The sequence below is a fragment of the Bos grunniens genome, chromosome 26 (genome assembly GCF_055505025.1).
Source record: "Bos grunniens cultivar Pamir isolate PY7600 chromosome 26, Bosgru_T2T1.0, whole genome shotgun sequence".
NCBI classification, from domain to species: Eukaryota; Metazoa; Chordata; class Mammalia; order Artiodactyla; family Bovidae; genus Bos; species Bos grunniens.
In genome coordinates, this window is record NC_141190.1 from 39,579,171 (window position 1) to 40,155,886 (window position 576,716).

At 42.0% G+C, this 576,716-nt stretch overlaps 3 protein-coding genes, 3 long non-coding RNA genes and 2 other non-coding genes across 32 annotated transcripts; 5 read left to right on the forward strand and 3 right to left on the reverse strand.

Annotated features, from left to right (window-relative positions):
- Nucleotides 1-3,307: 3,307 nt before the first annotated feature.
- TRNAY-GUA (transfer RNA tyrosine (anticodon GUA)) lies at nt 3,308-3,379 on the reverse strand. The gene has a single exon. It is a non-coding gene; the product is annotated as a tRNA-Tyr (tRNA).
- A 9,060-nt stretch (nt 3,380-12,439) lies between these two features.
- Nucleotides 12,440-107,059, forward strand: INPP5F (inositol polyphosphate-5-phosphatase F). Of its 5 annotated transcripts, none has more exons than XM_086378643.1 (20): nt 12,440-13,043; nt 37,682-37,762; nt 60,673-60,809; nt 74,999-75,127; nt 75,352-75,516; nt 75,634-75,690; nt 77,290-77,488; nt 78,615-78,794; nt 79,682-79,749; nt 85,408-85,532; nt 86,553-86,630; nt 87,536-87,656; nt 88,647-88,775; nt 92,824-92,941; nt 94,747-94,945; nt 100,795-100,866; nt 101,849-101,922; nt 102,376-102,504; nt 103,070-103,157; nt 104,812-107,059. In XM_086378643.1, the coding sequence occupies exons 3-20, from the start codon at nt 60,783-60,785 to the stop codon at nt 105,965-105,967; spliced, it is 3,114 nt and encodes a 1,037-aa protein (XP_086234769.1). In that variant the 5' UTR covers nt 12,440-13,043; nt 37,682-37,762; nt 60,673-60,782; the 3' UTR covers nt 105,968-107,059. The 5 variants fall into 5 exon arrangements, 4 of the variants coding, with proteins under 4 accessions (XP_086234769.1, XP_086234773.1, XP_086234774.1 ...); XM_086378647.1 differs by lacking the exon at nt 12,440-13,043 and adding an exon at nt 13,164-13,484; XM_086378648.1 differs by lacking the exons at nt 12,440-13,043; nt 103,070-103,157 and adding an exon at nt 13,165-13,484.
- LOC147344433 (U2 spliceosomal RNA) lies at nt 67,367-67,562 on the forward strand. Its single transcript, XR_015155909.1, has one exon. It is a non-coding gene; the product is annotated as a U2 spliceosomal RNA (small nuclear RNA).
- A 582-nt stretch (nt 107,060-107,641) lies between the features above and the next one.
- On the reverse strand, nt 107,642-147,334 carry MCMBP (minichromosome maintenance complex binding protein). Of its 8 annotated transcripts, none has more exons than XM_086378662.1 (17): nt 146,977-147,286; nt 144,909-145,027; nt 131,043-131,128; nt 130,300-130,440; nt 130,139-130,180; nt 127,203-127,304; nt 126,612-126,756; nt 123,894-124,045; nt 122,389-122,489; nt 121,139-121,317; nt 120,675-120,798; nt 119,364-119,481; nt 115,143-115,308; nt 114,072-114,205; nt 113,033-113,197; nt 110,151-110,239; nt 107,642-109,504 (listed from the first exon to the last, which is right to left on the reverse strand). In XM_086378662.1, the coding sequence occupies exons 2-17, from the start codon at nt 144,994-144,996 to the stop codon at nt 109,393-109,395; spliced, it is 1,944 nt and encodes a 647-aa protein (XP_086234788.1). In that variant the 5' UTR covers nt 144,997-145,027; nt 146,977-147,286; the 3' UTR covers nt 107,642-109,392. The 8 variants fall into 8 exon arrangements, with proteins under 8 accessions (XP_086234788.1, XP_086234794.1, XP_086234789.1 ...); XM_086378668.1 differs by having other exon boundaries at nt 107,642-109,519; nt 146,977-147,284; XM_086378663.1 differs by having other exon boundaries at nt 121,145-121,317; nt 146,977-147,283.
- Nucleotides 129,669-129,962, forward strand: LOC147344435 (uncharacterized). The gene is made up of 2 exons (XR_015155671.1): nt 129,669-129,747; nt 129,810-129,962. It is a non-coding gene; the product is annotated as an uncharacterized LOC147344435 (long non-coding RNA).
- A 15,372-nt stretch (nt 147,335-162,706) lies between the features above and the next one.
- SEC23IP (SEC23 interacting protein) lies at nt 162,707-441,327 on the forward strand. Of its 14 annotated transcripts, none has more exons than XR_015155667.1 (22): nt 162,707-162,950; nt 167,765-168,297; nt 170,440-170,662; nt 171,673-171,866; nt 174,741-174,830; nt 178,003-178,123; nt 178,724-178,813; nt 179,660-179,801; nt 181,214-181,422; nt 181,802-181,920; nt 182,318-182,470; nt 184,192-184,287; nt 188,977-189,174; nt 193,075-193,230; nt 193,612-193,714; nt 194,872-195,057; nt 195,930-196,092; nt 196,578-196,679; nt 267,397-267,696; nt 267,832-267,905; nt 347,341-347,545; nt 441,296-441,327. XR_015155667.1 is itself a non-coding variant. In XM_086378653.1 (19 exons), exons 1-18 carry the CDS (start codon nt 162,788-162,790, stop codon nt 196,657-196,659), a joined length of 3,021 nt encoding a protein of 1,006 aa, XP_086234779.1. In that variant the 5' UTR covers nt 162,707-162,787; the 3' UTR covers nt 196,660-196,679; nt 267,397-269,233. The 14 variants fall into 14 exon arrangements, 11 of the variants coding, with proteins under 11 accessions (XP_086234779.1, XP_086234776.1, XP_086234783.1 ...); XR_015155669.1 differs by having other exon boundaries at nt 195,933-196,092; XR_015155668.1 differs by lacking the exons at nt 347,341-347,545; nt 441,296-441,327 and adding an exon at nt 322,705-326,852.
- LOC147344437 (uncharacterized) lies at nt 257,037-259,516 on the reverse strand. Its single transcript, XR_015155670.1, has 3 exons — nt 259,458-259,516; nt 258,646-258,780; nt 257,037-257,954 (listed from the first exon to the last, which is right to left on the reverse strand). It is a non-coding gene; the product is annotated as an uncharacterized LOC147344437 (long non-coding RNA).
- An 80,568-nt stretch (nt 441,328-521,895) lies between the features above and the next one.
- On the forward strand, nt 521,896-539,220 carry LOC147344438 (uncharacterized). The gene is made up of 2 exons (XR_015155672.1): nt 521,896-522,603; nt 537,398-539,220. It is a non-coding gene; the product is annotated as an uncharacterized LOC147344438 (long non-coding RNA).
- Nucleotides 539,221-576,716: the final 37,496 nt, after the last annotated feature.

Genomic DNA, 576,716 nt, shown 5'->3' on the forward strand with positions numbered 1-576,716 from the left:
CCCGAACTACTCCCGCAGCTGGACACTGACTGCAAGGCCTTCCCTCCAGTGGAGCTCAGCTTGAAGGGCAGTGGGAGGGGCTTGGAGGAGATGGGCAGTGGGAGGGGCTGAGTTGTCAATTTGGAGATCCGCTTAGAACAACCCTGAAAGCTCAACAAAGAGTGTCATCATGCATAGGCCAGCTTGCAGAAATGGGGCCCTCCTTGAGGGTAGAGAAAGGGAAACAGCGCAGGTAAGAAGAACATATCCTAGTATACAAATACACACTCCTGGGTCTAGGGGAGAGGGGTGGCTGAGGGGTGGCAGCAAATAGCAACCCACTCCAGTATTCTTGCCTGGAAAATCCCACGGACTGAGGAGCCTGGTAGGCTAAAGTCCCTGGGGTCCGCAAAGAGTCGGACAACACTGAGCCACTTCACTTTCACTTTCACTTTCCCTGGTGGTTCAGTGGTAAAGAATCTGTCTGACAATGCAGGAGACTCAGGTTCAATCTCCAGGTCGGGAAGATCCCCTGGAGAAGGAAATGGCAGCCCACAATCTCTCTGTCCATAGACAGAGGAGCCTGGCGGGCTGCAGTCCATGGGTTGGCAAAGAGTCGGACACGACTGAGTGACTAAACAACAATAAATTGGTTGCTGTCATACTCGAGTCCCTGATGACCGATGACTTTCCTAAGTAGTAAATAAATCTCGACTTTCTAAAAATAGAAGGAAACAATACAATTAATTTGTACAGGCTTCTGTTACTCTCTGTATAGCTCTTTCTTAGTGATATGAGGAATCAGTATATTAAAAGGGACAGTAAAAGAAAATCAAGCCGTCCCAAAGAGACCTGTAAACCTTCCTTGGGTAAGTGCACTTGGTTCAACAGCGTCCCTCTCTCCTCCAAATTCACATCCAGGAGGAAACTGTGAACGTGACCTTATTTGGAAACAGAGCTTTTGGCAGATATAACTAGTTGTTAAGATGATGTCATAGTGAGTTACAATGGGCCCTAAATCCCATATGACTGGAGTCCTTATAAGAAGAGAAGAACCCGAGAGAGACACAAAGAAGTGGAGCGGGAAAGGCCATGTGACAGCAGGGGCAGAGACTTGGAGTCCTGTAGCTGCAAGCCAAGAAATGTCAAGGATTGCCGGAAGTCACCAGAAGCTTCGAAGGCCCCAGGAAGGATGCACTTCCAAGCCTCTGGACAGCATGTAGACCTGCCAACATCTGGATTTTGGACTCCTAACATCAGGAGAGATGGATTTCTATTGTTTAAAACCTCCTAATTTGTGGGACCTGATTACAGGAGCATCAGGAAACGGATACAGAAGGTGAGTAGGGCAGAGACAAGCATAGCAATTGACAAGTGCTTGATGGCTTGAAAGTATCCTACAGGTCCCAGTGAGAAACTTCACACCTGTAGTGCGTATTGTATATGTGGGAAAGTGTCTAGCACAGACCCTCAGAAATAGCTCTCCCCTTTCTTTCATCACGTAAATATGGTAAATGAAAACTGCAGATTGATGTTCCGTGAGGACACCTTGAGGGTATCCATTGTCTCAAATAAGATAACACATGTAAAGAATTTTAGGGGCTTCCCCTGGTGACTCAGTGGTAAAGGATCCACCTGCCAATGCAGGGGACATATGTTTGATTCCTGATCCGGGAAGATCCTCCACAGGACAGGACTAAGCCCATGTCCTGACTATTGAGCCTGTGCTCTAGAGCCTGGGAACCACAACAGCTGGGTCCACGTGCCGCAAATACTGAAGCCCGCATGTCCTTGAGCCTGTACTCTGGAACAATAGAAGCCACTGTGGCGAAAAGCCTAAGCAATGAAGAGTAGCCCTCGCTCCCCGCAACTAGAGAGAGCCTGTGCAGCAACAAAGACCCAGCACAGCCAAAACACAAGTAAATTTTTTTTAAAGAATTTTAGAATCAGAATGCTTCACAAACTGGGAGGTGATTATTGCACTTCTAGCATAAAGAATCTTCTATATTCTCATACAGAATAGCTGCTTTGGGATGTAAAATCTGCTAACTTTTGAGAGAAATCTTTCCCTTTATGAGAAGAATTATCATTTAGCAAAAGGTACAGAAATGGAAGTATTTGGGACTGTACTGTTTTCTTACATCTTTCAGATGTAAATTTGAAACATGAAGCCCTGGTTTTAAAGTTTAGTGTACGATATGCTTGTCTTTTCTGCCAAAAGCAATTGTGTAAATATGAGTGAGGTGTATATTTGAAGTTGGTTGTGAATGAAATAGCATCGTCCCTAGGTAGGGAATTAGAGAGAGGCTAGGCGGTGTGGTGGGAATCATGCTGGATTAGAAAATCCAAGGTTGGTTTCTGTGAAGCCTGATGTTGAAATGTGCTGCCTGATCGTATGGCAAACTACTGCAGCTCGCTGAGGCTTCATTCAGTTCAGTTCAGTTCAGTCGCTCAGTTATGTCCAACTCTTTGTGACCCCATGGACTGCAGCACACCAGGCTTCCCTGTCCATCACCAACTCCCAGAGCTTGCTCAGACTCATGTCCATCAAGTTGGTGATGCCATCCAACCATTTCATCCTCTGTCATCCCCTTCTCTTCCTGCCTTCAATCTTTCCCAGCATCAGGGTCTTTTCCAGTGAGTCAGTTCTTTGCATCAGGTGGCCAAAATACTGGAGTTTCAGTTTCAGCATCAGTCCTTCCAATGAATATTGAGGATTGATTTCCTTTAGGATGGACTGGTTGGGTTTCCTTGCAGTCCAAGGGACTCTCAAGAATCTTCTCTAACACCACAGTTCAAAAACACCAACTCTTCGGCGCTCAGCTTTCTTTATTAGGCTAGGTGATTGCTAGAGCTCTATGTCATTCCACCACTGAGTGGGGAGGGGTCTGGCCATTGTAATGGATTGAATGTATGTGTGTGCTCAGTCACTAAGTTGTGTTCGACTCTTTTGCGACCCGTGGACTGTAGCCTGCCAGGCTCCTCTGTCTATGGGATTTCCCAGGCAAGAATACTGGAGTGGGTTGCCATTTCCTTCTCCAGGGGATCTTCCTGACCCAGGGATGGAATCCATGTCCTCTGCATTGTGAAAGTAAAAGCGAAAGTCGCTTAGTTGTCCAGACTCTTTGTGACCCTGTGGACTATACAGACCATGGAATTCTCCAGACCAGAATATTGGAGTGGGTAGCCTTTTCCTTCTCCAGGGGATCTTCCCAACCCAGGGATCAAACCCAAGTCTCCCGCATTGCAGGCGGATTCTTGGCCAGCTGAGCCACCAGGGAAGCCCAAGAATACTGGAGTGGGTAGCCTATCCCTCCTCCAGGGGATCTTCCTGACCCAGGAATTGAACCAGGGTCTCCTGCATTACAGGCAGATTCTTTACCAACTGAGCTAGCCGGGAAGCCCATCCTCTGCGTTGGCAGGTGGAAGGCAGGCGACAGACCCTCAAAAACGGGAGCGATGGAAAGGAGGGAACAGGGGGAACAGGTAGTGTCCATTCAGAGTATTCCCTGAAGGCCTAAACTGAGAGGCCTTGCCCTACCCACCCCAACCTTGAGTGGCAGGAGGACTAAACTAAGTTAGATGAAGGCAAGGCTTCCTGCCTTACTGCTGGACTGCTTTAGGTTGCTTATCCGACATTTCTGTAAAAGCTCAGTCTAAACCCCTGTAGCCGGCTATACCACAACAAATGCAATCACATGCATGCTATCAAGAAGGAGGTTGAGGTAGATCTTAAAAGTTCTCATCATGGGACTTCCCTGTTGGGAAGGATACATGTGATTGCATTTGTTGTTATTCAGTCACTAAGTCATGCCCAACTCTTTGCAATCCCATGGACTGCAGTCTGAGAGGCTCCTCTGTCCTCCACTATCTCCCAGAGTTTGCTCAGATTCAGGTGAGTTGAGTCAGTGATGCTACCTAACCACCTAAATGTGACCAGTGTAGGAGCCTTAATTACATCTCAAGATATCCTATCATACTTTCAAAGACACTTTTCTGTATACAGTAACATTTGCAAGTTCCAGGGATTGGGCTCTGACATCTGATATCGGTATAGCTGGCTACAGGGGTTTAGACTGAGCTTTTACAGAAATGTCAGATGAGCAACCTAAAGCGGTCCAGCAGTAAGGCTGGAAGCCTTGCCTTCATCTAACTTAGTCTAGTCCTCCTGCCACTCAAGGTTGGGGTGGGTAGGGCAAGGCCTCTCAGTTTAGGCCTTCAGAGAATACTCTGAATGGACACTACCTGTTCCCTCCTTTCCATCTCTCCCATTTTGGAGAGTCTGTTGCCTGCCTTTCTTTCTTTACTTTTTATATTTATTTGTTTCTTCTGGCTGCACTGAGTCATTGTGGTGGCATGCAGGATCGTTAGTTGCAGGATTTGAACTCTTAGCTACAGCACGTGGGATCTACTTCCCTGAACAGGGATTGAACCAAGGCCCCTTGCGTTGGGAAAATGGAGTCTTAGCCACTGGACCACCAGGGAAGTCCCCTGCTTCCTTTACTTCCCCTCCTGTCTGATGTCTCCCAGCTCCAGCTTTGAAAATTTCAACCCTTTCAACAGATTAGGACCTACACTACCTCCCCAAATACCCATCACTTCAGGTTTCATCCTGTTGTGACTTAGAATGTTCTTCTCTTGGCTCTGGGTTGTGTTTGGGGGGCTGGTGGGGAGTGAGCCTGGGTGCCTGTGAACCAGGGGAGGACCTGGTGCCTTGCTTGCTTCCAGAGATTTCCTTGACCAGGTGTTGTGTGACCAGGTTCCTTCTGAATTCCACAAAGTGAAGTACACCTGGCACATGGAGTGTTATGTTTCTTCCAAAGACAGTCTAGTCTATTATCACAAGATGAAAACAATTTCTTCCTATTAATAGTACTTCGGGATCCACTCCTGGAACATCTGCAACCCTAGCATTATTGAATGAAAGACTTCTTCCTAGCTCTATTTTCATGATAAGGGCTCCATATTTAACTGGGAATAGCTCTCTCTGAGTCATTTGGGATGAATGGTGCTATCCTTGAACATACTGTTTCTGATCTCTAAATTTATCTCTTGATAGAAGTGTGTGTGTTAACAGCTACACAACTGTTAGTGGATTAGAGAATTAAGGGTGGGACTTTGCTGGACTTGGGGAACTAAGATCCTGCATGCCACATGGCATAGCCAAAAAACAAGAAAAAAAAGACAGAGAGAGAGATTTAGGGGTAAGAGAAAGTATATCCAAATTTAGAAAGAGGGGAGGGGCTACAGTGACGCAAGAGAATGACCAAAGGGGGAAAGGCAAATCAAGAGACAAAGAGCAGGCCCCAAATTCTCCTGGCATGTAGAGCATAGAACATTCTTTTGTGCTAGTGTTGGGATCATGGTTTGTGGCACCGGAAGCTTTCCAACATATGGAGGTTCCTCTTTATAGAGAAGAATACAAAGTAATGAATACAGAATTATGCAGAGGGCTTTGGATGAAATCCAAAAGTCCTGAAAAGTGAAAGTGAAGTCGCTCAGTCATGTCCGACTCTTTGAAACCCCACGGACTGTAGCCTACCAGGCTCCTCTGTCCATGGGATGTTCCAGCAAGGGTACTGGAGTGGGTTGCCATTTCCTTCTCCAGGGGATCTTTTCAACCCAGGGATTGAATCCCGGTTTCCTGAATTGCAGGCAGATGCTTTACCATCTGAGCCACCAGGAAAGCCCCCAAAGTCCTGAAGCTTAATGTAAAATAAGTAAGCATCCAAGATATATATTATACGGTACAAGAAAACAGAGCCATTATTTTGGAATAACTTAAATGGAATACTAAAACAAACAAAAGTCCTGAAGCTTAAGTTTTATTAGCCCTAGGGCAGATCCTCTGTCTCTGGTGAGGAATTGTACAGTTAGGTCATGACAGATGGCTGTTCTCTTGCTTTCTGTACATGTCCCGCTTGACTAGGTCCTGCTTCTCTCATGTGATTATCCAATCCTCTTAATTTTAGGACTTAATTGGAACTGTCTACACGCTTGCCCCTGCTGCAGCCACTGGTTTGCCTGGTAACTGATAAACCAACCTGACATCAATCCTATATCTATATACTGAATCATACATACTAACATATTTCATCTTTAGTATATATTAATATACGGGCTTCACAGGTGGTGCAGTGGTAAAGAATCTGCCTGCCAAAGCAGGAGACACAGGAGACTCGGGTTCCATCTCTGGGTTGGGAAGATCCCCTGGGGAAGGAAATGGGAACCCACTCCAGTATTCTTGCCTGTATATTCTCATGGACAGAGGAGCGTGGTAGTAGGGCTACGGTCTGTGGGGTAGCAGTCAGCCATGACTGAGCACAGACACATGTATGTTAATATATACATAGTAGGTATATCATATATGTGTTAAAATATATGTAATATGTTAGAAATCTCTCAGTTGAGGTCTAGAGGGAAAAACTTTACACATAAAGTACATTTTTTGAAAGTTATACAGTAAGAATTCTTTAACACTTTATAGCTTAGGACACTGTTTCAAAGACGAATTCCCTTAATCCTCACAATAAACTTGTGAAGAAAGTTATATATATATATTTTTTTATTAATTTATTTTTAATTTGAGGATAATTGCTTACAATATTCTGTTGGTTTCTGCCATACAGCAATAGGAATCAGCCATAGGTATATATATGTTCCCTCCCTCCTACCTCCCACCCCACCCCACCCCTCTATGTTGTCATAGAGCATCAGATTTGAGCTCCCTGCTTCATACAGCAAATTCCCACTGGCTATCTGTTTACATATGGTAATGTATATGCTTCCATGTTACTCTCAATTTGTCTTATGACAGTTTTATATTTTATCTCTAGTCTACATAAGGGAAATTGACTTGGAGAGCTGGGAGATTTGCCCAAGTACATTAGGCTTCCATTAATAGGGGTAGTGGGCAGGGACCTAGGGCTCTGCTAGCTATCTGTTGGGGCTAGGATGGGGGTGAGGGTAGAGAGAACGAGGCAAAAGAGTTCATCTAAACTGCCTGACTCCTGACACGGATCCTTCCTGTCTGTCTCTCTCCATCCCTTTGGACTTCTCAGTTCCAAGCTGGACAGACAGAACAGTAAGTAATTTGCTCCAAATAGGCCAGGTCGGCAGAAAACAAGGGGCTGGTGTTGCTTTAGGGAATGCCTTCAGATCCAGAGCTTGTCCATCTCTGCAGGCAGAGTTCCCCAAAGCTTGCTCTCCTCCTCTGAGACAGACTTCCGAACATGAAATCACAACAGAAAGAAAATCCAGATATTAGTCAGTGGCCTTTAAATGTAAAAGCCCCAGATAAAATTGCTTATGGGCCATGATTTTTTCCCATCCAAAATAAAAATAGTTTTACAGAATCCCAAGGGAGAAATAGGCCCATGCAGAAGTGATGGCATAGACTTTTTAGTGTCTGAGTGTCCCCAGCCTGTCCCCTTTTTCCCACAGCTGGAGAGCTAGCCAGTTTAGCCTTCTATTTTTCCCCCCTCTCCCACCCTCCAAGGAGGGCCAGACCTCTCTTTGGGAAATAAGCCTGAGTCACCGTGTGAGCATGCTCAGTTGCTCAGTGGTGTCCTACTCTTTGCAAGCCCACGGACTGTGTAGTCCGTCAGGCTCCTCTGCCCATGGAATTCTCCAGGCAAGAAGAGTGGGTTGCCATTCCCTTCTCCAGGGGATTGTCCTGACCCAGGGATCGAACCCAAGTTGCCTGCATTGCAGGAGGATTCTTTACCATCTGAGCATGCGCCTCATTAAAAACATTACCTTGGAGACTCTGCAAATCACATTGTATTATTCGCTGCCCCACTCTCCAACCCTATATACCCCTCACTCCCTACGCTCATCCAGTTGGGAGCAGCCCAAACACCCTTTCCCCCAACACACACCCTTCACTGTGTTTCTGCAGGCTCTTTGAAGAATTGATGTAAAATTCAGGGTAAAGAATGGAGCAGTATTAGGAAAATCCAAACCCTCAATTTCCTTGTCACTAGTGCTACTCTCATGAAAAGGTGCAACACTGTGAGCGGTTATTATTTAACCAGCAGAAGAAACAATGGGTTGGAAATGCACTGGGCAGCTTTTCCAAAGGTGTACCAAATTTCTACAGTCTACAGTCCATGGGGTCGCAAAGAGTCGGACACGACTAAGCACACACACACAATTCCACCTCTACCCCACCCCCAGCCCTGTCGCCATTGTTTTCCCGTGCAGCACAAAGCCTTCTCTGAAAAACCTTTAAAATGACTATCTAACAGAAGGCATTATTGACAGTCGTTACTGATTTACAATGGTAAAGGCCCCAACAGGCCATCAGCTTGAGAATTACAATTGGCAGAGGCTGGACAAGCCACAGCTATTGCTGTGGTTTAAGTAAAGGTGCTAAAGGAAAAACTCTTCCTTATATTCTATTTAAAAGTGGATACAGGGCAGAAAAATGGCTTATATACTTAACCACAGCTCACTTTGACAGCATTTAAGGTGTTAGGAAAACTCAAAAATATTAAGTAGCGTGTGTAGAATAAAAAGAGCTATGCCCTGGATTCCTGACTTGTCAAGGCAAAAGGTTCTAAATCCTTAGGTAATAAGTTACCTAAAAATACGTTTTTGTGTGCGGTGGAAGAATATGTTTTAGACACACACATATTTAACTCTGTATTTTAGTTTGAGGCATTAAAAACACATTAAAAAATCAAAAGAATATACAGAAATATAAAGTGAAAATTAAGTTTCTATTCTCTTTCATGCCATTTCTGAGTGTCCCCCCCAAGCCCTATTCCCATTCCTCAAAGGTAATCACACTTCCTGTGTTTTGTTTCAGAAATGTTTTGGGCTTATAAAAACATAATATCTCTCCCACTCTCCCCATTAAAAGCCCAAGTGGGATACATTCAAGTCTCTCTGCAACTTGGACCTTTTCTATTTAACAGTATCCTTTTTTTTTTTTAAATTAGCTTATTTAGAACTCTCTAATTTTTAAGCTATTTTTAAAATTGAAAAATAAATGCATAACAGAGAGGAAGTGAGAGACAGCTGTTTTTGGACAAATATGAAATTATCACTGTAAAAGGCTAATTTTCTTTCCTCTGGAAGGAGAAAGACGAGATACAGAAAACACATTCCATTCCCTCCCCCCCTCACCCCCCCCCCCCGCCAACTCCCCCTCCCCTCACACACACACACACACACACACACACACACACAAAAGCATCATCACTGGTTTAAACAATAATGTGGGTCCTTGACAAGTTTGTCAGACTGTGCAACTAAAAAGCAGAACTTATTAACCCCCAAAGTATAACAATGGAGGAGAGATGATCTTCTCTTTTAAACAAAAGTATCATTTAGACGAATGTTAACTGTTTCCAGAGGGACTTCAGGGACTTTCTTCTGGTGCTTCTCAAATGAACAATATTCAGTTCAGTTCACTTCATTTTAGTCACTCAGTCGTGTCCAACTCTTTGCAACCCCATGAATTGCAGCATGCCAGGCCTCCCTGTCCATCACCAACTCCTGGAGTTCACCCAAACTCATGTCCATAGAGTTAGTGATGCCATCCAGCCATCTCATCCTCTGTTGTCCCCTTTTCCTCCTGCCCCCAATCCCTCCCAGCATTAGTCTTTTCCAATGAGTCAACTCTTCACATGAGGTGGCCAGCGTATTGGAGTTTCAGCTTTAGCATCAGTCCTTCCAAAGTACACCCAGGACTGATCTCCTTTAGAATGGACTGGTTGGATCTCCTTGCAGTCTAAGGGACTCTCAAGAGTCTTCTCCAACACCACAGTTCAAAAGCATCAATTCTTTGGCACTCAGCTTTCTTGACAGTCCAATTCTCACATCCATACATGACCACTGGAAAAACCATAGCCTCGACTAGACAGACCTTTGTCGGCAAAGTAATGTCGCTGCTTTTGAATATGCTATCTAGGTTAGTTGTAACTTTCCTTCCAAGGAGTAAGCGTCTTTTATTATATATGTTAAAGTTCTAAAATGGTTGTTACAATTTCCAGTTGTCCTTCATAAAGTTATGGGAGGAGATATGGCAGTCAAATCTAGGAAACATTGGTGATGATTGGTTAAATGTGAAAACTTGGCTTGTGAGTATCTTAGGCTCTTTATGGTCCCAACTGCTGACTGAAGAAATCAGCAGTCTCCTGACAGGCAGAATATACATTTAACAAATATATATCTTCTCTGGAATATTTCTCATGTACAAATAAGACTGAAGAATGTTCTTGTAGACAAATAGCATACAAGACTGTAGACAAGTAGACAGAAGATGATGTTAAAAGCCCAATTTCACCATAGGACACTAGAATCTAATAAGAACCCTCAAATCTCAGAAACAGTAAATGTGAGAATGAAAGACAAATCAATAATCACAGTTGAGTCATTTACCATTAATATTTGTGTACGTTTAACTATGTGGACACATGTCCTCACATTCACTGATTTTAAGGCTAGAAGAACACTCAGTGATCATCTCTTTTAAAAAAGTAAGGAAACCAACGCTATAATACAGAACAGGCTAGAACCTAACTTCCTAGTGGACATACTTAAATTAGTATAAATGTATGATACATGTAAAGATACATAATACACATGATGGTTATTCATTTTTAAAAAACAGCATCACATGAACCTTCTACCATAAACTGGGTGGCATCCTTCAAGTGCAGGAAGGTCTTGAATTAGGAAGTTGGGGGAGAGTGATGAAGGATGGGGAGACCAGCCAGGTCTGGTAGAGTTGGGAGCACCTGGCAGGTAAGCAGTATCCAAAGTTCAGGAAGTCTCTAGTGGACAAGGCAAGGCATCTGTGACCGGAAACTGAGGGACAACATGAGAGACACAGTGTTTACTCTTTCCACTCACTCTGCTTGGCCAGGCCCTGCTACCAGGTCCAGGCTCCAGCTACCCCAAAGTCAAGCATGCTTTCAGAGTGAGAAGAAGAGAGCCATGTGCATCTGCGTCAGATAGATTCCAGGAGCATCTTCAGCTTCTCTCTCCCTCTTAAGAGCTCTGCTTGTTAAACCTGGATTTACATACAGGTCATAAACCCCATTCCTGGGTATTAGTTGATAACTGACAGGTGTGTTCTACTAAGCTGCTGTCAGGCAGATTTTTTCCAATTAATTTCATTTAAAACAGTGGTGCTTAATCCTGGCTACACATCAGAATACTCTGGGGAGCTTAGAGAACGAAAATACTGCTGCCAGAGCCCATCTCAACTAAATTCTGCTTTAATTGTTCTGAGATCCATTGGTAAATTTGAAAAACTCCTTAGGTGATTCTAAAAAGTAGCCAGCGCTGGAATCACTGATTTAAAACATCAGAGAAAGTTTCAATCAACTAATCAGTTGACTCAAAATGGTTACAGTAGCATTATTTTCTTCACATCTGGCAATATGATTAAAAAAATAATGAAGTAATTTGCAGAACATCCTGTCTTCTTAAGACTTTCTCACTATCTATTCCTTGTTGCTAAGCAAAGTCCACACATGACTGAATTCAATAATAAATCTGACACTGATGGTTCCACCGAATCTTCACCATCTTACTGCCATTATCTTCTTTGTCCAACTCATCTCGTTTGCCATAGTAATCACTCCTTTTGACCTGCAGGCTGAACTGTTTGGGCAGTCCAAAAGCCATAGTACTTATCAGAGATTCCAGGAGAGTTTGTCATCCTGGGACTTTCTGTGCTATGAAAATTCAACAGAGAAATCAGTGTGGACTGGAATAATTAGTAATCTGGAACTCCTTCCTACTTTTGGGGCCTCTCACTTTTATCTGCTGCTGCTACTGCTAAGTCGCCTCAGTCGTGTCCAACTCTGTGCGACCCAATGGACAGCAGCTCACCAGGCTTCCCAGTCCCTGGGATTCTCCAGGCAAGAGCACTGGAGTGGGGTGCCATTGCCCTCTCACTTTTATCTAGCAGAAGGTTAAAAGAATTGCCTTTCTCTTCTACCTTTTGTTTGTTTTAATTGTTTTTTCCTTCTTCCTTTCTAAGGCATTAGAAAAGGCAGGAGATAGGCCTAGAAAGACTCACTGACTCATAAAACTGTCTTTTAGTTCAGCACCATCTGAGACCAAGACATCTTCCCAAGATCACACAGCTAGATCACCCCTAGAGTGGGACATGGAACTGGGGATCTGACTCCCAAGCCCCATTCTGTTCAATAGACCACCTGGCCTTTCAAGAGAGATCAGATATTTGGGAGGGTCTCCATCTTCCACAAGATGTTCTCCAGACATCTCATCCCTGTCAAAATAGACCCCTTTTATTTCCTTGACATTAAGTCTTCTCACATGCATCCTTCTTAATTCGGGACATGATAGCTTATGAACTTTGCTCTCTTCTGCCTCGTTATTAGAGCCCTGTTTAGTATTCTTGCCTGGAGAATCCCAGGGACAGAGGAGCCTGGTAGGCTGCTGTCTATGGGGTCGCACAGAGTCGGATACAACTGAAGCGACTTAGCAGCAGCAGCAGCTGCTAATACTTAATTTCTATTGTTACATGCTTCTTGTTGATTTGCATTTATTGAATGTTTGCTGTTGTCAAATGTCACAAGGTTCTAAGAGGAAATTCCAAAAGAGAAGACGTTCCCGCTCGGAGGAGGAGAGTCTGGTTCTGGATAGACCCCTGCAGCCAGCCCTATGGGTCGCATTTCCCAGCTCTCCTAAGTCTGGGTCTCTGCAGCTCAGGCCGGGGAACGAGGGGATTTCAGGCTGTATTTGGGGATTCGGCCTGGCTTTTCTCAGAGCTGGTGAAAGTAACAAATAACCTGACGCATAGGAAGGAGAGGAGGTCCCAGGAGGGGGCTTCTGCCCCAAAGGCCGCAGAGCAGCTGCGCTGCCAGACTCAACCAGGCCCGAGGTTCTGACCTTATCAGCCAGGGGAGGGAAAGAGGGCCCGCCAGGGGCGGGGCTTGAGAGGAGCTGTAGGAGAAGGGGGCTGCCCGGAGGGGAGAGAAGAGGCAGGAGGAAGAGCCTCGAGGGAGGAACCAGGAGGAGAAAGCCAGAAGAAACCAGTGAAAAAGGCCGCGGGAAAGGGCAGCAAGAGGAACCGAAAGGTGAACTAGGCGAAAGGGGCGGGGAGGAAACGGGGAGGGGGCGGAGCCTGGGGGAAGTCGGGGGAGTGGCCGGGAAGGGGTGGGGCGAGGAGGAGCCAGGGGAGGTGCCGGGGGCGGGGCCGGGGAAGGGGCGGAGCCGGGGAGAGGCCTCCAAGGCCGCCGCCGCCGCCCGGGCGCGTTCTCCACCCGCGGGTCGGGCAGCCGGGGCGCTTCCTCAGCCGCCGCTCCCTGAAGCGCGCGGGCTCAGGCGGCCCCGGCCAACGAAGACTGCCCGTGCGAGCCGCCGCCGCCGAGCCGCGGGCGCACCGGAGCCGCCGCCGCCTCCCTCGGCGTCCGGGGCCGGCATGGAGCTCTTCCAAGCTAAGGACCACTACATCCTGCAGCAGGGCGAGCGCGCGCTGTGGTGCAGCCGCCGCGACGGCGGCCTCCAGCTTCGACCGGGTGAGGCTGGCGGCGGGGGGCGGGGGTCGCCCTGGGCGGGTTGGCGGGGGCCGGTGAGGGGGCGCGGCCGGGCCCCTCAGCCGGAGGCTGCGGATCGGGCGCCACCGGCGGCCGTGGCGGGCGGGGCGGGCGCGAGCGAGGGCGCGAGATCTGTCATTATTTCCTGAGGGGAGGGAGCGCTCGCCGGGCCCCTGCCCCTCCGCGGGGGACAAAGGGCCGGCGACCCTCGCCCCTCCGAGCGCGCTTCCTCGTCGAGATCCGCTCCGCTGTCCGGAGAGAGGGGAACCTGGGATGAGGCGCCCGCAGTCAGGGTCGGGCCGGCGCCCACCAGAAAGTTCGGGTGAGGTGCGCCTGGCTTTAAAGGCCGCCTCCTCTCTGGAGTGCCCTCTGACCCTCCTTCCGGGCAAGTTCTGGGTTCGAATCCCGGTCGCGCCAGTTTCCGTAGAAAGTCCTGCCGGAGCTTCAGTCCCTGTTGACATCTCTGTGTTTCTGGTCCCTTATCATTATGGGCATGGCTTCATTCTGATTACCTCATAAGCACTCGATTTACAGCACCTTGAAAAAAATTTTTAGTATTACAATTAACCTGTAATGTTCAACTTTTAATGTTTATATGTGACTCAGTATTGTGCGACACAGTCTCGTGGGTCCGTGTTTCGGTGTCGTGTAAGCTGTCATGATATGCCTCACTCTACAACATTAGTTTGCGTTAGGAAAACTAGGTCACAGTGGTGAGTTAAGCAGGACAGTCCCTGCCCTCAGAGAGCTGACAGTCCAGGGGGCGGTCCTCTGGAGGGGCTCAGTAGCCCCTCCCCGTCGAGGGTGCCTGTCCTTTTTCCTAATCACCGCAGAGATCTTTCCTTTTAGGAGATGTGAGAGAATAGAGTTCTTTAAGGAAATCGCGAGAGCATTTCTAGTTTACCTGTAGTTCTTGTGTGTAATCTAGACAAAGAATTACGTGGTATGAATTGGAAAGTATGAAAGGTACAAATCAACCTTTTGTATATATCATAGCAGTTACCGTATATAGGAGGGTTTCCAAGGATTTGATCCCTTATTATTCCCAATCCTCACAACAACCTTACCAGGCAGGTGGTGGTATCCTCATTTTCAAGTGAGGAGACAGGTGTGAAAGGTTGAGTAACTTGCTGGAGGTCACAGAGAGGAGAATTGGCCCCCAAGACACTTGCTGACCGGTTCTACTACTTGTCTTGGAAGCTCTGGTGGTTGATTTGCTAGAGCAGTGAAGGAGAACTTAGCTGTTTTCCGCCCCCCCGCCCCTAGTTTTGGGGTGTATTTTCTTGCTATTACATTTTATTTCCTCAATTCGGAATGGAAGAGAAACTACTGCACCCAGATAAGGCTCTTGATAATCTTGAGACAGACGGTGTTGTAGATAGGCTAATTTTGGCCAGTCTCCAGTCATTCTTTTCTGTTTTTCCTGATTTGATCATTTGCCTGGTCTTTCCCCCCATCCCTGCCCCCAATGTTTGGGGAAGGCTTCAAGTGCAAACTGAGGGAAGGTAGATTGCAAAATTCTCTAGGCTGCCAAAGATCCAGCTCTTTGGATTCTAAGAGCTTAAAATTAACTATTTCAGCTGGATAGAACTTGACATCATCTTTAACTCACTTCTGCACTTCATTTCCTCAGCTATAAAATGAGGGTTTGACTTTTTTGGTCTTTGTACATAATGAAACGTTTTTCAAACAATGCCAGTTTAAGTGTTTGGAATACCTCTTTGAGGACGAGAATTGACGTGTTTCATGGAAAACACTCAGGAAATCTCTAGGTCACTTGTGTATCAGTATAGTGAATTGAGGCAGATATTAGTAGAGGTGGGCGTGGTTGTCTCCATTTCTAGGGCTACTCTCTCCTTTTCTCTCAGCCCCTAAGATTTATAGAGATGAACCAGACTGGTGGAATTACATGAAAGGAGATAAGTCCTCTAAATAGACGACTTTAAGTGAATTATTTGTCATTCTGTTTGGTTTGTGTTCATTTCTTGTACACAGAAACCTGTCCAGTCCTAATAGCTTTAGGGATAAGTTGCTTCCCTCAAGTGAAGTAAGTCAGCCCTCTTCCAGGGTTTCCTTGGTGGTTCAGATGGTAAAGAATCTGCCCCCAGTGTGGGAGACCTGGGTTTGATCCCTGGGTCGGAAAGATCCCACAGAGAAGGAAATGGCTACCCACCCCATTATTCTTGCCTGGAGAATCCTATGGACAGAGGAGCCTGGCGGGCTACAGTCCATGGGATTGCAAAGAGTCGGACACGATTGAGCAATAAATGCTGATACTGATTAGAGATAAGTTGCTCCCCTCAAGTGAAGTAAGTCTACTCTTATAGGGTGCTGGCTAGTAGCTTACCTTTCTAGTGGAAGAATACTTAAACCCATATTTCTGAGCTGAGGAAGCTCAAACGGGCTATAGGCTTAAGACTTTAAGGAAAGTTAAGGGAAACCTGGGCCTAGATTTTGAATTAAGCTATGTAATTTGAGTTACCATTTATGTATCCAAAATCCCTATCAGAAGGCAAATTAACTTTTTTTCTGAGTAAATTGGTTGTAGTCTTGGCAATTAGGTTTATCTCACTTCTTAGGATATAGCCAACCACAGACTAAAGTAGACCAAAAATACAGAGGAAGGAAGAGGCCATTATCTTACAGAAAAGCCTGTTTTGATCTTCAGGTGTTCAAGTACATATAGCAAGCAAATAAAGAACCTCATGCTCTTGACTTTAAATAGTTTATCCTATCTAGTACTCAAGAGCCTTTCTAAAGAGTGACCGAAGAATAATGAGCCAGCTCATTGGAAAAGACCCTGATGCTGGGAAAGAGTGAAGGCAAAAGGAGATGGGGTCAGCAGAGGGTGAGATAGTTGGATGGAATCACTGACTCAGTGGAGACGAGTTTGAGCAAACTCTGGGAGATAGTGGAGGACAGAGGAGCCTAGTGTGTTGCAGTCCATGGGGTTGCAAAGAGTTGGACATGACTTAGCAACTGTACAACAACTACAAAATGGAATAATGGCTTTTTAATTGTTATCAGATCTCTGTACACTAACTTAAAATTCTCCATTTTATTGGATCATTTCCCTCTGCTTTTACAGCCAGTTTTGCTGTTGTTTATAATTAAAGCATTTATGATCTTTCATAGTTTCTTATTGATTATTCAACTGAATATATTACTAGCCAGCTCCCTTTTGTTTCTAAAGGGCAGTATCATAAAACCAAAAGAGCCTGTGAACATTGTGATTTTTATGTTTGTGGCTATTGAACAACCTGAAACAGTACTCTTTTCTAGTGGTATCAGACGGATCATTATTGATACTTAAGGTTAAAATGATCATTTTCTTAGCTTTGAATGTTTGTTACTGTTGGTCTCTTTTCCTTATTTTGTAAGATCCAGTTTGGGTGCCACCCCTTCTCTGTGCTCACCACACTCTGCATTCCTGGGGCAGAATTATTGGTCACCTTTTTGTGTTTCCAGGTGTTTTATACACTTGGTACACATTTTGTTTGTAGCTCTTAACTGCTTCATATGAAAATAGTTTTCTTCTTCCCCAGTGGACAGAGCATTCCTCAAGCAAGGACTTTATTCTGCTTATCTTGGTATCTCTGAGCTTGAGTGTTAGGACACAGAAGGCATTTTTGGTTGAGTTGAACTGAGTTAAATTAAGTCCAGGTTTTCTCTCAGTAAATATCATTGTCATAAATATAGGATATTGTGTTATACTCAGTCATTTCAGGGACTATTTTGAATATCTTCTAACTGGGGTGGAAAATCTCTGTCCAGCTGAATAAGGACATAAATGTGAGGAAAGATGCATTTCCGCTTGTGATGTTTTTCTGATTTAATGTCACTTAGAAAAATTCTTTGTGATGGTATTCCTTATTTTCTTTTTTAATGTTGTTTACATTTTTTCTTCTAAAGAGTTGAATATTTTTTCTGGTGTTTCCATTCTTTTAAGTATAATGTGTAGTCTGGGATCATACTTAGAACTGCTTTTTGGGTTAGGGGCTTCCCTGGTGGCTCATGCGGAAACCTGAATTCTATTCCTGGGTCAGGAAGATCCCCTAAAGAAGGGAATGGCTACCCACTCCAGTATTCTTGCCTTGAGGATTTCTCGGACAGAGGAGCCTGGCGGCCGACAATCCATGGGGTCATAGAGAGTCGGACACGACTGAACGACTTACCCTTTCACTTTTTCACTATGTCTCTCTCAGGGTAATGGCCACCAGAGGAAAGTATTTAGTTTTATTTTTAACCAGGGAAAATGGTAAAGTACTGTGTAAACATTCAGTAATCTTCTGAGAGTGGAGTTTCACTATCTGAGAATAAGGGCTGTAATTTAAAGACTTAAAAAGCAATGTAATACAGTCCACCGTTGGGGAAGGGTGATATGGTCTTATCTCTTTAATCTTAAAATTGCTTCCACTTGTCCTTGTAGGTTGTTCTGATAGAGAGTGTTATATAATTTACTGCTGTGTATTGCTTCATTCTGAGATGAAGTGACCACAAAAAGATGGTAGAGCATGTCATACACGTAACATTCATAAGCATGTAAACTATTTAGAGATGAAACTCGGATAAATACTGGTGAATGGTTATTGGGGGGGATGCTAGTTATCTGTTAGAATGCACAGAAGCATAAAAATGTGTTCATGTTTTTCCTAGTTATTTTTTGATAATGACATTATATTTAATATGTCATGAAAACTTTTTTGAATGAGAGGTTAGCTACAGAACTGACATCTAAATAGAACTTTTATCTCCTTTGCAAAATTATATTTTATGAAACTGTTCAGTTAAGCATTTTGTGTTATTTAGTATTTACTTTGAAAAAAACTTTAACTTTACCTTTTAAAAAAATCATGTTTACTAAAAATTCACAAAGCACCATGACAAAATATAATAGGGCATTTTAATTTAACAATTAGTTGTTAAATATATTGTAAAAATCTTTTAAACCAATTTTGTTGCTGTTGAATAATCAGTTTTTTCTGGTGTCTGTAGTTTTCAGTTTCTTTTAAAGCTCACCAGGTTTATACCTTGAAAACTTCTTACCCCATATTTTATATTTCTAACAGGTCAGCAGTTGGATTGAGATCTGTAAACTTATTTTATGAATATTTATTGTTACACATGCAAAGTAGAAAACACATCTTTCCAAAAACTTTCACCCTTTCTTTGGCTTTCAAAAAAAATAGCCTTTGTAAGGTGAATGATGACAGTTTTCAGAATCAAGTTTTACAGATAGAGGGAAGTTTTTGTCAGCTAAGATTAATAGTAGGTAATAACACTCTGTGACAACCTAGAAAGTTGGGAGGTGGGAGGGAGGTTCAAGAGTGAGGGGACGTATATATACCTATGGCTGATTTGTGTTGATGTATGGCAGAAACCATACATGACTTCCCTGGTGGCTTAGAGGTTAAAGCGTCTGCCTGCAATGTGGGAGACCTGGGTTCGATCCCTGGGTCGGGAAGATCCCCTGGAGAGGGAAATGGCAACCCACTCCAGTATTCCTGCCTGGAGAATCCCATGGACGGAGGAGCCTGGTGGACTACAGTCCATGGGGTCGCAAAGAGTCGAACACAACTGAGCGACTTCACTCACTCACTCAACTCATGGCAGAAACCAACATAATATTGTAAAGCAATTATCCTCCAAGTAAAAATAAATGCATTAAAAATAGTAGCTAATAACAGCAGCTTTTATTTATTATTTTTCTGAACCAGACACTGTTCTAAGCCCTGTATGTGTACTGTTTCATGTCATCCTCACAATAAAATTTAGTTTTTTCTAATTCTTATTTTACAGGGACAGAGAAGTAATTTGCCCAAGTTTAAAGAATAAGAGGGAGAGCCAGACTTCCAACTCCATACTGACTCCAAAGCCAAGTTTTTCTCAATATTGACAAAAATGTTTTATAAACCTTTCTACCTTCTTGACTGCAAAGTTATAGGATTTATATATATATTTAATAATATTTATTTATGGCTGTGCTGGGTTTTCATTACTGCGTGGGCTTTTCTCTAGGTGCACAAGCCTCAGTGGTTGTGGCTCCTGGCCGCAGTCATTGTGTTACCAGGGGCTTAGTTGCTCCGTGGCATGTGGAATCTTCATAGATCAGGGATGGAACCTGTGTCTCCTTCGTTGGCAGGCGAATTCTTTACCACTGAGCCACCAGGGAAGCCCTGGGATTTATATTTTTATGGGGAATATCTGAAACATATTTGTAACAACCATACTCATTATCATGTAGTCTATGTAGAGAATAAAATAGCCTCTCAAATGTCAAAGTATGCTCATTGAGGAAGGATCTATGGATCGATAGAATAAAAGACTGATAATGGGACTACTGGCTCTTGGACATTTCACCTGTCCTGACTCTTTTCTTGTAAAACTAGTTTATATAGTTACAGGGAATATTGTTTTTGTAATAGATTGACTAGTTTTTCCAGTTATGGTCAGTTTATCAGGTTTCTCAAGTTTTTAGAACATTTGGGGGTTGGGGAGGGAATAGATAGAGGGAAGATCTTGAAGCAGAAACACTGATAAGTACTGGATGGGAACTATTTCAGCTGGTGATGAGCAACCTGAAGCCTTCCCAGTCTAGCTTTGCAAGAGTTCCAGATCCAGTTTCACAGACATCCTTTCAGAGCACATAAAGCAGAGAGGGAACGGAGGAGGAAAAGTCTTTAGGGCACCCGCCCCCGAAAAGGGGAGGGACTTTCCTAGCATCACTGACTCCGAGATATTATGTTCTGACCAGGCCATGACAGCAGAGACCAGGACTTGCCAAAGGCTGGCTTCAGAGGAGAGGCAATATGCAGGCCTTTAGGGCAGAGCATGAATGTGTCAGGAACCAGGGTGCCCAGAGAGCTTGGTCTTTCCAGAATGTGACTACATTGATGCTGTTCCAGGATGTCCAGCCATATGGCTTCCCTTGTCCCACCTGGCCAGCCTGACTCAGCCCACTCAGGGAGAGGGAGATGGAGATTCATTACTGTGTCCCTCCACGTGGCCCACTGCTGGTCTTCTGTAAAAATGGTAGGAATGAATTGAAGTAAGTCTAGTTTCTGGTTGACCCCACGTATCTTGAGCAGCAAAGAGGTTGTTGTGAGGATTAAATAGAGAACATAAGAACAGAGGACTAAAATGCTTCTGTCTTAAGCAGCTTTTTAAAAGATGCCAATTTCTCATCATTTTATTCAGGAAAGGGAGGAATCTGAATTTTAGTTCTGTGGGGTTCAACAGATCTTTTTTTGTTTTTAAATGAAAATAAATGAGACCCAAAGACATTTTTTATTTTTCTCTAGCTGGCCCTATGTCCAAAAAATTGCTTGTTGCTGATTTTGGTTTTTATGACTTATGACAAAATTAGCTGATATATTTGCAAATAGATACAAGGCTATTGGAAAATCAAACTAATTTGGGTATAGTATTGATTGAGTGTATTCTCAGAGCCATAGTCTAACCTTGGTGTGGTTTTCTGGGGATTTAAATGTATTAGGTCTTTATATTGGTGGGAATGCAAACTAGTACAGCCACTATGGAGAACAGTGTGGAGATTCCTTAAAAAACTGGAAATAGAACTGCCTTATGGTAGATGGGAGGCTCGGCCGGCGGGGGCAGGGGCCGCGCAGCCGGGGAGTTTCAGGAACTGGAGGAGCGGGGCGGCGGCTGGAGTCGCCCAGAAAAAAAAAAAAAAGAACTGCCTTATGATCTAGCAATCCCACTGCTGGGCATACACACTGAGGAAACCAGAAGGGAAAGAGACACGTGTACCCCAATGTTCATCGCAGCACTGTTTATAATAGCCAGGATATGGAAGCAACCTAGATGTCCATCAGCAGATGAATGGATAAGAAAGCTGTGGTACATATACACAATGGAGTATTACTCAGCCATTAAAAAGAATACATTTGAATCAGTTCTAATGAGGTGGATGAAACTGGAGCCTATTATACAGAGTGAAGTAAGCCAGAAGGAAAAACATAAATACAGTATACTAACGCATATATATGGAATTTAGAAAGATGGTAACAATAACCCGGTGTACGAGACAGCAAAAGAGACACTGATGTATAGAACAGTCTTATGGACTCTGTGGGAGAGGGAGAGGGTGGGAAGATTTGGGAGAATGACATTGAAACATGTAAAATATCATGTAAGAAACGAGATGCCAGTCCAGGTTCGATGCACGATACTGGATGCTTGGGGCTGGTGCAGTGGGACGACCCAGAGGGATGGTATGGGGAGGGAGGAGGGAGGAGGGTTCAGGATGGGGAACACATGTATACCTGTGGCGGATTCATTTTGATATTTGGCAAAACTAATACAATTATGTAAAGTTTAAAAATAAAATAAAATAAAAAAAAATGTATTAGGTCTTTATAAGCTGTATTATTATCGCTTTGTGCACCTTTTTGTAAGCTGTATTATTCCTGTTCACATGTTTTAAGATATGACCTTTTACAATCTAGCAAACACAAGTCTAAGAAGTAACAGTAGTGTTTTAGAAAGTGAAAATCACTCAGTCGTGTCTGACTCTTTGTGACCCCATGGACTGTAGCCCGCTCCTCTGTCCGTAGAATTCTCCAGGCAAGAACACTGGAGTGGGTTGCCATTTCCTTTTCCAACAATGTCTTAGAATCTCTAACAAATTACTCCTTAGCTGGGTTAAGTCATAATCATATGTGTCAGCTGACCGTAAGTGAGCTGAGAATGTTTGAATTAGATTATGTTTACCAAAAATAGAGAAATAATACATTACTTTATTACCAGTAGCTGTTGATAATACATTAAGTGATATTGAAGTAGTATTTAAAAGGTGAGGGCTAACACTGAACATTCAGCATCATAGTACATCACAACACATAGTGGTAGTATCTTAATTAAATCCCATGCTCTGTTAAGATGGCTCATTTTCTGGTTGCTGCGAGACCCTTAAAGCAACTGCTATCATTCACAAAAAAGCATCCTCTCCTGACAGCTTTCTTTGAGGCTGGTTGAAGGAAGTACAGGTTGATTTTAGGTCAGTATTCCATGTGTTTTCTCTTAAGTTACCTCATTTTAATTGCAGATTCTTTCAAATTTAACCTTGAATTTCTTTAACTTTATAGTGGGATATTTAAAAATACAAAGTGCATTATTTTATCTTTATGAACATTTATGAATCTTATTCTTTGAAACCACATTTTTACTTATACTGAACTTCAAATTCCAGTTTCTGCAATGGTCAACATACATAATTTGAAATAGTCCTAACATCTAACTGAAATGTTGGGGCATTTTAAATATGCTACAGTGCTCTTAATTTTAGCGGTTTGCATGTATAATATTAATGATTCTTCATAGTGTCATTCATACATTGTTTTTATGCCAGATATAAACATTCTTCTCCCCATTTCCAGCATAATGGTCCTCCCCTCCCCCAGGAAACAGTTGTGGTGGGCAGAACAAAGAATTTGGCAGAGTTTCTAATTTGCTACTCTCTCTCTGGGCACTTGTTTTTCTTGACTTCCAGGATTCATCTCTTGTAGCTGTATTTATCCCCCTTTGCTGGAGAAGGCAATGGCACCCCACTCCAGTACTCTTGCCTGGAAAATCCCATGGACGGAGGAGCCTGGTAGGCTGCAGTCCATGGGGTCGCTGAGGGTCGGACACGAATGAAGGACTTCGATTTCACTTTTCACTTTCATGCATTGGAGAAGGAAATGGCAACCCACTCCAGTGTTCTTGCCTGGAGAATCCAATCCCAGGGACAGGGGAGCCTGGTGGGCTGCCGTCTATGGGGTCGCACAGAGTCGGACACGACTGAAGCGACTTAGCAGCAGCAGCAGCACCTTTCAAAAACTCCCCACCCCAGCAACTAATTTAGTATTCTATTTTGTTCTCCATCCAAATTATATTACGTCTGAAATTCTGTTAAGTCATTTACTTATTATTTCAACAAACCTTTATTGAAGATCTGACTTCTAGGCATTGTGCCTATATAAAAAGTTGGATAAAATATTCTCTCTGCCCTAGCCCAGGTAGTGGTCCAACAAGAGAAAGCCATACATAGGATTCTAGAGTGACAAAATCCCTTGGACTGCAAGAAGATCAAACCAGTCAATCCTAAAGGAAATCAGTCTTGAATATTAATTGAGAGGACTGATGCTGAAGCTGAAACTCCAATACTTGGGCCACCTGATGCGAAGAACTGACTCTTTGGAAAAGACCCTGATGCTGGGAAAGATTGAAGGCAGGAGGAGAAGGGGACAACAGAGGATGGGATGGTTGGATGTCATCACCGACTTGATGGACATGAGTTTGAGCAAGCTCTGGGAGTTGGTGATGGACAGGGAAGCCTGGTGTGCTGCAGTCCATGGGATCGCAAAGAGTCAGACACCACTGAGCAACTGAACTGAACTGACTCAGAGTGACAGATACTGTGATAGAGCTGAGTTCAGTGGGAGATTTTAACTGGGTCTTGACATTCAAAGCCTCTGCTTTTTTCTAAGATAATGCAAATATATTTTTCTCCCTAATAAAGAAATGGGAAGAAGGGAGTTCTTTGATTCCATGAAGTTCCTTCCAGCTGTAAATAGTCTGTGATTATTTCTTATCTAAGAGTGGAAAGTCTTGAAAGAAACTGTCTATGTGACTAGTGAACTTTAATGGATTTTTTTTTTTTTGTCTTGCCAGAAATAACTTTGTATGCACAGTGCCTTGGTTCTAACTAAGTACTCAAAAAAAAAAAAAAAAAAAAAAAAAATTATGGGGATGAATAGTGCCTAACTGGCCAGACTGAAATAGTACAGGTTCTCCCCTGTACTCCCACCCCCACAGAACACTCTGCTGTGGCCCCTGCTTGATCTAGAAGCGGTTCTTGACTTGAGGCCAATTAAAATAGACCTGCTGGTGTGTTTGAAGGTAGAGCTTTTTGGTGGTAAGGACCTATGGTATCAGAATGACTATACAGACAATCCTAGATGGAAGAGAATAAGTTTTGAACAGTTTTTGGGAAAGCTAGGAAGTTATTTAAACACTGACAGAGACAAAGGTTACTTCTGTTTTATGTTCAGAGTGCTAATTTTATGCTATTTTAATCTGTTACCAGCTCTAAAATGAGCTAAGGAAAATACCAATTGTTAGCTCCCCTGTGCTCTTATGTAGCTCTCAAATCCTATTTCTGAAAGTCATATTGTTCTGAAGAACAGTTTTTGGGAGAGCAGAGGTCAGGAGTGCATCACAACACACTGCCGTGTTTCTTGGGTGATGCCTTATGAATTTGTTATCCAAAGGTTTAGCTAAGCCTTCTTTGGACTGGTTATATTTTCAGTTTCCTAAGGTAATGAGTTGGGAAAGTTGTCATTTAAGCTTGTACTTCCCTTCATTTATTTTCAAACTGTGTCTTTTCAATCTCTGTGCCCTATACTGGTATTCTGAATGTACTGTAAAGCCCACATCTTTTATAATCTTATATATATTCATCAGATCCTCTCAGGACCTAAGTCTTTTTCTTTAGTTGTCCTCTGTCCTTTTTTTGAGTTGCACCGGGTCTTTCTTGAGATGTGACAATTAGAACTTTATACTTCAAATAGAGAATCATAACAATTTTTAGTTTGGATAGTATAGAGTTAAAAATTTTTTTAAACTATTTTTACTTATTTATTTGACTGCCCCAGGTCTCAGTTGCAGCATATGGGATCTAGTTCCCTGACCAGGGAGCAAACCCTGGGCCCCCTGCATTGGGAGCATGGAGTCTTAGCCACTGGACCACCAGGGAAATCCCCCTAAAAAAAACAATTTTTATTGAAGTATAGTTGATTTACAATGTTATGTTAATTTCTACGGTGTAGCAAAGTGACTCAGTTATATATTCTTTTTTTATATTCTTTTCCATTATAGTTTATCACAGGATATTGAATATGATTCCTGTGCTCTACAGTAGGACCTTGATGTTTATCCATCTTGTATATATCCTAGTTTGATGCAGGGTTGAGAAGATCCCCTGGAGGAGGGCATGGAAACTCTTTCCAGTATTCTTGGCTGGAGAATCCCATGGACAGAGGAGCCTGGCGGGCTACAGTCTATAGGGTCCTCACAGAGCCAGACATGACTGAAGCAACTTAGCATGAACGCATGCATGCATATATTAGTTTACATTTGCTAATTCTAAACTCCCAGTGCTTCCTTTTTCCACCCCTCCTCTGCAGCCACAAGTCTTTTCCTCTGTGTTGGAGTCTATTTCTGTTCCGTAGATTTGTTCATTTGTGTTGTATTTTAGATTGCACATATAAGTGACATCAAATGGTATTTGTATTCTCTTTCTCTTTCTGACTTCCTTTGCTTAGTGTGATAATCTCTAGGTCCATCCATGTCGTAGTCCATGGTATTTATATATACACCACATCTTTTTATAACCATTCATCTGTTAACGGGCTTTCAGGTTGTCTCCGTGTCTTGGGTATTGTAAATAGTGCTGCTGTGAGCATAGGGGTGCCTGTGTCCCTTTGGATTATAGTTTTGTCAGGATGTATGCCCAGGAGTGGCTTACTGGATCATATGGCAACTGTATTTTTAGTTTTTTGAGGAACCTCCATGTTCTTTTCTATAATAGTTGCAGCAATTTACATTCCAATCAACAGTGTAAGAGGGTTCTCTTTTCTTCATACTCTCTCCAACATTTGTTATTTGTAGACTTTTTAATGGTGGCCGTTCTGACCTGTGTGAGGTGGTACACCTTCTTGTAGTTCTCTAATAATTAGTGATGTTAAGGATCTATTCACATGCCTCTTGGTTACCTGTACGTCTTCTTTGGAGATGTGTCTATTTAGAACTTCTGCCCAAAAAAACACTTCCAAATATCCTTCATGATCAAAACTTTGTAGCCCTGTTGCTGCACTGTAATTATTAATAAATCCCTGTTTTAATGGAGAAGTCTAGAAATTCTTAGGATCCCTTTTCTTGGTATGTATCTCATCTTTTAACTATTCTGAGGTTTTTTTTTTGTTTTTCTATTTTTCCCTTAGGGTTACTTTTTTAAATGTATATATTTTTTATATTAGCTTAACCAGCTTTTGCCAGTTCATTGTATTATGAGCTCTTTCTGCAGTTTATGGTACTTAATTATATGAAAATAGTTCAAAGCTGTATATGGACAGGCATCATCTTTGAATCAGACTGGTAGGATAAAACTAAGCTACTAATGCAGAGTCCAACTAGTAGCCTATAATCAGTTTGACCTGTAATTCTCAACCTAGCTTACCTTAGAATCATCTGGAAGAAATTTACAAAATACCTATGCCTGGGCCCCACCCTGACCAGCAGAGTCAGACTCTCCAGGTGTGGGGCCCAGGCATCAGTATTTATAAAGCTCCCAGATGACGACAATGATGGCCAGGGTCCAGGGCCACTGAGCTGGAGTTGACACTGGGAAAGCAGCAGCTGCTAGAACTTTTAAATTGGATTAGCTCTTTAGCTTGCTGAATGCTGGAAAATAATTACTGTTAGAGTTGAGAGAAATGTATATCAAATTTTGCATTTATAAGAAGGCAACTGAATCAGATTACTCCTTAACCTTTTCTTCTGGCCTAATTAAATTTTGAGAATTGAAGTATGGATGAGCTAACCACTGGACCTTCTAGTTCCTCATTGTAGAACCCTTTCCCTCATCTGTTTGACTTTGGCGTTGGTAATTGCCTTTTCAGAGCAATAATACCATTTGTCTTTAGCAGGAAATGAAACGAGTCAGATTATGTATGCATACCTTGGACCTTTTTTTTTTTTTTGACACGAGAGAAACTTCAGCAGCTGTGCAAAGCCCAGGGTTGTTCTTGGGCTCAGAGAGCAACATCAGTTATGGCTCTTGGAATGAGTGACTCATGCTGTCTGCAAGCACACAGTACTTAATCACTTGTTTTCTGTATACCAGGAGGAGGAGGGCACATGAAAATAGAAGCCATGGACTGCCAAATGGGATCTGAAATAAGAGTGGAAATGTTGACCTAATGGGTCAGACAGTTGAGCTTATGACAAAATACTTATGTTTTGTGTCTATGTTCCTTTAATGATTTCACTTATTAAAATTTGTCATTATTTCCCAAACCCTACGCTTTTGTAATTTGTAAGCAACTCTACTCTTTGCTAGATAATTTTGATAATCCTAAAATTTAAAACCTATTTACAAACTTCAAATGTTTCTTTTTTGAAATTGTGTGCCACGTTGGAATATGCCTTTCAAAGGAAGGATTAGAAAGCAGTACATTTGTTGGAGCAGATAAATTACCTGGCTATTCTTTGTGGAAGGACAAGCCCACTGGCCATTTTCACTGCCATTCCCATGCCTTCTGCCTCCAAGTAACCATTAATAATGGTGACAGGGTGTCCATTAACAAGCATATGCTAAGTTACTGCATGCAATCCATGGGGTCAAAAAGAGTTGGATGCAACTGAACTGAAGCTACTACATATGCTTAGACCAATATGGTTTATACTGATCTCTATGTGAACACCCTGCTAGTGCTTTTATTTTTATTTCCTTAGTAACAAAATAAAAACTACACACATATTTTGAAGTGTCTATTGTGTGTTAGACACTGTACCAGGCATAAAGTCATAGCAGCTCAAAAAGACACACTTAGCCTCCCTTCTTGTGCCAGTTACGTATCCTGCTTCAGACCTTCCTCCACTGGCTTGTCTCTTGTCTCGTTATTGGCTTGAGAAACTGTGAGCACTTCTTAGAGATTTTAAGATAATTTAAAGTTTCCCAAATTTTAGTTGTCTTTCATTGTTAGAAATCACATGAGAAATCATCATTTATTACATTTATTGAAAGAGAAACGCTTTTATTATTAAAAGTACCCACCTAGCAGAGACTTGTGTTTTGGGACTTTTCTTATTTTTTAATATTTATTTTTAATTGGAGGATAATTACTTTACAATGTTGTATTGATTTCTTTTGTACAGCAGTGTGAAGCAGGAGTTGACTCATTGGAAAAGACTCTGATGCTGGGAGGGATTGGGGGCAGGAGGAGAAGGGGACGACAGAGGATGAGATGGCTGGATGGCATCACCGACTCAATGCACATGAGTTTGGGTGAACTCTGGGAGTTGGTGATGGACAGGAAGGCCTGGCGTGCTGCAAGTCATGGGGTCGCAGAGTCAGACACGATTGAGCGACTGAACTGAATTGAACTGAGCCTCCCTCCCTGTCCCCCATCTCACCCTCTGTCGTTACAGAGCATCTTCCCACTGGCTGTCTGTTTTACACGTAGTAATGTATATATTTCAGTGGTACTCTCTTAGTTTGTTCCATCTTTTCCTTCCCCTTCTGTGCCCAGAAGTCTGTTCTCTCTATCCACGTCCCTATTCCTGCCCTGCAAATAGGTTCACCAGTAACATTTTTCTAGATTCCGTATATATTTATTTTCTCTCTTTCTGACTTACTTTACTCTGTATAACAGGGGTCTAGGTTCATCCACCTCAGTTTAGCTGACTAAAATTTATTCCTTTTATGGCTGAGTAATACTCCTTTGTGCGATTCATGGGGTCGCAAAGAGTCGGACACGACTGAGGGACTGAACTGAACTGAATACTCCTTTGTATATATGTACCATAACTGCTTTATCCATTCATCTGTCGATGGACACATAGGTTGCTTCCATGTCCTGGCTATTGTAAATACTTATGCAATGAACATTGGGGTACACACATATTTTAGAATTGTGGGCTTTTTTCAGGGTATAGTCTCAGTAGTGGGATTGCTGGGTCGTATGGTAGTTTTATACTTAGTTTAAGGAATGTCCATACTGTTCTCCACAGTGACTGTATCAATTTGCATTCCCACCCACAGTGGTTCCCTTTTCTCCAAATCCTCTCCAGCATTTATTGTTTGTAGACTTTTTGATGATGGCCATTCTGACCAGTGTGAGATGATACTTCATTGTAGTTTTGATTTGCATTTCTCTAATCAAGAACAGTGTCAAGGGACTGTCTTTTAAAACAGCAAAAACTTAGGATGTTAGTCTTATTAAAAGTCAAAGACAATAAGCAATTGGTGGGAGAAGATTTCCAATTCACTCTTCCACGCTTGTTCCTATTTACTTGTTCATCTGGTAAGGTAACTATAAACGGTTCAGTAGCCGTTGAATGAGTCCCTGTTGTGTGTCAAACCCTGTGCTAGGCTGCAGGCATACATCCCATCCTTCCACGAACAACAGCCGTGTAATTGATCTGCTGCAACAAATGTATTGTTTCCTAATCTTCTTTTGAAAAGTATATTCTGTAAACAAAATAGGTCTAGAATTAAATTGATAGAAAAATTGAGATTTGATAGTCTTCTTTTTGAGTCTTTAAGAGTCTTTTAATTGGTAAGTTGAAATTTTACATTTATTATAATTAATAACAACAACACTGCTTCTTACTCATCTTTTCCATTTATTGTGCTTTTCTCAGTTTTTTGTTTTTTTTTTTTTTTGGTTCTATCACCTTTTACTGTGTTCCACTGGGTAGTATGATTTTTATTTTATTTTGTTTTTGTTTTTTGGATGGTGTGAAATTTTTCAGATGCCTTTCTGTTGCTGATTAGAAGTTACCCATCCTGTTTTTCATTCTTGTGTTTCTCAGAAATTCAGACCAGTACTTATTTTCACATATACAACTGAAGTCTACTGATGTCTGTAGCATATTAAAAAGCAGAGACAGTACTTTGCCAACAAAGGTCTGTCTAGTCAAAGCTATGGTTTTTCCAGTAGTCATGTATGGATGTGAGAGTTGGACTATAAAGAAAGCTGAGCGCTGAAGAATTGATACTTTTGAACTGTGGTGTTGGAAAAGACTCTTGAGAGTCCCTTGGACTGCAAGGAGATCCAACCAGTCCATCCTAAAGGAGATCAGTCCTGAATATTCATTGGAAGGACCGATGCTGAAGCTGAAACTCCAATACTTTGGCCACCTGATGGGAAGAACTAACTCACTGGAAAAGACCCTGATGCTGGGAAAGATTGAAGACAGGAGGAGAAGGGGATGACAGAGGATGAGATGGTTGGATGGCATCACTGACTCAATGGACATGGGTTTGAGTAAACTCCAGGAGTTGGTGATGGACAGGGAGGCCTGGCGTGCTGCAGTCCATAGGGTCACAAAGAATCGAACACGACTGAGGGACTGAACTGAACTGATGTCTGTGTCTTTTCCCAAGCGATATTTCAACCTCCATTTGGACTTTATCTCTTCTAGATTTTTCCTCTCCAGTGTAAGGAACTTCGGGGAGGGGAGGAAGCTGGCAGTCACGCTTGATTTGCCATTTGGACCTGAATTGTGTTGCTAAGACTGAGACTGCATGCCTAATTTTGAGCTGCATCAGAGCCCTGTATCTGTTTCACATTCTGAAGAAACAGAATTTTGGGGGCATACATAAGCATTGAGATATTTCATAAAACCTTTATTACTCTCAGAAAGCCTTTAGGGATTATGGCCTTACCATAAATTTTAATGCAAAAAAACATTATTGAAGTTGTTTTTTTAAATATCCTTTTCTTTAAAAAAGCCATATGTAGACCCTTGATATAAAAATCTATAGAGAGATTTATTGAGTGGTAGGAACCTGGAATTTTAAATGCATATACATTTCCCAACTTGAGGTAAAAGTTATTGAACATTTATGTGCCAGACATTGTGCTGGGTACTTTCACATAATTCTTTCATTTAATCCTCATGAAAATCCTGTGAGTTAGATGGATTCCTGCTTACGAAAGAGGAACCTGAAGTTGAAAGAGGTTCCGAGACTACAGTAGAGCTAGTAGGACTTTCTCTCGGGACGTGGACCGCAGGTTGTGCCTGCATCGTGTAGAATCTCTTGGCTCTCTCCAGCCTTTCATTTCCAGCCGTGGCGCCAGGCCGCCCTTGTGCACACTCCTGTCATTGGATCTCTGGCTTTAGGCTTGCCTCTTTGGGTCCACTCTGTACATAGTGGCCCTAAAGTTCAATCTCACATGCAAATCTGCCCTCTCTGGAGGAGAATTTACTGTCTGTGGTCCTCCTGAGTTGGTCCCTGTTTGGTTTTTCAACCTTATTCTTACAACTTCCTGCCTTTTACCTTAGGGCCTTACTGTACCAAACCATTTAGTCTACATTGCATTCAGTAAATATGTGAGTGCCTGTTATGTATTAAACAACCTGCTGGCTGTGAGGCTGCCCAGGGCTTTTCTCATGACCCAGGTAGGGGAGGTCCTAATTCCCAACAAGGACAGCAGCAGTGGGGGTGGAGAGAAGTGAAACATTAGATATGAGGAGGTGGAGTCAACAGGACTTGGTGAGGAAGGAAAGCATTTTGAATGTCTCCCAGGTTCTGGCTTGTGCAGCTGGAATGATGGTGGTGAGCTGGAAGACTCCATATACTTTTAAAATGAGAGCATCATATCTGAGTAATTACACCTGGTAGGGAAGCTTATGGTGTTAGAGGTATGATAGAGCACTGGACCGAGAGTGAGAAATGGGGTTTCGGTTTTCACAATATGGGTAGTAAGTATCAGACACTTTAACCCCTGCCAGCCATGATTATGTTTGTTTGAAATACTGCAGATAACTTTCACTTTCCCACTTCAGATACTGAACGCTTCTAATGTGATTCAATGCAAATTATCTGACTCCAACCTATTTCTTCATTCTGAGTCATATGTTCAGTCAGTTGTCCATTCAGCATTTTGCAGCCTGCGGTGTATGTATCACGCACCTGAGACATAAAGCTGAATGAGACCAGGTCTCAATGAATTTTCTGTTCTCGATGGGCTTCCTGTTCAGTCAGAGAGACCGGCAAATCAATAATTAGGTGCATTAAACCAAAATGATAAGTCACAAAGGGTATATGAGCAGGGTCCAGGGGGCTCACAAAAGAGAGCCTGATCAGCTCTGCTGGGTGGGTGGAGAGGGGAATGTGTCAGGGAACACCAGTGACCCTTGTTCTGAGTCAGGAATGAAAAGCAGGCTGAAGTGGGTGGGGAGCAGCATTCCAGGCCCAGCCCTCGGACACTTCTGGAAGATGAAGGATGCTGGGGGTGGGGAGGCAGGAAGAGAGTAGACAGGAGCAACCCATGCACAGCCTTGCAAGCTTTTCCAAGGAATTTGGACTTTGTTTCTCAGGCTTGGGATGTAGGAGAAGTAATATGATTAGATTAACAGTGTTCTGTGTTGTATGTACTTATTTTTTTTAATGCCTGATATATTTCTTTTACAATATTAATCTTAGACAAACTAGACTTTAGGGCAAAAGAGCAGTATTTGAAATAAAGGCAGTTATTACATCCTGATGAGCAGAGCAGTTCACCAGGAAGATATGATAATTCTGAATCTGTGTGTGCCTGACAACATAGTTTCAAAAAATATAATGCAAAAATTACAAAGGAAAAATGGGAGGGGGGAATACATAAAGCATGAGATCTAAAAAACAAAGCAAAACAAAAAACCCTCTCAAACTGTCAATATTAGGCTAAGCAGTCAAATAATTAGCAAGTACATAGAGCAGTTGAAGAAAATAACAAAGTTGATAAAGAGCCCTTACCCCAGAGTTTAACAGTGTATTCTGTGTTTGAAGTAAGAAATACTTTAAATATCCTGACCTGAACAGACACGTATGTATGTATGTAGCGGAAACAAAAGTTTTGTGAAATGTTTTTCCTTATGTGGTGCAGTTTTTCTGTTTTCTGTTTCATTAGTGCTGATCTCATTGTACAAAACTGATAAAATGACCCGCTAATGGATTGAATTGATGCCCTTTTTCTTGAAAACACTAAGCAAATATACATGCGTTTCAAGTACACACAGAACATTTACAAACGGACTTTCTGGATTCTCCTCACCACGCCTAGCATCTGCTGCTACTCTTGTTCTGCCTCTGTCCTTCCCCCTGCATAGAAAAGATGACTTGGACTCCTATTTGTACTGAGTCAAGGCCATTCGATACATGCATCTGCTTCTCAGCTCCATTTCTGTATTTAGCCTTTTCATCTTTTCTTCCAGACTTAGTAAAAAGTAATATCTTCTCCCACTCCCCGGGTTCACTTTTATACCTGTACTTTTGATTTCCTTTTCTTCTGTTTTCTTTTCCTCCTTTAATATCTCCTCTGGTTCTTATACCTAAACATTTCCCCTTGACCATCCCATCATGAACTCAGTCTTAATGAACTTACCTGGTTCTCTCTTTGAATCTCAAAGATTATCAGTGACTATTATTTTTAGTCAATTAGACCACAAAATATAGCTTTTTCTGTTTTTTTTTTTTTTTTTAAGTGAAATTTAAATTTTCTTCAATGGCTGATATAGTCAAACAGTTCAAAATACCATAGGTGCAAAAGGGTATTATTTGAGTTAAGAGGTTTTCACCCGCCTTTTCTCCCAGCTCCTATATACACTGCTTTTTGTGCCTTGCTCCTTCTTACTCATCTCTGTCCTCATCTTATCCCTCTCTGGAGAGGATAGCTGTTTCACTGTCATTTGTAAGTTTACCCTCTTCCTGTCCTTAGTGTAGCTTCCTTTAAGGTGTTTCATGTTAATCTCCTTCTGTGCTTTCTTCACCTACTGCCCACCCTGCTCCCCAACTACCATATCCTTTCAAGCCAACACTCTTGTAATAAAAACCATCTAGCTCCTTTCCACCTCCTTTCAGTGCTGTCTTCTAATCCCTGGCTGCAGTCTTGTTTTACTTTTGTTATTATTTGCCTGCCAAGGCCTCTAGGAAGTAAGGTTCCTTAATGAGTCTTTTATTCAAGTCTCTCCTTATTGGCCTCAGTGTACTTTTTCTAGTCTTCCCAATGAAGATCTCCACCATACTCACCGTACTCCTTGGTCTTCTGATCTATATTGTTTGCTCCTTTATTTTCATATCTTCTCAGTACCTGGTTCCTGAAATGTACTTGATAAGTATTTCCCCAGTGAAGGAATGGATTCCAAAACAAACCTTGTACTTTCTTTCTGCCACATCATTCTTCTTTCTGATTTCCTTATGCTTGAAGTTCCACTTCCTCTGTGCAGCTGTTCTATGACTGCTTTAGCACTGACTTTTCATCCTCCATATTCCTCAAGCTCATTTGATACCCAAGGGATAGAATCCTGCAACTGTGCTTGTTCATTTGGGGTCAGGGTGAGATTATGAATAGCTGGAGCTCTTTCCTTAGCAGGGGCATCAGTGTTGGCAGAGGTTGAGATGTGGCCTGCCTGATGGGGATTCTGGTTATTTGAAAAGAAATCAGGATACTTCTAGTTTATATACCAACATGAATTCCAGGGTTAGGGTTAGATTTTTATAAATTAACAAAGGGGTAAAATTAATAAATGATTGATAACAGATAAGGAACAACTTAGTGATCTTCCCTGTAGCTCAGATGGTAAAGAATCTGCCTGCAATGCAGAAGACTTGGGTTCGATCCCTGGGTGGGGAAGATCCTCTGGAGAAGGAAATGGCAGCCCACTCCTGTATTCTTGCCTGGAGAATCCCATGGACAGAGGAGCCCGGCAGGCCACAGTCCATGGGGTTGCAAAGAGTCAGACCCAACTGAGCGACTAACACTACTACCCCTAAGGAACAACTTGATAAGATAATAAGGGAAATAATGATGGATAATGAAAGTGATTTGTATAAAAATTTAAAACTGAAAGTATTTACAAACATGTCAGAGTTGATGTCCTTAGTATAAAAACTCATAAATCCATAAGGAACATAAAAAATTCTTAGGAGATCTGAATAAGGAAATCATAGAAGAAGAACCATAAGCAGCCAGTTTTATAATTAAATGTTTAATCTTACAAGCAATGAAAAGAAAGTAAACATCATTTAGGCAATGGATGCCATCAAAATAGCAAAATTTACAAAGAAATTCTAAATGATAGCAAGCATAAGAAGCATTTTTATATGCTTCTAGCAGAAATCTAACTTGGTGTATAACCTTTGTTGATAGTATTGAAAGCTTTGTTTTTAAGTTTTCACCTACTGATTTCATCCCTAAGAGTTTGTCCTAAAGCTATTAATTAGCAAATAAAATACTTGCATAATATTCATCATTTATCACAGCATTTTTTATAATAGGGAAAAACTGGAAATGACTTAAATGCCCAAGAGTGAGACAGTGCTTCCTTAAGTGGAAAATTAGACAGCTGTGAAGTTATAATTTTGAAGAATATTTTAAAGATGTGAGAAAATACTCATGAAATATTATAAGAAGTTAGCATATAGTGATATTGCAATATTGCAGTTGGATATGCACACAAATATATGATGTGAAATGTAGCAAAATAATATTCTCTCTGGATGACAGGATGGAAGTGATAAAGTGTTTTTTCCAATCTTACAGTGTATTACTTTTATAAGAATGCATGTTACTTAAAATGTAAATATTGTCTTATTGATTAGTTCCATGTGTGTATAGATTCTGTGTTTGGACGGTTAAGAGCACAGGCCATGTGGTGTAGACATGGCTTTGAATTGCAGCTCTGGCCTTGGCCCATTGTGTGATATGGCCACTTTACTTTTCTAAGGCTGCATTTCCTCATCTGTGATTTGGAACCTGGTACCTAACTCAGAGAAGGCAATGGCAACCCACTCCAGTACTCTTGCCTGGAAAATCCCATGGGTGGAGGAGCCCAGGCTGCAGTCCATGGGGCTGGGAAGAGTCAGACACGACTGAGCGACTTCACTTTCACTTTTCACTTTCATGCGTTGGAGAAGGAAATGGCAACCTACTCCAGTGTTCTTGCCTGGAGAATCCCAGGGACGGGGGAGCCTGGTGGGCTGCCGTCTTTGGGGTCGCATGGAGTCGGACACAACTGAAGCGACTTAGCAGCAGCAGCAGTACCTAACTGCTAGAGAGTCATCAGGATTAGAAATGATAGTATGTATAATAGCCTTTAAAAAATTAATTCTCTATTTTACTTTAATTCTTGCAATAAAAACAGGAGTCAACTTTTTTTTTTGCTTCCCACTGAATATATCATTAATAACAAAGATGTTCAAGATACAGTAGTCAAAACTCAAATGAATTTGGAGACTATTAAGTCTTTTGTAATTACCCACATGAGTTACAGATTGATTATACATTTCATTAAAATAAAATTTAAATGGTAGTAATTAAAATGTAATTTAAAATTTCTGCTAAGAGAAATAATGTTTTCATTCTTGCTAATCTTTTCCTGCTATTGAACCACCACTAATATTACCTTTATCTGCATGGGTATAACAGCCTTTTGTAGCCTGCGTTCCACAACAGAATTCAGCCCTAACGTCCTCAGGCATCTGTTGTGTGTAATGAATTAGCTTCTCTTCTGTGTGTCTAGAATGGTACAAATGATCTACCATCCTTGGGAGAATTGAGAATACAGTCATCCAAGTCATTGTCTTGTTCTGTGGTTCAGATGAGAAACCCTGACTGGGATGCCTGGCACATAGTAGGCACTCAGTATAGATAGAAGTGATTCCTGTTGTTGTTGCCATAGAAGTCACATGAAAGAGAACTGGCTTTCCGAATTTCTTTGTTTGGTGTTAGCTTCTTTGGGAAAGGATATTTTCCGGAGTGTGATTCAGTAAGTGGACATCTCTGGGGGGGTGGTTCTCAGTTCTTGTCTCTGGATCTGAGACTGGCTCTGGCAGTAGGACCTTGGATAACTCCTCTCTTTGCCCTCTTATATTGTACCAGCCTCCTTCCTCCACTGCAGGGCGCCAAAGTACTGCCTCCCATCCAAATAGAGTTTTAGAATGTCAGTTATCTTCCCATAACTGTCCTTATGTTAGAGAACTTACTCAGGCCTCGGATTTAATGCCTCTCTACAATGGCTTTTAGTAATGTATTCAGTTCTGGGTGTTGATACCTGCTCTTTTGGGTTGCTGATCATTTTTTAATACATTGCTAAAGACACTTTGTATTTTAAATCATTTTGTGACTTCTCTGTGACATTTATTTTAAAAATTTTTTATTTTTATACAGTGTTAAAGGTTACTTTCCATTTACAGTTATCAGGAAAGATTGGTTCTGTCCCGTGTGCTGTATTATATGATCCATCCTTGAGCCCTCTTACACCCCGTAGTTTGTGCCTCCCCTTCCCTCACCTTTATCTTGTCCCTTCTCTCCCCACTGGTAACCACTAGTTTGTTCTCTATAAAGATATTGTTTTAATGTTTTCCAATGAATACTTTCTCATGACTGCTTCTTATTTTATTTTAGCTACCGATCTGCTTCTTGCGTGGAATCCCATCTGTTTGGGGTTGGTAGAAGGTGTTATTGGAAAAATTCAGCTTCATTCAGGTATGTTTCTGTAAACTCTTTAAGCTTGTCAAATTTAATGTGGCATTCTGTGACGTTGTCTTCTTTGAGGATAAATGTAGATTCTGTAATGGCCTGGATTCCTTTACCTTAATTTTGGATCTACCCAAAGTGGGTATATTTCCGTGTTGCAGAAGCCAGTACTCGAGAAGCCAAGCACCACACTTGGAGAGTTGAAGAACTCAAGTTTATTATGCCAGCGGGCCCAGAGGAGTTAACACTCCAAGCTCTGAGCCCCGAACAAAAGGATTACAGAGCTTTTATAGACAGACTGTAGTGGGCAACACTAGCTGTTAATAGGCTGGTTTAAACTAAGGAGTTTCGTGAGCACAGGAACAGTGGTCAAGATGGGGAGGGGGATGCCTGACCTGGACAGGCATGATTAAGCAGGTTTGCAGAGGCTGGGAGATTGCAAAGAGCAGGACAAGGGTGAGTGAGATAAACTCCAGTTCCTAGTATTGCAAGTCCCCACTTTTTGAAACTACGTGACCTACGTGATCTAGACTTTGCAAGGGGCAAGCTGAGTTATAGAGGCAGAAGGAAAAGGAGGTTATGTAAAATTTTAACTTTTCCTCTTCATCCATATAAGGGAAACAAAAAAAACAGGCATCCCTCATTTTATTGTCCTTTGCAGATGTTGTGTTTTTTTACAGATTGAAGGTTTATGGCAATTCTGAGTCCAACAAATACATTGGTGCCATTTTTCCAGCAGCATTTGATCATTTCATGTCTCTGTGTTACATTTAGGTAATTCTTACAGTACTTCAAACTTTATATTTGTTATGGTGATCTGTGATCAGTGATCTTTGTTACTGTTATGATTCACTGAAGGCTCAGATGACGGTTAACATTTTTTAGTAAGAAAGTATTTTTTAATTGAAGGATATTTGATATACAGTGTTAGTTTCTGGTATACGGCAAAGTGATTGTTATGCATATATATACACACACACACACACACACACACTTCCATGTTCTTTTATATTATAGGTTAATATAAGATACTGAATATAGCTCCCTGTGTAATACAGTAGGATCTTGTTGTTTATCTATTTTATATTTATATATAGAAGTTTGTACCTGCTAATCCCAAACTCCTAGTTCATCCCTCCCCTATCCTTCTTCCCTCTGGTAACCGTAAGTTTGTTTTTTAAGTCTATGAGTCTTTCTCTATTTTGTAAATAAGTTCATTTGTGTTATATTTTAGATTCCATGGGTAAGTGATATCATATGGTGTTTGTCTTTCTCTTTCTGGCTTATTTACTTTATGATGATCTCTAGGTCTATCCATGTTGCTGCAAATGGCATTATTTCATTCTTTATTAAGGCTGAATAGTTTTCTATTGCCTATATACCACATCTTCTTTATCCATTCATCTGTTGATGGACATTTAATTGCTTCCATGTCTTGGCTGTTATATGAATAGTGCTGCTATGAACTTTGGTACATTGCTATGTATCTTTTCAAATTATAGTTTTCTCTGGATATGTCCCCCGGGGTGAGATTACTGGATCATGTGGCAACTGTATTTTTAGTTTTTAAAGAAACCTCCATACTGTTTTCTTTGTGGCTGCACCAATTTACATTCCCACCAACAGTGTTGGAAGGTTTCCTTTTCTCCACACCCTCTCCAACATTTGTTATTTGTGGACTTTTTAATAATGGCCATTCTGACTGGTGTGAGGTGGTCCCTCATTGTTTTGATTTGCATTTCTCTAATAATTAGCATTGCTGAGCATCTCTTTCAACTGCCGATTGGCCATCTGTATGTCGTCTTTGGAGAAATGTTAACTTAAGGTAATTTTTTGCCCATTTTTGACTGAGTTGTTTTTTTGTTACTGAGTTGTATGAGCTGTTTGTGGTATTTTGGAAATTAAGCCCTTGTCAGTGACATGGTTTGCAAATATTTTCTCCTATTCTATAGATTGTCTTTTCATTTTGTTTATGGCTTCCTTTGTTGTATAAAAGCTTATAAGTTTGGATTAAGTTCCATTTGTTTATTTTTGGTTTTATGTCTATAGCCTGGGGAGACTGACCTTAGAAAACAATGGTATGATTTATGTCAGAGAATGTTTTGTCTCTGTTCTCTTCTAGGAGTTTTATGGTGTCATCTTATACTTAAACCATTTTGAGTTTATTTTTGTGTAGAGTGTGAGGGTGTGTTTTAACTTCATTGATTTACATGAGCTGTCCAGCTTTTCCAACACCACTTGCTGAAGAACCTGTCTTTTCTCCATTGTAGTCAATATGTTCATTGAAGAAGTACTTTTAATTAAAGTATGTACATTTTTAGACATAATTCATTGCACACTTAGTAGACTACAGTTTGGTGTAAACAACTTTTATAGCCACTGGGAAACCAAAAAAATTTGTGTGACTTGTTTTATTGATGTATTTGCTTCATTGCAGTAGTCTGGAACTGATCTCCAAGGGATGCCTATAAAGCTTTAGAGAAAGGAGGCATAATATTAAAATCCTTTCTTCCTCTTAAACCCAACAACTTATTAAATGCCTACTCTCAGGAATTGCGTTAGTTGGTGGAATACAATAGTGAGCAAAAACTGACCTGTTCCCACTCTCATGGAGCTTTCGGTTTAAGAGGGAAGGCTAGACATTAGTGATTAATCACTGAAATAAATGTATAATTATTTGTTAATTGTGATAGGTGCTCTGACAGATACACCAACTTCAGTGGTTTTGAGGGAGAGAATAGTGGAAATAAGGCTGGAGAGGTAGGCAGGTGGCAGATTAGGACTGATGGGCTTTGGTCAGCTGTCTATTCCTCATATAGTCAACTCTGGCCAGGGAAGAGAAAGGGTCTGTTAGTACACAGTGCGGTGCTCCTGGGAGTCCTGTCCAGGAAAAGCAAATTGATGGAAGGTCTGGTTCATTCACCAGACCCTCCCTTGGCAGGACAGGCACCTGTGCCCTGAGTTCAGAGGGAGTTTTGTTAAAAGATAGGTGTAACATAGGCTTCCAAAAAGTCATGAAAAGGACTAACTGAAATATTTTAAGCACAAAATTTAAATATATATTTTTTCACTGTTATTGATTTTAATGTGAGTTAAGAGCTATAGGAAGCTTTGCTATTACTGCTATGCAATCAGGAGTGTAGCCACCCTTGTATGTTTTAAAAAATTCTTTTAAGGTAAAATTATTGCACATTTGGAAGCCAGGTTGATTTCTGAATATAAAGCACAAATTGCCATAGACAGTCTTAATTTCTTTTTGCTAATTTTTTTGTTTATTTAAAAAAATTGTTAAATATTTTATTGACACAAAGAGCTATTTGTCACCGATACACAGTATACTTGTTGTAAATTAAACACATTTATCTACCATGTAGATTAAGAAATGAAACCAATGTTTTTGGAACTCTTGCTGCCTTTCTCCAAGAGTCTTGTTCCCTTCAAGAGAACCTGTGATTTTGAATACTGTACTTATTAGCCCATTGATTTTCATTATTGCTTTTGTTACATATATACCCCTAAATAATATATTGCTAAGTTTTATATTTTGGAAATTTGGTATAAATGATGTTAAGCCACTTGTGTTCCTTCACTTGTTGCCCCTACCCACACAACTGGATACTTTTGAGATTTGTCCACTTTGATATATGAAACTTTAGTTCCTATCTTCACTATTGTATTACTATATCATAATTTGTCCTTTTCCCCATCATTGGGTAATTTTTATTTTTGGGGCTTTTTTTTGCCATTAGAAATGAGACCACTGTGAGTGTTCTTGTACATTCTGTCTTTGGTAGTTTTGAATTCTTTCAGTACAAAGGAGAAAAGCATTTAGACATTGTGTAACATGCTAATAAGTATTTTAGTCACACTCTCCTACCTGTCCACATTTACATACTTATATTTTTAATTCATTTATATGCTGACAGGATAATTTCACAGTTGAATGTTCTGAGCTAAAATTCATTTTCTATTGTTTAAGTGAAGCATATGAAACTTTTGAGTTATTTTTCTCCAATTTCAGTTACATCTTGAAACAATGAATAAATCACTGACATGAGTCAAGAGACCTAAATTCAAGCTTTATTTATTAGAGCTTTGAGATATGAGAGAAATTATATAACATCTGTTTCATCTGTTGCTGTGTAATAAACTGCCACAAAAGTTTTAAAGCCTTAAGTAACAGTTTAGAGTATCTCAAGTTCTGTGGGTTGACACATGGCTCTTCTGCCCTTTTTGCCTGTTGGCCAGGGTCATCTGAGTGGCAGCACTCAGCTAGGGGTTTGCCTGGGGCATCTTAGTTTTCCTTCATGTGGCATTTCTTCCATGTAGCTCATCTCACGAGGCCTCTTTTTGGGCCCTCTCTGTCTCCTGGATACCTGGACATCCTTTCAGGGTGCTGAGGTGACAAGTTCCAGTGTAGAAGGGCTTATCAAGCCTCTACTTGCATCACTGACTTGCTAATATCCCATTGGTCAGAGGAGGTCACACAGCCAAACCCAGAACCAACATGGGAAGGGGCTTCGCAAGGGTTTGCATCCCAGGAGGCTAGTTCATTGGGGCCCCCAATGCCCCAGAGCCTCTACTTCCTTGTAAACTATAAAACAAGAATGAAAATAACTGCTCACTTTTTTTTTCCGGAGGGTATTGTGGGTCTCACGTGAGGTAGTATACCTAAAGGTGCTTAGTAAATTATCACTATTTTATCAATTCTTTTGGTTGCAAATACAAACCTATCAGTTTATGCAAACAAGTTTTTATTAGAATTCAAGGGAACAAAACCAAAAAGTTGATTTGTTCAGGATCTGAGATTACATTTTTTGGCAGACAGTCTCTGACCATCACTTGTGTCTGAACATCTCTTATACATTCTTGTCTTTTTTTGGGTTTCTCTGTGTTTGTGTATGTGGGATGAAATTTCTGTCCTTATGTGGTACTCAGACCGACCTTAGCCCTCAAGCCAACCAGCATCTGATGTTCCCTATAACTTCTGGAGATTGACGGGCTCTCTAGTTAAGACCCTAGGAAAGAGACCCTTTTTGGCTCAGTCTGAGTCAGGGGCCTCCCCTGGTCACAAAGTTCAAACATGCCCACTACACTAAGCAGGACAGTCGGTCAAAGCAGGAGGGTTTGAACTTGGCAAACAAACCCCAAGTCATTTCCTAAAACAGTGTACAAATATACTACTGGTTGGTGAGTTTGATGCAGTGAAAGTATGGTCTTTAGGCAGGTGGGGGCATTTCTTATGGTCTTTTGTGGTCAGCTCCTGTTTACATACACCTTCCCTCCTTGTAGGACCTTTCTTTGGACCAAAAAGAAGTTGGTAGGCAGTGTAGATACCTGTCATGTAGGATATTTTGGAAGAGGGAAAAGTGAGGGAATAGAGTGAACTAGAGAAAATAATAATAAAAAGAAGTAAATGGAGCTGGGAAAGTTTTTCACGCTCCTAATCTCTGTACTTCCCCCCCGCCCCCGCCCTGTCCCCTCTTGCCGCATCACTTCTAAGGTTTGGCTGTTAAGAAAGGATACAGGGGAAAAAAACAAAGGAAAATCTCTTTTCTGGGCCCCCTGCTGCTCTTTCCCTCACCCGGAGAACTGCAGCCCCACCCTGGGTACCACTCCACCCCGGCTTCCATGCTCTGAGCATCCAGCTTGCTCTTCCCGCCTTCTCTTTCTTCATCCTCTGTCCTGGGCATGCCTCATTTCCTCCCCACCCTGTGTTCCACCTAAGCTCTTGCTTTGACCACACTATCAACTTGCCCGCTGGGAGTGTGGTCCTGATATGTGTTAGAACTGAAATAATCACTCCAAGTGCACTTTCCCATGGGAGCATCTTACCTTCTGGGGGTAGAAGATGAGGGGAAGAAAATGTCTGTACTTAAACTCTTTCTCACTCCTCTTTCCCTCCTACTTATTCTCTACATATTAATGCATGAATTTCTGTTCTTGCCTAGTGAGATGGGAACGAAGTTTACTTGAACAGTTGTCATTGACAGTCTAAAAGCGGCGTGGGTGAGCTGTGACTGTCATCAGGCAGTCGTGACTTTGGAACGGCATTAGTTTGCTAGGCTGCCGCAGCAAAGTTCCTCAAACTTGGGGGCTTAAACAAATTTATTTTCTTGTCGTTCTGGAGGCTTAAAGTCTAAGATCTAGTCATCAGGGTTGGTTTCTTCTGAGGCCTCTTTTGTTGGCTTGTAGATGGCTATCTTCTCCTTGTGTCTTCACATTATTTTCACTCTGTGTGTGTCTCCAGATTTCTTCTTATAAGGACACCGGTCATTAGGGATTAGAGTGCACCCTAATGACCTCATTTAACTTAATTACAGCTTTAAAGATCCCATTCTTTAAAACAGGCTCACATTCTGAGGCTCTGGGGGTTAGGACTCCAACATAATGAATTTTAAGGGGACCTAATTCAATCCATAATAGGAACCTAACATCCTCTGGAATGCTCACTACAAAAGCATGTCCAGGAGAATTCTCACCTTTGCATCTGCCCTTTTCTCTTATAGGCCATTCCCCAAATAGCACTGGGTAGGCACTGGCCCCAGCACTGGACTGACCTTGAGGTCACATGATTGCCTTGGATCAGGTTATTCATCCAAGCCTCGGTTGCTGGGTGATGATACCACCTAGATAGGGTTATGGTAAGTTTAATAAACTCTCATTAAGTGCTTAGCATGGCTTCTGATAATAGTAGGCATTCAGTAGATGCTGGCTATTATTATTTTTTTTTCCTTAGTTTTAAAAGTAAAACATATCACTAGAGAACACTTAAGTTCTGAATGTATAATTTTGAATAAATGTTAAACTTAGACTGTTTTTTCCAGTAACACTAATTTTTACTGAAACTAATGATACTAACATGTCACTAAAAGATGACATGGTGGGGATTATAAAAGCAATGTTTTTAGAAGTGAAATATTAGTAGCATTAATGAAGGTTATATTTTATAAGTTGTGTGCCCATTTAGAAAAATGTGTGGTAGAAAAGAGTTTAGAAGTATTATTTGGTTGTGGAATCCTTTGCTGATAATTGCCCTTCCTTTTATAGCAAGCTCTGCCCCTCAAATGGTTCTATTAACCCTGGTGCCTAGAAAGCAAACTATTTGGAATAGTTGGCCTTTCTTCATTTTGGAAGGTCTCTTCCCCCAGACATTTGCAGGCAGGTAGACTTTCAGCCAGGGTCTAATGAGTCTATCTTTGACAGCCTGAAAGTGTCTGACTCTGCTTTGATCGGTTGGGCTTTATTAGGATGAGGAACAGAAAGTCGAAGGAACATGTAATGTGCTAAATAGATGAAGGAAAGGTAAAGCTCCATGAAAAATCATTGTCTTCTATTCCTTGTAGTGTCCAGGAGGAAGTCAGAATGATAGTCAGCTCTTACCACAGTTGTAACGACACATGAATTTTTTGTTTTCTTCTTTTCTGTTTGTCTTCTTCTTCCCTCTCTAGAGGATAAGCTCCAAAACAGGGGCTGTGTTTGTTGTGCTCACTGCTGTATCCCCCTGTCCAGTGGCTATTCAAAAATATTCAGTACAGAATATTAATATTTAACAGATATTTACAGAGTGCCTGTTGTATGCTGGGGGCTACAGGGTGAACAAAATGCAAAGCTTCCAGGAGCATAGAGTCAAATCCAAGAGCTAGACATTAATTGCCTGATCAGAGTTTTATCATTAAACTTAAGCTTCTGAAGAAGACAAATGTGGGATATTGTGAAGCACGTAGCAGAGGGGCGTGACTGGTGGGGATGGGGTTCCTGGATGGAAGGCATCCCTGAGGAAGTGATGTCTCAGCTGAGGCCTGAAATGTGTTTTCTCAGTTACAGGGATCTTTTTGCACACGGCTTACTCTGCCAACAACTGCTCTCCTCTCACTTTCCTCACCCTGACCCTGTCCAAATTACCCTACTGAAATAGTTCTGACTTCAACTCAGACATCACCTCTGTAGGAATGCCCTCCATCCAGGAGATAGTATATCATCACACAGATAACCTTGAAAAGATGGCGTACATGCTAAGTCGCTTCAGTCATGTCTGACTCTGTGTGACTCTATGGAGTGTAGCCTGCCAGACCCCTCTGTCCATGGGATTCTCCAGGCAAGAATACTGGAGTGGGTTTCTATGCCCTTCTCCAAGGGGTTTTCCAAACCCAGAGATTGAACCGGCCTCTCTTATGTATCCTACACAAGCGACACCTGGGAAACCCCCAAGATGGCTGAGGCTGGAGGTTTTAAATGTATTACAAAAGCTCTTTAAAATATACAGTAGTCCTCCCCCTGCCACACCCGAGCCCGTAGTTTCCCTTTCTGAAGTTTCAGTTACCTGTGGTCAGCCATGGTCCAAAAATATTAAATGGGAAATTCCAGAAATAAACAATTCACGAGTTGTAAATTGCATGGTGTTCTGAGTGGTGTGATATCTCTGTGCCCTCTGGCCTGGGATATGAGTCATCCCTTTGTCCAGCGTATCCACACAGTATGCTTCCAGCCCATTTAGTCACATAATTGGTTCAGTTATCAGATTGGCTGTTGGTATCATAGTGCTGTATTCAAGTAACACTTATTTTACTTAGTAATGACCCCAGTGTTCAAGAAAGAATGTGTATATAAGGTTTGGTTCTATCTGCAGTTTCAGGCATCTGCTGAGAATCCTGGAATGTATCCCCTGTGGGTATGTGTCCTGAAGACTGTGCATGCATGGGTGCTAATTTGCTTTAGTCGTGTCTGACTCTTTGTGACCCCATGGACTGGAACCTGCCAGGCTCCTCTGTTCATGGTATTCTCCAGACAAGAATACCGGAGTGGGTTGCCATTTCCTCCTTCAAGGTATCTTCCCGACCTAGGGATCAAACCTGTGTCTCTTAGGTCTCCTGCATTGGCAGGTGGGTTCTTTACCACTAGCTCCACGAGGATAAGCTTGTTAGGGTATGAAATATCTGACTATAAAATGCAAATATATCCACCGTGTACTCAGAACTAGTTTGAAGAGAGAATTGTCAGGAATCCTGATTTATTTAGCAATAGGGGCTCTTCATTTAGTAGTTAGGAGAATTACTACTCCTAGTATTGAATAGCAACAGACACAATTCACTCAAGTCTCTCCCATTCATTAAAATAGTATCACCATCTGCTTCTCCACTTTTAAAGTGGTGAGGATATCGAGATCCTTAAAATGGCACAATGTATTATGTATATGATTTTAAAAGTGTGATTTTGGTCCCTTGCTGTCTGTGGGGACTTTGCTGTGACACTCATTGATATGAAATATTTTTATACCTACAGTGTGAATGAATGGAATTTCACTAGCATTGCTTTCATACTTTCCTAAAAAGCCATTAGAAAGGCCCACCCCTCAGGGGCACTAGAGAAAAGGGAAGAGAGGCCTGGCAGGGCCCCTGCTTGAGGCCTGCTTCTTGGGCACAGCCTTTAGATAGTACTGGTGTTTAAATATGAGTTTCATAGTCTGTGTACAGTTGCATTGTGGGAGAAGATTGTTTTATTGTCTACTGATGACTCATAGAAACATGTAAGGATTGTGATAATGGTTGCACAACTATAAATTCATTAAAATCATTGGCTTGTTTATATTTAAAATGAGTGAATTTTATGGTATATAAATTATATCTCAATAAAGCCACTGAAAATATTTGTCAGAATACTTTTTTGTATCCTTTTGTCACTACTTCTGATTTTATCTTATTTTAATAATCTACCTTTTGATACCTTAAAGGTGACTTTTTTCAAAAGGTCAATTTTCATTCCAATCCCAAAGAAAGGCAATGCCAAAGAATGCTCAAACTACTGCACAATTGCACTCATCTCACATGCTAGTAAAGTAATGCTCAAAATTATCCAAGCCAGGCTTCAGGAATACATGAACCGTGAACTTCCAAATGTTCAAGCTAGTTTTAGAAAAGGCAGAGGAACCGGAGATCAAATTGCCAACATCTGCTGGATCATCAAAAAGGCAAGAGAGTTCCAGAAAAACATCTATTTCTGCTTTATTGACTATGCCAAAGCCTTTGACTGTGTGGATCACAATAAACTGTGGAAAATTCTGAAAGAGATGGGAATACCAGACCACCTGACCTGCCTCTTGAGAAATTTGTATGCAGGTCAGGAAGCAACAGTTAGAACTGGACATGGAACAATAGACTGGTTCCAAATAGGAATAGGAGTACGTCAAGTCTGCATATTGTCACCCTGCTTATTTAACTTATATGCAGAGTACATCATGAGAAACGTTGGGCTGGAAGAAGCACAAGGTGGAATCAAGATTGGCGGGAGAAATATCAATAACCTCAGATATGCAGATGACACCATCCTTATGGCAGAAAGTGAAGAGGAACTAAAGAGCCTCTTGATGAAAGTGAAAGAGGAGACTGAAAAAATTGGCTTAAAGCTCAGCATTCAGAAAACGAAGATCATGGCATCCGGTCCCATCACTTCATGGGAAATAGATGGGGAAACAGTGGAAACAGTGTCAGACTTTATTTTTCTGGGCTCCAAAATCACTGCAGATGGTGACTGCAGCCATGAAATTAAAAGACGCTTACTCCTTGGAAGGAAAGTTATGACCAACCTAGATAGCATATTCAAAAGCAGAGACGTTACTTTGCCAACAAAGGTCCGTCTAGTCAAGGCTATGGTTTTTCCAGTGGTCATGTATGGATGTGAGAGTTGGACTGTGAAGAAAGCTGAGTGCCGAAGAATTGATGCTTTTGAACTATGGTGCTGGAGAAGACTCTTGAGAGTCCCTTAGACTGCAAGGAGATCCAACCAGTCCATTCTAAAGGAGACCAGTCCTGGGTGTTCATTGAAAAGACTAGTGCTGAGGCTGAAACTCCAATATGTTAGCCACCTCATGCGAAGAGTTGACTCATTGGAAAAGACCCTGATGCTGGAGGGATTGAGGGCAGGAGGAGAAGGGGACGACAGAGGATGAGATGGCTGGATGGTATCACCGACTCAATGCACATGAGTTTGGGGGAACTCCGGGAGTTTGTGATGGACAGGGAAGCCTGGCGTGCTGCGATTCATGGGGTCGCAAAGAGTCGGGCAACTGAGTAACTGAACTGAACTGAGCAACTGAACTGAACTGAAAGTTGCTTTGAGGGAAGAATCTTAAAGATTAACAGTATTATTTGTCATATAACATTTCTACCAGATAATCTAAAGTGTAATTGAAAAAGTCATTTTATATTCAGTTTTTCATTCATGGCTTCCCTTGTGGCTCAGCTGGTAAAGAATCTGCCTGCAATATGGGAGACCTGGGTTTGATCCCTGGGTTGGGAAGATGCCCTGGAGAAGGGAAAGGCTACCCACTCTAGTATTCTGGCCTGGAGAATCCCATGGACTGTATAGTCCATGGGATCACAAACAGTTGGACACGACTGAGCAACTTTGATTCATGAGGGTCTCAGAACTCATGAATTTTGGAGGTAAGATTCATGTTGGTTACTAGGTTCCTGGTTAACCCTTAAAAGATTCTTTCACTGTAGTTTAGCTGATCTATTCAGTTAATAGCTTTGGGTCTTGGAAGCAGGTGGGCTAAGCGGCGAGGGGCTCCTTTCTTTGGCATCTTTTGGTTGCTCTTTTTTGCTTCTGTCTTTTACTCTCTCCCCAGGTACCTAAGTGCTGAGTGACCCTTCCCTCCTCTCTTTGCTCCCCTCTGTCTGCTCCATTACTTTATGCTTCAGAATTTCCCATCACCTCCCTTGTCCCTGATCTGTGCTCCAGTCTCCTTGGTGTGGATGGTTCCACCTCCCTGGTAGGAGCAGTGCTTGAATGAGACACATGAAGGTGACCCACAGTTCTGAGCTTTCCCAAGGGCATCAGACAAGCATGCTGCTTAGTTCTGAGCATATCTCTAACTGACAGATTTTTATATCCTCAGGCAGAGAGATACGTTAGAGGTAGGCCAGCTTGCCTCTTCTGTTTCAGTCATTCTGCTGTCCAGTTATAAATGAATTTGTTCTTAAACTCCAGTTGTTTTCTCAGTGATTTCTATGGCAGTGATATTAAAAGTTCCTAACTCCATAAAGAGAAGAATCTTGTAAAGGTAAGAGTGACTGAGTGTATGTATGGGCCACCTATAAAGGTGTTTCCTGTATTTATATTATTTCCTCCTTTATATTCTTATTAAGGTTTTTATCTTACTGAACATTTTATCTTCCTGAACATTTTGAAATGATTACAATCAAATTATTATCAGGTCTAATTGTGTTTTAAAAAGGATATTTTTGATTAAAAAAAAAACCCTCACTTATCAGTATCAGCCATCCAGGGCAGAAAATGAAGGTTATTCATCTAATTGACTTTGACTTGGCTGTCAGGTTTGTTACAGCCTGTGGGCTTGTGTTCCTTCAAGCAGAGAGGCCTGTAACCTCCAGCCTCACAGCATACTTGTGTCACTCCTCAAAACAGTGGTTTATCTTCATGATGATAAACCTTCACCATAAATAACCCCAATTATATTTAGTATGCTGGGGTTTAATAGGTAAGAAAGTATGTAATACATTAACGTTTTAAATATGTAAAGAAGCATCTTAGAACTTTAGCAAGAGAAAGACACAGTTATATGGAAAATGTACTCTTGTAATAGAAACTCATTTTGCCCATTGATACTTAGACTTTTGTAGTTTCCTAGGACTGTTATAGATAGAAAAGCCTTTATATTTTTATAGATTATAATAGATTAATTTTATGGCAGGTCATTATTAGGGATTTTGTTATTAGGCTGAGTTTGAATTCGTAGGTTAAGCTGAGTATGCTTCTGATTGCACCATTTGGTACCTTTGAAAGGGACCCTAATAAATGTACCTCATGTCCCAGACACTCTCCTTATGAGTCACTGTCGGTTTTCTGTATGTGCAGACTTAGGACACTTTAGTAGGCAATAGAGCAATCAATTAAGAAACACTGAGTAGCTACTATGTTTGGAAGATGAACAAATTAATGACTGACTCTGGTCCCTGAGAATATTAGAAGCCCAATATTATGTACTTTTAACTACAGATATCTGACAGTGGAAAAAAACAGCATTGTTGTGTGGTAGTATTACTTGTATTTCTACTTACTTGATGTACAATGGTGTATGATGGTCCTTGAAATATAGTCAAAGGAATATACTACTTTATTTCTGTTCCTATTAGGAAAAGTATTTTTCTTGATATAGGTTTTTAAAAATAGAAAGGTCCTTAAATAGAAAGCAAAAGATTAAACATACCGTGAATCCATATCTTTTAGTAGAAATTTAAATTCATGCTGTTTAGTTGCTCAGTCACGTCCGACTCTTTGTGACCCCATGGATTGTAGCCTGCCAGGCTCCTCTGTCCATAGAATTCTCCAGGCAAGAATAGAGTGGATAGCCATTCCCTTCTCTAAGGGACCTTCCTGGTGCACGGATCGAACCCAGGTCTCCTGCATTGCAGGCAGATTCTTTGCCATCTGAGCATAAACTTACATACGATCTATAGACTTATGGTTATATTCATTTAAAAGTACTAAATGGCCAATTAATAGCTTATGCAATAGGTATCAATGAAACAGATTTTATGCACACAGTGGACTGAATTTAAATTCCTACCAAAGATTTATTTAAAAAAAAGAAAAGGCAGGATCCTTCAAATTGGAACATAATTTATCTTGAGATAAGCCATGGTGGCTCAGTAGTAAAGAATTGACTTGCCAATGCAGAAGATGCAGGTTCAACCCCTGGGTCAGGAATATCCCCTGCAGAAGAAGACGGCAACCCACTCCTGTTTTCTTGCCTGGGAAATCCCATAGACAGAAGAGCCTGGCAGGCTACAGTCCATGAGGTCACAAAAGAGTCGGAAATGACTTAGTGACTAAACAACAACAACAAAGCCATTAGGATATTACCCAATGATTAGATTCTCTTAGAATGCATAGTGTGTTACTGTGCTATATAACAGATCATTTAAAGATACTTGGTACATTTTAAAAAATGAGATCAAGAGAAACTAGTCAGAGATTGTTTCTTACAGTCACAATATCAAGAAATACTTTGAACTGCAAGAGGAAAAAATATGAAGAAAACCACACTTGAGCATCTCATAGCAAAACTGATAAAAGCTGAAGTCAAAACATCCTAAAGCAGCCAAAGAAAAGCTACACATTAAATTCAACGGTATTCAATAAAGCTTTGGTAGGAACAGTGGAAGCCAGAAGACAGTGGAATGATACCTTCAAAGTGCCTGTCTAGAATTTTATACCTTCAAAAATTAAGGAAAAAAAGACATTTTGAGCCAAACAAACTGAATTTGTCACCACCAGTACCTGCACTAAAATAAATACTAAGGAGTTCTTCAAGTAAAAGGGAAATGATTCCAGATAGGAGTGTGGAAATGTTGGAAGGAACAGAAAATAATGGAAAGAGTAAATGTTGGTAAATTTAAACAAAGTTAGCTTTATATGAGGCCTAAAATTAACACAGAATGAAAACACACAACAATAATAGGTCTTTTCCCTGTCCAGGAACTGGCAAAAGTACTTATTTACATTAGGTTTTTGTAAGTTAGGGCTCATGTTATCAGACCCTGCAATATAACCAGTAATAGAATAATAAAATATTATAAAAAACTAATAAAGGGAAGAAATGGAATAATAATTTTAACACTCAGTCCAAAAGAAGACAAGGAAAGAAAGTATATAGAACAGGTGAAGAAATGGTAAGACAGTAGAATGATTCTTAAATATTTTAACAATTACATTATATATAAATGGACTCGTTTAGTCACTAAGTCAAGTCTGACTCTGTGATTCCATGGAGTGTTGCCTGCCAAGCTCCTCTGTCCATGAGATTTCCCAGGCAAGATTACACCTGCTTTGGCAGGCAGGTTCTTTACCTCTGAGCCACCAGGGAAGCCCATGAATGGATTTAGTAGTTTAAAAGCAAAGCTTTTCATAATAGAAAAATAAAATTCATCTACAAGCTACTTTTAAGACAAATACCTTAAGTATATGTATATGTATAGAGAAAGGCCAAAAGTAAAAGGATAGAAAAAAGAGAAACCAAGCAAATGCTAACCTACTGAAAACTGATGTGCTCATAATAATATCAAAACAGACTTTAAGGCAAGAAGCATAAACAGATATACATTTCAAAAACAGCCAAAGTTCAAGTCACCAGAAAGATAAAGCAGTGTTAAATTTGTAAACACCTAAGCCTTAAAGTATAAAAGGAGCAGTGAGTCATTTGGCTTAAATTTATTAGTTCGGAGTGTCAACTTGAAATGGCAGAGAAACACATAAGTATTCTTATTGTCAGCTTGACACAGAAGAAAGGAAAAGTGAGCCAACTGTAATTGCCTTTCCTAATTCTCTTTTTCCTTCACAGCAGCACATTTCCATCCTCTGATTCGTCTGGTTCGAATGCAGACTCTAAGCTCTTCAGAGGCATAATCTGCAGAAGCTCTTCAAGAAGTTACATATTGGTTATTGAATATTATGTTAGGACTTTGGAGTATGTAGTAAATAAATGTTAGTAATTTGGCATGTGGATATAATTGTAAATTCTTTTGTGTATAAGCTGGCTTGAAACTCAACATTAAAAAATATTAAGGTCATGGCATCTGGTCCCATCACTTTATAGCAAACTGAAGGGGAAAAATTGGAAGCAGTGACAGATTTTATTTTCTTGGGCTTCACGGTGACTGCAGCCATGAAATTAAAAGGCTCTTGTTCTTTGGAAGGGAAGCTGGACAGCGTATTAAAAAGCAGATACATCACTTTGCCAACAAAGGTCCATATAGACAAAGCTATGGTTTTTTCCAGTAGTTGTGTGTGGCTATGAGCATTGGACCATAAAGAAGGCTGAGTACCGAAGAAATGTTATTTTTGAATTGTCTTAAAAATCCTGCTGAACCGGTCAAATCAGAAACAGTCTTGGAAAAAGGCAAGCCAGAAGGAAAAAAAAAATCAGAAAAATAAAATTATTTTCACACAGATACTTTACTCACTTCAAGTGTCTGGCACAGAGAATATGTATTGTGTATGTATTTCTGTCAGTAGGAGCTCTTTTAATTGAACCTCACTTAAGATTAACCAGCATTCCTCACTGCCTCTGTGGAATATATTGGTAGATGTGTTGGATGCTCTGAAGGCTGGTGGAGACTGGGTAGGAAGCCCTGTCTTCTGGTAGATTGTGGGTTGTGTTTATTTCCATACCTGTTCATACTTGTTTTACTTGATACTGTAATTATATAACTAAATAATCCCATCAACTGTAAATACAAAAGGAATGACTTCCTGTTTCTATGAAGACTAAATTGAATGCTTTGAAAAGATTAGATAAAGCTGTGTTGCATTAAAAAAAAAATGCTAGGGGCTCATTCTCAAAGAACATAGGATTTTATTTCCTGGACTAGGGACTGAACTATGGCCCTTGTAATGGAAGCTCGGAGTTCTAACCACTAGACTGCTGGGAAATTCCCTAAATTATGCATGTTTAAAAAGTCATTGGTGGTACTTTCTCAGTGGTCCAGGGGTTGAGTCCATCTTCCAATGCAGGGGATGTGGGTTTGATCCTTGGTCAGGGAACTAATATCCCACATGCTGAGGAGTGACTGAGCCCTTGAGCTGAGACTACTGAGCCTGCACATTGCAACTAAGATCCAGTGCAACCATAAATAAGTAAATATTTTTTAAAAGTCGTTGTTAAGCTCAAGTAGGATTGGAAGGACTAATGCCAGCAGTGGTAACCAGTTGTTCTTTCTCTGCTAGTCTTCTTATATGAGAGAACTCATAAAATGGGGTTTGGATTAGATTTAAAGAATTTCCATGGAATGGGGAACACTGGTGAAAGGGAATATTAATTTTATATGTAATGTTTACATTTTTAAACATGTGGAATGTATTCCTTTATTTTCTGTATGATTAACATTAATAAAAATAAAGGATTGCTAGACATGCATTGTTGGATCAAATGCTTTTCTATTGATGCATGTCAGTAGAATGGGTAGCCATGTTGAGAAATATTAAATGCAGTACTTAGAGGTGAGGTGGTGAGTAGGGAGGAAAGATTTTCATACGGTGGTGGTTTAGTCACTAAGTTGTGTCCGACTCTTGCAACCCCATGGACTGTAGCCTGCCAGGCTCTTCTGTCCATGGTATTCTCCAGACAAGAATACTGGAGTGGGTTGCCATTTCCTTCTCCAGGGGATCTTCCTGACCCAGAAATCGAACCCAGGTCTCCTGCCTTGCAGGCAGTTGATTTATCGACTGAGCTATGAGGGAAGCCCCTAATTTTAATTTTAGAAAAAAAGGTTTTTTTGGATAAAAATCTTTCTCCTGCGATTGCTTACCCTAATTAACTGAGTCAGTTATTGTATATGGCAAGCAATTGAATCTTTTCCAGGACTATTGTTTTACTTGCCCTAACTGGTCATGCTTTTCAAGATAATCACTTCCTAGTTAGTTTTCTTATCTGCCTGGGAAAGTCACATTTTTTGTCTTTTTTTTTTTTTAAGGAGTCAGGGTTGCAAAATTGACCTTTATCCCCATTGTAATATATTTTAAAAGTTGAGGAAATATCTTTATACCAAAAGACCTTGCTAGAATAAATTACCTTTGACTCCTGTTTATACTACATAGCCAGATCTCAGTGTGATGGCTTTAATTAAGCCAAGTTTCTTTTTCTGGTGGGTGATATAAATTAATGCAGTAACCTGCTTTGGTGCCTTTAAAAGCTTCTTTACAAAATTGTGCTTGACTGGATATACAGTGCTAAACAATAGTAATGCTATACTTTTGCATTTTTCTTAGCTTAAAATTCAAACTAGAGAAAATATATTTGGACCATTTAACCCTGTAACTAACACTCATTTTTGCTGGATTTCCAGGCTTCTATGTGTTTACTGTTGTGTTTGTTTCACCTACGGCAAAATAGTTACAGGAATACTCCTTCTCCAGGGGAACTTCCCAACCCAGGGATCGAACCCCGGTCTCCCTCATTGCAGGCAGACGCTTTAACCTCTGAGCCACCAGGAAGCCCCTAACAGGAATACAGATTGCTGTTATTTCCCAAGAGGTTTTTTGTTTTGCTTTGTTTTCTAGAATCAACCTAGAAATATCTTAGTTTCCAATTCAAGTTTTACATTTTCTTTCCATTTTGATAATTTTACTTGTTTCTTTAAACACTATTTCAAGTACCTAAATCTCTGTGTTTGGTAGAAAATATACTTTTTAGTTTATTCACTGTTCTAGTAAGTAAGACTCCTAGCAAGTTTTTTTGTTCTTTAGAAGCTTTTTTTAAATTGAGATAAAATTCACACACCATAAAATTCACTCTTTTAACATTACAATTCACTGGGTTTTAGTATCATCGTAAGGTTGTATTATCCTACCATCACTGCTATGTAACTCCAGTGTATTTTCATCATTCCAAGTTACTTAGATTATAACTAGTATGTATCAGTTTTCTTGTCTATCTTTTAGTTTTTTTGTTTTGATCAGTGTGTGAGACTGAAAACAGTAAGGCAGGAAACTATAGTGAAAGACTTATGAGACATTAACCCAGTGCAATTTGTAGAGCTGGTTCCAAGTCAACTACAAAAAGGTGCTTTTATCCATCATCTCCATATTCCCAGCATCTAAATTATTTCAAAGTAGGTTCCAGGTAGATACATTTGTCTGCAGATACTTCAGTATGTATTTCAACACCAGTTATTGACATACCATACTTTCCCCCTCTTTATCATTGTTAACTTAGATGCCCATTTTCACATGGGTCTCTGTCTGTTTTCTTTTCTAGTACTCATTTGTCCATTCCTATACCAGTACCACATTGTTTTCTTTACCATAGCTTTGTAGTATGTTTTGCTGCCTGGTAAACATTAACTCTTATGCAGAGTACATCATGAGAAATGCTGGGCTGGAAGAAGCACAAGCTGGAATCAAGATTGCAGGGACAAATGTCAATAACCTCAGATATGCAGATGACACCACCCTTATGGCAGAAAGTGAAGAGGAACTAAAAAGCCTCTTTATGAAAATGAAAGAGGAGAGTGAAAAGGTTGGCTTAAAGCTCAACATTCAGAAAACGAAGATCATGGCATCTGGTCCCATCACTTCATGGGAAATAGATGGGGAAACAGTGGAAACAGTGTCAGACTTTATTTTGGGGGCTTCAAAACCACTACAGATGGTGACTGCAGCCATGAAATTAAAAGACGTTTACTCCTTGAAAGGAAAGTTATGACCAACCTAGATAGCATATTGAAAAGCAGAGACATTACTTTGCCAACAAAGGTCCATCTAGTTAAGACTTTGGTTTTTCCAGTGATCATCTATGGATGTGAGAGTTGGACTGTGAAGAAGCCTGAGCGCCGAGGAATTGATGCTTTTGAACTCTGGTGTTGGAGAAGACTCTTGAGAGTCCCTTAGACTGCAAGGAGATCCAACCAGTCCATTCTAAAGGAGATCAGCCCTGGGATTTCTTTGGAAGGACTGATGCTAAAGCTAAAACTCCAGTACTTTGGCCACCTCATGTGAAGAGTTGACTCATTGGAAAAGACTCTGATGCTGGGAGGGATTGGGGGCAGGAGGAGAAGGGGACAACAGAGGATGAGATGGCTGGATGGCATCGCTGACTCGATGGATGTGAGTCTGGGTGAACTCCGGGAGTTGGTGATGGACAGGGAGGCCTGGCGTGCTGTGATTCATGGGGTCGCAAAGAGTTGGACACGACTGAGCGACTGAACTGAACTGACATAGTGGAGCTAAAATTTGAGTCTGAGTTCTGACGTCTAAGTCAGAACACATTGAGGCTTTTCTGAAAAGGGAAACTATTGTTCACAAATTTTGTTCCTTGTTGTTTGAGATCATTTACATTGTATTTTCTCAGTTTTAATCTTCATTATAACCCCTTAGGTATTTTGAACTTAAGTCTGTAATGTTTTAAGTGATTTTAAGTTTGTAAGTTGAATTTCAGTATTGACAATACCAGCATTTTCGTGTAAAAAGCGTGCTTTTTGTTTTCCCAAGTGAGTCTATGTATGGGGTAAAACCTCTGTGTTTGAAATTTGGTATTTTTGGTACTATGCCATGAGATGGCATATGAGAAAGACATTTATCACATTTGATTATGCACATTGTGTTTTTGTCATTGCTGTAATTTTTTAAAATTGCAGTTCATAATGTTAATAAGAAGACAAGAAGGCATAAACTAGGAAGAGGGCTTCCTAATGTTGGCTTGTCTTATCCTCTGCCAACACTCTAAATTGTTCCATGTAAAATAAAAGTTATTCTTGTAAGGTTAAGAGATTTGTGGTAAGGGCTTCCTTTTACTCAGCTGACTGCAGTAACATTCAAGTGTTCTGTGCATTATGTGCTTTATTATGTGTTGGGTTTACTGTGTGTTAAATGCTTGGTAACCTTAATCCGTGCCTGACGTACTTCCCAGCACATGGTGGGTCCTTGGTTAAAGTTTAATGATCGTGAATAATGAAATGACTTATAAAAGCCTTGAAACTTTGGAGTGAATTTCCACTCTACTTTATAAAGACTTATGAAACATTTCCAAACTCTTGTATTTATGAAATGTTTAATGCACATCTCCAAAGCACTATGCCTAAAATGAAAGTGGATTAGTATTTGGGAGAAAAATGGAAGAAATTAAAATACTGTGTCTTTTTAAAAAATATTTTTTCATAAGCACAATATATATCCACCATGTTGTTTTTCTATAATAAATTTCTGAAACATTGTTTCAATAGTTTTGGGTGTTTTTTTTTTTGGTAGTAATTAGGTAGTATTTTTAAAGGGTATAGTCTCAGAATGAAAAATTGCTTTTACATGCTGGCTTTCATAGACTGTTTCTTATTTAAATAAAAACCTTTTGTGAAAAGTAGAAATTCAGATTGAAAAGATAACTGTTGGGCCTCTAAGCATTTTCTTTCCTTTCTTTCTTATATTTATTAAGTATTTCTTTGTTTTATACCCCTCTCCCACTTACATCAATATGTTTACTTATTTGCTCAGTCCTAGTGTGCACATGAAGTAGTTCTGGAATTGCTAACCCATACTCTTCTGACAAATAACTTGCTTCAGTTCAGTTCAGTTCAGTCGCTCAGTCGTGTCCGACTCTTTGCGACCCCATGAATCGCAGCACGCCAGGCCTCCCTGTCCATCACCAACTCCCAGAGTTCACTCAGACTCAGGTCCATCGAGTCTGGATTGATGCCATCCAGCCATCTCATCCTCTGTCGTCCCCTTCTCCTCCTGCCCCCAATCCCTCCCAGCATCAGAGTCTTTTCCAATGAGTCAACTCTTCTCATGAGTTGGCCAAAGTACTGGAGTTTCAGCTTTAGCATCATTCCTTCCAAAGAAATCCCAGGGCTGATCTTCAGAATGGACTGGTTGGATCTCCTTGCAGTCCAAGGGATTCTCAAGAGTCTTCTCCAACACCACAGTTCAAAAACATCAATAATTTGCTTACCAGAGTACAATATTGTATACAGTTCTTTTTGTCTTTATCTATACAAAATACTGTTTTCCAAAGTTACTTAATTTTTTTCTTCCTTGTCTCCTACATAGGTTACATTTTCCATTTGTAACAGAGTTGGGTTACATTTCATCTTGGGTTCATTTCATATTCTGATTAATTTGAACCATTTATTTTTGAGGAGATGTAAAACATTATCGTGGTTCAGAGTCAGAAGTATGTCAAAGGGTGTACTTGGAGAGCTGTCAGTTCCAGTCCCTTTTATCTCATTCCTGTTTTCTCTTCCTTCCATCTCATTTCCACCTACCCCTTGTTAGGTAACCAACCTCGTTAATTTCTAATTTATCTCTCCTCTCTTTTTCTATACAAATGAGCAAATATGTTTTTCTCTTTCTTTTTTTTTTCCCAGAAAGGGTAGTGTACTCTAGCTACTCCATTGTGCTTTGATTTAATACTATATCTTATTATATTAATAATAAAGATATTAATACATGAATAATATATCCAGTTTATCCCCTTATCAGTTTCTAGAATGCTTTGAATTCTTTTTAAGAGCTAATTCTTTATAGTACTCTGTTCCATAGATGTGCCATAGTTTGTTCAACCATTCTTTGTTGAAGAATGGGGCATTCTTTGTTGAAGAATTTGGGCATTCAAGTTGTTTCCAGTAGTTTGCAGTTAGACTGCTGCAGTGAATAGATTTGAGTGTATATATTTTTGTTTAGTTGAGATGTATTTTCAGGGTAAATTCACAAGCGTGGGATTGCTGGGTAAAACAGTAAGTGGGTATGTTTTAATGTTAGTTATAGTAAAATTAACATCTGAAAAAGTTGTATCTCTTTGTGTTCTCACAAGCGCTATGAGGGTGCCTGGTTCCCACAGCCTTGTCAGAATGTGCTGTCCTAACAATACTTTTTTATTATCCCCAAGCTGATGGGTGAGAATGGTATTAAAACATTTTAATTTACATCTCCATTGAACATCTTTTCATAGGTTTTAGGGCCATTTTTCTGTCTTTGTTGTGCTCTTTACCAAAGGACTGTGGGCTTCCCTGGTGGCTCAGTTGGTAAAGAATCCACCTGCAATGCAGGAGATCCCGGTTTGACTCCTGGGTTGTGAAGATCCACTGGAGAAGGGATAGGCTACTCACTCCAGTGTTCTTGGGCTTCCCTGGTGGTTCAGCTGGTAAAGAATCCACCTGCAATGCGGGAGACCTGGGTTTGATCCCTGGGTTGGGAAGATGCCCTGGAGAAGGGAAAGGCTACCCACTCCAGTATTGTGGCCTGGAGAATTCCTGCATCTGGAGGATCACAGATGGACACGACTGAGCCACTTGGACTTTCACTTTCACCAAAGGACTGTACTGTTTGCATACTGTGTTACTCAGCTTCAGCTTGCTAGGACAGCAGTACTTTATAGAAACCAGACACTCAATATGCCTTTTCTCTTTCAGATCTTCCGTGGTGGCTTATTTTAATTCGGCAGAAAGCCTTGGTGGGCAAACTTCCAGGAGACCATGAAGTCTGTAAAGTAACCAAAATTGCTGTACTATCACTTTCTGAAATGGAACCTCAGGATCTTGAGCTAGAGGTAAGGTGAAGTTTCAGGAAATTTCATGGCAACTTGATATGGGTGTAATGGCAACCATGAGGATTTGATTTAATAGACCAGAATCATAGAGTTCTAGCGCTGGGTATCTTTAGAGTAATTGAGTCCTGTGTTTTCAGACTTTGGTGTGGAACCTTTGTTTTAAAATCTATGAAAGCCAGTAAGTTAAGATGCATAGAAGCAGAGTTGCACTGGTTGAGGTGGTGATGGGGGAAGAGCTTCTCCTTGGGGCCCTGCCTACTTTGCCTTTGCTGGAAACCCACCTCTGCTTCTGGGGACTCCTGTGTGTGTTAGGCACGCAGTTGTGTCTGACTCTTTGCAACACCATGGACTGAAGCCCACCGGACTCCTCTGTCCATGGGATTCTCCAGTCAAGAATACTGGAGTGGGTTGCCATTTCCTTTTCCAGGGGATCTTCCCGACCCAGGGATCGAACTCAGGTCTCCCGCATTGCAGGCAGATTCTTGACCGTCTGAGTCACTATAGCACAATTTGAAAACTGATTTAGGGTGAGGAGAGTCAGGAGGTTAGATTTAACTTCTACTGTACCTTCTTTTGGAGAAGGCAATGGCACCCCACTCCAGTACTCTTGCTTGGAAAATCCCACGGACGGAGGAGCCTGTTAGGCTGCAGTCCATGGGGTCACTAAGAGTCAGACACGACTGAGTGACTTCACTTTCACTTTTCACTTTCATGCATTGGAGAAGGAAATGGCAGCCCACTCCAGTGTTCTTGCCTGGAGAATCCCAGGGACGGGGGAGCCTGGTTGGCTGCCATCTCTGGGTTCGCACAGAGTCAGACACAACTGAAGTGACTTAGCATAGTATCTTCTTTTATCTATATGTCTTGAAATTTTTCTAAAGCTATATTTCTCTTGTAATTTTTTTTCTTAAAGTTGGGTTTTTGTTTGTTTTTTTTTTTTAAAGAAGAAAAAAAAAAAAACAAAACCCTGACCTATTAGACTTTCATTTTCTAAAAGGAAACCAGGCCCACAAGTTGAGTAAGTTAGGGCCAAGATAATGAGATTGCCCGGGGCCAGTGTTTGTCTCCACACTGGCAGAAATAACCCCTGAAAGCACTTGTATCATGCCTACTATCAGTGTGGGGATGTGGCATCTAGGGGTGTCATCACACTGTCATAGCCCTGGCCTAATTTGATCACTGTGTGGTGTACCAGACAGGCCCTGAGGGTTAAATGGATAATCACATTTCATCCGTTGGGCCATCCTGTGAAGTAGGCATTGTTAGAATCCATGTTGCACAGGTGAAGAGAGAAGGCTTGGCAAGGATTAACCACACAGCTGGCTCGTGGTGCATCCAGACCTGGACTTAGGCCGTCTGTTCTTGGATCCCTCTGCTGGGCTTGCCTCCCTGTTACCTGAACCGCAGGTAACAGGTAGCATAGTGTCCACTGCCCCACAACTCAGTATGTGTTTTCTAGGCTGAATGTTGGGGAAGGAAATTGAGGCACAGGGTTAAATTATTTAAAAAAATACATACAGGCATATCTTGGAGATACTATGAGTTTGGTTCCAGACCATTGCAATAAAGCAAATAATTATAATAACATGACTTTTTTGGTTTTTCAGTGCATATACGAGATATGTATATATTACACTATAGTCTGTTAAGTGTACAAGAGCATTATGCCTAAAAAAAAAAATACCTTAATTTAAAAATACTACTGCTAAGATACTAAATGTGTGCTTAGTCACTCAGTCATGTCTGACTGTTTGTGATCCCATGAACTACAGCCTGCCAGGCTCCTCTGTCCATGGGGATTCTCCAGGCAAGAATACTGGAGTGGGTTGCCATGCCCTCCTCCAAGGAATCTTCCCAACCCAGGGATTGAACCCACGTCTCCCACATTGTACACGGATTCTTTACCATCTGAGCTACCAGAGAAGCCCTCACCACCATCTGAGTTTTCAGGGAGTCAGTCTTTTCACAGTAATATCAAAGATCACCATAACAAATATGATGATAATGAGAAAGTTTGAAATCTTGTGGGAAATTACCAAAATGGGAGACGCATGAAGTGACCAAATGCTGCTGGAAAAACAGTACCAGTAAACCTGTTCATTGTGATTGCCACAAACCTCTTTTTTTTTTTCTCTTAAAAAGCATCTGTAAAGCACAATAAAACAGGGTATGCGGTAACAATATAGTAATTTTTGTGCTTCAGATCTTTCTGGAAGTTTGACAGTCTAACAGACCAGTATTAAAATGAATTTAGGAGGACACTGATACTCTGTTATAGGAATAAAAAAAAAAGATTCAAGTACTTATTTCCTTTGATTGGTACTAGAGATAGAATACTATTTACTATTGCTGATCCTCAGACAAGTAACTTTGGTGGCAGTTGGGCCTGTTAAAAACAAGTGTTTTGCAGTTTTTGTTTTCATTTTATTTTAGCAAAGAGCAGACTAAAAAAATTTTATGCGTTGATTAAGCCAGTAAACTTGTGTCTTTTGGATGACTGCTGACAAATTGAAAGATCAGCCTGGCTTCTGTCACCAGTCTTGGCCTTGAGTGTGAGCACTCCTTGGGTAGCGTGCTGGTTTGAGCAGTAAGCTGGGGGCCTGGACAGTTAGAGCAGAGACCAGCTCCTCAGCACCTTGGTCACCTGTTAGTCATCAGTTTGCACATCTGGCACCCCCAATTCTGGGGAAATGAACTATCCTCACCCAGAGGCCTGCATAGGATGCCTAGTGGACTTTTCAGGAAGATGCTGTTCGTGGCCATCAGTCTGTATCATTTGAGATTGTTGTTGTTCAGTCACTAAGTCATGTCCGACTCTTTGCAGTGCCATGGACTGCAGCTCACCAGACTTTGCTGTCCTTCACCATCTCCCAGAGTTTGTTCAAACTCATGTCTGTTGAATCAGTGATGCTATCTAACCATCTCATCCTCTGCCACCCCCCCTCTCCTTTTGCTTCCAGTCTTTCCCAGAATCAGGGTTTTTTCCAGTGAATTGGGTCTTCGCATCAGGTGGCCAAAGCATTGGAGCTTCAGCTGACTATTGTATAGATGGTGGGTGGTGGAGGGGGAGGAATCTTTAGGTAATAACATTTAGTGGAATTTTAAAACAACAAAAAAAATGTGACCGTGATGAGAGCTTTTAAAATGTCTTCATTCTGAAGACTTTTCCTTTTTTTTCTTGACACTCTCAAGTGAATGAGATCATCTTCACATGCAAATGAAAATGAGATAGTCCCACATAGCTGAGTGTTTTTACTGTACTGTTGGACAGTCTGAGCGATGGCATTTGCCAGGGTACTAAAGGTACAGTCCATGTTAAGAGCTGGAAATATATAATGACCCTGGCTAATTAGGGATAAACGTGATTATAGATAAAGTATTTCCAGATCCCAATTTAGTGATAGTTTGGCATTGGTTTCTCTCAAGAGAATATAATTTCAGGAATTTGCATTTAAGCCTTTTTTCCCCTTCCTTTAATCCTGTTTTCTGTTAATGCAGCTTTATGACAGTGAACAATAGAAGGGCAAAGAACAGCTCTGTTGAAAATCACAAACTGCTTATTTTCTGACATGTTAATTTAAATTTTTGGTATTCTTATTCTAGTTTCCATATAATGCCAGTTAAAAAGAGCATTTAGAAGCATGATAAATTTTTGTGGGGCTTTTTATTTTTGATTATATAGTAATTGTAACTGAGGAGGAGGAAAAATATTCTCCCACATAGAAATGATCAATGTCAATATTCTGGTTTTTAAAAACAATTTAGTTTTAATTGAAGGATAATAGCTTTACAATATTGTATTGGTTTCTGTCATAGGGATACATATGTCCCCTGCTTTCCATTTGTCTCCAGCTCTTTGGAGGAGCAATATTTCAAATTTTCAGGGTAGTTTTTATATTTTGCATCTTTGTATATTTTTCCTACTTCTATTAGTTAAAAAATTCCTGTTATTTTTCATGACCATATGTATCTTATGCACAGAAGACTTTCTTAAATGAAGCTGACTCTTAGGTCTTCTTGAAAGTGAAAGTTGTTCAGTCATACTCAACCCTTTGGAACCCCATGGACTACACAGTCCATGGAGTTCTCCAGGCCAGAATACTGGGGTGTGTAGCCTTTCCCTTCTCCAGGGGATCTTCCCAATCCAGGGATCAAACCCAAGTCTCCTGCATTGCAGGCAGATTCTTTACCAGCTGAGCCACAGGGGAAGACCAAGAATACTGGAATGGGTAGCCTATCCCTTCTCCAGTGGCTTCCCAACCCAGGAATCAAACTGGGATCTCCTTCATTGCAGGCAGATTCTTTACCAATCCTGCATTACAGGTGGATTCTTTACCAACTGAGCTATCAGGGAAGTCTAGGGCTTCTTAGTATGTCTTTATAATTTGGACATCTGTGTCTGTGTTTGAATACCCACTGCTTTCTACCTTTCCCCTCAGGACCCCTGGGCTCTTTATTGTGGTCACTGTTCTCAGATTTTCAAGGACCTCATCTGTCTTCTGTCATTGGAGCAGAAGCATTTTGTAACAGAGTTGGGAATTACTAGTATTTCAAGTTTTCTACCCCAGTAGACTTTTTACTTTACTTGTATGGCTTATTATGTTTGCCAATTCTTAAAATAATTTTCATACTATACAGTTCATCCATTTAAAGCACATAATTCAGTGGTGTTTAGTATATTCACAGATTTGTAACCATCACTGCAGTTAATTTTAGAACATTTTCATGACTATAAAAATAACCCTGCACTCATTAGCAGTCACTCATTTTCCTCCAAACCCCAGGCAAATCCTAGGCAACCACTAATCTACTTTCTGTATCTATATAAATTTGCCTGTTCTGAACAGTTCTTCTACATGGCATAAAATATGTAGCCTTTTGTGCCCAGTTTCTTTTATTTAGCACCGTGTTTTCAAGGTTCATGCTTGTTGTAGCATGGGTCAGTACTTAATTTCTTCTTATCCCTTTGTATGGATATACCACATTTTATTTATCCTTTCATCAGTTGATGGACGTTGGGGTTGTTTTCACTTTGGAGCTGTTTGTGAATAATATTGCTGTATATTTATATACAAGTTTCTGTACATAACAAAACTTGTACATTTACGTATAAGTTTTGGGTGGACATTGTTTTCATTTCTCTAGTGAGAAAAAGAAATTCTATACCTAGGAATGGAATTGCTGTATTATATAGTAACTCTGGGTTTAACCTTTTGAGGATCTGCCAGACTGTTTTTCAAAGCAGTGTGCCATTTAAAAAAGAAAAGATCTATACAAGGATATGAAGAATCTTTGGAGTTCAAATAGATGAGAACATAGATATTCTTTCTTTTGGAAAAACATCCTTTAAAGTTTTATAGGCTTATGTTCCATGTCTGCATATCTTATTTGCTGTATCTCGTTGCTCTAATAGATAACTGCATCATTTTCCATATTTGGTTTCCCATTAGACATCTGTTTAAAATTTTAGCTCCTGATGGACATAAATAGATATCAACTTATAAAGTAAAATCATTTATTTTCCTTTCCCTATACAGCAGCAGCAGCAACATCAGCCCTTAATCTTGGTTGTGAACTCTAAGTGGTTAGAGCAGTAGAAATACTAGGGGAGCACTGTGGTGCTGTGGTTGTGGTTTTCTTTTTGAGATTGTGTGTATCGATGTTGTGATAAGGGCCTAAGCACATATTATGCAGAACTGGCTGGGCCTCTGGAAAAGGGAAGGTGATCTTACTGTACACGCTGTGTGTTGTAATCCCAAGAGTTCTGTCTAAACAAAGCATTTTAGGACTGGAAGGAATTCCAAGAAGTTATTTTCTATATTCTTATTTCTTGGTAGGACTGAACTTAACCTTTAAAAAAAGATAGTGAACCTGTTTGCAGTGCAGCAACGGAGAGCCAGCCAGAGCACAGATGTGTGGACATGGTGTGGGGGTCGGGGGAGGAGAGGGTGGGATGAAAGGAGAGAGTAGCAAAGAAACACATACGTTACCATACACAAAATAGATAGATGGGAATTTGCTGTATGATTCAGGGAACTCAAACCAGGGTTCTGGGGCAACCTAGAGGGTTAGGGTAGGGTGGGAGGTGGGAGGGAAGTTCAAGAGGGAGGGGACATATGTATACCTGTGGCTGAGTCATATTGATATATGGCAGAAACAACACGATGTTATAAAGCAATTATCCTTCAATTAAAAATAAATGAATTTATAAAATGAGATAGTGGTCATGCTTTCTTTTCTAAAGTTAACTATATATATATGCTGACTGTCACAAGTGCTCAGTCATGTCCGACTCTTTGCAACCCCATAGACTGTAGCCCACCAGGCTCCTCTGTCCATGGGATTTTTTTCCAGGCAAGAATACTGGAGTGGGTTGGCATTTCCTTCTTCAGGGGATCTTCCTGAACTAGGGATTGAACCTGGGTCTCTTGCATCTCCTGCATTGGCAGGCAGGCAGATTCTTTACCACTATCTATATATATGGGTGATTCTAAAATATTAATTGAAAATTTTTATGTTTAAAGTAATTTTAAATTTCTCTTTAGAAAAATCACCTTATTGCTTCTCGGCCTTTTGGCTAAGATCAAGTGTAGTACAGTAAACTACATTTTTAACTTTTCAAAAAAAAAAAAGAAAAATCAACTTTAAGAGAGATGGTGTGGTGACTTTATGCTCTGCTGTGCATATCACAATCCTTATCTGAAACCTTTGAGGCTAAATTTAGTTTAGAATTCAGATTTTGAGGGCTTTCCAAAAGGTTATTCCATGTATTTTATTATATGGGCAGTTAGTCTGGGATGTTACCCTACAAAACTACACATTCATATTTCTTAAAGAATCAGATAAATGTTCATTCTGAGGAAGGTAAATGATGACTATAAATAGCCTCTCTTTTGGGGTTATTTTATCATTAGATGAGCTTGTAGCAAACTTTAAAAATACCCTTTCAAGTTTTAGCATTTTTTGAAGTTGTTGATAAGGAAGTTAAGGGATATTGAGCCTCTGTCAGCTCTGTTCCAAGCCCAGGAGGAGAGTAGATTAAAAAAAGAGAAAAGAAAAACAAGGAAGACATTGCCAGGCCTAGAGGGAAACTGCATCTTATCTTCATGGACCAAAAATGGAATAGCAGCTTAAATAGAGGCCATAGGCCTCCTAGGTTCTGGGTCCATAAGTAGGCAGTGGTGGGTGGAGATTTGGTCTACACAGTGAAAAAAAGTGAAAGTGTTAGTCACTCAGTCTTGTGACTCTTTGCGACCCTATGGACTGTAGCCCACCAGGCTCCTCTGTCCATAGGATTCTCTAGGCAAGAATACTGAAGTGGGTAACCATTCCCTTCTCCAGGTGATCTCTACACAATAAAGGGAACTAAATGGAAGCCTGGAACCCTTTTCAGTACTTGAAGCCTGGAGTGCTTCAAGTGGTGCTGGAGTGGACTCCCCAGTTCATGAAAGGAGGCTGTTAGGTTTTGTGCTCTAAGTGGGATGATTGTGCATAAAAGAAGTCTTTTAAGCCAGTAGCACCTCCCTCGAGAAGCAATGGTTTAGGCAAAAGATACGGATCTGAATTAACACAATAGCAATCAACATGAAATAGTTGGGGTTGATAGAAGAAACTTTATCAGGGAGAGTAACGGAAGATGACTCGAAGGTTTCTTGCTTAAGTGGTACAGTTGGTGGTATTGCCTGAGATAGGGCATACCAGAGAAGGAACAAGATTTGTGAAATAGATGTTGGTCAGTTTTGGAGATGCTGAACTTGAGAGACTAGTGTCAATAGTGGGGAAATGTATTTTGGGGTCATGAGCTCAGAGCAAAAGAGTAGAGTTAGAAATGTGGAGTTAAACATCAGTTCAGTTCAGTCACTCAGTTGTATCCGACTCTTTGTGACCCCATGAATTGCAACATGCCAGGCCTCCTTGTCCATCACCAACTCCCGGAGTTCACCCAAACTCATGTCCATCGAGTCGGTGATGCCATCCAGCCATCTCATCCTCTGTCGTCCCCTTCTCCTCCTGCCCCCAATCCCTCCCAGCATCAGAGTCTTTTCCAATGAGTCAACTCTTCTCATGAGGTGGCCAAAGTACTGGAGTTTCAGCTTTAGTGTCAGTCCTTCCAGTGAACACCCAGGACTGATTTCCTTTAGAATGGACTGGTTGGATCTCCTTGCAGTCCAAGGGACTCTCAAGAGTCTTCTCTAACACCACAGTTCAAAAGCATCAATTCTTCATCGCTCAGCTTTCTTGACAGTCCAACTCTCACATCCATACATGACCACTGGAAAAACCGTAGACTTGACTAGACAGACCTTTATTGGCAAAGTAATGTCTCTGCTTTTCAATATGCTATCTAGGTTGGTCATAACTTTCCTTCCAAGGAGTGAGCGTCTTTTAATTTCGTGGCTGCAGTCACCATCTGCAGTGATTTTGGAGCCCCAAAAAATAAAGTCTGACACTGTTTCCACTGCTTCCCCATCTATTTGCCGTGAAGTGATGGGACCAGATGCCATGATCTTCATTTTCTGAATGTTGAGCTTTAAGCCAACTTTTTCACTCTCCTCTTTCACCTTTATCAAGAGGCTTTTTAGTTCCTCTTCACCTTCTGCCATAAGGATGGTGTCATCTGCATATCTGAGATTATTGATATTTCTCCCGGCAATCTTGATTCCACCTTGTGCTTCTTCCAGCCCAGCGTTTCTCATGATGTACTCTGCATATAAGTTAAATAAGTAGGGTGACAATATACAGCCCTGATGTACTCCTTTTCCTATTTGGAACCAGTCTGTTGTTCCATGTCCAGTTCTAACTGTTGCTTCCTGACCTGCATATAGGTTTCTCAAGAGGCAGGTCAGGTGGTCTGGTATTCCCATCTCTTGAAGAATTTTCCACAGTTTATTGTGATCCACGCAGTCAAAGGCTTTGGCATAGTCAATAAAGCAGAAATAGATGTTTTTCTGGAACTCTCTTGCTTTTTGATGATCCAGCGGATGTTGGCAATTTGATCTCTGGTTCCTCTGCCTTTTCTAAAACCAGCTTGAACATCTGGAAGTTCACAGTTCACGTATTGCTGAAGCCTGGCTTGGAGAATTTTGAGCATGACTTTACTAGCATGTGAGATAAGTGCAGTTGTGCAGTAGTTTGAGCATTCTTTGGCATTGCCTTTCTTTGGGATTGGAATGAAAACTGACCTTTTCCAGTCCTGTGGCCACTGCTGAGTTTTCCAAATGTGCTGGCATATTGAGTGCAGCACTTTCACAGCATCATCTTTCAGGATTTGAAATAACTCAACTGGAATTCCATCACCTCCACTAGCTTTGTTCGTAGTGATGCTTTCTAAGGCCCACTTGACTTCACATTCCAGGGTGTCTGGCTCTAGGTGAGTGATCACACCATCGTGATTATCTGGGTCGTGAAGCTCTTTTTTGTACAGTTCTTCTTTGTATTCTTACCACCTCTTCTTAATATCTTCTGCTTCTGTTAGGTCCATATCATTTCTGTCCTTTATCGAGCCCATCTTTGGATGAAATGTTCCCTGGGTATCTCTAATTTTCTTGAAGAGATCTCTAGTCTTTCCCATTCTGTTGTTTTCCTCTATTTCTTTTCATTGATCGCTGAGGAAGGCTTTCTTATCTCTCCTTGCTATTCTTTGGAACTCTGTATTCAGATGCTTATATCTTTCCTTTTCTCCTTTGCTTTTCACTTCTCTTCTTTTCACAGCTATTTGTAAGGCCTCCCCAGACAGCCATTTTGCTTTTTTGCATTTCTTTTCCATGGGGATGGTCTTGATCCCTGTCTCCTGTACAGTGTCATGAACCTCAGTCCATAGTTCATCAGGCACTCTTATCTATCAGATCTAGTCCCTTAACTCTATTTCTCACTTCCACTGTATAATCATAAGGGATTTGATTTAGGTCATACCTGAATGGTCTGGTGGTTTTCCCTGCTTTCTTCAATTTAAGTCTGAATTTGGCAATAAGGAGTTAAATATAGTAGTAGTTAAAATGAAGATGTGTGTGTTAGTCGCTCAGTCATGTCCGACTCTTTGCGACCCTACGGACTATAGCTCACCAGGCTTCTCTGTCCATGGGATTCTCCATGCAAGAATACTGGAGTGGGTTGCCATTCCCTTCTCCAGAGGATAGAGGATGAAATTTTCTCAGCAGAGCATGAAGGATGGGCAGAGAGCTAAGGATGGAATGTCAGGAACCACCATCATGTTTAGAGGTAGAGATGCTAGACAGAGAAGGAACAGTCAGAGGTCTGGTAAGAGCCCAGAGAGATGGGTTTCATGGGGACCAGAGGAAGAGACAGCAGGAAGTGATCATTACTGCCACATTCTTTGATTTGTCCTTTTCAGTGTTGGGGGGCGAGGGGTCCTTGTTTCACTCTGCCTCAGGAATTTCACTGGGCCATCACTCCTTGATCTACCCCAATTAGACTAGCATCCTCACAGTTCCAAGGACTATGGCATAGAGATTTCAGGGTTGAGGAATGATTAAAAAAAAAAAGATTCAGCAAACTTCAGTAGTGTTAAAAGGTGATAGGAAAGGGGCCAGTGGAGGGAGTTTGCAATAGAGTAAAGGGGAATGGATGATGGGACAAGGCCCCAGTCCTTAAGGGGAGACAGTGGGAAGCCAGCCTTGCAGAGAAAAACAACTCCCGTCCTTCTGCAAATGAGGGGAGTGTGGGTGTAGGCTAGGTGTGCTGCTACAAGATTACTTTAGAATAGCTCGATATTTAGAATAATCATCTTTGATGTATTCCTGGGGGAAAATCTTGCTGGCTTGAATGCTCTTAAGGAATAACTGTATCTGACAGATGCATAACATTCTGTTGGAACATTAAAATTGTAATAACTTATACCTAGGTTTGAGGCATGTTTTCAGACTTTTTTAAAAAAGAAAGTGCAGCAGCAGCAGGGGACTAACAGAGCTTCTTGGCTGTCTCAGGAGCTCTGCACTAACCAACGTCGAGGGGCGTGAGGTGTATTCATGGGAGAAGGGGAGTGATGGTTTCCCAAGACTACTCTTATGACCTGTGTGTGAATCTGGAGGTTACCACTTCACATTTGTAACATCAGAGCCCATTCATTCATTTAACAAAGGTTTTTTTGTGTGACCTCCTGTACCAGGTACTGCTAAGGTCCCTGGAGATGAGTCAATAAAGCAAAGGTGTCTGGGGAACATGGGGCAGGCAGTAAACATTAAGATGATTATGTTATGTCTTATGTTGAAAAGTAATCATTGCTATGGGAAATAAAAATTGAGTGCAGTAAGAGTGGTTGGTGGAGTGCCAGGGGCGGAGATTATGGTGAGATATCTCGGGAGATGTCTGGAGGGCATCACTGACTCAATGGACATGAGTTTGAGCAAACTCTGGGAGATGGTGAAGGACAGGAAACCTGGATTGCTGCCAGTCCACGGGGTCGCAAGGAGTCAGACAAGACTGAGCAACTGAACAACATTTGGGAAGAGGACGAACAGCTAGAACAAAGGCCCCGAGGTGGAAGTAGCCCTGACGTGTGGGGAACAGCAGGTAGCTGATGTGGGTGGAGCGGAGTAAGCAAAGGGAAGAGAGCCACAGGAGATGAAGGCAGGGAGGGAAGATGAGGGTCTGGTTTTGGATGTGTTGAGTGTAAGGTGCCTGATGGAAATCCGAGTGGAAATGTTGGCGTTTGTGGTTCTAGAATTTGGGAGGAGAGCAGAGCTAGAAATATACTATTGAGAGAGAAGGATTGGTATGTCGATGGTATTTGAAGCCAGGAGACTGGATGAAATTGCTGAGAAAGTGAATGCAGATAGGACTGAACCTGGAGGTGCCAAGATGTTAGGAAGTGAAATGGTTGGGAAGGAACCAGTAAGAGAGGTAAAGAGTGCCAGTGGAAGTCAGGTGAGACAGTGTATCAGAGAGGACGAGGGACAGAGGAACTGTGTCAGATGCTACTGATCAGTTAAGATGAGGACCAGGAATCCAAATTGCATTTAGCCAAGGAGACCACATGGGTCACACTGAAGATAGGTTAAGGTGGAGTGGTGAGGGCCAAAGCCAAGTTGCAGTGGGCTGGGGAGAGAACAGGAGGAGAGGAATTGGAGGCAGTGAGGGTTGTAAAGACATAGGATCCTAGCTGGCACACGAAGGTGTTAGAGGAGAGAAATATCTATGTTTCTGTGCTGGTTGAGTGATCAGGCAGAAAGAAGGGAACAGGGAGAACTGCTGGAGCAACATCCATATGCTTTTTCTCTCTCCTTCCCCATCATGTCATGATCTGGTTAGTTTTGCTTGTGTGTGTGCTAAGTTGCTTCAGTTGTGTTTGACTCTTTGGGACCCCACAGACTATAGCCCACCAGGCTCCTCTGTCCATGGGATTCTCCAGGCAAGAATACTGGAGTGGGTTGCCATTCCCTCCTCCTCAGGATCTTCCTGACCCAGGGATCAAACCAGAATCTGGTGTGGCGCCTGCGCTGCAGGTGGATTCTTTACCTCTGAGCCACCAAGGAAAGCCTTGGAAGAAAATTTAAGTTAGTTTGAGTTTCAGCAGGATGACTGTAGATCTTTTTTACTTCCCCTTGGGTTCCCTTGTCTTCCCCTGGTAGGCCAGGAGGAATGTAAAGTTGTAGTCATGTTGTGAAACCCATGTAAATTGAGTGTTTGATAGCCAGAGCTTTAAAAAGACATAAACCCCATAAGATTGCATTACATGTAAATTCTTGGTTCAATTATCAGTCTCCATTTCCAATCTGATAAAACAGGAACAGCCTCCTTCCTTTTTTTAAAAAAATAACTTACTATCAGAACTTGAACTAGGACTTCTCTGGTGGTCCAGTGGTTAAGAATTCGCTTTGCAGTGCAGGGGACACAGGTTCAGTCCCTGGTCTGGGATGAGCCTGTGCTCTGCAACAAGAGAAGTGACCACGATGAGAAACCTGTGCACCGCAACTAGAGAGCAGGCCCAGCTCGCTGCAACTCGAGAAAGCACCCCCCCCCGCCCCCGCCAATACAGCAGTGAAGATGCAGCACAGCCAAAAACAAATAGTTAATAATTAAAGGAAAAAAACCCAACTTGGACTAGTTTTTGCTCTCCTTGTTTTTCTCATCCTATTATCTAGTAATAGTTATTTTGTAAGTAAGACACTACTAATAATAAGCATATAGTAAATGTTACCTCCTAACAGGGTTCTGGCACTTAGCACAGCAATACAACCAGTGTATTGAAAAAATGGCATTAGTCTGCATATGGTTAATAGAATCCATGTGTCCCCTTTAGAATGTTTGGTTTGTGTGTTGAGTCACATGAAATTATATGTAAAATGCTCGACTCTAACCAGATAGTTGTCTCTAGAACCTTTGTGCCTTTCTCTTGTCTAAACCTTTCCATCCTCTTCCTCACCTTTGTGGGCTGCTCATTTCCTGCAGCTCCAACTTTTTGGTTCTTCAAATTTAATCTCTGGACCCAACGAGTGTGTTTTTATGCTGATTTTATCAGTATGTATGTGAGGATAGAAGGGGAAAGAGTAGTTGAAATGTCCAGATTTTAAGATTCCTAATAGAGCAGACTCTTGGCATCTTCTCACCCAAAACACTCCACTAACTAGCATTAATATTTAGCACGTATTGCTGTAAAGAAATGTTCCTAGAGCATAGAAAATGTGTATATTGCAATAATTTTAATCTTGTGTGCCTGTACATACTCAATTCTCTTCAGTCGTGTTCAACTCTGCAACCCCATGGACTGTAGCCCACCAGCCTCCCCTGTCCATAGGATTTATCCATGGCAAGTATACTCAAGTGGGTTGCCATGCCTTCCTCTAGGGGATCTTCTCTACCCCGGAGCCTCCTGCCATTGGCAGGCAGATTCTTTGCCACTGAGCCACGTGGGAAATCTTAAATGCCAGTTTGTAAAGCTTTGATGAACCCCAACCAGAGCATTTTATTCTTCAGTTATATTAGATAAGAGCTTACTATAACCCCCAAGTATGTCCTGCCCTGTATTTTTCGCCTGTGCTCTGCTGTAGCTTTCTAATCCTTGAAACCACAGCTGTGTTTTCTAATATCAGTGGACTGCTTGGTCATTTTACTTGCTCTTGAGGTTTTAACCACAATGCTTGAGCAGTAGCTACACTTGTGCACTCATGCTAGAACATTTAGCAAGCAGATATTAGTAATAATGAATTCTCTTTCTCTTCCTAATTATGTAGCTCTGTAAGAAGCATCATTTTGGAATTAACAAACCAGAGAAGATTATACCATCTCCTGATGACTCAAAGTTTCTACTGAAGACCTTTACGCATATTAAATCCAATGTGTCTGCTCCTAATAAAAAGAAAGTAAGAGTTTGACTGATATGGGCTTAGAATTCATCTTCGATTAGTTTTAAATGGAGGGGTGACTTTCCTGCTGGGAGACTTATTTTCAGACTACTCATCATCTTAAAGCACTGTCCCTGCATGTCCTTGGGATTATTTTTCACTTTTCTCCTAGGGAGTTGTGTGGTATCCACATAATGTCTTGCATTTAATTCCTGCAGTAATAGTGGATACATTTCTTATAGGTTAAGGAAAGTAAAGAAAAGGAGAAGCTGGAGAGAAGATTACTCGAGGAGTTGCTGAAGATGTTCATGGACTCGGAATCCTTTTACTATAGCTTGACCTACGACCTGACCAATTCAGTGCAAAGGCAAAGCGCTGGGGAGGACCCCCGTCCCCTCTGGCAAAAGGTACACCTCACAGCTCAGAGCAGGGTTTGCTCCCAGAGCAATTTATGGACCTGTGTGGCCTCTGTGGGAAAACTGAAGCAACGTGTTTCTGACCTATTTGTTTTCTACCTTTTCCAGGTTGATGACCGATTTTTTTGGAATAAATACATGATACAAGACCTTACTGAGATTGGTGTGAGTAGTTGTTTCTGAAATATTCTAAGGTAGTTATAATTGTTAAGCAAATATTTTTAAGTTGTACTAAAAGAAATTTAAAAACTCACATAATGTTTTACCCTGTAGAATGGGAATCATTTAGCTAGGGAAAACCAAGGTACTGTTTTAAGGCGATTCACAGTTCAGCTATATGGCCACAGACTTATCTTTTTAGCAGGTTCCCATAGGACATTCGTAATTTAAAGATATGGAACTAAATCCATAGAGTTCCTCTAAAAGATATTTTGTTTTTACCCACTGGAAATGTTGAAGCCCAGTTTTCCTTTAATGAGATAGTGAAGTGAAATCGCTCAGTTATGTCTAACACTTTGTGACCCCATGGACTGTAGCCTGCCAGGCTCCTCCATCTGTGGGATTTTCCAGGCAAAAATACTGGAGTGGGTTGCCATTTTCTTCTCCAGAGGATCTTCACAGCCCAGGGATCAAACCTAGATCTCCTGCATTGCAGGCAGACTCTTTTACCGTCTGAGCCACTAGGGAATCCCAGTTATTAAATGTTCCTGTTTCCTCATTTGCATTTATTGCTGGAACAAAATTATAAATAATGAGAATGGTAATGAAAATAATGAATGTGGATAGATTCTTCGCCTCACTGTTTTCAACTCTAATCACCTTCCTGAGATCCTGTCTACAGGCTCCATAAAACAGAACTGTGAGGGGACTTGGAAGATACGGTTGTAAAAAAAAAAAAGGGGGTGGATTTGAAGTTGATGCTGAAATCTGTATCAAGGGTAGATACAGATATGGAGACAGGGGAGAAAGAGGGACAAAGAACAACTTCTCTGGAGCACTTTTCATCCTTTACTGTCCCCGGATACAGTCAGTTGAGAAATTTTCTGAGTATTTTTAGTCTTAAAGACTAAGAGGAGATCTTTGCCTTTAATTAATACTTACCTAATTACATTGGATGACTTTTTAAATATTTATGGAAATGATTTTTTTTTGGTTCATTGACTGCGATTTTAGCTGGGCACAAAGCAAGACTTTGTCTAAACTAGAAAGTAGAATAGACCTTTGTGTTTCATAACTAAGTGATCAAAGTTGGTTTTACTAAAGGCTTAATACAATTGTGAGTTGAAAAGCAACCTTTAAGCCATATCTTCTTTTATACCAACAGGAATTAGCTACATTTGTTAAATCCTTACTTTAAGCAGGCAGGCATTTTAGATTTTACTCATTTAATCTTCACAGTAACCTTATGAGGTTGTTGTCTTATTTCACAAAGCAGAATGTCTGGAGGCCTGGAGAGGTTAAGTCATTCTCCTGAGTGAGGCAGTAAGTGGTGGAGCCTGAATTTGTACCTAGCCATCCAGCTCCTATGTTCTGGTCCCTCTCAGGCAGCTCTTCTTGAATGACCACCATAAAGGAAATGAAAGGCTCTGCCCCCTCCCTCCCTTCATTCCTCAGTGTTCTCCAGTAAGCAGAAAATATGATTAAAGAATGGAAAGTTTCTGCTTCTAATAAACTAGCAAGTGTGTGATGTCCACTGCTTGGATTTAAGGAAGTATAGCAGTGCTGTACAGAATAGAAATAACATGGTGTTCATATTATTTTCAGACACGAGATGTGGACTTTTGGATCATCCCCATCATCCAAGGTTTTGTGCAGATTGAAGAGCTTGTGGTTAATTATAATGAGTCATCTGACGATGAGAAAAGCAGCCCAGAGACCCCACCTCAGGAGTCCACCTGTGTAGATGACATTTACCCACGATTTCTAGTGGCTCTCATTTCACGCCGAAGTAGACACAGAGCAGGTAAGTGGAGGGCTGTAATAGTGTGCAAATCAGATCCAAGCGAGAATGGAACATTGCAGATGAATTGAAATGCTAATGGCAATAATGGATTTGGAAAAACAGTTTCAAAGTGCTCAGTGACTCTCAGTAGTGTGGTGTAATTGGGGACCAATTTTTTGGAGAGAAGTGAATGGGAGAGTGTTAACAAAAGGGGAAAGAAAAGGAGGTATATTGTGGAAAAGAGCAGTAAGTCACTTGGGATGTGCTTCTAAATACCGTTGTTCCCACTGACAGCTTGTATCACTGTAATAAATCCTTAGCGCTAGCACCTTTGGGAAAACCCTCCTCTTTTAGTTTACAGGCATTATCTCAGCTTCAACTTTTAAAAAACACTAGCGAATACAGGCATAATTTTGGGGTAAGTTGATACTGTGCTGCCAAGCAGTTGCATGTTAGATCCCCAAGGCTATCCTGAAAGACAAATGTTTTTTTTTTTAAATTTTATTTTATTTTTAAACTTTACATAATTGTATTAGTTTTGCCAAATATCAAAATGAATCCACCACAGGTATACATGTGTTCCCCATCCTGAACCCTCCTCCCTCCTCCCTCCCCATACCATCCCTCTGGGTCGTCCCAGTGCACTAGCCCCAAGCATCCAGTATCGTGCATCGAACCTGGACTGGCAACTCATTTCTTACATGATATTTTACATGTTTCAATGTCATTCTCCCAAATCTTCCCACCCTCTCCCTCTCCCACAGAGTCCATAAGACTGTTCTATACATCAGTGTCTCTTTTGCTGTCTCGTACACCGGGTTATTGTTACCATCTTTCTAAATTCCATATATATGCGTTAGTATACTGTATTGATGTTTTTCCTTCTGGCTTACTTCACTCTGTATAATAGGCTCCAGTTTCATCCACCTCATTAGAACTGATTCAAATGTATTCTTTTTAATGGCTGAGTAATACTCCATTAAATTTTTTAAAAAACTTTTGATTTGGTATCGGGCTGTAGCCAATTAACAGTATTGTGATAGTTTCAGGTGAACAGTGAAGGGGCTTGGTCATGCATGTACATGTATCCATTCTCCCCCAAACCAGACTAATTTTTAAAATTTTTGCTGTTTTAATTTTTTTTTAGGAATGCGTTATAAGCGAAGAGGAGTGGATAAAAATGGAAATGTTGCAAATTATGTGGAGACTGAGCAGTTAATTCATGTGCATAATCACACTCTGTCATTTATTCAGACACGAGGCTCTGTGCCTGTCTTCTGGAGCCAGGTTGGGTATAGATATAATCCAAGACCTCGGCTGGACAGAAGTAAGCCTGTCAGTTATTTGGTTTGCAAATGATGATTTCAGAGGAGATGTTTTTAAAATCCTAGATACTTCATAGGTTTGGATTTATTTTGCCAGATAGTTCATTTAAGATGGTAGCTGGTACACTGAGATTTAATAGTGATACAATAATCTTAAAAGCATTAATAATAGTGGTTGCTGACAATTTAAGTAATTAACAATAAAAAATTGCAAAGTAGAGCATCACATAGCTTATTTCACAGATTTTAATTTGTTGTTTCTTTGAAGAATACTTTACTACAGTGCTTAATTTTGGAAAAGTGTAAATATAGCCAGTATGTGTAGAAGCAGGAAATACCTTAACGAGACAGTGTCTTCATGGAATAAGTAAAATCTCTTTTCAGATGTTTGCTGTGAAAGGTTTGTTGTTTGAAATATTAAGGATTTAATTTCTTCAAGTATTTTAACCGGAATAGCTAAATCATATTAATATAATTAGATTACTCAAAGGGGCTGATTTTAAAATTGTTTACAGAATATTGTTCACTCAAAACTTAATTCATATTTGTGAGACTTCAGTAAACTTTAATTTTTAATATCCTTGCTTTAAGGGGTTTTTATTAATTTATTATAAACCACATGAAACCTTTTCTGACAAGTTGGTTGAATATATAGATTAAATGCCACAGTTTCATAGTTGACATCTTCAGTATGTTTCAGTTTAGTCTAATTGGGGGAAAAAGAGAAATCAAATCTTTAGCTTAGCACTTCATTTAAAAATACTAGTTTTAGACAATCTTGGTTACATTTGGGCTGTCAGTGTTTAAAGTAAGTGTAAAGATGAAATAGACACTAAACTCTGTCTTAAACATGGGAAGGAAAAATAGATTTTGTATCACTTTTTCATAGGTGAAAAGGACACGGTTCCCTATTTCTGTGCCCATTTCGAAGAACAACTGAAAATTTACAAAAAACAGGTGGGATTTCATCTGTAGTAATGTGTTCCTTCATATTTTTAGAAATGGTTGTGCATCTGTTTAAATTTGAAGATAACGACATACGGCTCATAATTAAGTAAAATGGCATTTGTCATGACGTTAAGAAACACATAAGCTAAGAGTATTCTTTAACAATTATTAAGTCAGCTACTTTAAACTGTTTTAGATGAGATTAGTCTACTATCAGTTATCACAATCTGAGATATGTCTAGAGTAAGATATGAAAGGCATCTTTCAGGTCCACCTCTTTGAGGTAACAATTAGAAATAACCTTCAGTATCTTTTTTTCTTTGCACACCTTTCTTATGTATTCATACAGTCAATATGTAGATATGTGAACATATAAACCAAAATCATTTGAGAACTGTTGGGTGAAATACAATTTCAATAAGATGACCAGATTTCATATAGATTAATATAAAATAATCAGTGACTCTTCTTATCTATTAGCAGTGACCAGTCTGAAGGTATAACGCCATGGGATGCATTTTTATAACCATAGCACAAATAGGAAGAAATAGCGTAAAATCTATTGAACATACAAAAAAGATAGCATATATATGAGGGGAGGGGTTTGTTGGGAAGGAAAGTCTACTGGAGAACATAGAAGAAAACCTGAATAAACAGAGAGACAATACCATGTTCCTGGATGGAAAGACTCAATATTGAATAGACTTCAGTTCTTGCAAAATTAATATATAAATGTTTTGCAGTCCCAAAGATAGTCCCAGCAGGGAAATAAAAAGGAAATCCTCACATTGGAAAAAATTATATAAAGTGTGAAAAGAAGAAATAAAGGCAGGTAACTGGGGAAATGAGAACTGCCACACATTGCTGTGTGGAGATCAAACCAATCAATCCTAAAGGAAATCAGTCCTGAATATTCATTAGAAGGACTACTGGATGCTGAAGCTCCAGTACTTTGGCCAACTGATGTGAAGAGCTGACTCATTGCAAAAGTCCCTGATGCTGGGAAAGATCAAGGGCAAGAGGAGAAGGGGGCAAGAGAGGATGAGATGGTTGGATGACGTCACCATCTCAGTGGACGTGAATTTGAGCAAACTCTGAGAGCTAGAGAAGGACGGGGAAGCCTGGCATGCTGCAGTCCATGGGGTTGCAGAGTTGAATATGATTTAGCAACTGAACAGCAACAACACTTCGCTGGGAGGAGCATAAATTGCTGTGGCCATTTTTGAATGGTATTATCAATCAAAATAAAATACTCTTGTACTGTTAGTATAGTAATTTGGTTTTTGGCCCTTCATGCCATATACAGAAATCAGTTCCAGATAGATATGGATCTAAATAATAAAGGTTAAACAATAAGCCTTTTAAAGGAAAATATTGTTAGACTGTCTTTTGACCTTAAATCTTTTAAACAAGGTTTTAAAAGAACTAACAGTAATAAAAAAGTAGACTTTACTAAATTTTTGATTTTTATTAAAACTTTATTATCATATATTTTCAATATTAAAGCACTACAAGTGGTATATTATTTATTAAAATGAAATAAGACTTTAAAAGTACCAACCATAATGAAAAATTGGTAATTTGACTTTACTAAAATAAAGAAATTCTTGATTATTAAAAAGCACCATTAAGAGAATGGAAAGGCAATTCAGAAAGTTGCAGAAGACATATATATGACAAAGGGCTTATATCTAGAGTACATTAAGAATGCCTTCAAATTCATAAAAGGTGTACAACCCAAAGAAAACTGGACAAAAGACTTGAGCAGATTCTTCCTGTACAAGGATAGTCCAAGTACAATAAACTGGACAAGGTACTCCACTTTCTTAATCATTGGGGAAATGCAAATTAAAACCACTGCTCACACACTAGGATGACTAAAATAAAAAAGATGGAAAATACAAGTTTTGTCAAGGATGTGGAGCAGTGATAACTCTAATACAAATTAAACAAAAAACTTAAATCTCCTTGAGAGAAACGTGTTCAATCAAGGAGGCATGTATAAACCTTCTTTATTGCAGCATTAAAAAAACCCTGATTGTTCATTAGGCGTTCAATGGATAAAGCACAGCATGTCTAAAGTGTTGAATACAAATAGTTAAAAATGCTGAGATGCATCTGTGTGTACTAATGTGAAAATATCTTAATATAGTAGAGTGAGAGGAAAACTATATAACAGCATATGGCATGTTACCACTTAAAAAATCCCACAAAACAAAACTGCCGTTTATACATATGCAGTTCTCTTCCATATATACGTGTGTTCTCACCTACATATGGCATACACATTTTTTTAGGGACGTGCTTAGGTGGCCTGAAAGGGTATACTTCAAACTTGTAGCAGGAGTTACCTTTAGGGAAAGGTAAGGAAGGATGTGACCTTTATCCACATTTGAATTTTTTACAATCTGAAAAAAATTTCATGTATTTGCAGTATGTGTAGTTAGAAGTAGTATTGTGGGCTTCCCAGGTGGCTCTCAGAGAAGGCAGTGGCACCCCACTCCAGTACTCTTGCCTGGAGAATCCCATGGACAGAGGAGCCTGGTAGGCTGCAGTCCATGGGGTCGCTAAGAGTAGGACACGACTGAGCGACTTCACTTTCACTTTTCACTTTCCTGCATTGGAGAAGGAAATGGCAACCCACTCCAGTGTTCTTGCCTGGAGAATCCTAGGGATGGAGGAGCCTGGTGGGCTGCCATCTATGGGGTCGCACAGAGTCGGACACGACTGAAGCGACTTAGCAGCAGCAGCAGCAGCAGCAGCAGGCTCTAGTGGTAAAGAACCCCCTGCCAATGCAGGAGACACAAGAGATGTGGGTTTGATCTCTGAGTCAAGTTCCAAAAAAATCCCCTGGAGGAGGAAATGGCAACACACTCCAGTATTCTTGCCTGGAAAATTCCATGGACAGGGGAGCTTGGCAGACTACAGTCCATGGGGCTAAGAGTCAGACACGACTAAGCTCAACAGAGCCAATAAGTAGTATCACCTACTTACAGTGGTAACAGCTAATTGTTATAAAAATTGAAGTAATACTGAGGTATGTAAAGAAAGTAGAAGAAATAACCTCTTGACCACCCTTCCTGCTTCCTGCTGACTTTCACGACCTGTTTGTACACATCAAATTTACGGGCATAGGTATTAGCAGTCACCTGTTCCTTTCTAACGGTACCCCAAAGATATGCTTTTATCCAGCCTCATCTCTTGGGTAATTGTCCTGGGAGGTAGTCCTGTGGTTGGTCTGACTCAGTCATGGTGTCAGAACTGTTGCTCTTGCCTGTGGTTGGTATAGGTGTGGGCCAATGTATGTTTTTGGCACTTTGACCAATGAGGTCTGATGTGAAGAGAAGTCTGTTGGGAGGCTCCAGGCAAGATTTCCTGCTCTAATAAAAAGAGATGCAGGAACCCACAGTCCTTCTGTAGTGGTTGTGTCTGGATTTGACTGGTAACTGCTGCAACTTTAACCAGGCTAGTTCATTAGCTTGAGGATTGATCAATATGTGAAAGATGGTAGAACAAAAGAGCTGGTATTGGTAACTACTGAATAAAGCAGTTCCAGAACCATGCAACCTCCAGACTTCTGAGGTTCAAAACAGACTCTGTCCTGAGATTTGAGTCAGGGATTTGTTATTTGCAGCAAAGAAACATCTTGACATATGCATATATATGCATTCAAAATTTAAGTCAAAAGAAGGCTATAAGCTATACCATATACACTGTTCTGCAACTATTTTCACATAGTAGCTGATAGCTGTTATTCAACCACTTCTCCACTGGTGGACCTTTAGGATATAGTTTCTGCTTGCTATTCTAAAATTCCCCAGAGAACACCTTTTACACGTTTTAAAATATGTGTGTGCTGTATAGACTAAATTTCTAGAAGTGATATGGCTGGATCAAACATTCAGTTCAGTCGCTCAGTTGTGTCTGACTCTTTGCGACCCCATAGACTGCAGTATGCCAGGCGTCCCTGTCCATCACCAACTCCCGGAGCTTGCTCAAACTCATGTACATCAAGTTGGTAATGCCATCAAACCATCTCATCCTCTGTCGTCCCCTTCTCCTCCTGTCTTCAGTCTTTCCCAGCATCAGGGTATTTTCCTATGAGTCAGTTCTTTGTATCAGGCAGCCAGAGTATTGGAGCTTCAGCATCAGTCCTTCCAATGAATGTTCAGGACTGATTTCCTTTACGATTGACTGGTTTGATCTCCTTGCAGTCTAAGGGATCACACATTAGATTAACTTTAGGTTGATACCCACCACTCAGTTGCTTCCAAAAAGATCATTCCAGTTTATACTCTTAGCAGCGAGAGCCGGTATCCATTTCTCCACATATTCACCATGCTGTTCATATTTAGTATTCGGTTTTTGCCTGTCTATAGATTAAAACTGATTTTCTGTTTTAAAATTTATGTATCATTTTTAACAAAGTTGCAAATCTCATGTATATTGGCTATTTGTCTATTTTCTCTTCTGAATATCTTCTGAATCCTTTACCTGTATTTTCTTACTGAATTTATAGCACTCTGTATTTTAATGGTTTTGTGTTGCAGGTATAATTCCCCTAGGTAGTCGTCTGTTTTTCTTAATGTTTGCTTATACTGTCATTTGGTACACAAAGGTTTTAAATGTTCATGTTGTCGCATCTGTCCATCTTTTTCTTTATGCTCTCTGGTTTTTATTATGCTTGGAAAGTCCTGTGACATCCTACAATTAGGGAAAAATCATGCCAACATTCTTCTTGCTTTTTTATAACTTGAAGAAAAAATATTTAGATCATTAATGCATCTAGAATTTCTTTTATATATAACGAAGGGGCTAACTTAAGTCCCCCCATGTAAATAGACAGTTATCCCAATATCATTTATAGTATGCTACTATAGTATATTACAGTATAGTAATATACAGTATCTGCAGTACAGTCTGTGTATAGTATAGTCCATATTCTCTGAGAATAATATCATTGTAGTTTAGATTCCTCAGTGTTCATAGGTCTGTCTTGGCCATCTGTCTTGTTCTGTTGAGTTGTTCATTTTTCTGCACACATACCATAGTTTTAATCACTAGATTTAACCTATGTTTTGCTCTTCAGTGGGACAAGTTCTTTATTGTTTTTCACAAATTTCCCCATATTATTCACTTTTCCAGAAAAACTTTAGAATTAACTTGCCAAGTCTGTACAAAGACCCTGTTTGAATTTTGACTGGAATTGTTGAGTGTGTAGATTAACCCGGGGAGCCCTGACATCTTTACAGTATTGAGTCTTGCCATCCAGCACCATGGTGTCTCTCTCCATTTACTCAGGTTTTCCTTTATGTGTTTCAGCAACGTTTCGTAGTGTCTAACATGTAGGTCTTGTATATTTCTTTAAAAATTATTCTAGAGATTTAAAATATCATAAAGGAACTTGTTTTCATTATGTATTCTAATAGGTTATTGCACATGTATAATGTGTAAAATTATTCTTGCCATTGATGTAAATTCTTATAAACCTAAAAAAGTGTAACAAATGAAAATCTAATTTTATAGGGGAAAAAACTGATGCTTGAGTGGATTAATTTCTAAGTCTGGGTACAAAATATTTCTAAAACATAACTCTAAATAGATTCAGTGAAAACATGAGTCTCAGATCTGATTAACTGAACTTTTTCTTTTCCCCCACTCTCACAGGTTATTATTAATTTGGTAGACCAGGCAGGAAGAGAGAAAATAATTGGTGATGCTTACCTGAAACAAGTGTTGCTCTTTAACAACTCACACCTCACCTATGTTTCATTTGATTTCCATGAGCACTGGTAAGATGGCTTCCTGAAAAATTGTATAAATCTTAATTATGTTAAATTGGTTCATAGTGCTTTTCAGGTCAACTGTATCCTTCTACTTTTCTGTCTATTCATTCTATTAATTTTTGAGAGTTTGACATTGAAACTCCAAATATAAATCTTAATTTCTCTACTTAAAAGAATTGTAAAGTATAGTAGAACTATGTAACTTTGTTCTGTATTTTCCAAGTCTCCTGTAAATGTGTTATCATATTTTCATAATTTAAAAAAAAGAGAAAAAAAAAAGATTGCTTCCTGAGATGAGTTTTGATCAGGTCCAGTATTTGTAGTAGTTGCTGCCACAGAGACCTTAGTTTTTCTTCTCTTTTCTTATTGGGAAGGAAATCTTGTTCTCATTGTTAGAAAGAAGACGATCATTTCTTAGTTCCATTTCCATATTTGTTTTATTTTGCCTAAAAAAGTTAATTCTTCCTGAAATATTCAGTCTTTTTGTTCCAAAATGACTTCAAGATTTAGAGTTCCTTTTATCCTTCACTTAATTAATGGAGCTTTTTCTTTCTGCTTGAGTTTGAGCCTGGCAGGAGTAATAGCATTCCCTTACTTAAAACTTATCCTGCTGGCTCGTCTTCACACTCTGTTAGTAATAATGCTCTCCCTTGGGATAAGTTCACTAGTTATCTGGAAAACAATGATCATTTTGATGGTAATTTTAACTTGTGTGTATTCTGAAAGCACATTTCTTTTGTCATAAGCCTGGCTCTAGTGTTGGTTCATTTACCTAGGTATTGAAAACTTTGGTGGGGAAAGAAGCTTCCAGCCACTGTGATGTGTTTCAGTGTATTCTTAAGCATATTTTCTTTCATAATGCAGATTACTTGTAAATATTTATATAATTTCCCATATAATTTAAAGTAGTATTAATCTCATATTTACAGTAATAATTTTAATTTTTCCAAGCAATCTTAGATATCATATCTTAAGCTTAAAAAATATTCTTAAAGATGTTTTTCTTTCTTTTGGCATATATTTTAGCCGAGGAATGAAGTTTGAGAATGTCCAAACACTAACAGATGCCATTCATGACATTATTCTTGACATGAAGTGGTGTTGGTAGGTATTTCATAAGAAATCAGTTTGACAAACTCTTGGTCTGTCAGATCATATGTTTTTTGTCTAGTACCAGTAAGCGTTAAAATAATAGCAGGCTGGAAAAGACTTTTTGTTTTTCTTGTTTCAACCCCAGATTCCTATTCTCCTTTTCAAAAGTATTAGTCGTTAGGCATTGTTAGCTTTGAACAGGAAGAAGGTGTCAGATGATTAGCAAAATGGAGCAAAGTGCTCTATGACTGTTCTTTAATTCCTTCTAATACTCTGTCCTCTACATTTCTTCTTGGTCCCTAACATGGGAAGGAACGCTTAGAGGTATTTGGTCTCAGTTTTGAGACATTTAAAAATTGCTGGAGAAGAAAGATAATTCTCAGACTATAGGAGGGAGAAGTAGGAAGGAGAAATTGGCTTAAAGGACAGAAGAGAACATTTGATTAGATTTTAAGGCCACAGGTGGCCAGACGAATTAGATGAGTGAGGCAAGCGTCATGATTCCACCCCGGGTGGTAGAGTGAATTAGTCTGTACAAGCTCATTTAGATGCATTTCTGCTTGAAGTCAAAAAGCAGGGAACAGGATGTTGTTTTAAAATGCCTTCTGGTTTTGAATGTGTAGATAAGCATAGCTGGGGTTGTGTCAGCTCTGCCTAGTAATTGTGTGACTCAGGAAAGTCACTCTGCATCTCAATTGTTTTTTTTTTTCAAAATGAGGGTAATATTTTCCTTGTCAGGTTGTTGTATAAATTAATAATAATGTTTACAAAGGTCTCAGTAATGCCTGCCACATGATATTCCAAGCAAATAGATAACCAATGTTGCTGTTGTTATCATTATACTGTAAAGAATTGTGGGTTTTGAAAACTTTTTAAGTATTTCCTTTGTAAAGTAATTCTATACTGTTTTTGAAAAGGGTTGATCAAGCTGGAGTAATATGTAAACAAGAAGGGATTTTTCGAGTTAATTGCATGGACTGCCTGGATCGCACCAATGTGGTCCAAGCTGCCATTGCACGAGTGGTCATGGAACAACAGGTAATTTGGAGTCCACTGGATTGTAAATATTCATTTCTAAGAAGACTGTGAGGCTGAAGGAGGACAAAGGGACAAGTTTGTTCACCTGTGTAATATTCCCATCATCAGTACCCTCTCTGGGGCTCTGGGTCCTTTGGCATCACAGAACCAGCCTCTTCCCTTTGTGCCCCAACCCTCCTGGTGGCACCTGTTTCCTGTAGTTATTACATCTCTTACCTCTGTGTCTCCTTTTAGAGCTTTCATCCTTCCAACACCTGGGTAATGAATTCCTAAGGTTGATATTCCTTGCATGGTGTTTTGTTTTGTTTTCCTGAATCGAGCCTTGTGACTGTCCTTAGAGGAAGTCTTCTACTGTTGCATTGAAGCAGCTAGGCTTTGGTGATGAAGCCCTGGCCCTACCACATACTAGGTGTTTTGACCCCATGCAAAAAACTGAGCCTCTCCAAACTTCTTTCTTTTCATCCATAAATGAGGATACTAAAATGGATAGTCTAGACAGGATAGTCTAGATAGTTTAGACAGGATACTAAAAAGGATACATCCAAAAATGAGCGTACTAAAGAGTATTGATTGCATAGACTTGTTATGAGGAATAAAAGATCATTTATTTTAGAAAGCTCTTAGCATATGGCACCAGACTTAACCTTTACTGAGCACTTACTGCTGTGCTACTATTTATGTTATTGTTGTTTCTATATGATTTTTTTGATAGCTTTACTTCGTAGCCAAATTTAAAAGAAAGATAAAATAGTATGAGTATATACATTAAAAATGACACCAGAACAGTATGAATGTTTTATTCTATTTATTCAGATGTAGCAGTTCATAAAGCTGTCTCTCAAGTGGTACTTAACTTTGAAAAAAGTCTGCAAACATTTCTTGAAGGGTCCTAAATTGTACGTGCATATGCTTCCTTTTCTCTGCAGTATATGTTTTATACTATGGTTTCCTGGCTTATCTGCAGTTAATCTACCAATGCATTCATTTTAGCTGAAAAAATTAGGTGTGATGCCCCCGGAGCAGCCATTACCAGTGAAATGCAATCGGATTTATCAGATAATGTGGGCCAACAATGGTGACTCCATTAGCAGACAGTATGCTGGGACAGCTGCTCTGAAGGTAAGTGTCTATAGCCAGCATCTGGGGGACGCAGGGTGTGGTTTAAAACCAACTTGGTTTTTGAGAAAAAAGCATGTGGGTTTCAGATGGTAGGTCTACATAGTTGACTCTGGAATGTTTGGGTAAGGCAGGGGTCACACTTCCAAATTCCTGCAGGTACCAAGTTGTGTGACTTGAACTGGCCACTCGTTAGCTTAAAGGGAGAGATGGGCGATGTGTACCTGAGAAAGAGCATACGATGACTCAGGAAGGTGCTGCTCTGCTACTTCCTAATGGGGCTAGAGGCCCAGTGTTGCTGGAGCTCCCAGTTCTCAAGGGAGTTTGGAAAACTACAATTTTATATGTAATAGCTTGTTTTTAAAACTTTATATAGACAAAATAAAACGTGTCGGTTGGTGCAATTTGGATCCCTAGTATAATTTGCCTCCTCTAATTTTGAATCCCAACCCTGCCTTTTGCTAGCTCTGTGACTGTGGGCAAGTCACTTAAATTCTCTGTGCCTGTCTCTTCTTTTATAAAACAGGAATAATTCTAGGCCCACTTCAAAAAAAGTGGTGTGGGATTATACGAGCTAATACGTTAGAGCTTAGATTGTTCCCTGACACACGGTAAATGGTGAAGAAATATTATCTTTTTGTGATTGTTTTACATAAAGTCCTTTGAGGATCCTACCAAGCTGATCTTCACAGAATTTAATGTAAATGTAAAATACAGTCACTGGTTACTAGATACTCCGTCTCTTGGCAATAGGAAGTGGTTGAATTAGTTTAAATTAGGTTTATAGTTATTTTCCTTCAAGGTAAATAGTTCACCCCAGAATATTTGTTATAACAAATTCTGAATAAAATCCTAAAGACTCCATCAGAAAACTGTTAGAACTAATAAATTAATTCAGTGAAGTTGCAGGATACAAAATCAACCTATGAAAATCGGTTATTTCTATATACTAATAGAGATTATCTAAAAAAGAAATAAAACAATCCCATTTATAATAGCATCAAAAACAATAAAATACTAAGGAATAAATTTAAACAAGAAGGTAAAAGATCTGTACACTAAAAACTAAGACCTTGATAAAAGAAATTGAAAGCACAAATAAGTGGAAGATAGCCCAGGTTGATGGCTTAGAAAAATTAGTATTAAAATATTACCCAAAGCTGTCTTCAGATTCAGTGTAATCTATCAAAATTCCATTGGCATTTTCTACTAGAATAGAAAAAACAGTACTAAAATTCATTTGGCAACACATAAGACCCCTAACAGCCAAAGCAGTCTTGAGAAAGAACAAAACTGGATGCATCCTACTTCTGATTTCAAACTATATTGCCAAGTTGTAGTAATCAACACAGTATAGTACTGGCGTAAAAACAGGCACAGAGACCAATGGAATAGAACCGAGAGCCCAGAAATAAACCTGCATGTGTACAGTCAACTGGTAATTTGACAAGGGAGCCAAGAATAGTCAATAGGGAAATGATAGTCTCTTCACTAAATGCTGTTGGGAAACTGAAATATTCACATGCACAATAATTAAACTGGACACCATTCACAAAAATTGAATTGAAATAGGTTAAAGACTTAAATGTAAGACCTGAAACTTTACTCCTACAAGAAAACATAGGAAAACATTTCATGACATTGGTCTTAGCAATAATTTTTTTGACTGACACCAAAAGCACAAGAAGAAAAGTGAAAATAAACAAGTGGGACAACATCAAACGAAAAATGTTTTGCATAGCAAAATAAGTAATCAACAGAATGAAAAGACAGCTCATGGAATGGGGGAAAATATTTGCAAACCATATGTCTGAGAAAGGGTTAATATCCAAAATATGTAAAGAAGTAATGCCACTCAATAGCAAAAAAAAAAAAACAACTGATTTTAAAATGGGCAAAGGATTTGAACATTTTTCCAAAGAAGATATACAAATGGCCAGCAGGTACATAAAAAGGTGCTCAATGTCAGCAGTCCTCAGGGAAATGCAAATCAAAACCACAATGAGCTATCACCTGTTGGGATGGCTGTTATCTAAAAGACACGAGATAACAAGGTTGGCAGAAAAGCTCACCCTTGTGCATTGTTGGTGGGAATGTGAATTGGCAAAGCCATTATGGGAAATGGTAAGGAAGTTCCTCAAAACATTAAAAATGGAACTACCATATGATCCAGCAACCCTATTTTATAAATATGTATCCAGAGAAAATGACATCAATATCTGGAAGAAATACCTGTACTTTTGTGTTCATTGTAGCATTATTCATAGTAGTCAAGATCTGGGAAGAACCTAAGTGTCTGATGCCAAATGAATGGCTAAAGAATATGTTGACAAGGGAAGCAGCCATACAAAGTTTTATATATATATATATAAAATGGAATATTCAGTCATAAAAGGAAGAAAGTCCTGGGATTTCTCTGGGGGTCCAGTGGTAGGGAGTCTGCTTGCCAGTGCAAAGCATACAAGTTTGATCCTGGTCCAAGAAGATCCCACCTGCCAAGGAGGAACCAAGCCCATTTGCCACAACTCCAGAACCCACTCGGTAGAGCCTGTGAATCGCATCTACTGAAGCCCAGGTGCCTAGAGCCCATGCTCCACAACAAGAGAACCACTGCAACGGGAAGCCTGCACACAGCAATGTAGACCTAGCGCAGCCAGAAATAAATAAATAAGTAGTTTATTTATTTAAAAGAAGGAAATCCTGACATTTTTAGCAACATGGATGAACCTTGAGGGTATTATGTTAAGTGAAAAAGTGAAATCAGGCAAACAGAGAAAGACAAGTAAGTAATGCATGATCTCTGAACTTCCCTGGTGGTCCAGTGGTTAAGAATCTGCCTGCCAGTCAATGCAAGGGACATGGGTTCAATTCTTGGTCCAGGAAAATCCCACAGGCCATGAAGCATCTAAGCCCGTGTGCCTCAACTACTGACACTGGCCCCTGGAGCCCATGCTCTGCAACAAGGGAAGTCTGCACAGAAACTCTAGAAAGCCTGCGTGCAGCAATGAAGACGCAGCATAGCCAAAATAAATAAAAATAATGCATGATCTCACTTGTATGTGGAATTTTAAAAAGTCAGACTCACAGAAACACTGAGACTGATGGTTACCAGAGGATGGGGTAAATGGGGAGAGACTGGTCAGAGTACAAACTTTCACTTCTAAGTTCTGGGGATCTAAAGTACAGCATGGTGACTATAATTAACAATACTATATACACACACAAAATATCATATTGTACACCTTAAACTTATGCAGGGGTACTTTTTAATTATACAAAGCTGGACAAAGAGGAATACTTTTTTCCATTGATATTAAACTTCTTTGGATGCAGCATTCATGTCTCTCTTTTCCATAATAGATTCCTGTTGCTAAATTAATATTTTCTGTGAATGACCTAATTGGCAACATGTTCTTCCTAAATTGTCAATTTTAGGATAGGGCCTATTTCTAAGATTGCCTTGGATGAAAATAGTGGGATTGGGATGGGGGAAAAAAGAGACTGTGCTTTCCCTACCTCTCTAGGGACTTGCTCTGACATCTTTGTTGTGAAAACCAAGAGAAACAAAACAATTAAATCTTCACTGGATCATTCTACAGGGATTGTAATGTGCAGCAAGGTATGGAAACCTCTGCTCTGTCTGTATATACACACAACCACATACACAGGTTAAATATGGTTGTAATAAGCTCTAGGGAACTGTCCACATTTTCCCACATCAGATATTTGTGTGTTTTGAATATCATACCAATTGGAGGCTTGAAAATCTTTTTGTTTTGTTATATATAAGTTTTGACCTATAAGTTCTAGATATTCTACAGACTGCCAAGAATGGCTTTACCTTAAAGCACCATCTAACTGTGAAGGTGGATAACACCAATAGCGTGTTTAGTTATTTGACATGCTTGGATCTGGGTCAAATACTAGTAGATATTTTAATTACATTATTTGGAAATTGTAAAAGCCTGTAGAATTCCAGTCTTGAATCAAAAGCCTACTGACTTCAGGAACATTTTTGTGTTTGGTGTCAAAGTGACTTTTTTATTGACAGGGTGACTTTACAAGGACAGGAGAAAGGAAGTTAGCAGGAGTTATGAAAGATGGTGTTAACTCGGCAAATAGGTATTACCTGAACCGATTTAAGGATGCTTACAGGCAAGCTGTTATAGGTAAGGAACACAGATGTCTTTAAAATTTGTTATACTTTCTGTGACTAACATTTTACAGTAACCAACTTCATTAACATAATCCATATGTTTTATAATACACTTGTGTTTCTACATTGAACATCTTACCCGATAAATCAAATTTTTACAAGATTAGAATCTGACAAATTTTTTAGGCTTGGAGCAGCAAAAGAAACTGCTCACTTTCTTACATATTTGTCAGTTTGTTATTTATGTAACAGAAGGCAAGGTTGAGGCTCCTGGATTATGGAATATGGTGCCCTAAAACCTCATCAAGTAAAAACTCAATATTCTGTTTTCCTATTACTCAAGCCTGAGAGATAAAACAAAATGATTTTCTTTCTTTGTCTGATGTTTATCATGTGTTCTTGCTGTGGACAAATACACTATCCTTCCTTATAAGCATGATTTAACAGGGTGTTAGGATATCAGACTATCCTAACCAATTCTTATCATTATTTAAGAGAAAAAATGGAGGGTGAATTGCCCAGTGGCATTCATCCCACAGCATATTTTTTTAAAATGTGACTTTAAATTTAATTTCCATGCAAGTATTACCTTTTAGGATTAACGTAAATGTAGAGTATTCTGGATTAGAACCAAACATAACATTGTCATATGGTCTCTAGGAATATTTTTAAAATCCTATTTTCTTAACCTGATTATTTATTATATATGAAATAGTAGGGCCCACACATAGGCAATTTAGGAATTTGAGAAGTCTGATGTAATTAAGTTTGGTTCATTTGCCACAGATATGGTATGTACTGATAGGAAAATTGGATTTTAGCAGTTTTTTAAAGGAAAAATTGATACATTTTTTTCTGTTGGTTGATCTAGCAATTCAGTTAGGTCACTGAGGACCCAGATTCTGTTCCTTTCTCATTTTGACCATCAAAAATATCAGCTTCATCCTAACCCTGAAGCTAAATCTCTTCCAAGTTTGAGAGAGACGGGCTAGTAGCAGTCTGGGTTCACTGCTTCTCCATAAAAGGCCAGTGGCTGGCAGTTCTCTCCCAGAAGTCTCACTGTCCCAAATGCGTGTAAGGAGTGGGATTACAAGGATTTTGTTAGTAAGCCTTGAGCTGCATCCTACACCAGGAAGAAGTTAACTTGTCTGTTCAGTTTCTTTGCTCAATTGAAAATTGGCTTATTTGTCTTTTTATTATTGAGTTGTAGGAATTCTTTTATTATTGATAATAATTAATAATAATTCTTTTATTATTGAGTTGTAGGGCTTTCCTAGTAGCTCAGTTGGTAAAGAATCTGCCTGCAATGCAAGAGACCTGGGTTCGATCCCTGGGTGGGGAAGATCCCCTGGAGAAGGAAATGGCAACCCACTCCAGTTATCTTGCCTGGAGAATCCCATGGACAGAGGAGCCTGATGGGCTACAGTCCCTGGGATCGCAGAGAGTCAGACATGACTGCAACTAACTTTCACTTTCAGGAATTCTTTATATATTTGTGGATACAGGTCCCTTATAGATGATTTTTAAATATTCACTTCTACTCTATGGGTTGCCTTTTAACTTTCATGGCATTTTCCTTTGAAACACAAAAGTTTCTGATTTTGATGGTGTCCAGTTTGTCTTTTTGTTGCTTGTGACTTTAGTTCCATATGGGAAAAAAAAAACAAAACAAAACATGCCTAGTGCAAGGTCACAAAGATTTATGCCTGTTTTTAAAAATGAGAGTCTTATTGTTTTAGGCCTTGTATTCTCTTTTGCTTTTAAAAAAATGTATTAGTAAACTAAGAAGATGATAGATATCAATACTTTCTACTCTAGATTTGATGCAAGGCATTCCAGTGACAGAAGATCTTTATTCCATATTTACCAAGGAAAAAGAGCATGAAGCTTTGCATAAGGAAAATCAGAGAAGCCACCAGGAACTAATTAGCCAACTCTTACAGAGTTACATGAAGTTACTACTGCCTGATAATGAAAAGTTCCATGGTGGCTGGGCCCTTATTGACTGCGACCCCAGGTAAGTTGGAGTGATGTCCTGGTGACTAATGTGCTTAAATTTCTGATGTTAAGCTGTCCTAATTATTGCTAGCAGTTGTCCATAAAGCTGTGGGGCATGGATGCAAAGTGCATGGCAGTTCTCAAATACATGGTTGGTACTAAGGCAAGCTGACAAGGCATTCAACTTCGGCTGTAAAATTAAAGGGGCACGAAAAACTCAGTAATGAGGTAAAATATGATAAAACCCAAATTGTGAAACTATAATTCAAAGCTTGTTTCATGGGTCCTCCCCTGCCCCCAGCCCCAACCCATGCCCCAGAAGCTAGGTTTATTGTATTAATGCACAGAACCACGTGCACCAGGAGGTTTAATGATGCTAGTTACCTTGATGGGTTGTTAAGTGGTCCTGGTCTTTCATAAAATAAATAGGCCAACTAATACTCAACATTCTTTTTTAAACAAAAACCATCCACTTTCAAGTGGTTCTTTAAAATATCAGCTGAATGGCAGGATCCAAATTTATCCACCAGATTGCTTGCTTTCAGGCTAAAATCTAAAATTATAATTTTCAATATTATGAATCAGAAACAATTCAGAAAATTCTAAATCAAGCTTTAAGAGTAAAAGGCTCTATTTAGATTTTATCTTCTTTTACATTTCATATGTTTTTTAATAAAAGGGGCATAAAACAAGCTTGCAAGAACAACAGAATGCAAGGGAGTATTTACATATATGATAATGAATAAAAAACGATACTGACCGTAGGTTCATAAGGAGTCCTTCCATGATTTCAAGTTCATGGATTATTTCACTTTGATAGTCAGTACTGTATGTATGGATGCAATTTTGGGATCCATAAGAGATGAGGTTTTCTGCCCATTTGGATTTCCAAAGTTAATTATATGCCTCCATCTTTTTTGTTGTTGTTGTCGGATATTTATCAGGCTGCCTTGGGCCTTAGTTGCCACACATGGGTTCTTCATTGTGTCACATGGGAGCTTTTGTTGTAGCACGTGGACTCTCTAGTTGTAGAGTGAGGGCTTAGTTGCCTGACCAGGGATCGAACCTGTATTCTCCACAATGCAAAGCAGATTTGTAACCACTAGACTACCAGGGAAGTCCCTATATTGCCATTTTGATTAGTTCTTTAAGAACTGTCCTTCTTATGAGAGATGCTTTGTGGTTATCATCCTTTCTATTACTGCTAAAATTTCTTTAAATTTGCTACTGGTATTTATCATTTGCAAGGCTTAAAGATTTTCTGGATGGTGGATAGCTTTCCTTTTCTCTTGAAGGGAGATGTTTGGAAACCTGCCGTTGGGCTATCTGAGGTTGCTAGAGAGCCTTTGTACAGTCTGTCTACTGAGCCAGAGGTGTGGACCCAGAACAGGTACCCCCTGGTTGAGGACAGCAAGAGTAGCTCTGGGAGTGGCTTTGCAGGCTCAGATCCTGGACAGCGTGTGATGGCCTCAGTCCCTCAGGCTTGGGGGTGCGGCAGTTGGCACCTGTCTGCCTCCAGCTGCATGTATGGTTTTTAAAAACATGTGTATGTGTGTGAAGTTGCTTCAGTCATGTCTGACTCTGCGACCCCGTGGACTGTAGCCTGCCAGGCTCCTCTGTCCATGGGATTCTCCAGGCAAGAATACTAGGGTGGTTTGCCATGCCCTCCTCCAGGGGATCTTCTTGACCCGGGGATTGAACTTGTGTCTCTTATGTCTCCTGCAGTGGCAGGGGGGTTCTTTACCACGGCTGCCACCCAGAAAGCCCCAAAATATCTTTACTGAGATGTAATTCTTATAGCATACATTTCATCCATTTTAAGTATATAATTGGGTGGGTTTTAGAATATGCTCAGTATTGTAAGACTATCATTTTGGTCAGTTTTAGAACATTTTTATCACCACAAAGAGAATCCTTGTACTCTATCCCCAGCCTCACCCCCTAAACAACCACTAATCTACTTTTATCTCTCTGGATATGTGCATTCTGGACACTTCATATAAACGTAATCATGTAATATGTGGCCTTTGTGACTGGCTTCATTCACTTAGCATAATGTTTCATGGTTCATGGGTATTGTGCCATGTAGCAGAACTTCACTCCTTTTCATGGCTGAATAGTATTTCATTGTATGTCTAGACCATATTTTCTTTTTTTACTCTTCTTTTGGGCATTTATGTTTCCACCTTCTGGCTCTTCTGTTGCAAACAGTGATGCTGTGAATACTTATAAACAAGTTTTTGTTTGAACACCCATTTTTCTTTTGGGTATATACCTAGGAGAGGAGATTGCCAGGCTACTGTGCTTAACTTTCAAAACACCACCGAACTATTTTCTTTGGTGGCTGCACCATTTCACATTTCCACAAGTAATGTGGGAGGGTTCCAGTTTTTCCATGTCCTCACCCACACTTTTTTTCCCCATTTTTTTTATTGTCATCATCCTAGTGGATGTGAAGTACTGTCACATTTCGGTTTTGATTTGCATTTCCCTCATGACAAATGATGTTGAAGATTTTTTCTTGGGTTTGTTGGATATTTATGTCTTCCTCAGAAAAATGTCTATTCAAATCCTTTGCTCATTTAAAAAACTGGGTTGTTTTTTTGTTGTTAAGTTGGGCCACATGTTTTTGTCAATAAAGCTTTATAGGAACGGAGCTGGGATTAGGGTGAGGCAAGTGAGACGGGATTGGACAGTTTGCAGAGTCGGATCCTATCTTTATTTGACATGTTGGATGTTTTGTTTATCATGGTATATTTGCATTAATTTTGACTTTTAAAAAATACGGCATTAAAAACTTTCGTTGATGTCAGGCTTTTTTTTTGGCACCCCCATAAATTTTGCGCCAGAAACCAGTGCCTCACTGACTTCACTGCAGTTATGGTCCTGTTTAATTTTAAACATGGCAGAAAAAGTTACGGCGAGCTGTTTACAAATGCTCAGTATTGCGCAGGCAGCAAGAATGGCTGCCCTTCCCTTTTCCTTGATCTCCCAGGGCTCCAGTTGGAACTGTCCAGCCACCTGGAGCCCACCCTCGGGCCTTTTTATGTTAAACCCCCGAGCACAGCTCAGTTAATTCCCTACAGACAGCCGCTGGCGTACACAGATCACACCTCCTGGTCGTCCCGCGGCCAGAGCTGACTCGAGTGACAGCCCCTAAGCGCCGGGTGGTGCACTTGTGGCTGGGGGAATATTTAATGTGACAGGAAATCGGGGGACCGTCCAGGTGCCCTTCAGCATCTGCACAAAGCCCCCTCTTTATTTGGTCCAACTCGGACTCGCTTTTTCTTACACCGAGAGCAGCTGACTACTGGTACTCGTACTAGCGGACTCACAAGGCACGCGGCAACCTCTCTCAGGCGCGCGGCAGTGCGGGCAGGCGCTTAGTCACGGTGCCGCAGGCCCGCGCCAGTGGCCCTCCGGGCGGGAGGGACGGCTCTTCACCAAGGTGTTTGTGCATGCACTCTCCCCGGACCCGGGCCAGGGCTGAGCCCACCTCAGCATCCCTCCGGGATCGGGGGCCGCACCCTCCTCTTGATGTAGGCGGTGCTGGATGGGCTGCGCCTGCGCACTGGGCGCGCACCGCGGCGAGCGTGGGCGGCGGAAGTGCGCTGTATTTGGGGGCTGGACTTGGCACGGCCGCGGTGCAGTTGCCGCAGTGGCTGCAGGCGTAAGGTTTGGCACAGGTGGCTCTAACTGAGCTTCGACTACTTGACGGACGGACTGACGGACTGACTGATCGACCAGATGCCGCGCTCCCACCGGCCTCCTCCAACCGCTCAGCGGCAGGCGAACGCCACAGGCAATGCCGCCGGCAACGCTGCCGAGCCCAAGCCCGAAGGCGGCAGCCTGGCGACCACTTTCAAGATTTTTCTCCTTTTTGCAGGACTGATGGTTAAAGTTCCTGTGGGGTTGTATTTTTCCTGCAAATTGCTGCTTTTCCAAAGCCTCCTGTTAATGTCCCCCGATGACAGTGGCTTTTACGCAACCATTGTCGCGGTGGTGGGGCTGCATGTGGTGCTGGCGGTGTTTGTGTTCATCGTGTGGAAGGAGGGCATGCCTGACTGGCGGGAAGAGAAAAACGAGTAGCAGCCCTTCCCTCCAAGCTGCAGGCGAGGGGTGGGGGAGTACCAAAAGGGGTTTTCTTTGTGTTTAAAAAAAAAATGGGGGTTAGGTTTTATTTCTGTTTAAGTGGGGCAGAGGGTGGTGGGGAGGGAAATTAAGTATTCACTGCAGCTTATACTTAAGTAAAAATGCGGGTGGGGGGAGGGCTGACTTCTTTCTTGATTGCCTGTGACGTGCCAAGTGCTTTTTCTTTCTGGACGTAATGCTTTTGACTGAGATCATGTTTGACCAATGTAAATATTCGTGTCAAAATAGAAGCTATGATAAAGTAGCACTACTTAGTAGGTGTAGAAATTTTTTTTCATATTAAACTACGTGTCGTGACGTAATTTTTATGGCTTGGCTCAAGTGACAGTTTTAAGAGTGCAGGTAAGCACCAACGCGCAAAACTAAATTGTATGTTACAGTGTTCGTCTACGGTATTCTCGGTGAGGTTGCCGAGATCGTAGAATAGATGGTTTTCTCTTTCCGGTTGGTTGGTTAGTTATTGCTCGTATTTTGGATCAATCTGTGTATTAATTGGGTTCTGACTTCTTCAATCTAATTAGTTGTATTTGGGGGGCATGTTTTTGGTGAAAATTGAGGTCAGTTTGTTATTTTAGATTAAAATTGTTCTAGTTATGGTGCAGCAAGATGCCCCTGATGTAAAATACTGCAATTTAAGATCTTGGTGAAATTTTCTCTGCAGTACCTGTTAAACAGTGACCTCATTCTTAGGCAGATTATGTACGTGACTTTACTTAAATTCCATCTACTAGTCATTTTTCCCCCTATTGTTTTCCATTTGTTTTTCAGTAGCATTTGGTCAGGTTTTTCAAATATCTCTGAAATTCTAAGATTTCTAAGATAGAAATATCTACTCCAGCAGTGGAATTTTGAGAACCAATATAAGTGTGCAGATTAATTTTCATCTTTTGATTGGAAAGCTGTTTTAATAGTAGATGAATATTTATTTAAAAGGTTGAGTTCAGATTCTGCCCATGTTACCTGTTGAGTATTTGTGGATTTCATATGTTGACCTTTTTAAAAAAAGTAGTATTTGGTTTAATGGTTCATCAGTACTCGGTTTTTAACCCTTACACTGGTATTTGACTTTACAGTGGAGATAAAATACAGCAAAGTGGACTTAGAATAAGGAAATGTTTACTCATTCTCTAAAAGCTGTGTAAATTAATCTGTAGTTTAAAAAAAAAAAAGCAAGATAGTTTGGGCTTGGTTCCGTTTTTGCACATAAATGTTATATTTACGTAAAAGTCTTTCAAAGGATACTTTCTGCATGAGTATAAACATATGGTAAATGTGCAGTGTAACTTGAAGATTAGGCCATGTGAGATGATCTAGATTTCTCTTTTCTCAGTCTGATATTTTCCTTTCTTTACAATCCTTGCCCCCTCCACCATCATGCAATTCCCCCTCCTCCCCGCATACCATTATCCTATTTTCCCTGAACCCTCCCTTCTCCTTGGCTACTCAACTCCAGTCCTTCCCTCCACCTACCCCACCTACCTAAACTGTGTTCCTGGTTTGATTTTGTTTTTTTAAATCTCCAAATGGATAGACTGTGTACATTTAACTTCAGAAGTAGGACTCATTGATTACTTGATATTTTTCTCCCCATCCTAGCCCCCACCATAAGGTGATAAAGATCATGATAAAGATCCCCTTTATCATTAAGGGGATCTGCTATAGAAAAACTGTAGATGAAAATGAAAATATTTAATTCCTTGTGTCATGTTTGTTTAGCCTCATTGATGCTACTCACAGAGATGTGGATGTGCTGTTACTGCTTTCTAACTCTGCGTACTACGTGGCCTAGTAAGTTGCTTATTGATTTAAAGCTTTTACTCTTTTAATGCGAGTAAATATCCTTTTTAGATTCTATAACACAAAAAGTTAAGAATCTAGTTTTGCTATATATTTTAAGAAATTTCACTGCTTTATCTTACATAATTGTTACATCACTTTTATCAATTTGAAAAAGTGATTTTAGAGTTATTTATAATAGTGTTGAGTTTTTGATAGTATCTCCTATAGATCTCAAGTTCTGATGTATTCTACATATTTTTATTGTAATTGACCATATACCATGATTTTTTATTACGATACCATAGTTAATGTTTCCCCATTGTTAGGTATTAACATACTTTTATCTTTTTTGCTATGAGGAATGAGACAGCTGTGTGCAGATAATTGTGTATGTGTTCACATGCACTTCTCTGATTATAAGGATATGATGAATTACTACTTTTTATGCCTTAGAAATGACACCCAGTTAACAATGCCACTAGCAGAAATGCAAGTACTTCCTCATAGCCTTCACCAGAATAATTTTTCTCAAATACACAGTCACTTCTTGGTCTGGTATGAGCTATCATTTTTCAGCCCTTGGCCCCGGTGCCTGTTGGCACTGATCATTTTTTATTTTGGATATCAGATTTACCTGCCAAATCAGGAATATGTAGCTCAGTATCTGTTTTGCTTTCCTTTTAGGTTAAGTTTTAGGCTTGTTGGTTTTCGTTTTTGTAAGAGCTTTTATAAAACTGAATTTAATTTTCCTTTGTGATTTCCTTTAGTGTAAGATCTATAAACTGATTTTCATTTAGCTATTGAACTATATATATATATATATATATATAAAATTTCATCTAGTTTTTTAAATATTTAACTCTTTACCCCAGAATGTATTGTGTTGTGGAAGACTTTGCCTGCATAATGGTTGTTGCTATTATGCCTCAGCCGACCAGCCAAATATGCTTTTGATTTTAATCCTCTTCTTACTCCCTTTCCCTTTGTCTAGTTATGATGATGAAGTTGACAAAGTAAACCAGTATCAACGACTGAGTCTTGAAGACCTGGAAAAAATAGAAATAGGTAAATTTTTAAGATACTAACCAGGTCCTAGAAAGCAAATACTGTTTCTTCCAAGAGTGGGTTGTTATTTAAGCAACTGGTATAATAACATCTTACTGGAATCAGAAAGGAGTAGTCTAAGTAGTCCATTTCTTAAGATTCCCTTCTATGTTTTAGAGATGAGTGGTGGATATAGTCTAATAATAATTGTTTATTACTTGTCCTGTGAAGATTAAGCCTAGGGTCTAGAAAGTTTAAATATTTGAGACTGAAGAGTTTTTATTTATAGTCTTATTAGACCAAGTCATCATGGTAAACGTGTGTGCTTATTCAGATGAAAAAAAGTGCTAAATTGATGAATCAATCATCAATATTTTGAAGTATTTGGATAATATCAAAATATCAGTATTTTGAAGATACAGAAGAAAGTTAATGTTATGTGAAAGATTAACATATATTCTTTTGGGTTCTTAGGTCCTGAACCCACTCTTTTTGGTAAGCCAAAGTTCTCCTGCATGCGACTGCACTACAGATATAAAGAAGCAAGTGGCTATTTCCATACACTGAGAGCTGTAATGCGCAACCCAGAAGAGGATGGGAAGGGTAAGAGAGGTGAAAGTATTCAGTTACAACTTAATCTGCTTTTATAAGCCCAAGTGCAGCTGGGGACTGCACATACCATTATACAAGTGAGTGATCAGGAAAAATACCTTTGTGATTTGAGATCTTGAAATAGCAGCTTTGTTCCCGGCAGTGCAGGGACACAAATTGATTAGTTTGGGCAAGATCTATTATGGGAATCTTCAGTGTGCTTGGCCATTTGAGTGTGATGACTTTTCCTACCACATACGCCTCTCATGGAAAAGTCAGGAACAACGCCTGTCTTGTTCGTGCCTATTATCTCAGCGTCTGGCACAGTGTTTGGACAGATGTGAGTTTCCGAATAAACTTTTAATTCCAATTGATTTGGTTCTTTTGTTGTTCATTTAGTTTTCTGTTAACATTTTAGAACATTTTGAATTAGGGGAGTGAAGAACAAGTAGTGTGTTTCTGTAAATTATAACAAGCTTTTATTATAAGATTAAAATCCCATTTTGAGTTCTGAGTTAGAACTGCTAGTTTTTAAATGTTTTTGCTCAAGTGGCAAGCAATTACATTTGGGTTTCAGATACCCTTCAGTGCATTGCGGAGATGCTGCAGATCACCAAGCAAGCCATGGGATTAGATGTACCTATAATAGAGAAAAAGCTTGAGAGGTAAGTATACCACTTTGCACAGAGTGTCTTTATTCTACAGAGAAAATAAAGTTTTACTTCTTTTAAAGTCTCTGCAAAAAGGAGAGAAATCACATTATGATACTGTGTTGATTAATTTAGAGGGGGAAGGCTATCTTTGTGGATCAAAAAGTAGTAATTTTATTATTGTTGTTGTTGTTAAAACAAGTGATATGTTTTAAAACTCCTGACAGGGAACATTCAAATTTAAATAACATTTTAGAGAAAATAAACAGCCAGTATATTTTAAACACTAGGTTAATTTGGGAAAAGAAAGCCTATAAACAAATTATATTTTAAATTTGTGGTTTTTCCATCTAATGAGCAGGTTTTAAGTTCCAAATTCCACTAGAAAGGAGGACCATCTGGTCATCTAGATAAAAATTTTCAGTCTTCTGTTAGAAATAACTATTTCAGTAGCTTTTTAAAAAAGCAGTACTGTATTTAATAACTCTTTAACATAATTTTTATGAAATATTCTCATGACCAGTGATCCTGTATGACCAAGTGTTGAACTCGTGTACTGAGATGTGCTGTAAATAGGACTGCCTTTTTTCTCATTTTTAGCAACCAGGAGGGCTGGCTAAGGAGAAAACACAGATTGTTTATGTTAAATGTCCCAAGTTTTCTCAAATAAATTCAGATAACCCACGGGAAGCATAAGGAAATGGAGCTCTTTCCCCTCTTCTCTGCCTGAATTCAACCAAAGTGCAATGTGTGTAGATCAGCTTTAGTTAAAATGCTGTAAATATCCATTTATAGTCAGTGTCTCCTTTGCTGGTGGTTTAGATCATGGATGTAGTAGATCTGTGCTCCCCCAGATTGTAGTGAGTCACCACATATGGCTGTTTTGAAATGTGAATAGTTCGAATTTTGGGGTGTGAGGTTTTTGGGGAAAGATTCTCAGAATAATGCAAAAACAGAGGTTGAGGCTACCATTAGGCTTCCCTGCCTCCTCCCCGGCCTCCCCTCCTCTCTGAATGCCAGGGAGAACAGTTGAAGGAAGCGTGCCATCACAAGTGATGATTTGTAAAGACAAAAGGTCTGGTCCAAGAGAACAGAACTCATCTAATTACTATGAAGAGCTTCAGGAGGTGGGATAGAGACTGGAGGTAGTGTTCCTCCAGGGTGGTTCTTCAGTACCCCGTGTGTCCGGCTTGAGAGAGAAGACCGCTCACTCGGGAGATGTCTGTGGCCTGCTTGCTGACCTGGGGTTAAAGTCACATAGCGTGCCACCTCTTCCCTCTCAGTGCCTGCAGGTGACTCATCCGTGTCACTTAACAAAGGCTTCTGCCCTTTTATGAAATATATGTATTTTATGAAATATAAAATACTTCATTTGTTGTTTCAAAGACTTTAAGTTTGAGAAAGATGAAGATACCTGATTAATCATCTCTTTAATACTAATTATGTGTTGAAATGACAAATTTTTGTATATAAAATTGTATTTAGCCCACATATTTGTATTGGACATTAATGCTGTAGCATCAAGTCAAAGAAGTTATTCAGATTTGTCATTAAGCAGTATGCTACTTTTAAGGAATTGAGGCCAACTTGAGTTTTCACTTACATTAATAATCGGAACTGTCATATTGGATTCCATGGGAAATTAACTTTTTTCTTTTCTAATCTGTAGGAAGAGCAGTAAACCTCATGAAGACATCATTGGCATCAGATCTCAAAACCAAGGCTCTTTGGCCCAGGGAAAAAAATTTTTAATGAGCAAATTTTCATCTCTAAATCAAAAAGTGAAACAGACCAAATCCAATGTAAACATTGGCAATCTGCGAAAGCTAGGAAACTTCACAAAACCTGAAATGAAAGTTAACTTTCTAAAACCAAACTTAAAAGTAAATCTTTGGAAATCAGATAGTAGTCTTGAAACCATGGAAAACACAAGTGTGATGGATAATAAAGCCCAGGCAGAGTCAGAAGGGGAAATCTCTTCAGATAATGACTCATATCACTCTGATGAATTTCTTACAAATTCCAAGTCTGATGAAGACAGGCAGCTAACTAACTCTTCAGAGAATGTAGGGCCAATAGACTATGTTCTTCCTAGTTGTGGTATTATTGCTTCGGCACCTCGGTTAGGCAGTCGATCCCAGTCTATTAGCAGCACTGATATCAGCATTCATGTTCCTTCAGAGGTTACTATTGCTCATGACAGTGGGCTTGGAAAAGGCCACGAGTCTTCTTTGAAGAAAAGTCCTTCTGCTGACAACATACACACATTGACTGGATTTGCTAAGCCTGTGGATATTTACTGCCACAGATTTGTTCAAGATGCACAAAACAAAATGACCCAGCCATCAGAAACCAGCTCTGTTTCTCAGCAGGCTAGTGAGGAAGGAAATCAAATGACCAATCAAGTTTCTAGCGAAGAAACTCAGTTTGAATCGACGGAACAGCTACCGTCTCGACCTTCTCAATTAGACGTGTCTTTTTCTGCATCAGGCCCACAGTTTTTGTCAGTTGAACCAGTGCATTCAGTTGTATCTCAAAAGACCCCCGGCTCTGAATCTGGCACGCTTGAACTTGAGAGAGGGCTTCATGTAACTCCTTCTCCTTCAGAGAGCTGTAGCAGCAGAGCAGTCTCTCCTTTTGCAAAGATTCGAAGTTCTATGGTCCAGGTTGCTAACATTACCCAGGCTGGGTTAACCCAGGGGATAAACTTTGCAGTGGCAAAGGTTCAGAAGAGCCCTGCAGATCCTGAAGTAGTTAATGAAGTCCAGCAAAATGAACTTAAAAATATGTTTACACAATGCCAGACACGAATAATTCAGATTTAGTTTTTAGTCACATAGAATCCTGTGGCTTTTATTTAACCCCCTCAAAAAAAGGTGTCACAGAGCGTGTACTATATGTGAATCTAGGGATCACAAATTCTAATTACGTTAATTTGGAAAGGTTTAAAAGACTGAACCTGAGCAGATTTCCAAATTTGAGAGCTAGGACAGTGGAAGTGCATCATCCTAGAATAGGACCTAAGTAGCTTATACACTACAGAGCAGTTTGTCTCTTCACAAGTAATTCAGGAATAGATTACTTTGGGACATAATAATATGAAACCTTTTGGAGTGGGGTGGGTGGGTAGAATGTATGAAGTAGACTCAAAGGGTGGACACGATCCTTTTAGATGAGTAGCATTGTTCGTAATTGTTACTGTTCTGTCAGCTCATTTCTGTGTGTTAACCTCTACAAGTTAAATTCTTAGTTTAGTGACTCTTAAGTGTTACTAGTATGGAGAAACATTTTAATGTAAAAACTTGGTTTAATTTTTGATGGCTTAACCATTCCCTATAGAGTTAGGGCTAATGGCACTGGAATCAAGGAATGTATGCCCATTTGATCCTAATTTTCCCCACATTCTACTTAAATTTTAAATATTCCTACCCTGTACACCCCAAAGTCTAAGAGCATTAAGACCTGTCTGCCATGAAACCTGAGATATCAGATGTGATTACCAGCACCTATTAATTTTGTTCTCTCTTCAGAAATGTTAAAAATATACACATTGGATACTAGTAAAGCTTGAAAGAAGTTTTCAAGTTGTAACTTTTTGCAGGGTGCAGTCCATAATATCTTGTATAGGCTCTCAAAACTGCTGAAAATTTTAGCCTGAAGCACGACTGTAATGTCGACCACGTGGAACCAGGGCCTCGTCTGTAAGCCCATACAGTAAGAAAGTTGCACATCTTATTCCAAACAAGTATTGGTTTGTCTGGTATCTTTAGAGCCTTACTCTGTTGAAGTGATTGTCAGCTAAACATTATGTCTGTTGTAACTTTGATAAGTATTTCCACTTTTGTTATTTATTAGTGGTATCTTTTTTTTAAGTGTCAGATGTGACTATTTAAAATAAAATGTCATTATAATTTAAAGTGACGATGTGTATGAGAATTCCTTGAATAACATTTTGAAGATTAGGATTTAAGTCAGACTGAAGAATTCAGAAGCAGAGGTTAGTATGTTAGCCATAACTGAAACTCTTGGTCCCAGCCTTTCCAAATACTTCATTTTTAAAGTGTTATCATGATTTTAAAAACTAAACATCAAAACTGAACATGTACTCTTACCATCTTTTCTTGAAACTATTAAGGTGTCCTACAACATGAGAGAAAATAAGGTCAGGTGATAAAAATGTATTTTAAGCTCCAAGGAAATTAATTCCACAGAGATTTTTGAAAACTAAAATTAAGGAGGTGATGTTTAAATCCAATGAGGGTAATACAGATGCCTGTTCATTTTCCCAGTGCTTCAAATCGGGTTACTATTGCATTAGATCAACAAATTGCCCCATGGAGAAAAGGACTTATGAAACCCAGAGTACCAATCTCTTACCTGAGTGGGCCCTCAGAGGGGGACACCATGCTGTATCATCTCATACTGAAGTTTCATCTCTGGTAATTTTCCACACAGATCACATGGGGTGAGTCTCATAATTCATGAAAAACAGCCCAAAGTACTAGTAATTTGGTAAGTTTTATTTATTTGAAAGAGGGTTTTCCTTTCAAGGGAACTTTTCTGTAAGACCAGGCAAATTCTGTACTTCTCTTTGGTAAATTACAATCCACATTGGCACAGTAAACGCACAGGAACTAACCTACTCTGTTGAAGTTTATTCTCACAAATCCAGCTGAGCCTTTGTTTTATTTCTAAAAGTTTAAGGAAAGTCTAGTCTACCAGTTATAAAAATGAAAACCAGTTAGAATTCTAAGTATAAACAGATTATTTACATTAGTTTATAAAAATAGATTTGAGTTTAGGAAAAGTTAAAGAACTAATAATTTCCACTTCAGTTCATGAGGCATAGTAGATTGCTCCATTTTCAAGGCTGACCCTGTTTTCTCAGTTTAGGCTCCGGGGCTAGGGGAATGCCAAATTTAACTAATCATTTAACTGATCTCTAATGTTCCTACATTACTGACTAAAGAAACTAATTTTTATATGTAACCAGTGGTAGTGTAACAAAGTAATGTTCTAACCTTTCCAAAGATTCTCGATGCCACAATTATACTACTATGCTGTATCAATTTGCATTCTAGCTATGGATAATATTTTTGTTCCTTTAAAAATTTGTTAAAACTGTAATTTGGTGATAACCTACCTACATACAGTTTTATCAGGGCATTCCTGGACTAGCAGATAATGTTAGTTGATCTAATACGTCTGAACTAATGGATAAACATATAAGAAGTTCAAAATGCAAGGTAATCATCAAAGCAACTAAATGACATTTATTAGGAAAAGAATAAAAACCAATTTTTTTTCTGAAGAAGGCATTTTTTTTAAAAGTTAAATTATTTTGTTCTCTTCCTCTTTGAGCAAAACAACTTCACAGGGCAGGCAGCATTCCCTTTAAGTGAGTCCCATAAACAGTGGTTCCCAAATGCACTGGAGTAGAATGAGAAAAATAAGGACAATATAGTGTGTTTTTTTCCTTCCAAAATAGCTACATTTATTCCATTTAAAGGACTCTCTTGTTCTGAGACTGTTCTTTTATGGAAAAAAAAAAGATAATACAGTGACTTCTTTCATTACTTGGCAAAATAAATTGGCAACTCTCAATCCCCCACAATTTTTGGAAATATTACTGGTCCATGAAACCCAAAAGTCTGGGAACCACTGCCATTTAAAGACTTGCTTTTCATGTTGTTAACAACTATTAAATAAATGGAAAAAAGATGTGGTCCAATGTCTGGGAAATGATACTACATATGTGAATTAACGGCAAGTATGCTCCATTCCCCAAACTTGGACCACTATACATATTCAGACCCACTGTTCATTGGAGAGACAAAAATCTGAAGTGAACAATTCCTTTGACTTTGGAATTGCAAGTTTTCTTCAAATGATGTTCACATTTCTTATTTCAACAGAGTCTGGCCTATGACTTAGCTGAAGCTAAGGAAACTAAGGAAATGGTATATCAGCAACATTATCAATATTAAATTTTTAATATCAAATACATTTTTGTACATTGTTACTAATTTATATAATTATAAAACAAAATTCAAAAGCTCCATAAAATCAGTAAGGTAAAAGCCCTTACTGAATATTATATAAACTTTAGATGTTACCAGGCGTGATTTCAGGAAAAGTCATCAGTTTCTTTGATACAAATTATCTACAAAACAATGTGATATAAATGATATTTGAATTTTACAATAATGTGGCTAGAATTTGCCCATTACTCTCTATAGATGTCAGACCTTTAAAGTTCATTTCCATTGACACATTTCTGCTGTTGAAGCCTGGCTCTTCTTAAAGACTCCAGCTGCTTGGCTCTTAGCCATCGTTCTCTTGACAGCGTTGTCTGACCAGCACTGAGAGACAGAAACCTGGTTTGAAATACAGAAACAAATTACAGACTCTAGACCTAGAATAAAGCCTTTGGGGGGAAAAAAAAATTGGTTTAGAAGTTTTAAAAAAAAATGTTGTTGTGGGAGACAAGACCATCTGGTAGCTACCCAGCTCAACAGCCAAGTTAAGACTTCTACAGAGGAATCCTTTCAGAGTCAGATTTGGAGGGTGATTCCCTCTCTGAGTGGGGCGTCCCTGGTGGCTCACGTGGTGAAGAATCTGCCTGCAATGCACGAGACTGGGGTTCGATCCGTGGGTCAGGAAGATCCTCTGGAGAAGTGAATGGCTACCCACTCCAGTATTCTTGACTGGAGAATTCCATGGACAGAGGAGCCTGGCAGGCTACAGTCCACAGGGTTGCAGAGAGTCAGATACAAATGCGTGACTAATACTTTCACTTTCTTCCCTTTGAGTGGAGAACAAGGAGCATGCCTTGTCCACTGAAGTGACTCTGGCCAAACGTAATTCCCCCTCCGTGAGCCATTTCACAAGGGGGTTTTCAGAAGCGAACAGTTCATTTCCATTTTGTAAGTCTGCCTCAGTTATCCTAAATAAGGAGAGTTAGCCACAGGTCGCTGAAAAGGCAACGGTGGACGGGGACTGACTCACCGAGCTACGATGAGTAACTGGTGGAGATCGTCGGCAGTGATGCTCTGAGGATCGTTCTTGCGCATCTCCACAAAGTCGTCTTCAACTGCCTTTATCAAAAGAGTAAATCAACTTTAAAGTTATTCCTTATGAGGAAATGATATTTGCATTTTGTAGGGAAAAGGATTCTTCACCAAGCTCAAGTAAGACGGTCCTTGCCCAATGTGAAAATGAGGTCAGCCCTGCACCTTGGACAAATGAGGCAGTATGGGTAAAAGGACCCAAACCAAACTTTACACCTAAATTATACCACTGAGGAGAGTGCTGGAAACAACAAAACTCGACTCATTTGAGGTCAGACAGACAGATGCAAACCAGCAATTCGCATAGCAAAACACGATGCCTTTAAATACAGGGAAGAGAGATGTCAGCAACACTGGCCAAGTCAGGACCTCTGAAAACTCCCCCACCATTAAAGAGAACAAGAACACTGGTAAAAATGATCACAATCAGCTCCTTCAATACCAGAAATTAACCAGACCCCTGAAATAAACTGGGGAGCACTTTCTCCAAGAAAGACAAAAGAACATAGTGCTTTGAGGCATTTAAATTTGCCCTATTCCCTCCCCATCTCCAAGCAGCCGTGAAAACGGTCAGGCAACCACTGGAGGGGCTGGTGGGGCTGGAGTGTCAAAGCACCATGCCCAGAGAATTGTCATTACTTGACTGCCTGGTGGTTCCTCCCAAGAACACATTCACAAGGCTGGCTTTTTTTTTTTTAATTGAAGAATAATTGCTTTACTGTCTTGCTATCTTTATTTTACCTGACTGGGAGCTTGTTCAATGTGAACAGCTTGTCTCCCCCCACTCCACCCCCCACTGAATGTTTATCAGAAACAATCAGAAGCAATTATCGACCACCTCAGCTGCCCCAGACCCTGGACAGTAGATGGGGCAAACAGCAGGCTAATCTAAACCATTAAAAAGAAAATCTAGGAATGAAATGTCCATATATTCCCCTGACCACCAGGAATTCACACGGCCACACACAGGCCCAGGGCTGTGCACGTGCTCAGGAGATCTGAGCCTGAGCAGGCAGGCCGTACGCGCTCACTCCTCACAACCCTGTCAGGAGATCTGAGCCTGAGCAGGCAGGCGTACGCGCTCACTCCTCACAGCCCTGTCAGGAGATCTGAGCCTGAGCAGGCAGGCCGTACGCGCTCACTCCTCACAGCCCTGAGGCCCTGTGCGAGCAGAAGGCAAAGGCCAGGGCAGTGCTGTCAACTGCATGGCTCAGTGCCCAAGACTGGCCCCACCATGGACATAGGGTCCCCTGGCTTATAGTGGGAGACTACTTGCAAGCATCTAAGGAAATTAAATTTCTCTCCAATCACTGACCACTGAACTGAGGGAGACTTCTGTGCCCACATACAACTAAGAATACAGACTTAGAAATCAATTCAGAAAAGTCACTAAACAACAAACCCTAGGGCAGGGGAGAATCTGCCAGAGCAGAGGTGCCAGATTATATTATTTAAAGCACCAGGCTTCCAACACAAAAACTGGAAGATCTACAAAGAAACAAGAATGCCTGGCCCGCTTTGTGGGAAAAGAAGAAGTCCTTGAGGAAACCTAAACATTGGAGTTACTACACAAAGACCTTAACTCAGGTATTTTAAATATATTCAGAGAACTAAAGGGAAACAGTTCTTTAACTGAAAGCATGTGAATGATATCAAATAGAAAATATCAAGAGAAATTACTTAAAACATATTCTGAAGTTGAAAAATACAGCTCAAATTAAAAATTCACTTGAAAGGCTCAACAGCAGAATTTAACTGGCAGAAGATTCAGAAAATCTGTAGACAGGCTGACCAACATTATTGAACAGAACCTCAAAGACCCGTGGGACCCATCGAGTGTACCACATACACACCTGGGAATGCCAGGGAGGAGGGAGAAAGGGGCAGGAAGAAACTTAAATAATGGTCAGAGATGTACCAAATGTCTTGAAAACCTCCCCAAAGTATGCATTAATCTGCATATCCAAGAAACTCAATAAACTGCAAGCAGGGTAAACTCAGAGATCCACATCTAGACACATCACAGCCCAACTGTCAAGAGCCAGAGAGAATCCTGAAAGGACAAGAGAGAAATGACTCACTAATGTACAAAGAATCCTCTCACTGGAAACTCACTTCTTATCACAAAGTCCAAAAGGCAGCTGGAGGACTTAATCGAAGTGCTGACAGAACAAGCCTATGAACTAAGAATTTCACACCTAGCAAAATTAGTTCACTTTCAAAAATTAAGGAGAAATTAAGACATTCCCAGATAAGCAAAAACACAGAATTTGTCACAAGCAGATCTCCCTTACAGAATAACCCTGAGAAATATGAAAGTTCTCCAGGCTGAAGTGAAAGTAACTTGGATCTATACTGGTAAGGGTATCGACACGGGTAAATACAAAAGGCAGTACAAATGTCTTTAAAGACAACTGCATAAAGCAATACTCATAAATGTGTTGACAGACATACAATATAAGATGTAATCTGAATGATAATAAAGCACAAAGGAAGAAATGGAATTATGAAGGAGCAAAGCTTTTGCATACTATTATAAGTAAATCTGCATTAATCCTAAATTAATCCCAGATTATCATAATTAAGATGTTAATATAGCTCCCAAGGCAACTACTAACAAAAAAAAATTTGTGTCATAGAAGACAAAATTAAAGTTGTACACTAGTAATATCTATTTCAAACAAAAGACATTAACAGAGGAACAAAAGACATTATGACATAGAAAACAAAAGCAAAATTACCTTATCAGTAATTACAGTAAATGTAAATTGATTATTCCAATTCAACACAGAGAAATCCTTTGTTTTAACCCAAACACACCTTGGTTATTTCATCAGAGATGCTATAATCCAGGAACCTCAAAAGGGTCAGATAGATGCGGAATTTATTCAGCACAGAGGGCAGCACTGCTGAGAGAAGGCTGTTCATGTACTCCTCCATGTTTGGTGGCATTAGCTGTGGCTGTAAGTGGATCTGGCAGTCTGCCTAAAAAGAGAAACAGTACACAGTATTTTCCAAGTTCCTAAATTAATCTAAATTTTTAGGGGATGCTTCAGCTCTATCAGATCCCTGAGGGAAATAGGAAATGTGATTTATTATTAGGGGGAGGTCACTTTTTAATATTAACTTATGTGAACTGTAACTACACAGCGATAATTACCAAAGCTAGCCTTTTCTTGGTTACTTATGTTTCCCCAGTTATCAGTAAGCATATAGAAAGAGAGTGCATCTCTACAAAGTGGCTAATTAAAACGTTTTAGATGTTTCCTTCGTCATGGAATATACTGGATTTCTAGACACCACATAAAGCAAATCACACTTTCACCACAGAAGCTCACCACTGGGCCACCTCGTTCTCATTCACAGGCAGTCCTCAAACATCACGGGTGAGCACATTAGATGCGAGCAACTAGATGTCTTTCAAGCAACTGGGCATATTTCTCATCATTAAAAGACTCAGAAGTAAAGGTGCTCTTCCATGAACCACTCAAGTAACCAGGTTGATTAGAAACATTCTAAAGGGAACTCTCAAATATTTCTCACGAAAGATTCGCAGAAAACAGTGGAACAGAGGCAACAAGAACCAAGGTCTGGATGTTAATCAGGCAATTTACAGACAGCTTCTTCTCCCCACATGTGGGGGTTTCTGCCGCCAACAGCTTTCTTTCCTTGCCTATAATTTTCTAGATACTAGGTGTTCATCCCAGAGAACCAAAATATTCAATTTCCTCATTAATAATCAGCAGCCACAATTTTGAAACAAGCTAAGCTTATTGATAATATGCAGTGCCAAGAAACAAAGCAGAAGTCCCAATCTCTCTCCAATAACTGCCCTCCATTTCAAAACGACCCCTCGTACCGGCAGGAGCGATCTCCCCTCTGAAGTAATAAAAACATTAATGTTGCAGGGAAATTCCATCTGGTGGTAGCTGAAGTCATAATCCACCTTCTGCCAAGTTATTAGGTTGCTCAGGGCAGTCACATTATGAACACCTACAAAAGCAAGAAAACAATTTTTCAGTCGCTTGATTTTAATTACTTAACCAAATTAGTTTTGCTGACACTGATAAGAAGACATGAGATTTCTACTGCTTTAAAAAAGTATGAGAGGCACTGTCCAATTTTCTAAATGACCATTAACTAAGAGGGTTCACAGAAAGTATTTGTCAAGATAGATAAAACATATTTCTGGAGCCAAGATTCCCCACCTACCCACCCAAAATTTACTATCAAGCATATGGTGTGCAATTAGACAGAAAACAGTTTCCAAAAAAATAAGATTACTTTGTATGTGATGTGTTCACAGGGCTAAAATAATCTGGCAGGACCAAAACGGTTTTTATACAGAGATGAGGTTATTGAACTTTAATGAATTTATACTCATTTTTGCCTTAATTCTACCCCATCTAACACTGCTTTTTCTACCTTTACCTCTTGAACTGATTACTAGCAAAGTGTCTTCTGCATTCTCATTTGAGCACAGGTAAAGCAATCTGCTTTCTTATAATTTCATAACATGTTCCATAACATTTTAGTTCAAGCCATTTGATCTTCTAAATATTTTGATTCTTTGGGAAAGAAGTTTAATCACATTGGTTGGTAAAAAAAATGTTTTATTAGGTCTTTTCTACAAGTTTTCTTTTCAGATAATATAGGATTAAAGGCAAAGCCTCCTTCCTTGCAGCCTTTAAAAAGCTATATCACTTACCTGTATCATGGTACAATTTTCATACGATCATAAAACACAGCTGATGTACACAACTTATTTGTTTACCATATAAGCTTTAACTAAATTCACAGAGCAAGCCTTTATCTTAAATATCTGTGAAGTGTGAATCTGCCCTTGTTCACGGTTATATTTTTAGAAAACCATTACCCAGCCTGGCCTCACTGGGACTTAGAAACGGTGGGGAAACGTCAGTGCACACACCTGGTGTGTCCAGCTGCCCCTGCTCCAGGAGAGTCTCGTCAATTACAAGCGAAGTGTTGCTGGGCAGCTGCAGGAGCCCGCTGACCAAGCGATTGGCTGTATAGTCTTTGTGGGGAATGAACTTCAAGTGGTTCATGTTCTCTATAGTCATCTGTAGACGAAAAGACTGCAAAGAGAAATTTCCTAGTTAACAAGTTTCGCTCTTTTAAGAAAATATGTATTTGGAGTTAAACACTACCTTTTATATGGAGAGAAAGATCTTATCAATTTTTAAGGGAGTAGGCTCATGGTTTCTGGAGCTCTCAGAAACAAAAATTTCTACATCCTCAGTAAGAATTTCTCTGATTCTATGAGCTGGTTTATTCTCAACTGTCCTGTTCCGTATTCCTGGAGAATAGTTTTTATTTTACTAGTGAACCAGAAACAAATCATAGACCACTGAGATATATATTGGTATATGTATCTCAAATACACAGAGGCTTAAAAAAAAAGATATCGCCAGAAGCTTGCTAAGACCCGTTTATGGGGTCCCATGAGGTCAAAATCCCGGATAAAGGATCCATTCAGTGTGCAAGAGAGACCAACGAATTTATGACAGCAGAGCATAAAAAGCTCACTGATGAGATCTCAGATTTCACACTTGCAACTCTTTTTGAAGAAAATACCACATGGACAGTTTTTTGTTCAGTATCAGAACATCCACAAAGAACATCCACAGTTATCTGAAAAGGCTGTTGACACAGTCCTTCCTTCGCCAACTACGTTTTCATCTGTTTGAGGCTAGCTTTCCTTCATATACTTCAGTCAAAACATCATGTTACGATAGACTGAATGCAGAAACAGATATGCCAATCCAGCTGTTTATTAATCCAGACATTACAGAGACTGGCAAAAATTTAAAACAACGTCACTTTTATCACTGATTTTTTTTTGTTTGGGAAAAATAGCTATTTTCACAATTTTACTTATGTTCATATATAATTGGTTTGTTTTCAATGACTATCTTAGTATGTTTTAATTTCTAAGATGGTAAATTGAGGATACAAACGACCCACACAAACCATTTCTCTCTGAGGCCTCAGTGAGTTTTTAAGAGAGTAAAGTCAGTCATGAAGACCTATAAGACCTTTTAGAACTAACACCCAAAAAAGATGTCCTTTTCATTATAGGCGACTGGAACGCAAAAGTAGTAAGTCAAGAAACACCTGGAGTAACAGGCAAATTTGGCCTTGGAATACGGGATAAAGCAGGGCAAAGACTAATAAGAGTTCTGCCAAGAGAATGCATTGGTCATAACAAACACCCTCTTCCAACAACACAAGAGAAGACTCTATACAAGGACATCACCAGATGGTCAACACCGAAATCAGATTGATTATATTCTTTGCACCCAAAGATGGAGAAGCTCTATACAGTCAGCAAAAACAAGACCAGGAGCTGACTGTGGCTCAGACCATGAACTGCTTATTGCCAAATTCAGACTGAAATTGAAGAAAGTAGGGAAAACCATGAGACCATTCAGGTATGACCTAAATCAAATTCCTTATGATTATACAGTGGAAGTGAGAAATAGATTTAAGGGCCTAGATCTGATAGATAGAGTGCCTGATGAACTATGGACTGAGGTTCTTGACACTGTACAGGAGACAGGGATCAAGACCATCCCCATGGAAAAGAAAAGCAAAAAAGCAAAATCGCTGTCTGGGGAGGACTTACAAATAGCTGTGAAAAGAAGAGAAGCAAAAAACCAAAGGAGAAAAGGAAAGATACAAACATCTGAATGCAGACTTCCAAAGAATAGCAAGAAGAGATAAGAAAGCCTTCTTCAGCAATCAATGCAAAGAAATAGAGGAAAACAACAGAATCCAAAGGAACATTTCATGCAAAGATGGGCTCGATAAAGGACACAAATGGTATGGACCTAACAGAAGCAGAAGATATTAAGAAGATATGGCAAGAATACACAGAAGAACTGTACAAAAAAGATCTTCACGACCCAGATAATCACGATGGTGTGATCACTCACCTAGAGCCAGACATCCTGGAATGTGAAGTCAAGTGGGCCTTAGAAAGCATCACTATGAACAAAGCTAGTGGAGGTGATGGAATTCCAGTTGAGCTCTTTCAAATCCTGAAAGATGATGCTGTGAAAGTGCTGCACTCAATATGCCAGCACATTTGGAAAACTCAGCAGTGGCCACAGGACTGGAAAAGGTCAGTTTTCATTCCAATCCCAAAGAAAGGCAATGCCAAAGAATGCTCAAACTACTGCACAATTGCACTCATCTCACACGCTAGTAAAGTAATGCTTAAGATTCTCCAAGCCAGGCTTCAGCAATATGTGAACCGTGAATTTCCTCATGTTCAAGCTGGTTTTAGAAAAGGAAGAGGAACCAGAGATCAAATTGCCAACATCTGCTGGATCACGGAAAAAGCAAGAGAGTTCCAGAAAAACATCTATTTCTGCTTTATTGACTATGCCAAAGCCTTTGACTGTGTGGATCACAATAAACTGTGGAAAATTCTGAAAGAGATGGGAACACCAGACCACCTGACCTGCCTCTTGAGAAATCTGTATGTAGGTCAGGAAGCACCAGTTAGAACTGGACATGGAACAACAGACTGGTTCCAAATAGGAAAAGGAGTATGTCAAGGCTGTGTATTGTCACCCTGCTTATTTAATTTATATGCAGAGTACATCATGAGAAACGCTGGACTGGAAGAAGCACAAGCTGGAATCAAGATTGCCGGGAGAAATATCAATAACCTCAGATATGCAGATGACACCACCCTTATGGCAGAAAGTGAAGAGGTACTAAAAAGCCTCTTGATGAAGGTGAAAGTGGAGAGTGAAAAAGTTGGCTTAAACCTCAACATTCAGAAAATGAAGATCATGGCATGAGGTCCCATCACTTCATGGGAAATAGATGGGGAAACAGTGGAAACAGTGTCAGACTTTATTTTTCTGGGCTCCAAAATCACTGCAGATGGTGACTGCAGCCATGAAATTAAAAGACGCTTACTCCTTGGAAGGAAAGTTATGACCAACCTAGATAGCATATTGAAAAGCAGAGACATTACTTTGCCAACAAAGGTCCGTCTAGTCAAGGCTATGGTTTTTCCAGTGGTCATGTATGGATATGAGAGTTGGACTGTGAAGAAAGCTGAGTGCCGAAGAATTGAAGCTTTTGAACTGTGGTGTTGGAGAAGACTCTTGAGAGTCCCTTGGTTTGCAAGGAGATCCAACCAGTCCATTCTGAAGGAGATCAGCCCTGGGATTTCTTTGGAAGAAATGATGCTAAAGCTGAAACTCCAGTACTCTGGCCACCTCATGAGAAGAGTTGACTCATTGGAAAAGACTCTGATGCTGGGAGGGATTAGGGGCAAGAGGAGAAGCAGACGACAGAGGATGAGATGGCTGGATGGCATCACTGACTCGATGGACATGAGTCTGAGTGAACTCGGGGAGTTGGTGATGGACAGGGAGGCCTGGCGTGCTGCGATTCATGGGGTCGCAAAGAGTCGGACACGACTGAGTGACTGATCTGATCTGATCTGAAAGTCAAGGACAGTGAGGAATGCTGGTCTACTTGGTCTATTGCTGTGTTTCTTAAGGGCCCAGAAGACACTGAATAAACTGGGTAAATGAATGATCAGTTAACACTGGATAAATGAATGATCTACTTCAATCTGTTAAATTTCCAAAGTAAGGTGTGATCAGCATTGCCAGGCACACAACTAATCAGAAGCTATTCCCCTAAGATCTTACCACCACACAAACACTTCATTCCAGATGCCCTGGCAAATAAAGGTAGCTTGACTTTCAAACAGGAATTACACTTGGGCAGCAGAGATAAAGTTATTTCCTCAACTAAAAAGAATTATACTCCTACAATTTAGAGTTAATTGACATTTAAAATCTTAAGGCATACAAAGGATACCAAATAGTACAAACGAACTGGCATCAAAGGAGAGTACAATGTTAAAGGAATTACTACAGTTGTATTAACTGTTATTCAAAGAAATTCATGCTAAGGCAACAAAGGAAAAGTGAAATGTTTAAAGGTAAGTACATTTTAAATTATGAAACTGGCAGGCTTTGTTTCCCCTTAATGAGATCTATTAAAATCTCAAAGTTAAATATTTGGGTTGAATGAAAGACCATTAGATGGACTTTTAAAGTGTGCTTAGGTTTATAACACGTGTTTATATTGATCTTACTGCTGGAACCAGATGTTGAATAATTCGATATAAGTGTTCCGTGAAGGTACTATTCCGTGGACAACCACTCAAGTTAACCGTAAATTTTCCTAGTGGAAGAACATCTCTTCTTGTGTATCTAAAAAAAAAAAAAAGGTTTAAACCAATAAGACACTCAGGTGATTTCCTGATCTCCATCAAAAGGCAAACAAAGAAAAATTAGCTTAATACTGTCATTACAAATAAAGCAGATTGCTCTCATCAGCTTTTTTAAAAAACAGAAACAATAATGAAAATAACAGCCAATACTTAAATGCTGGTGTTGTTCTTCTACCCTGTGCCAGGTACTGTTCTAAGTACTTTATCACTTAATTCCCAAACACTCTGAGGTAGGTAATATTATTTTCATCTTACAGATGAGAGATATGAGGCGTTTAAATCGTACGCTGACACTCATACAGCCATGAAGCGGTAGGGCTGGACCTGAACACAGCCCATTCGGTCCCCGCATCCGCCCATTCCACCATTATGTACTACTGTCCCAACCCTGCCTGAGCAAAGGGTTATTAGCACAAACATGTCTACTACAGAGTTATTTAAACAGAGAAAAACTAGGGAAGCCTAACATTTAGGGGAAAGGTACAATTGTCTATAACGAAAGATACTGTACAGCCATTAAAAGGCTCAAGGAGAGTTATGATGGGAGAATGTCTACTATTTATTAATGATAAAAGCAAGCTAATGATCTATTTAGAGTATAACTGAGACCACGTAGGGAGGTATACACACACAAACAGAAAGAGCTGACATCATCAGCTACCAAGGTCTGTTAACCGACACCATCTCTAAGTGGTGAGATTGCAGGCAGTTTCTGCTTTCTTCTTTATGCCCTTGGAGCTTACTGAAGGCTCGCACATTACTTTGAAATCGGGAAACAAAGACCTATAGCGAGGTGAGAGGAAGAGGGGCTCACGTCCATGGACAAGTGAGGCCACCCAGTGGCCTCGCGGACTGTAGACACAGAGCCTCAGGAGGTATAAACAGGGGACTTACAGACTGCAAAAATGACAAGACAGCTTATTTTACTCATCAGCTAGGTTCTATGCCTAGTTTTAGCTCTTAAATTTAAGGAGATACAATCAAAATGCTACACGTGACCCTGAGAAAAGCTGAAAAAAGGAATATCTGAGATTAGGTGTAACAGCTGTTGCACTGAACAAATAAAAACCATCTGGGGATGAAGCCTAATGAACAAAACAAATTATCTCAGAAACCTTCCTCTTCTTTGTCCCTCTCAACAAAATACCCAACTCCCAGGAACACAGCACTTACACTGTAGAGATGAGATGTAGTATAAGGTACTCAGCGGCCAAGCTGTCTCCCAGAAGGGCATGAGTGAGGAAGCCAAGCAGTTCTGCTCTGACTGGAGACAACTCGGACATGAAACCGGAAACAACTGGAGAGAGAAGGGCGACCAGATTGAGCAGACACGCCAGGCCCTCGCGTGCCTCTGGCTAAAAAGTAACTATGCAACAAAGCAGTGCACACCAGCAGACAACTGGACGGACTTCTAACACTGGCCCGTGAGTGATGCCAACTGTCAAAACAAGACAAGGGTATACCTTTTGGGAGGGGCCTCATTTTAATGAAGAGAATTAACACACAGGAAAACGGGCAAAGTGATGGTGACCGCTGGAGGAACTTTTCCTAACAGCTGAGCACCTGACCGACAGCTCCACAAAACGCAGCTCCCGCACGCCGGGTGAGTCTCTGGGCCACGAGGCGTCAGCACTTACACTTACAGGTCTTGCTCTCCTCTTTGTTAAGGCAAGCAGGCAGTAAGGGGTTGATGTGCTGCAGCTTCTGGGCCAGGACCACGTGGATTCTTGGCACTAAGGAGGCAGGAGGACTGTGCACCCTCTGTTCCTCAGCCATGTCCGTGCACTCCATCGGGTCCAGCAGCGAAGAGGCGTCCCTGCCGAGAGAAGACAGAGCTCGGTTCAGAGGCGGCAGCTGTACACACGAAAAAGTAACATCCGTGTCTGAAAATGAGATGGGAACTCAACCAAGGACAGTTCCACCTGCACTTCTCCTGAGAGAACAGAAAATGCTCCTCGTCTTCGTAAACTGTTACATGACAGATTTCAGGCTACCTACATATGTCACATTATGATAAAGGTATACGTATGTACACGTGTGTACCAAATATAACAAAGTGATCAAAAAGAACTTCACTAGTAAGAGGACACTGCACCTCCAGAAGTGATGCACTGAGAAGAATGTATCACTTTGTAGTTTTCTGCCCCAAATGCATAGCTGGAATCTAATCACAATCTAATCTGATGTGACCTAATTTGTCACATCAGATAAACCCAAACGGACAGACATCCTACAGAATAACTGGTCTGTACTCTTCAGTGCAGCGAGTCTGCTCTGCCATGTAAGGACACAGCAAGAAGACAGCCATCTACAAGCCAGGAAATGGGCCCTCACTAAATGCTGGTGTCTCAACCTTGGTGCCTCCGTACTATGAAAAATGAACTTTCTCAGTGTCAAGGAAAGTGTCAATACATTGAAGGACAGGGGAAAAAAAAAAAAGAAAAGAGAAGTATCAAGGCCTTGAAGGACAACTAAGAGCTGGAGACTGCTGCAGGTTAATGCAGAGAGCGATCCTATGGATCCTGGACAGAGAAAAAGACTGCCAGAAAGAACAGCGCTGAGACACTTGGAGAAGTTTGGCGTGGCCTACGGTTACTGCACTGTGTATTCACGCAAATTCCCAAACTGTGTAGCTATACTCTGATTATATATGAAATATGGACACAGCAAGTACTTAGGATATGAATACACATCTTACTCTCAAGTGTTTGCAAAAACTACACATGTATAAAAATGTATGTATATACAAATAAGCACAAATGAATGACAAAACAGACGGAGCTGAAGTGTTAACACCTGTAAATCTGAATGAAGCGAAAAGGGAGTTCTTTATATAACCATCCTCCAACTTTTCTCAAAGTTTGAAATTATTTCAAAATAGACTCACCTTTCATCATTATTCAGTATACTTAGCACAGGATCCACAGAGAGTATGCCATATAACTCAAGAACATCGTTTACTTTAAAACAATCCCAGTCTTCATAGACCTAACAAGAGGCCACACAAAATCACAGTTAGGACTCAATGGCATCAAAAAAGCATAAGATATTAGCCTTGAAGTAATAATAATCACAAAATGAACCTTACAGCATCTCCTTTATTTGATAAATGGAGACCAAGGAGGTAAGGCTCTTACCTGAAGCCATTTTGCTGGTTAGCAAATACCAACTAAAACACAGGACTCCTGACCAATGTCTGTTTTCCCACTACTTCAGAGAAAAGCTTTTCCCAAAGGATGAACTAAAACCAGAAACATGAGTTATCTCAAAATCTATTAACTCCATTGAGAGATGGGGGAAACTGAGTATTATTAACTTTGGACTTATTCACAAGCTATGCAGTATTAGGAGGACTGACACAGACTTCAAATGGCCATGAGGCCTCTCACAATAAAGAGCCAAACCTCCAAAGCCGTCTATCAAGATGGACATTAGAAACTGTCACAGCTGCTTACTGGGGAGACCTAAGAGAAGCACAGAAGGAAAAATGGGCTAATTCTAGTTCCTGTGCTACATAGCTGAAGTGCCATTTAACTTAAAACCATAACAACTAAGAATGGAAATTCTCACTGATCGTTTCTGAAACTTGTATCACTTGTTCTCTGCTCACGATTAAAAAACCAGAATGAGCAAAATAGGGGAACAAACTGTTAACAGATTTTCTTCTACCTTATTTTAAATCTAATTGATAAGAAAAGAAAGAATGGTGAAAATAAAGCAGAAATTAGTAACTTAGAAATGATACAGGAAGAATATAGATATCAATTTAAATTCTGTTTCACCTCTATTTGAAATATTCATTTTTAAAAAAATAAAGACAATGCTGTGGTAGATAAAATGCCCCCTCCCCGCCATACACATATCCACATCTCACTGGAATCCTTGAATATGTTACCTTACATGTAAAAGGGACTTATATAAATTAAAGGACCTTAAGATGGGGAGATTACTCTGGACTGCATGAGTGGGCTCGATCTATAATTACTCATGTCCTTAAAATTAGAGAACCTGTCCTACCTATGGCCAGAGGGAGATAAGACTATGAAAAAATGGTCAGAGGGCTGTATTACTGCTGCCCTGGAAGATGAAAGAAGGGGTCACAAGCCTCTGGAAGCTGGAAAAGGCTAGAAGAGAGATTGCCCCCTGGAGTCTTCAGAGAGGAACCAGTCTTGCAGCCACTTTCATTTTATCCCCAGTGAGATTCACATTGGACTTCTGGCCTAAAGCCTCTAAGATGATAAATTTTGTTATTTTAAGCCACCTAAATTTGTAGCAATTTGTTACAGCAGCAAGAGAAAACTCGCTAACACAAATGCTAAGACTTTTCTGTTTTAATTTCTGAGACACTTAGCACATCTTTGTCAGCATCAGACCCGTCAAAGACTTTCTTACCTTCACGAGACATGCAGGGCCCTTCTCTCCTGGCAATGGAAAATTCAGATCAAAAGGAGAAGAGAGGTTTAGGGAGCTCAGCTGTTGTCCAGAAGAAGCTTCAGTTTCTAAACGTTTTGGCTCGCCACACCATTGAAGACCACCAACATTCCCTAAATTCAAAGGGACAGCATTGCACATCGTCATTTTAAAGGCTTCCTGGAGATAAAGAACATTCCTAAACAGCCTTTTGCATTTGACTGAAATGATATATTTCTGAGCTTGCAAACTTCAAGTTGTTCCCATTTTAAAGGAAGTAACACACACTAGAAGCCACCTATAAAGGGAACAAAGATTACAAAGATCTGGAAGTGTGATCACCTTCCCTTACAATAAAACAGCAACAGATTCCCGCCCCTCCCCACTATCAAATCTCCTAGATGTAACTTTAAAAGTTAATATTTAATAGGGTTATTTAACATCTTTGACCCAATGAGTATATGGGTCTACAGACAATAAAAACACTTTGGTAGAATATAGTTCTTTCTACTTACTAAGAAGAATAAAACCACATAGCAATAAACTTATTTACTGAACAACTACTAACTTCCACTATGTACCAGGAATTAGACTAATTGTTGGGGCTACAAAGATCATTTAAAGATAGCCTGTACCCCTAAAGTAGTTACAATTTAGGACTGATAACTAGTTAGAATTAAAATATAGCTTGCCATACCACACTACACTGCTCAGCAATCAAAAGAATAAACTACTGATATAAACAATAACTTGGTCAGAAAGGAAATTATGCCAAATGACAAAAGCTAATCTATAAGGTCTATATACTGTATCATTCCATTTATGTAACATTCATAAATGACAAAATTTAGGGATGAAGAACAAATTAGTCATTGCCAGAGGGGAGGCAGAGAGGCAGGAGAGGTAGATTGATTCTAAAAGGGCAACAGAAGAGATCCAGGAAATGAACTGTCCTGTATTCTGACTGTGGTCGTGGTCACATGAATCTACATATGTGATCAAACTGCACAGACTAATGCACAAAAACAAGTGCATGTAAAAATGTGAATTCTGAGTGACGTCTATGGACCATATCAATATCCGTTTCCTGGTTATGACATTCTACTATAATTATGCAAGATGTTATAATTATATAAGATGCTGACCCACTTGAAACTGCATCAAGGATATATGGGGATCTCTCTGTATTATTTTTTTTTGGTAAGTGCATGTGAATCTACACTTATCTCCAAAACAGCTTAATATATACATATATAAACACAACACAGTCTGATAGATTGCCTAGAAACCAACAAACAAGGTTAAATGTTAGTCGCTCAGTTGTGTCCGACTCTTTATGACACCATGAACTATAGCCCTCAAGGCTCCTCTGTCCGTGGAATTCTCCTGGCAATAATACTGGAGTGGGTTGCCATTCCCTTCTCCAGGGGATCTTCCCAACCCAGGCATTGAACCCAGGTCTCCCATATTACAGGCAGATTCTTTACTGTTTGAAACACAAGGGAAGACACAAACAAGGTAAAACTTTACACAACTAATGCACTCAGATGTATGCAAAAGCCCCAAAGTATGACATGCAAACCAAAGGGGCAAGAAACAGAAAGAAGCATCAACAGCTTAAATGTCAAGAAAGAGAATTACCATGTGCCCTGGATTCTAATATGTATTTAGGTTACTGTTATGATGCACCATTAATTTGAATAAACATTTGGGGGTGAGTAGAGAAAAAGAAAGAATACTATTACATTTGCATATATTTGGTGTAAAACATTCCAATTTTAAAAATATGCCTTAGCTTAAAGAAATACAGTAATATGAACTTATAAAGTAGAATAATATATGGTTAAATGAAACTCAGTAATAAATCTTTGTTTACCATTGATTGCTATATTTGCTCTCTTAACCCACTCTTCAAATTAAATTAATTCATTTGTTTTACTTCCTCTGCCTTTAAGAAGTGACAGGACATAAAAGGAGAAATAAAGACAAACTTATTTACCTGCCATATGAAGGAATTCACTGCTCATAAAAACTGTGATTGGCAAATCAATAATGATATATACCAATTTTGAAATTCTCTTAGAAAATTTCAACTTTTGGCTTCCTTGTATAATCAGAATTACTTGCGTTTTAATTATATTTTAATACATAAACTACTACAAACCTACTTTAAATAGAACAAACAGAACTGTGACTATTCTAAGGGTTACTTGCTTTAAAGTTTAGGAATAAGTAATCCAGCGTACCAAAACTTCACGTTTTTCCTCCAATGTGCTTAGTCTTACTAAATTAGAGCATCATTATCCCAAAAAGAAAATAAGAAAGGATGTTTTCAGATATAAATAAGTCATTTTTAGAGTAGAGTACTATGCTTTCGTATTACTTAAAGGCCGAGATGAAAAATAAACATGAAGAAACACAAAAGCCCTTTCCTAGCTTCCCAACTTGAGACCCTTCACACCTGCCAGCAGAGCAGCCCCTTCCGAGTGACGCCTAACCGCTCAGTTACGAAGCGCAGGCTGACCAGAGCACGACTGTTACAACTCTCAGAACTGCCTATGATTCTGGTAAACCTGAAAGCACAGCTGTCCAATCACTGCCAGCCCCTAAATCTACAGCTGCTTAGAGAACTATGAATTCTGAATATGAATCCACTGCAAGAGAGCAGAAGTCTCCAGAACGCGGGACGGCACACGCTACCTGCTTGTCTGGCGCCCATATGCTGGTCTTTCTGTTTACTGGGCTGCAGATCCATATCTTCGTCATCTTCATAGCTTCTCTTGTGACGGCTGGGGGTGTAAGACGTTGAAGGGCTGACTCGAGCTTGGTTGGCATTAACATAGGCGTTAAATGAAGGGTTAAGGAAAGATTTCCATGAACCGGGGAATATCCTAAAATTATGCTACCTCTATGACTAATAAAAGACTACTACTTTGGTAGCTTGGTTAAAATAAAGATTTTTTTTTTAAAAGATGACTGATGTATACAAAAAATAAGCTACAAAGATATATTGCATAGCACAACAAATTAATATGAAGTAAAATCTACCAAAATTTTTGAATCATTATGTTGTACCTGAAATTAATACACTATTGTAAACCAACTACACCTCAATATATTAAAAAAAAAAAAAGAAAGAAACAAGGATAAAGAAATTATTTTTTCCAGCTAACTTCATTGATGTAAAAAGACTAAGCTTAAAAAAAAAAAATCAATATGAATTGTGGTTTCTTCAATTAAGAAAATTATCAGGAAGCATTCAACACATGAGAAGGTTCAGATAAAGGATATTTCTTTTACCCACATAGATTCTCCAGGCACTGGAACACAATAGAATGTCTGTCTCTCCAAAGTAGTAGTTCGTGGAGAGTTTAAATCAACTTCTTGTTGAGGCTGTGATGTTCACAAAATTTATTAAAAAACTTTAAAAAATTAGCAACTGTGTTTTCAGGTTGTTTATAAAATCACAGTAAATACTTCATACTGAGTTAATTAACAAGCGACTACTAAATCTAAACTATCATTTTTGAAATGAAAACTGACTAAAATCACTTCAGACGCAATCATCAATACAGCGTGTACAGCCTGAGACGGTATGTATAAGCACGGTGGGTTTTGTTTCTTTCTTTCTTTCCTTCCAGGGCCAAAGTCCCCTTTTCCTGGTACGGTGGTCTTACGACTCTTCAGCAACACAGCACCACCTCTTGCTCAGTGTGTCCGACTCTGCGACCCCATGGACCGTAGCCTGCCAGGCTCCTCTGTCCATGGGATTTCTCCAGGCAAGAATACTGGAGTGGGTTGCCATGCTCTCCTCCAGGGGATCTTCCCAACCTAAGGATCGAATGCAGGTCTCCTGCACTGCAAGTGGATTCTTTACTGTCTGAGCCACCAGGGAAGCCCAATTAATACTGCACCTTCCTTCAAATCCAAAATACACAATACCCTAGGTTACAAAATTAAATCCCTAAACACACTATTTTGTTAAATTTTTTTCAAAGACAACACTCATGGTAATCCCACTGTCTCTCTCACAGGAATGCTATCAACATTAGCCTATCAAATAGGAATTTAATGATATACTTCTTATGAGGTTGCTCTGAGATGAGATTTAAAAATCAGGTATTGTTCATTACAAAAGGCATATTCTCTGTTTCAAATCTACTTAGAAAGTCTTAAGTATAGATAGGTAGAGGACCCAAGACGTAATATTAAAAAGAAATTATTTCAAGATACTCATATTACTTTTTTTTTATGTGTGCATTTAATTATTTTTTTATTTTTTTTAATTTTATTTTATTTTTAAACTTTACATAATTGTTCATATTACTTTTTTTCTTTTTTTTTCTTCATATTACTTTTATAGTACAAAAAAAATTCCCTTACAAGTAAACAAAATCTATATTCTATCTTATAAGAGAAAAACAGAAAAGAAAGAAAGAATTCCAGAGACATCAACTGAATCTGAGATGGTATGTGTAAGCAAAGTGGCTTTTCTTTCTTTCTTTCTTTCCAGGGCCAAAGTCCCCTTTTCCTGGTATGGTGTTCTTACTTATGACTCTTCAGAAACACAGCACAAGCTCTTTGCCTTTGGGAATATTACAGATGGACACCCTCATCTATTTTATTTTCCCATTTCTAGATGTTGAGATTACTGAGTTAGAGAGACACTGCATTATTGTGTCCTAGAAGAAAACTTCTGTATTAATTTATCAGCCTAATATAACTTAGGGCTCCATAAACAGGAATGCAGGAAACATTTATAAAGCTGATTCATTAGACTCAGCACAACAATGTATTACTATGTCATGGAAACACCCTTAAAAGAAAAAAAGACACTGGGAGACCTGGAGGTCATCAAAAGATTAAACGAATTCATCTTTCACGAGTCCATTACTCTAAGTAAGTGCAGGAAGTTATATTTCTTTCTCTACAGAAACTTTCCTAATTAGGGCCATTCTTCCATACAGATCAGCCTGCTGAGCTAGAATATTTATTTCAGGATTTTGTCTTCTTTCTTCTTCCCTTTCCCATTATTGATATGTAGGAGAGTTTCTATTACTTCCTTTTATCAAAGAAGGCTTAAATTTACTTTTTTCTTCCCAGGAAAAGAGGGCAGGATTTAATCAAATTTAATTAAGCACATGTAGGGGCTTCCCTGGCAGTTCAGGGGTTAGGTGTGGATTTGCTCCCTGGTCAGGGAACTAAGATCCCACATGCTGTGCAGCATGGCCAAAAGAAAAAAAAAAAAGGTATAAAAAAATTAAGCGCATGCAAAGCCTTTAAAGTAATATTCTTTCATTTTTCTTCTACTTTTCATTTTAAAAGAACTTAGGTAATTTTTAAAAGCAAGTATGTAGACATTAGGAAAAGAAAGGAAGTAACTTGTCATTTACAATATTCCACCTTCTAAGACATTTTTAGAAGATCAAAAAAAAATCGTATCAGAGAAACTCAAGTAAAAGGCAAATAAACAAAACATTTCACATGACTTCTTAGAACTTATATACAAGATAAGTAAATTTATGATCCACCAAAGGAAAATAATATTCCCTGCCCAGGAAAAAATGCTCATTAAAAAGTTTTTTATAAGCCCCATGTTCCTCCCCGCGTCCCTCCGGCACCTGGCGCTTCGTAGCGCCCAAAAGCTGAGAGGGGTTAGAGGCGCCTATCACATCCTAGAGGTTGTTTATGTCGAGCTGTGGATGTTACACGCGTTGTTTGGCCAGGACAGCGAGATGCTGGCGGCCTTCTACGGGTGGTTCAGGGTCTCTTTCGTGGTCAGCGCAGTCCCAGGATGCGGAGTCCTGGTCTTCATCATCGGATCGCCCCTTTACCAGTATGTGACCAAGTTCCTCATCGTAGCAATGTGTTTCCAGCTTCGGATCCGCCAAAATCAAGCCAGAGCTCGGACCAGACAGCTGCTAAATTCTACGCGGGCCTGGAGGTGCTCGGGTTAAGGCGGGGCCGACCCCGGCCCCCTAATCCAGAGGACAGGGAAAGCACGGCTTGTGCGAATGCTGACCTGGAGGTCTGGAGGCCAAGGCTCCACCCAGTTCTGTGAGCACCATGAAAGATGCCGATGAGGGTAGGGATGGGGGCACCTGTTCTTAATTCTGTCCCTTTTGAGTGACTGCAAGCTCCATCTTCTAAGGAAATTTTCTATGGTTTTATAATAAATGATTTTTGTTGGAAAAAAAAAGTTTTTTATATATTTTAAGTATACATACCCCACACTCTGCTACATCTCTATATTTTCCAAAATGAAGAACCTATGAACAAAACAAAAAATAACAGTATTATATCAACATTATCAGAATCAAAACTGCCATAGACAAAGCTAAACCTACTAATTGTGAACACTAAGTTTAACGAAAAAGGCAATACATACACGTGCTTTTGTGTTTCGGTTAACAGTTTCATACACTCCCATGTAAAATTCAGGGTCAAACATATCCTGAACCATGCAACGAAACTTCACAAAACTGTTAGGTTTCAAATAATGAAGAGGAACTTCATTCAGTGATGGTACCTTAAAGGAAAACAAACAATCAAGTCAAAATAGTCTGTGTATAAGACGTTAAGCACATACACATATATATCCAGACAAACCACCGTCCCCACCTACCCACCCCACATACAAAATCAGGCCCTAACAGGGAGCCAAATGATTTCAACGCTCAACAACACAAATGCTGAACATAAGTCCTTTCCGCGTTCTTGCAAATTCAGTTCGTATGATGACATTTGATTATAATGTCAAAGGATGCTTTTCCTTCAGAACACTTTCCACTTAGCAGAAAGGTATTGGCTTTGTTGAGCTCATCTCTTAAAACTCGTACAAGTAATTCTTTAAAATGAAGGTAATAAAAAATCATCGAAGCTCGCACAATTACCCTTTTTTTCACGGTCAGTTACTGCCACCTACAGGTGCCAGTACAGAAGCACTTATTTGCTTGAATTTAAATTGCAAGAGAACAAAATCTTTTAATACATATGCACTTAAGGCAGAGGGCGGTACATGTTAATTTATATATTTTTAAGTTATATGTGGATCACTACTGCGAGAAACTGGAAGTCTGCCCAACCCTCGCCCACCCACCCACCTCCAGCAAACAGCATTAATAAGCTTACCCATTTAGGAGCATTATTCTCCTTCAGCTTTTCCTTAAAATATTCTATTACTTTCTTCTCCCAGTCAGGATTAACTCCATTTTGAGCTGAAAGAAAAATATACTTTTCAAAGCTGAAGGTACATTAGTTTAGGGTGCCTTATTGGAAGCGCTGCGCAAGACACCAGAAGCTGCCGGGTAGGGGGCTGGATATTACAGTCGGGGTGAGGCCGAGCCCCTGTGGGCTCTCAGGTGCTAACAGTCTCCCGAGAGCTCTTCCACAGTGAGAGATGAGGCCCCCAGACACAGCAGCACAGGAACCATCGCCTGAAAGGCACTCTGCTGCTTGAAAACATTTTAATACAGATTTAAAACACTTTTACAATTACCCTGAAATGAAAAGAGAACATGTTCTTCTTCTACTGTTTTTTTAAATTTTTTATTTGGGAATAATTTCAAACTTCCAAAAAGTCACAATGAAAATTACAAAGAACACCTGTACCCTCACCCCCATTTACTTTATTATTTGCTTGCTCTCTCTCTCTCTCCCACATTTTTCTCACTTGACCTTACATTACACACACATCATTTATTTTTATCTTTAAATAGTACTTGGGCTTCCCTGGTGGCTCAGCTGGTAAAGAATTTGTCTGCAATGCAGGAGACCTGGGTTTGATCCCTGAGTTGCGAAGATCCCCTGGAGAAGGGAAAGGGTACCCAACTCTCCAGTATTCTGGCCTGGAGAATTCCATGGACTGTAGAGTCCAAGGGGCTGCAAAGAGTCGGATACGACTGAGCGACTTTCACTTAAATAGTACAGTGTGTTTCCTAAGAATAAGGAGATTATCTTACATAACCACGGTACTTGCTATCAATCTCAGGAAGTTTGAAATCAATACCAAACTTTTTTTTATCAAGTCTACCACGCATATTTCAACTTGTCTCCTGACCTGACACTATTGTTTATTGTACTTTTTCCACTTCAGTACAGATCCAGTTTAGGATCACATGCTGCTTTCTGCTATCTTTTTTTTTCCTTTTAATCTTTTTTTATTCCGGAACAGTTCCTCAATCTTTATCTTTTATGACACTGATAATGAAGAATACAAACCCATTATAAAAAACAGAATGTTCCTCCCTGGGTCTGTCTGATGTCTCCTTATGCGTAGAGTGCAGTTACACGTTCCCAGTCAGTGCTACATAAGCGTGCGGTGTCCTTGAACGGCTGTACGTGCTTCGCTGAGACAGGAGATGTTCATCTTCTCTTCGTGCATGTTAATTTTCACCACCCAGTAAAACTGACAGCCAAGTTCTCCACAGTAGTCACTTTCCCCCTCTCTCCTCTAGTAAGCAATCTACAGGAGATACCTCAGGACCAAACAAGTAATTTTCATGAAACTTGCCCTGCTCCCAAGATTTAGCACACCTCTTGCAATGATGATTGCAAAATAAGAGAAAGGTGTTTTTAATGTCATATTAAAGATAAGAAACCAGCTTTTAAAAAATTATGGGAACTGGCCAAGACTAAAAAGTGAATCATCAAAAAAAAAACAAAAACAAAACCCCAGGAATATATATATACGCATGTTTTCATGAATTAGAACTACCTGAGTGAACTCCGGGAGTTGGTGATGGACAGGGAGGCCTGGGGTGCTGCGATTCATGGGGTCGCAAAGAGTCGGACAAGACTGAGCAACTGATCTGATCTGATCTGAACCAGACCTTTGCCAACAAAGGTCCATTTGGTCAAGGTTATGGTTTTTCCAGTGGTCATGTATGGATGTGAGAGTTGGACTGTGAAGAAAGCTGAGGACTGAAGAATTGATGCTTTTGAACTATGGTGTTGGAGAAGACTCTTGAGAGTCTCCTGGACTGCAAGGAGATCCAACCAGTCCATTCTAAAGGAGATCAATCCTGGGTGTTCTTTGGAAGGAATGATGCTGAAGCTGAAACTCCAATACTTTGGCCACCTCATGCAAAGAGCTGACTTATTGGAAAAGACCCTGATGCTGGGAGGGATTGGGGGCAGGAGGAGAAGGGGACAACAGAGGATGAGATGGCTGGATGGCATCACTGACTCGATGGACGTGAGTCTGGGTGAACTCCAGGAGTTGGTGATGGACAGGGAGGCCTGGCATGCTGCAATTCATGGGGTCGCAAAGAGTCGGACACGACTCAGCGACTGAACTGAACTGACCCACTGCTGGTCAATACTTCCAACAATGCATGGGTACCATATACATCACACAAGTGATATGGAAATGTGATGTAAAGGGATTTTGTCTTTATTTGTTATGCAGCTGGTTCTGTTAGAAACACTCATAAGATCCTGCTAACACCTGCTGTAGCAGAGATTCCGAATGCTTTCACTTAACTGAGCAAAAGACAGTTATTAAAAAGCACTCGTGGAGGTGAAAGCGCCCTCAGTGATTCTGATTGCAATGAGGGTTAAATCACTGTGTGTGTATGTCAGTCATCACGTCCACCGCTTTGCAACCCCGTGGACTGTAGGCCACCAGGCTCCTCTATCCATGGGATTTCCCAGACAAGAATACTAGAGTGGGTTGCTATTTCCTTCTCCAGGGCATCTTCTCAATCCAGGTCTCTTGCACTGTAGATGGACTCTTTACCAACTGAGCTACAGCAATGCCCCCAAGGGTTAAATCTACTACTAGTAAACTGGTCCTCAAAGTGTGGCTTCCCAGACCAGCAGCACTAGCACCACCTGAGCAGTTGTTAGCAAGGCAGTTCTTCAGCCCATCCCAGAACTACTGAATGAGAAACTCTGGAGGTGAGGCCTAGCAATTCATACTTTAAAATACCCTCTAGGGATTCTGATGCACACTGAAATTTGAGAAGCAGTGGTCGACTAAATGCATGCCAATAAAGGATCACTGAATGGGGATGGGAGGTGGGGAGACTAGACTGGGTATTTCTGGTTCTAGTCAAAATGGATGTTTGCTACAAGCAGACATGACCGCCAACACCACTATTCTGACTGCATCTGTGTAAGAAGGTTGAATATACCACATCAGAGGCAATGAAGCTACATCAAAGAGTGACTAGGAAGCAGCAAGTTACTTCGAAGTACCTTACATGTTATGAAACGTTAAACAAAACATCTGGTATTGCTGAACAATTTAAGGACTGCAGTAGAGAATTCCAAAATTCTCAGAAGTACAGTAACTACCCATTATGTATTAAGCCTACTTTATGCCCAGCACTCTGCCAGGTGCTATCAGGATCCTTAGAATTGAAGGAACTTAGTGACTTCACTTTCACTTTTCACTTTCATGCATTGGAGAAGGAAATGGCGACCCACTCCCGTGTTCTTGCCTGGAGAATCCCAGGCACGGGGGAGCCTGGTGGGCTGCCGTCTATGGGGTCGCACAGAGTCAGACACGACTGTAGTGACTTAGCAGCAAGCAGCAGAGCTAAGACAGGGCTTCCCAGGTGGCTCAGTGGTAAAGAATCCTCCTGCCAATGCAGGAGACGTGGGTTTGATCCCTAGGTTGGGAAGATCTCCTGGAGGTGCATGCAAGCACATGACAGCTAAGATAAGCTATGAGCAGAAAAACAGGCAAAAGCAAATAGGAGAAAATAATGAAGGTCAAAATATCTCAGAGAGGGCTTCTGAAAGAGGTGGTGTTTGAGCCAGGCCTGGGAAGAGAGGCAGAATGGAACCATGTTGAGGTATGAGGGGTGGGCATATTGCAGACACAGGGCATTCTAGAGGAGGGAACAGTAATAGTAAGCCAAAGACAAGGACGGACATACCAGAAATTCAAATACGCGAGCACAAAGTGGCTGGAAAAGAACAAAGCTAACGAACAAAAGGAAGATGAGACCAAACAGATCACAGAGTTTTCAATGCCAGGCTACAGATCCACTCTCTGTTCATCAACAATTCACCTTTACATTCCCAGGCTCTAGCAAGCGCCTGGGACACAGCTACTAGAGTCAGAGAAATAAACATTAAATAGACAAAACACTGAGAAAAATAAGCTGTTTCGCAAGACTAGCACCCATTTCCCCTTTTTCTAGCAACAGTGCCTCTTCTGAGGAGGAACCACAGCACCCTCACTCTCAGCCCCGGGGCGGACCTGACGGAGGCCTCACAGAAGTTCTAATGATCAGGTTAGGGGGGCCTCAGTCAAGGACAACCCCGGGTATAAGGCTCAGCAGCTGGGTCCAACAAATCCCAGAGCTGCCTGTGGCCACAATGACAGAGGTCTGTCTGAAAACGAAGCCATCCCAGGGGAAAGTGGAGTAGAGAGCCTGATTTCTGAAGTATTTGGCTGTAGTTGAGCCAGACGTTAGCCCACTCTGGAACTGTTACCTCAAACAATGTGTTCATCTTCCTCGGTTTAAGCAGAATCGACCTGGGCCACGGGCAACCGAGAATCCTGCTGAGCACATATATATCACTATCATCTTTCTCACGAATTCCCTGCCATCTGAACGTGGGCACCCCTGCACTCTCTTGCCCTAGTTTAAGTGGTCAGAGGAACTGAGGAACAAAAGACAGACACACTTTTACACTCTCACCAACAGCCTATGAGAGGTCCAATGCTCTGCCTCAATACTTCATCTGGTCAATCTTTTCAATACGCATCATATACCAAATTAATGTTTTTGTTTCTAGTGTGACATAGACATCAAGGCTCATTTTTTTCCAGAAAGATATCTATTTGTTCCAGCCTTATTTAAAAGACTTTCTAGCGGTAAACTGCTTTGGCAAACAGAGTAACAATTAACTGTCACACAATTACCAATGAGAAAACATGCCACAAAACCATGGTCAAAGATGAGGAACTTCACTCATACACTGTCAATCTTTCCTCCTATAGAATTAGCAAACTTGCATGGGTCCAAGTCCATCACTGATGAGAAACAGATGCTGTAAGTGGGGAAAGTCTTCTCGCTGGCCCTCAGCAGCAACAGATGGGATTTTTTTGCTGTGGTACTACTGTCAAACTCAACTCCTGTTTTTGTTACTGTATTCTGTTAACCTGGTAAGAGTTGTCTATCCTTATGCCAATACCATATTGTCTTAATCACTATAGACTGATAGCGAGTCTTAAAATTAGGTAGTGATGTTCTTCATCTTTGCTTTCAAGTTTGTCTTGATTATTCTAGACTCTCAACATTTCTAAGTAATTCTGAGGAACACTTGAAAACGACTGCTGAAATTTCTATCAGATTATATTTTGATGTTTAAATTTCAATTTGATTATATACTGCATATATAGATTTGAGGAGAACTAAGATGTAAGTCCCTTGGACTGCAGGGAGATCCAATCAGTCCATCCTAAAGGAGACTAGTCCCGGGTGTTCATTGGAAGGACTGATGCTGGAGCTGAAACTCCAATACTTTGGCCACCTCATGCGAAAGACCCTGATGCTGGGAGGGACTGCGGGCAGGAGGAGAAGGGAACGACAGAGGATGAGATGGCTGGATGGCATCACCGACTCGACGGACATGAGTTTGGGTGAACCCCAGGAGTTTGTGATGGACAGGAAGGCCTGGTGTGCTACGATTCATGGGGTTGCAAAGAGTCAGACACGACTGAGCGACTGAACTGAACTGAAGATGTAGAAAGAAACCGACCTGCTGTTGCTGACTTTGAAAACCGAAGGGGCCGCAACACAAGAAATCAGCCCAACTCTAGAAGCAGTAAAAAAGGCAAGGAGATAAGAGTATCCCCTAGAGGCTGCAGAAAGGAGGGCAGACCTATGGACAACTTGACTTTATCCCAGTGACACCCACATCAGACTTCTGGCCTCCAGAACTGTAAGAGAATACATTTGTATAACAAACGCTGGAGACGGTGTGGAGAAAAGGGAGCCCTCTTAGACTGTTGGTGGGAATGTTAAGTTGGTGTAGCCACTATGGAAAACAGTTAGGAGGTTTTTTAAAAAAAAAAAACTAAAAATTAGAGTTGCCACATAAACCAGCAATCCCACTCCTGGGCATATACTGGGACAAACCTACAGTTCAAAAAGATACAGTATCCTGTGACAAATCATAATGGAAAAGAATATTAAAAATATATATATTATGTATATAACTGAATCATTTTCCTATACAGCAGAAATTAACACAACACTGTAAACCAACCATATTACAATAAAAAAATAAATTTATGTTGTTTTAAGCAATTAAATTTGTGGTAATTATTACAGCAGAAATCGGAAATTAATAGTGTATTTTTTAAAGAACTGGTCTATTGCATCCAAGCTGTTGAATTTATACCTAGAGCTGTTTGTGTCACACTCTCCCTGTCTGTACTGCCCTTTCACATGTCTCCAATGGTACCTGCTCTTTCAAAACAGTACAGCAACTCTGGAACGCAGTTTGGCAGTTTCATACAGGGGCTTCCCAGGTGGCGCTAGTGATAAAGAACCCGCCTTCCAATGCAGGAGGCACAGAGACACAGGTTCAATCCCTGAGCCAGGAAGATCCTCTGGAGGAGGACATGGCAAAAAAAAAAAAGGATTATCTTATTATTACCATTTTACAGATGGTAAAATCCAGGTAAAGAAAGGTTAATTGACATGTTCACCCTCAAGGTTAGGAAGTGGGAGGGGCCAAGCAGTGACCCACTACAGAAGTGCTAAAAAAAAAAAAAGGATTATCTTATTATTCCCATTTTACAGATGGTAAAATCCAGGTAAAGAAAGGTTAATTGACATGTTCACCCCCAAGGTTAGGAAGTGGGAGGGGCCAAGCAGTGACCCACTACAGAAGTGCTAAAAAAAAAAGAGGATTATCTTATTATTCCCATTTTACAGATGGTAAAATCCAGGTAAAGAAAGGTTAATTGACATGTTCACCCCCAAGGTTAGGAAGTGGGAGGGCCAAGCAGCGAACCACTACAGAGGCTAAGAGTGGTCTAGCCTAAGCACTAGCAATAGGAGATACCTTTGCTGCAGAGAATCTAAAAATAATAAAACCAACTAAAATCCATTCCACTTCTACCATCACTATGAATTAACCATTCTAAACAATGTCAGTGATAAACTATTTTTCCTTTGAAAATCTTCTGCTGGTATAAATCCTAAACAACTGTTGACTACTGCTGAGTTTTAACACAGACTTCCCCAGTGGCTCAGATGGTAAAGAATCTGCCCACAACGCAGGAGACCCAAATTCGATCCCTGGGTCGGGAAGATCCCCTGGGGAAGGGAATGGCTGCCCACTCCAGTATTCTTGCCTGGAGAATTCCACAGACAGAGAAGCCTGGACAGCCTACAGTCCACAGGGCTGCAATTACTACATTTTTACTATTTACCCTTTAATAAATATTTCATTAGACACAGGAGTTTATTTGAAGAACCTCTGTTACATTTTGTGACCCCATGGACGGGCTCCTCTGTCCTTCACTATCTCCCAGAATTTGCTCAAAATTCATGTACACTGAGTTGGTGATGCTATCTAACTACCCCATCCTCTGTTATATACTTAGCTCCCAAAACAGACTCAGCCACATGCATTTGTCTGGACAGTAAATTTCTCAGTGGTACGTGTGTGCATGCCCAGTCATGGCTGACCCTTTGCGACCCCAGGGACTGTAGCCTGCCAGGCTCCTCTGCCTGTGTAAATTTTCCAGACAAGAATACTGGAGTGGGTAGCCATTTCCTTCTCCAGGGGACCTTCCCAACTGAGGGCTTAAACCTGCATCTCCTGCATTGGCAGACGGATTCTGTACCACTGAGCCACCTGGGAAGCCCTCTAAGTGATACAGAATAGTCCAAACTTGGTTAGAGCAGTGAGCATCCCCCAAGCCCTATGGTACTCTAGAGTCCTACAGGTATACGAAAGATTTTAAATAAACAAACAATAACCCAGTGACTGTAAAGATGAAGGAGAACTTGAATTACTTCAATTCTATCTTCCATGGGACAACTTGAACAACTTTTTGTGTTTAACATTTTAAGCAGTGAAACAGTATGAAGTGAGAGGTGCAGTTGGTGCAAATTTTGCTCGTAAGTGAACATTTTACTGAATTTGAATCGTATCTTAATATAGAAATATATCCTTCTTAAGGGCTTGCTTCCCTGGTAGCTCACCTGGTAAAGAATCCACCTGCAATGCAGGAGACCCCGGCTGATTCCTGGGTTGCAAAGATACCCTGCAGAAGGGATACCCACTCCACCCTGGTGGCCCAGACCGTAAAGAATCTGCCTGCAATGTGGGAAACCCGGGTTCGATCCCTGGGTCAGGAAGATCCCCTGGAGGAGGGCATGGCAACCCACTCCAGTATTCTTGCTTGGACAATCCCCATGGACAGAGGAGCCTGGTGGGCTACAGTCCATGGGGTCGCAAAGAGTCAGACATCACTGGGCAATTAAGCATAGCACATTTTCTTAAACAGCTATTTGTTTTATAGTAAAGAATGAATCAATAAAATATCAGTAACATCAGTGGAAAGATTTCTAGTTTGTGTCTTTTGTAGATGTTTCAGTTTTATCAAAATTCATTTATAATTAAACTGTTTATATAAAATATTATTATATTGAATAACTAAAAGACCAAAATTCAAACGATTTAGTAGGTATAAACACTATTCAGTAAATAGTTTAGCTTTTTGTCTATAGAAACGTGTTACTCTTAATACAAAAAATTCATTAATTATACAATTAATACAAGATTATTCAAATCTAAAGTGTGGTACCTGTACCAACATGAAACAATGTCGTCATAACAGAACTCAACCACCACAAAAAAATTCTAAAATAAGCAGGGTTGAGGAAGAAGTTGATAGAAGCAATGTCTAGATTGAAATATGTAATTACCTTAAACACTGCACATAGCTTCATTTCATGATTATTACTGAAAATAATTATATAGTATAAAGAAACGAAGTATTAAAAAATGATTAGAGCTAAATGCCCTGGGTATGGCCCTGTAGCTAAGCAGCAGTTTGGCTTTAGAATCTGAAATCTTTACTATTCTCTATTACCCAAAGAACTAAATGCACTACAGATTCAATGCAATCCCCACCATAATGCCAACTGCCTTTTTTGCAGCAATGACAGATTCTAAATTCATATGGAAATACAAGGGATTCTGAAGAGTCAAAACAATCTTTAAAAAAAAGAATGAGGACAAAGTTGGAGGACTCATGCTTCATCATTTTAAAACTTGCTACAAAGTTACAGTAATCAACACAACACAGTACTGGCAGAAGGGTAAGCATACAGAGCAACAGAATGGAACTGAGAGTTCAGAAATAACGCTATACATCAATGGTCAACTGATACACACACAGACACACACACAGTTAAAAAAAAAAAAAGCTGCCAAACTGAATCAGTGGGGAAAGAATAGTCTTTTTTAACAAAAAGTGCTGGGGGAGCTTCCAGGATGGTGGAGGCAAGCACGTGCTCAGAAGGCAGCACAGCGAAGTTCCCTGCAGACAGAAGCTGCCCACAAGCGACCCTACCAGACCTTGCCCTACGCTCCTTTTCATCTGAGTACTTTATGAGATGCTTCAAAATAAACGGGCAGATGTTCAAACACACATACACAAGGTGCTGTGACAACTAGATGTGCACATGCAAAAGAAGGAATTTGAATCCCGACCTCATACCATCATCCACAAAAATTACTTCAAAATGGATCCAAGACCTAAATGTAAGGAGCTAAACCTACAAAATTCTAAGAAAGAACACAGATATATATCTTTGTGACCTTGCATCAGACAATGGTTTCTTAAATATGGTACCAAAAGCATAAGCAACTAAAGGAAAAAGAAATTGGACATCATCAAAATGAAAAATCTACATCAGAAGATGTTATCAAGAAAGCGAAAAGGCAATTTATACAACAGGTGAAAATATTTCTAAAACATATATCTGATAAGGGTCTAATATACAGAATATATAAAGAACCCTTATAATGCAACAATACAAGCAAAACCCCAATTTAAAAATCTGCAAAAGGGAATTCCCTGGAGGTGCAGTGGTTAGGATTCTGGGCTTTCACTGCCAAGGGCATGGGTTCAATCCCTGGTCAGGGAACTAAGATTTGGGAAAAGCTGCATGGTGTGGTCAAAAAATAAAAATCTGCAAAGAATTTGAAAAGTTGTTTCTCCAAATGAGATATACAAAAGGTCTATATGCATGTGAACAGATACAATATACTATTACATTACAGTAATGCAAACTGAAATCATAATGAGATATCACTTCACCCCCATTAGGATGGCTATTATTAAGACGCTGAAGTGGACTGGAGAAACTGGAACCCTCATACTTTGCTGGTGGAAGCATAAAATGGTGCCAATACTTTGGGGAAAGTTCTAACATGAAATTACCACATGGCCCAGCAATCACACGCAGAGGCATATACCCAAGAGAACTGAAAACATGTATTCACACAAAAACCATGTGTATTCATAGCAGCACTACTCACAACAGCCAAGTGTCCACCTATGGAGAAATGGATAAACCACACATGGCATATTCACGCTATGGAGCACTGTTTGCAGTCGCGGAAAGGAATGTAGTACTGACACACGCTACAACACGGATGAACCTTGACGACATTATGCCAAGTTAAAGAAACCAGACACAAGAGGCCAGAAGTTGCATGATCCCATTTATATGAAATGTCCAGACTGGGTAAACCATGGACAGAAGTCCTCGAGTGGTTTTAAGAGGATGGTGGATGGGGCAATCGGGAGCGACTGCTAACACATACGGGCTTCTTTCTGGGGTAACAGTAACAATGTGCTGATGGCTGCACGTTCACAATGAATAAACTGAAAACCACTGAACTGTACATTTTTAAACGGTGAATTTTATGTTATATCTCAATGCAAAAAAAAAAAAGAACTATAATCAGAAACAGTTAAAGAAGTGGGACCCTCAGTGGGAGAAAAGCAGCACACGCTTACTCATTTTATACTGTAACACTGTTTTTTTAACCATATGCAAGTTATTATTCAATAATTTAAAAATTCATATACATACACATGTATGTATCTATACATATGCATGTGTGTGTGTGTGTCTGCTGCTGCTGCTGCTAAGTCACTTCAGTGGTGTCCGACTCTATGCGACCCCACAGACGGCAGCCCACCAGGCTCCGCCATCCCTGGGATTCTCCAGCCAAGAACACTGGAGTGGGCTGCCATTTCCTTCCATGTGTGTATATATACATGCCTTTTGCCATGGCTCGCCAATCCATTCCTCCCTGAGAACTTCCCCCAGTGGGGAGGTGTGAGCCTCAATAGTTATGACCATCCATTACATAACACTGCCCTGGCAGTGGCTGACTGGCCCCTGAGTGAACCACTGACTCCATGCTGGGCCAATCAGATCCTCTAACCCTAAAATCTGGGATTAAGATAAAGATGCTGGAACTTCTCTGGTGGTTCATCTGCTAAGACTCTGCCCTCCCCATACAGGGTGCCCAGGTTTGAACCCTGGTCAGGGAACTAGATCCCACATGCCTCAGCTGAAGACTTGCATGCCGAAACAAATACTGAAGGTCCTACATGCTGCAACTGAGAGCAGGCATAGCCAAAAAAATATTTTTTGAAAAAATAAAGATGCTAGGTCAAGCAGGTTGGAACTGACAAGTGAAACTGGGAGCCCTGGACTAGAGAAAGGTAAAGTTTGTGCGCAAAAATGAACATAGCCTAGGGGAGAAAACTGAGATGTGCTGCTTGGTTGGATTTCTGCTAGCTTTCCAATTTCACTCAGTAGTCTCCTGGGTTATCAAACCACTTGCCCTGCCTTTGGGTTCTACAGCCTTAAAATAAATTACTTTTTTTTCAATGGCCTAACAGGGGCCTGAATATTCACTGGAAGGACTGATGCTGAAGCTGAAACTCCAATACTTTGCCCACCTGATGTGAAGAACTGACTCATTTGAAAAGACCCTGATGCTGGGAAAGACTGAAGGTGGGAGGAGAAGGGGATGACAGAGGATGAGATGGCTGGATGGCATCACTGACTAATGGACATGAGTTTGAGTAAGGTTCGGGAGTTGGTGATGGACAGGGAAGCCTGGCGTGCTGCAGTCCATGGGGCTGCAGAGTTGGACACGACTGAGCGACTGAACAAGGGCCAGGTGGCAGGGAGGTCCAAGGTGGGCACAGACAAAGAGGAATGAATCACGGTGACAGCAAAACATCAGACAGACTTTTAGATGATTTTACTATTGCTTTAAATTCTCTAAAATGCTAGTGATAAGATACTACTCCCTTCTCTCCTCCACACATCAGTGACCTTTTTCTTCTAAGAGCTAGTCTAATTCTCGTTCTGTTAGATATGACCAAAGTGCCTTGAATATAACTGAAACTAACGATCTTGACCCAACCAACAATCTGAACATAAAGAAATCTATGTTGATAAGCATTCCTACTTATTCTGAAATTAAAGCAGTTATTAATTCAAGTGAAAAAAAATTTTTTTTAAAATAAAAAACAGATTGAAAGAAAAAAGTATACAAAACTTTTTTTTTTTCTCTCTCTCATTTACAACGCCTGCTTCTGTTTAAGGGAAGCAAGTTGTTACAGGTTACTAATGAACAATCACTGCGGGGACCAAGCCATCAGCATTATGCACATACTCAAGCTCAATATGAGCTTCCCCGGTGGCTCAGACTGTAAAGAATGCGCCTGCAATGCAGGAGACTGGGGTTTGATCCCTGGGTTGGGAAGTTGCCCTGGAGAAGGAAACAGCAACCCACTCCAGAATCCCATGAACAGAGGAGCCTGGTGGGCTACAGTCCATGAAGTCGCAGAGTTGGACACGACTGAGCAATTAACACACACACACACACACACACAGCTCAATAAAGTATTTCTAAATCTTAAGTCTATGGACCTCAATGTTCTGCATATAAAATCTTTTAGAAACTGGAATAGAAACAGAAAAAGCATTTTATGAAAGCTTACAGGGAAAAATTTACATACAAACAATCGTAATATGGCAGATACAAATTCAAAATACGCACTGGTTCACAAAGATGAATTATGATTCATATAGTTGTGATTGTGGTCACTAACACAATTTCCAAGTTTCTTATTTGAACCAAGAAAAAAGAATTAGGATTTGCATGTGAAAGTAACTCATACCTGGTATGATCATATTCTCTGAACCAATATAATGTCCACCAAGACTGTTTTTAGTTAAGTTTGTGGTGACAGTAACCACCCCAGTTTACACCATTTCTGACTGATTAATCAGTCTTTTCACTGCCTCTGCTCAACAAACATTCACAGAGCACTCTTTTTAAAAAAATCTTATTTTAGTTTTTGGCTGAGGAGCATGTGGGATCTTGGTCCCCTAACCAGGGATTGAACCTGTGCCCTGGACATTGCAACTGCGGAGCTTTAACCACTGGACCACCAGAAAATCCCTCATGGAGCATTTTCGACGTACAGGTATATTCTAGGCAAATAAAACAGATACACATCCTAAAACCCCCAGGATTAAAACATAGCCAAGGAACCCAGGAAACAAGTGATTTCAACAACATGCTTTACAAGTTAATTTTCAGGCTTCATAGGATCCTATAATTACATGCAGCAGAAGTTACCTAACTCAGGTTCCCAAAGAAGAGTAAGATTTAGCCAGGAAAACAGAAGTGGGAGAGGAAGTCGTGACCAGACAAACGGAACAGCCTATGCAGAAAGCCGAGTGGCATGGTTTAGGATCAGAGAACTGGAAGAAGGTTCAGTGTGAGGGGGAATACAGTGATGAGGTCTGAGAGCTGGGCAATGTGCCTGCCCAGTTGTGTCTGACTTTTTGCGACCCTATGGACTGCAGACCGCCAGCCTTCTTGGTCCACGGGATTTTGCCAGGAAGAATACCGGAGTGGGGTTGCCATTTCCTTCTCCAAGGGATGTTCCTGATCCCAGGATCGAACCTTCGTCTCCAGGGTCGCCTGCATCACAGGTGAATTCTTTACCACTGAGACACCAGAGCTTGGCAGGGGCGGGGCCAAAACGCCTCATAAACCACAAAAGATGAGTATTATTTTTCTCTCTGGGGGAAAAATGGATTTAAAACAATTTCCTATTAGACCAAAGAGTCTACAAGTTTAACACCTCACTTCTCACACAAACATACCTGTAATGTTGTTATTATAAAGCTATCCAATGCCATATATTCACAGTGATAGGAAAATATAGCAAAAATATGCATTATACATCAAAGCAGCTTCTACAAAAATATCATGACTATAAGACAGGATTAGTTTCTTCTCTGCAAGACACAACCTGTATGAGAATAAGACATTCTAGAGGAAAAACACATCAACAAGGTCCAGGTCACCAACAATACACAAACTTCACAAAATACTGTACAGCCAGAGTTTTATATCCAAATTACACCTATTATACTATAATGAGTTGTTTGCCTCTTAGGGTCCTACAAGCAGGAGACAAAATCTGACACAAACAGATTCAAATATATACCAAATATAAAACCATCTCATTTATCCAGCCAGACTAGGACACGGATATTTCTCATAAATTTTCTAAACATCAATTAAGCACCGAAACTTACTTACTTTTGAATGATTTTCCCTAAAAAACGTCTCTGTGTCTGCACCCTCTTAAACCTACTGTGCAATTTAATCTTCACTCCGCATTTTAAGGCCATTATTTCGGAAAACAATTATGGGTTCTAGTATTCATTATGAGCATCAATTACTAGGATTTAGTAGAGAGACATACGCCCCTTTTTGAAAAGGGCCCTGGATGGATATACAGGGATTAAAAAAATTTTTTTAAAACACTATATACGTAGTTTGAAATTTCTCCTTTAATAGGTTGTCAGTGTTCACTAACTACAATCTGGATGCCTACCCAGGGCTTTTCCTAATTTGCTGCCTTTAGTTTCAGCCTGGGAAACCAGAAAACTGAACAAGTTCAAATCACAAGGAAAACGAATCAAGAGTTGCTGAGTGAGCCTTTCCTGCAAGAAATGCATTTTCTGGCATCCGTTTTGGCTGCTGGGGACTACTTAGCTTCTTAATAAGAGTTCACACTAATATTCCACAAGGTCTTAAGTGAGGAAGGCCACTTTACAAGTTCAAGTTACCTCCTGACAAGTCAGGTGTTCTGATCTTACACACTGATTCCTGGTTGGGTTTGCCTCCACCACTCCTAAGTGCAAAAGACATGCGGGGTGGGGCCAAAATGCCTAGTGAACGGCAACCAGACCTAAATTTTCCTTACTGTACCCTACCCGAAAAGTGTCATTAACCATGACTGCAAGTGCAATTTCCTGAGCTTGCCTGCCACATGCTAAGCTCTTTCCATGCAGGAACGCATCTGAGTTCGTTCACCATTTCTTGCAAGCTCTGGCCCAAGAGGAGATGGGGAGACGAGACAGGTTTTAAAGGTGTCCTAACGGAAAAAATCTAAGTTATCACACTAAATCTTATCTCGAAAATAGAAGATGTGTGTAATACGGGAGTTACAGCCAACTTCTGCAGCGAGCGAGCAAGCAAGAGAGCACTCCCCCCACACACCGGAAGTTTTGAAATGTCCTGCGGGCTTCCCATAGGCAAAGTGCTTTTCGCTACAGCCCATCTCTGCGGGTCCTCCCGAAAGCTTCGAGGACCCCCAACCTCAGAGTCCGGCCGCACGCGGGGCTCGGGGGCCGCCCGCGGGGCCACGAAAGGGGAAGCGAGGCCGTCAGTCACGGCCGGCCGCCGGCTCCTGGCGGCGTAACCTTGGCCGCTCGCGAGTCGCGAATCGGGCAGGTGGGAGGCACCTGCGGCCCGGGCCCGGGCAGCCGCGGCCCGGAGTCTCCGGGCGGGAGGGGGTTGCCAAGAGCCGGCGGCGCAGGCCCGGCTGACCGTCTCGGCCGCTCGAGCCCTCGAGGCGGCCCCGCCTGGGCGCCGCGCGGCAGGGTCCGGGCCCCGGGGGCTCGGTGAACTCGGCGGCCCGCCCGGCCCCCGCCCGCCCCCCGGCGCCGCCACTCACCGAAGAAGCCCTGCACGATGCCCAGCGGGTGGCTGAGCCAATCCTCCCCACAGGGCATCTCGCCGACGGGCCGGAGCCGGCGCGGCCCGGGCGTCCCGCGCGCCTCTGCTCCTCGTCGGGGGCTCGGCCGCTCCTCGCCCGCGCCCTCCCACGCAGGGGAAGCCTCGCGGCACGGGCCGCCCGGCCTCCCCGCGCCTCAGGGAACGGCGGCGGCGGCGGCGGCTGTGAGGCGCTGCCGGCGACTGGCAGGCGGCGCGTGCGGGCCCCCAGCCTCCACTTCGCACAATGGCGGGAAATAGGCGCCGCCGCCGCCGACCGCGCTGCCGGCGACCTGGGTGGAGCTCGTGCGGGGAGGGGCAGCGGGAGCGCGCGGCGCGGCCCCGCGGCGGGGAGGCGGGGCGGCCTTGCTCCGGGGAGGGGGGCGGGGCTCGGCGGGGCGGGGCCGCGGCGGCGACGCGGCGGCAGGGCGGTCGCCATCTTGGAGACGGGCGAGGGAAAGCAGGGTTGGCCTCGCGAGTATGCCGCGTGGTTTCTTGAGGGCTGCATTTTGCTAGGTGTCCCTCTGCAGACTCGGAAGGAGAAATTCCCGAAGTGTGGTTTGTCTGTTTATAGTGGCGAGGCCTTGCGCAGGTTGGAGACCTCAACAGTCCAAAAGCACAAGCGCAAAGAGACCTCAAAGTTATCTCTGGGCAAAATTAGAAGGTAACGTTGCCTCTGGTGTCTGCCCACCTCGTCCCGCCTCTTGGTGTTTTTTTTGTTTTGTTTTGTTTGGCCAATGGCAACTCTTTTGTTTGGTTCCGTGCTAGAAACCCTCTGTAGTGATTTTCCTCCCCTGGATCAAGTCTTCCCTCGACTGGATCAAAACAGTGGTATCTGTACACAGAAAAGATCTGGTTAATAGTAACCTTTGATGAGGAAATTTGGAAAATATCCCAGTTCTGTAATGAAACAGCCCCTAGATCTGGAATATATCGGAGAAAAACCTCCCTCTCATAACCTGAAATACAGCGTATTAACAGAAGGATGATCTGAATGCGATCATCTTCACTCCCTAAAAAGTGGGGAGCTGGAGAACTGAACTCAGATCTCAAGCCCTCCTTAGGGCAAAAGGGTTTATTTTGTATCTGTCACTGTGAACTAATTACATTCCTCTGAATCTGGTGGTCAAGGCTGGTTGAATCCCCAGATAAGGAAACTGAAGCTATGGAGACCTGATCACGCAGGGCCTTCTGTACTGGCATCCACAGATATCTGTTCCTGGAACCAATTCCCTGCAATTGATACCAGGGAATGACTGTGATTGGTATATTATACTCTGCATCTGGCTCTTGTGAGTTTGGGTGAGCTGAGAAAATGGTTTCAAATCTTTGGCATTACTACTTCTTTCATTCATTCATTTAGCAGAGAAGGGCTCGAGATTCCTGGTATTGAATAGAGAAATCTCCTATTTAGCTTTGTGGCCAGTAAAATGCAAATTAAATGTATGTCATGGACATCTGCTTTTAAATTATAATTTCAATTTGCTGTATATGAAATTGCAGCTGGACACCAATTCAGCAGTGGCTAAGAACACTTCAGCTTTTGGTTTCTCCCTCTGTAGTCAGTGATTTGTAGACAATTGTTCAGATTTAACTTTAAGAGACACTGTGATCCTACTGAAATGTAATTACTTTATAATGTGAATAATTTCACCCTCTAATTTTCCTGTTTTGACACTACTAATGAGTGGTTATGAAAACTTAAAAGGCCAAGGGAAGGTCCTTAAGAGTACTTCTCTATGGCAAGATTTATTTTCCCACTGCTGTCAATCACACTTCCCCCACTCTCAAGTCTGTATTTTTAAGAAGGGCATTAAGGGACTTCTGTGATGGTCCAATGGTTAAGAATTTGTCTCCCAGTGCAGGGGACCCAAGTTGATCCTTCGTGGGGAAACTAAAACTCCACATGCTGAGGGGCAGCTAAGCTGGTGGGCTACAACTACTGAGCCCATGTACTCTAGAGCCTGTGTTCCACAACGAGAGAAGCCCCCATGGACTGCAAAAAAGACCCACTGCCTTCATGTTATGTACAGTTCAGTGAGAGACTTATGACTGAATAATTATCCATTTACAACCATGATAGATACCAGGAAAGAAAAAGTGAAGTTCTGTAAAAGGAATGAATAGCACCATCTAGTCTAGAGAGGGAGGGTTTTGGGGAAAGGATCCTTCAGGGATTTCCTGAAAATGTGACATTTTCCACTAGGACTTGAAAGATAAATAAGAGTTAGCTAGGTGAAAAGCGTGAGGGAAAATTATTCCAAGTCTTAAGGCAAGGAAAACAAAAACTTGAATAGAAAATTAAGAGTCACAATTTATGTCATGACAAAGCTCTCAAGAGTATTTAACAGCATAATAATGTTAAATTAGAATATTTATCTAAGCAACATTATAATTCAACTTTAGGAAGCTAAGGGGATGAGGATGTATAGGATTCATATATGTGATAGGATAAATAAGATTTAAACCTCATCTTAAACCTGGGAAGTCAACACATAATTCAAAGGAGGAAAAAAGGAAAACTCAGAAGTGACAATATAATGTTAATTTGAAAATACAGAAATACTGAAACAATCAGCAGAAAGAACTGAATGTTGTTGCCTCCAGGATGGGGTAAAAGTTTCTTGTAAACATTTGCTTATTTTCTATGTACTTAGCATGAATTCAGCCTCAGCTGCACTGGAATTTCCACTGGATTATGAGATCTTTGAAGCAGTGATTTTGGTATTTTTATGCTGTATTGTTCCCAAGTACCTAGAACAGTGTCTGATGTCATAGATGTGCAATAAATAGTTGCTGAATGGATAATGCATACTTTCCATTAATTGCCTAAATCTCCTTTCTAAATAGACGCATTGAGCATTTTTTAATTAATTAATAAATTATAATTTTGGCTGCTCTGGGTCTTCATTGTGGCGGGCGGGGCCCTTCTCTAGTTGAGGTGTGTGGGCTCATCGTGGTGGCTTCTCTTGTGGTAGAGCACAGGCCCTAGCGTGTGCAGGGTCAGTGACTGTGGCTGCCCAGTGGCACATGGAATCTTCCTGGAACAGGTTTCAAACCTGTGCCCCTGCATTGGCAAGCGGCTTCTTAACCACTTCCCCAGGGAAGTCACATCAGGTATTTTATATACATTATTTTCCTAAAGTCCTTTGTCGTATTCTGATCTGGTTTGTTGCCCTCTACTTCTGGTGCAAAACTGTCTTCTTAGGGTCTCCCACCACCATTATCCTAAAGATTCTCTTCTTTAGGTTCATCTTTTCATTGAGACTTCAAAAAAATATGTTTTCTCCTTTCAGGGTTGTGGAAAGTTTGTCCTGCGAAGAACTGCATTTCCTAACTACGAAGTGTAGGGGAAGTTTGTTGCCTGGCTAGGAACTACATTTCCCAGGCTTCTTTGATGCTAGGCAGGGATATATGACTAGGTTTACCAAAGCAGCCAAGGGAAAGTGTATCTGGAACTTCCACTTCAATTTCTTAAGAATTTGGCCTTGGATATGTTCTTTGTTCTTTCCTGATGGATGGGGTGGTGATGTCTAGAATGACCTTGTGCTAAAGCCAGCCTAGATTTTCATATGAACATTGCATTCTGAGATAGCTTTTTTTTTTTTTTTTTTTTTACAGCTGCTAGCATTACTGTAAATAATACAGAAATTATTTTCAGAAGTGATGTGCTACCGTAACAAAGACAAAATGCATAACGTGGCTCTAGTTTAGTGCTTGGATAGTGGATGACAATAGATGAAAGACAAAATGCCCCTGGGAATGCAGAAGATCATTTATTTGGGCTGTTGGCAATAGAGAGAACACACATTCAGGAGAGGTGTTTTTTTTTGCACTGGGTCTGTGTTGCTGTACATGAAGTTTCTCTAGTTGCAGGGAGTGGGGACTACTCTGTAGTTGTGCTGAGCAGGCTTCTCACTGTGGTGGTGACTTCTTTTGTTACAGAGCACAGGCTCTAGGGTACGTGAGCTCAATAGTTGTGGCGCTCAGGCTTACTTGCCCCAAGGCATGTGGAATCTTCTAGGACCGGGGATGAACCCACATCCCCTGCAATGGCAGGGAGATTTTTAACCTCTGGACCACCCGTGACCTCCCTCAGGAACATTTTAAAGAGTTAAAATTGGAGATTTTATAAAAGAGTCACTGAGGATGGGGTCAGTCTTATTTTGGTAAGTGCAAGAGCCTCCTTTACAGTTAGCCCTTTCTTAGAAAACAAAAGGGAGGAGTAATTTTCTTTATTTTTTGACCATGCTGTATGGCTTGCAGGATCTTAGTTTCCTGACCAGGGATTGAACCTAGGCCCCTGCAGTGAAAGCGCCAAATGCTAACCACTGGACCGCCAGGGAATTTCCAAGGAGGCATTTCTAACCATCCCTATTTTCTGGGGAGTGAGGGAAACAAATAGGAAAGTTGGCACGTACCAATCCATTGCTCTACTGTCAGAGGATATGGGTCAGAGTTCTATTGTTAAATGCAGTCTGGCCATTGTTTGTGTGTTCAGTCTCCCAGATGTATTGTGCAAACCACATATGTAATTTAAAAGTTAAATTTTAAAAAGTAAAAAGAAACAAGTAACACTTTTTTTTTTTTTAAATGAGCTGACTTTCTGGATACATTTAAAAGGATAAATAGTCCTTTCAATCAGAGAAGGCAATGGCACCTCACTCCAGTACTCTTGCCTGGAAAATCCCATGGATGGAGGAGCCTGTTAGGCTGCAGTCCATGGGGTTGCTAGGAGTTGGACACGACTGAGCGACTTCACTTTCACTTTTCACTTTCATGCATTGGAGAAGGAAATGGCAACCCACTCCACTATTCTTGCCTGGAAAATCCCAGGGACGGGGGAGCCTGGTGGGCTGCCATCTGTGGGGTCGCACAGAGTCAGACATGACTGAAGCGATTTAGCAGCAGCAGCAGCAGCGGTCCTTTCAATGGAGAGAAAAAGAATAGACATTGCTCTGGCACAGAGTGGTAACACTAATTTTAATAATATATTTAACCCAATATGGATTTCCCTTGTGTCTCAGCTGGTAAAGAATCTGCCTGCAATGTGGGAGACCTGGGTTCGATCCCTAGGTTGAGAAGATCCCCTGGAGAAGGGAAAGGCTACCCGCTCCATCGTTGAAGCTGGTTTTAGAAAAGGCAGAGGAACCGGAGATCAAATTGACAACATCCGCTGGATCATTGAAAAAGCAAGAGAGTTTCAGAAAAACATCTATTTCTGCTTTATTGACTATGCCAAAGCCTTTGACTGTGTGGATCACAATAAACTGTGGAAAATTCTGAAAGAGATGGGAACACCAGACCACCTGACCTGCCTCTTGAGAAACCCACATGCAGGTCAGGAAGCAACAGCTAGAACTGGACATGGAACAACAGACTGGTTCCAAATAGGAAAAGGAGTACGTCAAGGCTGTATATTGTCACCCTGCTTATTTAATTTCTATGCAGAGTACATCATGAGAAACGCTGGGCTGGAAGAAGCACAAGATGGAATCAAGATTGCCGGGAGAAATATCAATAACCTCAGATATGCAGATGACACCACCCTTATGGCAGAAAGTGAAGAGGAACTAAAAGGCCTCTTGATGAAAGTGAAGGAGATGAGTGAAAAGTTGGCTTAAAGCTCAACATTCAGAAAACTAAGATCATGGCATCTGGTCCCATCACTTCATGGGAAATAGATGGGGAAACAGTGGAAACAGTGTCAGACTTTATTTTTTGGGCTCCAGAATCACTGCAGATGGTGATTGCAGCCATGAAATTAAAAGACGCTCACTCCTTGGAAGGAAAGTTATGACCAACCTAGATAGCATATTAAAAAGCAGAGATATTACTTTGTCAACAAAGTCCGTCTAGTCAAGGCTATAGTTTTTCCAGTGGTCATGTATGGGTGTGAGAGTTGGACTGTGAAGAAAGCTGAGTGCCGAAGAATTGATGCTTTTGAACTGTGGAGTTGGAGAAGACTCTTGAGAGTCCCTTGGACTGCAAAGAGATCTAACCAGTCCAACCTAAAGGAGACCAGTCCTGGGTGTTCATTGGAAGGACTGATGCTGAGGCTGAAACTCCAGTACGTTGGCCACCTCATGCGAAGAGTTGACTCATTGGAAAAGACCCTGATGCTGGGAGGGATTGGGGGCAGGAGGAGAAGGGGACAACAGAGGATGAGATGGCTGGATGGCATCACTGACTCGATGGACATGATTTTGAGTGAACTCCAGGAGTTGGTGATGGACAGGGAGGCCTGGTGTGCTGCGATTCATGGGGTTGCAGAGTTGGACACTACTTATTGACTGAACTGAACTGAACCTACTCTATTATTCTGGCCTGGAGAATTCCATGGACTGTATAGTCCATAGAGTCACAAAGAGTCAGACACGACTGAGTGACTTTTACTTTCACTTTAACCCAACATATAAAAATATTGTAATCTGTACAAATAATCCATGTGAAGACTATTATCTTTTTTTAATTTAATTCATCAAAATCCAGAGTGTATTATATACTGATAGCACATCTCAATTCAAATAGCCACATTTCTAATATTTAGTAACCACAGCTGGGCACAGCTACAAAATCAGGAGATCTGTAAGCACAGGAGAAATTGGGGCTTTCCTGGATTGAAAAAAAAAAAAAAAAACAACAACAACAACGTGGTATTCAAACTCAAGGAGAATTTATTCAAAGGTGTTTTCAAGGATAGGTCCTTTAAGGCTTCTCAGGTAAACTAAAGAATCTAGCTTTGTAGCAAAGGTCAGATCAGGATTGTAGCTTGGTTTTAAATGACCTCAAGTTAACCACCATTGAAAGTCACTCAGTCGTGAGCTACTCTTTTTGACCCCCATGGACTATACAGTCTGTAGAATTCTCTAGGCCAGAATACTGGAGTGGGTAGCCTTTCCCTTCGCCAAAGAATCTTCCTAACCCAGGGATCGAACCCAGGTCTCCTGCACTGCAGGCGGATTCTTCACTAGCTGAGCCACAAGGGAAGCCCAAGAATTCTGGAGTGGGTAAGCCTATCCCTTCTCCAGTGGATCTTCCCCAGCCAGGAATTGAACTGGGGTCTCCTGCATTGCAGGCAGATTCTTTACCAACTGAGCTATCAGGGAAGCCACAGTAACCACTGTTACGCTCAGAGAAAAAAGAGCTCAGGTCAGACACGGAAGTTACTTTACTGGAAACAGCAAACCAGGGGCTGGCCTGAAAGAGTCTGTAACTGTTCAAGCCTGAAAGCAAGTTTCAGGCTGCAAACTCATACCAACAGGAAGTAAACTGCCAAAGCTGTACTGCCCCTAACGAGGATGTACTTCCCAGTGCCACTTCACTTACGGCCTTAGATGACCACTATCAAGGAGAAGCCCCCCAGAGGGCAAAGCCAGGGCCAGTAAGGACTGTGGATGGGGGTGGGGGTTATTTACAGAGAACCAAACCAAAGACAGCCAGGACTAACCACAAATACTCTCCACTGTCAGGGCAGGGGTATTTTCAGTTTTTGTCTAGAAGGACTCAGTCATTTCTACAAAACAGAGAGTACTGTGCTTTCCATTCCTCTTTGATTCCTAGCGGAAGTCTCCATTGCAGTTACCCTGTTGTTGCTCCACAACCATCTATTGAGTGTCTCGTAGTCATAGCTCCTGAGGAACCACATCCAGAATCACTGGGAAAAGCTGAGCTGCCCAGGATCCTGGACTTTTAAGCTGAAGGCAGCTGGTTGCCACCCTTGGGGCACGAGTATGTTCCATTTGGGAAGAAGGCTTGGTAAATGGTGGCCAGAGGGATAGACTGCCATGGCAATTATCATTTGCCCACCAAAACCTTCTTCCTCCATTGTTATAGGACTGTAGTCACCAGAATTGTGGTTACCCAAGTGTGGAGTGTTATTTCCCAGCTCTACTTGTACCCAAAGGGAGTGCCTTTTGTCGAAGTTCACACTAGTGGAATGTGACCCAAAGTGATGTGTGTTAACTTCTGTCTCATTTCTCTTAAGGGACATTTGGACTTGTGGCGGTCCAGTGGCTAAGACTCCGTGCTTTCACTGCAGGGGCCATGGGTTGTATCCTGGTTGGGGAACTAAGATCCCACACACCTCACAGTTTGGCCAGAAAAACAACATGGGACATTTGTCTCTGAACTGAGCTCACCTCTTCTTATTGCCTTGGGGGGCAGCCTCAGAAGTGCTATGTTGAAGACAAAAGCTGGTCACCAACATGTACTCTTGTTTGAGTGAGAAAGGAACATCTGTTTGAACCATTGCATTTTTGGGTCTTTTTGTTAGGGAATGTGCTTGAATTCCCCTGTACACCTGTGTTGGATATCCTGTTACTTGCAGCCCATATAGGAAGACTTAGCCTTATTCCTTTATTTTTGGTGGTGCCCCTCCATCATATTCTTAGAAAGTCTGCTTGAGAGGTAAATATTTTGGGAGCTGAATTTCTGTGCATCTGACCTGTTTTTATACTTCTGGAATCTGTATGGATCTTTGTCTCCTGTGCTCAGATGTGTTTTTTCAGCTATTGTGCTGAATACTGAAGCACCCCCCTACCCCCTACCCCCTTTTTTTTTAAGATAAAATTTTTTTTTTTTTTTTTGGCTGTGCTGGGTCTTCCTTGCTTTGCTCAGGCTTTCTGTAGTTGTGGTGAGTGGGGGCTACTTTTCTTTGCAGCGCACGGGCTTTAGGGGCGTGGCCTTCAGTCGTTGCAGCACAAAGGCTCAGTGGTTGCAGTGTGATGACTTAGTTGTTTCTCGGCTTGTGGAAGCTTCCTGGACCAGAGATTGAACTCTGTCCCAGGTGGTGTTAGTGGTAAAGAATCTGCTTGCCAATGCAGGAGACGAAAGAGACACGAGTTCAATCCCTGGGTCGAGATGATCCCCTGGAGAAGGAAATGGCAACCCACTCCACTATTCTTGCCTGGAGAATCCCTTGGACAGAGGAGCCTGGCTGGCTACAGTCCATGGGGTTGCAATGAGTTGGAGACTACTGAGTAACAGAGCACAGCAGTGTCACCAGGGAAGTCCGAAGATTTATTTTTTAATGGATCATTTTTAAAGTCTTTCCCGGATTTATTACAATATGGCTTCTGTTTTATGTTTTGATTTTTTGGCCATGAGGCATGTGGGATCTCCGCTTCCTGACCAGAGATCAAACCAGCACCCCCTGCATTGAAATGTGAAGTCTGAACCACTGGACTGCCAGGGAAGTCCCACTAAACTCTTTTAATTTGGAAACCGGTATCCTTCATTTCTGGATATAAATTTTTTTCTTGATGATTCCCTCCCCTGCATGTTCTGTCTTTTTTAGCAGAGCTCTTAAAATGCAAATACTGGTTTTTCTTGCCTGGTACTCTTAATTTTCTTAGGTTTCTCGCCTAGCTTCCATCTGTTTGTCTTTTTGTTTTCCTTTTTGAGAAAATTTCTCGTATTTATTTTCCTTATACTTTCTTGTTTGTTCCCTAAATATTTCTTTTCTTTCTCGAACAGCACCCTGATCCTGTTTCTTGGTTGCAGATCCCTCTGAAGATATTACTGATAGATTTTTTAAAAGTCCCTGCCTTCCTGTGTAGGTTATTTCTTCTAAATTGCCATTTCCTGTTCCTTTTGTGGGTTATGTTTGGATCACTGTCTTTCAGGTTAATGACTTTTCTCAATCATGTGGTAAATAAACTTAAAGTGTGGGGACGGCCTCCCACCTGTGCTTCTTCTGATCACACCTGTCAGCCTGAATTAACACCCAGCATGTCACCTTGTATAGAAAGCAACACAAACCCTCCTCCAAAAGAATGGCCATTTCTGATATCGACAGAGCATGAGGCTCTCTGCCCACTACCCCCAACTTCCAAATCAGTCACATGTGAGCTGATGCCTCCTACATCTCGTTTTAAGCCCGGACTTCTTTCTTCAGTTTTAGAGCCATCTAATTGCTGGGTATCTCCATTTTTATGTTCCACTTTGTCCGCCTGTTGCTCTGTGTTCCCTGAATCAGAAATTAGCACACTTTCCATCCAGTCTCCTGTGCCTCGTCTCCCTGTTTACCTGCCTTGCCAGGTGGACGTGAGTGTGGAAGAGAGGGCTGCTGCTCCCCAGGGTATGAACTGTCAGGACTCTGCTGGTCTGGCCATTCTTGTATCCCCCATGTCTGGCACAAGGGCAAGTTCACGTAATAGAATTTGCTGAAGGAATGCCTGAACAAAAAAGTGTGGGGACTAAAAAGGTGTTTGGGAGCTCAGAGCAGGTAAATGGGTCTGGTGGTTATTTTTTGTCTAGATGAGTTTATTTTTATATGAATCAGTTCAGTCGCTCAATCGTGTCTGACTCTTTGTGATCCCATGGACTGCAGCATACCAGGCTTCACTGTCCATTACCAACTCCCAGAGCTTGCTCAAACTCATGTCCATTGAGTCCGTGATGCCATCCAACCATCTCATCCTCTGTCATCCCCTTCTCCTCCTGCCTTCATTCTTTCCCAGCATCAGGGTCTTTTCTAATGAGTCAGTTCTTCACCTTAGGTGGCCAAAGTATTGGAGCTTCGGCTTCAGCATCCATCCTTCCAATGAATATTCAGAACTGATTTCCTTTAGGATTGACTGGTTTGATCTCCTTGCAGTCCAAGGGACTCTCAAGAGTCTTCTCCAATACCACAGTTCAAAAGCATTAATTTGTATAAAAATATTTATACGAATATTTCATGGAAATGGGAATGTAGCAAGAGGGTCTGGGTAGTAGAATAAAAAATTGTAAGTGGAGATTCGTAGGTGTTTCTCTATTTACATCTGGGATCAGGCTTTCCCAACACTGGGCTCAGCATCGGCCCATTTCTGCTGCCCATATGCAGATGCACCCCTGGGCACACTTGGCGTTGCCCACAGGGCAGCGGGAGCAGTAGCTCTGATTTGCAGGAGGTGCGTTTGCAGGAGCAAATACTAAGTGGGGGCAGGTGCAGGAACCACCAGAGGCTCACGAGCACTTAGGGTTCATTTTGAGCTGAGTTGAGGCTAGATGTCCAAATCAGTGGCTAAGAAGACATTTGGGCTAGTGGCAGGGGAATTCTGGGCTAGCTGATTGTGAGGTAAATTATGGGGTGATCTGCCTGGGCTTCCCAGTTAGCTCAGTGGTAAAGAACCTGCCTGCCAATGCCAGAGATGCAGGTTTGATCCCTGTGTCTGGAAGAGCCTCTGGAGGAGTAAATGACAACCCACTCCAGTATTCTTGCCTGGAAAATTCCATGGACAGAAGAGCCTGGCGGGCTAGAGTCCATGGCATTGCAAAGAGCCGGATACGACTGAACAACTGAGCACATCACATGCTGCCTGGGCTGTCTTACTGGGGAACCCTGATTTAATTATCTCTAGATGTTTGGCACCCCACTCCAGTACTCTTGCCTGGAAAATCCCATAGATGGAGGAGCCTGGTGGGCTGAAGTCCATGGGGTTGCGGAGGGTCGGACACGACTGAGCGACTTCACTTTCACTTTTCACTTTCATGCATTGGAGAAGGAAATGGCAACCCACTCCAGTGTTCTTGCCTGGAGAATCCCAGGGACTGCGGAGCCTGGTGGGCTGCCATCTATGGGGTCACACAGAGTCAGACACGACTGAAGTGAGTTAGCAGTAAGCAGATGTTTGTTCACATGACCCCAAGAAGAGTCTGCTAATCTCCTGCCAAGAGGTTGAAGACCTGGCATCTAGTGTTTTCTGAGCTAAGTGGAAAATTGGGCTGGGATTGTGGAAGAGAGTGTTTTATTATTCAGTATGTACATATTTGCTCAATCTTCCTCCTGTTTTGGGCTTCCCTGGTGACTCAGACAGTAAAGAATCTGCCTGCAATGCAGGAGACCCAGGTTTGATCCCTGGGTGGGGAAGATCCCTTGGAGAAGGGAATGGCAGCCAACTCCAATATTCTTGCCTGGGAAATCCATGGACAGAGAAGCCTGGCAGACTACAGTCTAAGGCTGTGGAAGTGTTTTATTACTTACTATGTACACAGTTGCTTAATCTTCCTTCTGTTTTACCCTGTCCAGAAGGAAAACTCAGTCTTTTTCCTTTAAGGGGGATGGTCAGTAGTCTAGAGTGGAGGGGTCAGAGCAGGGGGAGGGGATCTGTTTAAAAAGTTTTCTCCAATCCTAATTCCAGGACCTCTGTTTTCCACTGGACCGCCACTTCCAGAGGTGTCTGAGGTTATCAGGTCCTAAACTTTTTGGTGATCCTATGGTGCAAATAATGCTGCTTTTGAGCTCTCTCCATTACTGGTTTGCTAAATCATCTACTACTTGCCCTTTGTTTTTTTTGGTAAAATCTTGTTGCTGTCAAATCGTCCCACATTCTCCTCATCCTTACGGGTGTATGCCTAAAACAACAACAACAACAAATCAAACAAACCTGTTTGTGCTTTCAACAGAGTTTTAGGAAGAAAATGAAGATCCAGCTGCTCAGTCTGACATCTTTACCCAGAAATCACTCCTATTTCTGTTCACTCCGACTGCAATTGCTCTCCTTTGAGTCACCATCATTGCTCAGCTGGCCACTGCAGCAGGCTGCCAACTGTTTTTTCTATGCTCAGGTTTGCTCTTTCCTTATCTATTTTATTACACTGAAGTCAGAGTGAACTTTCTGCAGAACAAATATTATTTCTCCACCCGCCTTTAATCCTTTCTTTCAGTCCCTTTTGTTCTTAACTTGTAAGGACCATGTATCAGCTGGCCTTGATCTACTTTTCATTCTTATCTCCAGGCTCTCTCCCACTTGTTCACTGGGCTCCAGCCATGCTGTAACCCAGGTTTCTTTTATTACATTCAAATATGACATCTTAAGGCATCCCTACATACTGTAATTTTATCTGTTAGTTGTCTCTTCCCACATCCTCCAACCCCTCTCCTCCAGCTTTTCTGGTTAACTTCTACTCATTCACTTTCAGGTTTCAACTTAAATATGTTTTCTTCAGGAAAGCCTTTCATGTGGCTCCAGACAAGGTAAGCCCTTTGTTGATGGTCTGATTGTTCTAAATACTTGCTATCCCTCCCCCACCTAGAAAGGTTACAACTCCCTCTCCTGATGGTGTCAATATTCCACATAAGACACTTTTGGAAATTTCACATTATCACTTTCATCACACTTCATTGTTATTGTGTGTTTAGTTGTCTGTCTTTCTGACCAGACTGTAAGCTGCAAGAAGGAAACGTCCTGTGTCTATCTTATGTTCCATGGTATCCCCAGGGTTTAGTATACCACCTTGACCACTCACAGTAATGGCAAAGTCCCCTTGACCAAACTCTACCATGGCTACTAACAGCATAAGGCCATGTCCCCAGGATGAACCCTGTCCCCCTTAAAATGCCTGCATGAGAAAGCTCAACAATGCAGGGAGAAGTGACAGTTCCGACCTAAACCAGGTGATAGGCATAGAGGCCCCTGATCCTCCCTTAAGTAGTTACTTTAGACAGTTAGCTACTATAAATCTTCTTTCTGCCCCTTTGAGATATAAAGCTTTTGTCACACAGAACTGTATTCTCAAGGACTTGACAGCCCCTCCCAGCCTCGTGGGTGCCAGCATGCATGCCATGTCACTTAGTCGTGTCTGACTCTTTGCGACCCCATGGACTGTAACCTGCCAGGCTCCTCTGTCCATGGGATTCTTCAGGCAAGAATATTGGAGTGGGTTGCCATGCCAACCTCCAGGGGATCTTTCCCACCCGGGGACCAAACCCACATCTCTTACGCCTTCTGCATTGGCAGGTGGGTTCTTTACCAGTAGTGCTACCTGGGAAGCCTGGTGGGTACCTTGCTTTAACTTGTACCACTGCCTGTCATGAAGATATGAAAAAGTTAATTCCTCCTCCACATAAGTACAAATTAACAAACCTGGGTGGCCTAGTCACATGTACCAGCAACCCATGACACCCTTCAGTGCTTTCCTTAGCTTTTTGTTTTTTTTCTCTTGACAGTAAGCATGCTGCTGCTGCTAAGTCACTTCAGTCATGTCCGACTCTGTGCGACCCCATAGACAGCAGCCCACCAGGTTCTGCCATCCCTGGGATTCTCAGGCAAGAACACTGGAGTGGGTTGTCATTTCCTTCTCCAATGCATGAAAGTGAAAAGTTAAAGTGAAGTCACTCGGTCGTGTCCGACCTTCAGCAACCCCATGGACTGCAGCCTTCCTGGCTCCTCCATCCATGGGATTTTCCAGGCAAGAGTACTGGAGTGGGGTGCCATTGCCTTCTTTGACAGTAAGCATACTAAATAGTTATTAGGTAATAAATGGGTACTATGTTAAAAAGCAGACATTACTTTCCCGACAAAGCTCCATCTAGTCAAAGCTATGGTTTTTCCAATAGTCATGTATGGATGTGAGAGTTGGACCATAAAGAAAGCTGAGCGCCAAAGAATTGATGCTTTTGAACTGTGGTGTTGGAGAAGACTCTTGAGAGTCCCTTGGACTGCAAGGAGATCCAACAAGTCAATCTAAAGGAAATCAGTCCTAAATATTCATTGGAAAGACTGATGCCGAAGCTCCGATATTTTGGCCACCTCTTTTGAAGAACTGACTCATTGGAAAAGACCCTGATGCTGGGAAAGATTGAAGGTGGGAGGAGAAGGGGAGGACAGAGGATGAGATGGTTGGATGGCATCACGGACTCAATGGACATGAGTTTGAGCAAGCTCTGGGAGTTGGTAATGGACAGGGAAGCCTGGCGTGCTGCAGTCCATGGGGTCGCAAAGAGTTGGACATGACTGAGCGACTGAACAGCTGAGGGACATGATAGTTTCGTTATTTCAAAGCTTTCTTTGGGCTTTCTCCTATAGCCTTCTCCTATCCTCCAATAAGTTATTTTTTTCTTTCATAATCTAACTATATGAAAGATAATCATACCCAAATTATCCACAATAAACTAGTCAGATTATTGTGGATGGGTAGAGGTGGACACGACTTAGCCACTAAACCAGCACCACCACTATAGAAAGCTGTTAAAAAGTCACACACCCAAACATCGATTCTCTCTTTTCGCTTTTTGGCTTAAAATCTTCAAAAGTTTTACCATTTCTTTTTTTTTCCCTTCTGGTGAAAACAAAAACCATCCAAACTTTATTCTCCAACAGACAGTAGCAGCAGGTAAAAACTACAGGGGTTTCTCCGCGGATCATGCATTCAGGAGACATTATTAGCTAACAAATGAGAAATCCTCTGGTGTATTTTCTGTAAGTTTTACCATTTCAGTTTCTGGACCAATGACAAGAATTCAGTTCAGTGCAGAAAGTGTGGATGGGTAAGATGCGGATATCTAGTCAGAGCGGGTGAGCTGGTCTATACCTTGGCCACAAATGGCCCACACACCTCTAGTCCTCCCTTGGTCTGCTGCTAGCAATATGTTTACCTACACGTGCAGGCTTTCGCACTTCCTCAAAATCTTACCTAGTTAAACGCTCCTGTGGGTACTTTATGGAAGCACAGAGCGCCGCCCGCAACCCGAGACTTGCAGTGTCGATTCGTACTTTTATTTACAAACATTAGCACCCCGTCTCCCACGCTCCAGCCCCAGTCTGTCCGGCCCCGCCCGGGCAGTGGCCGACGTTGTCACTTGCTGGGACCCGGGCGCGAGGTCGCCGCCGCCATGTTACTTTCTGGCGGCCCCGTTGGAGAAGGCAAAGGGAAGCTGAGCGGCCGCCCGGAGTTCCGGCCCTTGTGCGCAAGTGCGGAAGTGTGTTGGCCCCGACTGCGCTCAAGTTTCCGGCCGGTGTTTCCGCACCGGCCGCCCGTAGACGTGTAACGGACGGTGGGCCGCAGCCATGGCAGAGAGGAAACCTAACGGTGGCGGTGGCGCCGTCTCGGCCTCCTCGTCGGGCACTAACTTACTTTTCTCCTCCTCGGCCACGGAGTTCAGCTTCAACGTGCCCTTTATCCCAGTCACCCAAGCCGCCGCTGCCTCGGCCTCCCTGCTCTTGCCCGGAGGTAGTAAGGAGATGGAGATCCGGGTGGGCAAGTGTGGGCGGGGGGCGTGAGGTGAAGGGTCGGACAAGAGGTTTTCCTTTGCCTGGATCAGACCCTCTGCTACCTTGTCAGGGCAGTTAGTGGCCAGATTTGAGTAGCTTCGGGACTTTGGGGTCTTGGGGGCGGGGGCCAAGCTCTTCGTCAAAGGGACTGTTCAAGTGCTGGCCACTCCTGCACTGGCATTCCTCACGTTTTTGTTAAACATTTCCTGGTGAGCCAGGTGCTTGCAAGGAAGGTAAAATAAATTATTACCGCCTCTCCTCGGATACAGTAGACTATCTCTTAGGGTAGGCTCGTAATACTTGCAAAGCAGAGGTATAGAACACAGTCATCTTTCAAGGCCGTGCCTCATTTTCTGTTAGAAGCTCTTGCTTGTTCTCTTAGGTACCCACTCCTATGTTCATCTTAGCACTTTGTACGTATCTTTATTAGTGTGTGCGGAGCTTGCGTTTTCATGATTATGCGGCATAACCCAGAGCTGGTGTTAGGAGCACCGACTGTATTCCAACCCTAGCCCTGGCAGTAACTTGCTGTGTGATCTCAGGCATGTTACTTCACCCCTCTGTACTTCGTTTTCCATACATGCACAGCCTCCCAGGGCTGTCATGAGAATTGAATTGATTTTTGTGAAGCACTGAATATAGCGTCTGGCACATTATGTTGCATAAACGTTTGTAAAGTAAGCGTGTCTGCCTGTTTGGACTGTGAGCTGTGTGAAGTTTGCAGCTATGACTTATTTACCTTTTTATTTCTAGGATCTTGTTTAGTGCCCAGCACATAGCTCCTCAGGAAATGGTGAATATTTTTCTCTTGAATAATTTGTTCTTATTTGGAGGACCAAGGAAAGTTTCATGGAGAGGTGAAAAAAGGCGAAGCGGAGCAGTACACGATGGTTCTTCTTCTCTGGTGTCATGTTTCTTCTTGGTGCTTACCTCCTGACGTGTCCACATCTTTTGTTTATCTTGTTGCACTAGCATGTAAGCTCCATGAGAGAGCAGGAGCTTATACCTAGAACACATCTTGATGTGCTGTAGGCACATTTTTATTTCTATAGAAACGTGAATGAATGAAGGGGTGGGAGTTCGGAGTATGTTTGTCTTGTTTTGATAGTGTGGCTGAAAGGTTCCACGTTGCCATTTTTGGTGGAGGACCAGCGTGGCTGGAGCAGAATGCTTTTGGAGGTTGCAGGCTGTAACCAAATGAATACGGCTGTACGTGGGGCTCTCTTACCATCCTCTGCTTCACAAATGTTTGGTTCATGCCTATGTTCCTTTATAATATTTTGTTTGTGTCTGTCACTGTCAATAAATGGTTAACATCTTCATTGTCAAGTATAGGGTAACTTACCTGTCTTGAAAGCTATTGTTTCTTGGAGATGGTTTATTTTTTAATCAGAAAATTAGTTTTAGAACTAAAATTCTTTCACAAGTATTTTTCTACCTTTAACAAAGATTTGATCATTAGAAGTCCATTCAGTGAATTTCCAGAGACAAAAGGAGAACCGATGGCATTGGAAGCAGCGATGAATTAGTGTCAGTGAAAGAGGCATACAGGACGCAGTTTCATTCACTCAGCAAACCTGGACTGAGCAGCTTGTTTGCCAGGCCTTGTTCCCGGTGTCAGAGAGACAGAGAGGAGCAGATAGCATTGTCCCCGGTGACTGCACACTTTTACACACTGTGCCCAGCTGTGTAAGTGGTTGTGGTCCAGGTTTGTGATGGCTAAAAAGAGGGATTGATGGGCTGCTGTGAGAGCTGTGGCTGTCAGGCTGGCTGACCAGGGAGCAGACATCCCTTAGATCTTTAGAACTTTACAGAGGGGGTGATTCTTAAGCTGAGTGTTGAAGGATACATAGGAATTAGGAAGTCTGGGGAGACAGGCATTTGTAAAAGTCTGGAGGTGTGAGAGAAACCTGCAGATTTGGTGGGATTTTGAGGTACGTGCTCACATTCTCTCGCCCCCTCTTTCCTTCTTGGCCAGTCCTCCTGCCTCCCACCCCGCCACTCCCCCAGGTTCATGTGACTAGAGTGAATGCAGGGGAGTGGCTCAAGTGGTTAGTGGGGGAACCAGGTCATGAAGGGCCTCATACAGCACGTTAAGGAGTTCATAGTACATCCTGTGTGGTGTGTGGGTGCCCTTAAAGGGTTCTAAACAGGGCAGTGACATTAGAGATATGTTTAGTCTTTCTGAGATTGCACCAGAGTAAAGCTGACTGTAGCAGAAGTGTCCAGTCTGGACGCCACTGTGAGTCAGGCAGGAGCGAGTGGCACTCTAGCCCTGGTCAGCCAGGTGTAGGTGAAGAGCAGGAAACAGAAGTAAGAGATTTTTACACCGTCAAATTATTGGGACCTTTCATGCATTGGAGAAGGAAATGGCAACCCACTCCAGTATTCTTGCCTAGAGAATCCCAGGGGCGGGGGAGCCTGGTGGGCTGCTGTCTATGGGGTCGAACAGAGTCTGACACGACTGAAGCAACTTAGCAGCAGCAGCAGCAGTGACTCACTGAGGGCCAGACTGTCCAGTGTACAGGCTCTTTATCTGTTCAGTTTCAGCTCCAAGGTACAGCTCCACCTGGCATATAATAGATACTGTGTACTTACTTCTTTAATTGAAGATCTAAATGATTAAATGGAAAAGAGGGAGGAGTCTCAGGAGGTTTCTGGTTTTCATGTCTGGATGGATGTTGGTAGACATCCATTGAGGTAGTGAGATTGTAAAAGGAGCACATGAAGGGGGACCGTTAAGATGATGGTCGAGGTTTACTAAGCTTGAGATGTATGTGTCTGAACCTGCCAAAAGTACTGAGGAGGCAGTTGGGAAATAGGTTCTGGGGCACATACGATCAGTCTCAGTTTGGGACAGAGTTGGGAGTGTCACAAGTATACAGGCGCTTATTAAAGATATGGTCTTGATGCCAAAGGTGTCCACATGTAATTAGAAAGTGCCCCTGTGAGCTTGTTGAGATCAGTATTTTGTTTGTAAAGGATGGTAATCAGAGAAAAGTTTGTTGTATCAGATTGATCCCAAGTTGCTTTATAGGATGAAGGACACAGAGGTTTTCCCCCTGCTTTCAGATGTTGAGAGATGAACTGAAGTCTGAGTCCAGGTGAGGTTCATGGGAATGGAGAGAGAGGATAGGAACCGGAAATGTTATCAGAGAAGTAGAATGATAAAAGCAGAAAGGGAGCCTTGCTCAGGAAATGATATTTTAATTACAAAGAAACAGTTCAGAGGGATATTTTGAATAGTGGAGTATCTCAGTTAAATTGATGTGTGAAATATAACTGGGAGCAGCCTAACAGCTGAAGGCCACGTTCAGCAGCAGAGGTCAAGAAGGAGCTCTGAGCTTGAAAGGTCACACTTTGGCAGGTTTCAGGGACAGGGACCACAGCCTGCCTGTGTGTTGGGAAGCGGTCCACCATTCTGATCTGCTCTGTGCCTCCAGTGGTGGGAGATTAGAGAGATTTGAAGAAAAGGGGTTGAGATGGGAGAAAGAAAAGATTAGGAAGAGAAAGGTGATGTTCCAAGCTAAGGACTCATAAGTTTCTAAGGAAAACTAGACGACTTTTTAGGCCTTGTAGAAGGAAAATCAGAGAAGGCAATGGCACCCCACTCCAGTACTCTTGCCTGGAAAATCCCATGGATGGAGGAGCCTGGTAGGCTGCAGTCCGTGGGGTTGCTAGGAGTTGGACACGACTGAGCAACTTCACTTTCACTTTTCACTTTCATGCATTGGAGAAGGAAATGGCAACCCACTCCAGTATTCTTGGCTGGAGAATCCCAGGGACAGAGGAGCCTAGTGGGCTGCCGTCTGTGGGGTCACACAGAGTCGGACACAACTGAAGCGACGTAGCAGCAGCAGCAGAAGGAAAATATTATTTTACAACTTGGTAGCGAAAGAGAGAATAAAATAATATAGTTTGGTGCCAAAATACCAACAGTGAAGATCATGTTTGGCAAAGGGAAGTGAGGAGACCTTCCCTTTGTTAGAAATGACTTTTTTTTTATACTGATTGTCATTCTAATGATGATTACCTGGTTGTGATACTGTGTGGTTTTAGGGATGGTAGTGAATGGTTGACCTACTTTGCCTCGAGAATGCCAGCGCCTCATGTTCACTTGTATAATGAGTGCTTTGTAGGTAAGAGCCCTGACACACCTTTTCTTGTCAACAGAGTTAATATCTGTACTTTAGCTTCTTGTTGTTACTGTATAAATAAAGTTCTGTGTATTTGGGTAGTGGAATAATGTTTGAATTGTTTCTTACTAGGAAAAAAAATCGTTCAAAATAACATCTAAAAGTAGTAGGTACAAATTTTGTTTGCATTTTTTGAAAAATTCTCTTGTATACAAATGTGGGCTTCCCTGGTGGCTCAGATGGTAAAGAATCTGCAGGAATGCAGGAAACCAGGGTTATATACAAATATGTCTACATAATTTATACATATTTACCAAATAAATAGTATGTAACTATATTTATTTTAAAAGTATGGAAAGGTATGTATCAACATATTAACAGCATTAACAGTGATTGTCTCTGGGAGGTGAGCTTACCAATGAGTGCAAGGTTTCCCTCCTTTTGTTGTTTCTTACTGGTATTTTCTAGTTTTTCATTTCAAAGAAAAAAGAAAAACAAGTTTTTCATTATTGTCTTTAAGGCAGAAATGTAAGTTTGAACAACAAAATAAGAGGTATAATTGCTAGACCTGCCATATAGAATCTAGTCCAGAGTGACATCATCCCTTTAAACCATGTGCCCTCCTGTTCCCTTGCAGAGGATTCCACCGATGTGGGTGAGGAGGACAGCTTCCTTGGGCAGACTTCTGCTCACACATCTACCCCACAGACATTTAGTTACTTCTCTCAGGTATCAAGCAGTAGTGATCCTTTTGGGAATATTGGACAGTCCCTGTTAACAACTGCAGCAGCATCAGCTGGACAATCAGCCTACTCCAAGCCCCCAACGTCTCTGCCTTTTACAACTGGATCCCAAGATGTGTCGAATGCATTTTCATCATCCATTTCGAAGGCGCAATATGGTGCTCCACCTGCTTCACAAATCGGAATAAATCCTTACCCGCCTTCTCAGCCTAGTAATCTCCCTCCTTCGAATTTTGGGAGCCCACCACAAGGAACGCCCCAACAAGGATACAATCCGTATCGCCACACGGCTGTAAGCAGCAGGGCTAATCCTTACATTGCACCACCGCAGCTGCAGCAGTGCCAGACACCAGCTCATCCTTCCCATCCTCCGCCCTCCACACCCCCCGTTCAGATGTACCAGGTGCCTCCAGGATCTTTGCCGCCGGTATGAAGACATACTTTATATCTTTATATCATTCACTGTAATTCTAATCCCTCTCATTTTTACCTGTGCTTTGATGACATTATTTTCAGATGGTTTTTTTTTTTCCGTAAGCTATATGTTTTGAAGTAAACAATCTTTTAAAAGTAGGTCATTGAATGGTTCATGTTTTAGGTTATATTTTGTATTTATGGAAGTAGTAATTTATTTCAATGCATTAACCGTATGCCAGTATTACCAGATTTAATATAAGATAGCAATAACAAATGTCATCTGGAGATATGTGAGAGTCGAAGGAACTATTATCAGCTTCTCTTTTTTTAATTATACTGCCTGATCAAAACGCTTAATTACTGGGACTAAAATTGATTACTCCAATAATTTATTTACATTTATAAAGTTTGAATCTAGACAGACTATCTCAGACAGATGATGGAATAACTTTTGCCTTGGGTAAATTTTATGAAATTCCTTTATGCTCCCCCCCCCCCCCGCCCCTAATTTTTCAGCTGACTTCCAAAGGGAAGTGAACTGAATCAGAAAAAGGGAAATGATTGAAAAAAAGAGTCAAGAACCCAGTGTGGCAGGGATAATGGTACTGTAGTCAGTGGCAATAGAGAATGGGCTCCATTTTACCAACTAATCTAAATCATACCAGTATACAAATTCTTGGTAACGGTGGATTTCAGCAGATTGGTAGCATGTAATGTAAGTTAGTATACTTGTTTGCTGATGAAACTTTGAAGAGTTCTGATTAAAAATGTTTAAATAATTTTAAGTAAACCGTTGCAAGAATAAAAAATAGGACAAAGAACACCCCAGTGCTCTAACCCAGGTTCCCTGTCATGAACATTTGTTCTCTCCTTCGTGAACATGCACACTGACACGTGTGGGGGCATCCTCTCCTCCCTCGTTCCTTTCTCACGCTGTGTATGTGCAGTTTTGGGGGGAAACATTTGAAGATCAATTACATACATTATAGGGCTTCCCTGGTGGCTCAGCTGGGGAAGAATCCACCTGCAATGCAGGAGACCTGGGTTTGATCCCTGGGTTGGGAAGATCCCCTGGAGAAGGGAGAGGCTACCCACTCCAGTATTCTGGCGTGGAGAATTCCATGGACTGTGTAGTCCATCGGGTTGCAAAGAGTTGTATACAGCTGAGCGACTTTCACTTACATACATTATGATTCTTTACTCCTAGATACTTTAGTGTGTATTAATATTTCCTAAGAATAAGAATATTCTTTTGCTTGACCACAGTAATCAACCTCAGTAAATGGAATATTTTGAAATCATTTTTTAATAAAAAATTGTATTCTGTTTTTAAAAGTATTTTTACTGCACAGAACTTGAGAAATGACTAATAGCCAAATGAGTAAAAATTGCCACGAGAAAACCTTGTTTTTAGTTTTTATGTCTTTCTTATCTTTTTTCTTGATAAACATAATTTTTCCTCGACAAGCATTATGTATGTTTACTTACATAAACTATGTCAAGATAGTTTAGATGTTAAGATTTTTTTCTAAAACATTTTTAATCTTTCTAGAGAATTCTAGTATATGAGTAAAAGATGATTTATTTAATCAGGTTTCTGGTAGGTCTTTGGATTGTATCCAGTGATTGTTATAAATAATCTTTTGGTATTTGTTCTTGTGGGTGAATTTTTACAGTTATGTCTTTAGGATGAATTCTTAGAAATGGAATAGGTAGGTCAAGGAATATGCATTATATTTTATTTTATTTTTGGCCATGCCTCATGGCTTGTGGGATCTTGGTTCCCGAACCAGGGATGACCCCAGACCCTTAGCAGTGAAAGCAGCAAGTTCTAACCACTGGACTGCCACAGAATTCTCGAGCATTATGCGTGTGTTAAAGATGGAATAAATGACAGGAGGTGTACTGCTGGATTGATTCTATAAAGGTATTAGTTTACTTTGCCATCAGTGTGAGAAAGCCCTGTTCACTTTCCAGCTGGCATGGGGTTTTGTTATATTTTTAAAAAAATTTAATTGCTCTGGAGCTTAGTTATTAAATAGCTGTCTAGAGAAATATTAAGAATAATTATTACTAATGTCAGTTTGGGTCTGCATCATACACAGAATTGTTTCTTTGGACTGACTGGTGGTCCTGTCTTTTATACCCCCAGATCCCTCCTCCAGCGCAGGCAGGGTTGCCCCCTCCAATCCAGCAGCAGGCACCTGCCAGACCTGCAGGACCCCCTTTGCAAGCGCCACCTCCTTTTCTACTTCAAAACCAGTATGAACCTGTCCAGCCCCACTGGTTTTACTGCAAGGAGATAGAATACAAACAACTATGGATGCCTTTCAGTGTTTTTGACTCTTTGAATCTTGAAGAAATCTATAATTCAGGTAAGTGTGGGTCCTGTATCATTTGTATCTGATTTGAGGAAGAGTGGAATGAAGAGTAAGTATCCATGGCCTCCTTTTTATGAATGTCATTTTCTTTAATCCTGTAGACCTCACCAGCCTCTGTACCTTAAGGTGATGATACTTTTAATAATACACTTGTATTATTAAGTTCTGGGTTATGTGAGTAAGGTATTTGAAGACATGTTTTAGTAATTTTTTTGTTTAAAGGTATTTTAAATCCAAGAACTAAAGTAGTTCGTATAATCCAGGTGTCAGTTTTCTTATTTCCTTTATTTGTTTGTAGCTAGAGGGCAATGCAGGAGACCTGGGTTCAATCCCTGGGTTGGGAAGATCTCCTGGAGAAGGGAAAGGCTACCTACTCCAGTATTTTTGGCCTGGAGAATTCCATGGACTGTATAGCCCATGGGGTCACAAAGAGCCCATGGGGTCACAAAGACATGACTGAGTGACTTTCACTTTCACTTCATAGGGCATTTATAAAGCATTTTCTATGGAACTCTTGTTCCTTCAGATAAGAGTTTTAAAAATGCTATAACTACATCCATCTCTCTCTCTCTTTTTTTTTTTTTCCTGGAGCAAGAACATCCATCTCTTGAGGCGATGTACAGGAGTAAGTTAAGACTCTGAGAAGTTTCACTATAGAAATAGGTTTTTTTGTTTATCCTGAAGGTATTTCATCTTAGGACTTAAAAATAACCTATTCTTTAGAAGTATGTTCATGGAGCATTTTCTGCTTTGATACATAGAGAAAAAGCCTACCAGTTATTGGAATTATTTCATGATGCTTTTATATTTTACTCTGGTTATTTCTTCTCCACTTAAAAGAGTCATCATTTTGAGCAGCACAGATTAATCTTAAAATTCTGTTTTTGAATAGAAATGAGCTTTGTTCTTTGTCTTTAATGTTAGACGAGTCACCATATTCATTATTTATTACTTTTAAGTCTACCTTGTAACTGTTCAGTTAAAATGTGGACTTTGTTTTCCAGTCCAGCCAGACCCTGAGAGTGTGGTCCTTGGCACTGATGGAGGGCGCTACGACGTCTACCTCTATGACCGGATGCGGAAAGCCGTGTACTGGGAAGAGGAGCCAGCCGAAGTGAGACGCTGTACTTGGTTCTACAAAGGTGACACAGACAGCAGATTTATTCCCTATACAGAGGAGTTCAGTGAAAAGCTAGAGGTACGTGGGCTTTATTCTTTTATGCCTTTCTTTAAAACACATAGACTCTGTATACATTGGAGCCTCATGTAACACCTCTCACAGTGGAGCGGACTTTATTTACAGGACACCTCATCTTGATCCTATTCACAAAGAAGACTACTTTTTAAGTAATGTCATCTTTTTTGAAGTGCTAATTGTGGTCTTGGTGTCTGAAGATAGAATGTAGTTCAGGGGAACATTACAGATTTAATATAATAAGATATTGTATCAAACCTTCAAAAGAACTTAGGCTGCTGGGATCTGCTGTACTAATACATGCCAAGCATATGGATGTTTTTCAAATTAATATTCAGTAAAAGGGTTTATGAAAATAAACATAAGAATAGGAATAGATGTTGTCAGACTTTTTAACCATTGTAAAACTGGTGGTTAATGTTGCTTTACATAATAGTGTTAATTTATTGTTGTTAAAATTTTCTTAATAATTGAGTATTTAAATATTTGAAATGTTAATTTATCTGCATACATGGGCATGATAAAGGACAGAAATGAAAAAGCCCTAACAGAAGCAGAAGAGATTATGAAGAGGTGGCAGGAACATAGAGAAGAACTGTACAAGAAAGATCTTAATGACCTGGATAACCACTATGGTGTGTTTACTCACCTAGAGCCAGACATCCTGTAGTGTGAAGTCAAGTGGGCTTCAGGTAGCATTAGAAGTATAATTGACAGGCAAGGAACTATATATATTTATGATACATATATGTTTCAAAAAGTTTGGGCATATCCATACACCTGTGAAACCACCACCACAAACAAGTTAGTAAACCTGTCTGTTGTCCCTTTTTGTCTTTTCATACTGTTCATGGGGATCTCCTGGCAAGAGTACTGGAATGGGTTGCTATTCCCTCCTCCGGTGGGCCATGTTTTGTCAGAACTCTTCACTCTGACTTATCTGTCTTGGGTGACCCTGCATGGCATGCCTCACTGAATTATGCAAGCCCCTTTCCCAGGACAGGGCTGTGATCTGTGAAGGGGGTCTTTTAAGAAGAGGTGGCAAGAATACACAGAAGAACTGTACAAAAAAGGTCTGATGACCTGGATAACCATGATGGTGTGGTCACTTACCTAGAGCCGGACATCCTGGAGTGTGAAGTCACATGGGCCTTAGGAAGCATTACTATGAACAAGGCTAGTGGAGGTGATGGAATTTCAGCTGAGTTATTTCAAATCCAAAAAGGTAATGCTGTTTAAATGCTGTATCAAATATGTTAGCAAATTTGGAAAACTGATCAGTGGCCACAAGACTGGAAAATGTCACTCCAATCCCAAAGAAGGACAATGCCAAAGAATGCTCAAACTGCCATACAGTTGCTCTCATTTCACATGCTAGTGAGGTTGTGCTTAAAATCCTTCAAGCCAGGCTTCAGTAGTATGTGAACCGAGAACTTCCAGATGTACAGGCTGGATTTAGAAAAGGCAGAGGAACCAGAGATCAAATTGCCAACATTTGTTGGATCATGGAGAAAGCAAGGGAATTCTAGTAAAACATCTGCTTCTGCTTTGTTGACTCAGCTAAAGCATTTGACTGTGTGGATCACAGCAAACTGGAAAATCTTAAAGAAATGAGAATATCAGACCACCCTACCTGTCTCCTAAGAAACCTGTATTTGGGTTAAGAAGCGATAGTTAGAACCAGATATAGAACAGTGGACTGGTTCAGAATACACAACAAGGCTGTGTATTGTCACCCTGCTTATTTAACTTATAAACAGAGTACATTATGCACAATGCTGGGCTAGATGAAGCACAGACTGGAATCAAGATTGCTGGGAGAAACATCAACAACCTCAGATATACAGATGATACCACTTTAATGGCAGCAGAAAGTGAAGAAGAAATAGAGAGTCTCTTGAAGAGGGTGAAAGAGGAGAGTGAAAAACCTGGCTTAAAACTCAGCATTCAACAAACTAAGATGATGGCATCTGGTCCTATCACTTCACAGCAAATAGAAGAGGAAAAAGTGGAAGCAGTGGCAGATTTTATTTTCTTGGGCTCCAAAATCACTGTGGGTGGTGACTGCAGCCGTGAAATTAAAATACTGTTGCTCCTTGGAAGGAAAGCTATGACAAATCTAGGCAGTGTCTTAAAAAGCAGAGACATCACTTTGCCGACAAAGGTCTGTCTGGGCAAAGCTATGATTTTTCTAGTAGTCATATATGAATGTGAGAGTTGGACCATAAAGAAGGCTGAGCACTGAAGACTTGATGCTTTCAAATTGTGATGCTGGAGAAGACTCTTTTTTTTTTTTTTTTTTGGAGAAGACACTTGAGAGTCCCTTGGACAGCAAGGAGATCAAACCAGTCAATCCTAAAGGAAAACAACCCTGAGTATTCATTGGAAAGACTGATTCTGAAGCTTCAGTACTTTGGCCATGTGATATGAAGGGCTGACACATTGGAAACAATCCTGATGCTGGGAAAGATTGAAGGCAGAAGGAGAAGGGGAGGCAGAGGATGGGATGGTTCGATAGCATCACTGACTCATGAGCAAATTCAGGAGATGGTGAAGGACAGGGCATCCTGTTGTGCTGCCGTCTGTAGGGCTGCAAAGAGTCAGATTAGCAACTGAACAACAACAACAAAGAAATTAGTAGACAACTCTAAGCTTTGGTTTTCACCTCTGTGTAATGGGAATAATGTTATTTAGGGCTGATTAAAAGCAGTTGATCAAATGAGGTACCATATGTAAAATGTTAAGTTTGGTAACCACTTAATAAATGAGATCTGCCATTATTATTTTTATTACTATCATTGTTAATCATTTTCTTCCACACTTCTCTTAATGTGACGCAGATTTATCTTACTGGATTGTGTATTGTTTCCATTGTAGGCTGAATTTAAGAAAGCTGTAACCACAAATCAGTGGCACCGAAGATTAGAGTTTCCAAGTGGAGAGACGATTGTTATGCACAATCCAAAGGTAGTGATATTGTTTAAGATATTAAAATGTTTAGGTTTTAAAAAATTATTTTGCTGAATGTGTTTGATAAGTGTTCATTTTTATTCTGCAGTAGGGAATATTTATAACAAGTGCATTGCATGGATGATAGAAAAATAAATGAAATTTAAATTTCTCTCACTAAGTTTCTGTTTATGGTAGCACATTAGCTAAAGCTTAGTATGCATCATTGAAATTAAGCTTGACAAGTTTTTGTACTTGACCCAAGGTCAGCAGACTTTTCTGTGAAGGGTCGAGAGTAAATATTTAAGGCTTTGTAGGCCATGTAGTCCGGAGAAGGCAATGGCATCCCACTCCAGTACTCTTGCCTGGAAAATCCCATGGATGGAGGAGCCTGGAATGCTGCAGTCCATGGGGTCGCTGAGGGTCGGACATGACTGAGCGACTTCACTTTCACTTTTCACTTTCATGCACTAGAGAAGGAAATGGCTACCCACTCCAGTGTTCTTGCCTGGAGAATCCCAGGGACGGGGGAGCTTGGTGGGCTGCCGTCCATTGGGTTGCATAGAGTCGGACACGACTGAAGCGACTTAGCAGCAGCAGCAGGCAGCCATGTAGTCTCTGAAAGTGTATTGGTATTTAGGCAGTATGTAAACCAACAGGCATGGCTATTTTCAATAAAACAAACAATATTTCAATTAAAACAATATTTCAGTGTTTTCATTTGCTTATAAAGATGAGTGGGAGGCCAGGTTTGACCTGCAGCAATAGTTTGCCTACCTTACCCTTGAGAGTAGTTTGTTTCAACCTTTACAGTAAAAATACATTCTTCCTCTTTTTATTTATATTGTCTCCAGGAACCTTGCTTGTTTCTTTAAAGATACCGGGTGTGGTGTTCAAATTCTTCCATTTACCATCCTTAATCTAAGCTCCAGGTCTCTCACCTGCAACAGTGAGAGGTGTTTTTAGATAGGGTCTATTTTAGGGTCATATTTTAGATGAAGTGAGGTGGTTTGTGCAAGAGCATCTAGCACGGTGCATATGTCGTTTCTCAGGACATAGGCTGTTTATTACAGAAAAATGTAAAAGAAAAAAATAATCTGTGTCTGACCACCTCTATAGTCCTTACTGATACATTGAAATAAGTAAATAAAAACACCCATAGCCCATCAAAATTTAAAGTGTTGAAGGGTATTAAATGAAAAATAAAAGCCTTTTACTTCTACATTCCCCTAGTTTTGCCTCTTAATGGTAACCATGCTTACTCTCTTTAAATTTTTTTTTTTAACTCTTGTTTTTATGCAACACACAGAACTTTGCATACCGTCTTACATGCATTCATTTTTTTGGGGGGAGTGAGAGACTGATGTTAAACTATCATTTTACTTTTTTAATTGAAGTATAGTTGATCTATACAATATATTAATTTCAGGTGTACAGCATTGCGACTCAGTAATTGTATAGATTATTATGCTCCATTGCAAGTTATTACAAGATAGTGTCTGTAATTCCTTGTGCTGTGCAATATATCCTTATAGCTTATCTATTTTATATACAGTAGATTGTGTCTCTTAATCCCCTACCTCTATCTTGCGTTACTCCTTTCCCTCTCCCTAGTTGTTAAACTGCTTTGCTTTTTTTGTTTTTTTTTAATCTATGAGTCTTTCTGTTTTTCTATATACATGAATTTGTTTTATTTTTTAGAGTCCACAGATAAGTATTTGTTTTGTATTTATCTTTTCTGACTTAATTTCACTACACGTGTTTTCTAGGTCCATCCATGTTGCTGTAGATGGAAGAATTTCATTCTTTTTTTATGGCTAATATTCCATTGTATGTGTGTATTTCTCTATGTCTGTGTGTCTGTCCAACATCTTCTTTATCCACTTGTCTGTTGATGGACACTTGGATTGCCTCCATATCTTAGCTGGTGTGATTAGAACTGTTGTGACCTTTTAAGTTTTTTGGTTTAAGTTTATTACTAGGTATTTTATTTTCGAAGAGATTTTAAGCGGAATTTTTTCTTTTACTTCCTCTTTTAGTTCATTATTAGTGTATAGAAAAGCAACAGGGTTCTGTATATTAATTCTTGTATTCTGCCACTTTACTGAATTCATATATCAGTTCTAGTAGTTTTTGGTGGAGACTTTAGGATTTTCTGTATACAGTGTCATGTCATGTGCATATAGTGACAGTTTTACTTCTTTCTTTTCAGTTTGGACGCCTTTTGTTTCTTTTTCTAATCTGATTGCTGTGGCCAGACTTCCAATACTATGTTCAATAGAGTGGGCATCTTTGTCTTGTTTCTAGTTTGGAGGAAATACTGTCAGCTTTTCACCACTGAGTATGATATTAGTGGTGGGTTTTTTCATAAATGGCCTTTGTTATGTTGAGATACGTTCTCTCTGTACCAACTTTGATGAGAGTTTTGTCAGGAATGGGTGTTGAATTTTGGTTGTTATTTCTCCTTTTTCATTTCTTATTTTGTTTAGTTGTGTCCTCTTCTTGGTAAACCTGCTCAACGGTTCATCAGTTTTGTTCTTTTTTCAAAAAATCAGCTCTTGGTTTCATTGCTCTTTCTTATTGTTTATTTTAGTCTCTGTTTTATTTATTTCCTCTCTCATCTTAATTAGTTCTTTCCTTCTGCTGACTTTGGACTTCATTTTTTCTTCTTTTTCTGATTCCTTTAGATGGTAGATTAGGTTGTTTGAGATTTTTCCATATGACACTGGGCTAAATTTAATACAGTTGATTTAACAGAATAGTGTATGTCTTCCTGAAAAGTGGTAGGTAAGTCCGTTTTTGACATTGAAATTGAATTTGCACTTTGTTATTTAGAGGAGTTTGTGTTTATAAAACAAAGATTCCTCTACTGCAGGTGACTTTTCTTTAATTTCTTACATGTAAACCTGGAAGTTTGTTATATTTTTAAATCAAGACAAACTACTTCTCATTTAGTTGTATTATTTTTCAACACAAGCATTGGAAATAATGGTATTGACTTGCTTAATCTTAATGGTTACTGAACACCAGCAAGACTGCTAGAAAACTGATTTTGGAGGAGCAGTGTAAGTACTTGATTTATAAGCTATACTATAAAGTAGTTTATCGTGTACGGAAATAAATCATTTAATTTATAGTGGAAATGGATTTGGTAGTGAGCTCTGTCATAATCCTTCTCTGTATCTTGAAGGTTATTGTTCAGTTCCAGCCTTCCTCAGTGCCTGATGAATGGGGGACCACGCAAGATGGACAGACAAGGCCTAGGGTTGTAAAGCGCGGAATTGATGATAACCTGGATGAAATTCCTGATGGTGTGTATAATTTGTTTAGGATCAAGATCATTTTTAAACTTTTCTACTTTAAAATGATGAGAAAAGCAAACAGCTATTAGGATTACCTGCCATATTTGAATTAAATAATGAATGAAATGAAACAATCTGAATGATTATTCAGATTAAATAATCTGAATCAATCTACAATCTAAATGAAATAATCAGTAAAATAGTGGATTTAGCTTGAAAATGTTCATTATAGTGTGTATAAACTTAACAAAGAGAAGGATTTTGGGAAAAGATTGTAAATTTTATATTGGCAGGTTGCTTCTCCACGTGGGGCTTAGTGCCCTGGGCAGTTCTGGAGAAATGACAAGGTTAATGGAGCCCCTAGAGGTACAAAACCGATGGTTGTCATTGGCTCATAGCTTCTCCAGTGAGCTGCTTTCTCCACTCCTTGGTCTCGTTCACTGATTTATGCCAGGATGGACTTTGAGCTCTGTTCATCTAATTTTGGCAAGTTTGTGATGACAAAAGGGATATTGAATATTGCTACTCGTTTAATAAAACCTAAACCAGTCTCCAGCTTGTGTATGTTTGTATGTATGGATGTGTGCATGTCTTGTCTGTCTTTTGCAGGAGAAATGCCTCAGGTTGACCATTTGGTGTTCATGGTACATGGCATTGGACCTGTGTGTGACTTGCGCTTTAGAAGCATTATTGAATGTGGTAAGTGTTCATGAAATGATTTGAAAACTATTAGAAGAACTTTAAGCCTTTATTTTAAAGTGTTTCCAGCTGTGTACTGTTAGCTGATGTACTGTCAGGAGAGATTGAACTGAACACTGGGCAATACTAATTTGTACTTGTTTTGCTCTTATGACATTTGTAACTCATAAAATCCTAGACTGTGAAGAATGAGCAGGGATCTTGGAAATAATTTAGCCCTTCTGACAGCCTCTGCCTGAACACTTTTCAGCTATTAGGAGCACCTACATGTTGAACTGATTTTTGGTGGATTAGTTGTGAGAAGTTGTTTAAAGGAACTATGAATTTGTCTGTTTTACATAAATAAAAAGCTATGAATTTTCTTTTTTTATTTGTAGTAATAGTTCATATTTATTGAATCCTTGGTATGTGCCAAGTATCTTACATGTTTTGTATCATTTAACCCTCATAATAACCTTTTGAGGTATAGGTGCTGTTACTGTCATCTTTACTGTTAGGTAAGGAACTGAGGCCCAGAGTGTGAGTTAACCTCTCCTGTGTCTCAGTCTGGGAGGTTCTGGAGCAGGTCAGTTTGATTCCTGAGTCTACCCACAGTGCATTTCTGCCTGCCAGTAGTGGTAGTTGAGCTAATATTTTTCAGTCATTTATCTATTTCTGTAAAATAATGTAAGAACTTCTTAAAGATTGTTTTTTTTTTCTTCTCTGAACTAAATTTTGTCATTTTTTTCCTTTGAAAAGTTAGTGTTACAAAAAATTCTGGTATAATTGAGGTGATTGCTGACTGCTTACCAAGGTAGCAAAATTTAATCCAGTACATTTGTCTTCCCTGATTTTTTTTTCTTTAAGTGGATGATTTTAGGGTGGTTTCTCTAAAATTGCTGCAGACACACTTCAAGAAATCTTTAGATGATCGGAAAGTAAGCAGAGTGGAGTTCCTTCCAGTTCACTGGCACAGTTCCTTGGGTGGAGATGCCACAGGTGTTGACAGGTTTGTGGATTTTGATAACTTGGTTTTCAGATTAGTCAAACTTAGACTCAGATTTTAAACTGTCATATAAAGTAGTTTATTATGACTTCAACAAGTACACTAAAAAGCTTTGATTATATATTTGCTCTTATGCATTATTAAATACTGTTAGGTTTATATGCTACTTTGTATGTGTGCATGCCTGATTGTGTATGTATGTGGTGTGTATATTTCTATTGTAAATATTTAAGAGAATCTAAGAAACTTAAACTGGTTTAAAAATACTTACCTATAGTGGTTTTTTCCTTGTATAGTGGCTCAGACATGGGGCTGTCCTGTACATTGTAGCATGTTGAACGGTACCCTTGGCTTCTATCCTCCAGATAAGAGTAACACAACCTAACCTCTAATTTAATAACCAAAAATGTCTCTAGTCACTGCCAGATGTGCCCTGGTGGCAGAGTTGCCCCTAGTTGAGAACCACTGGTTTAGATGATTGTTTCTCAGTGGAGACTCTTCTGGCAGGACAGTTGTCATGAAAGACTGTTGTGTGTATTGTAGGCCATTTAATATCCTTAGTCTAAATGCCACTAACTGCCAGCAGCACTTACCAGGCACTGTGACAACTAAAAAGGCCTCCACTCAATTTTGATTGCTTCCAGTTGGGAACCACAGATTTAGGAAGTATTTCTTCTAGGGACACAGAGCTGATAACATACTTGGATTTTAGTGAACGTCATGATGTTTCAGGGCACGTGTGTTAATAAAACCAACCTATGAACATTTTATCATGTAAGGCCCTGTACAGAGGATGAGCTGGTTGGACAGTATCACCGACTCCATGGACATGAGTTTGAGTAAACTCTGGGAGTTAGTGATGGACAGGGAGGCCTGGCATGCTGTAGTCCATGAGTCGCAAAGAGCTGGACACGACTGAGCGACTGAACTGAGCTGAGGCCCTGTTACAGGGCTGTTTTCTTTCTCTGGGTGTTCCTGAAGTATGCTGTGCTGTGTCCTGAAATATGACCATCTCAAATCAGGAAAGATTTTCATTCCCTTAAACTCCTTTCTTAGTTTCTTGCCACATTCTCTGTTGTCTTTTGCCACCTACAATTTTTGTCAGGTATCCTGATTTCCAGTAAATTGGAAGAAAAAGGTAGGCTTTCCTCTTTAAAAACGAAGTAAAGATCTTTGTTTTGGCCTTATTTTATATGATAACTTTAGAGAATCCACAAATTCACAGGATAGTTATAGGCACAAGTTGATAATGTTTTTGGTTTATCTTGATTTATTGACAATAACTCTGACTGAAATCCACTCATAATTAGTCTGTGAGTTTTTTTTTCTCAGTGTATTTTCAGAATTCAAAATAAAAACTTTTATAAACTCATATTTAAGGTGGTTACTAAGTATACTTTTTTCTTTCCAAACAGGAATATTAAGAAAATCACTTTACCAAGTATTGGTCGGTTTCGTCACTTTACCAACGAGACCTTGCTAGACATTTTATTTTACAACAGCCCCACCTACTGTCAGATGATTGTGGAGAAAGTGGGGTTGGAGATAAACCGTCTGTATGCACTCTTCATGAGTCGGAACCCAGACTTCAAAGGCGGGGTCTCCGTTGCTGGTCACAGCTTAGGTGAACCTTTTAAATTTCCACATTTAAAGTACAATTTTTGTTGAGTCATCACTGTTTTCATTGTGGGTGACATGGTTCGTAAGAGATCTAGAATTATAGATTTTCAATTTTATAAAGGGTAGAAGTGAATGCTTTGAGTTTACATTCTGCCTTTTGCTATTCACCTTTCCTGTTGCCTAGGAATGCTTTATATTTTAATTTATTCTGCTATTTGGTAAAGCAAGAATATTGATTATCACATCTTGATTAGCATCTAACTTTACGTGACTTCCGCTTGGGACTTTGAACAAAAAGAGTAGGAGAATTTAATTAATGTTATAGAAGCACCTAGTACATTATGAAACAAAAAAGCAAAATGCTTCTTCTTTTTTTTTTAAAGGCTCTTTAATATTGTTTGACATCCTGTCTAATCAAAAAGATTTGAGCTTATCAAAGTCTCCTGTGCCTTTTGCTGTTGCTAATGGAGTTGTGAAGCAACCACATTTTCAGGAAAAGCAGGTATGGCCCACTAACATCTAGATTTAGAGTTTGAGCCAAAGAGCTTTTCAAAATCTGAACTGATTTTATGTAATAAAACTCCTTGAGGTTTACAAGTATGATGGAACCACAGAGCTCGTTTGAGTTTTTCTCACTTGTCTTCCTTATGGATTATACATTTAAATGTGATAGAATGTTTATGGTTTGTTTGAAAAATGTGAAGTAAATTATTGTAGAAAATGAGGGCATACAAATTTAGTAATTTTAGTAATTTTCTGAATATTCAAACTTGGAATAACAAACTGCCCAGAATTAGGATTTATGTATGGGACAGAATTAAGATTTTTCCATAGATCAGAAGATATTTTATGGGAGTTTTTCTGAACTTTGTAATATTCTCCCAACTTTTTTTTAAAAGATACCTGAAGAGCCAAAGCTGACGTTGGATGAGTCTTGTGACCTTGATGTTGAAAATGAAGAAGTCCTGACTTTGCAAGAAACTCTGGAAGCACTTAGTCTCTCTGAATATGTTAGCACTTTTGAAAAGGAAAAGATTGATATGGAATCTCTGGTACTGATGATAGTTTGATTCATTTTTATCTGAAACTGTTTTTCCTTTGTATGAGATGGAAAATTATTAAGGTTTAACCTAACCTTTTACATCACTGGAGAAGGAAATGGCAACCCACTTCAGTATTCTTGCCTGGAGAATCCCATGGATGGAGGAGCTTGGTGGGCTACAGTCCACGGGTCACAAAGAATCGGACACGACTGAACGACTTCACTTTACATCACAGTGAAAGCAGAGACTTAAATGTTTAAAAAATTGAAAAAATCAGGAGAACTTTAAAAAAATAATAATCTGGGAAGACTTTTCTAAGTAAAGCAAAACCCACAAGCCATGAGGAAGAAAAAAAATTGTGTAGCAGGGGATGCCATAAACAGTATCTAAAGGCCAGTGATAGGTTAAGAAGACAATTTGGAGCACACCTTATAGACAAAGCATTTATTTCCTTATTATTCAAAGTTGCTACAAATTAACTACATGAAAACCATCAACACAATAGGAAAATAGGCAAAGGATATGAACAGATGTATATGGAAAATAAAATAAGCAACTTCTTATCAAGAAACTCAAGAAAAATATGAATTAAAAGTACAATGAGATTTTTTTTATCCTGTCAGTTTGGCAAGAATATTAAGAGTTTGATGTTCATACAGTGTGTGGCCGGGATAACGGGAAATAGGTACTGATACATACTGGAGTAAGAGCATAAATTGGTACAACCTCTGTGGAGGGCAGTCCACCAATATCTTTGATTATTTTTAAAGAATTTATTTATTTGGCTGCACCAGGTTTAGTTGCAGTATGTGGGATCTTGTTCCCTGACCAGGGATCAAACCCGGGCACCCTGCATTGGGAGCATGGAGTTTCAGCCACTAGGCCACCAGGGAAGTCCTGTCTTTTAAAATACAAAGAATGCATGCACTTACCCCAGCAATTTCACTGCGAAGGGTATTTCCTATGAAAAAATACTCACATGGGAGTACTTCCAAGGATACTCACTGTAGCACTATTTGTGATAGCAGCACCTTAGGAACACCTGTGTCCGCTAGTAGGGCGCCAGTGAAATCATTTATGGTGTATGCACACAGTGGTGAACCCAGCTGTTGAGTGAACGAGGCAGTGCCAGAGGGATTGGTGTGGAATGATCTCTAAGGTTTGTTATGTGAAAAGACCAAAATTCAGACCTGTTTGTGTATAGGTTTGTTGTTCAGTCACTAAGTCATGTCCTACTCTTTGTGATTCCTTGGACTGTAGCGCACCAGGCTTCCCTGTCCTACACTATCTCCCAGAGTTGCTCAAATTCATGTCCATTGAGTTGGTGATGCGTAAAAGTCACACACATGGAAAAACATGGGATGCTGTGTATACATAAGAGATCTCTGGATGGAGAGGAAGTTGCCTGCAGTATCTGCTCAGAGGACTGGGTGGTTCGGGTGGGTGGAGGGAGGCGACTTCATTTTACACTTGACATAACTTCTGACCATACAACCGTGCGTGTATTTTCTGTTAAAAATTAAGAGAATGATTTAGATGTGGAGGCTGAAGAGTTTACCACCTAAATTAGTTCGTAATTAAAAATTACTGAGGGTGGGGGTAAAAAAATTAAATTGACTAGGATATTCAATTACCTTAGATGATATAGTTTCTTTTCATAATTTCCTTTTTTCAATTTCAGTTCATGTATCATTAGATTGACTAATGTGCTTGTCTGTTTTCTTTTAAAGCTTATGTGTACAGTGGATGATCTGAAGGAAATGGGGATACCACTTGGACCCAGAAAGAAGATAGCTAACTTTGTAAAACATAAAGCTGTCAAACTGGTAAGGTTCATTTCTGCTCCTAAAAGAAAACACAGCTTATCTCTGACTGCTGCTGCTAAGTCACCTCAGTCGTGTCCGACTCTGTGTGACCCCAGAGACGTCAGCCCATGAGGCTCCTCCGTCCCTGGGATTCTCCAGGCAAGAACACTGGAGTGGGTTGCCATTTCCTTCTCCAATGCAGGAAAGTGAAAAGTGAGAGTGAAGTCGCTCAGTTGTGTCCGACTCTTAGCGACCCCATGGACTGCAGCCCACCAGGCTTCTTCGTCCATGGGATTTTCCAGGCAAGAGTACTGGAGTGGGTTGCCATTGCCTTCTCCATATCTCTGACTAGCTTGTTTATATTTTGGAAATTTTTTGTTCATACCATTATGGTTAGGCCAGTTACTGTGCTCCCTGCTCAAGGGAACAGTAATGAAGTTGATGGAAGCCCAGACGTGGGAGTCAGCCAGAACTGGGTTTAAATTCTAATTAAATTCCAATTCATGGTTTTCCTGGGGCTGGTCAAAGTTCAGGTTAAAAGGACTTTAAGTTTTTAAATTGGTATTTGCATATTCCCAGTGCGACACTGGATAAGTCCTAGACAAATAGATGAGCTGGTGACCCTAATTTCCAGTTCAACTACTCATTAACTATATATTCATGAGCAATTTGCTTAACTTTTCTGGTCCTTGGTTTCCTTCATTTCTACAGTGGGAGTGATAATGCCTTCCTTACAGGATTGCAGAGTGGATGAAGCCATGCATGTATAGCTAATCACCCAATAAATATTAGCTCATTTTCTGTCTTTATAATCCTTCTCACCCTCTAAAGGATAAAAAGAACACACACATACATCTCATTAAATAATAACCAAAAAGCAAAAATTGTCAGCAATCCAAAACACAGCAATAACAGCAACAACTAAAAAGCATTTAAGAAGAAGTAAAACAATTGGGAATAAATCACTTGTTTTATTTAATTTTCATTAAGTTAACTATACAGAGATTTTCTGTAAACTTAGAAAAAGTTGGTAGCATTTAGAGTAGGTATTTTGTTTTTATTGTATATTAATTAACATGATCTTCATTGACCCTTCCATCATTTAAACTTCTGTGGTTCTTTACTTTGGAAGGACTTAACATGCCCCTTTATGTGTAATACGGTTATAAAGTCATAGGACAGAGCTGTTGTGATTAGCTAAGCAGTTGAGTTGTTCAGCATTTTCCGAGTGTATCTTTTGGATCAGGCACGTGCTGGATCCTTGGGACCTGGAGATGAACTGTGCGGTCTGTGGTCTAGCTAGAGGGGAGATTTGACCACAGAGAAAGTATTGGTCCCCTGACAGTGCTGTCTCTGCTGTCAGAGCCAGGTGAGGCCTGGTCATGGGAGAAGGGACGGGCTGGTGAGGGAACACTTCCCCCAGCTGTTGGTGAATGAACTTGAAGGAGGGGTGGGGTCAGGGGAAATGGCTTTCCAGGAGGGGGCAAGTATTTTTCTGCGGTGGAAACAGCAAGGGGACTGAGAATAGGGTAGGGGAGAGTCCCAAAGGCCCGAACGGCAGAAGTGGCAGCTGGTCCTCAAATGTATTCTCATGCCCGGGAAGGGCATGGTGCTTTTTAAACTAACACCATGAAATGCTGACTTGCTTATTAATTTTTGTCACAAATTATGATTTAGCACCAAATCATTTATTTAGTCTAAATTTTAATTTTTTACTTCAAAAATGTTAATATTTAAAGCTATGTGCTCTAAGCCACATTATCAGGGTCTTCTGCATTGCAGGCAGATTCTTTACCAACTGAGCTATAAGGGAAGTCCCTATAAAATTTCAACCATGAGCAAATGTGCTTATAATAAATAGTAAATGAGTTTTTAGACATTGATTCCTTCCTGGTTTTTCCATTAATATTTGCTGTCTTTTGCTATTGGTTAGGGCCTACTGGCTGATATGCAGTACTAAAGGAAGAAAAAGTTGGAGCAAATCTTAAAGTTGAGACAATTCCATTATCAACCTGAATTTTATGTTAATGTGTGTGTGTGTGTGTGAGAGAGAGAGAGAGCGCGAGAACTGGGCTACATTTTAGCAGCAGTGTAAAGCCACTGGGTCAGTTCTAAGGGACACGATGTGAGAGCCACTGCTGTGGGTCAGTGGAGCAGTCAGGGCACTTCCATGACTGGGCTGGTGTTTTAGAGTTCACTTGGTTACAATGTGGGCATGGAGTTAGAAGGGGGTGAAGCTAGAGGCTGTTGGGAATCTCAGCATTGTCACTGTGATTATGCAGTGACTCAGAAATGGTTGGGGTGTAGTAGAAAATGGAAAAGAAGGTGCAACTCAAAACACATGTTAGGCACAGGATAGTGTTTGTGATGGTTGGTTGAAGGTGATGAAGACCGAGTAGAGAGGCAGCATCTCTGGTGAGCATAGTGGTCACACCAAAACCAGGACACCACAGGTGTGTCCACGCTGGACACCAGCCTGTGTTCTCCACGTGTTCATAGTTCAATAAAAGGAAGAAATGTCTTCTGTTTATAGTTCTTGAAAAGTCTCTAGAAGGAGTTTGGTTTGGCTCCTGTAGTAGCTTGGCTGTATCAGTTATGGCACTTATAAGAATGTTTTGACAGGGTAAAAACCTATAAAGTCATCTTATTTTTTAAATTCAAAAATAATTGCCTCTGAATGAACTGTGACACTTTCTCAGCCATGTTAGCATTGATCGCTCTGTTTTTCATCATTAACAAGGTGCTGCTGGATCAATAATGAGATAAAATGGTGCATCCTATTGATTTACTGTAACTGAAAAGTTAGCCCATTATTTTTAATAAGGAGATCAGGTATTTGTAACCTGAACTTTTCTTTCCCCTTTGTAAACCATCTTAATCATTTTCCTTTGAAAAGAAATAATTCTTAGTGCTGGGAATGTTGGCTCACTTTGTTTTCCAGTTACTGCCTCTGTCTAAGAGGGAAACAAAACAACAGTTTGCAGTAGGAAGGTTTAGGATCTATTTAGACCGTTCTCTTAGCAGTTTAGATTGTTAAGTTGTGTGACTGTAATGGGAGGTACCTCGAAGTAAGAAAGCAAATTTAAACTGAAAATCCTGTGGTGTCTCCAAAGGGCAGAGATAACAAGGCCAACCCAGACCTTCATGGTGGGATCAGTTCCCAAATGGCTGGTGGAGAGCTTTCTTTTTGCTATATCATCTTTTGAATTAACCAGTTGGACTGGTTTCCAGGTTTCCTAGTATTTGAAATGCACTGATGGACAAGAGCAGTTAGACCAGCTGTTGGGTTTAGGCACTGTCAGTAATGTTCAAACAGAGACTTAGCCAGGCATTCACAGCTTGGGGAGTGAGGACCACTGAGACCTGTGCCCATGGGAAGTCAGCAAATCCACCGTGACGGTCGTTCACATTTCCCTGACATTGTTGCCGCTGTACTGGGGCGCAATCACAAACCAACACGGGCGGATTTTGTCTCATTACTATAGTGATACAGCTGTTCTGTTGATGCTCCCAGAGATTTTCTTTACTGACTTATTTATGAAACGCATAGATCTTGAGCGTTCTGTTCAATAAACTTTGACAATTTTTGCACCTGTGTAATCACCAGCCAAAACCAGAAATAGAACATTTTGTCACTCAGTTCTCTCATGCTTCTTTCTAATCAGCTCCTCCTGCCACACAGCTCCTCTTCTGAATCTGATCACTATCCAATAGTTTTGCCTGTTCTAGAGGTTTATATAAATGGAACCAACACTGAAAATTCTTTTGTATCTTTCTTCTTTTACTCAAAAGAGAGTTTTTAAGATCCGTGCAGTTGTAGTTTTATTTGCAGTTTACTTCTTTTTATTTCTGAGTAGTTATCCCACTGTATGAACGTACCACAATGTGTTCTTTACAGAATGCTTTTGAGGAAAACTTGGTGGCTTCATATAGACGTAAGAATGTAAACATGTTGAAGGAATAAATTTCTTAAGTTTACACCCCTTATGCTATGCTATGCTATGCTAAGTCACTTCAGTCGTGTCCAACTCTGTGCGACCCCATAGACGGCAGCCCACCAGGCTCCCCCGTCCCTGGGATTCTCCAGGCAAGAACACTGGAGTGGGTTGCCATTTCCTTCTCCAATGCAGGAAAGTGAAAAGTGAAAGTGAAGTCGCTCAGTCGTGTCCGACTCTTCTCGACCCCATGGACTGCAGCCTACCAGGCTCCTCCGTCCATGGGATTTTCCAGGCAAGAGTACTGGAGTGGGGTGCCATTGCCTTCTCCGACACCTCTTTATAGGAAGTATATATTTTACAGTTACATAAGTACTTCTAAAATTATCTGGCTAAAGTTGAGATCATAAAGGAGGAAGTTGGTATTTTAAAAAAAAACTTCTATTAAAATTTTAAATTACATAAAAAGTGTAGGGCACAGAGTATAATAATAGCTAATATTTAGATTTAATTGTAGCTGTTTCGCCACATTTTTCTTTGTTCTTAATTTTCTTTTTCTTAAGAATTTTAAAGTAGCTTATAGACATCATGGCATTTTTTTCCTTGACTATTTAGTATGTGTCTCTAAAAGGACATTTCTCTAATTGACCACAATGCTTTCATTCTTAGGCCTAAGAAATTACTAATCATTCCTTAATATTGATATGGGTATTTCATAGTGATAGCTGATAACTTTTCCCCCTTAGTTATGTTATGAAATTTTGGTATTTCACAGGAAGAGAAAAAAGCAGCATCGGAAAAGAAGGCAGCTGTGGCCACTTCAGCAAAAGGACAGGAGGAAAGTGCTCAGAAAGCTAAAGACATGGCTTCTCCTCCCTCAGACTCGAACGAGTCCAAGAGGAGACTCCCGCTTGGAGCGTCCGTCTCTTCTGTGCGTGTTGATTATGAGGCCTTTGAAGTTGGCACCGGACAGGTAAGTCAACACACTGACTCAGGCTGTGTGGTTTATGTTGGAATCACTTACCTGGGTTATTTGGGCAACTTTAAATTCTTTAAATATTTATTCAACAATTTTTTCAGGGGAGGATGGAGAAAACTGATTTTCTCTTAATAAAAACAGTATGCTTTCATAATGTTAGAAATAAAGAATTGAATGTGTACTGAACATATCACCTCGCCTTTGAAATTGTCTCTATTTAAATATTTTCACCTCTCGGTTTTATAGCATTCAGTGTCTCAGCCACTAGAAATAGAAGTGGTGATAGAAAATTATTTTCAGAGTATGCTTAAGCTTTTTTATTACTCACAGTTCTTCCCTGAGGGAAATAGTTTCTGTAAAAACCTACCAAGTAGTTGATAATGCTGCATTTAATGATAAACTTGTTTCACAGTGGCTTAAAAGTATTAAAATCTTTTTAGAGAAGGTTACTTTCAATTTATTTATAGTTGTATGGTTCTAATCTCTTAAGTGAGTTCATGACTGATTTAAAGAAGGCAGAAAATATTGCTGGATGTTTGATACAACCTATTCAAGCTTTTAAGCCTAATTCATTCATAAAATTTGCATTTAAAAGGATTTTTATTTATTTCTTTAACTTACTTATTGGCTTGCCTACTCCAGAGTGAACGAGCTTGGTAGTTACAACTGGCAGGCTCAGTTGCCCCACGGCATGTGGGATCTTAGTTCCCTGATCAGGGATCAAACCTGCGTTCCCCACATTGCAAGGCTTGCAGGGTGGATCCTTAACCACTGGATCACCAGTGAAGTGAAAGTTGTTCAAGCGTGTCTGACCTCTTGCGGCCCCATGGACTGTTGCCTGCCAGGCTCCTCTGTCTATGGAATTCTCCAGGCCAGAGTCCTAGAGTGGGTAGCTGTTCCCTTCTCCAGGGGATCTTCCCAACCCAGGTCTCCCACATTATAGGTGGGTTCTTTACCATCTGAGCCACCAGGAAAGTCCCCAAAAATGTCTTCTTAAAACATGAGCAAACTTTAACAGACTCTAGGCAATAAGAAAGGACAGATACTTTCTTAGCTGCATGTAAAGGCTGAAGAGGAGGTTTGTGGAAACAGGGCTTCCCCATCACCAGGACACTCTCACCGCCTGCTTCTCCTTGGAAGTGTTGGCATCTGTGAACATGGAATTGTGGGTGTTGGTGGTCTGGACTCCCCTCTTCATAGCTTCATCACCACAGAGGTAAAGGAATCTACCTAATAGGTCCAGTTAAGAAACTTTAAAGGAAGGATTTTATTTGACCTGACTTGAGTCTTAAGTCCATTCTGGACCAATTCTTATTGCCTGGGGAGTGGGGCATGGTTTGATTGACCCCGTCCAGGTCCCATGCCATCTCCTTTGTTACCCAGAGGGTTGTTGTGGTAATCCACAGTGTGCATCATTCATGCCAGAAGGCCAAAAAGTACTGATTAAGGAAAAGATAAGGGGAAAAAAAAAATCTCATAATCTCCTTAACCATGACTAATTACCATAAGCAGTTTGAACAAGGCCTTCTGGACTCTTGAGCATATATTTACATATCTATTTTAATAAAAATGGAAAATACTAGAACATTATACAGGTCTCCCTTGACTTATGATGGGGTTACGTCCTGATTAACCCATTATAACCTGAAAATACCCAAAGTCAAAAATGGATTTAATACACCTAACCTGCCCAGCATCAGAACATTAAACATTAAATATGCTCAGAACACTTAACATTAGCCTACAGTTGGGCAGAATTATCCAACACAAAGCCCATTTTTTAAATAGGCTGCCATAACAAACTATCACAAGCTGGGTGGTCTTAATCACCATAAATTTACTGTCTCACAGTTCTGGAGGCTGGAAGTCCATGACTCAGGTGTCAGCAGGGCCTTGCTCCCCGCTGAAGCCCTGTAGGGGCACCCTTCCCTGCCTCTTTCCCTTCTGATGGTTTGCCAGCACTGGTTAGCGTCCTTTGGTATAAGTGTGCTTCAGCCCCCCACCCCATTCTTCCATTTTCACGTGGTCACCTCCCTTTGTGTTCACGTCACTTCCCTGTCTCTGTGTCCAGGTTTCTCCTTTTTATAATGACACCAGTCACTGGATTTAGGGCCCACATTAATGCTGTAATGATTCTGTTTGCAAAGAAAGCCTGAGGTACTGGTACAGTTCTCTTTGGGGGGAACACATTCAATCCATAATATTGGACCTGTAGGCAGTTTTTCACTCTATTAAGCAGTCCAGTGATAAACAGTTTTAAACTAATTTTCTGTGAACATTTTTTATTCTTTCTTGCAGTTATATAACTGGAAATATTTATAGCTGGGCCAAAAGCCGTGAACACAAGAATGTTAATAGTTATTGCTACTTGCCCCTGGAAAGTTTGTACTCCCACTGGCAGCTTATAAGACTGCCTCTCTCTCTTCTCCCTTGCTAGTACTATCATTCTTGTTTAAAAATGTCATATTCTAAAAAAAAAAAAAATTGTCATATTCTTACTTTTATGACTTCTTCTAAAGAAATAATTTTTTCACACGCAAACAGGAGTTTTTAATTTTTTTTTTTAGTATTTATACCTGTGCTAACTGTATCTCACTGTATTTCTTTGAGCACTAGAGAAGTTAGATGTTTTGTCATCTGTTTTTTATGCTTTTTTTCAATGATGTACTAGTGTTCCTATTTTTCTATTGGGTTGCTTTTCTCTTTACTGGTACTGAAGAATTCTTTATATATTAGGGATGTTGGCCCCTTCATGTAAATATTTTTTCCAATTTATAATTTTTTTAACCTTATTTTTTTTTCTGGAACTGAGGGAAAATGCATAATCTTGAGAGCACCTCCTTTGTGGTCCCCATCAGTAGCATAAACTATTGAATTTGCAAATTAGGAGCAAACCAAGGGATGTGAAGTCTAGACTTCGTTAGAAGGGCAGCCTAGTTAGTAGAAAGAGCTTTGCATTTGGAGTTAGACGTCATTCTGCCACTCACCATGTGCTCCTGGTAAGTGTCGTCACCTACTTGGGCTTCACTGTCTTCGTCTGATACGTGGGCATGAAGGTCCCTGCCATGCCCTCTGCTCTCAGTGGACCTCTGTCATGCCCTTGATTATGCCATTCCTTGTTCTTCATTCTCAGGATACTGAAATGATGGAGACAGAATTTCTGTCACTGAGCAGCAAACGAAAGAGCTTTGTAAAGTACAGAGAGCTGTCCGAATGTGGGTGCTTTCTCTTATGCTAACAGTTCTCTGTGAGCTGAAAGGCTACATGTGAGCTTCCCCCACACAGGAGCTCTTTGGGGATAAATCATCTTTTAATGGAGAGAAACATGCCGAATGAATGAGGATGGTAGTTGTAATAGAAGTCATAGTCATTGGATGCTTAAAATATGCTAAGCACCTTATGTGGATTTGATTATTAAGTGTGGTTTTTCAACCACATTATGAGTTTGGCATTGTTATGATTCCCATTTTATAGATGAGGAAACTGAGGTGGAGGCAAGAGAGATTGAGAAACTTGCCTGAAGACACAGAGTGAGGAGTGGAGTCAGGGCTCAAACCCAGGTAGTTTGATTCTAGAGTCTGCAGCTTTGACCACATTTATAACTAACATAGGGATGATACTTCTGTACACTGTATATTTTATGCTTTATACAATAAGTGAAAGTCTAGTTAGAGGATGTAATTGTGGATAAAGATTTCAGAGGGAAATTTTTTGGTCCTTTTGTGCTAGTAGCAGCTGTCCATTACAGTGATCATTAGCATCGTAAGCCACACCTTGCAGAGCATCATCTGTATTGGGGTGCTTTTAATTAAGTGAAGTTTTAGTTGAACCTTTGATATTTGTCTTTCATGACATTGAAATGACTGTCTTTCATTGTTTTCTGATTCTTCCTAGGTTTCTGTTGTTTACAGCTCCTTAGACTTTGAACCAGAGATTTTCTTTGCCTTGGGATCTCCAATTGGTATGTTTCTCACTATTCGAGGAGTGGATAGGATAGATGAAAACTACAGGCTTCCTACCTGCAAAGGATTCTTCAATATTTATCACCCAGTGAGTAACCTGCATTTACTTCCGCTTTGAAGAAGACAAAGCACTAGTCCTCTTTATCCTGATAGAGTCTCAGATTCTTATTTCTTGGGAATTAAAACTGATTTTGATTTTGTACAACTCAGCCCTCTGACCTAAACAATACAGTCTGATAGTTTGCAATAAACTTTTCTACCAGAAAGCCTTTGTTCAGGGAAATGATTCTTTTGTTTGCAAAGTAATTTTCTCCACAAACTGAAAAGTCATCTTATAAAATTACCAGTATTTGAATAAGGTGTGAAAAAAAATAAAAATCTCTGGTTTGCCAGTTATCTGTTTTCTCACTTAACTAAGATACATAACTCAAAACAGCTTTTCATAAATTTCTAATTCTTCGGTTTATAGCTTGATCCAGTGGCGTATCGATTAGAACCTATGATTGTACCAGATTTGGACCTGAAGGCAGTTCTCATTCCACATCACAAAGGCAGAAAAAGACTGCATTTAGGTAAAGAGAAAATGCTATAAAAACTCATTTCCTTCCTGTCATTTTGTGACCTGTCATTTAATGATTTGGGTTCTTCCTGTCATTTGCATTTTAACACTAAGCTCTTATTTAAGTGCCTACTATGTTCAGAACCTGTTTACTAAATATTTGGAGGAGCTATAAAGTTACAAAAGAGTTTCTTCTCCTTGATGATTTCTTGATAATATTTGATATTTGTTGATACAATTGATATAATTGTTGATATAATGAGGAATGGGGGAAGTTGGTGATAAAGTGAGATGCATACATTTTGATAAAACTTGGCAAAAGTTTTTGGAATTGGGAAGCAGAGTTAATTTTGAACTAAAGACCAAACCATCAAGAAATAAATTTGATGCTCAGTCAAGTGAGCTGTTTTTTCCTTGGTAACTATAAACAAACTTTTTCTTTTAAATAAATTTTATTGAACAAAATGGATTGATAATATTCCAAGTAGGGTTTAGGTTTCTTTTATGTCTATTAATGGTGTATATTACTTCTTATTCATAGGTTTAAAAGAAGGAAAAGTAATCATGCCCTCTTAAAATTTTTTTTTTTCTTTAAGCTTGCATCATGCTTTTCAAACATAACTTTTGAAGTTAAAATGAGAAATTTGATACTTTGATATTCTTAAGATTTTGAATTAAAATGTGATTTATTAGACAAAAGTAGAGAAAGTAAAGGGGCAGTAGTTTCTTCGTTTTTAAATTAGGAGTTTAAATTGTGATTATATCAGAATCTCAAATTCTCAAAACCATTCACCAATACATATTAGAAAAACAGTCATCTTTTTAGTCTTGTGGGCCCATTTTTTGACTTATAAAAAAAGGCCCTTAAATGTGCTTATACATTTTTATGGTATTTGAATTACGTCTTTTTTTTTTTTTGGAGAGAGAAAATATATAGGTTTAGGCTGGATCAAGTTTAGTCATTAAGAAAATGGTAGAGTAAGACTCCACAGAGCATTTTAACATGTTGAGCGTTCTTGGCTGAGAAACTCCCATGTATTTATTTGACATTTAAGAGACGAGTAAGAGGTCTTATCCAGTCTGAGGATAGTGTAACTTGTGTTTTAATTTTTGTGGTGCAGAATTTTACCCAGTAACTAATACCTTGTTATGTCGTCTTAATCTCTTTAGAGTTGAAAGAAAGTCTGTCTCGTATGGGATCTGATTTGAAGCAGGGTTTCATTAGCTCTCTGAAAAGTGCTTGGCAGACATTAAACGAATTTGCCCGTGCTCATACCTCTTCAACTCAGTTGCAAGAAGAATTGGAGAAGGTAGCCAATCAGATCAAAGAAGAAGAAGAAAAGCAAGTAGTTGAAGGTAAATTTAACATTTAAGGCATTTTCCAGTGCAAAAATTATTTGTGAACAAAGCACACATGAATTATTTGATGCTGTTTTTCCATTATAGTCCTTTTTGTTGAAATGTAGAGGCTCTTCCTATAAAGGAAAAACTGTTTGTACAAACTGTACTTCAAAATGCATGGCATCCTTTCTTTTTAAACTAGGTTTTGGGCTGATAGTTGCAGGTTTTACTCTGCTGCTGTTTAGTTGCAACCCCATGGACTATAGCCCATCAGGCTCCTGTCCACAGGATTCTCCAGGCAAGAATACTAGGGTGGGTTGCCATTTCCTCCTCCAGGGGATCTTCCTGATCCAGGGATTGAGCCTGCTTCTCCTGCATCTCCTACACTGGCATGAAGATTCTTTACCACTGAGCCACCTGGGAAGCCCAGGTTTTACTGTACAGGCTTTAAATTTTGTTGAGATTCATAAGGCCAGAATGGAATGTCGGAGTTGAGAACTAAGTTGGTATTCAGGCATCTGAACGGCCCCCTGTGAGGAAAGCTCTTCTGTGTCTGACTGTGTCACTGTAGACTATACGTGCAATGTCAAGTCGTTGTGCCGTGATGTTTTTGATTCTTTCAGGTTCTAATTCTATTTCCTTTCTCTCTGCAATGCTCTCTTACCCCTTTTCTTCAAAACTCCTGTCAACTGGTTGGCTCTCTCTCCTCTCTCCCGGGCAGCCAGCCCCTCTCCCCCGGGCTCTTTGGAGGAATGGGAAGTGAGCCTGGTAGCTCCCCAGGCTGCTGCGTTTGTCAAGCAATTTTCTCTTGAGCCCAGAAAGTCAGCTAAAGTCAAAGGATAATGATTAAGTGATTGACTTTGATATTGAAATGGTTTGAATTCTAGCAGAAAAGATTGTTGAAAGTCCAGATTTTTCCAAGGATGAGGACTACTTAGGAAAGGTTGGAATGTTGAATGGAGGCCGTCGAATTGACTACGTTCTTCAAGAAAAGCCAATAGAGAGTTTTAATGAATATCTTTTCGCTCTTCAGAGTCACTTATGCTATTGGTAAGTATTTTCACCTTTGAAAGTGTTCATGTGGCCTTTAGGTGCCAGTACATACTGCAGTTCCGTGAGATTCTTGCTGAATTAGCATTTGTTACGGAGTATTAATTTGAACGCCCATATATTCAAAATCAATCTTTTCCCCCGTTAGCTTAGTTATCCACAAGATGGCAGCGTGTCACCTGCGTTTGACCAAAGGCCTTGGTACTTGCACATATTGTTGGGATGCCTTTCAGATCGGGAATGGTGGGGACTTTGAACGCCATCCTTTCATATATCCAGTGTCACCAGGGAGAACGGCAGCACAGCTGTTTTGTTGCTGATCAGTCTTTATCCATTTTTTAAGGACAGCTCTGAGATTACACAACTTTGTTTTCATTTGCCCTCCTTAGGTAGAGATGAATAGAACCAAAGCTGCCTTTCCACCTTTATGCATAGAGGTTAATTTCTCATTATCTCTTAAGTAAATGTGCTTTTCTTTTTAATAGGGAATCAGAAGATACTGCTCTGTTATTACTTAAAGAAATTTATCGAACAATGAACATTAGTCCAGAACAGCCCCAGCATTGATTGGACTTCAGCTTAACTGTGTGAGTTTATTTTGTGTATAAATTCTGAAGGCTTCATTCTGAGGCTTGTTTTTTTTTTTTGGGTGCACCCTGCAGCATGTAGGATCTTAGTTTCTTGACCATGGATCAAACCTGGGCCCCCTTTGTTGGGAGCAGAGTCTTAACTCCTGGACTACCAGGGGAGTCCCATGTCTTTCTCTTCCTCTCTTAGTCACCTGGCAAAAACCTTAATCCTAGGAGACCCAGTTGTCTCTTACTCTGAACCTCACCCGAGTTGCAGCACATGGCCAGAGAAAAGTCAGGCAATTGTGTTAACCATACTCGCTTCAAATCTATGACCAAAACATCCAGTGGGCAGTAAAGCCTGCAGTATGGTTCTGCCACACTTGTGCTGGTAAATTCCCTTCCCCACACCCTGAGGTGACTGTTATTTTGCTCCTCTCTCTCCTCACGTTTCCCACAGCCCTTGACCATGACCCTACTCTCACACACTTTGGAGAGAAGCCAGAGAACCCTGCTCTGACCACCGCCAACTTTACCCACTCTTCTCACCTTTGTATCTTTGTGATTTTCCCGCATCCACCCACCCATCCATTCATCCACCCACCCACCCACCCACCCACCCAGCATCTATCCATCATTTGCTGCGCACCTTACTTACCTGCTAAGTGCCTAGGCCCTGAGGGTCACAGCAATGGACTACACAGTGTCTGCCCTCAAGGATCTTCTTTCCTGTAGGGGAGGACAGACAATAAATAAACAATGGAAGTGAGTCAGATGGTTAAAAATAGAGCAGTAGGATAAGGGGGAGAGGGAATACCTTTGAGATGGGAACAAGTTGCTGTTGTATATAAAATGGCAGGGGACATCCTAAATGATAGAATGTCATTGGAGCAACTGAGCCAGCTGGATATCTGGGGAAAGAAGATCATCTCAGACAGACAGAATATATATCAGAACAAAAGAGCTGCCTCATCCTTTTTAGTGATTGTGTCGTATTTCATTGACTGTTACACCACAATTTGTTTTAACCATTCCTTACTGTTGGGCATATAGGTTTACTAGTATGAACAGTGCTTCAGAGATACATTATATTTAAAAGTTGTATTTCATTCATAGTTCTTTTTATTAAAATCCTTAATTTATCTACCACTGTGGCATGTTTAGGTGATTTTCCAGTTTTTCTCTATTATAAAAAATTCTTAACATGTAGTTGTACGTACTTTTTGTGCATCTGTTTGCTTGGCCTAAATTCCTAGAAGAAGCATTGTTAAATCTAAGAGTTGTCACATTTTAAAAAGATTTTTGATCTGTATTTATTGGGAAGTTATATTTCAGAAGGGTTGCAGAAGTTTCATAGCTACTGTCAATATAAGTGCTAGTTTTTCTCTACCCTTGTCCATATTGGTTATTACTATTTTTTAAAGCTAATTTGATAGCTAGAAATTGTTATGCGTACATGCTAAGTCACTTCATGTCCAACTCTGCAGTCCTATGGACTGTGGCCCTCCAGTCTCCTCTGTTCATGGTATTCTCCAGGCAAAAATACTGGAGTGGGGTGCCATGCCTTCCTCCAGGAGATCTTCCCCACCCACGGGTCTTCTGTCTCCTTCATTGGCAGGCAGGCTCTTTTACTACTAGCGCCACCTGGGAAGCCCAGAGGTTGTTTGATCATTGTTTCATTTTGCGTTTCTGTTACTAGTGAAATTAAGTATGTTTAAGTGTTTTTAACTGGCTATTTCTTCTTTTGTCAATTGCCTGTTTTTGACCTTTATGCTTTTTTCTGGAGGTGGGGGGTATGATATTTTTGCTTCTTATTGATTTATAGTTTTGATAGTCAAATTAACGTTTTGTCATTACAGTTTTTTTTTGAGTTTGGCATTTGCCTTCTAATAAATAAATACCCCCTTTTATTTTTTGGGGGTAGGATCAGGGAGCATGTTTTAAAAATGTGCAGTCTTTTAATATTATTTAGATAATTACATTTTTTTTTTTTTTAGTTTTTATATGGTTTTGTTTTTTCACCTGACTTTATAGTTTTGAAGGATATGGTATAGAGAAGAATTTAACTTTTTTCTTAAATATTTCATCTTTTGCCTGTGCCATATATTGAATAATGTACCTTTTTGTTGTTGGTTTGATGATTTTATCATGTGCTGTTGACTTTTTTTTATTCATACACCCAGTATTTGTTTTCTAGGTTTTCTGACATCTTTTCTATTGACTTATTTGTCTGTCTGCCATATTTTACTGATTTCAAGTTACATATTTTTTGCATTTCAGCATCTTCACATTTGGAATGCATCTTAAAAAGCAGCTGTTGCCTTAATGAAAGTTGAGTTGTCCCTGAGAGGGTTTGAGTTTTCTTCTACCAGTCACTGGGGGGCACTGTTCGTCTGAGTCTGATGAAACTAACTTCTCTGCTTCAGATTTTCTTGGCCTGTGCTGATAGTGTGCACTCAGGTCATAAAATCTGCAGGCTGGTGGGGGTGGAGGCACCAGGTCAATATCAAGGAATTTCCCCTCCTTCCTGTTGTCAGAGAAGTGGTCTTCAGCGTCTTTGCTTTCTTTCTGGAGGACGCATTATTATTTTTATTATTATATTTTTACCCCTCACTGAGGCTGTTTGGGATTTGATATCCCCACTTTTTGTGAGGGGCTCTGTGCCTTTTAGACTCCCCACCCCAGGCATCTTTTTTTTGCATGATGCATAAAACAGTGTTGCATATTATAATTGATGCTGTCTTAGATTTAGTGAAAGTTTTTTTTTTTTTTTTAATTTTTTTTTTCTAATTTTATTTTATTTTTAAACTTTACATAATTGTATTAGTTTTGCCAAATATCAAAATGAATCCGCCACAGGTATACATGTGTTCCCCATCCTGAACCCTCCCCCCTTCTCCCTCCCCATACCATCCCTCTGGGTCGTCCCAGTGCACTAGCCCCAAGCATCCAGTATCGTGCATCAAACCTGGACTGGCAACTCGTTTCTTACATGATATTTTACATGTTTCAATGCCATTCTCCCAAATCTTCCCACCCTCCCCCTCTCCCACAGAGTCCATAAGACTGTTCTATACATCAGTGTCTCTTTTGCTGTCTCGTACACCAGGTTATTGTTACCATCTTTCTAAATTCCATATATATGCGTTAGTATACTGTATTTATGTTTTTCCTTCTGGCTTACTTCACTCTGTATAATAGGCTGAAAGTTTTTAATATCTGGTAGTCCAGTTTCTTAGGATACCATAGTCTTGGCTATTATTCCAAATGAATTTTGAAATGATTTAAATTCCCCTGACATTCTTTCTGCACAAAACAAAGCAGAACAAACAAAATCCGAACCATAGCAGTTCTAGGACTGTGACATCATCACCTGCTATGAAAAATTAAGACCCTTTCAGCTTGCACATGATTTGTTCACTGTAATTGTTTTATTTCTTCTTATACATGGTTGTAAAACTTAGGCAAGAGCTTAGTTCCTAACAGTATACTGACACTATAAAATAATTTGAAATCGTAACAGTCCCTCTATACATGGTTCATTCAGGCACCGACAGTTTTGCTGAATTTTTTTTCTGTCCTTTAATTTTAGAATCGCTCTTTAAAAAGCCTCAGATTAACCTGACAGATAATTCACTATGTTTTGTCTTATATTTTTTGTACTCATTTTGTTTTGAAGATTATTAAGCTAGTTAACCTCACTGAACACTCCCTGATGGCCTTCTGTCCCTCCAGAAGGCCTGTCTGAGGACTTTGTGTTCACGGGCCTTGTTCTTCCAGGCAGTTTGCAGTGTTTGCTTGTCGCTTGACAGTGTGTTCTTTTATTTTAGAAAGGAATGACAGTGAGTTTTTGTGTTATGTCTGTAAGTTTGTAAAGTTGACCGAGGACTCTCTTTTTTCTTTTCAAGACTCTTGTCTTTACAGAAGCTTGCAGTCTAAATTACAGTGCTGAGAAAATCCTCGGAGGACATTCCCAGTCCGCTCCTGGGATGGCTGACAGAAAAGTGATTCATTGACAGTTCCTGTGCTGTCATTCTCAGATGTAGGGGTTCATTTTAAAGAAAATATGCAGGACAAAAAGACAGTGCAAAAAATCAGTACCACATTTGGACTGTGTAGGTGAGAAAAAGAAATGTTTAAAATGACGCAGTTTAAAACTCCTCAGATCAGTTTAATTGTACAGTTGTCAAAGTAATATGTGATATCAATGAAGAATATTTGTTGCATGCAAACGGTTGTTTCTTTTTCCTAAAAAACTACTGTCATTGGTCTATTAAACGTGCATTTTAAAAATAATGTAGTATGTTCTACAGACTTCTCAAGAAACTATAATAATACAGTTTTTTAAAAATTTATGTTCAACTTTTTAAATGTGAATTATAGTTTGGGCTGCTTCAATGCAGGGTTATTTGTATTTGTTAAGCAGAAGTAACCAAAATCACTTCTGTTCCAAGCTCCGCTGTGGTCTTGGAGCCTTCCAGGCTGTTGCTGGGAGGAGAGTGGTGAGAGGGAGTGAGACGCTCTGCACTCACGCAAGTCCTGTGAACGCTCTCCCGGTGTCGCTTCCGCTAGTAGCGGTGAGCAGGCAAGAAGTTTCTCCATTTTGTCACCTTTGGTAGCTGTGCGGTCGCCTTATTGCTGAAGTTGCAGTTAATATGAGAACCACAGTAGAATTTTTCTGGGTTTGGGTTTTTTTGCCTTGTATTAATTTCACTTATACCAAAGTATTGGGAAGTATGAACTTCTAGACTGTAGCTGTACTTCATGAAAAGACTGTTCTGTGATATTTTACTTTGTTTTGCTGTAGCTTCAGATTATCTGAATATTTTCCTAATAGTCTGTGGGAATGCTGATCTGCTTTTGTTACGCAGTAGGAACGTTTGACACTGTTTACATAGTTCTCATGGAACGTAGAATTTTTGGAAAGCCACATATGATACACATTTTTTGTGTATATATATTAGTGTGAATAAAACAGTAACATCAGTGCATTTTTCTAAAGCAGAAAACTTCTGTAATTTTCTTGTCTTCCTTAAAAGTATTCCTTTGAGTTCAGTGTTCATTTACTTTTCATTGTGAGCATCTGCTCTATGGTTAATGTCTAACTATAGCATTTGCTCCTAATAATAGAGTTAGGACAGTAGAGTTTTTGAACTGCAGCTGACCCCAGACAGCATATGTTCCAACCACCTTATTCTGCATCCAAGGACACGACACTAAATGCCTTTCTCAGGCTGCTGGTGGCAGATCTGGGCTGGAGTATGGTTCCACCCACTCCCTTTTGGCCTTCATTTCTCGACACCAGTGCTATTACTTTTCACTTAATTTCCTCCTAACTTCCCCAACTGATGAAATAAAAATAAGAGTTATTTATGTATATTTTAATAAAATCCTGTTCGATTTTTCAACTTACAGCTGGTTTTGTCTGTATTATTCAACCTATGTTTTCTGAACATTGAGCAGAGGAGAAACCCTTGAACCAGTGTCCATAGTAGAAACATACACCAGAGCAGTTTTAGGAGTCTTGTGATTTTAACCCTTCAGAAGATAAAACGTAGAATTTGGGGGCATATATTTATATCCATCTTCAGTTTCTTAAAAAAAACAAACCTAAAGTCAAAACAGTAAGTAGGTCTGAGGGCAGAGTCTCTTTATCAGCGTGTTGCTCACTGTTATAACCACCCTGCCTAGCACAGTCTCGTCACAAAGTGAGGCACTTGCCAAATATTTGTTGAATAAAACAATTCAGAAAATCAGAAGTAGAATTAAATAAGAGACCTTAGAATGACTGTTCAGACCAAACCCTTTACAAATTACGTATTTTCTTTAATTTTGCTTTCTGTTTAATATATTTATTGTTTGTTGCTGCTCTTGGGCCTTCTCTAGTTGCGGTGCAAGGGCTTCTCGCTGTTGTGACTTCTCTTGTTGCAGAGCATGGACCCTAGGTGCTCAGGCTTCAGTAGTTGGGGCCCAGGGGCTTAGTTGCCCTGAGGCATGTGGAATCTTTCCAGACCAGGGATCGAACCTGTGTTCCCTGCACTGCAGAGATGAATTTTTAAGCCCTGTACCACCAGGAAAGCTCCCCATTTAAACATTTTAGATGAGGGTATAGCTGTTGAGTAAAGCTTGACCTCCTTTTCCCCAGCAGCTCGTCCTCTCCAAGGACCCTCCTACCCATTCCTAACCTGGGTTGATGCTCTCATTTTCTTCCAATGAGGGAAGTCAAGTCTCTAGTGATTCTGAAATTGTTTCATATGTAGAGTTCGGGACTAACGTTAAAAAGCTCCAGTGTCTGAAATTGAAGGTCAAAGGGTTGTTGTAAAGCCGGTAAGGACAACCTAGGTCTGGTTTGTTAGGTCTAGGGTGCTTTGAGCTGCAGGCACTGAATGCTCTGATTTTACTCCAAGTTAATGGTTCTCATTGTGCCAATGATTTGGCACTGGTTAGTATGAGTTATTAATAGTTCCCCAGGGCAGGTCCTCTAAGGCGAGTTGATAGAATTTAGTTCTGTTACGAGTTATGACAAACCTAGGCAGCATATTAAAAATAAGGGACATTACTTTGCTGACAAAGTGTCTGTCTAGTCAGAGCTATGGTTTTTCCAGTAGTCATGTATGAATGTGAGAGTTGGACCATAAAGAAGGGTGAACACCAAAGAATTGATACTTTTGAGCTGTGGTGTTGGAGAAGATGCTTGTGAGTCCCTTGGACTGCAAGGAGACCAAACCAGTCAGTCCTAAAGGAAATCAGTCCTGAATGTTCATTGGAAGGACTGATGCTGAAGCTGAGGCTTCAGTACTTTGGCCACCTGATGCGAAGAGCCAATTCATTAGAAAAGACTCTGCTGGGAAAGGTTGAAGTCGGGAGGAAAAGGGGATGACAGAGGATGAGATGGTTGGATGACATCACTGACTCCATGAACACGAGTTTGAGCAAGCTCTGGGAGATGGTGAAAGACAGGGAAGCCTGGCGTGCTGCAGTCCGTGGGGTCACAAAGAGTCACATGGCTGAGCGACTGAACAACAAGCTGAGGTGCTGACATGGCATTTCTGCTCTTGTCCGTCTCCCTGCAAAGCACCGGATGGACCGTCAGTTGATTTGACTCCTTGCTATTTCTATAAGACTTCCAACAGGTATCAGTCTTTTTCTGGTATTTCACCTCTAAAGTGAGCTTACCAGAATCTTGACAGTGTGTTAGAGAGCACTGGTGCCCACCTGCCGTTGTGTCCAAGCTCTCTGCCTCTTAGCTGTGGGACCCACGCAAGATCATTTTCGCCTAAGCTCTTGGCACAGTGTTTCTGGTCAGTTTCTTCTTTGATGAAATTCCTCAACCTCACAGTTGTGAAGCTTAAACAAAAATATGAGTAAAGAGAATATAGTGGTTCTGGGCTTTAGTAAGCACTCAGAACAGTAGCTAATTATCACTACTGTTGCTCTTTTTATCATGAACACTCAGATTCAGGGAAGACCCACGTCTTTGTGCCACTTGCAGTCCTCCCTGGGCTGTACCCGGCCAGGTTTCTTGTCTCTGAGGGATGCGGGAGGTCTGAACGTCCTCCAGATGCCAGGTGTCTGCAGGTGTGCAGGCCTAGAGGTGGAGGTGACGGGAGGACGCAGGAGATGTGGAGCCAGTTGGGGTGGGGCTAGCGGCGGGGGTGGTAGTGCTCATGAGTCTGTCTTCATGCAGGTCAGTGGGACTCTGAGAAGGCACCTTTGAAGAACTTCTACGTGCCCTGATTCTCTAAGCTCCTTTTGGTATAAGGATCGAAAAAACACGTTTTCCTTCCTAAATTCTGCCTTCTTTTCTCCCTGATATTTTATTTTCCTGCTTTAAAACACCAACTATGCTGCAGATTTTCTCAAACCTATTGGCTCCATGGACAGAGGAGCCTGATGGGCTACATCCCATGGGGTTGCAGAGTCAGACATGACAAGTGACTTGGCATGCATGCAGCATTGGCCCCACAGAGCTCTGAGGGTGACTTCCTGTTGTTAACACTAGTGGGCACTCGTGAGACAGTGCAGCCTCTTCATTTAATGCTTCCTTCTTGCAAGTCTCAAAGCAACTGAAATGCGTTTAGATGGTATTCACACTTCGTGACAGTAAGTGGTCAAGGTATATGTTTAATACAGGAAACCTCAGAGTGACCTGTAGAACAGACCGGGGATTAGCGAGGACGCATCCTGGAGACAGTGGCCAGTGCTGCATATTTGCTAGGGGCTGAGCTGCAGTTCAGGTTCACGGACAGGTGGAGTCGGTGTACCTGGGGTGACCCACTGTGTTTTTCTTTCACTTATCCTGTTAAAGAGCAATGTTTGAAAACTTTTATTGTAGAGATTTTCATATACTCCAAAGTGTGGAGAATGGTGTAATGAATTGCCATGGATGGACCCCTGCCCTCGCCTCTGGTGATGCCAGGGTCTGCCTCTCTGTAACCTAAAAGACAGGTGAGCAGTGGCAGCCAGGGCCAAGCGGGAAAAGTGCGTTCAAGACGTGGAAAGACCTGAGCGGGAAAACGGCATCACACAGTGGGGCGACTGGAAGAAAGTAAGTTGTGCGTGAAGCACAATAAGAGCTGTTTGAATGTGTTGAGTATGGTTTTCATTAAAATTGTTTTAAAGACAACATTTCTAGTGGTGCTTTTTCTTTTTGTAAGCCACTTGCTGGCATTCACTCTTGCTGAAAGGAACGTGGTTTGGAATATTGGAAAGTGCTCACTACCACCCAAGAGGCATTCTTTTTTTCCTGTGCCTCTCAGAGCATGTGCCCAGCTGTATCTCCGAGACCTGCCTGCTTCTCTTTCCAAGGAACTGTCTAAATGCGTTTCAGTTGCTTTGAGACTTGCAAGAAGGAAGCATTACATGAAGAGGCTGCACTGTCTCATTAGTCAGTAGGTAAAAAACTGTTTTGGAGAGTACTTCCCACTCTTGGAGAAGCTTCTCATGAAGGCGGCTGTAATAGTTCTGAATGTTACTCCTTAGAATAGAACTGGGGAGAGGAATTTGTGTTTTGGGGCATGGACTGTGTTTCAGGCGCTGTGCAAACTCTTTTGTGTCTTTACAGAAACCCCATGGAAGTAGGTTTATTTTTCCATTTTACAGATAAGAGAACCGAGGCTCACAGAAGCTAGCCATCTTGCCAGGGCCACACAGTTAATGGCAGGGAAGTATAGAGTGTACTTAAGACTCAAAAAATAGGAGGAGATCTCTGCTATAGGAAGATACTTGCAAATTGCCTCTTTTTGAAATACCCAGGCAGTCACAACACTACCTCCCCTGCTTGTTTTTTTTCCCTCCCACAAGCAAAAGCATTTTCAAAGGATCCTTTGAAAGAAAAGGGTAAGTTTTAGGAGGTGTGGATTATAATTTGCTTTGTTGTTTGCACCTGGAGTGCTTTTTCTTTTTAACGTAGAGGGTAAAAGCCTCTTGTTAGTGGAGATTCCCAAATATTGGTCTGAACAGGACCTAAATGTTTGAATAACTACCCTTTGAACTGAAAAGAGAAATAAAAAGATGGTCCTTTGTCCTTAAAAAAAGAGTGTAGAGGTGTCCTAGCTTGTGTGCCCACCTGAATGTCTCAGTGACCGGTCCCAGGTTTTAGATGTTCCCTTGGGGTTGGTTCTCCATTCTCACTGCCATCACCCTGGCTTTCCTTTAGCCCAGGCCACCGAGACACCGTGCAACCCTCCAGCATCCTCTGCCCTCCCCTCTCCCTTTTGGGGGCTTTCTCTGGTTCAGAATTTCCTGTCCTCCTCTCTCCACTGCCCCAGCCTCTCTGCTGCCTTTCCTGCTGCTCCCGCAGTATGAGCCAAGCTGGCTATTCATTTTCCCAGTTTGCTCTTCCTTCATCATCCCCTCCTGGCCTCTGCAGGAGACCAGAGCCTCGGGCTCCCACCTTCTCCACAAAGCCTCTGCCCTCCAGAAATCCTAAATAGGGCTGCTTCCCCAGTGCTGCTTGGTGATGTTGAATCGACATTTTACCCTGGTTTGGTCGCAGATGTCTTAAAGAGCATCATTCAACAGGGGAGAATGACTAGCACGGGATTCTAGCCTCCACATCAGAGGGAGGCAAAGCCCCCGGGCACAGAAAAGCCGATAAGAATGCCTTTCCTCTCTTCTCTGAGGCCGGCGGCCTCTGCCTCTCTGTCTTCCACCTGCACCCCTCCCCAAACACAGTGGGAACGTGAGTTTCTCATCTCACAGCTACATCTTGACCCTTGTGGGCACCCATCAGGTAAGAGGAAGACTTCATGTGTAGATTTCAGCAAGTGGCTGGCAGGGAAGGAGGTGCATGGTTCTAAACATGCAGTTACCTGGTAAGGTGTCCTTTATAGGCTGGAATTTCATATTAAGGATCTGGATTTAATGCTTTCTGTTCTCACTATTTAATAAAAAAAAAAGCACCCTATTACAAAACTTCCTGTGAAAAGGTACATTATAAAATCCCCTCCCCACTCAATCAGTTCAGTTCAGTCCAGTCGCACAGTTGTGTCCAACTTTGCGAGTTGTGCCCGTGGACTGCAGCACGCCAGGCTTCCCTGTCCATCACCAACTCCCAGAGTTTACCCAAACTTATGTCCATCGAGTCAGTGATGCCATCCAACGGTCTCATTCTCTGTCGTCCCCTTTTCCTCCCGCCTTCGATCTTTCCCAGCATCAGGGTCTTTTACAGTGAGTCAGTTCTTTGCATCAGGTGGCCAGAGTATTGGAGTTTCAGCTTCAGCATCAGTCCTTCCAATGAACACTGATCTCATTTAGGATGGACTGGTTGGATCTCCTTGCAGTCTAAGGGGCTCTCGAGTCTTTTCCAACACCACAGTTCAAAAGCATCAATTCTTCAGTGCTTAGCTTTCTTTATAGTCAAACTCTCACATCCGTACATGACTACTGGAAAAACCATAGCTTTGACTAGATGGACCTTTGTTGGTGAAGTACTGTCTCTGCTTTTTAATATGCTGTCTTGGTTGGTCATAGCTTTTCTTCCAAGGAGCAAGCATCTTTTAATTTCATGGCTGCAGTTGCCATCTGCAGTGATTTTGAAGCCCCCCAAAATAAAGTCTCACTGTTTCCATTGTTTCCTCATCTATTTGCCATGAAATGATGGGACCAGATGCCATGATCTTAGTTCTCTGAATGTTGAGCTTTAAGCCAACTTTTTCACTCTCCTCTTTCACTTTCATCAAGAGGCTCTTTAGTTCTTCACTTTCTGCCATAAGGATGGTGTCATCTGCATATCTGAGGTTATTGATATTTCTCCCGGCAATCTTGATTTTAGCTTGTGCTTCATCCAGCCTGGCATTTCACATGCTGTACTCTTTATATAAGTTAAATAAGCTGGGTGAAAACATACAGCTTTGATGTACTCCTTTCCCGATTTGGAACCAGTCTGTTGTTCCATGACCAGTTCTAACTGTTGCTTCTTGACCTGCATACAGATTTCTCAAGAGGCAGGTCAGGTGGTCTGGTATTCTCATGTCTTTAAACTAATTTTTCCCAAAGTATCATCTCAGGTCAAAATACTTAGTGTCTTTAAATAATATCTGTGATACCGTTTATTAGATGGACTTTTCTGGATACATTCAGAAATTCTTGTCTGTTTTGAAGGTTTCTGTCATTTTCATTAGAAATTCTTTAGGTAGGTCATGGGTGTGAGAGGGAGGGAGTTTATTTTATTCAGCATTCGCTAGGCCAACTCTTCAGTCTTATAATTCAAAACATATACTTGTAATAGAAAGTTGTTTATTTTTTGAGGCTGTGTTTCATTTCTTTTAGCTCAAGTACCTTTCACTGAACTTCCATTAAAATTCATTTTCTGATGCCACTTTTCATTTTTCAACAAATTTCAGAATCAAGCCCTCAGTGCCTCCACTTTCTTTCCTCTTTTCCCAGTCAGTTTTGTCAACACCTGAGTCTACTCAGGCTGTGGTCTTTGGATGACTGTGTGTGATTATCTCCCTCTATCATTACTTCTTATTGCCTGGGGCCTGTGGAGTTTTATTCTCTAGAAAATGACAATATTTTGCCAACTGAAAATTAGAGTTTACTTCTACTGTACACGATGAGCTTTGAATGGGTGAATTTGAGTCTCAGTCCCCTCCAGATGAAATCTGTAAAGAGGAAGGTTTCTGAATCCTTGGGCATCGATAGTTGAACATGTGCTGCTTATCTGCAGAGAATTAAATCCAGTCTGCTGGCTGGATTGTAGAGTCACGTCTGTCATCACTTTCTTTGGAGCTGAAAGAGGAGCATGAAGTCTCCTCTTGGCATATCTTAAAGTTCTGGAAAGAACTTTCTTGAATTGCAAGAGTGAATGTGTGCAGTTAGCTGGAACTAAATTCCCATTTGCCAGGCCCCAAAGGGAAATGAATATTTAAAGAAGTTTTTATTTTATAGCTGTTTAGCTCTGCAAAGTGCAGATCCCAACCAACTTTAAAGTGTTCAGTTTTATTTTTTTTGCTTTTGAATTTTATTTCATTTTAAGAGTGTCACATCTAAAGAAAAGACACCGTTGTTCATAAGACATATTTAGTATGGTGAAGTAGAGAACAAGATCAGTTTTTCCTAAACCTGCTTTAAGTCAAGAAAACATTTCACAAAAATAAGTATATATGCTTTAATTTCTATAAACAATGGGTGTGTTAACAATATTTGGCTAAAATGTTCATTTCACATTAATCAATTTCATAGTTTTAACTTTTGTCTGGAATTAACTGTCCCGTCCTTTTTAGCTGTGGAAGAAAGTACTCCACAGATTTTTCTTTGATGAATTGTTAGCAAGTTAAAATATCTGAAAAGGTCACGAACAGATAAGTCAGTAAAACAGACTCATACACTTGAAATAAAATTTTCATCCTCATTACTTACCTTAAAAAATACAAATTAAAATGTAAAAGAAGGGACTTGTTTTTTTAACTGCTCATAATGCCAAATTAAAAAAAGATTGGCTTGAAAGCTCATCCATTGCTGGCAGAAATATCAACTGGATACTTCTTTTCCAGAAGACAATTTGGTATAATATGTATCAAGAGCCTTAAAATGGTCTGTACCTTTTAACCCAGTAATTTCACTCTGAGAAACAGAGTCTTTGAAAAAATGGACAAAGATTTATATATCCTGGATTGTTCATCCTGGGAGAGTTACAGAGTGAAAGTCTGGAAACAAATGTTCAGGGTAGTTTAAACAAAATTACATGGTCAGTTTGGGAAGAAGTTGGAGGAGAAGTGGGAAGAAGACTTGGAAATTCACAAATTTCTAGTTTTGGCCACAAAGAGTCTTATTGGACAATAAGAGCCCATGGACAGTTCGATGTAAGTCTGTATTTCTGTAACTATAACAACAGCCCAGTTGTATTGCTGCCAGGCAGGCTGGCAGCACTACCTGTACAAGGTCAGCTTGTCAGACAGGGTTGCTATCCTAGCTCAGATGACGCTAGCTAGAAATAGCCCAGTCTAGGAGATCAGTGAATGTGCAGAGCTTGAACTGTGGCTGGAGCTGGGGGCACAGGACTCCTCCTAACAAGTCCTTGGCAATCTGAGGATCAGAAAGGGGAGGGAGCCTGGTCAGGGTCGCAGATAGTGACAAAACCAGCGTTGCAGTCTCCCGAGCCCAAGTTCATCTGTGTCCGTTTTGAATCCCAAAGAGAATAGCTCCTTTTTATGTAACTCTGGCATTTGTGGCGTCAGAATGGCATTGGCCCATTTTATAGATAAGGAAACTGAGATCAGCAACATGCAGTGACTATCCAAGACCACAGTATAAGTAACTGGTGGCTTTGTGGTCAGAGTAGAGAAAAGAAAATTTTTTAAAAAATGAGATGAAAATTCAAGCTTTTAGTTTTCCTCCAGTGTTTGGACAAAGTCTTGGAGGTTGCTGACCAATATTCTTTAGTGGATTTGGAAGAGAGAGGAGTGTGTTATCATCTGAAAAAAAATCCTCCTATTCTTCACATGTGGCTGGGTCTCCCACAGTATCCTTCCCTTGTCTTTTTCTGCCTCATGTAACTGTTGATAAGGTACCACTGGGGACCTGGGACAGCTGTTTCTTCACTCTAGTGACTTGTGAGAACATTTTGTTTTTTCTCCCTATGGGCGGATACTACCTACCTGTCCACCACTCCTGCTTTGGTGCTTTGTCAGGATCCCACATTTGTCCCACCTGAGGGAACATGTGTGGTGGTGATGATGGATATTTTTTTTTCCGATGCAAAATACAGTCTTAAAACTTTATAAACTTGAGTCAGATCCATAAAAAAAACTTTACAAGCAGCTTTAATAGTTAGCGTTACTCCTTTTGCTGAACCTCACTTTCCTCTTGGCAGAAGACTTTCATGAACTTTTTGCATTTGATATTTGCACTAATTAAGGGAGGGAGACAAGCTGGGGATGAGCATCTCCATCTTTAATTAGATGAGAGAACCGAAATTCCCAGAGGTGCTGTGACTTGTCTGAAGTGACTCAGAGCAGTGAGCGGTGAAGCTGGGACTTGAACTCAAGTCTTCTCCCTCAAAGTCCAGTCCTCTGACTGTGGCATCATTCTGTTTCTGTGTGGAAATACATTATTTACCAGTACAGGCAATTCTCACGGTCCTTGAAATTTATAAACATGAAATAGCTCTCAGCATTGTGTTGGACTGAAAATTTGGAAAATGCAGAGAAGCATAAATGAGAAAATAACAATCACATATTCTGCTCTCACCATTTTGCATTTTTCCTTAGTAAAATTGGGTCACATTATAATATTTGGAACTTCCTTTTTTCATTTACTGTTTCTTGATTTTTGTCTGTTATGGAAACAATTTTCTATAAAGTCAAATTGATTTTTACTTTCACTTATTTTTTGTTGTTTTCAGTTTTCCATATACATATGCATATGTGTGTGTGTGTGGATAGATGTAGATCTATCTATCTACATACATCTAGATACACCATACATACATCATAGAGGTTGATCAGATCAACTTTTTTTTTTTACTGTTTAAAAAAAATGAATTATTTATTTTTGGCTATGCTGGGTGTTTGTTACTGCGAGGGCTTTTCTCTAGTGGTGCTTGAGCTTCTTATTGCCGTGGCTTCTCTTGTTGCAGAGCGCAGGCTCTAGGGCTCGTGGGCTTCAATAGTGTGGCTCCCAGCTCTAGAGCGCAGACTCAGTAGCTGTGGCACGTGGGCTTAGTTGCCCTGAGGCATGTGGGATTTTTCTGGATCAGGAATGGAACCTGTGTCTCCTGCAATGGCAGGTGGATTCTTTTAGCACTGAGCCACCAGGGAAGCCCCTGGTGATGAACCTTTTGATGAACCTCCTTTCAGAGAAAGCTTCGTGAACATGTGAATTAGATTTTAAATTCAATCACTGAATAGGTTTAAGATTTCTCAGAGGTCAAATGATATAGGAAGTTGCTAAGGAAATAAGACTTTGTTCCCTTGATTTTATTTGAGTCTTTGTACAACCTCTTTTCAACCTTAAAATCACCTTCAAGATTCTGTTTCCTGAATGATAGTTTTGGTATTTCCCAACCTGTATGTTTCAAGTAGATTTAACTCAGTCACTTAGCTACCTAGTAAAGTGGTGGTTCTATTTTTTTCACGCCAAAAATAATTCTGCTAAAAAACTAAATTAAAAAAAAAATGAGACAGTGATGGGAAATATGAATTCTAGAAGACATTCCTCTGTTAGAACATACTGGCCTTTTTGTTCTTTAACCAAAAGGGGGTAAATTGTTTCTAAACTACAAACTGGTTTTACCAGTGGATGCCATTTAAGTATGGCTTACATATATGATCGTGTAAGCCTAATGATTCTGTTTCTGACCTTTTAGAATCTTCTGGAAAGGCTTCCTAGTTCAGGAAGTTTTGAGTTGTCTTGTTTATGCTGTATATTTGATGTATATTGCATTCATTTGTTTTCATTTGGGACATACATCTTACTTTAGAACTTGATCTGACTTATGTAGCTAATGTTAGCAATTTTTTAAATCTCTTTTGTAGTATTTGTTAATTTTACTTATTTGCTGCTGCTGCTAAGTCGCTTCAGTTGTGTCTGACTCTGTGTGACCCCATAGACGGCAGCCCAACAGGCTCCCCCGTCCCTGGGATTCTCCAGGCAAGAACACTGGAGTGGGTTGCCATTTCCTTCTCTGATGCAGGAAAGTGAAAAGTGAAAGTGAAGTCGCTCAGTCACGTCCGACTCTTCGAGACCCCATGGACTGCAGCCTACCAGGCTCCTCCGTCTATGGGGTTTTCCAGGCAAGAGTACTGGAGTGGGGTGCCATCGCCTTCTCCGTTCACTTATTTACTCATTTAAAAATGAAAATTGTTGAATTTGAAAAATAGATAAATGTATGTGGATAACTGAATCAGTTTGGTGTCCACCTGAAACCCACAACATGGTTAATCAACTATGTGCTGTGCTGTGCTTAGTCGTTTAGTCTAGTCCAGCTCTTTGCGACCCCATAGACTGTAGCCTGCCAGGCTTCTTTGTCCATGGGATTCTCCAGATAAGAATACTGGAGTGGGTTGCCATGCCCTCCTCCTAACCCAGGGATTGAACCCAGGTCTCCCAAGTTGTAGGTGGATTCTTTACCATCTGAGCCACCAAGGAAGCCCAAGAATACTGCAGTGGGTAGCCCATCCCTTCTCCAGGGGCTCTGCCTGACCCAGGAATCGAACCAGGGTCTCCTGCATTGCAGGTGGATTCTTTACCAGTTGAGCTACCAGGGAAGACCCTAATCAACTATACTCCAATATAAAATAAAAAGTTAAAATTTTTAACTTGAAATTTGCCTTTGATCATAAAACTTTAATTTCAGAACATGTAATTATTGGCTTTAGTGTATTGTTTCCTCACAAATCTGTTCAGACTCTCTATTTACATTCTAAAAGCCTTAAATCCAAATTATGTATATAAGAAGGGAAGAAGGGGAGCAGAGTAACCCACCTAATGTTGTCTCTCACCAAGCAATAGTATCTTCCAGAATATTCTTGTTCCTTTTTAGCTTTTTTCCCCACCCAATTTTTATCATCCAACTCATAACGTTTTTCAGTTGTGATGCCGTAAGGGAGACTTCCACTTTCAGTGATGGTAGACTAGCTGATTGTATACCAACCCTCCCACTAAAAACAACTAGAAAATATACGGAAAAAGTGTTTGAAGGTAGCAGAGACCTACCAAAGAAGCGAGGTACAAGGGATTCTGAAAAAGACCCCCACCATTTCAACTGGGACTTCTAACAAGCTATTCCTTCAGACGGGGATAAAACAGAAGTAGAGCAGCCTTCACAAGGACTATGGCCCAGATTTACATTGGCTTAATCCTTGATTCGGAGAAGGCGATGGCACCTCACTCCAGTACTCTTGCCTGGAAAATCCCATGGATGGAGGAGCCTGGTAGGCTGCAGTCCATAGGGTCGCTAAGAGTTGGACACGACTGAGCGACTTCACTTTCACTTTTCACTTTCCTGCATTGGAGAAGGAAATGGCAACCCACTCCAGTGTTCTTGCCTGGAGAATCTCAGGGACTGGGGAGCCTGATGGGCTGCCGTCTATGGGGTTGCACAGAGTCGGACACGACTGAAGTGACTTAGCAGCAACAATCCTGGATCGTAAAGTGATCTACCCATCTCCAAACTGCCTACAAGAGGCAAAACACAGTTTTTGGGGAAGATAACATCATCTAGAGCTTCAAATTTACTGTATAGTTTTGCATACATGATAACTAATCTATATGACTAAAAGCCAAAAAAAAAAAAAAACAGACCTATAGTACATCCGGAGAAGACAATGGCACCCCACTTCAGTACTCTTGCCTGGAAAATTCCATGGACGGAGGAGCCTGGTGGGCTGCAGTCCATGGGGTTGCTAAGAGTCAGGCACGACTGAGCGACTTCACTTTCACTTTTCACTTTCCTCCATTGGAGAAGGAAATGGCAACCCACTCCAGTGTTCTTGCCTGGAGAATCCCAGGGACGGGGAAGCCTGGTGGGCTGCCATCTCTAGGGTTGCACAGAGTCGGACACGACTGAAGTGACTTAGCAGCAGCAGCAGCAGCATAGTACATCCAGACATTGGAGTTTCTTAGACACAGATTTAAAATAACGGCGATTAATATTGTCAAGAAATAGGATGACAATTTGGAGACTTCTTTCAGAGAACTGGGCTTCCCTTGTGGCTCAGACAGTAAAGGATCCAGGTTCAATCCCAGGGTTGGGCAGATTGCCTGGAGAAAGGAATGGCTAACCACTCCAGTATTCTTGCCTGGAGAATTCCATTGACAGAGGAGCCTGGTGGGCTACAGTCCATGGGGTCGCCAAGAGTTGGACATGACTGAGTGACTAACAATTTTAGAGAACTATATATGTATATAGTTCTAAATATATATATATAAACTACACACACACACACACACACACATATATAACTGAATGGAAATTCTAGAACTGAGCACTATAGTAATGGAAGGTAAGAATTCGGTAGTGAATTTCATACCAGGTAGGACATAACTGAAGAGATGAATAGTGGATTGGTAAGAAAGTCAGAAAGAAATAGATTGAAACTCACAGAGGAAAAAGATAGAAAGCACAGGAAAGAGTGTAAGAGATATATGGAATATGGTGGAAAATCTAAATATGTGTAATTGGGGTCCACAAAGCAAGGAGGACAGAGAGAGAGCATTATTTGAAGAGATAATGAGGATTTTCCAAAACTGGTGAATGGTTTCAAGGAACACTGTAAACCCTTGTCTGGACACAAAGAAAGCCACACACTGAGGCACATCGTGGTAAAATGCTAGGTGGCTTGAAATCACTCCTTCAGTTGCTATTTGGCAAGAATGTCTTCAGCTCAGTGGGCAGCACTGTGGCTATGAATTCCCACAACTGCTTCCAGAGCTTTGCCTTTAAATTCTTACCACACACGTCTCTCTTTGGGGGTGCAGTTTCTAAGGACCAGCTTTCGGTCTTTGGTCTTCGTAAGAGCTCTGCACACCCAGCGGTGGAGTTCTCCTCTCGCTGCGCTTTTGTCTGTGGCCCCAGGGGAGCACACTCAGTGCCTTGTGTGTCCTCGCTGGCCTCCTGCTGAGGGGCTGGAAACACATTACCATTTTTTTTTCCTTTGGCTGTGCCTCTCAGCTTGTGGGATCTTAGTTCCCCGACCAGAGATTGAAACCGGTCAGCACTGAAAGCGTGGAGTCCTAACCACTGGACCACCAGGGAATTACCAGGTTTCCTATCTTTGTTCCACCACTTACTCATCATGTGATCTCACTTCTTGAAGCTTTCAGTCCTAAAATGTACAATTAAGATGATAATGGTTATTTACACTTTTTAGGGGTATTATGAGAATTAGATGAGTTCATGGATGTAAAAGTTTTGACATACAGGAATTAATGGAATTAGTGAATGAGTTTATTTTTAAATCTCCTCAACCCATGTCTTCAGTCTGATTGGCAGCCACATATTCCTTCCTTAATAATAGCTGAGGCTTCTTCAGATTTTTGTGCCTGGCTCATCCCAGTGGGAAGTAACATGAAAGGAGAGGAGGTGGTATACATTTTGTATCAGAGGAGAGAGCTTAAAAATTAATCTCCTTAAGTATGTACAAGAGTTGGTGAACTTCACCTTTCAAAAGAAGTGAACATTCACAAGGAGTTAGAAAAGTTTCTGAAGAACCAGAGAAATCAGATCCTGAAAAGATCAAATAAGCCACCTAGATTGTTAAACATTGCCACTCTTACTACCCTGACCCAATTTAAATTTGGTTCCTGTTTCTGCCTTAAAAAAAAAAAAAGATGCATAAAATATATACCATTTTCTCTGTCAGAAAATTCTTTAATAACAATTCCATTAATTTGGACCCTGTATCCCTGATTCAGCTGCCTTCTGACTACTGTTAACTCCTTGACTGATGCATTTTAATATATGCATGTAAGTCAAGAAACACCAGGAGTAAGAGGCAAATTTGGCCTTGGAGTACAGAATGAAGCAGGGCACAGGCTAATAGACTTCTGTCGAGAGAATGCACTGGTCATAGTAAACACCCTCTTCCAACAACACAAGACAAGACTCTACACATGGACATCACCAGATGGTTGACACCAAAATCATAAAATTATATTCTTTGCAGCCAAAGATGGAGAAGCTCTATACAGTCAGCAAAAACAAGACCAGGAGCTGACTGTGGCTCAGATCATGAACTCCCTATTGCCAAATTCAGACTGAAATTGAAGAAAGTGGAGAAAACCACTAGACCATTCAGGTACGATCTAAACCAAATCCCTTATGACTCTACAGTGGAAGTGAGAAATAGATTTAAGGAACTAGATCTGATAGACAGAGTGCCTGATGAACTATGGATGGAGGTTTGTGACATTGTACAGGAGACAGGAATCAAGACCATCCTCAAGAAAAAGAAATGCAAAAAAGCAAAATGGCTTTCTGAGGAAGCGTTACAAATAACTGAAAAGAAGGGAAGCAAAAAGCAAAGGAGAAAAGGAAAGATACACCCATTTGAATGCAGAGCTACAAAGAATAGCAAGGAGCAATAAGAAAGCCTTCCTCAGTGATCAATGCAAAGAAAAAGAGGAAAACAATAGAATGGGAAAGACTAGAGATCTCTTCAAGAAAATTAGAGATACCAAGGGAACATTTCATGCAAAGATGGGCTCGATGAAGGACAGAAATGGTATGGACCTAACAGAAGCAGAAAATATTAAGAAGAGGTGGCAAGAATACACAGAAGAACTGTACAGAAAAGATCTTCATGACCCAGATAATCACGATGGTATGATCACTCACCTAGAGCCAGACATCGTAGAATGTGAAGTCAAGTGGGCCTTAGGAAGCATCACTATGAACAAAGCTAGTGGAGGTGGTAGAATTCCAGTTGAGCTATTTCAAATCCTGAAAGATTATGCTGTGAAAGTGCTGCACTCAATATGCTGGCAAATTTGGAAAACTCAGCAGTGGCCACAGGACTGGAAAAGGTCAGTTTTCATTCCAGTACAAAGAAAGACAATGCCAAAGAATGCTCAAACTACAATTACACTTATCTCACACACTAGTAAAGTGATGCTTAAAATTCTCCAAGCCAGGCTTCAGCAATATGTGAACTGTGAACTTCCAGATGTTCAAGCTGGTTTTAGAAAAGGCAGAGGAACCAGGGATCAAATTGCTAACATCCACTGGATCATTGAAAAAGCAAGAGAGTTCCAGAAAAATATCTATTTCTGCTTTATTGACTATGCCAAAGCCTTTGACTGTGTGGATCACAATAGACTGTGGAAAATTCTTAAAGAGATGAGAATACCAGACCACCTGACCTGCCTTTTGAGAAACCTATATGCATGTTCGGAAGTAACAGTTAGAACTGGACTTGGAACAACAGACTGGTTCCAAAAAGGAAAAGGAGTACGTAAGGCTGTATATTGTCACCCTGCTTATTTAACTTATACGCAGAGTACAGCATGAGAAACGCTGGGCTGGATGAAGCACAAGCTGGAATCAAGATTGCTGGGAGAAATATCAGTAACCTCAGATATGCAAATGACATCACCCTTATGGCAGAAAGTGAAGAAGAACTAAAGAGCCTCTTGATGAAAGTGAAAAAGTTGGCTTAAAGATCAACATTCAGAGAACTAAGATCATGGCATCCGGTCCCATCACGTCATGGCAAAAAGATGGAGAAACAGTGGAAACAGTGGCTGACTTTATTTTTCTGGGCTCCAAAATCACTGCAGATGGTGATTGCAGCCATGAAATTAAAAGACGCTTACTCCTTGGAAGGAAAGTTATGACCAACCTAGACAGCATATCAAAAAGCAGAGACATTACTTTGTCAACAAATGTCCGTCTAGTCAAGGCTATGGTTTTTCCTGTGGTCATGTATGGATGTGAGAGTTGGAGTATAAAGAAAGCTGAGTGCCGAAGAATTGAAGCTTTTGAACTGTGGTGTTGGAGAAAACTCTTGAGAGTCCTTGGACTGCAAGGAGATCCAACCAGTCCATCCTAAAGGAGATTAGTCCGGTGTTCATTGGAAGGACTTATGTTGAAGCTGAAACTCCAATACTTTGGCCACCTGATGCGAAGAGCTGACTCATTTGAAAAGACCCTGATTCTGGGAAAGATTGAAGGCAGGAGGAGAAGGGAATGACAGAGGATAAGAAGGTTGGATGGCATCACCGACTCAATGGACATGGGTTTGGGTGGACTTCGGGAGTTGGTGATGGACAGGGAGGCCTGGCGTGCTGCGGTTCATGGGGTCACAAAGAGTCAGACACGACTGAGTGACTGAACTGAACTGATGAACTCATACACATTTTCTGTAATTATTATACTGCAAAATATTTTATTCTCATTGTGTTCTTTTTATTTAGGTAAATATATAGTTATACAAAAAAATTGTTGCATAAAATTGGAAATTAAAATCTTACTCAAAGAGTATTTCTAACCACTATTAGCATCAACTTGTCTGATATTTGGCTCTCCATTCAGAGAATTAAGAGAAATCTCCATCCACAGAGCACTTATTTTATCAGGCACCAGGAGAAGCCATCACTGTGCTAGATCTCATTTGGTCTTCACAGCAACCTGGAGAGATCTTTAGGCCCAGGGCATCATTTTTTTTTTTTCACTAGGCAGAAATTTCATTTTAATACAATATAAAATTACTATTATTTTTGGCTTCACTGCAAAAGATCATGCCCTGTGGGATCTTAGTTCACCAACCAGGGATTGAACCCATATCCCCTACAGAGGAAACATGGAGTCATCACCACTGGACCACCAAGGAAGTCCCATGAATATAAAATTGTACAGAAGTAATATGAGATATCTTAGTCTGTTGGACTGCTATAGAAACTACCACGGACTGTGTGTATTATAAACAACAGAAATTTATTTCTCACAGTTTTAGAAGCTGAGAAGTCCAAGATGAAGGTGTCAGTAGATTCAGTATCTTGTGAGAGCCCACTTTCCTGATTTGTAGACAGCTGTCTTCTCACTGTGTCCTCACATGTCAGAAGGGTGAAGGAGCTCCCTGTGGTCTTTTTCATAAGGGTACTAATCCCTTTTGTGAGGGCTCCACCCTTGTGACCTAATTACCTTCTAAAGGCTCCACCTCCTAATATCATCACATTCAGTTCAGTTCAGTTCAGTCACTCAGTCGTGTCCGACTCTTTGCGACCCCATGAACCACAGCATGCCAGGCGGGAGGCCTGGTGATGGACAGGGAGTGTCCATCACCAACTCTCAGAGCCTACCCAAACTCTTGTCCATTGAGTCAGTGATGCTATCCAACCATCTCATCCTCTGTCGTCCCCTTCTCCTTCTGCCCTCAATCTTTCCCAGCATCAGGGTCTTTTCAAATGAATCAGCTCTTCGCATCAGGTGGCCAAAGTATTGGAGTTTCAGCTTTAGCATCAGTCCTTCCAATGAACACCCAGGACTGATCTCCTTTAGAATGGACTGGTTGGGTCTCTGCAGTCCAGGGGACTCTCAAGAGTCTTCTCCAACACCACAGTTCAAAAGTGTCAATTCTTTGGTGCTCAGCTTTCTTTACAGTCCAACTCTCACATCCATACATGACCACTGGAAAAACCATAGACTTGACTAGATGGACCTTCGTTTGCAAAGTTGGAGGTTATGATTTCAACATTTGGACTTGGGGGAAACATACATGTTCAGTCTGTTGCACCAGGTAAAAAGTGAATTTTTCACTCTATCCCCTTGTCCTAGTCCCTCTCTTACTTATATTTCTTTATAGTGTTTCCTCAGTATTTTGTAATTTTTGTTGTTGTATATGTGATGATTTTTTAAAAACAATTTCAAGTTGGATATTGTTAGTACATGGGCAAGTATTGATTATTATTCATAATCTTATGTTGGTTGCCTAACTCTTCACTCTTATGAGTACTAATAATTTTCAGTTGTTTTTCTTTCGTATTTACTGAACATCAGTTTTCTCATCTGTGAAATGAAGATAGTGTGACAGAGCTTTAATAAGGACTGAATGAGATAAAGAAGCTGAGCTTAGTGCCCAGCTCAGTGGGGGCTTGATTAATATTAATTTGCAGTCTCACTTGCACCATCCTCACGATAAGATCTTTTCTTCATGACTCCCTTCACTGATTGTGGGAAAAGGATCATGGAGAAATGATTTGATCAGAAAAGGCTCTACTTACAGTTGCTGATACTGAAAGACCGACATCAATCAAGAGGCTACTAATAGTTCTTTTTTTTTTCACTCTTTACGTGCTTAAAAAATTGTGGCAAAATTCGCCTAACATAAAATGTACCATCTTAACCATTTTAAGTGTAGTACTGTCTCATGAAATATTTTCACATTGTTGTGCAACCATCGGCTTCATCCATCTCCAGAACTCTTTTCATCATGCAAAACTGAAACTCCGTACCCATCAGCAGTAACTTGCCACTCCCTTCCAAATGCTGGCAGGCACTGTTCTGCTTTCTGTGTCTATGAATTTGATGACTCTAGGTACCTCATGTAAGCAGAAACATACATTATTTGTCCTTTTGTGTCTGGCTTATTTCATTGAACACAATGTCCAGGCTTCCCTGGTGGCTCAGACGGTAAAGAATCTGCCTGCAATGCAGGAGACCTAGTTTCAATCCCTGGGTGGGGAAGTTCCCCTGGAGAAAGGAATGGCTACCCACTCCAGTATTCTTGCCTGGAGGATTCCATGGACGAGGAGCCTGAAAGGCCGCAGTCCCTGGGGTCATGAAGAATTGAACATAACTGAACAACTAACACTTTAATGTCCTCAAGGTTCATCCATATTGTAGCATTTGTCAGACTATCCTACCTTTTTTAAGCTGAAAAACATCCCAGTGTATTAATATGTACATACTCCGTTTTGTTTATCCATTCATCTGTCAGTAAACACTGGGGTTGTCCCACACCTTGGGTATTGTGAATACTTCCGCTTTGATTGTAGGTGAACAAATAGCACTTTGAGTCCTTGCTTTCAATTCTTTGATGTGTATATGCCAGTGGGTTTTTGAAAGGTAGAGCACATTAAGGATAAAATTCGTGTGTGCCTTCTTTGGTTTCTGTAGCCCTTGGAAGAACAGCCTGACCAGCAAACCCTGGGCATCTTAGGCTGCCGAGGCAGAAAGGAGGGGTCTTCAGTTGACTGCCACTGTGTGTTGAGCTTTCAAAACCCCCACCAGCTTGCCGTCTCAGCACTCGTGGCTGCAGAAAGCGCTGGACAAATTCAAGATTTGCTGCTGCTGTTGCTACTCACAAATGTACATTTTTCTATTTTATTGTGTAATTCCAACCACTAAAATGACCCTGTACAATGTGGAAGCTCCAATCAAGCATTCACATGTGGCTTCCAGGAAAATAAAAATGCAGCAGGAAGCAGCAGCAGCAAGAGAAAGAAATTACTGGGAAAGACTCACAATATGAAATGCCGTGGCTGTTTTTTTCCCTCCCTCTCACCTTCATTTAAATGCCCTGTATTATTAAATGCAGCATTGTTTGTAATGGCAGAGACTATAAACAACCTCGATGTCTATCAGTGGGAAATGCTTAGATAAATCACACTTCTCCACGCCATGTGAGATTGTAGTGCTGTAAAAAAGGTGCTCGACCTTTTTGTAGAGAAAGATCTCCCAGATAGTTAAGTGAAATAACATAGGTGAAATGCTGGTTAGATTGTAGAGTATGCTGTACTTTGCAGAAAAAATGAGCATTAAGACTGTGTGTTGTGTATTTATATGTATAATACATTCTTACTCTTGTGTGTGTGTGTGTGTGTGTGTGTGTATACTCTTGCTTATATAATGAAACTCTGGAATGATGACAAACCATTATCAGTGGTTATATTTGGGGATGGGAAGATTTTCACAGTATCACTTTTTAGATATACTTTTTATTCCGAAACCTTGTGAATAGATCATTTTTTGAAAATCAAGAGAGAGAGAGTTTGTATTTTCCTACCAGCCTGACCATGCTGCTACTGCTGCTAAGTCGCTTCAGTCATGTCCGACTCTGTGCGACTGCATAGACGGCAGCCCACCAGGCTCCCCGTCCCTGGGATTCTCCAGGCAAGAACACTGGAGTGGGTTGCCATTTCCTTCTCCAATGCATGAAAGTGAAAAGTGAAAGTGAAGTCGCTCAGTCCTGTCTGATTCTAAGCGGCCCCATGGACTGCAGCCTACCAGGCTCTTCTGTCCATGGGATTTTCCAGGCAAGGGTACTGGAGTGGGGTGCCATTGCCTTCTCCAGCCTGACCATGGGAGAGGCTAAATATCTAAATTAAGTTGATTTACAGGCAACAAACAGTTGCATAATATCTTGCAAGAAAAAACACATCTCTGTTATGGGCTATTGAGAATTTATTTTCTGGTCAAGGAAACCAATAACTTCTGAATCTGACCCTAGAGATGTTGAGAGAGTTAGGGAGGGATTGGTGCTCAAAACCTCCCTCTACAGCTGACCCTAAACTCTTGGGAGAAAGGGGAGAGATGGGTTCAAGGTAGGAAGCCAAAGCCATGGTGGACTGGTTATACTTGGGCTTTCTCGCTCTCTTACATCACCCTGGTGAGCCAGGGCAATTAGCAAACCTTTGATTTATATGGCTGGATCCGAACTCGGGTTGTTTGAAACTCTGAAATCTCAATCAGCTCATAAATTAGCAGGCAGATGAACATGCTGATTGACTGAGTGCCCACTGCCATGTGTCCAGAGCAACTATCACTGCTCTCCCTGCAGGGTGACCAGGCAGGAATTGCTTGAGTTTGGAAAGCCCCAGTTGGGACTTCCTGTCTCTGTATCTCCAACTCACCTGGAGAAGCACAAGGTAGGGCTTATTCTCCCTACCAGAGAGCCATCACTAGCCAAGGAATAGTTAGTCTTAAGGGAATAATGGTGAACGCAGAAGAACAATTAAGAGACTTTTGAGGAGAAGCCACCTAAATGTCCATTGACAGAGGAATGGATAAAGAAGCTGTGGTACATATATACAATGGAATATTACTCAGCCATTAAAAAGAATGAAATAATGCCATTTGCAGCAACATGGATGGATCTAGAGATTGTCATACTGAGTGAAGAAAGACAGAGAAAGAGAAATATCCTATGATATCCTTTATATGTGGAATCTAAAAAGAAATGATACAAATGAATTTAAATGATACTAATGAACTTATTTACAAAACAGGAACAGACTCACAGACTTAGAGAATGAACTTATGGTTCAGGGCGGGGAAGAATGGGGGTAAGGGATAGTTAGGGAGTTTGGGATAGACATGTACACATTGCTATATCTAAAGTGATAACCAACAAGGACCTACTGTATAGAACATGGAACTCTGCTCAGTGTCATGTGGCAGCCTGGAAGGGAGGGGAGTTTGGGGGAAAATGGATACATGTATATGTATGGCTGGTTGCTTTGCTGTGCACCTGAAACAGCATTGTTAATTGGCTATACCCAACATAAAATAAATGGTTTAAGTAATTTTAAAAACGAGACTTCTGAGAAGCAAGAGTCCTGTGAAAGAGGGATGACTGCCGAAGTCAGAGATTCTGGGATGAGAAAATCCCGAGATCTAGTGCCATATTATCTACCAAATTACACTTGAAACAGAAGGACACAGAAACACTGAAAAGAGAGATGAAAAGAGATACATGAGGCAACTAAAGCTCAAGGAACAGTTTTAGTATCAAAATGATTTTATGGAAAAACATCAAAGATAAAGAGTTGCATGCTGAAGAAAGGCACGATAAACCAAGAAGATCTAATGATTATAGACATATGCTCCTCATCCCATACCCTTGAAATATATAAAGCAAAATACAGTAGAGTTAAGATGCTGCTGCTGCTGCTGCTAAGACACTTCAGTCGTGTCCGACTCTGTGTGACCCCATAGACGGCAGCCCACCAGGCCCTTCTGTCCCTGGGATTCTCCAGGCAAGAACACTGGAGTGGGTTGCCATTTCCTTCTCCAATGCACCGAAGTGGAAAGTGAAAGTGAAGTCGTTCAGTCATGCCCGACTCTTAGCGACCCCATGGACTCAAGCCCACCAGGCTCCTCCATCCATGGGATTTTCCAGGCAAGAGTACTGGAGTGGGGTGCCATTGCCTTCCCCGGGAATTAAGATGAGAGGTATATAAATCAAGAGTTATAGTTGGAGATTTTAACATATGCTCAAAAGCTGATAAGCAGAAAAAATTACCAAGGATGTAGAAGAGTTTAAGAACATGATTAGTTAATCCAGATTAACAGAGATGAATTTAAGCAACACAGAATATACAATCTTTTGAGCACACACAGAATAAGCACACAGTGATTTATGTACCATAGCACAAAGGAAATCTCAGTGAATTTGAAAGAAATTGGGTACAAAATCAATATTAATAGCATCTTCTTACTCTAGAAATAACTCATTATAAAATGAAAACAAAAACAATTAGAAGCTCCACAGACCTTTACATTTTCTAGGAGTTAACATAATAAAAAGCCTCAAGACCTTTATGAAGAAAAGTTTGAAACTCTATTAGACAATATAAAATAAAATGTAAATGAAAGAAGAGCTGTGGACAGGATAACATTATAAAACTATTAATTTCACTTAATTTGTAAATTCAATGCGATTCCAAATAAAATTCCAAGAGTATTTTGAGAGGACTTAATAATAATAATAAACTGATTCTGAAAATTAGATAGATGAATAAAACTTCAAGAATAGCTGAGATATCTTGGGGACAAAAAGGAGCAAAGAAAGATGACTAACACTACCAGATATTAATATATATTACAGAACCAGACATAAAACCAGGCCTGATTGAACAGAAAAGCATCTAGAAATAGACCCCATATAAATGGGGTTTTGGTATTTTATAGAGCTAGGGGAGAAGAGGATGACAGAGGATGAGATGGCTGGATGGCATCACTGACTGGATGGACGTGAGTCTCAGTGAACTCCGGGAGTTGGTGATGGACAGGGAAGCCTGGCGTGCTGCAATTCATGGGGTCTCAAAGAGTCAGATACGACTGAGTGACCTGATCTGATCTGATCTGAGAGCTAGGGAAAAGATGGATTATTTGGCAATTAATCTTGGCTTGTTATCTGGAGATAAAGTTGGATCCTCATCTCTACTATATACAGAAGTAAACTCCTGGTGGATTAAAGACCTGACTTTAAAGATAAAAGCGCTATGTTATAGAAAACAATGTAGCTAATTCTTTATGATCTTGAGTGGTGGAGAATTTCTTAATAGGATGCTCAAAGTGTATACACTAAAGAAAACAATAGACTCGAACGTATTTAAAACTGACTTCTTTGGCTGCTGTTAATAGGCAGATATCATCAAAGTAAATAGATGACAGCTGGTAATATGCATGTGCAACATCTACGACTGGAAAGCAATTAACTTCTAGAGTGTAGGGGAAAACATCTAAAACTCAATATAGAAAAAGGGAAATAAATTAGGAAAAAGAATTAAAAGGGAAATTACATGAATGGACAAGTTACGGAAGAGGAAGCCTGAATGAATGACACATATCCAAAGAGATGCTCAACATCAGTCAGAAAAACACAAATTGAAATAGTGATGAGACCCCATGTCCATTTGATACCAAAAAAAAAAAAAGTTTTTAAGTTTATGTCACTCCCCTGTGTTAAAACTTTCACACACACCCATGCCACTTGCCCGATGGACCACACACTCACCTCTCCACTTTCCTCCTTTGCTTCATCTCATCAGACTTGCCTTTTAGTATAACTCTAGTAACTGTGGAGATTGGAGAGAGAAGATACTAGAAAAAGAATGACTACTTAGAAGCCCACTGAAATAGAACAGGAAAGAGATGCCTAGACTGGGATGCCAAAGAGAGGGTCAAAGTGAAGAAACACTGAGAGAGAAGGAAGGATGTGCAGACCTTTGTTGGGGGGCAAGGAGTGGTTGTGAATGGCTTCTAAGTTTTGTCTCCCAACTTGTCCCATGGTGGTGCCATTCGTCAAGACGGAAAGGAGAAAGTCTAGGTTTATTTTCACTATGATGAGGCTGAGATAGCCATGGTACCTTCAGGAGGAGCTGTAGAGTTGTGGTTGGCTATGAAGGCTTGGCATCTAGAAGGGTGACCTGGGCAGAGGTGTCAGTTCACTCCATAGGAAGTGGTTAACATCATTTCGTTCAGTGAGACTGAGCCATAAAGCACAATAGCTTCCCTTTGTTGCTAAAGATGCCTTCTAACTACTGGCATTTTTTTTTTTTTTGCAGGGCTAGGATGACCCCTCACCCCCAATTTGACCGCCTCATTTTATTTTTTGTCACATGATAAAGCTCACCTCTTGTTTTAGAGTCACACTTCATTGTTTGAAAAACTACTGATTGACGTCAGTGGTGAAGATAATTAAACTGCTTTACCTGGAGTTCAAATTCATGACTTTGGCCTACTTTAGTACTGTTGCTTTAACCAGCCAGAGACTTAATATCTGACTCTGCTATCTGGCATGAAAATAAATGAACTTGAAAGTGAAAAAGTCTTCTTATTATATTTGTTTATTAGATGACATTTTGAATGAGTTGTAGGTTAAAGTGATAAATGCTGTTACTAGAACTTCCAGGTTATTGATATTCTAGGATTTACGATCTAGAGTTACTTTCTAGTACTAGTAAGTATACAAATTCAAGTTACAAAGGTTCTAGAAAAGTACCGTGAGCTAATTAGAGGCACTTGATATATAAGCAATTGTGATATAATAGGAGATATGATTTTTCCCTCAGGCTGTTATCTGTGGATAGTCTTTCAGTGTAGACAGTGAGCTAAGAACATGGGAACATGGGATTTGGGACTTCCCTGGTGGTCCAGTGGTTAAGACTCCACGTTTCCACTGCAAGGGGTATGGGTTCAATCCTTGGAAGGAGAACTAAGATTCCCACATGCTGCTTGGCTAATAATAATGCAGTACCATTTATTAAAAATAGAACATGGAATTTGGAGGCAGAGACCTAGCTCTTCCACTTACTAAATATGTGTCTTAGGCTGTGGTTCAAAGATGGCTAGGGCAGTTCCAAACATCCAGAAGCATCAGAAGGGAGTCTTTCTTCCTGCATCTATGTAAGTTATTGAGAGACCTTGCCCGGAGAGCTAAGGCATACTTCCCTTCACATCTCAGTGGCTGGCATTGCACTGCATGCCCTGTCCTGAGCCAGTCATTGGCAGGGAGGGCATGCAACTATTATGTTTGGCTAGACCACGTCTCTCATATTCCAGAAAGTCACGATCCTGTGTCTGGGTGTGCGTTTATCTGCATCCACTGTCAGTTGTCTTTTCAACCTGCTGACTCATCCTTTAAATTCTGAAGAATGTTCTTGAAACATAAATAAGTTAATTTTCTTCCCTGTGGTTTTTCTGTTCTCTCCTCTGGGAGTGCCCCTCTTATGTGAGTGGTCTGGTCTACTATTATTCTACCTCCTGGACTGGTCTCCTATTCTTCTTTCTCTAATATTTTTCATCCCTTTGGAGTTTTGTTTTCTGAGTTCTTCATTTTGGCTGCTAAAAAATTTAACTCCCAAGAACCCCCCTTTTTTCTTCTTTTTCTACTTTTTTTCTTCTTTGTGCTCAGGGAAAGTGAAAGTCACTTGGGCATGCCCGAGTCTTTGCGACCCCATGGACTATACAGTCCATGGAATTCTCCAGGCCAGAATACTAGAGTGGGTAGCCTTTTCCTTCTTCAGGGGACTTTCCCAACCCAGGGATTGAACCCAGGTCTCCCACATTGTAGGTAGATTCTTTACCAGCTGAGCCACCAGGGAAGCCCCTTAGCATCCTGTTCTAATTTCATGGAGATAAACTATTCTCTTATTGCCCTGAGAATATTAAATGTGGCTTTGAAGCTTTTGTTCTTAGAGTGTCTACTTCTTCTAAATTGCTTTTTACTATTTTTGGTGTCTTTCATGTTAAGGATTTTACTCAAATATCTGATAATTATTTTTAAGCTTGAGACACCAAGAACCCCTGTGGGACTGGGCTTGTTGATAGAGAGCCTCACCATGGGTGGAAGGACCATTTCATTGGGGATTCCTCCCTCTCTCCTAACTGTCTTTATGTCTTTTCATTTGAATTGGCCAGAGAAGAATTTTAAACTCCTTCTTGGGGTTAGAAGCCTGGTTTACCCTGGGTTCTGAGTCAGGGAGGAGAGCTGAGTGTTTCAACATTAATATGTAGATCAGTCTTATTTTCAGTATCTTACTCTGTCTCTCAACTAGGGCTGGTGCCCCCGTCTTTTTATACCCATTCAAATGAATAAACCTCCCATTTTCTGCCAAGGTGGAGCAGGTGCAGCTGCTGAAAAGCATCACACTGGGGAGAGCATCCAGGAGATCTCAGAAAAACTGAGAAGATGGTGTAGTGTTCCCTTATACCCAGCACTCAGTTCCCATTATTATTAGCATCTTACACTGGTATGATTCATTTGTTACAATTAATAAACGGATACTGGTGCATTATTAATCTTTTAAATTTTGGGCCATATCCCGCAGCATGTGGGATCTTAGTTCCCTGATCAGGGGTCAAACCCATGCCCCCTGCATTTGGGAGCATGGAGTCTTAACCCCTGGACCACCAGGGAAGTCCCATAAGCATTTCTAAAAAATAATTTTGCTTATTTATTTTCCCTTCTGGCTGGGTGGGGTCTTTGTTGCTGCATGGGCTTTTCTCTGGTTGCAGAGAGTGAGGCGACTCCCTAGCTGCAGTGCATTGGCTTCTCCCTGCAGTGGCCTCTCTGGTTGCAGAGCACAGGCTCTAGAGCAGTCGGGCTTCAGTGGTTGCAGTGGGTGGGCTCAGTAGTTGTGGCTCCAGGGATCTAGAGCACAGGCTCAGTAGTTGTGGTATGTGGGCTCTGTTGCTCTGCAGCCTGGCATGTAAGATCCTCCTGATCAGGGATTGAACCCATATCTCCTGCCTTATTAGGCGGATTCTTTACCACTGAGCCACCAGGGAAGCCCCATAAGCATTTTAAATAAATGAATGAGTCTCCGTAGTCCTCAGATAACTTAGGATTGTGCCTTCTTATAGTAAGTCCTAAACAAATAATAACTGTTTGCCACACACACTACCAAATACTTTATTACCACAGCAGAATAAATAAGCATGCAATTAAGTCACAGAAGATGAGAACCACAAAATTCAAAGACACAGTACTCTGCTTCCTCCAGATGAGTAGCTTTTATTTAATGCTTATGAGTTATTCCATTCAGTCACACCTAATGCAGTTGGAAGGAAGATGCTAGAATGGGTACAGCGGCTGCCCTCCTAGAAATAGCACACTGAATAAGTAGGGTGTGTCTAGGTGCCAAGGAGAGGAAGGAGAAATGAAGTCAGGTTCTCAGGAGCAATGTATGCGGAGAAAAACATCACACGTTAACAACACTAGGGAAGAAAATACAGATTCCTAGGGCTCACCTCTACCTCTTTGAAACCTAAAGCCTGAGCACAGAAAAATTTATTCTAATTAAATACAGCTTCATTTTAATCCACTTCAGAATTTTCATCCATCTCTTTTACATTTGAATTTTAAGATTTCACTCTTTAATATTACTATTCATATTACTACTCACATTTTGGTTAAAATGCTAAGTGCAAATCATTTGTTGGACTTTTTCACGGTGGGGAGAGGTGGAGGGTTGATGGCACAATCTGGGAAGTTCTATCTTAATGGGATTTGGGAAATGAGATAGGCCAAGTTGGTGATGTTTGTGGCTGAAAATGATAATGCCTTCCAGTGGCAGCCCAACTGACATTATTATTAAAGCCTGTATATATATTTTAGAAATAATAATAAATTGGAGTTGAACTTTTGGTTCCTCTCCCAGGTTAAACTCCTCAATGTTTATCTTGTAGAAGACACAGAAAGAATTTGGTTTTAGACCTGTATATTTATCTAAGTGCAGTGAGTGACCATTTTTTTGTCTTTTGTTGTTGTTGTTGTTGTATATTTTCTATAGGGAAAAAGCAAAAATGTGCTTCAGAGCAAAACACAGAAAAAGTCATTAAAATAAAAACTCAAGATTGAGCCTCTGTAATATATTTTGCTAGTGGCAGCATAGCCCAATAAATCAGGTCTATTTGTTCACTTTCTTTATAATTGATTTTCCATATTTTTCAGCAAGTCATGGAAAATTCAGCTTTAAATATGTCTGTTTTTATCTATGACCTACTGTGGGAAGAAATTACTTGTGTCCATATTTTAAATTATTTGCCCTCATGAAATTTTCATGGTCTTCCCTCCAGATTGCTCTTCCATAAAAGGGCTCATTCATTTATTCACCCATTGCTTGTAAACGCCTTCTGCTGGACTCCCAGGGGTTAGCTCAGTGTCTGACATATGGTAGCATTTTACACATATTTGATGGATGAAAAAGTGTTGTCTGCATGCACACAACATCGTTTTGAATGTTTTTCCTAAGACATGGTCCCTTGCGATGTTCATTTTCTTTCCCTAAAGGCTCTCCCTTTCTTTGCCAGAGAAAGAGCTTTTTAAAAAAGTTAGTTTTAATTGGAAGATGAAAATTGCTTTACAGTATTGTGTTGGTTTTTGCCATATATCAACATGCATCAGCCATGGGTATACATATGTCCCCTCCCTCCGCATCCCACCCCTCTAGGTTGTCACAGAGCACTGGATTTGAGCTCCTTGAGTCATGATAATGAAAGAACTTTTAACTGGGTTCTGCCTTTAGAAGGGAGGGACTTCTCTTCTCCTTGCCACAGTTCCCCCTTCTTACTGGTTGGAGTGCAGACAAGATGTAGAGCTATTGTAGACAGATAAAGGCAACGCTCTTGAGGATGGAGAGTCACGGATGGCAGGTGTCTGGATCCCTGCATGACCCAGCGGAGCAGAGCAGCCCTCCAGCCCCCACACTGCCCGTGCAGCATTACATGAGAGAGAAACGAACTCCCATCTTTTTAAAGCCATTGTTATTTGGAGATGTTTCTTACACAGCAGCCAGATCTGTTTTTTAACCATACAGTTCTCAGGGCATTTAACTCTAGAAGGGTTGAAATTGTTAGTTCCTTGGTCTTGTCTGACTTTTTGCAACCCCATGGACTGTAGCCCACCAGGCTCCTCTTTCATGGAATTCTCCAGGCAAGAATATTGGATTGGGTAGCCATTCTCTGCTCCAGGGGAAGTTCCTGACCCAGGGATTGTACCTAAGTCTCCTGCATTTCAGGCAGATTCTTTACCATCTGAGCCACCAGGGAAGTCCACAAAGGTTGAGAAGTTCTTAAATAACCATAATGTATACCAGGATGAGAGAAATTCCATGAGAGAGTTCAATAAATGCTCTGAGAGTTTAGAGGAGGGAGGGTTCACACCCCCCATTAGCAGAGCAAATGAAGTGTGCTTTAGATATTAGGATGTCTGAATTTTTAAGTTTTTTAAAAATAACTTTATTTATTTATGACTTGGCTGCACTGGGTCTTAGTTGTGGCACATGGGATCTAGTTCCCTAACCAGGGATTGAACCCTGGCCCCCTTCATTGGGAGCTTGGAGTCTTAGCCACTGGACCACAAGGGAAGTCCTATGGATGTCTGAATTTTGGCGAGCAGCATTACTCTAGGGTTTGATGGCCATGGATATTGTTATTCATGGTACCTTAACCACCTGCCTTACCTTGCTTGTCTGTCTGGCACAACGTTGCCACCTTCAGATTTGGGCAAAGCAGACAGACATTCCAGAGGGCCTGGGGAGAGGGAGGGGTCAGTGTGCACTCAGCTTGCATGCAGAACAGAGACTGACCACGCTCTCTCTAGGTAAATAAGTTCTGACCCTTGCAAATTATCGAGATGGCCAGGAGATGTGAGATCGGACAGATGTTGGGGTTCAGATTCTACTTTTAATTTGCAAATTATCGAGATGGCCAGGAGATGTGAGATCGGACAGATGTTGGGGTTCAGATTCTATCTTTACCATTTCCCAGCTGTGAGCAAAAGATTGTGATAGCTGAGATCTGGCTCAATGGGTTCAAATCTCTGTTCCACCCCTCAGGACCCATGAGATCATGGTGATTTGTTTTACCTCTCTGTGTCCTGATTTCCCGTGGGATAAGAGTACCCACTTCTTACAAGTGGTTGAGGACTGTTGAGGAGATTAAGTGATTAAGTGAAAACTCCTGATAATATTAAGTCTTTAACACACATTTAATGCTTAATATGTGCCAGGCACACAAGTATATTTATATATCTATTTAATTTGTATATAAAGAAAATAGTGTCTGGCATATAATAAATATTTAATGAATACTACCTATGATTGTTGTTGTTTTTAGTGACAACTTCCTGTGATTTAATGGCCTCAGTTTACATACATGTAAAACCCAGGTGATAATACTTACCTTCTTGTCCTCATTTATAACATGAGGACCCCTTAGGGTCATAAGATTATGTCTGTAAAACACCTGCAAAATGCCTGGTAAGCAGGAAGATCAACATTATCAAGCACCTTTTGAAGTAAGTCTCTAAAAAATATTTCCTCATACATTTCCTATGTACTTCTAAGGCAAGTATGTGCAGATTTGTTCAATGCAGACTTGAGGGGAGAGGAAGCCATGGGCATAAGTGAAATAGTGTTGGCCAAACACTCTGCTACACTGATGATATTGTAAGGATTTTGTGGCAAAGATACAGAGAATTCCAGTTGGTGTCCGGGGTGGGAAATAGTAGTTGCCATTTATTGAGGCCTTCTATGTGGTTCACCAAGGCCCCAGGGTCTGTGGGACTGTGTCCTTTCCGATGGTCAAGAAAAGTAAGGTTCAGAGATGGTAACTGATCTGTCCAGTCTCTCAGTTGGCCTGGAACCTATTGCACACACCCTCTGGGTTCCTGTTCAATCCCTTTCTGGCCGAAGTGCCAGTAGCAGGGCCAATGGTCCAGGCAGGAATGGTGGGATGGTGAGCTTGGCTTGCCTGGAGGTTCCTGTCCACCTGTGAGTGTCAGTAGATCCCCTGCCCCTGTGACAGCCTCTGACTGTCCCAGAAGGTGCCCAAGCAAAGTATTAATAACCTCAGACCCTGTGGTGGTCCCTTGGGATCTTCCCTGGATCTTCCAGGACCTGGTCAACTCTCAGTCACTAGGGATAAAACCCTCTTTCAGCTGGAATGGGAGAACTCTTACCACGGTGTCTCCCAGTCTCGTGGTGTCATAGGAAGCTTTGAAATCATAGGGAAGAGGGCTGTGAGTTGACCACTCATTTTGGAGGCTCTTTGAAAGCACGGTTCTCTTTCTCTTGCCTTTCCGGACCTCTGGAAGGGTTGTGGGGACTGTGCGGACCCCCTCAGTTCCCGACCATTCTTGCTGCTCTCCCTGTGTGGTTACTTCCTGGGCTTTGTGGCACAAGGGACAAAGCAGAAGATGCCCAGGGCTCCAGGTGGGACAGGTGAGGCTTGGTTCTTTCCACGCTGGGATTTCTAATCCATCTGGGTCTCCTCCAGGAGCCTTCAACACCTGCTCTTCTGGGAGCAGAGCCCAAAGCCAGGCTTTTTTGGGTCCCTCCATTCCTCTTCACCTCTCTGCCTCCCTTTTCCTGCTCCAAGGTAAGAGAATAGATGGGGAGGGCACAAGATGGGGAATCGCTTCTGCCAGATAGCACCGCTATTTAGATTTTTAAAAATTTGGACCGTACCCTTTGCACTTAGATACAAATAGTTTGTTGTCTCATTGTCTGGACATGACCTGGCCACAGCCCCTGGGACATGAACGCAGCCCACTTTTTATGATCCAAAGAGATTGTGGGTAGAGGGAGTATGGGGCCACAGGGCATGACTCCTGCGTCACAGGGTCATCCAGCTGCCTGTCTTTGCTTGGAATGAGCGTGCGTGTGTGTTTCCATCTTCCTTTGCGTCCCACATCCTTAATGTGATGAGACACGTTTCACCCAGTCCCTTTGTACAGAAACTATTGTGGTTGTATGTTTCTGTTATTTGGTATATATTTACTATAATACTCTGTTATTAGGTGTTAGCATGTATGAATTTTTCTGTGTTAAAGAGTTTGGGGAGCATTCCCCCAAAAACCCATCAGCCGTGTTTTACACCAAGAACATGTGTCAGACGTTTATAGGATTTAGGACAAGCTCAGGAACAGGTTTCATGAATGAGGGTAGTGGATGGTTCAGCCATATTATCTTTTGTTGTTCAGTCACTCAGTTGTGTCCGACTCTTTGTGACCCCACGGACTGTAGCACACAAGGCTTCTCTGTTTTTCACTGTCTCCCAGAGTTTGCTCATGTCTGTTGAGGCAGTGATGCCATCCAACCATCTCATCCTCTGTCGTCCCCTTCTCCTCCTGCCCTCAGTCTTTCCCAGCATCAGGGTCTTTTCCAATGACTTAGCTCTTCGCATCAAGTGGCCAAAGTATTGGGAGTTTGAGCTTATCATATACTTATCATATACATATTATCTAGCATATCGTATACTCTTTACCAAGAATCTACTCTAGATAAAGCCATTTGAAACTCCAACAACCCCTGACTGGGGGCTCTCACAAAATTGGACTCATCCCGGGGAGGATTTGCTCCTCACCTGTTGGTCTGTAGTCATCTTTGGTAGGACTTATGCTTTGAGTCCTGATCTGAACACAGAGGCTGTGGACACTGGGGACTAGGAACAGAGCCTGATGATGGCCAGGAGTCAGATGCCTTTAAATGTTTACTTCTGAGCCAGTCTTGATGCGGGGCTTCTGTTTGGAAGTTGTCATTCATTGGCCCTGTCAGCAGATGTCACAAGGCGGATAGCTGTGAGTGATGACATGTTGCAGGGGGGACACAAGATTGGAAAATCACTGGAGTGGGGCAAGGGGAGACAAATGGGCACTTTCTGTTTTAATGAAAATTTTTAGCAGTGAGAGGATGTAATTCAGAGATGATTTAAGATACAAAATGTACCTTTGAACTTATTGTTAATGTTTCTTATTTTTCCCAGACTATAGAAGTAGAAAAGTTGGAGGATACAGACAATTACAAAGAAGAAAACAATTACCCACCATTCCACCACCCAGAGATAAGCTTTTATCTATGCACATATTCCTACATGTAGCATATATTATATAAATATCATATACTTAATGTTTTAGAAATATTTTATTTAGAAACTTTTAATAATTATGACAGCAATACAGGCTTGCTGTAGAAAACTTGAGCAGAGATGACGGTCTCCCCAGCCACCTCATGGAAGGTCAATGTGGATATCTGGTGTGCATTCTTCTAGATATGTTCTTCACACACGTACTCCCTGCAAATTATTTTATTTACTCATCTATTCTTTCTTATAGCCATTTGGCCATAGATTTCCAATATCTTCTTCCAGTTCCCTGTCCTGGTGCCTGATTGGCTCAATTAATGAGCTCACCTTGCTGAATATACTGAGGCCACTGGTTCAATAGCTGGCTAGCACCCTTCTGAATCACAGCCCATAAGGGCTCGCCCATGGGACTGGCCACTGAACATGGATGGGAGCAACAGCCCACTTTCCTTTCTGGGACAAGGAGCTTCTCACAGGGAGTCTGTAGAGGACCCTGGGAGCAGGGTGGGTCCCTTACCCCCATCCTCCCTGTTCAGGGCGTCAGACTCAATAATTCCCACCCTGTCACAGGGAGCCTCTAGATGGTGACTGTGGTTGGCTTCGCAGATGCTACCTATGTTTAAGTTGATTTAAAGAAATGAAAGCTATGTTATGTCTCAGCATTTGTTATTGCACATTCATATGTACTGGAGAAGGAAATGGCAACCCACTCCAGTGTTCTTTCCTGGAGAATCCCATGGACAGAGCAGCCTGGTGGGCTGCAGTCCATGGGGTCGCTAAGAGTCGGACACGACTGGGAGCCTTCACTTTCACTTTTCACTTTCCTGCATTGGAGAAGGAAATGGCAACCCACTCCAGTGTTCTTGCCTGGAGAATCCCAGGGACAGAGGAGCCTGGTGGGCTGCCATCTATGGAGTCTCACAGAGTCGGACATGAACTGAAGCGACTTAGCAGCAGCATTCATATGTATTCCAAACTTGTACTTGAACAACCTCCCAGAAACTCTGGAAAAATAGCTTCTGAGTTGGCTTCTAGTGTGTCTGAAAAGTTTTGGTGGTGTCTGGAAGCATGAAGAAGTTGACCCGTCTCATCTCTCCTGCAACATGTTGCTTACAGACATTACCCACCTCCTCAGAAGGGTCATGGCAATATTAACGCTGGTTCGGCTACTGACAGGAGAATTTGGGATTTCCCAGCGCTCTCTTAATTCTGTCATCAGCTGGGCTTAACACCACCCCCTCGCCCCTCTCCGCTTCCCCTGTCTTCCTCTCTGTACCTTCTGGAGGGTAGTGCAGTTGGAAACCCACACTTTTCTGTGTGCTCTCCCAATTGTTAAATGCAGCTAATTAACTGAATTTTCCAAAACTCTAGGCAGGAAGAGAAACCCACATCTGTGGGCTAACATTTGACACCATGGCACTGTAGCACTATATTCCAACCTCCCCATCGAGTTACATTGTTTTTTCATAATTTCAGAGAATCTCTCTCTGAAATCCCAAAATTCTTATCTTGCCTATCTCATGTGATTTATAGGCCAATTGGATGAGTAGTTATTTTAAACACCCTTTAGTTTACTCTTTAAGAGGGCTCATGGGCTGACTTGAAAACAAAAGGTGACTGTTTTGAAGATGCTTTTAATGTATGCTAAAGACATTTCGTTTAAGGAACAAAAACCAAAAACCACAACAAAAACCACTTACTCGGAGAAGGCAATGGCACCCCACTCCAGTACTCTTGCCTGGAAAATCCCATGGACAGAGGGGCCTGGTGGGCTGCAGTCCATGGGGTCGCGAAGAGTCGGACACAACTGAGCAACTTCACTTTCACTTTTCACTTTCATGCATTGGAGAAGGAAATGGCAACCCACTCCAGTGTTCTTGCCTGGAGAATCCCAGGGACGGGGGAGCCTGGTGGGCTGCCGTCTATGGGGTCGCACAGAGTCGGACACGACTGAAGCGACTTAGCAGTAGCAGCATGGTACTTACTACATGTTAATTATAAACATAATTAAGACTGGAATTTTAAAAAAGAATTTGTTAACCACAAGGCAAATTAAAAACATAATTAAATAAAGTGTTTCACATTCTAAAACAAAAACAAAAACCAAATTCTGTGGTTTTGTAAAGAGAGGCCAAATGGAAATTAAACTTCTTATGGAAGTATCAGTGGGCATGCTCACCTCCCTAACATAAATTCAAGCCTACGTGATTTGAGTGTTATGATGCTATTTATCTCTTTGAACAGAGTAAAATGGTAGTGTATGTGACAAAATTACAACGTTGTGTAGTTCCTTTCTCCATTATTAGAGTCTAAAGCTCCTTTTTCTACATGAAATAAGGGTGACAATTATAGAGAAGCGCATCAGATGTTTTCCCTAGTACCTGCTCCCCGCCCCATGTCTTTCTCCTGCTTCCTCATTCTAAAACTGCCTGCAAGGTCCACAGGAAATGTATTGTGGTCTCAAAGCTGTCAATGCTAACTACTGGTTCATCTATTTTTCTGGCTCATCACCTTTTTCTTCTGAGGGATTAAACAGCTCTCAAGACTCTAAGATGTAAGAATAAGCCTGATGCTGTAAGGATGAGAGGAAAAATGAGTGAATGGAATGTGACCATAGTTGCTGGCTTCATGCCTGTATGTTCCTGTCACTGGGATGACATGCTATGATAAAATCCATTTCTTTTATGGGAATTTCTTTTTACAGAAGTACAGAGACGCCACGTGTCAGTAACTTAGTTCCCAGATTAGTGAAGACCTTGAAATCCTGTCCTCTATAAAACCGTGGGAAGTTTCCCTTCCAAAGTTAAGTCAAATATCTGACAATTAGAAAAAAATTCTAATGGGGGTGGGGTAGAGCTTAATAAGATCTAATTCTAAAAGCTATGCAGTATTATGTTTAATGTAAGGGCAAACCATATCTTAGAGGATCACAAAAACTATTCCCTGGAACCATATTTATTTCTTCACAGTTCTTCATGACAGTTGAGTCACAGATGGGGGGGTTGAATTTGTACTTGCACTTGTGTCTATTGGTAAAGACATTCTCTAAGTACAAGGTTCCTGTCAGCAGCCAATAATGACATTACTGTTGCTATCTTTTATCTCTATCATAGTTCCAGAAGCCTCAGGTTTTCAATCACAGCATGTTCCTATTGTGATGTATATTGCCAAAAGTTTAACAAGAAATAATCTTAGGAGATATACAAAGGGTTTTTAAAGTTTAGGTGGCTATATATTTAAAGTAGTTGAAAAAAATACAGCTAGAACACCAAACCGATCAATTCAGATATGTATAACTCTTTGAAATAAAGTAGATGCTTTAAATGAAAGTAAGGAGCCTGACGGCCGGCAGTCTACAGGGTCGCAAAGAGTCGGACACGACTGAAGCGATTTAGCATGCATGCACACACACATTAAGTAAATAATAGTTTGAGTGATACATGAATATGACAAAAAGCATACGCATGGTATGGAAATGACCGCAGCATGAGAAACTGTGAGTTAATGGAGTCTCCCTGGGTCTAGCAGGCTGATTCTGTTTATCTGTCTCAGTGTTTGGCTGCATTGGGTCTTAGCGGCAGCCTCTGGGACCTGTTGGTGGGGCCTGTGAGTTCAGTGGTTGCTGCACTCTGGCTTGGTTGCCCTGTGACATGTGGGATCTTAGTTCCCCAACAAGGCATCAAACCTGCTTCCCTTGCATTGCAAGGCAGATTCCTAACCATTGGACCACGAAGGAGGTCCCAGGGTGATACTGTTTTTTAACTTTAAAATTTCAATCTGATTAAGGTAGACCTCAAGGATCAAGATAGATAATCCCAGTGATTTAACATCATGGGGAGCCTGAAGAGAATGTTCAGTCAGCTGTTGACCTTATCTTCCGATTTACCACCTGCTGTATCTTAGGTTCGGTTGTAGGCACCTTATTTTATATAATAGTGCAGACTCTGGATTTCTGACTCTATATTTTTTGTGTGTGTGAACTCAAATTTGTGTGAACTCAGGTTTACTCAACCAACATGAACCTATTTTTTTCACATGTAAAGTGGGGAAAAGTAGTACCTGGCTTGGGAGGTTCTTCTTAAGATTAATAAGCCAAAACACACCAGGGATATAGGCTGTTACCAAATGAAGCATTGGACAAATACTAGCTGTTACAGTTTTGGGCTTCCCCAATGGTTCAGTGGTAAAGAATCCGCCTGCAATGTAGCAGCTGCAGGAGGCACAGGTTTGATCCCTGGGTTGGGAAGATCCCCTGGAGGAGGCCATGGCAATCCACTCCAATATTTTTGCCTGGAGAATCCCATGAACAGAGGAGCCTGGTGGGTTACAGTGTGTAGAGTCGCAAAGAGTTGGACATGACTGAAGTGACTTAACATGCACATACTCACACATGATTGTTTTATGTTTCTGAAAAGTTGTGTAAAGATAGTGGTTTATATATAAAATTTCATTTATCATGCCACAAATGAGCTTATTTAAAATAAATGCTTGGTGAATCCCACTGTGAAGCAATAATTACTATGAAATGTACTGTACTTTTGGACAGAATGGGCTGAAGGTGAGGCTGTTCTTAGAAACACTTAAGTTCTGTAAAGTTTTAAAGGCATTTATTTTCACTGTTTCTCACTGTGACTTGGCACAAAGAAAGGTACTTTAAAAAATAATATAAATTAGCTCGGGATTCTTGAAGGCAAATATTCCAAACTGTATGTGTAAGACTTCAGGATGATGGTCTGTATAATGAGAAAAAGTACTTCTACATTTCTCCTGGGAATTTTTTAGAGGAACTCTAGGTTATGGCACTTGAAAATGAGGTTTTGGTTTCCATTGTCTTTAGCATCACCTGAATGGAATGCAATTTCATTCTTTAAAAAGTTTGTAAGATATCAAACATCTTGCAGTTAGGTATGTCATATATTTTTACTTGGAAGAGGGTTTTTTTTTTTTTTCCTTTAATTAATTCAGTTCAGCTGCTCAGTCGTGTCCAACTCTCTGTGACCCCATGGACTGCAGCATGCCAGACTTCCCTGTTTATCACCAGCTCCTGGAGACTACTCAAACTCATTTCCATTGCGTTGGTAATGCCATCCAACCATCTCATCCTCTGTCATCCCCTTCTCCTCCCACCTTCAGTCTTTCCCAGCATCAGGGACTTTTCCAATGAGTCAGTTCTTCGAATCAGGTGGCCAAAGTATTGGAGTTTCAGCTTCAGCCTCAGTCCTTCCAATGAATATTCAGGACTGATTTCCTTTAGGATGGGCTGGTTGGATTTCCTTGCAGTCCAAGGGACTCTCAAGAGTCTTCTCCAACACCACAGTTCAAAAGCATCAATTCTTTGGGCTCAGCTTTCTTTATAGTCCAACTCTCATATCCATACATGACCACTGGAAAAACCATAGCTTTGACTAGACATCCCTTTCTTGGTAAAGTAATGTCTCTGCTTTTTAATATGCTGTCTAGGTTTGTTATAGCTTTTCTTCCAAGGAGCAAGTGTCTTTTAATTTCATGGGCTGCAGTTAATTAACTAATTAATTTTTGTCTGTGCTTGGCCTTCATTGCTGTGTGCAGGCGTTCTCTGGTTGCGGCGGGCAGGGGTTGCTCTCTCGTTGTGGGGTGCGGGCTTCTCACTGCGGTGGCTTCTCTTGTGGAGCACAGGCTCTAGGGCACTTGGACTTCAGTAGTTGCAGTGCGTGGGTTTAGTTGCTCCATGGCAGGTGGGATTTTCCTGGGCCAGAGACTGAACCCATGTCCCCTGCACTGGCAGGCGGATTCTTAACCACTGGACGCCAGGGAAGTCCCTGGAAGAGTATTTTGATTCTAGCTGTTTAGGTAGGGCTACATGTAGAATCGCAGAATTTTTAGAGTTGGAAGAAACCTGAGGTATTGTTGAGTCACCTCCTTCCTGGTCTTTCTGTCACAGAGCCCTACTGAAGTTCACCAACTTGTCCATGTTCCCCAGCTAGGTGGTGATTCTTCTAATGTACTACCACCCCAGGTCTGATTCTGTTTAGATTGGTCACTCATTAAGCTTCCACATCCTAAGTTTCTTAGTCCTGTCAAATTCCTTACGCATTTATTGCTTCTTTGTCCAAAAAGTATAAAAGCTGCGTGCTTTGACTACTTCTTAGGCCCCATTTCTGTAAGACCTTCATATGCCCAAGTTAAAATTAGTTTCTCTTTTCTCCCGTCAATCAGCCTGGTGTCAATTTTATTATTAGTGCAGCCACAAGAACTCAAGAGGAGTAGAAGGGGAAATTTCCCTTCCCCGACCATGCATAAGGGTGAGAGAGCCTTAAAACCATGGAGAATTGCCAGACAGGACCTGCGTGGCTGGGTGTTCAGGAATTTTCTTTTCCTGACTTCGGTGACAGTGGGAGACTCTCCCAACGAGAACCTGGAGACAAATAACTGATAGAAAAATTATCCTGGTACTTCTTTTCATGAAGAAAGAGAAAAGTTTTACCATGCTAAAGACCAAACCCCTGATTTATAAAGGGGTTGATTTCTACTTTGCAATTGCAAAGAAGAAAGGATAAAAATATCCATGTTGATTAAATCTCTGGGTATTGTGCTCCATTTCTCTTTTCATCTCTTGCCTGTAGGTTTATGGTCCCAGCAGCCTTGATTAGTTCATGATGTTCATTTTATTTGTTTATTTATGTTGAGCTCCACTCTGTACCACTCTCTGGCACAACTTGTTTGATGCACCCTAAATATTAAAGAGCTAATCTTTCCTACTGACAACAATAAAGAGGAGGAAGTATTTGGGCCTTCTCTCTGTGCCTAAATGTCTCCCTAAATTAATCTCAATTCACAAATAGAGGCTTTGGATTAAAACAAGCCATGCTTACCTATATGGGGAAAGAATCTAAAATCGAATGGTGTATGTATATGTATAACTGATTCACTTTGCTGTATCCCTGAAACCAACAGGATTGTAAATCAACTATACTCCAATGAGAATTAAAAAAGCAAACAAAAAAACAAGTCCTCTTGAGACAGTTCTGAAAGGGGAAGTATCAGACACTCAGTTTTAGTATGAAATACATCGGTTTTCTCCCAACACCAAATTGAAAGCTACACTTATGAAGCGATTTACCTATTTTGGGAGTGGAGAAGGAAGTGGAAGTAGGGCAAAGGAAGAGGGTATTGTGGCTCACAGGGGCACTTTGGACAGTTCAGAACACACCAGAGAATTGCTGGTGGTGCCTGGATGCTGGCTCTGGGAGAAGACTGAGGAGACTGGTGATTTAGTCCAGTGTAAGAAGAGCTTCTTTAATTAAGGAATAATTGTATGGATATTTTAATTTTTGCTCCTTTGTATTTATTAGATCCTGTGTAGAATAATTCTATGTGTTTATTAGAAAATCATCCAGAAATAGCCTGGTGGGACTTTTGCTCTTTCATTTAGAGAGCTGTCTGGTGGGAGAAAGATGATGCCCAGCAAATTGGACATTTGCACAGGGAAATTTTTGCCTTGGCCCGCTGTGCTGTTAACCTTCCACCTGGTGGCTAATTGCCTGTGGATCTCAAAAGCTGAAGCTAATTAGAAAACGAAAACTTAGAAATCTCAGTAAATGGGACATTCTGAAGATCTTTAGAAAACTTTTGTTTCCTCCCAAAGCAAGTTTCACTAACATGTATCTTTTGCTATTATGAAAGAAAGTATGATCTAAATGTCCTTGCATGAGTAAGTCTCCAAGATATATTTTGCCTTATTAATATTATTAGTATTTTTTGGCCACACTGTGTAGCATGTGGGATCTTTATTCTCTGACCAGGGATTGAACCCATGCCCCTGCATTGGGAGCACTGAGTCTTAACCACTGGTCCACCAGGGAAGTCCCTTCTGAGGTTAAGACAACAAAATAGGTTTCAGGACTAAGCCTTAAGCATGATACACACACACACACACACACACACACACACACACACTGTTACAGATCCTCTATAAGTAAATACAAGAATACAGGGATGTAAAGTAGCTGTCACAGAAGAACTATACAAAAAAGATCTTAATGTCCCAGATAACCATGATGGTGTGATCACTCATCTAGAGCCAGACATCCTGGAATGCAAAGTCAAGTGGGTCTTAGGAAGCACCACCACGAACAAAGCTAGTGGAGGTGATGGAATTCCAGTTGAGCTATTTCAAATCCTAAAAGATAATGCTGTGAAAGTGCTGCACTCAATATGCCAGCAAATTTGGAAAACTCAGCAGTGGCCACAGGACTGGAAAACGTTAGTTTTCATTCCAATCCCAAAGAAAGGCAATGCCAAAAATGTTCAAACTACCGCACAATTGCACTCATTTCACACGCTAGTAAAGTCATGCTCAAAATTCTCCAAGCCAGGCTTCAACAATATGTGAACTGAGACCTTCCAGATGTTCAAGTTGGATTTAGTAAAGGTGGAGGAACCAGAGATCAAATTGCCAATACCCATTTGATCATTGAAAAAGCAAGAGTTCCAGAAAAACATCTACTTCTGCTTTATTGATTACCCCAAAGCCTTTGACTGTGTGTATCACACCAAACTGTGGAAAATTCTTAAAGAAATGGGGATACCAGACCACCTGATCTGCCCCATGAGAAATCTGAATGCAGGTCAAGAAGCAACAGTTAGAACTGGACATGGAACAATAGACTGGTTCCAAATAGGAAAAGGAGTACGTCAAGGCTGTATATTGTCACCCTGCTTATTTAACTTCTATGCAGAGTACATCATGAGAAATGCTGGACTGGAAGAAACACAAGCTGGAATCAAGATTGCCGGGAGAAATAGCAATAACCTCAGATATGCAGATGACACCACCCTTATGGCAGAAAGTGAAGAGGAACTAAAAAGCCTCTTGATGAAGGTGAAAGTGGAGAGTGAAAAAGTTGGCTTAAAGCTCAACATTCAGAAAAACGAAGATCATGGCATCCGGTCCCACCACTTCATGGGAAATAGATAGGGAAACAGTGGAAACAGTGTCACACTTTTTTTGGGGGGCTCCAAAATCACTGCAGATGGTGACTGCAGCCATGAAATTAAAAGACGCTTACTCCTTGGAAGGAAAGTTATGACCAACCTAGATAGCATATTCAAAAGCACAGACATCACTTTGCCAACAAAGGTCCGTCTAGTCAAGGCTATGGTTTTTCCTGTGGTCATGTATGGATGTGAGAGTTGGACTGTGAAGAAGGCTGAGCGCCGAAGAATTGATGCTTTTGAACTGTGGTGTTAGAGAAGACTCTTGAGAGTCCCTTAGACTGCAAGGAGATCCAACCAGTCCATTCTGAAGGAGATCAGCCCTGGGATTTCTTTGGAAGGAATGATGCTAAAGCTGAAACTCCAGTACTTTGGCCACCTCATGCGAAGTGTTGACTCATTGGAAAAGACTCTGATGCTGGGAGGGATTGAGGGCTGGAGGAGAAGGGGACGACAGAGGATGAGATGGCTGGATGGCATCACCGACTCGATGGACATGAGTCTGAGTGAACTCAGGGAGTTGGTGATGGACGGGGAGGCCTGGCGTGCTGCGATTCATGGGGTCCCAAAGAGTCGGGCACGACTGAGCAACTGAACTGAACTGAACTGAATGCATTCATTTCTTTTGCGTAAGCATCTAGGATTGGAATTGCTGGTTCTTATAGTATCTGTTCAGTTCAGTCCATCACCAACTCCCCGAGTAAATTTTTTTTCCAGCCTGTGGCTTGTCTTTTTATTGTCTTAACAATAAAAAGTGGTTTTGAAGCAGAAGATTTAAATATTGATGCAGTCCAATTTATTAATTTTAAAACATTAAAAAAATCAGTTGTATTTTTTGTGTGTTACTTAAGAAATACTTGCCTAACCAAAACCCTAAAATTTTTTTTGATTTCTTTTATTTGTAAGTTTTATGGCATTAACCCTCTTGTGTGTGTGTGTGTGTGCGCGCACGCACGCACAGTTGCTCAGTTGTGTGTTTGACTCTTTGTGACCCATGGACTGTAGCCACCAGGCTCCTCTGTCCATGGTATTTTCCAGGCAAAAATACTGGAGTGAGTTGCTATTTCCTACTCCATAACAATAGCAACAACAAAATAAATCTGACCTTAGACACTGACACTGAACTTGGAGATATAAAATGGCAGGAAGTTAATGCTTGCTGCCCATCAGAGATGGCATGCTGGGGGTTAAGTTGTAATCTCTTTGTAGGACTAGTTCTTATAAAGTAAAGACAGGATATCCCTCTTGCTGGTATGAAAAGGAGAAATATTTATTGATTTTATACCAGATGCCCAGGATCCAATTCTTCTGTCTTTTGATTGACAGTGTGACCCTTACCTGAGATGCATCCCAATTTCAGCAGATAAGACAACATAATTGTGCATTTATTTGCCACCTGCCTTCCACAGAAGCAGGTGGAACTCAAGCCAAGCACAAAGCTGAGTCAGGTCAGGGGCATCAGTGTTCATAGTCTGAGTCTATTCCCCAGAGCATATGGTCTATTTTAGGAGACAAAGACTTGATTAACCGAGCTGGCCCCGGTTCCAACAGAAAACAGAGCAAGAGTGTTGCAGCAGGGCACATAGGACTGGTGGGTGGGTTGCATGATTTACTGTTTGGCAAGTTACCCGAGCGTCGGCTGCCCCCCTCCCCAATATCAACATGGAAAATGGAGTCTTCACAGCCATTTTGCTCTGCTTATTGAAGTTGAGTTGCTTATACTTCAGTCGGATTTGCTGAGCTGCACCTCCTTTTGGCCTACATGCTAATAGATTTTTGTTGACTTGAATTGTCCTGCACTGCATTCCTTCAGCAATCAATCTATTACACAAATTCTACCCCTTTCTTCACGTGGAAACTGTGTGGTAGCACAGTTAACAGGGGCTGTGTTCTTTGGAGCAGAGTTCCCATTGTTGTTTGTCTAAGTCCTAGCTAATCTTGCCTTCCCAAGGTGCAAAGTCTGGGAGATAAGGGCTACCATTCACGAAAACTAGCTTCTGATTGTTATCAGCCAGTTTATTCTGAGAGCATTTCCCCCCATCATTGTTTGTGAAATTGATTAAGACTAAGTAAAATTCAGATCAGATCAGATCAGTCGCTCAGTCGTGTCCCACTCTTTGCGACCCCATGAATTGCAGCACGCCAGGCCTCCCTGTCCATCACCAACCCCCAGAGTTCACTGAGACTCACGTCCATCGAGTCAGTGATGCCATCCAGCCATCTCATCCTCTGTTGTCCCCTTCTCCTCTTGCCCCCAATCCCTCCCAGCATCAGAGTCTTTTCCAATGAATCAACTCTTCTCATGAGGTGGCCAAAGTACTAGAGTTTCAGCTTTAGCATCATTCCTTCCAAAGAAATCCCAGGGCTGATCTCCTTCAGAATGGACTGGTTGGATCTCCTTGCAGTCCAAGGGACTCTCAAGAGTCTTCTCCAACACCACAGTTCAAAAGCATCAATTCTTCGGCGCTCAGCCTTCTTCACAGTCCAACTCTCACATCCATACATGACCACAGGAAAAACCATAACCTTGACTATATGATTTCGGTGTTGATCATCAGGTGATGTCCATGTGTAGAGTCTTCTCTTGTGTTGTTGGAAGAGGGTGTTTGTTATGACCAGTGCATTTTCTTGGCAAAACTCTATTAGTCTTTGCCCTGCTTCATTCCGTATTCCAAAGCCAAATTTGCCTATTACTCCAGGTGTTTCTTGACTTCCTACTTTTGCATTCCAGTCCCCTGTAATGAAAAGGACATCTTTTTTGGGCGTTAGTTCTAAAAGGTCTTGTAGGTCTTCATAGAACCGTTCAACTTCAGCTTCTTCAGTGTTACTGCTTGGGGCATAGACTTGGATTACTGTGATACTGAATGGTTTGCCTTGGAAATGAACAGAGATCATTCTGTCATTTTTGAGATTGCATTCATGCACTCCATTTCTTCTGAGGGATTCCTGCCTGCAGTAGTAGATATAATGGTCATCTGAGTTAAATTCACCCATTCCAGTCCATTTCAATTCGCTGATTCCTAGAATGTCGACATTCACTCTTGCCATCTCTTGTTTGACCACTTCCAATTTGCCTTGATTCATGGACCTGACATTCCAGGTTCCTATGCTATACTGGTCTTTACAGCATCGGACCTTTAGGAAATGTTAAAACTCTGAAAGAATCGTGGTGAAAAAAGAAACATTAATTTATCTTAGAGAGCATTTCCAATGAATTCTATCTCAGATGAAAAATAACGTACAGCATGAGATGCTCCCATAAATAAGAAAACTGTGTATAGATGTGCATGGGTGTGTGTGTGTGTGTGTGTGTGTGTGTGTGTGTGTGTGTGTTTATGGCCAGGGCTCTCTCCCCAACACTAATGTTAACTCAAGAATATTAGGCTGGGACTTCCCTGGCGATCCAGTGGTTAGACTCTGCTCTTTCAGTGCAGGGGGTGCAGGTTCGATCCCTGGTCAGGGAGCTAGATCTCACACGCTGTGTGGCCAAAAAAAAAGAAAAGAATTTTAGGCTGGTTATTAGCATTGAATTTGACCTTAAGCTCACCCAACTTCAAACCTTAAATTTTGCAAGTGAGGAAGCTGGGTTCAGAGTGGTGAGGTGACCATTCTAAGATTCCACAGCCTCTATGTAGCAGTGACCAGAGGAGCTCAGATTCCAAGGTTTTAATCTTTTGAGGGGTTTCCTTATCTAGTGTAAGAAGTGCATGGCATAGGCTTTGTTTTATTTATTTATTTTTATTATTATTATTTTTTTAAATTTTATTTTTAAACTTTACATAATTGTATTAGTTTTGCCAAATATCAAAATGAATCCACTACAGGTATACATGTGTTCCCCATCCTGAACCCTCCTCCCTCCTCCCTCCCCATACCATCCCTCTGGGTCATCCCAGTGCAGTAGCCCCAAGCATCCAGTATTGTGCATTGAACCTGGACTGGCATCTCGTTTCATACATGATATTTTACATGTTTCAATGCCATTCTCCCAAATCTTCCCACCCTCTCCCTCTCCCACAGAGTCCATAAGACTGTTCTATACATCTTTTGCTGTCTTGTACACAGGGTTATTGTTACCATCTTTCTAAATTCCATATATATGCGTTAGTATACTGTATTGGTGTTTTTCCTTCTGGCTTACTTCACTCTGTATAATAGGCTCCAGTTTCATCCACCTCATTAGAACTGATTCAAATGTATTCTTTTTAATGGCTGAGTAATACTCCATTGTGTATATGTACATAGCTTTCTTATCCATTCATCTGCTGATGGACATCTAGGTTGCTTCCATGTCCTGGCTATTATAAACAGTGCTGCGATGAACATTGGGGTACATGTGTCTCTTTCCCTTCTGGTTTCCTCAGTGTGTATGCCCAGCAGTGGGATTGCTGGATCATAAGGCAGTTCTATTTCCAGTTTTTAAAGGAATCTCCACACTGTTCTCCATAGTGGCTGTACTAGTTTGCATTCCCACCAACAGTGTAAGAGGGTTCCCTTTTCTCCACACCCTCTCCAGCATTTATTACTTGTAGACTTTTGGATCGCAGCCATTCTGACTGGTGTGAAATGGTACCTCATAGTGGTTTTGATTTGCATTTCTCTGATAATGAGTGATGTTGAGCATCTTTTCATGTGTTTGTTAGCCATCTGTATGTCTTCTTTGGAGAAATGTCTATTTAGTTCTTTGGCCCATTTTTTGATTGGGTCATTTATTTTTCTGGAGTTGAGCTGTAGGAGTTGCTTGTATATTTTTGAGATTAGTTGTTTGTCAGTTGCTTCATTTGCTATTATTTTCTCCCATTCTGAAGGCTGTCTTTTCACCTTGCTAATAGTTTCCTTTGATGTGCAGAAGCTTTTAAGGTTAATTAGGTCCCATTTGTTTATTTTTGCTTTTATTTCCAATATTCTGGGAGGTGGGTCATAGAGGATCCTGCTGTGATGTATGTCAGAGAGTGTTTTGCCTATGTTCTCCTCTAGGAGTTTTATAGTTTCTGGTCTTACATTTAGATCTTTAATCCATTTTGAGTTTATTTTTGTGTATGGTGTTAGAAAGTGTTCTAGTTTCATTCTTTTACAAGTGGTTGACCAGATTTCCCAGCACCACTTGTTAAAGAGATTGTCTTTAATCCATTGTATATTCTTGCCTCCTTTGTCAAAGATAAGGTGTCCATATGTGTGTGGATTTATCTCTGGGCTTTCTATTTTGTTCCATTGATCTATATTTCTGTCTTTGTGCCAGTACCATACTGTCTTGATAACTGTGGCTTTGTAGTAGAGCCTGAAGTCAGGTAGGTTGATTCCTCCAGTTCCATTCTTCTTTCTCAGGATCGCTTTGGCTATTCGAGGTTTTTGGTAATTCCATACAAATTGTGAAATTATTTGTTCTAGCTCTGTGAAGAATACTGTTGGTAGCTTGATAGGGATTGCATTGAATCTATAGATTGCTTTGGGTAGTATACTCATTTTCACTATATTGATTTTTCCAATCCATGAACATGGTATATTTCTCCATCTATTAGTGTCCTCTTTGATTTCTTTCACCAGTGTTTTATAGTTTTCTATATATAGGTCTTTAGTTTCTTTAGGTAGATATATTCCTAAGTATTTTATTCTTTCCGTTGCAATGGTGAATGGAATTGTTTCCTTAATTTCTCTTTCTGTTTTCTCATTATTAGTGTATAGGAATGCATGGGATTTCTGTGTGTTGATTTTATATCCTGCAACTTTACTATAGTCATTGATTAGTTCTAGGCTTTGTTTTAAATGGTTTCTTTTCAAAACGCTGTCTTTCTCTGATTAGAATTTGACTTGCCATCTTTATTTGCTCAGGACACAGGGTCTCTGGAACTCAGGACTTCAGCAGAAACCAGGGGAATTCAGGAAAACCAGGATGAGTCTGTGACCCTGTTGCAAGGGTTTGCAGCTTTTCATCTGGATGGTTTTGTCCTGTTTCCTGGTGACCTGTGACTTCTGGCCCGTGCTACATGAAAGGAAACAGATAACTCTGTTCTGTGACAAAGAAGAGACAAGTTGTGACTCCCTCTGGGCTGTGAGCACCCAAATCCTGCTCCCCTACACCCAGTTCAGTCTGTCCTTTCAGGCTCAGGCACCTCCTTTCCCACCTTCCCTGACCACCATGGTGGTTGTCAGACACCTCAGTGATCGATAGGGATGATTTCTGTACGAACCATTTCACCCTATGCCATCAAGCACTGCAGTGATTTACTCAAGGTCTCTGATTTCACGTGGACGGGTTTCGTCCCTTCGAAGATCTTGCGAGCCCCTTGAAGGCAGGAGGTAAGGCCACTGTGTCCTGGACAGGTGAGGATCCTGGCCTCTGGAGCCCATTTGGTTCAGAGTCCTGGTGCTCTGAGCTTTGTTAGTGAAGTAATCTGGGCAAGTCATGTAAAACTCTATTTCTCAGTTTACTTCTGTAAACTGGAGAATAATAGTACTCACTTCCGGAGGTGTCATGAGAATTCACTGATACCCACAAATTGCATATAGCAGCACCTGACACATGGCACATTAGCTACCACGAGTGGGGTCTCAGTAGATTCTGTGCTTGTTGGCTGATTTGAATGCATATTCACATGGCTAATTTCCTTACCTTTAACTTTGACTTGCAAGTTCTGCACTTTGAAAGTGAGCCTTGATGACCTAGAGGAGTGGGATGGGAGTTGGGAGGGAGGCTCACTAGGGAGGGGATATATATAATTATGCTCATATGTGTTTATGGCAGAAACCAGTACAACTTTGTAAAGCAATTATCCTCCAATTATAAAAAATATTTTGAGAGAAATTGCAATGGAATTTAAAAAAGAAGTGATCCTGCTGGTGGAGAACATTCCTTGCCACCTAGGCTGTTAAAGGATTCTGTGGGGTTCGTTAGAATTCTAACTGCAGTGAAGCTTGCCTTGAAATAGAATCTTTAAGCATAAGGCCATCTGAGAGTGTCCGCTTGAAGATTACTCTTTATAAGTAATGCTTCTCCATCTTTGAACTGACCATTTAATATTGGCAAGTTATCAATTAAAAATAGTTTAAGAGCATGTTAAAAGGACAGCTAATTTTAATTCATTGGAATGGATCTTTATTTTATTTGATACATAATTTGAGTTTTATGGCTGAAATAAAAGGTTAAAGCTGATAGGTAACTGAAACAGAATATGTGCATCGTGGGAACTTAACTTTTAATTTTTATATACCTTGGTGTAATTAATAAAACATTTCTTACAGCAGAATTGCATGACTGGATGAATCCATGAACTCCCTGAGTGTCAAAGCAAATCAGATTACTTCAATCCTCATCTAAAGAATAAAACTGTTCAAATTGCAGGAGCTGGTAAATTCTTGACTTTGGAACAAAGAATCTGTACTGTCTGTGGAAGAAGGAATAAACATTTTCTGCATTCTTTTTACCTGTAAGAAATCCAGCCAAAGCTGATGACAGCGTATGTTAATGTACTTGTCTGCCCAGCCCCTTCACCCACTTCCTATGTTAAGCGAGGTTTCCCTCGTGGCTCAGATGGTAAAGCATCTGCCTGCAATGCAGGAGATGAGATAGAATTCAATCCCTGGGTTGGGAAGATCCTCTGGAGAAAGGAATGGCTACCCACTCCAGTATTTTTGCCTGCAGAATTCCATGGACAGAGGAAGCTGGTGGACTATAGTCCACTGGGTCACAAAGAGTTGGACATGACTGACTAACACTTTCACTTTCTGTTAATGGAGCACCTCCCCCTTCTTTGGGGTACAGCCCTTTCTCCCCTCCAACTGTGTACCGGGGGCTGCCCTTCATAAGACCCTAAATTCCTGACCCCTGCCATAGGTACCTGGTCAACCTGGGTCCTACATGTCTGTATGAGTTTCTAGGACTGCTATAACAAAACATCACAGAGCAGGTGGCTTACCATAACACCGTTAGAAGTCAAAAGTCAAGATGTTGTCAAGGCTGGCACCTCTGGGAGGCCCTGAGAGGGAATCTGCTCCACATCTCTTGCACCTTCTCGTGTGTGTGTTTGTGTATATGTGTGTGCTCAGTCTTGTCCAACCCTTTGTGACCTCATGGACCGTAGCCTGTCCATGGGATCTCTCAGGCAAGAATCCTAGAATGAATTGCCATTTCCTTCTCTGGGGGATCTTCCTGATCCAAGGACGGAACCCGTGTCTCTCACGCCTCCTGCATTTGCAGGCAGACTCTTTGCCACTGCACCACCGGGAAGCCATAGCTTTTGGTAGTTGCTGGTGATCCTTGACATGTAGATGCACCTGTCAAATTACAACCTCTGTCATCACATGCTATTCTCCCTGTGTGTGCATGTCCATGTCCAAATTTCCCTCATCTTATAAGGGCACCAGCCATTGGATTAGAGACCACTCGGATCCAGTGTGACCTCTTCGTAACTTAAATACATCTGCAAAGACCCTGTTTCCAAACAAGGTCAGATTCTCATGATATCAGGAATTAGGACTTGAATCTGTCTTTTGGGAACAGAATTCAACCCACCACACCTTCTTCCCCATGGTGAGTGGTCCAATATAATCATTGTACCCAAACTGGGCCAGTTGGAGTCTCCCATTGAAGCTTTGGGGAACATCCTTTTTTCCCCCTCTCTTCCTTCCTTTCTTCTTCTTCTTTTTAATAAATATTTATCTATTTATTTACTTGGCTGCATAGGGTCACACGGACTTAGCTGCCCCACGGCATGTGGGATCTTAGTTCTTCCACTGGGGATGGAACCCACATCCCCTGCATTGGAAGGCAGATTCTTAGCCACTGGACCACCAAGGAAGTCCCCATTCTTGCTCTCTGCTTGAGAAAATCGTGGCTGAGCTGCTGGCCATCATGAGCCGAGCCTTGTGGAGAAGGTTGCCTGAGAGGGTGGAGCCCAGGAGCAGAGAAAAGCAGAGAGAAAAGACAGTCCTGATGACATTCAGGTTATTATATCCTGACTCTGATTTCCTTGGCTTTCTCACATGAGCCATGAGACATATTTGAGATAATTTTTCAGTAATTCTCAGCCTAAGGACACTAAAATAATACAATTTAGAGGTTCTAGGATTTTGTGAGAAACTACCCTAAAATGGGAACGCTGTCTCCCGGAAAGCGAGGGCTTAGCCAAGTTCGCTCCAATGCACCTATAAGTTTACTTGGCAAGTAGTGATGTGTGCGGGCAGGGACAGCTCCTGTCTTCCAGGTCATGTAGAGATGCCTGCTCGCTCTGGATCACCACAGAGGTGGGTTCAAGCTCTGATTTCATTTATTTTTCTTTCCCTCTGTTGATGCAGTCCAAGCATGGGTTGGAAAAGAATTTCCAGACACAGAGCATTTCAAAAGGGAGTGAGTTTATTAAGAACAAAGGGCAGATATAATAAAACGGGCCGTACAAATGCGGTGGGCCGACCTCCTGACAGACCAGGGAAAGCTGACCGTTTTCATGGGTTAATAGCCAATGTTTACAGCTTCAGGACAAAGCAAATTTCTGCTAGAAGTTTGGTGTTAAGTGACTGGTTGGGATGCTATGGGGTATTTACTGGAGTGGGCATCTTTACTTAATTGGGAGTCAGGAAGGTTGCTAGTGATGATCAGGGGGCTTTTGGCAAGGTTACAAAGGGGTTAGTCAGCTTCAGAGGTGACCTTGGTTCTGGATTCTGCTTCTGTGGCCTTGGGGCAGGACTCAGCACCCTCCTGCAGGCTTATCCTGACCCACTATCATTTTCATATGAATTTACAAAAGAAAACTTTTCTTGAGACCCTAAGAACAAAGGAACAATGCAGAACGACGTGCTTTCCCAGGATGACACGACTGCTGTAATAACATAAGAGTGTCTGGTCCAGCTGTCTGATTTGTTGCAAGAGTACAGAGGTCACAATGCAGCATCCCCAAAAAGCTTTCTGCCATCGAGTGACACTTGGCACACAGGAGGCTAGCTTCATGTCGAACCTGCTGGACACTTTTGGCTGCAAATAGCAAGAGCTTCAATATTAAGGAGCTTCTTATCTTACATGACAAGAGATGCAGACATAGGGCTTCCTTTGGTGGCATCATTAAGTCTCTGTCGCTTCCTACGTTTCTGCTTTCCAAGTAGGGACATTCAGGTTTTAAGTTATTCATTTTTAATTGAAGGATAATTGCTTTGCAATATTCTATTGGTTTCTGCCAAATGTCAACATGAATCAGCCATGGGTATACCTCCCTCTTGAACCTCCCTCCTCATCCCAGCCCCCTAGTTTGTTACAGAGTCCTGGTTTGGGTTTCCTGAGTCATACAGCAAATCTCCAAATTCATGTTGGCTATTTTACATATGGTAATATATGTTTCCACATTATTCTCTCCAGACATCCCACCCTTCCTGAGCACCCCCCCCCACCCCCCTGCCGTGTCCATAAGTCTGTTCTCTAGGTCTGGAACATGCAGTTTTGAGGTCATTAGCCCACTGGGGCCCCCTTTGCCTGGCAAAGCAATAAAGCTATTCTCTTCTAACTTCACCCCAAAACTCTGAGACTTAATTCGGTGCCGGGGTATGGAGGTGAGGCTGGATTCAGCTTCAACTGTCGTGGGCATAGAAAACTGGCAGGAGCCTCTTCCCTCCCTGCCAGGTTCCTGATCATGTTGCATCTGCCGCCTTGGCCACCTCTGGCTCCCTCAGTTATGTCCAGCTGCTGCTGCTTGTGTGCAGATCCCTCTTGGGCCACAACCAAACTCTTCATGGCTCCCCCATCCTCTCCAAGCACTCATGTGGGTGGTAGGGAATTCAGTGCCTGTGTGCTGGGACCATTGCAATCCCAGGACCCAGCACAGCACCTCCCCAGGGCAGGTACCTCCAACTCTTGGTGGAACAGGCCCATATATATCCATGGACCACTGAGTGTTATGTATTACCCTGCAATAAACCTCTACGCTTTTTTGCTGTGGAAGGGTGTATTCGTTTTTGAGGACTTCTATAACCAAGTAGCACAAACAGGGTGGCTGAGACAGAAACTGTCTCACAGCTCTGGAGGACATAAAACTGAGAAGGACCCTATGATGCTTTTCTAGGTACAAAAGCCCCTCTGTGTTCCCTGTTTGTAAAAAAAGCAAGGCTTTAGTCTCCAAATCTTCCCTGGGTTCCAGAGAGCAGACTCAAACAGATTATGAATTAGGGAAGTGAGGGAATGCAGAAACAAAGGAAAATCAGTCAAGCAAGAAAAGTAATGATAGCTTAAACAATAGTTCAGATAAATTTAATATAAATTAAATTTAAAAATTAAAAGAAACTGAGCTTTCACTGCTGTGGACCCAGGTTCAATCATTGGTTGGGGACGAAGATCCCACAAGCTACAAGCCATGGCCAAAAAAAAAAATTTTTAAACACCAAGTATTGGAAAGGAGATGGAGCAATCTTACACATACGTACATTGTACAAAAGGAAACACCACTTTGAAAAACAGTTTGGCTGTTTCTTAAAAGTTAATCACATTAATCATATACTTATCCTGTGATTCATTCATGTGCTCCTAGATATTTATCTAAGAGAAAAAAAATATATGTCTACAAAAATCTTCAGAAAAAAATTTAAAAACTGAAAAATAAAATATAGTTCAGATAATGAAACAGAGTCCAAGCTCCTCTTCAAGGGATTTCATAACAATCTAATGCATGTTTTTGAGTTGTTCTTCAGAAACTAAGACTTCCCACCCAGGTGGAGGTTGATGACTACATGCTGACCTTGTAGACCCTACACTGGTTAGAACCAGGCTGGTGCTTAAGAGTCCTGAAACACCACAGTGCTCCCTCACCACCAACCAATCAGAAGAAAATCATGCATCCTCCAGCCCTCACCCTAAATGTTGCCTTTTAAAAGCTTTCCCTGAGAACATACGTATACCTATGGCTGATTCATGTTGATGTAAGGCAGAAACCAACACAATATTGGAAAGCAATTATCCTTCAATTAAAAATAAAATAAAAATTCAAAAAACTCTTCCCTGAAAGCCACTGGGAGCTAGGTCTTCTGGGCATGAGCTGCCTGTTCTCCTTGCTTGGTACCTGCCTTTTAAGTAATTAAATCTGCAGTGACTCTAAGTAAGGTTGCATTCTGAAGTACAGGGATTAGGACTTGAAATACGAATTTGGCAGGAGGAACATAATTCAACCCATAACAGGGGGTTACCAAGTGTATAGTTACTGTTCCTTGTCCTCAGTTTTGTTGCTCTTTCTCCATTTATTAATATGTTAGAAAAGGTTGACGCTTATATAGATTTATTTAAAGTATGGACACAGCTTTCCTTGAGGAGGACCAATGAAATGAATGTTCCCCACATTAACAAAACTAGAATTTTGGATTTTGTCTGAAAATGGCAACCAAGGCTAAGAATCTGATTTTTTTTTTTATTAAAAATTTATTTATTTATTTTATTTGACTGTACTGGGTCTTAGTGGTGTGATGTGGGATCTAGTTCCTTGACCAGGGATTGAACCCAGGCCCCCTGCACTGGCAGCGTGAAGTCTTAGCCGCTGGACCACCAGGGAAGTCCCAAGAATCTTAGAGATCCGATAAATTGTGCTGTTTCATCTCGACCTTGCGTATCTGTGAATAAACCGTATTTTCTCTTTGGAATCAGTGAATTGTTTGCATGAGAATACCTCATTCTTATCTGCGTGCCCTTTAAGCAAAATGTAGTTCTGTCTTGTGACTGGATGGGCACAGCTGACACAAAGTTTGCTAGAAGAAACTGGAAAAGATAGAAATAGCAAATCTTTTCTCTAGTACTTGCTCTGATAGGAGCTGCTGTTAAGCACTGAACTCATCCAACCGCCCCTCAGTCCCACGAGGGGACTGCTGTTAACAATCATCCCATTTTCTGGTACAGAGACGAGACGATGCACAACACGGCCAGCAGACGGCGCCAGAGCTGAACTTGAATGCAAGCAGCCTCATCCCCAGCTGCTAAGACACAGGGTTGATGCTGACTGATCTGTAACCAAAAGGGCTTGTGCGTCTGCGGCACAAAAAGCCAGACTCTGACAGCCACAAAGTAAGTCTGCAGCAAAGTCAGGATTTATTGCAGCACACCAAGCAAGGGAGTGGGCAACAAGCCTCAGATCCACTCCAACTTGGTCTTTGAGTTAGGATTTTTCTTTTTTTTTCTTAAAAAGGGAAAGAAGAAAGAGACCAGGATCAATCATGTGACGTTTCTATGACTTTCCTTAATTGAGGTTTTGAAGTCAGGATATCTGTGGTTTATGATTCTCTGGCCAGGTGGTCCATGGCTTGGGGGTCTGTTAATTCATCTTGACCTGGAGAAGCAACCCGAGTTTGTGGTTAAAGGTGATATCTACAGCAGCAATTTCAGCACATTAACGATGTTATCGACAACAGCAATTTTAGTACAATAATGGTGGGATGGACAAGAGCAATTTTAGTCATCTGTCTGGTGGACTAGGTTCAATAAGCTCAGGGTTGAGATCTGAGAGGACAAGAAAGGGAACGAAATTTTAGACAGGGAGTTGAATCATAAACTCAGCTTTGAGGAGACTGTGTTTCAACACCTCACTTTAATCTTGGCCATTGTCTGCAGCCTCTCCGGGAATACACAGCCCCGGTGGGAACACAGTTACCTTGCAGGGGGCTTTTGAAGAGCTTGTTACTGGGAGCAGGGGAAACACGGCTACCTCTGCAGGGAGCCTTTGAAAGAGCATGGTGTTGAGAATGGAAACCGACATGGATTCTGGTTAATTTTTGCCGCCTACGTTTCTGGCTAAGAAGCTGTCCTGATAAGATGCTAGACTCAGCCATGCGCCTGAGGCCCTGGCCCTGCCCCTATGCTGGCCCTGAAGTGTCCCTTCTCCAGGTACCCACTGGGAGCCCATCCCCTTTGGAAGTCCTCCAGCTCCACGGTCTCCCTGGCCTGTGGCTGCTGCTCTCTGAGCAGTTCTCCATTCATTAATAGCTTTCTCGGGGTTTGAGGCAGAGTAAAGAAGCTAATACCTCGTGTGGAATTTGGCAGAGGAGAGGCTGGCAGGAGCAAGGTTGAAGCCAATGGCTGAGATGCACCGAGGGGATTCAGCGCCTTGCTTGTCTGGTGTCAGCCCCCAGCACCTGGCATGGCAGCATCAGCAGTGCCTTCAGGAATGGGAAGGACAGACAGACACTTCTGGTCACTGGGAAACAAATCTGAAAGCGTGGTCTCCAAGGCTATGGCGAAGCTGTGCACACGTTTTACTTGGGGAGAGGGAGGGAAAAGGGCACCTCTGTTTCCCGTGAAGTGACACAGAGTGTGCCCCACGGAGCCCCAGTCAGGACACACCAGGGGCTGCGACAGTTTTCAGACCCCAGAGGATCTGCTTAAGGAATGGGCTTCTGGTGACTGGTTAAGGGCTGGGGGGTGCGAAAGAAGAAGAAAGGTGAGAGGGACCAGATGGGGCGAGGGGGAGAAAAACTGCAAGCAGCCAGGCTTACCGTCTTGCCTGGGGCTTATCTGGAAATTTTGCCTTGGGGTTGACTCACTGTTGTGACTAACAGTTATGGAGGAATGGAAAGAACTGGTCTCTGTGAGTGACTAAGTCATTAATAGACAGATACGTACCTCTGTTTTCCTAACTGTAAAATGGGCCAATAGCTTGCTAGGATGGCGTAGGGCTACGAGTGTGTGTTTTGCAGCTGCAGCACTGTTGGGGTCCCCGTCCAGCTCTGATGCTTTCTCTGTGAACTTGAGCATCTCTAAGCCTAGACAGTCTCTCAGCAGTGAATGAGAAAAATACACTGGAATTGGGCATGGAAGAGATCTCGGTGGGACCTACCTGCTGAGGAGGAGGACCTGAGTTTTCCATGCTGAAACGTGATCTTAGAAACAAGGCCATGTCAATCTGACTCATGTTTTTTGGGTTTGAATGGATAAAACAGAAGCTAGCCAGAGCAGATTCTAGAGAACAGAATTGGTTCTGTTTGGGATCACATAAGATGAATCAGCAGTAGCTTGTCAAAAAGCTGTACGTGGGACTAGAGTCTTGGGGACCACCATACGTTAATGACTGAATTTAGTCTTGTGAGTATCTGCATACATGTGATGTGAATTTAACTTCTAACCTTCTCACAATGCTACATCTATCTGTGACATGTTAAAAACAGAATCCAAGCGAGTAAGTTTGAAGGTCTAATTGACTTCATTGAGTGACTGGTGAACCGGGTAGCATTCCATCTAGCCTCTAGGAGGACACTCAGAGAAGGATGTACAGAATGGGATGTTTTTATAGGGAGAAGGGTGGGACAAGGGAGCTATTAGCAGAAGAAGAGCAATGATTGTTTTTAGGCCAGGACATCTTTTCTGAGGGGAGGAGGAGGGCAATGGTAAGGATTTTATGGAACAGATGGCCTCTTCTGTGGGTGAGGGGAGGGATGGAAGGCCCCCACATGACAGACTACCTCATTGGTCCTGACTGGAACATTCCAGGAGGGTTGATTGAGATTATGTTTCTGGGGAAGTTTGAAACTGCAATTAAGTCAGGTGTTTGGTGTAAGTTTAGCACAAGTGATGCCATTTTGACCCTATGGCTTTCTCTCTAACACTAGTTTAAACTCAGGAAAGATGAAGGGTTTGAGAGGTTTATTCCAGCTAAAATCCGTCTGAACTCAAGTCTCAGGTGGGCCAGGTCAGCCTGAGCACGCATTGTCTTTGTAGAAAGTTCCCGGCGTGGTTTCTTCCCATTGTGGGTTCTCGTGTACAGTGTTTGCCTATTTTTCTGGGACCTGCTTTCAGATTTTATGGTGGCTCTCTGCCCTACCTCCCGTTCTGACACGTCGTAGGCATGACAAAATTTGGTCGAATGGAATGAAATTCTAAAAATGGTGAAGATGGTGGCAACTTGGGTTGAATTAAATTAGATTCTGCTCAGTCATTCAGTTTCTCATGGGAACCTTTTTTTAAAAAAATATTTATCTATTTTTGGCTGTGCTGGGTCTTCACTGCCACGCTGGCTTTTCTCTAGTTGTGCTGAGCGGAAGCTACTTTGTAGCTGCGATGCGCTGGCTTCTCATTGCAGTGGCTTCTCTTGCGGAGCTCAGGCTCTCGGGGCTCAGGCTTCAGCAGTGGCGGTTCCCTGGCTCTAGAACACAGGCTCAATAGTTGTGGTGCGCAGGCTTAGTTGCTCTGGCACATGTGGGATCTTCTTGGATCAGGATCCAACCTGTGTCTCCTGCACTGGAAGGTGGATTCTTTATCACTGAGCCATCAGGGAAGCCCTCTTGTGGGAATCTTTTAAAATAAAAAGTCTGGAGCTTTTCTGAATCAGGGGTCTCTCTAAGAGCCCGAGGAAACTTCTGACTGTCTCTCTAGGTTTTGCAATTAAATACAACGTATTGTAAGAAATTCCAGGGTGTTTATAGACTCAGGTTGTCCATCTCTGTTTAAGCATCTAAATGCAAAGTCCTGTCTTTCTCATGTTCCTGGATGTGAATGGAGATATTTAAGGAGAAGAACGCTGTGTTCATGGCTGGAGGCAAGTAGAGATGGACTGTCAGTATCTCATTATTTTGATGGATTTCTTCCCCCCACAAAGACGTGCAGAATACTCCAGGGTGAGCGGAGGAAGACAAATATAGTGGTAGCCAGTCTTTAGGGCTTGTTTTGGTTACGGATCTTCTAGTTATCAATTTGATGTATGAATGTTTTTTTTTTTTTTGGTTTATTTCCTTCCAGCTTCTCAAGGAAGATAACTGTAGGAGATTTGGTCAGAAAACCCAAACAGCTCAGAGTGTGTGTATTGTAGTGAAATCTGTGCCTGAATCTGCTAAACATAGGTCCCAAGGTAAAGAAGTCTTTAGAATAATCACGTGTTTCCCTATCAAAGTTGATAAATTAGATTGCCACCCCCAACCCCCCCCCCAATATCTAGGAATTTCTAAGTGAAGATGCTGCACAGGTGTAGTTTTCAGGTTTGCATTCCTGCTTCCAACTTTGCATAATTGCTTATGGATTACTTTGCATGTGTTCTCAGATATGTCTATTTTCCAGCCACTGTCCTGTGCAAATATTTGACTTAGAAAGAGTGTGTATGAGGAAAGGCTGCGAGTTCTAATAATGCTCCCAGATTGTTCTATGTGGAAAGAGTTCCACTAGAAAACACACCCACTCTTTTGTCCACTGAGTTGGCTTTGAACATGCTTAAGTCAATTAGATGCCATTCTGATCATGGTCAGCAGAGTTATTTTAGAGTCCTGATAAATCACTTTACAAGCCAAGTATTTCACATTGCAGGGTGTTACTTGGGGAGGTAAGAGATGAGATGAGTAGCCTGGGATTCATAACTGATGACTTGTATAGAACTTTCCTTAGAGTTTTGTGTAGGCATGCTATAAAGCAAATCTTATGAAGCTTGAAACAGCACAAAGTGAACTTTCCAGGGTTCTCAGATTCCCTAATTTAGTTAAAACTCAGGTTTCTGTATGTGGCGAGGTTGGACCCTGAGTACAGAGGCAGGTTTATGACTTCAAATAAGCTTGTGAGCGCTATGGAGCCCAGTGCTTGCAAGAAGCCTGCTGCTGCTAAGTCACTTCAGTCGTATCCGACTCTGTGCGACCCCAGAGACGGCAGCCCACCAGGCTCCCCCGTCCCTGGGATGCTCCAGGCAAGAACACTGGAGCGGGTTGCCATTTCCTTCTCCAATGCATGAAAGTGAAAAGTGAAAGTGAAGTCGCTCAGTCGTGTCTGACTCCTAGCGACCCCATAGACTGCAGCCCACCAGGCTCCTCCATCCATGGGATTTTCCAGGCAAGAGTACTGGAGTGGGGTGCCATTGCTTTCTTCATGCAAGAAGCCTAGAAGCCATCTAAAGTGGGGGAACAGCTTTGATCTCCCACCCTCAGCTGGCTCAACAAGAGATAGACATAGCAAAAGAAAGAACTTTCTTGGACGTGTTGCCATTTCAAGGGTTTTTTTTTTTTTGCAAAAAAATATTGAAAAGTAGAATATTGTGGCTGAGAGTTTTCCTGCTGCACTAAATGCATAGTTCTTTGATTAAATTCATATTGCCTCAGAAGATTATGACCCTTCCAGAAGATTTTATGCTTCACTTTTGAGTGCTGTGGAGGATGAGAGGCCTGCTCTCATAATTTTGGTTTTATTAGAAGCATTTATCACACTGTCCTCTTACTTTTGTATTAAAATTTCCATATGACATCTTTAAAAGACATAAAGTAAAATCTTTGTTTTACTGCAAAATTCTTTTTGATTGAAGTGAAAGTCACAGGACGTAAAATTGACCATTTTAAAGTGAAAAATTCAGTGGCGTTTAGTATATTCAGTGTCTCGTTCCAAACATTTTCATCACCCACAAGGAAATACTAGACACATTAAGCAGCTGCTTTCTATTCCCCCCTCTCCCTAGATCCTGGCAGCAGCCCTCTGCATGTTCTGTCTGTGGATTTATCTACTCTATATTCATATAAATGAAATCATATAATATGCGACATTTTTGTGGCTTATTTCACTTAGAATAATGTTTATTCTAATATTTTATTAGAAGTTTATACATAGCAGCATGTATTAAAACTCCATTCAAGTTTATGGTTTATCCACATAGTGGTGTGTATTAAAACTCCATTCATTTTTACGGTTGAATAATATTCTGTTGTACGGATCTGCCACATTTGGTTGATCCATTCATCTGTTCATGGACGTTTGGGCTGTTCTCACCTCCGGCTGAATGTTTTGTTTCGGAATTAGATGCATAGGGCACTAATGTGGCAACTCACATGATGGCAGGATTCTTTGAGGAAGAGTCACTCCATGTACACACAGCAGGGGAGTACCAATAGTTCTGTAGGAGAGGGAAAGAGAAACGTGTTCCTGGCAATTGGCTAGTCTGTGATGGAGACTGGAATGGCTCTGCCCTGACTCACTTTGGTTCTCAAGATTGACTAGACAAGGCGTAATATACACTGATTAGCAGTGTTTCCAACCCTGCCTTGCTTCATGAAAAGTGGAAGTGTTAGTTGCTCAGACCCTATGGACTGTAGCCCGCCAGGCTCCTCTGTCCCTGGGATTTCCCAGGCAAAAATACTGAAGTGGGTAGCCATTGCCTTCTCCAGCAGATCTTCCTGACCTGGGGATCAGACCTGAGTCTCCTGCATTGCAGGCAGTTGCTTTACCCTCTGAACCACCAGGGAAGCCTTGTTTCATAGTTATCATTTAAAAAAATCATCCATAATTCAGTAGAAAAACATTTCTTTTCATATGTACACTTGCCTGCCACAAAACATTTGTCTTTATTCAGTAGACTTTTCAATAGATTTTTATCAAGTCAGCTTTCCTGAAACAACCCACAGTGAAATTCTACAAATAAACTACATTTCCTCCTACTTACTTATACTGATAAGAAGTCAAAGATGGAGGAATCCTTAGACTTCAGTTTTAAGTCCTCCAATGACAAGACTTTTCAGGGGTGGGGCGTATTCCAAGACCTTACCACTGAGACCTTTCCCTTGAAAAAACAAAAAGATAAGAGCTGACCTATTTTCTGCCATCAAAATTTGATACACTCTTTTGATTCATTTAAAATATCTGGACTCAGCACTTGTAAAACTTTTCCTTTTCTGACCCAATGGAGAAATTCACCCTAATAAGAACCAGTCAAGCAGATTGCATGCTCAGATTCAGATTTTTTTTTTTAAACCACTCTATGTCAGTTAATCAGAAGAGAATCTTCACTGGCCATTTGTTGGAGCATCAGTGTGATTTTTAGGGATGTGGCCACGGGAAGCCCAAGTGGGGTTGCACAGAACAGTGCCTCTGTCTCTGCCTCCACAGGGAGCCCCCAAGGGCTGTTCATTATCTTCTCAAGTCTTGGTGATTTACAGTTTACACCTAGTCTCAGAGAATACAGACCTCACGAACCCCAAGGTGATTGGCTTTGCTGCTGGTAATCTGGTTTGCAACTTTATTGCTTTCAGGAGATTCCTAATGTGGTCTTAGATATATGGTTTCATGTCAAATTCCAGTGGAGAAGCAAGGAATAATGCTCTTCCATTCACTCCTAGCCTCAGGTTCCAGTTTCCAGTTTTATGACAGGTAACAAGAGAGTAACAAAAGACACAAATATTCTTAGAACAATGAAAAAGGTGCATGGGAACATAATGAAATGTAGCCCCTTGTTTTTCGTCAATTTTCTTACCGTCCTTTTGGGTCCTGATCACACCATTCTCAGTCCATCTTTTTCTTAGGCACCCACTCACTGATAGGGACTGTGGGTGATTTTGAATCTGACGCCCTTGGTTCTGGGTTCTACCACTTAGCATCTGCATCACATTGAACAAGTTACTTAACGTCTCTAAATATCAATCTCATCTGTAAGGTGGCAATAATTCCTAAGGGTTAATGTGAGTATTGTATGAGATGGTATACATAAAATGCTCAGTCCAGGCCTAGCTACTTAAGGGTGCAGTAAAAGGTCCGTATTATTGTTATTTAAATAAATGCCAACCATGTCACTCAAGTTCAGTTCTTTGAGAAAAAAAATCCATCTGAAATATATGAGATGGTTTAGAATTAAGCGTTCATGTCACCAGGTAACATCAAGACCATGATAATGAGTACAGCTTTATATTTCAGAGCAACATAATGTTGATAAATGGAGCAGTTGCAAATTCAAAAGGAAAAATCTGCTTTGCTGGAAGAAGGGGTGCCAGAGATTCTAAGCATGATGAATATGGATGAAATTGACTGAAGTTGACTGCTGAGAAATAGAATTTCATGGGCAAGAACATTTTAAAAAATTTAAATGAAATTAAAAAAAATATAGCTGACAATGATCAGAAATTTAAAAAAAAGTTGGTTGACAATGACTAATAACAATTACATAGGTTACCAGCAGGAATTTACCTTTTTGACAATTCACATATGTGTCCAACAAACATCTATGGAGTTTCTAAGACCAGCCACAGAAAGCACTGGCTCTAGGGGGCCGAGTCCCTCTTCTCAGCGAGCTCGTGGTCTGACTTTGTGCAGAACACACTGAGAGTAGAGAATTGGTACACCTAAACCAGACAGATTAACAGGAGAAAAAGAAACTAATTTTAGTTCTTGCACATGGAAGTCTTAAAGAAATATGACCTAAGAAGTGGCCAAAGCAAGCAGCTTTTATGCTTTTTAGACAAAGAAGCAATAAATTTGAGAGAAATTGACAGGACAAAGAAGAGTCATCTAAAGAGGCAAAGTTGATGGTTGAGGAACTTGAAAAGACCAAAGTGATTCAAAGAGAGAGAGAAGGAGACAAAAAACCCCAAGTCACCAAGGAGGGAGGTCGCTGGAGGTGGCCCACTGGGAGCAGGGTGGGGACCGTCGTGGCGAGCAGGCGAGCTTGGGCATTTGGTGTCACTGGTGCCCAGGGGGAGGGCTGGGGGGATGACAGAGGACGTGCGCCAAGTGGCAGGGACCATATGTCTTCAAGTCTTGGACTCCATCGTGGGTAATAGGAAATCACAGAAAAGCTTTCCACACAGGAACCATGAGGTCAAGATTCTGGGTGCTGTTAATTTTTTGCTTCAATTTTAGAAAATTTTGATTCTCTTTCATTAGTTTCTCTCTCTTTGTCCTTCTACATATTCAATAAGAAAAAGGGGTGATGATAAGTAAATGTTGACTTCTTTCCCTTGCACTGGAGGAAGAGCAATGCCGCTTTGTGAAGCATTTTCCCATCTGCTGTGTCATCTCAGGCTCCTCCTAGGAAGAGAGCTGTTGGCTGAGAGATTTGCGAGCTTTTGACCTGTAGGGTTTCCTAGGTGTTGCTAGTGGTAAAGAACCCTGCCGGCCAACGCAGAAGATATGAGATATGGGTTCAATCCCTTCCCAACCCAGGAGAAGGGTATGGCAACCCACTCTAGTACTCTTGCCTGGGGAATCCCATGAACAGAGGAGCCTGATGGGCTATCGTCCATGGGGTCACAAAGAGTCAGACATGACTGAAGCGACTTAGCACACATGCATTTTGAGCTGCCAGTAAGGGAGGCCACTCCTGAGACAGCGGGTGTCTTTCTGTATGTTCCCAATACACTTGTCAAGGGCCAGTTTCCTTTCTTAGGGTAACTTCTCCTTTCTGTCATCTTGATATTACTAGTTTTGCAGGAGAATTCTGTGCCCATAGTCCTCCAGCGTCTCTGCTTCCTTCTAGATGCAGATTTGCTTTATTTGTCATCTGTTTATCAATCCACCCATCTATTATGTATTGTGTATTTATTATCCTTTGCTCTTTTCCTTTCAAGGTCCTCTAACAATCATCTATGGCTTATTAGATGTCTTCTAATTAATACTCTTTTAGCTGCAAATAGTGAAAATCGTTTCAGCAGATAGAACTCTTCGGAAGGGTCTTGGGGTCTATGGCAGGACCCAAGAACAGGGACCTGACTGGGTCCCAACAAAGACTAGAGCCAGGAACCGAGTGCGTGGAAAGCTGCTGCCAACAGCGTCTGCGATTTTCAACCGCCCAAACCCGCCCTAGGAAGGCTAGGTGGCCTCGCTTGGTCTTCATGCCAAATCCCTGATGTAGAGGCTTTTGGTCTGTGGTCGGGGAACTGGAGGGAGGTCTTTCTGTATGAATATGATCATTGCCACTGCAGATCTGTGGATGGAGAGGAGAGGACAATCCCTCAAGAGTGATTGGGGCAGAAACCGATTAGACAAGGAATGAAACCATATGAAATTATGATTTGGCTACATTTTTTAAATAGAGGCTGGAATTTTTTTTCTAGGAAGAAATTTTGCTGCAAAGAATACCAATAGAGGCTGGAATGTTTTTGTTGGCATTTGAAGAGAACTTATCTTCCTTCCTAAGGCCATAATCATGATGGTGTGATCACTCACCTAGAGCCAGACATCCTGGAATGTGAAGTCAAGTGGGCCTTAGAAAGCATCACTATGAACAAAGCTGCTGGAGGTGATGGAATTCCAGATGAGCTATTTCAAATCCTGAAAGATGATGCTGTGAAAGTGCTACACTCAATATGACAGCAAATTTGGAAAACTCAGCAGTGGCCACAGGACTGGAAAAGGTCAGTTTTCATTCCAATCCCAAAGAAAGGCAATGCCAAAGAATTCTCCAACTACCACACAATTGCACTCATCTCACAAAATGCTCAAAATTCTCCAAGCCAGGCTTCAGTAATATGTGAACTGTGAATTTCCAGATGTTCAAGCTGGTTTTAGAAAAGGCAGAGGAACCAGAGATCAAATTGCCAACATCCTCTGGATCATGGAAAAGGTAAGAGAGTTCCAGAAAAACATCTACTTCTTCTTTATTGACTATGCCAAAGCCTTTGACTGTGTGGATCAAAATAAACTGTGGAAAATTCTGAAAGAGATGGGAATACCAGACCACCTGACCTGCCTCTTGAGAAACCTATATACAGGTCAGGAAGCAACAGTTAGAACTGGACATGGAACAACAGACTGGTTCCAAATAGGAAAAGGAGTACGTAAGGCTGTATATTGTCACCCTGCTTCTTTAACTTCTATGCAGAGTACATCATGAGAAATGCTGGGCTGGAAGAAGCACAAGCTGGAATCAAGATTGCCGGGAGAAATATCAATAACCTCAGATATGTAGATGACACCACCTTATGGCAGAAAGTGGTGGTGGTGATTTAGTCACTAAATTGTGTCCAACTCTTGTGACCCCATGGACTGTAGCCTGCCAGGCTCCTCTGTCCATGGGATTCTCCAGGCAAGAATACTGGAGTGGGTTGCCATTTCCCTCTCCAGGGAATCTTCCAGACCTAGGAATCGAACCCGGGTCTCCATGGCAGAAAGTGAAGAGGAACTAAAAAGCCTCTTGATGAAAGTAAAAGAGGAGAGTGAAAAAGTTGGCTTAAAGCTCAACATTCAGAAAACGAAGATCATGGCATCTGGTCCCATCACTTCATGGGAAATAGATGGGGAAACAGTGGAAACAGTGTCAGACTTTATTTTTGGGGGCTCCAAAATCACTGCAGATGTTGATTGCAGCCATGAAATTAAAAGATGCTTACTCCTTGGAAGGAAAGTTATGACCAACCTAGATAGCATATTCAAAAGCAGAGACATTACTTTGCCAACAAAGGTCCGTCTAGTCAAGGCTATGGTTTTTCCAGTGGTCATGTATGGATGTGAGAGTTGGACTATAAAGAAAGCTGAGCACCAAAGAATTGATGCTTTTGAACTGTGGTGTTGGAGAAGACTCTTGAGAGTCCCTTAGACTGCAAGGAGATCCAGCCAGTCCATTCTAAAGGAGATCAGTCCTGGGTGTTCTTTGGAAGGAATGATGCTAGAGCTGAAACTCCAATACTTTGGCCACCTCATGAGAAGAGTTGACTCACTGGAAAAGACTCTGATGCTGGGAGGGATTTGGGGCAGGAGGAAAAGGTGATGACAGAGGATGAGATGGCTGGATGGCATCACCGACTCGATGGTCGTGAGTTTGAGTGAACTCCGGGAGTTGGTGATGGACAGGGAGGCCTGGCGTGCTGCAGTTCATGGGGTCGCAAAGAGTCGGACATGACTGAGTGACTGAACTGACTGACTGAAGGCTCATAAAAGTAATTCAAGTTATTATATTTATTCTCTTCATTTTCTGTGCATGGATCTCCTTCCTCTTGACCCTTCTGATCCAAATATCTTATAATCCTTTCCCTTCCTTCTCTTTTACTTAAGTTTCAGAAGTACGTGCATCTGTGTGTGTGTGCGTGTGTGTGTGTGTATACAGTGAGCTGAACCTAGTGTTCAGACATGTCTGGGCATGGGGTGGACAGAGGGCTATGGACTGGAAGTGGCTGAGGAGAGATTTTTGTGTCTGAGCTGAGGGAGAACCTGGATTGAGGAGGACAGCAAGGCTCCCACCTTGCGGATTTGCCCAAGTTCGGATTCAAGAACTTAGCCCTGTAGAGGGCATGGCTACTAGTGGAAGCTGTAGGAACTAGTGAGGTCCTGGGGTGCAGGGCACACCTCAGCGTGTGGTGTACTTCCCTCTCGTGCATGGAACAGCGTGGCATGGGGGTGGCGAGGACCCAAGGATGGTGCTGGCTTGGTCCTCATGTTGGAAGCTGCTGGGTGCTTTCTATGCTGCTGACGCTCCTGACATTATGGAACATCTCTTATGCAACAGATGGATAACTCAGCCCCACTAACATGGACTTCTTTTCGGGGCTGAGTCTCAGCAGTCCTGGGGGTGACTCTGGAACCTCATAACCAAACCCAGGAATGCTATGAGGTCTGCGTTTTAAGTCAGGCTGCCCCAGTGGGCCCCATATCACTGTTTTGTGTAACATGGTACAACCTGCCAAAATCTTAACTTTTTAAATGTAGACGCCCTGCCTTATTCCAGGAAAGATATTAGAATCTCGATAACAATACATTTATTTTAACAAGACTAAAAAAAAAAAAAAAAAAAGATGAGTAAAGAAATTGAGGTCAAAGGAAAATAAGAATATGAAAGACCTGAAGAAGCCCAAGGTGAGGTTTGCACATAAAGTGCCCTTGTTATGATCCCAAGTGTGTGGCTGAGCTTCTCAGCCCCTAAAGCTCAGGAATAAATAAGATTCATGACATGTAAAAGATTAAAAGCAAACCAGTGGTTTGGAGAAGTGCAGCTATTTTTGTTACCGAGAGTGGAGACATTTCTCCTGTGGGTCTTCAATAGGAGGCCCAGTGTGATGTAGCAAATAATATCCTCAAAAACACCCATATGGAATATATAATAATATATAATGATGAGCTTCCCAGGGTTGTTTTTCATAGTGTCTTTCAGTGTAGGTCAAATATGGTGAAAAAATATAGTTTAGTAAAAACTTGTATATGGGAAGCAAAAATGGTTCAATTATTCTTTCCAAAGATCTGGCTGACTTGAAAGGTTGCATTTAAAACCGAAGGAAAGAGTGGGCGGTGTGTTCTCTAAGCAGTTTTTCACCAATATTACTTTTTGCAATTAAGTTCTGGTTGCTAAGTATAAGCTAGTACTGAGTACTGGTGGTCTGTTCTCCGACAAGTAGAGACATAGCACTGACCAAGTCAACCTTTAAGGGCCAATTCCTTGACTGGAGATGAGATGGGCATCCTCTTAAGAAAACCGGGAGTCTCACCAGGACAAGTGCCTGTGCTGAGGATGGTCCGCCCGCCCACAGAGGTGGGTCACAAAAGTACCTGTTGGCAGGGCCAAATTTTTCCTTAGAGAGCAATTCAGGATCTGTTGTAACATGTGGATAATGGCTGATTAGAGCCCCAAAGTCTTTTTTTTTTTAATAGTTATTTTTATTTATTTATTTGGCCATGCTGGGTTGTAGCTCTGGCATGTGGGATCTAGTTCCCTGACCAGGGATTGAACCTGGGCCTCTTGCATGGGGAGTACAGAGTCTTAGCCCCTGAACCATAAGGGAAGTCCCTAAAGCCCCAGAGTTTAATGTCAGTCTTAGCTGTGCTCAGTCGCTTCAGTCATGTCCGACTCTTTGCAACCCTATGGACTGTAGCTCGCCAGGTTGCTCTATCCATGGGATGTCCTGGCAGGAATGCTGGAGTGGGTTGCATGTCCTCCTCCAGGGGATCTTTCTGTCCCAGGGATTGAACATGAGTCTCCCATGTCTCCTGTGTTGAAGGTGAATTCTTTACTGCTGAGCCACTGGGGAAACCCTAGTGTTAGCTAGGAAAACCTTAAAAGCAGATTCATGCACTGTGTGCATTGTTGAGGTCCTACACTGTTCAGTTCAGTTCAGTCACTCAGTCATGTCTGACTCTTTGCGACCCCATGAATTGCAGCACGCCAGTCCTCTCTGTCCATCACTAACTCCCGAAGTTCACTCAAACTCAAATCCATTGAGTCGGTGATGCCATCCAGCCATCTCATCCTCTGTCGTCCCCTTTTCCTCCTGCCCCCAATCCCTCCCAGCATCAGAGTCTTTTCCAATAAGTCAACTCTTCCCATGAGGTGGCCAAAGTACTGGAGTTTCAGCTTTAGCATCATTCCTTTCAAAGAAATCCCAGGACTTATCTCCTTTAGAATGGACTGGTTGGATCTCCTTGCAGTCCAAGGGACTCTCAAGAATCTTCTCCAACACCACAGTTCAAAAGCATCAATTCTTTGGTGCTCAGCTTTCTTCACAGTCCAACTCTCACATCCATACATGACTACTGGAAAAACCATAGCCTTGTCTAGACAGACTTGTTGGCAAAGTAATGTCTCTGCTTTTGAATATGCTATCTAGGTTGGTCATAACTTTCCTTCCAAGGAGTAAGTGTCTTTTAATTTCATGGCTGCAATCAGCATCTGCAGTGATTTTGGAGCCCCAAAAAACAAAGTCTGACACTGTTTCCACTGATTCTCCATCTATTTCCCATGAAGTGATGGGACCAGATGCCATGATCTTCGTTTTCTGAATGTTGAGCTTTAAGCCAACTTTTTCACTCTCCTCTTTCACTTTCATCAAGAGGCTTTTTAGTTCCTCTTCACTTTCTGCCATGGAGACCTGTGTTCGATTCCTGGGTCGGGAAGATCCCCTGGAGAGGGAAATGGCAACGCCCTCCAGTATTCTTGCCTGGAGAATCCCACGGACAGAGGAGCCTGACAGGCTACAGTCCATGGGGTTACAAGAGTAAGACACGACTTAGTGACTAAATCATCACCACCACCACCACTTTCTGCCATAAGGTGGTGTCATCTACATATCTGAGGTTATTGATATTTCTCCAGGCAATCTTGATTCTAGCTTGTGCTTCTTCCAGCCCAGCGTTTCTCATGATGTACTCTGCATAGAAGTTAAAGAAGCAGGGTGACAATATACAGCCTTGACGTACTCCTTTTCCTATTTGGAACCAGTCTGTTGTTCCATGTCCAGTTCTAACTGTTGCTTCCTGACCTGTATATAGGTTTCTCAAGAGGCAGGTCAGGTGGTCTTGGATTCCCATCTCTTTCAGAATTTTCCACAGTTTATTGTGATCCACACAGTCAAAGACTTTCGTTAACCCTACACTCTACTAAGTATTAATAATAGAGACGAATTCCTTGCCTTCCTGGAGTTTGGTATCTGCTGGATGGGAGATGGAGAGCACTGAAATAAATGAATGAATAAATGAAAAAAAAAATAACGACAAGCTCTGCTAAGGGCTTGGACAAGGTAAGATGAGGTGAGGGGAGATCACCACATTAGGTGAGGTGAGAAAGCCCTTCTGAGGAGGGAGCTTTTAGACTGTGACCTGAACAAGACCCTGACCTTGCAAAGGTCTGGGAGAAGAGCCTTCGGGAAGAAGCAATGACAGGAGCCTGGACTGAGTCAGGAAGGGCCTGGTGGGGAAAGCACTGAGGTGGGGAGGCAGCTGGATCTGGAAACGGTGGGAGAAGGCGTGAGATGGGGCTCAGAGGCAGTGGGGACCTGCTGGAGGGGACCTGGTCAGCACACAAGACAGTCTTGGTTGTCTGAGCTTTCTGCACTTGAAGCATCGTACTTGTTTGTTCGTCTTTAACGTGGCTCGGTTGCAAAGTATGCTGTTAGGGAGCTCAATGAGTAAATGTGCTGTCCCAGTTGGTTAGTATAATCTGTGTGGGTTTAGTCGCTCAGTCGTGTCTGACTCTTTGTGACCCCATCGACTATAGCCTGCTGGGCTCTTCTCTCCATGGGGATTCTCCAGGCAAGAATACTAGAGTGGGTTGCCATGCCCTCCTTCAGCAGATCTTCCCAACCCAGGGCTTGAACCCAGATCTCCCGAATTGCAAGCGGATTCTTTACCATCTGAGCCATCAGGGAAGCCCTGGCTAGTATAACAGTTATACTTAAAAGCAGGAGGCAGCAGAGTGATTTTTATGCTGTGTGAATTAGATCTCAGTTAAAAGAAATTATGAGGGCAAGGGTCATATCATGGTGACCAATGTGGCATATAGCCAATTGGTGCTCAATAAATTATTTTAATGATTAGAAAAAAAAGGCTGATTTTGAAAGGCTGATGTTCAGTCCTTTGGGTAGTCCTTGTCTAGGGGGGTCAGTTGTCTGTTTTGACCCCTTGTTTGTGACAATGCCCTGTTTATATGGTGAATGCCATCTTTTGGTTTGGTAGTTGGAGTTGTCCTGAGGGTTTTCAGCCCTCCATAAAGTATCAAGTCATTAGGGAACAAGTGAAAATAAAAAGAGTGGTACTGTGGGAGCACCTTGGAGAAGGCAATCGCACCCCACTCCAGTACTCTTGCCTGGAAAATCCCATGGATGAAGGAGCCTAGAGGGCTGCAGTCCATGGGATTGCTAAGAGTCGGACACGACTGAGCGGCTTCACTTTCACTTTTCACTTTCCTGCATTGGAGAAGGAAATGGCAACCCACTCCAGTGTTCTTGCCTGGAGAATCCCAGGACGGGGGAGTCTGGTGGGCTGCCGTCTCTGGGGTTGCACAGAGTTGGACACGACTGAAGTGACCTAGCAGCAGCAGCAGCAGCAGTGGGAGCACCTATGTCTCTATCATTCTTCCAGAAAAAAATCTACTTCTCCAAAGGGAAATTCTTACCAACACTAAGTGTTGAGGTCCTGATAAGGGAAACAGTATAGCCCTGAGTTGTAATAACCCAAATCTGGCTCTACAGATTGTCTTGCAAAGAGAGAACTTCTCTTTGTAAGCAGCTGGTTTCAGGAGTGCCTCTGAACAATTTCTTTGAAGTAGATTGAAACAAGTTCTCCACTTTCTTGATTCTAGCATAATTTTGTTTTAACAAACCTCTTCTTCCCTCCCCCACCATCTTTAACGTCTTGTTACTCTTTTTTTTTTTTTTTTTGGATCACACCAAGGCTTGCAGGATCTTAGCTTCCTGATCAAGGACTGAACTCTGGTCCTTGGCAGTGAAAGTGCAGAGTCCTAACCACTGGACCACCAGGAAATTCTCGTTTTTTAAAAACATGAATTGTTACATGCTATACTTATTGATCTATGTTTTTTCCCCCATATTAACAATTAGGCCTGGAGAGTTTAAACATTAGCATAGAGATTGTTCTGGGAATGCCTATCCACTGCATATTATTCTGTGTGGGTGTGTCATAATTACTAAAGGATCTAGAGTTTCTTTTTCCCCCATGTTTTGGCTATTATCAACAAATGCTGCGTTGAATATCTGTGTGCATGGATCTTTGCAATTAATGCAAGTATGTGTATAGAATCAAGTCCTGTGCATGAAATTTCTGTGTCAAAAGGATGTGTGTGTTATTGATAGATACTGTCTAACTGCCCTCCAGCACGACTGCATCAGGGCACACTCCCATCAACAATTTATAGGAGTGGGAAGTCCTGCTCTATGGAGTGGTTATTAAAGGCTGGTGACAAGTTTAATTTCATATTTTTATTAATGCTCACCTTCTGAGTGGAACAGGGCCTCAGACAGTACATTATGACACTGCGGACAGATTCTTTTTGCAGCAACCTAGCTTTTCTCGACTCTGAATATTCATTGGAAGAAATATGTTGTTCCAGTGAATAATGGAAGCTGAAGCTGAAGCTGAAGCTCCAGTACTTTGGCAGGTCACCTACTGCAAAGAGCCAACTCATTGGAAAAGACTGGAAAAGATTGAGGGCAGGAGGAGAAGGGGGCAAGATGGTTATCAGCATCACTGACTCAATGGACATGAGTTTGAGCAGACTCCGGGAGGCAGTGGAGGACAGAGGAGCCTGGTTCGATGCAGTCCATGGAATCACAAAGAGTCAGACACAATTTAGCGACTGAACAACAACACAGGTTTTCTACACATGTATTTGTTTCCTAGGGCTGCCACAACAAAGCGCTGCAAACTTTGGCTCAGGACAACAGAAATACGTTGTCTTTTTAGAGACTGACAGTCTGAAGTCAAAATGATGGCACAGCCATGCACCTCTGCCGGTTTGGGGGAGGGTCTGCCCCAGACCTCTCTCTGAATGTCTAGTACTTCCTTTGCTTGTGGTCGCATAACCCCAGTCTTCACAGGGCATCCTCCCTGTGTGCAGACCTAGGTCCAAATTTCCCCTTTAAAAGGGCACCAGTCCTGTGGGATTAGGGGCCCACCCTACTTCAGTATGACCTCGTCTTCACTAAGTACATCTGCAAAGACTCTCGTTCCTAATCAGATCACATTCTGAAGTCTTGGGGGTTAGGAATCCAGCTTTTGAACTTTTGGAGTGAGGACACAATTCAACCTATAATGACAAGTGTTACAGATAAGTACATGCAACTCCAGGACACACACAGAATGCTTTCTTTTCTCACTCTGGTCAGAATACTTCTCTTTTCCCAATCCCCAGTGTCTAACGGCAGGTCCCACTTTTGACTCAGCCACCCAGAGACAGACCATCCATGCTTTCCCTTCCCAGATGTTAGTGTGACATGGAGCATGCCTAGAGAATCAAGTCAAATTGGGATGAATTCAAGAGACTTGTGTTCATACTGGGCAAAACCAGAGAAGCTAACCCTAACCCCTGAGAGAATGCTACCTGCCCAGTAGAGCCCATCTTGCCCAAGTGTGCAAGTCTGCAGAACTCAGAGGAATGCTTTTCCTGAGGTCATTATGACAATGACTAAAGTCTAAGTTAGGCTAACAAGCCTGTACTCTGAAATAGCAATCGTAACAGAGCACTGGAATGTGCTAGGCACTCACCTAAGCTCTCGACCTGTATAAACTCACTTAGACCTCACAATGACGCTACAAAACAAGATCTATTAATGACTCAAGTAGACAAGTACACTGGGGCACGTGTTTGAGTCATGGTCAGTTCCTGGCCCTTAAATGGTGGGTGAGCCCAGTTCTGCTTTCCCCTCTCTCTCATTTTTTTTTTTAATATTTATCTGGCTGTGCCAGGTCTTAGTTGCAGCATGTGGCATCTGGTTCCCTGACCAGGGATCAAACCTGGGCCTCCTGCATTGGGAGTGCAAAGTCTTAGTCCCTGGACCACCAGGGAAGTCCCTGTACTCATTTTAACTTAGGGGAAGCAACGAAAACTTTATTTCACAATCAGCTGCTAGTGCTGGTATAAAAGTAACTCAAGAAAACGGGGCTTTTGCACAGCTGGATATTTGTAAAGGGCTAGAGGGAGAGATGTCTCTTAGCCATATCAAAGTTCTACTTTCTTTTATTTTCTTAATTTATTTATATTTATTTATTTGGCTGTGCTTTAGTTGCAGCACCTTTTCCAACTTTTAGAGCTTTCTGCATCCCTTAGCTTCTGGCCCCCTTACTCCATTCATAGCAGCTTTAAGATGGTGTAGGGGTGGAGCTATACAGGTCAAAGTTCACATATACTATTGAAATTGTTGTGTTACTGAGTCCATGCTCGCTCTGCTCTTGGCACGACAGGCCAATGAATCCATGAGATGAGGGGTTGAGGCAAGGAGGAGACTTTAATTGGGGAGCCAGCTGCCCAAGAAGATGACAGGCTAGTACCTCAAAATAACCGTCTTGTCAGGACCTGGTTGCCAGGTTCTTTTAGACCTGGTTGCCAAGTTCTTTTAGACCTGGTTTCCAGGTTCTTTTATGGATCAGAGATGGCGGGGAGGTGAGGAAACAAAGCAAAACAACTCTTCAATCCTTGCAAGTGTTCCCTAGATAGGCAAGCCTCAGGCAGGGGAATGTGTTAGTTTTACTTTTTTTTTTTTTTTTTTAATTTTATTTTATTTAACTTTACAATATTGTATTGGTTTTGCCATATATCAAAATGAATCCGCCACAGGTATACATGTGTTCCTCATCCTGAACCCTCCTCCCTCTTCCCTCCCCATACCATCCCTCTGGGTCGTCCCAGTGCACCAGCCCCAAGCATCCAGTATCGTGCATCAAATCTGGACTGGTGACTCGTTTCATATATGATATTATACATATATACTGTTCTATACAGAACAGTCTTATGGACTCTGTGGGAGAGGGAGAGGGTGGGATGATTTGGGAGAATGGCATTGAAACATGTATAATATCATATATGAAACGAGTCGCCAGTCCAGATTCGATGCACGATACTGGATGCTTGGGGCTGGTGCACTGGGACGACCCAGAGGGATGGTATGGGGAGGGAGGAGGGAGGAGGGTTCAGGATGGGGAACACATGTATACCTGTGGTGGATTCATTTTGATATTTGGCAAAACTAATACAATTATGTAAAGTTTAAAAATTAAAAAAAAAAAAGACTGTTCTATACATCAGTGTCTCCTTTGCTATCTCGTATACAGGGTTATTGTTACCATCTTTCTAAATTCCATATATATGCATTAGTATACTGTATTGGTGTTTTTCTTTCTGGCTTACTTCACTCTGTATAATAGGCTCCAGTTTAATCCACCTCATTAGAACTGATTCAAATGTATTCTTTTTAATGGCTGAGTAATACTCCATGTGTATATGTACCTCAGCTTTCTTATCCATTCATGTGCTGATGGACATCTAGGTTGCTTCCATGTCCTGGCTATTATAAACAGTGCTGCGATGAACATTGGGGTACACGTGTCTCTTTCCCTTCTGGTTTCCTCAGTGTGTATGCCCAGCAGTGGGATTGCTGGGTCATAAGGCAGTTCTATTTCCAGTTTTTTAAGTAATCTCCACACTGTTCTCCATAGTGGTTGTACTAGTTTGCATTCCCACCAACAGTGTAAGAGGGTTCCCTTTTCTCCACACCCTCTCCAGCATTTATTGCTTGTAGACTTTTGGATCGCAGCCATTCTGACTGGTGTGAAATGGTACCTTATGGTGGTTTTGATTTGCATTTCTCTGATAATGAGTGATGTTGAGCATCTTTTCATGTGTTTGTTAGCCATCTGTATGTCTTCTTTGGAGAAATGTCTATTTAGTTCTTTGGCCCACTTTTTGACTGGGTCATTTATTTTTCTGGAATTGAGCTGTAGGAGTTGCTTGTATATTTTTGAGATTAGTTGTTTGTTTGTTGCTTCATTTGCTATTATTTTCTCCCATTCTGAAGGCTGTCTTGTCACCTTGCTTATAGTTTCCTTTGTTGTGCAGAAGCTTTTAAGGTTAATTAGGTCCCATTTGTTTATTTTTGCTTTTATTTCCAATATTCTGGGAGGTGGGTCATAGAGGATCCTGCTATGATGTATGTCAGAGAGTGTTTTGCCTATGTTCTCCTCTAGGAGTTTTATAGTTTCTGGTCTTACCTTTAGATCTTTAATCCATTTTGAGTTTATTTTTGTGTATGGTGTTAGAAAGTGCTCTAGTTTCATTCTTTTACAAGTGGTGACCAGTTTTCCCAGCACCACTTGTTAAAGAGATTGTCTTTAATCCATTGTATATTCTTGCCTCCTTTGTCAAAGATAAGGTGTCCATATGTGCGTGGATTTATCTCTGGGCTTTCTATTTTGTTCCATTGATCTATATTTCTGTCTTTGTGCCAGTACCATACTGTCTTGATGACTGTGGCTTTGTAATAGAGCCTGAAGTCAGGCAGGTTGATTCCTCCAGTTCCGTTCTTCTTTCTCAAGATAGCTTTGGCTATTCGAGGTTTTTTGTATTTCCATACAAATTGTGAAATTATTTGTTCTAGCTCTGTGAAGAATACTGTTGGTAGCTTGATAGGGATTGCATTGAATCTATAAATTGCTTTGGGTAGTATACTCATTTTCACTATATCGATTCTTCCAATCCATGAACATGGTATATTTCTCCATCTATTAGTGTCCTCTTTGATTTCTTTCACCAGTGTTTTATAGTTTTCTATATATAGGTCTTTAGTTTCTTTAGGTAGATATATTCCTAAGTATTTTATTCTTTTCGTTGCAATGGTGAATGGAATTGTTTCCTTAATTTCTCTTTCTATTTTCTCATTATCAGTGTATAGGAATGCAAGGGATTTCAGTGTGTTAATTTTATATCCTGCAACTTTACTATATTCATTGATTAGTTCTAGTAATTATCTGGTGGAGTCTTTAGGGTTTTTCATGTAGAGGATCATGTCATCTGCAAACAGTGAGAGTTTTACTTCTTCTTTTCCAATTTGGATTCCTTTTATTTCTTTTTCTGCTCTGATTGCTGTGGCCAAAACTTCCAAAACTGTGTTGAATAGTAATGGTGAAAGTGGGCACCCTCGTCTTGTTCCTGAATTTAGAGGAAATGCTTTCAATTTTTCACCATTGAGGATAATGTTTGCTGTGGGTTTGTCATATATAGCTTTTATTATGTTGAGGTATGTTCCTTCTATTCCTGCTTTCTGGAGAGTTTTTATCATAAATGGATGTTGAATTTTGTCAAAGGCTTTCTCTGCATCTATTGAGATAATCATATGGTTTTTATTTTTCAATTTGTTAATGTGGTGTATTACATTGATTGATTTGCAGATATTGAAGAATCCTTGCATCCCTGGGATAAAGCCCACTTGGTCATGGTGTATGATCTTTTCAATGTGTTGTTGGATTCTGATTGCTAGAATTTTGTTAAGGATTTTTGCATCTATGTTCATCAGTGATATTGGCCTGTAGTTTTCTTTTTTTGTGGCATCTTTGTCAGGTTTTGGTATTAGGGTGATGGTGGCCTCATAGAATGAGTTTGGAAGTTTACCTTCCTCTGCAATTTTCTGGAAGAGTTTGAGTAGGATAAGTGTTAGCTCTTCTCTACATTTTTGGTAGAATTCAGCTGTGAAGCCGTCTGGACCTGGGCTTTTGTTTGCTGGAAGATTTCTGATTATAGTTTCAATTTCCGTGCTTGTGATGGGTCTGTTAAGATTTTCTATTTCTTCCTGGTCCAGTTTTGGAAAGTTGTACTTTTCTAAGAATTTGTCCATTTCTTCCACGTTGTCCATTTTATTGCCATATAATTGCTGATAGTAGTCTCTTACGATCCTTTGTATTTCTGTGTTGTCTGTTGTGATCTCTCCATTTTCATTTCTAATTTTATTGATTTGATTTTTCTCCCTTTGTTTCTTGATGAGTCTGGCTAATGGTTTGTCAATTTTATTTATCCTTTCAAAGAACCAGCTTTTGGCTTTGTTGATTTTTGCTATGGTCTCTTTTGTTTCTTTTGCATTTATTTCTGCCCTAATCTTTAAGATTTCTTTCCTTCTACTAACCCTGGGGTTCTTCATTTCTTCCTTTTCTAGTTGCTTTAGGTGTAGGGTTAGGTTATTTATTTGACTTTTTTCTTGTTTCTTGAGGTATGCCTGTATTGCTATGAACTTTCCCCTTAGGACTGCTTTTACAGTGTCCCACAGGTTTTAGGTTGTTGTGTTTTCATTTTCGTTCGTTTCTATGCAAATTTTGATTTCTTTTTTGATTTCTTCTGTGATTTGTTGGTTATTCAGCAGCGTGTTGTTCAGCCTCCATATGTTGGAATTGTTAATAGTTTTTCTCCTGTAATTGAGATCTAATCTTACTGCATTGTGGTCAGAAAAAATGCTTGGAATGATTTCAATTTTTCTGAATTTACCAAGGCTAGATTTATGGCCCAGGATGTGATCTGTCCTGGAGAAGGTTCCTTGTGCGCTTGAGACAAAGGTGAAATTCATTGTTTTGGGATGAAATGTCCTATAGATATCAATTAGGTCTAACTGGTCTATTGTATCATTTAAAGTTTGTGTTTCCTTGTTAATTTTCTGTTAGTTGATCTATCCATAGGTGTGAGTGGGGTATTAAAGTCTCCCACTATTATTGTTTATTGTTAATTTCTCCTTTCATACTGGTTAGTATTTGTCTTACATATTGTGGTGCTCCTATGTTGGGTGCATATATATTTATAATTGTTATATCTTCTTCTTGGATTGATCCTTTGATCATTATGTAGTGACCTTCTTTGTCTCTTTTCACAGCCTTTGTTTTAAAGTCTATTTTATCTGATATGAGTATTGCTACTCCTGCTTTCTTTTGGTCCCTATTTGCATGGAAAATCTTTTTCCAGCCCTTCACTTTCAGTCTGTATGTGTCCCCTGTTTTGAGGTGGGTCTCTTGTAGACAACATATGTAGGGGTCTTGTTTTTGTATCCATTCAGCCAGTCTTTGTCTTTTGGTTGGGGCATTCAACCCATTTACGTTTAAGGTAATTACTGATAAGTATGATCCCGTTGCCATTTACTTTATTGTTTTGGGTTCGAATTTATACACCCTTTTTGTGTTTCCTGTCTAGAGAATATCCTTTAGTATTTGTTGGAGAGCTGGTTTGTGGTGCTGAATTCTCTCAGCTTTTGCTTGTCTGTAAAGCTTTTGATTTCTCCTTCATATTTGAATGAGATCCTTGCTGGGTACAATAATCTGGGCTAGTTTTATTTTCTTACACAGTTCTTCATAGGTGGGCGGCTCAGGTTATCTCCCTGAGCAGGCCATTATGTATGCTTATAATAACAAAAAAAGGTTCAAGTCACAGAACAGATCCAGGGTATATTTAAAATTAACCCTTCCCGGTTACAACTGTTGTTGTTGTTCAGTTAATAAGTCATGTCTGACTCTTACGTGAGCCCATGGACTGTAGCCTGCCAGGTTCCTCTGTCCAGGAGATTCTCCAGGCAAGAATACTGGAGTGGGTTGCCATTTCCTACTCCAGGGAATCTTCCTGACCCAGAGATCAAACCCTCATCTCTTGAGTCTCCTGCATTGGCAGGCGGGTTTTTGACCAGCTGAGCCACCAGGGAAAGCCAGAAATAAAGAAGACCACTCAAATGAGAACAAAGGCTACTTCCTCACAGCTTGCTGCAGGCAAGAAGTCAACCTCCATCTTTGTGTCTGGCTGAGACTCCAAGGCAGGCAGGGGAACAGTAAAGTTTTACAGTGAAGAAAGGGAGAAGGTTTTAAGTGTGTTTTGACTGCAGGATTGTTGGTCTGGGGGAAGCTGGAGGTGGGCTAACTAGAAGTCAGCATCTTAAGTAATTGGTTTGAGAAGCTTGGTAGGGGAGGATAAAAATGTTTTTTCTCTAATCCATCTTAGATTTTCGGACTGGTCTCCTGTAAATTAGACTAACAAAAGACAAATTAACAAGACAGAAACAATTTTTTTTTAAATTTATTTTTTAAAATATAAATTTATTTATTTTAATTGGAGGCTAATTACTTTACAAGATTGTATTGGTCTTGCCATACATCAACATGAATCCACCACGGGTGTACACGTGTTCCCCATCCTGAACCACCCCCCGCCGCCACCTCCCTCCCCATACCATCCCTCTATTATCGTGTGGGAGAAGCTTCAGTGATGAGTAACTCAGAGTGGTCTGAACTTGGGCTTATATAGCATCTTCAGAAAGAAACAATAAATCTGAGAAGTAACAAGACAAAGGAGAAGGGTTTTAGGCTTCTAAAGGTATCAGCTGTGGGAAGGTAAATATATGGGGGAACTAATGGAAGATAATGGGTTATATGAGCAGGTAAATCTTGGTGCCAACTTTCTGTCTTCTTCATGGCCATAAAACTTCCTTGGTAGAGGGGATTTATGGCATCCTCAAGTTCTCAAAAGTTTCTGCTTTTTGTCAGATAAGAGAAAGTCTGGGAAGGTTTCTTTCTGGATCTGTTGAGTCTCATTTGTCTCCAACTCAAAATAATGATTGTGACAGAGTGGAGTATTTTAGGGCGGCATATTCTTTTTTTAAAAAATAAATATTTATCTGGCTGTGCCGGGTCTCACTTGAGGCATGTGGGATTTTTAGTTATGCCATGTGAGCTCTTTGTTGTGGGATGTGGGATCTAGTTCCTCAGACAGGGATCAAACCCTGGACCTCGCTGCATTGGTAGCGTGGAGTCTTAGCCACTGGACCACCAGGGAAGTCCTGGTGTATTCTGATCTCCTCCAGCTTTCTCTGGTCAGTCCTGACTTGGAAGCTGGTGATCATTGACCCAGTCCTAACTGACCTGGGCAGGTTACTGCAGAGATTGCAGGTCACAGTTTTAGTATTTAATTTGGTCCAGCCCTCACCTGTTGGTGTATTCTGTCTCACAAATGTTATAAGGTGGAATCCGATGGTGTTATATTAGGAGTTCTCCTGACTGAGGAGTAAAGATAATAACCCTTATAGCCTGTGTGGTTACAAAAATAATTTGGGTCTAACTCAGAATTAAGGATCCCAGGTGGCACAGTGGTAAAGAATCTGGCTGACAATGCAGGAGATACAATAGACATGGGTTCAATCCCTGGGTTAGGCAAAAATCACTGCAGATGGTGACTGCAGCCATGAAATTAAAAGACGCTTACTCCTTGGAAGGAAAGTTATGACCAACCTAGATAGCATATTCAAAAGCAGAGACATTGCTTTGCCAACAAAGGTCCATCTAGTCAAGGCTATGGTTTTTCCAGTAGTCATGTGTGGATGTGAGTTGGACTGTGAAGAAAGCTGAGTGCCGGAGAATTGATGCTTTTGAATTGTGGTGTTGGAGAAGATTCTTGAGAGTCCCATGGACTACAAGGAGATCCAACCAGTCCATTCTAAAGGATATCAGTCCTGGGTGTTCTTTGGAAAGAATGATGCTGAAGCTGAAACTCCAGTACTTTGGCCACCTCATGCGAAGAGTTGACTCATTGGAAAAGACTCTGATGCTGGGAGGGATTGGGGGCAGGAGGAAAAGGGGATGACAGAGGATGAGATGGCTGGATGGCATCACTGACTCGATGGACATGGGTCTAGTGAATTCTGGGAGTTGGTGATGGACAGGGAGGCCTGGCGTGCTGCAATTCATGGGGTCGCAAAGAGTCAGACACGACTGAGCGACTGAACTGAACTGAACTCAGAATTTCTTCTTTTTCCATATGGTCTTATCTAATGACATTTGCGATGTTTGCCTTTGGGCTCTGCTTACCGTGGGGTGGCTTGAGGGACCACACTTGTATTGATCGTTGTTGTTCAGTCGCCAAGTCATGTCCAACTCTTTGTGACCCCATGAACTGCAGCGCGCCAGGCTTCCTTGTCCTTCACTATCAGATTCATGTCCATCGGATTGATGATGCTATCTAACCATCTCATCCTCTGTCACCCCCTTTACCTTTTGCCTTCAATCTTTCCCAGCATCAGGCGCTTTTCTAATGAGTTGACTCTTTACATCAGGTAGCCAAAGTATAGGAGCTTCAGCTTCAGCATCAGTCCTTCCAATGAATATTCAGGGTTGATTTCTTTTAGGATTAACTGGTTTGACCGCCTTGCAGACCGAGGGCCTCTGGTGCTTTCTGTGGCTGGCTTGGCTTCCTTCCAGTTTCCTCTGTAATTGAATCTTTGCCATGACTGTGTGATGCTGGAGCTCTCTATCTCTCCCATCCAAGCCCACTGTGGCTACTGGCAGCCTCTTTCTTTCCACGTGGTGTGACATTCTCCTAGAGATGGTACTTGGAGGATGTTACAACACCTAGGGAGTGCACATCCTGTCCTAAGGAAACACAGGTGCCTAAACTCTGGGTCTTACACATAGGCTTTGCTGATCAATCATACCACCCAGAAAGCTGTAGAACCTCTACTCTCACTTTTGCTGTGGATTTTGTTTTTCTTCTATTTTCTGCCTTTGCTGTGATATAAGTGAGTATTGCTCTGACACCCAGTGTGGACCAGCTCAGGACCACGGGTGGGGAGCCAGGAAAATCTGGGAGAATCAACAGCCCTCTGGGTGGTATCTCCTCCCACCCAGGAGGAGATACCTCCTGGTGGGGAGGATGGATTGAAGATTTTCAGAGCTGGTTGATTCTGCTTGATGAATAAGTGGTAGATTTATATCAAAGAATTTTTTAACTCAGCTGGCATTTATTGAGGGCTGCCTGGCTCTGGGGTAAGAATGGGGGGTTGGGGTCTGGCAAAGGTAGTCAGGACCCACAGGGACTTCAGCATTTGCTTCAGAAGAAAGACAGAAACACCAGTGACTGTGCAATCCTAGGGAGCATTGTGTGGAAGAGGTCCCACTTTCTGAAAGCCAGTTTGCTGAAAAACTATTCTCAGGGTGGCCAATTAGCCAAACTCCAATGGCACCCCCCGCCCAAAGTAACTGCAGAACCACCCAAATTTGGCTCTATCCTGTTTCTAACAAGATACTCAGTTGTTTTTCAGGGACAACAGAAGAAAATTGCAAGTCATGCAACCAAAGCAGGTGTAGGGGAAAAAATTTTGCCCTTAATTAATACCTAGAAGTTTCTCCCGACAAAGGAACCAGAGGACTAGGACTTTGCTGGAGCCTGAACCTGGATCCCTTTCAGGAGCGAAGGGACTTTTGTCCAAGAAGATCTGGTGTTGAACCCCTTTTTCACACTGACCACAGGTGGCCAGCTCCAAAGCTCTCTCGATGTAACCCACCCACCAGCGCTTCCCCAGACCAGCCTCCCTCCCTAACTCCCAAAAGTTTGACCGAACCCCAGATCAGGGGATAGACTCGAGCCACACCTCCTGTCTCCTTTCTGGTCCACCTTGCAATAAAGCCTTCTCTTTTCTCAAAAGCCGGGGCCATAGTGTTGACTACTAAGCGCATTGGGCAACAGACCCTTTTTGGTAACAAAAATGTAGCATTGCTGTCTGAAGGTTGGCAGTTTTTGTTTTTAAAATAATCATTTTTGCTTTGGCACATGGTGATCTGCAAGGATGCTTGACAGAGTTGGGGCTTAGTTTTTGGTGATATGGTGGAGACTCAGAGATTGGGCTTCCATAGAGCAGTGCTGATTGAGAAATCTCCCAGCCTTTTGGGTTCTGAGAAAGGGGTAACTGTAGATGACCGCTCCATCTTCCCTATTCCATGGCAAGAGCCACCTCCACACTTCCTCCCATGACTCCCATGAAAATGGGAGAAAACCCCAGACCTCCATCCTTTCCTCTGAGATGCTTCTCATTAGTGGACATCTTCCTTATAACAGTAGCTTGAATAGAATCATCACCTTAATTGTTCTGGGAATTCTGTCCTTCACACTAACCAGACATCAGCAGGGCCTAGCAGGGGGAGGTTAGATGGTCACATGGTTGCCAGGGAGCCTTGGCAACCCTTCATTTGGAGCAATCATGAGCAGGTGTGGTGTGCAGTGAGCAAATTGGCCAGGAGGTGGCAAGTGTCCACACCAGAGAGGGCATTAACTGGAAGGACTTTTGTCTTTGGTTAGTCTAATAAGATCAGGGAATGCTCCATTCCAATCTTAGAAGAACCAAGAGCTGAGCTTTCTAATGGGTAGTGTGTGTGTGTGTGTGTGTTCAGTTGTGTCTGACTCTTTGTGACCCCGTGGCTGTAGCCTGCCAGGCTCCTCTGACCATGACCATGGAATTTTCCACACAACAATACTGGAGTGGGTTGCCATTTCCTCTCCAGGGGATCTTCCTGACTCAGGGATCGAACCCGGCTCTTGAGTCTCCTGCATTGGCAGGTGAATTCTTTACCACTAGCACCACTGGGGAAGCCTATGCCCACAGCTGAACATCTAGTTGGAAAGTGATTGTAAATATATTGGTTCAGAGTTAGGTCTAGATAGACCATTGAGATGACTCATGGAATATAACCTTCAGCTTTGTATTAACATCCCCATGACTTCCCTATTTAATAAAACCCCTCTCTGGTGCCTGGTAAACACAACTTAACAACTTACTCAGTGATTTTCAGTTAGGTAGAGATATTTTCCCTCTTTTCTCAAGGACAAAATTCCCTGGACAATTGAGGTGGTTTCATCCAGGATATTGCAAGAGGGACAACATTCAGTAATGAGGGTAAGAATAGGGAGAAAAACTGGGGTTTTATAAAATAGGGCAGTCATGAAGGAAGGGTAGAGGTGGATGTTATCTTGAAATATGCTAAAGAAGCATGGATCTTTGTAATCAGGCATTTTCCAGAACACAGGGTTGGGGGTGGGATTTCTCAACCATCACTGCTTTCTGGGAGCACAGGGCTTACATAAGATTTGACATTGTGACCTCAGCCTGTATCCTTCGAAACGGAAAGTGGATTACCATCTCCTTTTCTGGTACTTTCAATTCCAAGTGTCTGGACATTCTTTAGAAAGGTGTAAACATTTTCACAGAACTGCCATGATAAATATTTTAAAAAGTAGAATTATGTTGTTCCCTAGAAATTCAGTTCTGGCACCTGTATTATCTGCCAGCAAATGAATCTTTTGTCTCCAAGTGCACAGTGATTAAACCTTTTTCCCCAACATGTAATGATTTCTTTACAAAAACTACCTTTACAATGAGCATTTCTTTAGAATGGAGTGAAAGTAATTATGGTTAAATTCACAAATCTTATCTCTGTAATGATTTTAAACAAGAGTTTAGTCTCTAAATTCTTAGGTGCAGCAAATTCAAATTCCTTTATAATTAGGGGCATTTTAATTTTCCTTGTTGCTTTAGATGAGTCATCATCTATTTATCTTGAACGTCTTGGGCATTCACAAAGAAGTCAAATTAGCTAACAGTACAGGATGACCAAGGTGAACAACATCAGTGGCCTAGGAGTCAGCTCAGAAAGCTCTAGACCTTTGTCTTTCCTGGATGGGGATTATTTTACCTGGGATAATTTACCTTTTCATTCATGCTTGTGTTGAGAATTACCATGTCCTCTTACAGCACTCATATGACAGCTGAATGTCCAGAGTACCCCTCTTCTTATATTGAGGACTAGGCTTGCTGCCTAGTGAAAGTGAAAGAGGAGAGTGGAAAATCTGGCTTAAAATTTTACATTCAAAAAATCAATGGCAGTGATGGGACCAGATCATGGCATCTGGTCCCATCATTTCATGGCAAATAGATGGGGAAACAATGGAAACAGTGAGTGATTTTTTTTTCTTGGGCTCCCAAATCACTGAAGATGGTGATTGCAGCCATGAAATTAAATGATGCGTACTCCTTGGAAGAAAAGCTATGACCAACCTAGAGTGCATATTAAAAAGCAGAGACATTACTTTACTGACAAAGGTCCGTCTATGTGAGAGTTGGACCATAAAGAAAGCTGAGTGCCGAAGAACTGATGCTTTTGAACTCTGGTGTTTGAGAAGAATCTTGAGAGTCCCTTGGACAACCAGACGATCCAACCAGTCCATCCTAAAGGAAATCAATATTGAATATTCATTGGAAGGACTGATGTTGAAGTTGAGGCTCCAATATTTTGGCCACCTGATGCGAAGAGCTGACTCATTGGAAAATACCCTGATGCTGGGAAAGATTGAGGACAGGAGGAGAAGGGGACGACAGAGGATGAGATGGCTGGATGACATCATTGACTCATGGACATGAGTTTGAGTAGGCTCCAGGAGTCGGTGATGGACAGGGAGGCCTGGTTTGTTGCGGTCCATGGGGTTGCAAAGAGTCAGGCATGACTGAGTGACTGACCTGACTGAGGCTTGCTGCCTCTTGTAAATCTGATTGAAAGGACGTGTAAGACCAGGAGACAATGTCCTCAAAGAGACTTGATTCTCATAAATGTCTCTACTTCACATTTCTCTGACAGGCGCATGGGAATTGGACTGAGTTTGCTGACCATAATGACCTGAGGTCTCAGTTCTCCTTCAGAACTCCACTCTTATCACTAATTATTAGAGAAATGCAAATCAGAGCTACACTGAGTCGAAACTAAAAAACTTACATTGGTCAGAATGGCCATTATCAAAAATTCTACAAACAGTAAATGCTGCAGAGGGCGTACAGAAAAGGGAACCCTCCAACACTGTTGGTGGAAATTGGTACAGACACTATGGAGAACAATATGCTGCTGCTGCTAAGTTGCTTCAGTCGTGTCCAACTCTTTTGCCGCCTCATGGACAGTAGCCCACCAGGCTCCTCTGTCCATGGGATTCTCCAGGCAAGAATACTGGAGTGGGTTGCCATTTCCTTCTCTAGGAGAACAATATGGAGGTTCCTTAATAAAAACTAAAAATAGTACTACCGTATGATCCGGCAATCCTATTCCTGGGCATATATCCAGAGAAAGCCATAATCCAAAAAGATACATGAACCCCAATGTTCATTGCAGCACTATTTACAATAGCCAAGACATGGAAGCAGTCTAATTGTCTGCTGACAGAGGAATGGATAAAGACAACTTGCTACATATATCTAATGGGCCACACTTTGAGAACCACTGGTCCAAGGCAAGAAGTTGTAGAATTATAGGGTATATGTGGAAACCAGTAGTTTGGCCATCTGGGTTCCAGTGGAAGATTTGTGCAAACCTGGGAATTCATGGAGATGAGACTAAAAAGGTAGTTCAGAGCCATTCGCATTCCTGTCACCTTAAATTAATAGTTTCATAATTAAAACAAAATCAAGGTACCATGTACAATCCTAGGGGAAATTTCAGCTAATATGCCTGATGAGAAAAATGTGCTATTCCCTAGGGTAGATTGCATTATTGACCCCAACTCTTTATTTTTTGTCTGTGCTGTTTGTGGAATCTTAGTTTCTTGACCAAGGATGGAACTCATGCCTTCTGCAGTGAGTGTGGAGTCCTAACCACTGGACTGTCAGGGAATTCCCACTTGACCCCAACTCTTGCCTCACCTGTATCCATGCCCTTTGCCATGCGACCTTGAATTTCTTCCTTGAAGGTGCAGCACATTTCCCTGCCCTTGGACACTGTGTTTAGCTATGTGCTTTGGTTTGGCCAAGAGAATGAGGCAGAAGTGACAGTGCCGAGTCTGTGCCTAGGCCGAGTGACCTTGGGTTTCCACTTAATCTCTTTGGCCAAGGCCAAAGAGAAAACTGTGCCTGGACTGGGAGACTGGTCCAAGGAGCATGAGAGACACACGTGGAGCAGAGCCATGTCAGTTAAGTACAGACTAGACTAGTCATTCCCCCAACCCCTAGCTGTGTAAGCAAATAATAGCTGTTATTGTTTCAGACACTGAGTTTTGGGATGGTTTGTTTACTCAGCAATAATTTACTGATGCTTCCTCTTTAAAACATGTATGTGATTTGAAATGTATTCTTTTAGGCTACCTTATCAAAATACCAAATTTGTTCTCTTTGTATAAAAGAACCTTAAATTTGTTATGCTTGCAAATTTGCTGATAGTCTTCCGTGAAATATCAAGTACATCACCCAGACAATTCTTTTATAAGAGAATCTGCTGAAATTGCTGGGCTTTTTCCCACATCTTCCTCTGTGGTTTTCTTGATTTCAGGCTCAGGAAGAGCCCCCTCATTGGCTGGGACTTATTCTTGACAGATCTAATGAGCAGTCCATTATGTTGTCAGCTCATTGATTAAGAGTGTCTTCAGTGTGAGAGAAGATCATTGTCATGGAAATTTCCCTGATCCTGGCTATCTTTCCTAATAAACTGGGTGCAAAAGAAAACCTACACTTGAGAACAAAGAGAACTGTTAAACTGAATAGTGGTTCCAGCCAAATAGTGGTTTAACATTTAAAAAACACTGCACCTTAGTTTTTCATAAATACCATTGAGTTGATTTATAGTTGGAGCCTTGGTTTGTATCCTAATGTTGGTTTCAGAGATCAGAGTGTTACACCAGGTAGAAACCCAGTTTGTTGCCTGTTAGAGACAGCTGCTGCTGCTGCTAAGTCACTTGAGTTGTGTCCAACTCTCTGTGACCCCATAGACGGCAGCCCACAGTGGGTTGCCATTTCCTTCCCCAATGCACGAAAATGAAAAGTGAAAGTGAAGTCGCTCAGTCATTTCTGACTCTTTGAGACTCCATGGACTGTAGCCCACAAGGCTCCTCCATCCATGGGATTCTCCAGGCAAGAGTACTGGAGTGGGTTGCCATTGCCTTCTCCACAGCAGAGGGCTCCTTAGGGCTTATTGGGCAATGTGGCTCATTCTGGAAGCTAAAAGACCTGGATTCATTCTCTGTCCTGGCACACAAATCTCTGTAGTCTGATCTTTTCCAGGAGTGGTTATGCCTTGGTGAAAAGATCTGTATAGTCAAAGCTATGGTTTTTCTAGTAGTCATGTACGGATATGAGAGTTGGATCATAAAGAAGGCTGAGCACTGAAGAACTGATGCTTTCGAATTGTGGTGCTGGAGAAGACTCTTGAGAGTCCCTCGGACAGCAAGGAGATGAAACCAGTCAATCCTAAAGGAAAGCAACACTGAATACTCATTGGAAGGACTGATGTTGAAGCTGAAGCTCCAATACTTTGGCCATCTGATGTGAAGAGCCGATTTATTGGAAAAGACCCTGATGCTGGGAAAGATTGAAGGCAGGAAGAGAAGGGGACGACAGAGGATGAAATGGTTGGATGGCATCACTAATTCAATGGACATGAGTCTGAGCAAACTCTGGGAGACAGTGAAGGACAGGGAAGCCTGATGTGCTGCAATCTATGGGATTGCAGAGTCGGACATAACTCAGCGACTGAACAACAAATTATACGGGCTCCAAGCATCTCAGTGCAGCTGAGCCTTTGGAGTTGTGACCCTCACAGATTTTTCTTTATCAAAGTGACTTCTGGGTCCAAGTGTCCAGCCACACAATTATCTGCTTTGTAGGCTCCTCTTGAACCTTCCTCAACTTTATTTCATAAGGGTATATTTCTGCTCCCTCCCATGGAGAAATGTCAGGAAAACATGACTGTTCTCTACACTGATACTTAAATTTCAGTGTGGATAAGAGTCACCTAGAGAGCTTGTTAAATCACAAATTCCTGGCCTTACCCCACAGATGCAGTTGGTCTGGGGTGCGGCTTGAGAATTTGTATTGCTGATGAGTTCCCAGGTGATACTTACGTGGATGGTCTGTAGCTGTTGTTGTGTTTGTTCAGTCGCTCAGTTGTGTCCGTTTCTTTTCGACCCCACAGACTGTAGCCTGCTCCTCCGTCCATGGGATTTCCCAGGCAAGAATATTGGAGTTAGTTGCCATTTCCTTCCCCAGGGGATCTTCCCAACCCAGGGATCAAACTTGTGTCTCTTGGGTCTCCTGCATTGGCAGGTGGATTCTTTACCACTGAGCCACTTGGGAAGCAATGGTCTGCAGACCTCACTTCAAATAGTACAGTTCCATCTGCCTTTTGAATTCTTATCCCAAATTCCTTCTCACTCAGTTCTCTGAGCCATTTCCTTCCCATGCTTACAGGTTTTTATCATCCAAACCCGTTTCTGTTGGAGGAAGCTCTAACTCTGCTGACTAACTTCCAACAGACTCTCGGTCAGTTCTCTTAGCAAGCATCAGTGGGGTAACGGCCTCCATGGTAAGCATTTTTTTTCTCTGTGCAAAAGCCACCAGTCAGGGCACACCTGAAGCCTTCTTCCCTCCCTCCCCCCACTATAAAGTTTTCCCACACATTTGCCTATTTTTTGAGTTTCTGCCAAATGCAAGTGATGATGGCTACAAGCTCTGAATGAACAGTCTTTGCTTTTCTAATTTGGTTGATCTTCACGTATTTATACCTAAGTTATAGTTTCCACATAATAAAAAGTACCCATTTGAAGCATACCTTCTATTTTGCTACATAACTACCATTCCCATTAAGATATAGAACATTTTCATCACTCCAAAGAGTTCCCTTGTGCCTCTTTGAGATCAGTCCCCACCCTCCTCTACAGCTCCAGGCAAGCACTGATATGTTTTCTGTCATTGTAATTCTGAATGCAGTTTTTTTTTTTTTTTAAGTATTTATTTATTTTGCCTGCCCTGGGTCTCAGTTGAGACTTACGGGGTCTTCGTTGTGGCAGGCATGTGGGATCTAGGTCCCTGACCAGGGACCAGACCAGGGGCTCCCTGCACTGGGAGTGAGGAATCTTAACCACTGGACCACCTGGGAAGAACCCTGAACGCAGTTCTTTGATAAATCTCCCTCGTGTCCCCCACCCCCGCCTCAACCCCTACCAATTCCTGCTTGGTTTTTCTCTTCTCCACTTTGAAATTTTCTATGGCTTTGGGGGTGAATCTCACTTTCTCAAGACTCTTGTGGGTAGATGTTCTCAGTTCTGATTTTTACTGCTCTAACTCTATCTGCTATCTTCCTGGGCTTAAAAAATTTATTATCTTTAGATGGCCTTTCTTGCTCTCCTTTCTTGCTATTGTGGTTTTATTGTTCAAATAAAAAAATCTGTAACCTGTCAAAATCAGTGGGGATATAAACAAGAAATTGTCTTTATTTCTTTCCATCATTGCCTCTAGCCATACCTTGTCAGTTTCTTCTTTCCTGCCCTTTAATAAAATCTTGGGCAAATTCCTTAACTTCCTTTCAGCTTGTCTCGTCCTGGGTAGAACTTTATAGTTGATTTAAGCTCTTACCTCTCCTCCATCCTGTGGCTCCAGGGACCTGTCGTGTTGTGGGGCTGGAAACTTAGTCCGCTCAGGAAGTATAGTCTCCTTTCTCCACATAGGGCTCTTCCTGAATTGAGATCAGGGAGTGAAACTGAGTCCCTCTAAAACTGAGTTCCTCTGCTGAGTTTATGATTAACTTCTCTATCCAAAATTATATTCCCTTTCTTGTCCAGCACGTGTTTTCCTCAAGATTGAGGAATATCAAAGAAAGGGGGAAGTTGAAAGCAAGCAGGACCCTGTGGGGGCCTCCCTGGGCATTAATGCCTTTCCGTGTCTTCCATTTCTTGCTTGTAGGAAAAAGGTTTCAGCCTCCTAGACCTTCCCTGAGTTCCAAAGGGCAGATTCACAGTTATTTTAGTCCTAATTAGAGGAGTGAGGGAATGCAAGAACAAAGGAAAGGGAGTCAAGAAAGACTAGAGCCACGACTGGGCGGGGCTCTGGTTTCTCCTCAAGGGATGTACAGAATAATGAGAAAAGCAACAGTGTCCTTAGCGCCCCGGGGCAGGCTAGACCTGGGTTATTTAGTCCAGTAACGGGATGTAACTTAACCGGGACAAAATATCAGTTTAAGAAAAAATAATTTACCCTTTGGAACTCAGGGAAGGTCTAGGAGGCTAAAGCCTCTTTCCTACAAATAAGAAACAAGGGACACAGAAAGAATTTGTACCTGGGAGGGTCCCACAGGGTCCTGCTCAGTTTCATGGTTGGGCGGGGGTGGTTCCTCTAAGACAGAGGACCTCCCTGTAGAAAGTGTGTGGTTTCCTTGAGGAGCAGAATGAAGACAGTGGCAGCTAGTCGTGTCCTTGGTCCCTCCCGGTGATCTAGCTGTATTGCTAAAGGGGGAGATGGTGGTGGTGTCTATGTGTCAATTTTGCCTAAATCACACAGCTCAGAATTGAAGAGGTACAGTTCCTCACAGGAAATCTGGGGCATTCTTAACATGAACATGAGAAGTAAGGAGGCTAAATCAACAGCTGTTCAACGTTCAATGTGTATTTAAAGATTGCACCCTTTGAACGATTGCATGTAGGGAAAGATGCTCCTCTCCTTTTCCTGCAAAGAGAATGGTATGGTCTAGATTAAAGTCCTGATTTTTAATCTGCCTCTGATGCATATTTTACTTTTCTGGGGAGTGTTCCTTGGTGGCTTAGATGATAAAGAATCTGCCTGCAATGCACGACACCTAGGTTCGATCCCTGGCTCAGTAAGATCCTCTGGAGAAGGAAATGGAAACTCACTACAGTATTCCTGCCTGGAGAATTCCATGGACAGAGGAGCCTGGCAGGCTACAATCCACAGTGTCCCAAAGAGTTGGACATGACTGAGTGACTAACACTTTCGCTTTCATAGTGAGCAGAAAGTCTGGGATTTAAATTTTCAGAAATGGCAGTGTGTTTCTTTTCAAATTATCAAGTCTTTCTTTCATAAAGGTGAAGGTGGGAAAACGTTTGGATTTTGTTTTTACAGCTTGAGAGTAATCTCATGCTTGTGTTACAGCTGATCTCTTCCTGGATTTATTATTCTTTCTAGAGTTGACTTGTGAAATTGCCTCTAACTGTTTATCACATCTGAGACCCTGAGTGATCTGCATCTCTCTGGTCCCCATCTTAGAAGAGCTTCAGTAGAGATTCAGCAGTTTTCATTCTGTAATTCTCAGGCTATCATAAATGCAAGACTGGAGGGCTATGTGGCCAGCCTTATGAACCAGGGATGAATATCTTTTCCCTTGAAAATGGATGAGACTTTGCACACATGACTTTACTGATGCTAGAAATAAATTTAATAAAGGAGCTTCTCCAAATGGTTGAATGTGGATAATTTTGCATTTAGAACTTTTTCATTGTAATTTCAATACCATATACAGATTTAAACTGACACACTGGGGAGCTTACAGATGAGATGTGCTGCAGACCAGGCATCATGGTCACTAGATTTTATTGTTATAGAAATGGCATAATGACTATTTTTTTCAGGTTATAATCAATTTTATCTTTGCATATAAATATTTTTCTAAAATTAGTTGCATGCATATTGAGAAAATTCAAGCATTATAGAAAAAAGTATGTTATACTTTTATATATGGTATAATATATACTTTTATCAATGAATATCCAGTCATCTCTTTAATCATGCATACACACACGATTATCTCTATAATTTAGGTAAGAGGTCATTCTATATATCATGCCTGGCATCTGGCTTTTTTTTTTGTAACTTTTATTTTTTTAAATTATGGAAGTATGATAACTCATTTACAGGAAACTTGGAAAATACAGAACAAGGTTACATATGGTGTCACTATATATTACAATTATTTTTTAAAGTAGGTAAATTAAAATTTTTACTTGGAGTTTCAATAACAAACTCTCAAAAGTTAATACAATGCATATACAGAGAAATAAAAGGATATAGTAGACCTGACAAGCACTGTGAACCAATTCAACATAATTAAGATTTATATAATTTCCACACAAGAATAGGAAACAAATTCTATTCAAGTTCCCATACACTATAAACTAGGAGGTACTTGAACATATCCAGGGATGTAAAACAAGGTTCAAAGATTTCATGGTCTAAAGGTATTGAAATCATACAGAGTCTGTTCTCTTAACGCTGTTGAATTATGTCAGAAATCAATATCAAAAGATACTTGGAAATAACAAACATATTTTCAAGTGCAATGTGACATTTACTAAGAGAGATCTTCATCTTAGCCCTCGAAAGCAGAAAAAGCATAACGACTCTTGAAAAGCACTAACTGCATGCAGTTAAGTGTGATAGAAGAATGTGATACATTTATGCTGCTCCCAGGACCCTGTTTCACAAAGACAGTTTAGGGTGTATAAGAAAACAATCGCATTATTCTAATCACCGTGGCATTTGCAAATTATTTTTCCTCAATCAAAGGGCATTTTGAATACTTTTGTTGGCATTTCAAATCCCTAGTAAAAGTAGCAAAATATATGGGGAAGAGCAATGGACTGGATTTGGATTCCAGTTTCTATCCAGCTTCTGAGAGACTTTGTGTACGTAGCTTGTTTAGATTCTCTAGGTAAGTTTCATTTTCTCTTTTCAATTACTTAGAATTTTTATGTAATGTTTTTCTGGAACCTATCAAAACAGAATTTTTCTTCTTTAATCTACTGACATAATAAGTTACATTAATAGATTTCCTAATGTTAAACCAATATAGAATATTAAGTCATCATAAAATTCTGTAATGAACCCAAATTGGTCACTGTGCTTTAAAAATATCTTTTTAGATTCAATTTGTTAATATATTATGTAAGGTTTTGTAACTTATATTGCTAATAATATAGGTCAGTAATTTCTTTGTATTTAAAAAAGTTATACTTTGAGTCAGGTTTATTATGTCTACTTCCCAAACGATTTGGAAAGGTTTTTCCTCTTCTTTTGTGCATGCGTGCTAAGCCACTTCAGTCACGTCTGATTCTTTGTGACCCTATGGACTGTAGCCTGCAAGAATCCTCTGTCTGTGGGGATTCTCCAGGCAAGAACACTGAAGTGGGCTGCCCTGTCCTCCTCCAAGGTATCTTCCTGACCCAGGGATCAAACCTGTGGCTCCTATGGCTCCTGCATTGCAAGCAGATTCTTTAGCCCTGAGCTACTGGGGAAAGCTCTGTAAGTCATGATTCAAGCATCACAGGAATTAGCTGTTCTCTGAAGGACAGATACACTTTATGGGCAAAACCATCTGGGCCTGGTTCCTATTGCAGTGGTGGAAGTTTCACAATCCTCCCCAATGTCCCCGCCAATTCTTGTATCTTTTCTCGAGTTTATTTCGGTAATTTACATCTAACAGCCACCAATTTCATCTTGATATTCTAATTTATTGGCACATATAGTTATTTTCATTGATTGTTTTAATTGCCCCTTATTTTACCTCATTTCTGATATTCCTTACTTTCTTACTTTCTTTTTAAAAAATTAATTTTAAAATTGAGACATAATTGACCTTGGCTTCCCAGGTGGCGTTAATGGTAAAGAATCTGCCTGCCAATGCAGGACATGCAGGAGATGCAGGTTCAATCCCTGGGTTGGGAAGATCCCCTGGAGAAGGAAATGGCAACCCACTCCAGTATTCTTGCCTGGGAAAATTCCATGGACAGAGAAACCTGGAAGGTTATAGTCCATGGGGTTGCACAGAGTCAGACATGACTGAGCGACTAAGCAGTATAGTTGACCTAGAAGATTATGTTAGTTTCAGGCATACAACATAATGATTTGATATTTGTATATATTGTGAGATGATCACCACAGAAAGTCCAGTTAGCATCCTTCATTGTAAATACTCCCCCAGGTTTCTTGAATTGTTCTGCTAGGAATTTGTCTTCATCATTCAGCATTTCAAAGAAATTATTCTTGATTTTCCTTCTAACATGCTTAGATTTTTAAACAGGAAATAAATTTACTTTTTGGGTTAATTATATATTTGGTACACCAAATGGAGGATATTCCAGAAAGGTCATGTATTACCTTGTCTACAGCCCCCACCTTGATCCTCCTAGGTAGAGTTTAGAAGAGTCAGGACACGGAATTAAGCACAGGAAAATGAACACCAACTGGACTGGGAGCCAATGGAGAGTGGGCTTTGTGACTTTATAATCACATAACATATGGTCTTCAGCTGATTTGCTGGGGATAGACAGTGCTTGGCAGCTTGAAGGCAGTATGCTGTAGTTAAGGTTAAAGCTTTAGACAGAACTGTGTTTAAATCCTGGCTCTGTCACTTACAAATGGTGTTACTTTGGGCCAGTCCCTTGGCTCCTGAGTCCTCATTTGCTTGTTTGTTGAGGGAAGATCAGATAAAAAGTATGAAAGCTTTTAGCTCAGTGCCTGGCTCATTGTTAACCTTAAGGGGTGGTAATAGCAGTGGTAATTCTTATTGATCTAGTATCTGGTCAGATCATAGTCTCAGTTTCTTATTCCCAAAAGATAAGGTTCTGTCCTTTGGAACCTAACTCAGCAGGCAGATCTAGAAACACTTTCCTTCTCTCAGTATGAGCCATTTCTCCATCCTCTGCTGGAGTAGGAGACAGGCTTGGATGACCAGATGTGGTCTCTGCATCTTCCAATTAGCTCATCATGTTAGGCTACCTCTGTTAGATAACCTTGCTTCTGCGCCTTGAATGCAACAGTAATACCTGGGTAACAAAGCTATAAGGGGGAAAAGGTGGTACATACATTACTGACACATGCTTCTCCAACCTGGGTTATACATTTAGGATTTTTGAGGTTTGATAAGGTAATTTAAGGATCCTGTTACAGTCTCTTTGGAATGACAAAGGAGGACACAAGGCTGCCTGGCCCCTCAAAACAGAAGGATGAGGTCATGGCCCAGTTTTGTCTTCTGAAAGGTTTCCCATCCTCTGTTTCTTTCCCATTCTGACACGGATGGTTACCATGGTGTATCTGAAAGTAGAGGAGTTGGAAATAGGCTGTCATGTTGGAGACACAATGTTTCATCTGTGAAATCTTAGCTCCTGTTCCAACAAAGTCTTCATGTTTCTCCTACTGTTTCCATTCCTTAGGGGTTCTTAGACCTGTGACCATTAGAGGGGTTGAGTCCTAGGGCCAGGGCCATGACAGCTTGTTTACTTCCCTGCAGCGTCTCTTGCCAACACCGACATTGTCTCTGCAGCTTCTGGGAACAGCCCGATGGGTCAACAAAGCAGGTAGAGCCATCACCTCCATTTCATAAATGAGGAAACTTAGACCCTGGGAACCTAAGAACTCTGCCCAACGTCACACCTTGAAGACCTGAAGACTTTGGAGAGTTCAAAGTCAGGCAGCCCTGGTTAGCATGATATTTTGGGGTCAGATTTGTAATTTATTTGTCTTAGTATTTAAAAAAAATCTAGAAGTGAGACATGCCTGTATTCCTTCTGCAAAAGATTCAAACTGTACAGGTGTAAAGAACAAAACAGTTCCTCTTCAGCTTAGTTTCCAAGTCTAGGGCAGCTTCCACCCACAGGTCAGTCTCTCCTCTGCAGGGACCACATCTTGGGTCAGAGTTCTTGCCTCTGGAATTTTCTATTGCTTCCTGCCTGGAGTCCCCACCTTAGCTCACTTCCCCTTAGTGAGGGAGAGGGAGGAGGAGTGAGAGGAAGGAAGAGAGGCCAAAACAGAATGAATAACCTGACTTCTCAAATGTAGGGATTTCTCAGTTTAGCCTTTCCAGTTCTACAAACCTTTCCCAAAGACAAGATCTTTTGGTGCTCCTGATTTTTGATGGTTTCTCAAAAGTTCCACAAAAGCTTGGTTTCACTCTTCACGTCCTTTTCTGGCAGAACAGATGATATAAATGTAGACTGCCATCATTGCACTGGACCCAAGGGAAGGAGGTGACGTTTTCTCATGAGACTAGAGGGGAGCAGAAGCAGATGTGGGCAAGATGTGGGGAACATTTTGCAAACTAAATGTTGTGGATTGTTTTTTACAGTCTTGGGTGGTGGTGGTTTAGTTACTAAGTCATGTCTCACTCTTGTGACCCCCATGGACTGTAGCCCGCTAGTCTTCTCTGTCCATGGAATTCTCCAGGCAAGAATACTGGAGTGGGTTACCATTTCCTTCTCTAGGGCATCTTCTTGACCCAGATCTCCTACATTGCAGATGGATTCTTTACCAACTGAGTTACTGGGGAAGCCCTTTACAGTGTTAGGAGAGACAGTATTTACTGGGGGAATGGATAATGGTCCTTAGGCTGTCCTCTCTGTACTAGGAAGGAACCATAGTCCAGCTTCATGCATTCACTGCTTTTCTCCTGGCCCCAGATTTCTGCTGGCTTTGCCTTATAGCAAGACCTGTAAATCTGACAGTCCCTTATAAAAAAAACAGATGGCAACCACTGGCTCATTTTCATAAAATGAGCAAACAGTAGTTCTCAGTCAGGGTGATTTCTTCCCATAAGGGACATTTGGCAACATCTGGGGATGTTTGTCAAAAGTAGGGAGGTCCCATTGGCATCTAAAGGGTAGAGGCCAGGGTACTGCCAGGTGCTGTACGGTACACAAGACAGTCCCCACAACAAGGATGAGCTGGCCCCAAAGGTCGACGTGCTGACGGTGAGAAGCTCTGGGTGAGATGAGACTCACCATGCAGCAATCATGTTGGAAGTTTTGGTCCAATGGTTGGATGCTGATATGTTCAGGAGTTTTGAGTAGCGGATCCCTGGTGAGCATGATATCTTATGGTCAATTTGTGTAATTTTTTGACTGATTATTATTTTATCTATTTATAAATATATTTATTTATTTGGCTGCATGGGGTCTTAGTTGCAACATGTGGGATCTAGTTCCCTGATGAGGGATTGAACCTGGGCCCCCTGCATTGGGGGCATGGAGTCTTAGCCACGGGACCACCAGGCAAGTCCCTAATTATTATTTTTAAATCTATAAATGGGGTATGATTATATTCCCACTGAAACGATTCAAACAACACAGTAGCAAAGTGAGCAAAGCAGTGACTGTTCAGCTTTGTTTCCTTCTCTCGCCTTTTCTCTCTCACGTTTCTCCTCTCCTGTTCTTTCTCCCTGTCCTTCCTGGAAGCTTTGTTATAGGTGCCCTCAGTGTATAGACACATTTTATTTTTTCTTACATAAGTGGGATCATTCCATACATACTGTTCTGTAACCTGCTTTTTTCCCACTTAACATTTTATTAAATAAGCTTCTGGGTTCTGGGCTGTTCAAAGTTTCACAGTGAAGAAATAGTCTCATATTGTCACAATAATAGAAGAAGCATTTAATGGCCAACTATGCCAGGCAGGATTCCATAAGCTTTGCACATAATTTAAATCTCAGAAATGCTATGAATTAGGTGCTATTTTATTCCTATTTTATGGATCAGGAAACTGGGCATTCAGAGGCTGAGTTCTTGCTTTTTACCCTTGCACTATCCTGTCTGTACAGAAAATGATTACCTGGAGCTTGGGGAAACTGGTGATATCCTCAAATCTGATATTATAATATAATAATAAATATTATTTGTTTTTTGTCCCTGGTTCCTGGCACAGAGCTCTTAAAACCTTTCGATTTCCCGAATGGTAGGGGTGATAGGAGCATTTTTTTTAAAGAGTTTTTTATGGGGATGGCTTTATTTTATTTTTTAATCTTTCAGCTGCACTGGGAAGCATGTGGGATCTTAGTTCCCCAACCAGGGATTGAACCCATAGCTCCTGCACTGGCAGCTCAGAGTCTTAACCACCGGACCACCATGGAAGTCTGATAGGAGCATTGTCTGTTTTAGTTTTGGTCTTGGATTATAGTCCTTGAATCTAGACACAAGAGCTTCTAAAACCTTGTAATCTCCAGAGTGGGAAGAGGATCTTCTGTGTGCTGATGAGATGGCTGGTGGTGGGGAGCCCGTAGACAGTGTCAGGATGGGGGCTGGTCTCCAGAAAGACCAAGACATGATTAGAAATTTGGAACTTAAAAAAAATTATTGGAGCATGGTCTATTTATAATGTTGTGTTAATTTCAAGTGTGTAGGAAAGTGATTCAATTATACAAATATTCATTCTTTTTTGGGTTCTTTTCTCATATAGATAATCACAGAGTTTTGGGTAGAGTTCCCCGTGCTATACAGCAGGTTCCCGTCAGTCATCTGTCTTATATATGGTAGTGTGTGCCTTCAAGTTTGGGATGAACATCCCTATTTGTTTCCCCCACCTCCATGTTTCTTTTTGGTAACTCTAAGTTTATTTTCGATATCTGCAAGTCTGCGCCTGCTTTGTAGATAAGTTCATTGATATCTTTTTACAAATTAGATTCCACACGTGAGTGATATCATAGGATATTTGTCCTTGTCTGACTTCCTTCACTCAGTATGATAATCTCTAGGTCCATGCATGTTGTTGCAAGTGGCATTGTTTCATTTTCTGTGTCTGATTACTATTCCACTGTGCACCACATCTTCTTTATCCATTCCTCTCTCTCTGAACATTTAGGTAGTCTCCATGTCTTGGCTATTGTAAATAGCACTGCAATGAACATTGGGGTGCACGGATCCTTTAGGATTATGGTTTTGTCTGGATATATACTCGGGAATGGGATCGCTGGATCACATGGTAGCTCTGTTTTTAGGTTTTTAAGGAACCTCCACAGTGTTCTGCATAGTAGTCATACCAATTTACATTCCCACCAATAGTGTAGGAGTGAAAGCGAAGTCGCTCAGTCGTGTCCGATTCTTTGCAACCCCATGGACTGTAGCCTACCACGCTCCTCTGTCCATGGGACTTTCCAGGCAAGAGTACTGGAGTGGGTTGCCATTGCCTTCTCCAGAGGATCTTCCTGACCCAGGGATCGAACCCGGGTTTCCTGCATTGTAGGAAGACGCTTTACCATCTGAGCCACCAGGGAATTCCATATAGTGTAGGAGGGTTCCCTTTAAAAATTTGAAGCTTTCATCCCAACCTGTGACCTCTTGGGAGAGGGGCTTGAGATCGAGTCAATCTCCAATAGGGAATGATTTCATTGATTGTGCCCAGGTAATGGAGCCTCTTTAAAACCCCCTAAGCTGTGGGACTTGGGGGGCTTCTGGATTGGTGAACACATTGAGGTCCTGGAAGGATAATGTACCCAGAAAAGCCATGGAAGCTCCCCTGCCACCGTACCTTGCCTCTGCATCTCTTCTATAGGATTTGGTTGTTCCTGAGTTGTAGCCTTCATAATAAACCAGTAATAGTAAGCTCCCCTGCTGGCTCAGACGATAAAGAATCTGTCTGCAATTCAGGAGACCTGGGTTCCATCCGTGGTTTGAGAAGATCCCCTGGAGAAGGAAATGGTTACCCACTCCAGTATTCTTGCCTGGAGAATCCCATGGACAGAGGAGCCTGGTGGGCTACAGTCCACGGAATCACAAAGAGTTGGATACGACTAGCACTTTCACTTTCACTAGTAAGCAAAGACCTTGTGTGAGTTCTGTGAGCCATTCTAGAAAATTAGTGAGCCTGAGGAGGGAGTTGTAGTTGTGGGAAAGTCATCATTTTATATTAATAGCTGGTACATTCAGGGAACTCAAATCCTGCATTACAACTGACCCCAGAGCAAATACTACACAAACCGAACAATAGATAGCCAAAGTGTAAACTATAATCACACAAAACAATACAAAAATGCAGACACTTGGAAACTGAAACTCCCTCTTCTAAATCTTGGATCAATGAGAAATCAAATGGGTAATTACACAATGGAAGAAAAAAATTATATGACCATTTCATGTTAAAAAGCAGATTGATGACGTTAAATTGTATCATATTAAGAAAAAAGAAAAGGTCGTTTATTTGTTGTCAGAAGTCCTGTGAGTAAAAAGCATCATAGAATGGATATTCATTGAATGCCAGACGCATGCTCAGCACTTTGCCAGGTGTCCCTGCCATCCAGGAATGCCTGGGCTCAGAGCAATAACAGACAGGTAGTCAGACAATGGATGGTCACAGCAGCTCAGTGAGCTAAGTGCAGCAACAGGAAGGCAACAGTCACCACTTGATTTATGCACCAATTCCAGGAGGGCAGTCCAGAACCATTCTTAATTAAATATGATCTGTCCTTATTAGTCAGCTTTTCTGTCTCAAACTTTTGAAGAATGCCTAATCATGATTTGCTTTATAATCTTATAGCAGGAGATGCCAGTAGGCAAAATAACACTTCAGATGTTGTAAGATGGTAGGGTTTGAGATGCTACGGTCTAAATGTTTCATGTCCAGACTAGTACTTTAGGCATCTCTCATTATTTCTCAACTTTCAAAGGTGTTTTGCTAAATATGCCACTCTTTCCCCTCAATACCCTGCAATATCATTTTTCTCTTTTACCAAGGATGGCTGTTCAATAGTTTCAGAGTGCAAACACCCACTAGGATGTGATCCAGTTCAGGAGCCCCTAGTCATCTCTAGTTGGGTCCCAGTCACTGTGACACGTGCAGGGAGGCGTTCACAGGTGTGTTTACAGTAGATGCTGACAATGAGCTAAGTAAAATGATAAAAATAACAAGATAACACACAAAGGGTTTTAGGAGTCTGGAGTAGTATCTGGATGCATGTCTAGGCTGTAGAACTGCATCACGTATGGTATATTCCACTATACATAGATAGATACATACATACATACATGGTTGTTCAGTCAATCAGTTGTATCTGACTCTTTGAGACCCATGGACTGCAGCATGCCAGGACTCACTGTCCCTCACTAGCTCCCAGAATTTGCCCAAGTTCATGTCCAGTGAATCGGTGATGCCATCAACCATCTCATCCTCTGCTGCCCTCTTCTCCTTTGGCCCTCAGTCTTTCCCAGCGTCAGGATCTTTTCCAATGAGTCAGCTTTTTGCATCAGGTGGCCAAAATATTGGAGCTTCAGCTCAGCATCAGTCCTTCCAATGAATATTCAGGACTAATTTCCTTTAGGATGGACTGCTTGGATCTCCTTGCAGTACAAGGGACTCTCAAGAGTCTTCTCCAACACCACAGTTCAAAAGCATCAATTCTTTGGCACTCAGCTTTCTTTATAGTCCAACTCTCACATCCATACGTGACTACTGGAAAAACCATAGCCTTTCTGCTATGCAACAAAACAAATCAACCACATGTCTACACTTTATTACCTTGTTTTTGGATTTCCTTCCCATTTAGGTCAGCACAGAGTGTTGAGTGGAATTCCCTGTGCTGTACAGCCTGTTCTCATTAGTTATGGATTTTATACATGGTGGTGTATATATGTCAGTCCCAATCTCCCGATCCATCCTGCCCCATGTATCCCCTCTTAGTGCCGTTATGTCTGTTCTCTACATCTGTGTCTCTATTTCTGCTTTGCAAAGTGAATGGTCTTGTGTCTTCTGATCTCATCACTCCTCAGGAGTGGCAAGTCCATTCATGCTAGGGCAGATATTTGTCTATTAGACCAGTATTTCACTTGCTTTCCTTCTTCCAGCAGATTCTCTAAGGCAACATTCAAATATTTGTTTAGATTTCACAGTTCAATTTTGAATGTTTGGGGAGCCTTGACATTCCCTATCCTTATTTACTGCTCTGAAATAATTGGATGCACCATTTGCTACTGAACTTAACCTCTTTTAATTGGCTGCTGATTCCCTGTCTATCAGTAAGTAAGACTTTGCTGTTTAAGAAGCCACATTGAGTAGCAGAATGCCCTTGAGCTTCTGACAAGCCAGACTTCCATTGATGTGGCTGAATTGTCTAACAGCAGCCACAGGTTTCCAGGATTTGGGGATGTGAGATTTTTCTAATATTATAAGTGTAAACTGAAAAGGCCTTGGTTTCTCTTTCTCAACAGTATGTTTGGAGAGGGTGCTTTCCTTGGTAGGAGAGCATCTTGGTAAAGTTATTGGGTAAGACTAGAGCTTGTTTGAAATGAAATCTTTATGAAGATTGTCAGCAGAAGATTGTGATCTGAGCTTGTAGGAACAATGCCTGGTGTGAGGTCTACAGGCCACATCCTGGTGTAGGATGGGTAAAAATAATTATCCCCAAAGTTCATATTCTTAGCATGCTCCTGTAGAGATAAAACTCACATCCAGTCATTTCTCTAGATTATCCTTTTTTTAAAAATATCTATTTGCTTTCTTTTGGTTGCACTGGGTCTTTGTTGCTGTGCACGGGCTTTCTCTCGTTGTGGTGAGCAGGGGCTACTCTTGGTTGCAGTGCGAGGGCTTCCCATTGTGGTGGCTCCTCTTGTTGTGGAGCGTGGGCTCTGGGCTTCAGAATTTGCAGCACACAGGCTCAGTTGTTGTGGCCCGTTGGCTCAGTTGCCCCGAGGCATGTGGAATCTTTCCAGACCAGGGGCTGAACCTGTGTCCCCTGCATTGACAGGTGGATTCCCATCCACTGGACCACCAGGGAAGTCCCTAGATTATTCTCGTTAAAAAGCGATTCTCTATTTTCCAGGATAGGAATCTCTCAGAGAAGATGGAAACTGAATATGAGAAGGGAAGGGAGGGTGAGAAGTAGTAGATAGGAGGGGAAGGGGCTCTTTAATTAAAGCTCTGAGGAATCTCTCTGCCAATGGCTCTCAGACAAGTCCTTGGAGAATTGGGCTTTAATGAATAAGAATGAGGATTGGGTTTTCCCAGTACCTGGGTGACTAGCAACATAATTTTTTCATATATATTCCCAATCACTGAGTGCTTATTGTGTGCAAGGTGCTAATTAAATTCTGATTAAAAAGTTGTGAATCTACAGTTTCCAGGAATTTACAAAATAGAGTGTAAATGAGAGACTCAGAAGACTTATTTTCTAATATCTCATTGAATTTGCTTGTTTTTTTTTGCTATAAGTTTCGTTTCCTTGCTTCAGATGATAGCTGCTTTTAGTTCAGAGCTAGGTTTGGCTGACTGCAGGAAATAATGGGAGGGACAAAGCCTGTGAAGTCATTTATTCTAAATTTAAGACTGACGTGGACCATTCCAATGAAGTCTGGATTCATATCTCCTATGAGCCAGTGGACAGTCTTCAAATCCCCTTGAATTCATAATGGTAGTGATGTTCACAGAGCTCTTCTGATGTGCCAGGCATCGTGCTAAGTACTGATGTGGGTTATGTCATTTAATCCCACATCAGTTTTAGGTGGAAGTGCATTTTGTGGACACATTTTACAGATAGGGAAACTGAGGTTCAAGAGTCAGAAGTAACAGGGTCAGACTTCAGTCTAGGAAATCTTATTTCACAGGCGGCACACTCGAAGTTCTTGCTGGACAAATAAGTGAATCTTGTCCACCGCCTTGTTGTCTATTGAATTATCTGAATGATCTCATTGTACAAGCTCATGAGTGAGCAATAGCATTTTATTCTGGAATTATTATTAGAAACTATGGCTATACAAGGGGAGCCAGCTCTTATTTAAGGAAACAGACTTGTTAAGAGCGAAGTTGGGTCATTCTCCAGCTTCACTCTTGCTGCAGTACGGCAATGCTTGCACTTGGTCATGCCTCTCCTAGAGCAATAAACCACAAAGAAACCGTATGGAACTAAAAATGACTGTGTGCAGGGGCACACAGTGCAGTTCAGGCAAATTCTGACCCCAAAGATACAAAGAGACCAAAAAGTAGGAGCCTAGAGAAAAGACAAGAGTGTTGGGAGCAAACGAAGTGTACTGAGCATGCCCCTTGCGCACAATACCAGCTAAGCCATAGGCAAAATGTCTAAACCACACTTCTGGCCCAACCCATGGACACATCCCTATCCTCACCTCATATAGGGAACAAGTTTGCTCCCCCTTGGGGAGCAGGGGACAGGAAAGGAACCTGTTGTTTGTTCTTACTCCCTTGCTGCTGCCACAGGAACCCCAATAAAGGCTTGCTTGGGAAAAAACAGCTGAAGCTGAGGCTAGTATGCATGCATGCTAAACTGCTTCAGTTGTGCATGACTCTTTATGACCCTATGGACTGTAGCCACCAGGCTCCTCTGTCCTTGGGATTCTCCAAGAATATTGGAGTGGGTTGCCATTCCCTTCTCCAGGGGATCTTCCCAACCCAGGGGTTGAACCTGAGTCTCTTATGTCTCCTGCATTAGCAGATGGGTTCTTTACCACTGAGCCACTGGGGAAGTACAAATAAAATATAACCCTTCTCAAAAATCTTCAGGGCTGGTGGGAAGAGTCATTAGGACAATCCAAGTGAGGATAAAATAATTGAGGAGTCCAAGTGGAGTCAAATCTTTCAGACAAAGATTCTGCTGGGCTAGATGGAACAAGTAGATGCAAATTCTCCAAATGGCCCAGAGATATATTGGACATGATTCAGGGTTAACCGTTTGGCTTAACCTCCTGCTTGGGGACTCAACTGGAAGCAGAATGTCTAACAGGTGCTTTACTGGTCTGGATGGAGGTTGTCCTCCCCAAGGCCAGAGTGAGAAACAGCAGGTTGTTCTTCATATCCTAGTGCCGAGGAGAGATGAGATGCTGAAATGACAGTGGTGGAAACCTTGAGAACGAGGTGTGAGCCTTTGGTGCCCTTGAGGGTAGTTTTTGAGTTCTGAAAAGTAAGTAGTTCTTTCTCAGCCTTTTAAATGATATCAGAAAGGTCAAAGTTGAGAGCGACTTGAGAGTCAAAGCAAAAATGTCAGTCCCTTTTCTTTTGTTTTGAAACAAAAATGCCAAGGGTTCTCTAGTGATATGCAGAGCAAGAATGGCCAAGATAACTTGGGTTCAAGGATAGTGTTAGTCATATACAGAGGATGAGGTGGTTGGATGGCTTCATCGACTCAATGGACGTGAGTTTGAGCAAACTCTGGGAGATGGTGAAGGACAGGGAAGCCTGGAGTGCTGCAGTGCATGGGGTCACAAAGAGTCAGACACAACTGAGTGATTAAACAGCAAAAACAAAGTCATACACTATGCTCTGGGGATGCTTGAGGACTGTCTCTCCTTAAGTCCAGCTCTTTGGTGTGACCCTAAACTGAAAGGGAACCCTCAGGAGTGTGCACGCACCATGATGCTAGGAAGAAGAGATTTAGGTGGGAGGAGTGAAAGAATTTCAAGTAAAATTCTGACAAATCACCCTCTCTTTTGTGAGTCATTCTTGTTCATTATTCTTTTAGTCTCTTTGATCTAATGCTGCTGGGTTAGTACAGCCTGAGGACTGAGAGACAGGCATAGATTTCCACACTGTCTGCTAGCCTCGGCCTGACATTGACGGCATTACTCTGATGTTGGTGCATTGCTCACCTAGGACCTGGGGAATGAGGTCAGATACGAACATTATGCTGAAGCCCTCGTTGGTGATAAAGAGTGTGAAAGTGTCAGTGTGTCTCTTGCACACATTCCCCGAGAAGCTATGGGTAATGAGCTGGGACACAGAATGGAGCTGGAAAGACTCAAGGAACCTACCACTTCTTTCCAAAAGAAACAACTAACTGTTCTGAGAGATGCACATGGTGAACATAATTGACACAGAGGAAGTCGAATAGCTTAATTCTTACTTTGCATCTCTTCTCTCTTACAGAAGAGATTCTCAAAAACAGTGGTAGAATACATATTGATAAAAAGGGAACTAGAGTTAAGAGCCTGTATTTCTCTAAATGATTTCAAGTATCTTTAGGGAAAGAAAATATTTTCCAGGGGATCTGCAAGTGGGAACACCCAACCACTGGGAGTGGATTTGAGGAACTGCAGTGTTAGAGGTTGGAACCCTACAAAAATAGTTTTGATTTTTGAAAAGGAAATGACTTTTCAAAAAGGGGTGATTTTTCTCCCCGTAAATTATAGAATGGTGAGCTTAACAGTTGAAACCAGACAAGATTCCACAATAAATTAAGGGAATTATTTGTGACGACTTAAAACTGAAATTGATCAATAGAGTTAGTGTGGATTTACTAAGAATAAATCAAATCTGATCTTATTTCCTTTTTTCTAAGTTAGTAGACTCAACTGTCAATTACCTAGTTAGAATTTAACAAGGCATCTGACAAGTACATAATAATCACTGGACAGAACAGAATGTTGTGTCAGGGGTTTGTATAATGAGATGGTTTCATAACAGAATCACTACTCGGGGGATATTGATTAATTGACTTGGTCTCCCTGTAGAAGGTGTCTAGTGGTGGCTACAGGGCATTGTCTAACATTTAGAAATGCTATACTTGGCATTTTCATTTCAAAGCCTAAATGCTAGAATGGACAAATAGCAAAAGAAGGGAACATAATTTGAGAAAAAGAATGATTTTGGAAAGATCACATAAGTTAAGCTATGGACCAAGACAAAGTATTTCTTTCCATATTTTATGTGTAGAGTAGGTTGTGGAAACAAATAAGCCTAGAATATTATAATGTCACATACAAAACAGATGTTTATTTCTTGTTCACATAACAGGATGTCTGTGGTTAGCTGATGACAGGCTCCTTCCATCCTGTGGCTTCTTCCACCCTTGAAGGTCTCCTTAACATCCTCCTCTAGATGTGCCTCCAGGAGGAGGAGAAGAGTATGTTTTTTTTTGTTTTTGTTTTTTTTTTTTAATTTTATTTTATTTTTAAACTTTACATAATTGTATTAGTTTTGCCAAATATCAAAATGAATCCGCCACAGGCATACATGTGTTCCCCATCCTGAACCCTCCTCCCTCCTCCCTCCTCCCTCCCCACACCATCCCTCTGGGTCGTCCCAGTGCACCAGCCCCAAGCATCCAGTATCGCGCGTCAAACCTGGACTGGCAACTCGTTTCTTACATGATATTCTACATGTTTCAATGTCACTCTCCCAAATCTTCCCACCCTCTCCCTCTCCCACAGAGTCCATAAGACTGTTCTATACATCAGTGTCTCTTTTGCTGTCTCGTACACCAGGTTATTGTTACCATCTTTCTAAATTCCATATATATGCGTTAGTATACTGTATTTCTGTTTTTCCTTCTGGCTTACTTCACTCTGTATAATAGGCTCCAGTTTCATCCACCTCATTAGAACTGATTCAAATGTATTCTTTTTAATGGCTGAGTAATACTCCATTGTGTATATGTACATAGCTTTCTTATCCATTCATCTGCTGATGGACATCTAGGTTGCTTCCATGTCCTGGCTATTATAAACAGTGCTGCGATGAACATTGGGGTACACGTGTCTCTTTCCCTTCTGGTTTCCTCAGTGTGTATGCCCAGCAGTGGGATTGCTGGATCATAAGGCAGTTCTATTTCCAGTTTTTTAAGGAATCTCCACACTGTTCTCCATAGTGGCTGTACTAGTTTGCATTCCCACCAACAGTGTAAGAGGGTTCCCTTTTCTCCACACCCTCTCCAGCACTTATTATTTGTAGACTTTTGGATCGCGGCCATTCTGACTGGTGTGAAATGGTATCTCATAGTGGTTTTGATTTGCATTTCTCTGATAATGAGTGATGTTGAGCATGTTTTCATGTGTTTGTTAGCCATCTGTATGTCTTCTTTGGAGAAATGTCTATTTAGTTCTTTGGCCCATTTTTTGATTGGGTCATTTATTTTTCTGGAGTTGAGCTGTAGGAGTTGCTTGTATATTTTTGAGATTAGTTGTTTGTCAGTTGCTTCATTTGCTATTATTTTCTCCCATTCTGAAGGCTGTCTTTTCACCTTGCTAATAGTTTCCTTTGATGTGCAGAAGCTTTTAAGGTTAATTAGGTCCCATTTGTTTATTTTTGCTTTTATTTCCAATATTCTGGGAGGTGGGTCATAGAGGATCCTGCTGTGATGTATGTCAGAGAGTGTTTTGCCTATGTTCTCCTCTAGGAGTTTTATAGTTTCTGGTCTTACCTTTAGATCTTTAATCCATTTTGAGTTTATTTTTGTGTATGGTGTTAGAAAGTGGTCTAGTTTCATTCTTTTACACGTGGTTGACCGGATTTCCCAGCACCACTTGTTAAAGAGATTGTCTTTAATCCATTGTATATTCTTGCCTCCTTTGTCAAAGATAAGGTGTCCGTATGTGCGTGGATTTATCTCTGGGCTTTCTATTTTATTCCATTGATCTATATATCTGTCTTTGTGCCAGTACCATACTGTCTTGATAACTGTGGCTTTGTAGTAGAGCCTGAAGTCAGGTAGGTTGATTCCTCCAGTTCCATTCTTCTTTCTCAAGATCGCTTTGGCTATTCGAGGTTTTTTGTTTTTCCATACAAATTGTGAAATTATTTGTTCCAGCTCTGTGAAGAATACTGTTGGTAGCTTGATAGGGATTGCGTTGAATCTATAAATTGCTTTGGGTAGTATACTCATTTTCACTATATTGATTCTTCCAATCCATGAACATGGTATATTTCTCCATCTATTAGTGTCCTCTTAGATTTCTTTCACCAGTGTTTTATAGTTTTCTATATATAGGTCTTTAGTTTCTTTAGGTAGATATATTCCTAAGTATTTTATTCTTTCCGTTGCAATGGTGAATGGAATTGTTTCCTTAATTTCTCTCTCTGTTTTCTCATTATTAGTGTATAGGAATGCAAGGGATTTCTGTGTGTTGATTTTATATCCTGCAACTTTACTATAGTCATTGATTAGTTCTAGTAATTTTCTGGTGGAGTCTTTAGGGTTTTCTATGTAGAGGATCATGTCATCTGCAAATAGTGAGAGTTTTACTTCTTCTTTTCCAATTTGGATTCCTTTTATTTCTTTTTCTGCTCTGATTGCTGTGGCCAAGACTTCCAAAACTATGTTGAATAGTAATGGTGAAAGTGGGCACCCTTGTCTTGTTCCTGACTTTAGAGGAAATGCTTTCAATTTTTCACCATTGAGGATAATGTTTGCTGTGGGTTTGTCATATATAGCTTTTATTATGTTGAGGTATGTTCCTTCTATTCCTGCTTTCTGGAGAGTTTTTATCATAAATGGATGTTGAATTTTGTCAAAGGCTTTCTCTGCGTCTATTGAGATAATCATATGGTTTTTATTTTTCAATTTGTTAATGTGGTGTATTACATTGATTGATTTGCGGATATTGAAGAATCCTTGCATCCCTGGGATAAAGCCCACTTGATCATGGTGTATGATCTTTTTAATGTGTTGTTGGATTCTGATTGCTAGAATTTTGTTAAGGATTTTTGCATCTATGTTCATCAGTGATATTGGCCTGTAGTTTTCTTTTTTTGTGGCATCTTTGTCAGGTTTTGGTATTAGGGTGATGGTGGCCTCATAGAATGAGTTTGGAAGTTTACCTTCCTCTGCAATTTTTTGGAAGAGTTTGAGCAGGATAGGTGTCAGCTCTTCTCTAAATTTTTGGTAGAATTCAGCTGTGAAGCCATCTGGACCGGGGCTTTTGTTTGCTGGAAGATTTTTGATTACAGTTTCAATTTCCGTGCTTGTGATGGGTCTGTTAAGATTTTCTATTTCTTCCTGGTCGAGTTTTGGAAAGTTGTATTTTTCTAAGAATTTGTCCATTTCTTCCACGTTGTCCATTTTATTGGCATATAATTGTTGATAGTAGTCTCTTATGATCCTTTGTATTTCTGTGTTGTCTGTTGTGATCTCTCCATTTTCGTTTCTAATTTTGTTGATTTGATTTTTCTCCCTTTGTTTCTTGATGAGTCTGGCTAATGGTTTGTCAATTTTATTTATCCTTTCAAAGAACCAGCTTTTGGTTTTGTTGATTTTTGCTATGGTCTCTTTTGTTTCTTTTGCATTTATTTCTGCTCTAATTTTTAAGATTTCTTTCCTTCTACTAACCCTGGGGTTCTTCATTTCTTCCTTTTCTAGTTGCTTTAGGTGTAGAGTTAGGTTATTTATTTGACTTTTTTCTTGTTTCTTGAGGTGTGCCTGTATTGCTATGAACTTTCCCCTTAGGACTGCTTTTACCGTGTCCCACAGGTTTTGGGTTGTTGTGTTTTCATTTTCATTCGTTTCTATGCAAATTTTGATTTCTTTTTTGATTTCTTCTGTTATTTGTTGGTTATTCAGCAGCGTGTTGTTCAGCCTCCATATGTTGGAATTTTTAATAGTTTTTCTCCTGTAATTGAGATCTAATCTTACTGCATTGTGGTCAGAAAAAATGCTTGGGATGATTTCTATTTTTTTGAATTTACCAAGGCTAGCTTTATGGCCCAGGATGTGATCTATCCTGGAGAAGGTTCCATGTGCGCTTGAGAAAAAGGTGAAATTCATTGTTTTGGGATGAAATGTCCTATAGATATCAATTAGGTCTAACTGGTCTATTGTATCGTTTAAAGTTTGTGTTTCCTTGTTAATTTTCTGTTTAGTTGATCTATCCATAGGTGTGAGTGGGGTATTAAAGTCTCCCACTATTATTGTGTTATTGTTAATTTCTCCTTTCATACTTGTTAGCATTTGTCTTACGTACTGTGGTGCTCCCGTGTTGGGTGCATATATATTTATAATTGTTATATCTTCTTCTTGGATTGATCCTTTGATCATTATGTAGTGACCTTCTTTGTCTCTTTTCACAGCCTTTGTTTTAAAGTCTATTTTATCTGATATGAGTATTGCTACTCCTGCTTTCTTTTGGTCCCTATTTGCATGGAAAATCTTTTTCCAGCCCTTCACTTTCAGTCTGTATGTGTCCCCTGTTTTGAGGTGGGTCTCCTGTAGACAACATATGTAGGGGTCTTGTTTTTGTATCCATTCAGCCAGTCTTTGTCTTTTGGTTGGGGCATTCAACCCATTTACGTTTAAGGTAATTACTGATAAGTATGATCCCGTTGCCATTTACTTTATTGTTTTGGGTTCGAGTTTATACACCGTTTTTGTGTTTCTTGTCTAGAGAATATCCTTTAGTATTTGTTGGAGAGCTGGTTTGGTGGTGCAGAATTCTCTCAGCTTTTGCTTGTCTGAAAAGCTTTTGATTTCTCCTTCATACTTGAATGAGATCCTTGCTGGGTACAATAATCTGGGCTGTAGGTTATTTTCTTTCATCATTTTAAGTATGTCTTGCCATTCCCTCCTGGCTTGAAGAGTTTCTATTGAAAGATCAGCTGTTATCCTTATGGGAATTCCCTTGTGTGTTATTTGTTGTTTTTCCCTTGCTGCTTTTAATATTTGTTCTTTGTGTTTGATCTTTGTTAATTTGATTAATATGTGTCTTGGGGTGTTTCTCCTTGGGTTTATCCTGTTTGGGACTCTCTGGGTTTCTTGGACTTGGGTGATTATTTCCTTCCCCATTTTAGGGAAGTTTTCAACTATTATCTCCTCAAGTATTTTCTCATGGTCTTTCTTTTTGTCTTCTTCTTCTGGAACCCCTATTATTCGAATGTTGTAGCGTTTAATATTGTCCTGGAGGTCTCTGAGATTGTCCTCATTTCTTTTAATTCGTTTTTCTTTTATCCTCTCTGATTCATTTATTTCTACCATTCTATCTTCTAATTCACTAATCCTATCTTCTGCCTCTGTTATTCTACTATTTGTTGCCTCCAGAGTGTTTTTAATTTCATTTACTGCATTATTCATTATATATTGACTCTTTTTTATTTCTTCTAGGTCCTTGTTAAACCTTTCTAGCATCTTCTCAATCCTTGTCTCCAGGCTATTTATCTGTGATTCCATTTTAGTTTCAAGATTTTGGATCAATTTCACTATCATTATTCGGAATTCTTTATCAGGTAGATTCCCTATCTCTTCCTCTTTTGTTTGGTTTGGTGGGCATTTATCCTGTTCCTTTATCTGCTGAATATTCCTCTGTCTCTTCATCTTGTTTAAATTGCTGAGTTTGGGGTGTCCTTTATGTATTCTGGCAGTTTGTGGAGTTCTCTTTATTGTGGCGTATCCTCACTGTGTGTGGGTTTGTACAGGTGGCTTGTCAAGGTTTCCTGGTTAGGGAAGCTTGTGTCGGTGTTCTGGTGGATGGAGCTGTATTTCTTCTCTCTGGAGTGCAATGAAATGTCCAGTAGTGAGTTATGAGATGTCTATAGTTTTGGGGTGACTTTGGGCAGCCTGTATCTTGAAGCTCAGGGCTGTGTTCCTTTGTTGCTGGAGAATTTGCTTGGTATGTCTTGCCCTGGGACTTATTGGCCCTTGTGTGGTGCTTGGTTTCAGTGTTGGTATGGAGGCATTTGATGAGCTCCTGTCAATTAATGTTCCTTGGAGTCAGGAGTTCCCTGGAGTCAGGGTTTGGACTTAAGTCTCCTGCTTCCGGTTATCGGTCTTATTTTTACAGTAGTTTCAAAACTTCTCCTTCTATACAGCACCATTGATAAAACATCTACATTAAAGATGAAAAGTTTCTATACGATGAGGGTCACTCAGAGAGGTTCACAGGGTTACATGGAGAAGAGAAGAGGGAGGAGGGAGTTAGAGGTGACCCAAATGAGATGAGGTGAATCAATAATGGAGAGAGTAGGGTAGCCAGTAGTCACTTCCTTATGTGCCCTCCACAACTAGACCACTCAGAGATGTTCACGGAGTCATACAGAGAAGAGAAGAAGGAGGAAGGTGACAGAGGTGGCCAGAAGGATAAAAGGGGGGAATGAAAAGGAGGGAGACAGATCCAGCCAGTAATCAGTTCCCTAAGTGTTCTCCACCGTCTGGAACACACAGAAATTCATAGAGTTGGGTAGAGTAGAGGGGTTAGGGAGGAGACACAGGCGACCTGGTGGAGAAAAAGGAGAGTCTAAAGGGAGAGAGAGCAGTCAAGCCAGTATTCTTGCTCCCTAGTGAAAAATGGGTCCTGAAGATTGGGTTCTTAAAGGTACAAAATTGGTAACAAATACATAAAAGCAAGAATTAAAAATCTAGAGTAGAGTTTGGAATTTCAAAAATACGATGTTAAAGAAAAGAAGAAGGAAAAGAAAGAGAGAAAAAACGAACAAACAAAAACAAACAAGGTCGCGAAAATTGTAAAGAAAGTACAGGTACAAAATTGATAACTAATACCAAAAAGCAAAAATTAAAAATCTAGAGTAGAGTTTGGAGTTTCAAAAATACAATGTTAAAAAAAAAAAAGAAGAAGAAGAAGAAAAATAAAGAGAGAAAACAGACAAATGTAAACAAACAATGTCACAAAAATTATAAAGAAAATACAGGTACAAAATTGATATTATTCAGATATACAATGTTATATAGAAGAAGAAGAGAAAGAAACAAAGAAGAAGAAAAAAAGAAGTCACAGAAATTATATAAAAATGAACTATAGGTACAAAATTGATAACAAATACCAAAAAGCAAAAATTAAAAATCTAGAGTAGAGTTTAGAATTTCAAAAATACAATGTTAAAGAAAAGAAAAAAAAAAAAAAAACAAGGTCAAAAAATTATAAAATATATATATATATGAAGTTTGCCGAAGAAGAAAAAAATAGGGTCTTTTTTTTTTTTTTTGCAAAGTAATAGGTTATAAAAGTGAAAATTAAAGGAACAATAGAGGACTTAAAAAAATTTTTTTTTAAATTAAAAAAAAAGAATGATCGTAAAAATAATAAAAATATATCTAGGACTTTCTTGGTGGTGTTGTGTGTTCAGTTCATTTTTGGCTAGTTCCTTGGTCAGACTTATATTTCTCAAGATCTATAGGCCCCTTCCTATGTAGTCCGTAGTAACCACAGGGTTTTGGTCTATTGCCTGTAGCTTCCAAGGCGTTTCCCTCTGTTATATCTTCTTCTGTTTGCTAGTCTCTTCAGTATCTGGTTTCCGCCCTGACACAAAGGGGACGGTGGAGGACACTTTTTTTTTTTTTTTTAGGCTTACTTGTTCAGTCGCGCTGTGGGGAGGGAGGGAGGAATGCTGCAAACAAATAACACTGGCGTGGGCTCGCAGTGCCTCAGCCACCCTGGGTCTGCCCCCGCTCACGGCGCGTGTAGCCTCCCTGTCCACACTGCTCGGGCTCTAGGTTGTTCCGCTGGGAACAATCCGAGGCTGGCCCTGGGCTGCATGCACCTCCCAGGTCCAAGCCGCTCAGGTTCAGGCACTCGGGTAGTCCTCAGAGGCGCAGACTCAGTTGGGCTTGCGTTTTGTGCTCTTCCCAGGTCCGAGCAGCTCAGGTGATGAGGTGTTTGGCGAGCGCCAATGCTGCGACTTACCGCCTCCCTGTCACTCGGTTTTCTGGTTGTAACATCGGCGCACCTTCTCAGGCAGATGTTGACCGTCCAGACCCCCAAGAAGTTTTAGTTAGCAAAGAAGCCCGCTTACAGTTTTATAGATAATGTCTCTCTGGGGCTGCGATTGCCCCCTTCCGGCTCTGGCTGCCTGTCACCGGAGGGGGAAGGTCTGCAGCCGGCTATCTCTGTTCAGTCCTTTGTTCCGTGCGCGGGCCTGGCGGTTTTAGGTTAGGACTGGCTTTTCGCGTGGTAGATATCCCACAGTCTGGTTTGCTAACCCAAATTATTTCGCTCAGATAGCGCTCAGGGTATTCAGGTCAGATTCTTACTCTCAGCGATGCAGCCCGCGCCGCGCCTCCCTGCCCAGCCCCCGCTTGCTAATGGCGTGTGCAGGCGTCTGCGCTGCTTCTCCGCTGGGGGAATTACCGTAGGGCTCGAAATCTGCGAGTTTTAATTGTTTATTTATTTTTCTCCCTGTTATGTTGCCCTCTGTGCTTCCAAAGCTCGGCACAGATTCGGCAGTGAGAAGGTTTCCTGGTGTTTGGAAACTTCTCTCTTTTTAAGATTCCCTTCCCGGGACGGAGCTCCGTCCCTCCCTCTTTTGTCTCTTTTTTTTGTCTTTAATATTTTTTCCTACCTCTTTTCGAAGAGTTGGGTTGCTTTTCTGGGTGCCTGATGTCCTCTGCCGGCATTCAGAAGTTGTTTTGTGGAATTTACTCGACGTTTAAATGCTCTTTTGATGAATTTGTGGGGGAGACAGTGTTCTCCCCGTCCTACTCCTCCGCCATCTTGGCTCCTCCCCCGAGTATGTTTTTTTTTAACTTTATTTTTTATTACAGGATATTTCAAACATACAAAAAAGGAGGGAGATACTAAAGTTCAACCACAATACTCATCATTCAGCTTCAACAATAATGGATTTAGGGCCACACTTGTTTCTCTGGTCCAGATTTTTGGGACAAGTTTACTCCATAGATGGTGTTTTGACTATTGATGATTATGTAAAGGTTTGTATGTGGTGATGTTCTGTCTTTTCTTGCTCATTTGTTAGCCACCGTTCCTCTAAAAAAAGAAAAATTTTTCATTAATGATTTGGTTATTCTGATGTCACATTTGTTTCTTAAACATCTTGTGTTCATAATATATTGGCTACAGCTAAGCCACGTGACAACACCTAGCTGCAAGGGAGTCTGGGAAGTGTAACCTAGCTGTGTGCCTGGGAAATAGAGGAAATGGATTTTGGCCAACAGCTAGCAGTCTCTCCTGCAATTACAGAAAGAAAGTAGGTCCGTAAATGCAGCTGCTCCATTTAGAATGAGAGGGACATGGTTTAGCAGCAACACGAATGGAAAAGACTCAGAGAAGGTGGTTGACCATGAGCTCTGTGAGGGACTGCTGAGCTGCAACTGCCAAAAGAGCTAATAAAATCCTGGGTGCACCAATAGCAAGTCTGTGACACCTGGGAATTGTTGAGAAACCACACAGGTGCTAAGAAGGCAGTTGAGACTGTTGGCAGAGCTGGCGATATTTAATCCAAAGACTCAGATGGGACTTGAGAGGATTCTGAAGGGCTGTCTTCTGGAAAAGGGATTAGGCTAGATCTGAGTGGGCCTAGGGGTAAAGGGGACATACTGGGGAAGAATTACAAGGAAGCAGATTACAGTTCAATACAGGATCTTTGTCTCTTGTTTGCTATGATTTATTTCAGGAGTTAGGTCAGAACGAACTGCCTTGGAAAGACTGTGGCTTCTTGGTCCCCAGTGGGTGTGAGGAGAGATTTGGGCACCACTTGGTAGAGATGGGGGGGTCGGCTCAAGAGTGGATGTGTGACTGTGCTCATCCCTGAAGAGACTGAAGATCAGATGAGCTATGGGAAATCTCGTGTGTGTTAACTGAGTGGAACTGCATGTCCAGAAAAGGATATGCAGTCCATGGACAAAAGTATATATTTAATCATGTCATTTGTGGTGACTTTTTTTCCTTAAACAATTTTTAACTTTCGAGTGAACTTTTTACTTAAAGAAAAATATAGAGGGGCTCAAAATGGTCTTGATAGCCAGTGATTTTTGTGTTACCTCAAGGGTCATTTGCTCGTTCATTCCTACTCTGTTGGAGCACACCTAAGTCCTGGCCCTGTTCTTGGGTTAGGGAACAAAGACAGGTAAAGGTGGGACTCATTCTTGAAGGTTTTAGTTGGAGAGAGAGAGGCTGGTGTGCCCACGAGTAAAGGTGCTTCCGTGTGGAGGGGCGTGAGGAGAAAGGATAAGCTAGGTGGGCTGGGTTGTATTGAGAGGTCCGGTGAGTGTCTGGGGTTTCCCTAGGAATCATACAAGGGAGATGCCCTGACTAAACCTTGAAGGCTTAGTAGAAGTTAATCAGGGCAGGGGAAGGACATCCCCTGGGGGTCTGTCCCTTCTCTGGGGACAACCTGAGGGAAGGGAGTGACAGAGGGAGTGGGGCATTTTCAGGACCTGGTCCTAAAGCTCATGGAGCTCCTAAAGTCCAGGAGCATGAGTGGACAAGCCCTGGTGAGACTGAAGTGAGACTGGAGGGCTGGTGGGGATAAGGACTGAGGGAACCGTGCTGAAGACTGGGGCTTTCTTTGGCCACTCTGTGCACCTTGCAGGATCTTAGTTCCTGGACCAGGGGTTGAACCTGCACCCCCTGCAGTGGAAGCGTGGAATCCTAACCACTGGATCACTATAGAATCCCCAGACTGGGGCTTCTTCATGAAGACGTTTTACTTGATCCCTTAGATGAAGGAACCCCATAGGAGGACCCTGAAGTGGGAGTCGCACCCTGATCCTGTGTCCAGCTCTGCAGATATCAACCTTCTGACTGCACAAAGCCCACTTCCTGTGCTCGGCCTGCATCTGCAGAATGGAAAGAATGAGTTAGGAGAAATATGATGGCTGGTTTGGAGCCAAGTAGCAGGCATTCATATCCTGCCTCCAACTCATATTAGCTGTTATTTAGCCTGTGTGCCACTTAAGTGGTAAAACGGGAATAATAATGGTACCAATGCCAGAGCAGTTTATTGTGAGAATTAAATGAGAAAATCCTTGTAAGGTGGTTACTTTGTACACTGCTGGGACTTCATTGAGTATTCATGCTCAACACCTGGTAGCTGTTCTTTAGACCAAGTAATTAATGTTAGTAGGTACCATTTCCAACCACATGACAGCGTGGGGTGGCAGTTTCCAGTTGGTGTGGAGGAGTCTCGCATTCTTGGACACACCAAGGGGCTGCCCAGTGGGAAGCAGGTGGGCAGAGTATGGCACCTCTCTCTGCTGGTATTAGAGCAACTCCCCCTTTACCTGTTTTAAATATTAGGTCCCTGGTGGCTCAGACGGTAAAGAAACTGCCTGCAATGCAGGAGACATGGGTTCAATCCATGGGTTGGGAAGATCCCCTGGAGAAGGGAATGGCTACCCACACCAGTACTCTTGCCTGGGAAATCCCATGGACAGAGGAGCCTGGCGGGCTACCGTTCATGGGGTTGCAAAGACTTGGACATGACTGAGTGACTAACTTTGACTGTCTTTTTCAGCATTTATGTGAAAAGTCAATTGCCAACATACCTTAGAAAACCATTGTACTAGATGACATATAGGTTTCCTGATGGCTATAAAATTGTATGATTTAAAATTAAAAAAGGATATGTTATCTTTGGCTCCTCAGTTCAGTTGCGTCCCTCAGTCGTGTCCGACTCTTTGGGACCCCATGGACACCAGGCTTCCCTGTCTGTCACCAACTCCTGGAGCTTGCTCAAATTCATGTCCATTGAGTCAGTGATGCCATCCAACCATTTCATCCTCTGTCGTCCCCTTCTCCTCCTGCCTTCAATCTTTCCCAGCATCAGGGTCTTTTCCAATGAGTCAGTTCTTCACATCAGGTGGCCAAAGTATTGGAGTTTCAGCTTCAGCATCAGTCCTTCCAATGAACACTCAGGACTGATTTCCTTTAGGATGGACTGGTTGGATCTCCTTGCAGTCCAAGGGACTCTCAAGAGTCTTCTCCAACACCACAGTTCAAAAGCATCAATTCTTTGGTGCTCAGCTTTTTTCACAGTCCAACTCTCATATCCATACATGACTACTGGAAAAACCATAGCCTTGACTAGATGGACCTTTGTTGGCAAAGTAATGTCTCTGCTTTTCAATATGCTGTCTAGGTTGGTCATAACTTTCCTTCCAAGGAGTAAGAGTCTTTTAATTTCATGGCTGCAGTCACCATCTGCAGTGATTTTGGAGCCCAAGAAAATAAAGTCTGTCAGTTTCCACTGTTTCCCCATCTGTTGCCCATGAAGTGATGGGACTGGATGCCATGATCTTAGTTTTCTAAATGGAAAGGCAATGCTTCTACCCAAATGAATGCGTCCCTAGTGTGGAATTTTCACTCAGACTTGGGTAGGGGGTGTTTCGGGGACAAAATAGCCTTTCAAATTTCAACCCATCAGAAGCCACTGCCTCAGCTGGGATTTGTCCTTTTTTTCCACCAGGGTCCCGTGTGTGCGGAGGGTGTGTGTGATCCAGGCCTCAGTGTATACTGTATGAAGAAACTCTGAGCCCCATTGTGTCTGATTGTTTACCAAGTTCTTACTGAGGAAGAAAATGTCAACTAAGGGACTGTCCAGGAGAGCACAACCTCCCCCAGTAGACGCCCTGATGATAATTACGGTTGTTATCTTTGGGCGTGCCCTTCTTTCAGAAGCTGGTCCTGGGCCAAGGACTCAGGTAGAAGCAATTCATGAAGCTGTGCTCCTGGGAGCAGGAGCTTTGCTGCCTTCGTACTTGCCTTGTTTTGCTGGGAGTGTACTGGTTAATCCACCTTCCTCAAGTAAGAATCATCTGTCTCCTGGGCCTTAGTTTTCCCATCTGCAGAAAGGATCGATGAAATGCAGAGTCTCTTCAAGGATTGCACTTCTGCTTCTAATACTACCTTCTGAGTAGGAAACACACAGTGTACTAAGGAAATTTTCTAGAAGGGGAAGAAGCCAGTTAAATTATAATTGAATGACAGATCTAATAATAACCATGACCTATTGGTTACCTGGCACTATGCTAGGTGTTTTTTTTTTTAATATAAATTTATTTATTTTAATTGGAGGCTAATTACTTTACAGTGTTGTACTTGTTTTGCCATACATCAATATGAATCTGCCACGGGTGTACACATGTTCCCCATCCTGAACCCCCCTCCCACCTCCCTCCCCGTACCATCCCTCTGGGTCATCCCAGTGCACCAGCCCCAAGCATCCTGTATCCTGCATTGAACCTGGACTGGCAATTCGTTTCATATATGATATTATAAATGTTTCAATGCCATTCTCCCAAATCATTCCACCCTCTCCCTCTCCCACAGAGTCCAAAAGACTGTTCTATACATCTGTGTCTCTTTTGCTGTCTCGCATACAGGGTTATTGTTACCGTCTTTCTAAATTCCATATATATGCGTTAGTATACTGTATTGGTGTTTTTCTTTCTGGCTTACTTCACTCTGTATAATAGGCTCCAGTTTCATCCACTTCATTAGAACTGATTCAAATGTATTCTTTTTAATGGCTGAGTAATACTCCATTGTGTGTATGTACCATAGCTTTCTTATCCATTCATCTGCTGATGGACATCTAGGTTGCTTCCATGTCTTGGCTATTATAAACAGTGCTGAGATGAACACTGGGGTACACGTGTCTCTTTCAATTCTGGTTTCCTCAGTGTGTATGCCCAGCAGTGGGATTGCTGGGTCATAAGGCAATCCTATTTCCAGTTTTTTTTTAAGGAATCTCTACACTGTTTTCCATAGTGGCTGTACTAGTTTGCATTCCCACCAACAGTGTAAGAGGGTTCCCTTTTCTCCACACCCTCTGCAGCCTTTATTGCTTGTAGACTTTTGGATTATGCTAGGTGTTTTAAATAGAGCATTTCTGTTTTAAATAACAGCCTTAAGATACGTGCTGCTCAGTTGTGTCTGACTCTTTGTGATCCCATGGACTGTAGTCCACCAGGCTCCTCTGTCCATGAGATTTCCCAGGCAAGAATACTGGAGTAGGTAGCCATTCCCTTCTTCAGGGGATCTTCCTGACCCAGATTGTTCAACAAGTGATGGACAGATTATTTCTACTTTTTGACAATTTTTTTTAAAACACACAGGGTTTATTTTCCTTTCTCATAAAAGAACAAAAGGCAGCCATCTGAGGCTTGCTATATTGGCGATTCCACAATATAAACAATCTCCAATCTCCTCTCTTTCAGCTTTTTGGCTATCCTGAGTAATACTCCGATAAACATTCGTATACAAGTCTTTGTGTGGGTAGATATTTGTGAGTGCAATTGCTGGGTCATGTGGTATTGTTTATGTTTACAAATGGCATTTCTGATTCTTCTAAAAATCCTGTAAAGCAGGAATTTTTATTCCCATTTTACTGATGCTAAAACTGAGGCTGGAGGTGGTTAAGCATTCTGTCAATGTAACACAATTAGCAAGTGGCCGAGCCTGGATTTGAACCCAAGTGAGTTAGTGAAAGTTGTGTCTTACTCTTTGCGACCCATGCCAGGCTCCTCTATCTATGGAATTCTCCAGGCAAGAATACTGGAGTGGGTAGCTGTTCCTTTCTCCAGGGGATCTTCCCAACTCAAGGATCAAACCCAGGTCTCCCGTATTGCAGGCGGATTCTTCACCAGCTGAGCTACCAGGAAAGTCTTCCCAATTCCAAAGCCTGGGGCTCTTTCCACTGTGCTCTGCAGTCAAGGCTTAGCTCTGCTTCTGGTTTGCATGCATTGATGCAGGAAGGCTACCATGAGCTGGTGCAATCAGATGTTCCTTCATGTGTCTCTCACTTCCTTCAAATCACAGGACTATTTCTGATGGTAAGCCCATGGTGTAAAGTCCAATGTGAACGGGACTTACATGGAATTCTCTCTCTACAGCAATGTTGAGGTATTTAAAACGTGACTGGACTACCACCTAAAGTGCAGACATTTTCCTTACGAATATCCAAGTTGTAAGTTACCCATTGCCAACTGTTGCTTGCATTTTCATCCTCTCCTTCCTTCCCCATTAGTTCTGGTCCAGCGAGTCCTGTGCCCTGAATATAGCAACAAACTCCTATTTCCTCTCCACTGCTGCCGCCAGATTGTTACTTCAATAACGCACACCTCTGACAGCTCTTGGCAGCTTTGTGGGCTTCTTGTTGAGTTATTCTGATTTTAAAGTCTGGAGAGCATGTAGCAGATGGCATGGCCTACATTGACTCTCTAACAGTGTGTCTAGGAGTTGCTGAATGGAGGTTCCAGTCACAGGACAAAGCTAGGCACTATGTGTGGGGCAGTTTCAGAGGTGAAGGTATTTAACTGCATTGATTCCACCCCCCCTCCCCCAGAATGTTGCTATGTGTAAACAAGTGATTTTGCTGAAAGCACTTCAAAAATAAGCTCATAACCATACTTTACATTTATTTATTATAGCGACCTCTCTAAGGAGCCAGCTGCTTTGCTAATATTTAGGACCATTAAATCTATGGGCTGAGTCAGGGAGTGGACAGGATTATTAGGCGACCATATTTTCACTATGAAATTTATATGAGATAAGGAAAATTTGCTTAAGCCTTCCCAAAACAATCATTTTAGAATTTTGATGCATTTCCTTCCAATCTTTTTTTCTTTTTCTTTCTGCACAGGATTGAAACCAAATTTAGTTCTAGGTGTGGATGTCCATATCTTTGTGACCCCATGGTCACAAAGCCAGACTATAGCCCACTAGGTTCCTCTGTCTATGGGATTTCCCAGGCAAGAGTACAGGAGAGGGTCGCCATTTACTTCTCCAGGGAATCTTCCCAACCCAGAGATTGAAACTGAGCCTTCTTGTCTTCCGCATTGGCAGGTGGATTCTTTACCACTGCACCACCTGCTTGGTTCTAGGCATACTGTGTACACAATTTTGTGACACCCTATGACTATTATAAGTATACAATATTATATGTGTTATAATTTTCATATTATTACATTATTTTTATCACCATTTTAAAAGGTACCAACACATGATCAGATAATAAAGTTTTTCATTATTTGCGTATATCAGACATTTAGATTGCTCTTGTGCACTGCAGTTATTTCCTTAGGAGGAATTCCCAAAGCTGGAATTTAGAGGGATCTCTACTATCTGCTGTCAAATTGTGTTCCAAGAACAAGTGAGTTTGTTCTCACTTCTCTGGGCAGGATGGGAGTGCTGGTTTCAGCATATCTTCACCAACTTCACCTGGCTGGTGTTGGAAAGTTCAAGTGCCAGGGGTGGTGTTGACTTCAAAGAGAAGATAAAGATGCCCCTCATCTCTGGGGAGGATGTCCTTGGAAGGCAGGAGACTTGTCTTGAGCAGGGAAAAATTGGGATGTGTATATTATAAAAATAAATTTGTATCAATTGTGCCAGAGGAAAGACTGAGTGCTTTCTATTCTCCCTGTAGAAATTGATAAACATCATTGTCTCATGGAAATGTGAACAAAGATTATGCAGCCATCGATGTTGGAAAGTAAGATTGTATACAGATGACAGGCAGTTAGTTAATAAAAAGTGTGGTTTTGTAAGTTGGTTGTAGATGGTTTCCAGCTCTTACTTTTTACTTTTTTATTAAAGTTTATTTTTAAATTTGTCATTTCTTTTCTCATCCTAATTATCCAGTTTGCACTGAAATTTGTGTTTGGATTTTTAAATTGTGGTAAAAAAAAAACAAAACAAAACACATGACATGAACTCTACCCCTTAACAAATTTTTAAGTTATAGTACTGTATTATTGCAGAGAAGGCGATGGCACCCCACTCCAGTACTCTCGCCTGGAAAATCCCATGGACGGAGGAGCCTGGTGGGCTGCAGTCCATGGGGTCGCTAAGAGTCGGACACGACTGAGCGACTTCACTTTCACCTTTCACTTTCATGCATTGGAGAAGGAAATGGCAACCCACTCCAGTATTCTTGCCTGGGGAATCCCAGGGACGGGGGAGCCTGGCGGGCTGCCGTCTATGGGGTCACACAGAGTCGGACACGACTGAAGCGACTTAGCAGCAGCAGCAGCAGCAGCAGCAGCAGCAGCAGCACTGTATTATTGGAGGCTTCCCACGTGGTACAGTGGTAAAGAATCTGCCTGCAATGCAGGAGACACAAGAGACCAGGTTAGATCCCTGGGTTGGGAAGATCCCCTGGAATAGGAAATGGCACCCTTCTCTGGTATTCTTGCCTGAAAAATTGCAAGGACAGAGGAGCCAGGTTGGCTACAGTCCATGGGGTCACGAAGAGTAGGACACAACTGAGCACACACTGTGTTGTTAACTGTGCTCACATTATTGTGCAATATGTGGGCATTTATGGGCTTCCCTAGTAGCTCAGCTGCTAAAGAAGCTGACTGCAAAGCGGGAGACCCCAGTTTGATTCCTGGGTTGGGAAGATACACTGGAAAAGGGATAGTTTACCTACTCCAGTATTCTTGGGCTTCCCTGGTGACTCAGCTGGTAAAGAATCTGCCTGCAATGCGGGAGACCTGAGTTCAATCCCTGGATTGGGAAGATCCCCTGGAGGAGTGCAAGGCAACCCACTCCAGTATTCTTGCCAGGGAAATCCCATGGATAGAGGAGCCTGATGGGCTATAGACCATGGGGCCGCAAAGAGTCGGCCATGACTGAGAGAATAAGCATAGAACAGCATGTTGGCATTTATAAAATTATGTTTGTTGAAGAAGGTTCCCCAAATTGTATACATGCAAGGCTTACAAACCTGAATTCATTCTTGTCCTCAGACTTTCCAAAGTGGCATTTTAAAACAACAGATTAAAAAGAAACTTTCTCTTTTCTCTTCTTTTTTTTAAGAACAGTTTTATTGAGATATAGTTTATATACATGTTCACTCTTTTTGTTTTTACAAAGATGTATTTAAAAAAAATTATTGATTGATTGATTTTTGGCTGTGTGGGTCTTCTCTGCGGTGCACTGGCTTCTCATGGAGGTGGCTTCTCTCGTTGTGGAGCGTGGGCTCCGGGGCACGTTGGCTTCAATAGTTGCCGTGCAGGGGCTCAGTAGTTGTAGCGCAGGGGCTTAGTTGCACCAAGGGATGTGGAATCTTCCCACAGCAGGGACTGAACCTCTGTCCCCTGTATTGGCGGGTAGATTCTTAACCACTGAATCACCAGGGCAGTCACTATATGTTCATTCTTAAAATATGCAATTCAACGGTTTTTGGTATATTCACAGAGTTGTACAACTATCATAAGACAATCTTCAGAACATCTTCATTACCACCCCAAAGAAATCTTATACCTAGTAATAGTCACTGCCCACTTCCCTCTCTGCTGGGAACCACTAATCTAATTTCTGTCTCCGTGAATTTTCCTACTTTGGACATTTCATATAAATGGAATCATATAATGTGTGGTCATTTGTGACTGGCTTCTTCCACTTATAATGTCTTCAAGGGTGATCATGTCATAGCGAGTATCAGTACTTCATTTTTTTTTATTACTGAATAAGGTTGCCTTGTATAGATACACCTCATTTTGTTTATCCATAAATCAGTTGGTGGTTATTTGGGTTGTTTCTACCTTTTGGCTATTACAAATAACATTGGTATGAATATTTATGAGCAGTTCTTAGTGTGGATATATGTTTTCATTTCTCTTGAGTAGATATCTTAGAGTGGAATTGATGGTTATATGGTTCAGTTCAGTTCAGTTCAGTTCAGTCGCTCAGTTGTGTCTGACTCTCTGTGACCCCATGGACTGCAGCACACCAGGCCTCCCGGTCCATCACCAACTCTCGGAGCTTATCCAAACTCGTGTCTATTGAGTTGGTGATGTCATCCAACCATCTCATCCACTGTTGTCCCCTTCTCCTCCTGCCTTCAATCTTTCCCAGCGTCAGGGTCTTTTTCAATGAGTCAGTTCTTCTCATCAGGTGGCCAAAGTATTGGAGTTTCAATTTCAACATCAGTCCTTCCAATGAACACTCAGGACTGATCTCCTTTAGGATGGACTGGTTGGATCTCTTTGTTGTCCAAGGGACTCTCAAGAGTCTTCTCCAACACCACAGTTCAAAAGCATCAATTCTTCGGTGCTCAGCTTTCTTCACAGTCCAACTCTCACATCCATACATGACTACTGGAAAAACCATAGCCTTGACTAGACGGACCTTTGTTGGCAAAGTAATGTCTCTGCTTTTTACTATGCTGTGCTGTCTAGGTTGGTCATAACTTTTCTTCCAAGGGGCAAGCATCTTTTAATTTCGTGGCTGCAGTCACCATCTGCAGTGATTTTGGAGCCCCCCAAAATAAAGTCTGCTACTGTTTCCCCATCTATTTCCCATGAAGTGATGGGACCAGATGCCATGATCTTAGTTTTCTGAATGTTGTTATATGGTCACTGTATAGTTAATATTTTGAGGAACATCTAGACTATTTTCCAAAGTGGCTTCACCAGTTTACGAACTCATCATTACTTGTTAATGTCTGTCTTTTTTTGGATTTAGTCATCTCAGTGGGTATGAAGCGGTATCTCCCTCCATATTTAATCAACATTTAACATATACACTTACATCTATTGAATATTAATGTCATTAACACAGAGAGAGTCTTCCATTACACTGAGACTGTAGGAATAAGAACACTTACATTCACAAGTGGGTCTGGATACATGTAAGTTTAACATAAATTAATTTAAACTTGTGTTTAAGCCCTCTTTGAGTCCTTGGCTCAATTTCTTAAAACTCAAACTACAGTCTTGGTTTTAAACATCCAGACAATATGCAGACCATTCTTCATGTTTCACTGCAAGACAGTCTTTTTGAGCAAGGACTATTCCATCCACCCCCACCCAAATTTCCAGCCCAGTACATCTTCTTTTCCTTGGTACCAGTTTCATGCGAGTGTTGTAAGGATTAAATGAGATTATGTGTGTCAAATACATAGCATAGTAAGTCTTCAACAAATATTAACAACAACCATGACAAGAAAAAAACAACAACACAGGATAAAAACAGATAGGTTGTGAGCAGAGAAGTCTCATTTCAGGTCAGTTCCTAGTCTTTTGTACCCAGATTACATCAACTATGTCGAAATAGGAAGTATTTCCATAAACTTCCTCCCATGACTGGTTTGTTTTGTTGGTTGGGGGTCTAAACATCATCTTAGTGTTTTGAGCCCTTAATTTCTCTGATTAACTAAGTCCCCCAGAGCTGGAAAGCCTGCAGCTATAATATCCCCACTTGTCCCTGGCATTATAGTCACCCTCTAAACATTTCCTGGGCTGGAAGAATTATTGGGCTTACAATGGGGAGTATTTTTTGCAGCCTGTGAGGGAACACTGCCTACATCCTCTGAATCTTTTGTTATCTGAAGACTGTCAGCCATATTGTTCAATAAAATGAACCTTCCAGCCAAACTTTCCTGGAAAGGCAGTTTGCTGAACATAGCCTTTAATGACCCTCAGGCTATAAAAATCCAACAATACCCATGTTGAAACCTGTTACAGTGAGGAGAAACTGAAAAACTCAGTTGACACTCTTTTGAAAGTGCATGCACATACTCCTATTCAACAGAAATCCTGGTTTCACCTTTCAAATGTACAGTCTCCCAATTAAACTTGTAAATACTTTAAACCCGGTCATTATTTGTTGATTACACTCCACCAACAGAGCCCTGCGCTGGCTTTACTGAGAGGGTTAGAGATATGTCGCTTGTATAAAAATGATGAAATCTTGTGATCATCTTGGCCTGCAGAAAATCACGTGTGAGAAATAACAGCCAGGCAGAAAAACACAAATGAAGGCAATTCATATCTTTAGCCTGTCTCTTGAGAAATGTCAAAGGGCAGAGAAGAGTCTTGATGTGCAGTGAAACATCTTAAAAATCCTCTGTAGAGATCTCTGTCATGCACAATTTTTCTCTTCTGCCAGATGGGGGCTCCTGTCTTGTCCAGACCTTTCCTGTAAATCAAGTGCATGCGTTGCTTCCCTTGTCCCACCATGGCAGTCCTAAGAATGTCTTCTCTCCCCTCCATGTCCTGTCCCTCCTGTTCACTTCCCCTTGTCCCTGGTCCTTCTCATAGATTGTTGTTCGGTTGCTAAGTCATGTCTGACTCTTTGTGACTGCAAGGACTGCAGCATGCCAGGCTCCTCTGTCCTTCACCATCTCCCAGAGTTTACTCAAATTCATGTCCATTGAGTCGGTGATGCTATCTAACCACTCATCCTCTGCTGCCTCCTCTTCTCCGTTTGTCTTCAATATTTCCCAGCATCAGTGCATTTTCAGAGTTGGCTCTTCACATCAGGTGGATAAAGAATTGGAACTTTAGCAACAGTCCTTTCAATGAATACTGAGGATTGATTTCCTTTAGGATTAACTGGTTTGATCTCCTTGTTGTCCAAAGGACTCTCAAGAGTCTTCTCCAGCACCACAGTTTGAAAGCATTAATTCCTTGGCTCTCAGCCTTCTTTATGGTCCACTTCTTACATCTATATATGACTGCTGGAAAAACCATCCATAGCTTTAATTATATGGACCTTTGTTGTCTTATGTCTCTGCTTTTTAATATGCTGTCTAGGTTTGTCATAGCTTTCCTTCCAAGGAGCAAGCATCTTTTAATTTCATGGCTGCAGTCACCAGCTGCAGTGATTTTGGAGCCCAAGAAAATAAAATCTGTCACTTTCACTTTTCCCCTTCTATTTGCCATGAAGTGATGGGCCTAGATGCTTTGATCTTAGTTTTTTGAATGTCAAGGTTTAAGCCAGCTTTTTCACTCTCCTCTTTCACTTTCATCAACAGGCTCTTTGTTTCCTCTTTGCTTTCTGCCATTAGAGTGTTATCATCTGCATATCTGAGGTTGTTGATATTTCTTCTGGCAATCTTGATTCCAGCTTGTGCTTCATTCAGCCCTGCACTTTGCATGATGTACTTTGATTTAACTTCGCATAGAAATTAAATAAGCAGGGTGACAATACACACCCTTGTCATACTGCTTTCCCAATTTGGAACCAGCCTGTTGTTCCATGTCTGGTTCTAACTGTTGCTTCTTGACCTGCATGCAGTTTCTCAGGAGACAGGTTCTTATAGATGCTGGTCTCCAAGTATGATCCCAAGGGACCATGCTTCTAGTACTATGTCCTGTGTGGCCCATTCTCAAATCAGAGCTCACCCTGTAAGACACTTGTAATCAACAGTCATGTTGCTGATTGCTCTGAGGCTGGGTCAGAGAAATCCTTGCAGCTTCTGCCTTGTCTTCATGAAAAATCTAATTTTGAGGGAAACCAACTATAGAGGTTAAACAATGTCCCTTAAAAACTCACGTCCACCCAGAAATTACTTGGAAATACTGTCTTCACAGATATGATTTGTTATGGGTATCTAGATGACATCATGCTCGATTTAGTTAGACTGGGTCCTAAATCCACTGGTACCCTTGTAAGAGGACAGGACACAGAGAGGCACAAAGAGACAAGGCCACGTGGAGTTGGAGGCGAGACTGGAGTGATGCAGCTGTAGGCCACGGGACCTGAGGATTGCTCGCAGCCCCTGAGAGCTGAAGGATCCCATCCTTCAGTTACTTCTGTTTGTTTCAAAAGTACCTGGTATTTGACAGGGAAGTTTTGCAGCGATGCTTTGAGAGCTCTGCAGTGGTCCCCTGCCCCGACTGGGCTCAGACTTGACCACAGGAATGTACCTGCACAGATGAGACCTGGACTTGTCTGGAAGTTTTATTTGCTTCCTTGCTATGCTAAGCTCTCTGCCCAAGGCAGAGATCTGTACTCTGCTAGGCACAATTCCAAGAGCAAAGAAGCACAGAAGACTATGCATGCTCCTGCTGCCTCTGGAAACCTCTGCCCCTTTGCTAGAGCCCTGGTGTCACATCTTCTCCTACCCCTTAATATTCCCACCTTCCCTTTCCTCTGGGGAGAAGGTGTTTTTAGAGCAGGAACCCTCCCTTCTCCATGCTTGATCACTGAATAAAGTTTCTGCTCTGCTATACCAACCTAATGTTGCTTGATTGGCATTTGCAACTCAGGGCAAAGGACCCACTGAAGGGTCCCCACCCTGTTGGGGACTGTCAGCAACACAAGTTACTGAGAGGCAAGGAAGTCTTCTTTTAAAGAATCTCCAGAATGACATTCTGTTGCTTAAGCCACACCATTTGTGGCAATTTGTTACAGCAGCTCTGGGAAACGAAGGTGATAATGGAGCAAAGGGCTTGCTGCCCAACGTGCATAGAAGCCTATGCTCTGGCACCTGCTTTTGAGAAAGGGAAAACTTCATTGAGACAAGGAGACAGGAGGCACGGCTCAAATCTGTGTCCCCAGTAGAAAGATGAGGAGGATATTTAAGAAGAGTTAGGGTTTGGAGGCTGTGAATCAGGAGAAACATGGTTGTTTACAAAGTTTAAGGCAAGCGATGGGTTCTTCACACAGGTGCAAGCACGCGGCTTGTTTCTTCCTGGGTTGTGCGTGCCCATTTACCCAGAGCTGGTATGAAACTGCGGGTGGAAATTTGAGCTGTGACGTCAGAAGGCCGCCCCACCCGTGAGCAAGTCTCTTCTGCGCAGACTCTGATCAGCTGTCTTGGCTCCAGCCGGTTTCAGCCACTTCTGTCCTGTTACAAGCGAAGTTGATTTCCACAAGCTGCCTCCCTATCTGTCCTCCTGGAAGACAAGGTCAAGAGTTGGTTCAGTTCAGTTCAGTTCAGTTCATTTCAGTCGCTCAGTCGTGTTGGACTCTTTGCGACCCAATACATCACAGCACGCCAGGCCTCCCTGTCCATCACCAACTCCTGGAGTTCACTCAGATTCATGTGCATCGAGTCGGTGATGCCATCCAGCCATCTCATCCTCTGTCGTCCCCTTCTCCTCCTGCCTCCAATCCCTCCCAGCATCAGGGTCTTTTCCAATGAGTCAACTCTTCGCATGAGGTGGCCAAAGTATTGGAGTTTCAGCCTCAGCATGAGTCCTTCCAATGAACACCCAGGGCTGATCTCCTTCAGAATGGACTGGTTGGATCTCCTTGCAGTCCAAGGGACTCGCAAGAGTCTTCTCCAACACCACAGTTGAAAAGCATCAATTCTTCGGCGCTCAGCTTTATTCACAGTCCAAGTCTCACATCCATACGTGCCCACGGGGAAAAAACCATAGCCTTGACTAGATGGACCTTTGTTGGCAAAGTAATGTCTCTGCTTTTCAATATGCTATCTAGGTTGGTCATAACTTTCCTTCCAAGGAGTGTCTTTTAATTTCATGGCTGCAGTCACCATCTGCAGTGATTTTGGAGCCCCCCAAAACAAAGTCTGACACTGTTTCCACTGTTTCCCCATCTATTTCCCATGAAGTGATGGGACCAGATGCCATGATCTTCGTTTTCTGAATGTTGAGCTTTAAGCCAACTTTTTCACTCTCCACTTTCACTTTCATCAAGAGGCTTTTTAATTCCTCTTCACTTTCTGCCATAAGGGTGGTGTCATCTGCATATCTGAGGTTATTGATATTTCTCCCAGTTTTTTTAACCCTCTAGGGCATGGTTTAAGGATGCCAGCAGTACCCCAAAATGCTCTGGAGATGCCCAGGCAGGCTGGGTGCAGAGACACACCTGCCCATCTGGATGACCACCAGTGGTGGGCATAAGGCCATCATCTGGACATCTGTCCCAGTGGACCCTTCTTCAGCTGACCCCAGCCAGGATCTGAGTGCACCCAGAATGGTGCTGGAGAAGACTGTTGAGAGTCTCTTGGACTGCAAGGAGATCAAACCAATCAATCCTAAAGGAAATCAACCCTGAATGTTCATGGGAAGGACTGAAGCTGAAGCTCCAATATGTTGGCCACCTGATGTGAAGAGTTGACTCGTTGGAAAAGACCCTGATGTTGGGAAAGATTAAAGGCAAAAGGAGAAAGGGGTGGCAGAGGATGAGACGGTTACAGAGCATTACCGATGTAATGGACATGAATTTGAGCAGACTCCGGGAGATAGTGAAGGACAGAGGAGCCTGGCTACTACTGCCCATGGGGTCACAGAGTTGAACACGACTTAGTGACTGAACAACAGCAACAACTAGAGACCTAGCCACTGGCCCTTGGAAACAGGTTTTTCTCTCCTTCATCTTTCTCATGAGAATCCACTCCCACCACCCCTGCCAGTCTGAAATTCAGATGAATAATGTTCTCTGTCTCTTCCCACATACGTAATAGACTGGTTCCTCTCTTCAGGTTTACAGCCTGCTTGTGGGGGCAAACATAACTTAAGAACGCTGTTTTTAATTCTTTCCAAGCATCATGATAATGAATTCAAAACCATGTGCAGCACAGGTATGGTGGAGACGCATGGTAAAGGTGAGGAAGAGGCCCCCCTGGGAGGACTCCCTGAGTTTTGGAGGAGGAGCTGGGAGGGCATTTCAGAATGGGAACAGGTGTGGGTGTTAAGTAGTTGCTTCATTTGAGGGACAGATTGAGAGGAAGCTCAGAGTGGCTGCCATGGCCACGTTTTCAGATGTGCTCCAGGTCAACACAAAAGCTAGACCATGACAAGAGTAGTTTTTCTCTGTGGAGGGGCCAAGGGCACAGCTGGGGCTCTGTGCTGGCACTTGTCTGTTTTTAAAAAGAGAGGAGACACATTTTATGCTCATGTAAATTATACATCAAGATCACGACAAAGTACTTGTTTTCAGGCCTGATGGGACGCCGTGGTTCCTGCCTGCGGCGTCCCCCTGAGATACAAGCTGCCATTTAAGCATCCTTAATTGGTGATGGGCTGCGATGCGGTTTGTTGCTATTCCCGGTTCCCTGGGGAGAGTCCTTGTTCCGTAACACTCGTGATTCTCTGCAATTTTATTTTTTAAGTCGAGGAGCAGATTGATCCTCTGATACGTTCCTTCTTAAGAGACGTCACAATGGACCTTAATTTAGTCAAGGACATGATCATTAATGTCACTTTTTAAGTGGTCAGACAATACAGTCCCATCAAGACATACTAGGACTTCATGGTGTGACCTAACCTCCCACTCGAGGAGAAAGATACCTCCTGGCCTTTGGGGTCAGTCGGACTGGGGTTCAGTCCTTGTTTTGTTTTCTGGCTGTGTGGTCTTGGAATAGTGCTGCGCAGTACTGGGAATGCGTCATAAGTTCAATACTTGTTGGTCATTATTATTTTCGATACTATTCATTTGCAAAGCACTCAGCACAGTGAATGGGCAGCTGTTAGTTTTCTCTCTCTTTCTCTTGTGTCTCAGACAATTGGCTCTCCTTTGCCCATTTGGGGAATCACAGACTCTTGGGGCTGGACTGAAGTCCAACCTTCTACCTGAATATAAATTCTTTTTTTAAAAAGATTATTTATTTATATGTATTTTTTACTTGGCTGCACCAGGTCTTAGTTGTGGTACGTGGAGTCTTTAGCTGTAGCTTGTGGTTACTCTTGGTTGTTGTACACGGGCTTCTTATTGTGGTGGCTTCTCACTGCCGAGCGCAGGCTCTAGGGTGTGCGGGTTTCAGTGGTGGTGGCACGTGGGCTCAGTAGCTGTGGTTCCCAGGCTCTAGAGCACAGGCTCAGCGGTTGTGGTGCATGGGCTTAGTTGCTCTGAGGCATGTGGGATCTTCCTGGACCAGGGGTCCAACCCGTGTCTGCTGCATTGGCAGGTGGACTCTACCATTGAGGCACCAGAGAAACCTGAAATCTGTCTTCTTACACCTACTCTGATGAAGCATCAACATGTGTTTAGTGAGCAATAAATAAATTCATTGTGTAGATGGTATTAGTAGAGGATAGAAAAATTTAACTGATGTTCCTTGACCTTAAGGGGAGTAAATAATTATGCCCAAGGAAAGCAAAATGAAATGGAAGGTAGTGTTTGACACACAAGAGAAGCCCTAGAGCTCCAAGCTCCTCAGAGGATCCAGTCTCCCAGATCCCTGAGCTTCAGGAATAAGGATGACTGTGGGAAGGAAGCAGGGGATTTTTAAAAAATTTTATTGACATATAGTTGATTTACAATGTTGTAATAATTTCTGCTCTACAGCAAGGTGATTCAATCATACATATATATATGTATAATTGTATGTATATATATTCTTTTGCATAATCTTTTCCATTGTGGTTTATCACAGAATCTTTTTTAAAAAATTAATTTATTTTAATTGGAGGCTAATTAATTTACAATATTGTAGTGGTTTTTGTCATACATTGACATGAATCATCCATGGATGTACATGTGCTCCCCATCCTGAACCCCCCTCCCACCTCTCTCCCCATCTTATCCCTCAGAGTCATCCCAGTGCACCAGCCCTGAGCACCCTGTCTCATGCATCAAACCTGGACTGGCAATCTGTTTCACATATAATAATATATATGTTTCAGTGTTATTCTCTCAAATCATCCCACTCTCATCTTCTCCCACAGAGTCCAAAAGTCTGTTCTTTACATCTGTGTCTCTTTTGCTGTCTCACATATAGGGTCATCGTTACAGTATATGCCATATACTGTATGATGTCTTTCTGGCTTACTTCACTCTGTATAACAGGCTCCAGTTTCACCCACCTCATTAGAACTGATTACAATGCATTCTTTTTAATGGCTGAGTAATACTCCACTGTGTACATGTACCACAGCTCTCTCACCCGTTTGTCTGCTGATGGGCCTCTGGGCTGCTTCCCTGTCCTGGCGGTTGTAAACAGTGCCGCGATGCATGCTGGGTACACGTGTCACAGGGTCTTGAATACAGCTCCCTGTGCTGTACAGCAGGGCCTTGTCGTTTATCCATCTTGGGCATAATAGCTTGCATCTTCGAATCCCAAGCTCTAAGTTCTTCCCTCCCCCACCTGCCCTTGGCAACCACAAGTCAGTTCTGTCTGTGAGTTTCTTTCTTTTTCGCAGATTTGTTCATTTGTGTCATATTTTGGATTCCATATATAATGATGTCATATGGTGTTTGCCTTTCAGGATCTGGCAGGATTCTTGATGGAGCTATATGTCTAGTAACTCAGGCTCCTGAGTCAGTACAGAACATTCTTAAGAAAAAAAAATTTTTCATTTATTATTTTAAAAATTCACCTAAGGATTATGACTGTGGTGCCTTAGCCTAAGAGCTCTAGAAAACAGGCCCGAAGCAAAGCTTATGGGCTAAACTTTGGCCTGTGTCACCTGGTTTGTATAATCTGTGAATTAAGAAAGCTGACAGCTCAGTGATTTCAAGCAGGGTTATCAAACTATGGGCTGATTGCATCCCCTTATTGCCTGTGTTATATGATCCATAAGCTAAGAATGGTTTTTCCATTTTTAAATGACTGAAAAAAGATGAAAAAAGAATCTTGTGACAAGTGCATATTAACATGAAATTCAAATGTCAGCATCCATAAATGACATTTTATTGACCAGTCACACCCACTCATTAACAAATTGCATGGCCACCTGCTTTCAGGCTGCAAGGGTGGAGCTGAGTCATTGTGTTAGAGACCATGTGGCCTGTAGAAGCTGAAACATTTACTGTCTGGCCATTTACAGAGAAAGCTTGGTGGGAAAGTGGAGAGTGGTGAAATACTAAGGGGAAAAAGAGAATTGAGAGAGGCACCCAATGACAGCAAATACAAGCTGGTGTTTGCCAGAGTGGGTCAGAGTTTGTAAGGAATACAGCAGTGCAGGACATCACTGGAGCAGAGGCACAGAATCCCAGCAACCCGGAACCATCCAGAGTGGGGTGGGGAGGCTGGGGGAAGGGGGGCAAATGCTGGGAGGCGTTTACCACCTCTTGCCCCACTTCGTTTCTTGGCTGTTGGGTGTTAACAGTCCTGCATTTCTGCGCTCTGTTTCCTGATCGGTCCAGGGAGGTGCTGGGAGAGACAGAGCTTCTGTGATGTGGTTGGGCACGTGTGTCAGTCATGCTGCAGGAGGGGCTCCTAATTGATGGCATCAAACGCGTTGGCAGGGGCTTCCCCAGTGGCTCGGCCGTAAGGACTCCGCCTGCAGTGCAGGTGACCCAGTAGATACAGGTTCGATCCCTGGGCTGGGAAGATCCCCTGGAGGAGGAAATGGCAACCCACTCCTGTATTCTTGCTGAGAAAATCCCATGGACAGAGGAGCCTTGGCAGGCTAATGTCCATGGGGTTGCAAAGAGTCGGACACGACTGAGCGACTAAGCATGCAAAGGCAGCTGTGCTGTATAGCAAAGAAAATGGCATGAACCCTCCCTAGGAAGGCTCTAGAGAGCAGGGGTAGGGGGAGAGAGAGAGAGGTGGGTGGAAAGGTCTGGAGAGGTGCGTAAACAGGGTCTAGTGCATGGAATCAGTTCTAGTACCCAGCCTTTTGTCAGTTGCATGAAAGATCAGGTGAGGCTTGCTAGAATTAAAACCATGTGAAGTCTGGGCACAGAGTGATACTTGGGATGTGGGTGAGGTTGAGGAAAGGGAGGTCTTGGAGAGTCTGGAAAAACTCTTTTTAACTTAATCTCACCAGCATTCCAGGCCCCAGGGATGTCAGAAGGGAAAAGCAAGCTCTCACCACACAGAATTCATTTATTTATTTTTAGAGAAACTTTGGTTCAAGGAGCTGATAGGCTGAGAAGAAATTAGATTTGGGGCGAAGTCTGTAGATATGGAAGCTATAGTTGGCATCCCAGGTGGTGCTAGTGGTAAAGAACCCACCTGCCAATGCAGGAGATGAAAGAGACAAGGTTCAATTCCTGGGTCGGGAAGATCCCCTGGAGAAGGGCATGGCAAGCCAGTCCAGTATTCTTGCCTGGAGAATACCATGGACAGAGGAGCCTTCTGGGCTACAGTCTGTGTGTTTTCTCCCCCTGAAAGTGTTAGTCGCTTAGTCGTGTCTGAGTCTGTCTGTGGGATTCTCCAGGCAAGAATACTGGGGTGAGTTGTCATGCTCTTCTCCAGGGGATCTTCCCAACCTGAGGATTGAACCCGGATCTCCTGTGTTGCAGGCAGATTCTTTACAGTCTGAGCTACCAGGGAAGCCTAGGGAGCCACGAGTAGTGTTGTATTGGTCATCAATGAGTAGATATATTGGGTTTTACTTTAAGAGGTTACCAACATTTTGGCCAACCCAATACATAGCAATGTACAGCGTAGGGTTTTTTTTTAAGGCTCTATTTTAAAGTTCAGAACAGTTTTCAATTCTTAGCAATACTGAACAGAAGGAAGAGAGGTTTCTCATTTGTCTCCTGTCCCCACATGTGCGTAGCCTCTTCCATTGTCAACATCCCCCATCAGAGTGTAAATTTGTTATAATTGAAGATCCTACATTGACAAATTATTATCACCCAAATTCTACAGTTTACATTAAGTTTTGCTCTTGGTGTTGCACAATCTACTGGCTTGGATAAATGTACATGTGTCCATAATTGTAATATCACAAGAGTATTTTCACTGCCCTAAAAATCCTATGTGTTCTGTGTATCCATCCCTTCCTCTCTCCTAAACTCTGGCAAATCCTGATCTTTTTATTAACTCTATAGTTTTACCTTTTCCAGAATTGATGTATAATTGCATACTGGAATTATATAATATCTATACTTTTCAGGTTGGCGCTTTCCACTTAGCAGTATGCACTTAAGTTTCCTCCGTATCTTTTCATGAATTGATAGCTCATTTCTTTTTAGCACTGAGCAGTATTCCATTGCGTAGAAGGCGATGGCACCCCACTCCAGTACACTTGCCTGGAAAATCCCATGGATGGAGGAGCCTAGTGGGCTGCAGTCCATGGGGTCGTGAAGAGTTGGACACGACTGAGCGACTTCACTTTCACTTTTCACTTTCATGCATTGGAGAAGGAAATTGCAACCCACTCCAGTGTTCTTGCCTGGAGAATCCCAGGGACAGGGGAGCCTGGTGGGCTGCCGTCTATGGGGTCGCACAGAGTCGGACACGATTGAAGCGACTTAGCAGCAGCAGCAGCAGCAGCAGCATTCCATTGTCTGAATGTACTGTGGGAAATCTCTCTACTTACGTGCTGAATGACATCTTGTTGGTGGTTGTCCAACACCCTATTCCTCTGGCTTGTCTCTAGAGCCAGCATTCATGTTTTTGATGTGCAGTGATGTTGATCCTTTAGCTTCCGCCGCTCACATCTTCAGATCAGACTCAGGACTGGGGGCAGACCTTTCTCTTCCTTCCCCTTTGTGCTTTGTCTAGTTGCACTTGCTCATAGGATGCCGTGTGCAGAGACGCCTGGCCCGACCCCGTGATCTGGGGCCTGGCTGAAGGACATCTTGGTTGCCTCCAACTTTAGGTCACTTCTTCCTCATAGCCTCAATTTCCTGCCTGTTAAATGTTAGTTTGAACAGGTCATCTTTACGTTTGTTTTCTTTTTTCCCCAGCTGTAATGTATTTCTTCCAGAATGCCCAGTAGACTAAATATGGTACCCAGGCTGACCTAGTAGGTCCTTGGCAATGGGAAATGTTGATAACGGGACAGATAACTGTGGACGCCTTTTCTGTGCAGCTCGAACCCCTGGTCTGATGATTGCTGTTTTTTGAATTTCATAAGGGAGCCCTAATGCCTAGGGAACTCTGTGCTGTCAGCTTCATTTCTTTAGTGTTAAGGTTTTTGTTTAGAAAAAACCAAAACAAATAAGAAACAAGTCAAGTTTAAATAAAAAGGATAAAACACCACAGAGCCAATGTATTTTTGCTAGATGATGCATAATCCTGCAACCGTCTGAATGGATTTAAAGACTTCATGGAGGCGATTTATGGTATTTGAGAACACTCTCGCCAGCGCTGGTAAAGTTATGAAATTTAACAAGGAAAAAAATTGCTTTGCCTGTTTAGCAAATAATAAATCAAATAACTCCCACACTGAACCAAAAGCCAAGAAGGAGAGAGAGCGAGCAATACAGAGAGGAAAACAAGGGGTAATGAAAAAGGCCCCGGGCAAGCTCACAAAACAGCAGTGAAGGGAGACTTTCTGCAGGAGCTCCTGTCCTTCAATAAGGGGTGGGAGTCGGTGAGGTCAAGGTTGTCGTTGTTCAGTCGCTCAGTTGTGTCTAACTCTTTGTGACCCCATGAACTGCAGCACATCAGGCCTCCCCGTCCTTCACTGTCTCCCAGAGTTTGCTCAAACTAATGTCCATTGAGTGTGTCAGGGATGCCATCTAACCATCTCATCCTTTGTTGTCCCCTTCTCCTCCTGTCCTCAGTCTTTCCCAACATCAGGATCTTTTCCAATGAGTCGCCTCTTTGCATCAGGTGGCCAAAGTATTGGAGTTTCAACTTCAGCATCAGTCCTTGCAATGAATATTCAGGGTTGATTTCCTTTAGAATGGAATTCTTTGATCTCCTTGCTGTCCAAAGGACTCTCAAGAGTCTTCTCCAACACCACAGTTCAAAAGCATCAGTTCTTTGGCACCCAGCCTTCTTTTTGGTCCACCTCTCACATCCGCACATGGCTCCTGGAAAAACCACAGCTTTGACTAGATGGACCTTTGCTGGCAAAGTGATGCAGGGATGCAGGAGGCATAGGTCCCATCACCCCCTGCAGTGGATGACAGTGATAGTAACTATGGCCTGTGTTCCCGTGTACCTATTCCAACCAGACCCTGGGCTGATCGCTTCTGATGTGTTAACTTCCCTGAAATTTCCAGCTGAACTCCCTGGTCTCTGATCTCTGCAATTCTGGCTGTGCACCACGCAACGCCCCTGCCTGTTCTCCTGCTCTTTCACCTGTGCCAGTGTGTCTCCTCGGTGACACCATTGTCACAGGCAGGTGGCTAGGTATGAACAGAGAAGCGGGGGCAGGGGCCAGGTGGCAGGAAACCATGAATCTTGTAAACAGTGGGCGTCTATGGACAGACAAAGGAAAGCAGGAACCTCCAGACTGACAGGAAGCACATGTTTTGGGTGATGAGTGTCCTGGAAGCAGACAAAGAAAGGTGAGGAAAGATGGGAATGTTCTGGGTCCAAATGTAACCTTTGCTCATTATGCTCTTATTACAATAAGATTAATCTTATCTTACAGATAAGCACCCATCATGTACTGACGCCATGACACTTCTGATCTAAGCTAAATAAAGACAAAATCCTTCCTCCTGGTGGACAGAGCGGGAGAGGAGCCTGGTGGACTACAGTCCATGGGGTTGCAAAGGGTCAGACACGACTGAGCGCCTGAAGTCTCACACACATCCACTTCTCCCCTTGCAAAAATGGAGCTGGGATGAAAATCAGGCAGTATGACCCCCAGGCTCCTCCTTCCCCAGTGACTATTCCACCCCTTCATTTGTATGCCCCCCATAACCAGCTTGCCAAAGAAACCCGGGCAGCAGCTCCTCACCTGTCTGCCTGCTCTCCCTCTGAGGGTGTGCTCTTGTGCTGCATCGCTTCTGTCCTGTCTGACTCTTTGTGACCCCATGGGCTGTAGCCCACCAGGCTCCTCTGTCCATGGGATTCTCCAGGGAAGAATACTGGAGTGGGTAGCCATTTCCTCCTCTAGGGGCTCTTCCCGACCCAGAGATTGAGCCTGCATCTCCTGCATTGCAGCGGGATCCTTTACCACTGAACCATGGGGAATATTCTTGCTTAAGTAAACTCTCACTTTGCTTTCTTAACCTTCTTGCTTCACCTCCAAATTCTTTCACAAGGAAGAAGGAACCTTACGTTCACCAGGAGCACTGATCAATCTGAGGGGAGAATGTGTTTGTCTCATGTGATTGTCCTTGCCCTGAGTAGAGAGTTAGGTCTGAATCGCAGGCTCAAGATGGCCTTGATGGAATAGCTTGCAGAGTCCTTTGATGTAATAAGGACACCTGATATTTATGAAGGACTGTGTACTGCACCCTGCGCTTGCTACCTTAAAAGCACGACCTCTTCTCATCTTCATAGCAGCCCCCGGAGGCAGGCAGTTTTGCCTCTGCTTTCATGTAGGAGGCTGAGGATCGAAGCGGTTATGCTACTTGCCCAAGATCACAGCCAGAAAATGGTCAAAGTGGGTTTTGAACAGGGGTCAACCTGACACCTCAGTTATGCACTTCATCACACATGCTTTTCTTGGGGAGGCCCCTGAAGCCAGGAGTAGAGAGCTCTACTGCAGTTAACGTGGATTAATGCGGGGCTAGGGTACATACGCAGGACCTGTCTGTCAGGCCCTGGAACATAATCCTAAACAGTCTTCCCTACTTTTGCTGAAAATCTATTTTCTCGGTTGTTTAGGAATGAATTGATGTGGAAATGACACTAATGGCAGACAAGGTGGAGGGATAATGTAATGGAAAAACAGAACTTACAGGAAATTGCAGAAGCAATGCTGTACTCTATTCACTTAAAAGCAAACAACCAATTGATGCAAAGCATTCTAAAGGAGTCCTATAAAGCATGTGCATGTTTGCAAGTCCACACGTGTTTCTATGCAGTGCATACCAGACAAGCCTGTGGGTTCTAGAAATAATCCATGTGATAAATGGTCTCTGTCTACATGTATTGGAAGCAACAATGCCAAATTATTTGGACAGGTTTGCCAACAGATGTGATGTGTTTAGCTAAACAGATACTAATTTTCCAGCTCTTTGACCTGTTGATAAATTATATCCTGTTGGAGATACACTTGGGGCTTCCCTCATAGCTCAGTTGGTAAAGAATCTGCCTGCAATGCAGGAGACCCTGGCTCAATTCCTGGGTCAGGAAGATCTGCTGGAGAAGGGATAAGCTACCCACTCCAGTATTCTTGGGCGTCCCTTGTGGCTCAGCTGGTAAAAAATCTGCCTGCAATGTGGGAGACCTGAGTTTGATCCCTGGGTAGGGAAGATCCCCTGAAGATGGGAAAGGCTACCCACTCCAGTATCTTGGTCTGGAGAATAAAAGCTGATGTTGCCTTTTTTCAAACAGGGTGAAATTCAACACACGATTCAAACAGGGTGAAAACTCTTCTGCCACATACCATGTTCTTTGATTAGAAAATATCCACACTGCTTTTGATGATACAGATTTTAAAAAGACTATTTTATATAATGCAGTACTAAAGGCACTTCTTATATTTAAAAATTATATATTAGTCCCAATGTTTTTTTCAGTATTTTGAGCCATTTATCATTTCTGGGACAGGTTTTGGAATTTGTGACCTGCCTTTTGGAAAGGTATTTTTCTCGAGCACTTCTGCAGAATCTTTTGATACCAAGTACCTGGCTTGAAACGTTGCTAGGTTACAAAATAAAGTCACTTGGGGGTAGTCCGAGATGCATGCTGCTTTTGTGGGATGTATGATCATGATTTGGAATTCCCAGTGATTTGAAAAGTTGCTGTCAGTCTCAGCTGGAGCTGTTATTTTGTCTATGAAAAGCGAATTTCTCAACCTTGACACTGTTAACACATTGCTGTTCAGTCACTAAGTCATGTCCAGCTCTTTGCGACCCCATGGACTGGAACATGCCAGGCTTCCCACATTAGACTGGATCATCTTTTTTTTTTTTTTTGTCCGTGTGTGTCTGTCTTGTATATTGTAGGATTTTTAGCATCATCATGGCCTTTGCAGGCTAGATGCCAGTAATGCTTCCCCAACTGGGACAATGAAAATACCTCCAAAGTCTGCCAACATGGCTCCCCTTCTCCCTCACCCAGTTGAGAATCACTGATAGAAAGCTTCAGAAGTCAGCTGTCTGCAAAGCTCTGTGTGTTGCTCTGATTTTATGGATAGTTACAGGGTATTTTACATGTGCTTTTCCCTTAGCAGCCTGCTATTAACATGAATATTCTTATTTGTAATTCTGGCAATAGCCTGGCAGTGAAGATTAATAGAGGCAAAAAAGCAAAAACATCCTCCTGCAATGTTGCAGCATGCTGAAGTACATGCGATTGAGGTGTCAAGAAAGGAGATGATGATAAACAGAGTAACTTTCAGATAAACACTGGGTTCCCTGCTTCCTGTTCATAGTGTCCCTCACTAGAGCTTATCCTTGTGGATCAATTAATTCTGTGTTTCTCTTTAACCTTCATTGATATCACTGAGGGTTGACTCTCGAGTATTTTATTTTTTATTCTTGCAATCAATAAAGCTTTGCTACCTACTTGTAATTAAAAGTGTCACTTTGTTTTCCATTTCCTGTATCTGACTGACTTCCTCTTGGGTGGATGGAAAAAAATCTATTTGACTTTCATGGGGCTAAGATTATACCGCAACTCTAGTACAAGTAAAATCATAGAATTTTAGCCTATGTAGGTGAACAATAATATTAAGGACAAGAATAGATACATACTCAATTAATAGATTGAGAATAATCTCTTCAGTTAGACTTCAGAACACGCCATCTGATTTATAGGATGATATAATGTGGACTGTGAACGTAAGAGTTTTATAGTTCTAGAAAACTACTTCAACCTCCCTCACTTTTGTAAATGGAAAAATTGTCAGGTTAGAAAAAAAGTGATGCTGTCAAGACCATATGACCAGATAGTTCCAGAACTAGGACTGGAAGCCTATGTGGAGGATTGCAGTGATGGCTCTAACTCAGAAGTTGGCAGACTCCAGCCTTGGAGCAAATCTGGCCTGCTTCCTCTTTTTCTAAATACAGTTGTATTGAAATTCGGCCACACCCATCAATTTACTTATGATGTATGGCTTCTTTCATGCTATAATCACAGAGTTGAATATGGCCCAAGAAGCCAAAAATATTTACCATAGTTCTAGTCAAAGCTATGGTTTTTCCAGTAGTCATGTATGAATGTGAGAGTTGGACTATAAAGAAAGCTGAGCACTGAAGAATTGATGCTTTTGAATTGTGGTGTTGGAGAAGACTCTTGAGAGTCCCTTGGACTGCAAGGAGATCCAACCAGTCCATCCTAAAGGAGATCAGTCCTGGGTGTTCATTGGAAGGATTGATGCTGAAGCTGAAACTCCAGTATTTTGGTCACCTGATGTGAAGAGCTGACTCGCTGGAAAAGACTGTGATGCTGGGAAAGATTGAGGGCAGGAGGAGAAGGGGACAACAGAGGATGAGATGGTTGGATGGCATCACCGACTCAATGGACATGGGTTTGGGTGAACTCCAGGAGTTGGTGATGGATAGGGAGGCCTGGTGTGCTGCAGTTCATGGGGTGACAAAGAGTTGGACACGACTGAACGACTGAACTGAACTGAACTTTTACAGAAAGAGCTTGCATAGACTTGGACTAATTCTTCATTCTCTTTGCTGTGTAATATTACAGTGCCCTCCTTCCCCACTTCCTGACTCTGGACTCAGCCATATGACTTGCTTTGGTCCTGCTTGGTCTTGTGCCTCTGCTTTTGCAATGAAAAATGCCCACACTAGCCTGCTGGAGGGTGGCAGAGTTGTGGAATAGAGTCAAGTCATCTGAGTCCTCCCGACCAAGGCCAGCCTCCATCGCTGTCTGCTGAGCAAATTCTAGACAGGTGAGTGGGGTCAACCAACAAGCAATAAGGGCTTATTGTTCATGCAAAAATAATTGTGTCTTATGAAGTGGATATACTTCTATTGAGACTTAAGTGTTAGTTAAGGACTCAGATTTTAGAGATGTAGACCTGGGCTGGGTCCTGACTGCCACTTTTTAACTGCGTGACTTGTTACTTCTTAAATCATGTTGCCTCTCAAATCTTTCTTTTTTCAGTGTTTGTGGTAGATATTCCTGCTTTGCTGACATCTGGTTTCTGTTCTCCTTTGTTCAAACAGAAGGATTGTATTTCTTTGTCTTCTTGAAGATGGGCATGGCTCTATGGCTTTCTGTGGCCAACAGACTCTGGGTGACAGTAAGTGTGTTACCTCTGGGTGGAAGCATCACTTGTGAGCATCAGTGCTCACCCTCCATTAATTCCAACCCCCATGTAGCATCTGTGGAAGAATGGGCTGATGGAGGTCAATGATGATTGGTCATTGTTGATGGTCAACGCAGAGGCTGAGCCGATGTATGGTGGACAGCTTCCTTGGGGAATCATCTGGACCTAAAGTGGTCTTGGCATGAGTGAGAACTTAACTTTTGTTGGGTTAAGTCACTGGAGTTTGAAGGGTGCTTGTTATGACATGATTGAGTGAATGATTTTTTGAGAATTAAAATTTTTTTTTTTTAATGAAAATCACTACAAATGGAAAAAGTTGTGGTGGAGAGAATGGGGTCACTGTAAGTTAATCAGCAACCATTTATCAGAGATCAACTCTGTGCCAAAGAGTAATGGGGAAAACAATGCAACTCCTGGGATCAAATGGAAGAATCACCTCTAAATAAGCTGCTTGACCTGTGGTGGAACTGACTTCACCCTTTGGAGCTTCTGTTTCTAAAAAGATTGCGACAAACCTATTTGTCTTTTTCAGGATATGAGATAATGATGAAGTTTCCAGAGTCTTGGATGAACCGTGGAGACTGTTATGTGCAGGGTACACAGGATGGAATGTTCTGGGGTCTAGATCAGGCTGGAATGCCCAGTAGCCCCATGGGCCATGGAATCTGGGTTGTAGCTGGGGAGAACCTAGGTAGCTTTCAGAACTCTGAAGGTCATGAGGCCAGTGCAGGGGGAACAAGGACAGGTGGGGGACATGGGTGGGCATAGGAGGAACCACAAGAGGCAGAGTAGAGGAAAGAGCAGGGCTTTGGAGTCAAAGAGGCCTAGGTCTGTACCATGGATCTGCTCTTCCCTTACTTGCTGTGTGACCATGGGCCACTTATCTAACTTCTCTGGGCCTTCATTTCCTCATCTGTGAAGTAGAGAAAACAATGGTATCAACCTTGTAGGGTTTTGGGGGAAAAAAAGAGGATAACTGTATAGCACACACGGCAAATACTTTACTGAATGCCATTCCTCATTTTTTATTGGTGTTGATCTACAAAGTTAGAGGATGTACAGGCCTGCCCAGTTCAAGCGGTGTCCATCCAGAACATATCCATCCAGTATACATGGCTAGGGTTTCTTAAAAGGAATATACTGGGGGAGAGAGGTGGGGTGGGCTCCCAGTCTTTTCTTGGCTAGGGTGATGGGGAGGCTGCCTGGCTAGTATTGAGATCTCAGGGGAATAATATTTTGACAATAGACTGAACTTGCCGAGTTATAATAAGTTCCTTGCCTGATGATGCTAAACAGAACAAAACCCTGTGGGGACCATGAAAACCAAACAACCTAATTTGATCCTGCCTGAATGTCCCTGTAATGGATGTGTGAATGCCTACTCATGATCTCTGGTATCTCTTAGCCCAGCGGAATTCAATGTGAACTTGAAATCTCTTAATGGCTTTAAAGTTTTAACTTCTTTTAGGGGAGAAAAAAGCAGAAATCAAAACTTCTTAATTTATTCTCTTCTTGTTGCATAAAGGTAAGAATCTTGTGCAGATTAAATTATGTGGCAGTTTTCCATTTCTAATTGGGCAATATTAGCAATATGGCAATCATGAAAAAGAACAATTAGATTTTATACGTGATGTACATGTTCCAAATGAACACCTCTGGTCTCTTCTTTTAATTGTTACGTGCCTCTGGGGTTTTAGCTTATTAGAAGGATCAGGAAACAATATTCTAAGTGGGCCAAGTTCCAGAAAGGGAGGATGGGAGGAGGAAAGTTTTTTCCCTTGCATTTCCCTGGCAAGTATCGTGTGGGATGCATATATATAAAATGATCAACTTAGATGTAAGCAAGGACTAGCAGGTGAACTGACGAGAGTCTGATGGTGAGGCAGAACACACTGCTGAAGGCTCTGAAATGGTCCTCAGCTCAAGAGCTACTAGTCAGCATTTGGCGGGGGGGGGGGGGGGGGCTTTCAAGGCAATGGCACCCCACTCCAGCACTCTTGCCTGGAAAATCCCATGGATGGAGGAGCCTGGTAGGCTGCAGTCCATGGGGTTGAAAAGAGTCGGACTCGACTGAGCGACTTCCCTTTCACTTTTCACTTTCATGCATTGGAGAAGGAAATGGCAACCCACTCCAGTGTTCTTGCCTGGAGAATCCCAGGGACAGAGGATCCTGGCGGGCTGCTGTCTGTGGGGTTGCACAGAGTCAGACACGACTGAAGTGACTTAGCAGCAGCAGCAGCAGTTCAAGTTTATAGTTATGTTCTGGGAATCAGAGTTATAGACTACTTGGTTAAAGATGTTGCGATTAAGTTTGCTCGAAATGAACAGTTAGTGTCTCATGTCTTTCAGATCAGATCAGATCAGTCGCTCAGTCTTGTCCGACTCTTTGCGACCCCATGAATCGCAGCACGCCAGGCCTCCCTGTCCATCACCAACTCCCGGAGTTCACTCAGACTCATGTCCATCGAGTCAGTGATGCCATCCAGCCATCTCATCGTCTGTCGCCCCCTTCTCCTCTTGCCCCTAATCCCTCCCAGCATCAGAGTCTTTTCCAATGAGTCAACTCTTTGCATGAGGTGGCCAAAGTACTGGAGTTTCAGCTTTAGCATCATTCCTTCCAGAGAAATCCCAGAGCTGATCTCCTTTAGAATGGACCGGTTGGATCTCGTCTTTAGGAGGGGGAAAAAAAAAACCTTTTCATAACAAGAGAAAGATACCCTGCAAATTAATTTTCTAATTCATTCTTGCCATGGATTTCACCCATGTCTGAGAACCAAGGTATAAAACTCAAAGAACTGAAATAATGAAACAAAAACTCTTTTGTGATTTTTGAGCTCATATGATGGGATTGAATTCACTTTGGAAGTCTTTGAGTCTATGAGTATTCCTCTCCATTGCCAAGTTGATAATGCATTCAGAGTAGATATTAAAAATACTTTTATGCTTAAAACATAAAAGCAGATGTGGCTCTGGTTGTGTATTGGGTTTATGAGTTGAATTCCTGCTGTCAGCCTCAAAAGAATCTTGTTATCATCTAGGAATTCAGATAGCTGTTTCAAAGAATATTCCAAAAATGTAAGCAATATTATCAACTAAAAATGCCTTGTGTTTGGAGATATGACTTCTGAGGACAGAGTTTACTTTTTTCCTTTTATTTTTCTTCGCTTCTCTTTTTTATGCCTTTTCAGTTATTTGGGGGTTTGTGATCTTTTTGAAATGCTTTTCCAACTTAGTTTAAATTTTAAATGAAATTATTTTGCTTCGGGGACCTGACGAATGGTCTCAAGGTACAACTTTCCTTTGTTCTGGCTTCAGAAAAATACAGAAGATACTGCAGCACTGCTTTGAAGCCTAATTAATGCAATTAAATTGCTTTTAAACTCCCAAGACAAAAGCATCTAGATAAATATGAAATAGTGAGCCAAATCTTGTCCTTTGTAACTCAGTGGAAGTGTGTACACACCTTGGCACTGGAAAACCATGTGACTCTCAGCAGAAACCCAGAAGCTGCCAGACTGCTAGTCTATTTACAGCTAAGACATCAAAGTGTATATATGTATGTGTGCATGCATGTGTATTTGCATACTTTCAAGCAAAATTTTGTTATATTAAGACAAATTCCTTGAATCTTTTAACTGTTCCCAAGCCATGCCATTATGATTGTCCTTGATTATCCTTGATAATCAAGGCATTATCCTTGATTCCATATTCTGTGTATAAGATCACAGAAAATGAGTTCAAAGAAGAAAAAGCCAAAGCAGTTTGCAATTCTAGGCTTGATCAGTTGGCTTTTGGAATTAGATCCGAGGGGAAGGGAAGTGGGATTTATATTTTGAGTAGACTTGAGACCCAAACACTGAGCTAACTCAGGGAAGGGCACTGAAGCAAAGGCCTGGGGACGCCTCTGCTCTTATCTTGGCAGCTCAGGATGGCTTCCCAGTGGTTTCCCAAACCTCCAGGGCCAGAGGCAGCTCAGAGGAAGCCAGTGCACACACTGCACAGCTAGGAACACCAGCTTACAGTCTGTGATGGACACCGTAACGAAGAGGCTCTTAGGTGTAAAACCGTGAAGCTAAAGCGAATGTACTGGAGATATTTGGATTTCTGAATATAGGCAAATGTAAGAACTGGCAGATGCTGAATGGCTGCTTTTCCTAACACAATGAATGCTTTAGTCTCAACATATGTAGTTAATTGGTGCCCAGTCCTTCCTTTGGAAGCCATCATGAAGCTTCTTTCATGAGCCCACATTAACCATTGGTGAAGGTTTTCTTTCCCAAGGGCTTGGCTTTTGGTGGCCCTAGAAAAGCTGCCACCAGCCCAGGTCTCATAACAGGAGAGCCCATTTATCATCAAAGAAAAGCATGTTTCCAGAATTGTTGGAGCTGACTTCATTCTGGTTGGTCTTTGTGACTGTGTCTTGCTCTGCCGTCTCCTGAGCCTTCTCGAAGAAGTGCCTCATGTGACTGACCCCTTTTAAACCTTCATATTAATTGAAATTACATTGAGTTGCTAGCTTCTAAGTATGACTCCTTTTTATGTGATTTTAAACACTCTAGAGTGTCGTAAACCTAGGAGTAGACTCACTGAATTGTGGAGGGGAATTTTATGTATTTGTCCTTGTGATACTCTGAGTTTTCCCCAGGAATTTGTAAGTTTTCCTTTTTTAAGAATTTTACCTCTGAGATCCTTTATTTGAGAATTGTTACAGTATTCACTGTTTGGCCCAAATTAGTCTTTAACCTTGAGGGCAGAGACAGTGCCTTAAATTTTTTTGTTAAGTGATGTCACACATGTTCCACTGTGGGGAATTCTTTTTGTGTGTATTTTGGGAGGGGTGGGAGTGTTTGCAAAGGACAACAGCATTTATTTCTTCTTCAGATATGGTGGGGCCCGGACCCCCCACCAGCGCAGTACTCTGGGGAAACTGAGGCTCATGCCAAGGGCAGACATCCAGGATCTTTGTGCACCAGTGGCAGGCAGGGATGTCAGCTCCACGCCACGGGGCTGGAGACCAGACCTGGGGAAGGGCAGGTGACAGGTGCCTCCAGTCCTGCTGCCCCACCCTCTGTTTTAGATCCCTCCCCACAATGCCCCCAGCACCCCAGGGCTCTTGCAAGGGGTCCTGAGTGGCTCTGGCTTTGGATGACAGGCTGTGGAATGAATGTGAGAAAATTAGTAAATGGAAGAGCAGCCTACAACTCTCATCTGCTTTTACCTGAGAGGAAACACAAATACAAGTTCTTGACTCAGAAAATTATGGCAAAAGATACCTTTCTCTGAATAAAAGCTATGAAAAACCTAAACAGCATATTAAAAAGCAGACACATCACTTTGCTATGGTTTTTCCGATGTGAGAGTTGGACCTTAAAGAAGGCTGAGTACCAAAGAACTGATGCTTTCAAACTGTGGTCCTGGAGAAGACTCTTGAGAATCCCCCGGACAGCAAGGAGATTGAACCAGTGAATCCTAAAGGGAACCAACCTTGAATATTCAATGGAAGGACTGATGCTGAGGCTGAAGCTCCAATACTTTGGCCACCCGATGTGTGCTAAGTTGCTGCACTCACATTCGACTCTTTTCAACCCTATGGATTGAGCAACCTGCCAGGCTCTTCTGTCCATGGGATTCTCCAAGCAAGAATACTGGAGTGGGTTGCCATTTCCTCCTCCAGGGGATATTCCCGACCTAGGGATCGAACTGGAGTCTTCATATGTATTAGCAGGTGGGTTCTCTATCACTAGCTCCACCTGGGAAGCCCATGAAGAGCTGACTCATTGGAAAAGACCCTGATGCTGGGAAAGATTGAGGGCAGGAGGAGAAGGGAGCGACATGGTTGGATGGCATCACTGACTCAATGGAGTTGAGTTTGAGCAAGCTCTGGGAGATAGTGAAGGACAAGAAAGCCTGGAGTACTGAGTCCATGGGGTCACAAACATTTGGACACAACTGAGCGGCTGAACCACAACAACCTGCCACCCACAGAATTGACTCATAAAGTCTGTGGTGTTTCCAGAAAACCAGTTGAGTCTCTGTAGAGATAGGAAAACAGTCAGTTGCCATCTGATCTGGGTGCCTGCTGGGGCTCAGCCAGGGCCACCAGCAAAGTTCCTGAAAGAGGTGGTCCTGACAGGTGGCATGGGGACAACTGGGTGATGGGTGGGCAGAGAAGTGACGGGGGGCAGTGAAAATGGGTCTAGGGTCAATTTGCAGGGTGGGCCCAGGCCCCTGCCTCTGCCTGCCACTCTATCTGGCACCACCTCAGTGGAAAGCAAAGCACGAGTTTTCTGCCCTCGACCACTAAGCCTGACTGTGGCACCATTTCCTCCAGGGTGGCCGCAGCCTGGACTGAGGCTCTGCAGGAACCTGCCTTCCTCCGCCCCTTCGGCACCCAGGGTGGTGCCTCCAGGGAAGGGGGAGAGCCCACCGGAGGCTGGGCTGGCCTCTTTAGAAGCCCCACGCCCTTGCCTGGGGGCCCAGGCTGCCTGCCTTCCCCTGTGATCTCAGAGGAGAGTAGCATGTTCAGGTCAGGGGACAGCACGACAGTCAGTGGGTGTTTATGACTTTGGCTCACGTGCTCGGGAAGTGGATTAGTTCACGCGCTCACAGAATTTAGAGCTAGAAATACTGTAGAGGCTTTTTAGCCATACCTCTGACTTTTAACCCAGAGGACCTGGAACAAGAATGGGCCGTGCTTTAGAGATGGTCATATTTGAGCTGGGTCTTGAAGGCTGAGGAGGAATTTGTGACAAATACAAGAGAATTGGATGTTCCAGGTGAGCACAGGGAATCAGGCATGCAGAGTCAGACTCCAGGAAGCTCCTCCTTCCGTTCTCTCTTCTTCCTTCCTTCCTTCTTCCTTTTTCTTCCTCTGCCTCCCTCCCTTTCTTTATTCTCCCTCCGTCCATCTCTCCTGCTCTGTTTTCCTTCCTTTACTTTATTTGGGAAAAAGAGTTTGGGACCCTGGGGCTGCTGGAACCTGAGTGACCTTGAAGTAGCTTTGGCTTTGGGGTGTGACCAGGGGCTATGACCCAGATAACCCTTCTCCTGAAGCTTGGGTGGTCCCAGAGGTGGGATTCTGTTGGAGATGCAGCAGTCTGCGGGGGTGGGGGTGTGGTGAGGTGGTAAAGATGAAGAGCCAGGATTTTGGTAGCTAAGAGTCACCATTATTTTTTAAGTTTTGTTAAGATATGACTGACAAGTAAAAATTATTAATATATGTATTTAAGGTGTACAACGATGTTTTGATAGATGCAGGCATTGTGATCATTGAAGTCCAGTGAGTTCACATGTCCATCTGCTCACAAAATTACCGTTGTGTGTGTGTGTGTGTGTGTGTGAGATGAGATCTAGTCTCTTAGAAAATATGAATGCTTTTATGAATTTTTGATTCCAGAGAACCCCTGTGAATGAAACTTGTATCCATGGAACAATGCTTACTGAACTCTTTAACCCGAGGAAAATACTGCAGGAGACAGGGAGAACCAAGACACACTCAAGGAGGTGATTGTCTAGGAGGGACTGAAAGATGGAAAAACAGAACCCTTCAGTCCAGAGAAAAGGCGCATGAGATTCAAGGCACTCACATTGTGATGGGGGATCAGGGATGGCTGCATGGATGAGAGCGCTTGCAATTGAGCCTGTAGGCTCAATTGGTGGGGGTGATGGTGGGGTGGCCCCAGCCCAAAAGGAGCCTGTGCAAAGGAAAACTCAGGAAGGCATACTAAGGGAAAAGCAAACAGAGACTGAACATTTCATTTTATAATATTCCATTTTGTAATATAGTCTAGAGTTTAAAGTAGGGGAATACTGTGAGGTAAGACTGGGATACTGGTGTCTTTATTTTGGAGGTTCTTGAATTCTGAGGGTGAGAGGGGGTAGTTTATTCAGTAGGTAATGGGGGCTCATGGAGAGTGTCTAAGGGGTATTTTGCAGTCCCAAGTAACCTCAAACAATGCAGCCGCCATCCTGGCTTACCCTTTGGGCTGGCCCTCTAGTTTTAAGTGCAGCCATTCAGAGATGGCTTAGAGAGAATGAGAATAAGACCTGTTAAGAAAAGGAGACCAGGCTGGGGTCACAGTGACCTAGGGCAGCCTGTGTAAGGGCGGTGGGAGTAGAAGGGAGGGGCCGCTATGATCGGTGTGCTGGGAGAAGGATCTTAGGGGAGAAGCAAGACCAAGTGGGCCCTTGCGCTTTGTGTCCGGCAGGATGGCGAGGCAGATGCCGGGAAGCCTGGTGGTGCTGTTTGGAGGGAAGGCAGTGAGCTGGGCTTGCGTAGTTTAAAGGCTAGAGTGACAGCGAGAACTGTCATCAGGTCTGTAGGGAAGAGGTGAGGCTGGGTGAGTGAACCAGGGAGGGCATAGAGAAAGAGCCCAGAGAGAGAGAAGGGCAGAGGCCATGGTCAGAGCCCGTGGGGGGAGAAAATGAATTAATAATAGGAAGGACAGGAGTGTGCAGTAGTAGAAAGCCAGGCAGCAGCAGGAAAGATTTTAAAAGCTCCGTGCTCAGTTGTGTCTCTTTGCGATGCTATGGACTGGAGCCCGCCAGGCTCCTCGGTCCGTGGGATTCCCTAGGCAAGAGTACTGGAGTGGGTTGCCATGCCCTCCTCCAGGGGATCTTCCTCACTCGGGGATCAAATCCACGTCCCTGCATTGGCAGGTGGATTCTTTACCAGTTGTGCCACCTGGGAAGCTAGAGATGGAGAAAATTTCTGAAAGAGAGACAGAGAGAGAGAATGAATGTGTGAAGCCCCTCCTGTGCTGCTGACAGACTCGGGAGAATGATGTACATGCTGGGTTTCTGAACTGGGGTTTGGGAGGCCTCAGGGAGCCCTCCTTGGAGAGCTGAGTTTCAGAGTTTAGTTTCAGCCAGACTTAAAGTGGTGAGAAGAGTTGTTAAGTCCCCCTTGGAGAGGTATTTTTGATATTTCCCTTTAAAAATGCTTTCCATTTTCATAATGTCATTTAAAAAATCTGGCTGGCATATTGCAAAGACAAAAATGGGCAATATGATATCCTAAATGTGAATAAGTGCACTTGAGTAGATCCAGGAGGCTGTTTAATGTACTGGAGAATTATTTTTCCAGCATTGCATGATGTCTAAATTGGGTTAATGTACCCCCTAAAAATGAATCAGCTACTCCTCGCTGACCAGTAAGTTTAGACCAACTTGTTCCTAAAACCTTAGGACATAGAGCTGGCTATAAACCGTTGTTCATAATGTCTGTTTCCTGGACTAGCATGCTTTAAATCCTGAATTTTCAACCCAAATAGCTTTTCGCAGCTGCAAAAAATATACCATAAGTATATTGGTATATTACAAGTAACCGTCAGTTTGATAAAGGATACTGAGTGCCTTGTCTTATGAAAGTGGTCTTTGATATAAAGCATAGCATTGATGAGTAGACACACATGTTCAGGGACTCACACCTTGGAAAACATTATGTCTTGTAATTATCAGCCTGGCAATCAGCAGCACTGACTCTTTCAGAGGCTCACGTTTTGCGGTTAGTTGAGTGTGCCTTTTTTTCCAGGCCATGGAAAAATCCAAGTATGGCATTCTTGAGCCTTAGGTCTTAAAAAAAATTTTTTTTTTAAAGATCATTTCAAGAGGTCATTTTTCTTTTAATTTTGTCCCAGTCTTCATGTAAGTTAGATCTTTGAGATGCTGTATAGGAATAATATTAAAACTATAATATTATAACCTTCATTCCTGATTTTTCTCTCCTCCTTCCTACTCCTCAACTTTAAAGCAGTTACAATTTTAACACGAATATTCAAACAGTCAGTGGGAAGGTGTGAAGAAATAGGACGGAACCAGTCTCCACATTTCACTCATTGGACCTGGTGGGTCTGGCAACAGAGGATGAAAGATGGACATTTAGTCTATAGTTTTTCATACCCTTTCTGAGTGACCCTCTTACTCTCCTGGAATGGATTATCTGCCATGAACTATTGAATCCCCTCTCAGCAGAGGTCCAGCCAATGAACGTGAGGTCCTATGTTTCTGTTTTAAAAGAAAAGAAAGTTATTCTCCAAAGACTAAACCCATAGCGGCCTGTTTTTTTACATCACTGCACCCAACACCCTTGTGGTTATTTAACATCAGTCTTTTTTGCTGACATGCAACTGCATGAGGATAAGGACCTGGGTCTTTTTTTTTTTTTTTTTAATCATGTTTCTAAGCCCAACATATCTTAGGAGCTCTGATATTTGCTGAATGATTAATCGTTGGAGAAATAAATATTCATTTTGGCTACCTGAGAATAAGAAGCTGGGAAGTAATTTCAACATCCAAAGAAGATCCAAGAGTAAAAGTTAACATCTAAGAAGGCAACTCTTGTCAGTGGAGAGTTGGTGAATCATGTCTGCGAGACAAATTAATTTAATTACCTGGTATGACTGCTTCATTTGCAATGATTATTTATTCACTGAGCTGGCTAAATTAGGCTGTTATCATTCACCTCCTTGTTTCACTATCCTGGAGATCGGAGATGTGGATCTCTTGCATGTTCATAAGAATGAATTAAACCGCCCTTCTAATACAGTGCAGCCTTTGTGCATGGACAGTTTGTTCAGCCCCTCTCCCTGGCTCTGGGAGGCTGTTTGGGGAGAAGCAGAGCCAGTACTTCAGTTCAGTCACTTAGTCGTTTTCCGACTCTTTGTGACCCAGTGGACTGCAGCATGTCAGGCTTCCCTGTCCATCACCAACTCCCAGAGCCTACTCAAACTCGTATCCATTGCATCAGTGATGTCATCCAACCCAGTACTTAACCTCGCTCCTTATGTGTTTCCTTTGGGTGAAGTGAAGTCACTCAGTTGTGTCCGACTCTTTGTGATCCCATGGACTGTAGCCTATCAGGCTCCTCTGTCCATAGGATTTTCCAGGAAACAATACTGGAGTGGGTTGCCATTTCCTTCTCCAAGAGATCTTCCCAACCCAGGGATGGAATCCGGGTCTCCCGCATTGTAGGCTGACGCTTTACCGTCTGAGCCAGATTAATGCCTGGACCCCTCCCCCTCCTTTGGTTCATTTCATTTAAGTTGTAAAGAAAAGATTCAAGGCACTGAATGTAAAACTGAACATACTGTGATGGTTCTTCCTCTGGTAGCTGGGCTGGTCTTAGATGTTATGAGGCTCTGGGCATCGCACATGTGGGGTGTGGGGTTGTTGTAGTTCTGTTGCCAAGTCGTGTCCAACTATCTCCTGGAGTTTGCTCAAACTCATGTCCATTGAGTCAGTGATACGGTCCAACCTATTCCTCAAAGTTCTTACTCCTTTTGTACCTACTTCTGACTCCACACAGGCAGAGATGGCCATGCATCTTGAACCTGGCTCCTCCCAGCCGGCAGTAGTCTGACAACTTGGTTTGGGTGGGGTGGAAAGGATCATGTTATACAATTTTGGAATTGGAAGAAAAGAAAGTGAAGTTGCTTCAGTCGTGTCTGACTCTTTGCGACCCTATGGGCTGTAGCCTACCAGGCTCCTCCGTCCATGGGATTTTCCAGGCAAGAATACTGGAGTGGGTTGCCATTGCCTTTTCCAGGGGATCTTCCTGACCCAGGGATCGAACCCAGGTCTCCCGCATTGCAGGCAGACGCTTTACTGTCTGAGCCACTAGGGAAGTCCTGGAATTAGAGGAAAGCTTAATAAGTTCTCTAGCCCAAGTCCCACAGATGGGAAGAGTCCCTGTCTTTCTGGCTCCAGACTCTCACTGAGTGGAAGATGGGCCGATTAGACTTTGCATTACTTAGGTGCTCTTAGCAATAAGACACCTGCCCAAATCACCCTCAGTAGCTTGTTAAAATCACTTTACTTCCCCCTGGCTATTCAGCATAATGCTATTTTCTTTGCTGTTCTCTCTTCAAATCAGCCAGAAGCAATTTTGGTGGAGCCCCACTTGCCCTCTGGAAGGTGCTGCTGGCACCTAGAGGGTAGGGCCAGGGATGTTGTTAAACATCCTCCAATTCACAGGGCAGTCCCTCATAACAGAGAATGATCCAGCCCAAGGTGTCAGTAATGGTGAGGCTGAGAAACCCTGCTCTCATGCCATGTCGGAGATACATCACGAACCAGTTTAGCATTTGCATGAATGTGAGTGGAGCAGATAGAGCTCTCGACATGCGGGGGTCTCCAGTAGGCTTCCCAGGTGGTTCAGTGGTAAAGAACCTGCCTGCCAGTGCAGGAGACACAGGAGATGCAGGTTCGATCCCTGAGCGGGGAAGATCCTCTGAGGGAGGAAATGGCAACCCATTCCAGTATTCTTGTGGGGAGAATTCCGTGGACAGAGTAGCCTGGTGGATATAGTCCATGAGGTCACCAAGAGTTGAACACGACTCAAGTGACTGAGCATGCACGCACAGGGTCTCCAGTGCCCAGCCCAGAGCAGAGCACACAGTGGATCCTCAGAATGCTTGTGCTAAGACACAGTCGCCGTGTTCTGGAACTCCACAGCCCCAGGTGTGACCTGATCTGTTGTTTCGATCCTGCCATGTGAGCAGTGGGAATCTTTCAGAGCTGATGTTTCCCTGACATTTTTATGCTTAATTACTTTCAATGCCGTTGGGAAAAGGAAATAAGTTATTTTTTTCCCTTCAAAAATAGGAGAAAAATAAAATAGCTTTTTTCCTTTTGATTCTAGAGACTGTGCCTTTCTGCAAGTCAGTAAAGCTGAATGCTCTTGGTATAAGTGCAACATTTCCTTCCTTTGCCTTTCCAAGGAGACTCCCAGAGCTATTGTTTAATAGGACGCAAGCCTGCTGCTCTTAGCATTTTGAGCCGGAGATCCTTTCTGTGGGTTCAGAGTGCTTGGGGTTCTGATGGGGTCTCTTCTTGTCCTTTTAGGGAGAGACAAAGTCAACCCATATCTGTAAATCGTGCTCAGAAGTAAGGAAAAGAGGTGAGGCAAAGTTGTTATTCTAGATTGTCCGGAACCTGGATAGATATTTAAAAATATTGTGGAGGGACTAAAGAGGGCAGAGAATAGGAAAGTCTAGCAGGGGCTTAAGTTTTAAGAATCACTCTGCATTTAAAAAAATAACAGATATGATAGTTTTATTTTACTGCTTTTGAAAACTTAGCTTGCCATGTGACAATTGACAACATCTCATCACTTCCTCGCCAAGTGGGTTAAAAATCAAAGTAAACTTTCTGCTTGCTAAAATTATGTCTTCTCTGGCTAGGAAACCCTGAATTTCCAAGGACATTACATCTCATATTGTGCATTTCCTTCTGCGACAATGAACACAGGTGTGAACACTTTATCCGTCCATAGAAGAGGTTGATCCAGCTCCCAATGGTGAGAGCATGGGGACTCATCTGAAGCAATGAACCCCATGTGGGCCCTTCTCATAATTGATGAGGACTGATATAGAAAACAACAGAAGGGAAAGGACTAGAGATCTCTTCAAGAAAATCAGAGATACCAAAGGAACATTTCATGCAAAGATGGGCTCGATAAAGGACAGAAATGGTATGGACCTAACAGAAGCAGAAGATATTAAGAAGAGATGGCAAGAACACACAGAAGAACTGTACAAAAAAGATCTTCACGACCCAGATAATCATGATGGTGTGGTCACTGACCTAGAGCCAGACATCCTGGAATGTGAAGTCAAGTGGGCCTTAGAAAGCGTCACTACCAACAAAGCTAGTGGAGGTGATGGAATTCCAGTTGAGCTATTCCAAATCCTGCAAGATGATGCTGTGAAAGTGCCACACTCAATATGCCAGCAAATTTGGAAAACTCAGCAGTGGCCACAGGACTGGAAAAGGTCAGTTTTCATTCCAATCCCAAAGAAAGGCAATGCCAAAGAATGCTCAAACTACTGCACAATTGAACTCATCTCACATGCTAGTAAAGTCATACTCAAAATTCTCCAAGCCAAGCTTCAGCAATATGTGAACTGTGAACTTCCTGATGTTCAAGCTGGTTTTAGAAAAGGAAGAGGAACCAGAGATCAAATTGCCAACATCCGCTGGATCATGGAAAAAGCAAGAGAGTTCCAGAAAAACATCTAATTCTGCTTTATTGACTATGCCAAAGCCTTTGACTGTGTGGATCACAATAAACTGTGGAAAATTCTTCAAGAGATGGGAATACCAGAACACCTGATCTGCCTCTTGAGAAATTTGTATGCAGGTCAGGAAGCATCAGTTAGAACTGGACATGGAACAACAGACTGGTTCCAAATAGGAAAAGGAGTACGTCAAGGCTGTATATTGTCACCCTGCTTATTTAACTTCTATGCAGAGTACATCATGAGAAACGCTGGACTGGAAGAAACACAAGCTGGAATCAAGATTGCCGGGAGAAATATCAATAACCTCAGATATGCAGATGACACCACCCTTATGGCAGAAAGTGAAGAGGAACTCAAAAGCCTCTTGATGAAAGTGAAGTGGAGAATGCAAAAGTTGGCTTAAAGCTCAACATTCAGAAAATGAAGATCATGGCATCCGGTCCCATCACATCATGGGAAATAGATGGGGAAACAGTGGAAACAGTGTCAGACTTTATTTTTCTGGGCTCCAAAATCACTGCAGATGGTGACTGCAGCCATGAAATTAAAAGATGCTTACCCCTTGGAAGGAAAGTTATGACCAACCTAGATAGCATATTCAAAAGCAGAGACATTACTTTGCCAACAAAGGTTCGTCTAGTCAAGGCTATGGTTTTTCCAGTGGTCATGTATGGATGTGAGAGTTGGACTGTGAAGAAGGCTGAGTGCCAAAGAATTGATGCTTTTGAACTGTGGTGTTGGAGAAGACTCTTGAGAGTCCCTTGGACTGCAAGGAGATCCAACCAGTCCATTCTGAAGGAGATCAGCCCTGGGATTTCTTGGGAAAGAATGATGCTAAAGCTGAAACTCCAGTACCTTGGCCACCTCATGTGAAGAGTTGACTCATTGGAAAAGACTCTGATGCTGGGACGGATTGGGGGCAAGAGGAGAAGGGCACGACAGAGGATGAGATGGCTGGATGGCATCACCAACTCGATGGACGTGAATCTGAGTGAACTCCGGGAGTTGGTGATGGACAGGGAGGCCTGGCATGCTGCGATTCATGGGGTCGCAAAGAGTGGGACACGACTGAGTGACTGATCTGATCTGATCTGATATAGAAAAATAGGAGGTGGACTTCCCTGGAGGCCCAGTGGTTACGACTTCGCCTTCCAATGCAGGGGGTGCAAGTTCGATCTCTGGTCAGGGAGCTGAGATTCCACATGCCTCGTGGTAAAAAAATCAAAACATAAAACAGAAGCAGTATTGTAACAAATTCAATAAAAACTTTAAAATACTAAAACCACCTTAAAAATAATAACTAGAAAAGCATAGTTTGAAGAACTATGTGGTCATTAGTATTTCTTATTTAAAAACAATTTTTTTAAACTCCCCAAACATTTTGTATTGGAATATAGCCGATTAAAATGTTGTGGTAGTTTCAGGTGAACAGCAAAGGGACTCAGCCGTTCTTACACATGTTTCTATTAGTATGTTTTTTCCTGGAAAAGGCAATTTAATGGGAGGTGAGGTACAAATAAAAGCAGGAGTATGGATTTTGGTGAGATGATGAGGTCAGCTTTAGTATTATTTTTATAATAGCTTTATTGATATCAGAGAAGGCAATGGCACCCCACTCCAGTACTCTTGCCTGGAGAATCCCATGGACGGAGGAGCCTGGTGGGCTGCAGTCCATGGGGTCGCTAAGAGTCGGACACGACTGAGCGACTTCACTTTCACCTCTCACTTTCATGCATTGGAGAAGGAAATGGCAACCCACTTCAGTGTTCTTGCCTGGAGAATCCCAGGGACGGGGGAGCCTGGTGGGCTGCCGTTTATGGGGTCGCGAAGGGTCGGACACGACTGAGCAACTTCACTTTCACTTTTCACTTTCATGCATTGGAGAAGGAAATGGCAACCCACTCCAGTGTTTTAGCCTGGAGAATCCCAGGGATGACGAAGCCTGGTGGGCTGCCATCTCTAGGGTCGCACAGAGTCAGACACGACTGAAGCGACTTAACAGCAGCACTGATATATAATTCACATGTTATACAATTCATTCATTTAAAATGTAAATTCAATAACTTTTAGTCTGTTCATAGAGGTATGAAACTATTACCACAATCGATTTTAGAACAGTTTCATCAGCTTAAAAAGAAACCCTGTATCATCTTCAGCTGTCACCTTCCATGCTCACAAGCCCCTTGCTGCCCAACCCCTGGCAACCACTAATTTTGTCTATATGAATTTGCTTATTCTGAACCATTCATTTAAAATGGAGCACACAGTATCTGGCTTTTGGTATCTGGCTTCTTTCACTTTGCGTAATGTTCTCAAATTTTATCCGTGTTGTAGCATAGATCAGCACATCTTTCTTTTTTATGGCTGAAAAAGATTCTATTGTATAACTATAACATATTCTGTTTATTTACTCATCAGTTGCATGCAAATCCATCAGCAGAATCCCCAGATGCCTGATGAGTGCTCAGTGAATGAAAGGATGGGTCCATTCATTCAGCATGCATTTATGGATGACCTATTGTGTGGGCTTCCCTCATAGTTCAGTCGGTAAAGAATTTGCCTGCAATGCAGGAGACCCAGGTTCCACTCCTGAGTCGGGAAGATCCTCTGGAGAAGGAAATGGCAACCCACTCCAGTATTCTCACCTGGAGAATTCCTTGGACAGAGGAGCCTGGCAGGCTACAGTCCATGGGTTCGCAAGAGTTGGCCACATCTTAGCGACTAAACCACCACCACTGTGTGCTAGCAGTTGGGGATTCTGAAGAAAGCTAAAGAAAGTTTTTATTCTGCTGGAGTGTCACAGTGCCTGGAGAGACAGACAGGTGACAAGTGAACATGTAATATGCTGGCTGATGGCAAATCCTATGAAAACCATAAAGCAGGATGAGGAGGACTGGACTTGGGAGAATCACAAATTTACATATCCCTGATGGCTCAGATGGTAAAGAATCTGCCTGCAGTGCAAGAGAGCCAGACTCCATCCCTGGGTCAGGAAGATCCCCTGGAGAAGGAAATGGCAACCCACTCCAGTATTCTTGCTTGGGAAACCCCATGGGCAGAGGAGCCTGGCAGGCTACAGTCCATGGGGTCACAAAGAGTAGGACATGACTGAGCGACTAACACACTATGAGTTCCTTTCCTCTACTCAATCCCAGTACTTCCAGGGAGGCGATGGCAGAGCTGGGAGAGAAACCAGGTATCCTGTTACCTGAATGGCGCTTCTGACATTGTGAGACTGGCCTGGATGCTAATGGAGAGCAGTCTGGTCCATATATCTCTGCTTTTCACACAGTTTCCACTGTCCTTGGAGAAGGCACTAACTTTCTCCCTTTTTCTTCCCTGCACACTTTGTATTCTAAACTCTGATATACATGAAGAGCTCACTGTCATTTTGCCATTTGCTACTTTGGTGGGCATTGAATATTCCCTTTTTTATTAATGGGATTTAATTTTTATCAATTAACTCTGATGGAAGCTCGCTTGTGGTGCCTCCTCTGTGGCTGGTGTTTGCAAGTGCCTGGAGCAATGAGAGCCTGCCTCCCGCCCGTGTGGGCAGGAGCAGTAGCTGCTAATTGTGAGCTGCGGATGCAAAGGCATCACAGACTATGCTCCAAGGAACACCTACCTAAATGCCTTAGAGCATGCTCATTTCCCTTTATCCATGGCCCCTCTCAATCTTGACAACCTGGTTTTTAAGAAGTGAAGTGGGGCTTCAGTTCTTTTCAATTGAAGGGTTCAATTCAATTCAACCCTTACCAATTAGGAGGTAAGTGTTGCAAGCAGAGAATTTTCAAAAAAGTGAGTATTTCTTCTTCAACTACAGAAATGTATGTCTGAGACAACTAACAATGAGGGACTGAAGTCCACTTAGGAGAAAACTTTGTCACTATAACGTTCCTTTTTCATGGACATATCTTTTCCTCTTAAAAAATGTAGGGCTGAAGCCACTGGGTACTGTGGCCCTTAGGACTTCGGGGATGTGACATCTGACATTTGGCACCACTAACGGGAGCCCCTCGAGTCAGTAGTGGAAGATCAAAGGCTCTGCCCAGTGGGTCTGGGTTGCAGGGGAGGGGCTTCCTGCCTTTGCCTTGACACACTCCCTGGGGTAAGTTATTCCTCCAAGTAAGATCTGCTTACTGCCTTAGGGAGAAACGCAGGCAGTGGAGCTCCTGGGAAACCCTACATCTCAGGCTCCGTGCACATTTCCTCCTTATGTAACTGGCTAGGGTTCTTTTTTTAAAAAAGTAATTAATTTTAATTGGAGGATAATAACTTTGCAATATTGTGGTGGTTTTTGCCATACATCGACATGAATCAGCCAAGGGTTGGCAAGGGTTCTTAAATGGCAGAGGGAGACTTCGTTAACAGTCTGCGAGCAACTGAGAACTGTGCTCTGAAGCAGGAATCTACCTCCAACAAAAAAGAAGTAAAGTCAACATATTTGTAATAATAGGTATTGCTGCTGCTGCTGCTGCTAAGTCGCCTCAGTCGTGTCCGACCCTGTGCTATCCCATAGACGGCAGCCCACCAGGCTTCCCCGTCCCTGGGATTCTCCAGGCAAGAACACTGGAGTGGGTCACCATTTCCTTCTCCAATGCATGAAAGTGAAAAGTGAAAGTGAAGTCGCTCAGTCGTGTCCAACTCTTAGCGACCCCATGGACTATAGCCCACCAGGCTCCCCTGTCCATGGGATTTTCCAGGCAAGAGCACTGGAGTGGGTTGCCATTGCCTTCTCCGGTATTGCTACTACTATTGAAAAAATACTAAGGTTGATAAAGGTCTATTTATCAAAGTTGTATATTGTAACAATCTTTGGGGGTTAATTTTATTTAAATGAAAGTAATTATGCACATTATGCATTACATTGTTTAAAAAAAATCCAAACAGTACAGATAAAAGCAGTGAAAAATAATGCTCTCTCTCACCTCTGGATTCAAAAGTTTCCTCCTCAAAGACAAGTAGAGTTCTGTGCATATTATTCAAAAACTGTTTGATGCATTTTCAACATTGCAATAATTGTAAATGCTGCTGCCAAGTCGCTTCAGTCGTGTCGGACTCTGTGCGACCCCATGGACTGCGTGCAGCCTACCAGGCTTCTCCGTCCATGGGATTCTCTAGTCAAGAACACTGGAGTGGGTTACCTTTTCCTTCTCCTAATTGTAAATAATAGCCTGTAAAGTGCATGGAGTCGTCCAGACCTGGACTTCTGTCCTAGCATTCACTGCTCTCCAGCTCAGCGCTTCACTTCTAGAAGCCTCTGTATTCACCTCCTTCATAAGGCTATTAGCATCAAATGAGATGAGTCTTACATATCTGAGGTCCTCGTCAGGTCAGGGCTCAGTAAGTGGTGGCCTATATAAATGATTATTTATGATTTATCCACTAATTTATGGTTTCCAGATAAAATGTAGGACTCCCAGGCAAATTTTCAGATAAACAATAAAGAATTTTCTAAGTATATCCCAAGTATCACATGGGATATACTTACACTAAAAATAATTATCATTTACCTGTAGTTCTAATTAAACTGGGTGTTCTGTGTTTTTATTTGTTAAATTTGGCAACCCTACAGTAAATGCCAAACTCTGAGCTGTAAGACATGGAGAGAACAGCATTCTAGAATGTCAAAATATTACGGCTGGTGGGGGACTTTGGTTTAATCCCCTCATTTTATAAGATCCATCTTCAGCACTCTGAGTGTCCACCGACCTAGCTAGATGATTGTTATTTTAGTTTTGGTTGCGCTGAGTCTTTGTCGCTGCGCATGAGCTTTATCTAGTTGCAGCGGAAGGGGCTTCCCTCAGTGGGGAGCACGGGCTCCGAGGCACTTGGGCTTAGGAGCAGTTGCGGCGCATGGGCTTAGTTGCTCCGCGGCACGTGGGCTGTTCCCGGACCTGAGATCAAACACGTGTCTCCTGCTTTCCATCCATCTTACCACCAGGGAAGTCTCCTAGCCAGATTCTTAACTGAAGTGATATGGCAATAGGAGATTCTGTATATGACTTTATCCTCAGGACCAGTCTATTGCCAGCTACACTCATGGGTTCTCTGCTTTTCTTTGTTGCTCCCCACACTCTCCGTCCTTGGAAAGTCTGGAGCCAAGAAAGAATCTTCCTTCAATCGTAGCTGTAGGATTATACACTGAGGGGAAGGTAAGTGAAGGGTAAGGAAGACTAGCAAGCCCTGGGGCAAACTGATGGGTCTCAAGATGAGTGAGGTGGAGACTGTGGGGCAGTTAGTCTCTCAGGGCTTGTGGAAGTCAGGAAAGTTTTAGTTGACGTGTGGACCCTCTTGATTCGTATGCTCCCCTTCTCTTTCCTGGATAGAATAAAACGTGAAATGTTGGTGAATGTTGCCTGTTGACAGGAGGAGGAAGTTTTTGATATTTGGCCGCTGATAACTCAGCAAAGCCCTCCCTTAAAAACATGTTAGATTATAGTTTTCATGAAATATGGACATTAGGTAAACATCTGGAAATGGAAAAAAATATAAGTAAACATCTCCTTACCTAAGCATATGTTATCCTGTAGTTTAGATTTCAGAATACTTAGGTGGTCTGATTTTTTAAAATATTTTATTTATTTACTTGAATACCAGGTAAATAAATTTACTTATTTACCAGGTCTTAGTTGCATCATGTAAGATCTTTAGTTGCTGCATATGAACTCTTAGCTGTAGCATACGGGACCTAGTTCCTGGGCCAGGGATCGATCCTGGGCACTCCTGCATTGGGAGCACAAAGTCTTAGCTACTGAACCATCAGGGAAGTCCCCTGGGGGTCTGATTTTCATGAGATTGACCATTCTCTTTCCTCTGTGGTCTGGTTCTCTCTATTTCAGTCTCTCTGTCGTCTGTCTCTCTGTAAGCTCCTTTTTCCTTTTCCCCCATTCCACTCCTGGGTCATTTCAGAGAACCTCTGAGATTCCTTTCGTAGCTTCAGTTTCATAACGTCCAAGGAAAATTTATGTCACTGCATTCCGTGTATGATATTCTTATCAAGTGGCAGCCCAGGGGGACAGGCAGTAGGGGAAAATGGTTTGGAGGCTGTTACCTTCCCCGTTCTCTCCGGTAGAGAGAATGCTGATGGTCATCCATGGAAGCCATCAGAATGAGGGTATCTATAGCCAGCATTCGTGCTAAGTCACTTAGTCATGTCTGACTCTTTGTGATCTCATGAACTGTAACCCTCCAGACTCCTCTGTCCATGGGATTTTCCAGGCAAGGATACTGGAATGGGTTGTCATGTCCCCCTCCAGGATCCTCCCTACCCAGGGATTGAACCCGTGTCTCCAGCACCTCCTGCATTGGCAGGAGGGTTCTTTACCACTAGGCGCCACCAGGGAAGCCCCATCTACAGCCAGAGAGGAAGTGTTTTCTAAGCAAGTGGCTGCCAAGGTTGCATTTTTGAAGGCAAATGAGAGGAGAGGTCTGATGTAGGGCATGAAACAAAACGGAATAATAGACATTTCACAGTGCTACTAAGTCTGGGAATGGTTGGTGAAATTATTTTGATTTTGTAAATTATTCTGAGAACTTACTTTTTGAGATATTTAAAGTATTTCTTCCTACTTCCTTCCAATTATAATTATCAAATTATTGGGGAAATTGCTTCTATATTATAATTCATAAAATAAGACTAGCTTGGTCTCTTTTATTCCCCTTTATATTTATTTCTTTGGCTGTGCCATGCAGCATGAAGGATCTTAGTTCCCCGACCAGGGATCGAACCCATGCCCCTGTGTTGGGACCACAGAATCTTAACCTCTGGACTGGCAAGAAGTCCCAGTTTGGTCTCTTGCTGCTGCTGCTAAGTCATGCCAGTCATGTTTGACTCTGTGTTACCCCATAGAGGGCAGCCCACCAGGCTCCTACGTCCCTGGGATTCTCCAGGCAAGAATACTGGAGTGGGTTGCCGTTTCCTTCTCCATTGGTCTCTCAAGGAGGTTTTAATTTCTTTGTATGTGTTTGTGTCACACTTTTCACCAGGCTTTTTCTTAGGAGGCATAGAAAACAAAATCTCTTTTAGGAATAGTAGATGCAAAGAAATGTGTAAAGTTAAATATAATCTATCTTTATGAATTCTGAATGAAAAATCTGACTAATCAGCATGGGGTTGGCACTTTTAAAACCTCCAAAGGCCTTCAGGCGAGGAAGACACAAGAATCATAGGCTTGAAATATTACCATCAGTAAGTTGGAGTTTAATGAAGTAAAGCTTGATCTTCACATAATGGTGTCAGTTAATTGAGCTTTGGCATACTCAGTGAATTTAACTACTGCTTAAGTCATGATTTTCTCCTCTGAAAACCAGGACAAAGGTTGACCATCTTGTTCTCTAACTTATCCTTGATTAACAAATAAAATCAAGTGGAAAACTTTTATTTTTGCATGTTAGTCATGAATGAAGCAGAGGAAGTATTTGCATATGATAGTACACTTATGTATTTAAGAGTTGGTTTGAATGATAACTACTGGTAAGATGACTGCCAATGTATCATGTAAAGAATTAACAAGAGTTTTCAATAAAAGTTATGAGCTACTTTATGTGTTAAAACATAAGCCATCAATTCCTTGTAAATGTCAGCTACAGAGTGTAGGGATTGGGCATGTCCTTGTTTCGTTACAGGAACTCAGATATAGAGGCATTATTGTCTAAATATTTTTACTCTGAAACTTGTAAAAATTTATAATTTGTCAGTTCAGTTCAGTTGCTCAATCATGTCTAACTCTTTGCGACCCCATGGACTGCAGAACACCAGGCTTCCTTGTCCATCACCAACTCCTGGAGCTTACTCAAACTCATGTCCATCGTGTCGGTGATGCCATTCAACCATTTCATCCTCTGTCGTCCCCTTCTCCTCCTGTCTTCAATCTTTCCCAGCATCAGAGTCTTTTCCAATGAGTCAGTTCTTCACATCAGGTGGCCCAAGTATTGGAGTTTCAGCTTCAGCATCAGTCCTTCCAATGACTATACAGAAACTGATTTCCTCTAGGATGGACTGGTTGGATCTCCTTGCAGTCCAAGGGACTCTCAAGAGTCTTCTCCAACATCACAGTTAGGTAATTTAGGTCTAGCATACATAATTTTCCTTGGCTTGTTAGAAATGTCTGCTTTTTAAAATCTTCAAATATACAAAATAAAGAAGCCGACCTAAGTTAAGGGGAAGAAAAATAATAAGCAAAAGATGATGAAAAGGTTAAAACTGTTTATATGTTGTCTATCTGGTTTCTTTGGACTTTGTTATTTGTCCCCTTCTCCTCTTGCCCTCAATATTTCCCAGCATCAGGGTCTTTTCCAGTGAGTTAGACTTTGCATCAGTTGGCCGAAGTACTGGAGTTTCAGCTTCAGCATTAGTCCTTCCAGTGAATGCTCAGGGTTGATTTCCTTTAGGATTGACTGGTGTTTTGGCTAAACTGATTGCTTTCCTAGTTGTAGGAGTGCTCTCTTTACTTTGCAGTCTATGCCTCGCCTTTCGGATTTCTAGATAGTCCCCTTTGCTCTCCAGTCCTCCCCTATGCATTTTGTACCTCGGGAGATTTTTCTGCTTTCCAGAATGCTCTAGGGAGGTTTCTCTCAGCTCTTTCCAGCTAAGAGCCCTTTGTGTCTTACTTAAAGAAATTGCTTCCTCTCAGCTAGCCTGCTCTTCTTCCCACCTTTTCAGACTTGGCTCTGTTGCAGGAGGAGGCTCTGTGTGCCTTGGGAGAAATATCTCTCATTTCTGGTTGGTCCCCAGCTAAAGTTTGTAGCCCTGAGCACTCAGTGAGGACCTGTGGAAAAGAACAGGCTGGGAGAAGCAAACCTGTTCTGGGGTCAGGACTCCTGGAGTTCACATCTGTCCTTGCAGTTCACGCGTGCCCATTAGAAGTTCATTCAAGGTTTGGTTGGGTCCTCTTCACTCCCACCCTTGCAGGGTTTATCCTCTTCCTGTTGCTCAGCCAGTGAGGAGAGCAGCCATGGGTATCTTTTCTCCTCCAAATGGCTGGTGAACTGGAGTTAAAATTTAGTCTGGTATGCATTCATAGCTTGGCCATCTCATTTGGTTGTTAGACAGAAGGTAATGGTCTTTTACAACTTTCTGCACATTATCTTTAAATATATAAAACATTTTCTGTCTTGACTCTTAGAGTGCTCTGTCATCCATGTTGAATGTATCCTCCTCTCTGCCTATTAAAATACTAATGGATTTTTTAGAGCCAGATCAAGTCCATCTCCTCTGTGAAGACTTTCCTGATCCCCTAGGGCACAGTGTTACTCCTACCTCTGAATTATTTAAGTACTTAATGTCTCTACAATGTCCTTGGCTTTGGAAACAATGCAGCCTACAGATGTCCCATCCAGCAAATGCCCGTTTTGAAAAGTTGGGTGTGTTCACATTAGTGGAACTGGTTGACTTGTATATTCATTGGCTCAGCTCCAAAATGTAGAGGAGCTCACAACGACTTAAAGAAGCGAAGATAAGCAGCAGGTCCAGGGGGCCTAAAAAGGTTATAAACTTTTCCTTTGAAAAATGAACAAAAAGGTTGAATCTGGAAAACAAAAGCTACCTGCTTTATCATCAGTTGTGCACAGGACCATAGTGAAAAGCAAAGAGAAATTATTAATCAATCTGGAATCATCTGGAGATCATAGGAATAATAAAGCAAACAGCCTGCTTCTATAGAAAACAAACGTGGCCAGGTCTGTTCTTTGGAAATAATGTACAGTCACAGACACAAGGAGAAGAGATGGTATAATCTGAGTTTATAATATTGTTTCCCTTTAATTCTTTGTGAACCTAACCAAAGGTTATGGAAGAGATTGAGAATGTAGCTACAGTCCATGGGTTTTCAAGGAGTAGGACACTACTGAGTGACCAACACTTTCCCTTTAACTAGTAAACACCTGAACTGACTTTAGGTCAGTCAATGACAGCCTGCTTCAGTGAGCAGATCCCTGAAAGCCAGCCAGTCAGGGACAGTATTATGTAAAGAAAATTAGTCAACTGGCAGTAGACCTGCTCCAGTGAGCATACTTCAGTCAGTCAGTTCAGCCGCTCAGTTGTGTCCAACTCTTTGTGACCCCATGGACTACAGCACGCCAGGCTTCCCTTTCCATCACCCACTCCTGGAGCTTGCTCAAATTCATGTGCGTTGAGTTGGTGATGCCATCCAACCATCTCATTCTCTGTCATCCCCTTCTCTCCCTGACTTCAATCTTTTCCAGCATCAGGGTCTCTTCTAATGAGTTGGTTCTTCACATCAGGTGGCCAAAGTATTGGAGCCTCAGTTTCAGCATCAGTCCTTCCAATGAGTATTCAGGACTGATCTCCTTTAGGATGGACTGGTTGGATTTCCTTGCTGTCCAAGGGACTCTCAAGAGTCTTCTCCAACACCACAGTTGAGCATCAGGCTTCAGTGCTCAGCCTTCTTTATGGTCCAACTCTCACATCCATACATGACTACTGGAAAAACCATAGCTTTGAATGGATGGACCTTTTGTCGGCAAAGTAATGTCTCTATTTTTAGTATGCTGTCTAGGTTGGTCATAGCTTTTCTTCCAAGGAGCAAACATCTTTTAATTTCATGGCTGCAGTCACCATCTGCAGTCATTTTGGAGCCCAAGAAAATAAAGTCTGTCACTGTTGCCATTATTTCTGCGCCAGCACAGAAACATTTCTAAGGCTGACATCTTCCCACTCCCTCCTGACTTTTCCCCTAAATCTTGTAGAAGATCAGCAGTTGGCTTTGCTCAATGAAGTCTTGTGGGACCTCCCCCTTATTTAAGCAGGTACTAAATTCAGCATTTTAGATTCATATTTTAAGTGATGAGTCTCATCCTTTCACATGTTCCACCAAAATAATTTTTAAGGCTTTCACTTGTAGGATTCCATGGGTTCCTTGAGCCTAGGACATGTTTATTGGGCAACTTGGTACAGATATTTTTTGTCCTTTGCCTTTGCTGCCAGATAAGTCTGTCTCTACAATGATTTGGCTTCCAACAGGTTTTAGTGTTCTTGTTGCTTATTTTATTATCCCAGGGTTTGTAATCAAACCACCTCTGGCTTATTTCAGTGACTTTGGCTGCTGAGTTTATTTTCATATTCTGTGCTTTGTATCTTAGAATTTATTTAACAAAATTATTTTAAGGAAATTAGACCTTTTGGTTTGTAGGCACACAAATTTTTTGTTGTTGTTGTTTGTTTTTAAGTATATATATACAATCATTAGAGATTTTGGTTTGTAGTTGTACTGCTTGGTAAATATTTTTGCCATTAACCTACTGGAGAATTTTTTATGGATCACTTTGCTTTTGCAATTGTTTGACTATGTTTTTGTTGCTTTCTGAATTGCCTTGTGCCTGTTGGACACATGAAGAAGTACTCCGCAGAGAATAGGTGTAGGTGCAGGCTCAATAAATTTCTGTTCAATCCAAACCCACCTAGAAGACAAATGGTTGGACATCTGTTTGATTTGTGGCCAATTCATGCAGACTTGATGGGTTATATTAATACTTAGCCTCGTATCCCCTTCAGAATCTTCATAAAGGCACTGTCAAGTCAACTGGAGATTGCATTGTTTCACTCATGGGTGGAGTCAGTAATTACCTGGGATGCTACTGCGTGATCTCTTTCTAGTTAATCTGTGTCAATATTTCACTCTCCTCAAGAACTCTTTCCTACATGAAGCTGCTCTCTAATCCTCACTTTTGCACTTACCTTCAGATCAGATCAGATCAGATCAGTCGCTCAGTCGTGTCCGACTCTTTGCGACCCCATGAATCGCAGCATGCCAGGCCTCCCTGTCCATCACCAACTCCCGGAGTTCACTCAGACCCACGTCCATCGAGTCAGTGATGCCATCCAGCCATTTCATCCTCTTTCGTCCCCTTCTCCTCCTGCCCCCAATCCCTCCCAGCATCAGAGTCTTTTCCAATGAGTCAACTCTTCGCAGGAGGTGGCCAAAGTACTGGAGTTTCAGCTTTAGCATCATTCCTTCCAAAGAAATCCCAGGCCTGATCTCCTTCAGAATGGACTGGTTGGATCTCCTTGCAGTCCAAGGGACTCTCAAGAGTCTTCTCCAACACCACAGTTCAAAAGCATCAATTCTTCAGCGCTCAGCCTTCTTCACAGTCCAACTCTCACATCCATACATGACCACAGGAAAAACCATAGCCTTGACTAGACGAACCTTTGTTGGCAAAGTAATGTCTCTGCTTTTGAATATGCTGTCTAGGTTGGTCATAACTTTCCTTCCAAGGAGTAAGCGTCTTTTAATTTCATGGCTGCAGTCACCATCTGCAGTGATTTTGGAGCCCAGAAAAATAAAGTCTGACACTGTTTCCACTGTTTCCCCATCTATTTCCCATGAAGTGGTGGGACCGGATGCCGTGATTTTCGTTTTCTGAATGTTGAGCTTTAAGCCAACTTTTGCATTCTCCACTTTCACTTTCATCAAGAGGCTTTTGAGTTCCTCTTCACTTTCTGCCATAAGGGTGGTGTCATCTGCATATCTGAGGTTATTGATATTTCTCCCGGCAATCCTGATTCCAGCTTTTGTTTCTTCCAGTCCAGCGTTTCTCATGATGTACTCTGCATATAAATTAAATAAACAGGGTGACAATATACAGCCTTGACGAACTCTTTTTCCTATTTGGAACCAGTCTGTTGTTCCATGTCCAGTTCTAACTGATGCTTCCTGACCTGCATACAGATTTCTCAAGAGGCAGATCAGGTGTTCTGGTATTCCCATCTCTTGAAGAATTTCCCACAGTTTATTGTGATCCACACAGTCAAAGGCTTTGGCATAGTCAATAAAGCAGAATTAGATGTTTTTCTGGAACTCTCTTGCTTTTTCCATGATCCAGCGGATGTTGGCAATTTGATCTCTGGTTCCTCTTCCTTTTCTAAAACCAGCTTGAACATCAGGAAGTTCACGGTTCACGTATTGCTGAAGCCTGGCTTGGGGAATTTTGAGCATGACTTTACTAGCGTGTGAGGTGAGTGCAATTGTGCGGTAGTGTGAGCATTTTTTGGCATGGCCTTTCTTTGGGATTGGAATGAAAACTGACCTTTTCCAGTCCTGTGGCCACTGCAGAGTTTTCCAAATTTGCTGGCATATTGAGTGCAGCACTTTCACAGCATCATCTTTCAGGATTTGGAATAGCTCAACTGGAATTCCATCACCTCCACTAGCTTTGTTGGTAGTGATGCTTTCTAAGGCCCACTTGACTTCACATTCCAGGATGTCTGGCTCTAGGTCAGTGACCACACCATCGTGATTATCTGGGTCGTGAAGATCTTTTTTGTACAGTTCTTCTGTGTATTCTTGCCATCTCTTCTTCATATCTTCTGCTTCTGGCAAATGTATTTTGATTTAGAATAACAATGCCCATTTGGGAAAACTTTTGATGTGTCAAAATTAACACACTAAAGAAGGATTCTCGAAATATTAGGAAATAATAACATTCAAAGGTTCAATGCCAGCTTCTTTAAAATTGTTAAGCCAAGGAACCCACAGAACAAAATGCTGACTCTAAGGTATTTTCTCTCAAAAAACACTTTAGTTCACTATCATTCAAGCCACATGGAACCCACTCTTCTTACAGCTCCCATCTCTGTGTTGTCTTCATCATCCTCTTTACAGCTCTTCTCTTCCTTCTGTTCCTTCCTCTGACCTTCTAAATGAGTTTTCCTTTCTTCAGGATTTTCTTAATAAAAGAACATGCCCTTTTTACCACAGTATAAATATCTAAAGTGAAGTATTGCAGCATGGAAGCTGAATTTAAGCCAATGGTCTAGAATTGAGTAAAAGACACTAATTAAAAAAATTTAAACCTCAGTGAGATGGACAGAAATTTACTGCAAAGCTTGAGATTTTATTAGATATTTATTGTTCTGAACTATCAAATCTGTACCAACTAGTTCATTTGATTGCTAGCCCCCTCAGATGGGGGAAAATGGTTAAAAGCACAGGATGAGAAAGACAAAGCAAGTTTAAACAGCCCAGTGGTCCATAATTTAATAATCGCCTTGAGAGGGGGCAAGAAAAATAGACAGTGTATTCCATTAAGCTATTTCAGAAGTCTTTCCCAAAGAGAAGGTTGGACAAAGATTCAAAATTGCAAACAAAATGAAGATGAATCAATAGGAAACTTAGAAAATAGACCCTCGGAAACTTTTAAGCAGTATTCTGGCTAGTCCTAGCCGCTCAAGTAAAGGGAGCCTTGTCCTCTCTTTTTGTAAGTAGATTTAGACCTGAAATAGAGGTTTTAGTCATAAATAAGTAAATTGGAATGGAAAATTGCCAATTTAAAATACATAGAGAGTAAATAAGCTAGAAATGAAAATAGATTTCTAGATCTCAAGGCAAAAGAACTGACCTTTGAAATAAGGACAAAAACAGAACTGAAAGTCTATGAATAAAGATCTCTGTAAATATTTGCAAGCACAAGGGCCATTAGAAGAAACAGTGTTCCATATTATCAAAGAAATAAAAACTCAGACATGGTATCATGCGAGAGAAACATTAGCACCCCCCAATTTCCTCTCCTTCCTCTGAACTTCCAGGAGAAATTGTCTAAAGATATGAAGCAAGCCATCAGCTTTCTTGTTAATATAGTTACCACTAACTCTCTCTGTCCTCCACTGCCTTAGAATTCAGTTCCCCAGAATGAAATGGTAAAGTTGTCTGAAAGGTCAAAGGACATGCACATTGACTGGAAGTAAGTACAGAAGAAGGAAAATAGTTTTATTGGTTTATAACATTATGTAAGTTTCATTATGTAAGCCAGGGAAGCCTGGCGTGCTGCAGCCTATGGGGTTGCAAATGGACATGGCTGAGCCATTGAACGACGAGTGTCATGTGCCTCACATTATATTTTGACTTCAGAATACAGTACAGTGTGCTCATCACCAAAAGTTTAGTCACCAGACACTCGACCCCCTTTAACCATTTTGTGCTCCCCAACCCCTTTCACCTCCGGTAAACATTACTCCGTTTTCTGTGTCTGCTCTCTGTTTTTATTTGATTATTTACTTGTTTATTTACTTACTTATTTGTGTTCCACATATGCGTGAAATCATCTGGTATTTGTTTTCCTCTGTCTGACTTAGTTCACTTAGCATAATACCCTCACGGCCCATCCATGTTGATAATAGCTATTCTAATGGGCATAAGATGATATCTTATTGTGGTTTTGCTTTGCATTTTCCTGATATTTAGTGATGTTGAGCATCTTTTCATGTACCTGCTGGTATCTGTATATCTTCCTCAGTAGAAAATGTCTATTTAGCTCTTCTGTGCATTAAAAATCTGTTGCTGTTGAGTTGTATCAGTTCTTTATCTATTTTGGCTATTAACGGAGTGCTTTTATGTGTACATGTGTGTGCTCAGTCACTCAGTCGTGTCCCACTCTTTGCAGCCTCATGGACTGTAGTCTTCCAGTCTCCTCTGTCCATGGAATTTTCCAGGTAAGAGTACTGGAATGGATTGCCATTTCCTTCTCCAGGGGATCTTCCCGACGCAGGGATCGAACCTGCGTCTCTTGTGTCTCCTGCACCGGCAGGCCGATTCTTTGCCACTAGTGCCATGTTCTGTCATACCGGAATGCAGGCTAAATTATAAGAGGCAAACTTGAAGGCATGCGGTAATTTGCAGAAGGCTAGAGAAGGTATAAATTGTATTTGCCTTGGTTTGCTAAAGCCACTGAAGTACTAGGAATTTCTAGTTATTCTGAGGCCTGTCCCATGTTCACAGTAATTTTGGGATCATAGTCAGAAGAACACTTATTTCTCCTTGATGATATGAACACTACAACTTTAATAAAAGCTCTACGTTGTATATAAAAACAACAGGTATAATGTACTGAGAAAGGCTTTATTTTGAGAAGTCTCTTAAAATTCTCCTATACATGCTTATTGTAGGTGATTTAGACAAAAGAATGCACACATTCTGTATGATTTGAGAAATAACTGAAGAACGAACTATGGCCTCAGAATTCCTAGGGGCAAAAGACTTCATGACAGGCAGAAAATTGAACAAAGTCCAGCGCCCAGATTGATGAAATGGGAGGAGCACACTTCAGCTGTTCTATCAAAGTGGGATAGTCATCCCAGGAGGAACTCTGTGCCTGGTTGCTGGAGTTGTGAGCTGACTGAGCTTCTGCTTTCAGGAAACACCATTTTTAATTGAAAGAAATAGCAGATGGGCAAAACTAGTTTTTTAGACTTGGGCATTTGGTACATATTTGCTCAAAAATGAACCAAGGGAGTTTATTTCTTAAAGGAAAACATCTGACCAGATTTGCTCTCAGGGATAAAATTTCAGTTTTCAAGCAAAAGGTGAAAGTTGGGAAAACTTGTATCTCTCATGATCTTGCAAGTTTCCCCACATTTTAACACTTTTCTGATGGGATCAGGGAAGATGTTAATAAATGTGATTTTGATATTGTATGATGAAATATGGTAACATTTGTAGTATCCATATTACTCTGTGAACTAATATTTTCCAAATCACCAAAGCATGAAATGGCAAAATCATGTATAGACAAAATATCCATTTAATTGTAGTATAGATCAATTAATTTTAATATAGCAGAATATGAAAAGGTCATTGATATGATATCAGATTCCACTTTGCAGTTAACCTTTAAGAAACTATCAGCTGTCAAGTTTAATGTGGTATCAAGAAAGAAATCTATGGGGACGTGAAAGGACTATTATAATATTTCCCCTCTTTCTAATTATTTGTGTGAGATCAGATTTTTTTTTTTTTAACGAAAGCAACATTGCCACAGGTTGAATTCAGACACAGGTAGTAGAACCTGGTGTTTTCTTTTAAGTCAGTCATTTAAGAAGTTTGCAAAAGTGAAAAGCAATGGCACTCTTCTCCCCAATTATCTTGTTTTGTAAAATATAGTTACTTTCATTTAAGCATATTATTTCTGCTAACATGTAATGGATTTTTTACTGCTATTTTAAATCAAGTAAATATTTACAAAATATCTCAGTTTTGATTTATAATGCACTAAATATCAATGAATATAAGCCCCATAAGCAAAAGGTCTTTGGAGTCCTTAATACTTTTGAGTTAAAAAGATTTGAAGACCAAAAAGTTAGACAAATTCAAGGAAAAGTTTTTGGGTAATTTATTATGTTCAGTTCAATTCAGTCACTCAGTCATGTCCGACCCTTTGCGACCCCATGATCTGCAGCACGCCAGGCCTCCTTGTCCATCACCAACTCCTGGAGTCCACCCAAACCCATGTCCATTGAGTCGGTGATGCCATCCAACCATCTCATCCTCTGTCATCCCCTTTTCCTCCTGCCCTCAATCTTTCCCAGAATCAGGGTCTTTTCAAATGAGTCAGCTCTTCACAGCAGGTGGCCAAAGTTTTGGAGCTTCAGCTTCAACATCAGTCCTTCCAATGAACACCCAGGACTGATCTCCTTTAGGATGGACTGGTTGGATCTCCTTGCAGTCCAAGGGACTCTCAAGAGTCTTCTCCAACACCACAATTCGAAAGCATCAATCAATTCTTCGGTGCTCAGCTTTCTTTATAGTCCAACTCTCACATCCATACATGACCATAGCCTTGACTAGATGGACCTTTTTGACAAAATAATGCCTCTGCTTTTCAATATGCTATCTGGGTTGGTCATAACTTTCCTTCCAAGGAGTAAGCGTCTTTTAATATCATGGCTGCAATCACCATTTGCTGTGATTTTGAAGCCCAGAAAATTAAAGTCAGCCACTGTTTCCACTGTTTCCCCATCTATTTACCATGAAGTGATGGGACTGGATGCCATGATCTTAGTTTTCTGAATGTTGAGCTTTAAGCCAACTTTTTCACTCTCCTCTTTTACTTTCATCAAGAGGCTTTTTAGTTCTTCTTCGCTCTCTGCCATAAGGGTGGTGTCATCTGCATATCTGAGGCTATTGAGATTTCTCCCGGCAGTCTTGATTCCAGCTTGTGCTTCTTCCAGTCCAGCGTTTCTCATGATGTACTCTGCATATAAGTTAAATAAGCAGGGTGACAATATACAGCCTTGACGAACTCCTTTTCCTATTTGGAACCAGTCTATTGTTCCATGTCCAGGTCTAACTGTTGCTTCCTGACCTGCATACAGGTTTCTCAAGAGGTAGGTCAGGTGGTCTGGTATTCCAGCATTAGATTTAAAAAATGCAAGTATATAAATGTCATTCTGGTGAGATGAGTTCCTCCTAAACATTTGGCTTGAAGGTTCCTACTAAAGGAAATTAAGATGGCAGAATTTGAGGACTGGATGGAATCTCAAGAGTCATCTATTCAATGGTTATCTGCCTGGATGCAAATTAGAATAACTCATTGAATTAAAAGTAAAACAAAACTTAGGCTTAGGTTTCACTTCAGACCTATTAAAACACATTTCTGGAGGGCAGGCATAGTTATTGAAGCATTTATTTATTTTTTTATATGTGAGAATAGACTCATGGATATTTATTTATCCTTTGACTATAACCCAGTACTTTTTTTGCTCAAATTGTTCTAGCTCTGGCCATTGGAAGCTCTTTTAGTTGATTTCTGGGTCCCTTTGGTATAATCTCATCACTGTGGTTTTCTGTCTTTCATTTTTTAAAGCACTTTCTTACTTTCTGGCACAATAAGATACTCCAGAATCATCTTATATATTTCTCACTCCAGTCTGAGAGTCAGTCATTTATCCAGGGAGCCCTGATTCTTTTTTTTTTTTTTTTGAGAATGATATTAGAAACCAAGATTCTTAGGTGTGTTCATTGCTACTTGGGTGTCATTGCTTCCAGGCCCTCTCAGCTGACAGAACAAGGATATATTTTTGTGTATACTAACCCATGTATCTACAAGTATTTTTGTATTTCTATCTATATCTATATTAAGCTAAATATACATTCATACTGATATCTCTAATTCTAATCCATTGCTGCATGAATCATTCCAGCTACTACCCTGTGTATTTCTTCTATTCTGTTCTGTTTTACTGTACTGTGTGGCTTGTAGGCTCTTAGTTCCCTGACCATGGATTGAACCTGGGCCATGGCAGTGAAGGTACCAAGTCCTAACTACTGGACTGCCAGGGAATTCCCAACCCTGTATATTTTAATTTTACAACCTTCACAGGTCTTCAAAACAGGCTGAGACAGTTTTGGTGTCCCCATTTTATTTTTATATTTCTAACTTTATGGATTTATTTACCAACTTTGCTGTATAACTCGTATCACTATCTTTGGCCAAGAATAATAGCATTTTTATTTGAGGAAATAAGACATTGATTAATGCTCATGGTCAACTGAATATAATCTCAGGGTTATCTTTAGAAAGTGAATTGAGCTTTATAAAAGAAGAAGCAATGAATAGATTCTTTGTCTTAAAAGAAACCATAATTTTTTGTCCCCAGATGTGCTTTATGAATATATCATTATATGAGTAGGAAATAGAAAAATACCAAGGACAGTCATCTATGTTTGAGACGTGATACCAGTTTAGAGCATCAATTACAATCCTTTTGGCATTTGAGTATCATGAATTTTTACGTATAATAGAACTGGAGGAAAAATTGTGAGAAAATCTTTTGAGATATAAAAAACTGTTAATTTGCTTTAATACTTTGGATGGACATAATTTTGGAAATAGGATGGATGATAACATAAAATGTCTAGGTCTTTTGTGAAATATAGTCACTTTTAACCTTTGGAAGCATATAGTTTTGAACTTATATTATTAAAACTAGAAAGTGCAGTCCATGTCTTAAGCAGGACTATTTAGTGGTTTCCATGTCTTATAATCCTCTTGCCCTGACTGAGAACCTAAAGTTTGTGTTATTGCTTATCTCTGAAATTGATTCCAGTGGCCACCTACAGCATCTTAGATAACACTTTTCAGACTTTGAAAAAAGATACAGAGGCATTCTTCTAAGCAAAGAATATATAAAAGTATAAACCATTCCCAGTGGGAACTTAACCTCTGTCTCCTTCAATGATCACAAGTACTGGGATGGTAGAGACATCTGGGCCTTAATCTGTTCTCAGGTATTTCTAATAGCTGTTTCCTTCCAGTGGACACTGAGCATTAATGGTGGTTCATTATTATGAGATGCCTCCTATTGAGGATTTATATCATGTTCCCTCTAAAGTAGGGAATAAATATGGGACCTACTCAGGAAGGCTTTGCTTTCTGTGTCTTGGGATACAGCATTAAGTCCCTTAGGCCAGGGTCCAGGATTCTTGTCCCCCCGATTTGATCCTTCCTGGCATATTCAGGTCCAGTAATTTAGTTCCTGTCCTGGTCTCTGATTTTGTTTTCCACTTACTGTTCAGTTCAGTTCAGTTGCTCAATAGTGTCTGACTCTTTGCGACCCCACGGACTACAGCACACCAGGCTTCCCTGTCCATCACCAACTCCCAGAGCCTACTCAAACTCATGTCCATTGTATCAGTGATGCCATCCAACCATCTCATCCTCTGTTGTCCCCTTCTCCTCCTGCCATCAATCTTTCCCAGCATCAGGGTCTTTTCTAGTGAGTCAGGTCTTCACATCAGGTGGCCAAAGTATTGGAGTTTCAGCTTCAGCGTCAGTCCTTCCAATGAATATTCAGGACTGATTTCCTTTAGGATAGACTGGTTGGATCTCCTTGCAGTCCAAGGGACTCTCGAGAGTCTTCTCCAACACCACAGTTCAAAAGCATCAATTCTTCAGCACTCAGCTTTCTTTATAGTCCAACTCTAACATCCATACAAGACTATTGGAAAAAGCATAATTTTGACTAGGCAGACCTTTGTTAGCAAAGTAATGTCTCTGCTTTTTAATATGCTGTCTAGATTGGTCATAGCTTTTCTTGCAAGGAGTAAGCATCTTTTAATTTCATGGCTGCAGTCATCATCTGCAGTGATTTTGGAGCCCCCCAAAATAAAGTGTCTCACTGTTTCCCCATCTATTTGCCATGAAGTGATGGGACCAGATGCCATGATCTTAGTTTTCTGAATGTTGAGCTTTAAGCCAACTTTTTCACTCTCCTCTTTCACTTTCATCAAGAGACTCTGGTTCTTCGCTTTCTGTCATAAGGGTGGTGTCATCTGCATATCTGAGGTTATTGATATTTCTGCCGGCAATGTTGATTCCAGCTTGTGCTTCATCCAGCCTGGCATTTCTCATGATGTACTCTGCATATAAGTTAAATAAGCAGGGTGACAATATATAGCCTTGACATACTCCTTTCCCTATTTGGAACCAGTCTGTTCCATGTCTGGTTCTAACTGTTGCTTCTTAATCTACATACAGAGTTCTCAGGAGGCAGGTCAGGTGGTCTGGTATTCCTGTCTTTTTAAGAATTTTCCACAGTTTGTTGTGACCCACACAGTCAAAGGCTTTGGCATAGTCAATAAAGCAGAAGTAGATCTTTTTCTGTAACTCTCTTGCTTTTTCGAGGATCCAGTGGATGTTGGCAATTTGATCTCTGGTTCCTCTGCCTTTTCTAAAACCAGCCTGAACATCTGAAAGTTCATGGTTCACGTACTGTTGAAGCCTGGCTTGGAGAATTTTGAGCATGACTTTACTAGTGTGTGAGATGAGTGCAATTGTGCCATAGTTTGAGCATTCTTTGGCATTGCCTTTCTTTGGGATTGGAATGAAAACTGATGTTTTCCAGTCCTGTGGCCACTGCAGAGTTTTCCAAATTTGCTGGCATATTGAGTGCAGCACTTTTACAGCATTATCTTTAAGGATTTGAAATAGCTGAACTGGAATTCCATCACCTTCACTAGCTTTCTTCTGCTCACTAGTTCTATATAATAGTGCTGTGTGCAGAAGAAGAAGCACAAGCTGGCATCAAGATTGCCAGGAGAAATATCAATAACCTCAGATATGCAGATGACACCACCCTTATGGCAGAAAGTGAAGAAGAACTAAAGAGCCTCTTGATGAAAGTTAAAGAGAGGCTTAAAACTCAATATTCAGAAAACTAAGATCATGGCATCTGATCCCATCACTTCATGGCAAATAGATGGGGAAACAGTGGAAACAGTGGCTGACTTTATTTTTTTGGGCTCCAAAATTACTGCAGATGGTAACTGCAGTCATGAAATTAAAAGATGCTTACTCCTTGGAAGGAAAGTTGTGACCAATCTAGACAGCATATTAAAAAGCAGAGACATTACTTTGACAACAAAGGTCTGTCTAGTCAAGGCTATGGTTTTTCCAGTGGTCATGTATGGATGTGAGAGTTGGACTGTGAAGAAAGCTGAGCACCGAAGAATTGATGCTTTTGAACTGTGGTGTTGGAGAAGTCTCTCGAGAGTCCTTTGGACTGCAAGGAGATCCAACCAGTCCATCCTAAAGGAGATCAGTCCTGGGTGTTCATTGGAAGGACTGATGCTAAAGCTGAAACTCCAATACTTTGGCCACCTGATGCAAAGAGCTGACTCATTTAAAAAGACCCTGATTCTGGGAAAGATTGAGGGCAGGAGGAGAAGGGGACGAGAGAGGATGAGATGGTTAGATGGCATCACCAACTCAATGGATATGAGTTTGGGTGGACTCCAGGAGTTGGTGATGGACAGGGAGGCCTGGCGTGCTACGGTTCATGGGGTCGCAAACAGTTGGACACAACTGAGCGACAGAACTGAACTGAACTGATATGCATTGTCTAATTTCACTAACTTGTTATGTATATAATTTTGAGTTTCATGTACTGAGTTAGAAGGAGGATGGATAAAGAAAATGAGTATAGCGGGGAGTGGGGCAGACATATAAACAGACACACAAACTACCACAATTCAGACAGTACGGAACTCTAATAGTAGAGATAAAAACCAATTCAGGCCTTTGTTTTGATTTTAATTATTATCATCCACTTCCTTAATTTGAGGCTGAGAATGGCTACTTTCCTAAGGCCAGATGTCTTATAAATGTCAGAATTGGGACTTGAACCCAGGGCCTCTGACTTCAGTAGTCCCTGCTCTACAATTGGAGTCCTACCTTTCTTAATCTTCTCTCTCACATGCAACAACTCTTAACTCCAGTTCTTGGGGGTGCCTGGATTTTTGCTCCCAGATTGTTGCTAACTGTAGGGTTCTGCTTATTGCCAGAGTCTTTGCCTCTAGGCTCCCCTGGACTAGCCAGACATACCTTCTTGCTACTGTCAATGGTTCTTAATTCCCCTAAAACTGCAGAGCCAATTGGAAGGCTTCCCATGGGAGCTGGTGATCCCAGCTGCTGTTTCCATAGGGACCTTCCCTTTCTTATTCTAGAGCTCAGATGCAGGTCATACGAAGGTTTCTATTCAGCACCAGGCCCAGGGAACAGCTCCAAGAAGTGTCCCATTGGGAACCTTTAGCATCAGCTTGGTGTTGAACACAAACTTGGCAAAAGACGGATCCGCAAGTGTTTCCCGAATTGCTGCGGGAAATACTACTCAGAATTTCCTGCAACAGTTCTTCCAGGGTCTGTTCTGTGGTTTAACGATCAATTTTGTATTTTTGGTTGTAAGTGAGGAACTCAAATTGCTTAAGGACACAAGACATATATTAGTTTTCAAAACTTGCAAGTCCAGGAGTGCATCTGACTTCAGGTCTGGTTGGGGCCAGAGGCTTAAATAATGCCACCACGAACCATTCTCCCACCTCTTAGACTAGTTCCTCCATCTGAGGGGTGAAATGGCCACCACTGCCTCTAGACTCATGTCCCTTTAGCTTGCATGTGTGCATGCTCAGTCGCTTCAGTCGTGTCTGACTCTTTGCAACCCTACAGACTGTAGCCCGCCAGGTTCCTGTGTCCATGGGATTCTCCAGGCAAGAATACTGGAGTGGGTTGCCATGCCCTCCTCCAGGGGATCTTTCTGACCCAGGGATTGAACATAGGCCTCCTGCACTGCAGGCAGATTCTTTACTGCTGAGCCACCAGAGAAGGGAAGCCTGTTTTGTTAGCATGGTGACCCCCCAAAACAGCACTAGCAGCAAAATCCCAGAGAAGACTGATTGTCTGGCATGAGTCTTTGACAACTTCCTGATGAGGGTGGTTGGGAGGGGCTGTATTGGGGTTGGTTCCTCACAGGAAAGGGAATTTAGTACCAGAAGGAGGAGGCAGTCATACTGGAGCGACAGAGGAATACCCTGTCGTTGGCATCCAGGGGAGCTCTCACAACCCACAAATTCTCTGAGGGCTGTTGTGGGTTAGAACCGTCATTCCCCTTGGTAGCACTTGAACTTGACTTTCCAGAAGGCTCAACAAAAGCCCCAGATTATAGTTTCCCTACTTCCTCACTGTCCCTCTTCCTCAAGAAATAGGTTCCGGAGCTCATATGTATACTGAGTCCAGGAACAGCCGGGCTGTGCCTGAAAATCCCCCAGGATTGATACACAAATAAAATCCAGCACTGAATCCAGGTTACATCTGTAACCATATCTCTAACATCTCATACTGAAGCCTAGTCAATAATGGGCTCACAGAATGTGAAATAAATGAATATTAAAAAAATACCTTGACTGTGATAAAATGGACACTTCCCATGTCCCTTCTTTTGCAAAGAGATAAGATCCTGTCATTTACTTGATCCCTCCAGGAAGAATTCCCTTCTGTGCCATTGTGCAAGACACTAGCTTCATTTGGCTTTTAAAATTCATGCACTTTTTCCAGCATTCATTTTGCAGCAGAACAAGTACATCTCTTGTGATTGCAAACTTGGTCAGCAATTTCTTCCTTCCGTTGTTTGTTATTAACTTAATGCTTTTATGTAAAGGTGATGCTGCTGAAGCTGTTCCTCTGTGATTTAGTTCAGCATCAACAGGTAATACTGAAGGTCTCCACAAGGGCCTGATGGTTCCTACCTGCTCAGGACCCACACAGGGAAAACCCAGGGGCTGTCAGGAGCTGTTTTCCTAGATCAATTAACCCCAGTGCCTAGTGGAGCGAACTGAGTTATGAAGTCGTATGTCTAGTGCCTGTGGCTGCCTGACTTCTATGAAAGAAAAAATGCAGCCCCATTTTGTGATGGGAAAAAGTCTCTGTGGCCTTCCCTCTGTCAGGATCAGATTGCATAAACTGGCCTCCAGCTTCTGAATTAAGGGGTTGGAAGATTTCTCAAGAGTTCTAAGAAGTGAGGGAAATGGAGAGTAAGGGGGCCAGTAGTGTGATTCGGAATGGCCTATTCCCATGAAGAAAGTTCTGTTTTGGTCTTAGAGATGGGCTTCTTGACTATCAGATCAAATTTAAGATGTTTTCAGCGGGGAGAAGAGCTCTCAGTGGTCTGACATCTTGCTTCTGTATTAGTCCTTCAGCGCCAGTGCTGGAGACAACAAAGACCATCACCACTTGCCGGAGTTCCTGTGTGCTGGGCAGGCTGCTAGGCATACAGAGTAAATTATTTTTCAACCTTGTTTTGTGTAGCAGTGCCGGGGTGTCTATGCCCTTCACCTTTATGTGGCTCAGCTCAAAATGTCTATAGAAAGGGGAAAAAAAGAGACTAACTTAAAGAACTGCCAATGATCCTAGCTGGAAGAAAGGGAAGCAACTTTAATGACCTACTATATGTGCCTGGTACCATGCTCAGGGTTTGCATACATCATCCACTCCACGTGGCAGCTCCAGGAGCTGATGTTTTTATCCCCTTTTAAGAAGATGAACCCAGAGCTCAGCCAGGTGGAGTAACTTGCCCAAGGTCAAACAGCTTTCAAGTTTGGTGTTCAAACCCAAGCCTATCTGAGTGCATAGCCTGCCTTCCTTCTGCTGTTGCATGTCTTGCAAGAGTTTCATGGGTCAAGTACTGCTGTACCTGTGAACTAGTTACAGCGCTGGTTATGACAGCTCTTGTTTAGGTGTGGAGACAAACATTCTTTTATGATATTAAATCAAGGGCAAATGGCTATTTTTGGGGGGGTACTGTCATTCCTTATATCCTTTGGGAAAAATGTTTTTGGTAGCCAAGGAGCAGTGGTAATGTGGGGGCATCTTTGGACTTCTCTCTGCAGTGGTTTCTCTCCTATGCTGACCTCATTGCATGCGTGCCTGCTCAGTTGCTTCAATTGTGTCCGACTCTGCGACCCCATGAGTAGCCCGCCAGGCTCCTCTATCCTTGGGATTTCCCAGGCAAGAATACTGGAGTGGGTTGCATTTCCTTCTCCAGGGGATCTTCCAAACCCTGGGATCAAACCCATGTCTCCTGCCTTGGCAGGTGGATTCTTCACCACTGAGCCATGTAGGAAGCCCCATTCTGATCCCATTAAAGGAACCTAAAAGAGGCCGAAGGGGACTCCGGAGCTTTGGAACTGAGGGGGTTAGAATTCAGGGTATTTGGGTCAGAGCTTGGCCCAAGAAGGGGGCTAAAACAGCATCCAGAGTGCTGGCTTCTTCTTCCAAACTCTCCTCCCCACTTCTGGACCCAGGCTTCTTGGAGTAGCTGCGTCATCCTGTCCTTCTCGAACCAGGTTTTCACCTCATGCAGAGCCACCTCTGATCACTGACTGAACTCAGGTCTGCAGACTTTCTCTTAAACAAATGTTTTTTAATTAAAAATTTTTTATTGGAGTACAATTAGTTTACAATATTGTATTTTTTCTGCTGTATAGCAAAGTGAATCAGCTATATGTATACATATACCCCTCTTTTTTGGATTTCTTTCCCCTTTGGGTCACCACAGAGCACTGAGTAGAGCTGCCTGTGCTGTGCAGTCGGTCCCCATTAGTTGTCTGTTTTATGCATGGTTCTCAATAGTGCATATGTGTCGATCCCAATCTCCCAATTCATCCCACCCCTCCCACTTTCCCCCTTGGTATCCATGTTCATTCTCCACGTCTGTGTTTCTATTTTTGCTTTGCAAATAAGATCATGTGGACTGACTCTTCCTTCCTGAAGAGGCCGCCGCTCTGCTGTCTTCTCCCAGCCCTTTCCCAAGACCTTTCCACCCTTCTGCTCAGGGTTGAGGTGATCTCCTCTCTCCACTCTGTTTTTAGTAGTGTTCCTCTTCCCTGTTTTCAGGTTCAAGTCCTCTCTATGCAGTTTTTCATGGAATCCCAAGTGAAGGGGATAGTGCGATCCTCTGCTTAGACTCTTCTCCTGGCTGCCCATCTAACTTAGAATGGAGTCTGCACCCCTTACTACAACCTGCACATCCTTCTAACCTGACTCCTATACCTGCTCACACTTCTTATCCTCCTTATATCTGGCCACCCTGGTCTTCTTACAACCCTCTTTTGTTCCTACCTCAGAGCTTTGAACTTGCTCTTTCTTCCTCTGGCTTCTGCTTTTCAGATGTTCACTTCTTATCGTATTTCACCTCTTAACCCCAGGACAGCTATTTCAGGGAAGCCTGCTCTTAATCCAAAGGAGGCCGCCCGGAACCCCCTAATCACTGGCTTTCATCCTCATTGCCCTATTTTATTTATTTATAATACCTAAAAATCTTTGTATCTTACTCATGTATTTGTCTTATCCCCATCAGCAGCACTATACAGCCAAGGCCAACTACAATGTCTGGCACATAGCAAACCTTGGGTAAATATTTGTTGAATCAGCAGTTTGAACAATGGTACCTGGAAGATAGTATGTCTTCAATACATCTTGGTTGAATGGCTACATCCTTTCTCAAAGTACAGCCCTAGATTCCCAGAGGGCCAGAGATTCCTCAACAAGTGGTCATAGATCAAAATAATTTTGAGAGCCACCATTTAGAATCCCTTTCTCCTAGAGTCAGAGAAAGTCTGTGATGCAAGCCTCTCCAAAATCCCTCTAAGTTTTGAATTATCCTTAGAGAAAATTTGATGAGCCTGAACACTAGCAGTGAGAGAGAATTTTCCAGTCCTCAGGTTGCTGTTGTTTAGTTGCTAAGTCGTGCCCAACTCTTTGTGACCCCATGGACGGTAGCCTGCCAGGTTCCTCTGTCCATGGGATGTTCCAGGCAAGAAAACTGGAATCGGTTGCCATTTCTCAAGGGGAACTTCCTGAGCCAGGGATTAAACCCATGCTTCCTGCATTGGCAGGCAGATTCTTTACTGCTGAGCCACCAGGGAAGCCCAAAGGAAGCTTCCTTAATCTTTGTTGGATTAAGCAACTTTGTTGGAAAGCTGAAATCATACTCTGACCCACTTGTTCTATTCTGATTCAGAGGATTATGTCGGGTGATCACTGGGCCTATGAATGGATAAATTCATGTTCTCTCATCCTGCACACTTTAGTCATCAAATTATTTTGTTTGAATTTTACTCTATACCTTCTTTCACTTAATTTTGTCTAACATGAAGTAGGTAGAGATGAGCTAGTTGACATTAAAGACATACAAGTCATCTGTTAAATGCAGGAGACTTAGATTCATAAATCTTTCTGACTGCTTGAATATAACAGAATCTCCTTTGAAAAACATTTTTTTCCATTTGAAGTCTTTTTCCTTAAGTCAACATGTTTTGAAGCCACTGTCATGCTGTTATGTTAGTTAGCTGTTTCTGATCTGTTGTCCACATGGGAATTATTTAGAACATATGTTCTTATTACTAATCTAAATGAAGGACTTTTTAAAAAGAACCCAAGGGAATACAAATACACAATCTTGCATTTGGTGTAAAACTTTATCCTTGCTAAATTCAAGGCAACAGAGAATAGCTTGCAAGCCCATCAGTGCCAGACTGTTATCTTCCTTGTAGAATTGTTATGGTCTTGTTCTTTAAAAATCAGCTTTATTGGAAGAGCAGGGCAGAGTCTGAAGCACCTGTTGTCATCAGCAGTCACATGATAGCCCCTGACTCTCCTCTCAGCACTCAGGTGCTTAGTCTTTCTCGCTGACCCTTGGAGCTGACTTGGAAATTCTGGCACCGAGGAGGGGACAGTATACAAGATCACCTTGGGGAGCCACATAGAGACTCTTCGACTCAGTTTATTTTCATTTGTAAAACCGAATGACCCCCATATTCACCCTTACAGGCTGAGTCTCACAAGGATAGGCTGAGATGACAAGTTTCCATGCATGTTGATACAAGTGAAACACGCTAAACACATTGTTACTAACTTTGAAATTCATGATCCATCCATAGACCTATCAGTTGATCATCCTGTCTGAGCAGAGCAGTGGTTTTACAATATACACAAAAGAGCTAGTGCAGAAAAGCTTGATCCTCTGTGGAGAATGTATTTGATTCCAGAATCACATCAGCCAATTGCGAGGACCGAACTGTGCTTCTGGTGGGGGAAGGGGTCGTCAGGGGCCTGGGAAGGAAGGAGCACTGAGAGAGGAGGTGCTGGCTTTACTCTCACAAGGCCTCATGGACTTACTGAGGATTCTGAGTAAGCGGGGGCTTCCCTGGTAGCTCAGTGGTAAGAAATCTGCCTGCCAGTGCAGGAAATGCTGGAGACTTGGGTTCAATCCCTGGATCAGGAAGATCCCCTGGAGGAGGGCATGGCAACCCACTCCAGTATTCTTGCCTGGAAAGTCCCATGGACAGAGGAGCCTGGTGGGCTACAGTCCCTGGGGTTGCAAAGAGTCAGACGAGACTATGTGACTGAGTGCACATGCTGAGTCTCGGCTCTCCTAAAAGATGTTATATGTTGGGAGTCTCCACTCCTGAGATCAAAGATGCTGCTGGTGAGGACCCACAGAGTCCGTGTACCTTTGCAGATCTCACAGAGAATGACACCAGAGACCTTGTCCAGGTCCACAGTTCCAGCCATGACCTCCACACACAGACCTCTCCATCTAGTGCTCTGTCTAATGCAAGGATGTCCCTTGAACTCTATTTCTGAATTTTCAGCTTCTGGCTAGTGTACCTACCTGGACATAATGCTAGAATCCCACATACAGCAGAACCAAAGCCAAAATAACTGTCAGCTACTCTATACAACCAGTTTTTTCTCATCTCCTTGAAAAAATTTTTTTTCTAATTTTTAAAAATATTGATAGATTGATTTGGCTGTGCTGGGTCGTAGTTGAGGCACCCAGGATCTTCGTCGTGGCATGTGGAATCTTTTGTTGTGACGCACGGGCTCTTCTCTAGTTGTGGTGTGTGGGTTCAGTAGTTGCTGGGTGCAGTCCTAGCTGTCCTGGGGCATGTGGGATCTTAGTTCCCTTCCCAGGGATTGACCCGTGTTCCCTGCATTGGGAGCTCAGAGTCTTAGCCACTGGACCACCAGCAAAGTCCCTCCTCTCTCGTCTATCCATGGCATCACCCTTTTCACCTAGCGTCCAGCTCGGAGATCCCTGTCTGCCTTTGTCTTCCTTGACCTTTTCTTTCCTGAGACCCTCCTGTGATTCTTCTTTAACCAAGTGCCTTTTTCCTTCTTCCGTTTCTTCCACCATCACCTTATTTCTCTTTTCATAGATGATGATACATAAGCTCCAGCTTGAAATTCTTTTCTGTCCTCAGATAAAATCCCATACTATCACTTGGCATTTAAGATCCAAATACTTTGGTTCTCCCATCAATTCATCCAACCTCCACTGCTCTCTTGTTGAAGTTCTCAACTCCAGCCTCCTCACCAGTCACCAAACATACTGAGTGATTTTTTTTTTTTTTTTTTACCTCCAAGATTTCTATCTTGCTATCCATTTCCCTGGAATACCCCATTCTTCAGCCTCAGCTCTGCAGCTCAAAATCTCATTTATTCTTCAAATCCCAACTCACACATAACTGGCCAGGCAGCCTCCCTTGTTTCCCACCCTGTAAGGGTGGTTCCCCTTGAGTGATGCAGTGTATCACTGCATGTTAGGGGAGCAGACATTCTGGAGTCAGACAGACCTGGGCCTGAACCTTACCTCTGCCATGACCAGCTGTAGGACTGTAAGCCTCAGTTTCTACATCTCTAAAATGATGACAATAATACCTATGTCCGAAGTTTCTCAGTTGTGTCTGACGGTTTTGTGACCCCGTGGACTGTAGCATGCCAGGCTTCTTTGTCCATCAGATTTTTCAGGCAAGAATACTGGAGTGGGTTGCCCTTTTTTCCTCCAGGGGATCTTCCTGACCCAGGGATAGAACCTGCATCTTTTACGTCTCCTGCATTGGCAGGTAGATTCTTTACCACTAGTGCCACCTGGGAAGCCCAATAATACGTACGTAGGATTCTGATGAGACAGCATTTGGGTCTTTAGTGTATGGTTATTTCAGAGAGTCAACCCTGAATATTTGTTGGAAGGACTGATGCTGAAGCTGAAGCTTCAATACTTTGGCCACCTGATGTGAAGAGCTGACTCATTAAAAAAGACCTTGATGCTGGGTAAGATTGAGGGCAGGAGGAGAAGGGGACAACGGAGGATGAGATGGTTCAATGGCATCACCGACTCAATGGACATGAGTTTGAGCAAACTCCAGGAGATAGTGAGAGTCAGGGAAGTCTGATTTGCTGCAGTTCATGGGGTTACAAAGAGTCGGACATGACTTAGCGACTGAGCAATGGCTAAAGGACCTTTAAATTCTGACTCTGTTTCTTGTGAGCTGTGTGATTGAGTCAAGTTCCATTTCTCTCTGTGCTTCAGGTTTTTGATCTTTAAAATGGGGATTATAATAAGATAATTAACTGCAAAATGTTATTTAATGAGCTGATACATAGGTTTGGCAAGTTTTTCTCCTGTGAAGGGCCATAGTGAATATTTCAGGCTTGTGGATCATATATATTCTGTTACAACTACTGTTGTACTGAGAAAACAGCCAGAGATGGTATATAAACAAGTGGTGTGCCTGTGTTCCAATAAAACTTTATTTACAGAAACAGGTAATGAGCTGTAGTTTTCTAACCCCGTAATTACTAGATACACTGCTCAGGACAGAGCATGGTACTCAGTAACTGGTTGTGGCTGTTATTAATGGGGAATGGATAATATTTCCTTTACTTACATATAGGTGTCATAAAAGCAAGGTTTGTGGCTCATTTAACATAATCCCTATGGTTGGCAGAATAATGGCTCCCCTCAAAGATGCTCATGTCTTAATCCCTATATCCTGTAATATGTTAAATTCCATGGTTCTTGGGAAGTTCAGGCTGCAATAACAAAAATGCCATTCACTGGGTGGCTTAACCAGCAAGCATTTCTCACAGTTTAAGATTGGTGTATGTCAGCATGGTTGTGTTACAGAGAAGGCCCGCTTTAGGGTTGCAGGTGACTGACTTTTTTTTTTAATTAATTAATTTTATTTTACAATATTATAATGGTTTTGCCATACATTGATTTGAATCTGCCATGAGTGTACATGTGTTTCCCATCCTGAACCCCTCTCCTACCTCCCTCCCCATCTCATCCCTCTGGGTCCGGATGACTGACTTTTTGTGATATCCTTCTATAGTGGAAAGGGCCATAGAGCTCTCTAGCCTCTTGGTCATGGTGGTGGTTGTGGTTTAGTCGCTAAGTCGTGTCTGACTTTTGCGACCCCATGGACTGTAGCCTGCCAGGCTCCTCTGTCCATGGGATTTTCCAGGCAAGAATATTGGGGTGGATTGCCATTTCCTTTTCCAGGAATCAACCCAGGAATCGAACCCAGGTCTCCTGCATTGCAGGCAGATTCTTGAACGACTGAGCTACAAGGGAAGCCCAGCCTCTTCTTGCTGCTGCTGCTGCTGCTGCTAAGTCGCTCAGTCACGTCCAACTCTGTGCGACCCCATAGACGGCAGCCCACCAGGCTCTTCCGTCCCTGGGATTCTCCAGGCAAGAACACTGGAGTGGGCTGCCATTTCCTTCTCCAATGCATGAAAGTGAAAAGTGAAAGTGAAGTCGCTCAATTGTGTACGACTCCTAGCGACCCCATGGACTGAAGCCTTCCAGGCTCCTCTGTCCATGGGATTTGCCAGGCAAGAGTACTGGAGTGGGTTGCCATTGCCTTCTCCCAGCCTCTTCTTATCAGGGCACTAATTCCATTCATGAAGGCTCCACCGTTATGACCTAATCACCTTTCAAAGGCCCTGACTCCAAACACCATCACAGTGTGAGGGGTTAGGTGTTCAGCTTATGAATTTTGAGGGGATGCATTCAGTCCATAACACATGGCCAGAGGGAATTAAGGTTGCAAATAGAGTTAGGTTGCTAATCAGCTGACTTTAAAACAGGAAGATAATCCTGAGTTACCCTGCTGGGCCAGTGTAATCAGGAGACCTTAAAAGTGAGAGAGAGACTCAAGGGAGGCAATCACAGAGATGGGAAGGCAGCTGGAGGACTCAGTTTGCTGCCACCGGCTTTGCAGACAGAGGAGCGGGGTCATGAGACAAGGAATGTGGACACCTGTGGAAAGTGGAAAAGACAAAGGTTGTGGATTCTCTCTGGAGCCCCCAGATGGGGAGGCACCCTGCTGACAACTTGGCCTTAGTCATGGGAGACCTGTGTTTGACCGATATGCAGGGACTGTAAGAGGAAAAATTTGTGTTGTTCTGAGTCACATTTGTGGTAATTTGTTATAGCAGGAATAGAAAACTGATACACTCTCCCACGTACCTGGTGCAAAGGACAGACCCTAATTCTTTGTCCAATAGCTACACTTCTTATTTCGCTCTCATGTCTGCATTAGAAAATGATTTGATAGCATGTTTTCATATTATAAACACTGGTATGCTTATAAAGCCTGTGTGTTAGTTGCCAAGCTGTGTCCAACTCTCTGCAGCCCCATGGATTATAGTCTGCCAGGCTCCTCTGTCCATGGGATTTCCCGGGCAAGAATAATGGAGCGGGGAGCCATTCCCTTTTCCAGGGTATGTTCTCAACCCAGAGATCAAACCCAGGCCTCCTGCATTGCAGGCAGGGTCTTTACCGCCTGAGCCACCAGCACAGCTATATAAAGCCTGTATCGCCAGCTATTTATCATTGTGCAAGTGCTGAACTGTCAATAATTATTGACTCTTTAAAATGCTGCTGACAGTGTCTGCTTTGGGGTGTTCGTTTCCTTTTCAGTTCAGTTCAGTTCAGTCACTCAGTTGTGTCCGACTCTTTGAGACCCCATGAACCGCAGCATGCCAGGCCTCCCTGTCCATCACCAACTCCTGGAGTCCACCCAAACCCATGTCTACTGAGTCGGTGATCAGTAGACCATCCAACCATCGCACCCTCTGTCGTCCCCTTCTCCTCCTGCTCTCAATCTTTCCCAGCAACAGAGTCTTTTCCAGTGAGTCAGCCCTTCACATCAGGTGGCCAAAGCACTGGAGTTTCAGCTTCAGCATCAGTCCTTCCAATGAACACCCAGGACTGATCTCCTTTAGGATGGACTGGTTGGATCTCCTTGCAGTCCAAGGGACTCTCAAGAGTCTTCTCCAACACCACAGTTCAAAAGCATCAATTCTTCGCTGCTCAGCTTTCTTTATAGTCCAACTCTCACATGCATACATAACCACTGGAAAAACCATAGCCTTGACTAGACAGATCTTTGTTGGCAAAGTAATGTCTCTGCTTTTGAATATGCTATCTAGGTTGGTCATAACTTTCCTTCCAAGGAGTAAGCATCTTTTAATTTCATGGCTGCAGTCACCATCTGCAGTGATTTTGGAGCCCAGAAAAATAAAGTCAGCCACTGTTTCCACTGTTTATCCATCTTTTTGCCATGAAGTGATGGGACCAGATGCCATGATCTTGGTTTTCTGAATGTTGAGGTTTAAGCCAACTTTTTCACTCTCCTCTTTCACTTTCATCAAGAGACTCTTTAGTTCTTCACTTTCTGCCATAAGGGTGGTGTCATCTGCATATCTGAGGTTATTGATATTTCTCCCGGCAATCTTGATTCCAGCTTGTGCTTCTTCCAGCCCAGCGTTTCTCATGATGTACTCTGCATAGAGGTTAAATAAGCAGGGTGACAATATACAGCCTTGATGTACTCCTTTTCCCATTTGGAACCAGTCTGTTGTTCCATGTCCAGTTCTAACTGTTGCTTCCTGACCTGCATACAGATTTCTCAGGAGGCAGGCCAGGTGGTCTGGTATTCCCATCTCTTTCAGAATTTTCCACAGTTTATTGTGAACCACACAGTCAAAGGCTTTGGTATAGTCAAATAAGCAGAAATAGATGTTTTTCTGGAACTCTCTTGCTTTTTCCATGATCCAGCAGATGTTGGCAATTTGATCTCTGGTTCCTCTGCCTTTTCTAAAACCAGCTTGAACATCTGGAAGTTCATGGTTCACGTATTGCTGAAACCTGACTTGGAGAATTTTAAGCATTACTTTACTAGCATGTGAGATGAGTTCAATTGTGCAGTAGTTTGAGCATTCTTTGGCATGGCCTTTCTTTGGGATTGGAATGAAAACTGACCTTTTCCAGTCCTGTGGCCACTGCAGAGTTTTCCAAATTTGCTGGCATATTGAGCAGCACTTTCACAGTGTCATCTTCCGGGATTTGAAATAGCTCAACTGGAATTCCATCCCCTCCACTAGCTTTGTTCGTAGTGATGCTTCCTAAGGCCCACCTGACTTCACATTCCAGGATGTCTGGCTCTAGGTGAATGATCACACCATCATGATTATCTGGGTCATGAAGATCTTTTTTGTATAGTTCTTTTGTGTATTCTTGCCACCTCTTCTTAATATCTTCTGCTTCTGTTAGGTCCCTACCATTTCTGTCCTTTATTGAGCCCATCTTTGCATAAAATGTTCTCTTGGTATCTCTAATTTTCTTGAAGAGATCTCTAGTCTTTCCCATTCTGTTGTTTTCCTCTATTTCTTTGCATTGATAGGTGAGGAAGGCTTTCTTTTCTCTCCTTGCTATTCTTTGGAACTCTGCATTCAAATGGGTATATCTTTCCTTTTCTCTTTTGCTTTTGGCTTTCCTTCTTTGCACAGCTATTTGTAAGGCCTCCCCAGACAGCCATTTTGCTTTTTTGCATTTTTTTTCTATGGGAATGGTCTTGATCCCTGTCTCCTGTACAATGTCACCAACCTCAGTCCATAGTTCATCAGGCACTCTGTCTATCAGATCTAGTCCCTTAAATCTATTTCTCACTTCCACTGTATAGTCATAAGGGATTTGATTTAGGTCATACCTGAATGGTCTAGTGGTTTTCTCCACTTTCTTCATTTCCTTTTATCTCTCCTCAATTTCTTTTTTATAAATTATTTTTACTGACTTCTTCCAAGGACACCACTTGAAATGTGATAGTGTGATACATCATCACCTCCTAGAGTTTGTGATTTGCAAGAAAATTGGTCTTCCCTTCTTTCTCTGCCATTTCTACTCTGAGTTTTAATTGTGCAAAAAAAGGTATTTGTTGATTTTAGAAGGTGCATTTTATATTCTAAATCCATTCAGCTCTGTTCTTTTCTGTTACCAAGTGGAAGCATTTTTCTATTCTTCTAGAGGTTTTCTTGATCTTTTTTCCCCTGATGCCCAGAAGAAGATCTCTAGCATCATCCCCTCTGTGCTTCTGGAGAGCATCGGTGACGATGTTTCTTAACTCTGCTTTGGCTTAAGAAAGACTAAGTTTCCCCATTAGATAGAATCTGGTCTTACTTGGAGGTCTCTCATGTTAATGGTTCCTTCTGTTTCCCACTAAATTGGCTCTTGTAACTAAAAAAGACAGTTTGGAACAACATCTTTTTTGCTGTTTAATGGAATGTTGCTGTCCTGAAAAGATTGTTCTGTTGACCGTGGAATGAATACTTATTTAGCCACACTATCAGGAATCATGAGAGAGTACAGGGATGTAAAGTTTCTTCTCCTTGCCTTCAGACTACCCAGATATTAGTAAGGAATAGATGTAAATGAAATAGGCTATAACACAGCTTAGAGTCTTCTCTTTTTCTCCTGTAACTTAGCTATATCCCCTCTCCCAGCCTCTCTGGAAGGTGTAACACAGGGCTGGAATCTAGCCTAGGAAACTGAGTGGACATGAAGGGCACCCCCTTCTGACTTGGCCATGGCAACAGTGCATGCCCTCCTATGTTCTTTTCTCCCACAGGCTGGCTGGAGTGGATGTGACCCATCGGGTGACCTCAGCAGCCTTGTGTTAAAGAGGGCACAGCTGGGCTGTGTGGAGGAACCTGGGTCTGCTGTTCAGTTCATCTGCCAGGACTGCCACAAGAGCAAGAAATAAACATCGACTGTGTTGGAGCCATTATGTTTTTGGTTATTTATTATAATTATTGGCATCACCCTAGCAAATATGTTAGGCAAGACAATTTGAGATGGTATAAGTGATGTTTAAAGGTTTTAAAAGGTTTATGTTTATCTCAGTGTTTAACAGGAAAATTAAACTGGCACTCCAAAACCATGATTTCATGCATGTTATTATTTAGAGCATGGCTAAAGTAGGTATTTAGGACTTCCCTGGTGGCTCAGTGATAAAGAATCCCCCTGCCAGTGCAGGAGATTCGGGGTTCGATCCCAGGGTTGGGAAGATCCCCTGGAACAGGAAATGGCAACCCACTCCAGTATGCTTGCCTGGAGAATCCCATGGGCAGAGGAGCCTCGTGGGGTTGCAAAGAGTTGGACACGACTGAAGTGACTTGGCATGCATGCATGCACAGTTGTTTTACAATGTTGAGTTAGTTTCTACTGTAAAGCAAAGTGAACCAGCTATATGTATACACATAGCCCCTCTTTTTTGGATTTCCTTCCCATTTAGGTCCCCACAGAGCACTGAGTAGAGCTCCCTGAGCTATACAGTCTGTTCTCATTGGTTATGTATTTTATACATAGTATCAATAGTGTATATACATCAATCCCAGTCTCCCGGTCAATCCTCCCTGCCCCCTACCCCCCACCGCCCTTGTACTTGGCCTGTTTCGAAAAGGCAGCCGCCACTGTTTGGTTCTGGCCAATACTTCCCAGGTGAGAGTGTGGGCCCAGGTTGGCCAGACCCTTTGGTTTTTTTTCAAGAAAAACTAGAAATTCCTATTTTCGTAGGAAATCTCATTTTATCATCCTCATCCAGCCCCCCAGTGAACACATTCATGGGACAAACACTGCTCAGGGGACACCAGTTTTTGCCCTGAACCGGGGAGGGAATTTCTACTTTGGACTAAACTAGGATCCCTAAGAACTTCAGAACATGGTTTTCTTGCCCAGTTCACCTGGATGTGCTTAGAAGGACAACGAATTCCCATGAGGGGTCTTGTGTGTTGACACTCAGATCCAGCTTCTCAGAGTGAAGGGGAACGCAGTTGGGTTCTCTGTGTCTGCCACAGACATCGTCAGAAGGGGGACTCCTCATGGCCTGGCTGCTTGTCTGCAGTCAGTTTTTGCTGTCTGATTGGACATGGGAATAGTGACAGTTTGTGCCAGTGCCTCCCAGGCAGAGGTTAAGTCCCTGAGAACATAGCGTGCCCACCCCAGCATCTCTGCAGCCCCTGGGGCCTGTCTGCACTTGGATTGAAGGTCAGGAACTCCCCGCTCTGCTCTGCGGTGAAGAGGGCCCTGCTGGTGCCTCCAGAGTTCTGAGTTCCATGAGAGGTCATCCCTAAGCAGTGCGGGAATCGCTAAGTTTCTGTGGGAAATGCAAAGAAAACAACTCACTCTAAGCAAGACTCTGCTTCTTCCCTCCTTCCCTTATTTACCTGTGCAGTAGAAATAACAGCCTGCCCTAACTTGGGGCCCCTAAAACAGATCCTGAGGCAAGTGTTGAGTGCAGGTGGCTTATTCGGGAGTTAATATCAGGAAGCACAGGAGGAAGTAGGGAAGGTGAGGCAGGGAAGGAGCTGAGCTCAAGTGTGGGAATGAGCGGGTACTCTAGCTGAGCGCCAGGGTCTCAGTCCCACGGGGACCCTCTGCAGGACCTCTGAAAGATCAGCCTGGCAGAGGACAAGGGCCTGGGGTGTTTGTCCTTGGATTCCCCTCCCTTTGGTTGTCCAGAGGAGGGGCAGTGGCAAGGTTAAGCCCCTCATCCTTTTGGGTTGTGCCTGCTTACAATGGAGCCAGCGCCCAGGGGGCCAGATTATAAGAGATGCTTCCTGTGATGTTTCCGGCAGCTGCAGGTGAACTCCCCCGGGAGGCTCCCCCAAGGAGCTGGGGTTGAGCTTCAGCAACATCTGCCTCTTCTGCAGCCCCAGGATAAACTGAGCGATGTGGGGAATAAACAAGATTGTCTGGAGACAGATGGGAGCTGCGTGTGTGATTTGCTGCCTGTGGTGAGATGCTGTCTCCACCTCTGGGTTTTCATCTCTGCCTCTTGTTTTTCTATTTTCTCCTGTGTATTTTCTGTGGATGACGCTGGGTCCTCCCTAGTGTTCATGTGGAGGGGTGCATTCACTTCAGTGGCCTCTAGGGGGCCTACGAGAGGAGGGGATGCCCCATTTCCACAGGCTTTGAGTGACACACTTCCGTATTGAGTGGTTCATTTATTATTCAGCGGTGAGTTATTTAGTCCTTATGAAATGTCAGGCACTGTGCTAAGTGTTGGGAATTCATTAGGGAGGAACACGGATGCATTCCCGCTCCCCTGGAGGTTACCATTTAGTAGGGAAGGAAACAAGAAAAGAAACGCATTGCTGGGCCATTTTCGACTGTGATAGAAATGATAGCTGGGGGTGGTTAAGTGTGTGTGGGTGGAGGACCAAGAGAAGAGGAAAGACTTCTCAGAAGACACAGTTTAAGCAGGAATATGTATGAAGAGGGCTTCCCTGGTGGCTCAGATGGTAAAGAATCTGCCTGCAATGCAGGAGACCTGGGTTCAATCCCTGGGTCAAGAAGATCCCCTGGAGAAGAAAATGGCTACCCACTCCAGTATACTTGCCTGGGAAATCCCATGGACAGAGGAACGGGGGAGGCTAAAGTCCACGGGGTCGCAGAGAGTGGGACACGACTAAGCGAATACCACTTTCACTGTCTTTCGTAGTATGAAGCTGGAGAGGATAAGAGCCAGATAAAAAACATGCTGCTGCTAAGTCGCTTCAGTCGTGTCCGACTCTGTGCGACCCCACAGATGGCAGCCCACCAGGCTCCCCCGTCCCTGGGATTCTCCAGGCAAAAAACACATGGCAAATTTGCAAATCATTTATAATAAAACTCATGACTTTGAACAACTCTAGATAATATTATGGAGGTAGCAGTCTTTGTAGACCGACAGACTTTTAATTCATCGTGGCTCTTTATTTGCTGTGTGGTCTCAGAAAAAGACAGTTTCTCAGAGCTTCATTTTATCATCTTGTAGAAGAGTGAAGGGATTAGAGAGAATGATGTAAAGGATTTAACCTGGTCCCCGGAGCTGTGGTACTCAGCTTTGGATGCTCGCAGAACACTTGTGAGCCTTTGAAAATCTGATGCCAGGGCTGCTGCCCAGGCTAGTTACACCACAATCCTTAAGGGCAGGGCCCAGGCACGGGGGACTGTTAAAGCTCCTCAGGGGATTCCGACACACACCAGGGTTGAGAACATCTGGCTGAGCATGTGGGGTCCAGCTCTACAGCTCAGAAGCACCTGTATCAATTGTTTGGAAATCTGGACGTGGCTGGATCTCCCAAGCCTGAATTCTGCTTTGTTTCTCAATCCCTCCTGGCTTCTGGTCAGTTGATCCACTGTGGCTGTAGCTTGAAGTTTTGCATTCACTTTGGAAATTTCTGAAAAAGCTTTTAATAGAACTATAATACACATATTTACATATCCTTAGTCTCCTAAGCTTGAAAAATTGTCGTGAAGTAAACACGACTGTGTAACCAGCACCCAAGGCAAGAATCAAGGCAGTATCATTTCCCCAGAAGCCCTTGCGTGGCCCTGGTAGTTACTACCTCCATTCCTCCATTCCAGCCAGTCTTTAGGTTCATCCATGTTGCAGCGTGTGTCAGATTCTCTTCCTTTTAAAGGCTGGATAATACTCCACGGAATGTATTGACCATATTCTGTTTATCCATCCACCTGTTGAGAGACACTTGAGTGGCTTCTACCTCTTGACTATTGTGAATGATGCTGCCATGAATTTGGATGTACAAATACCTCTGTGAGACCTGGCTTTCAATTCATTAGGATGCATATACCCAGAAGTAGGATTGCTGGATCATATGGTAGTTGTATTTTTAATTTTAAATATTACTCTGTGTTTATTCATCTCATTTGTGGATGTTCTTTCATTGCAGTGGCAGCAAGGGGTTAAAAAAAAACAAAACAAAACTTTCTTTATACACGTGTAAATGTTGGGATATTGACCCAAGACGATGGTGAAAATTTTTCGGCACGTTTGAGCCAACTGAGGGTGGCCCTCCATGAACCTTGGAAGTCACTGATGCTAGGGACTGGCCCAGATTGAGAAGGAGCAGTCTGTCCTCTCCCCAGCAGGCGTACTTTGCCTAGGGATGTTGGAGAAAAATGTTGCTAGGTCTGGTTCCTGGTCCTAATTCCCTGGTCTGTGGTTTGTGGCCCTGAACAGACAAATGATCACCAGCAGGAATGAGTGGGCAGAGAGTTCCATCCCCAGTGACCCTGACACGTCCCACTCACTGAATACTCATTGTCACTATTTTTAATTTTTTAAGTAACTTTTGTTGCTGAAACTCGGTCTCTGTTCACCAGCGCTGAATAGAAACAGAGCTTTAGATGAAGTAGTAAAGAGTAGCTGTTGTTGCTTTGCCAGGCAAAGGGGGCCACAGTGGGCTAATGCCCTGAAGATCGTGTGACCCACCCTGGAAGGGGTAGTGAGGGGCTTTCCAGTGTCCAAGGAGCAGGGCGTGACCAGGTCGTGGACACTTCTTGGATTAGTTGGCATCAAGGTGAAGTTTCAAGCATCATCAGCCTTATGGTTTCAACTGGTTTAGGGTCTGTGTTCTTCCCATCAGCAGTTTTCACCTGGAGAGGGGTCTGCTTCCTGTAAAAACAGCTTAGGAATGTGTGTCAGGCCTCTATCTATCAGGAAACTGGAGTTTGGTGATTCTGTTATGTGGCAGAATTATAGTCTAAATTGTTACCAGCTTCTTAGCCCAGTAGCTATTCTTTGTTTCCGTGTCTTCATACTTCCCAAGTCAGCATTTTGCTTCAAAAGACGAGGACACAGAGGCTTGTACACGGTTTCACGGCCATACTGCTTTCCACAGTGACCGCACCATTTTACATTCCCATCAACAGAGCACGAGCGTTCCGGTTGCCCCACCTCCTTGCTAGCACTTGTTATTTTCCGGTTGTTGATAGTAGTCATTTTAATGGGTGTGGTGCATTGGTTTCTTTTGAAAAGTATGCGTTTCCTCTCATTCCAAAGTTCCCAGGCCTTACTCAGATGCCAGCCTGGTTGGAAGAGGAGGGCAGCTGATGGTCTTTGCAGAGATTTCCAGAATGGCCACTGGAGTGGACCATGGTAGAACTGAAATTCTGCCTGTGGGATATCTTCAAGGGTGATAGAACACACAGAAAACTATGTGAGTTGTTTGCAATTGATTTGATTACATGTTTGAGTTCAATTTTCACAAAATATGCCCTAGGGAAGAACACTGTCAAGCAAAACAGAAATGATCAAGCTCAGGGGCTTTTCACTTCTGTATAGATGCTACCTTTCAATGTTTAATGATATATTTCGGATAGTTCATTGGGATCACACATTTGCTAAATACAAAACAAAAACTTCAGCTAGGTCAGCACTGAGTGTATTTGTCTGAGCTCTGCAAATGCGTGTGTATTTAATTATTAAATGTGTCTTTTCTCCCCCTTCTTACAAAGATGTATTAGTCAGCTCCAGCTGTCCAAACAAAATTCCACTGACTGGGTGACTTAAACAAAACACATTTATTTTCTTACAGTTCTGGAGGCCAGGAAGTCTAAGATCAAGGTGCCAGTTGATTTGGTGAGAACTTGCTTCCTGGCTTGCAGACAGCTTCTTTTTTTGAATCTTTCAAACAAAATTTTATTGAAATGTAGTTGATTTTTGCAATAGTGTGTTAATTTCTCCTGTACAGCAAAGTGGTTCAGTTATACATTATACATATATTCTTTTTCATATTCTTTTCTATTATGAGTTATCACAGGATATTGAATGTAGTTCTCTGTTGCAGACAGCTTCTTGCTGTGTCCTCACATGGCAGAAAAAGAGTGAGTTCTGGGGTCTGTTCATCTTTTTATAAGGACATCAGCCCTGCTGGACTAGGGCTCCATCCTTATCACACCCATTAACCTTTATCCCCTCCTCTTAGCCCTATCTCAAAATACAGTCACACTGGAGGTTAGAGGTTCAACATTTTTTAAGGGGGAAAATAATTCAGTCCATTGCAAAAGGTAATAGACGCTTTTCACAAAGAATCAAAACATTGCAGAAATAAATAATGGACAAAGTGAAAGTCCCTAGTAATTCCGTCCTCCATAAAGAAAACCATTGCTGATGGTTGGTATATGTTCTTCCAAATATGGTGTGTGTCTGCTAACATTTTTTTGGAAACATGCACTTAAATGCTGAGCATCAATGGAGCTCTTTAAAACCATACTTTTCACTGTGACTTCCCAGGAGACAGCTTCTCAATGTGCTTTTCTTGCAAGAATCAAAGAGTAGTGCCACTGTCAGGGTCATAGGAGACTCAGCTAAAAGAAAGCCCGGAGTGAATCCCAGTAGCATTTGTGGGAGAGAGTGTCTGAGGCAGAGAGGCTAATGTACACATCAGCTGCGATTCTGCTCTCTTGAATTTCTATGCTTGCTACTCTGCTCTCAGAAATCATCCTAGATCATTCATTTCCTAATAGAGGCACCTCACATGCTCAGTAATAGGTACATGATGCTAGTACACGATGCTCAATTGAGGAACCTGGTTCTGCCCCATAAATACTTACAAACCAAGAACCGCTGATAAGAGTGAGCACCCACAGGGAGTCTGCCTCATCTCCCAGATGCACCTGCCCATGACCTTGGGATTGTCTTACCTTTCCTGTATTGTTTTAACATTTTTGAGCCATCATCTAAAAGTGAAAGTTGTATGGTTGTGTCCGACTCTTTGTGATCCAATGGACTATACGGTCCATGGAAATCTCCAGGCCAGAATACTGGAGCGGGTAGCCTTTCCCTTATCCAGGGGATCTTCCCAAGCTAGGGATCAAACCCAGGTCCCCCACATTGTGGGCAGATTCTTTACCAGCTGAACCTTCAAGGAAGCCCAAGAATACAGGAGTGGGTAGCCTATCCCTTCTCCAGTGGATCTTCCTGACCCAGGAATCGAACCGGGGTCTCTTGCACTGCAGGTGGGTTCTTTACCAACTGAGCTATCAGGGAAGCCCTCATCATCTGACGGCCTATTCAAATATATGGGTGATTCTTACTATTCATGGTGTGTGCATACATGCTAAGTCACTTCAGTCGTGTCTGACATTTTGCGACCCTATGGACTGTAGCCCTGCCAGGCTCTTCTGTCCATGAGGTCTTCTGTCCAGGCTATTCTGTCCAGGCAAATACTGGAGTGGGTTGCCATGCTCTCCTCCAGAGGATCTTCCCAACCCAGGGATGGAACCCACATCTCTTATGTCTCCTACATTGGCAGGAGGGTTCTTTACCACTAGCACCACCTGGGAAGCTCTATTCATGGTAGTTATGGTCTAAAGTTGCCGTGAACCCTGAATGAGCAAATTCTGAGCCATCGCTGCTAGAGGAAGTACAGGGTTAGCTTCCTGCAAACCTCCGGTCAGAAGAACTTTGTCAGCCAGTTAATACATAACCTTGTTTTATATGTGTTTCTGTTTAATGGCATCTTATTTAATATAGACTGTGGATTAAGTAATACTGAATTCAGTGAACAGCATTATAACTCATGCCCAGAAGGAAGCGTATCTAACACGTGTTAGACACGTGTTTTCTGTGTCTCCTCACAACGTTCTTACACTTAGAAATGCTAGACAGTGCTTCAGCACTGTGTCATTTTAAACAGTGAAATCACCAAGCAAAAAACACAAAATATAAAAAAGTGGAAAGAAACAGGCCACATAAAGGACATTTGTTTAGTGTAAGAGCTGCAACAAGGAGGCAGAGGGTATCTTTGTTAGACCTTGGCTGAGATGGCTTGGCATGCCAGGTGGCTCAAACTTTTTTCTGCTCTGTGTGCATGTTCATGAGTGATTGTGAAGGTGCTGCAGGTATTGATTTTGGGGTTCCAAATGCATTTTAGCAAGTAGGAGAATTTGCAAATATAAAATCTGCAAATAATGAAACTTGCGCTTTACCTCCAGCTTGGGGAGGGGGAAACCTTTGAAAGAGCAGCAGGTAGGCACAAGAAGCACTGGACCCAGAACCAGGTGATGACCTGGGATCTAGGCTGGCTCTGCCCCCAGGTAGCTGTGTGCTGATGGGCAAAACCTGTTTACTATGAGTCTTTTTTCAGTTGAAGTATAATTGGTTTACAATGTTGTGTTAGTTTCTGCTATACAATGAAGTGAGTCAGTTATATGTACACAAAAGTCCCCTCCCTCTTGGGCCTCCCTTCCCCACCCTCTCCCACCCTTCTAGGTCATCACAGAAAGCTGGGCTGAGCTCCCAGTGCTGTGCGGCTACTTCTCACTAGCTCTTTGTTTCACACATGGTAGTATATATAGGAGTCAGACACGACTGAGCGACTTCACTTTCACTTTTCACTTTCAGGCATTGGAGAAGGAAATGGCAACCCACTCCAGTGTTCTTGCCTGGAGAATCCCAGGGACGGGGGAGCCTGGTGGGCTGCCGTCTCTGGGGTCTCACAGAGTTGGACACGACTGAAGTGACTTAGCAGCAGCAGCAGCAGTGTATATAGGTCAGTCCCACTCTCCCAATTTGTCCTGCCCTCTCCTTCCCCACCATCATGTCCATGTGTGTCCTCCACGTCTGTGTCTCTATTCCTGCCCTGCCCATAGGTTCATCTGTACCATTTTTCTAGATTCCATATATACGCATTAATAGTCTTTGTCCTGTCATTTATAAGTAAGGCGGTTTAAGCTTAATTACATCCGAGGTCCTTTTTACTTCTGCAGTTTGGTGATTCTGAGTTGCGCTCTCAGGTGGAAGCCCCGTGGGTATAGCATGAATCACTGTGTTCATCTGCTGCTTTGTGTTAAAGAGATCATCACCTTTGTCTCCGTGCCAACCCCTGCCCCCACCTGTGGCACTGTGCCCTCTCATGTCAAAATCTTCGGCCTCACCATAAAGTGCAGAAAAAAGGTTTTCATACGTTGACTTGTAAAGAAGTAGCCTAGATTGCAATTGCGTCAAGGCCGCGGTGGCAAGAGACTTTAGCATATAAGAGAAATATACAGTTCTTGAGCCAAGGGTACCTTTTCCAGGAGAAGCAGCAATGGAAGGTGCTTAGCATGACTGCAGGCTAATATAGGTGAGGGGTCTGGTTAGCTCTTCATGGTGGAATCTGTGTAATTTTGCTCAGCAAAATGGCAAGAATAACTTGGCAACATTTTTAGATGGAAAATATCCAAGACTGGGACTACAATGCCATGTTTACTGTAAAGTGAAATTATTTGTTAGAGGAATTAATGAACACTCAGCGTGTGTATCTTCAGCCAATTTTTAATTAGAGTGGGAAATGTTGTCATGACAAACACAGGTTTACCAGGTCATCCAGTAATTAAATAAAATATTATGCACTAGGAATTCCCATTTTTCCTTCTCATAACTATGAGGGAAGGTGCTGAGGATGGGCTGAAAAGGAAGGTGACCCTTCCAGGTAGGCAGGTGAGAAAGCCACCCAGGGACATCGTGAAATTCCTGCTTTCTACCATATTTTTAATTAACTTGGCTCAGTTCCCATTGGAAGGTGAAGAAAATCCATAATGTGTTAGAGGGCTTTATTTTTCTTCTCAAATCAGAACCCAATTTATCACTGCCAGGTAAGAAGTGAAAAGGTCATCTTCTCACTTTGAAATTTTGGAATCACTTAATAGCTAATTTGTACTGCTAATTACTACCTTTCATTTCTGTAATTATTTTGAAATATTGTCCTCCTGCTATTGTTAATGAGTAAGACAGGCAACAATAAAACATGGCTTTAAGTTCCATTTGGTTAGCCTGGCAACTGTGGCACATTGAAGTGACTGGCAGAGAAAGATTTGCTATTTCACTCAGCTTTGCTGGGTTGGTGACAGAAAATCAGCAGCTGAAACATTATTTGCATTTTTCTGTTCTGGAACGGCTTTTCATTAATATTGTGTATGGCAACTCTCTTCTTGGCTGAGCACCAGCAATAATGAAGTTAATCAGACTTCCCCCGCTATTCTAATTGCTTTTGTGGGCCCCAGATAAATCTGCAACACCTGTTGGCTTAATCAAGTATCTATGGCCCTTCTGGAGTCAACTCACCAGCCGTGCAGCCAGAGAGCTTAGGAGAAATCTTGGTCAAAATAGAACTAATTTGATGACATCTTGGGAAGATTTTCAGTGCTATGGCTCTGGAATGAAATTTTTGTGAACCTAGCTATGGTGGCTTGGGCTTTTAAGACATTTTGGTGAAATTTTACAGGTTGACCTTAGTCAGACAATTATGTTGGCAGGATGTAGAAAATATCAGAAAAGTTTTCTTGTCCCAAATTTTTCCCAAGCAGGAGCTAAAGAGCTAGATTCCTTAAAATCCTTAATCATTCCCTTAAAATCCAAGGGCTCCTCTGGTTCTTAAGAATGCCCTATTTATGAGCAGATATCTCCAGCAAGTCCAGCATTTTAAACATTTATCAGCTACCACCTCACCAAGACATCTAGCCTCGATAGGGCTCTAGTGAGGGAGAGAGGGCCCCCGAAAAAGGGACAAGTTGAGAACAAACTTACCTTTGCAAACAAAATTACCTCTGTCATTTTGCTCATGGTAAACACTTCTCATAACATTTGAAGGGGTTATTGTCATTGTCTTTTATTGATGCACTTTATACCTTATATACATTTACTGATTTTATTCAAATAGATTGAGGTGGCTCCACAAGGTATAAGGGAAATTAAAAGATGCTTGCTCCTTGAAAGGAAAAGTTATGACAAACCTAGATATCGTATGAAAAAGCAAAGACATCATTTTGCTGATGAAAGTCCATATAGTCAAAGCTATGACTTGTAGTCATGTATGGATGTGAAAGGGGAACCATAAATAAGGCTGAGCGCCAGAGAATTGATGCTTTTGAATTGTAGTGCTAGAGAATACCCTTGAAAGTCCCTTGGACAGCAAGGAGATCAAGCCAGTTAATCCTAAAGGAAATCAACCCTGAATATTCACACTGGAAGGACTGATGCTGAAGCTGAAGCTCCAGTACTTTGGCCACCTGATGCGAAGAACTGACTCATTTGAAAAGATCCTGATGCTGGGAAAGATTGAGGGCAGGAGGAGAAGGGGATGACAGAGGATGAGATGGTTGGATGGCATCATCAACTCGATGGACATGGGTTTGGGTGGACTTCAGGAGTTGGTGATGGACAGGGAGGCCTGGTGTGCTGTGGTTCATGGGGTCACAAAGAGTCGGACACGACTGAGTGGCTGAACTGAACTGAACTGACTCAATGGACATGAGTTTGAGCAAACTCCAGGAGATACTGAAGGACAGGGAAGCCTGGTGTGCTGCAGTCCATGGGGTCACAAACAGCTGGATATGACTTAACAACTGAATAAAAACTACTAGGTATAAGTGGGAAGACAGATTTGATATAGATTTTTCCAGATGGAGGTTTGAATATGGAATATATAGAAGTATAGAATTTGAGAAGTGTAGTTTGGGGTAACTTAGAAGTGATGGACTGAAGGGTTAGCATAGTATGAGACTCATTTGCTGTGAGATAGAAGTGACAGCATCAGAGACCATAATATCTTTGATTGTTTTCCAGCATTAATCATTACCATCTGTCAGCTGCAGAGAGGCTTCATGGCACTGGGGAACAAGTATAGGATTTGGAATAATAAATATAATAGCTTCTGCTTATTATGCTGTTGCTTCTAAGCTGTTATTGGACTCAGTTCTTTACATGCATTATCTCATTTCCCTCTTCTGATGGAGGCACCATGATGAATCCATCTTATAGGCAAGGTAGTTAAGTAAATTCTACATGCTTGCACAACAGAAAATGGCAGAGTTACTGAACTCTATAGTTTCAGACTCAAGTTTAGTTATTTATTTGACTGCTCTGGCCCTTGGTTCCAGCGTGCAGGATCTTTAGTTGTGGCATGTGGGATCTAGTTCCCTGACCAGGAATCTAACCTAGGCCCCCTCCCTTGGTAGCATGGAGTCTCAGCCACTGGACCATTAGGGAAGTCCCCATACTCAAGTTTCTTTGTCTCCAGGGCCCACATCCCTAACCAGTATGCTGCTGTTTTGAGAAGTCCAGCAAGTTCTGTCTCTAGGTAACAGGAAAAGGAATAGTTGTATTGTAAGTAATAAAAGGAAGGCTTATATGTATTAGAGGGCTACCTAGGTGGCACTGGTGATAAAGAATCTGCCTGTCAATGCAGGAGATGTAAGAGATGCAGGTTCAATCCCTGGGTCAGGAAGATCCCCTGGAGGAGGAAATGGCAACCTTCTCCAGTACTCTTGCCTGGAGAATCCCATGACAGAGGAGCCTGGCAGGCTGCAGTCCATGGGGTCACAAAGAGTTGTACACGACTGAAGTGATTAAACACACACACACACACACACACACACACACGCACACATATGTATTAGAAAAGCCAAAGAGAAAAAAAAAAATGCTGAGGAATAAAGGGCTTGAATTTGTTGCTGTTGTCTTGGAATAGATACAGGTCTTCCAAGTATCCTACCCTGGTACTTCTAGCCACAACATTAGTAACCATTTCATTCTCCATCCTGCTCATTCAATTCATTCAGTCCCACCTGGCTCTGGGGCAACCCTTCCCAGGAGGGCTTAGTTACTGAAGTTAGAGAAGTTACTAAAGTAACTCCTGCCGAGGTCCAGCCCCGGCTGATCCTGGGTATTTGAAGGAGAGATGGCTTCGGCGACCTATTTATTTATTTATTTATTTATCAAAGATATAAAGAGTAATAGAATGAGGATAGCTCAGTAGGGAAATTCAGTGGAGAAAAGAGGCTAAGTAGCTTGGTTTATGCGGAAAATCAATATAACCTGTGACACCAGGTTAGCTCTGACCATGGAGGCCGCAGGCGCCCTCTCGAATAGCGGAAGGTGCCCCACCTTAGACACCTTCTTGAGTGGGTCTTAGAAGCCCAGGCAAATAAATGGTTGCAGAGAATTTCCGCGCTCCAGATGGAGACTCAGCTGGAAATTGAGGGGAAGAATGACATGGGGAGACCAAGCTTTGGTAAGCAAGGCCCGTAGCTTTATTTTCAACAGGGGTTTTTATACCCTAAGTTACACAAAGAGGATAATAGGGGATGCAAAGTCAGCAGTCTTTGATCCTTATCAAAAACCAGGGTTTCCTTCCTGCAAATTTATCATATACAAATGGTATAGGTGATTTACATCATCTTCTGGCCAGAAGGCCTATTAACATTTTATGACTCTTGACAAAGACTTATTTTCTCTAAGAGTAATTATTTTAAGGTTTGGCGCCATCTTCTGAAGGTGTTAGATAAAATTGCATTCCTATAGGGCGGATGTGTAATGGGTTTACAACAAAGGAAAGAATTTATTACCTTAAGGGTCTAAAGTTGCTAACACCAAGGCCACTTCTTATATTTTTTCTACATACCAACTATATTAATTAATACATATTCAAGGATACAATACAGGGGATGTGGAAACTTGGCAACAAGCATTGGCTCATCAATGAAATCTTTTACTAGTTTTATTCTGACAGTTTCTAACTCTCTGAGAGGCTCTAAGCTATTTGAATATCTTAAGCTTCCTGTGCCTCTCGAGGCTGGGAGACTGTAAACAATTGTATGCATAGCTGTAGGAGTCCGGGTAAACTTGTCAGGCGAGTTAGAGAGCTATCTGAGGGGTTTAGATTTAAACACTCCTAATTGCCCAGGAACTTTATTAATTGGAGCTGTAAGTTAACTCTTTGACAGAGAGAGCGAGATGGTGGTGGGGGACAGCCCCCAGTAAAGTCAGAGGTGAGAGCACAAAGCAATAAAGTAGGCAGACTCTGGTTTTTTGGGGGTAGATGCTAGAGAATATCCAGGGGGACTCCTGAGGCTCGATCCCGCCTTTGTGTATGCTGAGCTTCCTTCCTCATGATCTTTGTCACGAGTGGAATGTCTCTTGCCGGCTCCCGGCAAACTCCCTTCCACTTGGCCTTCTAATACTTTTCTCCAACTCTGTGATGTGGTCATGAGTGCGTACGGGTGTGTTGGGAAGAGTCTAGCTTCATGGATGAGGGCCAGAAAACACAGCTTCTCTGGTCCTGAAAGTGAAAGTGAAGTCCCTCAGTCGTGTCTGACTCTTTGCGACCCCATGGACTGTAGTCTACAACACTCCTCCGTCCATGGGATTTTCCAGGCAAGGGTACTGGAGTGGGTTGCCATTTCCTTCTCCAGAGGATCTTCCCGACCCAGGGATCGAACCCAGGTCTCCTGCACTGTAGACAGACGCTTTACCACCTGAGCCACCAGGGAAGTCCAAGTCTCTGGTCCTACTCCTTTTAAAAAAATTAATAAATAAACTTTATTTTTTAGAGAAGTTTTGAACTTATAGAAAAATTAGAGCTGAAGGTCAGAGTTCCTGTATTATGCTCCCCTGCTCCACCCACCTATGCCCCAGTTTCCCTTATTATTAACCTCTTGTGTTGATGTGGTACATTAGAACAATTGGTGAACCAGTATTGATATACTATTATTAGCTCAAGTCTGAGTTTTACATCAGGACTCACTCTTTGTTTTATAGTTCTGATGGTTTTGATGAATGTAAAATGACACATAGCTACCATTACAGCATCATACAGCATATTTCACCCCCCTTAAAAATCCTCTGTGCTCCATCTATTCATCACTCTTTCTTCCTCTTAAATTCCTGTTAACCACTGTCTCTATAGTTTTGCTTTTAACAGAATGTAGTTTAAAAGTTGGAACCATATAACACGTAGCCTTTCCAATCTGTCTTTTTAACTTAGCAATATACATTTTAAGGTCCCTCCATGTCTTTTTGTGGCTTGACAATTCATTTCTTTTTATCGCTGGTATTATACAGTGTATCACAGCTTATCCATTAACTTATTGAAGGACATCTTTGTTGCACCAATTATTGGCGATTATGAATTAGGCTGCTACAAACATTTGAGTGCAGGTTTTTGTATGGATGTGTTTTCAACTCGTTTGGATAAATACCAAGGAGCAAGATTGTTGGATTGTGTGGTAAGAGTAAGGAACTGCCCAGCTGTCTTCCAAACTGTCTGTATCATTTTGCATTCCCACCAGTAATGGATGAGGGAGTTCCTGTTGCTCCACACCCTTGTCAGCATTTGATGTTGTCAGCGTGTTGGACTTCGGTCTTTCTGATTGCTGTGTGGCTGTATTGCATTGTTGTTTTAACTTGCGCTTCCCCAGTGAGAGGGCAATGGCACCCCACTCCAGTACTCTTGCCTGGAAAATCCTATGGATGGAGGAGCCTGGTAGGCTGCAGTCCATGGGGTCGCTAGGAGTCGGACACGACTGAGCGACTTCACTTTCACTCTTCACTTTAATGCATTGGAGAAGGAAATGGCAACCCACTCCAGTGTTCTTGCCTGGAGAATCCCAGGGACAGGGGAGCCTGGTGGGCTGCCGTCTATGGGGTCACACAGAGTTGGACATGACTGAGGCGACTTAGCAGCAGCAGCAGCAGCAGCAGCAATGACATACAATGTGGAACATTTTTTTTATATGCTTATTTGCCATCTGTATAGTTTCTCTGGTGAGATATCTAGATCTTTTGCCCATTTGTAAATTGTTTACTTTTGTTTTCTTACTGTTGAATTTTACAAGTTCTTTGTATATTTTGGATACCGGTCCTTTATCAGATACATGTATTGAAAGTATTTTCTCTCCGTCTCTGGTTTGCCTTTTCTTTCTTTTAATGGTTCCACTTTTTAAAGATGCTTAGGCTTCCCTTTCTGGGTGAAATAGCCTGGAATTGTTTCCAAGAAAGCACTGGCTTTAACATTCTTTTCTCCACCCTCTCTTTTGCAGAGCTGTGTCCACTTTGAGATTTCTAGTGGGCAGCTTGTGTTATATTTCATATCCAATATTGTGGTCATTTTCTCCTTTGGAGAAGGAAAGTTTAGGAATCAAGTTCAGTTGAACAAGTGTTTGTTAGATTTCTATTATATGTGCTGCACCCAGGAGGGTGCTGGGGTGATGATGGTGGAGGGAAGTTCCTTGTCCTTGGGGAGCTTACAGTCGAGTGGAAGAGACATAAGGAACCAACTGCAGCCTGTGTGGAAAGGAAAATGGAAAGGGAAGGGGGAAAGTTCTAGGAGGCAGTTAAATATTTGGATCTGAAGGTGAGGAAAGTTTAGGTCTGGAAATGGGATTTTTATTTCTTTTATAGGTAGTTTAAATGTAAATAGAGAATGGCAAGGAAGAGTGATATATTTCGATTAGTGTCTTTTAAAGCCATGAATTCAGCAGCATCATCATGAAAATTCAAAAGTCTTTATTTAGGTAGCGAGTAAGGGTGTTACGCAGAAGAGTCGGGCACGACTTGGCAACTAGGCAACAGCAACAAGGGTGTCACACAGATGGCCTTACATATGGCTAATAGTCTGGACAAACTCCCAGCTCTAACAGTGTATGGGCAGGCGGTTACTGTCTGCCCACACTTTTAAGATATAACTTTTAAGGTTATATCAAGGTATTCTTGACTCACCTTGATCAAAGGATGTGACTACTGATGTCATGTTGCTCACAGTTTTCAAGGAAGTCTATATGTTTTTGTATTATCTTATATTGGTATTTAAATAATAAATAGGAAATCAGTACACCGACCAGTCACTTAGGATTAACAAAGCGTGTGCTATCCATTCTTATCTACAAAATATTTATATTTGAGGTTTGAATCTCTAGGTGGGGTTGATCCATGTGAAATGTCTAAATTATGAAATTTGTTGCTTCAGGTGTTGGTGATGGGCAATATCAGATACCACCATGGTTTCCAGGTTAGCACTGAGTAGGTGAGTCTGTTTTGAGCAAGAATATGTTTGTACCTGTACATACACATATACTCTGTGTGTGTGTGTGTATGTGTGTGTGTGTGTTTGTGCATGGTCAGTCTTGTCTGACCCTTTGCCACCCCATGGACTGTAGCCTGCCAGGCTCCTCAGTCCATGGAGTTTTCCAGGCAAGAATATTGGAGTGGGTTGCCATTTCCTTCTCTAGGGGATCTTCCCAACCCAGGGATTGAACCTAGGTCTCCTATGTGTCCTGCATTGGCAGGAGGATTCTTTATCACTGAGCCACCTAAGAAGCCCTACAAATATATATATAATGAATATGGAGGAATATATAGCACATATAATAGTGTATTATGTATTATATTATAAAATAATTGTATATTAAATAATGAAAATTTATAAAATTGATATAAATATAATTACAACATATTTATATAATATAAAAATTGTATGTACATATATTATACATGCTAGAATATGTAAAATACACATATATCCGGTTACAGCTCCCTCTCCTTGGTCCTTCAGCTCAGTTGCTATTACACTACCCCGTTTGGTTGCCTTAGCCACACCTTTGTATAAGTAGCACCTTAGTAAATAAGCTCTCCTCAGATCATCCTATTTTGAGAGTGCTGTTTCCTTGTGGGACATTTTCCTTGTGAGCTGATAGTCTGGGCCAGTTCCCTTCCTAGTTTCTGCTGAGTTTTCCCAGGAAAGGACAGAAGACGATCATATCTTCATGTGAACTCAGTATCGCTGTGTGCGCTGTTCCTCTTTTCCAGACCTTGTGATAAGTTAGAGACCAGCATAATTTTTCAAAGTTTTAGCACTGGGGGATTCTGGAAGATAACAGTTGTATAGGATCAGGGGCATGGTATTGGGCAGGAGAGGGAAACCTGGGAGAAATCAAGAATACTGTTTGCACGTGGGGTCATTCTAGGAAAAGGAGGAACCACTGGGATGGTCTGAGCTGGGGGACTGGTCAGGGTAGTAGCCGAGGCATTTCCAGGCTTATTTTCTCTGTTGTGTCCTGCAGACCACTTGGGCAGACCAATTCACGGAGCCTCTGCTATGTGATATGAAGGCAGCCACCTCTATTTCTGCATTTGATGCTGCTTGGAAGGTCTTTTTCTTGTCCTCGCATCTTCTTTCAAGAGAACTGTCTTTAATCTGGGTCATTATGACAAACTTTCTTTTCCCAGATCTTTTTGAACAATGAATTCAATAAATCAAGAATCAGTCAAGCTCCTGCTGTCAGAGCTAGGAAAGCCTGCGGTGACTCTTCCATGCCACGGTTCTCAGTCTTGGCCAGTTAGCCAAACTACAGGAGGTATTTTCAGAAATCCCCATCAGGGCTGATCTGCTGCAGAAGCTCCAAGCCAGAGGTGACCCCAGGAACATGACCCCCAAATTCCCACCACTCCAAAAATTTGTGGAGATCTTAGGCATAGCTTTGGACTTGCCACAATTTGTAAGTAGGGGAAAAAAAAAAAATCCCAGTTCGCACCTGGATAGGGTCCCCTCCTTTGACAGATAAGGAAACCGACATCCACAGAACAAGATCACATCCTTGGACACATGCCCCAGCTTGGACCAGAGACCAGGTCTCCCAGCTCCAGTCTGCCTCCCCTAGGTGCCCCCGGGTTAACAAATTTTGAGGTGAGAGCTGGTAAAGAGGACGTCAGGCACGTTCCGGTATCAGCTTAGTTTACCCTGGTCGGTCCCGCAGAATCCACTCTCGAGTTTGCTCGCGAGAAAAGGGAAACTCCAGCTCCGCCCACTTCCGGTGCAGGTGTGTCTCCTCCTCGTGGAAGCCAAGTATCCGGTGGAACGCAGTGCAAAGACCATGTAGTACAGATGGGTGGAAATGGGGGTGCGGGGGACGCCATCTCTTTTGCTTTCCTCCCCTCTTTTTTATTTGTTGATGCTGTCTAATAATTCTCCTTTCTAGCAACCTATCAAGCATATTACCAAGCAAAGCAGCAGCACCTTTTTGGGAGAATAAAAAAAAGTCACCTTTGAAGTAAATCCTTTGTATATATATAGCTTTTCAAAAAGCATAGTAGTTCACTGGCTAATGATATGTATTTGACCAGTGAATTTTACACTGTTAATGAGGTGGGTCAGAAGAGCCATTGAAAAAAATGCTTTAGTTATGAATATGATATGTGTATTTTTGGAGATAAAAGGGCTTTATGTTGATGATAAATTGAAATGGGAAGAGCCTCGGCAGAAACACTGATAACCCTGAAAGAACTCCTGAATGTGGTATAAATGTTACTGCTGGTGACAGAAAGTTAAATGAGTTTGAAATAAAAATAATTAATTTTATTGCTTCCTGGTTAAAGAGACTGAGAGCACAGATGCTCCCTGACCACTGTGAGATCTGTAATTTAGTTGTGACAGATTTCCATAAATGGGGTTTTAGAGCTGGATTTTATATATTAAAAATTGAGTGCCACGGATAAAAAGCCATTCCAGTTTCAATTACTTGGGCCTTTATGGTCCATGTGGTGAATATTTAACGGCCAGGAGTGGAGAGCTGTTTTCACAGGTACTATATATTCACTTAACTTGACTGGCTGGTTCTCTGGGGGATCTTTTTCTTCCAGTTGGAAATCTTATTGAGAGCACAGACTCTTCTGTTGTCCCCAAGGTCTGGTGTTTCCCATGAATCGGTTATGGCAAAGGCATCTTTTGCTTACCAGAAAAGAGGAGAGGGATACGGCACCTCTGAGTATTGGTGCTTCAGACTACATAGTGGACTCTTACTCTCTGAGTGTAGTTCTTCCAGGAATGTGTGTGCTGTTGTCCATCTTTTTTTTTTTTAGTTTTAAAAAAATTTCCGTGCAAATAGTTTTAGAATTTTTTGATCATAAAAACACCTGTCAGCTCTCCATCCAAAGATATCTGCTGTTAATATTTTATTTATTGGCTACACTGGGTCTTCATTTCTGTGTGTGGGCTTCTTCTAATTGTGACAAGTGGGGGCTACTCTCTGATTGAGGCGGGCGGGCTTCTCATTTCCATGCCTTCTCTTGTTGCAGAGCATGGCACTAGGCACGTGGGCTCAGTAGTTGCTGTGAGTGGGCTTTGTTGGTCTGAGGCATGTGAGATCTTCCTGGACCAAGGATCGAACCCGTGTCTTCTGCATTGGTGGGCAGATTCCTAACCACTGGACCAACAGGGAAGTCCCTGCTGTTAATATTTTTATGTATAATCATTCAAGATTCTTTTTATGCTTAAAGATATCTGACTCTACACATATATATATAAACACAAACACTGTACCATGTAATATACATACTTTTGACACCCGCTTTTTGTGGACATACTTTGTTAATGCTATGATTTTTTAATGCTTGCATTGCATTTCATTGTATGGACTGTCTGTAATTTATAGAATCAACGTCTAGCTAAATGTTTGGGTTATTTTCAGTTTTTTATAAATTGTGTATCCTTAGGCCTGTATCTTTATATATTTCCTTAGGACAGGAATTTCTGGGAAATTAGTGTGCAATCTTTCAAGGTTCTAAAACATTTGTTCTACTGCCCTCTACAAATTATTTTAGTCTTTGTCAAGAGAAGTGGGAACTCGTTATAATTTACATTCCCTTAATTGCTTAGGTTTTTGTTTTCCCACTTGTATTTATTCTGTGTTTACTAGAAGAGCAGCTCATACAGGTTGAGATGTTCATCTGTTTTGTTTCTTTTCTATCTTCCATTCCTAGAAGAGTGCTTGACACACAGAAGAAGGAGCTCAAATATTTGTTGGATATTGACTGAATTACCATTCCTGTTCTTTGCTCATTTTTTCCCTAAAAGGTGCTCATCTTTTTATCATTACTTTTGTAGAGCATTTTGTATACTAAATTATCTCTTTGTCATTTGTAGGGCAGATAATTTTTCCTAGTTTGCTTTTTATATTTTTTAAAATTAATTTATTTTAATTGGAGGCTGATTACAATATGGTAGTGGTTTGACTTCAAGAATTTAAAATTGTGCCTGTGGAAGTAACCCAGGTCTCCTGCATTGCAGTTGGATCCTTTACCAGCTGAGCCACCAGGGAAGCCCAAGAATACCGGAGTGGGTAGCCTATCCCCTCTCCAGTGGATCTTCCCAACCTAGGAATCTAACTGGGGTCTCCTGCATTGCAGGTGAATTCTTCACCAGCTGAGCTACATGATATGCCCATTATTTATTTTTACAGCATCGATTGTATACATTTTTTTTAAGTTTTACTTTTCCTATTCAGCTTGAGGAAAGACTTCTTAATTCCAGAATGATAAGATCATTCTAAATCAAGAATGATTGCAACCTTGATTTTTTCCTAGTTACTTTTAGTGAGTTCATTTCAAACCTTTAAGTAGTTAATCTGCCTGAACATGTTTTGATAAAAGGTAGAGATTTACCTGAAGATTTTTCTCTCTATCTATCATAATCTTTCCTTCCCCCATGGTTGTAAGACCTTTGAAGATAGGGAGCTGGAAGGAGGGAACTAACATTCAATTGGGGAGCTATTTTCCAGATGTGTGGTATTTGCTGCATAGATTTCCTGACCTAGCTGTGCAAGGTAGATGTGAGCTTCAGCTTGCAGATGAGGCAAGAAGTAAGATGTTTGTAAATGTAGTAATGTGAGTTCAGGCTCTCGGCCCTGAGCCCCTCTTTCCAAAGCATTCAGCTGTTTCATCTGTGCTTCCTCCCTCAGTCTCTGTGTGTTACAGTACCCAAGTATTCTGCCTGGTAGTGGGTCCACAGTCACTTAACAATGCCATAGCTGACCTGCTAAGCCATTAAAAAATGAAATTCTCAAGTTAAGAAGTTTAGAGAAAAGTAGTATTTTGGTGGAGGAAGCAAAGATGTATTTATAGCCTCCCTTTCTATCCCTAAAACCTGGCTGAGTCCTTCAAACATATTTTCCTTGGCTTCTAGACTTGATGTTGCCAAAGACAAGGGCAGTAATTGGCAGCAGAGAGTTTGAATTTTAAAGTACTTAACACGGAATGAAGGTTATCGTGTAGGAAATGAGGATAATGATTATTATTTCAGATGTGTAAAATGTGTTCAAAGTCATAAATGTTTGGCAATTCTAGGATGGCAAACATTATTTTATTGTTAAAACACAATTTGCTCCATTGAATTGAGGCCCAGCACTTAAGGTGATGCTATTAAAGAGCGATGTTTTGTTCAATAGTTGTGCTTTGTGTGTATTTTTTGTGCAACAGCAGTATTTGATCATAATGCTTTTTTCTAAACTGTGAGCTAAAGGTGAACAAACACTTGAGTATACTTTTAATGAAGCTTAGAATTTAAATTCTGCAGCAATGTTAATCTGACAAGGCAACATGCTAACACCTAAAGCAATGAAAAACAATCATACATTTTTAGAGGCTTGTATTCATGCATATTGGCACATGAATTTGCATTTTTATATTCATTTATCTTAATGATTGGGCACAGTTAATTTGAGACATAAACTTGTACAAAAATAATTTTGGCTTTATAAGAATAAAATATGTTATCAGTTCAGTTCAATTCAGTTGCTCAGTCATGTCTGACTCTTTGCGACCCCATGAATTGCAGCATGTCAGGCCTCCCTGTCCATCACCAACTCCCGAAGTTCACTCAAACTCACGTCCATCGAGTCAGTGATGCCATCCAGCCATCTCATCCTCTATTGTCCCCTTCTCCTCCTGCCCCCAATCCCTCCCAGCATCAGAGTCTTTTCCAATGAGTCAACTCTTCGCATCAGGTGGCCAAAGTACTGGAGTTTCAGCTTTAGCATCATTCCTTCCAAAGAAATCCCAGGCCTGATCTCCTTCAGAATGGACTGGTTGGATCTCCTTGCAGTCCAAGGGACTCTCAAGAGTCTTCTCCAACACCACAGTTCAAAAGCATCAATTCTTTGGCGCTCAGCCTTCTTCACAGTCCAACTCTCACATCCATACATGACCACAGGAAAAACCATAGCCTTGACTAGATGGACCTTTGTTGGCAAAGTAATGTCTCTGCTTTCTAAGTGAACAGACACTAAGTGATTTAGGTAAATGAATGTTTATAAGCACACAACATTTTTGCACTGATGAACCAGGTAGCATACGGGATTCATCCTCAGACATTTTGTATCAGTTCACTTATCCTTTTATCAGTTTTGTTTTGTAACCTTTTATTCATTTTCATTACTTTCTTCTGGATGCTTTCCATATCTCTTAAACATCTTGCTCCAAACTTTGTTGGTATTCTGCTGATAATAGTCTGAATTCAATCAGAAGAGAAACATTCCACATTCAAAGGGGAAAAAAGAAAAAGCAGTTTCTTGGGATGCGATTGGCACCTGAGCAAAATACTGGATCATTTCTTCAGAAGTGTGAAGGTAAACAAGTCACTTAATAACTTTGGGTAGAAAGCTCACCTCGCCATTAAGCAGGCCGTGCGTGTGAAGTGGGAGATAAGGGCACTACCTAGAGCGTAAATCTCAAGATGTGTCACTGATGGGAGTTAAACGGAGTGGAGCGATGCTGTTTATCCTTATAGTAAAGGAGGCAGCACGGTGAATACAAGACTGTTTAGAGCTCTTGAGTGGCTTATGAGTTTTTCTACAACAGGAGGTGAGGCAGGTAGTTAAAATTACTGAGGTATATCCTAACCAATTATGGAATCCTCAAGTGAGAAGCTCTGATCAGTTGCATTTGGAAGAAGAGCTGATAATTAAACTGTCAGGCCAGGCAAACGAAAGAGAGAAGCTTAGAGCTGCATCAGTCAAAAATATAATACACCAACCAGCTTTGAAAGAATGTTGTTCTAATATAAAATATCTCTCTCAGCACAGAGAACAGACCCAATAGGATCTCCTCACTAGAAAGCTAATGAGTATTTTAAAAGATAGAGTAGAACATGGAGAATGGTCAGTGGTGACTTGAACATAAGTTGAAATATGGTAAGGAGGGCTCAGGGAAGCCAAGGTCTAGAGAAACAGCAGCTGCATATACTAAGAGTGCCAATGTTGTTTTCTTGAAGTGTAACCTGTCATCAGGCTTCCCAGGTGGCACCAGTGGTAAAGAACCCCCCTGCCATGCAGGAGGCATAAGAGACGTGGCTTTAATCCCTGGATCAGGAAGATCCCCTGGAGGAGGGCATCGCAACCCACTCCAGTATTCTTGCCTAGAGAATCCTATGGACAGAGGAGCCTGGTGGGCTACAGTCCATGGGATTGCAAAGAGTTGGACATGATTGGAGCAACTTAGCATGCAACATGGCATCAGGGGTCCTTTTCAAGCTACTTCCTGCAAGACTTCATAGAGCAGGGGAGTAGTCCTTTCTACCTGGACTTAAATTCCATGAAGAACATGTTGATCAACCTTCTTTAGACGCATGATAAATTTTTTCTTTTCAGTCTTCTAGAGCTGTCAGTCTTGTTCTTCCTGTCTCCGACGTGTGCATTTTGCCTGACTATACGGAGACCCTCCTTGAATTACAATGGCAAAGACATTTAAATCCTCAACAAATGTCATTTGAGCACGTGGGTCAGTTTTCCATGGATTATTTATAATAGCTTACATTTTGGAACAAGCGCTGCAAGCTTAAGGAGATTTATGCTGCACTTGACCTCTAAAGAGCTCTCATTTTATGAAGTCTCCAGGTCCCTGAGATGCCTGAAGATAATATTACAGTGTTCATAGTTTCAGCCAAAGAGGTTTATAATCGAGCCTGGAGTAGCTGTAAGTTCTGGATCTCAGAGCTAATTACTCCACTCCCAGGAAAGACCCTTGGAAACTCATTCTTCAGATAGGAAATGCTGCACTAGGAAACCGGCGATGGTTGTGACTTTTGTTGGCTGTTCTATTTTTCCAGTGACATCAAGGATACTGGGGGCAGATGGCCAAACACATTCTGAAAAAGTGTACAAGAAACAAGCAGTCATTTTATTTCATGGTGTTTCATTACTGTGTACAGCTTGGAATTATATCTGTAGCCTTTGTATTAGCTCAGAGGATTACTATCACCTTGCAACTGAACAGGTTTGTGGTGGTATTGTTTTGTAGATTCCCTTACGTATCTCTTAGTAGGTACCCTAGCAATGAAATTCTTTTTATAAAAAAAATTATTTATTTATGGCTGTGCTGGGTCTTCTTGCTATGCTTGGGCTCTCTTTAGTTGCGAGGAACTCTTCATTGCACAGCGTGATTCTGTGGCTCCCAGGCTCTAGAGCACAGGCTGAGTTGAGGTGCACGGGCTGAGCTGCCCTGCGGCCTGTGGGATCTTCCTGGACCAGGGATGAAACCCATGTCTCCTGCATCAGTCAGTGGATTCTTAGCCTCTGGACCACGAGGGAAGTCCTCAATGGAATTCTTATTTGAAAAATAATCTCAATTGCAGTCTGGGGACTAATGTGTATTGGATTTATCTATTGATTTTACTATATATGGACCCCGTTTTGTCTACTTTTTTAAATAATAAATCTAAATGCAAGTGTTTGAAGTTCTTTCCCTCACACTAGGTGTAACTTTTAAGTTTCCTAATATTTGCATCTATAAAATCAGTAATTTTCACCATTTCTTCAGTTTACCTGGCTGCTAGTAGACTGTCTCTGTGCATGTTGCCTAAAGGCTTTCTGGCCTCGTGTCTGACTTGGGGTTGACAAAGAACAGGAGTTTGCAAACCACAGCAGAGTGGGTTTATGGAAAATTCTGGACATTGTGATAGGCAGGACCTATTTCATTTTATTCCTGTTTACATTCCAGAGACTGCAGTTGGGTATCTTTCTTAAAAATGAAGTTATTGTTATTCAGTCACGTCTAAATCTTTGCAACCCCACTCCAAGCTTCCCTGTCCTTCACCATCTCCTGAAGCTTGCTCAAACTCATGTCTGTTTGAGTTGGTGATGCCATCCAACCATTTCATCCTCTGTCGTCTCCTTCTCCTCCCACCTTCAATCTTTCCCACCATCATGGTCTTTTCCAAGGAGTCAGTTCTTCACATCAGGTGGCCAAAGTATTGGAGCTCCAGCTTCAGCATCAGTCCTTCCAATGAATATTCAGGACTGATTTCCTTTAGGATTGACTGGTTTGACCTCCTTGCAGTCCAAGGGACTCTCAAGAGTCTTCTCCAACACTATAGTTCAAAAGCATCAATTCTTTGGCACTCAGCCTTCTTTATGGTCCAACTCTCACATCCATACATGACCACTGGAAAAACCATAGCTTTGACTAGATGCACTTTTGTTGGCAAAGTAATGTCTCTGCTTTTTGATATGCTGTCTAGGTTGGTCATAACTTTCCTTCCAAGGAGCAAATGTCTTAATTTTTTGACTGCAATCACCATCTGCAGTGCTTTTGGAGTCCCAAAAAATAAGGTACTCTGCATTTAAGTTAAATAAGCAGTGTGACAATATACAGTCTTAAAGTACTCCTTTCCCAATTTGGAACCAGTCCATTGTTCCACGCCCGGTCTAACTGTTGCTTCTTGACCTGCATACAGGTTTCTCAGGAGGCAGGTGAGTTGGTCTGGTATTACCATCTCTTCAGGAATTTCCCACAGTTTGTTGTGAGCCACACAGTCAAAGGATTTAGTGTAGTCAATGAAGCAGAAATACATGTTTTTCTGGAATTCTCTTACTTTTTCTATGATCCAAGAGATGTTGGCAATTTGATCTCTGGTTCCTCTGCTTTTTCTAAATCCAGCTTGAATATCTGGAAGTTCTCGGTTCACATACTGTTGAAGTCTAGCTTGGAAATGAAGATAGTTCCATAAAACTCCTAGAATATGATAATATAGACATGACTTTGGCAATAAATTCAGTAAAAATGTAAAGACTCAGGTAAACTTTTGGCTTCGGGCATTAAGGTTCGTCAGAGAAACAATCAATAAGAGATGTATCTAGACATGTATATCTATGTATCTATATCAATATAATGGGGAATTGGCTTAGGAGACTATGGAGGCTGAGAAGTCCAACGATCCCATGATCTGCTGTCTGCAAGCTGGAGACCCAGGAAAGCTGGTGGTATGAATCCCAACAGGAGGGCAAGAGATGAGATGAGAGACCCCAGCTCAACAGTGGGAGAGTTGACAGTAAGGTCAAATTCCTCTTTCCTCTGCCTTTGTTCTACTTAAGCCCACAATGAATTGAACATCCAACCACATTTGGAGAGGACAGGTTACTGTCCAGAATCTGCCAGTTCAGTCTCTGAGTCATGTCCGACTCTGCGACCCCATGGACTGCACACACCAGGTATCCCTGTTCATCACCATCTCCCAGAGCTTACTCAAATTCATGTCCATCCAGTCAGTGATGCCATCCGACCATCTCATCCTCTGTTGTCCCCTTCTCCTCCTGCCTTCAATCTTTCCCAGAATCAGGGTCTTTTCCAATGAGTCAGTTCTTTGCATCAGGTGGCCAAGGTATTGGAGTTTCAGCTTCAGCATCAGTCCTTCCAATGAATATTCAGGACTGATTTACTTTAGGATGGACTGGTTGGATCTCCTTTCAGTCCAAGGGACTCTCAAGAGTCTTCTCCAACACCACAGTTCAAAGGCATCAATTCTTCAGTGCTAACTTTCTTTATAGTCCAACTCTCACATCCATACATGACCACTGGAAAAACCATAGCTTTGACTAGATGGACTTTTGTCGGCAAAGTAATGTCTCTGCTTTTTAATATGCTGTCTAGGTTGGTCATAGCTTTTCTTCCAAGGAGCAAGCGTCTTTCACTTTCATGGCTGCAGTCACCATCTGTAGTGATTTTGGAGTCCAAGAAAATAAAGTCTGTCACTGTTTCCACTGTTTCCCCATCTATTTGGCATAAAGTGATGGGACTGGATGCCATAATCTTTGTTTTTTGAATGCTGAGTTTTAAGCCAACTTTTCACTCTCCTCTTTCACTTTTATCCAGAGGCTCTTCAGTTTCTCTTCATTTTCTGCCATAAGGGTGGTGTCATCTGCATATCTGAGGTTATTGATATTTCTCCCAGCAATCTTGATTCCAGCTTGTGCTTCATCCAGCCCGGCATTACACATGATGTACTCTGCATATAAGTTGAATGAGCAGGGTGACAATATAGAGCCTTGAAGTACTCCCTTCCCAATTTGAAACCAGTCTGTTGTTCCATGTCTGGTTCTAACTGTTGCTTCTTGACCTGCATACAGGTTTCTAGGAGGCAGGTAAGATGGTCTGGTATTCCCATCTCTTCCACAGTTTGTTGTTATCTACACAGTCAAAGGCTTTGATGTAGTCAATAAAACAGAAGTAGATGTTTTTCTGGAACTCTCTTGCTTTTTCTATGATCCAGCAGATGTTGGCAATATGGTCTTTGATCTCAGCTGGAATACCTTCACAAACCCACCCAGAAATATTGTTTAACCTGAACACCCCATGGTCAGTGAGGTTGACACAGAAAATTAGCCATCACAACATCTTTTTGATGGTCTAAAGTAATGTTTTGATTTCAGCTTAACTTTTTAGAGGAAGTTTTCTTTTGTAAGCCTCTCTTGGTGCTGAATTTCCATTGCCTGGTAATTGGCAAACCCTTGCTAGTTATTTCAGGTAGATCATAATGAAAACCTTCTTCAGGCTAAAAATTGGATCTAGGCTGTGTACACCTGGTATATAGAGAAGTAAGGTTCTGAATACTTACTCAGTTGAACAGGTCACTGTAGATAGCTAATGTGAATAATGGAGTATGGTGTTGAGGGAGAGAGGGGAAAGGATTGAAGTGTCCCTGGGATCAAGAAAGGGGCAGTAAATGCAAAGTAATCTTAGTGTAAGGCCATGTTTTAAGTCTCCCAGACTCCTCACTTCAGCAGGTCTATCTGTCTGCAGATCTAGGTCAGCCATGTCCTAGGAAGTAAGAGATTTTTGGACGAGGATGGATTTCTTTAAAAGTGTTGCCCTCCTCCATGCTGGTGACTCACACTGGCTCTCCAAGTATTTTGTCTTAGTCCTGAAGCCCGTGGGGAGCCGTTACCATCTCCTTCCTGCCCGTTTCTGATTTCATGTGCCTTTGCTATTTCACACCCATTGCCCTGGGCTGTTGCCCAACTTCATTTTGCTCACTTGGGCTCTGACTTATTTCCTCTGGGAGGTGTGAGTGTGCACATGTGCATGCCTGTTAGGGCTGCTTATTGTCTATTTGATAACTACCCAATTTAGTCTGAACAACCAGTTTTTCATATTTCCTGGTACCCTGTTTTGTGCCTTTCAGGCACCCCAAGATTCCAGTGCAGACAATGTCAATGGTGAGCAGTTGCCTGTAGTTATGATATCTCTCCCAGGCCAGTGTCATTTCTAAGTTCTTGCATTATTTGCAAAGCTTGTGTGAGAAACACCTCCCTCTCCTTCCTAATTGGACCTAGTTCCTTCTCTGTCACTAGACTACATCTTCACTCTTCACCACTGGACATCTGAGTAAAGTGAGACACTGCAAATCACATGTTGTCGTTTGCCTTCTGGTGACAAGCCAGGGAGTCCCTATCCTGTCTGACGAGAAGCAGCTGTAGGGAAAGCTGCTCTGATCAAAGCTAAATGCACACATCTTACTAAAACCCTAGTGGGCCGTGCTTTATAATACCATGGTTTGATGGTAAGTACAAATAATAAAAGAAAATATTGTATGTACTCATTAAAAATGTGGTGTAGCTCACTCTTAACTAGTGATAATGAAGTGTCAGCTGAACACCAAGTGCTAATACCTGATTGAACTGGAGCACCTCCAGCTGTGTCCATGATATTTTGGGTACAATAAAAAAAAGAGATAAGAATTTCCCCAAATAGTGCTAGAACTCCATATTAGGAATGCTTTGTTGAGATATATGTGACAATATTCCTGGAATGGTATAAGTTACACCTTGGTTTGGTATGTTAATGTTGAAATGTGCATGACTGTTAATTTTGATAATGTTTTCTGAGGTATGAATGGTATGGGGGTTTACCATTTTCCTAGCAATAATTTCTTGGTATTGTTAATTTTTAAGTGATTAGAAGATTCCATTTTGGTTGGATTAGATAATTATGATAAAAGGTTATAGTACTATATCCTAAAGGAAATCAACCCTGAATATTCATTGGGAGGGCTCATACTGAAGCTGAAGCTCCAATACTTTGGCCTCCTGATGCAAAGAGTTGACTCATTGGAAAAGACCCAGATGCTGGGAAAGATTGAAGGCAGGAAGAGAGGGGGGAGACAGATGAGATGGTGGGATGGCATTACGACTCAATGGACATGAGTTTGAGCAAACTCTGGGAGATAGTGGAGGACAGGAGCCTGGAGTGCTGCAGCCCATGGGATTGCAAAGAGTTGGAGACGACTGAGCGACTGAACATCAGCAACTGTAGGGTAGGGGCTGAGATATGGAGGGTGGGAATGTCTTCCTTGTTAGTACAGTGGTAAGTGTGCCTGCTTGTCAGCCAGGAGCCCAGGGTTTAATTTCCCTGGTGGTGAGGCTGCATTCCTAACTTCTAATATAACATTGTAAACAAACTCTACTTCAGTGAGAAAAAAATGTAAGATATGGAGGACAGGGATCAGAATTGCTGGAGTGTGAGATGTAGCCCTACCACTTTTTGGTTGTGGGATTTGAAGCCTTAGTGTCCCCTTCTGTAAAATTGGGATAATAACAAAACCTTCCTTCTCCAGCTGTCATGAAGATTAAATTAGACAGTGCATCATTGCTGGAATGACTGCAGGAGAACTGTACCTCCAAAACTGGGTTATTCTGGTCTATCTAAATATGACCTGAGGTAAATAAACCAGAAACTTCTGGACTGGACATTTAAATCTGGGATGACTTTGCGAATGGTATTAATGCCTTCAGTGAAGTCCATTCCCCGTGGCTCAGATGGTAAAGTGTCTGCCTACAACGTGGGAGACCCAGGTTCAATCCCCGGGTCAAGAAGATCTCCTGGAGAAGGAAATGGCAACCCACTCCAGTACTCTTGCCTGGAAAATCCCATGGACGGTGGAACCTGGTAGGCTACAGTCCATGGGGTCGCAAAGAGTCAGACACGACTGAGCGACTTCACTAAGAGTCAGTTAGTTCTTTAGACTCTTGACTCCACTGTTTTTGCTTGTGTTGCCTTCTTAAGACCTAGCATAGTACTTGAAAGTGAAAATTGCTCAGTTGTGTCCAACTCTTTGTGACCCCAGGGTCTGTAGCCCACCAGGCTCCTCTGTCCCTGGGTATTCTCCAGGCAAGAATACTAGAGTGGGTAGCCATTCCATTCTCCAGGGAATCTTCCCAACCGAGGGATCGAGTCCAGGTCTCCCACATTGCAGGTGGATTCTTTACCATCTGAGCCACCAGGGAAGCCCTGTAGCATAGTACCGAGCCTGTGTGAAAGTGTTAGTGATTCAGCTGTGTCTGACTCTTTGTGACCCCATGAACTGTTATAGCCTCTAGGCTCCTCTGTCCATGGAGTTCTCTAGGTAAGACTACTAGAATGGGTAGCCATTTCCTTCTCCAGGGGGTCTTCCCAACCCAGGGATCAAACCTGGGTCTCCTGAATTACAGGCAGATTCTTTATCATTTGAGCTACCAAAGAAGCTGACTTGGCCTGTAGCCGTGAAAAAACAAAACAAAACAAAAACTAGTCCTTCTGTCTCTAGTTTTGTCTTCTTCTTAATCTTCCTATGCTCTCTTACTAGAATTTTCTTCCAAAATGTGACCCAAACCTGTTTATTCCTTCTTACAGCAGTCAAGAGAGAGTCTGTCTCTTTACTAGGAGCCCCAGCTGTTTGGATGATCTTGGTCTAGAACTTACAGGGCTTAGCCCTCTGGTGAAGCTGGAAGGGGAGGATCAAGGATGTTAGCCAGGGACCTGGCAGGAAATGGATGGCTTATCAATGGATCATTTGTGGTGGTATAGGGCAGGGTGTAGGGAAACCAGCAAGGGATGACACAGTACTCCAGGCTGCTGTCCTTGTCCCTATGCCAGCAGAGCAAGGAAAGGGCACTTTTTGGAAGCTGGGAGCACCTCCTGATAGGAGATGAGGACTTTGGCTGTGACACCAAATGGAGAATAAACTCTTTGACTTCACTTTCCTCCTGCCTTTTTTCTCCTACTGATGACTCCTGTGGGGCCCGGCCAACTGGAAGCCAGAGTGCTGGGGAGCTGTTAACACAGGTGAGACTAGTCAGCTTCCCAGGGCTCAGAGCAGGGTGGGGAAGGTTAGAGATGAGAGTTGGACGGCCCAGTGTGCGATACCCAGCATCTTATGCAAGTAAGGGTTCACTTTACTTGAACCCCATGGATGCACTTCTCTCAAGGGGGAGTCAGAATAGCATGCTGGGGAAACAAAAAGCTGTCCAGTGTCCTAAGCTTCCTGAGGTTTAGAACTGGTCCCGTGACACTGATGTCATATTTTATGAGACTCATCAAAATTTACATCTGAAATTTTGTGTAAGTCTGGCTTTTGTGTGTGCTCAGAGGCCATAAATAATTCAGCTTTTAAAATTTAAAGTGCCATATATATCTCAGAGTATATTTTTAGCTATTTTTTCCATGTCTTCCACCTCCTATAAGTAATTTATAGTACTTAATATTAAAAAATTACCTATTGAACACTATGGTTCTTCAATCAATCTCAGATAAACCTCTGGGTATAATTTTATGTCTCTGATGTCAGATTTATACTTTTCTCTTTGGGTCCTTGTGTGCCCTCTTCTATAAAGTTTTTAGGTCACAACTGATGGACTTTTATAGATATCCAGTTCATTCAATCATTTCTCCTTGTATAGAGAGAATTAATCTGCTGAGTTATCTAGACATTAGCAATACATAAGAATCCTATAATAAAACATGCTATCATCTCTTTTTGAAAATGAGTAATAAGGCATGACAGTTTCTTTCTGAAGCAATAATCAAGAAAGAGAGCCCTGCATTTAATTCATTATGTGAACCCAATAGAAAGAGCAAAGGAAAAATAAATATTTTCGCCCAGTTGAGTCAACCTGAAGCCTAAAATTATAGGTTCTTGCTACTTGCACTTAATCGCCATCACAAAGAAATGTACATTGCTGTGATCAGGTATCTCATGGGATTCAAAAGCACGAATCTTTGACATTTTGGAAAGTAATAGAATTACCTTTAACTCAACCTGAACTGATTTGTATTCACAGTGAATTTTTTCTTTTCTTAAATATCAGAAATGGAGGCAAACCCAACCTCAGGAAATTTAAATGAAAGCCTTGTTTCTGGAGGGCAGTCTGTAATGAATGATAATGACTTAGGTCATGCCCTTTCCAAGTGTCCGCATTTATCATCAGTAATGAATATTCTTATTAACATCAGGACTTGGTTAATGTGAAGGTGAGACATTAATACCCCAAATTTTAAACTTCAGTCTTTCTGGCCTGTTGTCAGAGTCAGTATAGTTGGAACATGAGTTGTGGGTCCCCAAACTGGCCCCAGACTGGGCAAGAGAAAGGCCCCCTTACAAGGTCATGAATAACCCAGGGAATGAAGCAAGGTACGGGGCTGCTGGAGTGGGGAGGGGAGGCTGACTCTGCCCGCTGCTCCCCAGGTCTGTGCCCCAAGGGAATTGCTTTTGCACCCTGGTGTCCTCTTCTGACTCCATCCTTGTTTTGAATGTCATCATTTCATTCATTTTTCATCATTTATGAGCTCTATAAAAATTGTAAAATGTTTCAAGCATGTAAAAAAGAAAAAATTCAGAAAGTAACATACATGTGCCCACCACACCAGTTTCTTAAATATTATATTTTACCACGGCTGCTTCAGGCTTCCCGGGTGGCACTGGTGGTAAAGGACCTACCTGTTAATGCAGGACAGGGACCTGGGTTCAGTCCCTGGGTTGCAGTCCATGCTGCTGCAAAGAGTCGGAAACGACTGAAGGGACTTATAGTGCACCATGGCTGGTCAGATGTTTTTTCTGTTTAAAAGAAAGAAAATCTCATTATATCCTTGAAGAGGTATCTGGAGGGGAGTAGGGAGGCCCTTCCTTCCCACACTTCCTGAGATTATACATAAACGGGAGAGGGGCATTTCTCCTGCTCAGTCTGTTGTTGTTATTATTTCTGGGGCTTAGCCAGCACAAGTTCTTAACCACCCTCTACCTCCTGATATAATTTGCTGACCTCTTGAGTATTAAAGGGCCTGAGCATCATTTCATGTATTTTTTGGCACTTCAGGCTCCCTCTTCTGGGTTGTGTGAGTGGGTGTGTTTAAATCATTGATTTGTAAGGATTTGTAAGGATAAAGATTTTATAAAGGATAAAAATTTTTTAAGGGTAAAATCTTTATCCTTACCAATCACCATCTATAAGCAATAGGTATTGATCGTTTGTCAGTTAAATAAGTTGCAATTATCTTTAGTTGTGGCTTGCTTTCTAGCTATATTTATAGTCTCTTTTTTCATAGAGACTTTTAAAGTTGTAATGTATGGCACTGGCCAAAAAGTCCATTTTGGTCTTTGAGCTTTGGTCTTTGAACTTCAGTCAGATGAACTTTTTGGTCAACTTAGTATTTAACTATATAGTCTTTCCTCTTCTGACTTATTGTCTCTGGGTGCTTTTAATTACATGCTGGTGAGGGAAATGCTGCAGTGTGCTGAGTCCACAATCTGGATCTTTCTGGCTGGGAGATGGTCACTGAGGTGCAAGGCTCCTCTGGACAGCACCGCAGGCTGCCCCATGCCACCCTCAGAGCTCCAGAACAGGCAGAGATGGCAGGTGCCCAACCGTCTAACCTCAGCACAGAGCCCTTGAATGAGGGGCCTGCCTGCCTGAGCAGCTTCATACCATTCACCTCCTCCTCTGCACCCACTTCCTGTTTCCCCATTGCCCCCAGTTCCCCAGCACCTGAGCAGGAGTTCAAAGCCACTGAATGACCCAGAATTGTAATCCCAGTCTGCTTCAGCACACAGGGGTGGGCATGGATTAGGGACCAAACTTGTCTTTTGTGGGCTCGTATAGTCCTTAGCCAGTAAAAGACAAGGCACTCTTCACTTTTTGGAAGCAGTAAGGTAGAACCAAGTGTCCTGGGGAGAAAGCCTTTATAAAAAACAAGCCATGAATCTCCACTGATAACATGACTTTGCAAGGCAGTGCTAAGAAATACATTTATGTAATCAGCATACAACACTCAGTTCTGGATGTACTGGTGATGGATGTAAAGTCCTATGCTGTAAAGAGCAATATTGCATAGGAACCTGCAATGTTAGGTCCATGAATCAAGGCAAATTGGAAGTGGTCAAACAGGAGATGGCAAGAGTGAATGTCGACATTTTCAGGAATCAGTGAACTAAAATGGACTGGAATGGGTGAATTTAACTCAAATGACCATTATATCTACTACTGTGGGCAAGAATCCCTTAGAAGAAATGGAGTAGCCCTCACAGTCAACAAAAGAGTCCAAAATGCAGTACTTGGATGCAGTCTCAAAAACGACAGAATGATCTCTGTTCTTTTCCAAGGCAAACTGTTCAATATCACAGTATCCAAGTCTATGCCCCGACCAGTAATGCTGAAGAAGCTGAAGTTGAATGGTTCTATGAAGACCTACAAGACCTTCTAGAACTAACACCCAAAAAAGGATGTCCTTTTCATTATAGGGGACTGGAATGCAAAAGTAGGAAGTCAAGAAATACCTGGAGTAACAGGCAAATTTGGACTTGGAGTACAGAATGAAGTAGGGCAAAGGCTATAAAGTTTTTCCAAGAGAACGCACTGGTCATAGCAAACACTATCTTCCAACAACAGAAGAGAAGACTCTACACATGGACATCACCAGATGGTCAATACAGAAATCAGATTGATTATATTCTTTGCAGCCAAAGATGGAGAAGCTCTATACAGTCAGCAAAAACAAGACCGGGAGCCAACTGTGGCTCAGATCATGAACTCCTTATTGCCAAAATCAGACTTAAATTGAAGAAAGTGGGGAAAAACCACTAGACCATTCAGGTATGATCTAAATCAAATCCCTTATGATTATACAGTGGAAGTGAGAAATAGATTCAAGGAATTACATCTGATAAACAGAGTGCCTGAAGAACTACGGATGAAGGTTTGTGACATTGTACAGGAGACAGGGAGCAAGACCATCCCTAAGAAAAAGAAATGCAAAAAGGCAAAATGGCTGTCTAAGGAGGCCTTACAAATAGCTGTGAAAAGAAGAGAAGTGAAAAGCAAAGGAGAAAAGGAAGGATATACCCATTTGAATGTAGAGTTCCAAAGAATAGCAAGGAGATATAAGAAAGCCTTCCTCAGTGATCAATACAAAGAAATAAAGGAAAACAACAGAATGGGAAAGAATAGAAAGCTCTTCAAGAAAATTAGAGATACCAAGGGAACATTTCATGCAAAGATGGTCACAATAAAGAACAGAAATGGTATGGACCTAACAGAAGCAGAAGATATTAAGAAGAGGTGGCAAGAATACATAGGACTATACAAAAAAGATCTTCATGACCAAGATAACCACGATGGTATGATCACTCACCTAGAGCCAGACATCCTGGAATGCAAAGTGTAGTGGGCCTTAGGAAGCATCACTTCGAACAAAGCTAGTGGAGGTGATGGAATTCCAGTTGAGCTATTTCAAATCCTAAAAGGTGATGCTGTGAAAGTGCTGCACTCAATATGTCAGCAAATTTGGAAATCTCAGCAGTGGCTGCAGGACTGGAAAAGGTCAGTTTTCATTCCAATCCCAAAGAAAGGCAATGCCAAAGAATGCTCAAACTGCTGCACAATTGCACTCATCTCACATGCTTGTAAAGTAATGCTCGAAATTCTCCAAGCCAGGCTTCAGCAATACGTGAACTGTGAACTTCCAGATGTTCAAGCTGGTTTTAGAAAAGGCAGAGGAACCAAAGATCAAATTGTCAACATCCACTGGATCATGGAAAAAGCAAGAGAGTTCCAGAAAAACATCTATATCTGCTTTATTGACTATGCCAAAGCCCTTGACTGTGTGGATAACAACAAACTGTGGAAAATTCTGAAAGAGATGGGACTACCAGACCACCTGACCTGCCTCTTGAGAAATTTGTGTGCAGGTCAGGAAGCAACAGTTAGAACTGGACATGGAACAACAGACTGGTTACAAATCAGGAAAGGAGTTCGTCAAGGCTGTATATTGTCACCCTGCTTATTTAACTTATATGCAGATTACATCACGTGGAATGCTGGGCTGGATGAAGCACAAGCTGGAATCAAGATTGCTGGGAGAAATATCAATAACCTCAGATATGCAGATGACACCACCCTTATGGCAGAAAGTGAAGAAGAACCAAAGAGCCTCTTGATGAAAGTGAAAGAGGAGAGTGAAAATGTTGGCTTAAAGCTCAACATTCAGAAAACAAAGATCATAGCATCTGGTCCCATCACTTCATGGGAAATAGATGGGGAAACAGTGACAGACTATTTTTTGGGGCTCCAAAATCACTGCAGATAGTGACTGCAGCCTTGAAATTAAAAGACGCTTGCTCCTTGAAAGAAAAGTGATGATCAACCTAGATAGCATATTAAAAAGCAGAGATATTACTTTACCAACAAAGGTCCATCTAGTTGAAGCTATGGTTTTTCCAATGGTCATGTATGGGTGTGAGAGTTGGAGTATAAAGAAAACTGAGTGCCGAAGAATTGATGCTTTTGAACTGTGGTGTTGGAGAAGACTCTTAAAAGCCCCTTGAACTGCAAGGAGATCCAACCAGCCCATCCTAAAGGAGATCAGTACTGAATATTCATTGGAAGGACTGATACTGAAGCTGAAGCTCCAATACTTTGGCCACCTGATGCGAAGAACTGACTCATTGGAAAAGAGCCTGATGCTGGGAAAGAATGAGGGCAGGAGGAGAAGGGGACGACAGAGGATAAAATGGTTGTGTGGCATCACTGACTCGATGGACTTGGGTTTGAGTAGACTCTGGGAGTTGATGATGGACAGGGAAGCCTGGTGTGCTGCAGTCCATGAGATCACAAAGAGTCGGACATGGCTGAGTGAGTGAACTGAACTGAATCATCAGATGGCTTTTCCCTTTCTCCTGAGTGGCTCTGGTCTTAACACTGTCTGCCCACTCCACAGAGAAATGATATCCTCAAATCAGTGCTCTGAGCCAGGGGTCCTGGGCCATCGCTCTGTCTTCTCAAGCATTCATGTAACCTTACCTGTAACCTTCATGTAAACCCATCAGAAAGCCCATTGAAAGCACTGATGGGCTTTCTCTCCTACACTTGCCCCGTGGCGGATCTGTGCAAAGACAAGGATTTCATTTATCACCTGGCTTGTCCCCACAGGCCCAGTACAGGCCCAGGCTGGAGGTGTTGTAGCCTCAGCCCTTCTCCAGGCTGACTTGTTTCTGGTCAGGCTCCCTGTTGGGTTTAAGAGGACAAGCAGCTCATCCCTGCTGGTAAATAAAATGTGGCCTGGCTCTGGAATCCGACTGGCCTTGGGCATTTGGGAGGCTCTTTGCTCCATGTCTGCGAATGACCCTGAATTATTCCTGAATGCGATTGTGAGACAGTGTGTGCTGGAGGTATGAGATAGTCACACCCTGTGATTTGCTTTTGTTTCAACAAGTGAAAGGAACCTAACTTTTGTTAACTTATTCATTTTCAAGTTTTATTATTACTTAGTGTTAGGGAGACTTCTGTAAATTAACTTAAAAATGGATGCTGGTATCTGTTGTTGTTCAGTTGCTTGGCTGTGTTCAACTCTGCAACCCTATGGACTGCAGCACACCAGGCTTCCCTGTCCTTCACCATCTCTTGGAATTTGCTCAAACTCATGTTCATTGAGTCAGTGATGCCATCCATCCATCTCATCCTCTGTCATCCCCTTCTCCTCCCGCCTTCAATCTTTCGGAGCAGCAGGGTCTTTCCCAGTGAGTCAACTCTTTGAATCAGGTGGCCAAAGTATTGGAGCTTAGACTGGTTAAATAATGAATTTGGTGAAAGAAATGGAATCATGTGGAAATAAATAAGTATGAAGAAAAGACAGAGTGGGACGACCGATTGAGCTCCCATTAAACCAGAATTTATTCTTGGAACTTTCAGTTATCCTGTGGCTTCTTAAACAAGCTAATATTTATTGAGAGCATTGGGTATGTCACTTACTTCCTATAAGACATCCCTTTGAGCCTTTCAACAGCCCTGTGAAGGAGGAGGTGTGCTTCCATTTTAAAAATAAACTTCCCACTTCGAAGCAGTTTTAGATTTATAGAAAAATTTCTAAGATAGTACAAAGACTTCATATGTACCCCTAGACCCAGTTTTTCCTATTGTTAACATCTTACATTAGTGTAGTACATTTGTCACAATAAATGAATCAATATTGATACATTATTACTCAACCATTCTTTATTCAGATTTCTGTAGTTCTTTTTTTTTTCCCTCCCTTTTCTGTTCCAAGAAAGGATCTAGGACACCACATTATGGTTGACTATCGTATCTCCTTAGACTCTTCTTGTCTTTGATAGTTTCTCAGACTTTCCTTGTTTTGACAACTTTAATAGGTTTGAGGAGTGCTGGTCATGTATTTGTAGAATATCCCTTATTTGGGAACATGAATTTTTTTGAAAGTCTGATAGTGCAACAAGGCATGTTATAGGAAAAGTAGCTCAGAAGCTCCACCCCGGAAATTACTCCTTTTTCCTGTTGCTCCTGCTCATTCTTCCGTCTTTGTACACACTCTGCCGGGAAGATGCTTTCGGTGCCCCACTGATACCCCAGCTCTGCCACTTTAGCACACACAGCCTGACTCCTAACTGACAGCACCTGGGTTTCTTTGCCAGGGGGATTTCTCTTGCCCCGAGCTTGCTTTGTCACCCACAGAACAGGTGGAAAGTTCTGGAGAGTTAAAACCCTTGGGAGCAGCCTTGCCAGGGACTGATGGGCTTTTGGGTATCAATACCCCGACTCTGTAGCCTTCTGGGTGAGGTAACCTCTGCTATCTGAGTTACACCTGCTGCCCATGTTCCCATGGGGGTTCCTGGGGCTCCCTGGTCCTGAGTGGGAGAGATGACATTGCACCTTTATTACTACCTTCTGATGGCCACCTGGCTTCCGGCATTGCATCTCAGTTAATTGGGTGCAAGCCTTGATTTCTTCTGAGGCCAGAAACTTGTTCGGTGCAGGGACTGTGTTTCCCAACAGCGTCTGGTATGGTGTTGGTCATCTAAGTGCCGCCTGAATGCTTGTTGAATGAAGGCTGGGCTGTATTACGAGGGCGAAGTGATTTCCTGGGCTGGTTTGTGCCTGCTGGCTGATGATGCTAAACCAGTGTAGGCAAGTCCAAGCTTTTCTCTATAATTGTATTTTACTTAAGCTCCTTTGATTGCAAGCCACAGGAACCCACTTTGAATAACTTAAGAGAAAGGAATATATTGGAAGGCTGCTGTGATAGCTCACGAAACTGAAGGAAGAGCAGGAGCCCCGTCAGCTCCATGATGGAATGTTGACAACAACTGGGGTAATAGTGGCTGGCATTTACTGAGCTCTCCCTACGTGCCAGGCCCTGGGCCAAAACTGCATCTTAGTTAATTTTCATAACAACCCCATGAGGTTGGTCTTATTATTATCACCTCCTCTTTGCCAGTGAGCTAGGCATGCTGATTATAGAGCCTCTGTTCTTAACTCACAAAGATGCCTCAGCAGCAGGAGTTCGGATCAGCTTCCTAGGCAGATCCTTTGAAACTCTGCTACGATGACTTCTAGTCTCTCTCTCCTAAGTTCAAGTTATTGGGGAAAACCATTAAATTGGTATAACTTTGACCAACTCTGAATAACAGTGGTAGAGTCCAGTGGCAGAAAACATGGCCCTTGGGGGCCCACCCTGCATATTGGGACCTGAGAAGGAAGGATAGAGTCTGGAGACTAGCCTATACCCCTAAAGTTGTGTCTCCCACCTCTGTGTTTAGATTTCTAATGCACAAAGGATGGTTTCCAAAGTATGGTCACGGGCCAGGTGCACGAGCGTCATCTGGGAACTTGAGAGAAATTCATATTCATCTGCCCCACGCCAGACCTACTTCATCTGAAACTCTGGGGGCGGCGGGGGTGGCTCTGATCCAGAGGTCTTAGTGCTTAGGATGTATTCAACTTTGATTTTGTGTCCCTGGATATTGGAAACAGAGTCTCCCTTGAGGCAAACTCAGCGCCTTTGCTTTAACGATGTGCGGTTCGGTTGCATTTGTTTGGCAGGAGGTCAGCTCTGCTGTTTGCTCTGCTCCTTCCCTTTCCCTCCTGGCAGGAGGCTGACAATATTTGCTCACTAAGAACAAAACTTAAACCAGAGCCCAATGGTCTGCTTAAATTCTACTAAGAAAACTACGTAGCTCAGAAAATTTTAAGTTACAAAGAATAGAAGCAAAGTACTTGAAGTCTGTCAAGCCCCAAAGGAATTTTTTCACTCATGTATCTGAAAACTCCAGGAATTATTCTAATTTCAGGTACAGCTGGATCAAGGTGCTCGAATGATGTCACAACTGACTCCCTCTCCCCCTGCCCCCCGCCCATCTCTTTTACTTTCTCATTCTGGTTTCCTTTTGTGTGGTTTTTGTTTTTCAGACAGATTCCCTCCACATGAAGGTTCCCCAGCAGCTCCAGGCTTAAATGTACCCCCAGGTTGCAATCTCAAAGAGAGAGAAGTCATTATTCTGCTGTTAATCCCATTGAACTCCTCTCCAGAGATCTCCAGTTGGCCGTGTTTGGATTATATGACTTTTCCCAAGCCCATCACTGTCTCCAGGAGCTATGCCTGCTGTGAGGAGGATGTGGGGCCTCCTGCCTGATGGCTGAGCACTGGAGGTAAGTGAGAACCGGTGCTGTGTACCTAAATGTTCAAAACCTTTTCTGGTGCAGGGTGATGGGAAGCTGTAATATGTATCATTTTACTAATTTCTGTGATGTAGTAATTCCCACCTGGCCAATTGCAAGCTGTCAACATGTTGTCCCTGATACTGAACTGATATCAGGCTCTGTACGCTTGGCACCAAACTGAATCTCAGACACAGAGTTTGGATGAAGTAGAAAAGAACAGCTGTATTGCTTTGCTAGGCAAAGGGGTCCATAGCTGCCTAATGCCCTCAAAACGGTGTCCCAACCTGGAGGGGATTTGTGAGGAGTCTTGTAGTCAAGGGGTCGGATTGCTGATAAGGATCAGGGTGCGTGCAGGGCCCGCATTTCTTCAGTCTAGAGAGCATCTGCCATCAGGTGGTCTCATGATGGTCTCCTGTGGTTCTTGAGATTATGGAATTGTGACATTCTCTCTGGAATGGAGTGCTTCAGCAAGTAGTTAACATCTTCCATTTGGTGGGAGTTTTAGTTCTGCACAAGAGCTCGAAGATCTTGTGATGTATATGCTTTGAGGGGGAACAGGGACTCTGCCTCGAGCCTGCGGTGAAGTGATGAGGTTTTGGAAGTCATTGCCTTTTTTCTTTTGTAATTTGTTTAATTGTGAATTTATGTAACTTGGTTTTTAAAAAATACATTTATTTATATATTTTTGGCTGTGAAAGTGAAAGTGAAGTCGCTCAGTCGTGTCTGACTCTGTGACTCCACGGACTGTAGCCTACCAGGTTCCTCTGTCGATGGGATTTTCCAGGCAAGAATACTGGAGTGGGTTGTCATTTCCTTCTCCAGGGGATCTTCCCAACCCAGGGATTGAACCCGGGTCTCCCGCATTGTAGGCAGACGCTTTACCTCTGAACCACCAGGGAAGTCTATGTGGTTGTACTGGGTCTTTGCTGCTTCTCGTGCTTTCTTCTGGTTGCAGAGAGCGGGGCTGCTCTCTAGTTGCAGTGCACAGGCTTCTCGTTGCGGTGGCTTTTCTTGTTGCGGGTCACGAACCCTGGGGCGCGCAGGCTTCGGTAGCTGCAGCTCGCAGGCTCTAGCACACAGCCTCAATAGTTGTGGTTCACGGGCTTAGCTGCTCTGCAGCCTGTGGGACATTCCCGGATCAGAAATCGAACCCGTGTCGCCTGCATTGGCAGGCAGATTCTTTACCACTGAGCCACCAGGGAAGCCCCTAACTTGGCTTTTAAATAATGGCTATGTTTGGAATTTAGCTTACAAGATTCCTGAAAATGTTATAGTCCCCTCTCTCATCCAGGATAAGCAAGGTCCAGCACACCCCCTGTCAGAACCCAGGAGGGCAGAATACGAGTTCTAAGTGTGTGCAGCTTAGGGGGCCTTAGGTGGCAGTAGGAAGCTGCTGCCTCAGTCCAGGCAAGACATGATGGAGGCCTCAACTTGAGCATGGCACTGGGGAGGGCAAGGAATTTGAGCCAGAGCACTGACCCAGTGCTTGAACTTGTAGCTGAAAGAGTAGAGGACAGTGATCTGTATGCTTGCGAAATGTAAATATCATTTGAGTATGAATGTACTTTTCATTCCAATAAATTTAGCACATTTCTTGGGAAAAGCTACTTAACAATAAGAACTAAAGAAACTATTTTATACCAAAAGTCAGATCCACTCCAACCCCTACTATGCTGCATACAAATTCCGTTGTACATTTGTGTACTGTAGGATTTGGAGGTGGGAAAAGAATGAAGCATTATTTTGCTGGGGATATTTTCAGTAGATAAAGTTGAGCGAGTTTGTGGCTTAAAAAAATCAATGCACATATAGTAGGTGGTATATCTTGGTAAATACGGGGCCGCTTGGAGATTATTTATTGTCTACAAGATACCTGGTAAAGGTCAACATTTAGAAAATAAATCCATTTTAGAGGCTGTAATCAAAGAAAACCCCCAGGGCAGCTTGCTTATAAAAGAATATTAATGTAACAAAGCTATGTTGCTTTCCTCTTGAATTGGTTGAAGCCAACAGATCATTTCTTCTATGGAGATTGGGTCACCTTTTCATCTGGAGAACAAAGTGGTCAGACAGGGACTTACCTAAGGTATGAACTCAAAAAGGACACCCTGTGTTTCTGCCAGAAGCAACATGGCTCCAGCTAAATAATGTTCTCATGATCTGTGTTAAAGAGAAGTTGAAGGACAAAAGAATAATCTTTTGTGCCTTTGAGAAACTGCTGAAAGTCTTTCTAATGTCAGTCAAAAGCACTATAATGTACATCGCTATCCACCACCAGCAAATACCCTTCTGATGCACTCTAGAACTATCTTTATAAAGTGGAACCTTCCTGGGAATATGGAAATATACCAGCAACATCTAACAGGTCAATGACTGAATTTTTAAAAAGCAGCTGGTCCATCTCTTTTTAGATCTTGTTTCTAACAAGTTAATAAATTAGTGTCAATTTTCTATTTTCAGATTTGGCTTTGGGGTCCCAGTAAATTCTGCTTCTAAATCAACCTAGTCAGATATTAGTGCTAGTTTATGTTTATGATAACAACTTTCACTGGTTGTCACTGGCTGGGTACCAGGTGATGTATCAGAGCTTTAGAAGCGTGTTGTCTGTGACGTACATAACATATTTCATCTATGAAGTCACTGCATCTCAGAGAAGCTAGGTAACTCCCCAAATCAAGAGGCGATGGCTTTGAACCTCTGTGCTTCACCCTCGAATTTGTCATCTTAATTACTACCTTATATTAATTGCCCTATAAAGTATAAAATAATGCTAGTCAACATGTATGGTGTATTTTGTAGTTCGCAAAGTGCTTTACCAAACATTGTCTAATTTGAGCATGATTCGATGAATGTGGTGATGTAGAATTATTCTTAATTTCTGCAGGACTCATTTTAATCACTGACCTCCATTATCCACAGAGAGAAAGTGAAATGATTGAGTTCCAGAGTGAAGGGCGTGTGCACAACCATCACTCAGGGATGAGAGTGGTTTTGGTGGGTGGGGGGTGAGGTGGGGGTGGCTGTCTCTTTGTGTTTCCTCCTCATCTCTGTCAAGATGCTTGCCTCGTTTGGCATCACACCCAGATGTTTGTCTCCATCATTTGCTGGCTGATTGCTCAATTTTTTTAAACTGGGGCGTCAATTATCTACCTCTCATCCAGTTTAACTAGGGCAGGGGTAGTTTTTTCCTATTTTATTAGAGTATAATTGCTTTCCAAAGTTGTTTTAGTTTCTGCTGTACAACAAGGTGAATCAGCTATATGTATACATATGTCCCCTCCCTCTTGGACCTTCACCCCCCCCATCCCACCCATCTAGGTCATCACAGAGCTCTGAGCTGCGTTCCCTGTGCTATACAGCAGCTTCCCACTGGCTCTCTGTTTTATACGTGGAGGGCAGAGGCAGTTTTTGAGGCCAGTCTTTGGGGTTTATTTTGAGCTCAGTAGGGTTCCAAATAGGAAAAGAAGTACGTCAAGGCTGTATATTGTCACCCTGCTTATTTAACTTATATGCAGAGTACATCAAGAGAAACGCTGGACTGGAAGAAACACAAGCTGGAATCAAGATTGCCAGGAGAAATGTCAGTAACCTCAGATATGCAGATGACACCACCCTTATGGTAGAAAGTGAAGAGGAACTCAAAAGCCTCTTGATAAAAGTGAAAGAGGAGAGTGAAAAAGTTGGCTTAGAGCTCAACACTCAGAAAACGAAGATCATGGCATCTGGTCCCATCACTTCATGGGAAATAGATGGGGAAACAGTGTCAGACTTTATTTTTCTGGGCTCCAAAATCACTGCAGATGGTGACTGCAGCCATGAAATTAAAAGATGCTTACTCCTTGGAAGGAAAGTTATGACCAACCTAGATAGCATATTCAAAAGCAGAGACATTACTTTGCCAACAAAGGTCTGTCTAGCCAAGGCTATGGTTTTTCCTGTGGTCATGTATGGATGTGAGAGTTGGACTGTGAAGAAGGCTGAGCGCCGAAGAATTGATGCTTTTGAACTGTGGTGTTGGAGAAGACTCTTGAGAGTCCCTTGGACTGCAAGGAGATCCAACCACTCCATTCTGAAGGAGATCAGCCCTGGGATGCCGGGGTCCAGCCCCGGCTGATCCAGGGTATTCGAAGCGGGGACGGCGTCGGCGAGGGTCAGGATACAATAGCTTCAATTAGATATTAATTAAAGATATAAAGAGTAATAGAATAAGGATAGCTCAGTAGGAAAATTCAGTGGAGAAAAGAGGCTGAGTGGCTTGGTTTACGCAGGAGACCAATAAAACTTCAAGACAAGAAGTTTGCACCACTTACGTAGGCCACAGGCGTCCTTCCGTTCTCCCGAAGGAGAGGAGACACTGAGGCCTCCCCGGTCGGATCTCAGAAGCCCAGGCATAATTAGTAAGCATGGTGGGTTCCGTGCTCCAGATGGAGACTCAGCCAGAGTGAAAGAGAGAGAGACATGGGGAGACCAGTATTTCGAGAAACTGATCCCAATTCTTTATTTTCCAGAGTCTGTTTTTATACACTGAGATGTTATACAAAAGTCATGCGGGGTCAGCAGTCCTGACTTTTATTAAAGTCAGGTGCTTCACACAAATGTATACAGAGGTCTTAGGGGTGTTACATCATCTTCTGGCCAGGGGGGCCTGCTGACAATTTACGACCCTCTCCTTGTGACAGTGGTCAGAACACGTTTTTCTCCAAGGGTGATTATTCTTAAAACAGACGCCACCCAAATAAAGTTACATTCCTATAGGGTGAGGGTGTAGTGGGTTTTAGTTAAGGAAAGAATTTATTTAGCCTAAGGTGGTCTAACGCGATTAATATCAAAGGTTAATACTTATTTCTTCTATATATTCATTAATGTGTGTAAGGGCAGGGGATATGGAGACTTAGCAACAAACATTGGCTCAACAAATGAAAAACCCTTCACCAATACAATTTCCAATCAGCCCATTATACTTATACTAATAGTTTTCTAACTTTTCTAAGGAACCTGTTTTTAGAAGGTTTAAAGCATCTCGTGCCTCTCATGGTTGGGAGGCTGTGAGCAATCACATGTGGCCGGACAAGCCTGTCAGGCAGGCTAGAGAACCTTCAGAGGAGTTTGTAGGTTAAAACACTCTTATCACGCCCAGGAATTATTATTAACTGGAGCTCTAAGTTAACTCCTTCTCCGAAAGAGGTGGTGGGGGACAGCCCCCTGTAAAGTCAGAGGTGTAGGTGAGAGCACAAAGTAGTAAAGTAGGCAGGCTCTGGTTAATGGGGGTAGATGCTCGAGGATTTCCAGGGGGACTCCTGAGGCTCGATCCCGCCTTTGCGCATGTCGAGCCTCCTTCCTCATGACCTTTGCCATGGGCGGAGTACCTCACTCTGGCCCCCAACACTGGGATTTCTTTGGAAGGAATGATGCTAAAGCTGAAACTCCAGTACTTTGGCCACCTGATGCGAAGAGTTGACTCATTGGAAAAGACTCTAATGCTGGGAGGGATTGGGGGCAGGAGGAGAAGGGGACGACAGAGGATGAGATGGCTGGATGGCATCACTGACTTGATGGACGTGAGTCTGAGTGAACTCCGGGAGTTGGTGATGGACAGGGAGGCCTGGCGTGCTGCAATTCATGGGGTCACAAAGAGTCCGACACGACTGAGTGACTGAACTGAACTGAACTGAACTGAGGGCTTTTTGTAACTCTTTTCCTGGTCCTTTCTAATGAGCTAGCTGGCCTGTGGTTTAGTTTGCTACAGTTGAATACAAGAGGCTACTAGTCTCTTCTCATTTTCTTATGATCAAAATCCCTATTGTTTCCAAGAGCACTCTTGGGCTTGAACTTTCCCACATTCCATTTCAAATAGGATCATTTCGTTTGGGGGTTGCTTCTTCCCCCAGAAAACTCTGAGCACTGCTCCCACACTGGGGGATGGGGGGGCAGTAACCACTGGTCTTCTCAGCTTGCCTCTCTTAATGTGTGAAGCCTCTGCCCTCTGAGTGAGGAGGGGGCAGGGGCAGTTGGGTCCCCAGTGTTCTTGGTTTGATGACCCCGGGTTAGAGCATCCATCCAATGAATGGGAGATGCGCAGAAGAAAGGAGCCCTAATCTCTTGACTGAACTCACCAGGAATTTAGCCTCTTCCCAGGTGGCGCTAATGGTAAAGAACCTGCCTGCCAAAGCAGGAGACTTAAGAGATGTGGGTTTGATCCCTGGGTCAGGAAGATCTGGAGGAGGAGATGGCACCCCACTCCAGTGCTCTTGCCTGGAGAATCCCACGAACAGAGGAGCCTGGAGGGCTACAGTCCATGGAGATGCAAAGGGCTGGACATGACTGAAGCAACTTAACACACATTCATTGGATTTGGAAGCATGAGAAACGCTGGCAGCCTGCCCCTCCCAGTGCCCTGTACCACTTGTTTAGGAACTGAGGGATGAGGAAGCTCTCTTCTTGGCCACAGATGCCCAGAGTGGATGAGGGGGAGGGGGTTGAGCTGGGTGGATAGGAGGGCAGGGGTTGCAACTCAGGTGCCACAGATTCTCAATGTCTTAGCAAGTTGTAGTAGATTTTCTCGAACAAGTGTTTATTGGCTACATGCCTTTAGGACAGTTTTCAGAGACTTTAAATAGTTGTTTGTTTTCAAATAGATTTCACAAGTTAGGCTTGTTTCATTGAGAAGTGGGTCTGCAGAGCTCCTCACAGTGCTATCCCAGGAGGGCGCTCCCCTCTACTATTGCCATGTTCATTTTACAGATGAGACACATGAGGCACAGAGAGGTTAAGTGACTTGCCTGAGGTTGCACAGTAGATGGCAAAGCTGGGCTACAAAACTGTGTGGTCTGACTCCTAAGTCTGCACTGGGCTGAAAGGAAGTTTCTGCAGGAGATGGCACACCCATGTCTTCAGACAGAGGAGAGGGTCAGGAGTAATTCTTGAGAACTATAATAAAAACATCGATGCCCAACCAGACACATTTGTGTGCTGAGGCCTGTGCCACTCACGCTGACTTTCTCTGATCAGCCCCAGGGCATCCTCAGGGAAGCGCGTGCATGTCCCTTCCTGGCAGGCAGTGGAAATGGATTCTGCCTACGCCAGTATTCCTGTGCCTCTGCCTGATGACAGGCACCTCACAGGAATCTCAGGTGCTTCTCTTTAATTGACATCTTTGTCTCTGCAGTCAGGGATCTGAGCTGAACAGAAGGTGGTTTGTACAGATCTTTCAGGCAGGCCCTAACTGGCAGTCTCCTCCTGAGATGCCTCCCTCTCCAGCCACCTCCCAGGGCCTGCCCTGGGCTTGTCTCATCATCAGAAATGTCCCAGCCTGTGCCTTCCTCCCTCCTCCCGGTTCACAGCCTCCTCAGCAGTGAGCTTGCAGATCTGGGGCTGTAATGTGACATGCGTGTGCAGCATGTAATGTGATGTGCGGTAGTACCCTCCTGCAAGCCCCCAATTCCCCAATGAAAGGAGGCCAGTGCTGAGAACTCAAACCATAGCGACTGCTGGGAAAGTCTTTTGGGGTGGGGGCAGGACTCTGCGGCCTCTGCCTGCCTCCCGGAGCATATGTTGCCTGCTTTATAGAGGCCTGGATGCCATCTCAGCAACGTGTCCAAGGCTGAACTCGATCTTCAGCTCCAACCCTGTTCTTCCTGTTGTCTCCCCTTCTTACTCTTAACACCCTCCTCTCCTTGCCACTTGCATCCAGTCCATCAACAAGTCTTCAGATCTGCTCCTTCCCTTCAGCTCCACTGCTGCCTTCATCACAGGCCACTACCATCTTGCATCTAGACCAGGGGTCCCCAGACTTTTTGGCACCAGGGATTGATTTCATGGAAGACGATTTTCCATGAAGTGGGGTGATGGTTTTGGGATGATTCCAGCATATTCCATTTACCATGCACTTTATTTCTAACATAATGCTGCCACTGATCTGACAGGAGGTACTGTTCTGTGGCCCAGAGGCTGGTCTAGACCACCCGGTAGCCACCTAAGTGATCCCCCCAAGTGTATTCTTGCTCCTCCCCTATCCATTCTCTACCCAGCCACTGATCATTAAAAAACATGGATCGTTCATACCCTCCCTGCTTTCATGGCTTTCCAAAGCACATAGAACACAATCTCAACTTCTTATCATGTCTTGAAAGGCCTGTGGCATCCAGGCCCTGGCCACCCTGCAGTCTGGGCTGGTCCAGCTCTTCCTTGCTTTCCCCATCTTGCTCTCTTCTGCCCACACTGGTCTTGTTTTAGTTTCTCTGCCAGGACCTTTGCATGTATTGTTCCTTCTCAGTCACTGCTCTGTCCCTTCTCTCTCCCAGCCTCATTAATGCTCTCCTGCCAGGGGATCTTGAGTGTTAACCTCAAATGCCTTTTTTACTTTCTAATTAAAACTGCTTTGTGGCTGTGGTTAATAAGCTCGGTGTCCTTCTACCATTTATCTCCAGGGTCTGTACCCGAGCTGTCTGAGATGTTTCAGACGCCCAGCTGGTCAAGTCATACATCAGTAGGAGCCATGGAACACACAGTGCTTTAGTGCCACTCTGATATGAGCTTGAAATGGCTCCTTAAGGAGCTTGAAATTGTTCCTTTACAGGTCCGAATATAGCACCAGCCTTTGACCTGTGCTTCCGGAAAGCCTTAAAGCATCTAAAGTTTTCATCAACTGCATCAGCACCTTCCTTGCCGCTGTGCTTTCAGGGCTGGTCTGAGGCCACCCACCATATTTTCAGGTTTCTATTCTCATACTCTTTAATTTTTCCATGAGGACTTCTAGAGTTTTTAATGATCAAATATATTATACTTGTGGGGGAAATCAGGTTATCTTCTCCATGATGTGAAAAGACAGAGCTGATTGCTTACTGAGCTGTTTGCCACGTGGATCAGCTGTATCAGCAACAGCCCATATTGGGAGGTGGGGGACAGAGTCTGGGAAGGACTCTGTCTCAAGTATTCCCCCAATGATGCTGGAAAGACTACCATTGAATAATTCCTCTGTGCAATGCACTGTTTGCTCCAGGGCTATTCTTTTTTTTTTTTTAATCTTATGCAAATATTTCTTTGAGTGATAATCAAGTTTCAGAATTCTGTGCTTCCTTCTGGAGTGAGTTGGGAAAGTGAGGGCAGAGCTGTGAGTGTTGGGGGTCCTTAAGGATGGAAACTATGGTTGGGAGATCAGGGAGGGAGGGGTGGGAGACTCTTCTACACCCTGAGGGGTGGAAGACTCTTCTACAGCTTTTCTAACACCCACTGTTCTACGTTATTTAGGGTCAGCCTGCTTATATAATCATAGTGGCCTGGTGGTGTTTTTAGGAGATGAGAACCCAGGTAGGTGTTCTTGCCAATCACTCACTGAGTTTAAGCATCCACTTCAGCCTTGAGATGCCTCTTGTGTCTCAGGTGAGCTGAAGGTGGGCAGAGGAATTTCCGCCTGTTATTTCCCAGGTCATCAAGCCAGAGATGTGATCTTCCTCTGGGAAGGCAGGCAGAACTTTGACCTTCTCTGTTGGTTTATCCTTTGCTTCTCAACTTTGGCAAGGATCCTAGATTGCCCTGAGTTAGCAGGGGGTGGGTGAGGTGACAGTATTAGAATCTCAACTTGAAAACCTTCATTAACCAAACTCAGAACACTTAGAGTGTTTGCAGACACCACCTAGTTACCTTATATAAGTGAATCCATCCAAACACTTGAGGCATCAATTTATCCTTTATGGGTAAAAAGGTAGTATTTACTTCATACAGGGATTGTGTAAATGAAATAAGTTAGTAGATAGTAAGGGCTTAGTAAATGGTCAACAAATGTTAACAGTACCACTCACACTGTTACTATAGCTTTTATTATGTAATTTGATATCATGCTTTTCATTTTGTTATGGGCATTTCCATGTGCTTACATTTCTGGTAGTTATAATATTTGTTTTAGTTGACTATTTCTAGTCAGAGTTCTCATTATTCTAAGTAAAATTTAGAAAATTATCTTAATATAAATCATAAAAGAGATTTAAAAATATTCTAGCATGATGGATTATTGGAGGTAAAAATGGGTGCAGGAGTATAATGTTTTTGCCAACTTGCCCTTCCAAACTTGAGAATATCTATCTGACTATCCTTATTCACACACACCCACACACATCCCCACAAAAATTTAAAAAAAAAGCAGAAATGTTGCAAGATTTGGTCATAAAAGGCTTTTATTGTATTTTTAATGTGTATTTAATTTATAATAGTTGTAAGATATCATTCCAAAGTATATTAGTTTTATTTCTTTCTGTGACTTAGATATTTATTGTTTGTCTTTTTCTTGACTTAGAGAAATGCTTTATATATTATACATTTTATATATTTATGTTTTATAAATTTTAATTCTTTGCAGTTATGTTCTCTAGTATTATAATGATGCTTATAGAATCTTTTGTCAAGTTTTAAATTTCTATGTGAGCAAATAAGCTGGTCTTTTCGTTGATAGTTTCTGGGATTTGTATGTTTCTTTACTCTGCCAAGGTCATAAAAGCAGTGGTCTCGAGTTTTGGCCACTATTTTTATAATACATCTGAATTTTGTGGTTAGGTAGTGTGGGGTAGATATATTTTAATTTTTTCACAGATGGCTATTAGATTTCTCCAGTGACAGTTACTGAATTGTCTGTTTCATCACCATTGATATGAAGAGCCAACTATGTCTGATATGAAATGGGTCTACTTCTGATCTTCTGTTTAGTGTCTTTATTTGTTGCTGTCATTCAGCTGGTAAGTCATATCTGACTCTTTGTGACCCCATGGACTGCAGCACGCCAGGCTCCTCTATCCTTCACCATCTCCCTGAGTTTGCTCAAACTCATGTCCATTGAGTCAGTGATGCCACCCAACCATCTCATCCTCTGTTGCCCCCTTTACCTTTTGTCTTTAATCTTTCCCAGCATCAGGGTCTTTTCCAATGAGTTGGCTCTTCGCATTAGGTGGCCAAAGTATTGGAGCTTCAGCATCAGTCCGTCCAGTGAATATTCAGGGTTGACTTCCTTTAGGATTGACTGGTTTGATCCCGTTGTATATTTGTTTATTCCTGTCCTAGAGTTACACAGTTGTATTTTCTGTAACTTTATTAGCACATTTGGTAAGGAAATTGCTTTTTAAAAAGCTATTTTCTTGGAAATTCTTGGACATTTAGATGTGAATTTTAGTATTAGCTTGATGTAATTAATTATTGGGATTTTGATTGGAATTACCTTGAGTGTATAGATAATTGGTTTTTAAACTAAAATCTTAACAGTATTAAATCTTCTCATTCAGGATCATTGTAATTCTTTTCTCTAGTAAAAAAATTTCATTTAATCACTTTTGTTTTATATATTTCCTTTTTTTTTTAGAGTTGAAAGTTATCTTTCATAACTTTTCATATCTTTCATAACTTTAGAAAGTTATCTAAATAGTTGATAAATCTGCTTTAGAAATACACCATGAACTCCACTTGAGTTACGTGTACTTCAGTAACGCATGCACTTAACCCTTCTGAACATCAATTTCCTCATCTTTTTATTTTTCCTGATAAATTTATTCCTAGATATCTGATAACTGGATTTGCTTCTGAGAAGGAAATCTTTCTCCAGAATTTCTTTCTCTGTTAAAACAATTTCTGTCTTTCTTTATTATTATTTTGGCTGTGCTGGGTCTTTGTTGCTGCGAGGGCCGCTTTCTAGCTGCGGTGCGTGGGCACATCAGTGTGGTGGCTTCTCTTGCTGCAGAGCATGGGCTCTAGAGTGAAGGCTTCAGTAGTGGAAGTGCGTGGGCTTAGTTGCTCCGAGGCATGTGGAATCTTCCCAGATCAGGGATCGAAACTGTTGTCCCCTTCATTGCAAGGCAGACTCTTAACTACTGGACCACCAGAGAAGCCCACATAATTTTGAATTGTCTTTCTAGTGACTCCATTGGCCTTGGATATGGCCACTTTCTTCTGAAGTGTCCTTTAGTTTTAATGCTTGTAATTAATTCGCATATTAGTTGATTTCATTGGATTTTCTAAGTTGATGCACACATTGTCTTCATTATGACATCTGTTCTTTTTTCCAATACTAATATCATTTCATCCCTTAATTCTTCTTGCATTGGCAAGGATTTCAAGTATGATACTGACTAGTATGGCCAACGGTGGGTGTCTTTCTCTGATTCCTGATTTAATTAGATTTTCTCCAAAAGTGTTTTTTTTTTTTTTTTCCCTTGGCCATGAGGCACAGCTTGTGGGGGACTTAGAGTCTTTGGAGTTGGGTCCAGCCATGTTATTAGTTTGGGCCAACAAGTTGGAAGTGGAACCAATGTCACAATTCTGGGCCAAGGATTTTTTTGTTACAGCAACATATCCAGGGCTATTTCTTTCTACCTCTGACTTCCTGCCCAGCAACATAAAAAGCCAGCCTGGGCCCTTGAGTCACTGTAATGAGCATAGCCTCCTGTTGATCAGCAACAGAGCTTGAGCATTAGTGAGAAGATAAACTGTATTTTTCATACTGTTCGTGGGGTTCTCAAGGCAAGAATACTGAAGTGTTTTGCCATTCCCTTCTCCAGTGGACCACATTCTGTCAGACCTCTCCATCATGAGACTGGTTCCAAATAGGAAAAGGAGTACGTCAAGGCTGTATATTGTCACCCTGCTTATTTAACTTCTATGCAGAGTACATCGTGAGAAATGCTGCGCTGGAGGAAGCACAAGCTGGAATCAAGACTTCTGGGAGAAATATCAATAACCTCAGATATGCAGATGACACCACCCTTATGTCAGAAAGTGAAGAACTAAAGAGGCTCTTGATGAAAGTAAAAGAGGAGAGTGAAAAAGTTGGCTTAAAGCTCAACATTCAGAAAACGAAGATCATGGCATCTGGTCCCATCACTTCATGACAGATAGATGGGGAAACAGTGGAAACAGTGGCTGACTTTATTTTTCTGGGCTCCAAAATCACTACAGATGGTGACTGCAGCCATGAAATTAAAAGATGCTTACTCCTTGGAAGGAAAGTTATGACCAACCTAGATAGCATATTCAAAAGCAGAGACATTACTTTGCCAACAAAGGTCCGTCTAATCAAGGCTATAGTTTTTCCAGTGGTCATGTATAGATGTGAGAGTTGGACTATAAAGAAAGCTGAGCAGCGAAGAATTGATGCTTTTGAACTGTGGTGTTGGAGAAGACTCTTGAGAGTCCCTTGGACTGCAAGATCTAACCAGTCCATCCTAAAGGAGATCAGTCCTGGGTGTTCATTGGAAGGACTGATGTTGAAGCTGAAACTCCCTTTGGCCACCTGATGTGAAGAGCTGACTCATTGGAAAAGACCCTGATGCTGGGAAAGATTGAGGGTAGGAAGAGAAGGGGATGACAGAGGATGAGATGGTTGGATGGCATCACCGCCTCGATGGACATGGGTTTGGGTGAACTCCGGGAGTTGGTGATGGACAGGGAGGCCTGGTATGCTGTGGTTCATGGGGTGGCAAAGAGTCGGACACGACTGAGTGACTGAACTGAACTGAACTGAAACTGTACTTGTTTATTTATTTATTAAAAAATTTTGGCTGCACTCTGCAGTATATGGGATCTTAGTTCCTGGGCCAGGGATTGAAGCTGTTTCCCTGCAGTGGAAGTACGGAGTCAACAACCACTGGATCACCAGGGAAGCTCCTCTCTACGCTTTCTTATTGGAATTTGGTTTCAGAGTTAACTTTGAAGAAATAATTGAGATTTTGAGATCTTTCTATACTTTGCAAATTTGTAACATTATTTATGAATGTTTAGTAGAACTCACCTAATAAACATCTTTAAAGTATATTTTTGACTGCACTTTCAAATTCCTTCATAGTGTTCAGACTAAGTAAATTTTTCTACCTCTTAACTTTTATAATTTTTTTCTAGAAGTGTGTTATCTATTACAGTTGTCACCAGACATATGTGATTAAGTTTATTCAAATGAAGTAATATTTAAAAATTCAGTTAGTTGCAGTAATGATGTATCAATTGCTCTAGGGTTGTATCAATGTGTGGCCAATGCTAACATATTTGACAGTGAAGATACAAAATATTTCCATCCTTCCAAAAGTTCTATTGGACTATATTAGAAAATTTAATTTGAATTGGATATTCCAGTTTTGGGCATATAATTAAATGCAGTCTTTACGAAAATAGCTCCAGATAAAGATTCAAGTTATGTTCTTTTTTGCATTTCTAATGTTTATTTACATCTTCTCTCCCTTTTTTTTACCAGTTAGAAATTAGAAATGCCAAAAGTTCTTCTCTTTTATTAGTCAAAGAATGTTGGTTTTGACTAAGTCTATCGTTTAAAGCATTCTAACTTTTATTACTAACCCTTTTTAACTCTTTGGAGTGTATTATTTTTTGGTTCTTTCCATCGAGTTGCTTGAGTCAGTTGTTTAGTTAATTTCCCATTAGTCTTTTCCTGGTTTCTAATAAATACCAGACTTTCGAGCTAAAAGTATTTCTTAATATATTTGACTGCATCCCATGGGTGTTGATATGTAATGTTTTCATTTTCATTCATCTCTAAATAGTTGATAATTTCAGTTTGACAGCCTTCTTATCCAAAAATTATTTAAAACAGTTTAAAAATTTTAAGGAAGATTTGTCATTAATATTTAATTGTATTGCTTTCTGGTCAGGCAAAGTAGATTGTATAAATTTCAGTTTGGACAGTTTTTTTTTTTTCCTAATAGCTTAGATATTATCTATTGTTTGGTGACAAATTACCTCCAAAACTTAGTAGTTTAGAACAACAAACATTTATTATCTCAGAGTTTCTGAGGGTCAGGAATATAGAAGCAGCTTACCTGGGTGGTTCTATCTCAGGATCTGTCATGAGGTTTTGAGAGGCTTTTGGTAGGACTCCAGGCATTTGAAGATTTGATGGGGGTTGGAGAGCAACTTTCATGGTTCACTCACATGACTCAACGTTGGCAGGAGGCCTCATTTCCTCACCAGGTGGATTTCATCATGTAGCAGGTGGCTTCTCCTAGAAGGAGTGTTCAGAGAGAGAGAGAGAGAGATAGCAGCCCCAGGCAGCCTTTTATGACCTCGTCTCTGAATTATAGCCATTACATCTTAATTCTATTCATCAGAAGTGGATCACTAAGTCCAGTCTGTACTAGATGGGAATACACATAGGGTGAGATTGCTGGGAGGTGAAGACCACTGGGGACCATATTGGAGGCTGCCTGCCACAGTCAGGGACACACAATTTTTAGTACTGACTCGTGTGGTTTGAGGGGCTTCCCTTGTGACTCAGCTGGTAAAGAATCCGCCTGCAATGTGGGAGACCTGGCTTTGATCCTTGGCTTGGGAAGGGATCGAATATACTTGGGAATATTACTTGTATTCCCAAGTAATACAAGACTACCCACTCCAGTATTCTGGCCTGGAGAATTTCAAGGACTGTATAGTCCATGGGGTCGCAAAGAATCGGACACAACTGAACAACTTTCATTTCACTTCACTTCGTGTGGTTTGAAAAGAATGTTTTTGTCTCTGTTTGCTGAGATGTGTGCCACGTAGGCAGGGATCTTACTTGTTAATTGTGTAAAGTCTTCAAAATTATTTCTGATGTTTACTTGCTTCATCAGCTGGTTTTGGTCTTGGATAAGGGTCTAACTCAGTGACTATTTTATGTGCAGTTGAAAAAATTGTGTATTCTACAGTTGTCAGGTGGGATGTTCTAGAAATGTCAGTGAGGTCGAGTTGTTACCTGGTGTTATTCAAGTCTCTATATCCTTAGTGATTTTCTGTCCATTTTTTCCATCAGTTACTGAGAGGGGAATGACAAAATCTCCACCATGATTGTGGGTTTATTTCTCCCTTTAGCTCTGTCAATTTTTGCTGCATGTGTTTTGAAGCTCTGTTATTAGGTATGTCACATTTAGAATTACGTCTTGATGAGTTGGCTACCTTATCATTATGAAATGATTCTCATTTCTCTGTAACATTCCTTGCCTATTTTTGCCGATTCTTATACTCCCTGTTAGCATGGCATATACTTTTCCATCTTGTTATTTTCTACCTGTTTGCATTTTTAAAACTTAAATTCCATTTCCAATAGCATGTAGTTGGGGGTATGTTTTTTTTTATCCAGACTGATAATTTCTGCATTTTAATTCTAATGTTTAAAATCACTTGATTTTAGAAACAGATGTATTGAAATCTATCACTGATTGTTGACTTGCTAGTTGTTTTCCTCTGGCAGATTTTGTTTTACATATTTGAAAGCTAAGTAGTCCTGTACCTTTTGAGTTAGAAACTGTACTTAGCTCCAGGTTATAGACAAGGATTTTGTTTTATTTTACAGAAAAGCAGTCTGAAGATGGTTATCCAGGCTTGATATCTGTTATTGTTGTGTTAGTCACTTCAGTCATGTCTGACTCTTTGTGACCCCATGGACTGTAGCCTTCCAGGCTCCTCTGTACATGGAATTCTCCAGGCAAGAATGCTGCAGGGGATTGCCATATCCTTCTCCAAGGGATCTTCCTGCCCCAGGGATCAAACCTGGATCTCCTGCATTTCAGGAGACTGATTCTTTACCGTCTGAGCCACCAGGGAAACCCGAGCTAGGGGATAATCTATCTCAACTCTAGAGGTAGTGGCTTCTCTCTATATCTGCTAGTCCTATGCTCTTTAAAGTCCTTTTCACTTCTTATTAGCTGGTCTCTTGTAAATCTAATCCCCTTTTATAGTTAATATGCCCTTTATGTTAACCATTTAACTTCAAATTACTGCATAATTTCTCTTTCCTGACTGTCCTCGGCTGATTGAATCTCTGATGGTTGTGATACAGATCTCTGGCTTTGTGGAAAGAACAGAGAAAGTGACAAGTGCATGGAATGGGAAGAAAACAAAGACATGGCCTCTTTATTTCTCAAAGTCAGTTTCTGAATTTAGGTCGTTTATCACAGGATCCTGTTAGCCACTCTTATTGATTTCAGATCTGCAATGGAAACCAAGACAAAGGGCCAGGCAGAGCTCGGCCCCTGGCTTCCACCTCCAACTGTCTGCTCTCTCATCCCAGGCTGCTGCTGTTACTCCTAAATTTCGGTCTCCAGCTCTGATTATTCTTCTAGGTCTCTGCCCCACATCACCAGTCTCCTCTTGGAAACTTGAAAGTTCAATACAAAACCATGGTCTGGGTTCAGGTCTCAACTCTTGTCACTCACTCCCCGCAAGACACTGGCCTCAGTTCTCTGGTTTGTAAAACGGGAATATTTCCATGACAGTTACATGAGCTGACCCGTGGCAAGCTCTGAATAAGTGTGGTTCTTTTAATCCTGGACATTTTTCATCTAAAATCAGCAGCCATCATATTTACTGTCTTTGACTTTGTGGTGTTTTGATTAATGATCCCAGTTATTTGGATGTAAAAATAGTGTGTTTTCTGTCTCTGTCCTCCCTATTCAATTAGCCTCTGAACCAAAACATTCTCTTCAACAGCTCTTACCTTCCTCCTTCCTTACTATTGCCTCCTTCACCAGCCTGGCTTATGCCTGATCTAGTTCAGTACCTTACACTGGTTATCCATCATTTACTCCCCTCCCCCACCCCAGTCCCTCATTTTGCACGACACAGGGACATTAATCTTTCACATCTTCCTATGCTCAGCCACCTCTGTTGTCTTCCAGCTGCCTCAAGGGAACTACCTAGACTCTTCAGCTTGGCATCCAAGGTCCTGATTCATTCCCTGACCTCTACTTGTATCTCTAACTGTATCTCTATGTAAGCCTTCCACTTTGAGTAACAGTTTGCTTTCTGCTTCTCCATGAAGGCATGGTGCTATCTTTTTCTTTCCTTAAGCTGTCTCCTCTTTCTTCAGCCTAGCTAGAAAGTCCTCCTTTTCCTACCTCCTCTTTCCAGCTCCTGTCCTTTCCTATTCCTGTGCGTTCTGTCCTATTCAGCCACAGTCTACCAGCCTCCTGATCACCTGAGAGGAGAAAGAGTTTTGTTCACCCATGGTGGAGTTTTCCGTGCATACCCTTTTACACAGCTGTCTATTTTCCTGACACGGTTCATAGACCATTCGGGCTGACAGCAGAAACAGTGTTTCAACTTTGTGTCATCCACAGCACCTCACTCTTTTTTGGTGTGCTATACAAATTACGTTGAATTAAAATGTTCTCTGCATCACATTGATTTTTAATCATTTGACTGAAACATTGTTTCCCTCAGTATTTGTTTATTAGTAATTCAATATTCTGCTATCCTTTAAGCAGTAGCACTTCTGATAGTCTTGAATGAAAACATAAAATTGGGGAAACTGCCTGATTTTGTTATCCTTTTTGTGAATTAGGAAAAGTTTATTAACCTTAAAAGCATTTAAGTCAGAATCACAAAATGCCTGGGCTCTAAAAGGCAAAATTTGAAAGTAAAAAAGTAAAAAGGGGATGGTAACTGCAGAAAATATATTTAACAGTATTAGGTAAAATGTGTGCAGGTGTGCTAAGTCGCTCTGTTGTGTCTGACTCTTTGAGACCCCCTGGACTGTAGTCCTCCAGGTTCTTCTGTCCGTGGGATTCTCCAGGCAAGAATACTGGAGTGGGTTGCTATTTCCTCCTCCAGGGGATCTTCTGGACCCAGGGATCAAACCCGGATCTCTTATGTCTCTCCTGCATTGGTAGGTGGGTTCTTTACTATTAGCACCATCTGGGAATCCCCAGGTAAAATGAAATGGTACCAGAGAATTTTGGACTTGTGGCAGCAGAGCCCTTTGATTTGCTACAGAGACATTTGGAAAATTGCATATTTGTTGTTGTGTTCAAGTCGTGTCCGACTCTTTGTGAGTCGGACTGCATGTGCTGCAAACCCCATGGACTGCAGTGCACCAGGCTCTCTGTCCTCCACTATCTCCCAGGAGTTTTCTCAGATGTCCACTGAGTCAGTGATGCTATCTAACCAAGTCATCCTCGGATACCACCTTCTTCTACCCTCAATCTTTCCCAGCATCAGGGTCTTTCCCAGTGAGTTGGCTCTTCACATCATGTGGTCATCTAGAGGGCTACATATTTATGTCTAATAATCTATTTACTTAAGGAAGTTTTACATTTAGATGATTACTATTTGTAAATATGAAAATTACCATTTGCAAATGAGAAGTAATTCCAATGCTCAGCATCTTTAGCAATGTTACTGCAGGCAGGAGGAGAGGGCCCTGGGTTCCTGCTGACTGTGAATGCATCCTGATTGAAAGTGCACATGGTCTTTGTCTCGGAAGAGATAAGGCTGGGTAAATCTCATCTCCATCTGGCCTTTGAATCTACTCTTAGTCTTGCTTTCCAGATTGATCTTTACTTTCTGAGATGAATAGGAAGGTACCTGTGGTGATTTTGATTAGTAAAATAACACCAGATAACTTCACAAATTTAATTTTATTAGAAGCTTATAGATTTTCATAGAGAAGTCTGGATCTGAGTGATTATTTTAGAAGCAGCTGTAGTCCATGGGGTTGCAAAGAGTTGGACGTGACTGGGCATGAGCATGAATGAATGAATGTGCTCAGTATCAACTCTGATGCTGATGACTGGCCTTAGGAAAGTCTTTAAATTATATTGAGATTCAGCCAAAGATGGGAATGCTTCAGTCAAAATCTCAGCAGGTTGAATTGGTTTACTGGACTAGAGCAGGTCTCCTTGAGACTGCAGGGCAACTCGGGCATCTACTGCCATGATGAACCCGTCACTTCCATCCAAGAAGAGACCAAAACCAGAAGAAGGGAGAGAATAAACCAGGCCCCAGGAAAAATTCTTTCCTGTACAAATTTTTGTGGGTATTATCATTGAATTCATACCCATAGAGATGGGAGTTATGGATATAAATGGCAAGATTTTTAGGAAAGTCTTTCTAAAACCTTGATGAGCCAGGAGAAGAAAGCATCTCTAGGAGCAATTTGAAATGTTGAAGTATGTATCAGTAAATATTGAGCATAATTATAAAATTCAAGCATATAAGTTACCAAAGCTGGCTTTTGAATTATGACTGAAGCTCATTCAATAGATCAAACAAGTCAAGTCTACACTGATGAAAACACATAAAACTCTCATAAAATGCAGTCTGAGTGCCAGAACTTAGTCAATGAATGGCTCCCAGGAGGGAGCTGCTTGGGCTCCAGGAATCTCATGCACAGCCCTATCCTGGGACATTTTCATCAGTCATCTGTGTAGGATGAGAAGTCATTATTAATACTTCATAACAACTCAGTTTCCTTGCTTATTCATTACTCAGTTGGGCACTGGAGAGGTGAGCAAAATGTAACTCCTGCCCTCCAGTAATACATGTCTAGTGGGGAAGATGGTATGGAGACAAATCACTACAGCACAGCGCAATAAATACTGAAATAATGTGTTTCAAGAGACCCTAGAGTATAGAGAAGAGAGGTGAGTCAGAGCAGGCTTCCTAGTGGAGGTGGCACTTAGGGAGGTGACATTAAGTCAAAAGCTATGAAGGTTTATAGAATCATCACCTCAGAGGTTATTTATTCATTTTATAAATGGGAAAAGTGAGTCAGAGAGTGACTGATGCAAGTTCACAAGGCTGAGTCTCAAACCCCTAATATGGTCCTTCTCTCCATAGTCTGTGCTTTGCTGTTGGTGATCAATTGCTCAGTTGCAGCCCACTCTTTTCTGGACCCCATGGACTGTAGCCCACCAGGCTTCTGTATCCATGAAATTCTTCAGTCAAGAATACTGGAGTCGGTTGCCATTTCCTTCTCCAGGGAAGCTTCCCAACCCAGGGATCGAACCCATGTCTCCTGCTTTGCAGGCAGATTCTTCACCATCTGAGCCATCAGGGAAGTCTCAGTCTGTGCTTTGGAATCCAATAAAATAGGACCTTTTCTTCTCAACTGCTCTACTTTATTTATTTATTTTTTTTGAAACTAATAATTGATTTAAATTCAGCAAGTTGGCATCATGGACAGAGAACAAAAGGAAAACAAATGCAGTCTTGGGTTGTATGTTAGTTTCCTACCACGGCTGTGACAAATTATGCCAGACTTGATGGCTTAAAACAGTAGGAACTTGTTTTCCCATGGAGGCCCTGTGAAGTTCTGGGAGGCCAGAACTCTGAAATTGGTATCGCTGGGCTGAAGTCACAGTGTCTGAAGGGCTGGGCTCCCTCCTAAGGCTTCAGGCTTGTGCTGTTTGCTTCTAGCTTTTTGGTGACTGCCTGCATTCTTTGATGAGGGATGGAAACTGAACTCTAGAACTTTGGCATGCCAAGGGATTTTCACTTGCTCTGGAAGAATTTTGGGGGATCACAGATTTTTGGGGGGGAAAAAATGACAGGATTCAGTATGTTTTCCACGGAAGTCTGCATGACCATTTAAATAAATGTTATCACTGAGCAGGAGACCTGGGTTTGATCCCTGGGTTGGGAAGGTTCCCTGGAGAAAGGAATGGCTACCCACTCCAGTGTTCTTGTCTGGAGAATTCCATGGACAGAGGAGCCTGGTGGGCTACAGTCCATGGAGTTGCAAAGAGTCAGACACGACTGAGCGACTAACACACACACACACACACACACAGAGTCACTGAGCAAATGACTGATACAAAAGTATTAAGTATATTTGGAAGTACTAAGAATTGCCTGTTATCAAAACGATTTTTTTTTAGTGTCACAAGAGGACTTTCAAAAAACCGATTTCCTAAGGCCATGAACAATTTCAAACTGAAAATCCATTTATGTAGAAAGAACTATTTAAAACAATATAGGCGTACCTCAGAGATAGTGTGAGTTCAGTTCCAGACCATCATGATAAAGCAAATATCATAATAAAGTGAGTCATATAAATACTTTGGTTTTCCAGGTCATATAGAAGTTATGTTTACACTATATGGTAGTCTGTGCAGTAGCATTCCATCTAAGAAAACAGTATACATACCATAATTTTAAAATATTTTATTGCTAAAATATGCTAGCCATCATCTGACCATGTGCATGCTCATTGGCTCAGTCATGTCTGACTCTTTGTGACCCCATAGATTGCAGCCCGCCAGGCTCCTCTGTCCATGGGATTCTCTGGGCAAGAATACTGGAGTGGGTTGCCATTTCCTCCTCCAGGAGATCTTCCCAACCCAGGGATTGAACTGGCATCTCCTGTGTCTACTGCATTTGCAGGAGGATTCTTTTACCACTGAGCCACCTGGGGGGTTGCCACAAACCTTTGATTTAAAAAAAGAAAAAAGATTTGCAAAGCACAATAAAGGAAAAGTGCAATGAAAGGAGAATGTGTATATGTCTAGATATAAAATATATATAACTCTATATAACTTCATCTATTAAAAGCTATGCATATATACATTTGTTGTTACAGAAGATCTCAAATCTAGTCTTCTGTATGGGATGCCTCACTGCTGTTTCCATCTTATCCAAATAAAATGACTCATATGCCCAGGGCTCTGTAGGACACAGTGTCCCTTAAACCAATGATTTGGAATAATCTGTGTTGTCCCTTGGGCCACACATGTGGAGGACAATGGGAAAGTGAGAGGACTTGGGTCTTGGCTAAGTGTCCCTAGTCCTGGTCTAGAGACCAGTGTCCTGGCCACAGTGTATTCATACAGTTGTGTCTGGTTAGACTCGGATTTCAGCTGTAGAATGGTCAACAGTGAGGACCGGCTGTCGGCAGCGGCTAGACAGCCTACTGGCATCACCCAGGCCCCCGGTGATGCTCTACTGGCATTACTATATCTGTGCAGAAGTCAGCCACACTTTGGGAAGGCACAGCTCCTGAGCCCAAGGGGTGCAGTCCATTTCTTGTTGAACTTTTCACTAAAGCATCACATACATACAGGTAAGAGCACACTGCTCAAATAAGACAACATTACCATCACCAAAAGTGACTCTTTTAGTCCCTTCCAGGGACTATCCCCCAGTAGGAACCTCTCTTCTGAGTCTTGGCGGTGAGATTAGAACAGTTTGGCCTGTTTTTGTACAGCATGCAAACACGATCGTGCCCTGTGCACTGTGGTTGTCTGGCTTCTCTTGTCCGTGGTGTGCACGTGAAATTCACCTGCGTTGCGGTGGCTGTGGTTTGCTCGTTCTCACCGCGGGCTAGTCACCCACTGGCGAGTACAGCACAATTTGCTTTACCATCTTGCTATTAATGGAGTAGTCAGTTTCTGTCTTTTATTGTTGATGGCTGGGTACTGTCCATTTTACTCTTTGGGTGGTTTCCAGTTTGGGGATATTATAAAAGTGCTGCTGTGCACATTCTTGCACATGTCTTTCAGTGAACATCTGTACTGGATGGATATTCTGCTTGGGGATATTCTTAGGGGTGACCTTGCTGCCGTAGTGGGTGTGTGTGTGTGCTTAGTCGCTCAGTTGTGTCCGACTCATGCAACCCCATGAACTGTAACCTGCCAGGCTCCTCTGTCCATGGGATTCTCCAGGCAAGAATACTGGTGTGGGTTTCCATTTCTTTTTCCAGGGGATCTTCCCAACCCAGGGATCGAACCCAGGTCTCCTGCATTGCAAGCAGATTCTTTACCTACTGAGCTACAAGGGAAGCCCTGCCATCGTGTATGACTAAGGTCAACTTCAGTAGATGCTCGGTCCTGAAGTTCATGGGAGCACAAACGAGACCCTCAGCAGCATTAAATGCACAGGGAGTGAAGATGAGAAAGAAGCCTGAAGAATGAGTTCTTCCCTCCTTTCTTATCATGCAGAAGTTTCCATCCCTTTTGCTAATAATTCCTGAGCACTTACCACGTGCCTGGACTGCATATGCCATTATCTTGTTCAGTCTTCACAATAACCCTATGACTCAGGTACGACTTTTTTTTAAAATTATTTATTTATTTGGTTGTACCGCGTCTTAGTTGTGGCACGAGGGATCTTTGATCTTCGTTGTAGCGTGCAGGGCCCTTTAACTGAGGTGTGTGAACCCTTAGTTGTGGCTTCTGGGATCCAGTTCCCTGACCAGGAATCAAACCCCGGGCCCCACTGCGTTGGGAGTGTGGAACCTTAGCCACTGGACCCCCAGGGAAGTCCCTCAGATGCTATCTCAAGCCTCCATTTTCTAGATGAGACAGTAGAAGCTGCTGCTAATCGTGCCAGTTTCAAACTTGGCTGTTAACTCTTATGTATATGATGCTGCCTCTCATTCCATCTCTGCTACTTAATAAGCCCAGGAGTCTCATTCCTTGGAAGAGTCCAGGGTGTATATACACCAGTGAGCCTTCCTCATTGTATGTCCTCCCAATATCCTTAAATGTGTCCATGTGAAGATGAAATGGAAGACAGGGTAGGTTTAATTTAGTCACTCATTTAGCATATGTCAATTTTTTAAAAATAAAGAATTAAAACTATGACGTGACCCCACAGAACTTTGCTTTCCAGCTTTCGGTCTGTTTTCCATCACAGCCACCGTTCAGTCTTCAGCACGTACACTCTAGGATGAGGGACCTTAAATTGTCCTGCCGGTTTTATTACTCAGTAGCACGTGGGTGAAAGGAAGCCTTCACCTGCCCTCTGCATCTTTGGGAAAATTTGCCTTATGGTATTTTGAGCTGGGAAGTGAAAGGATCATTACCTGCCTATTAGAGTTGATAGAAATGAGTGCAAATATTTCAGTGGTGCCTGCTTAATAAACAAGCCACTGAGGAGCTTTCCAGAGTTGGGCAAAAGTCACACTTTCCTTGATGCAATTAAAGTGGAATTATGCTTTAGGCTTGTTTATTAAAAAGCTTGCAAAGTCTAACAGGTTGTAGTAGGCTGCAATATCTCCTACTGAGCAATAGTGTCTAGATGGTTCTTGCAAATGAAACGTGTAATTGGTATTTAAAAGAGGCAGCAGTTTCATAGGTCTATCGTAGGATAGACTAGCCTAGTCAAGAATCCTAGGAGTCCTGTAAGAGAGTGGAAAGAGAGACGTGGAAGAGAGCCCAGAAAATGTGTGCTGTTAAGCAGGCTGATGCCATGAGCATCTGGACTTGATTCTACTGGGCAGTTCTGACCTCACGTCATTATCTGCACAGAGCCCCGAGCTGAGTTATTTACCAGCTTCCATTAGTCATTGGTTGAGAGTTTTGAGGGGGCATCAGCTCCCAGGACACCTGGCCTTCTGTGTGAGGCAGCCAGAGAAAGCCCCCAGGAGGGCACTTCAGGTGCAGACCAGAGGATGCCTTTGGGGTGGTGTGTGCAGGAACCTGCAGCCCCCGTAGACCTGGGCAGACGGGCTTGTCTCAGGACACCACCCAGCAGCCACAGTTGACTAGACCAAGGGTGTCCTGACCCAGGAGGAGGCAACATTGGTGGCTGAGAAAATGGAATTCTTCGGGAATAAATGACAGAGAGGCGCGGTCAGGTGGTGCTGGACAGGGGTCTCCCAGGGGAGGGGGAGCTGGACTGGGGACCACAGAAAGACAAAGCCCCTCATACCTGCTTTCAGGTGGAAGTTATAAAGGTGTAAATAAATGGGGTACTCGTGTGTTTGCAGTGTCAAGCTTTTGCATGCTTGCAGTTTTAGAGCACGTCTCTACTGGCATGTCAGCCCAGTATTCTGGCTTGGGTTCCTCTCAGGGGCTTTCTTGCTTGCTCCTGTCAGGATTTTTCATAGATTCTCTGAAAGGTCCCGACTTTACAGAGGTCAGCAGGAACAGAATAGATCCTCTGGGGACATCTGTCCCTGTACTGAGCTGTTCCCTCTACGTAAATGGAGCTGTGGTGTGGGCTTTTGAGAACGGTCTGAGTGCTTCATGTGTTCTCATAAACCATTATCTGGCACTTAAATGGTCTGAAAAAAGAGACTCTGCTTTCTAAAGATCAGGGAATAATTTATTTTCAGTGGTTGAAGTCCAAAGGGCCCTGAACGAGGACTCCAAAGGTGTGACCTTAGCCTCGATTTTATCACTGGACACTTACTGGTGTGGCAAGACCCTCTAGCTCTCTGCGCCCCACTTTTCCATATGCAAAACAACAGCAGTGAACTAGATTTTTAGTGTCTTTTCTAGCTCTCATGTGTGATGATTCTATAATTCTGATGCTTTCCTTAGCCATAAAAACCTCACCCAGGAGAACTGAGTGCTGAGTAAATGCAAGATATGGGCTGTTGGATACACATACCATCGAAAAAGAACAAAAGGATATTATGGAAAGACACAACCCTTAGGTTCCTCCAGGAGTTAATGGTGCAGCAAAATTACTGTGTCTGTATCTATTTAGAAATAAATACATTCACTGGCCAAGGAGCTAATGGGTCTGAAACAAATTACACACACAAGAAGCATGTTATTTATTCCCGAGGACATGGAAAGGTGCCCATTACTGAACAGTGATGAAGGAATTACTCGTGTGAAATCCATCAGGAGACCACATTTTGATGCAATATGCTTACAGTCTTGTTAAATTGCTCAGATTTCAAAGATGTTATGGGGAAAACAATCTCTTGGGATGTTTCCTCCTCCCTGGTTTTTGATTATTACATGGCTCCTGAGTGGGGAAGATCTCTGATAGGGTCATTACACATCTAATTTGGATCTTATCAAGATGGGCATGAAATAGTTAATGGTAAAAGCATAGGTTGCTGCACCCCTGGTCATGATCAAACAAGGTGATCAAACTACGGGCGTTATTGAGTCCATGAATTCTTTTGTTGGAATTGTATCTAATTTGGATGGTCACTCCTGCCAAAGACCAAGGATACAGAGAATAGGTCTTTCATCAGACAGAGAAGCTGGTTTCAATGAGAAGCACATGTTTTACAAAGTTCCCATGAACAGATTCAGAAGCTGTAGAGATGCTTCAAGAGGGGATGCTAAAGCTAGAGAAAAATTAGTTCATAATGACTTTGTACTTGAAGTCTGAACTTTGAGCAACTGAAATCAGAGATGCAGCATTTCTGACAGCGGTTGGAAGAAACTATCAGAACACAGACCAGAATGGTGACATGGATCTTTTTCTCCCTTCCTTCCTTCTTTCCATCTATCTATCTATCCTATTTGATGATTCATTTTCAGACAGGTTAGGTTTGAGTTTCCTCTGACACATTCAAATAGAGATGACAAATAGCTATAAAACAGCTACTACTGCCCTTTGGTGAGGGCCTGTCAAACAGTGTGGTGAGGTCCAAGCTTCTTGAAAGTTTACTCTTGACCAGGCCACATTATCCCCACTTCTTAGAAAAAGGGACAGAAACTTACAGAGGTTAGATAGTTTGCTTCAGTCACACAATCAGGAAGGTGGCAAGCCCAGGTACTTTTTAAAGAAGGATTTTTGTGACATTTTATCGTGTGTGTGTGCTAAGTTGCTTCTGTTGTGTCCGACTCTTTATGACCCTATGGACCAGTCCCCCAGGCTCCTCTGTCCATAGGATTCTCCAGGCAAGAACCTTGGAGTGGGTTACCCTGCCCTCCTCCAGGGGATCTTCCCAACCCAGGGATCGAACCCACATCTCTCACTTCTCCTGCATTGGCAAGCAGGTTCTTTACCACTAGTGCCAACTGGGAATTTTATTGCCAAAGGCTTCAAGCATACACAAAATAGAAAAATAATATAATGTGTAGTGTCACCCGCCTTGAACAATTATCAGGTTATGTTGGGGGCCAGAGTGAGGTACTCCGCCCATGGCAAAGGTCACGAGGAAGGAGGCTCGACATACGCAAAGGTGGGATCGAGCCTCAGGAGTCCCCCTGGAAATCCTCGAGCATCTACCCCCATAACCAGAGCCTGCCTACTTTACTACTTTGTGCTCTCACCTACATTTCTGACTTTACGGGGGGCTGTCCCCCACCACCTCTTTCAGAGAAGGAGTTAACCTAGAGCTCCAATCAATAAAAACTCTTGGGTGTGACAAGAGTGTTTTAACCTACAAACTCCTCTGAAGGTTCTCTAGCCTGCCTGACAGGCTCGTCCAGCCACATGTGATTGCTCACAGCCTCCCAACCGTGAGAGGCACGAGATGCTTTAAACCTTCTAAAAACAGATTCCTTAGAAAAGTTAGAAAACTATTAGTATAAGTATAATGGGCTGATTAGAAATTGTGTTGGTGAAGGGTTTTTCATTTGTTGAGCCAATGTTTGTTGCTAAGTCTCCATATCCCCTGCCCTTACACACATTAATGAATATATAGAAGGAATAAGTATTAACCTTTGATATTAATCACGTTAGACCTTAGGCTAAGTAAATTCTTTCCTTAACTAAAACCCACTACACCCTCACCCTGTTGGAATGTAACTTTATTTGGGTGGCGTCTGTTTTGAGAATAATCAGCCCTGGGGAAATAAGTGTCCTGATTGACTGACCGCTGTCACAAGGAGAGGGTCGTAAATTGTCAGCAGGCCCCTCTGGCCAGAAGATGATGTAACACCCCTAAGACCTCTGTATACATTTGTGTGAAGCACCTGACTTTAATAAAAGTCAGGACTGCTGTCCCCACGTGACTTTTGTATAACATCTCAGTGTATAAAAACAGACTCTGGAAAATAAAGAATTGGGATCAGTTTCTCGAAATACTGGTCTCCCCATGTCTCTCTCTCTCTCACTCTGGTTGAGTCTCCATCTGGAGCGCGGAACCCACCATGCTTACTAATTATGCCTGGGCTTCTAAGATCCGACCGGGGAGGCCTCAGTGTCTCCTCTCCTTCGGGAGAACGGAAGGACGCCTGCGGCCTACGTAAGTGGTGCAAACTTCTTGTCTTGAAGTTTTATTGGTCTCCCGAGTAAACCAAGCCACTCAGCCTCTTTTCTCCACTGAATTTTCCTACTGAGCTATCCTCATCCTATTACTCTTTATATCTTTGATAAAATATTTAAATAAATAGGTCGCCGACGCCGTCCCCGCTTCGAATACCCTGGATCAGCCGGGGCAGAACCCCGGCAAGGTTATCTTGTTTTATCTACACCTGCCATTACAGTATATTGGTAGCAAATACCACTTCATATGTAAATATTTCAATATGTCTCTAAAAGATAAGTGTTTATAAACTAACTCCAATCCATTATCATGTCTCCCTAGATTAACAATAATTCCTTATCAACAAATGTCCAGTGAATGGATTTCCCATTATCTCATACTTAAAAATTTTGTTAAAATCAGGGTCTAATAGGGTCTGCATGTTGCAATAAATTGATATGTGTCTTGTCTGTTTTAATCCATGGTTTTTCATCTCTTTTTCTCTTACAAATTGTTGAAGAAACACACAAAAATTCGCTTCTCTAGTTTTCTTCTTTTTTTCTCCTCACAGGGAACTACTTTCAAGGATTTACTCTTTTGCTTCTAAGAACTTTTAATCATATAGAGACATACATACATAAAAAGTACATATAGCTCACGTGTATTTATGTGTTCATTGTTGCTCTCTATATGTTGGAGAGTAAAGATCCACCTAATTGCCATATGGTAATTCCATGGCAGTGATTGCTATATTACAATGTATCCCAGTGATATGCATTTAGATTTTATTTGTTCCTCTGACCTTGACTTTGGAGCATAGTTGGAAAGGCAGGCTCAAGATCTTTCTGTTCCATTGTCATGGACACGATAGAAATAATAGCCATTAGTATTTGTCAAGTGCTTTATTCTTTACTCAGTATTTTCGTCCTTCATTTCTGATAGAACTTTGTGACTTAGGAGTTAAAAAAATATTTCTCTTAGTCATTGGAGAGTAGACTTGGTATAGGAATGAAAATTCTATCTTGGATTTATCATTGTTCCAATTTATTTTAAAGCATTTATCTACCCAGCCTGCAATGGTATCAGTAGTTCGCGGGTGGGACCCTCCTGTGGGAAAAGATGTACTGCCATCCAAGGGCACAGAGGGTAGGTAAGGATCAGGCATGTGAGACGTACAAGCCAGCAACACAGGGCAAGGCAAAGGCTGGTCATGTGTGGCAAAAGCCAAGGAAGGAGATGGTTTACTCTTGGGGAGCTTAAAGACACACAGGTCTAATCAGTTCAGGAGCCAAAGCTGGGAAAACTGAGACCCTGCCTCTCTTAAACTCTTACTGTAGGGCTGCATTTTACCCCCACCCCTACAACCAGGGACTCAGAAGCTGTTCCCATGATTCAGCGTGATCCACCAGATGGTACCTGCAGTGTGCAAGGAAGAACAAGGATTAGTCTAAAGTACTAACAATCCTGACGGGTATCATACCAATATAATGTTGTATTAAAGTGAGCCATGTGAGATTGCCAGCGTGTCTACTTTTGACCTACGAAAATATTAAGTTTGTTGTTGTTCAGTTACTCAGTCACGTCCGACTCTTTGCGATCCCGTGCTCTGTAGCACCCCAGGCTTCCCTGTCCTGCACCATCTCCTGGAGTTTGCTCAAATTGATATCCATTGAGTCAGTGATGCCATCCAACCATCTCATTCTCCTTCATCCCCTTCTCCTCCTGCCTTCAATCTTTCCCAGCATCTGGATCTTTTCCAACGAGTCTGTTCTTCGCATATATTTGTGGATGTATACACACAGTGGGATGTTTGTTATTCAGCCTTAAAAAGAAAGGAAATGCTGACACATACTACCATATGGTTGAACCGTGAGGACATTATGCTGAGTGAAAGGACGACTCTTCTATGATTTCATTTATGTGAGATTCTTAGAGTAATCAAATTCACAGAGACAGAAGGTAGAATGGTAGTTGCCATGGGAGAGGGGATGGGGAATTACTGTTTAAGGGCTCACCACTGACTCGATGGACGTGAGTCTGAGTGAACTCCGGGAGTTTGTGATGGACAGGGAGGCCTGGCGTGCTGCAATTCATAGGGTTGCAAAGAGTTGGACATGACTGAGTGACTGAACTGAACTGAGTCTTAATTTTACAAGATGAAGAGTTATGGAGATGGATAGGGGTAATGGCTGCACAACATTTTAAATGTATTTAACACCACTGAACTATATGCTTATATCATTAAGATGGTAACTTTTGTTCCTTGTATTTTACAATAAAAATTGGAAAATGCCCCAGACTTCATATTTAGTATATTTCTAAGTACAAGGAATTAGTTAAACCATGGCCTGGCCTTTTTTCCCTAGGTATAAATAGACTAGCTATTTTACCTAATAAATAGAGTGAATTTAAGGAATGGAAAAAACTGAGTTGTCACATTTATTCTCTGGAGTTAATAATTCTGAAGTGCTAGAGATGCTTACAAATAGTCTGTACTTAAGTAGTTTATTCTTTCTGTAACTATGAAGGAAACACTGAAGGAAAACCAGCTTAGCTGTCGTCTGTAAAATGGGAATAACACCTACCTTGTGGTATAAGAATACGTGCTACTGGATAAGAAAGCTGTGGTACATATACACAATGGAGTATTACTCAGCCATTAAAAAGAATACATTTGAATCAGTTCTAATGAGGTGGATGAAACTGGAGCCTATTATACAGAGTGAAGTAAGCCAGAAGGAAAGACACCAATACAATATACTAATGCATATATATGGAATTTAGAAAGATGGTAACAACAACCCTGTGTACAAGACAGCAAAAGAGACACTGATGTATAGAACAGTGTTATGGACTCTGTGGGAGAGGGAGAGGGGGGGAAGATTTGGGAGAATGGCATTGAAACATGTAAAATATCATGTAAGAAACGAGCTGCGAGTCCAGGTTCGATGCAGGATACTGGATGCTTGGGGCTAGTGCACTGGGACGACCCAGAGGGATGGTATGGGGAGGGAGGAGGGAGGAGGGTTCAGAATGTGGAACACATGTATACCTGTGGTGGATTCATTTTGATATTTGGCAAAACTAATACAATTATGTAAAGTTAAAAAAAAAAAAAGAATACATGCTGCTGGAGTCAGACAACAGTAACATCATGAATATATCAGTAATGGAAAAATAGTTTAAATCTGAATTGCTCATTAAAGAGACTCTGCCATAAAGGAAATTATTAAATCAAACTCTCTGGGCAGGTGATGATAACAGCATTTAAAAACCCTTTGAATAGACAACATTCTTGAAATATGATAAAAACATGCTAAGTGTATTCTTCGTAGACTTCTAGAGACATGATTAAAAGTGTTTCAGTTCAGTCAGTCAGTTCAGTCACTCAGTCGTGTCTGACTCTTTGCGACCCCATGGACTGCAGCACGCCAGGCTTCCCTGTCCCTCACCAGCTCCTGGAGTTCACTCAGACTCACGTCCATTGAGTCGGTGATGCCTCAGACATCTCATGACAGACATCTTATCCTCTGTCGTCCCCTTCTCTCCTCCTGCCCCCAATCCCTCCCAGCATCAGGGTCTTTTCCAATGAGTCAACTCTTCTCATGAGGTGACCAAAGTATTGGAGTTACAGCTTCAGCATCAGTCCTTCCAATGAACACCCAGGACTGATCTCCTTTAGGATGGACTGGTTGGATCTCCTTGCACTCCAAGGGACTCTCAAGAGTCTTCTCCAACACTACAGTTCAAAAGCATCAGTTCTTCGGTGCTCAGCCTTCTTCACAGTCTACCTCTCACATCCATACATGACCACTGGAAAAACCATAGCCTTGACTAGATGGACCTTTGTTGGCAAAGTAATATCTCAGCTTTTGAATATGCTATCTAGGTTGGTCATAACTTTCCTTCCAAGGAGTAAGTGTCTTTTAATTTCATGGCTGCAGTCACCATCTGCAGTGATTTTGGAGCCCCCAAAAATAAAGTCTGACACTGTTTCCACTGTTTCCCCATCTATCTGCCATGAAGTGATGGGACTGGGTGCCATGATCTTCGTTTTCTGAATGTTGAGCTTTAAGCCAACTTTTTCACTCTCCTCTTTAACTTTCCTCAAGAGGCTTTTTAGTTCCTCTTCACTTTCTGCCATAAGGGTGGTGTCATCTGCATATCTGAGGTTATTGATATTTCTCCCGGCAGTCTTGATTCCAGCTTGTGCTTCTTCCAGCCCAGCGTTTCTCATGATGTACTCTGCATAGAAGTTAAATAAGCAGGGTGACAATATACAGCCTTGACGTCCTCCTTTTCCTATTTGGAACCAGTCTGTTGTTCCATGTCCAGTTCTCACTGTTGCTTCCTGACCTGCATATAGGTTTCTCAAGAGGCAGGTCAGGTGGTCTGGTATTCCCATCTCTTGCAGAATTTTCCACAGTTTCTTGTGATCCACACAGTCAAGGGCTTTGGCATAGTCAATAAAGCAGAAATAGGTGTTTTTCTGGAACTCTCTTGCTCAGACGATATTAATGTTGCAGACTGAAATTGCGCAAGAGGTAAGAGGTCAAAATGGACTGTATTTGTGTTGCAGAACACATTTATGTCTTAATGAAGTCTCAGAAGTCATATCAGAAAATCTACCAGCCTGTGGTGCCTTTTTGTTTTCTTTCAGGCTCTGAGTTTCTGGGCTGTTTTTCTCCTCTAATCGACCCATCCAATCTCTGTCTTCTGTGTATGGATTAGAGTCATTTCCCTGCCTCTGTCTCTTTCTCTTTCAAACTATTGTCTACACTAAAGTCAGAATGACTTTAAATAATATAGTTCTGATTATTACTTCTGATAATGTGGTTCATCAATACCCACACAGCACACCTAAAGCCTTTACCTCTGAATCAGACCTCTGCTCTTGCAGTAGAGAGAGGGGGTGAAACAGCCTGGTCTGCAGAGCCAGACTGCCTGTGTTGCACGTGTTAAGAGCTCATGCCTAGCATGAGGGAAAGATGTGTATGATTTAGCTGTCACAAGGGTCTGGTTCTGGCCTATTTCCAGCCTCATTTCCATACGTGACCCCCTCCACATAATCCATTGTGACCTTTATACCTCCTAGACATTTATTATTTCACTTAACCTTCGTGACAACCCTTGGGACTAGATCTTAAAAATTAACTCCTTTTTACAGTGAGTTCTGAGGTTCATACTACATGGGAATCAGTTGGGACATTTTACACTTGATCTTAGCCAAAAGGCCAAGAAGCGATGGGAATGCTTTAAAAATTGCTGATGTTTGGACTAGACCCTGAAGCTAGAGATTCCAGTATAATTAGGTTGGAGGGGGACCCAAGCATTGCTTTTTATTTTTCAAGCTTCTGTGTTGAGGCTAACGTGCAGGCAGTGGTGCTGACAACTGAGTTTGGAAATTTGTCTGAACTTCTCATATAGATGTAAACTGGTGGTGGCTCTAGATGGTTTGTCCAGACTTGTCAGAGATCATATTCCAACAGTGGCTCCAGGGTGGATTCAGAGCCTGCGTTCCTCTCTCCGCTGGGCTGCTGATTGTTCTGCCCTTGTGCTGCCTATGTCAGGTATGGCCCCTTCCACTCCATGGAAACCCCATTCCCTCACTTCTTTGCCTAATGAACTATTTTCAAATCCCAGCCCATGAGTTTCTGGCATCTCAGGTTGCAATCGTCATCCCTGGTTTTCTGCTCTCCGCTTCTGGGCCCGCATCACATTGTCCTGTGATTTGTTTGCTAGTTTGACCCTCCTCTGAGACTGTGAGCTCTTTGCAGACAGGCCTGTCTCATGCTTTTTGTGGTCCAGCGCTGTGACTGGCATAGAGTGGATGTTAAGGGCTTCTCCGGTAGCCCAGACGGTAAAGCTTCTGCCTGCAATGCAGAAGATCTGGGTTCGATCCCTGGGTTGGGAAGATCCCCTGGAGAAGGAAATGGCAACCCACTCCAGTACTCTTGCCTGGAAAATTCCGTGGATGGAGGAGCCTGGTAGGCTACAGTCCATGGGATCGCAAAGAGTCAGAGCAACTTCACTTCAAGGAGTGTTGAGTGACGGAATGAGGGGCTTTAAGTCAGGCTCTTCCCATAGAGGAACTGGATACCTGGATAACTTTGTCCTCTAAGTAATTAATTTTTCTCTGTCACTGGCTCTGTTCTCTTCTACTCACTGTATGGAACTTTTTGGAGGAGGAAAACTAAAGGCTTGCTTTGGATAGCATCAGCTACGTTCTCTCCACTTTAGTATTTTGTAGGTCAAATCCTTTGATGGGCTCTTAGGAAATAAGTCTGAGTCTGCACTTTTTCCTTTGGGTCTGAGGGAGGAGGACTACAAATGAAGTTTCTTACCATGTCATTTAAGAAAAAGTCTGACCATCTTTCTTTCCTGAGAATTCCAGGGTCTCAGAGAAGACAATTGAACCTGTAAAAAAAGGCAGTGATTGGGAGCAGGGAGTGGATTTTTATCCTTGAGAACTGAGGACTGTGTTGGGGCTTTGGTGTATACTCCCTGGGGTTCTTACTCTCTGACTTTTGCTAAGCAGTGCCCTGGGGGCCTCCCAACTCTAGGAGGGTCGCTAACTTAAGGGTCTCTGATGAAAGGGGATCCTTGCAAAGTTAAGATGCCAACTCTATTTAATCCAGTTAAAATACTCCATATATCTGAAATCAAATTTCTCCAAATCAATGGAACATTTTTCTCTTAATTACAAGATTTATTGTTGTTATTTTTTCAAGAAAGAGTTGAAACAGGGACATGCAATAATAATGATTGCTGACGATATGTATCTCTGGAAGAGAAATTACATTGTGTTCAAGTTTTTATCAAGAAAAGTTGATTCTTTTTTTCATGTATGTAAAACCATTAAGGATTATAGTTTTGACACGGTAAAGAATATTTTCCTACTGTGTTAAATATTCACTTTATAAAATTACCATAAACTATTGAATAAACATTAATGGGGTGTTAGAATGGTTATTCTCTCAAATCCTCAGGGTGTGTTTGTGGAAAGCTGATTATTCTAACTGTCTTAATAAGTTTTAATTCTTCTAATGAAACAAGGTTGTTGAGAAAGAGTGGCTTGAAACTCTTTTAAACAAATGAATTGGTTTTCTATGAAGGTTTTAAAGGATAATTTTGTGGGGTTCAAATTTTGAAAGCTTGTTAGAGCTCTCCAGTGCCACCATGGTTTTCTTTTTTCTGTAGTAAGACAGTTTGGGATTTCATAAAGTACATTGGAGAGGTTTGTAGAGTGGAGACATACAGCATATATTGATGTGTCTCTACAGGTGAAATTAAATATCTCTAGTAGTTGAGTGTGTGTGCATGCTAAGATGCTTCAGTCATGTCTGACTCTGTGACTGGAGCCCACCAGGCTCCTCTGTTCATAGGGATTCTCCAGGCAAGAATACTGGAGTGGGTTGCCATGCCCTCCTCTAGGAGATCCTTCCCAACCCAGGGATTGAACCCACATCTGTTATGTCTCCTGCATTGGCAGGCAGATTCTTTACCATCTGAGCCACCAGGGAAGCCCCCTAGTAGGTGGAGAATAGGCCAAATTTTGTGTACCTTGCCTCCTTCCGCATGGGCCCATTTCCAGCTGTGAGATGTAGGCTTGGGTGGACACATTTGGTCTGAAAATTTCTCCATGACCTATTTTGTATTGATTTTTATTTTATCTCTTTTAGGGGAGTTGACAGTTATTCTTTGGTGGGTAGCATTTACTCCCAAACATCTACCTCTTGAATTTCAGTGAGTTAACGTTTTACCACTTGCAGATTGGGGCCAATTTTATTTCAATTTTACTGCTAAAGCAGAGTGGTTATACTTGAATCTCCTGAAAGACGTAAGAAAAAAACTACTCAAGAAAGAGCAAATTTGGCAGATGGATTTTCCACAAGTCATAAATAGTGATCCAAAAAGTATATCTTAAACCAGAACACTGCTCCCTTCACCCTCCCAGTGACTAATGTGCTTGTCAGAAAAGAGAATTTCACAGTGAGCATCTTGGATTTCTGTCATTCATAAATTGTTGTAGTTCTTTTGGTAATCTTTGTCACACCATGCTTCTATATCTTTTTTTCTTCTTTTAAGGCCAGACACCTAATCAAATCCCCTTTTACACATTCATTACTTCTAAGATGATAGTTGCGATAGCATCTAGCATCACTTTCTAGAATTTTCTAATCTTTAATCAGCAGTGTAGTAACAATGTTTAGTGATATTTTCAATCGTAGAAAGTTTTGACTCCTGACTGTAAACTTACTGGGTGCAGCCCTGCCCTGTTTGTCTTTGATTTCCCTATATGTCAAAGTTTCTGAAATCATTTAGGTGCTTCACAGGTGGTTGTTGATTACAGCAAATCTTATTGCACAGCTGATGTTGTAGGGGAAAAATTAATGATTTTAAAAAGAGAAAAGTAGAACTGAAGTAGAAATGTGAATATGGGGATTTTCTTTTGTCTGCAGCATGATAGAATCTGTGATAGAAAATGTGAGGCACTTTATATGAGGTTGCGTGCTCCTTCTTCCAACAGCACATCTTTTAAATTCTCTGATAAAGAAGAGAATTATTGCAGAAAATCAGCCAGAGATTGACCTGTTCATCCCCACACTGTCTTCCTGTGAAAGGCAGGCATATGACTAATTGTCACTGCTTCAGATTCAGCATGTTTCAAATTATGTTCCTGAAACAGAAAGAACCCAAGAATGTGGCAGGGGCCCCAGGGGTGTGTGTGTTCCCTTGTGAGGTACTCACCTCTGTAATCAGGGGATTGTGGGAACTACAGGGGAGGTAGAATCCCTTATTCTTCAGTGGTTTAAAAACAATGTGACTTTTACCAGTCAGAATGGCTATCATCAAAAAATTCACAAACAATAAATGCTATAGAGGATGTGGAGAGAAGGGAGCCTTCTTACATGGTTGATGGGAATGTAAATTGGTACAGCCACTGTGGAGAACAGTATGGACGTTCCTTAAAAAACTAAAAATCGAGCTACCATATGACCCTGTAATCCCACTCCTGGGCATATATCTGGAGAAAAACATGATCCGAAAGGATACATGCACCCCAATTGTTCATTGCAGCTCTATTTACAATAGCCAAGACATGGAAGCAACCTAAATGTCCACCAACAGAGGAATGGATAAAGAAGATGTGGTACATATATACAGTGGAATATTACTCAGCCATTAAAAAGGATGAAACAATGCCATGTGCAGCAACATGGATGGACCTAGAGACTGTCGTACTGAGTGAAGGAAGTCAGGCAGAGGAGGAGAAATGTCGTATGACGTTCCTTATATGGGGAATCTAAAAAGAAATGATACAAATGAATTTATTTACAAGAAAGAAAGAGACTCACAGACTTATTAGAGAATGAACTTATAGTTGCCAGGGGGAAGGATGGGGGGAAAGGATAGTTAGGAAGTTTGGGATGGACATGTGCACACTGCTATTTTAAAGTGGATAACCAATGAGGACTTGCTGTTTAGCACATACAACTCTGCTCAATGTTATCTGGCAGCCTGGATGGCAGGGGAAACTGGGGGAGAATGGATACATGTGTATGTGTGGCTGAGTCTCTTTGCTGTTCACCTGAAACTGTCACAACATTGTTAATCAGCTATACCCCAATACAGAATAAAAAATTAAAATAAAATAAGAATAATGTGACTTCATTGTTTTGTAAAAATTATAGAAACTCATTGAATTAAAAAGTCAAATAATAAGAAAAATAGAAAGAGGAAAGCTAATAAAATATTAAAAAATCTCACCACCTAGAGGTAACCAACTTTCATTAATATCTGATGGACGTCATAGGTGCAAACACATGGACAAAATAGCTTGGGAAAATGGGGTAATAGTATATTTGCTTTTTATTTGAAAAACTATGACATTTCAGTTTGCTTAAATTTAGCTGAAAAAAGTGAAATAAAATGGAAGGGACTTGTTGGATTTCAGAAAAATGTCTCTGTGCCATCGGCGATGGATTCTGATAGCTGTGTTACACTTTGCAATACCTTGTCCAAAGTGGTAACAATGGTAACCCATTGTTAAATGGGTATATGAATAAGTTTCTGTATTATTTGTTTTCAAGAATTGATTTTTCTCAAACTGAGGTAATAACTCAGCCTTGCTTTCATGGCTTTGAACTCAAAGTCAATTTTGTGTGTGTTCATGGATTATTAATTCTTTGGCAAACATTTACTGAGACATTATTTCTCAGGCATCACACATATGAAGGACTGGAATACACGTCAGTAGGTCAACCCTGCCCCCTGTGACCTGCTCTAGGCCTAAAATCTCCTACTTAGACATACCTCTGCCCCTTTTCTGCCTCATCTGTGGTTGCCCAGCTCCTTGCTCTGGGACCCCAGCCAGGCTTGCCTTCTGTTTTTCTCCTTAAATACTCCTCCTTGCCTTGAGGCCTTCAAGTGAAGTCATAGTAGTAAACTTTGTTGTAGAAGGTAAAATTATAATTAAACCTGTGGATAAGGCATTTAGAAATCAAATTTAGATAACTAGCCGTAGAGACAACATGGATACCCAGATAAAAGGCAAAAGTAGAGGTTAAAGATAATTATTTTTTTCATGTAGGAATCTTAAGAAAAAAATTTCCTTTTTGTGTCAAGTGGATTCTTGCTGGTAATTATTTAGAGGATTATAGCATTATTCTGTTAAAAAACTGGCAAAATGGAGCAGTTGGAGTCCAGACAGGTAAGTGGAAAGTGAAAGTCGCTCAGTTGTGTCCACCTCTTTGTAACCCCATGGACTATACACAGTCTGTGGAATTCTCCAGTCCAGAATACTGAAGTGGGTAGCTCTTCCCTTCTCCAGGGGATTTTCCCAACCCAGGAATCGAACTCAGGTCTCTAGGATTGCAGGTGGATTCTTTACCAGCTGAGCCACCAGGGATGCCCAAGAATATTGGAGTGGGTAAGAGGAAAACTTCTGTATAAAGGAACATCACCCAGGAAAGTGATAGCCTGTAGTCCATGCTTATAGTTCATTAGTTGTAATTAGTGGACTGTTAACCCATACTTTACTCTTCTTCTGTAGATGGAAAGAGTTAAGTTTCATGGATGTGTTAAATTGCTCCCCAGTATTTTCTGCCACTAACATTCTTTTAGGAAATACAGCTTCTTATCCTGGCTCCAAAAATAACTAGGGTAACTGGAACACGATAAATAGATTTCTAGGTCCCACATTCAGAGTTTTGTTTCAGAAGGTCTAAAATAGAGCTTAAGAATTTTTAAAAGCTCCTGACTAGGGTGGGGTTTTAACACTTACTAGAGGATAGGAGACAAGGTCTCAGGCCCATGAAAAATAAAGTAGTCAGTAAAATGCTGGGAGCCATGAGAAATTCCATTCAGTTGTATGGGGAAGTGGCAAGAAAAGTGGGCCTCTGTTTGGGGTGGTAGAAGGGAAAAGAAGCATCTGTGAGAAAATGGACACTTCCCAGAGCCTTAGGATACTCATGGAAAATGATGTCACCATTGATAGGCTTCCTATTTAAAAAATAAAAATCTCACACAGGAAAGCACCATGAAGGAGAATTATCACACTGGAGAATTCACACCACAAGAACTAGAGAGGATAGCACAATCAGATATCTAAAAAGGTAAAAGAAGAGCTAGAAACCTCAGAGGCAAAATTAGAACAGTATGATAAATGAATAGAATTAAAAAAGAACCAAGTAGAGGATAGAAAATAACATAAAGCCATGGCAGGGGGAAAAGTTTCTCAAATGATGAGTCTAAATGTAGGTTAGACACAGCTGAAAAGAGACTTACTTAGTTGGATAAAGACCTGAGGAAATTACCCAGGATGTAGCACAGAGACATAAAGAGAAGTATGAAAGAGAAATCATAAGACATGAAGCAAAGATGGAAGGTACATGTTGAATCTCTAGCAGAAAAAATTTAAAAAATGTACACAAGCATACATCAACATAGTGAAATGGCAGAACGTGAGTATCAAAACAGCAGCCATAAAGGCTATTAGAGGTAAAATATAGATTATCTACAAGGAATGGACAGTAAACTAATAGTAAGGTTCTTGTCAGCAATAAGATGCCAGGAGACAACAGAATGACAGCCATCCATCATTCCTAATGATGAAAACAGAGCCCAACCTAGAATTTTATATTCAAATTACTATTCAAGAGAGATGATGAAATAAAGGTACCCATAGGCATACAAAGACTGAGTGAGTTTGCTGCTCATAAACTCTTCTGAAGCAAATGCATGACGTATACAGTGCTGAAGCACAGTGCCAATGGAAAGAGAAGGATATAAGGAGCAGTAGACGGGGAAATTGATAAGGATGTTGGCAAATCTAAACATGAGTTGACTTAGAAAAGACCAATTTTGGGGGATTTTAAAATAAGAGTAATCTAATAGCAGATATTAGCAACAAATAAGAAGAACGGGCTTGGGCGTTTGCAGTTAAAACATCCTACCTTTGTATTAAATGTGAACAGGGTTGTTACTTACTAACTCTAAATCTGTTGAATTAAATGTTTATTTAAAAATTTAGAGTGCCTACTAAAAGAATAAAAATAAAGCATGACTTCTGAACCAGTATATGGGGAGAAGAAGGAATAAAATGCAAAACTGTATTCTTATACAAAAAAACAAAGAAACCCAAAACCCATGGTAAATAAAAAACACAAAATAAGAGAGTGGTGTAGATTAATTATGTTAGTATTCACAACAAATGTAAATAGATTAAAATTCTTTATTCAGAGACTCAAAAGGACATAAAGTAAAAAAAAAAAATGTGGTTTAAAAGAAATACATAAAAAATATGACTGTGGCAGTGAAAATGAAATGTGTCTTCTTGTATCAGTGTGGACAAATCTAAAATGTTGAGTAAAAAATCCCAGTTACAGAATAGGTACAGTAATGTATCATTTGTGTATATTTTTGGAGAAGACAGTGGCACCCCACTCCAGTACTCTTGCCTGGAAAGTCCCGTGGGCAGAGGAGCCTGGTAGGCTGTGACTTCACTTTAACTTTCACTTTTCACTTTCCTGCATTAGAGAAGGAAATGGCAACCCGCTCCAGTGTTCTTGCCTGGAGAATCCCAGGGACGGGGGGAGCCTGGTGGGCTGCCGTCTATGGGGTCGCACAGGGTTGGACACGACTGGAGGGACTTAGCAGCAGTGTATATTTTAAAACAGAAAACAACAGTGTGTTGTTTATGAAGAGTGAAAGTGAAAGTGAAGTTGCTCAGTTGTGTCCGACTCTATGGGACCCCATGGACTGAAGCCTACCAGGCTCCTCTGTCTATGGGATTTTCCAGGCAAGAGTACTGGAGTGGGCTGCCATTTCCTTCTCCAGAGGATCTTCCCAACCCAGGGATCGAACCCGGGTCTCCTGCATTGCAGACAGATGCTTTACCATCTGAGCCACCAGGGAAGACACACATTATGTACCAAAACTCTAAAAATGCACATGGGAAGGGAACATATTATCTTTAAGAGAGTAGTTATCTTTGCATAATGAGACTGGGAGGAGAGCAAAACATAGCTGAAATGTATCTGTAGTGACTTTTTATGTAAAAAGATCCAGATAAAATCTGGAAAAATGACATAAATGCATAAATGCTGTATGCTGGATACTTGTTATTTAGATATATTGCATTTCTCTGTGTTTGAAATTTATAGGAATATTTCCAAGCTCTGGAGTGATTCTTTGTGCTGCTAGATTTGGGAATGAATACAGCAGATGAACCTGTTCTAGTTCAAATCTTGTTCAAATCCATATTTTATTTGAAAAGTGCCCTGTTGGCACTTCTGTAGACTCAAATCTCTTTGTGTTCCTGGAGAAGTTAATAAGGATTGGCCCACAAAACTTCTGAAGACTTAAAGGGAGCAGTTTAATCTTGGGCTGTCATGTTGAATTGGTGGCTTCTGTTCGAGCCATCTGTTCTAGTCATAGCTCACCGCATCCCCATCCTGCATGCTTGGCAGGGTCTCGTTCTCATCATTATCCTTCAAAGAACTCTAGATTAGAATTTTAAAAAATTTCAAATCAGATGTGAGAGAAAAATTGTAGAGGGGGTGTGGCAATGAAGGGCTTTAGATGACATGTTTTCACCCCTGGCATTTTTCATGGGGAATAAAAGGGGTATAAAAGTGTAATTAGATGATAACTTCAAAGTTTCGCCCAATAGAGCTTTGTGGGCAACTCCCCCTGCCTCAAGCTGAATTATCTGCATTTCTTGCCAATGTGTTCTTTTCAGCCACTCTTAATATTCCATCCAGAATTAGAGATGGAGGACATAACTGGGTCAACTCATTTTTGCTTTGCCAGTGCAGGTGTTTTCCAACAACATGTTTTCCATGGTGGTGCCCAGTTTTTAATAATGAGGCTGTGCACTGTGCAATTATTTTGATAGTAGAGAGAAGATGATAAGTGGTGCCTGTTTCGTACTATGAGGGCCCTTTCATCACAGCTGTTATGCACAGCGTCTTTGGGGAAACTGATGGATTTCCACATCTGCACTGAAGACTTGAGAAACTCCCCTGCCAATCAGGAGTGAGACAGATCTGGATGTTTCTGGGGAATAAGTAAAGCTTTGGGTTGCCTTGTTTGTGAAGGCTTAGCTCTAGCCAGATGTAGTGCTGCCATAGGAAGCAGTATAACCATAGAATTTTCAGGGAAGCCTTGATTAGACAGAGTTTATCTGGTAATTGTCATAATAGTCAACTGATAATGGTCATTGTAAGTATAATTCCTTCTGAAACAGAACCAGCCCTCTGCAGTTGTAGGTTATGTGCCTCTTAGCGTCTATACTTATTCTTGCTTAGTCGTTCAGTCGTGTCTGACTCTTTGAGACCCCATGGACTGTAGCCTGCCAGGCTCCTCTGTCCATGGGGATTCTCCAGGCGAGAATATTGGAGTGGGTAGCCTATCCTTTCTCCAGAGGATCTTTCCAACCCAGGAATCAAACCGGGGTCTCCTACATTGCAGGTGGATTCTTTACCAGGTGATCTACCAGGGAAGCCCATACTTGTTCTTACTGTGGCATATATAATTTTGTATTGTAATGACCTGTAATTACAGGTAATGCCTTTCCCACTGTATTGAGCCTCTTGAGAACAGAGATGGTGTCTTCTTTGTTCTTATTTCCCCAGAATGTTAACGTGGTACTTGGTACATTTTTGAGGGATTCCCTGGTGGCTCAGCAGTAAAGAATCCAGGAGAGCGGCTTCGATCCCTGGGTTAGAAAGATCCCCTAGAGGAGGACATGGCAATCCACTCCAGTATTCTTGCCTGGACAATTCCATGGGCAGAGGAGCCTGGCAGGCTACAGTTCATAGGGTCACAAAAGACTCGGACTTGGCTTATCAACTAAACAGCAACAGCCCAAGAGAGAGGCTGAGAATATTTCTCTAGTCGATGTTGCTCCACATGGAAATTAAAAGATGCTTGCTCCTGGGAAGGAAAGCTGTGATAAACCCAGACAATGTATTCAAAAGCAGAGATGTCACTTTGCTGACAAAAGTGCATATACTCAAAGCTATGGTTTTTCCACTAATCATGTATGGATGTGAGAGTTGGACCATAAACAAGGTTGAGTGCTGAAGAATTGGTGCTTTCAAATTGTGCTGCTGGAGAAGACTCTTGAGAGTCCCTTGGACAGCAGGGAGATCAAACCAGTGAATCCTAAATGAAATCAACCCTGAATATTCATTGGAAGAACTTACGCTGAAGCTGAAGCTCCAATACTTTGGCTTCCTGATATGAAGAGCTGACTCAGTGGAAAAGACCCTGATGGTGGGAAAGATTGAGGACAGGAGGTGAAGGGGGAAACAGAGGATGAGATGCTTGTATGGCATCATTGACTCCATGGACATGAATTTGAGCAAACTCCGGGAAATGCTGAAGGACAGGGAAGCCTGGTGTGCTGCAGTCCATGGAGTTGCAAAGGGTTGGATACGGACACGACTTAGTGACTAAACAACAATGATAAACCCCAGAAATCTCAGAGACTGCTGTTCATATATTCAGTTGAGTGGCTTGAAGAAACTCGGTACCATTTTCATTTGCTTGGGTTATGTGGTATAATTTAAAATTTCAAGTTCTGGATTATCTCCTGGGAAGGTATAAGGTGGGGATGGAACAGCCATGTGGGCGTTGCCGTCCTAGAGGCTCTGTTCCTACTTACGTGCTGGGTGTCTAGCATGGTCTTGGGGAGGACTCATTATTTTATACAAAGGTTCTATTGGAAATGTCCTGCTCTGTGAGTGGGTAGGTGGGGAGGAAGAGGGCCCATACTCCTTCTTGTCTATAGTGTTGTTGAGGCATTCAGAACATGGGGGCAGGGACTGTTTTTGGTTTAAATTCTTCAGAGGCAGTTTGGCAAATATCTGTGCTTTTAAATATTTTGCATAAAGGAGGGTACTGCTTTGAGTTGTCAAGCTAGTACATTTAAGAATTCCAGACTCCAAAAGAGTTTAAAGGGAATATTTCCATGTTTTCCTGTAGATTGGAATATTATTAAAAATTAAATGTTTTCAAGAATATCTTATTGCAAATATTAAAAAACCATACCAAGAACCTGATGAAAAGATTTTGGGTTTCTGTGAAGTTTTGTCTTGAAATATATGATTTTTTTCTACTTATATTATGAAAGTGGAAGCCCTAGAGAAATGTGTAAAGGAGAAAGTGGGAGTTCTACATAGTCCCAAACCTCAGAGATAATCTTTTAGATATAGTTTGGTATACAAACTATACAAACTTTTCTTCCTATTTTCTTTCTGGTTGTTCTTTTATTACAGTTGAATTGCTCAGTCACATTCCTTTTCCTTGGGTTGTAAGAATTAGTAACTTCTCCTTTTTTGCCTCAACCTAGTTTTAATTGTATTTCTTGCCATTTATACTCAAAAGTGTCTTTACTAACACGTATTTTTATGCAAATAAATGTTATTCATTTGTTTTATTGGATACATTTCATTGATGTACAAACTCATATATCTTTTAAATCTTCTATTTATAATCATTTCTATTTTGAAATTTTGAATTTAGATAATGCTGCTGTACCATTCTTGAACACTTGCACTTGTAGTTGAAAATATCTCTAGAGAAAAAAATCCTAGTAGAAAAGCTGTGAAAAAGTTCAGACATTTTGATTTTAGTAGATTGTATACAATTATTGTGCAAAAAACTGTACCAGTTTATACTATCACTAATAGTGGCATATAGTGAGTGTGTACTCACAACTAGATGCTATCAATACTTTAAATCTTTATGAATATAATAGAAAAATAGTATTTTGTAATTTTAACTCGTATTTTAAAGTTATTCCTGTGAAGGAGCACCTTTAAGTATACTTACGACATACAGAGGAACAAAGATGAGGATGATAGCAGATTTCTTGTTGGAAATGATATAAACCAGAAGACAGTAAAGCAGCATCTTAAGACTACTGCGAGAAAACCCTTTAGTCTAGAATATACCCAGTGGAACTATTCTTCAGAAATGGAAGTGAAGAGTTTTAGAGATAGATGAAAGAGTTCATCAGCAGGAGACACGCACTACAAGAAATGCTGCAGGAAGTCCAGTGGCAGAAGGACACTGAGACCGGAGGAAAACCTGGATCTACACAAAGTAATGAAGAGTGTGAAAAATAGTAACGACATGGGTAAGAACTCTGAATTGAATAAAAATGCAGATACAACATATCAATGTCTGTACATGGTAAAACCACTTTGAAAAATAGTTTGACAGTTTCTGAAAAGTTAATTGCACACTTGTGACCCAGCTACCTCTCATGTGGGCATTTACCCAAGAGAAATGAAAGCACATGTCTGTACAAATACTTGTACATAGTAGTCATAGCAACTTTATTTGTGACACCCCAAGTTTGGAGTCCCAGTGTATGTCAGTAGGTAAATGAATGAACATTTGTGTGTGTGCTCAGTTGTGTCTGACTGTTTATGACTCCATAGGCTGCCAAGCTCCTCTGTCCATGGAATTTTCCATGGAAGAATACTGGCACGGGTTGCCATTTCTTCCTCTAGGGGATCTTCCTGACCCAGGATCGAACCCAAGTCTCTTGCATCTCCTGCAATGGCAGGTGTATTCTTTACCACTAGCTCCACCTGGGAAGTTCCCTGTGGTTTATTTTTGTAACACTCAGTCAGTTCACTTCAGTCGCTCAGTCGTATTGGACTCTTTGCAACCCCATGGACTGCAGCACGCCAGGCCTCCCTGTCCATCACTAACTCCCAGAGTTTACTCAAACTCATCCATCGAGTTGGTGATGCCATCCAACCATCTCATCCTCTGTCATCCCCTTCTCCTCCTGCCTTCAATCTTTCCCAGCATCAGGGTCTTTTCCAATGAGTCAGTTCTTCACATCAGGTGGCCAAAGTATTGGAGTTTCAGCTTCAGCATCAATCCTTCCAATGAATATTCAGGACTGATTTCCTTTGGGATGGACTAGCTGAATCTCCTTGCTGTCCAAGGAACTCTCAAGAGTCTTCTCCAACACCACAGTTCAAAAGCATCAATTCTTCAGTGCTCAGCTTTCTTTATCCAACTCACATCCATACATGACAACTGGAAAAAATGTAGCTTTGACTAGACAGACCTTTGTTGGCAAAGTAATGTCTCTGCTTTTTAATATGCTGTCTAGTTTGGTCATAATTTTTCTTCCAAGGAGCAAGTGTCTTTTAATTTCATGGCTGCAGTCACCATATGCAGTGGTTTTGGAGCCCCCCAAAATAGTCTCTCACTGTTTCCCCATCTATTTGCCATGACGTGATGGGACCGGATGCCATGATCTTAGTTTTCTGAATGTTGAGCTTTAAGCCAACTTTTGCACTCTCCTCTTTCACTTTCATCAAGAGGCTCTTTAGTTCTTCTTCACTTTCTGCCATAAGGGTAGTGTCATCTGCATATCTGAGGTTATTGGTATTTCTCCCAGCAATCTTGATTCCAGCTTGTGCTTCATCCAGCCCAGCGTTTCTCATGATGTATTCTGTGTATAAGTTAAATAAGCAGGATGACAGCATACAGCCTTGATGTACTCCTTTCCCTATTTGGAACCAGTCTGTTTTTCCATGTCTAGTTCTAGCTGTTGCTTCCTGAACTGCATATAGGTTTCTCAGGAGGAAGGTCAGGTGGTCTGGTATTCCCATCTCTTATAGTATTTTCCACAGTTTGTTGTGATCCATACAGTCAAAGGCTTTGGCATAGTCAATAAAGCAGAAGTAGATGTTTTTCTGGCATTCTCTTGCCTTTTCAATGATCCAGTGGATGTTGGCAATTTGATCTCTGGTACCTCTGCCTTTTCTAAATCCAGCTTGAACATCTGGAAGTTCATGATTCACGTACTGTTGAAGCCTGGCTTGGAGAAGTTTGAGCATTACTTTGCTAGCATGTGAGATGCGTGCAATTGTGCGGTACTTTGAGCATTCTTTGGCATTGCCTTTCTTTGGGATTGGAGTCAAAACTGATCTTTTCCCATCTTGTCGCCACTGCTGAGTTTTCCAAATTTGCTGACATATTGAGGGCAGCACTTTCACAGCATCATCTTTTAGGATTTAAAATAGCTCAGCTGGAATTCCATCACCTCCACTAGCTTTGTTTGTAGTGATGCTTCCTAAGGCCCATTTGACTTCACATTCCAGGGTGTCTGGCTCTAGGTGAGTGATCATACCATCGTGATTATCTGGGTCACGAAGATCTTTTTTGTATAGTTCTTCTGTGTATTCTTGCCACCTCTTCTTAATATCTTCTGTTCTGTTAGGTCCATACCATTTCTGTTCTTTATTGTGACCATCTTTGCATGAAATGTTCCCTTGGTATCTCTAATTTTCTTAAAGAGATCTCTACTCTTTCCCATCTATTGTTTTCCTCTATTTCTTTGCACTGATCACTGGTGAAGGCTTTCATATCTCTCCTTGCTCTTCTTTTGAACTCTGCATTCAAATGGGTATATCCTTCCTTTTCTCCTTTGCCTTTTGCTTCTCTTCTATTCACAGCTATTTGTAAGGCCTCCTCAGACAACTATTTTGCCTTTTTGCATTTCTTTTTCTTGAGGATGGTCTTGATCACTGCCTCCTGTATAATGTCACAAACCTCTGTTCATAGTTCTTCAGGCACTCTGTCTGTCAGAAATAACCCCTTGAATCTATTTCTCACTTCCACTGTATAATCGTAAGGATTTGATTAGGTCATACCTGAATGGTCTCGTGGTTTTCCCTACTTTCTTCAATTTAAGCCTGAATTTGGCAATAAGGAGTTCATGATCTGAGCCACAGTCAGCTCCCAGTCTTGTTTTTGCTGACTGTATAGAGCTTCTCCATCTTTGGCTGCAAAGAATATAATCAATCTGATTTCTGTATTGACCATCTGGTGATGTCCATGTGTAAAGTCTTCTCTTGTGTTGTTGGAAGAGGGTGTTTCTTATGAACAGTGCATTCTCTTGGCCAAACTCTGTTAGCCTTTGCCCTGCTTCATTCTGTACTCCAAGGCCAAATGTGCCTGTTACTCCAGGTGTTTCTTGACTTCCTACTTTTGCATTCCAGTCCCCTATAATGAAAAGGACATCCTTTTTTGGGTGTTAGTTCTAGAAGGTCTTGTAGGTCTTCATAGAACTGTTCAACTTCAACTTCTTTAGCGTTACTGGTCAGGGCAAGACTTGGATTACTGTGATATTGAATGGTTTGCCTTGAAAACGAACAGAGATCATTCTGTCATTTTTGGGATTGCATCCAAGTACTGCATTTCAGACTCTTTTGTTGACTATGATGGTTACTCCATTTCTTCTAAGGAATTCCTGCCCACAGTAGTAGATATAATGGTCATCTGAGTTAAATTCATCCATTCCGGTCCATTTTAGTTTGCTGATTCCTAAAATGTGGATATTCACTCTTGCCATCTCCTGTTTGACCACTTCCAATTTGCCTTGATTCATGGACCTGGCATTCCAGGTTCCTATGCAATATTGCTCTTTATAGCATTGGACTTTATGTCCATCACCAGTCACATACACGACTGGGTGTTGTTTTTGCTTTGGCTCCCTCTCTTCATTCTTTCTGGAGTTATTTCTCCACTGATCTCCAGTAGAGTATTGGGCACCTACCAACCTGTGGAGTTCATTTTTCAGTATCCTATCTTTTTCCCTTTTCATATTGGTCATGGGGTTCTCAAGGCAAGAATACTGAAGTGGTTTGCCATTCCCTTCTCCAGTGGACCACGTTTTGTCAGACCTCTCCACCATGACCCGCCCGTCTTGGGTGGCCCCACACATGGCATGGCTCATAGTTTCATTGAATTAGACAAGGCTGTGGTCCATGTGATCAGATTGGTTAGTTTTCTGTGATTGTGGTTTTCAGTCTGTCTGCCCTCTGATGTTGAAGGGTAAGAGGCTTATGGAAGCTTCCTGATGGGAGAGACTGACTGAGGAGGAAACTGGGTCTTGTTCTGATGGGGGCGGGGGGGGGGGCTATGCTCAGTAAATCTTTAATCCAATTTTCTGTTGTTGGGTGGGGCTGTGTTCCCTGCCTGTTATTTACCTGCCAGACTATGGTGGAGGTAATAAAGATAATGGCGACCTGCTTCAAAAGGTCCCATGCACGCACTGCTGCACACAGAGCCCCCAACCCTGCAGCAGGCCACTGCTGACCCACACGTCTACCAGAGACTCCTGGACACGTGCAAGTCTCAGTCAGTTTCCTGTGGGGTCACTGCTCCCTTCTCCTGAGTCCTGGTGCACACAAGGTTCTGTTTGTGCCCTCCAAGAGTCTGTTTCCCCAGTCTTGTGTAAGTTCTGGCAGTTCTATGGTGGGGTTAATAGCGACCTCGTCCAAGAGGGCTTATGCCATACCCAAGTCTGCTGCACCCTGCCATACCCAGTTCTGTGTACCCGAGCCCCTGCCCCTGTGGCAGTCCACTGCTGACTCGTACCTCCACAGGAGACACTCAAACACAGTTCTGTCTCAGTCTCTGTGGGGTCTCTGGGTCCTTGTGCCAACAAGGTATGTTTGAGCCCTATGAGCATCTCTGGCGGGTATGGGGTTTGATTCTGAATGTGACTTCACCCCTCCTACCATCTTGCTGGGACTTCCCCTTTGCCCTTGGATGTGGGGTATCTCCTCAAAGTTGCTCCAGCACCACGCAGCCGTCAGAGTAATTTTGTAACACAGTAGGAGTCAATAGTAAAACTGATGAATTGTTGATGCATGCAATGGTATGGATGGATCTCAAAATAATTAGACTGAGTGGTAGAAACCAGGCCAAAAAAGAAAAAAAAAAAAATAGTACAATACAGTATGATTTAATTTATGTAAAACTTGAGATGATGCAAACTAATGACATGAGTGACTGGAATGACAGCAGTGACAGGTTGTGGGGGATGGGGATGGGTGGAGGCTGGGAGTTAGGGCAGAGTATGAGAGAGGATTATAAAAGAGTACAGGAAACTTTTGCAGTGTATGATGGACACATTCACTATGTTGATCATGGTGTTTGTTTCACAGGAATATATATGAGTCAAAACTTACATGTGGAATCTGAAAAGCCAAACTTTAAAAATAAACAGAGTCGAATGGTGGTTATCAAGGACTTTGGGGGTGGAGGAGTATTAGAGATGTTGTTTAAGGGTATAAACTTGCAAGTAGGAGATCAATTTTGGAGATTTAATGCATAGTATAGTGATTATAGACACAATACTGCATTATACAAATCAAATTTGCTAAGAGACTAAGTCTTAATTATCCTTTTCACAAAAATAATGGTTATGTGATGTGATAAAGACATTAGCTAATACTGCAATGGCAATCATTTTGCAACATATAAATGTATCAAATCAACATGTTGACTCCTTAAATTGACAGAATGGTGTGTGTCAATTATATTTCAATAAGAATTTGTCTGCATTATAGTAACTACTCAATAATTAGTTCTTTTTATTATTATTAGCAGACATTTGGAAACCAGAGGGATAATTGTTATGAAATATGCTTTTGACTCAGTGGGAGATTGGTGTAGTGAACTGAAATGCAAGGACCCAGGAGGCTGGTTTCTTTAAGTGAAACCACTTAATAATCACACCACATTTTGAAATTAAGCCTTCTCGCTTCTGCTCAGAAACAAGACTGCAAATGTGCCCTGAAGCTTTGTTTGCAGAAAATGACAAGTTACCCTTCTTCCAGTAGCCATTCCCTTTGGAATCTCTGCAGTGCTGGATTGGTTCCTAAGAGTTCAGTAAACAAATTGTAAACAGGATTCTCTTTTAGTGGTGAATTCTTGTCAGCTGAAAATAAGACCAATTTCTAGAGCCTGGTTTAGAGATTGTGCTTTGTCAGCCACTCTAATCTTGATTTGTTCCAGAAGAAGCATCCTGTGACAATGGGTTTAGGGGGGGGTTGGCTGAAGCAGCATTTAACACAGACATCAGAGAGGGAGAAGTCAATTAATTTAAGCCTGACTCCAAGGGGTCACATGAAGGCTGTCTGTACTTTTCCTTTTTAGAAATTGCAGTACTTGAGATGATGTCTTGAATAAGATACCATTTATGCTGAATTTGTAGGAATGATAGTAATATATCACTTAAGATTATTTAACTTGGGTACATTGTGATCAAATTTTGATCCTGGTACTAGAGAAAAATGATTGCTATAGAGAAGAAGGTGAAATATTTAAAAGGAATGGTGGACTTTTTAAAGTTTGTAAGGACTCCATCATATTGTCACTCTTGTGGTTTTTTCCCACTGATGATTGAGCCAACAGCTCACTCTACATCAAGAGAATGGTGACTTGACCATGTCAGTTACACAGAGACCCCAAGCTTTTGGGGATGGCTGAGGACTTTGAGAGTAAGAATCAAGCTGGACTGTTTATAATCATATCTGTGGCAAGAAGCCCAGAGCCTGCCTCTTCCTAGGTATTAAATAAGTTGCTGTTGAGTGGCTGATTGATCTCTGAAGTCTGCTATGGTCTTAACCACTAAAAAAAAAAACCCCAAAACTATGCATTGTCGGCGTATCCATCTGTTACATCCTTTCCTCTGTTAACTGTGCTCAAGTATTCATTCATTCAATTCTCACAACAACCCTATGAGGTGGATACTATGACTATTCACATTTTACAGATAAGAAAATTGTGACACAGAGAGGGTAGGCCATTTGCCTGAGGTCACACAGATTGCTAATTATAGAGCATGCATAACCTTATGGTATTTCCTATGGCTCAGCCTCATGCATTCATTTTCACAGAGACTTTCTTCCTCCAAAGTCAGATCTTTGGATGTGGGAAGAATCGCTGTAGGATAGATTTTCTGTTTTGTATACTTTTCCTAATCTCATGATTCTGATCAGAGATGAAGGCAGAAAAGGTGGAAGGCCCACAGAAATTCAACTCTGTGTTGTGTGTGCATGAATGTATGTCCTGCTCGGGAGGGCATGATGGAGAGAAGCATGGAGGGCAACCTCAGGATCCCAATGAGAACTTAGCAATGACTTTTTCTGGAAACTTAGAATAAGACTTTTCCCAAATTTAAAAAATAGTGTTTGTATGTCTTGGGTGATGGCATTCCCCTTGAAGAAGATTAATAAAATACCATAGTGGAAAATTCTCTTGAAGCTGAGAAAAAGCATTTAACATTTAATAACAAAATTTGAGCCTTGAGCATTAAAATATGTCAGCAACTTTACATAATCAGTCTGATTTTGCCTTTTTATAGCACAAAACATGGGGATGTATGGATGTTAAGGAAAAAATAATTAGGTAAAAATGGGAGTGGTGATCCTAACCCATATTCCAGCTTACTAAAACTTCCATTAACAGAGATAAACTTCCCTTAACAGAGATGATTTGGTTCTGCTGGTGGCATAATTTCAATAATAAATAATTCAAAGAAGTATGCAGTGAATGTTAGCTAAAGACAGAAAAGCATCTTTGAATTCCTGTTCCTTTTATGGGTTTCAGAAACAGCTATCTATCTATGTAAAGCTTCTCTCTGAGGGAGAAAAAGGCACTGTTCTTAAGCTAATGGGAGATAATGGGGTGACCAGTGAAACTCTTTTCTTGCAACTAAGACAGGACTTAGCTACCTAAAACTCTTCACGTCACTGCTCTGGCCTTTGGTATTATCAAATGTGTGCATGCTAAGTAGCTTCAGTCATGTCTGATTCTTTGCGACCCCAAAGACTGTAGCCTGCCAGTATCTTCTGTCCATGGGATTCTTCAGGCAAGAATACTGGAGTGGGTTGCCATTTCCTCCTCCAGGGGATCTTCCCAACCCAGGGATCAAACCTGCAACTCTTTAGGTCTCCTGCTTTGGCAAGCCGATTCTTTACCACCAGCACCACCTGGAGGGATGCTCAAACGGCAGGCTTTTTCAGGGGAAGTCAGCAGTCCCCTTGCCCTGGCATGCAGATCTGGGAGGAAAATCAAAGTGAAAATTGACAAGGCATCATTTCACCTAGCAGACAATGCAAGAGTGGACTCCAGCTTGGTCTGCTGTTTTTCCAGTTTTCCATGCCCAGAATGAAAATCCTTTTGCCCTCTGGATTCTGAGCCTGTTAGGCAGCCATGCTTGCTGCTGGAGGCAAGCTGATAGGGATTGTGTGTCATCAATCAAGGAGCCCAACCACCTTTTCTCCGTTAATCAGGGGACACAGAGCTGCTCGCATTTCAGCTGCCCCCACTCCGGTTGCTGCAAGCCCTCTTGTAAGCAGTATCTTTGCCCTTTGTTGAAAATACACACAGAAACAGACAGAGGGAGTGTGCATAAGTAAATCAAATGGATGACTGTTTCTCTTTATATGTCCGTGCTTCCACCTTTGTTACCAAGCCCCAGTTCGCTCAATTTCAGGATGTTTTAGAAGCCTTTTAATCTGATGGATTGACACTGAGTGAGAGGAAATGGCAGGCGTGATGAACGCTTGAGGGATTGAGGCCGAAAAGAAAGATTTGCCTCCTCTGTTCTCTGGGCAGTTTTATGCAAATGGGCTGGATGCTCCCACATCCACAGTGAATGTTTGAAAACGTGTGGGTGTTTCTGACTGTCACATGGCTGTGGGGCACTCCCCAAACCCACCAGGCAGGAGCCATGGATGCAGTGTGTCTTGTAATGTGGGGATCATCTTATAAAACAAAGGCATACTGCATTGGTTTCCCATGGCTGCTGTGGTGAATTGCCACAAACTTACAAGCTTGAAACAACCCGACAAATTCTTACCTTGTAATTCTAAGTCTTGTGTGGGTCTCACTGGGGTAAGGTCAAGGTGTCACTGGGGATGATTCCTGTCTGGAGGTTCTTGGGGAGAATCTCTTCCCTTTCCAAGCTTCTAGGGGCTGCTGGCATTCCTTGGTTCATGGCCCCTTCCACCATCTTCAAAGACAGTAGCGTAATATCTTCAGACCTCTCTCTGAATGCTGTCTTCTATTGTCACATTTGAAAAGACTCTGCTGCTGGGAGAGATTGGGCGCAGGAGGAGAAGGGGATGACAGAAGATGAGATGGTTGGATGGCGTCACCGGCTCAACAGACATGAGTTTGGGTAGGCTCCGGGAGTTGGTGTTGGACAGGGAGGCCTGGCGTGCTGCAGTCCATGGGGTCTCAAAGAGTCTGACATGACTGAGCGACTGAATTGAACTGAACTGACTGTCACATACCCTTCTGACTCTCCTGCCTCCCTCCTTTTCCTGGTAAGGACCCTGTGGTTAGATTAGTCCACCGGGATAATCCAGCATTATCTCCCTATCTTAAAACTCTCAATTTAATCATATCTGCTAAGTCCCTCTGACTATATAGATAACATATTCACAGGTTCCTGGAATCAGAACATAGATATCTTTGGTGGGTGCAGGGGCATTTTTCTGCCTACCACTGCCCTCCACACACTCTCCAGGCCAACACACACTCTCCAGGACTAGAGTTGGGCAGTATCAATCATGAGTATCCCTTTACCCCCTCTTTCTCTCTGAAGAATCAGTCAGAAGTCCTGGGTATTTTTGAAGTCTCAACAATATACCTTTGATTAGAGGCTCCATGGTACAGCCAACTGAATTTCTCATTCATTCTGGGAACAACCCCTACACCTTCCCTTCATCCACTAGCTCAGCCCTGGCCAATTTCCTTACTGTCTTCATTTCCATCCCTGCTCAGCCACTTCTTCCACATCTACTCAAATTTCATTTGCTGCCTAAATTGTTGGTGCATCTTGTCTTCTTCTTTAAGCTTTTTTAAAAAATCCAAGTTTTTTCCAATAAGCACTTTAATAATTAGACCCGCATGTACCAAATCCCTAAAATAGCAGCCAGGTGCATCTTACTTGTCTTCTTTGACTTAACTTTTCCTTTCCAGTATGAATTGTGCCCTTTCCTGTTGCCCCCACTGGATCCTCTATTCCACCTTTGCTGTAGCACCCATTCATTCATTCATCTGCAGCTGATTTTTAATTGAGTGCCTGCTATGGGATAGACCCTGTGTTATCACACTGATAATTTATTAATATATTCTTTACATTTCTGTCTCCCCTTGTAGGTTGAGAGTTCCATGGGAGTGTAAATGTATGCAGACTGCAGCTCTAAAAGCTACAGTGCTGCATAGATATTAAGTTTACTCCTAGGCAGGAGAAAATACATTTTCTAGGAGGAAAACAAAATTTACCATTGCTCACAGAGTTGGCATACTGGTTTTCTGTATAATAACATGACTATGTAATTGCTTCATGGTTGGTTATGAAGCACAGGACTGAAGATACCCATCCAGATTTTGTTTTCTCTGCCTAGGTGTTTTCATATCAGAATGAGGTTAAAATGGGCCAGAATGATGTTGAACCCCTGGTTGAAGGGCCAACTGATGAGACCTTGATGTAGTTCTGGGGGTGAAAGTCAAGCCTATGTACTGAGTCAAGGATCTGTCCAATTCTGGTTCTACTCCTGCCTTCCACAGCAAGAGCCCTTCTGCTGGATGGTCAATATGTGGATAAGTGGGCCTAGGGGAGTAGAGCTCTCTTGGCCACCCTGCATCATCTGGGACTTAGGTTTGTTGAGATCTGTCACTAGGACCCACCTCAGTGGGACTGGCCAAGGTCTCAAGACTCCCAGTGATGACAACTGTTGTCTCCCTTGCTTTGCTCTTTCCTAACCCTATGCTTCACCCCCCTGAGATCTACTGATTGGGTAACTGATCTCTGTGGCCTCTTGTCGGCCAGTGTACCACTTGTCTTCTAGTCCCTTCCTCTGCCCCTCTCTTTCCTCATCTCACCTCTCTTCCTTTCCTTCAAACATTGACAGAGAAGCTATGCATGTGTCGGGCAGGCTATGAATAGGCATTGAGTAGCCCAGTAATTGAGAAAACTCAGCAGTGGCCACAGGACTGGAAAAGGTCAGTTTTCATTCCAATCCCAAAGAAAGGCAATGCCAAAGAATGCTCAAACTACCACACAATTGCACTCATCTCACACGCTAGTAAAGTCATGCTCAAAATTCTCCAAGCCAGGCTTCAGCAATATGTGAACCGTGACCTTCCTGATGTTCAAGCTGGTTTTAGAAAAGGCAGAGGAACCAGAGATCAAATTGCCAACATCCGCTGGATCATGGAAAAAGCAAGAGAGTTCCAGAAAAACGTCTATTTCTGCTTTATTGACTATGCCAAAGCCTTTGACTGTGTGGATCACAATAAACTGTGGAAAATTCTGAAAGAGATGGGAATACCAGACTACCTGATCTGCCTCTTGAGAAATTTGTATGCAGGTCAGGAAGCAACAGTTAGAACTGGACATGGAACAACAGACTGGTTCCAAATAGGGAAAGGAATATGTCAAGGCTGTATATTGTCACCCTGCTTATTTAACTTCTATGCAGAGTACATCATGAGAAACGCTGGACTGGAAGAAGCACAAGCTGGAATCAAGATTGCCAGGGGAAATCTCAGTAACCTCAGATATGCAGATGACACCACCCTTATGGCAGAAAGTGAAGAGGAACTCAAAAGCCTCTTGATGAAAGTGAAAGTGGAGAGTGAAAAAGTTGGCTTAAAGCTCAACATTCAGAAAACGAAGATCACGGCATCTGGTCCCATCACTTCATGGCAGATAGATGGGGAAACAGTGGAAACAGTGTCAGACTTTATTTTGGGGGGCTCCAAAATCACTGCAGATGGTGACTGCAGCCATGAAATTAAAAGACGCTTACTCCTTGGAAGGAAAGTTATGACCAACGTAGATAACATATTCAAAAGCAGAGACATTACTTTGCCAACAAAGGTTCATCTAGTCAAGGCTATGGTTTTTCCTGTGGTCATGTATGGATGTGAGAGTTGGACTGTGAAGAAGGCTGAGTGCTGAAGAATTGATGCTTTTGAACTGTAGTGTTGGAGAAGACTCTTGAGAGTCCCTTGGACCCCAAGGAAATCCAACCAGTCCATTCTAAAGGAGATCAGCCCTGGGATTTCTTTGGAAGGAGTGATGCTAAAGCTGAAACTCCAGTACTTTGGCCGCCTCATGCGAAGAGTTGACTCATTGGAAAAGACTCTGGTGCTGGGAGGGATTGGGGGCAAGAGGAGAAGGGGACGACAGAGGATGAGATGGCTGGATAGCATCACTGACTCGATGGGTGTGAGTCTGAGTGAACTCCAGGAGTTGGTGATGGACAGGGAGGCTTGGCATGCTGTGATTCATGGGGTCGCAAAGAGTCGGACACGACTGAACGACTGAACTGAACTGAAACTTAAAGTCAAAAGTTTGCTTAAAAACTCAGCATTCAGAAATCTGAGATCCTGGCATCTGGTCCCATCACTTCATGGCAAATAGATGGGGAAACAATGGAAACGGTGAGAGACTTTTTTGGGGGGGCTCCAAAATCACTGCAGATGGTGATTGCAGCCATGAAATTAAAGGCGCTTACTCCTTGGAAGAAAAGCTATGATCAACCTAGAGAGCATATTAAAAAGCAGGGACAGTACTTTACCAACAAAGGTCCATCTAGTCAAAGCTATGGTTTTCCCTGTAGTCATGTATGGATGTGAGAGTTTGACTATAAAGAAAGCTGAGCACTGAAGAATTGATGCTTTTTAACTGTGGAGTTGGACAAGACTCTAGAGAATCCCTTGGACAGCAAGGAGATCCAACCAGTCAATCCTCAAGGAAATCAGTTCTGAATAGTCATTGGAAAGACTGATGCTGAAGCTGAAACTCCAATACTTTGGCCACCTGTGCAAAGAACTGACTCATTGGAAAAGACCCTGATGTTGGGAAAGATTGAAGGCGGGAGGAGAAGGGGACAACAGAGGATGAGATGGTTGTATGACATCACCGACTCAATGGACATGAGTGTGAGTAAATTCTGGGCATTGGTGATGGACAGGGAGGCCTGGTGTGCTGTAGTCCATGGGGCTGCAGAGTCAGACACGACTCAGTGACTGAACTAAGCCCAGTAATTAGCTGATCGATTGGTCTGTTTACCACATTTATTTCCCTGACAGTGAAGAATCTGCCTGCAATGAAGGAGACATGGTTCAATCCCTGGGTTGGGAAGATCCCCTGGAGAAGGGAATGCAACCCACTCTAGTATTGTTGCCTGGAGAATTCCATGGACAGAGGATCCTGGTGGGCTACAGTCCATGGGGTCGCAGAGTTGGACCTGACTGAAGTGACTAACACAACAAATTTACCACATGGGTATTGAGAAGTTGTCACAGGTCAGACACTGGAACTAGCATGTCTAGAGGATGGGGCATGAGAGAAGATGGCAAACTTGAGGACTAAGACAGGTTCAGCATGGTCGAGCATAGAGTGGGAAGAAGGGGAGAGGGTGCTGGTGAGAAATGACAGCATTGGGTGTAGGCAGCAGCCAGGGCAGGCAAGGTCATGAGCGTCATTTTGGACTGTCCTGCAAGCCAACTGCAGCACAGAAGCTGAGGAGCTGCATGGTCAGACCTACATTTTATAAAGCTTGCTTTGCCCCAAGTGTGAACCCCAGACTGGGGAGGAGCAGAAGCAGAGGCCAGGAGACTATTGAGGAAGCTCCTGTGAGTCAATGAGCTGAGAAGGTGGATTCCACTCAGGTGGGGACAGTGGAAGAGAAAGAAACACAGAGATGAATGGTGTGAACAAATATTCAGGAGTGCATGCACCGCCCTCGGGGAGCAGAGCCCATGGGACTGAAGAAGTGTCCCCACCTCAGAGGAACTTGTAGCTAATATAAGTGATTCCCAGCCTCTGGGGTGGGATAAGGAGTGGGTGCCAGGAGGGCCAGTGAAGCTCTGGGGAGGGACACTGGATAAAAAATACTCCAAACTTCCAGTTGAAGTACAGTCTATAGAAAGTGAAGTCCTACAGGATCTTGGTTCTGCAAGACTATGGGAAAACATGCAGGAGTTGTAGGTTATGAAACGTTCAAGATGCTGCATAGGAGGAAGAAGAACATCAGAACACTACACATAGATGGGATCCGTGAATATTTGGGACCAGGGGAAATGCTATTTTGAAAACCTCAGAAATTTCTTTAATCTGTGATGGAAACAAAGCTGTCTTTGGGGAAGATGCCCCTTTGTTTTGGGAGACTCGTTTGGTGAGTCCCTTCCACAAGCTGGAATTCAAGCACTGGCCCTGGACTGCCAGGGATGCCTTACTCACCTATTGGACAAAAGAGTCTTGCAACCTTGAAGGAAAAGATTCAAAGCATTTCCTTGTGTTGCCAGAGATGGAGGCCTGATGAGGGCTCAGGGCTCCCCTCTTTGGGGGAAATGACTGCTTGATCCATCTGGCTGTGCAAGAGATGAAGCCACAAGCCAAGTCTGGGTCGGGCCATGAGGCACCCTTTGTACAAGGACAATGGCCCCATGGAGGATGGGGGTGGCTGCAGAGATTTTATCACTCGATAAAGGGAGGTGACCATGGACGCTTTGTGTGGGAACTATGAGTAAACCCCAGCAACCTGGCAGCTGTCTTGGGGCTTAGGGAAAGGAGCCCATATGGAGGCCGCATGAAATATTTGGGCTGTAACACAACTTCTTAAACACTGGCAATAGCTCTGTGTCTGCAGGTTTTAAGGCTGTGCTCACAGGTGGAGACTGGGCAGATTAAAAAGAGAGTTGGGATAGGATGGCGAAGCAGGTGGGCTTCCCCAATGGCTCAGCGGGTAAAGAATCCGCCTGCAATGCCAGAGACACAGGAAACTCAGTTCAATCCCTTTTTGGGAAGATGCTCTGGAGAAGGAGATGGCAGCCCACTCCAGTATTCTTGCCTGAAAAATCTCTTGGTCAGAGGAGCCTGGTGGGCTACAGTCCAAAGGGTCACGAAGAGTCAGACATGACTGAGCGATTAAACAAGCAGGGCAAAGCAGGTAAGAGGCAGCCAGGTGTGACCATGAAAAACTGGGGCAGAGTGGAGCTATGGGACCTGCACACGGTTCCTGGGTGTTCTCGGGAACACTGATGGACGGGCTTTTGGTAGTGATGCAGGAGGGCCCTGTGGTTATTATTACTTGGTTATTCAAGGAAAAGGGCTGTGATACTTAGCTCACAGACTTTGTCACAGAAGACTTCCAGGTGACAAGAGGAAGGAATCACCGGCTCTGCTTGAGGCAGGCATGGCAGAAGTGCCAGTCTGGTTCCCGGAAGGGGGAGATTTCTGGCTGGGCCCAGCTGTTTGTCTTTCACAGGTATACAGACCCTCAGGACTGACCAGTCTTCCAGCTGTTGAAGACTTGCAGCAGCAGGAGTCAGAAGCCGTAAGGATAAAGATGGCAGAGTGTGAAGAAGTCACCCGTGTGGGTGTGTCTGCGCTGTGCATTCTCTATGTGTTTCTATCACGGTCCTAAAGTCCTGAAGAGGCTGGTGCTGTCCACACAGGCGGCGTGTGGAGGCTCAGCAGAGGCGAGAAGTTATCTGACTGTTGAGCCAGGAGCGTCTCACTAGGACTCTGAAGGTAAGTTTAAGTCAGGGGAGTTGACTTTGATCAAGTGCTCAGGATTTGGAAGAGTGACCCAAGATCAGGAGGCCCCAGCCCCAAATCTGGGGTCAGTTCATCCATATCCGAGAACTGAGCTCCACGGTCATCTGCTGGGACCCTTAAGGTTCCCACCTTCTACCTGCTGGGTGTCTGCCCAGGCTAAACTCTGGTCAAATAGAAGTGTTCCGTGAGGGGCATCAGCCCATGCTGCCCACAGGAAGATGTCCTCTAGGTAACCCACTCTTCAGGAACTCCACTACGCTCTTCTAGCTTGAGTTCTACCTCCCAGGCTCTGGAGCCCAGGTAAGGTGTCACTCTTGCAAAGAGGGTGATCCACCAAGGCTTTCCAGCTCCTGTATGAAAACCTCCAGCCCTTGTCTTACTTAAGGATGCCATTAGTCGGTCCTGTTGGCGCCTTTGTGAAAAAGACAGACTCTGAAAAGTTGGCAGATCATGCCATAAAGGAGCTGATTTACACTTAGAATGCTTACTGCAAAATTAACGGACCTAGTTAAAAGAGATGCCCGTAAAATGTAGATGACCTCAGTCCCACGGGTGGAGTTGGAAAGTGATCACCACTGTGGCCGTATGTAATTTATTGAGGGTCTAAGTTCACAAGACACTTTGCAGAATGTATAAAAAGATGAGGTTCTGGGCCCCAAGGACCGCAAGCCTCACTAAGACTGATATCGTTGAGGAGCGAAGTTCAACTACATGACAATCTGCAATTGCTATCAGAAATACTTTAGGCAGAAAGGCTAAAGATGGCTGTTTGCTTTTATGAAGTGTTTAAAGGAAATTGAGAATGATGATCTTGGAAGAAAGGCATAGTGTTAACTTAGAGTGAAAAGGAAACAAATGTATGTCTTAGAATGCCTCGGAGACAAGGAGCAATATTAAATGTCAAATTAAAAGACAAGTAATCAATGATAATAAATGCTCGCCTCTACTGAAATGCAACAGAAGTCTGCTATGGGCTTGGTGACATGTGAAGTGAAGTGAAGTGAAGTGAAGTGAAAGTCGCTCAGTCACGTCCGACTCTTTGCAACCCCATGGACTATACAGTCCATGGAATTCTCCAGGCCAGAATACTGGAGTGGGTAGCCTTTCTCTTCTCCAGGGGATCTTCCCAACCCAGGAATTGAACCGGGGTCTCCTGCATTTCAGGCGGATTCTTTACCAACTGAGCTATCAGGGAAGCCCACATTTGCGAAGGTTGTGGTTAGACATTTAGATGAACTTCCTGACATAAGGTAAGACTTTTACACATGGAAACGAGCAGTGCTTAACAAACACCCCGAGCCCTACATAGACATACATACACATACACACATAGATCCGAGTTGTTGGACTCACAGTGCGACAAATCATAAACCCCCCCTACCCCTCTTCACTTCTAGAAGTTTTGCAAAATTAACTGACACTTGATCATGCACCATCTGATAGATGCGACACATCTTTAAACTGTATTGCAAAGCCTCAGAATATATTAGTTGTGCTCCCCATTACCTGCTTAAATCCAGGTTTCCACTTTGAAAGTTGCAGTTTTCCAGCAAATCAATATTCCAGAGCACAGGGCAGGGCTGATAGCCCATGACTTCACTCCAGTGGAGATCTTCAGTGTCTCCAAAAAAAAGGGAAAAAAAAGAAAAGCTCATTTCCTAGTGCTCATTCGCTTAGGGAAAATGCACATTAAAATTCTGGGCACAGGGTTCTTTGCATTGCCCACATCCTGCCATGTAGAACTTTGAATTGGAATTACTGATGTTTCAAAAGCTCTTTGAGGAAATAGTTAAAAAGGAAAAGGTGCTGGCAAGCAGTCCCCAGGCATCTCCTCCTCTTTGTGTGTGTGTGTGTGTGTGTGTGTGTGTGTGCGCGCGCGCGCGCACCTTGGCTCTGATGCTTCAAGGGGCAGTCCTGGGTGTCCTCCAGTGGGTATGGAAGGCAGTTCAGACTGTGTGAGACTCCCATGGTGGGCATGAGAAAGAGACTTCCCTCTTCCTCCTTCCCTTTGTCTCTTCTTTTTCTCTCCCCACATCTTTCCCCTGTTTCCCTCTTTTTTGGATATAACAGTTTGAGAGGCAGGTTGGAAGGCTTCCGGCAGCTGATTGTCATCTCAGGACTCCCCTGAGTCAGTCTTTACCTTCCCGTCCACTGTTCCCTTTCCCGTGACTTCCAGGGGTTCAGTTCAGTTCAGTTCAGTCATTCAGTCCTGTCCGACTCTTTGTGACCCCATGAGCTGCAGCATGCCAGGCCTCCCTGTCCATCATCAACTCCCGGAGCCTACCCAAACTCATGTCCATTGAGTCGGTGATGCCATCCAACTATCTCATCCTCTGTTTTCCCCTTCTTCTCCTGCCCTCAATCTTTCCCAGCATCAGGGTCTTTTCAAATGAGTCAGCTCTTTGCATCAGGTGGCCAAAGTATTGGAGTTTCAACTTCAACATCAGTCCTTCCAATGAACACCCAGGACTGATATCCTTTAGGATGGACTGGTTGGATTGACTTCCAGGGGTATTGGAGCACAATTCCAGGCAAGTTTATGGGTCAGCTTGACTGAGCTAAGGGATACCCAGATAGCTGTACAACACTTCTGGGACGTGTCTGGGAGGGTGTTTCTGGAAGAAATTAGCATTTGAATCCGTAGACCCGGTAAAGCAGGTGGTCCGCTCCAATGTGCATCATCGAGGGCCCCATAGGACATGGAGAGGAGGGAGGGTGAATTCACTCTGCATCCTCTCCTGGCCTTGGACATCCAGGCTCCTGCGTCTCAGGTCTTCAGGCTTGAACTGAATGGTACCTCCAGCCTTCCTGGTTCTCCAGTCTGCAGATGGCAGGTCATGAGACTTATTGGTGTCTGTGACCCTGTGAACCAATTCCTATATTAAAATTTCAAGTATATATAGATTGGTTCTGTTTTTCTAGAGAACTCTGACTAATATACCCTGCTGATACCTGATTGTTAACTGGCCTTTGGACCCAAGACCCAGTGCAGAGCTCCCTGGTAAGATGTGTTTGGCCACACAGAGGAAAGCCAGCCTGACATTGCCACCCACTCCAGGGGGACTGGTACCCAGAGAGAATGAAATGGCAAGAGAGCCCTGTTTGGTCCCCATGTTTGACCCAGAACTGACATGGCCTGGCTGCAGTGTAGGCAGAGCACACGCACCCTCCAGCTCAGATGAGTGAGAGGCGAGGCTCTTAACCAGGGAAGTGTGGCATTGACCATGGAGGCCAAGCACACGGCCTAACAGAATCTCCTTTTCACCAGGGGCTGATGGGGATGGAATGTGGTGGAGATTTCTTCTATTAAAGTCCATTAAAAATCACCCATCTATATTATTTACATCTCCCAATACAGTATCTGCCCATTTAAAGAGTCTGTATTCATTCCATTATGTAGGAAGGTGACTAAGTGTGGATTTACACAAATCTAAAAAAATTTGAATATTATATATATTAGATACTGAAGGATATATAATTAGCTATTAAAGTCAAAATGTTTCTAACAAAATAAGGAGTTTGTTAAATATTAAATACCAGACTTCATTTTTTTTCTTTTGACATTAAAAACAATTTCACTAGCCCTATAACGTTTTGCGACATTCTCTGAAAATAAGATGGCTTTGTCAATAAAAGTGAAAGTGAAAGTCGCTCAGTCATGTCCAGCTCTTTGTGACCCCATGGACTGAATTCTCCAGGCCAGAATACTGGGGTGGGTAGCCTTTCCCTTCTCCAGGGCATCTTCCCAATCCAGGGATCGAACCCATGTCTCCCGCATTGTGGTGGATTCTTTACCAGCTGAGCCACAAGGGAAGCCCATGGCTTTGTCAAGACTGTTCTAAACAGTCAGTCAAATGTATGCAGCTTCATTTTCTAAAAGAGGCAAAGTAAATCTGTTTTATACAACTCATAATATGGGTGCTCACCTTATTTCTTTGAATTTCCACCATTTTCGCATTTGTGAAACTTCAGCGGTAGATTAATGGTTAGAAACCACCCATCTTTTTACTTTCTGGCTTCCTGCCCACTTCTCCCACTGCACAGGCACTGACTATGCCCACCCAACCCTGAGATACCGTCTGGAGCAGGTCCTGCAAGGCCCACAGGGTAGAGGCTGACCCTCAGCCCTTGCTGACTGTATGAGTGTCCTATCACTACAACAAACGACCACACAGCAAATGGCTTAAAGCAACACACGTTTAGTATCTCACAGTTCTGTAGGTCAGAAAGCCCCTGTGGGTCTTACTGGGCCAAGATCAAGGGGTCAGCAGGGTTGCCTTCGTTTCAAAGGCTCTGGGGAGAATACATTTCCTTCCCTTTCCGGCTTCTAGCGTCTTCTCCACACTCCCCTTCTACCAACTTCAGCACCAGCAGCAGTTGGTCATGACCTGTCCACCTTGCATTTTTCTCTCTTTCTCCTTCCACTTTTAAAGACTCATGTGATTAGATGGATCCTACTCAGATAATCCAGGTTAACCTCTAAGTCAGCAAACCTCACTACATCAGCAGCCTTAATCCCCTTTGCCATGAAAGCTAATGTAGTCACAGGTTCTGAGGCTAGGATATGGGCATCTCTGGGTGGGTGGGGGTGTTCTTTGGCCTCCCACACCAACCCAGGCCTGCCTAGGTTTGTTAATAGCTTTGAGGTTCCCTTGTTCTTCATCTTGATTAGTCTGCCTGTGCAGGTCTCCTAGCTTCCTCACTTCTCAGATGTAGCTCAGTTTCTCTACCAGGCAGAATTCTCTCAGAGCTGGACCAGGAGCAACTGAAGCCTGGAGAAGCAGGGTGGAGCTGAACAAGGCCCTGGGACTGGAGGAGTGGGGCTTCTGGGCCTTGACTGGGAGGGTGGGAGGTGGCCCGAGGCCGTGGTGGAGGGAGTGGGAGTGTGGGGTACAGACCTCGGCCCTGCAAAGAAAGCCCCTGGGCAATCTGCAATGCCAAGAGTCTGCTGCTGAATAATGATGCTTTCACTGTACTGATCTAAACTCAGCAATGCCAGCCCACTCATCTGTTTCCACAGACGCACACTGAGGTGTGTGCACATTGTTGAAAAGGCACAGCAAACGTTCAAGTTATAGAGTATAGCCTGACAGCAATTTAACCCAGGAGAATAATTTACTTAACTCTGGATGACTCGGGGCTGGGTGTTCCCCTTTCCCACTTACAGGAAAATCTATTCTTGGCTGAAATTGATATTTGATTTTTCCTTCTATGCACTGACATTCCTGCAGGTGATAAATAGTCTTTTGGCAAATACTGAATCTCTCTGCAATCGTGCTGACTGTGGCCTCATTTCCTCCTTCTTGCACACTGATGAGACTCCCCACAGCAGAGATTGATCCCGCTTGTTTACAGTAGGGTTAAGCAATTGATTTTAATTAAATCCTCTTTTTTAGAAATCAGCAGAATGTGTCCAGTTGGGGCCCCTTCTTTCTCAGAACATTAATCAACTTGTTAAGTAATGTCTTCCAGTTTATCAGCCCCAATTAACCTCTCTCTGGAGACACAGAGAATTAAGTGAGGTGTACTGTTCATTCCCAATATCCTTGAGTCATTAATTTTGAATCTTCACATCCAAAGTGTAGGGAAATCATTCAATAAGATGTTAGACCACTGCCCAGTGTTTCCATTGTGTGTGTCTTGTGTTGATGATCAGCTTACAGTTGGTTGGTGGAAGTCCTTTGGACCAGAAGCTCTTTGTTGGGAAGGCTCATGGAGGGAGAGCTCCAGCTCTTCCCATCTCCTCTACTGCTAGAATTCTCTCTCCAATGGTTTCTCTAATTCTTTACCAGCCGAGCCACAAGGGAAGCCCAAGAATACTGGAATGGGTAGCCTATCTCTTCTCCAGTGGATCTTCCTGAGCTAGGAATAGGACTGGGGTCTCCTGCATTGCAGGCAGATTCTTTACCAACTGGGCTATCAGGGAACCCTGAAAGTGAAAGTCTCTCAGTCGTGTCCGACTCTTTGCGACTCCATGGACTATACAGTCCATGGAAATCTCCAGGCCAGAATACTGGAGTGGATAGCCTTTCCCTTCTTCAGAGGATCTTTCCAACCCAGGGATTGAACCCAGGTTTCCCGCATTGCAGGTGGATTCTTTACCAGCTGAGTCACAAGTGAAACCCAAGAATACTAGAGTGGGTAGCCAATCCCTTCGCCAGCAGATGTTCCCAATCCAGGAATTGAGCCGGGGTCTCCTGCATTGCAGGTGGATTCTTTACCAGCTGAGCTATCAGGGAAGCCCTTCTCTAAGTCAGTCATCTTCAAACTTTAATGTAAGAACCACATGAAAAGCTTATTAAAACAGTGCCATAGGCCCTGATTCTAATTCAGTGGATCAAGGTGGGGCTTGACAATTGTCATTTTTTAAAAATTATTTTAAAATATAAATTGTGTATATTTTATGAGAACAATGTGATGATTTGATATATGGATATGTAGTGAAAGATTACTACAATCAAGCTAATTAACATTATCCATCTCTGTATACCGTTAACCTTTTTTTCTTTGTGGTGAGAGCACCTGAACTTTCTTAGCAAATTTCCAATATTCAATACAGTATGTTTTTTCTTGGATTTTGGTATCTGTTGGGGCTCCTGAAAAAGTTGACTTAAAGCTCAACATGCAGAAAACTAAGATCATGGCATCTGGTCCCATCACTTCATGGGAAATAGATGGGGAAACAGTGGAAACAGTGTCAGACTTTTTGGGCTCCAAAATCACTGCAGATGGTGATTGCAGCCATGAAATTAAAAGACGCTTACTCCTTGGAAGGAAAGTTATGACCAACCTAGACAGCATATTCAAAAGCAGAGACATTACTTTGCCAACAAAGGTCTGTCTAGTCAAGGCTATGGTTTTCCCAGTGGTCATGTATGGGTGTGAGTTGGACTGTGAAGAAAGCTGAGCGCCAAAGAATTGATTCTTTTGAACTGTGGTGTTGGAGAAGACTCTTCAGAGACCCTTGTACTGCAAGGAGATCCAACCAGTCCATCCTAAAGGAAGTCAGCCCTGGGTGTTCATTGGAGGGACTGATGCTGAGGCTGAAGCTCCAATACTTTGGCCACCTCATGTGAAGAGCTGACTCATTGGAAAAGACCCTGATCTGGGAGGGATTGGGGGCAGGAGGAGAAGGGGATGACAGAGGATATGGCTGGATGGCATCACTGACTCGATGGACATGAGTTTGGGTAAACTTCGGGAGTTGGTGATGGACAGGGAGGCCTTGCGTGCTGCAATTCATGGGGTTGCAAAGAGTTGGACACGACTGACTGACTGAACTGAACTGAACTGAACCGGGGCTCCTGAAACCAACCCCTGATGTATACCGAAGGACAAATCTATACTCACTCACTCAGTATTAGAAAATGATCTACAGTGTTGAGGAATGGTTTTCTTTTACTTTCTGTTCCACTTTACTGGGAATTACTAATTTTGTTACTTAAATTGTGTGAAGCCCTAAAAATACAGCCCTATTGAAATCTTCAAAAACAGTTACTCACTATAGTGGTCACGCTGCCTTTAGATCCCTGGATCGACTCACCCACAGGACTTCAACTGTGTACACTTCAACATCTCCTCACATCCCCAGACCCCTGCCCTTGGGAACCACCATCCTACTCTCTGCTTCTGTGTATTTGACTCTTATAGATTCCACATGTAAGAGAGGATATGTGGGGTTTGTTTTTTTCTTCTTTTTTTTCTGGTTCTGTATCTGTATCTTATTTCACTTAGCATGCTGTCCTCCAGATCCATCCTTGTTGTTGCAAATGGTATGATCTTCTTTTTAAAGGTTGAGTGATACACCATTGTTTATTTAAACCACAGTTTCTTTGTCCATTTATCCATCCGTATATTTGTGGGCTGTTTCCACGTCTCGACTGTTGTGAATGATCTACAGTGACCGAGGAGTGTAGATCACTTTGAGGGACCTATTTCATTACCTCAAGAATTTGCATTTCTAAAAAACTCCAAGGTGATGCTAATGCTGCTGTTTTGAGGACAATACTGTTTTCAAAAAATTTTGTTTAGTTTTATTTGGAGGATAATCTCTTTGCAGTGTTGTGTTGGTTTCTCTCATACATCAGCATGAACCAGCCATGGGTGTACATACGTTTCTTCCCTCCTGAACCTGCTTCCCAGCTCCCACCCCATCCTACCTCTTCAGGTTGTCACAGAGCAGCAGGTTGAGCCCCTTGTGTTATACAGCAGTTTCCCATTAGCTATCTGTTGTACACATGCTGATGTATATATTTCAATGTTACTCTCTCAATTCAGGACCACAGTCTTGGTGATGCTGCTCCAGACAGAATGGTTTGGACAGCTGTGCAAGAAGAAGCTTTGATGGGCTGTGGGAAGGAGGGCAAGGTAGTTCTGTGTCACCAGAGAGTTTAATACCACAAATGGTTTGTCTAAATGGTTCCTTCTGGGGAACTCCAGGCAGAAACACAAGACACTGGTTCCCAAAGAAAGTGGGAAAGATTAATAGTGGTGAGTGAAGAACAAAAGAAATAGGTAAACTTCATATAATTCTTAACTTTGCTAGGTTAGGCTTCTCCCTTTATAATAGTCTTAAGGAAGAGCTTCTGGGTATTATCTCTGGTTACTTCTTGAAGTTTCTTCATAAAATAATAATTGCCACACATTCTGTATCTTTGCCAAGAGCTCCCCTGGTTATTCAGATTCATCTCAGTTCATCTGTGTGTGTGGCCTCTTTTTTCTGTACTGTTTTCAGTAAGTATACTTTGGGGAAGAAATGGAATTTCATTTGAAAATTTAACTACCTTGAGAAATTGTCTCTAAGGTAGATAAAATTATAGTTGGCTTGAATTTCAGAAGGGCCTTCAGAAATCATCCTGTCTCCAGTTGCTTTCAGTGAACAAGGAAACCCCTCCAAGTTCTAGATCTCCTGCCTCCACTTTCTGATTCTTCTAGAACTTTGGAAGCATGTGTTATTTTGCTGTGTTTGTAAGGGAGCACTGATTTTTTTTTAATTAAACTTTCAGTTTTATATTGGACTATAGATTATTAACAATATTGTGATAGTTTCTGGTGGACAGTGAAAGGACTCAGCCATACATATACAGGTATCCATTCAAAGGAGCATTGATTTTGAGGAAATGAAGTTCTTTGTAAGGTTTGAGGTTAATGATAATTGTCAATGATTATGACATGCTCATGCAAAACTTTTAAGCGTTTAGAGAGAGTGGTATTCTAATTTTTTAGTACGCTTAAAATACAATTTAAAAGTGAATTTTTACAGAGACAAACATTTATAGAACATTCTGTTTAGTTTATAAAATATTTTAGCAAAGATTTTCCCTAAGTAGAAAAATCCCCATCTATAGCTTAAGATCTGATTTACTTTAAAAAAAAAAAAAAAAAAGAGTAGCAATATTTTTGGAACAAAATCATTGTAAAAAAAAAAAGAGAGAGAAGTAAGAGGTTGCTGGGCATTCTAAGAGATGAGGTAAACAGAAAGCCTTAATTATGAATTTGTTGTGTCAAGGTTTCAAGCTTTTCACTTATGTTGGCCATGACTAAACACTTTCCGTTCATATGTAAACGAAAAGAGTTTAAGGGAAGAGGTAAAACTTGACAAAATCGGCCAGGGACTCTCAATGGACAGATCAGGAAAGTTCTTGAAAATTCTGCAGATGACTTGGGGAGTTAAGGAATGGACATAAGAAATGAAAGGAAGAAGTTTATAGAAGGCTACATCAGCTTTCGGAGAAGGCAATGGCACCCCACTCCAGTACTCTTGCCTGGAAAATCCCATGGACAGAGGAGCCTGGTAGGCTGCAGTCCATGGGGTCTCGAAGAGTCGGACACGACTGAGCGTCAGCTTTATAACCTGCTACCAAAAATTATAGTGCAGTGATTCTTACTGTACATTATGGCTTAGTCCTCTTGACTCTGAGGCCTGACTTTAGTTTTGTTTCCATATAGCCTTTTTTTTTAACAGTCAAGTTTATCTTTCAGTACAATTCCAGATTTTCAAAGCCTCCTCTACAAGCCTATGTGTAAATACAGGTAAAGCTGGTCCATGAACCATGGAGGATTCTTTAGGCAATGACTTCCTCAAGGGCTTCCCTGGTGGCTCAGCTGTAAAAAATCTGCCTGACGATGCAAGAGATACAGGAGACACGGGTTCCATCCCTGGGCGGGAAAGATCCCCTGGAGGAAGAAATGGCAACCCACTCCAGTATTCTTGCCCAGAAACTGACAGCGTTGGACAAGACTGAGCAGGCACGCAATGACTTCCTCAATTCCCTCCTGCTGGTTCACTTCCAAGCTTCTTTGTTATTCCCCACCCCCCTTTTTTTTTGAGCAGCCATATCTGGAACAGAAAGCTTCTTCTGAGTTCCAAATATGATTGGCTGTGCTATAATTCCAATTAGCATGTTAAATGCTCACTGACCCCTTTCTTCTTGGCTCTCAAAGAACACAAGATGGCTGACCAACATGTTTGGGACTGGGTATATTTGAGTCACCACAGGCCAATAGAAAAGCCATGCTCAGTTCATTTCATGGCCCCGCAAGGCCACAGGTTCCTTACCTCAGTATTGCCAGTTCACTTCACACCACAGAGGAGCAGACTGGGTGTCAGTCTGGCTTATTAAAGCAAACCGAAGCAGTCCCAACACCAGCCACAGGGCGGTGGCTTTCAGACTCTCAGGAGGAAGGGAAGCCGAATCTGGTATGCTTTGACTTTCCTTTATTTCCTAAGGTTTTACCTTAAATGCATGTTCCCTCTGCTTTCCTTCAGTAGTGAGCTCCCATCGTGCTTTGAGGCTCATTTTGAAGAGCGCTTTCTCTGAGGAGACTCAGCAGTTCACCCAAGCACAATTTAGTGCTTGGTCATCCAGATCACCCTGAAGTTTCCACACGTCTCTAGTGCAGCAGTGGCCTCTTTGTTTTATGTTTGAGTTTCTGCTTCCAGCTCCTACCCAGCACAGAACCAGGCATGTTGTTATTTATTCAGTAAATGTTATTGTGTGCCCCCCATTCACCCACATTCAGCATGTGTAACAAAGATCTCAACACATCCTTCCAACCTGACCAAGGCCTATATCTAGTGGCGCAAATACTCAAGTTAAGGCAAAGGTCAATTCTCTTAAAAAAGGAGGGAAAAAAAAAGGAAGAAGAAAAAGGCCAGTGCTAGTAGACAGAAGGACAGAAGTGTCTGGAGTTAGGCTTGGATTCAAATCCCAACTCTTCCCTTAGCCATGTGGTTTGGACACACATTTCTCCTGCCTAAGACTGTTTCCTTGTCTGTGGAATTGGACAGAAATAACACCCAAATGAGCTTAATGTGAAGTTTAGATGAGAAAATACATGTAAGATGCTTGGTCTAGTGACTGGGATCAGTTAATGGGGGCCATTAACACGGGAGCCATAGAACATGAATGTGTGCATGCGTGGGCATGTGCAGTTGCTCAGCCGTGTCTAATTCTCTGCGACCCCATGGACTGTAGCCAACCAGGCTCCTCTGTCCATGGGATTATCCAGGCAAGAATGCTGGAGTGGGTTTCCATTTATTCCTCCAGGAGATCTTCCTAACCCAGAGACTGAACCCAAGTCTCCTGCGTCTTCTGCGTTCACAGGTGGATTCTTTACCACTAAGCTACCTGGTAAGCCCCCATCTTAAAATCTCTGCAGAAAACACACACTTAACATCTCCCCCACAACACACACACACAGACAGACACACACCTTGCTTCTTTTGGCAATGTAAAGCTCAAGATATCTGCTTTTCTACTCAGATTACTTTCAGTTAATTTGCTGTTAACTCAGTCCTAAAAATGTTTAAGAATCACAGGCACTTTCATTTTATTTGGTCTGCAATGTTCACTCTGATCTTGAGAACACTTTGCCAGCAGCTTCTTTCTGGGTGAAATGAGCCTGTTTGTAGGAAGGATCCCATCACTGCTAGTTTGGGGCTACTGGCTCCCACTGAGGATGGTGCTCTGTTTCCAGGACTGGGTCAGGGAACAGATTCTTTTGACTCTGTCCTGGGATTCAAATGGACTTGTGATTTCAGCCGTCTGGTGGCCTTGAGGGAAAATGGCAGAGTAATGGCGGATCGGGTAGAATCTACCACTGACATGGAAAAAACAAACAAACAAACAAACGAAAGTGATAGAATAACAATCGTCAGAACACAGAAGTGGCAGCATCCTCAGCAACACACCTGAGCATCAAGAGTGTGCTTCCTGAGTGGTGGGTGGGACCGTTCGTTCCCTTTTGTGTAAAAACGTCTAGTGTCATAGAATGCTCGATTGTTAGAACTTTAGAAGAAAATTGTTAGGACCACCCCCACTCCATTCTACAGATAATAATACTGAGACCTAGAGAAGAATGGAAGTAGATCCCCCAGTGAGCTAGTGGCAGAAACAGGAAAATGGGACCCCAGTCTCATGACTCCCCTGGCCATTGTTTTTCCTAGATTTCCATGCGATACCAAAAGCGAAGAGAAAGGAAATCAAACTGAGATGGCATTTCTCTCTTCTTTCACCAGACTCCTGTTAGCTTGAATTTCTCCTTCTCTTTGACTACCAGGTCTACCCTGCGTTCTGGCTTCTAGCAGGGGAGATGCCACGCGCCTTCTCTTGTTGCTTTATCTTCTCTTGTAGCTTTCTCTTCCCTTGTAGACTCAACACCCTAGCAGGCTTCAGTGTCTTTTATGCCCACGGTCACTTACCCACACTGCTCTTTCCAAATATTAGCTAAAGAAGTGAGTGGCAGAGCGTGTAAATATACATTTCTCTTCCCTTGTTTTTATAATACCTCATCCGATTTAGTGTTGCTCTCATATCCTACATGGCTTGAATACAAATTCATTCTTTTATGTCATAATGCTTTTCAAAACTAGTGCTGTAATCTTAGGCCCCTCTGGGAATTTAAAGCAAGTTATGGTACCTCCTGGATTAAGTATGAGTGATGTATTTACATTTTTGTGATTATCGATATTCTTTAAAGTGTTTCTTTTTTTCAAAACCAAATTCATAGAGAAATTCTATGCTTTTCATTTGTGTTAAGATCTTTATTAATATTTGGATCCTGTTTGAAGTTAAGAATGTTATAGCTTAGCGGTTAAGAAAAAGGACACTGGAATCAGACTGACTTTGTTCAGATACCTGCCCTGCCTCTTACTCTCTGTATGATCTTGAGAAGCTCTTTCATCTCTCTTCGGCTTTAGTTTCCTCATTGTGAAATAGGACCCACCCCATAGGATGATTGTGAGAATAAACGAATTAGGGATGCAAGGTAGTTGACTAGTATCTGTCACATAGTAAATGTGAAATGAATATTAGCTGTGATGATGATCACAGTAATCAAACGTAATAATTGCTGTCCAATGACTATAAGGATCAAAGAAGAACAGAGACATAGAGAGGAAAATTTATTCCTGAGAAATGGTTCCCAGAGATTTCTAGCAGTCTATGATCTCCATGGGCTTCCCAAGGTGGTGCTAGTGGTTAGGAACCCACCTGCCAATGCAGGAGACATAAGAGACTCGGGTTCAATTCCTGGGTCGGGAAGCTCCCCTGGAGGACTGCAGAGCAATCTGCTGCAGTGTTCTTGCTTGGAGAATCCCATGGACAGAGGAGCCTGACAGGCTACAGTCCATGGGGTCGCAAAAGGTCAGACACGACTGAAGCGACTTAGCATGCACGCACGTGATTTTCATCCCTGTGTTGCCTCTATGTCAAGTCAAGCCATGTGGAATTGTTTCCAAGGATTCCTTGCTGTCTCGGTTCTGGGTTAGGGTTGGCTATAAGAGGATTTTGGACTGGATGTTAAGAGCAGAAGTGAAGCGGTGGCCTTTGCCCTTTGAAGGAGGGAGCTTTGGTGGCCCTCACCTTATTGCTAGCTCCCTTGTTGTCACAAGACTGCAGATGAGCCCCCAGCTCCTCCTACTCCCCCAAGACCTCCTCACCAGCTTCTCCAGGTCCCAGGGCAGGTGTGTGTGCACCTCTGTGGAAGGGGACACTAGATTCTTCTGCCAGTCACCACATCCTCAAGGTTAGTGAGATGAAAGACAGACACACATTCTAGATAATCTCCACAGGGTTCCTTGCATCCTTGACCTCTCCCTCCTCATGCCTGGCTTTTCTTCCCAACTTCCATCCCTGCCACCTTATAGGGACTTCAGACCCATCATAGATTCAAAGTCTGCAACCTTCTATAGACTTCTTCCCTTGCTCCTATAGGTTTCTAGGTGACCAAGTAGTTGCTGCCACAGAATATTTTAGTGAAAATTTAATGGATTTTGTTGGTTGTTTCTAAGTGCACTGGCAACTTAAGGAAAGTGGTTCTTTATTACAGGTGTCTACAAGTGCTACTGAAAGTGAGTTAGTCATCCAACTCTATGGACTTTAGCCCACAAGGCTTCTCTGTCTGTGGAATTATCCAGGCAAGAATACTGGAGTGGGTTGCCTTTTCCTTCTCCAGGGGATCTTCCCAACCCAGGGATCAAACCCAGGTCTCCTGCATTGCAGGCAGATTCTTTACCATCTGAGGCACAAGTGGGAGCTACTGGGCAACACCAATGCTTGACGACAGGCCTTCAAATGGCCATGTGACCTGAACCACCTCTCATGAACTGGGCATTGCCCACTAAGCCATAAGGTTGAATGTGCACGGCAGCATCCCATCATCCAGTGTAAGAAGTATATAGGAGACTGGGCTTGAGCAAATAAAGTGTGTCAGCAGATTCATGTTCATGGAATTCACTGGTTTGACTGCAGCCACATTATCGAGAAAAAGCTCATCTGATAAGACACTGAATTGCCCTTTTATAAAAAGAAAATTTCAAAGTCTGGTGATTCTTTTTCATTTTATTCATTATTTACTTATGGCTGTGGAAAGGCTTTCTCTAATCGTGGTGATGAGGCCTACTCTCTGTTTCAGCGCAGGGGCCTCTCATCGTGGTGGCCTCTTTTGTTATGGAGCGTGAGCTCTAGAGCATGGCCTTCAGCAGTTGTGGTCCACAACCTTAGTTGCCCCTTGGCATGTGGATCTTCCTGGACCAGGGATCGAACCAGTGTCCCCTGCACTGGCAGGTGGACTCCCAACCCTGGACCACCTGGGAAGTCCTGAAATGCCTTTTTGAAGATCCATTTACAGTGCCAGTTGGGTGAGAACACCTTGTAAAACTGAGTTTAGTTAGTTAGTTAGCATCAGTTGCTTAATCGTGTCTGACTCTTTGCAACCCCATGGACTGTGGCCTGCCAGGCTCCTCTGTCTATGAAATTCTCTAGGCAAGAATACTGGAATGGGTTGCCATTCCCTTCTCCAGGGGATCTTCCTGACCTAGGGATCAAATGCATGTTCCCTGCATTGCAGGCAAAATCTTCATTGTCTAAGCCACCAGGGAAGCCCAGGGCTGAGATAATATGCTCTGAATTAAGAGGCTATGTATGGTGCTGTTTTCCCCATAATGTTCATGGGTCTGGGAATCAAAGGGTGAATATGGAATTGGCTCCTCTCAGTATTACCCCTAGTGACCCAAGAATGAATTGCTCTCCATCTCTGAGACTTTGGGTCTACTGGTCTAGAGATCTTAGCTCCCAAGGGACGAATGCTTCCACCAGGAGACGGCAGTGTTTCAGTTAAATGGGGAATGGAGGCTGCTACCCAGCCTCTCCAGGCAAAGGAGTTCTGTACTGACTGAGATCAGAGATCCTGACATATAAGGATTTCTTCTATGCATAAGCGATAAAGAGGAGAACCTTCCAGAATGTCTTAGCACTACCATGTCCTGTGGTAAAAGTCAATGGAAAACCTAAAAAGAAGGAAAGACTGCCATTTTCAGCAGTGGATGGACCTAAAGATTGTTAGACTGAGTGAAGTAAGTTTGACAGAGAGGAAATATTGTATGACATTCCTTATATGTGGAATCTAAAAAGAAATTATACAAATGAATTTATAAAACAGAAAGAGACTCATAGGCTTAGAGAATGAACTTATGGTTGCCTGTACACAGTGCTATATTTAAAATAAATAAGCAACAAGGACTTATTGTATAGCACAGGGAACCCTGCTCAGTGTCATGTGGCAGCCTGGATGGGAGGGGAGTTTGGGGAAGAATGGATACATGTATATGTGTGGCTGAGTCCCTTTGCTGTTCACCTGAAACTGTCACAACATTGTTAATCAGCTATGCTGCTGCTGCTAAGTCGCTTCAGTCGTGTCCGACTCTGTGCGACCCCTGAGACAGCAGCCCACCAGGCTCCACCGTCCCTGGGATTCTCCAGGCAAGAACACTGGAGTGGGTTGCCATTTCCTTCTCCAATGCATGAAAGTGAAAAGTGAAAGTGAAGTTGCTGAGCCGTGTCCGACTCTGAGCAACCCCATGGACTGCAGCCTACCAGGCTCTTCCGTCCATGGGATTTTCCAGGCAAGAGTACTGGAGTGGGGTGCCATACCTCAATACAAAATAAAAAGTTCAAAGGAAAAAAGAAGTCAGTGGAAAATCATAGTAATATAATTCAGCCAGGACTTCTAGTTGTCTAGACTCTTTAGAATCAAAGATTTCGGTCATCTCCCCAGGCAAGGAATCATGACTCCCTGACATGCTTGCTGAAGGCCAAAGGCATGTAGAGTAGACAATCAAAGAAGAAAGTTTTACAAGCTCTTATCAGTCATGAAAGAAGTTGCAGAAGCTGTAGCAGTTATAAGTATTTTTTTCTTTATTTTGATATGTTTTATATTCATGTATGTATTTAATTATTTTCTATGCCTTCTCCCCATTTCCCCCACCATTTTATGTAACATGTATTAATAACAGTTAACTTTATATCTCAGTATTTAAGTTACAGGACATCAAAAGGGGAGTGTGACTCAGCTAGAAGAATTAACATGACTCAGAGATAGATAAAGGTGCTCTGTATCCTCTTTTTGGGAATGTGCTTTCTGTTGTTCAAGGTATAAATATGAGAAATGCATGGTGTGAGGTAGAATGCATGGGTTTGCTTTCGTCTTTATTTGTAAGTTAAGTATGCTTAAAAGGACTTCCCAGCTGGTGCTAATGGTAAAGAACCTGCCTGCCACTGCAGGAAACGTAAGAGACATGGGTTCAATTCCTGGGCTGGGAAGATCCCCTGGAGAAGGGAATGGCAACCCACTCTAGTATCCTTGCCTGGAGAATCCCAAGGACAGAGGAGCCTGGTGGGCTACAGTCCACAGGGTCACACAGAGTCAGACACGACTGAAGCAACTTAGCACACATGCATGCATGGTTAAAAGATTATGTGTGGATGCCCAGTTGACGAGGATTGATTCTATACTCTATGAGCTTAACTGAGTTAAAATATCACTAACCTTTCAAGAAATGAGATGAAATTATTAAACATTAAGTTTCTAGAGACAGTTTTCACCAGGAGAGAGAATTTAAGCAAACAAATAGAATTTTAAAAAGAAATAACACACGTATTTTGCTGGTGTCTCCCACACATTAGGAAAAGGAAAAATATCTCAATTACGATTAGTAAGTACCAAGAAGATGAAATGAAACCTGGTCAGTTAAGTTTTGTCAAAGGAAATTGACTTCTCTGGATTATGGATCGAATGGAGGATTGTTTCAGAAGTCATTGAGAAACAAATGGAGCAACCCTGATTCCTCATAGTGAGAAGGTGGAACTGAGAACAGTGATTTAAAGCGAAGTCAGGACCGTGACGGGAAGTGCAAGGCTAACAGTGACTGTGAAACAGAGGCTCAGAGGGAGAGCTGCATGTGAATTAAGCTCTTCTTCCTCGGCTGGTTGGGCCTCCTTGCATCTGTTAGGAGAGCTCTAGCAGCCTTACTGATCCTCTGTCTTAATAAGGAAAGTCAAACGCAGGAGAAAGAATCTTCAACCCATGGTGCCAAGAAACCTGGATTTCCTAAAGCAAAAGAAGGAAATGAACTTTGTCTTACACCATATACAAAAATTAACAAGTGAAATAAAGACCCGCATGTAAGACCTAGAATCATAAAACTTCTAGGAGACAATATAGGGAAGCTCCATGACATTGCACTGGGCAATAATTTCTTGGATGGCCACCAAAAACACAGGCAACAAAAGCTGGAAACAGGAAAGGGGGCTACATCAAACTTAAAAACCTTTGTACATTGAAGGATGCAATCAACACAGTGAAAAGGAAACCGATGGAGCAGGAGAAAAGATGTGCAAACCATGTGTCTGATAAAGGGTTAATATCCAGAATATATAAAGCACTCCTGCAACTTGACAACAACAAAAAATCAAATAACCCAATTAAAAGATGGGTTTAAAATGGAATAGACGTTTCTCCAAAGATTATATACAAATGGCCAATAAGTATATGAAAACATGTTCAACATCAGTAATTATCAGAGAAAGACAAATCAAAACCACATGGGTTATCTTACACCATTAGGATGGCTACTATAAAACAAACAAACAAACAAACAAAAATAACTGCTTTGGTTAGGCTGTGGAGAAACTGGAACCCTTGTGCACTGTTGGTGGTAATGTATAGTAGTCCAGCCACTGTGAAAACAGTATGGAGTTTCCTTGCTGTGCTATGCTATGCTAAGTCACTTAAAAAATTAAAAATAAAACTACCTTGCTGCTGCTAAGTCGCTTCAGTCGTGTCCTACTCTGTGCGACCCCATAGACAGCAGCCCACCAGGCTCCTCCATCCCTGGGATTCTCCAGGCAAGAATACTGGAGTGGGTTGCCATTTCCTTCTCCAATGCATGAAAGTGAAAAGTGAAAGTGAAGTCGCTCAGTCGTGCCCGACTCTTAGCGACCCTATGGACTGGAGCCTACCAGGCTCCTCCGTCTGTGGGATTTTCCAGGCAAGAGTACTGGAGTGGGGTGCTGTTGCCTTCTCCAAAAACTACCTTATGATCCAGCAATCCCATTTCTTGGTATATATCAAAAGAATTGAAATCAGGGTCTCAGGTGTTTGTACACCAATATTTGTAGCAGAAATATTTTACAGTCGTGAAGAGGTAGAATGCTGTTTGGCATAGATGAGTGGATAAACAAACTATGGTATATGCAAGCAAAATATTTTTCAGCGTCAAAGAAGGAGAGAAATACTTTCATATGCTACAAAATGGATGAATCTTGGGGACATTATACAGGCGAAATAATTTGTTACGAAAAGGTAAGTACCACATGATTCCATTTATATGAGGTATCGAAAATAGTCAAATTCAAGAAGAAAGTAAAATGATGGTTGCCAGGGGCTAGGGTGGTAGGGAGGAGAGAAAAAGAACTGTCATTGTTTAATGGTAGAGACTTTCAGCTTTGCAATATAAAAAGTTCTGAATCTGTTTTAAAACACGGCGCGGATACCTTAGCACTACTGAACTGTGCAGTGAAAAGTGGTTAGGACAATAAATTTTATGTTGTGTTCCTTTTTCTTTTTTTTGCCACAGTAAATTTTAAAAAAGAAAACCACAGTGAAAGATAGTATTCTCTGGATTTTTTTTGCTCTTCAGTATCTCCTGAACAGAAAGCTTTACAAGTCTTCCTTCAGGTAAGCCTCAGGGAAACTTAATCAGAAATGGAGCAATTCATATGCAAAACAACTCGCTTGGGGGAATTTCACCTTCCTTTTCCAGATGTTGCTCATCTTGAAGGGGCTGTTTACCAGGTACCATCTGCTGGCTCCCAGAGCCCTTTTGTCATCTGTGCCTAAAGATTTCCCCACCTCAAAGTAAACTAGGTGTCACTTCTTTTGTACTGAGGCCAAGAAATAGCTGAACCCCAATGATCAAAGCATTTCAAGATATTTTGATTCACATGAAACCCCATGATCTCACCTCCCTTCAAGTTGAGTAGACCTGGATGAGAGTGAGCATTAACTGTCTTCTGAAATCCAGATTTGAAGAATGATCAAATGCTGAACCCAGAAATAAAATGGAATAAACCTTGTCTGACTGGTGTCCTTACCAAGACGTCATGTCTGGAAGCCAACTATCTGGGTGTATTAATGCTAGCTGATCAGAAACTGCCCCTGCATTCTGTTTCATTTATTTAATAAGCAAATAGTACTTACTATGAACTGGGTATCATTCTGTTTTACAAATACTGGTTAATTTAATCCCTACCACAGTCCTATGAGTTAAGTACTAATAGGATTGCATCTCACAGATGAGGAAATAGAAGTACGAAGAAGTTAAACTTTTGCCCAAGATCACAAAGCTATTGAATGGTGAATCTGGATTCAAACCCAGGCCCCCTCTTTCCAGAATCCATGTTTTATCGCAAATCTCAAGGAAAGCAGGTCTTCCCAGGTGGCTTAATGGTAAACAATGTGCCTGCCAATGCAGATGTGGGTTCAGTCTTTGGGTGGGGAAGCTCCCTAGGAGTAGGAAAAGGCAACCTGTTCAGTATTCTTGCCTGGGAAATCCCATGGACAGAGGAGCCTGGTGGCCTATAGTCCATGGGACTGCAACGAGTCAGACATGACTGAGCAACTAAACACACACACAAGGAAAGCAAGCATCAAGCAAACAAATTGCTTTAAAAATAAATGATTGCTTTCAGTTCAGTTGCTCAGTCATGTCCGACTCTTTCTTTGCAACCCCATGAACTGCAGCACGCCAGGCTTCCCTGTCCATCACCAACTCCTGGAGGTTACTCAAACTCATGTTCACTGAATCGGTGATGCCCTCCAACCATCTCATCCTCTGTCATCCCCTTCTCCTCCCACCTTCAATCTTCTCCAGCATCAGGGTCTTTTCAAATGAGCCAGTTCTTTGAATTAGATGGCCAAAGTATTGGAGTTTCAGCATCAGTTCTTCCAATGAATATTCAGGACTGATTTCCTTGAGAATTGACTGGTTTGATCTCCTTGTAGTCCAAGGGACTCTCAAGAGTCTTCTCCAACACCACAGTTCAAAAGCATCAATTCTTTGGTGCTCAGCTTTCTTTATAGTCAAACTCTCACATCCATACATGACTACTGGGAAAACCATAGCTTTGACTAGATGGACCTTGTTGGTAAAGTAATGTCCCTGCTTTTTAATATGCTGTCTAGGTTGGTCATAGCTTTTCTTCCAAGGAGCAAGCGTCTTTTAATTTCATGGCTGCAGTCACCATCTGCAGTGATTTTGGAGCCCCCCAAAATAAAGTCTCTCATTGTTTCCACTGTTTCCCCATCTATTTGCCATGAAGTGATGGGACCAGATGCCATGATCTTAGTTTTCTGAATGTTGAGCTTTAAGCTAACTTTTTCACTGTCCTCTTTCACTTTCATCAAGAGGCTCTTTAGTTCTTCTTTGATTTCTGCCATAAGGGTGGTGTCATCTGCATATCTGAGGTTATTGATATTTCTCCTGGCAATCTTGATTCCAGCTTGTGCTTCATCCAGCCTGGCATTTTGCATGATGTATTCTGCATGTAAGTTAAATAAGCAGGGGAGACAATATAAAGCCTTGGCATAGTCCTTTCCTGATTTGGAACCAGTCTGTTGTTCCATGTCCACTTCTAACTCTTGCTTCTTGACCTACATACAGATTTCTCAGGAGGCAGGTTAGGTGGTCTGGTATTCCCATCTCTTGAAGAATTTTCTACAGTTTGTTGTGATCCACATAGTCAAAGGCTTTGGCGTAATCAATAAAGCAGAAGTAGATGTTTTTCTAGAACTTTCTTGCTTTTTCGATGATCCAACGTATGTTGGTAATTTGATCTCTGGTTCCTCTGCCTTTTCTAAATCCAGCTTGAACACCTGGAAGTTCATGGTTCACATACTGTTGAAGCCTGACTTGGAGAATTTTGAGCATTACTTTGCTAGTGTGTGAGATGAGTGCAATTGTGTGGTAGTTTGAACATTCTTTGGCATTGTCTTTCTTTGGGATTGTTTTGGGATTAGTTTACTTTCATCTGTTTCCTAGACCCACTGTAGTATCATCCTTAATAATGATTGTTAAGTACTGTTATAATTTTGGCTAATCGTTGACTGAACCCTGACTATGTGCCAGGAATTGTGCTGCTTTTACCATGCACTTGTTCACATAACAATACTACCAGTGCTGCATTGTTTATCTTTCCCCTCTTTTGCACATTGCAAAACTGAGGCTCAGAGAAAGAAAGTAATTATCTCTGAGTCACACAGAGAGGAAGTATAAAGAATCCCAGTTGGAGCCAGATTGCTTGCTTTTGGAGCCTGTGCCACACACATAAACTCATCAATAAAACTGGCATTCCTGTACTTTCATCTGTAATGAATGCATTTGTGAAAAATGAGGGCGAATGTTAGAGAGGGGCCCTCTATAGGAGGCATCAACTAGAATGGTGGCTGCATGAGCGGTGGAGAATGCACCTCCTCTATTGCAGACCCCATACCTTATCCATGCCCAGCACTCCCCTGACCAGCAGATGCTGGGCAGGTATAGGGTCTGAGGTCTGCGTGGAAAAGGTGGGATCACCACCTATGCAGATCACCACCTGCAATCTTAGTTGAAATGCTTGGCTGTGACACCACCATTCATTTCATTCATTCATTCACCCATTCACTTGACATTTTGTAGCCCTTGCTGTTTTCCAGGCAGGGTATCAGACACAGGAGGTCTCAGCCGGTAGATCTCTTCTGAAAATTAAATGAGCCAGTGTAAGGGAAAGGCTTCATATTGTTTACCCATTATAAATGCTCAGGAAATCTACTAATTAAAGTACACAATCCTAATTCCAAATAACACACCTCTAAATCCCAACAGTATTAGACACTGATTGGAACTGCAAGATGTGTGCATAATAGCTCCTCTAGGACACATGCTCCCATCAGGCTCACTTCACAGAAGAGTAAACTGAGGCATGAAGAGGTTGAGTAACTTGCTCAGGGTTGTAGAATCTCATGGAAGATTTCCCTTTTCCCCCATCGGAGCTGATTTATCCATGGGTGGAGCTACCCTCCTCAGCCAGGCTAGTCCAGCAACTCCTGGGAGAAGTAAACTTCTGTGGAGATTTACAAGTAGGGGCGGGGGATGACGGTGAGCACCCTGTAGCTCACAGAAGGATCTTGAACCCTGGCTGCTGCATGTCCAGCCATGTTCCAGCTCTGTGATTCCCAAGCCCAAGTTCTGTTAGTTTCCTAGTACCCTTCCAGGCAGGGTTGCTGCCTTCCCCTTTCATTTTTCACGTAGCCACAATGAGATTGTTTATTTGCAACCACAATAATCTTAATGAGAATACCTCTGTTGAATTAAAAATTTGAAGGATCAGCCCAGACTTTGATTTTTGGAAAAGGCTGCTAGAGTGACTCTATCCATGATTAAGAAACACTGCCCCAAATGACTGAGATGCTGTATCTCATGCATATTTAAAGATTTTTAACTGCAAGATGACATCTCTGCATAAATTGAGTCCGACATTATTTGCAATGAAAATATATTCAGTTCAGTTCAGTTCAGTCACTCAGTTGTGTCTGACTCTTTGCGACCCCATGAATAGCAGCATGCCAGGCCTCCCTGTCCATCACCAACTTCTGGAGTCCACCCAAACCCATATCCATCGAGTTGGTGATGCGATCCAACCATCTCATCTTCTGTCGTCCCCTTCTCCTTCTGCCCTCAATCTTCCCCAGCATCAGGGTCTTTTCCAATGAGTCAGCTCTTCGCATGAGGTGGCCAAAGTATTGGAGTTTCAGCTTCAGCATCAGTCCTTCCAATGAACACGCAGGACTGATCTCCTTTAGGATGGACTGGTTGGATCTCCTTGCAGTCCAAGGGACTCTCAAGAGTCTTCTCCAGCACCACAGTTCAAAAGCATCAATTCTCCGGTGCTCAGCTTTCTTCACAGTCCAACTCTCACATCCATACATGACCACTGGAAAAACCATAGCCTTGACTAGATGGACCTTTGTTGGCAAAGTAATATCTCTGCTTTTGAATATGCTGTCTAGGTTGGTCATAACTTTCCTTCCAAGGAGTAAGTGTCTTTTAATTTCATGGTTGCAATCACCATTTGCAGTGATTTTGGAGCCCAGAAAAATAAAGTCTGACACGGTTTCCACTGTTTCCCCATCTATCTGCCATGAAGTGATGGGACCGGATGCTATGAAAATATATTGGTCTTACTTATAAATGCTCTGCATCACATATAGATACAATTTCATTTATGTGACTCTGCTCTTGGAAGAAAATGCCCTTTAAATCAATGGAATTTAGTTGGCTATGGTCTGTTTGCCAAAGTTCATAGCCTGATCACCATAAAGCAAATCAGGCCTTAATGGCACTTATTTAGAGCTGAGAATTATTGGCGGCAGTCAGGGCTGCTACAGCAAATTAATTCTTTGAGGTTAAAAAAGCAAAAAGCAAAACAACCTAATTTGGAGGAGATAACCAAGTAAGGCCCCGCACAGGTCCTACTCATGTCACTTAGTTATGAATTGTGGAAATATCTTTCTGTATCTAATACAGTTTAATGGCACTGAGCTCTATGGGCTGTGTAACAGCATTGTTTACTGTTCAGTATCCATTGCATTGTCCCCAGCCCACCCTGTGTATCCCCGCCCCTGGCACTTGGGTTTCTTGGTCTGGCCAATGGATCATGCGCATTTGGAACCTGACGTGCAGTCTGCCAGTTCTCGCACCCCTGCCTTAGCAACCTGGAGACTATGTGCTGAAGTGGTCGTGTCACATGATGGCGTGATCTGGATGCGAGTCATTACGGAAAGGAGACTTTTACCTGCAGACTTTGCAACAGCAAGTTGCAACTTTTGATGAGTTAACTGTTAGGCTATTGAAAACTTGGATTTAAAAAAAGAAAAAGAAAACTTGGATTCCCCCCCCCCCCCCCACTTTTTGACATTATCTGGTGTTATCCTGACTGGTATGCTAAATAAGTCCATTTTCTCCAGATGAAGTTTTCTAAACCTTGGTACTACTGACATTTTGGGGCAAATAACTATTTGGGGGGGGGTGGTGAATGGGACTGGGGGGGTGGCCTTCCTGTGCATTGTTGGACAATTACCAGCATCCCTGGCCTTTGTCAGTAGCCAGTAGCAGTCCCCTATCAGTTGTGACAACCAAAATGTCTCGTGGCATTGCCACTTATCCTTGGGGGTGCAGAAGGGTAAAACTACTTCCTGGCTGAGACTCACTGCCCTAGATGAGGCTTTCTTTATATGAAATTTAAATGAATGAAATGAAATGAATGAAATTTATCTTCAGTTGTGTCAGCCTTACCATCTTCTCTGTGTTGGTTAAGGTATTTGTATTACTTATGATATGTTCCATGCCATAGCATGAAGATTGAGTTAAGAGGCCTGTGTTGGAGTCTGAGAGCTTGGGCAAATTGCAGACTTGTTGCTGAATGCTTCAGTTGCAAATGGCAGAAACCAACTGTGATTAAGTTAAGGGTGAAAAGGATTTGTTCAGAGGGTAAGGGAAGAAAGGGGGGTTTGAGTAACTGGGTCACTCCAGGGATCTGGGCATCAGACATTGTGGGTGGTCCCTCAGTTCCAACAGCCTGAAAGTTCTCTTTGATTCAGATTTCCAGGAGACAGAGAGTCTCACTGGCTTTTCTTTGTCGTGACTCTTTCAGCTTCAGAAGGTGGTAGCGATATAGAAGGTAGTGGCAGCTGGAGCAGTATCCTTTGATCAAAGCTTCATCAAAATCAAATGTGATGTGGCAAGAGGTGTCTCCTAAGGGAAGGGGAGCTGCTGATGTTAGAAGAAGAGGAGGAGGGAGGCTGGGCATGCAGAAAGAGCAGATGTCTATTGCAGTGTCTATAAGAAAGCTGAGCACAGAAAAATTGATGCTTTTGAACTGTGGTGTTGGAGAAGACTCTTGAGATTCCCTTGGACAGCAAGGAGATCCAACCAGTCCATCCTAAAGGAAATCAGTCCTGAATATTCCTTGGAAGGACTGACACTGAAGCTGAAACTCCAATACTTTGGCCCCCTGATGCGAAGAACTGACTCATTTGAAAAGACCCTGATGCTGGGAAAGATTGAAGGTGGGAGGAGAAGGGGATGACAGAGGATGAGATGGTTGGATGGAATCACCAACTTGATGGACATGAGTTTGAGTAAGCTCCGGGCGTTGGTGATGGACAGGGAGGCCTGGCGTGCTGCAGTCCATGGGGTCACAAAGAGTCAGACACAACTGAGAGACTGAACTGAACTGAGTGTATGTGTCTCTGAGATGGGGATGATAAACCCTGTCCTGCTTACTTCACAGTATGTTAAGGATCAGAGGAGACAACTGTGAAAGCAGTAAATATCAAAGAGGAACCTTGAGAGGTCAGAAATGAATGTGACCCAGGGACTAAGGCTAATTGAATGCTGCCATATATATGATAAGGCAGGACTCTGAGACATGTTAGAACTTCCTCATTTCAGTGGTGGGTTATAGTCAGAAGCTTTGGTTTTAGGTGGAGTTTTATAGGATTTGGGACTCTTAGGATGTCTCTGGGAGAAATGAGAAGTATGAGAAGCTTGTATCTGCTCTTTCTTTTCTCTCTACCCCAACTTCAGATCAGAGAAGTAGGCTGTAGGGAGGTCAGACAATGCAAAGTGATTCTTTGCTCCTTCTGTTTGGGAAACCTCTGTTCCACCCCATTCTGCTTCTGCCTCCTGTGGAACAATGTCTACCAGTGGTGTTAGAGCAAAACGAGAGATTGCTTGAAACACACAATCTAATCCCTTGCTATAAAGAGAGGAAAAAAATAAACACAAATACCAACAGGAGGAAGTTAATTTAAACCCAACCCCAATCCTGAGAACTATCAGAACTAGATGAACTTGTGAGACCCAGGAGAAGGGGCTTGGGAGCTTGTGGGATTGGAAAGTCATGGCCTCTGCAGAGTCTGATTTGGGGTCAGTGCAGAACAGAGAATGTTTTCCTGAAATCTATTTGGTTTAAGACTTATAGCGAGTTCTATTATTTCTCGACAGTGATCAAGTTAAATGAATGAAAGTCCCATTGTCAGCTTCAGGGTAAGAGAGGCATAAATGAAGCCAGCATCAGCTTTTTCCAAATCCTCAATGTGTTTACACTTATGTGGAATGCCCACTTTGATTTGATTGTATTCTGTTACTCATCAGTAATCCCATCAGCCCAATTTCATGTACATTAATCTCAAGCTTCAAGGAGGATGTGCTTTGTAAATCCATTTAGCTGCAGAGGCAGACAGGGGACCATCACAGGAAAACTGCATCGGTGGAACGGTGCCCAACATCAAAACCACGAGTATTTGATCAATTTAATGTGATATCAAAGAATAATTGTTAAAAGACATCATGTGTGCATGCTAAGTTACTTCAGTCATGTCCGACTCTTTGTGACCTCATGGACTGTAGCCTGCCAGGCTCCTCTGTTCATGGGATTCTCCAGGCAAGAATACTGGAGAGAGTTGCCATTCCCTTCTCCAGGGTATCTTCCCAACCCAGGGATTGAACCCATGTTCTCCTGTGGCTCCTGCATTGCAGGCAGATTCTTCACTGCTGAGCCACCGGGGAAGCCAAAAAGAAATCACAATCAAAATTTATTAGGAATTGTGTCTGTCTGAGAATTAGGACTGGAAGATGCTCCCTCAGCCCTTTGATCTCTGAGACCAAGGAAGGAGGTTTCCTGAGAGAGAGAAAAATGTTCAGGGAAAAATGAGAAAGTGAATATTGTTATTTTATAGTGTGAATCAGTTCACCTTGTGCCTGGGGTACTAGACTCATTCAGACACTCATTGAGCGCATACCTGTTGAGGGCCAACCTGTAAGCAGTGCTGGAGATGCAGAAATGGGCAGAGTAACGGCCCACAAGGAATTCACAGTCTAGTGTAATCTATCAGCACTAATAAAATCATCATGCAGTGTGTCCAATACTGTAATTGTGACCAGGGTTATGGAAGGGTAGACCTGTAACATTGTTGGAAATTGTAATGGAGGAATGGCTCATTGGCAGGTCAGGGGTTACTTTCTTGAGGAAGAGAGGATTTAGCTGAAACTCGAAGGAAGAAAAGCAATTAACAAGAAGAAGAGATTTGGAGGTGGTGATGGAGAGAGAGGTTTGTAAGTCTGGGTTCCGTGGGGTCAGTGAGTGTTGCTGGGAGATGTACCCCAAGAACAGGGTTTTAGTCTTTATCCTACTGAAAAATACTAATCAGGAAATGGCCCAATGAGATTTGCACTTTGAAAGGCTCATTCTGCGATGTGGTAAGTGCCACATGTAGGCTGGTACTAGGGGTATGGGGGAGTCAGGGTCAGACTGTGTAGATCATCAGGAATCCAGGTAGATAAGAGAGAATTCAAGAACCACAGGGCAGTCTCAGCCTAGGTGGCAGGTAAGCATTAGAAAAAAAGAGTAGAGGTGACCTCCTTATGAGGGCTTTCCAGGTGGCTCAGTGGTAAAGAATCCACCTGCCACTACAGGAGATGCAGGAGATGGGGGGTTGATCCCTGAGTCAGGAAGATCTCCTGGAGGAGGAAATGACAACCCACTCCAATATTCTTACCTGGGAAATTCCATGGACGGAGAAGCCTGGCAGGCCATGGTCTGTAGGGTTGCAAAGAGTAGGACATGACTGAGCACAGCAAAGCAGTATGGGAAATAGCCTAAAATAAAATGCCGGAGTCCAAGCTTGCATAGTAGAAACACCATTTAAAGGAATTGGTTAAGAATTTGCAGCATTTTGTTTGCTCCTGACAAGGCAAGTTGAAGCCTGGATTAAGCTAGAAATAATGTTTTCCATAGTGCCTCCCAAAGACTAGGTACCACACACCCTCAGAGCTGAAGCTTGTGGGGCTCATCAGAAGTGGCCTGGGAGGTCCTGCAGAATCTGATGGCTAGAGACCCTGTGGACTCACATAACCTAAAAGGGCTTCTGGACAGCTGTTCTTATTTAGACAACATTGGGGGATATTTCCCATGAGTAATCACCATATTTTATTCACATATATTTGGAAACTTTGAGTGTAGCAGAGAATATTTTAGTCTTTTAGGAAGCAAGTCTCCAAATGTGCTTATCACAAAGCCTTTGAGTTTTCAAGTCACTTTGGAATGAGAATATTTTTCTCCCAAACCATGAAGTCTAAATCCAGCTCGTGTTTTTGCACTGGAACACTGTGTTTCCCCAAGTTACCCATGTGCTTAAGGCTAAAATAATATATTTGGGATAGTAAAGTGCGGAGTAAAAAAGCATAAGGCATAGTTGAATCAAGTCAGTCTTGAGAAAAGGTTCCTGCTGGGAGCGAGCTCTACCCGTGGCAAAGGTCATGAGGAAGGAGGCTTGGCATACGCAAAGGCGGGATCGAGCCTCAGGAGTCCCCCTGGAAATTCTCGAGCATCTACCCCCAAAACCAGAGTCTGCCTACCTACTGCTTTGTGCTTTCACCTACACCTCTGACTTTACAGGGGGCTGTCCCCCACTACCTCTCTCTGAAAAAAGAGTTAGCTTACAGCTCCAGTTAATAATTCCTGGGTGTGACAGTGTTTCAACCTACAAACTCATTTGGAAGTCCTCTAGCCTGCCTGAATAGGTTTTTCCAGCCACATGTGATTGTTCAGAGCCTCCCAACTGTAAGAGGCGGGAGATGTTCTAAACTGTCTAAACACAGATTCCTTTGAGATTGATTAGAAATTGTATTGGTGAAGGGTTTTTCACTTATTGGGCCAATGTTTGCTGCTAAGTCTCCATACCCCTTACCTACTGTGTCCTTGGCAGTGTATTGATTGATATAATGGGTGTATAGAAATGTAAGTAGTAGCCTCAATGTTTGTAACCTTGGACCCCTGAGTTAATTCTTTTCTTGATTGAGCCCACCTCACCTTTGCCCTATAGGAATGCAGCTTTGTCCAGTGCTTTTTTGGAGGCTGGTGCCTGACTTTGGAATAATCACCTTTAGAGAAAAATAAGTTTCTTAAAATGTTAACAGGCCTCCTGGCCAGAAGATGATGTAAATCACCTAAACTTTTGCATATGATAAGTTTGCAGGAAGAAAGCCTGGCTTACTGCATGACTCTACCCCTTCCCCCATTATCCTCTATGCACTACTTAAGGTATAAAAACTACTTTGGAAAATAAAGCGCGGGCCTTGTTCACCAAAACTTGGTCTCCCCATGTCGTTCTTTCTCTCACCTTCTGGCTGAATTATTCAGCCTCTTTTCTCCACTGAATTTTCTCACTGAGCTATCCTTATTTAACCACTCTTTACTTCCTTAATTAATGTTTAATTAAGCAATTGTTTCCTGATCGCTGGTGCCGTCTCCCCTTCGAATTCCCTGGATCCACCGGGGCTGGACCCCGGCAGGTTCCCTTCCCACTTTGAAGGAGTTGGGCTTAAATGAAATCTGTGACTGAGGAACAAAGATGGGAGAATATTAACAAGTTAGTGTTGGAGAAAGGCTATTAGAGACCTCTGAGCGATCATGCTCTGGGGGTGCAGTCCTAGTCCTAGAGATGCTCTCTCTGTGATCAGGGATAAAGACCGCCAAGAACAGGGGTGTTAGAAGCCAGTGGCCGTGTGCCAGCTTCCTGTCGTGGTAGGAGCCTGGGGCCAAAGCCATGCCTTCACCTTAAATTTCTGTAGGTTTCAGAATGACTTATAGACCATCCCCAAGATTCTTGCTGATAACCCATAAAGAGATCTTCAGATCGTATAAACTTGTTTATACACAAACCCTTTACAAAGTGAATGTCAGCCAACAACAAAAGTTACTTTTTGGGAAGGTTAAATTCAGGAAAGGTGACCTGTTATTTCTCAAACATCTGAATACAGTATAGCTTTTGAAGAAATATTTTTGTTATGAAGAGGAAAGTGGGTGATCAAAGTGGCAGGAGAAAGAAGGAAGAATAATAGAGAATCCAGATATATCAGTGAACATAGTATTAAAAAGAAAATCCCTAATCTGCATTTAGTGCATAAGAACTTAAATCTACCTAGTCAAATAACTTTGACTCTCCCAAACAACGAACACTTTGTTAGCTACTTTACAACATTGCTACAGAACTGTTATCCTCTGTGTGGTGCTTTTGGGCATCCCAGATAGCACAGAATCCATGTGCCAATGCAGGAGTTGCAGGTTCGATTCCTGGGTCAGGAAGATTCCCCTGGAGTAGGAAATGGCAACCCACTCTAGTATTATTGCCTGAGAAATCCATGGACAGGGGAGCCTGATGGGCTGCAGTTCATGGGGTCTCAAAGAGTTGCACACGACTTAGCGACTGAGCATGCACGCAGCATTCACGTCTGCTGGTATGGTGAACTGGTCACCTTTTAAAAATTAGAACAGTATGAACTCCCCTTCAATCCTTGCTGATGACTTTGGAAACCATGTTTGAAAGCTGGCTTGATGGGGCATGGTGGTTACAACTTTGGCCTTTTAGAGGGCTTTTCTCATTCTTTGGAGACCCAGCCCTATTTCTTCAGTCCTGGCCAAGTATCAGTCAGGATCCCTAATCTCTGCCATAGGAGTGAGTATTTGACCCAGGCTGGCTAATTAGGAATCTTTCATGAAAGGGCTGGTAGGTGAAGGATAGGTCACATGACCCAAGTCGGACCATTCAGATTCTTCCCTGAATGGGTACATAGACACTGGGAGAGAAAGCTCCCCTTTCCACTGAAGCTTACTCGACTGGCAGGGTGTAAGTCAAGTTGTTGGCTGAATGCAATTGAGCAGAAGGAGGAGGCCACCAGGGAACTGCAAACGGTGGAATCAGAACCTCTTTCTGTAATTTTGTTAAGTACCTAAATGAGGCCTGTTTCATGACAGATGGAGGATTTTAGGGATTAATGGTTTTTTTTTAAATAGCTTCATAATTGCAGACACTGATTTTTGATACATATATGCTTTCTATTGCATGGATTAAAACTATCATTCAATTCCTTTCCAGTCTTCCTGTCAAGATGACAAATGACCCAGATCAGAAAAGTACCAGCTGGCAGAGGCTGTCAGCTCATAATTTTGCCACCACCAGAAACAGTGGTGGCAGTGCCTGCTGTCTTGTCTTTCTTCTTCTGGGAACTGGATTTCTGTGAAAATCATCTCCTAACACCCAATGTACAAGGGTAGGATGAATAAGAAGCAGTCCTGTTATATCGTTGGGAAAGTTTAATGGGAACTGGCTGCCCATCCAGTGGCTGGCTGTTCTTTGTGTAGAGTGTTAGCTGGGAAAAACCCAGAAATCTGCAATTCCTGTGTAGCTGAAATTTAAACACAGCTATCCTATAAATATAGGACTGGCCAAATCTCTTTCTGAACAAAACTACGAGAAAGATTGTTTACAGTTTGGTTTCAGTGTTGAGTTTGTGTGTAGATATGGTGACCGTGGGCTGGGTTCTCGATACTTGAGGCAAAGAGAACCCTGTTCAGTATTACTGGGAAGGCTGTGCATTACTGGAGGAAAGACACAGACTCATTCTCTCTTTTGTTATTATTTAGTCCCTAAGTCATGCCCTACTTTTTTGTGACCCCATAGACTATAGCCCATTCAGCTCCTCAGTCCACGGGATTCTCCAGGCCAGAATACTGGAGTGGGTTGTCATTTCCTCCTACAGGGGATCTTCCCTACCCAGGGATCGAACCTGCCTCTCTTGCATTGGCAGGCGGATTCCGTACCACTGAGCCAACAGGGAAGCCCATTCTCTCATTAGGCCCATCAGAAACTGTGAACTTTGCTCTGTGCACCTGGAATCTTCCTCTTCTTGGTTGGATAAGCATGCCCATGGGATGTCTCTCAGACTGTACCCCAGCCCATTATCTATAATTGTCACAAGTGAGATAGGTCTCTCATATATGTGTACACACACATCAGAAACACTTTCCTAGTATGTGGCAACATGGGGAAGAGGCAGAGAGTTTGGAAGATGTCAGAAAGAGCAATTAGTTCAGGGGTTGGCTAACTTTCTCCATGAAGAACCAGACAGGGTTGGTTCTTCTTTTAGGGTTGGTAAGGCATGCTATGGAGAAGGCAATGGCACCCCACTCCAGTACTCTTGCCTGGAAAATCCCATGGACAGAGGAGCCTGGTAGGCTGCAGTCCATGGGGTCGCTGAGAGTCGGACACGACTGAGCGACTTCACTTTTACTTTTCACTTTCATGCATTGGAGAAGGAAATGGCAACCCACTCCAGTGTTCTTGCCTGGAGAATCCCAGGGACAGAGGAGCCTAGTGGGCTGCCGTCTCTAGGGTCGCACAGAGTCGGACACGACTGAAGCGACTTAGTAGCAGCAGCAGCAGCAGCAAGGCATGCTATGTTGCAGCTACTCAGCTTTGCTGTTGCAGCACAAAAGAAGCTACAGACAGTGTGTAAATAAGTGGTGTGGCTGTGTTCCAATAAAACTTTATTTACAAAAACTGGTGGCAGCTGAATTTGGTGCTTGGGCCCTGGTGTTTTACTCCTGGCTAGTCCTACGCCACGGAATTAAAAGACACTTGCTCCTTGGAAGGAAAGATATGCCAAACCTAGACAGTGTATTAAAAAGAAGAAACATCACTTTGCTGACAAAATTCCGTATCATCAAAGCTATAGTTTTTCCAGTGGTCATGGACAGGTGTGAGAGTTGGACCACAAAGAAGGCTGAGTGCCAAAGAATTGATGTTTTAAAATTGTGGTGCTGGATCTGAGTATTCTTGGAAGGACTGATGCTGAAGTTGAAGCTCCAATGCTTTTTTTTTTTTCCAAACCCGGACTGGCGACTTGTTTCACACATGGTATTATACATGTTTCAATGCCATTCTCCCAAATCATCCCACCCTCTCTCTCTCCCACAGAGTCCAAAAGACTGTTCTATACATCGTTGTCTCTTTTGCTGTCTCGTATACAGGGTTATTGTTACCATCTTTCTAAATTCCATATATATGCGTTAGTATACTGTATTGGTGTTTTTCTTTCTGGCTTACTTCACTCTAGCTCCAATGCTTTTGTACCTAATGTGAAGAGCCAACTCACTGGAAAAGATGCTGATGCTGGGAAAGATTGAAGGCAGGATGAGAAGGGGACAACAGAGAATGAGATGATTAGATAGCATCACTGACTCAATGGACATGAGTTTGAGCAAACTCTGGGAGTTAATGGAGGACAGAGGAGCCTGGTGTGCTGCAATCCACAGGGTCTCAAAGAGCTGGCCACAACTTAGTGACTGAACAACAGCAATTCCTATGCCCTAGATGAGGAAACTTGAAGGCAAAATTATCCATTGGCCTCATTGCTAGCAAGGAGTCCAGATTTCAGAAACCTGGAGCCCAATCACTTCATTTCCACCTGTCTCACACTGTAGCCTTTGGTTCTTGAGTCCAAGTTAAAGAGGTACTTGGTCCTTCTTTTCTCTGGAGGGCTGCGCATAAGCTCAAGGGATGAATTCTTTAAAAACAGGGCTTCTCAACTTAGGTTTGGTGCTGCCACCTGGATACTTATGGCGTTGTTCTCATGCTGTGTTGGAGGCTGAGCCATGTCAGATCACTGCACAGTCTTCAAGGGAAACTCAAGGGCCTGATGACCATGAAGATTCTCTGTGGTTGACCTTACAGGAGAGATTATCATCCTGGAAACCCTATCCCAAGAGATTTGGAGTCAGAGAAATAGAAAGAGGTAAGATGTAGACAAATAAGCTTCATGGGACCAAGAGGGCTCCAGAACCTTCTCATTCTGAGGAGGATCACAGTCTCTTAGATCTAACAAACCAAAGGCTGCCTGTTACCCACTTCCTTGGAGAAGGACCCGAAGGAAAACATTTTCTGACCACAGTAACCTGGGCTCAGGATGGAGAGCAAAGGACATAGTGTTGAAATAATATCTGTGAAAAGTCTGCATTAGAGGACGTTTGAAAGGACTTTTATTTCTTTCAATTAGATGCATTAATAAAGATTAATAAGTATTAAGATGGAAAAAGAACAACTCACATATTGTTCTGCCTTATCTAAACCAATTTCAGAAATCACACAGTTAATTCTGAAGATAATTCTGCAAATTTCTTCAGAGGGATAATTCCATCTTCAATGGAATTAGCAACATTCAGGACATTTACCAAGCCTTCCCCTCTTCTTACCTAACACACTTTACTACCATCCCCCAAACGTCATTACTCAGTTGTTTACACCTTATAGGTAGTCAGACGCACTTAACCCTGCACCTTTACTCTTTATTTAGCTTGACTGGAGCGTTCATTATTTTAATCTTGTCTCATGAATCACACTCTTGATTTTGAATCACTAGGTTAACTTTGCACTGAATATTCTCTGATTCACTTTCTATTCTAGAAGTGGAACTGTAAACAGCTATAGGAAAATAAACAAAAGCCCAAGTCATCTTCTTCCCACATATTGGAGTGTTGTCTTACAGGAGACTTAATTATTTAATTAATTTAAGAATTTGAAGATTCGATTACATCCCAGAACTCAGGTGGCCCATTTGATGTCTCTTTTAGCATAAGCTGAACAGAATTGAAATGTCATTAAATCTAATTCTGCTGCTAATTTGTTTAGGGATTGTTTGGTTGTAAAGAACAGACATCCAGCCAAGCTAACTTGAGCAAAAATCAAAATGAAATTTATTGGAAGAACACTGGGCCCAGACTACAGAAGGCCAGCTAGGGATCTTCAAGGGCCCAAGCCAGGAGCTGGCATCAGGGCCAAGGTCAACTTCTGTCTCCCTGGGGTGCTGCCTTTCATCATCTCATATCTCTGCAGTTTCCAAAGAAATTGGATAGAGCCTGGACTAGAGCTTGGGTCTCCAACTCAGAGCCCCAGCCTCTGAGCTCCTCACCAGTGTTTATCACACTCTGCAGGGGTGCCACAGGGCATCTCCAAATGTTCAAGAATCTATCCAAATCAGAAAAGATGGAGCCCTCTTGGAGAAGCCCCCTCATCTGTGTCCTTGGCTTTATGTGTCAGGTTCTATGTAAGAGAAACATGTGACAAAGAGGTTCTGCTGTCTATTTTGTGCTCCTGTGGAATCAAGTACTGGGAATAAATTGATCTAAACAAACAACAAAACAGCAGGAACTGTAACTGGTGGGGTGATTATACTTTACTTGGTAGCACATGAACTAGTTGCCTTGAGAATAGGTTTCCTTTTGGTTTCTCAGGACATAAGAGCCCATTGATTTTCTGGCTCTCTAAACATGGGACAAACTAGAGAGCAGGGACTGGAAAACCCAGGCTGTGTGCTGTCGCTGCTCGTTTTGTCAATAAAGTTTTATTGCAATACAGTCATCCCTTTTCATTTGTGTTTTGTCTTTGGTGACAATAGCAAAGTTGAGTTGTGACAAGCACCATCTGGCACATATTGCCTTAAATATTTACCACCTGGCCATTTACAGGAAGTTTGTTGATCCTTGGACTAAAGAAATAAAACAAAAACTATTTTTTTTTTAACTTCAATATGTCACAGAGAGATGTTTCAGATGGTTCTGGAGTTAAAAGACAAATGGATGCAGGACTCTGCAAGAAGGAAATGACTCTTCTCCCATCTCAACTTCACGGTGGAGTCTGATCATGGAATTGTTTCAGAGAGTGGTTGTAAACCAGGGGCCACCCAGGTAATGTGCTCGATCAGATGTTTTTCCAGTACGAGCTGCAATTCGAATAGTTTGACAAGAAACAAATAAGCTGCAGGGAAGCGTGAATTATGATCAGGATCTGGGTGTATGTGGTTGGGACCTTGCAGACTATGGATTGAACGATATCCTCTCAAGCCTTGATGAACTGTTGGTTGGTTCTGGGGTAAAAGCTGAGGAAAAGTCAAGAGAAAATATGCATTTGACAGGAACTGAGACGGCAAAGTGGGTGATTCAGAAGAGGATTTTGACACTTGGTGTGAAGGAACAAAGCTTGCTTGCATCCGGCAGGGAGAGGCTGGGTTGGTTTCCATGACAAAGTGTAGCCACTGCTGTCCTCTTCCCGTGCCCCTTGGAGATGCTGTGGAAGTGAGTGGGTATGCGTGTTGTCTTAGTCTCTCTTCCTTCTGACACCTGGTTAGCACCTGGCCTCTTCTTCTGTGAAGGGAAGTCCCCCTCCCCCCCCACCGCTGTGCCTTCATTTTAATCTGATAGGCCTCCCATCTCACTAAGCATTTTCCCAAATGTCTCTCTCTCTTCTAATTTTTTGTTTTTGCCTGCACTGGGCTCTTCTCCTGAGAAGTGCTGAGTGGGCTCTTCTCTAGTTTCCTCGCATGGGGGCCACTCTCCAGTTGCGGTGTGTGGGCCTCTCGGTGCGGTGGCTTCTTTGGTTGCAGAGCACGGGCTCTAGGGCACGCGGGCTCCAGTAATGACAGCACGTGGGCACAGTAGCTGTGGAGCCCAGGCTTAGTTACCCTTTGGCCTGTGGATCTTTCCCCATCAGAGATCGAATCTGTGTTTCCTGCATTGGCAGGTGGGTTCTTTACCCCTGAGCCGCCAGGGAAGCCCCCCTCCCACCACACACACACAAATGTCTCCTTATTATGTGGTTCACCTGTATAATTCTGTTCTAGCTTTTCTTTCTCTTTACTATTTGAATAAATCAGCTCTTGTGTGGATAATCATGTCAATGATAATGATATTTGTTTATTTGTTACAACCTGATATTAATCATCTATTGAATGCATTTTTATGTGTCAAGCATTTGAAGTACTTTTACTCATTTGACCCTTATACTGGCCCTTGGGAAGTGAAAATAACTATAATTCCTATGTTACAAATGACAAATCTGAGGCTTAGGAAGATTAAGTACTTAAAATAATTCACATCTTCATTCATTCAACAAATGTCTATTGGCTGACTGCATGTGCCTAGTACAGCGCTGAGTGTACTGCAGTGAGCACTTCGTCATGAAGTGTGCAACCTATGCTGAGAACAGCAGCCAGAGCATTAACAAAACAAACACGTGATTCCAGAGTAGGATGCCTGATCAGTATGAAAGGACCAGGTAAAGGGCAGTAAATGGGCACCATAGGCACAGGGCTGCCTGGCTCCCAAGTTCATCCAGACTAAAGTCTGTCTCTGAGATTGATATTCTTGGCCACTTTTTCTTTCTGTCCTTCCTCCTTCAGTGCAACACTGTAGCCTAGAGTTGGATGAGACTCTGAAATCCCATGATCCTACCTCAGTTCAGTTGGTCAGTCATGTCCAACTCTTTGTGACCCCATGGACTGTAGCACGCCAGGCTTCCCTGTCCTTCACCAACTCCCAGAACTTGCTCAAACTCATGTCCATTGAGTTGGTGATGCCATCCAACCATCTCATCCTCTGTCATTCCCTTCTCCTCCTGCATTCAATCTTTCCCAGAATCAGGGTCTTTTCCAAGTCCTGATCCTGTCTAATTCATCTTACAAGGTGGATTTCTCCATTATCTATTTCATCTCAGTCTTCTTCAGGTGTAGAGATGAGACTGTATAGCCTTCCCCAGAAGACTTTTCTATTTTTTTCTTTCTCATTATAAACAAAGAGCAAGTCCATTTCTCTCACTTCTTCCCTGCCTCCCTCTTTCCCTTCATCCCTCCATCCATCTTTCTCTCCCTGCCTCCATCAGTTTACATCACTTTATTTCCACTGGGGAGTGTTCTGAATTCAACTCAGGAAGTATTTATTGAGGATGCCTGGGGCTTAGCAGAGTGCTTTCCATAAATATTTATTGAATAAATGCAAGTGCTAGGCTAAAAAGAAGACTTACTTAAACCAGACAGGATCCTTAAGACTTACTTAAACCAGACAGCATCTGACACCGGCCTCAAGGTGTTGTCCACTGGCTAAGTAAACTGACACAAAATCAGCTCCCCACAGTCCAAGGCCGGGAGAAGCGGGCACGATTAAGGTGGTTCACTTGAGGTGGCTCTCCAAGAATTCTTCTGTGTGATATTCCAAGAAACTGGGTTTGTTTCATGATTCCATTAGGAGCACAGTTCAATGATCAGCTTCTCTTAATGCACTGATTTGCAGTTTTCCTGAACTATGTCTAAGGATCTTTTAATTTTTTTTTCCCTTTCTTTTGATCTCAAAAGAAGGACATTTTTTCAAAACTCAGAGAAGGCTCTGCATGTCATTGTTCAGGATGGATTTAATAGCACTATTCCCAGTGGCATGAATTTGTTAGGGTGGTGTTGCTGGCAGAAGTGAGCAGAGAGATGATGAGGTTACAGTCGCCAACATGATCTTATTCATTACTTTAATTAGGTGTTGTTATGTCTGCCTCCCTTTAAAATGTAAATCCCGTCAGAGCAGGAGCCTGGTGTCTCTTGGTCCCTTTGCATTACCAGTGTCTGGACAGCGTCTAGCACAAGTCGGTGCTCAAAATTATCTGTTGAGAGACGATGGAGGAATGGAAGGACCACACCTTTTTTTTTTTTGGATCACAGAAGAGCCTTTCAAGTAAGTTGATGACATTCAGTTTTCTGGTCTCCTAGACTTGGATGATTAAAAGAAGGCAATTGGAATAGGAAGGAGTGCTGAGAGCAGTGAGGGGGGAATCCAAGAATGGCCATAAGGCCCTGCCAGAGCTCAAACACGTAGCATGTTTGGGGGACATCGCATGTGGGGGCAGATGGAGCTAGCCCCCTCAAAAGCCCATGAAAATGTGCGTGCACACACATGAAGCTGTGTGAGCAGCAGGGTCTCTGACCCCTGCCCCTGTCCCCTCTGAGCTCTGCTGTGTCCCGCCTCTCACAGCTGCCTGGCCCCAAGGCTTTCCTGTTTTCCCCAGGATCATTCCCACGAAGTGTGGTATTTCCCTCTATGGGTCTGATGGTCTCCAAGCCAGGTCTTCCCTCTCAATGCTGCCCAAACCACTGGTCCCCAGAGGGCCACCTCTGCTGGGTCCCAAGCGGGGCTGGGGGGAAGTCCCTTCCTCTGGCTCTGAGGACCATAGCAAACATTCCGTGACTCACTGTTCATACCAGACACTTTATATATATAAACTCACTGATAGGCTACCCACTCCAGTATTCTTGGGGTTCCCTGGTGGCTCAACTGGTAAAGAATCTGCCTTCAATGTGGGAGACCTGGGTTTGATCCTTGGGTTGGGAAGATCCACAGGAGAAGGGAAAGACCACCCACTCCAGCATACTGGCCTAGAGAATTCCATGGACTATGTGTAGTCCAAGGGGTCAAAAAGAGTAGGACAGGATTGAGCGAATTTCACTTCACCATGATTCACCAAAGAGAGTTTCCTCCTCCCCCCGTCCCCAGTTCTACATCTCTAAAATTGGGATGCATTGTAGAATCCATGTGAGAGACCCAGTGAAATCCAGCCTCCAGTCCTGCCAGCATCACCGTGAGGAGGGCATTATCATCTCCCACTTAAGGAAGAGGCATGGGGCTTATGTAACAGGTGACATATAGTGGAGCTGGGAATCTGCTGGAGCCCTGAGCCCATGCTTTTCATGGGCTACATGTTATCCCATGCCTTGTTACCTGGACAGCAGGCCACACTGCTATCTGCCCCTCTCTCCTGTCAATCACTTTTGTGACCCAGAAGCTTCTGAGCACACACCTGTCTTAAAAATGTACACCCATGGCTGACTCACGTCAATGTATGCAAAACCACTACAATATTGTAAAGTAATTAGCCTCCAATTAAAATAAATAAATTAAAAAAAATTAATACAGGAACCTCAAAAAATCCAGTTGGGAGGCCAGAAGGGGGAGCTCTCATGCTCTCTGAGGATCAGATCAGATCAGATCAGCCGCTCAGTCGCGTCCGACTCTTTGCAACCCCATGAATCGCAACACACCAGGCCTCCCTGTCCATCACCAATTCCCAGAGTTCACTGAGACTCACATCCATTGAGTCGGTAATGCCATCCAGCCATCTCATCCTCTGTCGTCCCCTTCTCCTCTTGTCCCCAATCCCTCCCAGCATCACAGTCTTTTCCAATGAGTCAACTCTTCGAATGAGGTGGCCAAAGTACTGGAGTTTCAGCTTTAGCATCATTCCTTCCAAAGAAATCCCAGGGCTGATCTCCTTCAGAATGGACTGGTTGGATCTCCTTGCAGTCCAAGGGACTCTCAAGAGTCTTCTCCAACACCACAGTTCAAAAGAATCAATTCTTCGGCACTCAGCCTTCTTCACAGTCCAACTCTCACATCCATACATGACCACTGGAAAAACCATAGCCTTGACTAGACGAACCTTTGTTGGCAAAGTAATATCTCTGCTTTTGAATATGCTATCTAGGTTGGTCATAACTTTCCTTCCAAGGAGTAAGCGTCTTTTAATTTCATGGCTGCAGTCACCATCTGTAGTGATTTTGGAGCCCAGAAAAATAAAGTCTGACACTGTTTCCACTGTTTCCCCATCTATTTCCCATGAAGTGATGGGACCAGATGCCATGATCTTCGTTTTCTGAATGTTGAGCTTTAAGCCAACTTTTTCACTCTCCTCTTTCACTTTCATCAAGAGGCCCTTTAGTTCCTCTTCACTTTCTGCCATAAGGGTGGTGTCATCTGCGTATCTGAGGTTATTGATATTTCTCCCGGCAATCTTGATTCCAGTTTGTGCTTCTTCCAGTGCAGCATTTCTCACGATGTACTCTTCATATAAGTTAAATAAGCAGGGTGACAATATACAGCCTTGATGTACTCCTTTTCCTATTTGGAACCAGTCTGTTTTTCCATGTCCAGTTCTACTGTTGCTTCCTGACCTGCATACAAATTTCTCAAGAGGCAGATCAGGTGGTCTGGTATTTCCATCTCTTTCAGAATTTTCCACAGTTTATTGTGAACCACACAGTCAAAGGCTTTGGCATAGTCAATAAAGCAGAAATAGATGTTTTTCTGGAGCTCTCTTGCTTTTTCCATGATCCAGCGGATGTTGGCAATTTGATCTCTGGTTCGTCTGCCTTTTCTTTTTTTCTTTTTAAATTTTACTTAATTTTTAAACTTTACATAATTGTATTAGTTTTGCCAAATATCAAAATGAATCCACCACAGGTATACATGTGTTCCCCATCCTGAACCCTCCTCCCTCCTCCCTCCCCATACCATCCCTCTGGGTCGTCCCAGTGCACTAGCCCCAAGCGTCCAGTATCGTGCATCGAACCTGGACTAGCATCTCATTTCATACATGATATTTTACATGTTTCAATGCCATTCTCCCAAATCTTCCCACCCTCTCCCTCTCCCACAGAGTCCATAAGACTGTTCTATACATCACTGTCTCTTTTGCTGTCTCGTTCACAGGGTTATTGTTACCATCTTTCTAAATTCCATATATATGCGTTAGTATACTGTATTGGTGTTTTTCCTTCTGGCTTACTTCACTCTGTATAATAGGCTCCAGTTTCATCCACCTCATTAGAACTGATTCAAATGTATTCTTTTTAATGGCTGAGTAATACTCCATTGTGTATAGGTACCACAGCTTTCTTACCCATTCATCTGCTGATGGACATCTAGGTTGCTTCCATGTCCTGGCTATTATAAACAGTGCTGCGATGAACATTGGGGTACACGTGTCTCTTTCCCTTCTGGTTTCCTCAGTGTGTATGCCCAGCAGTGGGATTGCTGGATCATAAGGCAGTTCTATTTCCAGTTTTTTAAGGAATCTCCACACTGTTCTCCATAGTGGCTGTACTAGTTTGCATTCCCACCAACAGTGTAAGAGGGTTCCCTTTTCTCCACACCCTCTCCAGCATTTATTATTTGTAGACTTTTGGATCGCAGCCATTCTGACTGGCGTGAAATGGTACCTCATAGTGGTTTTGATTTGTATTTCTCTGATAATGAGTGATGTTGAGCATCTTTTCATGTGTTTGTTAGCCATCTGTATGTCTTCTTTGGAGAAATGTCTATTTAGTTCTTTGGCCCATTTTTTGATTGGGTCGTTTATTTTTCTGGAGTTGAGCTGTAGGAGTTGCTTGTATATTTTTGAGATTAGTTGTTTGTCAATTGCTTCATTTGCTATTATTTTCTCCCATTCTGAAGGCTGTCTTTTCACCTTGCTAATAGTTTCCTTTGATGTGCAGAAGCTTTTAAGGTTAATTAGGTCCCATTTGTTTATTTTTGCTTTTATTTCCAATATTCTGGGAGGTGGTTCATAGAGGATCCTGCTGTGATGTATGTCAGAGAGTGTTTTGCCTATGTTCTCCTCTAGGAGTTTTATAGTTTCTGGTCTTACGTTGAGATCTTTAATCCATTTTGAGTTTATTTTTGTGTATGGTGTTAGAAAGTGGTCTAGTTTCATTCTTTTACAAGTGGTTGACCAGATTTCCCAGCACCACTTGTTAAAGAGATTGTCTTTAATCCATTGTATATTCTTGCCTCCTTTGTCAAAGATAAGGTGTCCATATGTGCGTGGATTTATCTCTGGGCTTTCTATTTTGTTCCATTGATCTATATTTCTGTCTTTGTGCCAGTACCATACTGTCTTGATGACTGTGGCTTTGTAGTAGAGCCTGAAGTCAGGTAGGTTGATTCCTCCAGTTCCATTCTTCTTTCTCAGGATCGCTTTGGCTATTCGAGGTTTTTTGTATTTCCATACAAATTGTGAAATTATTTGTTCTAGCTCTGTGAAGAGTACTGTTGGTAGCTTGATAGGGATTGCATTGAATCTATAAATTGCTTTGGGTAGTATACTCATTTTCACTATATTGATTCTTCCAATCCATGAACATGGTATATTTCTCCATCTATTAGTGTCCTCTTTGATTTCTTTCGCCAGTGTTTTATAGTTTTCTATATATAGGTCTTTAGTTTCTTTAGGTAGATATATTCCTAAGTATTTTATTCTTTCCGTTGCAATGGTGAATGGAATTGTTTCCTTAATTTCTCTTTCTGTTTTCTCATTATTAGTGTATAGGAATGCAAGGGATTTCTGTGTGTTGATTTTATATCCTGCAACTTTACTATAGTCATTGATTAGTTCTAGTAATTTTCTGGTGGAGTCTTTAGGGTTTTCTATGTAGAGGATCATGTCATCTGCAAATAGTGAGAGTTTTACTTCTTCTTTTCCAATTTGGATTCCTTTTATTTCTTTTTCTGCTCTGATTGCTGTGGCCAAAACTTCCAAAACTATGTTGAATAGTAATGGTGAAAGTGGGCACCCTTGTCTTGTTCCTGACTTTAGAGGAAATGCTTTCAATTTTTCACCATTGAGGATAATGTTTGCTGTGGGTTTGTCATATATAGCTTTTATTATGTTGAGGTATGTTCCTTCTATTCCTGCTTTCTGGAGAGTTTTTATCATAAATGGGTGTTGAATTTTGTCAAAGGCTTTCTCTGCATCTATTGAGATAATCATGTGGTTTTTATTTTTCAATTTGTTAATGTGGTGTATTACATTGATTGATTTGCGGATATTGAAGAATCCTTGCATCCCTGGGATAAAGCCCACTTGGTCATGGTGTATGATCTTATTAATGTGTTGTTGGATTCTGATTGCTAGAATTTTGTTAAGGATTTTTGCATCTATGTTCATCAGTGATATTGGCCTGTAGTTTTCTTTTTTTGTGGCATCTTTGTCAGGTTTTGGTATTAGGGTGATGGTGGCCTCATAGAATGAGTTTGGAAGTTTACCTTCCTCTGCAATTTTCTGGAAGAGTTTGAGTAGGATAGGTGTTAGCTCTTCTCTAAATTTTTGGTAGAATTCAGCTGTGAAGCCATCTGGACCTGGGCTTTTGTTTGCTGGAAGATTTTTGATTACAGTTTCAATTTCCGTGCTTGTGATGGGTCTGTTAAGATTTTCTATTTCTTCCTGGTCGAGTTTTGGAGAGTTGTACTTTTCTAAGGATTTGTCCATTTCTTCCTCGTTGTCCATTTTATTGGCATATAATTGTTGATAGTAGTCTCTTATGATCTTTTGAATTTCTGTGTTGTCTGTTGTGATCTCTCCATTTTCATTTCTAATTTTATTGATTTGATTTTTCTCCCTTTGTTTCTTGATGAGTCTGGCTAATGGTTTGTCAATTTTATTTATCCTTTCAAAGAACCAGCTTTTGGCTTTGTTGATTTTTGCTATGGTCTCTTTTGTTTCTTTTGCATTTATTTCTGCTCTAATTTTTAAGATTTCTTTCCTTCTACTAACCCTGGGGTTCTTCATTTCTTCCTTTTCTAGTTGCTTTAGGTGTAGAGTTAGGTTATTTATTTGACTTTTTTCTTGTTTTTTGAGGTATGCCTGTATTGCTATGAACTTTCCCCTTAGGACTGCTTTTACTGTGTCCCACAGGTTTTGGGTTGTTGTGTTTTCATTTTCATTCATTTCTATGCAAATTTTGATTTCTTTTTTGATTTCTTCTGTGATTTGTTGGTTATTCAGCAGCGTGTTGCTCAGCCTCCATATTTTGGAATTGTTAATAGTTTTTCTCCTGTAATTGAGATCTAATCTTACTGCATTGTGGTCAGAAAAGATGCTTGGAATGATTTCTATTTTTTTGAATTTACCAAGGCTAGCTTTATGGCCCAGGATGTGATCTATCCTGGAGAAGGTTCCATGTGCGCTTGACAAAAAGGTGAAATTCATTGTTTTGGGATGAAATGTCCTATAGATATCAATTAGGTCTAACTGGTCTATTGTATCATTTAAAGTTTGTGTTTCCTTGTTAATTTTCTGTTTAGTTGATCTATCCATAGGTGTGAGTGGGGTATTAAAGTCTCCCACTATTATTGTGTTATTGTTAATTTCTCCTTTCATACTTGTTAGCATTTGTCTTACATACTGTGGTGCTCCCGTGTTGGGTGCATATATATTTATAATTGTTATATCTTCTTCTTGGATTGATCCTTTGATCATTATGTAGTGACCTTCTTTGTCTCTTTTCACAGCCTTTGTTTTAAAGTCTATTTTATCCGATATGAGTATTGCTACTCCTGCTTTCTTTTGGTCCCTATTTGCATGGAAAATCTTTTTCCAGCCCTTCACTTTCAGTCTGTATGTGTCCCCTGTTTTGAGGTGGGTCTCTTGTAGACAACATATGTAGGGGTCTTGTTTTTGTATCCATTCAGCCAGTCTTTGTCTTTTGGTTGGGGCATTCAACCCATTTACCTTTAAGGTAATTACTGATAAGTATGATCCCGTTGCCATTTACTTTATTGTTTGGGGTTCGAATTTATACACCATTTTTGTGTTTCCTGTCTAGAGAATATCCTTTAGTATTTGTTGGAGAGCTGGTTTGGTGGTGCAGAATTCTCTCAGCTTTTGCTTGTCTGAAAAGCTTTTGATTTCTCCTTCATACTTGAATGAAATCCTTGCTGGGTACAATAATCTGGGCTGTAGGTTATTTTCTTTCATCATTTTAAGTATGTCTTGCCATTCCCTCCTGGCTTGAAGAGTTTCTATTGAAAGATCAGCTGTTATCCTTATGGGAATTCCCTTGTGTGTTATTTGTTGTTTTTCTCTTGCTGCTTTTAACATTTGTTCTTTGTGTTTGATCTTTGTTAATTTGATTAATATGTGTCTTGGGGTGTTTCTCCTTGGGTTTATCCTGTTTGGGACTCTCTGGGTTTCTTGGACTTGGGTGATTATTTCCGTCCCCATTTTAGGGAAGTTTTCAACTATTATCTCCTCAAGTATTTTCTCATGATTTTTCTTTTTGTCTTCTTCTTCTGGAACCCCTATGATTCGAATGTTGTAGCGTTTAATATTGTCCTGGAGGTCTCTGAGATTGTCCTCATTTCTTTTAATTCGTTTTTCTTTTATCCTCTCTGATTCATTTATTTCTACCATTTTATCTTCTAATTCACTAATCCTATCTTCTGCCTCTGTTATTCTACTATTTGTTGCCTCCAGAGTGTTTTTAATTTCATTTATTGCATTATTCATTATATATTGACTCTTTTTTATTTCTTCTAGGTCCTTGTTAAACCTTTCTTGCAACTTCTCAATCCTTGTCTCCAGGCTATTTATCTGTGATTCCATTTTAATTTCAAGATTTTGGATCAATTTCACTATTATTATTCGGAATTCTTTATCAGGTAGATTCCCTATCTCTTCCTCTTTTGTTTGGTTTGGTGGGCATTTATCCTGTTCCTTTATCTGCTGGGTATTCCTCTGTCTCTTCATCTTGTTTAAATTGCTGAGTTTGGGGTGTCCTTTCTGTATTCTGGCAGTTTGTGGAGTTCTCTTTATTGTGGCTTTTCCTCGCTATGTGTGGGTTTGTACAGGTGGCTTGTCAAGGTTTCCTGGTTAGGGAAGCTTGTGTCGGTGTTCTGGTGGGTGGAGCTGTATTTCTTCTCTCTGGAGTGCAATGAAATGTCCAGTAATGAGTTATGAGATGTCTATGGTTTTGGGGTGACTTTGGGCAGCTTGTATCTTGAAGCTCAGGGCTGTGTTCCTCTGTTGCTGGAGAATTTGCTTGGTATGTCTTTCCCTGGAACTTGTTGGCCCTTGTGTGGTGCTTGGTTTCAGTGTCGGTGTGGAGGCGTTTGATGAGCTCCTGTCTATTAATGTTCCTTGGAGTCAGGAGTTCCCTGGAGTCAGGGTTTGGACTTAAGCCTCCTGCTTCTGGTTATTGGTCTTATTTTTACAGTAGTTTCAAAACTTCTCCTTCTATACAGCACCATTGATAAAACATCTACATTAAAGATGAAAAGTTTCTCTACTGTGAGGGTCACTCAGAGAGGTTCACAGCGTTACATGGAGAAGAGGGAGGAGGGAGTTAGAGGTGACCCAAATGAGATGAGGTGGAATCAATTGTGGAGAGAGTCGGGTAGCCAGTAGTCACTTCCTTATGTGCACTCCACAACTGGACCACTCAGAGATGTTCACAGAGTTATACAGAGAAGAGAAGAAGGAGGAAGGAAACAGAGGTGGCCAGAAGGATAAAAGGGGGGAATGAAAAGGAGGGAGACAGATCCAGCCAGTAATCAGTTCCCTAAGTGTTCTCCACCATCTGGAACACACAGAAACTCACAGAGTTGGGTAGAGTAGAGAGGGGTTAGGGAGGAGACACAGGCGACCTGGTGGAGAAAAAGGAGAGTCCAAAGGGAGGGAGAGCAGTCAAGTCAGTTATCTCACTCCCTAGTGAAAAATGGGTCCTGAGGATTGGGTTCTTAAAGGTACAAAATTGTTAACAAATACATAAAAGCAAAAATTAAAAATCTAGAGTAGAGTTTGGAATTTCAAAAATACGATGTTAAAGAAAAGAAGAAGGAAAAGAAAGAGAGAAAAAACGAACAAAGAAAAACAAACAAGGTCGCTAAAATTATAAAGAAAATACAGGTATAAAATTGATAACTAATACCAAAAAGCAAAAATTAAAAATCTAGAGTAGAGTTTGGAATTTCAAAAATACAATGTTAAAAAAAAGGAAGAAGAGACATAAAGAGAGAAAACAAACAAACAAACAAAAACAAACAATGTCACAAAAATTATAAAGAAAATACAGGTACAAAATTAATACCAAATACCAAAAAGCATAAATTAAAAATCTAGAGTAGAGTTTGGAATTTCAGATATACAATGTTATATAAAAGAAGAAGAGAAAGAAACAGAAAAAAAAAAAGTCACAGAAATTATAAAAAAAACTATAGGTACAAATTTGATAACATATACCAAAAAGCTAAAATTAAAAAACTAGAGTAGAGTTTGGAATTTCAAAAATACAATGTTGAAGAAAAGAAGGAAAAAAAAAAAAAAACAAGGTCAAGAAATTATAAAATATATATATATGGAGTTTGCTGAAGAAGAAAAAAAAAATAGGGTCTTTTTTTTTTTTTTTTTTTACAAAGTAATAAGTTATAAAAGTGAAAATTAAAGGAACAATAGAGGACTTAAAAATTTTTTTTTCTAAAAATTAAAAAAAGAAAGAAAGAAAGAATGATCATAAAAATAGTAAAAATATATCTAGGACTTTTTCTGGTTTTATTTTGAGTATTGTGGGTTCAGTTCATTTTTGGCTAGTTCCTTGGTCCAACTTATATTTCTCAAGATCTATAGGCCCCTTCCTATGTAGTCTGTAGTAACCACGGGGTTTTAATCTATTGCCTGTAGCTTCCAAGGCGTTTCCCTCTGTTATAACTTCTTCTGTTTGCTGGTCTCTTCAGTGTCTGGTTACCACCCTGACACAAAGGGGACGGTGGGGGAAACTTTTTTTTTTTTAGGCTCACTTGTTCATTCGCGCTGTGGGGAGGGAGGGAAAGATGCTGTAAACAAATAACACTGGCGTGCGCTCGCAGTGCCTCAGCCACACTGGGTCTGCCCCCACTCACGGCGCGTGTAGCCTCCCTGCCCACGCTGCTCGGGCTCTAGGTTGTTCCGCCGGGAACAATCCGAGGCTGGCCCTGGGCTGCATGCACCTCCCAGGTCCAAGCCACTCAGGTTCAGTCCTCAGAGGCGCAGACCCAGTTGGGCCTGCGTTTCGTGCTCTTCCCAGGTCTGAGCAGCTCAGGTGATGAGGTGTTTGGCGAGCGCCAATGCTGCGACTTATCGCCTCCCCGCCACTCGGTTATCTGAGTGTAAAACTGGCGCACCTTCTCAGGCAAATGTCGACCGTCCAGACCCCCAAGAAGTTTTCATTAGCAAAGAAGCCTGCTTACAGTTTTATAGATAATGTCTCTCTGGGGCTGCGATTGTCCCCTTCTGGCTCTGGCTGCCTGTTACCGGAGGGGGAAGGTCTGCAGCTGGCTATCTCTGTTCAGTCCTTTGTTCCGTGCGCGGGCCTGGCGGTGTCTTAGGTTGGGGCTGGCTTTTCGCGTGGTAGATATCCCACAGTCTGGTTTGCTAGCCCAAACTATTTCGCTCAGATAGTGCTCAGGGTACTCAGGCCAGATTCTTACTCTCAGCGATGCAGCCCGCGCCGCGCCTCCCTGCCCAGCCCCCGCTTGCTAATGGCGTGTGCAGGCGTCTGCGCTGCTTCTCCGCTGGGGGAGTTACCGTAGGGCTCACAATCTGCAAGTTTTAATTGTTTATTTATTTTTTCTCCCTGTTATGTTGCCCTCTGTGCTTCCAAAGCTCGGCACAGATTCGGCAGTGAGAAGGTTTCCTGGTGTTTGGAAACTTCTCTCTTTTTAAGACTCCCTTCCCGGGACGGAGCTCCGTCCCTCCCTCTTTTGTCTCTTTTTTTGTCTTTTATATTTTTTCCTACCTCCTTTCGAAGAGTTGGGTTGCTTTTCTGGGTGCCTGATGTCCTCTGCTGGCATTCAGTAGTTGTTTTGTGGAATTTACTCGCCGTTTAAATGCTCTTTTGATGAATTTCTGGGGGAGAAAGTGTTCTCCCCATCCTACTCCTCTGCCATCTTCCCTCTGCCTTTTCTAAAACCAGCTTGCACATCAGGAAGTTCACGATTCACATATTGCTGAAGCCTGGCTTGGAGAATTTTGAGCATTACTTTACTAGCATGTGAGAGAGTACAACTGTGTGGTAGTTTGAGCATTCTTTAGCATTGCCTTTCTTTGGGATTGGAATGAAAACAGACCTTTTCCAGTCCTGTGGCCATTGCTGAGTTTTCCAAATTTGCTGGCATATTGAGTGCAGCACTTTCACAGCATCATCTTGCAGGATTTGGAATAGCTCAACTGGAATTCTGTCACCTCCGCTAGCTTTGTTCGTAGTGATGCTTTCTAAGGCCCACTTGACTTCACATTCCAGGATGTCTGGCTCTAGGTGAGTGATTACACCATCATGATTATCTGGGTCGTGAAGATCTTTTTTGTACAGTTCTTCTGTGTATTCTTGCCATCTCTTCTTAATGTCTTATGCTTCTGTTAGGTCCATACCATTTCTGTCCTTTATCGAGCCCATCTTTGCATGAAATGTTCCTTTGGTATCTCTGATTTTCTTAAAGAGATCTCTAGTCTTTCCCATTCTGTTGTTTTCCTCTATGTCTTTGCATTGATCACTGAAGAAAGCTTTCTTATCTCTTCTTGCTATTCTTTGGAACTCTGCATTCAGTGTTTATGTCTTTCCTTTTCTCCTTTGCTTTTCACTTCTCTTCTTTTCACAGCTATTTGTAATTCCTCCCCAGACAGCCATTTTGCTTTTTTGCATTTCTTTTCCATGGGGATGGTCTTGATCCCTGTCTCCTGTACAATGTCATGAACCTCATTCCATAGTTCATCAGGCATTCTATCTATCAGATCTAGGCCCTTAAATCTATTTCTCACTTCCACTGTATAATCATAAGGGATTTGATTTAGGTCATACCTGAATGGTCTTGTGGTTTTCCCTACTTTCTTCAATTTAAGTCTGAATTTGGCAATAAGGAGTTCATGGTCTGAGCCACAGTCAGCTCCTGGTCTTGATTTTGCTGACTGTATAGAGCTTCTCCATCTTTGGCTGCAAAGAATATAATCAATCTGATTTCGGTGTTGACCATCTGGTGATGTCCATGTGTAGAATCTTCTCTTGTGTTGTTGGAAGAGAGTGTTTGTTATGACCAGTGCATTTTCTTGGCAAAACTCTATTAGTCTTTGCCCTGCTTTATTCCGTATTCCAAGGCCAAATTTGCCTGTTAGTCCAGGTGTTTCTTGACTTCCTACTTTTGCATTCCAGTCCCCTATAATGAAGAGGACATCTTTTTTGGGTGTTAGTTCTAAAAGGTCTTGTAAGTCTTCATAGAACCGTTCAACTTCAGCTTCTTCAGCGTTACTGGTTGGGGCATAGACTTGGATTACTGTGATATTGAATGGTTTGCCTTGAAAACGAACAGAGATCATTCTGTCGTTTTTGAGATCGCATCCAAGTACTCATTTTGGACTCTTTTGTTGACCATGATGGCTACTTCATAGCAAAGCCCAACAGGAGGAGGAAAGCCTCCTCTTCCTTCCTGACAAGGACTTAGCCAATGAAAATGCTCAGACTCTGTGGACTGTATCCTCCCAACTTCCTTGTCCCCTCCATAAAACAGTTCTCTTTCTCTCCTGCTCTTGCTGTGTAGGGACTTGCAGGTTGGGCTCACCCTGGTGTCCAACCCCAAGTTGCAATTCTCTGCTGATCCTGAATAAACTTGTCTTTGCTGGAGAGATAGCCAGCAGTCTTTTTGTTCCAGATCAACCTGCAAACATGCTCTTTCATACTTCTCAGTCTGACAAAAGACCACCCTGAATATCCACTTTTGCAGCTACACACTCAGAAGGGCCACTGGGTCAGCTGTTCTGCAAGAGGCTGGTTCTGAATTCTAATTTGGGTTTTCCTGGAGACCTTACCTATAAGCTAAGTGCTTCAGATGCAAGACAAGGCTCCTTGACCTGTGTCGACTTCATAAGAGAACTCTCATTTTCTTACTTATCCAGAAACCCAGGGTAGGGAGAGGTAGGGGTCCTGAAAGTGAAAATGTTATTGCTTAGTTGTGTCCAGCTTTTTGCGACCTCATGGACTGTAGCCTGCCAGGGTCCTCTGTTTGTGAAATTCTCCAGGCAAGAATACTGGAGTCAGCTGCCATTCCCTTCTTGAGGGAATCTTCCCAACCAAGAGATCTGACCCAGTCTCCCTCATTGCAGGCAGATTCTTTACCATCTGAGCCACCAAGGAAGGCTAGCTATCTAATTCAGTAGCTTGTGGTGCTTCCAAGGGCCAGGTATCTGCCATCTTCACGGTGTCATGGTTCCCTTCACAGTGGACACAGCTATGTCCTAAAGAGAAGAGATCATTATTTCCTTCTCGTCTCTGTTAATTTGGACACAAAACCAAACCAAACCAAAATAAATCAAGCAAAAGAACAAAAGACCAGCCTTCCCTGTTCCTTCCTTGAAGTCCACCACAAAGTCCCATTGGCCGAATTTGGGTTGCATATTCAGGCTCTAGCTATAAGGCAGACTGGGAAATGCTGGGGAAGCTAGGGTCTCTCTGTATCAGGCTGGACAGTGTGATGTGATAAATCAGCACAGTTTCATGTATGGATATTCAGTGATGCTGAACTTGAATCCCAAAAAAGGTTTAATTGAGTTCATTATCTTCAGTATAAGCAGCTGGGGAAGTAGGTTATCTATTTTAGAAAGTGTTAGATCCTTCAAGCTTAAAAATAAAAGTTTTCATCTTTCTGTGTCAGTTTTCTGGAAAATTCATTAAGCAGAAACCCTCATCTTCTGACAATTTCATATCAATTAGGTATTATTATAACTGAATAACTTGATATTCCAATTGGCCATTCCTGGCAAAAAAGTCCTGGTAAGTGACTGCAGTGTTTTGAAGTCTGACAGATTTATATAGTCTGGCTGATTCTTAAACAGAATTCATGGATTGTTTTTATGATGCCTCCATTTTTTCCTTTTCTCTTGATTTTTCTATCAGAGTAGAGAAAAATGGAGAAAAACTGGAATTTAAATAATACAAAGGCATTTTTGTTCTGGGCAGAGTATTGGTGGAATGAATGTATACTCCAGAAGAGTTTGGAAAGTATTGTGATGATATTGTAAACATGAGCAACTGAATAAAATATGTCAATTTTTTTCTTGTGATTCTTTTATGTCCCTTATCAAGTTGACAAAACCATTATGTTTTAGAGTGGAAAGGTGTATCAGAAATCCAGCAATAGTTTCATTTCTTAAATGGATGATTAATAATGTGTCAACAGTGCCCTGGTGGCTCGGACAGTAAAGAATCCACCTGCAATGTGGGAGACCTGGGTTCGATCCCTGGGTTGGGAAGATCCCCTGGAGGAGGGCATGGCAATCCACTTCAGTATTGTTGCCTGGAGAATCCCCATGGACAGAGGAGCCTGGTGGGCTATAGTCCATGGGGTTGCAAAGAGTCGGACATGACTGAGTGACTAAGTACACAGCACACAACAATGCTTGATATTCATTTAATCCTTATATATAAGATACATATTACTATTGAAGGAACTGAGGCCCAGATAACTTTTTTAAAGTCACAGGTAGTTACTGGCGAAAGATCTTAAACTTAACCACAGCATGCAGCCACACCCCTGCCTGGATGGAACATTTAACAAGCATTATAGTTATTAATGGGCTTCCTAGGTGGCACAGCGGTAAAGAATCTGCCTGCCAATGCAGGAGACATAAGAGACACAGGTTCGACCCCTGGGTCAGGAAGGTCCCCTGGAATAGGAAATGGCAACCCGCACCAGTATTCTAGCTTGGAGAATTCCATGGACAGAGAAACCTGGTGGGCTACAGTCCATGGGGTCATGAAGAGTCGGGCACGACTGAGCATAGCACACATACATAATTGTCATGGCTTCTTTGCCCCTTCTCTCATTTTCTTCTCGTGTTATATCAGGAAATGCCTCTGAGAAGTGAAAATACTGTAAACCAGATAACATTTAATGATGAGTAGGAGTCGCAGTGGCTTCCTCGCCGGTGAAACTCATTTGCTTCTAACCTTTCCACTTGCAGTGGCCAGAATATATAAAGCTCTGGGTGGGTCTGCACCATCATATTTAGTTACCTTTGTGACCTTATCCTAGAAAACATTCTAACGGCATGTTTTTCTGTGTACAGGGAATGCAAAGAATATAAGATTTCTGTCAAAAAGCACTTGAAGGATCTTGAAATAATTGATGTTCAAATATGACTGCTGAGGATCATAAATATTTACAAGGCTGACATTTGATTACTTTTTATGAAAGTAGAGAAAACACTTTAGCTGCCATTTAAGCTTTGGAGAAGAATTTGCTTTTACTTTTCAGATATAAATGCGTTTGTGATAGTCCTTGTTATTGATTGTCTCCTTGTTAGCTTTTAGGAGACTTCCATCTTGAGCAGACAGAAATGTTATTAACATCTTAGAAAACATGCTGGTATAAACTCCTAGTAGGTCAGCTGAATATCTTACTCATTCTCACAGACTGCAGCACTTAGCGCTCTGTCTAGTTAGCATAAATGTCTATCGACCACTTCTATGGGCCGGATCCACATGGTGCTGTGGAGACAGGGTTGAGGGAGACATACTTGAATCCTCAGACTTCACGGGTCTCAGAGTCCAGCGTGGTATTGACTATGCCCCATTCAGTTTCTTATCAGGATCCATAAGGGAACGAAAGACATTTCTCCTTTGGTTTGTAACTTCACTAGCAGTATGCAGTGTAGACAAGTGAGATGGAGATATTTTGGAGCCCAAGAAAATAAGATCTCTCACTGCCTCTACTCTTTCCCCTTCTATTTACCATAAAGTGATGGGACATTACTACATTGCATTGCATCGCATTACATTACATTACATAGCAAAGGGGAATTAAGGGAGCAGATGGAATCAGAGTGGCTAATCACTGCCTTTAAGATATTATTCTGTATTGTGTGTGTGAACCCAGCATTTTGACAAGGGTCCTGAGGGGTGCAAGTCAGAAGCAGCAAGGGAAGTCAGAGTCACCTGTGTGGGGAGGATTCAGTTTGCTATTGCTGACTGTGAAGATGCAAGAAGGGGACATGAGGAGTGTAGGTGGCCTCCAGAAGCTGGAAAAGGCAAGGAAATATCAATAGATTTTCCCCTGGAGCCAGAAGGAACCCCAGCCCTGCATTCCTTGACTTTTAGCCCCGTAAGACCCATGTTGGACTTTTGGTCCACAGAACTGCAAGACAACAGATCTGTGTTATTTTCAGCCATCAGGTTTGTCTCAGCAAAAATAGAAGATTTGTACTCTGTCAACCTTACAGCCTCTGAGAACATTTCTACTCAAGTATCTCAAACTTTAAAATTCTTTCTCTGAACATGTCTCTCCATTTTTGCTCTGTGGTCTTAGCAAGTTTCTTTACTATTATTTATGTTCTTCAGGCTTTGTGTCCACACACCCATATTTCACTTTCCTTCTAATTATGCAAGTCTTCTAACAGAGTTCCTGGCCTGTGGAGAGGAATCCAGTAGGGTAGCAATAGTAGTGTTTTTCGCTATTATCATAACAAAGGAATTTCCCATCTCTGCAGAATCCAGAACAATGCTCCTCTTACAAGGAAATCCTTATAAAATATTTGTGAAATTGAACTACAAGTACATTGATGAAACACATGAAAGCAATTTATTGTTATTTCTGACTCATTTTAATTAAGAAAAACTTTAAAATAAAACTCCCACTCTCCACATTTTTAGTTAAAATTATATAACAGCATTAGCATATATGTCTTACATCTCCTGTATGCTTCCTTTTGGGAACTCAAGTGTTTGATACTTATCCTTCTTCTTTGACTTTTCATCTTTAAATACAAAATAAGTTGGTTTCTGTCTTGTGATGTTCCAATGACAAACTGAAAGCAGCTATGTTTCCTAAAAGATGAAATGAACCTATCAGTGCATACAAATTGTTTAATTAATAGCTCCTCCTAATTTATATTCAGTCGACCAAGTTACAAGTCTTGAGACCTTCATATTGATTTTACTGTTCTTCAATATTTTAAATGATCGAGATACTCCATAGCTCAGGAGGCTTAGTAGCTGTTCCATCAGTTGAGTTTTATTGTGTCCTGAAGTCTGTCTATAAGGTCTTTGTCATTAATGTGGGACTTTAGTTGCTATTTACAACATTTAATTACATTCTGAGTTCTCACAAGCAACTAAATTTTTATAGTAAATTAAGCATTTTGGTTAAATTTAATTCTGAACTCTGCATGATCTACAGCAGATGGGATTAAGTTAATTTGCCTGGATTTTAATTAACACATGACTGAAAAGAAATGACACCCTAGTAAAGTTTGTAGTAAAGTGGGAGCTGGAGTTCAAATTTCAGTTTGATGTAAGAAATAAAGCATTGCAGGTCTATGTAACACCCCTGTTTCTGCCCCTCCCTCATTTCACTTCTCTTCTTTTCTTTAAAGAATAACTTCTGTCATGAAGTTGGTGTCATTCTGATGCTTTAAAGATTAATCTTACATGTTTTTAAACATTGTGTAAGTGATACCCTACTATGCATATATATTTTTGGCTTCCTTCTGTTGCATAACATTTTGTTTTTGAGACTTATCAATGTCAATGTAGCTCTTATTCATTCATTTGAAATGCTTTGTTGTGATCGCTTATTTTTCCATTTCCCTATCAGTGAATTTTGAAATTGTGTCCAGTCCTTCACTTATAGAAAAAAATGATGCAGGGGATGTTCCTGGCAATCCAGTAGTTATGACTTTACCTCCCAGTGCAGGGGACGAAGTTTTAATCCCTGGTTGGGATGGAAGCAATATTGAAACAAGTTCAATGAAGACTTAAAAAAGGAAGAAAGAAAGAAACAATGCTGCAATGAACATTTTTGTACATGACATTGAGAGAGAGGTTTCCTACATTGGGAACATAGGTGTGAAATGGCTAGACTTCGTGTATATACATGTAAGCCTTTTCTATCTGGTCCAGTTGCCCTCCAGGTTGGCACACCAGCTATGTGTGGAGGTCCTGTCTCTCCACTTTCTCATTCTTTCTCATGCTCATTCTTTCAGGGATCCCAAGACCACCCCTTGGTTCATTGATTTCTTAGAAGGACTCAAAAACCTCAGAAATAGTTTTCACTCATGGCTATGATTTATTACAGTGAATGAATGCAAACCAGGATCAATAAAGGAAAAGGACACGTGTGGCCACATCTGGGGAGACAGGTATGAACTTCCAGAAATTCTGCCTGATGGAGTTGTACAGGACATGCTTCTTCCTTTGGCAGCTAATTGTAGCAACACCTGGGAAGTGTTGTATGTCCAGGGAAAATTTATTGGAGCTTAAGGGTCTGGAGATTTTAATAAAGCCTGGTTATACAAGCACATCGGAGAAGGCAATGGCACCCCACTCCAGTACTCTTGCCTGGAAAATCCCATGGATGGAGGAGCCTGGTGGGCTGCAGTCCATGGGGTTGCGAAGAGTCAGATACAACTGAGCGACTTCACTTTCACTTTTCACTTTCATGCATTGGAGAAGGAAATGGCAACCCACTCCAGTGTTCTTGCCTGGAGAATCCCAGGGACTGGGGAGCCTGGTGGGCTGTCATCTATGGGGTCGCACAGAGTCAGACATGACTGAAGCGACTTAGCAGCATCAGCAGCAGCATACAGGCACATATTGCCTTTTTTTAAAAGATTTTTTTTGATATGGGCCATTATTTAAAGTCTTTATTGAATTTACAGTATTGCTTACAGTACTGTTACAGTATTGCTTCTGTTTTGTTTTCGTTTTTTTTGGCCACGAGGCACATGGGATCTTAGCTTCTGGACCAGGGATTGAACTGCATCCCCTGCATTGGAAGATGAAATCTTAACTACTAGACCACCAGGGAAGTCCCACATATTGCCTTTGTGATTAGACATGGTTACTGAAACTCCTGCAGAAGGAAAGTAGCTGTTCACCATAAATCAGTGTTTACAAAAATTATATAATCATGTTGGTATAACATGGTTAAAATATATAAAATGCCTTTATCAGTTAGTGCATAAGGAATAGTCCAATAACCAATAGGTCAGTTCTCAGGAGCTAGCCAAGGGCTAGTCATACAATCAGGCCCCCCTGAGAATGTACGAAATGTGAGCAATCAGGTCTGCTGAGTTAATTTTTCTTCACACTTGCCAACATTGAGATTTTCATTTTAAACTTACAGCCAATTTGATGAGTGTGAAATAGAATCTCATTAGTATTTCAGTTTGCATTTTCTTGATTACAGGTGAGACTGAATGAGTTTCCTCTTCCATGAGTTGTCTGTCCATATTTAGTACCTTTTTTTCCCATTAAGATTTTGATCTTTTCCTTATTGATTTGCAATTCTTTCCACATTTTGGATATTAATCTTACGTTGATATGTGTTTTGAATATATTTGCTCCATCTGTAAATTACCTTTTCCTTATATTCCTAGTTTTTAAAGTTTTTCTGTGAACTAGTGTTGCATGTTTGCAAAAGGTTTTTCTTCATTCATTCATTTATTAGTTTCTTGTGGCTGCTGTGACAAATTGCCACAAACTGAATCACTCAAAACAATACTAATGTATTCCTGCACAGCTCTGGAGGCCAGAAGTCTGAAATTAAGGTGTCAGCACATTGGTTCTTCTAATGCCTCTAAGGCGGAATCCGTTTCATGCCACTCTCCCAGCTCCTGGTATCTGCCAGCAATCCTTGACATTCTTTGGCTAGTAGCTGAGTTACTCCAATCACAGAATATATTTTCACGCCATCTTCTCTTTCTTTCCAGTGTCTCTTATAAGGACACATCATTGAATTTAGGACCCACCAGATAGTCCAGGATGATTTCTTCATCCCCAAATCATTAATTATATATGCAATGATATATATGCATATATTAAATATGCAAAGACTTTTTCCAAATAAAGTAACATTCAGAGACACGGCGAATTAGGACATGTGAGTGCTTGGCAAAGGCTGGCCATTGGTACCAGAGGTGGGACCTGTTTCACAGAACACCTGATTCTGCAGTTGTTGATGACTCCTGAAACTGTCCTCTCTTGAGATTTCTCTAGAAATAGAGGAAGACAATATAATGGGAAAGACTAGAGATCTCTTCAAGAAAATTAAGATAACAAGGGAACATTTCATGCAAAGAAGAGCACAATAAAGGACAGAAATGGTATGGACCTAACAGAAGCAGAAGATATTAAGAAGAGGTGGCAAGAATACACAGAAGAGCTATAAAAAAGATCTTCATGACCCAGATAGTCACGATGGTGTGATCACTCACCTAGAGCCAGACACCCTGGAATGTGAAGTCAAGTGGGCCTTAGAAAGCATCACTATGAACAAAGCTAGTGGAGGTGATGGAATTCCAGTTGAGCTATTTCAAATCCTGAAAGATGATGCTATGAAAGTGCTGCACTCAATATGCCAGCAAATTTGGAAAACTCAGCAGTGGCCACAGGACTGGAAAAGGTTAGTTTTCATTCCAATCCCAAAGAAAGGCAATGCCAAAGAATGCTCACACTACTGCACAATTGCACTCATCTCACACACTAGCAAAGTAATGCTCAAAATTTTCCAAGCCAGGCTTTAATAGTACATGAACCATGAACTTCCAGAAGTTCAAGCTGGACTTAGAAAAGGCAGAGGAACCAGAAATCAAATTGCCAACATCCACTGGATCATGGAAAAAGCAAGAGAGTGCCAGAAAAACATCTGCTTTTGCTTTATTAACTACATCAAAGCCTTTGTCTGTGTGGATCACAACAAACTGTGGAAAATTCTGAAACAGATGGGAATACCAGACCACCTGACCTGCCTCCTGAGAAATCTGTATGCAGGTCAGGAAGCAACAGTTAGAACTGGACATGGACAACAGACTGGTTCCAAATAGGAAAAGGAGTACGTGAAGGCTGTCTATTGTCACCCTCCTTATTTAACTTCTATGCAGAGTACACCATGAGAAACGCTGGGCTGGAAGAAGCACAAGCTGGAATCAAGATTGCTGGGAGAAATATCAATAACCACAGATATGCAGATGACACCACCCTTATGGCAGAAAGTGAAGAGGAACTAAAAAGCCTCTTGATGAAAGTGAAAGAGGAGAGTTGGCTTAAAACCCAACATTCAGAAAACTGAGATTATGGCATCTAGTCCCATCACTTCATGGCAAATAGATGGGAAACAGTGGAAATAGTGAATTTTCTTGGGCTCCAAAATTACTGCAGCCATGAAATTAAAAGACGCTTGCTCCTTGGAAGAAAAGCTATGACCAAGCTGGACAGCATATTAAAAAGCAAAGACATTACTTTGCTGACAAAGGTCCATCTAGTCAAAGCTATGTATTTTCCAGTAGTCATGTATGGATGTGAGAGTTGGACTATAAAGAAAGCTGCACACTGAAGAATTTATGCTTTTGAACTGTGGTGTTGGAGAAGACTCTTGAGAGTCCCTTGGACTGCAAGGAGATCCAATCAGTTAGTTCAGTTCAGTTGCTCAGTTGCGTCTGATTCTTTGCGACCCTATAGACTGCAGCACACCAGGCCTCCCTGTTCATCACCAACCCCCGGAGCTTGCTCAAACTCATGTCCACCAAGTCGGTGATGCCATCCAACCATCTCATCCTATGTCATCCCCTTCTCCTCCCACCTTCAATCTTTCCCAGCATCAGGCTCTTTTCCAATGAGTCAGTTCTTCCAATCAAATAGACACAGTATTGGAGTTTCAGCTTCAGCAGCAGTCCTTCCAATGAATATTCAGGACTGATTTCCTTTAGGATGGACTGGTTGGATTTCCTTGCTGTCCAAGGGGCTCTCAAAGGTCTTCAACACCACAGTTCAAAAGCATCAGTTCTTTGGTGCTCAGCTTTATTTCTAGTCAAACTCTCACATCCATATATGACTACTGGATCAAACCATAGTTTTGACTAGACAGACTTTTGTTAGCAAAGTAATGTCTCTGCTTTTTAATATGCTGTCTAGGTTGGAGAAGGCAATGGCACCCCACTCCAGTACTTTTGCCTGGAAAATCCTATGGACGGAGAAGCCTGGTAGGCTGCAGTCCATGGGGTCGCTAAGAGTCGGATAGACTGAGTGACTTGACTTTCACTTTTCACTTTCATGCATTGGAGAAGGAAATGGCAACCCACTCCAGTGTTCTTGCCTGGAAAATCCCAGGGACGGGGGAGCCTTGTGGGGTGCCGTCTACGGGGTCGCACAGAGTTGGACATGACTGAAGTGACTTAGCAGTAGCAGCTACGTTGGTCACAACTTTTCTTCCAAGGAGCAAGCGTCTTTTAATTTCATGGCTGCAGTCACCATCTGCAGTGATGTTGGACCCCCCCAAAATAAAGTCTGTCACTCTTTCCTTTGCTTCCCCATCTATTTGTCATGAAGTGATGGGGCGTCATGAAGTGATGGGACCAGATGTCATGATCCAACCAGTCAATCCTAAATGAGATCAGTCTTGGGTGTTCATTGGAAGGACTGCTGCTGAAGCTGAAACTCCAATACTTTGGCCACCTGATTGGAAGAACTAACTCATTTAAAAAGACCCTGATGCTGGGAAAGATTGAAGGCTGGAGGGAAGGGGATGACAGAGGATGAGATGGTTGGATGGACATGAGTTTGAGTAACAGGAGTTGGTGATGGATAGGTAAGTCTGGCATGCTGCAGTCCTTGGGGTCTCCAAGAGTCAGACACAACTGAACTGAGCTGAACTGACAATTAGTAAAACCTGAGTGAAGTCCCTGAAAGTGAAAGTCGCTCAGTTGTGTCAGACTCTGTGACTCCATGGACTGTTATACATGCCAGAATACTGGGGTGGGTAGACTTTCCCTTCTCCAGGGGATCTTCCAAAATAAGGGATGGAACCCAGGTCTCCCACATTGAAGGTGGATTCTTTACCAGCTGAGCCACAAGGAAAGCCCAAGAATATTGGTGTGGGTAGCCTATCCTTTTCCAGTGAATCCTCAGGGTCCAGGAATCAAACTGGGGAATCAGTCTCCTACATTGCAGGCAAAGTCTCTACCAACTGAGCTATCAGGGAGTGAAGACCTTAACCACAGCTAACTTTGCTAGAAATGTGACACGTAAAATATGACAGTGACTATGCAGCCAGCTCCAGAGGTCAACAGACCGTTCAGTGGTGTTCCCCAAAGCTATGAGCACTGATTAATGGGCCTCATTAGCCAGTGTAATCGGGTGTTCTGAGAGCTGCAGCTTCTGCCCCAATGGGAATAACAGTTGCCAACTCAAATGTGAGGATCAGCCCTGTTATTAATGAGGCTCACAAAAGTTTTGAGGCACTTTTAAAAATTACAACTTAGCTCCTATTTGGGGTGGTTAAAAGAGAAATGAAAACAAATTGGAATGTCAGATTGGGTAGCCCCTTACAACTGGCGTAAAGGATTCAGAGAAATTCATTATCTCAGTGGCAGAAGGTTTTCCTGTTCAATTTCTTAACAATGGTAATGAGGAAAATAAATGTGAAGGGAATGGCTTAGCAGTGATATATGTCATCCCAAAGCCATTTTATCACAGGGTGCCAGGATGTCTCAAAGTCTGACAGTTTTGCTTCTGGAAGGCAATTCGTCAAGAAGCAAGGGCATTTTAATTGTTATTTGTTAAATATAGCATCTTGCACTTAACTAACCTAGTTTCTGGGGCTACCTCTTTGACCTTTCAGACTGACCCGTACAAAATTTCTTTGGAATCAATGCTATAATATATGCTTTCATCAGAGTTGGTCTCATAAGTGTTAAATGACTGTAAGGCTCTGGAGGTTGGAGACTAAGCCAGATTTGTTTCTGTGTTCCCACATGCTTCTCTGGTAGTTCCCTGGTGGCTCAGATGGTAAAGAATTTGTCTGCAATGCAGGAAACCCAGGTTCAATCCCTGGGTTGGGATGATTCCCTGGTGAGGGGAATGGCAACCCACTCTGGTATTCTTGCCTGGAAAATCCCATGGACAGAGGAGCCTGGCAGGCTACTGTCCATGGGATTGCAAATTGTTGGACACAACTGAGCAACTAACACTTAACATTCCCATATGCTTGGGGAAAGTTTGATGAATGCATATGAAAGTTCTAGAAAGGAAAATTACTGTAGATTGCTTTCTGTATCTGAGACAGGGGGTAAGTACAAAAATACAAAAAATGCAGAAGACAAGGTTCCTGCTCTTCAAAAAGCTGACCATCAGAACTAGGATGAAAGAAGGCTTCATGTCACATGCCATCACCATTTGGTTAACAGTTGGTAGTGGCTGCCTGCAGTGTGTGTTGAGAAAATGTCGAGGTCTACTCTAGGGTCCGTGGGAAAAGCACTGTGATCACATATAACATCTGTCATGGGGAGTGGGCAGGAAGATGGCAGAGTGCCACACGTTTCCATCCCTGGTTAAAAGAGAGTAATAAACGTAATGCAATATAGCAAATGTCAGGCAACACAAGAGCTCTATAATAACATGTGTTGGTTCCACTGGGGGCAGGAATACCTTCCCTCCTCGGGGCCAGTGCTGGTCCTGGCCCACTGTGCGCAGACTGCATGTACACCGTGAGGAAAATGACAAACATTGCTGTGCTGCTCGGATACACGTGATGGCAGCTGGCCTACAGACATGTTCCCGAGAGCCTGGTGGAATAGCATTGTGGTCACCTGGTAAGTGAACCACACACCCTCTTCCTGATGCTCACAAGCCCTGTGCGCTCCTTGGTCTTTAAAAGTTTCACAGAATTTGTCACATAATGGAGCTTGCCCGTTCAAATCAGAGGAAGCAGTTTTATTTCTTATGCCTAAATTTTAGCTTTGAGAAGCCCACCAGGTGTGCTGATGGGAACAGATTAAAAACTCTATAGACTGAATAGCTTACCCTTCCATCAGCATATGCAATTCAGAGTAAGACTACCATTAAACCTTAAAATAGTTTATTTTTCAAAATGACATGAAGTTTACATACATGCTGAAATTTAAATGGCTTCTTGCTGGATTTTGAAATCTCCCCTCTCTCTCCCTGCTTTGCTGGTGCCTTTCCTTATTGGATAAACCAGTCCCGACTATGGGCCTTCCTTTTAGCCAGTAATGGAGGCGGGCAGGACAAAGAACAGCACTTCATGTCATTCCAGGGCCAGGCCCACATTTACTCCATGCTTTACCTGTTCTAACTCCAGCTGCAGTGCTTTTTCACTTTGCCCTCAGAGACAGTGAAGGGGTCTTCAGCAGACAAAACAGAACAGGGTGAGAGGACATGTTTGGCATCCAGAAGGAGCTGTAATTCATCCTGACACCTCTGTGTTCAGGAGAACGAGGCTGCCAGGGAGGGGCGTCTCCTGGCAGCCCAATGGGCAACTGGTGCTGCGCCCAGCCAGCATTAAAGCCTTCTGGAGTCCTCATCAAGTCCTGTGCAGCCCCCTGCTCAGCTGAAACTAGCCCCAGGGGAAATCCCCTGGCTCTAAATAATTCTGACTGTAACACTCTGAATAGACACATGTCTGCCCCAGGTCTCAGCAGATATAGAAGTTCATTGCATCTGCCTCCATGTCCTTGTGTAAAGAGGGCATGAGTAGCCAGCATTTCTCACATCCACCCCTGGAAGGGCAATGTTGATGTCTGGAAGCCATCCATCCTGAGAGGAGAGGCTGGGTGGAGATGCTTTCTCAGTCTCTGGCTCGTCTTCCTGAGTGATATCGAAAGCCTGTCTCAGTTCACTAATAAAATTCATGGCTGAGACACACTCGTTTTGACTACGAGACTCAACGCATGTTTCTTGCCTATGTGTCCTGCCCTAAGCTGGACATTGGGAATCCAAAGACAGCTTCTGTCCCAACCAAGTCACATCCAGTGAGGGACAAAGACACGTAGTTAAACATGTATGACCGAGTGCAATGAGGGCTGTCGTGGTGGAATGTGCCCTGGGGCCATCCTTGATCATATTTCACAATCTGTCCAATAGGAAGTCCTGATTAGATATTCAGAATCCAATCCCCTCTGCTCTGAATCCTCTAATGTCTCCCCACTTCTCTTGTTGCAAAAACCCAACATCCTCAGAATGGCCAACTGGGCTGCTACAGGTTGGTCCTCGTGGCCTCTGTGAATACTGTGTCTTGTTCATCACTTTGCTCCAGCTGCAGGGGTCTCCTGCCCTAAGCGCTTGTTACTATCTGGTCCTCAGCCTGGAATGTTCCTCCCTGACATGGGTAACTTCCTATGCTCCCTCAACTCTGTCATCTGCTCAATGAGGTCTACCCTGACCCTCTAGTCTAAGTCAGAAGGCTCCTCCTCACCCCCGTGCTCTGCACCCATCTTTCCCTGCTTCACCTTTCCCCACGGCATTTATCACTGGCCAGGGTACTGTTTCATTTGTGTGTTAGGTTTCTTGTTTGTGGTCTGCAGTTGTAGTGCAGTCTCTACAGGGCAAGATTTTTGTCTGTTGGTTCCTGGATGTATCTTAGAGCTTAGGGTGGCCTCTGCTACAATGGCAATTGTTGTTCAGTTGCTCAGTTGTGTCCAACTCTTTGCGATCCCATGGACTGCATCACGCCAGGCTTCCCTGTCCTTCATTGTCTCCTAGAGTTTGCTCAAACTCAATGAGCAAGTGAGTCCATTGAGTCGATGAATCCATTGAGTCGATGATGACATCCAACCATTTCATCCTCTGTTGCCCCCTTCTCCTCCTGCCATCAGTCTTTCCCAGAATCAGGGTCTTTTCCAGTGAGTCACATGGTAGACCCTCAGTGAATATTTGCTGGATGAATGAGTGATTGCATGCATGCACACAGTGCTGTGGGATCAGGGAGGAACTATCACAGGGGACTGGCATGGATGTCTGAAAGGTTTCAGTCACAAGGATTCAGCTTCTGAACCAGGAGCTTTACAGGAAGATGGAGCTATGATGAGGAGAGAGGAGTCAGGCTGCTTCTCAGTCAGTGGAAATAGTGATCATATAGACACAAGAGTCAGGCTCCCCTTGTAGCTCAGTCAGGAAAGAACCAGCCTGCAATGCAGGAGACCTGGGTTTGATTCCTGGGTCAGGAAGATCCCCTGGAGAAGGAAACAGCAACCTACTCGAGTATTCTTGCCTGGAGAATTCCAGGGACAGAGGAGGCTGGCAGGCTACAGTCCATGGGGTTGCAAGAGTCAGACACGACTTAGTGACTAAACCATACCACACAGGCAAAAGGGTCAGAAAAGAAAATTGAGAACTCAATTTTCTAGTGACAATTTTATGATATCTAAATATGTTTATCCCCAGACTCTTTATCTTAAATGATTCATCATGTTCTTATAAAGTTCTGATCTTTTGTAGGCTTAGCTGAATCTGGGTCAAAATTCCTTGGGTTTATAATACAGCTCTGAAAGACAAATACCTATCAGAAGATTGAAATTTGAAACCTGAAAATGTAGGACATCCTCACCCATTCCAGACAGATTCCTACGATATTTGAAAGCATGATTCTATACATCTAAAGCTGTGTAGCTAGAAACCCAGAGCCTCATATTTATTGGTATTGATTCTCACAGGGAAAGGGAATGAAAATAACTGTCAAGGCAACTGATTGGTAGTAGAAATCTCTCCACCTTGCCTTTTAGAGAGCAGAAGCTGGTTGAGTTTGATAGCATCTAATATGCATCTCTGAGGAATGTGGCAAGATACCATAAGGCTTGGTTTTTACTCTATGGGGACTCAAATTTCATAGATAAAGTGGGATACCATCCAAATTTCTTCAAGATTATAAAGAAAATTAAATTAAAATTCAGGAATTGTATACGTGAAGCTTAAAAAAACAACTAACAGAACTCTACAGAGTTGGGGCATGGTTTAGTAGAAAAGGCTCTAGATTTTGAGGTTTAGACCCAGTGATAAAATCCTGGCTTCATCATTAGGACCTTGACCAGAGGACTTCACTTTCCTGAACCCAGGTTGTCTCAGCTAGAAACAGTAGAGTTTATTGGGTGAAAAAGCCCCACACAGGTGCTCAAAACCTAGTGAAATCAGAATCTGGAAGTTATAATTCAGGCAGACATGCACGAGTGTTTTGTAAATTAAAAGGAAGCTAAATCTAGCAGTAATTAATCAAAATGATGGAATGCAAAGATTACAGAAAAGAAAGACAATGGCTTAGAGAACACTGCTTTATATTCTCTAATGTTATTGATGAAGTTGGTATTCATTACTACAACACCGATTCACGTGGGATGGAAATGGGATGCCATATGCCTTACTGAGGGAACCGAGTCATAATTCATTCCTGTTAAAATCATTAGGATGACGTATTGCCAACATAAGGAACACAGCCACAAAGCTCTTGAAAAACAAACAGCTCCCAAGTGAGCTTCCATCGGTAGGAATGCTTGAGTGATTATGATACTGTGTCTCATTCTTTATCCCAAATCTGCCACCAGACACTGGATGAAGAAAAGAAGAGAAAGATTATGTTTAGGGAGAAAAGACTGGAACACTGTGTCCTTAACTGACCTATTTATAATCTCTTTGCTGGACAACTTGTCCTTGTGTTTGGCTGACCAGTATACATACTCCTTCTCATGTGTGAGGAACCCTCTACCTCCTGTGGCTTTGGGAGGAGGCAGGGTCTACGGGGAGAAGATAACAGAACCACATTCTCCTTTTTGATGATCCCCGTGACAGAGAGTAGACTCTGGTTTTCTATGCTTCCCCAGGGTATGGGATAAAGAACAGCTCATGATTGAACAGGGTTTGGGAAATATTTGGGTTCTACTTGAGCTGGGCAAGACCCTTGTGTTTATGTGAAAGTGTGAAGCAGCACATGGGATTTAGAGAATGAAATACATAGCTCTTTGAGCATGACTTTCAGGGAAATGAGTGACAGAATGTGAGCATAAAATGGGGTAGACAATGCAAGTGAAAAGACTTTGCAAATTGTAAAGTACTAGAAAAATGCTGCTGTTTTAAAAAAATTTTCTACCTTCCAGGATTATTTACAAACTCCATGAGACAGTATGTACCTAAAGTTGCCTTATGGGTAATACCAGGTACTGGCAAATGTGTAGGAGAATGAATGGGAAACTTCAGCCCCTTGGAGGACAGTTCATTGGTATTGCTGTTTGGGAGAGCAAGCCATCAGCCTTTAGGGAGACTGAATATGCACACACTCTAAGACCCAGCCATTCCACTTCAAGGGACATCTCTTACCTCCCAAAGAGACTTGTACTAGGATGTTTCATGCAGCATTGTTTGTAATAACGAAGGGTTGGAAATGAACTAAACAGGCAGCAGTAAGAGGAACTGATAAATGTGATGTGTTCAAAGGAATATCATACAGCCATTCAAGTATCCATCTATGTACCAGTCAAGCCCAATAAAAATTCCAACAGAAAAAAAGACAAAAGCATCGACTGGTCACGTCACCAAATGCTGAATAAACAAAACGATTGTCGAGTTCATTGGTTAGCAATGAAAATGAAAGCCATATTTTATAGCTACACCATTGGCACACGTTTAACTCTGACACTATTGAAACTTTGAGAAGCTTGGTGCCGCTGAAATACTGATTCTCTGCTGGTTCAGTTCAGTTTAGTCGCTCAGTGGTGTCTGACTCTTTGCAACCCCATGAACTGCAGCACGCCAGGCCTCCCTGTCCATCACCAACTCCCAGAGTCCACCCAAACCCATGTCCATTGAGTCGGTGATGCCATCCAACCATCTCATCCTCTGTCATCCCCTTCTCCTCCTGCCCTCAATTTTTCCCAGCATCAGGGTCATTTCAATGAGTCAGCTCTTTGCTGGTAGGCATGCCAATTGCTGCAACCACTTTGGACATAATTTGGAATCTATTGAAGTGGAAGATGTATGTACTCCTAACCCTGCAACTCCACTTTGCAGCATAGAGATGCTTCTGCACATATGCTTAAGGATATTCATATACCATCTTTGTGATATTAAAAACATGCAAACAATCCAAATGTTTGAGGATGGAAAATGGATGAACATTGATGCACAGCTATGAAAATGTTATCACAACAATTACGACCATCTGCAGGAATGAATCTCACATACATAATGCTGAATTTTAAAAAGTTGCATAGGAGTACATATAATTCTCTGCAATAATCTATATGGGAAAAGAATCTGAAAAAGAATAGATATATGTATATGTATAACTAAATCATTTTGCTGTGTATCTGAAACTAATACAACATTGTAAATCAAGTATACTCCAATATACAATAAAAATGAAAAAAAGAATACATATAATTCCACTTATGCAAAGTTGAAAATCATGTAAAAACTACATAATGTATCATTTTGGAGTGCATAATATATATGAGAGTGAAAGTGTTCTTTGATCAATTGTGTCGACTCTTTGAGATCCCGTGGACTGTAGACTTCCAGGCTCCTCTGTCCATGGAATTCTCCAGGCAAGAATACTGGAATGTGTTGCCATTCCCTTCTCCAGAGAATCTTTCTGACCCAGGGTTTGTACTTGGGTCTCTTGCATTACAGGCAGATTCTTTACTGTCTGAGCCACCAGGGAAGCTTTCATAATATACATGGCAAAATGAATAAAGAAAAGTAAGGAAATAATAAGCACAGATTTGGGATTCAGTTACCTGCTGGTGAGGAAGTTTGGTTGGATTAGAGGGCACCTTGTTTCTACGGGACCAGCAATCTGATTGCAGGTGATGGATCACTGGTGTTCATTTTATTTTTAATCTTAGTACTCTCTATATATATTAACATCAATAAATCTCAAATGTGTAATACTGAATGAAAAAAGTAAAAAGACCTAATGATATGCCCAGTACAATACTGTTTATAGAACAAGAATAATCCACTCTAGTCAAGTATTGCTAAGAAGGCCTCTGTCGTCGTCGTTTACTCGCCAAGTCGAGTCCTGCTCTTCTGTGACCCCGTGGACTGTAACCCGCCAGACTCCTCTGTCCATGGGATTCTCCAGGCAAGAATACTGGAGTGGGTTGCCATTTCCTTCTCCAGGGGCTCTTCCTGACCCAGGGATCGAACTTGCATCTCCTGCATTGAGGCGGATTCTTTAGCATTGAGCCACCTGGTAAGTCCCCAAAATGCCTATAGGTGTAAATAAAGCCATACAAGGCAGCTGTATGTTAGATAACAAGAGTATAATATAGTGGAATAGAAATAGAATTAGGAGTTGGGTGAAAGAGCCAAATAAATAAAATTTTGAAATGTTAATGATAAAATGAGGTTCTCTGTGAACTCCTAATGCTAATACGGCATAAACTGACTTGAGGTGAATATATTGACCACATCACTGTAATTCTATGTGTTTGAAATACCAAAGGAAAAGAAAGATTTCTTTTTGCACTGGAAAAGTCAAAATAAGGTATTAATTCTTATAATATATTTTGCTTGTTGGTAGGTTAAGAGTCGTACTATGAATATACAGTAGGGAAAGAAGCTATATGTTAAATTGTCTTAAATTCTTAGTTGTAAGTTTGCATGAGCTGAAATACATCCTACTTTCCTTCTCACCTCTTTTAAGATGAGTAAGTTATGACAGATACCAGAGTTGATTAAAAATAGAGCTCTTTTTGTATGTTTTGGGTTTCCATGATAGCTCAGTTGGTAAAGAATCTGCCTGCAATGCAGGAGACCCTGGTTTGATTCTTGGGTTGGGAAGATCTATTGGAGAAGGGATAGGCTACCTACTCCAGTATTATTGGGCTTCCCTTGTGGCTCAGCTGGTAAAGAATTTGTTCTTTACCAGCTTTGATCCCTGGGTTCGATCTCTGGGTTGGGATCATCCCCTGGAGAAGGGAAAGGCTACCTGCTCCAGTATTCTGGCCTAGAGAATTCTACGGACAGAGGAGCCTGGAAGTCTGTAGTCCATGGAGTCCCCAAAAGTTGGATACAACTGAATGACTTTCACTCATATGTTTTATTGTCGATAAAACCACAGCATTAGGAGCCATGGCCTACACTGATTTTTCCTTCTTTTATCACAACCCAACCTTTTTTAAAATCTAAACTATCTTTCATATACCCTTATTTTTGTTTTATCACTCCCCACCAGACATTATTATCACATCACACCTGAACTCCTGATGTGGCTTCTCTTTATTCAGATTAAAGCTGCTCTATTCCCAAATCCATCATTTTCAAATTGGTCAAAAATTCAACACCAGTATCTTTATCTGGGCTTCCCAGGTGACTCAGTGGTAAAGAACCTGCCTGCCAATGAAGGAGACACAGGTTCGATTTTTGGATCAGGAAGGTCCTCTGGAGAAGGAAATGGCAACCCACTCTAGTATTCTTGCCTGGAGAATTTTATGGACAGAGGAGCCTGGCAGACTATAGTCGATGGGGTGTCAAAGTCAGACATGACTGAACAACTGAGCATGCACACGTGAATGCATCTTTATACTAAAGAATATTAGAATAATTTAATAATGGCCAAAGTGATAAGACTGAGTGCCAAAGGACTGATTCTTTCAAATCGTGGTGTTAGAGAAGACTCTTGAGAGTCCCTTGCATTTCAAGAGATCAAACCAGTCAATCCTAAAGGAAATTAACTCTGAATATTCATTAGAAGGATTAATGCTGAAGCTGAAGCTCTGATACTTTTGGCTACCTGATGCAAAGAGCTGACTCATTGGAAAAGACCCTGATGCTGGAAAAGATTGAAGCAGGAGAAGGGGGCGACAGAGGATGAGATGGTTGGATGGCATCACCAACTCAGTGGACATGAGAGTTAGAGCAAGCCCCAGGAGATGGTGAAGGACAGGGAAGCCAGGCGTGCTGCAGTCCATGGTGCTGCAAAGAGTCGGACATGACTTAGCACTGAGCAACAACAGCAAAGTGATAAGGCAGGAAAAACCAAGATAGCAGTTAGAAAGGAAAAAATAAAAGTATTCTTCTCAGAAGATATTATCTAGATATCATCTAGAAAACCCTGTTAAACTACTGTAAAGCTATCAGAACCGTTAAGACAATTCATTCAATGAAGTGATCAGACATGAAATAAACATACAAATATCAAGGGCTTCCTCAGATGTCAGCAACACAGTATTTAGGAAATATGATGAAAAAACAATACCATTCATATAGCCACACTTGCTGGGGATGTTGGGCCCTTGTCTGAGCCCACAGTATCACAGTGTCTCTCATGATAAAGATCACATCTACGTTTTGCCCTCAGCTCTTAACTCCCTTCCAGAGAGCTTGAAAAGTCTTTGGATCCTCCCCTGTCCTTGATACTTAAAATCTGCAGCCCTGCCTCCAACACAGAGACCTTTAACATTCTCCCTCCCAATGCAGTGTTAGCTCCTCAGAATCACATTTCCAATCACCTTGCCAATTCAGAAGTTTCTGTATTTGCATCACTAAGAAGTCCATTTGGCTGGTTTTCCTAGGAAAATGGAACAATCTCCTCAAATGGACTATTGAAGTCTCTTTCTCCTGCCAGACAGAAATGGCTTATTTAGAGCTCTCAAATGACAGATTTCATTCTTTTTTTTTTTTAACCTCACTCTTTCAAAAGCAGTAGTTCTGGACAAAATTCTCGATGATGGTAGAAACTCCAAAGTCATGAGTTCTGTGGGAGGGGGTTAATGGAAAGGGGCAAGAGAGGATTTTCTGAGGTGCTGAAGTGTTCTGCATCTTGTTTGGTGGTGGTTTCACGGGTGTACACAACTGTCAAAATCTCTGAATTGAACACTTACATTTTACTGTATGTAAATCATACAAAATAGCTACAGTTTGCAACAGTTAGGGTGCCTTGTGGGTCTTGTTTACAGGCTTCTGTGCAGTGCGTAGGGCTTCCCAGATGGCACTAGTGGTAAGAACTCATGTGCCAATGCAGGAGATGTAACAGATACAGGTTAGATCCCTGGGGCAGAAAGAAGGAGTCTTGCCTGGAGAACCCCACGGATAGACTAGGAGGCTGGCAGGCTGCAGTCCGTAGGGTTGCAAAGAGTCGGACATGGCTCAAGCAACTTGGCATGTATGCATGTGCCATGTAGAAGCATCACACAGGCCTGCATGGTTTCCCCATGTACCTTTGATCCTACTGGGCTGGGAAGCTTCTACGGGTACTTTCTAGAGACACAGGACTGGAGTCATTGGCCACCTCTACTCTGGGCAGAACAGAAGCATAGCCTTAGTTAAGTCACAAGAACTATGTTGTTGACTGGAAAGATTATGTCGATTTGTTTTAAATGTCCAGAAAATGCTGTTGTCTCGGCACGTATCCCTACACTTCCTCTGAGGTGGAATTTGGAGTTTACCCACAAGTTTGCCCTGAATCAGAAATGCTTCCAACTTTTCCTTCACCCTTGAGGCATGACTAGAAATTTCTACTACTGGAGTCACTGCTATAGGGAGAGATGCGGTTTCTTTCCAGTAGGTCTCTGCTAGAATGCAGAAAAGTGGCAAAGACCAAGAAGAGGCTAAAGAAATTAGATTCAGGGGGAGATGCCAGGATATCTAAAAGAAGAGTAATCAGCACAAGAAAGGAAGACATTTGCCATATAATGGACAAGAACTAGTAACAGGACCTAAGTGTAGGAAGAAAACAAGGGTTGGGTTACTC

Bases quoted from the DNA above. Each gene is read 5' to 3' on its own strand.
- INPP5F (XM_086378647.1), top strand. From the start codon at position 13,388: ATGGAGCTCTTCCAAGCTAAGGACCACTACATCCTGCAGCAGGGCGAG. The intron at 92,942-94,746 runs GTAAGGAACACA...TTTCTACTCTAG, and splicing joins TTACAGGCAAGCTGTTATAG to ATTTGATGCAAGGCATTCCA. The intron at 94,946-100,794 runs GTAAGTTGGAGT...ATGTTTGTTTAG, and splicing joins CTTATTGACTGCGACCCCAG to CCTCATTGATGCTACTCACA.
- MCMBP (XM_086378668.1), bottom strand. From the start codon at position 144,996: ATGAGGCGTTTTGGCCCCGCCCCTGCCAAGCTCTGGTGTCTCAGTGGT. The intron at 121,318-122,388 runs GTGAGTCTATTT...TTCTCTCGGCAG, and splicing joins ATACTGAATAATGATGAAAG to GGACGCCTCTTCGCTGCTGG. The intron at 119,482-120,674 runs GTAAGTGCTGTG...TTTTTTTTTTAG, and splicing joins CTACATCTCATCTCTACAGT to ATACACAAGAAGAGATGTTC.
- SEC23IP (XM_086378653.1), top strand. From the start codon at position 162,788: ATGGCAGAGAGGAAACCTAACGGTGGCGGTGGCGCCGTCTCGGCCTCC. The intron at 170,663-171,672 runs GTAAGTGTGGGT...TTTGTTTTCCAG, and splicing joins TGAAGAAATCTATAATTCAG to TCCAGCCAGACCCTGAGAGT. The intron at 178,124-178,723 runs GTGTGTATAATT...TGTCTTTTGCAG, and splicing joins CCTGGATGAAATTCCTGATG to GAGAAATGCCTCAGGTTGAC.